This window comes from Thunnus thynnus, chromosome 16 (genome assembly GCF_963924715.1).
Source record: "Thunnus thynnus chromosome 16, fThuThy2.1, whole genome shotgun sequence".
NCBI classification, from domain to species: domain Eukaryota; kingdom Metazoa; phylum Chordata; class Actinopteri; order Scombriformes; family Scombridae; genus Thunnus; species Thunnus thynnus.
In genome coordinates, this window is record NC_089532.1 from 23008683 (window position 1) to 23585398 (window position 576716).

The 576716-nt window shown below is 38.5% G+C and overlaps 6 long non-coding RNA genes and 1 pseudogene across 10 annotated transcripts; 1 reads left to right on the top strand and 6 right to left on the bottom strand.

Moving 5' to 3' along the window:
- Positions 1–79421: 79421 nt before the first annotated feature.
- On the bottom strand, positions 79422–80928 carry LOC137199917 (uncharacterized). Its single transcript, XR_010931875.1, has 2 exons — positions 80305–80928; positions 79422–79932 (listed from the first exon to the last, which is right to left on the bottom strand). It is a non-coding gene; the product is annotated as an uncharacterized lncRNA (long non-coding RNA).
- Positions 80929–122248: 41320 nt separating this feature from the next.
- LOC137199936 (uncharacterized) lies at positions 122249–166806 on the bottom strand. 4 transcript variants are annotated; one of them, XR_010931878.1, is made up of 8 exons: positions 166724–166806; positions 163950–166310; positions 163618–163691; positions 163290–163381; positions 163031–163141; positions 162427–162942; positions 123707–123857; positions 122249–123095 (listed from the first exon to the last, which is right to left on the bottom strand). It is a non-coding gene; the product is annotated as an uncharacterized lncRNA (long non-coding RNA). The 4 variants fall into 4 exon arrangements; XR_010931877.1 differs by lacking the exon at positions 166724–166806 and having other exon boundaries at positions 163950–164038; positions 164401–164486; XR_010931879.1 differs by lacking the exon at positions 166724–166806 and having other exon boundaries at positions 162427–162595; positions 162815–162942; positions 163950–164024.
- Positions 166807–218113: 51307 nt separating this feature from the next.
- LOC137200201 (uncharacterized) lies at positions 218114–454525 on the bottom strand. Of its 2 annotated transcripts, none has more exons than XR_010931924.1 (4): positions 454409–454525; positions 451532–451628; positions 226302–226354; positions 218114–218316 (listed from the first exon to the last, which is right to left on the bottom strand). It is a non-coding gene; the product is annotated as an uncharacterized lncRNA (long non-coding RNA). The 2 variants fall into 2 exon arrangements; XR_010931923.1 differs by lacking the exon at positions 218114–218316 and adding an exon at positions 225258–225354.
- A 93971-nt stretch (positions 454526–548496) lies between these two features.
- Positions 548497–551612, bottom strand: LOC137200172 (uncharacterized). Its single transcript, XR_010931917.1, has 2 exons — positions 549053–551612; positions 548497–548859 (listed from the first exon to the last, which is right to left on the bottom strand). It is a non-coding gene; the product is annotated as an uncharacterized lncRNA (long non-coding RNA).
- Positions 551613–567340: 15728 nt separating this feature from the next.
- Positions 567341–571032, bottom strand: LOC137199949 (uncharacterized). Its single transcript, XR_010931887.1, has 3 exons — positions 570092–571032; positions 569952–570013; positions 567341–569108 (listed from the first exon to the last, which is right to left on the bottom strand). It is a non-coding gene; the product is annotated as an uncharacterized lncRNA (long non-coding RNA).
- Positions 571033–571071: 39 nt separating this feature from the next.
- LOC137199950 (uncharacterized) lies at positions 571072–574697 on the bottom strand. Its single transcript, XR_010931888.1, has 3 exons — positions 574232–574697; positions 572076–572199; positions 571072–571978 (listed from the first exon to the last, which is right to left on the bottom strand). It is a non-coding gene; the product is annotated as an uncharacterized lncRNA (long non-coding RNA).
- Positions 574698–576109: 1412 nt separating this feature from the next.
- The window catches only part of LOC137200205 (uncharacterized), a 2505-nt pseudogene continuing 1898 nt past the window's right edge, over positions 576110–576716 (top strand).

Sequence of the window (576716 nt, forward strand, 5' to 3'; positions counted from 1 at the left end):
TACACAGTTTCAACAGTATTAAGTTACTGCTAATGCAAACCAGGCATGGAACATCAAGCTGCTGCTGCTGCTGCTGCTTCACTTTAAAAGTGTTCAACTGGTGAACCACATGGTGGTTTTAATTGTGGAGCAGCCACAGGAAACAGCAATTAGCGCTGACCATTATTGTTGATCAAAAAGGTAAGGGGGTAATGGAAAAAGAAGCAGCAGCCACAGTGAGCTGTTAGATGAAGTATAGCAGGCGACAGGCTGCACACCTCCAACTTCTCAGAAAGGCGACCAACTTTACTGTGTCCTGCTGTTGTGTGGTAAACCGCCGATGCCATGTGGAGCATGAAATGAGATTGTGGTTGCAATTATTTTTGACCAACTTCACTGAGACAACATGAGGTTGTTTGGTTGCATTGTTAACAGATACGCCAGTTGTATTTCTGACAAAGTGGCTGCTCAACAAGTGATATACTATGAAACGCACTCACAGTTACCATGGTAACCATGGGTAGTGCCAAATCATCAACAAGGACTGAAATATTAAGGTATCCAACTTTAATAGATTACACAGATGAAAAAGCTGTTAAGTTTATTGCAAGTGAAATTGTCTATTTTGGTTTAAAACAAAACCTTAGCATTCCAACGGCAAATTAAAAAAAAAAAAGATTATCAAATATTATTTAAAGACAGAAAACAATTTAACAATTTTAAAAGGCAGTTAATGCATTGTTTTCTTTTGGATGGATAAATGAAGAACACACAAACACAAAAATATGATGCTCCATCTGTTTCCATGATGGTTAATAGCAAAGGATCAAATGAGCTAGCCAGTTTAGCTCCACCTCCCTGTATCAAAAAAACAAACAAAAAAAGACATCCCCTGGCTTTATCTCTACATGCAAGTCAAATGTTTTTAGTAAAATATCTGAACATCTACTTGAAGAATTAGCACGCATTTTGGTACATTAATTTATTCATATTGGAGGCTGTTGTCAGTCAAGTTAAAGATGATAGGTAAAACAAAATCCATCAGACAACATATGGTACTTCTAAAAGCCGCATTGAATAAGTCTAGATCTGTGGAAAATATACAGAAGTAGCTTATCCCTTTGGATTCTGCTCACACATATGGAGGTTATCTTATAGGGGACTATATGGGATAGACTTATTGGCTTACAGGATTGCTCTGCAGATAATTACTAAATTCAAAGTAGAGACTCAGCACATACTTAATGCCCCAAACCCTTTCACTTTCTAAAATTTGCCCTATATTTCGGTGGTGTGGTGTTGTGGTATTAGATTTACTAGAGCTCACTAGTAAAGCCTCATTCCTTATAAACCCTAAAAAAAATCATTCTCACCCACAGTTTGTAAAATGTATAACAAGGGCTTTTCTTAACAAGCACAGTGTCACAACTGGTCACTGGCCAATGCTCTTGACACTGTAAACCACTAAAACTGTAGGCTTCCAGTGGTGCTGATCAGTGCATTGATTGTCTGATCATCTGGGGACCATGTTGGTAACAGTGGTAAGACTGAAATAATTGGATGGCTGGATAGAAATCCCTTCAGTGAGACTTGGATCAGTGATCAGAAAGGTAGACATGTAGTAATTCAAGATAAGGTCTGATGTACTGTAAGGTTGTGTAAGATAGCTACATTCTTGTGATGTTTTTATTATCATTTCAAAACATTTGCTTTAACATATTAGCCTTCTAATATATTCTTAACCTCTCCTAACACTATGATGAATCTTATACAGCTTTACTGATAATGACTGTACATGTTATTTAATTATTGTTTTCCATTTATTTCTAGTCGTCAGCCTGAAATCCTCAGAGCTTATCTTTTAAATTCCCTTTACCAGCCAAAATTGGATTGGTCAGGCAGTATTTTTTTTTTTTTTTTTTTTTTTTATCATTGACTGCCCCTAAAGCTATAAAATCCCCAACCCTGGTAGTGTTTGTGTCATACTCTATCCATTGAGGCAAAAGCTGTGGATGGGAGCACAAAAGTACTGTCAGTATCAACATAAGCTGCTGAAGCTTTAGCCTTCTGTCACTATGGATCAAGCTATTGATTAGCTGTTATGGCTACTGCAGACAGCAGCAGGTCATATTGGCTGAAATCCTTTTGCACACACATGAGTGGTCAGGAAAGTACACACTCAGCAATGTCTTAAAGCTTCACCCGAATTGTTCAATTGCATCTCTTACCTGTGGTTCAAATAGGCATTCATTTTCCTTTAGTGGGGTGTAATGGCCTCAGGAATAACATTTACACCACGTAATTGTTCTGATATGTTCACAGAAGTGCTGATGGCCTCACTAGATGGCTACATCCAGCTATCAGTGAGCTAAACACTTGACCCAATAAACGCCAGTGGAGATCAACTGTTGTTTTGGACTGCAACACATACTGTATATTATTCTTTCACTTATACTTGATATTATTGTTTGTTAATCAAAACACACAAGTCATGTTACTGGTGAAAAAACTGTAAGTTTAAGAGAGTAAACTTTGACTGCAGCACCTCCATGAAGTTGGGGGTGTTAGGAATAGTGGATTAGGTGGGCCCAAATGCCGGAGACTGCAGGCAGAGGAAGGCTGGGGAATAACTTTTATTCTCGGTTTGTGCAGGCAAAGTAAAGCTGGCAGTACCGAGCAAACCAGAAACAGAACTATACAGAACAAACAGAGCAGAACAAAGGATCCAACAAAAACTGAACTGATGAAGGGATGAGGCGCAGGTGGAACACAAAAACAGGAAAGGAGCTGGGGAAGACACAGGGAGCAGGGCAGGGCTAACAAGAGTGATGCTTGGCAGGTGTGGAGGGAAGTGTAGAGGGAAAAGCAGGCTGGGGACACAGGAGGAAAAACACAAGGCAAACTGAAACTAAAAACCCAGAAAAACACAGTAAGTAGGCTCTAGAAGGCCTAAAATGCCAGAAGGCCAAATGCAAACAAAAAACACTCTGTGCTACAGAGCTAAGTGGGCTGCAAGATAATCTGAGAGACATGCAACCCTAGAAGTCCAAAACATAGATCTGTCCCATTACCCAAAAAATGATACATCACCACTTGGAGTGTGAATTGCATGATAAGCACAAAACTTAGCAGCTCAGAGAAAGCATCCTGAAATACATTCTCACAACAATTGGTCATAAAACAAACCATCTCTAACCGGGTGAAGGCAAAAGTATTTCAGATTTCACTTCAGTTCTGTATGCTCTTAATTGAGCACATGTATGACGAACTAGGCAGTAAAATGTCTGAACAAAGGTTCAATGCAAAAAGCAACAATATTTCAAGTGGTCCTTTAATATTATCTGCAACATATCTTATCCGTCCTTCTCCTTACATTTGGAAAAATTCTGAGGGCATCTGGTGGACTGGTGGAGAGACATAGAGCCAGACTAGGACAGAACCATGAAAGAGGGAGTCATGAGAGTCAGATTTTAAAAATGATATCTTGGCTTTTAGTCCTAAGTATGGGTCAAGCTCTAAATGAAATGCTGGATCTTACATTTCCCATAATTTAACAGAATAGGATCTTTTGTTAGACTTCGCCTGCCTGGCTATACTGTTTGCCCATATCTTTCAAACCCCGCACCCCCAATTTGTAACCCTGATGACATCATTAGGTTTATTTTTACAGGCTGAATAGTATGACAAGTAAACTGAACTTCATGTGTGAAATTGGTGGTATTGGTATTGGTATATGTATATATATATGTCTATTGGGTATGTCATCCTATCATCATTTTTTTATTAGACACAAGCTTGTGGCAAACAATGCCAAAAGAGAGACCTTGAAGAAACTTGAAGAAATACAGATTAAATTTATTAATTGTAACCCATTTGCATCAACTGAAAGCATCATTGTGTCTCAAATACTAAGAACACAAAGGTGAAAGCGCTTCTCTTTAGTGAACAACAGTATGTTATATTATGCATAATGTTGATTTGTCTAGTCAAAGTCAAGTTTAGTAATAGAAATGCTGGCCAAGTCAGGTCATTTATTTTTCATCCAATGTTACATTAACATTTACTAAACAATTACTGTGCCTATAACCAATAACCTACAGTTAATCAAGTGAATGTAGCCCCGTGAATATCACCAAATTGACTCAAGGTTACATATAATTACAAGACTTGAAGGTGCCTAATTACTTTCATAACTACAGGCCACATATATAGGATTGTAATTATATCATTTCAAGCAAATGACTCAGTATAAGGTGAGAGAAAATGGAAAAAGAAACATTGCAATTCAAGGATTTTATTCAGAAGTTTCTCTTTAGGGTATTTCTGACCACATTATTTGACTCTAATCTGTAACCATGATGTTTTCATCCCACTAGGAATAGCCTTTTGCAATTGTTGCATTATTGCATATTCAAATAACTGACAACATACTAAAGTAATACACTTCAATGTTTTTAGGAGAAAGTGAATATCATTAACACGGAAGCCAGACTAATGAGTAATCCCTCATTGGCCTCATTTGATCCTGTTGTGGAACTCAAGTTAATGAGTGTTCACCCTCATTAAATTCAGCATAGCAGCTAAAACTAGAGGTAATTTAAGCATCTTGGACAGGCTGCCACCACAGACAGACAGACCTACTGTGTAAAGAGTGAGTGAGGTTTTACATCTGCAGTTAAAATATCTAGTATGCTAGATGATCAGTGAACAGCACTTCAGCACCATGGACAGCGCTGCAGTCACATCAACACTGCATTGGTGCTGATCAAGAAATAATTAAATGAACCAGACTAGTACTACACTGAAACTAACTGATTAAAACTAGACCTAAAGTGGGTGCTTTAGATTCCTAGTTTATTTTAAGAGGTAATCTGTTTGAACACAATGTTTTATTTCATGATATAACTCTTATTTGAACCCTAAAGGAAAGATTGTGTGATTTGTTTGCAAATGATCAGCCACCTATTTAGCTGGCACTGGAGTCCTAGACACTCCAGTATGATTGATGTAGCACTGAATTGGACCCTACAGCTGTCCAGGAAAGGTATCTTGCTTTACTGTTAACATGAGTCTACTGTGTGCTCAGTAGACCATTTGCTCTGTTGCTCTAAGATAACATTTTTGCTGACAATATGTTGAGTTATAGGGAACTAGTTTCACTACAAAAGGGACAAAAAGAGATATTTGTTACAGCCCTAAAACTAAATGGTAAATGATTTAGATTATATGCAGTTATAATGCTGATAATTCCTCTGAAACCTTGGGTGTATTAGTCGGTACAACAGTATGTGTCTTAAAGCTGTTTTTATGGATGTCTGGACAGTTGGAGCCAGCGACTTAGGCAGGTTAAAACCTACTTTAGAACAGACAGTATGAACTTCTGACTATAGCAAAGACATCAGTATGTTCCAACTGTAGGGATTAAAATAAAACTATCATCTGTTAAACTGCAACCACATGAAAAAAATACCTCCACTGGTGAAGCACTTAACACTAAAGTTGGCCTTTTATGTGGTTGAGTCATCTATAGTGCATGAAGCATCTACAGTTAAAGTATGAGGTTCATTTGCAGCCAAAGTTCTGACAGCTCTGACACAGTCAGCTCTGTTCTAGAATAATAAGGCTAAGAAACACTTTCTCTCCATACTAAAGCGCGTGCGCACACACAGACACGTACGTACACACACACACAGAGGGAGAGGGAGAGAGAATAAGGCAGAACTTTGCAGTTGTCTTTGCAACAGCACAGTAGAGCTAAAATCCTGCATCATGCAACACTCACTTTCACTCACTGATACTGCAGTTATTTTGCATATCCTTTTAATTTTCAAAAGGCGATAAAACCATTTTTTGAAGTATTTGTGGAAACAGTCACTAAGCTTCAAGCCTCTGAGAGGGTGTTTCTCATTGACAGCAGTTGACTGATATCTAAGGGCCAGCATTGCTAGTAGATGAGCTGAAAACTACTTACTAGAGAACGTCATGATGTATTGACCTTTTGCAGCCTGCCCATTTTCCAGTCTGTTTTCTCTCTTAACTTCTGGTTGCTATTGCTGGCTACAGTAAATACAAGTAAAAAGTTCTAGTCCTGATCAGTTCACACAGCCTACAATACATTATCTCAAAGTTGGGAACACATTTCCACATTACTTTGTGTTGCTGTAACTATTTCTATGGTGAAAAACTGTCAGATATTTGCTAAAATGCAGGTGCAAGGTGATCAAAAGCACCAGATGTCAATGTACACAATGTAACATATCCCCACCTGCAGTGTAGACGGGAAGTTAAAAAACAAAATTACAGAAATGGAGATTTCCTTGTTACTGAAACATAAAATGTCTTCGGCCCTTTTTCCAAGTCCACATAGTGTAGGTTATGCATTCTTAGTGATGAAAGCCATGTGTGCCTTTACTACATTGTAGCTATCGTCCACTCTCTGAATGGAAGCTGCTTAGCCTAGCCTGCTAATGTTAACACCTGTTACCACTTGACATTACCTTTCACTCATGTCAAGACCTGCTAAGTTGCCAGCTGCTGCACACTCAGTGTTGTGTTTGTATTATAGAAAAGAGGAGGTCTAGCTAGCATTAACATCTCTTTTACCAGACTTTGAAAAGTCCCTGAAACAGATAGTTCTGTAACCTTAGCACCCAGTATGTTATACCATGTATTAAATCATGACATGAAGTAAAATAAGGAGTGCTCAAATCACAGATGGGACTAAGTAACAGCTCAAGATGCCTGCTCTCCAGTTAGTTAACATCCTGTTTGGCTGTTGGAAGTAATATTTTTTATTTTGAACAGATATAGCACCACTGGAATTGCCTGTACTGACTGTCTTTTTGGTAATTACAACTTTGACATAAGTACACAAGTCAAAACAAACACCAAGGATACTCTTTCTTAGCAAAAAAAAAAGAATGTTAATTTCAGTTCAACTTTGACTATCAAAATGTAGCAAACCTAGATACTAATCAATATCATTCTACTTTATTTTTTTATATTAACCAATTGCAGTTGACAGATTGAGCTCTAACTGTTTTGTCAACAGACTGCTATCATCTGAGCGTGATGCATTTCTCCCCAAACATTAGTCTCGTTATCAGCAAGCTCTGCCATATGCCTTTCTTGGTGCATATATATCACCAAACAAACAGTGTTGTTAGTCATGTTCGCCTTGTTGGGCGACTGTGCTTCAGGTCACAACATCTGCTCCGTAACCTAGGGAACCGTGCATGTGTGTGTGTGTGACTGTGTGACTACTTTCCTAAGCCAGGTACATGTTCCATTCATGGTGAGATCTGCTCCTTACTCTCTGCCTCGCAATGTTATCTACCCTGACTCAGATAAGGCTTCTAAAAGTGTGTAGATGTGTGTGTGTGTGTGTGTGAGCAAGAGAGTGTGTGTACTGCCAAACAGATAAGCCTTCCTTGGAAGCCTCTTATTCACGCAGCACCTAACAAGACAAGGCCACAATCACTCTGAGACCGTCTTTTACTTATTTGCACTTCAGCATGGCCAAAGAGAGTTTGTGTGTGAATGTGTTTGTGAGTTTGCCTTCATTAATGCATGTTATGTGTGTGTCAAAAGATGTGTTACTATCTGGGGTTACATGCATGCTCACATGGCTTTGTGTGTGTGTGTGTGTGCGTGTGTGTGTGTGCACCCTGACAGATAAGCCTCCCCTGCAAGCCTCTTATTTGTTCAGAGCCGAACAACAACAAGGCTGGCATTACTAATAAACTCAGCGTCTACACTCTGATATGAGCAACAAATTTAGAGTTTCTAAGAGGCTCATATGGGCAAGGCAGATGTATTGTAAGCCCCAAAACATTCACATTGCAAGAGAGAAACAAGGGTAAGAGAGAAAAGGTAAAAGAAAGAGAGAAAAAGATTTGGTTTGAGTCTCTAAAGGACCCCTTGCAGGGTGGGTGATAGACCATTACTGTGCAAAACATGGCCTGTAGAACGTAAAGACAAATTGTAACACACCATTAAATCATTTAAAATAAATACTACATGGAAACAAAGCAAAGATAGTGTGCACTGTCACTAATGCAGGTGTCTCTTGGGTCAAGATGTGTCATTACTTTACATTTCATCAAGATTGCATGAGATAATACGGTATGTTTCTTTAAATGTTTGCATTTTTATCAAGTCAGTTAGAGTCATTTTAAAAAAGCAAACAGCGACAAGATGAATCACACTTTGTATTTGCCAAAATGAGGTCGGTGATTAGTGGTGGTAATCAGAAACTGGTTCTCATTTTGAATCAATTGCAAAATTGTCTGACAACTGAGAGTCACTTAGCTCTTTTATTGATGCCTACACATTACAAACAATGACTCAATGCCACGATGCATGCTGCCTGAGAAGAAACACTTTCTAAATTGTAAAATGATAGTTGCCTTTGCAAAATTGGTCTGAAGGAAGGGTCAAATGACCACTAACACATTTAAAAATGAAGCTGGGTGTTCTTTATTTTTTAATAGCCAGTAATTAATATAATGACAACACGTAAACCAACAATGAATTGGTCCTATTAACAAGTATTGCCTGCTTAGTCAAAGCCTGAATTGTTTATTCCTCACTGCCATAGATCTCTGTTGTTGTCCAAAAGCATATTAATGAGCCACACTGTAAAACAGAGTCACATGTTCCTTCATTACCATGAGAACTGGTGGTAGTTTATTTTGAGTCCATCACACACACACCGTCCTGCTGCCGTCAACACTACTAATGAACCAAATGTGTATTCATCAACAGAATACACATCAAATGTGTTTTCACAGCTGAAAATACTCCCTGACAAATGTATGAGTAATGTTGGCTAAGAACCACAGTGGTCAGTTATATTTGGAAATTTCTAAGCCTTTTTAAAAATAGAACTATGAATTTGTTACCTGTTTTTAAAGATCTACATCTTCAGTAGGTACAAATGTGCTGTAATATAGAGTAATGCCAGTCTTATACTTTAAACATTTATTGGCACTGCATTGGCAATCCAATAAATTAGATGAATGGAGATGTTTTGATGGCTCATGGGGTTCTGAAATTGAGATCTGTATGGAAAGTCTGCATCATTGGGAATGTGTCTGATTTTCAGCCCAGTAGAGTGACATTTCTGTAAATCCAGCATGTTTTTCAGCTGATTTTCAAACTCGATCGGTGATTCACTACCTGATGCCCCTGCAATGCAATCCGGCAAAAGTTCAATTTGTCTAAACTTTTCCGGCGCGCTATGTATTGGAAAGTGCTTGCTGTGTGAAACCTTCAGCACCAGATGAGGCTTGCTGAAGTAGGAAAACTTTAATTTGTCCTTCACTTCTACTATGTTCAGGTGGCATGCACATACTTGAAGTTATCACTAACTAAGGGCGGAATAAAAGGTAAGGAACCAAGCATGGTGATCACGATTCTGCAGAAAGCTTCAATCTTGGCATTGGTTTGCTATGTCTTCACTAGACATCATAGGAAAAGAAAGTCAGAGACAGTCAGAGAGTCAGAGGAGGCAGCGAGTGGGAGAAGAGCAGGATGCAGTGAGTCAGCTCACTATGCTTCAGTTTGAGATGGTGGACTGTTGTATAGCAAAACCTATAAGAAACACTGAATCAAATCTTAAACCAAGTTCTATTGTATATGAATACATTCATTTGTGATTTTTCATTGAAGACAGTTCCAGGCATGACTTCTAATTCTATTGATTTTTTCATACATTCTCTCTGCCACTCTTTCTAGCTGTTTGGCATCACATTTTAGAGTCAGTTCATAAGAGCTTTTATATTTTAGTGTTCTAATCCAAAACACTACTTGTCTGGACTGAATACTGAAAAGGTAAAAGAAATACAAGGAGCCACCGTGTCACTGAGCATTTTTATCATTACAATACTTTGGGCTACCAAAGCGCGCTGATGTCTTTAGTCCAAAGCTGCTGTTACAATCAGCAAAACAAGAACCTTGCAGATAATATTAAGATCTGTTTGACAGGCTAGGGTAATAATCCCAGGGAGAGTTCTCTTGTTTCAGTAATTGAGTTAGAATGGGTGTTACTCTGCTTTTCAGTCGCCATGGGCAAGAGAGAGCGCAGGCAAAAGCATAAATGGAAAGAAAATGCACAACATAGAAATATAGTCATTTCAAGAAAGTATTTCTTTATTCCAAAATGAAGTTGGGTACACCACAATTGCCGAATGGCTGTAAAGAGAATAAACATCATACTGTACTTCTCCGATAAAACCAATAACTGAGAGTGAATGTTTTTATTGTATACATTTTCAAAGCACTTCACTGCACTTGCAAGAGAAGTATTGTAAAGCACATAATAATTGCATATGCAAATTTTGTCTTTTTGGCATGATGAGAACTCTATACGCTTTCAAAGGAAAATACTGTCTCTCTGTGTGTTTTCTCTCAGCTTTAGTCGCTGCCTACTTCATCTCAAATCATTTCCATTCTGTAGAATTCAATACATTTCTGCTTTCTGAAGCAGACATATAGCAGCAGCAATAATGATGTGCACAGCAACATATAAGTGCTAACGACAAAGATGTGGATAGCAATTTCTCTTTGCCTCGTTCTCCTTTTATTTCTCATCTAATCTCTGTCTCCTTCTGAACTACCACTTACACTGGTAATGTATTCCACTCAAAGTGGTAAGGCACTTTGCATGTAGGACTATATCAGCAGAGGGATATGTTGACATTTTGAGGTATAGTCGGTGTATTCTTCACCAGACACTGAGACTTCTGAGTTTGCTCTTTTCTCTCCAAGAAAACAACATTCTTTATTGAAACAAAGGAGCAAACGTAGTCACAAGGTTCAGTATGCTCTTTGTCATGGTTTCGATGGTTTACTTCATGTTAAAATCTGTGCAGTTACTATCACGTAATTACAAATGAAGAGTGGGTGGACCAGTGTTGCTTCTGTTTTTTGACATGGCTTTTTGTTGTCATAGAAGAGAAATATAAGTTAGAGCATTAAAAAAAAAAAAATCAAAATTCACAGGGTAACATTTAGAATATTTCTTTTAGTTTGTACTCATTTATGGTAGCAGATAAGGCAGGCGCTGTCATAGACTTACATGAGTTGACTTGCATTCCTTCCCCTATCACTATGCTGACGACACCCAGCTATTCATCTCTTTCCCTCCTTATGGCATTCAAGTGGAGGCACACATCACTTCTTGCCTGGCAGATATCACAGAGTGGATGTTAAGCTCAACCTGGACAAGACTAAGCTTTTGTCCCGACATGGGAAAGGATGCCTGTGTCAAAACCTGTCCATTACCACTGACAATACTGTGGTGGTGCCAACTTGGACAACAAAGAGCCAGAATGTGACTCTGGATGACAAACTGTCAATCTAACCAAATATTGCAGCAGTAGCCCACTCCTGTAGTTTCCTCCTGCACACAGACCAGGCCCATGGCACAGGTGGTATAGGCGAATGCTAGAATGAGAGAAGAGAAACTATTTTTTACTAATACTATTTTAATACTATTATTTTGAAATAATACCAAAAAAACAAATCACAACAGCATAACTACATAGCATAGCCTATTAAATAGACATTATTTAATAGGCTTTGTTCCATAAGCTAGTGAGTGACACCGACTGTGAAACATGATATGATTAACATCAGTAGCTTAATTCAAATGTATATATATATATCATGTCAAAAAGACGAAAGCCCTCTAGTGCCCAGTGCCAGTGTTACTAGCTTACTTTGGACAATGGTAATGTTCACTAATTTATTAAATAGCTAGAGTTAACATCAGTTACTCCCACCTTAAATTAATAAGGAAAAGTTGGAGAGACTATTCAGGTATTTGGTGAATAACCTACAACATAATTTTGAGAAATAATTTTGTGCTGCTGCTGCACTAACCATCCACTGTCTGCCTCAAGAAACCAGGCAGACATTTTTATTGAAATCTTAGTCTAGTTAGCCAATGTTAGATCTGCTTGTAGTAGTAACAAGTAGAAGTAATAGTTGTAACAATGTTTGGTTTTGATGTCAATCCTCAAAAACCTCTTGAACTATTTGGATACAATTTTTATATAGGTAACTTGTATCTGTGTTCTACTTGTTAACAGTCATCAAATGTTTTTACAAGCAATGTTAGAGTCACAATATTAACTGAAGCACTAGAAATCAAATGTTACATCAGCCAGCCACCTGCAGGGGCAATTGAAACAGCATATGGGGGCAATTTTAACAACACACATAATACCTTCATATAAATACCAAGGGCCACAATAGACGCCCAAGAATATAGATATGGTTAAAACACTTTAATATCTACTGAACAATTAATGCCAGTTAAACTAAAACAGTATAATTAATCATAATTATACAAATATAAGAACAATTTCTAATGAATAAGCAACAGAAACAGGATCACACAATAAAACAGGGTTTCTCTTCATCAATATTTAGATATAGTTAGAGACATCAGTTTGTTCTTTGGCAGGCAGAGAGGGATAAACACAGACCGTGTGCATAATGAGTTTCATGGTTCTGTCTTGTTTCTGATTGGTGTAATTTGAGATGTTACAATTGCCCCCCGGTCTACTCTGGCTGTTTAGAATGTTATAGGCTATAATGGGGGCTTAGGAGCTATTATTGGCCGAGTTTCACCATCAGCAGCTTTTTTATTAATACAATGTAGCACCCAATGGTTACATATATTCCTCTTCTCTCTTCAGATGCACTTTTGAAATATTTTAATCCCACCCTTGCAACTCCTGGGTCACCTGCAGACACCTTCTCCACCTCAGCACCTTCCAGCAATGCAGCATCAAGCTCTCCTGTACCCTCCACCTCAGACAAGCCCAGTGATGCAGCATCAGGTTCTTTAATACTGTTTTTATTTTGTGAGGTTTTTTTGTTTTGTTTCTAAAATAAAGAAAAACCTAAAGACATAAAGCTATGCAGTTTCTGTGTGAGTGTATGAACATTGCCTAGGGCACGAAATTGGTCAGGGCAGGCTGTGCCTGTACAACATCAGAAGGAAGGGGCAGAAGGGTTCTCAACCAGGCGCTTGTTATCTCCCGCCTGGACTAGTTCAACTCCCTCATTCCTGGAGCCCCTGCGTTTTCCACCAGACCTCCACAGTTAGTTCAGAATGCTGCTGCCTGCCTGCTCTTAAACTCTCAAGGATTTCCTCCATCACTCCTCTCCATTCACTACACTGGCTCCCTGTTGCAGGGATCCACCTCAAAGCCACAGTTAAATCTTACACTCTGGCGTTACCATTGTGCTCTGCGACCCTTGACAAATGGCTTCCCCATCACTTCAAGGACCTTGTGGCCGCTCTTCTCGGTCAAGGCTCTTTTTTGTTGTGGCCTCACAGTGGTGGAACCTCCCACTGAAGTCTGAACTACAGAATCACTGCCATCTTTTCATACTGCACTGAGCACTTAGTAGATTTCTGTCATGCTTTTAGCATGTTGCATTTTCAATTTTTGATGAGATGTATCTCTTGTGCATTTGAGTTTGAATGAACTTATTGTACTTTGGTGACTTTGGTTGCCAAATCAATATAATGTCATGTTATTCCAGATTGAATGAGTGGATCTTGAGTGTTAAGAAAGTGGAGAATGAATAATCTCTAAATGTAAATAATGCGTGGGTTTTCTTTTTCTTTTTTTCTTTTTTTTTAGAAAATTAATACTTTAAAGATGTTTTGTGCACAAAAGTGAAACTGTACAATTCACACATTTTGGAAAACAGGTCACAGTTTATGCCAGCATGCACTGGGCAAAATGTTGCCAGCTCATCACAAGGCTGAAATATAAACAGACAAAAAACATCACACACATCTGGGATTCAAACCCAGGCCCATGCTATAGGGTGCTAAAAAAACACCAAAACTGCACTGTAAATGTGTAAATTACCATTTAGGTTATAAATGTCTTTTGTGAGAGCCTCTGCTACTGTTCACACTACACTAGGTGGATGAATATTATCTGCTGTTTAACACATATGGAAGTGATTAAAGGTCTGTCTATATTTATAACTGAACTGACAGCGGGGTCATTACAGGAGAGGGGAGATAGTAATTTAAACCAGAGGTACTTCTAATCTCTTTTCTGCTCACATTTTTTTCTTAAATTTTCTTTTCCTCTCTTTTTTTTTTCTCTGAAGTGAAGGGAGGGGTTAGCCTACCTCCCCTTAGTCTTCATCTTCTTTCTGTCTTATGCTCACAGTGTTGGAGAGGTGATTACTTTGCATGACCGGCTGGCACAGTGTCAAAAAGCTGATTGATTGATTGTCAAGAAAGCCTATTGGGCAGACTTATTTTCACTGCAGGGCTAGGTGAGGTTTTGCTGTGGCCTGGTCAGATCTGTAACAATAACTGTGGCACACACTGATCTTCAGGAAGTGGCATTGTTATTATCATTAAAATTGAAGTCCTGTGAATTTGCACCACTTGTAACGGCACTGCTGGGCTTACAGGGCTTAAATCTTGAATTTTCTTTTTTAATAACTATCTGTTCATCACTTATAATGTCTTATTTCCTGCGCTGCCAACTTTTATGCAATGAGTGTAAGACTCACACAAAGAGCTCTAATCACAGGCACTCATGACATACTCCCAATTCTCAGCTTTGGAAGAAAATGATGTCAGAGATTTATAGTATTGCGGAAGCAGAGAAAGCCACTAGTCTACAGTTGTTTGCTCTGACAGAGCACCTTGTCTTGTCAATTGCAGAGCAGCAGCTGAGCAGTGAGCAGAGAGACAGGTAAAAGTAGCTACCCATGACAGCTTCTCTGTCTTCTTTCTCTAGCATGTAAAATATACTATATTCTAATGCTTTCAAGGTCTCAGTAAGTTGTAGAAAGTGCTAATTGGACTTTTGTGCTAATGAAGCCATGAGGAACAAAGCCTGTTACACATCAAGTTATGATTTAAGCTATAGCTTGTTGTTTGTCTTCCTCTTTCTGACCAGCTCAGACACAAAGTTATTTAGAAAAACTATTTTTATTATTCGTGTAGCAGAAATTTTCACTGTACCTCTGCTTCTTTGTTTGAAAACAAAAACCTAAAAGTGTGAAAAGTTTGCCTCTGGCAAGACTTTGTTAAAACAGATCACCAGTCAGTGTACAGTAGTTCAGCAACAGCAGTCTAGCTAACCACACAGTGACAGATTAGTTGGATACAGATGATGTAGAGACTTTGGAGCCAGAGTGACTTGCGTACACAGTGTATTGTTTTTTAAAGCTGTGTTTTAACTTGTTTTATTTATGTGAAATGAACCAAAGGATGCTATGACTGATAACTGTGTGTGGAAGATAGAAATGTCTGTCACAACAATGCCTCAGACAGAACTATTAATCTGGTTTCACTGTAAGAGAACAAGAGTGTGGACAGATAATCAAAGCAGATACAGGAAAGCAAAGTCAGAGATAAAGACATGTGACATTGACATGCGCAGCAATATGATGTGACAGAGAGCCAGCGAAGAAAGGAGTAGGACTTTTCATCTTCCATCATTATCTTATTCATCTGTCTTTATGTTCCTGAACTCTAACTTATCATTGTGTTTGGCATAACCATTAAATGTCACTTTGATGGCCTGTTTCAGATCAGGTGTGATCATTTGTTCATCAGTCAAGGAACATTGCCTTTTATGTCTGATGTGGATCATTCAGAGTTCAGCTTATGAAAATACATTTTATTAATTGAATTACAAATGATGTCAGTGTGCATTGCAAACAAGGATCACCTGACTGGCTTAGGGACATTTGTACATAAAGAATAATGATAGAAAGATCTTGAAAAGTGTTACATTTAGTAACTCATATTTAGGTCAATCGGATACAGTTTGACATTCATATTAAGCATTCTCTGAGATCAATATCAAATGCTTAACTTTTGTGTAGAAAAAGAAAACATTCCCAGTCTTTCTATGTAACTTCTCAGTACAGGTTTATGGGCAAGCCCCAGATATACACCAAACGTAGAACCGCCCCTGATTTGCAGCAGTGGTCAGTAAACAACACAGAATCCAAATACAGTTCACTCCAATCTATGTTTTTGAGGTCTCTTCAAACTAATTTTATTTTACCACTTTTGCAGACAAAATACTAATAATCATACTCTGCTGCATTAGCTAAATAAACAAAAACCACTTGAAAAGCCTGCTCCACAACTAGAGTGAACATTACTGCAGGGCATTACTGAATGGTCTGTAGTACCTGTGTCTATCAGCCATGTTAATTATAAACTGAAAGGCAAATAAATGTTAAATATATTGGTTCACTTCTTGTTAATAAAATTAGCCTCATTCCCTGATCCATCTAAGCCTTCACCTTTCCAGTGGTTGCTTGTTTTCCAAAGTATTTTCTCTTTGCTTCAAATTATTTGCGCAGATCTCAACAGTAAATTATCACTGTAACTTTTTTATAGTGTATATATATATATATATATATATATATATATATACACACATAAACATATAAGCTAAACATGTGAGCTAGTGTGAAGCTACTGACCTCACAACCTCCCACAACCTTGCAAAGATTAATAGTAATGCCTAATTGTGCATTGTGTAAACATATTGAAAATCAGCCCCATTCTATCCATCACTGTAAATAAGAAGATATTTAGGCAAGGACAGCGATGTTGACAACGTAGAGATTCTAAAAATAATTATCAGCTGGCCTGAAAATGATGAAAGCACACGCTTGACAACAAGGTGAAACCAGTGTTGACAATATCCCCCCCTGCCGAGAAATGATAAAGCACATGTCCCCATGATGAAGCTGTCAGCCTTCACTGTGACTACAGGTACATACAGTAGGTGATTCGTTAATTTTTAACAGGGACACTAACTTGCATAAGCCTCAGTCAGATAAAGGATCAATGAGTCGGGCAGACTAGACTAACATGTTCAACTAAACAACCACTCTGCCCCCGCACTCTCTCTGTTACTAGGGGATGAATAGGGGAGATGGCAGGTTAGGATAAAGTAGCATAAAGGATGTGATAAACTTGAAGTGATTGTCACACATGTTTCCATAGAGGTGCTCATCATACAGTATCTCTGCACAGCGGGAGGAGCACACTTATGCACACTTACAACTAGAACCCCATGAGTGCCTTTTTGCAGGAGAGGGATGGACTCTCAGTGTACATACTCGACTTTAGGGACGAATCCTTAACTGGGAGATGCGATTTGGAGAGGTCAGAAGAACCATTTATCTCCATTGCCAGCACATTTTTGGAAACTCTTGCCTCAAGCATTTTGATGATTTGATGCATCTGCACACTGATTCGCAGATCTATGCCATCCGCCAATGGCTGCTGAAGCAGGTACAGTTCAAAGTGCTTGTTCTACATTATTACATTTGTCCATAGGTGTCAGGAAAGTGAAGAAACAAAACCGGGGCCAAAGAAATGTAATTTTCATGTCAATAAAGCTTCAACTCAGTTTGTTAGAAAGATATTTCTTTTTTTTTTTTTTCAATTTTGGAAAACAGATGTTTGTTTCTCAGATTGTATCAACATGGCTACCTCTACTCTCAGAAGAACCTCTGTATGTATAAGCCATCTCTCATAGACTGAACTGAGGTAAAGCCAAAGAACTCCTATAGTATAACTACACGTTTGGCTAACTACTGTACTATCCTGTTAGCTCATGTGTGTTTACATGACAGTGATTGTTAGCTGAGCCAGATACTGTGAAATGTTTTGATTGCACCTGAACATGACTGCACCTGAATAGTCTTGTGTTAGCACCTGAACATGACTCCCAAAGACTGCAACAATACTGATAGAATGCTAGCAACATAGTCTTCAATCAGATCATGCACTTGCTGTTTGGATAGAAAATTTGGATTTCCCAGAGGCATTAACTGTACCATGAAACACACTGATATGATGACTTCAGTAACAACTGTAAATGACGGGAATTGTATGTGACTGGAATAAACCCTTTTATCACTGATGGTCACCAGTAATGACAGCAAGCCCTTCAAACCCCAGAGGCAGCACAGCTTTACTGACAGCTGTCAGTCATGTTACACACATAATTTGGGAAGACGGGTGATCCCTTGGTGCTACCATGCTGTCATTTTATCGGTCATTCAGTCAGCACCCTGTAGCTGACCATGCCTTTGGCATTACAAACATGCTATTTTGTATTTGCAAATAATAGTAACTTAAAACTGAAAACAGTATCCATTTATAATAAGACAATCAAAAAACTATAAGCACATCCAAGAAACATTCTAGACAGATTGTTTCCATTCTAGTCAAATGTTGAAAAGGTGTAAATGCATTTGTCTCTCCGAGACGCCTATGTAAACTTTACTCCCCCCAAGAGTGACTACATCAGTAAGAGGTCTGCATCGCCTGTGATAAAGGCAGCTGAATCGCATCTGTTTGACCATTGGATGATCTGTGTGAGTGAGAGCCCATGAAAACAATAAAATGTTTGTCTTATTCCATGTGTTTGTACTACTTTAGAGACAGCTAGCTTGCTAAGTGTTATTGTTGGAACTAAACTGCGTATGCCCTCTGGTAGTTTTGCCAGTCAGCTTCAGCAGCAACTGGAATAGTGAGTAGCCCAAGAAAACCAAGATGAATGGCAATCAGATGTGTGATCTGGCTAGCAGAGAATATTTGGTGTAAGTGTGTGTACATGAAAATGCAAGTGTAAATGAAAAAGGATGCCCTCAGCTAAAATGATACTTTGTGTCTGCATAGCTGAAATGGTTTGTGTGATGTACATTCTGTCATCTCCCTATGTCCGTGTGAGTCTTCAGTCTATGCATGGATCATACAAACAACCAAGTATGTATGCTATGCACAGACCATATGTGTTGACTGCACGTGTGAACATGTTGTGCCAATATCTTAGAATCACACAGGTGTCAGCTGTCCACATCTGTGTCTATTTTGGAGCACATCATGGCCTTTATAGTTTTCACTGATAGCAAATATTTGGGGAAATAAATCACTGTTCAGACATCTAATAATACCATCGGTACTTATTCAAATGCAAATCTGATAGAATAGTTTCTCTGTCTGTTCTAGTCTTCTGTCTGTCTGCAATTTTGCATTTCAGTGAGCTTGATTACACTACAATAAACAACCACAATACAAAACCTTTTTGTATTTTAATACCCTACAACCATGAAATCAGCTTGTTTTCTTCATCTTTTTTTTTCATGCGAGATAGTACATATTAGGGTTATGCCATTTTGTTTGATGACTCACAAAGTCTCTCCTGGCCCCAACTGTCTTTGCTACACTGTTGTTAAAGGTTAAATAGGAAAAGGTTTAAAAGGGAATCCTTTGTACAAAATGGTTTGCATTGGCAGGATGTAACCTGGCATCTTTGATGTCCTTCATATTGCTTTCAGATGCTGTTGTAATGTGAGTTAAAAGAAGTTGTCGAAGTTTACTCCGTTAAAAATGTGGTGAAAACTCCAGAATGCAAGTATTATGGCATATGAAAGGGGTTTACACAGATTACATTTACACCTTTTGGGACAAACACAGAAAAAAATCCAAAATGAAAACATTATAAGCACTAAAAAAGAGGCTGCTTTTCCTGAAAAGTTGATATTGGAGAGTCTCTCTCACCCACAGTCTCTCTCTGTCTGTCTTTCTCTCTGACAGTAAATGGATTCTGAGCTACAATTAACATCAATCTGCCATACAGCTCAAATAAATGACTCCTAATAGACTCCATTGCAAGATGCTGCTACAGACTGCACAATGAGATACACTGATAGAGCCAGCAATCCCCCCCACACACCATGTGCTCTTCGAATTTCAATTATCTTTGATCCAAACACCATTTTGATGCAGTATATTTACTCACATAACCACAACCACACATGAAACAGCAAAACAGTAAAAACCCAAGCAACATCAGTATTGTCAAGCAATAATAAATGACAAGAAAAATAATAAGAGATAATGACAAATACAGGACAAAGAAAAAATTCTCATGAGTTCAGATACAACAACAAATCTGCTAATAAAAATATAATTGACAGATATCCGCATCAACAACTGGATTATCAGCCATGACAGCACTAAGTGTAACACCTTAAGCTTCAATACATAACTGTCAGCAACAACAACATGACTAATGTGATGTTTCACCAGTGCCGCTAGTATCGTTTCACACAGAAACAACACTAATGGCTAATCTAACAACATAACCTGCAACATTATCAACTGTTCGCTAAGCCCTGCCCCCCTTTGTTACTGTTGCTGTCAAGTTTTCAATTCTATTAGCAGCAGCTAGCTAGCTAATTAAGCTAAAGCAATCTGGCTGACTTTTTTTTTAACATAATCTTGTAAAAGGGGTCTTAAATATGTACTTGATGGCTACATATGTGATGTGCTGAAACACTGAGGCTAAAGCTAAGAGCACATTGTTGTTTCATTCTAACATAATCCTGTTTAGCTGCTTATCTTTACATATTTTCAAACAGAATGTTTTTACTTTTATCAGAGAAAAGGCAAACTCACTAACTAATGTATGCTAGTTAGTTGAGGATGTGCTCCTCCGCCTCTGAAGTAACTGTTACTATTGTAGGTAGTAAGCTATGCTTAGCCTGACATGCCATCGATTGCAGCTTACGTTAGAGCTGTTAAACATACAGTTTAATTCATTCGTTACTGTGTGTTCAGACAGAATGCAAAAGCAAATTTTAGACTGTGTATTCAGGGAAGTTCTCTTTTACAGGAATGCAAAAGACATCTTCCCTGACTAAATAAAGGTTGTAAGAAAAATGGAAAGACGCGAGTGGATGTGAATTCATCCAGGGCAGCATGAATTGAGGCGAAGACGCAAACATGCAAGTTGAAAATGTTGTCAAATCACAAACCCCAAGTAAGACTGGTTTCATACAGATGTAGAGAAAACAGGAGAAAGGAGAAAGACATGAGGAAGTACAGAAAACAGTAAGAACTGGATTTTCAGATGAGTTCTGAGATCAGTCGCCTAACCAACATAAAAACACATACAAACAGGGAACACTGGTAAATTGGCTGGTATGGGGTGAATAAATAGAGTCTACTCAAACAGTCCAGTCAAATTTGCATGAAAATGCTGAGTGTTATTCTTCTACAACAGGCACAAGGACACTACTTCAGCATGCGGAGACATCCAGAGCTTAACAGGTCTGCCGTGCCCAGTTACGGTTGCTAAGCTATGATTGGAAAATCACTGCTCGGGGGAGGGGCTTAGCGGACCATAAATTCAACTTCACATGGATACGGACGAAAGAAAACAACCATAAAATCAACACCAGTATCATTATTGACAACTGTATTACAATGACATTAGCAACAGCAATAATTAATGTCAATTAATTAATGATTAATTAAGCAATTAATACCAACAAGAGATAAAGCACCAGCAAAAGCAACTTACCTTAAAAAACATCCTGAATGAGTATTATCTGCATGGACAACCTAGCAATGCCAGGATAGATAGAGCAACAGTAACCACAGATTGAATGTGATATTATACAGTTATGTCAAAACAACAAACCAAAATGAGAAAAGAATGTTTATTTGAATACATTTGATACATTCGTCTTTCTTTTCTTTACCTCTACTACCCTTCACTGTCATCACAGGCTGTCAGGCTTCACCCTTTTCTCAGTAAAGGTCAGCTCATCTCTATAAGCAGCCTGCATATTGATTGCTCACATTGGCTTGGCACTACAATCATCTTTCAACCTACAAAGTCTAACAGCTTTCAAAGTTCCAAATGATGTCACTTTAAAAAATATCAATGTATTGATCTTTCATAATCCAGACACTGATTCTGTAAATCAGTGTAGAATGTTCTCCAAGATAGCCAAAGATTTCAATATGTGGCCTCCCCGACAACCAGATTTTCTGTTATAATAATGGGTCATTATTGGAGTTCTGACATTGTGCGATGCATCATCTAATTTTCTGCCCTTTTCACCATTCATTCATGTGTTTCTGAGAAAAGCTTTCATCATGTCGTGACTTACAGTAAAGTAGGCCAGAAAATAAGTGAAAAAGAGGGAGGTACTCTACCTAAACAAGGGTGTTCTACACATCATTAAAAATAATATCAGCTCCAAGAGTGTCTGTTTTTGAGTGAGTCCTTATCCTGAGGATATAAGGGGGTTGTTATGAACTGAATTATCCATCACTTGAAAAGCAAGAAAGTGGTGTTTATTTGCTGACCTCGCACTGACTTCAATAGAAGTAACATAATCATATTGTTAAGATATAACTTCATTGTATGAAGTATTTCTGTTTAACTTTAAAACTTTTTGTGTGTTTCCTGAACTTTGTCCTCAGTTTTTCCCTTTTCTTCTTCAGCTTGAAGAAGAAAAGCAAGATTGAGCAGATGTCCTTGAGTAAGATGCTGAAACCCAAAGAATGCATGTGAACGGATAAAAAAGAGACATTGCAAAACACTTTGTCCTATTGAGAAGTCCAGTACAGTATATACACAGTCCATTCTTAGAGAACTTGGGTCAGGTCTGGAACTGTTGTTGACAAGCCTATTGAGATGCTGTATGTCTGCATGTGATATTGTACTATTCAAAAAAGTTGACTTGATTCTTGCTCATTCTTCTGACATTGATGCTGAAGCAGCTATTGTAGCTGTTGGCAACATTTTGTGTACTGATGTGGACTCACAGGAAATTTTACTTTAATTTGGCATTTTTGAATTCTCGGAACAGAAGTTTCAGACTAAATAAGTTAGTGGGCCGAAATGTAAATGAATCCATGTCTCCCATTGTCGCACACAACTTCAGCTAATAAGACCACAATGTTATTACAATGACACTGATACATGCCCCCATAGCTTTCACTACCAGGGTTATTAAAAAATAGCTTACTGATCTGTGCAGTCCCACACAGCAGGGGGATCAGTCAGAAGTCTAAATTATTGGAATAAGAAGCTCAACTCAGACTTTGTAGTTTCATTTTCAGCAAAATGTTGCTGAAAATGAAATAAAAATGAAAAAAAAGCAGTAGGAAACTTTCTGTCAGTTGGCAAGTGAACATGAATTATTGTGATGACAGAAAATCAACACCATGCAGATTCCCTTACAATTTATTTTCACCTTGCTATTGAAAAAACACAAACAAAGCTAAAAAATATGCATTTTTGGTTTTAATAGATTATAGCATACATGTTAATAACACATGATTTGTTACCTCTGTATAGAGGATTACATGTGCAAGTATAAAGTGGAGAATTGCTGTGGACTATTCAAAAAGGTTAGCAAGTAATTGGTACTGTAGAGGAACTCATACCGTGTCTCAAGTATGTACTGTTGATTACCCCTTTCAAGACAAGGAAAAGCCTTATATTTTCACACTGTTAAAGACTTAAATAAGTGTCTGATATTAAATGTACTCCCAAAGTTATTTTGTGATTGTCATATGGTGGAATTCCTTTGGTATATCCATGCTCTCAACCTACCTAATGCATTTCTATTTAAAGGGTATGGCTGGCTTTTCTATATATTTCTTGTTGTCAGCAAATCTCATGTGCAGAGCCAAACCAACAAAGAATTGATCCTGCTTACAAGTATTGTGTGTGTATCCAAAGCCTGATATATCTTCTTCATCTGTGCCGTAGACTTGTTGTTGTCCAAAAACTATTAAAAAAACATCAATGAGCCACACCGCTGCACTGGCTGACAGGTTGTTTAGAAACAGCTCCAAAGACTAATAACAGCCACGATTTCAGTCTACAGCTTCCCTAGCTTGTTGTTCTAAGTATTACAACCTCTTGACTTTATACTAAATTTATTCATAATGTAATGTATAATGTAGTACAATCTGAAAAATACAGAAAATCACCAGCCTTATCCTTTAAGTAAAGATCTCTCAACATTTCCCACATTTCAGCAGTGTCAAGTCAGCAGGAATACATGTTGCAGTCACTAATTAAGAGGGCAATGAGTAAAGGAACAGGCATTATCTCCAGTTGAAAACAGTCACAGTCACTGTGGAAGGTGAAATTCTCTTTCTCTTCATGGTTAAATGTTGATTCTATCAGTGACACACATAAATCCACCAAGAAGGCCCCTACAGAGCTAGCCAGGACTTGATCCAGCTCAAATGTAAAGTTGTGATGAAATATTTTAAATACCTGTGAATATTCTTAATGCCTACAACACTACTAACTTTTAGGTACATTAAATGCAAAACCAAATTTTAAAGGCTCATAAACAATGGCAGTTTTTAGGAATGTCATGGTGGGGTTTCGGTTAACCTTCTATCACTTAACTCATTTACTTGATTGCGATGAAAAAGAAAACACATTTCAGGAATACTATCACTACCAATAATAATCATTTTCAAGTCGGTCACTGATTTGAAAAAATCAACGTGTTGATAAAGACAGCATCAGCGATGTGGATGCCACAACCCGAAGCATTGCTTTTAGGATTTGATTCAGTGTCCTCCTGCTGCATACGCTGTGCTCCATGCAGTAACAGTCCATCACAAACTCTGCATGGGGCACATTTCAAACCACTCACTCCATCACTCTGCTTGTCCTCCTGTTTCTGATTTTCAGTTTCCCTCTGTTCTGTCTCTCTCCTCTTTTCATCTCAATTTCACTGTTCCTTCCTCCTCTTATGCCCCCCTACCAATTTCTTTTTTCCTCGACTATTGTACATAATATCTTCGATTGAGCTGTAACACTTCGGGCTTTCCACAGCGGGACTGGATTTAAGATTGACATTCCTGTTGTGTTCTTTATTCAACAATAAAATAAAGGAAGAAAGAAATAATATGCATGCTTACACTTGTATCTCTCTTTCTCAAATGTGTTTTTTCCCCAGAGAGGTGGAGGATTATAAGCATCCACGTGGTCTGTGCCGGACGTGAAAGAACTCCCAATTCTCTTAGGTAAAATGAACAGGTTCTGCCTCAGTATTAAAACCTTCAATCTTCTGATGAACATGAAGCTTTGACAGACTGAGAGAGCGCAAAGCTCACTCATCCTTCTTGGCCAATCTTAAGACAAGCACCTGAATTGTCTCAATAAACAACATCCTGAGATAGATTCGGTTGATGGTTTGGAAGGGAACCTTGGATAGTGCCCCATGAACCACCAATTTCCACTGATTGGCAACTGCACGCATTACTTCATCGTAATCATTTGACACAGGTAGAGATGATGAGGACTGTTCTCTTTCAGGAGACCCACATTACAAGAAGAGATAGCTGAGGTAGAAAATGAGAAGCTTCTGTCCAGTCTGAGTTGAAGGAGTCACAGAGTGGACTCCCATGTCCTTGGTCCACCTTTAAAACCAATAAATATGCCATGTAGACCACAGTTGTGGAGGATGTGGGCACGACCTGATTCATTTACTATTCCAGGGGCCAGTCATCAATTCAGCCCAAATGACTCCTCCAGGCTCTGAGCTATAAGCAGCTGGCTTGGGCAGGTCAATGCAGCAATCACTCCTTTCACCAACTCTGTAATGCTATTTCTAAACCTACAGTATGCAACTTTTTGCCTTGATTGACATTTTAACGAAATACCATCATCACTAAACCAATTTCACACTGTTCATTCCCTCTTTCTGATATAACCTTACTAAGCAAACATAAAGCATGTTACATTTAGATTAAATGTGTCAAGGAGACACACCATGTTAAGGTCATGTAACCAAAGATTGGCAACACAAATTTGTATTATACCATGTATGTCATTCTCCTCCACCTTTCTTGTCGATATAAACTGCCAGTTGTGTGGAAAGGCAGAGCTTTTGTAGAATTGGCGTCAAAAATAGCAATGCCATCTCGGTGAATGACTGTCCTACTTTGGTAATGCTTAATGATCACTGAAATAAACTTCACACAAATTATTGAGGCCAACGACAAGGTCTGTCTGTGTCTGATACAATGACTTGTCTTCCTTATTCTACTTGTACTTGTTTCTCAGACACAGAGCAACAGTTTCTTCAGAGAATAAAAGGGACTGGAGCACACTGATTAATTCACAGCCTTTAATTGTGCAAACAGACTAATGTTTCAACACTACTGTGTCTTCATCAGAGTCAGATCTGATTCAGCTGCATTTTGCTGGAAGATGTGCAGAGAATCCTGTTTCAGTTGGAAACAGTTTCTTCAATCAGTGGACTGCTGAATGTTAAAGAAAGCTTAAATAACACAAAATAAATATAGTTACTCTAGTGATATCTCTTTAAATGAATAACCTGCTTTGGGTGTATATGAACACTATATGGGTACTGTTTGATACATTGTGGGTAAAAAGTACCTTCTCTGACTTCATAGCGTCCTTAAATGAAACTGCTCTAGTTTCATTCTGTTCTGTCAGTCAATTTAACATAATGGCGGGTGTCTCAGACAGCGGATGTCTCATTTTGAGACCAAAGAAAAAAAAGAGAATGCTCCAAACCAAGAAAAATTGTATGATCTTTGACAACTGAGTCTTGTGTGATACATTTTCCTCTTTTCACTTCAGGGTTTACAGCTTTGTTGAGAATGTAAAGAGAAAGAAAAAAAAAAAAGGGAGGCCACATGGGGAGTTTTTGAAGCTCAACATGCACTTTCAGGTTTGAAAGTTCGCTAAGGCTCAAACACATTCACAAACTGAGGATGACGGTTGGTCTGTGTGAATAACTTTTTTTCTATTTGTTGAATAAATAAAAGAGGTGAAAATTGGATTTAAAACAAACAGTGCAAGAAAATGTTTGAAATTGGATTTAAAAAATACCATTTACAGAGCAATTTTTTCTTTTTTCATTGTTGTTTTAGGGAGTCAAACACAATAAACACATCTTCCTATCTTATCATTAAAAGCCATTTATGAGCTGTGCTTATCGCCTCATTTTTTGTACGTGATAATGAACATTGTCCTCATTCAGCATGAAACAGAAACCTTTTTTAAATTTTTTTTTTACATGAAATGTGGCTCCTTCTAAAATAATCTGTAAATTTTCAAGTGGAAATTTGTGAAAAAAAAAACAAAAAAAAAAACCCAACGGTTTTAAAGATTTCCCTGTCAACATGTGAGAAACAACAGTGCACTGGAAATGTGTGACCTGTTTTACATACCTACTCCATACCTAAATCGATGCCAGTTCCTCTTGTTTGCCTGAATTACAAAATAAGTGTTGTAAATTAACAATAATTTGCTTCAATAAGTTATAATAGCAAAGGGGATATAGGGGTGGATGTAGGGATTTCTGGTTTCACATCATAACTCCAGCAACACTTCATTTTCAATGACCATCCATCCAGTGACTGTTCAGATATTTTAGTTTGGACCAAAGTAGTGGACTTACCGACTGACAGACCAACATTGCCATCTACAGAGCCACTGGCATGTGTTTCAGCACCTTGGGATTAAGAAAATTAGACTGGCAACCTGTGTATAGGGTCTCACTGTATCCTGCTCAATGCTGAGGTAAACTCACTCCCCCATGTGACACTAAAGAAGCCTATTAGGAACATGAATAAATACTCAATTTAGAAGCAAAGGATTCTTTTTGCCCAAATTTAGCATTGTGATGTGATATGATCTGATGAGGCAAAGCAGAAGCAGAATTATGTGCCAACTAAAAGTAAATGAATTCAGTGCTGCAATTAGCATCGGTGTGCCAAATAGCTCAAATGAATGGATCATAATAGACTCCACTGCAAGATGTTGCAACAGACTGCATGGGAAGAGAGACAGGGAGAGCCAGATATTTGAGTCTCTGCTTATCTCTTTCTCAGGTTTCCCTCCCGAGCTCTCCTTTCTTGTCTCCTATCTCTCTCTCTTTCTTTTTGTCTCAACTTCAACTCAAAGCCAGCTCCCTGTCTCTGGAGGATGAACCAGGACAGGAGAGAGGGGGGGAGAATAGGGGGAAGTATAGAGAAAGATGTGTCCCTGTCAAATAAAGCTCCTTATAAATCAGCTCAAGACTTTGTTTCCATTGTCTCTTGATAATTGTGTGTATTAGCTCCAGGGGCCATTTTGCGAATGTGTGTGTATGTGTGTGTTTGGGTGCAGATTAGAAGCTGCAGGTGTCTGCACACAGAAGACAAAAACACTCTTGCGCTAGATTATTCATGCTTGCATAACTCTCCAGGCTTGGTTTGTCCATGCAGATGGAAAAAAATGGAGGTGAGAGAAAACAGAAGAACGGGGATGTGGAAAATAAAGATATGAGAAACAGAAAACCAAGCATGGAAAAGTAGAGGAAAAAGCCTGGAAGGACGGATGAGGGATGACAAGTAGTGAATTTCAAGGCTTCTCAGGGTAGTTATCTGATGTGCATATAAACACCCAGTGTATGTGAGGACTTTGTTGGGGAGGCTCCTCTGGTGCACAGGAAGCACTTTGTCTTATTCATTTGTTTAGAAAAAATAGAAGATGACAGTTAGCATGAGTCATGCTCCCATAGCTGGGCTGTACAGTGATTTTGGCAAGGTGGCCACAGTTGGAAATGCACGTCACATGACACCCACTATCCCAAAGCTTTTTCAGATAAACAAAATGACTTCACAAACAATCTGAAATAAGTCTTTGTGTTACACACCATATAAATTCAAATGTCTTGTACAACAGAATCACTTAATTGTTTTTGTGACATTCATGTGTACACACAGTCAACATGAAGTTCAAGATTCTGGGAAATGCTGTTTTTCCCCTTTTGTTAACAAGAGTTAGATAAAAAAGATCAACTCCTCTCCCATCTCTCTGTGTTAAAGGAATAGTTTGACATTTTGGAAAATATGAAGCCACAGCCAGCTGCCAGTTTGCTTATTTACAGCTTATGTCTGGCTTCCACCAAGAAATTGTTATAGCACATAACAAAGCACCTAAAAACATAAAATGACATTTTAATGTTTTGGTTCATGTTCAGAATAAACAAACAAGATACAACATGTTGATCAGTGGGCTTTAGAACTGTTAGAAAATGTTTTTTTTTAAACTTTGGACAGAGCCAGGCTGGCTGTTTCACCCTGCTTCCAGTCTTTATGCTAAGCTAGGCTAACTGTCTCCCAGCTCCAGCTCCAAACTTAACATACTGGCATGAGAGTGGTATTGGTTACATCATCTAACTCTTGGAAAGCATATTTTCCAAAATATTGAGTACATCAATGACATGAGTGTTTTTGTTTTTTTTTTTGTTTTTTTATCAAATAAAGAAAAGAGCACCAGTAAAATTTAAAAAAAAAGTATCTCCAACATAGTTTGATTGGTCTCTGAGAAAACATCAAAGTGAAGAAGGCTTAATGGGATCTCAAAAAGAGAAAGTTAAGTAACTTCATATAGATCTCATTGTGAAACATCTGTGTCTTTACAGCACCATAAAGGTTCTGTGTGGAACTACTTGACCATGGTGAAGTGGTTTCCTAAAATGTTTACAGCTCCATAAAGAAAGTTATGATCCAAAGAACCACTTTGCATCTTACACTACACAGATCTAAAACCATGTGTTAGGATTAGGCCCACTGGCTGAAAGCATCCATCAAATGATATGTGTGGTGAAGGTTTGACTCTCCCATGAGCTTTCCCATGCATAATATCACCATGGCAATGAGCAGGTGGACTACAGGAGCTGTTCTCCTGAAGTATAAGTAGCAGTGCATCGCTACATAGCAATTAATGCTTATGAAAGCTGTTTATACTGCTGTAGGAAGATTTACTGTAAGTCTCCCTTTGGATAACATAGACTAACAGATAGTTGCACAGTGGTAATGCACTGTGCTTGCATGCATGTGTTTTGACATTGTCGTCAGGTAGGCAGAGATCCTCTGTCGGGCTTGTTTTGCCCTCAGGACATGGTAAGATTTTTATAAGATACTCACAGATGCAGGGTTTACCCGAATACCTGTATCTCAGCATGCGAGCTGCTTCTATGCTGTATATAAATGAGCATCTGGGGAAAGAAATATTATCTTGTTTTTTCCCTCTCCATCTCCAACCCCTTCCACATATACAAACTCTAACACAGAAAGTCATACATACACAACCTTTCATAACCACTGGGCAGAAAGAAGAATTTCGTTTTAGATTATCAGCTTCATTATTTTGAACACATGAAAGGCGATGTGTGCTGAATAACCTGACTCTAAATTATTCCCTCAGGCCCTTAAGTCAAATTAAACCTGGTCTGATGCATTTGTATGTGGAGCAGAGTGAGTGTGTGTTTTTGTCTGTGTCCGCATTAGTGTACTGATTTTTAAATGTAATTAAAACCACTTTAATCTCTGCCAGGTAAGTGGTGTCTAATAATTAGGAGCATATTCCTCTCAGGTCCAATTGGCTAAAACAGAGTCAACCACATGTGTGCCTGCATCTACCCACAGACAAGGTTGGTCTGATCAATATTAATGGTGCTGGCTGTTTTGTACCATCATTAGATTTACCACTGATGTTGGTAAATCTACTGATTCTGATGTTGCCCATCATCCCAAAATCTCAAGTCACAGCATGCATGGAAAATGTGAGGAGCTTTTTTGTGAAATGCAAAATACAAATCAGAAAAACTAATTTTTAACATTTTACCTGAAATTTTATCTTGTACCTGTCAGTTGTTGAAAAACTATTACTTATGCCTTTCCAAACAAGAAATGTGAAATGTTGTAAATGAGATTCTTACAATTTACTGTTAAGAATAAGAGAAATCCATGCTTGCCTTTAATCATGACATATCCCTCTATATGTAACATCATTCTGTACATATAAAGACAAACAAAATAACTTGATTACATTGACATGAGATTGAGTGTCATTGAGTGTAACTTCCATCAATTAACATAAGAGGAACAAGCAAAACCGTATAAAAAGGTTTAAGTGGAATCAAATAATAGTGGTAAAAATTTGAATTTAATTAGTAACTGAATAACTAATTGTGAAATGTGACCACTACTGAATACTTAACGTTGAAATATATATAACATTGAATTTATTGCATTGCAATATTTTGCTTTGAAAAGCATCTATCTGAATTTATGTTTGAATTGAATTCTCAGTACATAATTTTAAATAGTACAATTTCAAAAATTTGACTTTGAACATTGTTTTCACTGACAGATATAGAATTCAAGAGTAAAACATTCAGTTAACAAATGAATATTAATCCATTTCTGATCTAAAAATCTTGAACATCAAGCTACCAAGAAAACTTCTACCTCTTGTATTTTAGACTGATTAGAGGTCTGGATCATCTGATAGGACAGATGTTAAATCTGCAGGATGACATCATTTATCTATGCCTTCCAAAACCATTACAAATCACTATCGAAAAATAAAATGTTTTATGATGTGACAACACTGTGGTTAAGATCTGGTTAGGTTTAGGTACAAAAACCTCTTGATTAGATTTAGAAAAAGATCATGGGTTGTGGTAAAATGATCAATGTGTTAAGGTAAGGGAAACATGGTTAACATTACTTCCTTAAGGTCATGGTTACAATAATAACCATGTGGTTAGGAGATGATAGTACTTGCAGTTTTTAAAAAACAGTTTTGACTGGTGGTTGGAGAAGGGAAACAAATGATGATCTCCTCTTTGTTGACCCATCCTTCCACCTCTACCTCCTCCCTATGCTGACTTTGTCACTATATATTCAAGTCATCAGATTTCCTCCTTTGTTCCAGTTATAATTACAACGGCCACTGATGTAAATATAGGTCATTTTGGGCCAATGGCAATTATGATTGTCATTTTTCGGGGGAGGACACTTTCTTCTTTTCAGATTCAATTGATTGGTAGCCAGGATGTTCTTAAATTTTGTTTATTTTATGGTGTTTTGGATCCAATTTTAAGCAAACTTTTTAACATGACTAGATGTTTTTAGATTAGAATTCGACAAATTGAATTTGAACAACCTTAATATATTTTTTATTGACTATTTGGCACTTGAATTTTCTGAATTTGCAAACCCTAAAATCAATCAAACAAACAAACCAAAAATTGTTATGTTTTTAAACTTGCACGACTTGAAAGTACCTGCTGGAAATCTCTTAGAAGGGACTTCAAACAGAAAAATTCAGATAGTTTTCATAGTAAATATTTCAGCTCTATAAATGTGATGGTATTTAACTTTGAACACTTGGTGTTCAGTAGTAGTTAAATTTCCCAAATAAGCATTCAGTTGGTTGTAAGAACCTAATGACGAGGTTAGGTTAGGCTAACTAATCGCTACATGCATTGACCATGTTAGTGAAATAGAGGGTTAAGAAGTGGTGTGAGTTGTAATTTTTGACATTCTCTCTCCAACCCTCCATGTAGACATGTCATCTTTTATTTTACGCTGAACCATCAACATTTAAACACAGAAGTATAGTTATTATCATGTATATTGTGTTTGAAGAAATAGGACTGATTAATCCTCTGGTGGCTAATCACTGTCATTTTTCATTACTGGCTGATAGAAACACTGGTGGGTTTGAATACATGCTGCAGGTGTGTGTGGGTGTGTATGTACACTCATTTGCAGCAAGTCTACATGCTTTAATCTGTGTTTGGATTGCTAATGAGAGCAGCTGCATGTATGCATGTATAGCCATAGAGGCAGGTGCGACTGTGTTGGCATACAAGGATCTTGAAGCAAGAAAAAAATATCACACATACATGCATGCACACACGCACACCAGACAATTAAAACCTCATGATTTTCTAAGCGTGTGTAATTGCCTGTATCTCTGTGTATGCCTGTATGTGTGTGTGTGTGTGTGTTTGTTTGTGTGCAGCCACAGGAGGCCTTTACAGCTCATCTCAATCAGCCGTCTCCACACCGAGAGCTACAACACAACTACAAGTCAATTAGCTTCTGTTCCGCTTCACTCAGCCCAACTGTGAGGTGGCACAGAGAGAAAACTTTGAGATGCAGACTTGAAGGAACACACCAACATTTAAGCAAATCAGATTTTTGATCAACTTGCCATCATGTGAGAAAACTGGTAGCCGTTACCCATCTGTGTTCAGCATTTAGCATGCGTGGCTTTCTTTACCACTGCACGTGCCATCAACCCAGAAATAATCAGTATTGGTAATTAAAAGGTGTTAGCAAGGGGTAACCCACCTTAAAGTGATACTCTACCTACAGTTGAATTAGGATTGGATGGTTGCCATTGATTCTCTATTAATAAGTTATCAAGGCAGAAGAAATGAAAGCAGTTATTGTTAAACTGAAATACAACTGAAGACACAGCATCCATATCATGACAAAAAATGATGTAGTGCAACATACTAAGCAACTGGATAGTAAAGGAGTGTTGTCATATTTCTGCTATGAAAAACTAGTGACCATTACAATCCTTTGCAGACTTCAAGCTGACCACAGCTGCTGTTTTCTGTGAAGATGCCAAATACTAACCTTGAACTGCCACCATGCAAGCATTCAGTGGATTAGTGTTTGAAACTCAAAAGATTCGGTTGTAGAAAAGCTTTTCTCATCTTCCTTCATCTTACAAGTCTCTGTTGGGAAAATTCATTTTGTACATTACAGTAACTAGAATATAAACCGTAATTTATATTCTAGACCAGGGATTTTAAAGAGATTTTTAAGAGATGTATTAGTATATAATAAGTCTTCTGTGGTTTGTGTCTATAGTAGTAGTTGCATTCCCTTTGATGATCTACAAGTGCAGAATCTACTTAATACTGACTGAAATATATCAATGAGTATTTGGATGGACTCTCATAATTTTGTACAGACAGTCACGTGACAGTCCCCAATGACTTTGGTGATCCCCTGACTTTTCCTGGAGTGCCATCATGAGGTTGACATTTGTGGTTTTGTGTGACATTTCTCAACAACTACTGGTTGGATTGGCAGATATCCATATCCCCGTCAGGATGAATTGTAATCACTTTGGTGCTGCCAGAGGTCAAAATTTAAATGTGTCCAATATTTTGGTTTATGACCAAATACCTGAAAAATCTTTGACATTTCCATTAGCCTCAGCTGCATTTTGTATTTAGTGTAATTAAGAGATGTCAACATGCTAACAAGCTAAACTGAGACGGTGAACAGGGTAATCATTATACCTGCTAAACATCTGTATGTTAGCATGTTAATCTGCTGACACTGACATTTGGCTCTAAGCACCACTTTATCTAAGCACAGCTTCACAGAGCAGCTGGTGTGATGGTAGACTTTCGTTCCTTTTAATCAAACTTTATTAACCCAAAAAGCTGGGTTTGCACAGTGCATTTAAAATCATTTAGAGAAAAGTATAATATATTATATATAGTGTCCGGAGTGAGATCAAGGAGGCTAGAATGGATGATGAAAGCTCTGAAAGGAGCTGGTAAGTGGATCATTTTTGCCAAACTGTAACACACACACACACATATATATATATATATATATATATGTGTGTGTGTGTGTGTGTATATATATTGACCTATTCCAGATGTGTGATATATTTTCTTATTGTATATATCTGGCATTTTTCTATGTATGTTGGTAATGCATATTGGCATGTATACTCATGTAGACTATGTAGTTATGTCAGTGACAATTACAGCTAAATGATACTAAACCAAACTAAACCAACTCAGTGACATCTGTTATGCAGCAATATCTATTTGAAATTTGCTGAAAGTAGCAAACATTTTCACCAATAACTGGTCATACCAGATGGTGTGTTTATTGCTTATGAATTCCAAATGTTCATTTGTAAGATAAATAATGTGTGATTTCTTCTTTCAAAAGTATGTTGTACAAACCATACAATGTTTCAGTGTTGAAATTACCAGTTGTGTTCTGTGTAGATTAGGGTTGCTCTAATTGGAGTTTGGGAACTCTCCAGGGTCTTTGAGTGGGTCTGCAGCAAAATGAAGAATATATTTGTGTGTCCAAACTTTCGACTGGTACTATATTTAACTCTGATTCAATTCACCAGCAATTAACCCAGTTCAGTCTCACATAATCACTCTGTCTATTTTATTGAAGTGAAGACCAGGGCGACATAACTATAGAAGAGTCCTTACGGTAGAAATATAATACATTCAGGTCTTTTGGTTTCAGACTCTTTGTGGAAATAGGAAAATTAGTCTCTTTAGCTAATGCTTAGGCGAGATTGTTATTTTAAAGAGGACAAGGAGAGTCTGAGGAGTACGAATCTCTCCAGCCAGCTCCATGACTAGACTAACAGCTCAGCATGGACAATAAAACTACTGCTATTGCCGACCACTCCAGCTAATAATAGGTGTAATAAGAATATCAATGTTAATGACCTGAGGGTTATTTAGTGTAATTACTGAGGTATATAATACATTACAGCTGCTCTCTCAGAGATATATATACAAGTAATAGTAGAGCTTGTTACATACTGCAGTGCACATACAGGTAATGGTTATTTTGTATGTGCTTTATTGCCGTCCTTCCAACACACGTTCTGTCCTTTCAGCATAAGCTAGAAGAACATATGTGTCAGAGTAATTGCTGCAAATGTTAAGGCATATTTATAGGTAGCTGTCACATACTACAAGTCTGCATATCAAATTCACATCACTCACATTCAAAACGCCTGTTGTAAGACATGGACACCGGCTTCTCATACAGTGTTCCACTTTTTTCTCACTGTAGATGACAAAATGAAAAATCATAGAAGTGAAAAGCAAATGAAAGAAGAGGAGAATGCAAACAGGAGACACTGAGAGGAAAAAACTGAAAGAAAAGCAGTGAAGGCTACAAGGTTTTGCATCTGAAGGCCTCCTTTCTCTAGCTTGACAGCATGAATGTCTTGACTGTGACCCAGATCTTACTTGGATGTGAAAATACGGCAAGTGAAAATTGTGCATGAAGATGTTGCCAGGTATCACAAACCAGTGTTGATCTGGCTTTTACTACCTGCTCTATTCACTGACTGGAATGGGCATATTTGCGCATTCAACAAACATCCAATCTTTTTTTTCCCCTTTATGTTTTCAGTATAGAAGAAAACTTTCTGCTAGATCGCTCTTGTTTTTGAATGAACATGGCCTTGTGCCACATTGTGTGATTGGATCTTACATTAAAGAGCTCCTATGCGATGTTGACATGTCCTTGGTTCTAAATGTCGTGTATTATGTACTTTAAAACACAGCAAGTTGGTATTGCTATTTCCAACTGAATGAATTGTTGAATTTAATAACTGGTGGTGATTATTTTTTTATCATTTCCAATAGTCTCTTATGTATCTTTTATCTCTTGTACAGTATCTTATTCTCTTTGGCCGTTGGAAGCCAGTTTCCTCACAGCACATCATGAAAATGTAAATTAATCAAATTTAACTGGATTAGCCATTGATGAGATGCATGCAGAGATCTATCAAACCACGCTGTTAAATGATAAAGCGAATAAACGGAAAGCTAAACTGTGGGTTATCTTTCAATTTAGGGACTTTTTTGTCTTGAGATTACATGTCAAGTCAAGTTTAATTGTATAGTCATCCAAAAAACACATCAGGCTTAACCGGCCAAGACTTTCCAAGACAGCAAGGAAAAACTCAGAAGAACTGCAGCACATAAGGAAACAAAAGGTATACACTATACTCTCTTTTGAATTGACAGAATTCTATAGTCAGATGTTTCAATGATGCATTTCTTCTGTGATCTGGTTCTCTCATTCACAGGGCTACAGTCTGGAAAGTGTGCAGAAATTAACTTAATGTCTCCTTTCACTCATGAAAGGGTTTTGCTAAATTATACTTCACTTGGATGTTTGACTTTCTCTTCAGTGTTCACAATGATGCAGCATTTGTATGTGTAAAGTTTGAAGGCTGTTTTTGTATTCATCTGCTGAAAGGGGGAAGTTTTTCTGCACTCACCTAAAGGGCTCTTTCTTGGTTGCGCTCACATCGCTGGCATTTTTCTAGGGCACACTGAGGTTATTTCTTTGCCTGCACTGGTTGGTATCTTAGTGACAAGCCATGCGTCCCAGTGGGGAAGGAGGAGTGGTAGAAGGTGTGCTGTTGCCAATCCAGTAGTGCACTGAAATCTTGAGCCCGGTCCGTTACCTGCCTGCTCAGTGCAGGTTGAACGCTTGTGTTCCAAAAAAAAATAAAATCACAGACCAATTAGAACTTTTTCTCTCCACTAATAGCTCCCTCACGAGTTACTCATCCTCTCCCTATCTGTATTTAACCGCAGATGCTTAATGTATGGATCATTATGATGCCAAGTTAAATCGTGAACTATTATGCACTGAAAACATTGTGACTGTCAGATATTCATCATGTCCAGAAAGGGGAATTCAACTTAAGAGACATCATTGGTGGTATATTTAAGCTGCTGTATTTATGTGAGGAAAATTCTCTGCAGGATTCAAACTGTCAGTATGTCCTGGCGGGGACAGCCCTGTGTTTAAAGGGGATGAAAGTAGTGAATGTGATTAGCCCTGATGCTCACAGCTTCTAACATGCCCACCCCTAATGTATGATAATGTATTCTCTCTGATTGCATCCCGTATCCAGGTGCGTCACAAGTGCACCACAGGTGCACCTGGACATGAAAATACTGTGATCGTGGTCTGTGATCTGCGCTGCAGTGCTTGGTTCACAAATATAGAGTTGATTTGCATAAGAAACTGTACAGAAAATCAAAACCGACAAGTTTCATGTGCACATAAGCCACAGAGGTTTCTGTGGTTATTTTGCAACATTCTGCGGAAAAATTTAACCAGTGAAACAGCCATGTATATTTGTGCTTTGACAGTGTACAACATCATTGCATTCACCAGAGTAAAGGAAGGCCATCAGTACAGAAGACTAGCTGTTGTGGATGACAGATGCTGGTTAGAGTCAGTCATTAATCTTTATTCAGTCTCACAAGCATTAATGCCATAATCAGATAGTGTGATCTTGTGTCAACTAGTTGAGAAAACAAAGAAAGAAAGTAGAAAGACAGGTAAAATGAATAAAGGGGTTTGTGTGATTTAAGAGGTTTATATGAATTTGCTCTGACCAAATAAAATGACAAAATGTTATGGAACATAATACTTTGACCTGCTCTGAGCAGGTGAGCAGCAGAAGGTGCAAGGCAAACTCTTTCTTGGCACCAAGATTGCAATGAGCTACTGTATTTGCATTTCCACACCCTCTACTGCACCTCTCCTCCCCCTGTGGAGCACTAAGCTACCAAACCAGTGCAGTTGAGGCTGTACTCTTTGAGAATCCCCACTGAGCTGTTATTTGTGCATTATGCCCTTCCCATTAGCTTGAGCAAATATGCAAATTCTGAAGACTGGGCAGATGTTTCTAACCTAATCTAATTATTCTGCCACCAACACTTCTACCATGTTCAAAACTGCTTAAATTACTCATCTTGTCTCTTCTAAAGTTATGTTAAATATTAGTTGAATTTTTTGACACCGTCTGTACCTCATTACAGTACTTAATAAACTGGTTACTAAATGTATATCAGCTCTCTTTGATTGCAATGATTATTAGATTCTTTTGTGTAATTTTGTTGCTACTGTATCCATGTGTATCTATCATCCAAAACCATGTGTACTTCTACCTCAGTTACTTCCAGCACTTCCTAGATTAGCATTTGGCATCCCACAGAGAACCAGTGGGATGTCAGGACCCATAACTGAAGGATCCATCTCCAACAAATTTCTTTGGAACACAATGCAGAATTATGATTTCACTCTCCTACACCTTCTGTCCCTCTAGTCTGCTCTCCAGCTTCTTTTTCTCTCATCCCTCTCAATACCTCTGGAGAAGTCTCGCTGAGAATTTGATTGACACATATTGTGATTTTTTTCCATCTATTTCTTCCTAGTTTATGCCACGGTGAGGTAAGCAGAACAGAACGACCCTGTTCTCTCTGCCATGTGTACACATCATTCTTGGATGTTGACAGAGGTTTTGATTGCTTAACCTGTGGTGTTTTGAATGGATATGTCAATAAAGCCAGTCACCTTTTTCCCCCTCATTGTTAGGTTTTAAAAGCTCACCTTTCCATATGTGAAATATGTTGGAAGTCCTTCTTTAGTCTTACACCCAAATTGCTAAAATACTGACATTCACCATAAAATCAAAAGAAAGCAAAAAATACAAATCTAATGGAGGCCGTCACTGCTGCTAGGCAGAGTAAAGGTAACAAAGAAGTGTCCTTGGTTCTGAAAGCAGTTCAGCTTTGAATGAGATTGTTTTGTGTATCCTTTGCTTTTCTTCTCAACGTCTTTGTTTGCAATATTGGATTTAAACAGCCAGGGAGCTCTCGTGTGCAGCTCTCCCCACCGACACAAATGTGAGAGCTAGAAGTGTGATGCAAAGTAAATAACTATCTGTATCTGATTATTTCACAAAAAATATATACAATATATCCGTGGAAGGGGTTTACACTAGAAGTAATCAAGACTGCTTTATTGTTTTATGTTGCCATTTTTACTCGTCAGAAACACATGTGTTTGTTTAGCTGCTTACAAAATAACATCATACTGTATGTACTAAAGGATATGGTTGGTGATTTTCTGTATTTTTCTTATTGTCAGAGAATTTCAACCAAAAATGAAGTAATCCTATTGACAAGTACTGTGTGTGTATCCAAAGCCTGATATATCTTATACCTCTGTGTCGTAGATCTCTGTTGTTGTCCCAAAACTATTAAAAACACATCAGTGAACCACACAGCTACACTGGGTGACATGTTCCTTTAGCCCCGAAGATTTCAGTCACACCAAAGATCCAAAGACTAATGACAGCGATTATGTTTTCAGTCTACGGGGAGCAGTTCTGTGTGAGGCAGACACCACTGAGAATGCGTGGGAACACAGTTCCATAGCTTGTTGTGCTACATAACACAACTTGTTGACTTTGTGCTGAAGATCTCTGAGAAATTTACAATGTAGTACAAAGTCATATCATGCTTTGGATACACACACAATGCTTGTAAGTAGGATAAGTTCCTTATTGGTTTGCACATGAGATTTGTTGACTATAATATAGAAAATCACCAGCCTTATCCTTGATGATTTGTATGTGAACCCTACTTAAAAACAAAGAAGGTATGTCTAAACTGAGTCTGTGTTGTGTAACTGTTAATGGTCTGGGAGGAAATGAATAGAACGAGAGGTTTTAACAATAGAAATTAAAAGTCAGAATAGCTAATTGAACAATATTACATGATTTGTCCTTAAAAATGGGAAGTTGTGCATATAACCGGGGAGGGCTCACATGGATCTTAGTCTGAAGCATCTATGATTCAAAAGTGAGAAAGTTATAGACGAAAATCTGAAATCTCTCTTGGCCAGTGGCAAAGCATGAACCTTTAAGATGGTCCCTTACATCATCTTGTCAGTTTTCCGTCTAAGGTTTTCAAGGTGCCAAGCTTCAATATTGGATCATATGTTATGGTTCTGTTCGCAGTCTGACTCTATGTTTCTAGCTGCTATTCTCCACCGGTCCTCCAGAGGCCGTCAGACTTTTCTCCATTTTTGTTTGGACTGTACCAAGTGAGAGAAAGCTGATTTGAGTTGTGTCTTTACAAGACTATCTTGCATGGTGATCATTTGGGTTGCGTATATTGGTTGGTCCGTCTTTGTTTTCATTCCGATCTGAACTCGCACAGCACATAATCTGTCTCAGTGATAAAGAGGATTGTGTGTGTTTTGAATGTGCTCTGGGTTACAAATTGTTTGTGATAACTGCATCCACCAGTTGTGTTTCTATGTGTAGTGCCTGAGCTTCGTATTGTTTTTTCCTCTAAGTCATGTGTTTTCTTTAGTTTTATCTCTGCCTTGCTTTACTTTTATTCTTGACAGTTTCTAAGCTTTTACTCCTATGTTTTCCTGTAGCCCTGCTCAGCCTGCTTTCCCCTGCTCACCTGTCCTGTGTTAGCCTTGTCAGCCTTATCCTGTGTTTTGCCTGCCACACCCTCCTAATCACCATGTTACCCAATCATCATGTTCCCTCCATAATCTGGTCCCTACTAACCCCAGCTGTGCCTTGTTTTGTGATTAATCCCCTGTGTATATATACCTGTCTGTTCTCTTAGTTGTTTATCAGATTGCTGCCAGTGTTTCCGGTGTTCTTATTTCATGACAGCCTGTTATCTGTGCCTTATGTTACCTGACTGCTGAACTCAAAGTAAAGATCTTAAATCAGTAATTTTGCCTCAGTCTCTGCATTTGGGTCCACCTGCTGTGCTACATGTGACATCATGAGGTAAAAACAACACATGAGTAACATTAATCAAGCTTAATCTTGCACTGCCAAACAAATCTGGGGTTTGTACTATGAAGCAAGTTCAACATACCCCAGATATCTTTTCATTATCTGGCTTCACCGAGCCTAACATTTGCCGTCCAGATAACCACTACTACGAAGCTGGCCATCAGCTAGCTCAGCCAGCTCTGGCTTTTCCAGTAACAAGGGGTTGTTAATTACAAGCGACATCATCAGGACCATGAATGAAGTACTTCATATCATATGGGATGAAAAGTAACTGAGGAACAATTCTTTAGGGACAGCAAAAAGTCATATTCAGCTAAGTGAGATGTAAATGACAGCCTGTAATCATACAACAGGATAAGAAGATGCAGACACACTAGAAATAATTTCCAAGTATTAAAAGTAGGCAAAGGTTTAAGATACATGTAGGAATTATTATATGACTAAAGTACAGAGTGAGAATTTTATGTTATTTAGTTGGATGATAAACCATTCTGAATATGTCACATAAAAAAATAAAGTAATGTCAGACTGTTTCTGCTACCCAAGCAGAGTGGAAAAGTAGTTAATGACTGATGAGATCTATCTGACTGAAATGTTGCATTTATAATCATGGGAGCCAATTAACAGTGTGTTGATTATTTTTCTAATAAAATCTTTTCGTTTTTATTTCCAGTTATCATCACACAGATGTCTCATGTTATTCTGCAGTGATTCAGTGAATCAGAGTGTAAAATCATCCATACTGTCAGCTGTCACTCAGAGGATAAAATCAGCTTTGTACAATTAAAATGCAGCTAAAATCATCATTTTGTCTTTAGTAAACAATCTCTCTGTTTGTTAGAAGCCCTGTTTTAAAACCAGAGTGTAAATAGAAAGCCTGGAACAATACATTTTTTCCACTGACCTATAAAAACATATATTGCTCTTTTTTACTTGTCACTTTTTTTCCCAGTGATCTGATTGGTCAGTGGTCAGGGTGTTGACAGGTTGTGATCCTATCCTCTGAAGTTAACCTGCTTCAGAGCAGGTTAGCTGTTCAACATAAGTTACCATGGCGATATACCCCAGTAAGAAGTGAACCACCGTCATAGGACTGAAAACCCAGAGTTAAACCTGAAGTTACCTCGCTAACCCCAAATCCTGCTATGTAGCACAGGCTTCCAATGATCTGTAGCCTATTTGTTTACAGTTTTTGAAGATCTGTTTCACAGCATGGCTTCTAGCTGTTCCCGTTTACTCTGTACAGACAGCAGTGACCTGGATTACTGTTAATACTAAACAGACTGAATCTGATAAGTATGAGCTAGGATCTGAAGGATTTATGGATGTTTTCCTTTGATGGACATCAGATATCCTGCCACCACAGTAAAGAGTGGACTGGTTGCAGCAGTGTGTGTGTGGTGTTTCAGTGAGACTGAAATATCTGAATATTGTATTTGTATTCATATAGTAAGAATGCTCAAGGCTGACTTTAAAGACAGTATTGGTATATTTTTATGAAAGGCCTCACAGTCACTGAGTCATTTTCTTTCAATTCCTTTATGGATTTAAGATATTTCTTTCACCATTTTTCTATTCATGGAAAACAATATGGGTCAATGTTTTGATATGTAGTTGATAAGCAATACTTTATTAATGGCTTCATGCTGTCTGACTATCTTTTTCTTTTGACAAGATAAGATGCCATAAACAAGCAAGGTGTTCTTTTGTTTCCCATTAATTAACAACAAACTGTCCTTGAAAGAAGTAGGAATGAATGTCAGGTATGAATGTGCTGTTCATGCTAGGGTGAAATTCCCCATCGATAAAGAGCTTTGTTTTATTGTGTGAATCAAAGCAGACGAGTTTGTGTTCTTGCAAGTCCAAGGAAAGACATGCAGTATATGATTTCCTGAGCTTTAGTACAGTGCTTAAAAGCCAGAATGTGTCAAGATTACTAAGGCTTTAAGCGCTAATGAGCTTATTGTGTCTTAAAGGAGCCATTACAGGATTGACTGGGGCCCGACCAGTAGGTATTACACTTCCAGTAATGGATTTAACTGGACTGTGCACCTGGTCTTCTCCTCTGTTATCCTACTTCCATTGTCTCGCCAAGACCGTGATATATATCTGATGATGTGAAATGCTTAAAGTTGTGAATTATATTGTGTTCCATTTTAAACCTGTGATGTTTAAACTAGATGTTAATATAATTTAGCGGAAACTAAGTGGCTATTAAAAGATTAATCTCAGACATTGCTGTTTTATTAGATAGGTCAGAGTAAAAGACTCAGAAGACAGTGGTAAGAGATGATTCAGCTTTCAGAACTAGATACAAAGTAGAGGTGAGCTAATACACCATTATCTGTATCTGTATCTGTTCAACCAACAAATAAATGATCTGTATCTGTACTTGGAATGGGCGGGGCTTAAAGCAGAAGTGGGTGGGGCCTAACAGGAAGTTGTGGCTGTGTCAATGGCAAGATTTTGTTGTGTAGTATAGCAGCAGTAAATTTTGTATAGGCTCTGTGTAGGGGAGGAGCTCTGTGTATGGCTGGCCTATCACAAAATGATGTGGACACAGCTGCCCAATAAGGATTTTCCTTCATCATGAGTACAGATATTGATACATTTTACTCGGATGATACTCATGCTTGTAAAAAGTACATTATCCATACCAGATTTGTAGATTTGATTTATTGATTGGGACAGTGTGCAGTTTTAAACATTAAAGATGCACTGCAACGGAGTTAGCTCGAAGCTAATTTGCATCCTTAGTCCCCCACAATCAAAACATACAACAGCACAACAACAAACAGTACAAAGCAAAAAAAAAAAAAACACACACAGAACACACCATACAAAATACCAAGCTACACACAACAGCACATCACATACACCCACAATGTCAATTAGAAATTAATAATGTAAACTTTTCAAATTAAAAGCAAGACTACCTGAGCTAATGAGAAGACCATAGATGGAGGTTAGACTCAGTGGTCACACAGCCGATTGGTCTTTGGTAGATTTTAGTAGATACTCGTTTCAATCGAGTATTTGGCTCAATCCCAATACAACTCCCGCCAAAATGTTGGAATAACAGAAAACACTTTAGCCAGCTGAGCCAATAGGTGTTTCCCCTCGGGGCATTTTATCCCTGCTGCTGTCAGTCAGTGCACTCCACTCCACAGACTGACAGCAGCACATTTTTCTCTGTGCTTTTCAAAGTGGTGCAGCAGTAACCTTTCTGTAGTTTTTTCAGTCACCATACAGCCTGATGGGTATCTGCTGTCCTGTGGTCACGTAATATGACTGCTCTCTCAGTTTGTGTGATCCATGCTTGACATCTTGGGTGTGTATTTGAAACCAGGAACTCGTAGTTCATCACGATTGTTCAGAGTGGGTTTGATTACGTGACATTTCGGTTCCATTTGTTGGGTTAACTCAGGTCAGGCTTTTCACATCAAGCCCTTTGTTAAACAGCTCCCTGGTGTCACTGTCATGTACAGTACAGTCACGTACAGTATAAAAGCCATAGAACACAGGAGCTCCATTAAAAGAGGACATAAAATAGTAATCAGACAATTTTGGTGGCTTAACATTCCATAATAGACTTCTCTCTTCAGTCTTGCAACCCTGTCTTCTATAAATTACATTTATATACTACTAATTATTCTACAGCTAATAGGTTTTGTAAAAGATGTAATGCCACCCATATGACATTTTTAAATCAACATAATAAGAACACATTTTCAGTGACTGAAAATCTGCAAACAACAGCTGCAAAATGTTGATCTGCTGCTACGTTATAAAGACCTCTCTGCTTTCGGAAAAACAGTTTTTATCCACCACATATCTGGAACAAACTCCCAGAAACTTGAAGTCTGTTCTGACTCAACTTCTAATCCAGTCTTCCAATCCAATCCAAACTTCCAATCTTCTTTTTTATTTTACTCCCTTTAAATCCCATCTTTCTGTCTTTTTTACATAATCCTTTTATATTGAATTGTAATTATTTTCTTAATGCCTTTTATGTTTTATGTAAAGCACTCTCATGTAGATTTGAGATTTTAGTAGCGGTTTTTAAAATCTATTTGGATCTTAAATGCTATTCTTATTTCTATGCTTGTTTTTACCATGTAACATGTTGTTGTCCATGTTGCCAAGTATTTTTTTCACTAAATGAGAGTCACACCCCTTTAACTACTTTTGTTAAAATCTTGGATATACAGTACATAATTTTTGTATTGTTCCTGTGTTTGAGATAATACACAGTTAATCAAAGTGATCATTTTATAAAGGCCCATCACGGGATGTATATGCTTAATGCTATTGTATTTGAATTAATTATGCTAATTACACAGACAAATCACTACAGAAAGCTTAAGTGACTTCTTGCACAGTTGGTGAACTACTGTTTTGTACTGTGTGTCAGTGTTATATGCTTACAGCTTCTAAAGCACCATCTACAAGGGGAAACTAAAGATAAAAAAATGAAAAATTGAGGCTCTGTTATATATTCAAGCAATGCTTTCTGGAGCTACAACTCTGGACACTGTACTGGAGTTATTTTCTGGGGATATAGGCACATTTTCTAGACCATAGCCGTTAGTGCTACTGTGATCTAAAGCTCCTTCGGGTGTACAACCTCAAGCAAACATTTTATGAGTCCATAAATTCACCCTCCTGTACATTGTCAATGGAGCAGAAAACGTATTGTTTGATGTTAAAGCAGATTAAGGGTTTTCTAGCTTTGGGAATGTCTTGTTCATGTTTTTCTATTGACTGAACTGTCCATGATCATAACAGGGCTGGAAGATTGGAAAGCTGCTCCATCAAGGTAGGGCAAAATTCTGGCTACCTGACAGATATCTTTGTTAACAAGTGTAAATGTGGACAGGTATGGTGGGAATCAGGCATAGTCATCTAGCAGATACACTTCTATTTGTCACAGTTTATGTGTTTCACATGTCAAATACCACTCACCAACTTTAATTCATCATGATGAAACTGTTCTCAGAACAGGCAACACAAGAGAAATAAAAATCATAAATTATGGACATGTCCTGATATCTGAGAGGCAAGGTTTCAGCAACATTGTTCTGTCCCTAATATCATTAGAACAGTATGTATTTTGTGAGCAGATTCCTCAGTATTGCACAGTATGCTTTAGTCATGCCAACAGTCAATTTTTAACTGTGTCAATACTGTTTTAGTTTAGACTGAAACTCTGTATCTTTATCTCACAGAGCATAAAGCAACACTGTTGTGTACATTGCAAGCTGGTAGTTTTATAGTAATGTGATTGTCAATCTCACAGATGCATTTAGACTCAAAGTAGAGTTAAACATGACATCTGCACTGTCATTTTCTAACAGCTGAATTAGCACAGCAGAGAGCAAACAGATAAACGGTTAGAGATTAGATTAGGCACATTCAGCCTGTCAGGAGTTCTGCTGTACTGAGGTTTTTCATTGCCGTGGCCACAGCTGAAATTGCACATTATGTTGGGGTTTTTTTTGGCCATACACATCCATTGCAAAAGAGTGCCACATTCAAAAATTGCTTCTTGAATTATTATACTTTGAGCCATGAGTCCAATACAGAACATACTTAAATCTTTTTTTTTCTTTTGCAGAGCATGAGCAGCTTTCATCGGAATGAATGGATAGCCATGTTTTGGTTTCCTCATACACTCAAATGTAAAATATACTCAAATGTATACTATAGATTTACTCATTTATTATATTTAAAATATGCTACTGTAGCACAATGGGCAGACTAGGGCACTAATAGATCCAGGAATAAAAGCATCCATAGAATGGCTTATTTAAACTATACTATACTATACTATAATAACCACTTTTGAATTGCATTTCACATTGTTGTCCAGTGAGTTCAGAATTGTCAGGAAATCTGCTTTTGCTTTACAGCACAAAAAGGAAATGGATATAGAACATATTTCCCTACTCATAAAACATCTACAGAACTTTTTTTTAAAAAATATATTGAATTCTGCCTTTTTTACATCCACGTTTGTTTATTTCCAGTGCTGCGTTTTGTTGGCAGATGTTGATCAGTGCAATGGCATGAAACCTGAGGCAGGAGCTTAAACATTCAACATAAAAACATTGCTCCATATCGCTATAAGTGACCAAAAACTCCAAACAGTACCTTTTAATCTCAGGCCCAATATTTCAAACTGTGTAGTTTACTTTAGCTTAGCGCATCCTCTTACAGTAGCATGCCTTTAACAATTTATGTTCTTACTCTGCAACAGAACAACCCACCCGTGACAGAAAGCAGATGGGTTTATAAGGGATTTGGTCCAGTATTCTGCATGGCAATGAGAGAACAACATCACCTCAATAAGACCTCTACTGTATATCAGGTCAAATTTCAAAACATTGTACAGCAATGTTTTATACTTCCTTGTCATTTTTAGGGGACATAAACGTTGCTCATATTAGCTTTGAAACATCGACAGACAGCTGTAGAGTAAATGCGCTACTGTGCAGCACTACCTCAATCAATGAGCTCATCTGCAAGGAACACCATATCGAATCTGTTAGTACAAACATTTGACGGATAAACAGCATTGTCAGTAGTAGCGTGGCAGTGTCGATGTGAAATTACATCCTGTTGCCGGAGAGGAGTACACCACAGAGTGAGGTGAAGCAAAGAGTTGGGAGGGAGAAAGGTGTCGGCTTGGGAAGTGCGGCTCCGACAAGGCAATTAAACGCACCTTGGGCTTGATGGATTTCTAATTAGAGGCTGATCACATCGAAGGTGTGCTGGATTATAGTGTGGGTAATGAATGGGAGAGACAGAGCGTGACAGATTAGTGCTGTTATGTCTCTCCCTGAACTGTGGGGGGAGTGTGTATAAATGGTAGTCTGTGTATCGGTGTCTGCATTACAGTATTTGTCTATGTGTGTGTTTGTGTGTGTGTGGGGAGGGTATGCGGGGGTGATGAGAAAGAGACAGCAAAAGAGAGACGTGTGCGTGTGTGTGTAATCCAGTACATGTTGCAGGTATGTGTACATGTGCTTAGACTGCATGTCAATGTGAAAGGTTATTGATGTGTGCATTTTTGTGTGTGTGTGTGTGTATACACTCGTACACTCGTATGGTGCTGCTCTGACATGTGGAAAACAACAGGGAGGGAATGAAGACTAGGGGAGGAGGGAACGCAGAAGAACAAAAGGCAGGGAGGGGGAAGGAAGTGCAGGAAGATGAGCAAGAGAATTGAACTCAACAAAGAAAAGAGAAAGGAGGACTGTGACAGCAACAGTGGAAAGCAGGAGGAGTATGTTTCCATTCAAGTTATTTTTGTAAAACTAAAACTTAGAAATTCTTGAAAATACCAATTTAACTCTAGGTTCAGTTTACTGGTCATGGTAGGTACTACTCATCTTGTGGATTGCATTGTGGGAAGTGTAGGATCTAGGGATTTTTGAGCTTGACCCATACTAGAGACTTTAGGATATCTCTGCGTCTTAGATTTTAAGCGTTCTTTTAAAATCTGTCTCTCACAAGTCCCCCAACATCCCAAAATATTATGAGAAGACAATACTGAATCTATGGATCCCCCCACTTAAAGTGCATAATAAGCAAACTGTGAATCCATGAGTATTTGCCTGACTGCCAAAAACCAGGTATTAGCAACATTCTTCTTCAGGTGCAATGTGCTTTGTTAAATGATCACATTTGTTTTCTACATGATTGATGACTTATCAACACTCTCTTACTGCGACAGGCTTCCTGTCTGTTGTTTTTTCACTTTCTTCGTTTTCTACATGTTTGTTCTGCCAAATAAAATCACGTGTCTTCTTCATTGTGATTGGTTGTGTTTTTTATGGGATGTTGAACCTTTGTGAAGTGTTGGAATCTCTTGGCTCTGCCAAAGTCACCAAGTGAAGCATCATTAAAGGTTAAGTAAGAAAATATGTAGAAAGAACCTGTGAAAACACCCTCACTCCAACAATTTCTGCTGTGTCGATCAGAGTTTTTCCTGTGTTATGAGCAAGGTAGTCAGAACCAACTGGATCAACATATTTTCATTTAGATTTGTTAGCCATGCAGCTAGCATGTTGGCCTGACTTTTGGTCCGTCCACCACTTTGGTCCAGACTAAAATGACTATTGCATTAATTGGCAATCATGTTCCCCTCAGGATGAATTGTAATAATTTTGGTTATCTAATCACTCTTCATCTAGCGCCATCATTAGATCAAATTTTCTCTTTGTTCAATACTTTGGTTTATGACCAAATGCCTGCAACAGAAATGACATTCACATCAGCCTCAGATGCACTTTATGCTTAGTGCTAATTAGCTAATTTTAACATGCTTACTAATATTGTAAACATGGTAAACACTACACTTGCTGAACATCAGTATATTAGCACAGTCATTGTGAGCTTATGGATGATAGCATTTATCTCAAAGCACCACTGTGCCAAAAGCCACAGATCAGCTAGCATGGTTGTAGACTATTAATCTTGTTTATTCAGATCCAAGTACAGGTAATAGTTAAATCAAACTTTCTCACTAGGAAAAGTTTTATAAATTATATCATTTTTGTGAGAAATGACAGAAAAAAAGAATGAATAAGTAGAGAAAATAAATTTGGATACACCCAACCACCATCATCAAAACAACAAAGGAGGGAATATCTTTTGGAGGAATTGTGTTCATCCCTCCAGAGACTTGGGGTAATCTTTACCAAGGAGGACTGAATCTGCTTTGGAGGCTCATGGGGAACCAATACATCACCAAGACACTTAATGTTGTTTTTTCTCTTAATTTGTCGACAAAATGTTTAAAGGAGTTGTATGTATAATGACATGAATCTAATGCTATTCTTTATTAATGACTATCTTTCTGCAGACTTAACATTATCATCTGCTTGTAATGCATCACAGTGCACATCAAGTGTCACTCAGATGAGATTGAAAACATGAGTGAAGACCACAAAGGATATATAACCAGCGGGAGGAGGAAGATGAGAAGGGAGGGATGAAAAAGGGGCAAGAGAGGTAAAGAAGAAAAGGAAAATCAGATGGAGAAGTCAACTTTGCCTGTTTTGAACGAACAGAAGGAAAGGCGGCGAGGAGGCGGAGAGGAAGAGGGGAGGGAGGGGGGCTGAATGGAGTGAGAAAACAGAAGGGGGAGAGAGACAAGAGATAGAGAGAGAGAGAGCGTGTGTGTGTCTGTGTCTGTAAAGTGAAGACAGAAAAAAAAAAAAAAAAAACAGGAAGAAAGAACAGGCGAGGAACTTTTAATGGCCCTACTGTTGTCTTTGTCAGCACACTGTGACAGCCAGAATCAATTATTAAGCAGGACCACAAGCCTTTGGAGGCGGAGAAAAAGAAAGTGCAGAGGGGAGGTGGTGAGAGCGAGGGAGATCAGGGCAGAGGATTGGAGGGAAGATGAGAGCAGAGGCGCTGATGTAAAGAAGGAAGGACGGAGAGAACGAAGGAAGGGAGAGGGGTGTATGGAAAGGAGAGAGGAGGACAAATTAGGGGATAGGGAGAGCGGGAGAAAAGGATGAAGGAGAAATGAGGGAAGAAAACAAATTTAACGAGATAGGAGAGGATGAAGAAGGAGATGAGCAAGACATTTTTCGCAGCATTTTACAGAGAAGCAGCAATAATAAAGTGATAGAACAATGGAATAAATAAGATGCAAGAGACAGAGTGCGTGTCTTCTTTCATGTTTTAGTCCTTCAGGTCATGCTTTGTGTCTCTGTGTCTTATATTCAAGCAAATGAGAACTCGAGCCTCTGGCCATACTGGTAGAGATTGGGTGGGGTGTTGATGCACGATGCTACAGAAGAAGACAGGCTCTGACCCCTGAATATGTTTCCAAGCACCATTAATCAAAGACAAGTTTCATCATCATATTACAAATGAACCACTTTGAACACATGTTCATTCAGCATACCTCTTGTTTTTCCCAGGTTTCTACTGCACTGGAAGGCTGTCTCTTATTTGTTGTCTGTCCCAGAAAACTCTCAATATTTCCTCAAAAACCCTAAAAGCAATAAAAAGTTAGAGCTGCCATATTACTTATTTATTTTAAAAGAGCACTAGGTAGTGGTTGTGTGCTCATTGTTGGCAGTTCATGTTGCTAATTCAGCCCGTATGTCAGAGGAAGCTTGGAAGGAAGAGGGCAACGCACTCAACAAAATTAAATCTACCTATCCTGCTGGGAAGTATAGAATTTCAATGTTTGGAGTGGGGAGTAGAAGAGGGTGTCAAATATGTCAGCTCATGCCAAAAAAAAAAGGAAATCTGAATCTAAAATTTCTCTATGCTGAGATCAGACTACACAATATTTTTTTTGATTTTTGAGATGGTCACTGTGCCATATTGTTATATCATAGAGTCATAAATTCTTCCTGTGAAATGGCGAGAGACATGGCAGAGTAGACAGTAGACGCCAAACAATTATAGCTTGCTGTTAGTCACAACTATAAGTTTACACATATATTCACAGTTTAATGAATGAAAGTGAACCTGGAACCATTCATTGTCCATGGCGTTGAAGGTGGGTGAGAGTGTTGGTATGCAGAGCACATAATGTATTTGGTGCAGAGGGTGACATCACACCCACATGTGATTAATTTGGTCATACTTCCTACCAGAGATTGATAGTTAATAGCTAGGTTTCCATCCAAATGTTTGCAACTGTGAACAGAATTATCAGAAAAATCTACATAACTAATGTGCATTTCCATCTATTACCATTATGTGAATATTAGGTGTTGGGTCATTGAGATAAACGGCTAGTGGTGCTAATTTTTCAGTTGTAGAAGAAGCTGGTGCAACAACATGATGTAATTAAAAAAGTGCCAGTCAAACCTTCAGTGGACATTTAAATCATATGCTCCATGTACAGTTCATCATGATTTATTCTGTCTGTTTCTATTGCACTTTGTCCTCTTTTGCTTTCTTTGACCATAATTATAAATAGTTTGAACTGTACCTATTATTTATGTAACAATATAACTTAACATCATAATTTAACTACATAATGTAACTATTTGGTCATTCTGTGTCAAATCAGATAAGGTTGCTGCAGCACCATCTCAGTGGGTCCCAAATATGTCCCAAAACCAAGGCCTGTAAAATATTTCTGTTCAAATACGATGTTTTCATATTTTTGCAGCCCTTAATGTTATTTCATTTTTATAGACTCAACGACTTATCTGGGAAGCCATGTTTGGACATTAATATCTTGACAAGTATTGTTCCTAGTCTCACCAAACTTTGTAGGATGGAAGACAAAACCAACCAAAACAATTAGAAGCCTGTACTGCATACCATTTTATTTTTATAAAGCCCTAGAAAAAAGCGAAAAAATTCTACACAAGAGTGATACTGAGGGTGCTACAAACCCACATTTTTGCACCAATATGATATGAAACATTAGGTTTCTGCCATTACAATCTTTTATTTATTTTGTGCTAATATTTGAGGTCTCTACCACTAATGGACATGAAGATATTATGAATAAAACAAGGCGTGATAGCAAATTTTGGTAATTTTCATAGGACCAAAATGGTATGTGGTAGCTAGGAAGAACATAATAACCATACATCAAGCAATTTCCATGTACATTTTTAAGCGTACAAAGTGCCAATGTCCTTCCATTTTTCCTTCATACAAAAATAGACACAGATTTGAGAGATATTTTATCTGTGGCAGAAAAACATCCATTTAATTTCAGGGTTACATTTTTTTTCTTAGTGTCTCCATGATTATTGAATTCCTGTGTCATAGGAATTCTAAGAAATAAAGGATAAACATGTTTTCAGTATGTTCATTGGAATAAAGGGCATTTTAGATGGGAATTGTCTCTCTGGTAAGATCCTGGTTATTGAAAATAAGTGAAATATTTTGATAAAATCTCTGGCATGAGGAGGAATAAGTGGTATCCTAAATGGCCTTCTCAAGCTCAAGAGGGAGTATCTAAATGTGTTTCCACATAAAAGGTTGGACGTGTTTATACATGTAAATTTACAGTGTGCATGTTAGAAAGCTATATGCACTGATAGTAAAGAATATAGCCTATATTAATGACCTATAGTAGAACGAGCCTACAGAAGACATGTATTTCTTTCTTCTAATTAATATTTAAGACACTGGGACACACATAAGCAGAGATTATAAGGGAACACCCTGCTTCTTCATAATGGACGTTTAAACTATTAGTAGCAGTGATAGTACTAGAAAAAGTAGTTGTATTATTTTGTAACTTGATAGCCCTTGTAACATGCTACCAGGTAGGTATGAACCACGGGGTCTATCTGTCTATGTGTAAGTAAAAATGTAATGATTAAGTTAATTTTTTCTTTTTCTACAGTCCTGATTAGCTTCTGCCAGCTGTGGAGGAAACACAACTGAGACGCATTCTTATTCTGCAAAGGTCTGACTGACTGGAACATGAAGGCTGTGTTGCTCATCACCATCACACAGTTATTCATCCATGATTCCTTTTTTCGTAGACAGCTAAGACGTCACTCACTAAACAGATTAAGAAACAAAGGCACCAGCTCACCAGTTAAAAACAAATTCCTTTGATTATTTATTTACTTGACCTATTAATTAAGCATTCAATTAACAAGATAAGTCGATTAATGAGGAAACAAATTCTTCATTGACAATGACAGCACAACAAAAGACAGAAAGGCCTCTCGAGATAGTGAGTGGGAGGGGTGAAATAAAACAAAGAACAGTGTTATTATATCTGAATTTAAAGGTCACCCCTGGAGGATTATTAGACATCAGAGCAGGCACGGCATGTCTGAGCAAAGCAAAAATCAAACGAACTCAAAGAACATTGAAAATCAGCACACACAGAGGGCACAGTGTGTGGTTGACCTAGCTTTAAGAAGTGTGGGAAAACAAATGCAGAATGATCCTTGAGAGGAGAGACATCTTTGTAATCTGTGAACAAAGGCATGGGTGAGCACACTTGGATATCTCTAGATAAAGACTTTTTTTGAGACACACTGAAGATTTGAGGAGCAGTTTCACGCAGCTAAAGATGGCGTCTTCCTTCAAAACATCGCATACAGTGGTTATCAGAGTTATACACACTCTTTCAAACTGTCTAGTTTTGATCGCCTAATGCCTGAGAAGGAGAATAGAAGACTGTTCAGTTCTGATGATGATGGAAAACCAAGCCACTGTGACTTGATACATTCTCTAAAGAACAATTTCAGTTTAAAATGGATTTCTATAGTTTTGGCAATCATCCCTATTGGTAGGACTAACATTGCACTCACAAAGTTAACTTCTGAGATCTTGAAGTATAACAGTTTTACTAATTAGAAGTATGACTGGGCAAAAAAGACCAATAGATGCCATCCATTACAATTTACAGATCGACGTCCTTGTTCAGTTGTTGGCTTGTTTTAAAGCTGACTGATAGTGTTTGTTGTTGTTTTTCGCCAAGTCAGACTTTTGCAGCAATGTCACAACGTCTCCAGATCACAGCAACTACTTAGTTGAGTACAATCTAATCTTAATAATATAAATGATGGCCAAAATTGCAAAAATAAGAATTTGGTTATAACACAATGGAATGATCCTTTAATCTGTACTTGGCATAAGCAAGTTACTTCTTCCAGCTTTCATCTGGATTTATGTTTTCTGATCCCTTTTTAAACAAGTTTTGAACATCTTTGGACAGATAATGGATAAATGCATGATCTATGTGTTCTACATAGCCACATAATTAGAGTTAATTAGCAAACATTCTTAAGCTTAGAGTTTGGACCCTACATGGTTAACAATTGACAACGGTATTCTGTAATTCCTCCCAGCTTCAGTTTTACAGAGTAATGTTTATGCACCAGTTTTCTATCACAATAGTAGGAGACTCTCCTCCCAAGAAAAATGACACAATGTTTTTTTTTCCCACAATAGGTCATAATGTCAGACACCCAAAATGACATGTAGTTACGTTCGAGTGACAGATGCCATCTAGTGACCATAGTAAATATGACCTGGAGCAGTCACATTATATGATGTTATAAAAGTCAACAAATTTCCTCATTCAGAAAAGGAGGGGTGGTGGGACGCTATAACCCAACAGTGGACGTTGCCACAGAAGACCGCTGTTTATTTCCTGTTTCCAACTGTGAGTCGGGAGAGTTTTTTTTTTTTTAAACCATAACTATAATCGTATTTGGTTGTTTTATTTGGAGGACTTGTTGAATAGTAGACAACCCCTCTAGATGCCCCTCTCTGTCATCTCTGAACTGTGCCTACTGAAACCAAGAAATATACTAATATTTAATGCTGATATATACTAATATTTTTATCTGGTTATGCTTTAAAATAAAACTGAGAGCTTGAAATTGTAGCAATCTCACATATTTCGACAGAAATCTTCTCAAGTCAGGTTTGGCAAACTAATTATCCATATGTGATAAAAATAAATAAATAAGTAACTGAAATTAAGTGAGTGTGTCAATAAAATTTTGTTTTTGTAAAGGGGGCTGTATATCCAGAAGATTAATTTGACAAAAGGCACTAAAACATCAAGAAGAGATTTTTTTTTACAACTCCTCCAACACCACATACATACATCCACTGTCAGACTTGCAAAATTTGGAATTGTATATGTCTTTAGGGTAAAAAAACAAAAAGCTATAGAATGATTTTACAATATTACATGAACCAGAAGAAAATGCTCAATAACACATAGTGCTTATGTGATAACCAAACTTATTAGACAGCTTTGATGAGTGACGGATGCCAGTAAATGCACTCTGAGGCTTCTTCCTTCTCAATAACTGTTTCTCTCGTAGTCATGTCACTTCACCATCAGGAATAATCCATTGATGGAATTGTGTAATTAAAACAATATGAATGGGGTCTTGATTCACCTCTTAGGGCTTACTTTTTTAATTATACCCTGACAGCTGAACATTAACACATCACAATGCTGCCTTCTTGCTCTAACAAGGTATTAGATTATTTGTGAATAATATGTGTCATCATCTGTCCAGAGTAATTTACATTATGAAGAACTAATCTTCCATTTGGCAGTTGAATACTGGAGTTTTTCCATCTCTCCTTTTTTCAATTAATTTTTAATTTTTCTTTTTTTTTCCATCTACAAAGATGTTAATTCACATTTTGTGCGAGCTCATGAATTGATATTACTGTCAAAGTTAAATACTTTGACTGACGAAGACTAATGAGGTTTCCTCAGCACCACCATGAAGTTGACATTTATGGTTTTGAGTGAAATATCTCAAATATTGGAAATATTGGATGTTGATGATGGTATTGATGGATATTGGATGGATTTCTGCTAAACTTGGTACATTTATATAAATTGTAATTCCTTCACTTGTAAAAACTAGTACTGGTCAGGTCAAAATTCTAACATGTCCAATACTTTGATTTATGATCAAATACCTGCAAAACATTCCCATCAGCCAAATCTGGACTTTGCGTTCAGTGCTAATTTTCATGTATTATAAGAGCTGGATACTGGACTGAAAATGGCGCCCATTCAGTTCAATAAGACTTGCTCCGCCGGTGCACACACCAAAAAAAGTTTCTGGCTTCCGGATTTGCTTCTGCATTGTGTGGCCCACTGAATATGTACAGTAGTGTTTCTCCCGCTGGCCCCGCCTGCGAGTTCCCACTAAGCAGATTGAAGAGAATGACAGTATTATAAGTTACATTTGTGTTATAGGCTATGATGAATGTTTTGACACCACAGATATTTAATGGGTGTTATGAGCTGGCTGTGTAATATTCTATAGCTCTACAGTTTTGAAACTAAAAATATAAAACAAACAACAAGTCAGTCTTGATACTTTTAAAAAAATATGTTTAAAAGTTTTTTTGGAGCTAAGAATAAAAACTTTGATGCATCTGTATTGATTCAGTGTGTGTTGTCCATTCAGAGCCTTCATTAGATATTGATGGAGATGTTTGATGCATGGCTGATGGTCTGGCTAACACTCCCGGTCACAAGTCACTCCCCTCCATATGAGACACACACAAGCCCAGAAAAACACACAAACACACACACAGCTTGCTGTTTTCTCAATAGAATTAAACTACTTATTCTTTGTTTGGTGGGTCGATAAGAGCAAGCATGAAAGCGGAATGATTGCTAATGATCTCAGTGGAGCATGTTATTGGAGAATCGGTACACAAAAGAGCATCTTTTTTTAATTATCTTACTTAACCTTTTAAGACCAGATGCAACATTTGTGTGTATATACCAAGAGTGGTGATTGTAAGCAGTGGTAAACATTACTCCAACAATTTACTCAATGTTATGTACATATATTGTGGTGGAACTTATAACCCACGGAGAGTTAAATTTTCCAGCAGCAGGCAGAACTTAAGGGGTTTTTCATCTGGTGGATATCCCGTTTGGGAACGGAACTCTTCAAGCTTGCTCTTTTATTAAACCTGGAGGGGAACAGCTCTGCATCTGCAGAGGTCAGATTGACCAGCAGAGCATCTGTTCTTTGCCCATGAGGTCGATATGTGCAGTCAAGAAAGCAGAATGGTCACATCAGCACAACTGATACGGCACAGCTACCCCTTTTACTGTGTCTTCTATTGTGGAATCACTTCAAAACACAGCACAGCCATTTAAAAGATTGAGCAGGCAAAGTTAGGATGAATCAAAAAATCCAAACAAAACAGGGTAAAGCACTTATTCATAATCACTCCTAAGTTTCTTTGTTTTTTCCACAAATGCATAGTGCTTAATATGTTTTCCAGGGAAGATCATCAAACGTCGTGCCCTTTACAACAGCAAATATGAATGAATTGTAGGTTGAATTGCTATTAATCAGTAATTGATTATCCTACAGAAAATGCAGCTGATAATGGTTTTAAATAAAATGTGATCCCTGTGATTTGGGCAACTTTGGGTACAGTTTGTGAACTGCTTGTTATCCTGGTTTTAAGTTCAGCCCGCAAAAGAAAGAGAACAGCAACAAGAATCTCCTGGAGCGTATTACCAGAGATCTGATACATAATGTACATGTTTTTTATTTATTTTTTTTACACTTTTCTACTTTTAAATGAGCAGGTTACCTGTGCTTCTGGCGATGGATCGTGAAGGTTCTGGTCAGGTAGAAGGGTGGAGCAGCAACTCACATTCATGATGGTTTGTCACTGCATATCTTTACATCTCAAAATGAAGTCAACATAACGAAGACCACGCCTCACTATTAACTTTTTATTGCATTTAACCACGTTTAACCACTTATTAACCACTTTTGCTCCAGTTTGTCTTAGTTCTCATGGCCCTGACTCCAAACCTCTTGTCAGATTCATCGCCTCCATCTCTCTTAATATAAAAACCAGAGGGAGTCTGATGGAGCTATCAAGTCTAGCCTACACTTAGACACTTAATGCATCTTGAGTGGATTGAACTACCCAAACTCAAAAAAAAAAGTGTACACGTATTTGAGAGGCTTTTGTGTTGTTAGTTTTTAGTTGTTAGATGATTACTAAACTGTTATTGTTGAAACCAAACTGCGCAGAAACAATTCTTCTTCTGTTGTTTTTGGCAGTTACCAAAGGTGCATTACCACCACCTTGTGGACTGGTGTAGGTCCAACCCTAATTTTCCATGTATCTCAGGAAAACCAAGAAAGATTGCAATCAGATTTGTGGTCTGTCCAGAGGAAATGTGTATAGTGCAGTGTGTAAACATAAATTTCATCCCAAACCTCCACCTCTCATCCCTCTGTAACCAATCTCAATTCATCAAACCACCACTTTACCCTCATTTACACGCAATATTATTTAATACAATAATGTGATCAACTTTGTGAGTTTTATTTGTCTGCTGAGTATAGAACAAAGGTTTGTATTGGAATTGTTAATGTATGTTTCTTACTTGGTATTATATGAACTGGGCTTTGTTTCAACTCTCAGTGAAGAAGCTATTCCATCTATTTATCTACAGTTACCACAGTGTCACCAGAGATTATGTTGCACTGTCTTTCTTACTACTTTCTAAACCCTGAAGTGCTTGTGTGGTAATTTTGTACTTTAGTTCACCAGCGAGTGAGCTAGACTTTTCAGAAAATGTTCGGTTGTAAAGGCACGCTAATCCTCCATCACTCCTCATTGATTTTCTCTAGCTATTTACACTTTCCTTCTTTGATTACACCCCTCTCTCTGATGTTTGCTCTTACCATTACTCCCTGCAGATCCACAGCCTCCCAAGATAAAACAGATACAAGCCAGGCACCGCTTGAAAATTCACAGCACTAAAAGCCCACCACTAGGTACTTTAATATTATTGTTTTCACGTTAATTTGAAAAAAAAAACATTTTTTTTGTTTCTGTTTTCACTTGTGGGAATACCTGTGTTTTCACTTCCTCCAGAATTTCACTTTTTTTTTAAATACAGTTTATTCCCTTGTTTCCAGATGTATTTGTACAACTGGGTCTCCTGTTCAGTCTGGTAAAATAAAGCTTAAATCAAATTTTAAGGCTCACATACTGAGCTTGTGTTTATTCCACACCTCAAAAACCTTCAAAAAAGCAGCATTTGAAATCAATGCAAATATTCCCATTTACTATCATCGCCCTGGCTTGGTCCCAACAAAGGAAGTGACGTGCACAATAAACAGTAGCAAAGAAAAGAGGGTGTCTCAGGCACACAAACAACAAACAAAATCACCACATAAAGCACGAGGAAATGCCAAATGCCAAACCGTGCCATGTCTCAGTGCCCGCCACAACACACTGTAGCCCCTTAGAGCTTGCTGACTCTTACATAAACACCACATTTTGACTTTCATATGAGCGTTTTACATAAAAGTTGTTGAATTGAATATGAAGCATGGGAGCGGACTCCGCTGCTTGTCCTGGCACTGAGCGCTCAGGCAAACACACCCGCACGCACACACACACACACAAACACACATACACATACAGAGGCGATCCAGCAGAGGAACAAAATTGGATACAAAACAGAAGCACAAATAAAGCACAATTACATCAGGGAAGCTCAACAACATTCAAACAAAAAGTTCAGGTTAAGACAAACAGAAGCACACACACACACACACACACACACCACTCAAGCAGAATATCTTTTGGAAGCACAAGTCACTAGACCCACATTGTAAGTCATGTGCACTGGCATGGAACACAAAGTAATGCATGAAAGTTATTTCCCGATAAACTTTTCATGTTACTGTGTTGTTCATGAGGCAGTAATCTTCCATGATCTCAGCAGGCTTCCCTCATTCATACATGTGTAATGAAATGGTTTCTTATTTATGCTGTGGTCCTCAAATCAGTCACACAGCCAGGGAAAGGACACTGTGTGCGTGTGTGTGTGTGTGTCTGCGTGTGTGTGCCTGCGTGTGTGCTATACCCAACAGGAGCTGAAAATCCAACAAAGTGATAACTTTTAAGGACAGGGAGGTCTGTGTGTGTGTTTTCAGTTTTGTTTATTCACAGAAGAACACAGGGCTTTACAGGCATGAATGAAGAAGCTGTGTTTGTATTTTTTTAATCTTCTGCTTGAGGGACCTGAACATACCGAACACACCGAGCCAGAGAAATATAAAAAGAGAGCATGTTTTTAAACACAGATAGATAATTGCTTATCGTTGGTTACCAAAGTGTCTGTTTCACAGTTTTAGAAGCAAGTTGTACAGGATACACAAGTCCGACGCTGTTTGATATTGTTGAATACCAGCATAAATTCCTGCATCATCGTCTGAGTGTAGAGAATCATCGCTGAGTGTGAAAAAACAAAACCACACATTTCTGTTCTGGTTAGAGGTTCCATTTCATCCTGCAAACAGTAACCAGAGCATGGCTAAAGCAACATCCGGATGTCTTTTTGTTTAGTTGGATCTGAGCTTTACACATGCTGCATACTGCTACCCACACTGCTACATGTACTGTACCGTCTCAACAGAGAACACATACCAAAGTCAATTATTCATGTTCTACGCTTAAGCACAAATGCCAAGTAATTATACTTTAAGCTTATGGGTTTAGTGGAAAACAGGAGTTTGACAAAAAAATAATTAGCACAACATTCACTTACTGGAAATTTTTCAAGGCTTTCATCCACCTCTCATGGCTTTCATCAACAGTACTTCAAATTGTCCTGTCTTGTTATACTATTTTTAACTTCCTCTGTGCTACATTTCCAACCCTCTCAGCTAAAAAATTATGTTTATATGCCGCTAAATAATTTATCCAAATTAAACCTGATTGCTGTTTTATGAGCACTGGCGATTAATTTTACACAACAAAACACTTTGCCAAAAGGTCAGGGAAAGGTTTCAGTGAAATACTGAAAAAGTAAACATGTTCTTTCTAATGTTTCAAGTCAATGTTTACTTTTTCAATATTAAAGCAAGACCACAATCTCTCCCTAACCTCAGCAGTGTTAAAACAATGCAAGAGGCTGTGTTGGCGGGGGCGTGTTGATTAAGGTACCAGTGAGACAATTAAATAAGATACAGGAAGTGGACTTGGAGCTATGTGTTTAAAGGCTTATCAGACACCAAAACATTACACAGCAGTTTGTAATACTCCCAGACAGGATTTTACTATTCTAGATTGCAGTTTGCGGTGACTGTTTCATTTTACGTTGCTACAATCAGCAGGAACATGGCGTTCACATAACAAAGTAATCCACCAGGAATGCGCGCTTGTATGTATGTGACCGGCCAATGCAGTGCCTTGCCGGATGATGTCACGTTGCATTGCGGCAAAAGTTGAACCAGGATCGACTTTTTTTTGCTGGACAAGCCTGTGTTGTTTAGCCAGAGCCTTCTGACAAAGAAAGAAAAAAAGAAACGGCCCTCTCATTTGAATTTGGAGCAGTGCATTGACGCAGCGGGGGAGCCGGCGCACTGCCCCCATTCAAATAAATGAGTGGGCTTTTTCTTTTTTTTTTTTTCACGCAGGGCTGAAGTCAGTCTGAACACTATGCCTAAGTGCATTAGTTCCCACAAGTGGATATTGAAGGGAAGACAAATTGTATCTTTTTGTCTTTTTTTTTTTTTTTTTACAATTCAGTATGAATATTATCATCATTATGTCTGGTTGGAGTTACGTTCCTTTTAAAACATACTTGCAAATTAGAGACAGGGGTTGTCATGGTAACTGGTGACGCAGATTCTGATTTCACATTCAAAATAAATGATCACATTATAAAATCAGATGCATTATTATAGATTAAAACATCCGACGGTGTCTAAAGCAGCTATAATCATCTCCAGCGCAACCGGCTACAATATAAAAAATCTACTTTCACATGAATGCATCAGTATTAGAATCAAACTACATAAAATACTGGATATAGAACTCAGAAATGGGCCTTTTGCAGTGTAACTGTTGATACTTAAGAACATCTGAAATACCCAAAGCACAATGTGTTGCTCGCTGTGTGGAAATGTCACATGAAGTCTTGCATGATAATGTTTTAATGAAGATAAAGTGTAACAGTTTTGTGTGACCTTTGTTTTTATCCTGAGCGCCTTAGAGGATCAGTGCTGCAAACAGAGGGAATCAAGCTGTTTTTGCACAAAACACAGACTGAGTGACAGCTTTCTTCCTTTTATTTTATCCAAATGTATTATTTTAGATATTCTCTTTTTGATCTGGCCTGAACACTCCTTTAGGTATGTTTTTCTCACAGAATTCTGTCTACACTGTACACCAACACAAACACTTAAATCTGTTCTTCTTCCTCTTACTCTTAAACGCAGCTGGTAAACAACAAAAAGGTTCATAACTCACCACCAATTTGTGTTGAATAGACAGAAAGACAGATCGAAATTTCTGATATGTTTTTCTAAAAGGTGTTGTCATGGACATATTAGCTGTTGTCATGCAACTATAAAAGGCAGTAAATAGTGATTTGATGGAGGAGGGGTCATAAATGCTGACTGTGAACCAAGGCTGCAGTAATTCCTGGACTGGTACAACTGAGGTCATTGATCAAATTCTTCTAATACACTTGTGTGATCCGATGACAGAAACTGAAAAATATGCTATGTGGAAATACTCAACCATGTCTGTGTGAGAGATTAACACACATATATATGATCATACGTAGTATATAAGTGTTTTTCTTAGATCTGTCTCCATTTTCTGTGTTTGTTTAACTCTGCTGAGAACGTCACACTGGTTTCGCTGGTTTCCTGAGCAGCATCAAATGACACCCTGAGTGATTTACATGAATGCAACGGCTCAGATGCAGAGACTTTGTTCAGGGAATGAGCAAAGAGAGGACAGCAGGAGAGAAAACATTAAGAAAGAAAGAACAGATTATCGTGTTTACTAGAGCAGCGCTACTGTCCTCCAGGGCCATTTTATGTCTGCCTTACAGGAAATGATCATTCTTTGTTTATTTACAGTTATTTATTTGTCCGGGATAAAGACTTTATTTTTTCTCTTTCATTAATCTTCAACTGTTTGTGCCCTCCGCCTACGCATACATGCCTGCCTCTCTCTCTCTCTCTCTCTCTCTCTCTCTCTCTCTCTCTCTCTCTCTCTCTCTCTCTCTCTCTCTCTCTGGAGCACATACTGTACATGTGGTACATCCAAGCATAACCAAGCAAACGTTCCCATGTGCACCTAAATGCACGGTTTCTTTCTCTGTCACACGCAAACACATGCGCACACACTTGCACAAATACATTTAAGAAAGTACCAACACGATGTGGTGATGTATTCATGTGAGATGATCCCAGGACTTCTGCCTATGTGCACAGAGGGGATTGCATAAAGGATGGAGGGAGGGGCGTGTGTGTGTGTGTGTGTGTGTGGATGGATTAAAGGATGGGTGGGTAAATAAAAGGATACATAGACGACAAGGCGCGGGAGGATTATAGAAGGATGGATAAAGAACGTTTAAGAGATGTATGAATGTTAGGATAGAGAAGATGGATCGTGTATCTAACTAAATGATCAGGTTTAATGATTACATATCATGGGATCACACTAATGTGATTACAGTACAGTGTAGTCATTTCTTACAATTGATATTCATAAGACCCGCCCCTAATAGTTACTCTTGCTATGCCTGTAATGCTGTGTTCCAGACAACTCGGGACACAAAAATTTCCAACCTCCTACATGAAAAAGTATGATGAGATGGCTCTCCAAGTCAGAGTTCTGACTAGGAAACCTCGACTTCACCGAGAAGCAGATGTTCTGACATCACAGAAGTTTTGAATGGCGTTAAATGAGTAAAACTCTCAAAATGAAGATTGTTTACTTACTTACTTTCTGACCTCTGGCTTGTATAGAACACATTTCAGACAAAACTAGGCTTCTCATTTCTAGCCAGTGACTGTAAATTTCTATTTCATATAGCTGTTGCTATAGATTTTATTACTTACAACTGTCTAGCTAACTAAGCTAACATTAACTATGAGTTTGTTGAGTGTTGTATGAGTGTTTAAAATACAGCGGATAATTCATGTAGAACACAAGGAAATAAAGAAACAGCTTTGTTTTTGCACTGCAGAGTAGAGCTAGTTAACTCTTGTATTTTATAATCAAACGGTGAAAAATACATGACCGTTACAACCTTTTTTGGCTGCTTTACTAACATAGACCTACTTATTCATATTGTTAATCAATGTTTTTCCTTTGAATGTTACCAAAAAAAAGAAAAACTTTTAGGATAAGGACTGTTTGGCCAACGTAACGCTATCTCAGGACACAGGTCATAAAGTTAACCTAAACTTTGATAGCGTCCATGACCAGCAACCACATAATGGGGAAATATGCAGTGGATGTTCCATTACTGGGGCCTTTTCTTACCTGTAACCTCATCAGCTAATGTAATGAACTAATTATGTGTTCCTTGGCCTTGGAAGAAAAGCTTGGTTTCTACTGCAGGAACAAGCTACTTCGCTGGATATGCTAACGATTTCAGCTTACATTACAGCAGATAAACACACTGTTTAATTCATTCCTTACACTTTTACCATCTGGTTTTGGTTCTGCAAAGTTGTAACTCCAAACTCTTTAGATGCCAAGTCCTCCTAGAGCCCCATGCACGCTCCACTCCAACATGTGTGAAAGACCTGCCATGCCTGCTTACTGTTGCTAATCTATGACTGGATAATCACTTTTTGCAGGAGGGGTTTAGTGAATAAATACATATATTTAAAAAATAATATTTTAAAGCTCTGCTATACATTTTTTGCATAATTATGTCTCCAGATGGGAGTGAAACCCGTGAAACTGGAGGATTTCAGGACCCAGAAACCCATGTCACCACTCCACACGTACACACACAAACATATAGAGAGCTATGATTCCCACGTTCTTCATGGATTCCTCAAAGCCAGTTTTTCTAGTTTTCTGGTCGATACAACATCACACACACATCTGAAATCTGATTTTGCTCTTCCATTAAATATAAATCCAACGCCTTTGTGGGAGTTTAGGTTATGTTCTGCATGGTGGCTCTGTAAACACAATCCCACTCATATACATCACCTCCACCTTGTGATATTGTTATGAATTTTAATGTTTATCCATCCTCATAGCATCCAGTAAACAACAACAACACTGAGAATCACTTATCTGTGTGCTGCTGCTGCTGCTGGCAGCATTGTTTTAACACTGGAGGTGCAGTGTAGAAATCCCCTGAGCTCCTGGAGCCTCAGCCAAACAGCCTCACTATAATTTCAGGCATTGCTGCTCAACCACATAACATAGTGTCCTCAACATGTTTTCCTCTGCTGTCTCCTTCTTCTTTTCTTTGTCCTCCTCCTCCTCCCTCTACCTCACTATTATCATCTACTTCCATGTCAAACTGTGTAAGACATGTATCGCCTGTTCTTCCAGCTCTTTGACGCTAAATTTCATCAATTTCCACAGTCTTTTGGGAGGACAGCAGGTCCCTTGGGAGCCATGTGATATTTCCTCCTCATTTCCTTTCGTCTTGCAGTGGAAGCCACAAGGCTTATCTCTCATAAAACTATTGCCTATAGCAGAGGCAGACAGAGCATCAATAGAACAAATAGTATTGAAAGACGAGTTCCAAGCTTTGGTATTCATCAGCATTGCATAAAGCGTTGTCAAAGTAAAGAAATCATAAGCAAAGGAGGCATCAGATGTATTTGAAGCATGTTGGAAGCACTGATGGATGAATGGATTGGTGGATGATTTAACATCAATGGCTGTTAGATGAAAACTTTAACTACTGCATAGATTGCAATGAAATTTTCAACATATATTCAAGGTCCCTAGAAGATAAATTCTAATGACTTTGGTAATCCCCAAGTGTTTCATCTAGAGCCACCATCAGGTGAAGGTTGATGGTAGCAAAATAGGGGATAGAAAGTGTGAATACCTTAAAGATGTCATATTTGCACTCACCCACATATACATAAAGGTATGAAATCAGCCACCTTCAACATACTTTATCTCTTTAGGTGTATGCTCTGTATAATTCTTGTTCTCTCAGTCTCCACGCCGTTACAGAAGATCCTCCTTTATCTTTTTTTTCCCTCTTCTCATTCTCTCACACGGATTCACACTGTATCTGCACTCACACACTAAGCTTATAATAATATACAGGCAGGACCATAAGAATTCATGATGGGTTACATCAGCTTCCTTCTGACTGTTCCTCAACCTATTTCTGAACACACACACACACACACACACACACACATCTGCAGACAGTACAATCCCTTTTGAGACTCACAATGAAAATGGCGATTAGATATAAAATACCTGGGAAAAGATGGAGCACAGATACATTCACATGCTGCACATAGTGTATACATGGAATTATATAGTACATGTATATGCTCACGGTCAGAAACACACATGCATACACATACAGAGGTCAACACAATTGTATTGATTAATACTAGAAATGCGAGGCTGAATCCAGTAATGCAATTTTCCAGAGGATTATTACAGTATTTGTATTTTTCCTCAACAGCCTTGAAGCAAATTAAACCACAGTAAAATGTATTTTTTTAACACAGCTGCATGACGAGGTGCTTCTAATTTAGACAGCACAACTGGACCCAAGGATTTATATGTAATTAGTGAAGATGAAGTTGTATTATGATAAAAAAAAAAAAGAATCTTTAATCTAAATCATTTGCCACTGATGCAATGGTAATCTCCCTCCTATAATCCTCTTTGTATGCAAATGTATTTCTCTGGCGTCACATGACAGGTCACCTGGATTCTTCATCTTTGCATAAACTGCTGTGATGTAGATATGTATATGTGTAAATTATCCACTGCAGCACCAGCAGCTGCTCTCACCACCGAGAATATTATCTTCTTCGTATCAAAAAGAATGTACCAAAACATGGCCACTAAACCTAGGTATCAGGTATCAAAACCATGATTGGTACAAGGTGTGTACTGAACCTTGAATTTTGGGTACTGTTTCTCTGATGTATCTTTGATGTAAGCAGTGTTTTGAGTATATGATATTGGTAAATTGGTGAATTATGTTGCTAACATTCAGTTTTTAACATTAATCAGCCTGCTAATGTGTGTGCTTTAGCTCAAAAGTATTTTCGTTGTGAAGGCAGAGATGTTTGTGAAAGATCACTTTAGTTTTAGGAGGGATAGGATCTACAGTGACCATATCTAAAAAGAACAATATGGGATCGTTATCAATTTTGTTTAAAATGCAAATTGATTTAATAGTAAGTGTTCAATGGAAAGTGTTAATATAGCACTGAGATAAACAAATGTAAAATATTAAGGCAGTGTTTCAGAAACACAATAGAAAATAGGGCATCAGTGTTTTCATATGGTATTTGTATCAGTTGATTATCATCATAATTCTGTGTTCTTTCCACTTTGAGTGCATTACTGACAGCAGTCATGCATCATGACATGTTTAAGGGAATACAAAATCATCACTACGTAACTTGGATATACTCCATTTCTGTTTGAATATGCCATAATATACTGTACTTTTCATTCTCTATAAGTCTCTTGATCATCAAAAAAGAAAATAAAAAATCTTGACATAGACCTGAAAGGTCATGGCTGAACGACTTTAATTAATTACTGTACTCTGTGGAAAGATGAACTGAAGTGTTACCTTGTTTTTAAAAAGCTGTCTGACAACACAACTCTGGTGTCAGCTAAAGATGCTATTTCCCACGAGTATAAGATAAGTGTAGGTCAATGATTAATACATAAGATACTGGAATTTCTCTCTCTTTTTCTCAGAAATACCAAAGTATATAAAAGTATATGCACACAAACTGCCTTTAAGAAAGCCTTGGTTAACTTTCAGTTTGCAGGCAGTGCTTCTATGTGATTCACAATCTAGTAATATATTTTACATTGAAATAGTGACAGTATAGCCTACACAAATCCATCTTGAGTGGCATGAAAAGCATTTTACTCCTCACAAAAAAATCAATATGAAACAGAGTGACCAAAGTTTGTGTGAGGACTAGATGTTTCCATTTTTCCCATGTTCACTGCTCATTAGCCACATAGCTAATACAAACTATGGCCACCATGTGCATTCAGACCGGCTTTATCCAGGTCCAGTATGTAGTGGAATGTGTGATCTCTGAAGAGGGAAAACTTCCAGTTATATAATAAAGACCTAGTCACACCAAAAAGTGGCTTAATGAAATTCATTTGTACATCTTCACAAAATAGGAGGGGCTATAAGTTTGGTGAAATAGTGACTATTTGCAGGGTAAGTTGACAAAGTACTGTAGCTGGTGAGCTAACTGAAACATGTAGCCAGAAAAAATACTAGCTTTAGTGAGACACAATATAGTTGTGAGGTGGGAGGAGCTATAGCCGGTGCCCCTGGTTCCAGAAGAAAAAATCCGATTCATTTTTCCCATGGACAATGTAACGTTACTCACAGTTTGAGCTCACAGCCAATCACTGAGCTTCTGCCCACTAACGGCGAGCAGATGCATACGTTTCTGGTGTTGAGAAAACTGATTTTACAATCTGCAGCATGAATCAGTTTACTTTTAATTACTGGGTCACTTTTAAATGAATTCAGCAACTATGGTTATTGTTTACAACTTCAGCAACAAAGTGTTTTGAATTCATTACGCTCTGATTTACGTCCATGGCTTCTTCTCTATTGCAACAGCGGCCAAGGCTCATGGGTGTTGTGGTATTCTTAGTCGTCTGCCATGCCAAAATCACAGACAAAATGTGATTTCTCAGAAATGAAGTTGAAATAATTTAAACTGGTTGTCATAACATAAACCTATACGATCATTACATTATCATTACGGGAGAGTCCTGAGTTTCTATGTTCAGCAATATTGCTTGGGTATAGCTTGGGTACTCACCAGAAAATAAGTTAACTTAATTTATTTAAGAAAATGCCTATTTTTTGGAGAGGTCTATATAGATCAGTGTTATTTGAAAGTGGATAGGGTTACAGAGCTAATATATAGTATCCTCTAATTTGGACTCTGGCTCTCTGTTCTCTCAAATGTCAGCACGGTCAACTACTCAAATTTGTGTCAAATGTTCACCAGTAAACTAAGTGATTTTGACATTAAATGAAACCACCCGTGAATTAGTTTCACAGTGTGCAGTCTAACAATATCATGGGAATACTAAATAACATTTAAAGAAATTGTCCTTAATTGCAACTAGGGTGTTGGTGTCCAGATATATATAGAGAATGATGAGCTTTCCTTTATGATTGTCTGTAATTATGCAGCAGCTTTATCCATCTCTCTGTACAGTAGGAGAGGAATGAAGGCAGTACCTGCAGACTCTGTGTTGGTGCTCCAATCAGTCACCAGTGACAAATGACATTTACACAGTATCTAACTGTTCTACTTGATATTTGCCATCAAAATTGAAACCAGTGTAAATTTATTTGAACATGGGTTGCTGCCCATTCCACGTTAAAACAACATTGAATCGAAACAGCAAACAAAGCCCTTAATGGTCAGGCACCATCATATTTTAAAGAGCTCATAGTACCGTATTATCCCACTAGAACACTGAGCTCCCAGAATGCAGGCTTACTGGTGGTTCCTAGAGTCTTCAAGTAGAATGGGAGGCAGAGCCCTCAGCTATCAGGCTCCTCTGCTGTGGAACCATCTTCCAGTTTGGGTCCAGTAGGCAGACACCCTCTCTACGTTTAAAAGTAGGCTTAAAACTTTCCTTTTTGATAAAGCTTATAGTTAGTGACGGCCAGGCTTGCCTTGGACCAGCCCCTAGTTATGCTGCTATAGGTCTAGTCTGCTGGGGGAGTTCCCATGATTCATGTCCGATTCATGTCCCAGTGACGCATGTCACAAACTTGGCATCTTCCTCGTAGTCTTGTGCTTTCTCATCTTGCAGGTGTCTGTGGAGCTATGGTCCTGCTTGACGCCCACTGCTACTACTATTATTTTTAGTCATATTTCTACTATTGTTATTATCATTGTTGTTGTTGCTGTGCATCTGCGTGTCTTTCTCGTTCTCTTTCTCTCTCCCCTTTCCCCCCTTCTCTTCTCTCAACCAAACGAGTCCACCTAGAGCCCCGTTTTGTTCGAGGTTTCTTCCCATTAAAAGGGAGTTTTTCCTTGCCGCTGTTGCCAAGTGCTTGCCCATGGGGGAATGTTCGGTCTCCATAAATTAAAGAGTATGGTCTAGACCTGCTCTGTATGAAAAGTGCCCTGAGAAATCTTCTGTTGTGATTTGGTGCTATATGAATAAAATTGACTTGACTTGACTTCAAATAGCAACAGATGACATTTCTATTACAAAGTCAATATGTGCGGTCCTTTGCTATTCAAATTACAAGCAACATGTTTTGCATCTTGCATGGTCCCCCTATTCTTTTCTCTTCAGCTCGATCGTCTCTTCTCCCTCCCTTGCTCTTGTTCTCTGCATCCTTTCTCTCTCTCTCTCACACACACACACACACGCACAGACGTTGTAGCCATTTCTCATTGTTAGGGCATGCCAGATTGTGCTGTCTGTGCGTGTGTGTGTGTGTAACAGTGTGTGTGTGCTTGTGCAGTCATGTGCATGTATTTGGGTGCTTTAGCACGTGGCGAGATACAGAGCACTAAAAATAGCCAGTAATCATTTGTATTCTAACTCCTGTGTAAAGCTTCCCTGCTGTCTTTGAAATTCTGAACACACTGGAGATGGCTTATGTTTTGAAACAGTAGTCTTTATTAGCAGGAAGTATGAACAATTTACTGTGGCATGAGATGACATTTTAGCTGATTGCTTGATAGCACACTGACCTTCAGAAATTATTCAAAACATAATGCATGTCTGAGTAGTGCAGGACTGTAATGTACTTTATAAACTAGTATTTAACTATGTTAGGAATGCTAAAGATGCTCAATTAATCTTTTTTTTTTATAAGCAGTTAAACATTTAGCCCATAAAATAGTTACATACGAACTATTAATTAGTTAGTTAAAAGCTAAAAATGCCCAGTATAAGATATTCAATTTACAGTTATATAAAATTGAGAAAGGCAGTAAGTCCCCCCATTAGAGAAGCTAAAACCTGAGAAATAAAATGTTTTTGACTTTATGTTGATCAACTTATAAAACTAATACATTTGTTGTTTTAACTCTTTCTTCAAAAGGCAAGGAAAGGACTACTCCCGGGGCTAGTTGGCGAACTATTGTAGCTGGCAAGCTAACCGCTAACATGCTAGCCAGCCAGGAACACAGTAGTTCCTTGAGCTTCTTTCTTTTTTCTCTGTGCTATGCCGTTTACTCCTGCAGGCATTTATTCTCTGGATTATACATCATTTCATTCAATAACAAGTTTTACTAAAGATGAAATAAAAGCTAACAAGCTTGCTAGTCAGTTAGCAAGCTCTTTAACTCGTCGCTAATGGGAAAGTTAATTAATACAGTTTATTACTATTATTATCATACTATTATTATTATTACTCATAACTATCTGCAAACCATTATTCTTTTGTAGAGCAGTTTATACTCAGTATACAGTAAATATAGCTTAGTGGTGCAACACTGGTAATAAGCAACTATAGCTTCCTCAAAAGTCAACACTCTAAAGACAGCCTGCTAATAGAGTTGCAAAGTGGGAGGAGCTATTTCGGGCACCCCTGGTTTCTGGAAAAATCCCATTCATTTTTCCCATAGACAACATTATGTTAATCACAGTTTGAGCACTTTCAGGGTGCATTTTAGCAAGAAATAGCCAATCACTGAGCTTAAAATTCTGTCACGTGCGCAGCTAATGGTGGCCAGAAGGTAAAGATTGTGGTATTGAGAAAACTGATTTTAAAATCTTCAGAGTAAATCAGTTACTTTCTAGGTCACTTTTGAGTGAGCAAATATGGCTTTTGTTTACAGTATCAGCAACAAAGCGTTTTGAATTCATTATGCTTTCATTTGCACCAATGGCTTTGAGGCTCATGAGTATTGTAGTATTCTTAGCCACCCACCATGCCAAAATCACAGACAAAACGTGAGTTCTCAGATATGAAGTTGAAATAATTGAAACTGGTGGTCATAATATAATTTTATAGGATCATTACGTTATCCAGGAGATAAGTTCAGTAACAAGATCATTTAAAGAAAATTTTGAGATGGGAATAGAGAATGGGGAAAAACACTTCCAGAACCAGCGGCACCCCTCCCACTTCGCAACTGTATGGTTAGCATAGCTTATTTGCAGATCAAAGTTCAAAGTGGAACTCCACATGAAAAATTTGCAGGGATTTATTTCATTGCAATGAGTGAATCTGGTAATTACAGTGATTCCACTGGAATGAACCGATTTCACAGATAAATTTTGCCATTTTCCATTCTAACGTAACCTGGCCTTTAGTGAGGAGAGCAACACAGTGTTTAGTGTGATGTGACTCTTTTGTATTGATGAAAAAGGTATTGTGAAAGTGCACATTATAGTGATTTTCTCAACACAACAGGTAAACATGGAGTAGGATTTGAGTTCGTATTAACTAGGCAACACGAGAAATAAGGAATACAAGCTTGTGTCTTATATAAGACTGTTTCACAAAAAGGCCTGTTTCTCCCTGGGAAATAAAGACAGATAAGATCAGCAGCCGCTACTTGTGAATTTACAGTATTCTCTAATTTGGGAGATAGTCATAAGCCAGCTAAGAGGATAACAAATTGTTTTTCTTTTCTGTTTATGGTTCGGTAGCATTAAACACTGTTGATATGATAGGTTTTTTTTGTTTGTTTGTTTTTTATTATGACAGATGTCCATTTTTACAGCCTTGTGATTTAGTAGCAATCTGACCTTTATAAGATGATTCCGATTTGTGATGCTTACAAACATAACCAGCTCTGTGGTGATAAAGATTTCAGGCTCCTACTGGCACACCACCATTTGATCTATGTATCTGCACATGCAAGTATACCCTTACACTAGAATAACATAAAGACAGTACTGTGTAGCACCTTTCGCATGTTTCATGGCTCTGGGCAGGTTAATCATTGCCATAGGCGTTGGGCAGATCTCAAAATGCATCTTAAGCACCATGACTTTTTCAAATACCTGTTTTATGGAAAATGATGGTAAGTAGCCGCATGAAGTTGGATCTCCTATTGGGGCGAGAATGATTTAGGGCTCATTTCTAGAAGGACCCAGGAAACCCTGCTGAATGGATCCATAAAAATGGCAGAGCGTCATGCCGTCTTTCCTGCCTATCCTATCACATAATGCTTTAGGCAAACAGCATTTTACAGCTGGCAAAAATGGGCTGACATTTCATTTCTTACAGTTAGACAGGTAATGATACAACTTTACCTGGTCCACTCAGGCTGTTAGAAATACAAGATAACTCTTTGTACCTTTAACAAGCAAATAAACATTTTTTGGAATAGCCAATGAAAGAGTGGTACAAAGTAGCTGTTGGATATCAGATATCTTTGCTTGAACTCAACTGAATCATACCAAATGATGACAATTTGACACTTTAATAGAAACAAAGCCAGTGAGTTTCATTTTCTTTCCACTGAGAGCCTTGAACAACCTCCAGGGCAAAGAAGCATGCAGAGAGTCTGCGGTCAGCTGTAACTGCTTTGGTAAACAGACGCTCTGATTTTACTGATCCACAGCCTGCAGCAGGGAAGCTCAGTGAAAATATAAATTCACTGTGAATGCAGAGACAACACTTCAACTACAGAGGTTGTACAGCACAAGGGCACTGTGACTGTAAAGCAGCAGATGAAGCAGTGATTGATGGTTTGGAAAACTTGGAAATAGCATTTTTTTTAATCTAGTGGTGGACTGTGGTGTTATGTATTTAGAGGACTGTTTTAATAGACAAGGATAATAAAGAGGGAAATTTGGGGTGCTTGTGAAAGTTTCTCAGGATGAAACATATATGTGACTCTACAGTAGAGGTTGCTTAGCAGCACACTTGCAATCTTTATTTGATTATTTTGCCTTGAAATCGACATTTTGTGAAAGAAGCTTTTCATTTTCACAGAGTTAAATGAGAAGATTGATACCAGTCTCATGTCTGCATGCTAAATATGACACTAAATCCAGCAACCAATTAGCTTAGCAGAGCATAAAGCCTGGAAACAGCTAGCCTGGCTTAGTCCAAAGGTAACAAAATCTGACTACCAGCACATCTTGAGCTCACTAATAAATGATTTCATCTTGTTTGTTGAATCTGTACAAAAACGGAAGTGTAAAAATGACAATTTGTTGTTTTACGGGGTGACATGTGCTGGACTGTTTCTTGGCTGGGCGCTGTGACTTACCTTACCTAATGACTCCACAAAAGTCACTGAAGAAATAGTCCCACACATAAACACACATGAAATTGTTGTTTTTATACTTTACCTTACCTTTCCCTGTTTCCGGTGATAATGCTAAGCTAAGCAGCTTCTGGATGTAGTTTCATATTTAATAGACAGATAAGAAAGTGGTAGCAATCTTCTCATCTAACTCTTGCCATGAAAGCACATAAGCCTGTTTCCCCACATATAAAACTATTAAAACTCTCTTTGCAGAAAAAACCCTGCTTTGATTTATTCAACACTATTATTCAGTATGTTATGCAGTGCTTTAATTTTTTCTGCTTATATTTGCACTCTGCCATACAGTACAGTTTCAGTCTTAATTCGTGTCTGTGTAAATTCAGTTAATGAATAATACCAGGTATATGATGACCAGAAAAATACCTCACTTCAATGGCTTTTTGGAACAAAAAGTCCAACATTAGAAGTATTTATTGTGTCTTATATTTGAAAATTTAAAATTGTGGTGAAACTGGTGTGTGTTTATATGTGTTTAAGTAAAGATGTCCTTGAAAGCACATATAAACATGTAAGGGCTGGAACACACATACAAACCTCTCAGGCTGAGCAAAAGAATAGTGACCTAAGGAGACAGAGCATTAATCCTGCAAACAAACGGTGTATGTCACTTACCACCCTATACATAAACACACACACACACACACACACACACACACACACACACACACACAACCACACACACATATATGTTCGTACACACATAGCTCAGTTTCAGTGTTTAAGGCTTGGATAATTTCAAAGAGCCCAAGGCTAGAGAAGCAGTACTGACCAAGACCAAGGTTGTCAGCACTGTGGGGTTGTGTGTGTGTGTGTATGTGTGTGTGTGTGTATATGTGCTTCAGCTAGTATGCTTGTCTAGTGTGTGTGTGTGTGTGTGTGTGTGTGTGGGGTAGCAGGTTATAATTGGGACAGCAACCTTAATCCCCTTGAAGACTGATGACCCGCGCTCCACACAAACAGTTTATGTTACCAACCAGCTTACAAAGACACACATGCACAAAAGCGCACACACACATCTACAGCACCCCTCTGTGTGTGTATTTGAAGTACCAATTTATGGCCTTTGTCAGGGAGAAAAATAGTTTTAGGAATAATTGGGGCTTTGGGACAGCATGGTATTGTTAGTTAATTGTCATCTGCAGAATGGAATATCTCTGTGTTTGTGTGTGTGCTAGATTTTAGCTGACCTCTTTGAGGTCCAGATGTCCTGACAAAAGCAGGATGATCACTAAATCTAAATCTTGTTAATAGGTAGGTTTACAGTTACAAGTTATATTTCACATATAGAGGAGCAAGTGAAATGTGACCAACAAAAGTCTCCACAATGATGATGACCGAAGTCCATAAACCTGAAAGGAATATTCCACCCGAAACCAAACACTCACATTTCAAGGGGAAATAAAAGTCAAGATCAAAATTATATACTTTGGAAATGCTTTTCACCAAAGTAAATACACAGCTTCTGTTTTCACTAGCATGGCTGGTTGTTTTTGTCTGCCTCTCGCCTCTTGTGTTGGCTACATAGCTATAAAAAGGAACCTGTATATTTAGTCATGTTTATGCATATTTTGACCATAATATGGGTGTTTAAAATATGCTGAGCGTGTAGTATATCATCAGATGAGAGGTGAATTATACTGCAGGACTGCTTTGATAAGTTTATATGGACATTTCTTAGCTGTAAAACTGGGTCACTGTTGGAATTCATTGTAACTCTTGTGAATCTAAACTGACAACAGCTGCCATCCTCAGCGAGGGAGCAAACTACAAACTTTTCAGAGACACCTTTCCTGTCCGTCGAGGGTTGAGTGTTATTCAGATACTCACTCGAGCACCAAACGTGGGTGAAAATAGTCCCCGACAATTCCCCGATTAGTCCTGTTTGAGTAGCACTGGTGGAAAAAATACAGTGAATGAAATGATTCAGCCTTTAAAAAAAAAAACAGCCTTATGCTTTAAGACACATTTTTAAAAACAGAGGTGTTCCAAAAGACTCAAAACCCCCATATCATAAGATAAGAACAACAGTGTATACTGCAAATACAGACAGGAGCAATGTAAGAGCCGCAGAATTTGAATGGTCACTGTTACAGAGTCAACACGGTCTGTCCTTGTATAAACTAGGAAACCCATGTGACTGATATTACAAGCAGAGCTTCAAACGAACAGCAGCCATTGGCAATATGTTGTTAACATACAGTAAACATGCAATCGCATAAACTGTGCCCTGAATATCAAATACACTTGACAGCACAAACAGCTAAATTGAGATATATGTTCCTCTATGAGCAAATGCTATTAAATGAATCAAGAGACTGCTACAGACATGTTTATCCGCATGATTTTGCATATCCCTTACAATAACAACACCCACACTCTGTCTGCACTGGGACATCAAAAAATAAATGGAATGGGAGCCAAGGCTTGGGTCAAGCACGATGAGCAGGCATCCTCTTCTGTTTTATTGTTATGCCATTCTTCTCCCATGTAGCCTAGCTGTCACTAAACCGCCTCAGGTATACAAATCTTTTATACATTTATGTCATTTTGAGAGAAAAAAGAAAAAAAACTGCAAATGAAGCAAAGGTAACCAGCTAAAAGCTGTTTTTATCTGTGACACCTGTGAATTATTCCTTCAGTGCTTACGGTGTGTTTAAACTAATCTCACACACGATAGACAGTGAGAGGTTAGATGCATTAGATCAGATCACACCGGAAGGCATATAAACGTGATTTATGTATCATCATTTTCTGGACTGATTGTTATTACTCTGAGGTATCAAGTGCTTTAAGGTCTTTATGATGAAGTTCACGTTATCTATTATGAAAAGTTAGATTAATATGTATATCTCAGCTGCCAAAGCCCTTTGGCTGGGATTGAGAATTAAGATTTTATTGTTTGCAAACAGTAATGTGATCCTTAGTAGAGCTTCAATATACTCTGTGATGTGCAGTGTGATCCAGTGTTGGATTAGAGAGAGAGGAAATGAATCATTTAAACCTAAATACCCTAAATCTTATAAATATATCCTGGAGGAGACTCAGAAAACTGTGTGCTATTCCTTTGAAGAGCAAAATTCAGGTTTATCTGTTTTAATGTTTTCGGCCTTATAAATGTGTAGTTCCAGAGCTTGAGCGAAGCAAGTTTCTAGGATTTTGCCTTCAGGTTTCAGGTACTGTCTGTTTTGTTGTGTTTACTGTGCTTATTTATTCTATTGCCAGAATGAGACAATTTGCCATGGGAGTCTGAAACGGGCTTCCTACTCTGTCTAAAAACTAATGGATGAAAGGACGTACCCACTGTCAGTGGACTATATGTTAGCTTTAGAGGTGTGTGAATGTGTTGCTGTTTAATGAGCACAAGGCAGTGTTTAAAGTACTATTGGACAATGTAAAATACTGCAGTCAATTTACTCAGGTTGCATCACCTGAGCCTCTCCAAACAGGATCATAAAAATGAAACATTTTAGATTTTTTCTGAGGAATATCGTGAGTTTTTCTTCTACTTCTATGTCAACTACATCATTACTTCACTATCAATAAATTCCATAAAGTGGATACCTATCTCCAATGCCTTGCAGTGTTATAATGGTGTATTTTTAGCGTGCAGCCACAGAGAGAAACAGACTGCACTGTGGTGATGCAAGTGCCCCCTGTGCTCCAGAGGGTACTGAACCTCAAACCTTGGTTATGTTGGTGTGTTTCTCTCTAAGCGGAACATGTGAAAAATCACGTGTACTTATCCTCCTACGTTGACATGAAATATCACAGAAAGCAGTTTAAAGCCATCATTATACCGACAAAGCAGTAAAAAGACTTGATAGATGGCTGATGACTGTCACCTTTAATCTGCTTTACCACAGCAGCCAATAATGTGGCCTACGTTAATGACACATCCCTCCTACCCTTAGTCTGATATCAATTTAGCATGCGCACACACAGATGCCCTTAAGCAGAGCTTATAGTGTCTGTAATATGGTGGTGTTAAGACAGTAGCATGTCTATCAAGACACAGAGATAAAACTGAGATTGTCAAGGGTTATATTGTGCATAAACTGAATTTCTTATCACATCGGCCCTTAAAGGGACATGCATGACAGCAAATTCAGACATCTAAAGTATGGACAGTTTACTCATTCCAAAGCATAGAATACAGAAACCATCCCTCCATCTGTGTCCCTGCTGGAGCCGACTAAAACAGCTGCTCTTATGTTCATACATACATTTTCTACTAAGTGTAAATTTGCTGATCACTAAATCAAAATGAGTTTCATCACACAAACTACTTCTTACATAAGATTAGCTAGTTTACACTAACTAGCTGCTAGTTGACAGAACTAACATTAGCTTGGTAATATATGTCCCGTTTGGTCTGAAGAGTAAAAGCAGTAATATGGAATATATAGTATAAAACTTATCTAAACAAGGAAGACTTGAAATTACATTTTTTTGTAACCACTACTTGTTATGAATTAGGCTAAGAGCCAAATGAATAGTTACACCAATATCTTACGTATAGGCCCTTTAAGGAGGATGATAAGTGAAACACAAATTCAACTTAGTGACAATAGAAAGATGGAATTTATTTCCCACAAGGAAAAAAAAATGCAAACCAAGATTTACCCTTTCACATATTTCTTAGATTTGACCAATAATAAAATAAAAATAAAAACAATTTAAATGTATTCCTTTTTTTCTGAGCTCTTCAAGTATTAAATCAAAAATTAATTAATTATTTCATTAATTTAATTTAATTGTCCACCCTTCAGTCCTTCTGTTAATGTCCAGGTGGTATCAACATTCAGTTCAATTTTATAGTCCTTCTTTATTTCCTCCTCAGATGCGAATAGTTTAGTTTCCTTGAAAGTTTTGTTCAGTTCATTTCAGGGGCTCCTTTTATTGATTTTCGGTATTTTATTTAAGCTTATCTGTAATCCCGATGGAGATCTGGATCGTCCAAGTCCAGCAGCGTCTTGGCTCTGACACTCCCTCACGCGACAGCAGTGGTCGTTGATAAAGCTCCCGCTCACTGGAGTCCTCTCAGAAAATCGATCGTCAAAAAAACCAACCTGCATGCCGTACAAGTTAACTTCAGTTAATGTCAAATTCTCTTTTTAGTATGCAGATTAATATCAAGATCTTACGGTTATTTTCAAACCTTTTATCAGCTTATTGTTGCCTTAAATGTTCACAAAATGAACATAAAACATGCCCATAAATGGAAAATAAAATTCATAAGGAAACAATTTCTGCCAGCAATGATATCTCACATCTCATATCATTTCTCAGAAAATGCACAAATCACATTTTTTTTTTTTACAGTGCTTCTGTTTAAGTTACAAACAACACGTTTCTGCGATTGTTTTTTTCATCCACCGTCATAAAGTGAGCATGAGCTAACATCGATTTTTAAGCTAGCACTGAAAGGTAAACACACTCACCGGAGAACTGACATAAAAAAACGTCTAATAGCGATCCTCCTTCATTCTCTCTTAATCAATAATATCTCGGAACAAGGTAAATCTCTTCTGGACAACTTTAACACTGACTCCAACAAATATAAACAACCTTTCCTCTCTTTTACTCGCTCGCTTGTACACCACTGATGTATTATAAGAGCTGGATACCGGACTAAAAATGGCGCCCATTCAGTCCTATAGGAGTTGCTCGCCTGGCGCATACGTTAAAAAAAGTTTCTAGCTTCCGGGTTTGTTTCCGCGTTGTGCGGCCCACTGAATATGCGCAGTAGTGTGTCCCCTGCTCGGCCCATAGACTTTACATTGCGATGACGTCATGGATTTTTTTTCTCTTTATACATCCACGATCCAGCTTTAATTATACATCCATGTTGGACACACGCTTGACTCCGTTGTCTTTTTCTCTGCCTCTCTTACTCGCACTCCCCCACCTTCTTTCTCTTGCGCGTCGCTACTGACAACAGCTCATTCTGAAGGCGCTTACCGCCACCTTCTGGACTTTTAGTCAAACTACAACAATAACTCTAGCATTGAATTTGACTGAATATCTGTTAAATATAGATAAATGAGGGTTAACGTTACATATGAATCAGTGTGTATACAACAATCAATGAAGGTTTAAATGTAACGTTCTTATGCCACTATAACTATAAACAAGTGGAGTTAAACAGTAGAGTTTAGAGTCTGTTAAATTTATGGGGGTTACATTCAAAATACACATATACCTCAAATTACAAAACACTTTGCCAATAACATTAGACTAAATGACGAAATAACCAGGTTAGATTAGCTAACTTCATAACTCCCTTAATTCATATTTAGATGCAATCCTGAAAAAATGACTATGTTGCTATGATAATAGAGTAAAGTGGTTAAATGGAGAGACAACAAAACAATGTTGGTTAAGTCACAATGGTAAACCTCTGGCCTTCCTGGATAGTGAAGAATTCTGTATTGACAATAAATTCAATATTGATTCCTACGGATTCGGTCAGGTGTTTTCAGTAATTTAATTGTGTTCAGTAATTCGATGCTCTTCAGTGAACTTTAAGTGTGACAAACCAGAACTCCCTTTCCTGATCCAGTGTAACATCAATACAGAATGTGTTGGTGTTGTTGTTGTCTTCCCACATTAATTACTGTAATGGAGAGGATGATTTCTAATAGTATACTATGCAGCAAGCTGAGCGGAATATGAAAGTGCATATTGACAGTGCCATTTAACCTCCAGGATATCATCTGTTCATAGAAATTTCAACAAATTACACAGAAAAAAATAACATGAAAAAGGTATTGGAATATCCACTCCTATTGTTTTTTGTTTGTTTGTTTGTTTTTTGCTGTTTTGAATATCTTTGACTCTGACAGAATGTGGTCTGATTCAGATTCTTTATGTTCTGCATTTCACAGAGGAGGTCTGAGGGGAAAAAATACTTTTCTCCACATTTTTGGGGAACATTAATGATTTTGTCATACTCAAGCTTTTACTACCAGAGTGAGTTTTCAGCTCACATACTCTTATTATATCAGGCCCATTCATTATGCCCTAATGGGATTTTAGGATGAATATTAGACTAATGTACACTGCCTCTAGCTGTGGTTTGAAGTGTTAAATACCTGGTCCACTGTTTTTTGTTTATTCTTGTATTTTTTCACTTTTTTTGTGCTCCAGCTTTTGGGATTACATAGAAAAATACATACTTTCTGTAAATATGCTTAAAATAATGTTTGAAGCACTGTCTGCCAATACTTTCTCCCAGCTTGCATCTATACTGAACTACAAAAAAGATCAAATGTCTACAGCCAAGCTAAGCAGCTCTGTGATGTTTGTCAGATAGAAAATTTACCATGTGCACCATCTTAGTTTAGCATGTTAACATGCTAACATTTTCTAATAAGCATTGAACACACAGTACTGCACAGCTCAGGCCAATGGAAATGTTATTAGTTTTGCAGGTCATAAACAAAAGTGTTGGACAAATAAACATTTTGACCTGAAAATTTCTCTATATGGAAAGTTAAGGGATCACATTACATTTTTTTCCTCAACATCTCTCTCATATTTCATGACAATCAATCCAATAGTTGTTCAAATATTTTATTACAAAACAAAACTCATGGTGACACTGAGGGGAACATCTGAGCGTCACCAGAATCAGCAGGCTTTATTATCTGGGAACCATGAATGTCTGTACAAAATTTCATGGCAATCCATCCAGTAGTTGTTGAGATATTTCTGTATGGACCAAAGCGGTGGACAGAGTGATGGCCAACATCGCCATCCCTAAAGCCACACCGCTAGCGTGGCTTATAGAAATAACACGAAAACACTTATAATTCAGACATTTAGATATAAATAGTTACCATCACATGGCTGACAGCTTATTAATCACAAACAATGCTCTCACTATCATCTACGATATTTCCATTTTGCATTTCCTTCAAAGCAAGAATAAAAAAATAAAAATAAAAAAAAGAAGTGATGAAGATGAAACTAACCTGACTAACCTCCGCATATTATGACAGTGTTTTTGTAAGACATGAAAAAACATTTTTCTATTAATATGGCTTTAAACCACCCATTGATACTTCGGTGCCAAACAATCCAAGAAGTGTTGAGAAACATCTAACCTCTGAAGTAAACACCACTCATCGCATGACAAGATAATTAGAGCCCTCTTATCTCGCCATTGGATAAACAACGGAGCAGACAGCGGAGTAGTGCTCACGCATATTCTTACAGTCAATCATTGCATTTACATTTTAAACATTAATCGGATGCTCTTGTAGTTAGAGTGACGTTTAAGTGAGATTTAGCTCCTGGATTATCAACATTACAAGCCACGAGAGGTGTACTTGGGTAACAGATTTTCCCTGTGGCCACAAAATAAAGCTCTAGTATAGGAGATAAATTAAATATTAAGTCTTATTTACTTGAAGATAAGAACATGTATTCCAATCAAAGTCTGTACACGTGAAGACTATGCTGCAGAAACCTTTTCTTGTCAGCTGACATTTCCATCATATAGACGTGTTCGCCCGTGGGATGAAAGCAGAGGAGATAACATTGACATACAGCTAACATGAGATAACAGGATACCATGCGTTCATACTTCTACACCATTTATAGCATCAGTGTCATGCCAAAATCCAGTCTCCAAAAAAAACTATGTGCCCCAATGGTCCATTCACACCTCTATCCATCCATCACTTTGAGCAGCAGCAGCAGAGATTTATGATCACATCACAGAGTCTCTAATCTGAGCTCATAAACTCTGCAGGAAATCTGAAGCAACCTCTGTCACTCTCCTGTTGTCTACAGCTTTACGTCCAGGTGTAAATCCCATATTATAGATGACACATCGCTTGCTCTCTCTGTACATATATGTCCTCTATCATTTTCATTATAGGCTGATTAGCTGACATTCTCAACCACAGTACTTTAGCATGAATGCATCACTATAACAAGTCCCAGATGAAATTATAAGCTATCATGAATTATTTGTGAAAGGTTCTTGCAAGTTGGTTGGTTATTAGAAAAAATATACTGAGCCAAGCAGGTTCTATGAAAACACACACACACACACACACACACACAACTGGCTTCCTCTATTTTTTTTCCATCAAGTTGAGGTGCTGCAAGTCGGATTTCTGAAACTCTTTCCCTCTCTGCAAGTTTAACTGCACAAACCTGGCGTAAATTGCTAGTTTCAACTTGATGAATGCCACCTGTTCATGAGTAAGTGAGTAGGTTCATGGGATGTGATGATTAGTATAATCAATGCCCATAAATTACAAAAAAAGAAAAAACAGGTTTACATGTTTCATTCACAAAAATGTCATAGTGTAAAAGAATAAATGGGAGAATTTCACTGTGTGGAGCTTGAATTTCTGCTGACAGAAAAACGTAGACAAAATATAGTCTGACACATTTTACAGTTTCAGGGAAAATTCTGATATGACTAGAAGTCAAAATACATCGTGTTAAAGCAAAGCGTTCCTGGTTAAGATGGGAGGCGGTCAAGTAAACCATGACATCACAGAGATGACAAGCGTATATTCAATTACAGGTGATGTCACCAGGGACGTGCAGAGGATGTTAGAGTGGCAGGGGCCCAGATTCATAAAAGCTGATTTTTGCAAATAATTAAATAAATATATGCCTGGAATGACTACTTTTGCAACATTGTTAAAGGGATATTAAAATGTATACATTTAAAACAAACCCATGTCTGAGGTTGGTTCAAACACTGCTACATGACAGTTAATTAATGATACATGCAAAGAAATGAAGTGTATTTCAGTAAATTCTTCTCACATGTTAACCAGCCCGACTCTTACCTACTGTAGCCCTCTGACTGACATCCTCAGTCACAGAGGTTCAGTTTAATACTGCTGACAAAGATGCACTTCCTCTGGCTGCCTCTCTCACCTCCATATTCGTCTCTTACCACCTCTCCATAGAAGACATAATTGCTTCAGTAATAACAGGCAATAAGAAGATGCAGATATTGTATGGCTAAGATACTATTACTATGTGTCTACAAATTAGTTTAATATAATTCACATATCATATCATAATACTGCGGCTTGGAAGACATCACAATTGTAAAAAGCAACACATAAGCTTTAGATATGGAGTATTAGACACTGGTTTATAAAAGATTTTAACACTTAACATTCCTTCATCTCTTCCCTCCCTCCCTCCAAAAATACTGAAAAAAGTGACTGAACTTAACTATTTGACTAAATATATAATGATATTTAGTAAACAGTTAACATGCAAAATTCATGTAAATGTTGCTCCATTCACTATATTTATACACATATTCACCTGTTGGGCAAACATATCATAAAATATGAAGAAAGGAAGTATGTATGCTTAGTGTACATATAATCTTACAATAGGTGTTACTTTGATGTCTGACATTCTTAACACAAACATAGTGACAACATCACTACTGACTATAGTTAATGCAGATCAATTTGACGCTAGAAACTCAGATTAATTTAGCTAACATTGGACACACCTCATTGGCTGCTTGTTACAGAGGGGAGAAAAAAATCCTCAATTTTGTCATATTTCTTAAGTGTATCATGTCTTTTAGCTTGTTATTAACACTAACATATACTATAGAATATAAATTCTCTGTCAGCTACGCTCAGAAACAAGATGAGGTACTGAATATATTGTTGCGTCACAATTTTTACATATAAAGAAATGTAGATAGTAGATGAAGATGTAGAAGTTGTCATGTCAAAAACATTTTTAAAAATATATTTGCTCAGGGAATTGGTAAGCCATAATGATCATCACTGTTACTGTTAACAGAATGTTATAATTACATGAAGTTTAATTTAGTTTTTTTTACGTTTTATTTTAGTTGATTTCATACACATTCATTATATACACAGAATAACTATAAATTAATTCAGATTAAGGCATTACAATTATTGAGTCAAACAAGCATGTTTCTCTCTGTGGAGACAGGCAGATTATCTGTACATGACTCACATGGCAGGCCTGGTTCATTTGTAAATTTCAAAAATTTGAAATACATGAAAACTGGTGAATGCCACAAATTCTCTCAAATAACTCGTACGTGCTACATGAGAACAAATCTGTTTGTTTAAGTGGTTCTTACATTAACCAATCAGAGTCATCCACCTCTGATATGATGGATGTGATACAGTTTGAATCTTCTGAAACTGTATGACAGACTGTATGACACTGTATGTTTTTTAACTTTTCAGCATGAAATTTATCACCATAAATTAACAGTAGCTATAATCGAAACCTAATATTCCCTCTTATCTCTTTACGAAGACATTTACGATAAAAAAATAATAACAATAAAACAGCAAATTGCACTTAGTTTCCCACTTTGACCATTTATTCTAAAGCTCCCTCTAATCTCTTTCCGTCTTTCCTACTTTCTCGTTAACCTCTCTTTACCTCCCCTCCCTCAGATGCTTTTGTTCTCCCAATGAAAACGGCAGTTGCCCTTTGACCTCAGATTGATTTTATTAGCCAGCCCCCCAGCTAGTAAGCTGGCGTCTAATGAGATCACCGCCAGTTGCGCTAAATGCAACTGACAACAAAGAAACTGGTTTTCTACCTTGTGGGAATAGACAAACACACACACACCCACACACAGCGAAAGCTACATTCACACCCATTGGACACAAACAACACACCCACCTGGTCAGTCGAGCAAAACCTCTCTGCATCTCACAAGTGCTGGGTCTCATCAGGCTAAAACTGACTATAGACACACTCCATTGACTCTGTGTGTATGTGTGCAGGAGTGTGTGTGCATTTTCTAATGTGTGTGTGTGTGTGTGTGTCTGCATGACTGCACCTCCATCTCACTCCCTGCTTGTTCAGCATTAGTGACTGTCAGGGGCCTGGAGGGAGGTCCCACAGCTCGAACCAAACCCACACCAGCTGCTGCTGCTGCTGCTGCAGCTCTTAGCTGTTTATCGCTTCAATCTGGTGTGTGTGTGCGTGTGTGTGTGTGTTTGTGTGCGTGTGTGTGTGTGAGACAAATACAAGCCCGAAAACTGCCAATGTGCTGCAAATCATTTGCCCCAATCTTAAAGCAAAGGAGCTCAAACACTGTCTCATTTTCAATACATTTGCTGTTCAGTATTTGACTACATTCATGTGCATTGAACTGGGTTGGTATTCTCCACACATAAATACATAATTCTGTTAGGTGACACCTTTTACAGCAATAAAGACCCGTGTTCAACCCCATTTGTCAATTCAGGCCTGATCTGTGTCGGAGTCACACACCCACTTCATGGAACTATTGACCTGATGTGAGGAGGTGAAAAAGCATGCAGGGTATAAATTCTATCCTAAGCTCTCTTCATTTTTCACAAAACTACTTCTGTCACTTCTCTGTACAAACAAGTGCAAGGAGTGACAATCTGGAAGTGTGTACCCTCATCCCCATTTGACATTTGATTATTGCAACCTCTCCCTCAAGTGTGGCTGTTTGGAAAAGCTCTAAACACTTTGGGGTGAATTCACAAAAGGAATGTGCGGCTTTTGCAGCCACTAAACTTGCCCAAATGAGACAAAAAGAAATCGTGTAATTCACAAAGCACCTGCAAAATTAGATAGTATGCATATATTTGGCACAAAACTGGCCCCTTTCTATGCAAATGAGCCTTATTGCAAAACAGTCCAATTCACAAAGACCAGCACTAATAGCCACACACAGCTACAGTGAAAATTATCAGCATCTTCAGAGAGTTGGTGGTAACTGAAGCACACTCACTCATTCTCTGTCTCTTCAAATCGTCAAGCTTGTGAGGCATTGAATGATATTGAATTGATATTGAATGATATCAAGGGCAAAATTGTCAGTCAGACATTGGGGGGGGGTCAGGTGGGTATGGGGTGGTGGACTCGGACTTTCAGCTACTTAAAAATATAAATGTCCTGACAGCGCTGATGGAGCTCAGGTTTCATCCATAACGGCTGCTTTATTACAAACAATTCCACCATATAAACCCCAATCCGTGTGTCCCAGCTGATCTCTTTATATACAGTCAATGGTGTGGATTTGTAGCAGATCACAGAACATTAATTACTGTCAGATCCTGACCGATCAGGTGTTAATGAAGTTACTGCTGCTGTGCCACGTGCGTAAATGCGCACAGCCTCTTTCTCAGTTTGGAGATGCACTTATCGTTTCAGCTGTTGTGTGATGCTGCAGCCAGCTGTGACATGCAGCCAGCTGTGGGCAACAAACAGAACATCAGTACTGATGTTTCTGCAAAATCCCAGATACATTCAGTGACACCTGAACAACATTAATGTAGGTTCAGACATTAATCTAACATGTTTCAGACCTGCCTGAGTCACATTAATAGTTGCAGCCTATTTTGATGGACATATACTAGAGAAGTAAAAGAAGCAAAATACATGGTTGGTTTGTTATTGTGGAGAGCTCTGTGTGTACACCTCTGCTGTCTAAAGACACTGGAAACTGCTCCGCTCACTCAAACAGACGCAAAACAAAGGGCAAATTGCACTGAGCTGCAAAACTTTATGGGTGTGTTTGCACCAGCATATCATTAAAGTAAAATATTTTGTGATATCGCAGGGCAGATAGCGGTCGCAAATGATGCACAAGCCATGGTGCTGTCAGCAGCCGCAATCCATTCTCTGTGAATTCAACCCTTTGTCTTTAGAGTTGGTTAGACGACACACTGTACAAACTATTTTGTTTCAAGATATCCTGGCCTTTAGTGTGAAGGAGATATGAAATTTCCATCTTGCGTTCATCCATGCTTTAACATGGTTATCCTATTCAAGATGTGTTGGTTCTAGTGGGCGAGAGGCCAACTGACCCAGGCCATCACAGGGTTGATTTATATAGACAAACACATTTATGCTCACAGTCACCCCTACTAGAAGTTAATTGTATTCAGTCCACCTGACCTGCTTGTCTTTGGACTTTGAGAGGAAACTGGAGCATTTGGAAAAAATCGTCAAAAAAATTACAAAATTCATCATCTAATGATAGTGGTTGATTGTGACAATTGACAAAAGCATACATTTGCATATATTTATATGCATAACAAAAACAGGACAGTTGGTTGTGGCTGAGATCAAAGCACAAAATCCAGAATTACAGCTGAAGATTAGGACACGTGCAAGCAGCAACACATGGTGACACAAAGTTGCTGTTAATAAATATATAAATGTGCCATGAAAAGTGGTAACATTATTTTTCAGTGAGTGTTAAACTCTACAAATGCACCAACACTTTTGAACGCCACAGCTCATGCATCCTGTCTAGCATACCTTCTCTCTCATTTAGTTGCTATGGTAACAGCTCTCTCTCTCCATCTCTCTGTATCTCGATCCCTCCTGCTCACTTCTCTGTGTGTCGCTGGCCAGTTTTCCACTGACCTAACACAAACACGTTTGCCCCTAGTCACTGATAGTCAGTAATGTGTGTATGAACTGGAGTTTCTATGACAAATGCCTCACATGTTTCTGATAATATGTCCAGAAAGTAAAATTTATACTGGAACTGAAAGTGATGTGGGATCAAGTTTAGTGTATAAAGTGTATCAAAGCAGAAAATAAAAGTGGTAACAGCCTTGTGCCTTGAACAGAGAGCAAAAGTCTTTCAAAATTATGTGCCATTATCAAACATTGGACACATTGTGATGCAAATGAACCATATTGTTGATTTAAGTGCCAACTCACTGTAACATTTACATGTCCATTTCTATGGAGAATTTGGACAGCACAAGTTTTTTATAGATGTCATTCATCATCTGCCCTCTGTTGCCCTGAAATATGGCTTTAAAGAACAGCTTAATCCATGCCACTTCCAATGTAACAAGATGCCTTGATGGGGAAAAGTATCTTAACTTCTAAACACTTAAAGCATGGCTAAATAGACATATTACATGTTTCACCCAGTGCATTTACATGCAGTTTCATAACCAGGTTTTCATACTTTTCCATCCTCTTTTTTAATTAATAGTTGTAAGTCTTTTTTTATTATTATTATTGATTAGTCTTATATGCATAGCAAACAGCATGCATCATGTGGGAGAAGTGCTCATTGAATATATGGTTTGGTGCATGAATGCTTGGTGTAGGGGAGACCGGTTAACAGTCATCAAATGTTTTTACAAGCAATATTAGAGTCACAATATTGATTAAACACTAGAAGTCAAATGTTACATCTGCCCCCCACATGCAGCAGCAATTGTAACAGCATGCGTAGGAAACTGTAACAACACATATAATACCTTCATATAAATACCAAGGACCACAATAAACTCCAAGAATATAGATATGGCTAAAACACTTCAATATCCATTGAACAGTTAATTCTAACTTCTTAACTAAAGCAGTATAATTAATCAAAATTATACAAATATAAAAACAGTTTCTAATGAATGAGCAACAGAAACAGGATCACACAATAGAACAAGTTTTCCCTTCATCAATATTTAGATATAGTTAGAGACATCAGTTTGTCCTTTGGCAGGCAGAGAGGGATCAACACAGACCATGTGCATAATGAGTTTCATGGTTCTGTCTTGTTTCTGATTGGTGTAATTTGATATGTTGCAATTGCCCCCCGGTCTACTCTGGCTGTTTGTGTTTAGAATATATGGGCTATAATGGGGCTTAGGAGCTATTATTGGCCTAGTTTCACCATCAACAGCTTTTTTATTAATATAATGCAGCACCCAGTGGTTACATATACTCCTCTTCTCTCTTCAGATGCACATTTGAAGTATTTTGATCCCACCCCTGCAACTCCTGGGTCACCTGCAGACACCTTCTCCACCTCAGCACCTTCCGGCGATGCAGTATTAGGTTCTTTAATAGTTTTTATTTTGTGGGTTTTTTATGTTTCTAAAATAAAGAAAATCTCAAAGACATAAAGCTATGCAATTTCTGTGTGAGTATATGAACATTGGTGGTAGAACTGGCTGTGATGCAAAGGCACCAGCTAAAATCTTGCCTTGGGCTACAAATTAGTCAGGGCCGGCTCTGCCTGGATCTTGCTGAAAGTTTGAGCTTTTTCAAACAAGGAACACTCTCCTCTTATGTCTCGAGAATGTCAGTAGGTATCATGTAAGGTGGACAATATATTGCGTGATAGTAGGTAACTCATGTACTCCATTAGAATTAGACTGATCATTTAACAATCAAAACTAACGGACACATATCACATACAACAATGAATTACCATATGATATATTGCATATGTGTTTTTTTCTTTTGTCAGGGAAAAAAAAAATCAAGTCTTACTTAAAATAACAGTCAGGTACCCAAATGAACACTGAAAGAGGTTTTGCTCACTGTAATCCTTCCTCATGTTCATAGCGACCATTAGAAGATCCCCTTCAAATGCGCTTTCAATGTAAGAGATGGGGATTAAATCCAGTTCTCATTTTGAACAAAAATACACTCAAAAGTTTATCAGACGTCCTCAGCTGTCTGAGTTAGTCAAACAAAGTGGATATCTTCCATAGTTACAGTCTTTTTAGTAAAAATGTCCCTCTTTGTGTCTTGACAGACAGTGTTTTCCTGTTTAATTGCAGTGGAAAGATCAAAACAAAAAGAGGGACTTTGGCACTAAAAACACAGAAACTTTGACTTGGAATATGGATTTAAATTATTTCATTACTTGTAGGTCTTAATACTTGAGGGAACAAGGCACAGCCTGAGCACAGTTGCAAACAAACTGGTTTCCCACTGACTGTCAGTTAAACAGTTTAACAGTCATCATTCAGAGGTAACTGAATTTCGGCTAATGTTACATGCATATTTCATATAGCCTATGCATTTTCTTTCTATATAAATTGTTTTTAGGAGGAAGGCTTTCACCCTACTTCTTTAACTTCAGAAAATCAACGGGAGTAGGAGGTGAATTTTGGGTGCACCACATCAACCAACACCGGAAACAACAAGGTGCTTTTTATCTTCACCACAGATACTTCTGGACGACACCAGAGTAAATGGACCATGCCCTCTCAATTATAGGCACTGAACTTCAGAGGCAAAGCACTAATTTCAGGGAATCCACTGAACACAAACAACGGCTTTCTCTAGCACTGAGGTAACTTACTCATTTCACTTGCTTTTCAAATATGTGTAGTTTATGCCTACAAGATGTAATATGTATTTTAGATAAAATGGATCTTATATTTGGCATACAAAATAAGTAAATTAATAAATAACCATAAACAACAACAAAATAAAATCTAAATTTACAAAGTAAATCCAAAGTATTCTACATGTCAGTGAAGTGAGAAGCAGCTGAGAACTGAGTGCTCTCACCATGTTCCCCCCAAGGCTCCTCACCTCTTGCTCTGTGCATATACTGAGACCAGATGGATGGAGATTAATGTATGTGCTGAAAGTCTCGGGAGTGGATGGTACTGCTGCTGATTGGACCCTGGCTCTGAGTAGTTGAGGAAGGTTGTTTGTAGTTGTACTTGTTCCTAATCTGAAACACTCTGTAGTGCTTCCAGCAAGGCATATCTTGCTCGTATCTTTCCCCTCATACTTAATTTTTTAAGTGCAGGCTCCAGGCTGAGGCAAAGTAGTATATTTCATCCTCTCCCCCTGGCACATATAGTGGACCAAGGCTCTCTTTTAGCTGTATTGGTGCGTTCGTGTCCCTCAAAGCCGGTAGTGATCTGTCTCTGCTGGCCATGTCTCCCACTGCAGGATGTTCCAGGTATGGACTGTTGATACTGAATGTCCTCTTGTAAATGCCAAGGGAGTGATGTGGGTGTACATATAATAAGTTCCCTCTCCTACATCCTCTGAGTCCATGTCACGACTCAGATCCATAGCTTCCCAGGAGTCATTTGTGCCACAGACAGGATCTAGGCTGCTTCTTGAGTTAATAGAACAATAACATAAATATTATACAGTGAATTAAATTTAAAAGCAGACGTTGGGTCAATAAATCTATTTTATTCAATGGAAATGTGTGTTGATTCACAAGAAGTAAAACATGAAAAACTAGAATAATATCAGTATTTGTGAATTTTAATAAGATGTAAATTAGTGTCCACATCCAACCCATATGTGGTAAAGGTGCAGGACGAAATCATAACTTAATGGAAGGAGAACAATGTCCGTGTACTGAAAATCAAAGTTCCTACAGTATGTATTTGTACAACTTTTTGACCAGTAAGGTCTTGGTCAGGCAAACTCACTTTTGTCTGATGTTGCAAACCTATCCAGCTGTAGATAAGGTAGCAGGAATGATATTATTTGAGAGTTTTTCCACTCCCTTTGGGATTCTCCTGCTGATCCACTCTTTGGTTTTGTTTTTTTGTTCCTTACTAACTGATATCTTAAATATTTCCAGCGTTTTTGGCAGTCCTGAGCTGTTGAGATTTTTTAAAAAAAAGATTAGTATAAACACAAATCACTTACATGTACAGTACATATCAGTTAACAAATTTACCTTTTTTCCAACAGGTTCCTACCATCTGGAAAGTACATCAGAATCCTGGCTTTTGCCTTTCGGCTCGTAAGGAAAACTGTGGCAGACTCGGTTTACATGACTTGTAGAGCAGTCATGAGGCTCATGATGGAGACGCATCCCAAAGCCAACAGAAGAAGCATGGAGAGAGATAACAGCACGTTTTTTGGGAAAAGTGGAATTTTCCAATCTGCATTGGAGCCATCGGCGCCAACATATCACAATACAAGTAGCAGGTCACTCAGGAAGACAAAAACATTTTCACTTCTTTTGTTGGCACTTGTTGATGTAGATTACTGCTTCAGAGTGGTTCAAGTTGGGGATTTTGGCTGAACCAGTGATGGTGCCATGTGTGAAAACTCAGCATTGGAGAAGAGGATAGAGGCCAAAACACTGCATGGACCAGAGAATGGACCTCTTCCTGAGTCAGGCCAACATGGTGATATGCCATTCACAACGGTGGGGGATGCTGCATTTCCTTTAAAATAGTACCTGATGAGACCCTACCCAGGACACAATCTGTCCCAGAACCAGGAAGATTTTCAATTACTGGTAGTCAAGGGCAAGGATGGCTAAAAAGTGCACTTTTGAAATTCTTGCAGCATAGTGGAGGGTATTCTACACCAGGATTAGGATGTTGCCCTGTCATGTAGATATAGTAGTGATGGCAGCATTTGTCGTTCATAATTACCTCCTCAGCCCAGCAGGCAGTCAGAGGTGAGACATTGAAGAAGGAGAGCACACAGGGAGACAGCTACAAAATGTGAGGAACATGGGGGGTAACCAAGAATCCAGGGAGGCATTTGATGTGTGAGAGTTCTGTGAATTCTTCAACTCTCCTGAAGGAAATGTCTCATGGCAAGACAGAATAATGGCCATATGGACACCAGTGTATTGCCAATATATGGCCAAATATGGGCCAAATGTTGTATGAATGTATGTCTGTATGTCACTTTGTAAAGTGTAAATAGCTTAATAATAGTCTTAATTAAAAGTCTTAATAATGATATTATATAATAATTATTAATGATAAGAAGCACTCATAGTTTTATAAACAGTTTGTAGCAGTTTAATATAAGCCTATGCTTACATTTATAAAGTCTGAAACACTAACAAACAATGTGTCTGCTGAAATATGTTTTTAAATATTAAAGCCTTCTCAATTGTTTCCAAAGAAACTCTTTTCATTTTCAACCCCAAATACTGTTCTTCCTCATTAGGAGAAAATAAACAAGCATATGAAGTGTCACTAAGCAAACCGTTACAGGAGCTACCTATTACTGAGTTAATATCAAGTCAGAGTGGGTCTGAATAAATTAGAGTATATGGGTGAGATTGATGATAGATAGATGGTCATATATATATGTATATATATATATATGTATATATAGTATTATATTTATAAATATAATGTAAATATAAGTTACGTCTGCAGCAACATCTACAGCCTGCATAGTTTTCCTACATTTAGAATTCCTCCACACATCCCACAGAGAAGACAGTTTCAATTGTAAGGCATTATACCGTAAATATAAGATGAATTTGGCAAATTAATTATGACCGAACCCACACATCTCCATGGTAACCAGAGTCATCAAGGAGTCATGTCAATAAACTTTGATCACCCATCTTTTCTTTCTTTTCTTAATTTAATTATTCCATTTCATTCTGTCTGCTATTCAGTCTCTGTTGGCAACTGTTATCAAAGAAAGCAAGGGACATGAAACATCACAAAACAGGAAAAATAATAGAAAATCTCACAACTAATCTGCCAAAAGCTAGAGTCATTTATCCTGTTTAGACCATTTATAGTGTATTATAGCCACATATAGCTCAAGTAAAAAATATAATTATAAGATGGATGTATTTTTAGGCTTGTATGCCTGAACTCTGTGGCGCATACACACGACTTACGCACTGCTTTCGTGCCTGGTGTAGCCACTTCCATTGATCATAATGGAAGCATATGGTTGCAGCATCCACTCTGCAAGCGGTCTGCTTACATTACGTGCCCAGTGTAGCCAAGGGGTTACATTGTATGTACACTATGAAGAGATCTCTTGATGGCCAGTATGAACAGGGGGAAAGGTTACAGCAAGAAAAACATTTCAGCGTTCATATGGGCACCTGACTGTTGTTTTAGGACAGATTTCAGAAATTGTGAACCTATCCTTTAATGAGATTACAATTACTCTGCTTAATGGCAGCTTCATATTGTACTGTATATGCAGTAAATACAATTCTACTGTCAAATCATATATCCATGACATTACATATGCATAGTTTCCATCACACCTGTGGTGCTCGTTTTCTGTTTAGCAATTTCACTCTCACTGTTCAGTTTTGATTTAATAGAATCTGAGCATTCTCTCTTCCCCTTCCAGATTCTACTGTGAGAAAATGTTTGTGTATTTCTTTTCTTTTTCCATGGTCATGTTAACACCTCAGGATCACAGAGCATTCAAATAATATCCTTACTGACATTTTACACCCATGCACACACAAACAGACACTTTTTGCTTCATAGGAGTCAAAACAACAATCTCACCTTTGGTAACAAAGCTGAAAGTGGATGGCAAGAAGAACAGAAAGAAGAGCTCATCACATGTTTGTAAAAAAGTATATATATATATATCCACCAAACACATCACATTCACCTTGCCTATACTGAGGTGCTCAACCTTTACACAGCACATATCTCTTGGCTATCCTATCGATGTCATCAACCTCCAAGTGTCTATTTACATCTTAACAGATCAGGACAAGAGAAATCAATAAAGAACAATTGCTTTTACCAGAATTACCCGAGTCAGGTTATTATACAGAGACAAAGGGTCTGAGTGTTTTGCTCAACACATTCATCTTCCATCTTTGGTAAGATCACCATGGTGTTTATGCAGACTGTGTTGAGTACATTAGAAAATCCTTTTAATAACCTTTCATCACGCATGATGTGATTTCTAAATGTCACAGTGTTCCCGCAGCCATCTCTTCCCAAAATGCAAAACCTGACACATTTATTACTGCTAACACATTGGAGGTCACATTCAAATCAGCTGCAAGATTAAAATCAAAAGATTGAATACCCCCCAAAAGAGTAAAGAAAAGAAAAAACAGCTTTAGAAAATACATTCACTCAGGACGGCTGCAGAACACTGAGCCCTGCGCTCAACAGTCCACAGTCAATGGACTCTGCAGCAGAGACAGGATGGTGTCATCAGAACTAATTTGCTGGAAACTGCCAATGTACTCTGTGCAGATTTCATCCAGACACATGTTCAGACCACATTTAAACACAAGGGTAAATGTGCCAGAGGCTTTTAACGTAACCTGGAGGCCTTTTACAAAATATTCTATAGATAGATTTTCGAGTAACGTCGTTGTGAGGTATGCATGCACGTGGCGGGTAAAAAATAAAGGAGAATGACTGAGAGCTTAAGAGGAAATCAACATGAGAACTTGTTTCTGTGTGTGAAACTGCAAAGATTGCAAAAGTAGCACTACTATTACTATTAAAATTGTCATTTTAATAGAAGATGGAAACCTCCCTGTTAGCTCAAAGTACATAGTTAGCTTTTACAGAGAGATCTGGGCCTCGTTTCCCAAAAGCATCTTAAGGCGAAGATGATCGTAAAATCCATCTTACGAACCTCCTTAAGCTTAAGAGGTGTTTCCCAAAAGCATTGTAACTGAAGACACCATTAGAAATGATTATGGATTGAAAAGTGACTCCTGGCCACTCGTAGGAGGCTGAGAGTATCTTAAGAAGCTCTGCAACTTGCAGGAGGAACCAAAAACTACATGTTTTATTTAAGTTTTCAATGTTTTTGTATGTTTATCAGTGCATACTTTTTCATGAACACTGATGTTCTTTGTTAAGTGACGTTGGATGTAAAATGAGTGATGTTGATGTTTTAATGATTGAAACTAAAACAATCCATGCGAAAATGAATTCAACAACTGATCCGCCAGTTTGTGTGGTCATTGTCTTCTCCATCTTCTATTTCTATCATATCTTCATCTCTTCTGGCTGAAATGTCACTTCCCTGGTGGTATATTTTCTGTTTCCATATCTTCTCTTTTCTTTCTTTCTATTTGTGGTGTGTATGTTGTTTGTCTCACACTTACATACAGCAAGTCTAATACAAATGATGACAGAATGATGCATATTCATGAAACTTATAGGAACCTACACTGCCTCGATTTACTTTTAATATGATCTTCAGAGTAACATCTGTCCCCAGCAGCAGCTAAATCAATCAGTTTTCAAAACGGCTTCCACCCAGGAACATGAATTATAAAGACTGTAGACTGTTTGCTGCACATGAAGCTTCGTTTTCATACTGAAAACTGAATTTCATGTATAAACATGTATTTGTGTGGTTTACAACACTTACACTTTGTGATTTGTGTAGGCTATTTTCATTATATAGCACAGCCTAGAGACAGTTAAATAAGTTACTTTAAAATGTATTCATCATCAATTTAAGCACTACGGACACCTACATTAAGAAGCTCTTAACAGCATGTGCATGTGCTGGCTCAGAGTGCTGCTTTGGGAATCTTATGTAAAAATTTAAGAGCGTTTGCTGAAACACTCTTAGGAAGGTCGATCGTTATTAAAGGAGGTCCTGGTTAGAACTCTGGATTTTAATAAAGTGGCGGATAGTTTTGCACAGATACTGATAAGCAAGAAATGCCAGTTTTCAGGTAAGACATGCGTTACTGTGTGTTAATGGCTCACAGCATTAGCAACAAAAAACACCAATAGATGTGCAGGGAATGTTTACCTGTAAATACAGCAGGAATCTGAGTTTGGTGATACATGCTAAAATGCCATGTCAGCTTGTGTGAGGGGGCTGCTGTGCTCTTTGTGAAGCACTCGGTGCATCTAATTTCTTTTGTTGTAAAGCACTTTGAGCTGCATTTCATGTATGAAAGGTGCTATACAAATAAAATGTATTATTATTAACCTATGCACACTGATGGTCTGGGACCCACTCATAGTTAGTTTCTGATTACCTCTAATTTTGTGAATTATGTTGGAGTTATTACTGCTGGTAGCTGCCATTTCTCACTGGAAAATCATGTGTCATGTTAGCCAGCTAGCATGCAGAAAAAAAAGGGTTTGGAAATGCGAGGCTAAGTGCTGCATTCAAATTTATCTCTAAAGTAACTTAAAAATGTTGACACACACATGAAATTATGGATACTAAACTAGTGGAATAGTAAAATATCTATAGTTAGTAAATCTCCTGATACATCAACTTTGTTCTCTGCTTTACTCTTACCTTGCTGCATGTTTATGGGCAAACTGTAAAATGGCTGCTTGAAACCTGACAGCCTGTTAACTGGCAGATGGTTGATTGGCTGCCTTTAATTGGCCGCTGCTAACTGACTGTTGTGGCCCATCTGTGGACTAACATTACTCGCAATTCTAGCTTTGACAGCACTTCACTTAAGCATCCCTGGCTTTGCCTGCCTCTCCCTCGCTCTCCATGCCCATTCGAATTTGAACCATTTGTAACAACACAACACTCGACTCCTCTGAAAAAGGGGACACACATTAGCATAAATCTGGCATGCACTTTATCAGTTTTTATCTTTCTGTACTCTCTCCTCTCCCAGCATCCTCACACACACCTCCATGCCCTCAGGTTACAGATCATCAAGACGTGTTGGTTTTCTACCCGCGTACCACCAACTCTCTTCTGCTTCTGCCTTTCTGTCATTTGATAAAGTCATTGCCATAAGCCTCATCATCTTATATTCCTACATGTGTGAAGCCAAACTATTTTGATTGTCAGGTATGAAGGAAGATACTTGATAGCTGTCATTTATTCCCAGTAGAATGACAAAAGAAAAACATCTGCTCTTGTGATTTACTCTATTGTGACTTCATTTGTTAGTCCACACATTTTTAAAGGGATTTTCTTGGTATATTTTGAGCTTTATCCAGCAGCAGTTCTGCACATGTAAGCTTGGTACTTTTGCTGATTTATTTTTTTTTACTGTTTTGTGATCATTCCATCAGTCTTTGACAAATTTCCAAACTTGCAACATAAAGGTTTTTAAACTTACTCAACAATCTGTGTGGAACTTTCACAGTGGCTGCTGAGGGCTGCGGAGGCTGAAATCTGCGGGGTGCTGTACCTTTGGCTCTGTTTTTTGCTGTTAACCTTTACTGATGAGTTTTATTCTTTCACAGTAAGAGCATGGTTGGCTATCCCATTTGTGCTTAATTAAACAGTCAAAGCAAGTTTTAATTGATTTTAAAGCAGATACTGAACAGAGTCCTTCAGTGAGTGAGGAATACTTTGTTCCCATCCAGGTCGAAGTTATGTTGTAGGCATACATAATGTTCTCTTGCAGCATATACAGTGACAAACTCAGATAATTATCACCAGCCACAGCTCTATGAAACATTTTAGCATCTTTCAGCTCATTTTGGTTTTATGGCTCACAGCTTTACTCTTGGTTCCATTTCACTGCTCTTACAAAGCTTTTCTTTATCCAGCAGCAGGAGGCTGTTTTCCTCAGGAAACCTCCAATAAACCCACTGTATACTAACTGTCCAGCAACAAATGACAGACAGACAAAGTTGGCCACTAACTGAACAGAGTAAGTAAGTAGGTAAAATGTATAAATATAGCGCTTTTCACAGACAGTCGTCACAAAGTGCTTTACATGAGCATGATACCAAAAAGAAGTGCAGAGAAATACACCTGGCAGGATGTGTTAATATGCAACTCTTACTGCTACTATGGTTACCATAGCAACTTTATAAGGTGATGATGTGTAGGGAAAAAAATCACATTAAATTAAAAAGTTAAAACAAATCCATTAGTCCCACTTTAATCATGTTTGCAACAACACAAACTTTAAAATGTTGCTTTTGTCAAATCAACACTGCTTCATGCAAAAATTGATATTTATAATCTGTAAAACACAAGGTAACATTTTCCAGCAGCAGTAAGAGTAGTGTTTATGTCAAAACAAAATCAGATTCCAGTCCCCCTAATTTAGAAGGACCTGTCTCTGCTTTCACTGACTGTCTCTGGAGAAGGACGGATAGTTGTATTTTCAGGCTTGTTAGTGCAGTCATTTTGTGCCACTTGAGTTCAAATTGTGCCATACTTACCTTTTCAAAGAATCCAAACTGAAGGACTAAACACACGATTCAAAGCACTCAGATGATGCTCGGTATGAACTGCCCTCATCAGATGGAAAGTTGCATTTGGCCTCAGCAGAAAGGCTTCACAGCACATGGTACACGTTAAAAACATGGACCCATCTGAGCCTTTTGAAAGAAGCCTTGTGGAGCATATGGTGAGCTGAGGCTGAATATCATAATATTGTTTTGGGTTTTACTCACAGGCTCGGTTGCCCTTAGTGGCGCCTTCTGCCTTGAATTGAATCCAAGTGTTGGACGACTAATTACATATTGATGTCCCTCTGTGTCTGTGTTGATTCCACCTCAGGGCCACAAAGGAAGTCATTTATATCAGTTGTCAGCTAGAGTGTTTAGATATATTTATATAGTTGATATTGTTAATATTTCCTTTCATATTTATTAGTCAGTAACAGATCAAAACCACATCATTACTAAATGTAATATAGAAAACACTGAAATTCAGAACATCAAATCAAACCGAATCATTAAAGATGAAACATCAGGTATCTCTCTAAATGACAGGCAGAAAACAGGTATATCACCCTCCAGATTATTAATGTAATTGCAATATTGTTTCCTGAGTACCTTTGTTTTTGAAGTACAAAAATGTGTATCAAAGTAAGTCTCCTTGTCCCTGCTAACATTTACAGTCCTTTCATCTAATTTCCAGTTCCTTCTTTTATCTTCACTTTTCTTCTGTCATATTTGGTAAAAAGTAATTTATGTTTTTCTGAAGGAGAACAAAGTGTAAAAGTGCCACAAAAAAATGGAAGCGGTGGATATACCCACTGAGTGCTACTGACTGATGACAAAAATGTTCGTCTGTCATTCCCTTCCAAAACAAATCATCCGGTGGATTTGAAAGACACTGGTGAACGAACAGCTTTGATGCATAGATGTGACTTGAATTGGTCATCTTGCTCGTGAGCATTTTGTGACCTGCAGCTCTTATATGATTATGTTTAGACAACTAGAATGGATTGAGTATGGTTGTAGAAAGATTACCTTGATGGTAAACCAATACTGACTGTCCGTAAGAGATGGGAGACACACCACTGTCTCAACCAATGCTGTTGTTTTTCCAGTGAGGACAGTCTTTGGCAAAGTTCACCACTGCCAATGATCTCTTCCACTCAGTATGGAAATGACAAATGGATTCTTGTGACGGAAATGCTGTTCTGCCACACTATGACATCAGTCACAAAGATGTGTTTTAAAGTCTGGAAATCTTCCAAACATTAATTTCAGATTTTTTTATTTTTCATCTCTTTCTTCCTCTTCCTTGTTTGTACAAAAATGAAATAATTACCAACCTTGAAAAGAAAACAAGCCTGTTTTCAAAAAGTGAACTGATAGATAGAACTGTTGGTACAGTTACGTTTGCTTCAGTGAGTTGATATTTAATGCAGGAGAACATACTGTACATATACATGTAATTGTCCTGACTTGTGTGGGTTGTACATGTGTTCATATTTGTGCATGCACATCTGTGCACGTGGGTGCGCTTGTCTGTGTGTATAAATATCTTTCATCACCCCAGGTGTGTTTGAAGCAGATTTTCAGGAGAGTTAGAGATATATCATCTGAATCCTAGCTGACATCAAAACCCCTGAAGCACTAATCAGCAGTAGTCTCAAACAAATGCGAACAGGCAGGGAGACGGCCACTACGTGGGCTTCAATCACCACTGCTGATGTCTTACTTTACGTGTGTGTTTAACAGGTATCTGGGCTGTCGAGGGAAGAGATAAAGAGATGGAGGAATGCAGAGAGGAGAGAAAGGCAGAGACAAAAACACAGATAGTATGCTACAGTCAGGATAAATCTGCCACTTTTCCTTCAGTCCAAAAGAGTGGCAATGCAATAAGCATCAGATCTTTCAGGAACAGCTGATGTAACATCTTTTTCATTCATGAATGTGTATTTCGACTTAGTTAAGTGACCTTGTACATTACATTGTAAGATATTATACTGTATACGCGCAATACTTACCGCCAGTGCCATCTATAAAACTGAGGGAAAGGTCAAATCCACTCTGTTCAAATGAAATTAAAGCAGCATGTGACCCATGCTCCAAAACATATATGATTCACTTTGAATTAAATAAATCTCTTAAATGCAGACATTGTACAAATGTAACATTTGTTACAATAGCAAGAAAATGAAGTTTCTAACCTTGAACACCATCTCCCAGACCTGTGCTTCTGGTTTAATCGTGTCAACAGGTTATGTGGAAGGCTGCATTGAAGAAAACAAGAATGAAAAGAACGACAGAAACAGGTAATGACACTGCAAGTGAGGGATTTGAGTGTTTGTAAAGTCGCTTTTCATGTCCATACGCGTGGCATATTTCACATGTGGGAGTATACTGGAGTGCACTGAGCAACTGATGCAAAGAAAATATACACAGTACATCATATAATATATAAATATAAGATGCACTGTGATTCAAAGCCAAATCGATACTATTCGATTCAGCCTTCAGCTTTCATTTTTACTCTCTTTAAAAATAAATGATAGAGATAAAAATGAATGTGATGTGCTGCTTTGATTAATTGCTTAATTAATTAATAATGTTTAGCGAACATATGATGTGATTGACAGATCAGACAAATCCTGACAAGTCTCATCTCATCATCAGTCACTAGATGACAGTTGAAATAATCACCTTACTCATTAAATATGTTTCCTTTGCTATGTGATGTAGTGCCACTCTTCTCTTTTCCCAAAGCTTTATTAGCCTATTATATTTAATGAAAGTGTAATAATTTCCTCTGACATTAGTAGAGGTGCTCTTTATTTGGGCCATGGCAGGGCACTTCCACTATTAAACACTGCAGCAAACCCTGATACGTACTAGTTACAACACAGGTACTACAACTAGCAGTTTGAATAGTACAAACGTCCAGGGTACTCAACATATGATAAATATAATTACAATTATTTTCAATATCTACTTAGAAAAATAATATAAAGGTCTGGAGCTTGCTGTCCTTCACTTTATTTTACTTCTGTCTTAATAGCAGCTGGGGATAAGTGCTCATACATTTCAGTCCTTTATCTGTGTATGGCACAATGGGATTCTCAGCATGTATATCCTCCCACAGGTGTATTCAGTTCATCAGTTCAATCACAGAAAGAAGAAAGAAAGAAAAGTAGAGCCCTTGGAGCCAATTGGACTCATACAGGTAGTATAATCTATACACAATATATATGTAGTCTCCACCAGCTCAGCTAAAGTTATCTTAAATATAAAATCGCCTTGAGTTAATTAATTAGAAAAACAACTGGAGACATTGTGTAAGGTAGAAATCCTCATTTAGGCCAGTGGGAGACACGAATCTCCCCCCAAAACACCACCTTTTTCAACCCTAATGTCTTTAAGTTGTTCAAAAATCTATTTCAAATGTAATATAGGTTAAGTCTTATCCATGAAGTCTTTTTCCCACATATATAATTAGACATGGACATAAAGGAGCCTAAATCATGCTGGAAGAATAGATACAGTTCTTTGTCCCAGTGTGAATACAAAATAGTCTCTGTCAAATATCTGTAGTATCTACCTACAAAATCCACCTCACTTCCATGAGTAAAGCAGCTGATCACATCACAGAAAAGTTAAAAATATAGACTTTTAGCATTCATCCTATAAACCATAGAAAAATGCCTCAGTTAAATACCATCAAAAACACGAGCTGCTATAGAAGGATAAACTTTTTAAAGCACTTCTTAAAGTATAGGAAGAGCAGAGTGGAAGCTTTGAAGGAAATAAGGACTAAATGGAAACAAAGGAGCTATGCACAACAAATCCACACACAAGAGTCCTCCTGTCGAACAGAAATATAAATCAGTGAGTTTTAAAGCTGACTCCACTATGATGAGAGCAGAATGGCAAGAAACGGTGAAAGGGGGGAGAAAATAAAAACAGTGAAAATCCTCCTGCCAGACCTGAATTTCAATCAGCAGGTCTCTATCAAAACCCACTTTTCCATGAATAAGTGAGGAGATTTATACCTGAATTTCACACCCGAGGACACATGCAGATACCCCACTACTGCTGCTTGGGGAGCATATTAGAATGGCTGTGTTCTTCAGCTTTTTTAACTATATTTCTTTCTATTTATATTTCTCAGTGTCAGGGTAATCAGATGGTTTTAGAAAGGCTTTTTGGAAAAACTTTCTGTGATCTTGGTGATGCTATTTGGAAAGATATTTAAGACCCATTTAACCACCATAATAAACAAATATGTGGTTGTCTTAGTTTATAATCTGCCTCAATAAACATCATTAAAAGAAGAAAGTATTGATGTGTCTAATTTCTTTTAATTAAGTGTCTAATAAAAGTATGTTTCTTGATTATTTTACAAGAATATAATTGTACATTTATGGATTTTTGTTTCCATCAGATATAAATGATTTGAGTCTTTACACAGCATTTCCCTACTCAGCCAAGATTGTCTATGAGGGAGTCAAATGGACTCAGTATTTGGGAGGTCGCTGCTTTCCAAGAGGCACAAAAAATATTACTGAGTAACTGAAAACTGTATACTCAGTGTGTGCTACAAAATAATTATATGACAATTGATATTAGACATACAGTACATAACCAATCTACCATCTGGATTACACCAAAAAAAGTTTTAGGAAATTATAAAATCATACGGATCAAAAATAGGGTGATGGAGAACACACCCGTTTGATTCACCAAAACTGTGCCACTAACAAATATTGTAATTTGTGTTTTGCTTGAAGTCAACTCAAAAGAACTTCAAAAATCATCTGTATCAAGGAAACCAGACCATTTTATTGTAGTTCAAATTTAATGAAAATAGCTACATTACTGTGCAAATGTAACTTTTCATTATTGGAGCAGCAAAATTTTTGAACAGCAAAAGACGTCATCCTTGCTAACTTTTTAAAATATCAAAACAGTGGGGGAGACTAGGGGCAATTGTAACTTTTTTACATTTTCATTCATAACTCACAGACTACTTGAATTACACTAGTCATCTTTTGATACATGTGCATTAATTAATCATACAATTGATATCTTGTTAGTGATATATATATTTTCACTAACAAGAACAAGACTACAATATTAAATTTAATGCAAGAAGTCAGAATGTTACAATTGCCTGGCAATTGTAATAGTGGTTGGGGGCAATTGTAACACTGAAAAGACAAGTCTTATTAACTCACAGTATCTCAAATAATAGCACACCTCAGAATAATCACATTACTGCTGTAGTATGTATGTAGTATGTTTATTGATGAGCTGCTATACTAGAACAAACACATTTATTTTAATATAACCTTTTTAAATGTGATTTTACATTAAAATTTAGTGAAATGTGTTCATTTTCTGATAGAAAAGTATGTCAACAAAGACAAACAAGGTGCTTACATAGGACCATGTGGCTTGGGGGCAATTGTAACATTGTGTTACAACCTGGTCTTGTAACCATGATAAAATCTTGTATGCTAGCTAGCAACACCTATATTAGCATAGATTGTTCATTTTCATTTTGAACCAATAACCTAGAGATAAAGTTGATATTAGTTTAAATTTGCAGTCATCTAAACTTTAGAGAGCAGAAGAAAAATACTTCACATCCATAAAATTAACTTTCATACCTCAAAATCAGTTTTTTGTTGAAAACTGCCAAGGAGAGAGAATCCTACTGAGCATGTACAGAGTAAGCATCATCTCTCTAGCTTGTCTCTGATTGGATGAATCGAGTGTGTTACTATTGCCCCCGGTCTCCCCTACAGAATGTTTTTTCTCTCCTTCTCGCATCTTCAGTAGAGCATAGAGACACTGGTTTGTATGTTTATCAGGTACAAATAGTTTAATTTGCTAACTCATGAAATACACGATGACACTGCTTGTAAAATATTAATATGAGAGGCCTGTTAACAGTATTGATCCTGCCCTTGATTTTATGGTGACACTGAGCCTGGGGAGGTTGCAGTGACGGGACATTTTATGTGTTAAGGGTGTCAATGTCGTAATGGTGTATTCTGGCTCAAACCCTGCTAACTGTATCCCCTACACTGATTTCATCCATATTTTATCTTTCTGTATATGTACATGTTTCCGTAGGGTGTTTGTACATATCAGGTTGTTTAAGATATTTTCAGCATTTTGATTCCAATACTAATATTTTACATACTGTAAATCTGTTTTCATTATTATTACCAGACTTATAAAAAACATACTGTAGCTTTGGTTTAGGTGAACACATGAGTCTACCCCTTATACTCTTAGTGTCCATTTAACCTAAATACCCATCTCTTCATTTCCCCCTACTCCAACAAATGGCAGGCATGTGAAGGAAAGACATGCCTATAACTTTAACTGTTACAATATTAGGAAAATGTCAAACAAAACATCCTGTCTACATAAAGATGTGCCAGACTAGTCAGTGCCGAGAAGCAGGCAAAGCTAATTACAACATGATTTATCTTGTTTCTTTCTTTCTACTGCAGAGCTGTAACTGCTGCTCATAATTCAATTGTACAGACAAATGATCTGATAGTCTTCTCTTGACAGGTTTCCATCCACCGTTTTTTTATTTATTTTAATATGCTTTTTCAATTTGCACATAAAAATCATGGGTTGCAACGGTGGAAATTCAAAACGAGTCGCAATATCGTGAAATAGTTTTTACGCTTGGATGAGGTGGAAAAATTGCTGTATCGATAAAAGCAAAATGCAACAAAGTGCGATGGAAACAGATTTAGTGCATTAATGATGACATACAGGAAATATGTGACTTAAAGGTCCCTAAGCTCTTCTTCGTCTCTGGCCAGCATTCAATACGTGTATGTACAGTATGTATAACTCACATAGTGCTGTTATCAACATGTTTCCAAAAGCAAGAAGCTGTGATGTTAGCTGTTCTCTCCATTTCTAATGTCCATTATGCTCTCCATCACCAGGATTTGTATCACGTTTTCCTTTGCTTCAGCTTTGACAGTCGCTCTATTAATTATGTCATCGTGTTGCGCCATCTTCAGCACCACCAAATGTTGAGTCCGATGCACTCACGCACTATTAGTATTTGCAAAACAGTAGTGCTTGGAGACGCACATTAAATCACATTTTCTTATCGATTTTCTGAAATTGCAGTCAAAATTTGTGCTAGATTTGGATGGAAATCTTATGAGATACTCGGAAAAAATACTGTGACATCTGTTCAGTAGAGACTGAATCCAGTATCTGAACTCAATGTAGGAAAACAGACCTGATCTTTATATTCTACACTGTATTTATTACCTTGGATGACGTGTATGCACTAAATCTGTAGGGAAATCCTGAAAATGATAAGATCTTAGCATTTACTGTAGATCCCCTATCAACTTAAATATAATGAATAAATAAATGTTACAAAACTTGATTTTGTTGCTTTTCAAGGTCTTGAATTTACACACTTTGCACCTGTAGACACCCTGGTGGAAAAGTGTTAGGGTATTACAGGGAATTGTCTGGGTTTAAATGAATCAGAAATGGCGGAAATCTCCTAAACCGGAACTGTTACGCTCCATGAATACTCCATAAAACCTGACCTGCTGATTGAGCTCCACATGCCAAAGCAGGAGGTGATGATTCAAAGGTCCCAAGCTGAGCACAAAAGACATTAACGGGACACTTTATATGCTTTATATGCACAGAGTCAATTTATCAGGACGCTCAGAAATCCGAGCAGCTCACCCAACCGCTTGTATTTTCTAATCTTACTGGATGTTCTCAGTGGGGTTGTTTGGGAGGGCTTACTGTAATTCATGGACATTCATACCGCTTAAATACAGTATAAGAAGGGCAATGGGTGTCTGTGAGCCATAACGTGTATGTCAGCTCCTGTATTATTAACTGGTTGGATTCAATTCTTCGTATCTTAGTCTTGGTTGGATGGGCTCCAATCCCAATCCAATTGACTATGGTATAATTGGGTAACGCGTTAATATCAGGAAAGAGCAGGGCCTATTTGAGTATAACATTTAATTTCTACAATGAAAATGCATTCGTTTTGTTAATTACACTAATAGAGAACTGGAATATATACTTACAAAGTACAGGGGCTGCTGAGCTCCTGGAGCTTACTGCCACAATATAGACTATGCTTTACATACAGTAGAACAGTAGGACAAGGGTTCAAATTTATCCAGCCACTATGCAGTATATTGTTTTTCTACTACCTTTGATTGTGGGGGATGTGTTTATCAATTCAATAATCCTATATCAGATAATCCTTCCATAATCCTGCTGTACATTACAGTAATGTTAATGTAACATGCTGCTGATGCATTCCCACTGTATGTCGTTTGTCCACAATTACTGTAATTAACACCATACAAGTTAAATTTCTGGTTCATGCTCTGTCAGATTTTCAAAAGGAAAGCCTTAACATTTTCAGAGTAAGTGAAGGAATCAGGAGAGAGGAGACAGAAGTGAGGAAGTATTGCAGGATGTAATGCTGAAAAACAAGGAGAAAGTAAAGAAGAAGCTGATTGAAGATGCTTACAGCTGTATCTAGATGAATTACTGTTCTGTAAATATTTTTAAAGGCACAATTTGTTATTCAAATGTAAACTAAAGGACATCCCAACAAAAGTCAAAGTACAAGATTAAAACTTGCTATAAAAGGACTTACAGAGCTTTTAATGCAGGTACTAACACTACACAACACCTCTATTAACATGTTTTCTTAAGCTGTGTAAAGGTTGTTGACCTCAGTGACTGTACCTTAACACAATAGGTGAGATGCAAGAACTAAATCTGTGTAAATATTTGAAAACTTGGGAGACTATTTGCCAGCATCCCAGCTCTGTGGATGTTTCTTATCGTTTTAAACATTAAAGACGCGCTGACTGAAGTAGAAGCAGAAAAGTACTGTATATATCAGAAAAAAATCCAGTGGCAAATAATGACAATTCATTTTGTTCTCATTTTGATTGGGAAAATGTATATTAAAGAATCCTACAAAGTTGAATCTTTATTCAGTGACATTGCCATTTTAGAACGATTAAAAACATCCAACGAGGTATTTCAGCCAAAACATGTTCTGAAATACAGCAAATGGCATCCAAGGATTTATAAATATTTTTCCACTGTGTTGCTTGGAGTTATTAAATATAGATTTCATAATGTTTTCTTACTTTTGCAGAAAAAAAGATCTAAATTAAATTTAAATTATGAAATGGCAGCCATGTGCTGCTTGTGCCTAACTCGTGCAGTTTCTTTTAAAATAAGACTATAGCGAGTGGTTTTGTCTAACTGTCTCTTGCACTACTTTTGAACTCTGCCTCTCCATTATTTTTAGCCGTATTTTAGAGTCTTTAGAGATTCTCCCCTTTCCATCCCAGTTGTTGTATGTCTTGTAGTTTTTTTATACTTCTTTGTCATTATGAGATTTGAAGAGCTACATGTTGTGCTCTGGAGACGAGAGATTGTCACCATATCAAAAGCATAGTCTTTGTTTAGAAACAATATGTATATGCTAAATATCCTTTTCACCACTCAGGGGTTTTTGTTTTTGAAAGTACATTGTTTCATATGCCACTCAGTCAACATTATAAACTGAGTCCGTCAGACAAAAATACTTGAGGCCTTGGGCTAATCCCACCATCTATTTACCTTTATAATAACAAAACCTCAGTCTTCACAGTTTATGATCTATACTGTGGCCATTATGGTTCTCAGCTCTCAGTGTGCCTCGTCCAGCCTGCAGAGAATGCTGCCTTTGGCTCTGTGATGTTTAATAGGTGCCAACAGAACACACACACACACACACACAATAGGGAGCAAATCATAGTCCCCCTCTGATTTCATTGGCTGAGGGACAATGATATAGTATGATGTGGTTTGTTGTAAGATTTCATGTTATATTCTGTTTGAATATGGGTTGTTATAATTCAACAGGTTATGCTGTAAATTATGTTGGTGTATGTTGTTTTAAAATCTTGTTCCATGTTCCCCTTTTTAACTTTGAGCACCTGCCCCTCTAAAGGTCTCTGCATGGCCCTGATCAATCCATCCATTCATAGATTGTAAAATCATAAGCACAGCCATTCATGGACATTATCTATTGATACATTATCTATCCATCGATCCATCCATGCAATCATCTATAATCCATCCATCCACCAATCCATATATTTTAAAATCATCCATCCATCCATCTATATATTGTAAAATCATCCATTCAGTCAGTTAGACAGCCATTCATGGACATCATCCATTCATCCAACCATCTATATATCATCTACCCAATCATCCATCTGGGCATCTGTCCATCCATCATCCACCTATCTACCCAACCAACCATTCAATACATACATGATCTTAGCGAAAATGAAAAATATGGCCCCCGTGTGATTTGTGGCATCAGATAAGAGGGGTGGAGTCACGTGATGAACTGTTTTCAGTGGCTGTTACATGAAATATCACTAACTGAGCTACTCTATCTCCAAGGTGAGGTAACTTTAGATTTGTTTGACCAAGCAATAGTAGCATTCTACTGAAAGTGGTGCATTCTGAAGCGAAGTTTGCCACTATTGATTTTCTACGGGACAGAGAGGATTCGCTTGTCTCTTTGTATTAGCAGACGTTTGTAATGCAAATCAAAACACCTGTATTTACGGATTTCTACATAAAATCCAACAACATCCATGCCGAAGGTGTCTTAATGCAAGTTGACTCTCCAGTTTTATTACATTTGTTCTATGGATCAACACATATCAGCTACTTTCCTTGACTGCTACTTCTGTCCTTATGGCGTGTTCAATGTTTCACTGCAGCTGTCCTCAAGTTCAGCCGAGAGAAGTGGTTGAGGAAGAAAAAGCGAAGAAAAAAGAAGCTGAGCAGCGACAAAAACCGCTTGAAATCTTGGTACAAACCAAAACCAAAGAAAATGAACTCTGCAGTTATCTGATTTATTTACTTTGTTGATTCATCTGTCAATGATTTTTTGAACTGTATGGTCTATAAAGTGTCAGATAATAATAAAAAAATGCTCTCCATAATATCCCGGAGCCCAAGGTGACTATCTTCAAATAACTTATGCCAGTCTAAAAAAACACTAAGATATTTAGATTCCAATGATATAAAGCACAGACCCAATTACACTGGGACCAGAAAATGTTTAACATTTTTGCTAAATAAATAACAGATAATGGACAGATAATTATCAAATAATCTCAAGTAACTGATTATTACATTTTTGTCACTGACTAATGTGATTATGGCTATAATGACTTACTGAAGACTTACTGCAGTAATTACGTTTAATACATAATATCCACTGACTCTCTGCAATGTGACTGCTGCTGTACAGTCATGCTAATATGTTGTCCTTGATTTGAATAGCAATGCATTTAGAGATAGAAAGAAAGCTAGAGAAGGGAAGAGGGAGGAAGATAGAGGGTCAAATAGAGAGAGGAGGAAGATGATGAATTTGTATGTATAGATGAAAACAACATCAATGAAGGCATCCATTCTTCAGACTATGTGAAGATTAGATAATCTCTCGGCATTTGTCCACCCCTCCCTCTTTGCATCTCTGTCCTCAGCACATCAATTTCATTCCATTCAATCTGCTTTATGGCCACGGCAGTTGAAAACAAACTCTGCCAAAAGCATCAAAACAAAACTAATCAACGGTTTTGGGCCATAAATTGCATCCCATCTCCTGTGTAGACTTCTTAATCCCTCCAACCATCCAACACACACACACACCCATAAGACAATCCATCTCTTACTGAGATATAGATTGTTCTGTAGTGGCACAGAAGGCTTTTTAATGCAGGAGGGGTAGGGCATGGTAGGAGATTAAAGGGCCATTTTACTGAAAACCAGTCATATTAAACTAGGTTCATCTTCATTGGGGAGGTGAGAAATGGATTCCATCTATCTTTCATGGTGAAACACAGTCCAGCTAACAGATCACTTTTAATGTTTTATCTGCCTTCCTCTTTGTCTCTGTCACACCTGTCACACCCTCTCTCTGACTCTATGTTTGGTCTCTTGATGTCTCTCGCTTACTTTGTTTCTCATCTTACAGCACAATCTCTCCCCAATACTGACATACAGGCGTGGCCGAAATTATTAGTTCCCTTGGATTTTTATTAAAATGATACACCATTGACCCTTAACAGTGAAATTGAAATTAAAAGATATTTAATTATCAATGCATGTCTATGTTTGGTTTGCAGTGGAGCAAAACAAAAAAAGTTGTGAAAATAAAAGAATTCATACTTATTCTACAAAATTATTGGTACCCTTTAGAAGTTGTAAGAAATAATTGATTTGTAGTGGTACTTTAGGCAGACTATTGTGTTTTAATTAGTATCATGGGTGTTTTCAATCTTATAATCACTCACTCATGCAGCCAGTTTAAAAGGAGAAAATTACTCACTCTGCTGTTTTGTGCCACTGTGTGCATCACACTGAACATGGAAAACAGAAGGAAAACTAGAGAGTGGTCTGAAGACAGAAAAAAGGTAATAGCCAAGCATGGTCAATGTAAAGGTTACAAGACCATCTCCAAAGAGCTTGATGTTCCTGTGACCACTGTTGCCAATATTATTAAGAAGTTTAAGGCCAAAGAAACTGTAGCCAACATCTCTGGACATGGTCGCAAGAGAAAAACTAGCCCAAGATTGAACAGAAGGATTGCTCGAATGGTTGAGAAAGAACCAAGGAAAACTTAAATACAGATCCAAGCTGATCTTCAACTTCAAGGTACAATAGTTTCAAGTAGCACTATCCGTTGCTGTCTGCTGTCAATGGGCTCCATAGTAGAAGACCCAGGAAGACCCCACTTCTAAGATGGAGACACATAAAAGCCAGACTGGATTTTGCCGAAATGCATGTTGACAAGCCACAGTCCTTCTGGGAGAGTGTGCTCTGGACAGATGAAACAAAATTAGAGATTTTTGGTAAATCACACCAACCCAGTGTTTACAGAAGAAAAAAATGAAGCCTTCAAAGAAAAGAACACCATGCCTGTTGTGAAACATGGAGGAGGCTCAGTGATGCTTTGGGGTTGCTTTTCTGCCTCACACACTGGGTGCCTTGAATTGAGGAAGACTATCAAGGCAAACATCAAGGCAACATCAAAAAGCACCCAAGAGTGGATGAGAGGAAAACATTGGACCGTTCTGAAGTGGCCTGCTATGAGTCCTGATCTGAATCCCATTGAACATCTGAAGAAAGAGCAGAAACCTGCAGTTGGGAGACGACAGCCATCAAACCTGAGAGAACTGGAGCAGTTTGTTCAAGAAGAGTGGGCTGAACTACCAGTGGAGAAGTGGAGAAATCTTATTCAGAGTTACAGAAAGCGCTTGACTGCAGTTATTGCCTCAAAAGGCTGTGCTACAAAATATTAAGCTTTATATTTAATTTTATCGTATTAAATAATATGTTAAGTTGTAAATCAAAAGCAAAGTTTCAGTTATATATAATGTGAAATAAAGAATGATGGATACCATATACCTCTGTCAGTTTCAACTTAATACAGAGAATTTTTTTTTTTTTTTTAAAGTGGAAGGGTACCAATATTTTCGGCCACGTTTGTATCTTTAGCATCTTGCTTTAGCATGCCACTATATTAAAATGACAATTTGTATAGCCTCAAATACACTACATATGTTAGTATTTGGACATCCAAACAATGTATTTTGACAGCCAGCCATTGTACCTTTATGTGATGAATGTGTCATTCCAAAACCATGGGTGTTAATGCATTCGTGAGGTCAGGTACTTATTGACTTTGTACATGGGAACACTGTCATGTTGAAACAGGAAAGAGCCTTTCCCAAACTATTGGAGGAACATTATTGTCTAAAATATCCGTATACAAAAAAATCTGTATGAAACTGGAACATCAGGTTTCTGTTACAGAAGTTTAAAAAAAAACAAAAAAAAACTCTGTAATGATAGTTATTTCATGACAGTTATTTTAAGCCATTTAATTTAGAAAGTGTATGATAGAGGGCTGTCAGGAAATAAGTGGAGAGAGAGAGAGAGATGGAAGAATGATGTGTGACAATAGGTCCCCGGCTAAGTCAAGCCAGGGTTGTTGTCGTTCGTGATCAGCACCTTAAACCCCTTGGTAAGGTAATCCTTAATTGGAATCAAGGAGCCTGGAACAAACCATGAAAAACAGACACAGGCCAAAAGGATGTAGACAACCTTGTCTGCATACTGAGAGCACATACGCACATAGAGTTCATGTTTCTCTAAACGCTTTAGGATAGGAATTTGAAAACAGTAATTTGCTCGGGTTTAGTTTTATTTTGAATGCATGTATGAGCCAAAATTGAGTCTTTGCCCACTATTTGTACAGCAAAGAGATGCCGTCTCCTAGGGCCAGGCAATAAAACAATCTCGATATGGGGTCGCAATTAAAGTTATGTCAATTATTATGTTGACATTTTTTACTTGATATGGATAGATCTAACAGCCTACCCCACAGCAGAAATAAACACAAGAACAGCCAGTCAGTCTGCAGTTTTTGGCTTGCATGTAAAGTACATGCCCATTTCCATTTCCTACTGCAAGGCATTGTTTGAACTACCACTGAAGAAAGTGGATGTCCTCTGCAAAAGAGGAAAAAAATAGTGGAACCATGGTGCACTAAAATGATATGATGGGTAAACAGTGAACCCAGGCTGACAAAGAGGGACAAACTCCACTGCATCTGTTGACAAGGCTATGCTAGTGCTAACATTAGCAGGGCTACAGCTGGAGAAGCCTTTACGTCTAAAGTAACCCCAGCCAAAAAAAAGACGCTCTAACTCACGTACATTACTAAATTATTTTAAAAAGTTACAAGGCAAGCTAACTTGCATTGTTTTGTTAGGCAGATGAAGCATGTTTGCAAAGTTAAATTTAACATTATTTTATTCTATGTTAATAAACTATTCTAAAGTTTAACTAATGAACCCTCTGGTTTCTTCAGGCTTCAGTCATTATCAGGTTAATCTTCAAACTGCCAGCTTTATCAAATTGTATAATCACGATAGATATCAATATAGATCGATATGGAGAAAATTATCATGATCATATTTTTTGCCTTATTGCTCAGCCCTTCCATCTCTGTAGCCTTGCATGCAGACAAACACTCTGTCTGTCTCCATTTGGTTGTTGCTCAGGAGGAGAGTGTGTGCGTGCGTGTGTATTACTCAGTTGCTATTCGCAGCCCAGCATGGAGAGGCACATCTAATATGCTATATAAACAACACTCTCTTCCTCAGTAGCTTTCTCAGTTGCTTTCTTCTATTGTCTGTTAGTCTTTCTTCCTCTCTTCATTTTCATCCCACTCTCTCTTCTCCCGATGTTTCGTCACACCAGGTATGCCTTTCCACAAAGCAGTTCAACATCTGCTGACTGTTTACTTTGATCACTGTATGTGTGCTTGTGTGTGTGTATTTCCATGTACCAGTCTGCATATCTATGCGTTCTTGTGCCTGAATGATTTGCATTTGTTCATAGGGTTTGTTAAGGTTAGGATTAGGGAGGTAAGATTTTATTTAGAATTATACTGTAAGTGGTGGGGGTATGTGGGAATAAAGTTGTATAAAAGAACCTCTTTTGCAGAAGACCAATAGCTTTGTGTGCATTTTATTTAATGAATTTTCCTGTAGGTGCATATTTTGTAGACAAAAGGCGGATTCGCACATGAAATGCCTTTTTTTTTTTCAATTCGTCCTTTTTCCATACTTTTTTTCGTACTTTTTTTTAACAGCTTCTTAAAACTATCTACTGATTCAGCATTTTTTATAACTAGGGGAAGAATGTTCCAGAGGGTGGGGGCCACAACTCCGAAAGCACGTCACCTTTGGTTTTAAGCCTAAATTTCAGGACAGCCAGAAGGCATTTGTCAGTAGACCTCAGTGATCTCACCATGGCCAAGGGACACAATAATTTGGAATATATAAGTGGGGCCAACATGGTAGTGCTTTATAGGTAATTAAAAGAATTTTAAAATCAATTTTACATTCTATAGGTAACAAGTGTAGGTTGGCCAACACTGGTGTAGTGTGTGACCTACATCGTGTATTAGTTAACAGCCTAGCGGCTGCATTTTGGCCCAACTGGAGCCAAGACACAGGAGAGCAACTCAGGGTTCTGAACAGTGAGTTACAATAATCAAGACGAGAGGGGACAAAAACATGAATGACTCTTTTCAGATCTTCAAAGGATAGAATAGCTTTGATTTTCGCAATGTTTCTTAGTTGGAAGAAACAGGATTGGACCACTTTCTTTATGTGCCACTCAAAGTTCATGTGTTGGTCAAAGAAAACTCATTTTTTGAGGCTCGCATAACATTTGCTGCTAAAGGACTGATACATTGCTGTATTTTCTCAGAAATGCTCTCAGGGTCTTAGATGAGGACTTCTGTTTTGTCAGGGTTGGAGGAAGTTATCTGACATCCTGCTGTTAGGTTGTCTTGCAAAGTGGAGAGTATACTAAGGTCATTCAAACTGAAAGAAAAGTATAGCTGTGTATCATCTGCATAACAGTGAAAAGAAATACACTCTAATTGCCTAATTAGGAAATCAAGAATGTACAGGGAGAATAGAATAGGACCAAGGATTGAACCTTGGGGTACACCACACGTCAGCCGAGCAGATGAAGAGACACAATGAGATATAATGATCAATGGCCACAGAAAAACTCCTGTCTGAACAAATAGGAGGCAAACTCTGCAGTTACGTCAAGCAGCAACAGAACTGAACATTCCCCAGCATCGGTGTGCATTAAAATATCATTTGAAACCCCAAGCAGAGCAGTTTCAGTACTGTGCCCCATACAAAAACCAGACTGGAATTTAGATTTCATTGCATTTATTGCAAGTTGTTTACATACTACTTTTTCCAAGACCTTGGAAATAAAAGGAAGTTTGGAAATAGTTAGTTGAAGTTGTTACTAGGAAGCAATGGGTCAAGGCTTGGCTTTTTTTAAGAGTGGCTGAATAATTGCATGCTTAAAATAATCAGGCACACAGCCAGAGGTAAAAGAGCTATATACAATGGAGAGTATGTATGGTCCTAAGGAACTAAGAACATCTATAAAAAGAGAGGTTGGAACAATGTCAAGAGAGCTAGAGGAGGGGCGCATTTGGGAGACAATGGCTGTGATCTTCCGATGATAGTGGGCTAAAAAAAAATTATACAAACGTTTCACAATCATTATTAGAAAAGACCGGTAAAGAGGGAGGGGCAGGGTTCACCATCTATTGATATCAACTCAATTGAATCAAATTAGAAAAATTATTTATTTTATTTATATATCTTATTAAAAGATGAAAGTAGTTCACTCATGTGAATAGAATTAACCAGTTAAACAGTTTAGTGTTTTTCCACCTACGTGCAACCTTTCTGCACTCCCTTTTAAGACAGCATCACTCAACAGCATATGTTCAACCAAGGCATTAACACTTTCACCCATCCATCTCCTCATTAAAATTGGTTATTCAGACTCTGGCTCACTGATTCCCGTTATCACAAACTTCAGGCCAGGTTTTAAATGGAGCAACAACATCTAGGGCTGACAAACAGGAGTTATTAAAGGAGCAAACTAAGTCTTTGGTCCGGGCAGGAAAAGCCATATCCTTACTAAGGTCTGCACAAACAGAGGCACTTTGTCAAGTTTAACAACCACAGAAGGTAAAAACTCCGCAAATTCAATTAGAATGCCATTATTTTGGCCAGGGGGATGGTAAATCAAAACACAGTAAAAAGGATTAGCCAGTCCAATCCTGAGCATATACACCTCAAAAGTGTTGAACTCATAGATATCCACGGACTGGCAGACAAACAGCAGCTAGGCCTCCTCCTCAGCCGGACATCCTGGGTGCACTGACAAAGTCACAGTCTGTGGGACACAGTTCAGTCAACGACATGTTGTCTCCACATTTCACCCAGGTCTCAGTAATAAACAAGAAGTCCAGATCATGAGAAGGAAAAAAGTCCCTTAGGATAAAAAATGTATTACACACTGACCTTGTGTTAATTAATGGCATCTTAATCTGAGTGGATTGCAATGAAGTTTCATGATTGCAGGTAATCTGGACAGGTTGCTACTATTTACAGTACATTTAAGAATGGGGACACGTTTCTTTGGCCTGAAGTTTGTGAAAATGGGAATTAGTGAGCGAGAGTCTGAATAACCAATTTTAATGAGGAGATGGATGGGTGAAAGTGTTAATGCCAGGGGAGGACGATAGGGGGGGCTGGCTCATGAGACGCCATCCTGAGATGTGACAGGAGAGGAAGAGGGGGGTTTCAGAGTAGGTGTAAGCTGTGTAAACAGTCATGTACATGGAGAGGAGTGGACCGCATGCTGAATTTTAACTGACAGCATTTGGCTACCCTGCTCGTTGGGATGAATCCCATCTCTTTTGAAGAAAGAAGCACAAACCCAGAAAAAGTTAAAATTACTGATAAAATCCATGTTATGAGATCTGCATGTGGACTGGAGCCAGGTGTGCAGGCTGAGGATGTGGCTAATGCAATCAGCCCCGCGATTAATAGAGGAAATAGGACCAGATATAAAAATGGACATTCCACAGTCCTTTAAAACATTAAAAAGGAGGTTAAAGGAATTATTGTGTCCCCTGGCCACAACAAGAGCACTTGAAGTGGAAGAGCGTTACGTTTCTAAAGACACAAACACATTAAGTAAACTATTCTGTCAAATTATGCTTTATTTGTATAGTCGCCTACGTACAATTATACCGGTCATATATAGTGCTGTAAAGGTTTGTTTGCTGTTTTTTAAATCTGAAATGTGTGATCGTGGCAATTTAAGTTAGCTCACATTACAGCACATTCACATTAGCTTACATAGATTTAGGTTAAAAGTTAACATAGCCCCATTTGGAAGGGATTTATTACTGTCTGGGAGGTGGTGTGGATTTGAAACCAATAGCATCAGACTGTACCATCTTTAAGACTCAGGTCAAGCCATCCTATAGGGTCACAGAGAAGCCTCACAACACCTGGGTTACTGTCAAAAGTAATGAGAAGGTCCTGGCAGCCCATTGTGTCTGCATGGCAGGTAATACCTAACCAAAAACAAACTGCCTGATAATGTTGATAATCAATGTGTGCTATTTGGAATGCCCTGCAATTCTTCTACCTTTTGTATATTCTGTATATAACTCTCATCACTGCATCCTCATGCGCTATAGTTAAGGCTTTAATAAGGACTATGTATTGACTTTGTATATCCTGAGGTGTACAGCGACATTCTTTCCACTCCTGCAATATTCTGTGTATATTATATTTATTATTCTACTGTTACTGTAAATTCTGTACAGTAATGGCAGCGATCCTCACCCTACTGCATTTATTTTTTGTCTTATTTGTGTCAACAAGCACCAAGCCAAATTCCTTGTATGTGTAAATGTAATTGGCTAATAAACCTGATTCTCATTCTATTTTTTTTCCAGACTTGGGGAAAGCTGGTCACATTGGGGCAGTATTGTTTAATCTGGAGGCCTGTGTCCGTCTGGGCTACATTGAATGTACTTGTGTCACCTGTGCCTGGAATCCAACCAAAACTGTTGAACTGGCAATGATTAATTACATTGAGTTCTACAGTATGAAGGCCAAAATATTAAGAAGTGGCAGGGAAACCAGCTACTGCAAATGCTCTCTAAAACAAAGGAGCTTCCCATTGGTCTCAGCACTTTCAGGAACCATGCTGATGCTTTCATCCCCAAACCCTGGTTCAACAGCTTAGAAGGCTTTACAGAAGAGCAAGCCTCTCAGGTGGAGGAGGAAACAAAAGACCAAGCTGCCTGTAAGTCTTGGCATCAGCATCAGGTGGGGTGGATCACAGGCTCCACTGCACAGAGAGTCATGCACACATCACTGGAAACACCATCACAAACACATATAAATGACATCTGCAGTCACTCATCAGCCAACCCACTGAGAATTCCATCCCTGCAGTGGGGCAAGGACCAGGGGGTGGTTGCCATAGACACCTACAAATATGCTCTTGGCCTGTGCACTGCAACATCCAACACCTTGTCATGCATAATGGTGTCCGAGGACATTTACAAGACCCACATCAACCTGAAAATGGGTATGGCTGGCTTTAGAATTTAGAAGATAAGCCATACTTTGGGGTGTCTTGCGATGTATATGTTTCATGTGAATGTTCTGGCAAAGGAGCAACTGAAGCAAAGTGTCCCTTTAAATGAGCAAGCAATCACTCCAATTGGACAGAAGATGAGAGAGGACATCTGGACACTTTATTCTCCTTGAAAATGAACCACTTGTACTATACTAAGTATACACAAATGAAATTATGTGCAATATAGAAAATCTCACATTAGATAAACTAAACTAAACTAAGGAATTTTGAGGTCAGCCAATGCACTTTAAACTATTAGCTATCCCTAATTGAAAGTATACTAGTTTTTAACATTGTGTCCTGGTTTGCACACTTAAATATTGAAAGCAAGACAAAGCTTTCCAAAGTAGTTAAACTGTGCAGAACAGTTACAGGCTGCAAACAAACCCAACTGTCCTATCACTGCGGCAAAGCAGTCCAATGCTTAAGTGGCAAAATCTTAGACAACTGCAGCCATCTCTTAAATAACCACTTTCAGCTACTGTCTTCAGGGCAAAGGTACAGAGCCCCCTGTGCAAAGAAAAACATCTATAGAAAATAATTTGTCCCTGTTGTCATAAAATGTCTTAATCAGTAAGGACAGCCACTTCATGAAGCCAGCCTGCTACCTCAGCACACAACCCTGATTCAGTCCTCATCATCACTCCTTTTAATGGAGCTCCAATTTTTTTTTATGTAAATGTGTTTTTAATATGTCCTGTCTGGATGTGATATGATGTGTTTCATTGTACCCATTTTAATAGCAGATTTCTGCACATGCAAACCAAAGACAAATTTCTGCCTTTTGCATGCAAAAATTAAATAATTTTCTATTCTATAATCTGATATGATCAGCTTCTCTTCCATTACCATTACCATAGATTTTAATCTGAAAGCACTACACTGAATACTGCTAAAATAAAATTGACATGAGTACATTTGTAAGTATGGACATTTATACTGTCAGGTGCCTTTTCCTTGGATGACGTAGGGCCATTCTTAGTCATCTTCTTCAGGCTAGAGTTAAAAGGCCCAACCCAGGATTTTTTTTTTTTTACCATATCAGTGTCTTGTCATATCAATGTCAATGTCAGGTGCAGATGCAGATGTTTACCTGTCACAAAGGCTAGGCTGATTTCATATCCTGGACCCCGCAGCAAAGCACCATCTTCCATTTCCCACGAAATGAGAATATGGCCAAGGCATATATACCTTCAGCTGACTGGAGTCTCACTCACCAGGATGGACAAGGAGGTTGAGGTAAACAAATTAACAGATAACACTGATCAGAGTAATCATAGTAAAGAGTAAACATTTGGGATAAAAACACAAACATTATTAAATACATTCCAATCAATGCTAAATACATACCTGTGTTTGGGCTTCATGGAGAGCTGGGCAATAGGGAAGCAATTAATATGACAATCACAAAAATTTCAATATTGTAATATGTATATTACAATACCTGCCAAAGTATCTATAATCAAGTGTTCACCTTCAACACATCACATCTCATTTGAGAGAAATTTGAGGTACGTGCTTATCATTAGACAACAAAACTGTGAACCATAATATCACAATTTATTAAAATGTGATCTCATTAAAAGACTATAAATGATAACAATGAGTTATTGCCATCCCCGGGGTACATGACAGGTCATTAAAAAGACTTGTATCACAATTAATTTGTTGTGTTTTCAGGAGATGGAAGCAGAATCTACAGAGAGTGCAGGGAGAGCAGTGCTCTGAGGTAGATGTAGGTAGATAAGAGACATGGTATATGAAGTAAGAAGCCACTGTATTAAGTAAATATGTTACAATTTATGCCTAGACGTATATAGTTTACAGGCAGAATTGTGCAGGTAAAGCAATACAGATGTGCACAACAGATATGAATATCAGAATACCAGACACATCCAGATTAAGTGAGGTGCTGGTTAGAGCAAAATAAAACTAAACATAACATTTTCACTATAAAGTGCACAAATAAAAAAACAACCCGATGAAGCGCTCTTCCAAAACGCAGTGTTTTTTTAAATTTTATTTTGTGTACTCTGCACTGAAAATTCTGTCTTGAACTTGTCCTTGAAGCGGTATGATTTTGATACGTAGTCCATCATGCATATTGTATGTGTACTCTATGGAGTGTGCAGTATTTTATATGGATGGAAACCCTGAGGAGAAAGTTTAGTTTTATTTGTTTGAACTTTATTTTGGTCTAACCAGCGCCTCCCGTACGCTGTATGTACCTTGTGATTTCTCATCCCCAACCCTGTCACGGTTGAACACAACACTTGATGACATATTGACTAAGGCAGTGCATACATGTACAGTTTTGTCAACTGTTGCCTCCTCTTTGCTTCCCATTTCATCCCGCAGAGGTTTGACAAACTGTACAGGAAGTGGGCTGTCGAGGATGTGGAACCTATTCTTCAAGGCACCGATCACATGCTCTATGAGAAAAAGCACATCAGTAAATTCATCTACTTGTTTGTGAAATTATTGCAAATAAGGGCTGGGTAAAAAATCTGTACTACAGTAGTAAAAGATACTAGCACTAATGGATAATATCCTTCAAAATATCTTAAATGCATGGGCAGTAGACAGAGCCACTGAATAACACTGTGTGCTGGAACACATCTGTTAGTAAAATTTTAACGCAACGTTATTGTTTTCCTACATTGCTTGAAAATGTAAACAATGACCTAGAGACAGAAATGCATAGAAAACTTTTCCTTTATTGTAAATTTTGTGAAGATCCTTGAAAAGGGCTTCATTGCCCGCAACAGTGCCACAGAATCTTCTTTTTGTGGCTCTTATATTCAGTTTGTTCAAGCAATGAATCACAGCAATAATAAAGTCTAGGCTATTTATTGTAGTTTGTTTTTGTTGCCAAATAAACACAGAATATTGCACTCCCTTATTGTTTGTGAACATTTCATTGCTGAGAAAAGGGACCTAGTTGTATATACACTCAGTATACAATGAATTTGATATTGACTTTGTAGAATCATAAAATACTTGTTTGAATGCAAGAGAAATTATATTCTTGTAATAAACTTACCAATATGTATTTGAACGTTGGATTTCACCCTGGATTCCTCAACCTCTCTTCCTGACAGCTGCTTCCTCCCTTTAGTGAACACTGGGGTAATTAGACTGACACCTAACAGAGTGAAGTCCTCCTGAAGGGTAAACCCCCCATCGGCCAAGATCTGAAACACATGAATAAAACATAATCCAAATTATTTGTTAAATATCTGTAAAGAGTATCCAGGGTACCTCTGTCTGGCAATGAAAAAAAAAGGGGGTGACTGTGGTCCTCAACTTGGACTTTTAATTCACAAAACAAGTCATCTTGACTAGGATACTATGCACACATGTCTAATACTATTCATTATGCAACCTTTATCTATTCATTTCAAGCTTACTCCTAATATGTGGTATTGCCAGATATGAATAATTTAAGTAATGAGAGGGCTTAGACCATGTAGGAGAATGCTGATTACTTAATGTGTGCTGGGCAACAAATTCACATTAAAATGGAAAATGAGTGTGCACAGTCATATGCCTCAACAAAACTTTTTCTTTTGGGTCTGACAATCTTGACATTGGATGCTCTGCCATCTCAACCTTTTGACAGGAATGTGATACTTCCAGTTGGGCTACAGGCAATGAAGTACTTCACCGTTGTCCTTTTTTATTTTTTATAATGTAGGTAAATCTTTGCCCTGTGTGAGATAAAGATGGATGGATTCACTTTTTTTGAACCCTGGCCTTATATCTACATTGTCTGGCATGCTGTGGTCTGGCCATAATTTCACCTATCTCTTTAGCATTGAGAAACTAGGCATTGCATTGCACCCTCTCACCAATTAAGTGGGGAAGGTGGTGAAACCTTCAAAACCATGATACATATCCTTTTCCAAAATTGTAAACCTACAGTACAGTCATTTGTATGTTCTACTGATATAATGATTGCAAACTGTACATTGTATCAAACATCATAAGTTGCCTAGGCTTTGTGCCATTTATGTGAGTTACGTGCATAACTAGCCTATGAAACTCACCATAATGTTTGATACAGTGCACATTAGTGACCATTTCCTCAGTAGAACATATGAATATGTGTCTGACTATAGCCTATACTGTGAACATCATCATGCCAGACAATGTTTAAATAGGGCCTGTAATTTAAGACGATGGAAATTCTTTTCTATGGAAAAATGTCAATCATAAACATCATGCACATTTCAGTCCTATTTCTTTTGTACTTACGTTGCCTCTAGTGTCCTGGAATATTCAATACAAATCTCAAAACAGTCAATGACTGATGTAAGATGAGGAAATTTTACTTTCATCTCTGTTGGTACAGTAGCTGAGATGCATTCCCTGTCAGGCCAGTGGATGAGGAAGGTGTTCTTGGCATACATCATGTTTAGTCACTTTGTGAGCATGTCCTGTATGGTAGAGTGTCTCATGTCCAGAACTTGGCACGAGAGGACCATGGATGGACTCTGGCACAGTTTCAGTAAGGTGAGGAAAAGCTGGTCTTTAGTGAGCAATTTGAACTCCCTCCTTGGCTTAATGAACTGGACAAGATACTTGTGCAAGCATGAAAAAAAGTGCAGAGCTGAGCCCAATCATGACTTTGCATACAGTATCATCCCCCTTCACAGCACTATATAGCATTAGCTAAGTTAGCTCTTCCCTTGTTTTCCACACACATGTGTGGAGATGCAGGGTCCCATAGCTTCCTGTTCTTCTCCCTTCTTGTAGCTTGGAGCCACAAAGCCTTTCTATTGGGATCTTTTTTAGGAAATGGTAGGGGAACAAATTGGAGATCAGCATTTTTGGATTTATTGTTGGTGCAACCAACTACACAGCAACTCTTTGGCATAGAGTTATTCATTTAAACCAGTTTGTTTAAAGTGTTAACACTGTTGCCGTCTATGTGGGATGCAGGATTGTTTTCCCCTAAAAAGGGGCATGGTGATGAGCATACTCTGGATGATGTATTGCCGGTCTGATGTATACCTCCATTTATTGAAAGTGGATCTCTGAGTTTTTTCCACAGGAAGATCTGCCCTTCAACTAAAAAGTGTTTGTGCTGATGTGATAGATGGAAACATACTTACACCACATACTGTAGACCTTTTTGAGAACCAATATGATGACAGGAAAGCAAGATCCCATAAAAGCTTATCAAATGGGGTTGTAATGTCAGCAGGTGCTGATATACTCGTTTGAACCTCGTTTTTAGCTGATATTTTTTTATGTTTTGGCAAATTGATTCTATTAAAATGTCATGTCGAAAAAGCTATTAGAAGTTCCTGTTTACAATGTGGCCATGGATGTACAGACAACTATGACTGGATTACTTTAATACTGAAGAAAACTTCAAAATAAGATGATGATGGGCAATGGCGGAGAGGATGGTGCTAATCAAGCTGGTGAGCTTTTTAAACAACATCTCCCATCCCTTCCATGGTGGGCTTGTTAAACAGAAGAGCACCTTCAGCAACAGACTGATCTCCCCTAAATGTTCCATACAGAAGGTCATTTCTGCCGGCGGCCATCAAACTTTACAACTCCTCCCGTCTCTGCTGCAACATGGGATTAGGCTGACATTTTCCACCCTATGCTTCCCCCTTTCTCACAATAACTGACAACTGGTTAAGAATTACACAATATAATTATTACTATCGTTCTGTGCAATGTATAATAACAATGTTTCTATTGCACATTGCATAATAATCCTACTTGTTTTATTTTTACCATACTTCATTATTTACTTTGTATATAATCATTGCACAATGGATAACTGTTTTATCTATCTCACTACTCTCATTTTATTATATACTATGTACATAATTACTGCACATTGTGTAATAACAACCTTTTCTATTTAACTATTTATCTTAATTTGTGATGTGTACTGGACAATGCTGTTGTGACACTTAAATTATTTCTTATTCTTATTCTCAGGCAAATTCTGAAACGTCTTTTTTCTCTGATTTCTAAGTGGATTTGTGGACGTAAATTGGTGATTTACATTGGAGTTGTCATCCTTGGGAAGTTAAACACACTGAAAGATACAGTTTTTCATGTTTGCGTATTAAGATTTGAGCAATGACTCTGAGAAGGACGATGATTTTTGACTCAAATTCACCTCCCTCATTATCTTTGCCTTACCTTCAAGTCTTCTGCGCTCCACTGTGGAAGCTTTTGGCTTCATTCTGCTGAATGTCTGTGTCTATTACAGACCAGATCCTGTAATTTCCTGATGGTTAAAATCCCATCTGGAAAGATGAGTTGAATAACCAAGGGGCACCTTGAATATGTTCTCCACCTTTAATGTTGATCAAAATGGGGCTTAAGAAAGGGAAATGTCCACAACTTCTTTCAAGTAATTAAATCATATTAAGATACATTAATGTTCTACATTATACATCTTTGTTCTATTGCAGCTTACAGCTCATTTACAAGTGGTGCCAATCTGATCTGGGGTCTGACTGTTTTTCATCCTTATCTGCCACCTGTGTAAAGTAAGATTAAATACAGTTTTAAACTTAATTTAGCTGACTATTTTGTCAAATTCTGACAATGGTCCACACACAAATTAGCTTTTAAAATCTAATAAATGTACATATTTTTCTTTCTGAAAAGAAAGGAAATGCATTTCGCTCGCATATGTGAGTGAAAATTATAGTATGACAGTGTGAAAAATTGTTTGGGCGCACTGGTGTGAATGACTTGAGTTTTGACACTCATGTTAGCAAAGCTCAGAGTACAAAACATTCAGATAGCCCCTTCCCACTTTTAGCTGGTGCTGTCACCAATTAAAATGTGAAACATCACATCATATCAGTTGTCACTAACAAATGTTTAATTGCATGATTTAGCTTGATGCAGGCCAAAATGAAACTTTGGTGTTGTTTGGCTTGTGTGCTCTCTGTGGGGAAACAGGCTTCAACACAACACAGCTGTTTGAACTAAGCCAAAGATTGTTTATGACGTAAAAGAAACTTCACTCTATAACACCACTATACAATCAATACAGTACGGTACAACTCCAACAGAATGAGATGTCCTCTCTACTAGAAAAGCTGACTGCGTCATGTCAATTTTCTCAAGTCAGAAAAAGGAAAAAAAAAAAAAAAAGATTCAAATTATATCAATATTTAAAGTGGATCAACTGAATCAGGACCTTCATTATTTGGAGCAAGTAGCTGTTTCTTGCTTGTTGAAGGTAGACGTTTAAGTTAAGGTTGAATCGAGAAGTACTTAATGCAATATTAGTATTTATCTTATGTAACTGAATCAAGAATTGAATCAAAATTAATTGAAATTAATCCATTCTGGTTTTTGTGAATCATAACCAAATCAAATTGAATCTCGAGACCAGTGCTGATATCCAGCCCTATTTCATGCTGTGTTTTATCGGATCATTATATAATCTCTGGCAAATATCATGAGAAATGTATTATACTTAGAAGCAACATGAAGAAGTTAAATTGTGTTTCTAAGTTTTTGTTATTTTCTCATTGTCAGCTTATGGTAATATTTTTTGTATAACACCAACTCCTCACTTTTATTTATTCACAAGCACTCTCTTCCAATTTTTCAGTTGGTATCTATCAAAAGCATAAGCTTCCTAACTCATTTCCACCATCAAAGAAGGTGAAATTAGAGTTGTGGAAATATTTTAGAAAAATGCAGAAAGTATGCAAGGAATTAATGATGGTTTGATGATCATTAACCTGTTTGTTAAAACGTAGTTTTTTTTCTCACATCTCAATCAGGATCTGTGGCCAGACACTTGCTAATTGATCGTTCACTCGCTAACCAAGGGATGGTGATGTGATGGACAGTCTCAAGCTCCTTTCACACATATAAACTGCAACCCTGAAGTTATCCGGACATTATCCAGAGGAGTTGTATATGAGAATGCAAATGTCTGAATTACTTGGACCAGACATTCAACGGATTTTACCCTGCCAGCTCCCTAGTACAAAGTCTGTGTAATGTTTGATTGAGGCCATGTGTGAATACAGGTGGTCATTTTCCAGAGAATACACAGCGAGTGAGTGGGGGAGGGGTCATGGGGTCAAGGCTGAAAAAACTTTTTTTAAATACTAAACTCAGGAATAGAACTCAGGAGTGCAGGCAAAGCGAAACTGAACTGAACAACACTGAACAAAGGATTCAACAAAACTGAACTGAAAACCAGGCTGGGAGCTGATTGGCTGGGTTGACACAGGGAACAGGGCAGGTGTGGAGCACAGGAACACAGAAGGGAAACACAGAGTAAGCAGAAAACCAAAAAAACCCCACAACTCACATGAACACAATTTGAATAAGTGCACAAGTCACAATGAGCACACAACAAAATAAACTTCAGCATACATTGCTGTTGACAAAAATATGAATAAATAAGTCTGTCAAGCAGAGTGGCTTGCATATTAAGGCTGCATGTGACAACATAAATCAAACTAAAAGACAGCTGCAGCTCTGAGTAACATAACTAGTGTTTCAGTTCACTTTAGCACTTAATTCCAGCGAGAGTCAATGTAGAAAGCAACAGTTTCTCAAGTGGTCCTTAAATGTAATCTGCAACCTATCTCATCTGTCCTTCTTCCCACTCAATCCAGTCTTAAACCGGCAGAAAAGCCTGAGGGCATCTGGTGGACTGGTGGAGGGACATAGAGCCAGACTGGGACAGAACCAAACACTGCACATGCATCATTCTGTACAGTTAAGCTCAAACATTCAACTGTAGGAACAAGAAGAAAAAGCTTCTTAGCAATAACTTATCTTTAACTTAACCGTTTGCTTACTGCACACAGTGGGCTGCCTAGTCGATGAACAGATAGGGGAGAGACAAACTCCTCAGCCATTTGTGGTGTCGCAACGTGTCGTCACTTCCTGTATCCGTCGTTTCAAATTAAAAGCCCTTTATGTACTTTTGTAGCCAGACATACTGTGTGTTGTCTGTGTCTGTGTGACAGAGAAAATTGTTTTTGTGTCATTTAGAAGGAAATGCATTTTAGTGTTTGAATCACTTTTCAAAAGTTGCTAAAAAGTTCCAAATAAGTTTTAAAAGTAGCTAAATTTGTTGCTAGGTGCTATTTGAAAAACAGTTGTTGTTCAAGTCTAGTCTGCAACTTTGGCCCATCCTTGGTCTGTTACTGAGTGTTCCCATGAAAGAACCAGTTGTGACGGGTTTGTTCTGTGGACCAAAGAAACCCAGCTGAGCAAAAGAGTTCCTTGGAGATTTTGTTACTGAGTTACAACAGCTTGAAAAAGGTTTTGATTTAGAGGGTAAGAAATTGAAGCTCGAGCTGGACACAGTCATTTGTGACACAACAGCCAAGTCCTTTGTTAAAAACACAAAGAACCACAATGCCTACCATGGCTGTGACAAATGTGTGCCACCTGAAAAATACATTAACAGATGCATGACATACTCATGTACAGACCATGAAGGACAGATAGATCATTTGACAACATGGTTGATAAGAATTGTCATCATGAGGGGCTACATGCATTTCATGGCAGTAGTGTTGGCATGGTTTCACAATTCCCTCTAGATTATATGCATTAGCTTTGTTTAGGTGTTGTTAGGCGAACGCTACACATCTGACTCAGGGGTCATCTGAGTTTCCAAGTACCTGCAAACACAGCAGAAAGAATGCTGGCAAAACACGTTCTATATATTCCTGTAAAGTTTGCCTAAAAGCTCAGATCGCTAAAGGAATTAGATCGCTGGAAGGCCACTGAATGAAGGCAGTTTCTGCTGTGCACAGGACCTGTAATGCTAGGTACCTTTCGGGACAGAAATATGTACAGTAATTTCATGTAATTCTTCTCTGGTATTGCTATCTTAGTAAGTACTAGACTATCCTGCCACACACAGTATGCTCACACCTTAGATCTTTTTTTAGTCACTTTTGTGAAATATATGGCAAAGATCAAATTGTTTATAATGTACATGCTTTGGTCCACCTGTCAGATGAAGTACAACGACATGGTTGCCTTGACTCATTTTCTGCATTTCTCTATGAAAGCTACCTTCACAAGCTGAAAAATGCTAGTCAGAAAACCAGACTTTCCCCTTGTCCAAATTATCCAATTGTAATAGATGAGAATTACTGACGCTCCTTTACATGGTACCTCTTTAAAAAAGCAACACATTTTTGGGCCAATTGTAGGTGGACTGTCAGTGAAAGCACAGTGTGGTGAGATGGGCTGTGACAAGTGGACTGTTAAAGTTTCAACTAGGGCTAATGTTTTTGTCATTGGAAATGACATGTCACATACATAACATTGTAAAATGCAGTGATGGAGTGTATGTTGTATACAAAGAATTGTCAGAGAGGTCTTTGTTCTTCACTTACCCATTCAACTCTGACTATATGAATAGTCATAAAATTTCACAAACATCAGATATACTCAATTGTGTTAAAGTTTCAGAGCTTGTTCAAAAATGTGTTGTTTTGTCTCATAGGGATGGTTTTGTGGCCATACCCCTATTTCATACATTTTTGGGATGTCTCATGCATTTAGGGTTAGAAACAACAAAAACTCCACAGTTCTGTCATTTGTCCAGTTTTACGGTAGTAACTCTACAGCTTTTGATCTTTGATGTGTGTTTTATTAGATTTTTTTAAAAAAAAGTGTTTAAGGAAGATCAAATATTCAAATAGTGTATACTAAAGCAAATATGCACGCACATTCACAATCAAACTTGGGCTCATTCAGCTAAAACTAAAAGAAGTGTCCAGGTGGCGCACAGTTGTCCCACTGCTGTACAGATTTGGGTCAGTACCTGGCAGCAGTCCCTCTTGCTTGGCTGGCAGTTCTACCAAGCACTATTGACTAAGCAGCCACTGAGGCTTATCAGCTTTTTCTTTTTTTCTAATTGGCAATTAAAAGACCAAGGATGAAGCCATTTTTAGCTTGTTGTCATTATTGTTGTTTCCCAGGAAGAATGATGGTGCAGTAGTAGAATTGATGGTAGTATCAGTTGTAGCTCTTGTGTTCTAATATTAGCTGTTAAAATTGAAGAGGTTGCACACTTTCGTTTTGATTGGATGGGTGTTTATGCAAAATTAGATTCAGAGACTGTGACAAAAACTGACAGTGACTGCATTACCACATACACTGCAATCTATGTGGAACTGGACAACAATCGACTGTAAGTGCTTTGTGTAGGTTGCTTGTCTTCAATATGTACACCAAACCTATAATTGCTGTTCAGTCATTACATGTTATGCAGTATACCTAATGTTTTCAAACCCAAATGAACTACTAAAACATTTGCCCTTATTTATCAAACCTTCAAGTGAAGATTCAAGTGCCAGGAGAAAAATGTAGCCTCTTCAGAATATTAATATGTTAGGAATTAATTTAAATGTTGTCAGTTTTGTCAGAGAATATAAATAAGTAAATTGTTTCTGATAAGAGGAGCTTAATCATCACAGTATGCCAGTGACTAATCAGATAAAATTGGACCATTCTTTTTGTTGGTGCTCTAGCTGCCACACCAATTACTTATTAATAATGATGGTGTCGCCTATTGGCCAAATTACATAAGTGACGAAAAGAGTGGACAAGGCAGTGAAAAATGCAGAGGAGCCTGGACCTGACTAGTTAACCTATGATGTCAGAGTTACTAAGTTAGGTGGTATGCTAATTCTCAAATAATATTCTAATAAGAAATGGCTATTGTAAGCTTGCCTTATTTACCTTGTTATGTAATTTGAAAAAAATCCTTTTAATCAACCTTGTTCTGTTCAGTTGTCTATAATTCTGTTTTTTTATACTGTTAATTTGAAACTCAAGTGAAGTTTTAACCATATTTAATTTTTAGATCATTACATTGAGGCACGACAACTGCTGTAGAAATCTGACATGCAACACATCAGATCTACAGTCTGAGGAGGAAGAGGAGAAAATTTGACTGAAGAGAAAGCCAGAGCCGATGTTAGTATATACGTATATTTTTCTTTATATTCTACATGAACTTTTTGACCTTTAGTTTCACAACAGCGTCAGCCAGCGTTAAGATATGACAAACCTGACCTGTCAGAGCGTGCTGACAGACAGCCTAAAACATACAGACGTGGCCTAAATTATTGGTACCCTTGGATTTTATTGAAATAATGCACCATTTGCCCCAAACAGTGTTGAAATTAAAATATATTTTATTATCAGTGCATATCTATGTTTGGTTTGCAGAGGAACAAAACAAAAAGTTGTGAAAATAACTGAATTCATGCTTATTCTACAAAGACATTCTAAAATAGCCTTGACAAAATTATTGGTACCCTTTAGAAGTTGAAAGAAATGAGCAAGTCAACAAAATTGGGCAGTTTAGTTGCGCTGCTACTGCAGTAATTACGGTAGCCTAAAGGCACTCTGGGCTTTTGCTTGCCTGCCGTAATTACTGTAGTAGCAGTGCAACTGAATTTATAAGGCAGATGGCTTGACTGCAGTCAAAATGCTCTGCTTCTGAAACGCTCCCTGTGGGGCAGGATGCTGTGCGGAGGACGGGACAAAACCACTTCGGAGCCAGAACACAACGTGTACGCACCCAGTGGGATTCAGGCATAAGACAACCTGTTAAAGATAGAGGCTGAACTGAGGGGCTGAATAAAGGGCCAGTATAAGATGAATAAGGAGTTTTTTGAACAGTGAATCATGCAAAGATACTCTAGTGGAGTCCCATAATAAAAATACAGAGCTGGAAACGAGCATAATAGGTCTGCTTTGAGATCATTTTTATCACCACCATTATGCAGTGGGACTACATGTGCAGATTTCCAGACCTGAGGGACAACTCCACTACAGATAGAAAGATTAAAAAGTTATGTAATTTGTCCAGTAATAAATGGAGCACATAGCTTTAAAAAATAAGGGTCTAGTTCATCCTCTCCAGTTGCTTTCCTGTAATCGATAGCTTGTGTGAATTGCCTCCTTAACAGTAGAGGGAGTGAAGGCCTTTAGGGTGAAATGAGAGGTACAGTTTAAGGAGGGCACATGAGCCAAGGGCTTATTATTTAGAGCTGATACTGAGTACACCATATCAAACAGATTTCCACCAGCAACAAAATGTGTGTTTAAAGCATGGTAAATCTCTCATGTCTCATTTGTTGAGCAGTCATTAAATGTCACATGAGAAGGAACAGATGTAGAGGATTTGTTCTTATTTATATTTACTGCTTTCCAGAATTTTGACAGATTTGTAGAGGTGGTAGAGATTAATTCTATGTAATAATTGCCTTTTGCTTTTCTCAGGAAGGATGTGCATTTATTTCTGAGTTGTCTAAAAATCAGCCAATGGGTTCCTTCACCGGCATATTTCTCTAAAGCCCAGGCTTTGTCCCTTGCCTTGAATATCATTAATAATTCTGTGGAGAACCAGGGACTTGATCTATCTTTAACCCTAAGCTTTTTAAAAGATGCATGTTCATCAATGATAGTAAATACTGAATTTATAAAATATTGCAATGCCAGCTCTACATCTAGTATTTCAGATGTGTGATGTATATTACTGTCTCATCAAGTCTCATCAGTTTCTTGTTCCTGTTCTTGCCAAGTGCCAACTAATCTCTAATAACAAGTAGAAAACATTACTGCAGGTGTGACATATTAGTTGCATTAATGAAGTGGACTTTAGTACAGTAAATATGCTTCAACTGAAGCAGAGTGTGAGTTTTTTTGTTTCTTTGTTTTGTTTTCATCTCATTACAATTTAATTTTACATTCAATTCTAGAATAGAATGGAGTTTTTGCTCAGTTTTAAAGCCCCTGAAATCTTGGTTACACATCTTCAGTACTGCTCCAGAACATCCCCTCTAGTGTTGAGAAAAGTATTACCATATTTTATTGATACTAGTGTTGTGGCGAGTGATGGCGAAACCATGGGCCATGGAGGGCCGACAGTCTGTAAGTTTCATTCCATCCACTGATTAGCACTTCTTCAAATAGAGGACTCCTCAGTGAGATGCCCTGCTGTTGATCCTCTCATGATCTGATATTATGATGATCTGATATTATTATGATGTTCCTATGACATCATAATTAATGTTGCTTCAGGACCATCATTGCAACTGACCAATCATGTTGTTGTGATGTCATAGCTACGCTACTCAGGAAAAAAGACCAGAAAATACAAAAGCGTGGCTCAATGCCCACTCACATGCATACTGTATGCAGTGGGGAAGGTAAGCATTAAAGTACTTTCTGTAAAAATATGATATTTTAATCCAGAGATCGATCTTTTAATATATGCCTGTGGATGCGTGAAGGTCTAACCCCCTCGTGTGGCCAGCCTTCAGTAAGAGTGACTCATTTATCTTTATTTAACAGTAATTTACCACATTGCTGCTCCCACTGCTGTCAGACTGTTTGTTCTGACAGTTTGAGCTGCTGACAGCCGCAGTGTGGACACCACAAATACACCGTGATTTTCAAATGGGTGACGGAGCTAACAGAGCTAACAGCTAACCAAGCTAACAAATAAAACGTATATTAATGTAGCCTAACTGCTTTGGGGTCAATTTTTAATTTAAACAATATTTTAATAATGCAGCATGTTAGACGGTTCCTTGCACAATTTACAGCATTAATTCTTTGAGAACCTCTTTCATATCCAAACAAAATTGGTAACTGAAATATCCCTATTGAATCGAATTGGAAATCGAATCAAATTGGGACATTGAATTGTGAGTTGAATGAGAGAATGAAAATAATTACCGTAAATATAATTAACTGGCCCATGGATGTGGAATCTGGCTTAAATAAACGATTACGATTAGTAGGATTTAATAATAATAATAATAATAATAATAATAATAATAATAACTTTATTTGTATAGCACTTTTCATACAAAAAAATGTAGCTCAAAGTGCTTTACAACAAAAGAAATTACATGCACCAAGTGCTTCACAACGAGAAAGACATAAAAGACATTAACATAATAATTAACATAAAAACATATAAATGTACATAAGGGGGAAAATAAAACATTTTTATAAAAGAAAAAATAAAGTGCAAATAGAATACATAATAAAAAAAAAAAAAATAAAAGCAAAGTTAAAACATAGAATACATAGAATGTATGAAATCAAGTAAAATTTGCCCAGAATTAACTTGTCCTGTGTCATCATAGGAATATTTGTCCTGTGCCATCATGTGAAAGTTTGTCTATTTATTTAAGACATCTATTTTAAATTTCACAAAACATTTTCTTTTTGTGGTTGTGAGACACAAGGGAGGACAGCTGCGGATGGAGTGTGACCTCAGGTGCTTTTGTCTGGGTTTTATGTCTGCTTTGTGATTTTGTGAGTCTCTAAGTGTACCTAACAAGACTGGCATTCACAGCGGAACATAGTTTTCTTTTCCGTGCAAAGGACTAAGACACACATGGTGCTGAGTCTTTACAGTTATTGAAAAATGAATAATAAATGAATTTGTACATACACAGCCAGGCCTTATTATTCTGCAAGAAAGAATACAGCGATCCAGAGAGTTACCACACCTTTTAATGCCAGACATCTTATCAAAGTATGACAAGATATGTGATATCAGTACAAACAAATGTAAACAAGAAGTACGAAATCCAAGACACTTTGAGTCCTGAGTGTATTAAATACATTTTTTGAATGCTGTAATGCGTAAGAACACACTGATTTTGTTTTGGATTTAAGCACTGCCTTTTAATTTACAAGATGATTAGAAGAGATGATTAATCTTAGTACAGTGCACACATGAAACACATACAGTGGCTCACACTGGTCCCATAAAATTAATTCTTCATCATAAATCATTGTAGTATTGTTTTGTTGGATTTGTATTCATCAGTGATGGTGCAGACAACAAGGATTAATTCTATCAGTAAAAAAATCAACAATTCATGAAATAAGTTTAATTTTACTTGTGTATTGTGCCCCCTCCTGTCATTGTTAAAAGCCTTTTAAAATGCTAAATTTCTTAAATAAGTGGATGGACTCATAAATACTTGCTAACTTAAAGAAATAATAATGATGAATGATGTTTTTCCCCTTTAAAATCAAATAAAGCATGTGTATTGTTATGAATCATGAATGGTAATATAATGCAATACATTTACAGTAAGTGCACAAATAATTTATTGTAATTTGGAATTTTAAAACACATTAAGGCATTTTGAAACTATCTTAGAGGAACTGTGGGTTATCAATTTACATTTTCAGTTTGAGGTGAGTCCTCTATACACAGCACCAAAAAACATCCAAATTGTATAATAGTATCACTTACTATATGTATGCTATATGCATAGACACTGAATTGTTTCAACACTTCACTGAGACTTAAAGACACAAAAATCCAACATGCTATACAGTAGTATGTATCACTGGAAACTTTGTGATCTTCCATTATTGTGAGTTTAAATAATGTTTGACCACACAACAGTTTGTAAAAAAAAAAAAAAAAGATTAATTGATTTATATGACAAATTGGTTGAAAGTTTTATGTAAATGTGGGAAACATTAGGCCACTTGTATTAGACTAAGTCCTTCTTGTTGATCCTCTGTAGGGCAGTGGAGATCAGAAAGAATTCATTAGAAAATGAGGGATGTTTGCAACACTTGAGGCCGGCTGTATGATCTATGATACATTTATTAATGTGTGATCTGTTAAGTGTGTTTTTTAAAATGCTACTCATGCTCCATAAGAAGGCTTTGAACTTGCAAGAATTCTCTTGACAGTATATATGGGTCTGGTGAAACCCAGATAGGGTTAAGTAATTCTGAATTTTGCTCTTTTGCCACATTTCACTTCCAGTATATTAAATATTGCCAGCCTTAGCCATCTACCAGAACATCTTACCGTGATGAATCTTGAAGAATCAGGGTAAAATTGCTAGTATTAGTCGATCACTTTATAACATACCTGACATGACCAAAAAAAACGTCTTTCATCTGAATGAGTAATCCTGTAAGTATGCAGTAAGTACTCATTTTGTAAGTAAGTACTTGTTTTGGTAACAATATTAAGCCTTACATCCAATCAAAGGTTGAAGATTATATTCACTGTTTAAAATTCCTCAAATTTAATAAAACTATCAGGGCATTCCCTTTGTCACTATCTGTAGGATTGTGAAGTCACAAAACACTAACGTAGTGACTGTTATGTGGGCCACTGAAGTGCTTAGCCTGTTAGTAGGAGAAAGTGATTGAAAATTTTCAACAAAGAGAGAGTATACCTTTTTTTATTTTGAAGAGGACAGAGGTCATATGACAAAAACAAGATGATGAAGAATTAATACATTTGTACATCAATTGTACAAAGATTAACTATCCCTTCTAACCATCCAGTGAATTAAAAGACAGTGCTTATATTCAATTAAATTCATTTTCAGTTTTTGTTGATATTGTCAGAAAGGTATCGGTTCAAATGAGAACGGTACCCAACCCTAATTGTGTGAGACACAGCGTCCACCCTCGACTGGGCAAAAGTCTATCAGAGGGCTAACCCATACATAGAAAACCAGAAGAAACCCACGTAGACCAGGAAAATATTTAAACTCTACACAGACAGGCCCCAAGAAGATGGGCCGATCCCAAAACCATAAAGGACGACTTCACGGATCATCAAGTTAATTCCTGTGGTTCTAATGTGGGAAGTACCTATATATGAATGAAATTAAACTTTCTGTTGTCTTCCCTGTATTATAATATCCGTCTTCATCCAGCTGCAAAAGTCTGGCAAAAGTCATCTGGTGGACTCTGGAGGTTTTCCTTTGACTACAAACTACTTCTCATTTTTTGTAGTGGTGCCTTCAAGTACTTTCAAAGGGGGGTGTCCTCAAACTCTGACCAAAACATCACATCTAGCATATTTTCTTGCTAGCGATAGGGAAAAGCAGACAGTAATATATCAGTATATTTGGAAGAAAACTAGTTTCATGATATGACATTGGAAACAGAGATGTGGCACTACTGTTCTGAGGTCGGATACTGTGCTGTAGAATTAGACACAACAGAGTATGGAGGAAGAAGTGACAGCCAGAACTACATTTCAGCTGCAGCCAAGAGACAGGTGCTGCAGCTGGAGTGGCTTTGCAATATCTACTAGTGCTCTGTGACGACTTGTGCAGCATCTGTGGCAGATGCACCATGATGGAGACAGAATGGAAAACTCTGCACTGCAACAAACTTCAAGATGCTGAGTTTATTTTGGGTAAACTCTGTGATTCCACCGACAAGGACCCAGAGAATTTTGAGCCCCAGAAAAAGCTGAATCTAAAATGTATTTGATATGTATTGGAATTATATTTTACAATATGACTTGGAGTCATTCCTAGGCTACTGCGCTACTGTTACAAGGCCAAATATCACACAAGGAGCAAGTGACCACTGGAGCAACATTATAGCCACAGCCAAAAGAGTGGTGCCGAGGCCAGAGTAACTTTACAGCATTGACCAGTGCCTGATGAGAATTGTGAGACAGAACGGAGATAGGACTGAAAACTCTGTACTGCAACACATTTTGGGATACTTGGGTAGCCCTGACTTTGTTTTTTTTCACAGAATATTATATCAGACTCTGCTAGGAAACAAATTCACCACCTGCATTATGTAAACACACCTAACCTTGGATGGGACCGCAAGCATACAATGTATTCTGGTTGTTTTAGGATCTCCCCCTTTAGAGCGACTGGGGAATATACAGCCTTTTTCTCATTTTTCTCTAGTCATAAGTTTTAAGAAATCATCTTATTTACAGCAGTGAAATTCCTCTTTAAAACAAAAAAAAAATACGTGTTCCTTAAATTCAACTTTTTATCCAATGTCCTTTCCGTAACTCTAACTTGTGATCTAGTTTGTTTAGTAAATCTACCAGTGTGTGCTCCCTGTCATCCAACTGACAATGAAGCGTGTGTGCTCTGCAAAGTGTGTGTGCTCGACAAAGGTGTGTAATCTTAAATCTCTTCTCAGTCTGCTCAGTGGTGTAGTGTGTCCTCAGCCTAACCAGATTATCTGTCCACAGCACTGATGTGTGTTGCTCTTTTCTGTTGCAGCCAATTCATTCTAACTGTGTCACACTGTCAAATTACTGTACAACACATTACCTCGGGGGAGTCACACACACAAATATACACAAGCTTTGCAAACACATGAGATGAAAGGATAAAGCCGATACACAGGCACCCACACTGATTGCTATCAGAGGAGACAGGAAAGACGGAAGCAAAATCTCAATCACTTCTCCCATCTCTTCTCCCTTTCTGCTCCTCTGTCACATAAATCATGATGATGATGTTCTGTATTGAACAGTGAGTTGTGCCATTTTGCATAATAGCTTATTTAAGAAACGGAAAAATTAACTAAGAAGCCTTGCAGGGGAATAATAATAAACTGTGTGGTATTGTTAGATGTTTTAATAGAAAAATCAGTTGCCATTATTTTTTTTGCCATTATTTCTATCATTCATGACAGTATTTACTCATCAAAATGACTTCTGAGATCTGGGAACACGGTGATATTAAACATTACATTAAAGTCTGACAGGCAAGACATAACACTTAGATCAGATTGAAAAGAGGCCAACAGTTTAGCCAGATAATCTAAACCACTTTATCTGAGGTGAAATCTCAAAATAAATCTAAAAAGTAAGTGTCCTCAAAACAATAATCCTTCATGCCACAGGAAAACCACAGAATGTACAGAAGGTCACAGTTTAACCCGTAAGTTTTTAAAAGTGACTGATGTGTTCAAACGGGCAGTTTTGAGAATAATAATGATAATATTACCAAATAATAATTTGGTTGTATTATCACCTGACTACCTTTGTTTCTTGCCCTGTCAGATCTCTATGGAAGCTAAGATAGGCCTTAATACATTGAATTTCAACATGGAATTATCTTAGATAGGCTGAAGTGTAAAAAACTGATTACTTCTGACGTGAAAACTTTTCATCCTCAAAGCATCAACTTTTCAAGAACTTAAAAAACAGCCTGGTTTGTAGCTTGACCTCCATGCTTGTGGTTTCTTCCAGTGGGGTTGTTTAAGGTATTCTTAACCCCGATGAGCTTCTTTCAACCCATAAAACACTTTATACAGTCTCAATGGACATACAAAGTGACAGCCAAGCTGCTCTACATTTGTCTCAGTATGTTAAGAGCCGACCTCACACGCAGCAGAGCAGCTCAATTAAACAGAGATAGCTTAGCTGGTGGGTTATCAAGAAGAAAAAGCGTGTGTAGCCACTGGATAATGTCATGGGAGGTCTCAAGTCAAAGATACAGCAGCCTTAATCCAAAGAAGGAGAGATTAGACTTTCAAAGATATGTCTCGGGTGGATGGATGGATGGATAACCCAGGTGATGTCAACCACCTTTAAGGCTTGAAATTTGTAACAGAAAGCCTGTGTTACAAACTGCCATGGCTGTTTTCCAAGTTTGAGGGACAGATGAAAAATGCTACTGGTTGCATTATGGGAAATGTAGGATCCAGTGTTTACTGAGCTTGACTGAAACTAAGGAGTGTTATGCCAGGTCTGGCAGCGGCCAAGACACAACATGAAAAACACCCATCTTCCCCAAGACTGCTGATATTTAACAACTGATGTGTTAATTTGTGTTGATGCAATGGATGTAGCTAGATTTAGCTTCAGGGTGGAATGAAATCAACATAACAAACAGAACAAATCTGCGAAGGTGATATCCTAACAAAATCAAAGAAAACAAATTGCAATAACACTGTTTCTACAAAGCAAGTGTAGCATGAGCAGCATGTTAGCAGAGCAGCAGCAGCAGTAAGTGTTCCCTTTGTGTGTCTACAGATGAGGCGTTCAGGCACAGTGTTGGTCACCCAATATGTGGAAGTGCTCAGAGCCCAATACACAATCACTGTAGGGTAGGCATGTAAAATGGAGGAAAATAGACTTGAAGCGTAAAAATATGCTTCGGGCTACGATTACGTGTGTATAGTGTAAGTGAAACGCAAGCCCTTACATGGCCTCTGTAGACAGCTGTATTCATTAAAATAGAAGTGTATCTGTTCTGTCAGACGTGCTTTAGATAAATGATTGAAAAACGTGACTGCAATGCTTTCTGTGTAGACATACCATTATGTAAAATAGGAAAAAATAAAGTGAATAAAATAAACAAAGCCAGCATGGCAAAGAGCATATATTTTTATCTTTGGATGGCGAGAGGCAAGGTGTGCCTAGTTTTCATAACGTAGTTCAAATTTCAAAGTAAAATTCTCCTTTTTCTGTGACACGGGAAGAAAGACAAGTGGAGAAATGTACAGGAGTCAAATCATTTTTATTTATATAGCACCAAATCACAATAGAAATTAACTCAGGACACTTTTCACATAGAGCAGGTCTAGACCGTCCTCTTTATCAGTTCACTTTTATTTTTGTAATTTTGCTTTTGTCAATTTTGTGCCTCTATCACTGGAACAAAGAGGTGCATATTGTACCATGCAGAGCAGATTACCCTGTCTAGTACAGCTATGGATGGTGCTTTGTACCACCCTATGAAAAAAACATTCCTCCAGCTGCACAGATACGGTGAACTGGACGTGATGTACATGTTTATTTGCATATCGAGCGGGGACATGTAATCCAATCAGAAATTGTGACAGGAAATGGATTTAGAGATGCATATTGATGCTAAGTGAATGCAATCTGTCTCAGACACAATATCAACATCATCTTGACTCTGACATCTTTACTAGTAGCCGGGTTGAAACGGAGTTAAGAGATGACCACAGGAAAAAGATATTAGAGACAGGTGAAGAGGCGGGGAAAGGATTTGAGTGTTCCTCCTAAGCGCTCCAAGACTCCTGCTGAGCCGCTTGCTGTGACATCAGTCCTGTTAAAATTTACCTTTTTACCATGTCAAACACACTCACACACCATATCAAGTCTCTCAAGGCATGTCTTCTGCAGCCCCCGAGTGTTTTCTGCCAACTGAATTATGCAGAGTGGAGGGGAATGGTCTTCTGCGCTCCTCTCGAAGTTATACAGTACATACTGGAGAACACATACACACACACAGCCTCTCTCATTATCTCACCAGCTAAATCACATGTGGTTATGCATATCTAAACCTCCCCTCCATGTATCCTCTGTTGTTTTGAGTCCCCAGCGTGTCAGTGTTTGATGTAGATTTGCTGGAAGCCATTTTAAATCTGCTCTCTCTGTACCCGATATCAAAGACACAATCCTGAATTTATTTGACCATGAAAATTCTACATATATTCAGGTTGATTCTCCGACGGCGTTTTCCCGCCCCTCTACTTTCACAATCCTTCATTATTTAATATAGAGATCTGAGATTTGTCCTCTGAATGTACTATTTATTGATATTCCCTAGTATCCAGATTAAACGCCAAGTCACAGCACATTTAGTCTCAGAGTTCAGCAGATCTTATGATAAGCATTTTTCATAAGATTTGTGGTTAGGAATATAAGAACTCATGTCTCAAGGCATTAAAAAAAAACTAGGTGCGCTTGTTGATTATTGTAAAGGTCTGCAAACTCAAGTAGAATGAAAAAAGGGGACAGTTCCAAAACCAACACTAAACCTACACCATAAAATGGATGATTTGAAGAAATCACCGTCAGCGCTGGGAACCTGTGGAGGGCATCATTCTTTGTGTCTTTAGCTTGTGCCGAGTTTCAAGTACTTGCGGTCGCTGTTTAGCCATGTGCCTCTGTCTTGCCACTTCTTCCTCAACCACTTCTCTCTTTCTCTTTGCTGCACTTGAGGATAGGTGGCAGTTTAACTCCACTGACTGCATCTTGTAACGTTGTGTTATTCAGTGAAGCTTGTAGCACACATCAGACACACCAGATATGGCAAGGTGAGTTCACTTGTATAAGCCTTTTCATAGGCAAGGACAATTCAAGGTGCTTTACATAATACATTAAAACATTAAAAAGAAGAAACAGCACACAGGAACAGTATTCAAAGTACGGTTAGTCAAGGTGTGTCGATTCGGAGAGCGAATGTGACATAACTGCTACTTTTCTGGGGAGTTGATATAAAGACGCTGCAGGTGTGTGGGATTTTCCATGGAAAATAATAGTTGTGGGTGGTTTCACATGCATCATATGCCGTCAACTACATTGCATTGAGAAGCAAATCACTTGCACTTCATAGAAAATGAAGAGGGACAGACTTTGCTTCATGATGCATTGCTTTTTGGGTCACTTTTTGGGAATAAAGTAATGTTACTGCAGCTCAGTTATTCTGTGATTTGCCTACAAGCCCTGAGTATAAGAATGGAATTTTTAAATAGTCAATTTCCATTTTGTCTTAACATCCCTCAACATTGTCCATTATTGAATGAGAACTGAGAACATGATTTAATACATAGAATATCAGAGTGTATGTTTCCAGAAACACAAACATCACTTATATCATTATCAGCTGAAACAGAGGAGGCAGTGACTGCCAGTGGTGGACAGTAACTAATCATGGAGGTACTTGCTGTGTACCTTACTGGAGTATTTCCATGTTATGCTATGTTACACATCTACTCTATCTTCACTACACTTCAAAGAGAAATACTGTACTTTTTTTTTTTTTGTCCCACTACATTTATCTGACAGCTTTAGTTACTAGTTACTTTACAGTTAACAATTTGCATTCAAAGCATGGTCATTTTCTGAAATACCATGCATTTCTACAGATTAAACTACTATATAAAATACTTTTTTAAAAAAGATTTCCACCTTAACCATCAACAATAGTAAAACACTACCTTTACATCAGTTAGTCAGTATTAACAATCATATATATTATACAGTAATGCATAACACTTTAACCCCCAAAGGGAGCATTTTTCTACTAAATGAATTTTACTATAGATACTTAAGTGCATAGTTCTGTACTTCAGTAACATTTTGAATGCAGGACTTTTCTTTTACTTGTAACAAAGTATATTACATTGTATTATTGATACATTTACATAGTACATCCACAAGTAAAAGATGTGAATACTTCACTGGTGAATGCTAAATGTCACTCATTTTATTACAGAAACAAGCACTGAAGTCTAATTCAATTAACTGTTTCTAATAATGAAAACTTTAATCTAAATTATGAAAACACAAATTAATAAATTTCATATTACCAATTAAATATAATTGAACCTAGCTCCCTCTAATGACATATGGGACCCTATGTGACCCAACCCAATTTAACTGATGATGAGGATGATGATAATTATTAATATTATTTGGGATAATGGCAAAGCCTTCTGTGTTGAAGCTTCCCCTTTGGTCATTTAAGATGATCAGAGGCAGATGTATTATTATAAAAATGCTTACTAGTGCAGTTTCAAGTTGCATAATGTGACATATGACATACTGTAATAACTCAGGTACACTGTACTGTATGTCTGATATTTTACATTTTAAGAAATGAGGGCTTTATTTTACGTAATTGATCTGCATGTTGATGTCTTATTTAGTTTTGTTTGCCCCTTTTTATTTTATTCTTGTTTCAGATTTTGCTATTATTGCTATCCATATTGTAAAACCCACTGAAACAGTAACTATATTTACATGCACACTAATATTCCACTGTTATTCAGAATATAACAATATTCTGAATATGATACAGGTCATGTAAACAGCATATTTTGTTTGGATATCCCGAATTAGGCCTTATTCCGAATGTAGCATTTTCCGATTAAGTGGGATATGCTGATATTATTTGGGTTTTGGGAGCATTCATTGGACATGTATACAGTACGTTCAGAATATGCATCTCATTTGGGGTTTTTACCACAGTTTCTGACACACTTCCTCTAGCCTGTTTACTGTCAGCTCTGTGCGTTGTAAACAAACCAACTAGCCAACAGTTTGCAAGCCTGGGATAGAAATGCATGACGAGCTGGTTGTGTAACGCACCCCTGCGCAGGCAAAATGACATATGCTGGAGCAGGAAGGCAGACAGAGGAGAGGAATGAGAGGAGAGCGGAGAGCTGTTCAGGGCGGGCTGCAAAAACAGAGCGCGGGCGGAGGGGTTTGTTTATTATCCTGACTGACGGTGACGACTCGGTGTGATGCACCAAAAACACTCAGCAGTGTAGTATACATCATGGGACAACCTAGGGACTTGATGTGCCTGTAACTATAAATTTACAATCTCAGTCAAATCAAAACCACTTATAAATATCAAGCAGCAGCTCAATGATGTTTTTCACCTTACTGGTTTACTTCACTGCCTGCAGAGATCTTGTGATTCCTGTTCCCACTGGAGCAGAGGGAAACCCTGAAAACCCTCTGCATGTAAACAGGAATATTAGTGGAATATTCATTTTAATTAACCATGTAAACAGCTTGGTAGGAATATTGTCTTATTCAGAGTAAGGGCAAAATATTTTGTGCATGTAAACGTAGTCGGTGTTTTGATAAGTGCTATATAAGAAAGGTTAATCGTATTACTCTATGACAGGAGGGTTATTGCTGCTCTTTTATTACTTCTCTCATTTTTCCCTCTGTTGCCCTTTTGCTATGGTGTAGTGTTTGTTTTTGAAGTTGCTGATTTAAATGCAGGAATGACATTAAGGTAAAAAACATTATTTTTCTCTCTCGCTGTGGTGAAGTGGGTTTTGTTCTAGACATGCTGATTTAAATTCAGGTCTGACAGAAGGATTTTCACTGTTTTATTTTCTGTTTTTCTCTGCCTCCACTCTGCTCATCATGGGGGAGTCTTGCTCTAAAGGAGCTTATTTAAATTTGTATAACAGCAGGACTCACCGATTTGCGTTACTTTCTAAGTTTCCATTCAGTCTTTTTCTGCTTTTCTGTCTCTCCGTTTCTGCCTCTGCCCACCTCCATCTCGCTCTCTCTTCTGTGATTTTTAGAGTTTAGCTTTTGTTGAGGAGAGGGAATGATGGCACTACTGTCTCACTACTGTGAAATACTGTGTGCATGAGACAAATAGCCACAAAACTGTTTTGACCATTGGCCGACTATTGTTGTGCCCGACTGGAGAATGGGCCCCATTCCGAAACTTGGTTGATGTGGTGTCTGAGCCTGAATATAACTTACAACTAACCATTTAGTGTCCAATGAAAACTTCTTGCCTGGTGCATACACAAAGTTTTCTCTTTTCCTTGTCTGCTCCCATGATGTGTGGCCAAATGGCAACTACCACAGCTTGAGGTTGAAGTCAGTGCAGAATGCAATGCCACTGATGGCAGCCAGATGCTGCAAAAAGCGTCAACTTCTATGTAGAAATACTAAGTCAATTTTTTTTCAACGAGTCATCGTGGTCTCAATCACTGAATTTAGGCCCTTTAATAAGTGTGCCTGTGGTTATTTTAGAAATGATAGTTCCGTAATAAGATTTGAAGACATATCGTAGGTTTTGAAGTTTGCCATGTGGGCGTTGATTGACAGTTGTGATTGACAGCTGGTTCACCTGCTGCTCTTCTGTGATTCCAGGACTTGCACTGAGTCAGACTATTGTCACAATATTTTGGTAATTTTAATGTTACTTGGTTATGATACATACCCTGTTAGCACAATTTAGCTAAAATAGCTAACGTTAGCCCAAGTGCGCACTGCTGGGTTTTCCCAGTAAGCTAACGTTTGCTTCAGTCTGAGAAGGGCGCGTTTCCAGTGTGAAAGGCAACACCTTGCACTTCTTATTTGGAAGGTTATAAAATATTAAATGTTTATGGTTTAAACATTCATATTACAAAAAGTAATAACTGATCTTGTTGCAAACAAGGTTACTTGTTCAAGGTGTATTGTGAATAGTTTAACAGATTTAATGGTGGTCTATGGAGAAAATGGGTTTTTGGGCCACAGGAGATTTTTTTCATTGAAGCCAGCCAGGTTGACTGGTTGCGCTAAGCCAGCAGACTGATTTATGTGTCAACTAACTTATGTGAGTGTAGTGAATGAATAATACATACAGAGTTAATATTTTCCGTCTCACTCTGACCATATCACTCCCCACAAGGAAGCACTAAGCTCAGCACAGCAGGGAATAGGGAGTGATGATAATCACCACCTAGACAAGCGTAGACTCTGCTACAGGTGGATGCTGGGGTGATGGAGGGGCTTTTGGCATACTTTATGTATAGTAGCAGCAGTGTAGCAGTAAGTGGGAGCATAGCTTGAGTTGACTACCTGAATTAGTTTTAATGTCTGTCTTGTTTTGCTGAGATAATCCAGAAACAGTGAGTTGAGAGAGTCCAGATTTATCAGAAAAGATCAATAACACTGTGATTCAAAGCTGATTCAACAATAATTCAATTCAGCTCAGATTTCATCAATCATATTTTTAACTGTTTAGGTAAAGGCTGTAGCTAAAGAAATGAATCAATATTTCTTTACAGGTGAATCAGGTTTGAGAAGTATACAGTATATGTACAGTATATAATGTATATATAATGTATGGCATGTTGTGTTGAAAATTATGGACTAAAAATCTGAGAATATAGAATGAAACATACTACCTCAAACCCAGTGATGGCACATTTTTTTTCAGATATGTCATGTCAGCCTATCTTGTAGCTCAAATGTAGGTAGAAACAATGCTTGTAAATGAGTGAGTCAATGAGCATAAGTTGTGTTAAGTGTTTACATTTAAATGACTGTTGTAAATACTATATGTACTATGTCGCAACAGTAAGTACATCGCACAGATATTTTTTTTTTTTATATTGGTTTGTGGCAACTAAAGCCTGATTCACGTTTTTAAGGTTATGTATGGGAAATTGGGAAAGATATTTGTCTTGGTTAAATATCAAAAAAGTCACAGTGAAACGATGTGTTGATTTAATATTTAACCAAAATCTTAATATTCCCATTCCATATTCCAAAGCGCTAATTTGTAGACAAGAAAAAAAAGTCTTCAATGAACGTAATCTGCACTGCAAATGTTTCCTGCAAAACATATTAGGTAAAATCATTTAGTGGTGCATACAGTAGGAGACAGGCTTACAATAGGAAATCTGACAGGAACCATCTGATATTGAAAATACAAGGTTTGTTTAATCAGATTTTTCAGTGCAATTTAATATTCTCAAGTTTCATTCCATATTCTCAAACTTTAATTCCACATTTTCAGGTTTCCCATCCAGCTTTCTTTCAAGTAATTTTCTGAATGGCATTCCATAACAATGACTTGACAGAAATTCTTTTTGGGTCTTCCCTCTCCCTGTTGGCCCGAAAAGAGCTCAGACCTAGACCTCTTTCCAGCCTAGTTGTTCCTTTCGTTCTCTCTCTCTCTCTCTAAGGGAGAGGGATTTTAGGCAGAGAGACTCAGATGGCTATGTGAGGATAATACTGTCATTAAAGAGAGAGAGAGCAGCAAGAAAAAGCAGTAGATGCAGACAGAAATGTGGGATGGGAGGGAGGGAGGGATATAGCAGAGAGGGGGAGAGTGGAATCAAAAGAAGGCATTCATGAAAGACTTAGTGGGAGTGACAAATAGAGCAAAAAAAAAAAAAAAAAAAAGTAATTTTTATTATTCAGGTTTGATCCACTGATGTCTGCATTGCTTGCAAGTGTTGGATTTTTCTCTTTGCAAGAATATTTGGGTTTGTCAGTAAGCACCTTTGTGCCTTGCAACAATAAAAGACACTTGAAAATGAAAAGACAGTGGGAGAGAGGTCAGTGGAGGAAAAGTAAGAGGAGGATGAGAAGCAGAAAGGATTTAAGAGTTACATTGACTGGTGAGATTAGCCTGTCTGCAACCCAAGGATACACAACCCCTACATTTCTTTTATGGCATCTGAGCGTGTCCTTATTTTGAGAGAAACACTGAAGAGCAGTCCACTCTTCTCATACTGTAATCATTCAGGCACTTCACTTCATAATGCTTTGACACCCATAAACTTTCAGTTTTGTATGAATCATATATGTTGTATATCAAATTAACAAAAGACAGTAAATGTTACATGTGATGTCTTCTTTGGCCCGTCTTTATGTAGATGCTGCTCTTTTCTCTGTTTTCAGTCATGGTGGCTCTCACTGTTCATGTTGACTACCTTGTTCTTCTTCTGTTTATTCAAAATCAACCAGTGACATCAATCACTAATCACTTTTTTTGCTGCAGACTGGATCACTGTAGTGTTAACCCATCAACAAAACAAAAGAGAACAGTATATGGTGTATAAAGTAATGAACAATGTGTCCGTGTCTTTGCCTCAGTATGTTCCGTCTGAAGCTAATTTGTATCCGTTCGCTCCAACTCACATCTTGCTATCAAAGAATACCCCTCTCTTATTTTTCTGTTAAGTATAAAGCTCAATTAATGGTGCATATTTTCAGACAGTCTCCCCTAGAAGGCAATCATAGTGCTACACTCTGTTATTCACATAAAAAGTGACATAAATAGTGGTTTCAAGAATTAAAAAGAGCTAGAAAGAGAAATTCAAACACTGGCTCCTTTCTCACCCCCGCACGGCTGGCCAATCACTGTGTGAAGTGGGCGTGAATGTCGGCTCGCCCGTGAAATGGTCCTGCACAGTTTGTACAGATTAAACAAATGAGATGTAACATGTTGATTAGCGAGCCTTAGAGGTGCTCAGCACATTTCATGACAATCTGCCTGTTTGAGTATGAGATATATGCAAAGTTGAAACTTTAGTACAATGGTGGCGTTGAAGGAAAAATGTACTGTCCAAAATGGAATGGGTTCATCCTCTGGGGAGCTTGAATGTGCTGAGTAAATGTCATTAGATTTTAATCCAATTTCTTGAGTACAAGTTCATATTGAGGTCTGATGGTGGCTTTAGAGATAAAGCCTGAGGTATCACCAAAAGCACTAGCAATGTGTTTCAAGTGGAATAGATGATTAAAAATTAAACACTTGCCCTCATCTACAGACTCCACAAAACTATTCAACGATGAATCATGAAAGAGCCATTTGTGTAAGTGTGCATTGCAGTTAGTTTGTCTCAAGAATCCTTGTAAGATGTGATCATCAGTGTCTTCAATAGTGATAAAATTAAACTGCTTTGGAATTACATTTTCTGAGCAAGGTTAGAGGAAAAATCACAATGTAAAATAAAGTTTGTTAATATCAACTTATGCTGGTTCTTGCAACCATGCAGTGTATGCTAGGTGTTATACACGTTATTATGTGGATGCTGTGCGTCTGTGCTCCCTTGATCCTCAGAAGGTCGGTCTGACACAAGTCCACTTGAGTATTTGAAGGTTGCTTAAAGTGGCGACAGGGATGTGTTTGATGGGAAGTGAAAAAGACTCAACCATTAACCTTTACTGAAACATACTGCAGGATTTATCTTCTGGGAACCATGAATATCGAGGAGATTTAACATAAAACTGGCCAACTGACATCAACATCATTAGGCCCTGTTGCTACCAGGACAAAAATGTCCTTTTTGGCAAGTTATTATTTTTTTCCATCTGAGTGAGATTCCATCCATTCATTTCCAAAGAAGTTCTGATTAAAGCACTGTATAATCATTACCATTATGAAAATTGTGTGCTGTAACAAACAAGCAAATAAAGGGAAAACAATATCGCCTTAAAAATAATAAAGTCAAATGTTATAAGGATGATGCCAATATTCTTAATCCCGTCTGGGCCAGAACCATGTCTTTTCTCTGCTTTATTGGCATAATATTTAATTTTCTCTATGTGTCTGTGGTTTCCTTTCTGGTGTATAAGGACTGTAATTCCCTATTGACAGTCTGCTAAGGTAGAAGCCATTAGCAGTCTTGCAGTGTGCTGTGTGTGTATGTTTGTGTGTGCATTGCTGAGAGTTGAAGGTCAGGGAAAGGAGAGGCAAACACCATCACACTTGTCAATCAGATCACAACAGACAGAGAGAGAGAGAGAGAGAGAGAGAGAGAGAGAGAGAGAGGGATGTGGCTTAGTGACGGAGAGGACGTGATGTACTGATAACATTAGAGAAATGGAGGGAGGAAAGGACAGATACAGAAATGCAGAAGAAAGAAGAGACGGGAATCAGTAGAGACAATGAATAATTGAACTAGCGCTGAGCTTACGTTGCCGTTGCGAAGAACTGCTTTAAAAAAGGGACACCTCCACAGACACACCAAAACACTCTGCACACTGTAACCCAGATTCTTTCCTCTGATCTGTGTGTCTGCGTGTGTGTTTTTCTGCTTTTACCGCCTCCCTTACTGCCAGTTCATCAAAAAAGACTTTTAAAAGGCGACCAAGTAGCTTGTGAGTGCTAGCAAACACTAACTAACTGAAAGCCCCAGTACTAGTCTCCCATGCTGCCTTTCAGATTGGAAATCCCAGATGAACTTGGGGTAAATATGGACAGAAGCTGAGTCAGGCAGGTTACACCTCATTAATACCTGTTTTGGATCAGTGAAGATGCCGCCTCACAGCGTGCAGTGTTATTTTTTTGCAGTTTGAAAGAGGTTTGAAATACTAGGAGACATCTACCTTTAAATAAAATGCATTAGCCTGTAACTTTAAATCTTCACATCTTTGCTTTGATATAATCCTCTTATCTTATGCAAATGAGAATTCACAGAACTTAATGTTACTCCACAGAACAGACAAAGGCATAAAGCAGTGATCACATTAAAAAAAAAAAAAAAAAAAAATCTTTTAAGACCATCTGTAATCGCCACAAATGCACCATGGGACTGGTGAAAATCTGAATTTGTTTGTTTTTGTGTTCTCTTCTGAAAACAGGTGTCTCTTCCTGCTAGCCTGTGAGCTCCATGTCTTGCAAGACTGGTGCATAATCAAAATTTTGCAGCTCACCGACGCAGAGAGGCTTTGCGGCCTGAGGGCAGCCATAACTCCTCATGTGTGGACATACACAGGCTTGTTTAGGCATGATAAGTGGAGTGATAAATCCACTGTAATGACTCGGCTTTTATGTCCCTCTGTCATGATATGTGATATGTGGGACATTATGTAGTCACCGTGCCATCTGTCTGTGTGTGGGCATGTTCCTATATGCACAAGAGCGTCAGAACAACATGACATAAAGAATTGAATAGTTACACCACAGGTTTCCCCAACAGATGGTCTGATAGTTTGCAACAAGTGAAAAAAAAGTTTGGTAAAACTTCTGTAACATGTGAAATATAACTATTCAACAACAGAATGGTTGCCCATGATCGGTGTTCAGACTGCTGAAACATTTTCGATGTACTACAGAAAGTAAAAATTGATCAGGACAGTTATATCACACTGGCATTCTTCATTTATCCATCATTCCAATTCCCAGTACGTAACAGCATCTGCTGTCTTTAAACAGTCAAATTTATGTGCAGAAAATGTACTAATGTATGGGGGATTCACAGGTAAGAGACATGGTCTTGAAATGCCAATGGGTGGATTGCACCCCCATCTCTGTTCAAAGATGGTGTTTGGTGTTGGATGTGAAAGGATACAGTCACCACCCCAGACCACGAGATGCAGTTGAAAGCTCCGGAGAGCTAGTAAGTGGACATTTGACTTGACATTATTTCATCACACATGGGGTCCCAAGATTAAGAATGGACTTCCATGTTTGAGCAAAACGTCATTCGTTTATTATTTACATCATGTGTTTGACCAGCAGGCCCCATATGTGTCATGAGCAGGTGACCATAGAAAGCTGCACTGCTTTAATAATAGAGAAGAAAAGGAGGATTTGCAACCCAAATAAAAACAATTCAGCTTTCAGATCATTAAAAAAGGCATTGAAAATTATTTATGTGGTCAGAAATGCATTTAAAATATTTTGCCACACAATGTTTTACTATAGAAATGTGTAAAATCTCAGCACTTTGCTACAATATTTGGTGCTATCATTCTCTCTATAGAAACAGCAATCACAAAATGATCCTGCAGGTGATATTGTGCAGACTAAGCCTAAGAGGGCTAAGAGTTTTTGTGTCTAATGGCAAGATTGATAGTGAGAAAGTTGAAATAGTTTCTATGTGAGTTGTGAACTAGGGGTGTGCCTGAATACAAATACATTATTTAGCAAAGCACAAATAGTAGGTTTTTTAAAAATATTTGTTTATTTGAAAAATATTTGTTGTATTTTTAAAATTGTTTTCAGGAAGAAAATACCAGCATGCAGGTCGATTACATCGCTATCACAGTCTCTGTCCTCTGCTCCACTGTTACGTCTATCAGCAGGTCTCAACAAAAGGAGTCACATCCACCTGCTACATGACACACATTTCCCAATTTGGACATCACTTCTGGAGTTGGGGGTCTTCTCCAGAGATAAAGCTGAGCTACTGACACGTGAAGTGCTCTCAAGGGAATCTCCATTATCTGTTATTCCCCGTCTTCTTTCCACAAAGTTAGTTTGTAAAAAATAGGCAATAAATGAAAACTGCAAAGCAATAATTGCCTTTGAAGTTCTTCCCTACATGTTACACGGTGTGCTGTCTCTGTGTTATGGGTGTATAAATAGGTAGAGGTCTGTCTGCACTGAGGTGATGGTAGAGTTTTAGCTCAGTAGTCAACACAGTCATCTATGATCTGGGAGACTCCAGTTCAAGACCCGGAGTGGAGACCTCCTTCATAAGATAGTTTATTCATGAACACTTATTGTAACACAATAATTTTCTAAAATTAAAGGGGTAATAAAAAACAAAAACAGGATTTTTACTTCTTTTCACTTTTATTCAGATACGAATAATTTTGCTGCCTCAACAAATACAGATACAAATACAAATACTGGGCCCTCTGCACATCCCTATTGTGAACCGAGTCAGAAGAAGCTACACAAAAACTACAGTGTGCTGCTACTGTATGAGGTAAGTGACACTGTTCAAGCAAGAGCACCAATGACCTACAGGGTAAAGTGAGGTTACTGATCCAACAAGAACTGAAACGAAAAAACTCTGACTTGTCACTCTGCGGATGAAAGCCTAAAGTAAAGGGACAAGCCACTCCATCATGTAGTAAACAGTTCTCAGGATGCCAGCCTGGAATTTATTCAGTGGCTCTTTGCGAAGTGTGAAGCTAGTGTCCTGAAACCCTCTATCTCTTTGATACAGATGTCATTATCGTTCCAGAGCACAGCACAACCAGGGGCTGTCTTTGCATGATGTGATTGGACACTGCTAGAGACTTCTGTAGTGTCTCTTGAGGTATTGTGGCAGAAAGTAGTAGCCTGGTGACCCTGAGGGGGAATTTATAAAGGTGCAGCGCTGATTACCTGTGTCTAATACACAAGCTTAAACAGGTGTCTTTATAGTATTTTTATGATGTTGGATATTTAAAACTGGCACATAAAGGAATTTCTCCAAACACACCAATAAACCTTAAGAGTACATCGATGCTAGGTATATGTCTTAGCTCTTCAAGAGCTTATATTGGTCAACAGTGAGCAATTTAGGACTACATTCATGTTTTTATATATCTATGTGTTATGTGTAAATAAAAACTGTCTATTTCAAATGGAGAAAAAATGCCAAGAAATCAGAATATATACCTAGACCTCCATCTATTTCAGTACTCACATTTACTCTGTTGAGTTTGAAAAAAACTGTGAATATAGGTCACATTATTTATAATAACAGGCCTTTTATAGGACATACAATACCTCTTCACCCTCAGAAGAAAAGCCATTTCAGCTGGAATGCCTAAAGATCAGCATAGTATAATTATATATATATATACATTGTATTTATAAATATTTGTGCAGCTTTGTGCTGATTCTATTCTTGTACTGATAGAGCAGAGTAACTTTTGAGTCAGACCGGACACTTTACATGAAGGTCATGTGTAAAGAGTTTTCCATTACATGATTTCCAATATGTCTTTTCAAGAAAGAAACCATGCCCTCATTCACCCTTTCAAATCCGGGAGAATGCTCTTCTTAAAAGATTACTTTAATCACATTTCTGCTATATTAGCCTCCCTGTGGTGAAAACACTCAGAAAAGATGTCAGGATGTCATGCAGCAAAAGTTTTAGGCTAAATTCACTGCCCGAGGTTGACAGTAGCTAAGCCCCAAGGTCACCCTGGAAGAGATTTGTACCCTTTCATTTTCAGCCTGTCACATGCCACTGGGTTTGAATGAAAAACCTGCATACTCCTGGGCTTTGATGGCACATAGTTTGACACCATTGCAGCATACAGATGCAGTGTTTTCAACAGGAGAACAATGGTGTAAAAAATAATGCTGACAGAAGGCCCATTCTACATCCAAGCACAACTGCAACAAAAGCTGCATTTTCAAGACTAGAAAGATAGATGCAGACACAAATTATCCATTTTCTACTTTTCCAGTGAACAGAAAGAGTGACGTTTTGAGACCCCTTTAGCTTTGTATTCTGTTTCAGCCCAAACCATATACAGTACAATTACTGTATCTTACACACTGTGTCCAAGGTCTGTCATCTGGCCTTCAGACCATTCTTAGTAGTGAAAAGGAGAAATACAATGTCCTACCCTATATGCAAATGTACAGTACATAAACTAAGATTAAGAGTCTGCAGCCACACTAGCAGCTCTGTGAGGCTGTACAGCAGTGCTTTGAACTAAATGCTAAAGTCCGCATGCTAACATGCTTCTGTTTAGCAAGTGTAATGTTTACCATGTTCACCATCTTAGTTTAGCATGTTAGCATTCTGACTTTTGCTAATTAGTACTAAACACAAAGTATAGCTGAGTCTGTCGGGAATTACATTAATTTTACAAGTAAGTGGTCAGTATTGGATGAATTATGGAGGGACATGGATGTCTGTGCCAATCTTCATGGCAATCTGTTCAGTAGCTGTTGAGACATTTCACTCTAAACCACAAATGTCAACCATATGGTGGCACTTCAGAGGAAAAGGTGATGCCCTGACAGTCATTAGCCGTGTTTCCATTAACCTATTTTTATGCGCATCTTGAGGTATCGCATTAATTAATGGAAATAATTAAATAAAATAATTAATGGAAACACCAAAATTCAAAAAAAACTTCCTCAGTTTCGCAAAAAAGGTTTTACGCTTGCTTGAGATGGATTTTGGAAATGTCAAATAAGAGTTTATGTGCAAAATGCATAATGGAAATGCATTTGTCAAATAAATAATGACGTAGCGAACATTTAACTCACATGACTGATCAGCTGTTTCTGCTCTTGGCATCTTCCGACATCTCCAGATAGCATGAAGCATGGCCAATACTAGCTGACATGAAAGAACAATGTCTTGTCCAATTGAAACAAATTCCCGAAGACCTCTCTCCATTTTCTCACGTCAAGGCTATATAACTATTTGTTATGTTTCTGGTTGACAACCTCTACCTCTTCTACTCTGTTTACTGGCAGATTATTTAAGCCTATACCATGAAACGGAAAATGGAAATGCACCTAATTCGCATTTTCCTTTTTGCGACACAATAGGTGAAGAGAGTAGTTAACTGTATTATATTGGTACATTAAAAGATATGGTGTGCTGTGCTATTGCTTTTTTCTTTTTGAAGGAGGAGAGAGTAGCATTGGTGCCACATTTTTAGTGGTATTGTCATCACTCTCTTTATTGATATGCACCTTTGGTTTTATTTGAGGTTCATAACAGTACATTGTACTAAGCAGTTGTTGGTTCATTAGTTTGTTATTCACATGCACTAAAATTCACCAGAATGCAGTAAATCAAGTCTTTGTGACTAAAATTTTCCTAGTGGAGGAGCCCCGGACCCCCTGCTTAAAAAGTGGCCTGACTGGGGCTATATTTTGCGCTATATATTTCCTGGCCTGAATGATTTTCCCAGTCCGGCCCTGAATGTGAATCAAGTTTTATTTGTTTAATGTTAAAAACAATTCTGATGTCTTGAATTCGACAGCAAAATTAACATCAGCTAGCTGAAACGTGAGTCGCTAACTACAATAAATTTCTTAAAGGCACTACAAACAATCATCTGTTAGCTTATGATAGCTTGCTGCAAAAAGAACTGTTAGCCAAGTTGTTTGACAATGATAATTTATTCTAGTCAGCACATTAATTAAACTTCAAAAAATGATAAACACATGTTGATATGATCTTTGTCTGTCAGCTACATTAAATCAGCAGTAGCCTACTGTCTTAAGTGTAAATGCTAGTTTAATACTCGTTTTACCAATTTAATTAAGTTTAAATAATCTTAATTAAACTGTACTGACTGCCTGTTTTACCAATTTAATTAAGTTTAAATAATCTTAATTAAACTGTACTGACTGCCTGTTTACCTCACAATATCTGTTATCAGCCAGTCTCTTCATTTTGATATTGTTTTGTAATGTTGGATGAAATATTTAGCATTTTTAATAGTCAGTTATTATGTAGGCCTATTCTTCAGACCTATGCCACATGTTACCATTTGTTAGATCCTGTCATTTGCTGTATGTAGCTTATATGAAGTGATTTCATGGACACAGACTAAGCTCAAACCAGGACAGAAGATTCAAAATGTCCTTTGGTCCAGTACTAGGCTTAGTCCTAATTTATGTCTGTGAAGTTTCACAGTTTCATATTACAGTCAATTGGGAAGAGTCATGGTGTCGTACTATACAAGAAAGAATTCATGGCACTGTCCTTGCGCGAGGAAAAAAGAGATCGTGCCTACACAAATATATATATATATATGTGCATATAGATTTGAAATGGCACTTATTTCAGACACACTGTGAACTGCTCAGGAAAGTCTGGAGCACTAAGGTGGAATACTTGAGTACAGCTACAACAGTGGACAAAGACAGTAATGATGAGGCTGATCAGGTTGACATACTATATCCACCAAAAGATGAAAGGCATGGTCCATCAGTGGAAAAAGAATACCCAAGGCATCTCATTCCAGAGGATGATGTGCCTGCACTGCCCAGGCAACGTACCCAAGTGACCCAGTCCTTATTACAAATAAGGTCAAAATCCTCACCAACTCACGTATTGTTCTGTTCGAGGTAGGTCAGTGATGTTGATCTATCGATATCTTATTGCAATCTGCTGTGGTAGAATTACTGTAATGTGATTCTTCTTGAATCTTTGGATCTCAAGATGTCTCTACCTAATGTAAATCTTGCCATCAATGAGGAACACACTACCAGTGCCAAGAGTGGAAAGACGACCTACATAATTTTAATGACCGGATACTCCTTGATCTCCCTTTATGCCTAACCACAAGGAACATGCTACTGTTGAAGTATAATCTGTTAAAGAATCATTTTTACTGTGTAAATGTCCAAATGCACAACTGAATTATTACAGTACATTTGGTTTTTCATTATTATGTTTCTTTCTTAGGCTCATACTGCAGTGAGCAGAGTGGTATTTTGAATTGACTACAAGGGTACAGTTCCCCTCAGCTGATAGAGTTCTCCATGGGTATCTTCACTTCGAAGCACTAACAAAACATGACTACCATTATTCTTGAGTGACCTGTGGTGATCATCTACCATTGGTCGTGGTGCTCTTGTCCTGTCATGTTCTTAATTTTTTTTTAACTGTATGGCAGGAGGGTCATAATGTATCAAGATCAAGAACTTCTTTTACTTGATGGTTTAGCTTTTTTAAACATTAACCAACATGTATCATTGATAGTCTTCATTGTGTTTTTCTACTTTAGTTTCAGCAGAGGCAATGCCCCCGACAGTGGCCCTGAGCTATTCAGCGACAATTAAGCCCTGGGAAAGAGACTGGAATCCTATCTGGGACCACCTGGTAGGCTAATTAATATAAATATTAATTCTTTGTCATAGCACACACTATTATCTGACTAATAGCTGTTATTTGCAGCTCATTTACGTGCTGGACACGGGGCGGCCTAGGGCGGAAATTATTGTGAAAGAAGGGCCCACATGTCTCATGTGGGAAGAATTTTGGAGGGTGGAGTTGCTGAGAATCATGGATTGTCATGTGAGTGGTGGGAAGTTAGTAAACATGAGGAAGGGAAAAGCCATGTTTGGATTTGCTTTTATGCTCGTTCACTGATGAGCTTTGAATGTTTCTTGCAGATTAGGAATGCCTGTATGAAATTGATTTAAGAAGCAGCTCAGCAACATGCATGTAACATGTATATAAAAGACTTAAGCCTAAATTAAACAGAACACAGATGCTATTGTATTCTGTTACATTTTTGTCTACTTTCAAAGTTGTTTTTTCCATATGGCAAAGACACTTATATAGAGTACATGTACGTCATTCCTACATGGAAGTATACACAAAGCAATGGTTGCCAACTTTCCAGTGAGTGTATACAAAATAACAAAATATTCAAAAGGTACTAGCCAAAACATGTTGGTCTAACAATAAAGTTGATATACTACAAGTTTTGCTGGAGTTTTGACCTCTTAAGACTTCTTTCCCTTCTCCGTGCACCTTGGAAGTAGGTGAAGTTGTGCCATAAACCCCTACTCTGCATCAGAAGTCCTCATCCCAGGTGCCTGTCTACCACGACAGTGAGGAACAACAGGACATCATTTTTGCCTATCTGAAGGTAGTACTGCATTGAACATCAACACAATTGAGCTTCACAGAAGTGCAGTTCATCTGTGGTGGTAGAGGAAAGCCTAACTATGTAATGCATTTGTGCATTTTCTTGCTCCTGCATTTTCAGTGCCTAAGTGCCTGACCAGCATGCCTAACATGGTCCTACTTGTGTACGGAACAGCGTATAATGGCTTGCTGTTCTGTACTGGTATAATGGTATATTTAAATTATGTTGTTTAAAGATTAACTATTTTCTTTTGGTAGGCCATCATATATGGCCTGGCTGTGCTGCAGAATTTGTACTTGCAGGAGGCTGTGCAGGTCTTCCTCTCTGGTCCAGTCATCACAAGTAAGAGTAGAGAATGTAATATTTTTTACAAAATGCCATAAAATCTTTATCAACTATTTACTAATGTTAGTTAATGCCTTATCCAAGAAGTAGTAATGTTAATTAATGTACCCTTTTTTAAAAGTGTTACCAATATTTCTATTAACCCCGCAGTGATTATGTTGTGATTGTGTTGTGTGTTATGCTGAAGTGGAGGAATTTAATAGAGGGATAGACAAGCAATTGAGGATCCAGGGCACCTTTGTTCAGGTGTTGCCGCTGGTTAAAAAAGATCATTTTGTCCATAGTCCTTCCGTTCATTAGCAATGAAATGTTGCAGAGAGAACTGGTGAGACACGGACAATTAATGTCTCCAATAAAACTGATTCCTCTGGGCTGTAAATCTCTGCACCTAAAACATGTTGTTTCCTTCAGAAGGGAGGTCTTTTTGATCCTGAAGAACAACACAGAGTTCACTACGGGAAAATACATAGTTCACAACAGACTGAAGCTGAGCTTTAGGCTGCTGGTTCAGGTAATGCTGGTCTAGGTTCTGTTAGTAAAAGTTTTGGAGGTTATTGAATAGTCACACACTTATTAACCGTGACACAGTGGACACAGACTGAAACAAAGGAGGCAGAATGTTTTCTAGAGGAAGAAAGTGAGATGTTGGTAGACAAAGACTCTTCTAAAGACAGGGATAAGAAGAGGAAACCTGATGACGTGTGTCAGTCTTCTAATAAAGTGAAAAAAGTTTCTCTTCAGAAGAAGTGTCTGCATTCAGAAAAGAGTGAAGGTTGCTTGCTCACAGATGTGGGCTACTCTGAGTGTTAGGACGTTTCTGCAGGACACTAATGGACCTAGAAATGTTAAAGTTGACAAAGTGTTCCATGATTTACAACTATTCTTTGATTCAGTGAAGACTTTTCTGAGAAGTCCAAGTGGTTTTGGGGAGAAAGCTTTCACTGACCAGGAGACTTATTGTCTAAAAAAACTTGTTCAAAATGTCAAAAAGCAGTTAGGAGACAATGAATAAGTCTAGTAAACATTCCAATTTATTCCTACTTTGTTTTTGTTTTACAGCTTTTTTTCTTTACTGTGGGGGACATGGGTAGCTTAAATGGAGCAAGGGATAATGGCAAAAGGGCATCTCTTTTCAAGCTGTGTTCTCTTAAAAAGTTAGATGTGTTTTTTGTGCAAGAGACACACAGTGCTGCTGATAATGAGGCTGACTGGAGAAAAATCGCAAAACTGATAACAGTTATGTGGTTGGAAATCTTTTTTTCCAGGAATTTATTCCACAGTCTGTAGAACCTGAAGTCATTAAAGGCTGTCTTTTAAAAGTATGAGCAGTGTATGAAAATGTAAAAATGGTGTTTATTAATATTTATGCTCCAGTTGTGCGAGTGGAGGAATTAGTCTTTCTAGATGTTTTGAATGAGGTGATTGAGAAATGTAACAATAAAGAATATATATGCCCTCTCTGGCATGTTGTATTCTCTAGCAATTGAGCCTTTGTTAAACAAACTTAGATCTGACATTCAGGGTCTGACTATTCCAGGTTGTAATGCACCTTTAAAACTGTCAGCCTATGCAGATGATTTGGTCATGATTTGGTGGTGAACAGTCAGCAGAATACTGATATGTTGGTGAGGGATATTGTCCAGTTTGGCTTAATATCTTCAGCCAAAGTTAACTGGGACAAAAGTTAAGCTCTCAGTGTTGGAGGTTTACTGGAGAAGAAACTTAGTTTGCCTGGGGGGGGTTAATTTGGAAGACGGGGGGAAAAGTCTTCCAAATTGTATTTCTCCAGAGTCGTCCTTGTGTCTTGCCTCTCTCCAACCTTTAAAATATCTAGTGACTGCAAAGGCCATAGCATATGATTCCATATTTATTTTACCTGATAATGAGCTAATTATGCTGATTACACAAATTTCCCAACATCATTACGTCTACCTTTGTAATTTTGTTGTTGCTAGTAACGAAGATGCATCTGTCCCATGCTAAGAAACATGTGTTAGCACTAGCCCTGCTAGTAAGAAGAGGAAGGGGAGTACCATGGAAGAAGAAGCTGTGGGTGCATGAGACCCTCAGGTCCAGAGAGCAGTTTTGGGAATTGTTGAGGCTTGTGAAGGAGCTCTGTTTCCATAGCGACTGGTTCCAGGTCTACTTTCAGCTCAGCAGGAAGCAGTTTGACAGTCTGCTGGGGAAAGTTGGACCTAGGATCTCAAGGATCCAGACAAATTACCATGAGCCAGTTTCTCCAACAGAGCATCTGATAATTTGTCAGAGGTGAGTGATTTATAAATGATTATAAAATGGTGGCTATATGATAAACAGTATTTTAAATAAGCTGGATTGGAGGTTTTGCAGTTTTACTTTTACTGACAGCATTATCATTCATTTCAGATACCTGGCAACTGGTGACTCCCACACCACCATTACCTCCAGTTACTGGATGGGCATCTCCACTGTGCCAGATGTGGCCATTTTGGACAGCCTGGTGGATGAATTTCTGCCTGTATCAAAAGGTGCTGATTGGCAGGAGATCACCGTCAGCCCTCACAACACACCTAATCACAAACAGATAAAAACAACAAGTTAAAATTGAACAGTAAACAAGCATTGACTCGATTTCACAGTACCCTGTAGGTTACTTACAGACTGTCTGGGTCCAGCTGATGAGGAGCACTGAATGCTCAGCAAAGAGTCATGTAGCTGCACTGCCTCTGAGTCCCCTGTTCCTGTTCCTCAGTCCATGTGGTTCTGGTTCTGTGATGTGTGCAGAGGAGAAAAAACTGTCACACCAATGATGCAGATGACTAACACAATCGGTTGTTGTCTGAAAATAAACTGTTTGAAGGGTCATGGTGTACCACTTAAGTGCTGTGAGTGACAGAGAAAAAACAAAGCAACATACCAGGTACATGTCCAGAGATTTTTACGGTGTAGTCTTAGTGTCAGGGAAGTATTGCTGAAGTCCTCCTTCATTTCTGGCTGTTGTGGAACACTCTAGTTCACAAACAATAAGAAAGGTAAGGACAGCTGTCATACAGTAACACGTTGTATCTTTGCATATTCAAATTTAAATGTCACAGAAATCAGAGTCCAACATTTAACTCTTGAGTGTAATAGGAAAAAAAGGAAGAGCAGCATTTGAACATTTGCATTTTTTCACATTATCAGTATCACTGATAAGTATATCTATTTTTAGTATGCATAATTCATGAGCTGTAAAGTTGACCTACAACATGCTTGGGTCCAGCTCAAGATGACTGCACTGCTTCTGCGACAAGTGTGCAACTTCACCTCCTGTCATAGCCTTGTGAAAGGGAGAGAAAATGGTTACACTAGTGTTGCAGAAGACCAACATTTACAATATTCTTAAAAGGTAATTGCAACCTTCAAAAAGATAGAACTCACACAACTCACATCTTACAGATGAATGAATTTGCTTAACTGTGAAAACAAAGTAAACGTGTTGCTGGAAGCATTCCTAAATGTTTGTTACAGCTTATGATTCAAATTAAACAGTAAACAAGCATTAAGTTTATTTTAAAGTACCCTGTAGGCTACTTACAGACTGTCTGGGTCCAGCTGAAGAGGAGCATTGAACGCTCAGCAATGAGTCACGTAGCTGCACTGCCTCTGAGTCCTCTGTTCCTGGTTCTGTGATGTGTGGAGAAGAGAGAAAACAGTCATATACCAGGTACATGCTCGTAGATTTGCTAATTAATAAAAATGGTCTTGGAACAACATTAGCTTCAAAGTTTGATAATGCAGATTGGGCCACTAAACAAGCCATATGGCATTAATATGCCAAATTGGCTATATAAATCGTGTCATATGCCTAACCAGCAACAGCGCACTCTTTGGCTATGTGATGAGTCTGTAGTGGTTGTTAGTACGATCAAATGTAGCTGTTAGCTGCAGTGGGAGAGTTGTGCCTTGCTGCTTCCCTCTCAAAATACACAACATCATATGTCACCAGGTAGCAGACGCAGCAACAACCGCTCCCTTTCTGAAAGTACCTTAACTGTTGTCATTCAGTACTTCCACTGTCCAGCTCCAAAGCACCAATTAGAGATGATTTATTTGAGTTAATTGCTGACATCCTATTGAAAGCATAAATGAAAACATTCACAGATGCATTAGTTGTTAGTAATGACTCAGTAACTTGGCCTTGGGAGAAAACTACTGTGACTTATTGTCTAGGTTTAGAGAAATGTCTACATAATGTATATAACAGCTGGCGGTGAAATTTACTTTTTGCTTATTACAGAAATATGCATTAGGAGGCAATTACACAGGTGGAAGAATGCAGAAGCATAAACACTCAGTTGCCAGTTAGGCAAACCTAACAATAGAATAAAAATAATGCATTCAAATACAACACATAAATCCTACTTTCATGAAGATTAAACTGTTCAGATTTTTTGCTGTCTCAGAGAAGTGTTGATTCAACTTTATGGTCATTTTGCAGGCTTAAGTTACTGTTAACTGGGAATCTGCGTTGTTAAATCTTCGACATCTTCAGTACCTGCACATAGCTGCCCTATTGAGCGAACTGCTGCCGCTGTAGTTACAAGGACCCGGAACTGTACTATTTCTTTTGTGTAATGGCAGACTACAATCCAGAGCAACAGGTGCATGTAACGGAGTGTGCAACATCATAACTTCATGTAGAGTTTATTAGCTAGTTAATCGGTACATTTGAATTCATAGGCTACTGGGAAAAATAAAACATGTTCTGGTGGGTTTATTATTTTCACTAAATCAATGTTACCTTGCCTCTGTAAACAGTATTTTTTTGTGTCTCATGTCTTTTTTGTGCCTATATTTTCAGAATAGCACTTTCTAAAAGTTTTGGAAGACCTGCAGGCCCATACAGTAATGACAGACTGCCCACAATGGCCATAAAAGTAATTTGTGTGAAAGAGACGAAGAAAGTTAACTATTGGGACATTCAAAAAGACATTGCAAGGCCACTTACCATACATACAAACATAACTGCTGCAATTACAGATGGCAAAACGGTATTAAAATTCATTTTATTTCAAGATTTAGCAAAAGGGGTTGAGGAGGAAAAGAGTTATCTGATCAGAAATTACGGGAGAAGTAAATTTGGAACCCAAAACACCATGCTCAGCAAGAGAAACACTGCATTATACGCCTGTGCCCCAGTCGATGTGCCCAGCCACCTGGAGGAGGAGGCCAGGAGGCTCCTGGAACCACCATCATCACTGATAAAAATAAAGGACCTGCAGCAAGCGCCAAATAGTGGACCATTTCATTGCAACTGAAGGATGTGTGTTGTCTGTAAGTTTCTGGTGATTTTCTTACTTCCGCACTCGGTTTCAACCTCAGAATTTAAACCCTTGCATTCTGACTAAAACAGTTTGCACCGAATTTCCCGTCCCGTCTTATGATTGCAAAAAATCTGTCAAACTAGAACACAAAAACTAGCCCTTTCTACACTGACATTATGTCTATAAATTGATCATTTCCCATCTTACCTTCGCTTTAAATAATAATAGTCTATATTGGAATGAAATGAAGTGAGTATAACTTTTTATTATAATAACTATTATAACTTTTTATTATTTTCAATTTACATTATACCACAGAGAGATTGCTAACTCAATTTTGATGTATTTATGCCATTAAAAAAAAAAAAAAGTCCTTCCCCCGTCACACTTAGCTTGGACCGTTCGAAATGCATGAGGGTCAGGATGGTCTATTAGTGCCTATGAGAAGAGTCCACATGAAGAAGGAGGCAATTATTAAAATGATGGGGGGTTTTTTCCAAATATGAAGCTCAGTTTCCAGCATTCACAACAATAACTACTAACATTACAAAAAAGCTTCTGATATGGTTGGCTGCGTATGTGTTTGCTGACTTTGCTCCTGCCTCTCCTGGTCGACATCCTCCTCTCTGACACTGTGAAAGGAAAATTATGAGATTTCAGTCATCAGCTATAGTTATCAATGACTGTAAGAAAACAGCAGAGGCTGCACACGCAGAAGTTTAAATTTACTGAAATGGTGATAGACCATTAGTCTGGAAATATTTATTTTAAATGTTAATATAATATATTTTGATGACAGATGACACAGACTGAACTTTAAGAATGGTAGCCTACTACTACGAGCCATGATTACATTACGTTAGCCTAAACAAGTAGCATTTAGCCTTTAGTCATTGCGAATGTTCTATGTAAATATAGTTGGCTACACAGCAGTGCTAGCTGTCTCAAACAAACATAACGGTAATGTGTAATGTTATTTCAGGATAAGGATAACACTTTGGATAAATTGTTAATGTAACGTTAACATGAACTGAAACTCACTCACCTTGAATTTTTGGAATAAATTTGGATGTCTGTCTCTGAGGTCGCTAACCCCTGGGACACACTGGATGAGTGAGCAGCGCGTGTGCGTCACAGAACCTCTTGCTTTTCATTTTGGTGCCCATGTTAACAGGTTAGAGCGGCCACACTGACCGTGTGAGACGCGAGGCTGCTGCGTCGCTTCATCTAGAGATTCAAGGTCTCGCCTATTTTTACCGCGTGGCGCGTGTGGTTCTCAGCAGAAATAGACAGGGAACACGATAGAAAGATAGGGCTGCCAGTGGCAGAAGTGCCGCAGTAGACATGCTTCCAGTGTGGACGCTACAAGCCTGAGAGCCTGCTGAGGTTCACGCATCCGGTGTGTCCCAGGCATAAATTGGATGTGTTTCCTCCTTTTGTCTGAAAAGTTGCATAGCACCGTTTGCATACTGGTTTTTGCAATTTAATTATTAATCCCTGATCATCTGCATCGAATGCAAAGTACTTCCTTACACAATTCTTACTGTTTTTCTTTACAAGTAGAGATGGAGCTGTCACTGCAGCTTCACTTGTCGCCCTCTTCCACCTGTTGTTGCTCTTCTGTTCAGGTAGGTGTTCTTCTTCTTCCTTTGGCATTTAATGGCAGACTAGAACACTTGTAGGCGTATGTGCTACCCTCGTCAGTTCGGGAAGAGTTGCATCCCCAGTACCTACAGTACTGTAGAAAAACAAGTACCATCACGTTTTCAGAATTTGGCATCAACTTGGAACCAAAGCATTGGGTTTCGTGACATCTCTACTCTGAACAGCCTTCTACTAAAGAATAGTCTCTCTTTTTAAATCACTTGCAGCATCACATTTTTATAGAATTGCTTTTTTCACTGATTACTTGTTTTTACATTTTGGTGCAGCACTATGTTAAACTTTCTAATCTTTTATTATTGGTTTATATTTTGGAATTTTTGGCCTGCTATTCTATTCTGATGTTTCTATATATTTTAATGTCCTTTTTTTTCTTCTCATTTTACTACAAGAAGGAATGTGCTGAGGCCTAATCCTGGATCCCAACCAAAGAAGATGTTAAACTACCACCTCTCATGGGCCAGGAGAGTCATTGAGAATGCCTTTAGAATTATTGCTGCACAGCGGAGGATCCACCACCGGGTGATTGGAGTGAGGCCTGTGAATCTTTATGCCATTGTGAAAGCAACAGTGGCCCTTCACAACTCCCACTTGTGGAACTCCATGCCAGAAACTCCTGTCCCACTGGAAGAAGAGAACATCACTGCACTTCAACATGTGAGGAGAGCGGGCACGAACAACTCCACCCTAGAGGCCATAGCTGTACGAGAGGCCTTCAACAGCTTCTTCTCTGCCACTGGTAAAGTTCCTTGGCAGTACAACATAGCCTGATGTGCCCACCTGTCATCTCTGTGACCCACACCTGCTGCCTGAGTCTTAAAATCTTATCTAAAATGGTAATAATTTGAAGATGTTTTGTACATTTATAGTTGAAGATGGTAGAGGTTTAATACTTGCATCTGATGTATCACATTCATACTCCACTCCTAAGTGATTTGGATTGGCTTTATGACTGCCACTGCATAGGGTGTCCAAAACATTTCTCAACAGACTTTGTAGTTCTTTGTAGATGAAACAAAACACAAAACATGAACTTATAGTTCTGTTAATAAAGAACTAGTTTGCTTGGATGATGTTTGTCCTATCCTTTATGTGTAAAGGAACATCTAAGGTGAGCTTTCAGAGTTAGGGAAATAGAAGTGTGTGTTTGTGTGTGTGCATATGTTTTTTAAGATGCATTAAAGCTGAGTCAAGGAAGTGATAGATATGTGTATATTTATCAGGATTTTTTTCTCAGGAAAACTCAGTCCTGTATAAAGCTGTCATGAACTCTATTTTTACTTCACTCCTCTTTTCATGTGACAGGTTTCTGAGGTGTGGGGCTAGACTCATAAGAAAGAGCTCCTCCTCATCGCAGACTGGTTGAGCACTTTCATCACCTGACTCAAACACATCATTCTGTCCTTGTCTTTTCTTTTTTGTCTTGCGTGAACTCTGGGTAACCCATGGAGTGCAGGATACTTCAGGGACATGGGACACTGGGGTAGATGGTGGCCCCCAGGATATATCAAGGGCCAGAGATACAGGGTCAGGCAGGGTCTCAGAAGAATCGTCAGTGGCCAGAAGTGCAGGGGTAGACAGGGAGGGTAAAAGGGTAAAGGTTTCTGAGTCAGAGTACCAGGTGAAGATGACTGAGCAGCCAGGGGTGCTGAGGAAACCTGGGAACTAGAGGGTCTCTCTTCTAGGGACATGTTGGAGGAAGTGGCCCTGTCTCTGACATGAGGCTCCAGAAAGCTCACGATGGAGAAATACTTCCATGTCGTCTTCTGTTCTGCCCCTGCACCACTCTTCTTCTCTCTCATGGTCTTTCTCTCCTTAATATATCTGTCCTTGAGATTTTTCCATCACCTTTTACACTCAAACTATAAATAAATGGAAAAATGTGAAAACTTTTCTGTAATAAAATATATTGTATGAAAATTATACCCCTTTACCTCATTACTTTGGCTATAGGTAACAACTAGGCCTACTAAACCAATTCTCAATAAGAAACTAATAGATTTGTCAAGCTTTTGAGGGGGAACACTCGGTAAACCATATAACAAACCTAAGCTATGTTTAACATATAGACTACACTACACATTTTGCCTACCTACAAGTTACTGACTGTTAAATCACACCTGATATGTCTACTTGGTTGGAAACATATTTCCAAGATAGGGCTTTCCTCCTGAGGTCCGAAACAAATGCAAACTTGTGTTGTATAATTCAGGAAATTCAGACAACACAGTATCAGCTTTTCCTCCATTTTGCCTTCAATGCCTAGCTGGCTGCCTCTTTTCTATTGGCCATGTGGGTATTTGTCACAGCGTGCAGCTGTTGTTCAATTACGTTGAACTTCGCAAACAAGCTTGCTGAGTGGCGCACATGCTTTGCTCAACGCAGCATGGGTTTCAGAGTGCAGTGGTGCCATTGTAGTGTTGTGTCTGAAAGGGCCTTTAGACAGAAAGTAGTATTTGGATGGAATACTGCCTTAGTTGCACTTTTGCTGTAAACCAATGTGCTATGTGGCACAGTCGCAGAAAACTAGGATCTGGGAAATGCAGTCCTGAAACTGCAGCCTCCTCTATTGCAGGAACATAATATAGGTTTCTTCTGCTACATCACTCTGAGTTGCTTTTTAATTCTGTGTGGATTCTTATTGACTGTGTTTATAGGTCACCTTCGTGACTATAATAACAAACAGCTGACAGTTTGTATCTTGGACATTGCCTTTCTGACAAAGAGTGAAAAATGAGGTCCGATGCTCTAAAAGGTGCCTCAGCCTCAAACAGGCCTTGAATGATGAAAGTCTTGGCTTGCTGCATTGCGTCACAGATTTGTCACTTCCTCCCTGCTCTATCCTGAACTCCTACCAAATCTCCTTCACACCAAAGACTGCACCTCACTCAGCTGTGATGGATATAGCTGTCTGAAGGACTGCTTGGCTAACTAACTGACTGGGTGACTGAATGACTGGGTGATTGATTTTTGTGTATAAACCTGTACTAAGTGTGCAAGTCAGCTAGAAAACCCATGCCTGAGTATACTAGGTATCTATGTATGTATGTATACTGTTGACAGCTGATGGATATTTGTAAGAGATGAAACACCTCCAAGTGATCAGGTGTTGATCAGCTAAACCCTGAACTATAAATTTGCTGCATTTGGTATTACTACTGAAATTGTATTTCTGAAAAAAAGGTATAGCGTTGAAACAAACTTCTGTGGGATTTTTGTGTTTCATTAGGATGTTACAAAGTGATGGGTGCTGTGATGAGACTTGTATAAGAGTATAAGAGTTAAAGAAATAGTTTGTTTTGAGTTAGATGAGAAAGATCAATACCACTACATTACCATACACTAAATACAAAGCTACAGCCAGCACTAAATATTAAGCTACAGCTAGCAGGTGATTAGCTTAGCCTAGCTTAAAGACTGGAAGCAGTCGGAAACAGCTAGCCTGTCTTTGTAAAGGGAAATGGGAGCAACTTGCTGGAGCTACTTCTTGGCAGAAAACAGTGACTTCCTGGGGTCTTGTCTTCACTATGTAGACGGGAAACCAGCATAGACTGTGCCCGGCTAAAAAACAATCCGGCGCATAACCTCTCATGAAAAAAGAAACTTTTTTCCACTTTGTTTTTTGTATGGATTAAGTAAACAAGATACGGTGTGTTAATTAGTGATAACTAGAGGTGCTGGTTGGTGCATTTTGGTTACCTTCAGGAAGATCCAGGCAAGCAAATTTGCTTTGAGTCTTTATGCTAAGCTAAGCTAATCATATGTTGGCAAATAAGTGTATTTCTCAAAATGTCTAACTATTAACTTTTAACTAAATGCAAAAACAGATATTTTTGGTTTATGGCTGCTTATAACTGGTAGTTTATGCCAATACTGGAGTTTGTAGCGTCTTGAGACAGAGTGAGGCAGGTTTTAATTGCAGGTTTTATAGAATGACACCCCTAAAGCAACTGAGTCAACAAAGGATGTTATTTCCATCTCATCTTTGTTCAGCTGTTACATAGATTTAGTTCAGGCAAGGAACCGAAATTGCGATTGCATTCGATGATTGGCATCAGCTGCGTCATTCATGCTTCACCAATACGTGGCTCATTCAGCAGCTGCCTGGCTGCCAGCTAACTAGTAATGTCCAATCATATTTATTCAGGTGTACAGCATGGCCATTATAATGTGACATTTTCATGCCAGCACAGTTCCGGCTCCACCACCTCAACTTCCTCTGTATGTTAGGTTGTGTATTGCATCTCTTACTGAAATAATATCTAGGTCATATCAGCCCTAATCCAACTGATGATTTACTCTTCTGGTTACTTTTCAAGGAAACATTCTTTAACATCTCAACTGCAGCAAGAGATATGAAGAATTGGAGCCAAAGTGGTCAGAGTACACTTTTACTTAATTTCAGAACCGCACAAAAACAATACTAGATGTCATCTTTAGTTACAAGCACTTCATATGTACTGGACCATTAAGGCCAAGTGTGTGTGTGCGTGTGACAGAAACAGTCACCAGAAGTCAAATAAAGAATTAATGGAGACAGCTGTCCAGATATAGTTGTCCTACCTGCCCACAGAAAAGCCCGAGAATAGGATTTCACAGTCTATGCTAATGCAAAATTCAGCCAACAGAATGTGACTGGTACTGTGACTGTACTCAGCTGAATGATGGATACAGCTGTCTGACTGAATGACTCCGGTGTGTGTGTACTTCATGTGTAGTGTGTATTTTTTATGTGAGTGTGTGTGTGTGTGTGACTGTACCAGGCTGAAGATGAAGGATATATTTCCATCTGAGTGACTTGTGTGTATGTGTATGTATGTGTGCATACCTGTGTTTGTTTGTTTGTTTGGATGTGTTTGGTTTGTGTGACTGCAGTGGTGAGAGATGATGGATGTGTATGACAGGTGTCTTGTTGGTGATGGATGGCTGGTATTTCACTGGTACAGACACAGCAGGCAGGAGTATTAGTGACTTGCTGTGCTAAAATATCACTGGAGTATATCAATATTCAACTAAGGTGAGAATTTGAATAGACAGACAGTAAAAGTTTTAATGATGCTTGTGGGAAAACTGGGGCACAGCAACCACAAATAGTAATAGGATATACAGAAAAGACAACTGAGAGTTTTAATGAGAATCATCTTTATTGGCCAAGTCTGTTTACACATTCAAGGAATTTGACTCTGGTGTAGTGGCTCTCAATGTACTTACACAGAATAACACAACACAACAGTCTTCAGAAATGTACACAATCAATGGCTATATACAGGTGAAACTGTTTCTGTTGCCTGTATACATGATACAAATAGTGCAAAGAAGTGAAGGGATAAATATTAAATAGTAAAAAAAAAAGATATTACTTTATTTACATATAGTAGATGGTTAGATGGTTATGTACAGTATATACAGCCTGTTCAGATATACAGTAGTGAGTGGACTGTGTTGCACATAATGCATGCTTTGTGTTTAGACTAAAATAATTATATATAATTTGTAGGTACAGTGGGTACTACAGTGTTCCAGATTATGACTAAAATAAATATATATAATTTGTATGTACAGGGGGTATTATAGTATTCCAGGGTTATTGCTAAATGCCACAGTGAGTTAACTGTTCATAAGTGTGACGGTGAAGGGGAAGAAACTGTGTCTGGTGGTTTTTGCGTACAGTGTAGCGCCTACTGGAGGGGAGAAGTTGGAACAAATTATGTCCAGTGTTCGAGGCAGGTTGTACTTCCTCGCAGGAAGTACATGAGGTGCAGTCGTTTGTGTAGAGGGAGATGAGCAGTGGGGAGAGCACACATCCCTGAGGGGTGCCAGTGCTGATTGTCCAGGTGCTGGATGCGATTTTCCTTGCGATTTTGTCTGTCAGGAAGTTTCCTCTGACAGGTGGAGGCGGACACAGTGAGCTGGGTGAGTTTGGTGAGGAGGACCTCTGGGATGATGGTGTTTAACGCTGAGCTGAAGTCCACAAACAGGATCCTTGCATACATCCCTGTGGATTGAGCTGTTGCAGGGTGAAGTACAGTCCCATGTTGACTGCATCATCCACTGACCTGTGTGCCTGGTAGGCAAACTGCAGGGGGTCCCGCAGGGGGCCTGTGATGTCCAGGTGGGTTGACACCAGTCTCTCAAAGGACTTCATGACCACAACATCAAGGCGACACGCCTGTCGTTGTTCAGTCCAATGATGGAGGGTTTCTGGCTGACCAGGATGATTGTGGAGTGTTTGAAGCAGAAGGGGACTTAACACAGCTCCAGAGATTTGAGGATGCCTTTGAAGATGGGGGCCACCTGGTTAGTGCAGACTTTCAGACAGGAGGCTGACACGCCGTCTGGGCCAGGAGCCTTCTTGATCTTCTGTCTCTGAAAGAGCAGACACACATCTTCTTCACAGACCGTCAGTGCCGGGCGGGGAGTCAGAAGGGAGGGGTCACCGATAGGAGGGTGTGCAGTTGGTTGTGTGATGTCTGAGTAGGAGCTGTTGGGGGTGTGAAAGTGGGCTGATCAAATCTGCAGTAAAACACATTCAGGTTGTTGGCTAGTTGAAGGTTCTCTACAGAGTTTCCTGTAGCTGGTGATGTCCTGCAGGCCTTTTCCACACTGACACAGGATTTTTAGCTCAAAACCTGTTTTTCAGCTTTTCAGTGTAGCACCTTTTTGCTACTCTGATCTCTTTTGTCAATGTGTTTCTGGCCTGGTTGCACACGATCCTGGACCGTATCCCGGTAGGCCTCCTCCTTGGCCTGACGAAGCTGCCTGAGCTTTGCTGTGAACCAGGGCTTATTGTTATTGAAGGTGCTGAAAGTTTTGGTGGGCACACACAAGTCCTCACAATAGCTGATGTAAGATGTCACAGTGTCAGTAAGTTCATCTAGGTCTGTAGGCACAGGCTCAAAAGCATTCCAATTAGTGCAGTCAAAGCAGGCCTGTAGCTCCATCTTTGAGTCTTTGGTCCATCTTGTCACAGTTTTAACCACAGGCTTTGCAGATTTTAGTTCCTGCCTGTACACTGGGAGAAGATGAACCAGCAGTGATCAGAGAGTCCCAAAGCTGCACAAGGAACAGAGCGATATACATCCTTTAATATTGTGTAGCAGTGGTCCAGTGTGTTTTTATCCCTGGTGGGACACTTAATATGTTGTCTGTATTTTGGCAGTTTGTGGCTGAGGTAACAGAGGATATTTAACAGAGAAGAGCAAGTGCCATTTGCACACTAAAAGATATACAGTATAAACTGGAAATATATTAATGAAATTCTGACTTACAGCATGAATACAGGGACATATGCAAAATGACTCAAGGTAACTAGCATCACACCTGGTAAGGTAATCAAATACATGACGAGCAGTGAGCATCCAGTATTTGAAGAAGAAAGAAGGAAGAAGAAAACACATTATGTGTTATGCCAAGTGACAATGACTGTAAGAATAACTTCACAGGGTACCTTTAAGTTACTAAATTTAATAATGTTGTAGTTTTGCTGTTGCTTACCTTTATCACATTGTGATAAACACAACCTTTTGTTAATGTCAATACTGCTAATTCAGCATAGTTGTTACTAAGATGTTTTCAGACATTTGTGTGTGTGTGTGTGTTTGGTTAGTCAATCATAAGGCATTATAATCACTACATATGTTGTTTGACTGACTTGAATCAGGCTTCTGATTAATATTTGTGATGAGGAAAAGATGCACTAGCTGCATTAGCCAACAAGCACATTATAACTTTATTTTCCTCTTAAACAGTGTAGTCTTCCATCCAAAAATATCTGTATTTTATATTTAAGGGTTCCTTTAAACAATGTTTGGAAAATGATATTTGAGATTTTTTTAATCTTTTCATTCTTTGCAGTTTTCCTAATTGTTTTGTTGATAGGTTTCCCCATCTTTGATCAAATATGTAAAGGCCAAAATGTGAATAAAAACTTCCAAGATCACTAACAAGCAGACAGTAGCTCAGTTCCACAGAACATTTGGAACAAGCTTTTGATTTTATTGTACAGAGAGGGGCTATTTTTATTCTGGTAAACATATGAACAAAACAAATAAAATAAGAGAGAGTATGACGTGGAACGTAGCAGTGAAACCCGAGGGAATGGAATGTGATGAAAAGTAAGAAGCAAGTGCTCACAGTGGGAGGAGGAAGTGACAGGCAGAGGTTATGGGAGAGAAAGGAAAGAGCGCTTGGAGAGAAACAAAGTTTAATGGAAAGACGGAGACAAAGAGCAAGTCAGCCAGTCAGAGAAAAAAAAGGGTAAACAGAGACTCTGAAAAAGAAGTACAAGGAAAGAGAGAGAATCAATCTGCCATCTCAAGCTCCCATAGCCACAGACTGATTACAGCTGCCTGCAAAACAGCCTGTGGTGTGTGTGTGTGTTTATTGATTAGTCACAACCTTTTGACTGTTACAGCGTGAGGAGTCTATGACTTAGCCAATCACTGATGAGAAGGGCCATGTTCATTTCCTAGTCTCTCTCTCCCAAACACACACTTGCACACCTGATCCGCACTCTTTTATCAGCAGTCATCTTCCTGGCTTACTGAAGCATCAAATTATATCAGTCCACAGGTATGCATGCAAACACACAATCACACACATACTGTACAGTATTAACACACACACAAAAACAGACTTCTGTAATGGCAAGACAGTGAGTTTTCACTCTAACAGAACCCAAGAGAGAGAGATAGAGAGAGAGCCCTGCAGAGGAAAGCAATAGTGAAACCCTGGAGGATGAGCCAAAGAAGCAAAATATCACGTTGTATGTGTTTCTCTTACATTCACAGAGACCATAAGCTGGGCTTTTTGGGCTTTCTCGTAAGTGTAAAAAGCTATGGTATAACTTGCTAAGTGCTGCAATTTCAAAGCACTTTCTTGGACAAAATAAGCGTCCATCAGTGATATCAGCTGTGTGTCTCCATGAGGCCAGGTTCAGACATGTAGTTTAACCAGAAGATATCCATCAAGAAAAAAAATATATTTTCAGTGTTCAAACTTTATTAATTTGGGGGAATTATTATTGTTTCTTTTCTTTTGCATCTTATAGTTTCAATGGCATTTCAATGGTTATATTTTAACACAAGGCAGGAGGGATCTTGAAGACATATATCTTTGCCAAAGCTGTGCAAAAGTGTTAAAAAAAAAAAAAAAAAAAACCCAAAACAGTCATGAACGTATTATTTAAGCCCATAATTATCATACAGAAAAGATAAAACTTGAGAAAAACTTCAGAAAAAAAGCTATTTATCAGTGGTTAAGATCGTAGATGGCTGCAGCACTGAAACAGGTGAACACACACCTTCTGAGGCATGTTTTGGAGTGATTGTACAAAATAGCATTGGTCATGATGAAAAATTAAAATTTTTACTTAAGTCCAACATTTTTTGATAAATAAGGGCCCAGAGCTTTTACTCAAGTAAAATGGCAAGTATTGGCAGCAAAATCCTTATCTGTTCAAAGTAAATGCATTATAAAGAGTGGTTTTATGTTATGTTATAGCATTGTATTATTAATATTATTCAACCTTTAATATGTAAATCAAATAATGTTGTAATTTTAACAACTTTATATACTATTGGGTAGTTACAACAGTGTATCATATTGTATAAGTTGATCATAGCTTTTGTGTGTTAAACATAAAATGTATAAATGAGACTAATGACTATGGCTGTCAACTAAATGTAGGAGTAAAAAGCACAATATTCCTTTTAGTGAAGTAGAAATATAAAGTTGCATAAAATTGAAATACTTAAGTAAAGAATCTCCAAACTGTAATTAAAGGCCTTGCACATCCACACGGGTGTTTTCACTTCTAGTAGCTAATAGGACACTTGCTCAGGCTGATGTTGGGTATAGATACTGCATGTTGAACGTTACTTGATGTCATTACCAAACCAGATAAAGTAAAGTCCGTAAACAAGTTCTAATCAGGCAACATGATGAAAAACACCTGTGTGGGGCGACCATAGGACTGTAGGGGTTTCACAGTACTTATTTATCTGCTACCGTTGTTAAAAATGTAATGTTTTAACATCTTTGTGTATATTTACAACATCTCTAATGGGAGACTTAAGTGTAACTAAGTCATCCTTAATCTTATTAGATATTCAGATAGCTGTTTCACGTAGAAACAGAAACACTTATGCAACCAAAGAACATTTTGTTCAGTGCACTGGAGTAAGAGCGTGAAAGTAGTGCCCCCTATTCTATTTATTGAATCCAGAATCTTTTTCTGTGGTAAAATATCTTTCTAGGTCACAAGGCATGCTCATAACCCTAAATAGGAATAAGGGGATAATGGGATAATGAAAATGAATGCAGAATACAAAAAAACAATAGAAGAAAATTGAGGAATGAATATACTCCTTGTGACAAAAGCAGGATGAAAATGAGTAGAGCAAAATAGTGTATGTAATTACACAGAGAGGACAGCAAAATGAGACTGGAAGAATGAACAAATTAACAAAATATAGCTAAGTTATTTTCATTGCAGTACAGGAAATCAATTAACAGGCTAAACAGAGCAGAATATGATAGAATAGGGCAATTTGTAACTCTGCCAGCAGTATTTTTTAATAATCAGCTGTATTTTATAGCCTTTAATTTCATCCATTTAACCTCATTCCTCAAGACAAACAGACAGTTACAGGGGCAGAAACACGGCCGTGAAAATTGACAGACAACAGCACAAATGCACAAACACACAAAGCAGGTGTTTTATGTGGGGTAGATGGTGTAACTAACAGGGTGTAATAAAGATTGAAATACAACAACAGCGGATTCTAAGTATGTGTGTGCATGTGTGGGGGTCTGTATCACACTCATTTATTATGTCTGAGGTGTATTTTACATCACCGCTTTTTTTCTAATGTTTTTGTCCATTGTAATTGTAATACTCCCTACCGTCTTTGTGTTTGAGGCGAAACGTTTGTTGTCCTCTGTCATGTGCTCACACACTGCAAAGGAGGATGATGACAGGCCGGAGCAGATTATTAAAGACTATGATGCAACTCTTCTGCATAATTTTTACAGCATTTAAGCTATTGTATTACACCAGGGAAATACTTGGTTAACCTAACTGGTCTTGATGAAGGTCACTTTCTGATGAACAGAAAAAAGAAGTGTATGAGACAATACTTTTTTAAAAAAAAAAAAAATTGAAAAAACTGCAGTAATTTGGAAACATGTTACTGTCTTGCCTGTATGAGAATAAAGACATGGAAGTGAAATTGACTGACCACTACAAGTAGCTAAATGGCTTTGGTAAAACAGAAGTTTGTCTATGTGTTTTGGGATTTGTGTAGTTATGAATATTATTCTCCAGCAGTGAAGAACAGCACTTACCAGCATCAGGGAAACCCATCATTATCCACAGCACTGTGCAGACACAGGTCTATGAGTTGGGTTATTTTCTCTGCATGTGTGAAGTGATGACGTGTGTGTTGGTTGGCCAGCTTGCTTGCTAATGCTGAAGATAAATGCTCTGCTAACTTTAGCATCTGTGTGGTTCCATATGATATATTCACAAACAGAGGCGTTGTGCCCATTCGACTTGAGGGGGCACGTGCCCACAAAAGCTGAATTGTTGCAAATTGCAGTTGTGTTAACTGCAGAGGCATGAGCAACCAATCACAGCTCAAGCCATAAAACACTTTGACTTGAACGAATTTGTTAATTTTAAGTGACTTTAGCGTCAGCTAAATTATTGTTTTTGTCAAAACAAATTTGTAGTACTGAAATGTGTCCTACAAAACAAGAGAGGACAAGGACATATTTTTTACAGTCAAGAGCTAAATATTGAGTAAAAACTGCGTTTATGAGTTTTCTTCACTTAATATTAAATAATCAACTAGCTACTTTTCTAACATTTTTTTGTTCAATATTACTATTAAATGTAATATTGTGTTAATAAGTGTAATTCAGTTATAGTTCTAGATCAACAAGTCCTCCAAATTAATATATCATTTGACCGTGCACTCCAGAATAACACACTGGAGCATTTTCTAATCAGGTGCCTGTATCGGCAGTGATCAGCAGGACATCATTTGTCTGTGCTTTCCAAAATGGTTACAAATCACTGTTAAAAAATAATGATGTGTTATGATGCGACAGCACTGTGGTTAAGGTCTGCTTAGGTTTTGGCACAAAAACGACTTGGTTTAGGGAAAGATCATAGTTTGGGTTAAAATAATGACTTATTAATGTTAGAGAGATGTGGTATGGGTAAAAGTTACAACGTCATTAAAGTTGGATGACCTTTGTCATCATGGCTAGAATAATAACCATGGAGTTAAGGTTAGGGGATGATTGTAGTTACGATTTTTAAAAACTGTCATGACTCGCGGATGGAAACAGGGAACAAACAATGCTTCTCTCCTGTGGCAAAGTCCACTGTTTGCAAGTTTGGGGAAGACATCCATCCAACCCGCCACCTTGGGGAGATATGTCAATTTATATAGACGTCATCTAAACTGCACCACTTCTCTGGGTCATTATTACTACGGCTACAGACACTAGATAGCATCTGTGACTCAAATGTAACACGTACCCACACTTACGCAACACAACTTACACTATGGCCTATTGTGTCGTTTTTCTTGGGAGCACAGTCTCTTCTAGATAATTACTGATAGGGGGGCGGTTTGATTATAAATATAGGCCAAAGCAGATAATTACTGGTAACATCTTGATTCGGTGTGAACATTAACATACCTTATGCAGTTAGCAGCCTTCTGTGGCATAATATGGACCAGCATGTTTGAATCTGCCCTCCATTATTAACTACATAATGTATATCCCTGAGCATGACAGAGTCTATTGCAGCATGCACCGCGGGGAGAGAAGGGAAACACCCTGAACAAGGCCAACACCTCTTCAGTGCACCTGTAACAGATTGTGTCCACTTCATATTGTAATAGCCTGCTGGGCTGAGGTCAGTGTGGTCTTGACACCACAGAAAAGAGGCGACTGCGAGCTTCGGAGTGTTTACTGCCGAAATAACCAGCTGCTTTGAGATGGATGTATCTCTCTGAGGGAATATGTCTTAAAGCATTCACTTCCCTCAGCGCACTTTGAATGAGATTCTCAGTGTGTTGTCTCTTTCTCCCTTTGTCAGTCAGGAAGAAATTCTAGCAGTCTGATGGTCTAGCCCTTCAATATCACAACAGCATATCATTGCCCTTCGGTCTTAACTAATGGCAGATGAGAAAAATGACCGAGGAACACAAAACTGTTTCCTTTGAGTCATAAATCAATGTCTGACATAGATCGAGTTTGGTGCGGTTTACTCTGCTTTCACACAATATGAAAACAGTCCAGCTCAGAAACAAATGATGCACGGATAGCTAATCAAATAAACCAGCATCAGAGGCGTTCAAATGATTTTTCCTCAATATCTGAGAGACTTGTTAGAGCAAATAAACACCGCAGCAGAGAGCATGAAAATGAAACCACTACACTACAGATGACAGTGGTGAAGTAAATATTAGCTCAGGAAAATAGCAGGTCTAGAAAAAATTAACTGAGTCATTTTAAGGTACAGAACAAGCAAAAATCTCATATTTATTATAATACACTGTGGTCTGTGGCCCTATTAAGGAAATATCCTGTTTGGACTGTAGTGTAGTATAAACAATACCTGACAGTTTTTCCTCGCATGGCTACCATACAATTACCCCGGGAGGATGTTCTGAAGTTTGGAGGCAGTTATCTAAAATTTTTATCACAGTGCAGAAAAAAAATGTAATCTTTCCTCTATGACTGCAAGGAGTTTTTGTACAGTTGATGTTTGTTCTTTGGAAAAGTACGTTTTCATGAACTTGAAGGGAGTAAACATGATTTAATGCCTTTATTAAAAATAAAACTATATATATAGGGATTTTTGCTTTTATCACAAACTGGAATTAGAGAGGATTGGTTCATTTTCTGAAGTTTCATTAATCCATAATAGTTGACAGTGCTGAGTGACAAGATTGACTCTGATGATGATTTGAATCTTCCTTAACACAGCTGCCCAACAAAAATATGAGACATACAACAATAGATTATGCAAGATCACAACAGACATCCTACACACATGTATATACATCCAAGACGTTATACCTTCTCACATACTGTACATCTTACTGTTGCTTAGCAAAGCCTTTAAGTGCTTTTCTTTGTGCTATTATATTCAAAATGTCTGTGTGCTCTAATGATTGCACAGCTCTTACAAAGAACAAATCCATCTGTATGTGAGTTTAAACCACCACTTGAGACACAGCAAATTATAACAAGAAACATGAACCCTCTGAGCTCAAAATGAGTAGCCTACTGAATTCGGAATGGCACATTGAAACACACATCGGGATAAGAGAAAAATGATAAATGAAGCTGCACAGTAACCGAGAAAATAAAAATGAATCACAGTAATGTCTTTACATTTCCTGTCTCTGTTGCATCTGGCTAGTGATTTATAGCCATATCACATCTTCATTTGCAAAGAACAGCTGATAAAATCTTTTTGGAGTGTCCACCAGTGGCACTGCTGAGCTGTAATGTCATCACAGACCTCCTCTGTGGCCCGAGAGAGACTAGCTGCTCAAGTTCTTTATCTTATAAGTCCAAGCTGACAAAAAAAGTCTGCACTCAGTTAAGAGAAGATAAGTAAGGTGGCGGGAAAAAATTAGGCTAACTCTCATGTTGCTGAAAACTGCACTCCCCGTAGATAAGCACTGAACGAACATTTGCGTGCACTAATTACAGAATCCAGAAAATTAGGAGGTGCATAAAACCTGTACAGTTTTTTCTTCTTTGCACTGTTAGCTGCAGGTTGGTCCATTCGAGTTCTGTTAATAGTGTCAATTAACTTTTTATATTGAATTCAAAGTAAACCACAGCACAGTGGCTGTGTTCATGGTCATAAAGAAACATGTCAGCCAGTGAAAGTGTGGCTCATTTTTGTGTTTTTAATAGCTTTTGGATAACAACAGAGGTTTATGGCACAAAAGAATAATACTAATAATAATAATAAGATACTGTATATCAGGCTGTGGCTACAAAGATCAATTCTTGTTGTTTGTCTTTTTATGGGATTTCTTGACAATAAGAAATACATGGAATATCTCCACCCTTATCCTTTAATGTAAGCAATTTGCAGATCGGATGGATTCCCAGACACCATACTATTAATGTCCTTGTGAGAAGATTACTGCACATCAATCCATCAATCAGAGTTTGTATAGCACCTTTCATACAGATTACCGAAATTCAAAGCACTTTACAGACAAATCCTCAGAGAGGCACAGTGAGACATGTACATTTACACAAATACACAGACATGCACGCACGCACACACACGTTTGGAGGGCTGGGTACTGAACTTCAGTACTACTGAGTACCTATGCACATTAGATCAATAGGTGCCACATTAAAAATGAAACGTGTTGAGTTAGTGGAGCTTCGTTAGCGGTGCAATTCTTCAATAAAAACAAGTTGACACAACAAGATCTGGAGATATTTGGAGCTATTTGTTCTGTGGATCAGTTAGAAATACTACAGAGAGGAACAGTACAAGCAGAAACAGCCACAGTGAAATGAAGAGCTGCAGACGACAGGCTCTTAGCGCATTTTCGGCAAATGGCGCATCTCCAACAGGTAGCCTAAACAACTTATTTTACCTTGTTTATTATTAATTTATTATTTGGTATTGTTTATTTTACCTTACACAACAAAATGTTCTTTTACAAATTACATTTTTGTTATTAGAGAGAGAGTAAAGTACCAAAAAAAGGTACTGTTGTGTACAGTACTGAATTCCAAGCATCTCTACCAGTATCAGTTCAAATGTGAACAGTACCCAATCCTACATGTTTGCATGTAATGTTTTAGTTTACGGCTAAAGATAAATAAATTATACTCACTATAACTAGTGTAAAGAGTTTCTTAGTATTGCTCCCAGCTATTTAACTTTTTGTCTTCAGGAGGCACTGGGCTTCTAACTGTTTCCATTGGGTCCAACGTCAGAATAAACTTTCCTTCCTCAAAAAACAACATCCAATACCACAGAGGTTAACAGTCAGTTGTCCTCTGTGCCTTCTATTATGATTCTCATAATCTCTTCTGGAAATCAGTCAATCTAAAAAAAAATTCTCCACCAGTCACAAATCCAATCAAATAAAATTCACATACTGTATGCTGCGGGCAAATCAGGGTCAGGTTGCCTTGTAAGTCAATAATTTGCTTGCAATGCTTGCTTGTTGCTTGTTTAAAATGTCAAACAACTGGCGAGAAAGCTTGCTTTGATTTTCCAATTCATTACTCAGTGATGTATTGCTAATGCCTTGATCGATGGACATCAGGGAGCATGTCCACTTTTAGTTCTCACCTACTGTACCTTTGATATTGATGTTATTAAATATTCTATCATCTTAATCGATCATAGGCTACAGTCCCAGTACTTGAATCCTAATATCAGATACTGTATTTTCATGCCTGGTCTTGAAGAGATAACTTTGTGACTGAATTATTCTTTTTATTTTGTGCCTTTGAGCAAAACACTCTGTACCCTACCAGTATTTTATCCTGTTGAACTACTCTAAACATGGCAAGCATCCTTTCAAAGGCTCAAAATACAGCAGAGTCATATTTATTCTCCGGGCACTGTCACTGTATGTTTTTAAGCTCGAGCATTAAATATGTTTCCGGTCTCAGTTTGTACAACTGTAATAAAACACCTACAAACACAATATATTAGCTTTTATCTGCTTTCTGGGGTTTTAGCTAGAGGCTAATGTTTTGCAGACTTTGTTGTGTGTCACGAAAGTGCTGTAAATAAAATATGGTGCTTATGGTAATGTCAGCAAAACAGTGCTCCCTCTCTCTCTGTCACACACACACACACTACAAAAACACCCAGCAACACAATGGGTGTATCCTCCATAGAGGACCATGTACTGTTTTCCCTTATCTGTAAACAAACACATACCCGTATGCATATTATTCCTTCAAATAAAGGGCTAACTAATGGACAAGCTGTAAACACACACACAGAAATACCTTTTTGGTAACAGGCCAAACACTGTATTCACCATATTCAAACTGACAAATGACAAAATAATTATGTCCTTGGTAAAAGGCCAAACAATGTTCTCTCTCATTTTTAAACACACACATGCTCACACACGTACACACAAAAGACTAAAAGCTAATAACCTTTTGGTCCAACTCCCAGTAGTTAACTTAGAGACAAGAGAATTCATTATGTGTACACACACACACACACCAAAACATAATGTGCATTAGCAAAGTATGCCTTTTGTAAGTGATAACACAAAATGACACAGCATTTATATACACACATCCACATAGTTCAATAAATGCGTGCAATTTTTTAGGAGTAAACACATATGAATCAGCACCTTATGTGTGCATGTGTGTGTATCTGTGTCATGTACTGAGTGTGTTGGACTGAAAAAATATACCCTCTTTTTATACCCTCTTTTTATACCCTCTTAACAGAAATGCTGGACATTGTACAGTTTTCCTTGCAGAAATGTTGACATTGTGAAGAAGCAGAATTGTCTTTCAGCAAGATAAATTATTAACATTCACTAGACCTAATGTCCTGAGAGACAGAGGGCACGGAGTGAGAGAGCAGCAGAAAGAGAGATGATATAGAGAGAAGATAAAGAGATGGGAAAGACACTGATAGGAGTGAGAAAGAGAGACACAGAGAGCTATCCCACCCACAAAGCCCAGGAATCTGCTCGGCTCTCAACAGAGCATACAGACGCGGTCAAACCAGCAATGGAAGCAGGCAAAATAGAACAAATAAAATCTGTATACAACCAAAAAAAACCAAAACAAACAAAAAAACCAAACCAAAACAAAACAAAAAAAGCCACAAACTTATTACTAATACTCTCCCTAAACAGCTAATTCACGATAGAGAATCAGCAATTTTAGAAGAGATTAACAGATAATGCTGACCTTACAATTTTGACCAAATTCAAAAGGTTTTATACCTTATGAATTTGGTCAAAATTGTGATTAAGAAAATGAAAATGAAATCTATGTGCTAGTTAGCCTAGCTTGTTAGCCTAGCTTGCTTACTTGCACTTTCAGAGTAGTAGAATACAAACTTAACAGCAGAGATGTGTCTTCACAAATGTTGAATGTTGCAAGACAGCTTAAGTTACTAATGGTTGATCAGCAATGCTTGTGGACTTCTTGAAAAAGAGGGAAAAACTTATTTTATTTATGGCCTCATTTACACCTGGTATTAACATGTGATCTGTATACATTATCTAGATAATGACATCCAATCTATGGGTCTTTGCACACACCTGATATTAAGCTGGTACAAATTTCTCAACTGTTCCCACATTGTGATCGGATCTCAATATGCAAGTTAGCTAGGCAGAGCTGGCAGACTTGTCAACGAAAAGGGCGCGTCCAAGGTCAAGGAAACTGCTGCCAGGAAAACACGTTCTGACCGCTTGCTACCACTACTACTGTGATTCTGATGAATGTGCTCTAGCTGTACACATTGCATTTACACCTGGCTTAGATCCGATCACAATGTGAGCCTGACCACCTCCAAATGTGATCTGGCCAATCCGATCTCATTTTGATCACAATGCGTTCTGAGTGCATTTACACCTTGCATTAACATTTGTTTTCCCATATCCAGATAACAAATCCAGATACAGATGGCATTTAAATGTCAGGTGTAAATGGGATATGTTTATAAGCTAAGCTGTATGTCATTAACCAGACAGTGGAACACAAAATGGAAATCGACCACCTAGCAACACTGACTTTCAGATATCAGTCAAACACTGCTATGGAAAACACCCAGTCAAAGGCTTGAATGTTAGACATTCTTTCCACAAATATGTTCAAAAATAGTTTTATCCTATTTTGAAAAAAAGTACAGTAGTTGCAGTATCATTATAGTTTATATTTCCTTTTACAAAAACTGAGGAGAATTCAAATTTTGAGTTTGACCTTAACATTGCAGATAAATCACTATTGTTAGCCTGATATAGTAATGGATACCATTGTAATTCTCACTGTACTATGTATTCTGAGATGTACAGAGTAATTCAAGCACTGCTAATAATAAAAAACCTTTTTCTTATTAAGATGTGATTAGTCTGTGTTATGTAATTTTGATTTAAATGTTACAAGTAAGAATTACTAAAGGCCCAGTTGACAGATCACTGGCACCACTACATCTTTCAGAAAAATCATATCATATCATATTATCAAGTTATTTTTATTTTCCATGAAATTGGCATATCATAATGTATATATTGATTTCAGAAAATATATCACCAATATCTTACTGATGCATAATTGGCAACTTAATCACACCTAGATGTGATTAAATGTTCCTGTGAGGACGGGTGTTATTCTTATGTTGTGTTATACGTATGTCACTGAAAATATTCAGTAACACATAAGTGTTAATGCATGGTCCTCCATTTCAACATTTTTATGTTAAATCAGGCCAACTCACCCCACAGCAGCCCACCAAGACCTTGGCAGCATCCATGGACATTGACCTCAGGAACCAATTTATCTTGAATGATTCGGACACTCATTTTAAGTTTGCAGCAGGATACCTTTGGGTCCCATGCTAGTCTCTGAAAAGCTCTATATGTCAAGAAGAAGCAGTGGCTATCCTCCGTAAGCCAGCGCCATGCAGCAATTTGCTGGAGCAATGTGACACAAAATCCCATTTCCCACTCCACAGTGGTTAACAGGATGGAAGGCTCTCTCTCTCTCTCTCTCTGTATGTCCTTCTTTCACTCTCTCTCTCTCTCTCTCTTCTTCTGGTCTATTTTGCTCTATCTACCTCTCCTCTGGCTGTCCAAACATTTTGCTTGGAATTGCTTTTAGGCCTGTTTTTTTCTCAATCTCATCCTCCTGTTCTCTCCTTAGTCTATACTCTCCTTCTCTCCCTCACATTCTTTCTTCTATCTCTTGTTTTCCTGTCTTTCTCTCTCGGCCTTGCTTTCAAATATGTTCTTATTCTCAAGCTAATCCTCTTCCTCTCTGCTCAACCTTCAATGTTCTCACTCTGTCTCCGTGCTTTCTCTCTCTCCTCTCCTTACACCTCATTCTTTCTCTTACTGTGACCACACTAAGGCGGCTAAATCTGAAAAAAACCTGTTAAATACCTTTCTTACAACTTAGTCCACTGGGTTCTATCTGTTATGTTAACATTGTACTCAATAAAGTAATTTTCCTTGTAGATTTTTTATAAAATATGGGATATTTTTTGAAGTATCTTGGACTAGAGAAATCAGTCAGTTATTAATGGCCTGTCTGGGCTTGCTTGGACAGTCAGGAGTGACTTAGTATAGCTAAATAAACATGAGTTTATTATTATGCACAAGTACAATTATAATGATTATAATTTCTTTTTTTTTATTCAGTCATTGATGTTTATTATTTGGAGCATGTAGTTTCTCATTTAAGTTTTTTGTTAATGTTCTGCCCCTACCTTGAAAGGTATCAATATATTATTTAAACCTGAGGAAAGCTCAATAAATAGAAAATAAATTAAAAAAAATAAAGTAATTAATGACATCTCGGAACATGGTGACAGTTAAAAATAGGTCCAACGAGGCAACAAAAACAAGCAGCCAGACAATTAGATAATGAGAAACAACACAAGTAAAAATGCTGAATGATGCTTGAGCAATCACAGCTTTTTGCTTAGCGTGTGTGTGAGTGTGAGAGAGAGTTGATGCATTGGAGACAAGGATGTGAGACAGGCCTGAATGGAATCAAAACGTTTTTAGACAGCTTGTACGGATAGCTGCGAGGGTCGTTACAGTCGGTGTGTGTGCATGCGTGTGTGAGAACACCAAGGGTCTGTCAGGAGAATTGCAGGCATCTGAAAATGGTTTGCTCATGCCTCCACACACGCACACATCAACCTATACAATCACATAGACACACATGGACAGTCTGTGGTTCTGTGTATGGGGTGTTTTTGTAACTGCACTAACACACATAGATGATAGATAGATAGATAGATAGATAGATATCCGTCTTTCCTCTCCTTCTCATAAGTATTATATTTTCTCAGTACAGTGAGTATCTGCATTAACATGGTGACATCTTTAATGGAAACTGTCTTCGAATTTCAATGACTGATGTACTTGCTTTGCTTTTCAGGCAATTTGCAATGAATTTTATTTGAAAATGGAAGCACAGTGAAATATTAGACCTTGAGGCTATCCTGACCTAGACTATATTTTTTAATAAAGACAAATTGAATGAGTCATAAAAATCCACTCCGGTACCCGTTACATTTCTCATCCTATTTCAGTGAGTCTTTTAAATTCTTGGAAATTGAAATAGAGGCTCATTAAAACAGATTAAAAATCAAATGGAATAATACATTTACTCATACATACACGTTTCTGCTACAAAAGAGACCACCCTGTTTCAGATCTCTACCCATACATATAAATAGTATTTCAGGATCAAGTGTATTCTGCATGTGATCATTTATTTTCTCATATGTAGCTCGATATTGTTCCTGTGTACGACCAGTTCTGTAACATACTGATTTGCTATGGAAACAGAATGAGTCCAGCCACTTTTACAAAACTCTGATTTGTGCCACAAAATAGACAGATGGGGTTGGACAATATGTGGAAGTGTGTGTATTCATTTATTGAGAAACTGCGATGGAAACTGTTTTTTTCTGATCCATATCAAAGATAAGCATGGCTAACGGTACTCAAATGATCAAGAGATGGTAGTTCTATCTCTGACAAAGTACTTCCCCAGTACCACCCAACTTCCCTGAAATGGCATCAAAAATTGCACAGACCTACACAATAATACTGCAAGAAAACATTCTGATCTCACAATTCAGCTTGCCAGTGAAGGTGTAGGATCACAGGTGACCTGTCATGATAGTCAAGATAATCATCTCTGATGGTACTTTTGTACCTGTCAGTAGCACATCTTTCATCAGCTGGTCAAAACTCCAAGATGGAGACTGAATCCCAGCCCAATTCAGTGAATTTCAGAGGACAACACTTACCACTGAACAAGGCATAGGGTCCACAGGTCAGACATATGTTACGTGGCTAGGCAGAAAACCGTTGTACAAGAAGAAAGTATTTCTTCATAGATATTTGGCTTTTTGGCTATTGCTAGAGTTACTGAATGCTAACCCCAAAGCTTCTAATGGCTTAAGATAACTTCATTTTCAACTTGGCTTGGGCTTAAGTCTGGTACATCTTTTGACAAGTTATTTATGTGATGGCCATGAAGCCACTCACTACCAGTGACAAAGTGGAACAGAGCTTCCCTAAGGTCAGAATAAGTTCTTAGTGATCCTTATATGCAGATGACAACCTGGTGTTTGCCACTGAACTGAAAAAAATCTTTCTACTGTTTTTTACCTGCATCCACTGATTCCCTGAGGTCTTGTTAAACAAGTTGGACTGAGCTCAATCAATACTCCCTCACTGTGCTACCCAATGTCCCTATTTCCAGTGACAAGAAACTGAATGGTCAAAGACAATTAAATATTTGGGTAAAGTATGTTTATCCCCACTATCAAACATTATCATGGTGCACTTTGAACCTTTTCAAACTGGCACAGTAACATGGTTCCTAGTATTAAAGCTGCTTTACAGAACGTGTAGCAACTTTCTGTGGATTAAGAAATATCAAGAATAAATCAGAAAACTCAGAGGCCTATGGACCAAGCTTGCAGCATTCCTTACAGTACAACTGGCTCTCGATCCCTATTGAACAGTCCTTATCTTTACCTGCGTCCAAACCATTATTTGACAGCTTAAGTGGGCTCTGAAGGAACACGCACACTTTGCAGTTTTTTGTTCTTGTTTTTTTTTTTACTTTAACCATTCCTTCAATCTGCCTATGGCTGAGTTGCAAGTTTATGTGGGTTTGTTGAAGGTTCATAGTAACATTAATGCATCTGTAACAGGGACACAAGTTCAAGTTCTCCCTATAACCATCCGGGATATTTGGGGAAGGTCATGAAACCACCACAATATTTTACTACAGAATTTATTTCATCATTTGTTTTTCAGATGAAGAATGGGACAAGATCATCAGAAATGTGTCAAAACCTAACAACAGATCTGTTCTAATTACTTTACGGACAATTGTTCAACTCTGAAGTAGGATATGTTAGAAATATCAGGATGAAGAGGGCAAGCTGCCCAGAATTCAATATCTTTGGTGGAAATAAATCCAATACACTCACTAAAGTTTTATCATATTATCCAGTTCTCTCCTGACCTGTATGTGCTTGAAAGTCCCTATTCCTTTAGTGATCCAAGCAAAATGTAGTTGTATAATACCATTTTTTTCTGATATTGTAAGGTTACACTCTACATCTATCTTAGGAGACTGTACCACTAAAGCAGTGGGTAATGCATTTTTTTTCCTGTTATTTGTCACCACAAATGTGTGCTTTAGCATGTGCTCTATACCTCTTGGTAATTCCCTGTCAGTTCGGTCAGGTTTGTGTGCATGCATCTGTGACTTTACAGTCAACTGGATTTTGTTTTGCTGTCCCTAACAAACACCACTTGCAGCTATGTTTTTCAGCTGTGTGTGTTCTGTGTCAGATGCATTATGACTAACCCTCTCACACCAATGATAACACACACTTTTTTCATAGCAGCTTCAGAAGATGCTCCACCAATACCTAGAGCCATTACAGTCCCTTGCCTTGATCACAGTTGGATAAAAATACTGTGGGAGAAAACTGGACTGAAGGTATATGGTAAAGTATTTTTCTTAATACACTGGAAATATTTACATTGTAGCATGAGTAGCATGAGTGCAAAAAAAGCAAGCATTCATGCTGATGCTGAACAGAGGGGAAAACAGCTGTGTGATAACATTTCTCTCTTAATTAAAAGTTCCAATGAGAATATAAGACAAATAAAAATCTGATTTTTTTTGTCTGGTATCTGTTTGTCTAACAAAGCCTGCACTGTGTGAAGCCTTGTGTAAAATAACTTTGAAAACTCTTTATTATCACTAACTTACAGTTGCATTAAAAACACTTTTTAGTAAACATATTCAGTGAAGACTCTTGTTTGTAAATTAATATATTAAACATATATTTATATAATAAAGTGTGTGATTTTTTTTTCTACATGCACTTAAATATTCTAATGCCTTATAGAGGCTGTGACAAACTTCTCTGGACAGACTCTGGCTTTTTTGCTTAGGAAGGTTCCTAAGAGGGTGAAATGATCCGGAAGTATCTAAGTGGCAGCCATGGTAAGTGCTGGTCGAATTCTCTAAATGCTAAGGAAATGTGCTTCAATGCATCCTTTCTAATCTCCTTTAGCATATGGTACACTTGACCATCCTTTACGAAAGGAAAGGAGATAATTCCGTCCCACAGTTCCTTGTGTAACTACTTTCTAAAGTGAGATAGGTTAAAATAGTTAAACACCAGTATCTTAAATCTAGGCCCTGTAAGGAGGATAATAAGTAAGACACAAATACTACTTTATGAAAATAAGCAAAGTAAATTTATTCCAAAAAAAAAAATAAAATAAAACAAAATAAAATAAAATAAAATAAAATAAAATCTACTCTTCACACTTTTCACTTAGATGGCTAAATGAAACCAAAAAAATAAAGACTCTCTAAAATAAAATGAACCAACTTAAATTTGTTCAGAGCTCCTATTCAGATAACCAAACCAAAAAAAAAAAAAAACTGTCCACCTCTCAGTTTCTATTCTTACCCAAGTAGTGTTACAATTTGACATTTTCTTTGGTCCATATTTAGTTCCTCTTGGGATGCAAGTTTATTTTTTTTTTCCCTTGAAGAAGTTTAGTCCAGTTCAGTCAAGTCAGTAAGTTTTTTTCCAGTCAACTACGTAGTTATCTCATAGTCTTGTATTATCCTCATTACTAATTTAAATGTTCACAAAACCAGAACACAAAATAAAAACGCAGCAAGACCAATGTTTCTGAAGCAATAAAACTTCATATTCAAATCTCATACACACAGTAAGTTCCACAGTGTTGGGTTTAAAACAACTTTTACTTCTCATTGTAGCTGGCTTGCACACCGGACTCTGCTCCGTCATTTCTTCTCCGTTTTTCCTTTCTGACCTTAGCTGTAAATATAAACACCTTCCACAAAGGTGGAAGGTGTTTATATTTATAGATTACACATTTACACACAGATTGTCGATCTGTTCACACAAATCATTATGTAACAAATCTCACTCCATAGTCTTAGGATCCACCCATTTTAAACATTTTGAGAGCTTCAATAGTTGCAACATTGCTGAGTCACCAACTTCCGGGTTTAGTTTTTGGTTGCAATATTATTTCAGTGTTTTATATATACATTGGTCATATTATATTTCTGCTTCGTCATCACTATAAGTTGCAAGTATTGCTATTGTTGTTTCTTGTATATTGTTATCACGTTATAATTAAGATGTACAATTTATATACTGTAAATATATTCTTTTCATACTCATCAGCATCCACCTGTAGGCTCTGGGTTATACCTTATGCTTAGAGTTAAACATTGCAACATTTTCCTATTCTTGTCGTAAACCTACAAGTCTGATAGAGAAAACACTTGTTATTGTAAATTGTTTGTTTTACCTTGATAAATAAATGCCACCTGTTCATGAGTAGGTGCACTGGGATTCTTATCTCAAACTGGCCATCCAAAACCCACAGATATACTACTAGCACACTTTACAAGAATTAAGGAGTGATTGGACATTTGATAAATTAACCATGATAGTTTGTTGAACTACATAACATAGAAATCCCTGTACAGTGTTATATCGTGGCAAAAATTGTAATAATACATCGTTACAATTGTGTGATGGTCAAATTGTTATTTATACTGTGTCAGATCACATTCTGAGGTGAACTGTGGTTTGTGAAATTTGGAGGTGAATGAAATATCAGAAACACCTTTTCATATGAAACAGTCCACTACAACACTACCACAACCAAGTACATATAACTGCAGCACACAAAAAACTAAAGTAATATTAACAAGAACTGACCAATAATAAGTAAGGTAACTGGTATTTATTGCAGTTCCATTTGCACTGTGTCACACTGTACCAATATTGATGGTATGAAAAAACTAGAAAATATTATAACTGTCAAGACTGTGCCTTCACTGAGTTGTACCATGACAGAAATAAAGCAGAAATAGTTTGACATAAAGTTTTCACATTTACACATTTTACATTTCATTACAGGTGATGTTACACTTGTCAGGTATTCACCTGGACAGCAACCTGCATAAAGACCCTTGAGGCAACTGTCGGAGTGAGAGAATTTTCAAAGCTGAACTGTATAACTTGTCATGCCGGATTACTCTTACCAATAAATAATAAAACTAGAAATACCACCTTGCGGTTGTATGCCTCCAACAAACAGTCATGTTGTAGTTTACATCCATATCTGTACAGATGCATATAATATTTGTTGTGAAGACTGTGAAGGAAGTTGTAGACATGACAGTAGACAATGCTTCAGATTGCTGTAATGTGCTGCAAAGGAGCTACAAATTCTAAAACAAGGATGCTTCACACACAGAAGATCTATATAATCACCACAGCTGGGCACCCAAGATTAGTGTCATCAATTCAGTATCCGACCAAATGTGAAATATGGTCACAATCTCCCCTTCTGTTCCTGAATTATGGCATTGCGTAATGGCCAGAAAAGTGTTTTTGCAGAATATTATGATGTCACAGTGAAGTTGACCTTTGACCTTTTGGATATAAAATGTCATCACTTCATTTTATCCTATTACACATTTGTGTGAAACTTCGTCATAATTAGCGTATGAATTCTTGAGTTACGGCTAAGAACTTGCTTTGTGAAGTCACAGTGACCTTGACATTTGACAATCAAATTTGAATCAGTTCATCCTTGAGTTCAAGCGGATGTTTGTGCCATATTTGAAGAAATTCTTTCAAGGCGTTCCTGAGATATTGCATTCACGAGAATGGGAAGGATGAATTGACAACCCAGAAAGATAACGCCTCTGGCAAAGAAAGATTTGTCTCATGAAACTGTGAAAAATATTTTAAATTTTAGCTTTTATTTTAGTTGATTTTAGTATCACATATTCATTCAAATTAAGGCATTACAGTTGTTAAATCAAATTAAGTGTATTCTCTCTGTGAAGGGGAGATTATCTGTAGAGAACTCAACAGGTCTGGACCATTTTGTTTATGCTTAAGAACAAATTCTAACCATGAGAAAACTTTTCTGAAGTTACTTGTACATCCCTCTTTAAGTCCAACTGTTTTTTGTCTACTACAGCATACATATCTGCTCTGTAAATCATTTCTCCTGTGTTCTCCTTTGAGAAAAAAAATCAGACACCAGAAGGGAGAAATTTATATTTTAAATTTTTTGGTTTCATTATGGCACCTCCTAGTTTTGTATTAATTCAACTCAAGCTGGTCTACATAGCTGGAGATCTAATTTCGATACAGGAAATCAAATCTTGCATTAGGCCACAATGTGGTGTTCTATCATGGACAGAACAGCCGGTCACACTGAGCCTGATTGCATCCTGTTATACAACACAAGAGCCACAGACTCTGAACAACCCACATTATCTTCCCTGCTGAAGTCTGCTTCTTATCTAACTTACAAACATGAACACACATCTTGTCCTGCACCTTAGCTTGTTGAACAAGCCACCAAACAAACATTCACCGGGGAGAAGTCCACCACTTTTGTCAGTTTGCAGGCTGGGTAGCTAATTAACTGCTTAGTTGCAGCAAATAAAACGGCATTTAAACATACCTGAAAATGTCACTTTAGACCTGTTAAATGCTGGTGTGATTTCTTTTCAATACCACTGCCAACAACACACTGTCTGTCCCATGATTTTTTGCTACAGCGCGAGTTTATTTACTTTGTGTCTTGTTCTGTACAGTGTAACACTGGAAGCCTACCAAGTAATCTCAAACACAGGCACTGACACACTCCAGCAGGATGAGACAAAAAAGGGAGCATTTCTGATATTTCCTTTTTTCTTGATTTCAGTAATACAAAAATATTAACAACACAAAAAAACAACAAAACAAATCTGTTTGTACAAGTGATTCTTGCACTGCCCAACACTGTTACATTGGAAATATACAGAAAGCATCACTTTCTGTGCAGTATTGGGTTTACTCTTAGATTTGACGTCTATGTATTCTGGCATCAAGTTATAAGGGCTTTCTTTCTATCACCATAACAGTGCAGTTCCTAGTATGTGGTGAAGGCTGAGAGTCAACTGATGAATGTACATAACGTGCATTTATAATATAATGAGGGGTCCATCTTACATGCCTGTCTATAATTCATTGTCTGTCTCTTACCTTACACCTTAAAAAACCTTGCGCATGTTTATCTGTATGTCTCACTGCTTGTGACGCACACAGTCTGTGTGTTTGTATTGTGTACGTGTATTGACCTGGTGCATTTAGGTGTGCATGCACACTCACTTTCCTGTCTGTCTTCATCTAGCTGCTTGTGTGTCTCAGACTGTGTGGGTGTGTGTTGTTATGTCTGCCTCTGTCTGACTTGTTATGACACACTGGTCACATGTCTGTGTGTGTGTGTGTGTGTGTGTGTGTGTCTGTGTATGTGCATGTCTGTCTGTGTCTAATTTTTCTACATTGTGTTAATTTATGAAGTCTGCGATAATTTGGCTGTATGTGCCAACTCCCTCATCTAGAGGATTGATAATTAAATCTCCCGGAAATAACAATGGCACACGCACACACTAAACAAGGTTAGAGACAGATCTGAGAGGGCTGAGAAAAGAGCAATAAGTAGTATTTGAAAAGAGACAAGATGTAGGAGTGAAGAAAAGAGTATTAGAAGGAGGAATATGATGAGAATAAAAGATGAAGAGGCTGAATATTACAAAATGGAAAAAATATGTGGAGAAAGGAGCAAAAAAAAAGGGAAAGAAAAAGAGATTGAGAGGTGGCAGCAATGAACAAGAGTTCAAGTGAGCAAGAGGAAACAGGAAAGAGACAGCTGAAGAGAGAAAGAGGGAGAGAGAGTGAGTGGGAGGATCATGAGAGAGTTAGAGACAGAGAGAGCGGCTTTAAAATGCCAGGAGACAGTGTGCGGTAAATAAAAAGCTCTTTATGGCCGGCTGAGCGATTTAGTGGATTATCCCTTTACAAAGGTCAATGCTGGTTTGGAGCACGACCAAAACAACAACAACAGAGCAAAAACAAGAAAAAAAAAGATACTGACTCAAGCTGTAAATGGCATGACCAATAAACAAATATGACAACAATGACAGCAGCTTAACAGACGGCGCCGTGATGAACTGAAAAAAACATCTGAAAGCAAATGAAAATTGACTGTTTGCAATTCAAAATAAAAAGCTTAAAAAGTAAAAATCCCAAAACACAAGCTTCAGCGTCTGGTGAAAATTGAGAATAATGCAGCTGGACACAAAAGTAGATACAGGGGGCTTACGACAGCTTGTGCATGTTTTACTAGAAGATTTGCGTAATATGCAGTGTTCTGTGGCATAACCAGATGTCAAAATGAGCCAGAACACCATTCCAAGAGTAGATGTTAAATCATTTTCGGCTGAGATTTTAGAAATTCGGGATAGATCTTATTGAAAAAAAGTGCCTGACTGCATAACTGTTTTACAGCTGCTTACAAGCTCAACAGCTGTTTCACAGATTAAAAAATTGACTTCATGCATTCAAACACTGCATAAACTTCATATCAATGAACTACCAAATGTACAATAGTAGTAGTTCTTTACTGAGTAGGTAAAGGTGTCAAGGTTTTCACTTTTCTCTTCCATATACAGTATATATTAGGGATGTGCAGAGGGCCCAGTATTTGTATTTGTATCTGTATTTGTTGAGGCAGCAAAATTATTTGTATTTGTATTTGAATAAAAGTGGGAAGAGGCTTAAAAATCCTGTTTTTGTTTCTATTACGCTTTTAATTTTAGAATTAAAGTGTTACAATAAGTGTTTATGAATTCACAAATCTTGTGAAAGAGGTCTCCACACTGGTTCTTGAACTGGAGTCTCCCAGATCATTGACGACTGTGCTGACTAACGAGACAGCACAGCGTGTAACGTGTAGGGAAGAACTTCAAAGGCGATTCTTGCTTTGCATTTTTCATTTATTGCCTATTTTTTACAGCCTAACTTTGTGGAAAGGATAAGGGAAACAACAGGTTATGGAGAGTCTCTAGGGAGCACTTGGTGTGTGTCAGTAGCTTAGCTTTATCTCTGGGGAACGCCCCCAACTCTCGGACTGATGTCCATATTAGGAAATGTGCATCATGTAGCAGGTGGATGTGACTCTCATCACTGAGACCTGCTGATAGACGTAACAGTGAAGCAGAGGACAGAGACTGAGATAGTGATGTAACTGACCTGCACACTGGAATGTGACATGTTTCTTTTTCCTTCCCGAAAACAAATAATTTTTAAAATATGTGTATGACACAAATATTTGTAAAAAAAACCCCACTATTTGTGCTCTGCCAAATAACGTATTTGTATTCTGGCACACCCCTAGTATATATAATACAAACTATTGCTGAAAACGAAATGGCACATTGGGAAATATTCATTAAGAATTTGGCTCATACGATATGTATTTTAAGGCTTTACTATGTAGAGACACAAAAATGGGAGGAGGCAATGGAAATATATACAAAAAGCTATTGCACCCGATTTATCATTACAGACTGACCACTGCAGAGGAAATTGCATCTGAAATTGCCTTTGCACTCTGCTCATAAAAATGAGCATATCCCAAAAACTAAAAAATGTACATAGTTCAAATAACTTATGGAGTGTTAAGAAATATTTTGTGCATGTTTCTACATTCAGAAATGTTTTGGAACAATGTGTTTTGTGTGTTTATTCAGTAAATTTTGAAGAAAAAACATCCAATTTTTGTATTGTTTGACAAGTTTATGACACAATTTCAGTACCTTATCAATTATTATAGTTTGTTTACTTACATAACCTTTTAGCTTAGGTTGTACAGATTCTAGGTATATGAAGCATTTGAAGATACTCCAGGAAATGACATCACAATAAGCAGAAATACCAATGTAGGCACTTTTGGAGCATATCTATTGCAGAGTTTAAAGGGTTAAAAAGTCTTTTCTTCAGCCAATATTCCAAGCTGAGCAGAGAAAGCTCCATTGCTTTGCAGACATGCACAAAGCATCTCTTAAGTGGTGCAGAATCTTTTTTTCACTTCCTTGCAAATCAAATGACCTGTGACTGGGCTCAGTTATATCTCCTGGTGCAAACCACACAGAATTGAAAAACACACACAATTTTGTACCCTTGACGTAATTTGTGCTGAGTGTAAATATCCTCATTAGTCCTGCCTTTTAACCTTTAACAAAAGCTAATGCTAATGCTACCTTAATTAAGGTATTTAGTTGTGACATGAAGGAAAAGTGTGCCACCAACCAAAGAAGAAAACACCAGCTGGCCTCCGTTAAAAATCTTACAACATGAAACACAACAATTAAGTACGAGTATGCGGTTTCATCCCTCATTGTTGAGCATTGTGAATGGCTGAACAGCTTCTTAAAGACCTGGAGAGAAAAGGCAGGTAGGAATGAGAGTAGAGGAGGATCAGTGAACACATTTTAATCAGAACTAAATGAGGGAGAATGAGTGGGCAATAAAGGAGGAGACGGAAAGGGATTAAAATAGAGAGAGACAGCAAGAAAGGGAGACAGAGGAGGGTCATTAAGAAGTCTCTAGTGGAATAAAATGAGGCATTATCATTTTAATGCATAACTTAATATTCCTGCTTGTGAAATATGTTGGAGGCACACATACACAGCCTACATATCTCCTTATTCTCCCTCTCTTAGTCACTCCTTCCCTTTTTCTTCATTTTTCACCACCACCTACCTTTTCATGCCAATCAGTTTTTTTTTCTTTATATTTCATTACTATGAAGGCTTTGCTTAACCACGATACTCCAGCTGAGATCATAAATGTCTATCTTACCAGTTGCAGGGGCATGCCTCTGCTGCTTACCCCGTGCTCACCACTGTTTGTTTGAGATTTTAGGTTTGTTTTATCACTTATATGTGGAATACACTTGTTTGAAACATAATTGCACTGTGCACTTTGTCATCATAATGAATTTCGCACCATTATGGATACTATTTTTCATTATGGCGTTTGTGCCTTGAAATAACTGCTGGACAGGCCAACAAGATGCCGTCACCTATATGTGAGAGCACCTGCTGTCACTAAGCCTACAGATGTGGCCGAAAATATTGGTATCCATCCACCTTTTTTAAAAAAAAAACTAAACCTGAATTGAAACTGACAGAAGTATATGGTATCCATCATTCTTTATTTCACATTGAATATAACTGAAACTTTCCTTTTGATTTACAACTTAACATATTATTTAATACAATAAAACAAATGAAAATGGGAGCCTGAAAGATGGCTGAAGAGGTGAAAGAGAGGAAAAAACACGGCTCAAGAGGAGATGTGAGGCACAGACACTGGAAATGCCAGAACAGATTTCCATTGCCTGTCATCACCCTGTCAAATGTACGCTCACATGACTGGGGATTCAGACAGAGAAACCTTGTTTGCTTTACAGAAACATGGCTCAAAGATCATGCAACCCTGAGCATAAAGGGGGAACACTACAATAAGAGCATTTAAATCCATTGGAGGAGGGCTGTGTATGTTTGTTGACAATAGCTGAGCCACACAGTACTGTATACGGGAGCATTTGTGCACACAATGTAATTCATCTCTTGCCCAAACACAAAGCTGTGGTGAAGAGAGTGAAACTTGTCACCAAGCAAATAGAGGTGTAATCTGACAGATGTAAAGAGCAACTCAAGGACTGCTTCGAGGAAACTAATTGGGACATTTTCTTTCAGTCCTGCCAGGATGCTGATTAACACACAGATACTATCACACCATATATTAATTCTGTGAGGACACTGTATCTGAAATTAAAAGTGTGAAAATGTTCCCAAATAATAACTCTTGGGTATCAAAACAGCTCAAAAGCTGTCTCAATGAAAGGAAAGTTGTTTTCTGCACTGGTAATATGGAGTTACTATTTGAAAAAAGGAGACGGGGAAAATATTTAAGGCAAAAACTTTTAAAAATAAAATAGAGGGTAAATGTTTAACTGGTAATATAAGACAGGAGTGAAAGGGTCTAAATACATTAATGGGCAGATCCAGTAAAAAGGGTGATAATAACAGTCAAACCTTTGTTAATGACTTGAACAGTTTTTACTGTGAATTTGACACTGTGGATGGAAGAACAGAATGTGATAAGATATTCAAAAATCTCCCTGTAGAGACATAAATAGTTACTGAAGAGGGTGATGTTGCTTCAAGTTTTTCTAAATTGAAACCGAACAAGACCACTGGCCCAGACAGTCTGTACTTCTTAAAGACTGTGCTCCTCAACTAAAAGGAGTTTTTGCAAGGTTGTTTCACTCCCCCCTAGACACATGCACAGTGCCAAAATAATAGTAATTTTCAATAATCAGGCCAGGCGCAAGTATGCCAAATGATTTTCGGCCTATCGCAATAACCTCCAAACTGTGTAAAACTATGGAGAAAGTTCTGGCCAGTCACTTGACCACCACTGTGGCCAGCATGCTAGACCCACTCCAGTCCGTCTAATGAGAGCGACAGAGGCAAAGACGACGCTGTGCTGACTCTGCTTAATGCAGTTAAGAAACAGCTTATTCATCCTAAAGGATATGCCAGGGTTCTATTCGTGGGTTTTAGCTTAGCTTTTAATTCAATGAAGACACATATTCTCCTGAAAAGGCTCATTGATCTCAACATCAATAAGGGGTTAGTTCTGTGGATCAGAGATTTTCTTTCCTGCCGCCCACAGAGGGTCTGTGTCAGTGGGAGCATGTCAGACGTACTCGCTGTGAGCACAGGCTGCCCACAAGGTTGTGTTCTTTCCCCTGTGTTATTCTCTCTTTTCACTAATGAATTTATGATCAATGAGAAACATTTTAGATGGGTTAATAAGCTGATGGCCTTAGTTGGTCTCCTACAGAAAATAGACCCTTTAGGTGAAGCTGCCTATCTGGCCCGCACTAAGGCTCTCAAAACATGGTGTCACATGAGTCAGCTAGAGATCAGTGTGGCTAAGACAAAACGATTAATTATCTGTACAAAAGTATATTGTCAAGAGATGCTCACAGCGACTCTATCTTCTCAGAGGACTCAGCGGCCTCGGTGTTAGTCGGTGGATTTTAGAACTAGTGTACAAAACTCTTGTCGAGAGTGTTTTAGCTTTTCATCTTCCTGCCTGGCACAGTCACCTAATCCAAGAATAAACTTTCCAGGTTTGTGTTAATGGACAGTAGAATAGTTGGTAAACCCCAAAAGCCCTTGACTCATCTTTTTACAGAAAGGACGAGGAAAAAGGCGAGGAGTATCCTGGAAGATAGCTCCCATCCTCTCTTCAGCCAGTTTGAGCCTTTGAGCTCCGGGAGGCGCTATAGAGTCCCTCTTGCAACTGAAAATGTATTTAAGAGCTTCATCTCAAGCGTCATCGGTATTCTTAACTCTACAAGGGAACTGACAGGATTTAAGCCACAGACATTGATATGAACTGTTTAAATGTATAATGTGACCTTGTCTAGGTGTTTGTTTTACTGCTTGTTTGTCTTTATGTTGTTGTTTCTTGTGGTGAGCCGAAGACAATTTTCACCTTGGTGCACAGTAAAACTCTATTCTATTCTATTCTACTTCCAAAGGAGACCTCGCCAACAGCCACATTCAGCAGGAAAACATGGGAATAAACAGATTTCATAAGCAGTAACAGACAGATGAAGAAAAAAAATCAAAGAAAATGATGAAAGAAGACAAACACTGGCCTTCTACAGCTCTCAACATTCAACGGCTTGCAATTCATTACAGGTGACTTGATTGTTTAGTCTTCCTGCAGGCTACAGAGAAAGCTTTGATGAAAGACAAACCTAACCATTAGAGTGTCAAACTATATTGTTCTCCACATTTATGAATATAAATACATAAACTACACTTTTTCTGTTTTTCCTGACAGTCATGGTTTGCATCTAATTGCTCCCCTTGTGACACGCTAAACTTGATGTGAACTTCAATAAATAATGAAGCTTCAGCAGTATGGCTAAAGGAGAATAAAATATGTCCTTATACACAGAAAAAAAATCAAATTCAACATCGCCAACAGAGGAGTACACCCATTTCAGAGACATCCAGCAACCCTGAAGGTCAAGCATAACAGGACGATAGCGGATGCTGAGAAGTTTATGTCTGTACTCGATTGGTCTCCACGCTGAGCAGCACCCTACAGACCCAGCGCTACCCACCCCACTCCATCCCCCATTCACATCAGATGACAAAGAAATCTCATTGGACACTTTACCCGACTCAACCTGATTCGGACAGCGGACTGTTTCAGGCTGGTTAGCGTAGGAACCCCCTGCCAGAGGCTAACATCACTTGGAGCCAATGCTATTTCACATTCAACCACTGCAGATTATTATTGTTATTGCGGCATTTATCTCATAATTTGTCGATTACACTGCTACACTTAATTTTGATTTAATGTAGAAAAGTGATGTGAGCCTTTTTGTCTTTTTTTTTGTATTACTAATATAAGCATACTGTTTTCGTGTCAATTCAGTTACACTAAGCATCTAACCTAGGTTTATTCAAAGATGTTAAGATGACTAGACACCTACTTTATTTTATAAGCTTTTATCTAGTAACGTTTCTGTTACCCATACAGACTCAGACTGGAGACGTGTGTCGCAGTTGACAGCCACAGGTAGCTAATAGAGATTTTATTTTTTCTCTTCAACCGAAGACAAAAACCCTTATCTCTTGCAGATGTAATATTTTACATACACACAGTTGGCACTTCAATACAACATTACTCCAGTTCTTGGAACAACTGAGAAATAACCTAGTATTCTTAGAAATCAATTCAGAGACAGCCTCTTCACAACAAATATTTTGAGAAACGACTGAATGCTTTATAAGGGGAGATTCCTCTTCATTTGCTTCCCATTTAAAGGCATCCAGAAAAACAAAGAATCATACAATTAAAGAGAGAAATACAAGCACTAGAATCTGATCAAAAGTGTCAGTTCTCTGATCAGACTCACTCAACTCTCCTGGCTCTTAAATTTGAATTAAAAAATGTGCTCAAGGCTAAAGCTGAATTTATAATCCACTGTACTAGAGTTACATATTACAATCAGAGTGAAGGTTCAAATAGACTGCTAGCTGCCAGGTTAAAACAAAATCAATCATTTCCCATCATTAGTACAACACAAACTCCATCAGGACCCGTTACCCATGACCCAGGTGAAATGATTGATACCTTTGAATTGTTTTACTCTCATCTCTACACAGCTGAACCGACTCCTGATCTGACAGCCCTCAAATTATATCTGTGAGAGCTCAACCTACCTTTGTTGACTAGTGAGGACGCAGAAGGCCTCGAGGTACCACTTACTCTCTTAGAACTTAAAGAGGCTTTGAAAATCGCCAGGCCTCAGTGGTCTGCCTCCAGAGCTGTTCCTAGAATTGTGGGATGTTATTGAGCTTTTGATATGAAACTTCATATCAGTGGTTACAACGCTCTACACTAATCCTTGTGCAGTTGTACAAACAGGCGATATTCTGTCTAAAACATTTCTCCTGCAGCGTGGTACGCATCAAGGCTGCTCATTGTATCTGCTGCTCTTTGCACTGGAACCGTTGGTCCAGACAATCAGACTAAATCCCCACGTCTCACCTATCAGTATACAAGGTACACAACATTTAGAAGACGGAGTACTCTATTTTTGAATATCTCCAAGTCTTTACCTTGAATACTACAAGCCTTTTCCATTCAGTCAATTTTCTGCTTATAAAATCATAATCATAAATCTCTTCTCATTCTTCTGGATGACTCAGCAAAACACTTCACATTAGAGAACTGCATTGGGATTGGGATCAAACCATGGATGTATACAGTGAACTGGATACAGTGTCGGAGGCGGGGCCCCGTTAATTCCTATGAAAGTTACTCAGTGGCACATGAAGCAAAAAAAAAATTGACTTCCCGGTATGAAAGTTCTCGGATCTTCCGCATTGTGTGGCCCATAGAGTATGTGCACTGGTGACTTTCGCTGGCCGAGTCGGCTACTTCTGGTTTAGCCCTCCGGCCAACTTGAATGGGGATAAAACAATTCAATCATGCGGCTCTACAAGGCTTTTGAAATGTGATAAGATCGAACGGATTTAATTCTGATAGTGAGACAAGTCATTTCGCCGGGGTTGTGACGCTCAGAAAAATGTATCCGCTGATTTACAGACGTCTCTTTCACAATGTAAGTCTATGGGAAAAAAGTCTTTTTGGGCCAGTGTGCATCATGTGACGTTGTAATTACACGGTTTGGCTGCTATGTCAAATTTGCTTCAAAGCCTGGCGCTCTTCCTGTATCCAGTTCTCTTTATACATCCATGGATCAAACAAACAAACAAGTTTCAAGGTCAGGAAAAGCAGTCGGAGCGCTGCTTTAGCTGGTGGTTGCGCCTGTGTGAAAACAGGGCCCGAAGACTGCTAGCAAGTAAATATGGATGTTAACAATGCAGGTAATGTAATGTAATTACCAATTATTCTTTGCAAATGTTTTATGAGGAAGATTAATGCAGTCAACGCTTTTTTTTCGACCTCAAGGACACTGACTATGGACAGAAACTTTGTTTGCAAGAAAACTCAGGGTACCTTTAAGAATTTTGACCTGATAATGGTGCTAGATTACCTTGTGAGACAGGTGGATTTTACAAGAATCCGTCAGGCACCAGTCAGCATCCTATGGGGATTCTCGCGTAATCTTGGAAAACATTGCGGCATGTTCACATACTGAGTTGAAAAATCTTCTCTGAGTCACGTACATTGCAGTCTTTGTGTTTTCTCATAGGGGATATTGTTAATCAGCTACTGACGGTTAAAGCTGTCTGTGCAATATTGTGCTCTAATCTGTAGTTTTCCTGACGATGGAAGTTTGTAAACTTTTATGAGCAACTGTCATTTAATCATCTCTGATACAGATACAGTACATGTCCAATCATTCAACAGTAGTTTATGATTTGTTCATATATTTTATATAACTGATATTCAGACAGAGGGTCCTTTGAGTTGTGTGAAAATACTGTGACCTCGGAGCCGCCGGTGACATTTAAAAGACACATATGTTTTTTTGTGTGGATGTGATTTTCAGAAAAGCACTCCACTGGCCACTTATTGCTCTTAAGGGCAGAGAAGCCTTAATTTCATAAATAAATTAAATAAAATGTGACAATGCATTAACCTCAGCGAACCCTGTGACATTTAAAATGAGTGAGTCACTGTTTCTCTGTCCCATCTCTTACACACACACACACATACAAACACATACACTTTATGCAAGAGACACATAAGCTCAAGGGTCTTTGCAGCGTGTGCATATTCACTAACCTACCCACTAAAATTAGTTACATTTAAACAGAACATTAGCTATAACTCCGTGTAAATGTTTTAACACAAATCAATTATGTTCTTGTAAGAGTAAGTGCACAGTGAATCCTGTGTCTCATCCAGTTGAGGAAATAGAGGAAGTGAAAACATCTTGAAGCAGACAAAAGTGACTATAACCCTGCTTCCCCCCCAGCATTCTGTCAACAGCAGAATCAGAGTCAAATCTGTGACCTGTAATTTATTTGCCTGTAGAAGGCTTTCAGATGATGTAGGCTGCGTTTCACTCCTTCCTCAGTGCCCTCACCCTCTGCACTCACGGAGAGAGGTGAACTCTACATCGATGCTGATTTGTGATACACCCCAAACTCTCCAATGATCAAAGAGGAAAAGAGAAGAAAGACAAAGGAAATATCTTATTAATTCTCTGTTGAATGTGATATATGATGCAATACGCATGCATCACCAGGCTGAGCATCCTTTTCACCACACTTCAAGCAACACTCAATATGAAAACCTGTCTTTTATGTATGGAATACTCACCCCCTGCAGACTTGAAAGATGGCTGACTAAAGTTTAGATTCATTGCAGTTCCAATAGATTTCAGTAGTGACAAGTTTTCACAACAGAAAAAAAAAAACATCAAAATATTTGAAACTTCTCAAACTACTTTTGCAGTCTAATTCACTCCTGTGCTGTCAAGAAGTCAGCTCTTGAATGCAGTTCCCTAGATTATTTTGGGAAATTACTTGCAGAGAATCACTGTGTGATATTGGGGTGGTTTGGGAGTAGAATAGGATCAGTGTGAGGATGCAAAAAGAACAATGTGTGGGTTTGATTTCAGAAGTGGGAAATCAGGTGTTCTTCAACCCAACAAAAACTTCTGTAAAAAAAAAAATAAACTTGATAAACTTGATAATTTATGATAAATAATGTTGCATTCCCATTATTAATACAGAGAGAAGTTTAATTTAACATATTATCTGAGTGATGTTCGATTCTAACATGTTTTTAGGAGAGTAATAACATAAATAAATAAAATGAAAATAATTATAGTATATAGCATATCAAATCATTTTAAGCAGAAAAACATATGTTGCAGTTATTTCTACCCAACAAAAAGAAACTAAAAGCACTTAAGTGATTATGTCAAAACTGTAAACATGAGGGGAAGACAAAAAAATCATTTTTTCAAAATTGAGCGAGGGACCCTCCCCATCCCCATCTCAAATGGAAATTACAGTTCACCCTTGGTAAGATGTCATTGACTGATCAAGATTCTACTTGAACAGCATTCCCACTTCAGATGGAAACAGTTCGGAGAGTTTTCTGTAAAAGTGAGTTACGTGGATCAGAGGAATAGAAGAATCAAACTTTCTTGATCAACTTGATCGACAATGAAATCTATGAAGGTGCTCGATGAGACTTTTCAAAGCACTAGAGGGTTAAAATGAAAAGTGGTGGATTTTTCCAAACCCCGTCACTCGACAGATACGTTGACTGAACAATATTTGTGCAGGGCAACTATATAGTTAAGGTTGGGGAAATATTATAAATAAATATATAACAAATAGCAAATGCGGGTATAGTTTGAGGTTAAGCAACTAAAACACTTACTTACAAAGAATGCTTGTGTAGTGAGGATGGTTTGGGAGAGTAGATAGGTCAGAGCTAGGATGCAAAAGATGTGCAGGAAGAGCTGAAGGAGGAGAGATTGCGGCAAATCGATGGCCAAAGCGCAAAACTTCCTATCTGCAGAATTTTCTGATTGGCGGATTTCACTTTGGATGATGACAACAAGGAAGGCTCATATTCAGTCTGTCTGCAAGATAATCCCGCCCTTCGTTGTGACAGAAAAGTCACCTGATGAAAACCTCCTATCAGGTTCACTGGGAACATGTTGAGGCACAACACCTCCTATCTGCATCAGCACCAGACTGAGCTGAATTCTGACCCTAGTATATTACAATGTAGTAACTATTACATTTACTACACTGGCCCATCTTTTCACCTTAAAACAAACTTTTCTTTTTTTTTTAATTCAATTTTAATTATTAACTTAATTTAGAGCATTGTTTTTTAGAACCTCTTCCAACTTGGCTCCTATCTGCAAAATGATCCAGGAAAAGTGGGGAAAAACCTCCTATCTGCACTTTGCGAGGCACTAATACTTAATCGGTATTGTTAACACATAATATATTATGTATTGGGTATCCTTAACAAATAGCATTCTGCAAGAAAACAACAAGTTTTTTTAGTTTTCTCAAAAAAGTGCATTTTTCAGATAGGAGGTCATCGAAATGTTACTTGCAGGTCTGTGACACAACAGATGTGAACTGGGGTTTCCTGCATGACAGTCTGATGCACTACACACCTCCACACCCCATCCATCACTCTAACCTCCTCATCCTGACTACTTGACTACTTTCTGCAGTGGTAATGAATGTTGACATTGGAGTAAATATACTGTAATTCCTTGGCTGCTTTCTCAAGAAATGACAGCTGTACATTCTTTCTCCATTTCTCTATTTACAATGTAAAAACAGTTAAAGTGTATAATTCTAGATAAACGGAGGGGGTCCTACCTTGCCTCATAACCCCTAAACTGGATGTTCATTTCTTTCACTGCTGAAAAAGTTAGATCTACAGAAGAAAAAGCTGGAGCTGCTGTGGAAACTTGAGGAGAAACAAGTCAAGTGTAGAGTAATCAGTATCTATGAATCAGATTTAGCATCTATCCATATTTGCATCTACCCACATCCATCTTCCCTTTGCTTATTCTTCACCCATGAAGTGGCTGTGCTGCTCAGAAAGGCAGATGGTCCATAATTGTAATGCATTCAAGTGTGGGTGGGTGAGTAATTGCATAGCTAAGTGAGTGTACAGTATGTGTTTTTAGTGAATGTATGTGTGTGTGTGTGTGTGTGTGTGTTTGTGTGTGTGTGCGTGGGGGGGGGATTTATCAATGATAAACTAGATGTAACTATAAGCAAGGAGACACACACACACACACACAGTGTAAAATAAGTCTATTATGCTGGCATATGATAGCTTTGCTCTTAGCTCTTGGCTTCTGTTCGGGGCCAAAGAGCTGTTATTACTGTGTGGGAGATAACAGGAACACACAAACAAACACAGGGTGAAGAATAAAGAGAAGAGAATTGTTGAGGTCAGCAGGATTCAGGCTGTTGTAATGGCATGATGGGAGATATACAAGCCTTTAGAAATAAGAGGAAGAGAGACCTATTGAGATTCAGATGTGACCTGTACATTTTAATTTAAGACATGAAAGCAATTTAAATTCCATGTTAAGATGAAGCATTCAACCTGGTCTCAAGGAAGAATTTTCACACAAACACATAAAAGGTTGTTGAAGATTAAAGTATAATTCTTCTAATTACTTTCTCTAGTATACTCCTCAATAACAACATTCCTTTTGCCTGGATTCATCTGACTTATAGGCTTTTAAAAGTAAGTAATTTAAGAACCTGTAAGTCATTGAGATCTTTTTTAAATGTTAAAACAATCTCAATTTGTGAAGGCACAACAGGAATAAAACGAGTTTAAAATGTACAGATTTTCTCTAAATGAATAAATGAATTCCCTTTGTGCAAAACTGTTACAGAATACAAGGATTAACACACACAGCAAGAAGCAAGTAATGGATGGCTCTGTTACCACTGCTACCAACCAATGATTAACTCCATAACATTACAAAGGACGGAAAGGAGAGAAAGCATGGAGGGAAACATTAAATTGTGAACATGAACAGACAATATGGATGAAAAGGAGATGCACATCTCTGCAAACTTGCATGCAGAGAGCAGTGAGAGAGCAACTGTATTATTTTCTCTAAAAAAACTGTAGACATGAGTTTGAGGAATTCTTTGTGCGATTGCTGGATAAGTGTTACTTAAATAAAGATGAATCCAGCCTCAGTTAAATCAATCAGTGGTAGTTCTAACAGCAAAGGATGTGTTTAATTTGTGATAGCTTTTGCTTTCTCCTTCACAGATAGGATGGTATACAGGATGAGCTGCAGAACAGCACCCCTGGGATCTGGCAGGGAATCGATGTCTGGTTCAAGGACACATCAACAGAGTGGGTGTTCAACAAAACAGAAGCTTAAAGCTGATCTCCACCACAACTCATCCGAAGATGACATTTCTGTTTCTGATGTGATATAAACAACCCAGAATCATAGGTGAACATACAATAACTACAGGAGAGAAATGATAGGCGATAGTGATATAACTTAGCAAGGCTGAAAAAGAGATGTGCATGATAGAGATGCATCATTGCAAGAAAAGCAGATCAGCGGTTAACATTTTCATCATAAATTCAAAGAAGGTGGATGTGAATGACTTAATGCTTTCTAATAAATAATTCCCTTTACAGGTCTCCTATGCCTACTGAATTACTGACTGGTGCTGCACAGTGTGGTTTTGACTTTGTTAGTGCTACACTTTTACACAGAAGAATTGTGCTCTATACTATACAGAGAGGGAAAACAGGGAAAGGAAACTAATAAAAGCAAAAAAAAAATGCAAGTACAAAAACAGTCCAACGTATAAAACTACAAAGCCAAGACGACAGAAAACCAACGAAGCCTAAAATGATGAATGTAGCAAATTTGCTAGTAATTCCAAATCTCCATGCAGCTAACTTTCCAGGAGTTACAGTAAGAAAATGATCACATTTACTTCTGACAAACACATACGTATTAAAATGAAATGTTCTGAAGGTCAGATGCCATTTGTCCGATGACCCATTATTTCGGACACCCCGATAGTGCTCCAATAATACAGATTCTCCCTTGACGTACAAGTGATCATTTTAACCAAAATCATGATCTTTCCCTAACCCTAACCAAGTGGTTTATGTGCCTAAACCTAAGCAAACCTTAACCACAGCGTTGTCACACCATAAAACAATTACTTTTTAACAAGCACGTCAAAATACACTGAGATATTAAAGGGTAAAAGACGGCGATAACGGGTTGTCGGACTATGGGCTTTCGGTCCAGCGGGAAGTTTTTCGATCTATTGATCTTTCAGGATAATGGGTTTTCGGACCATTGGGCATCCCCGTTTTGAATGACTTTTCTGAGCACAAGAGCCGCAACATGGGGCTACATGTGTAACCATTGTTCTCTGGGTTAAGAGTATCATCCAATTACATACTGTATTCCGTGACTACCACCCCTTCACTGCCTCCAACGGATGATACATTTCCCCTGCAAATGTTATCTCTGTTCTCGCTCGGCAGAGGGTTAACTGTGACCTGCCTGAAGATAAGCACCATGGCCTGTAGGGACTCCTTAGGCTCAGTTCCCAACCCAGGAGGCACATTTGCACCGGGTGTGTGTGTGTGTGTGTGTGTGTGTGTGCAGTGGAGCCAGTAGAATGGCCTGAACTGTTAATGCCTTGAGCCCTGCAGATTCCCACTGCCAGAGTGCCTTCCTAAGTTGCTGTAGCTGCATCTTTTGTGTGAGCATCAATAATACAGTCTGGAAATACACTGCTAGGCCCAGGAAATGTGTCCTCTACATGTACGTTCAGAAAGAACACTAAGCACATTTTCGACATGGTGTAATGGCGTATAAGACACACGTGGGTGCATTTTTTGGGTTTTTTTTAAATTATTTTTTATCGACCACCAGTTTCAATTATTTCAACTTTGTTTCTGAGAAATCATGTTTTGTCTGTGATTGTGGCATGGTGGACTGGTAAGAATACAATACCCATGAGCCTTAGCCGCTGTTGCTATGGAGAGGAGGCCAATCAAAGGTACGAATCAGAGAGTAATGACGTTTTGTTATTGAAGTTGCAAACAAATGCGGCTCCATAGTTGCTGAATTCACTCAAAAATGACCCAGAAATTAAAACAGACTCACACTGCAGATTTGAAAACCAGTTTTCTCAACATTGTAATCTTCAGCTTCCACCTACTGTTAGAGGCACACATGACCCAATTTTAAGCTTGGGGATTTACTGTTCTCAGGAACGATAAGTCATAGAGACATGGGACCCATGCCGAACTCTAGCCACTAACCTTTGACCTTATACCTAACCCTAACCCCTGGTCTTCATGTCTTACCCTAACCCTTTGGGAGGGACCGCAGCAGGTATTTGAAATGATCAAAGACACTTTGTAAAATGTCTGTGGCCAGGAGCCTGTAGAGGCCAGCTACTTTCAGACTGGCGTCAGGCTCTGTCAAGCTCGTTGGGAGGGCAACCAATGTCAGTGCATACCCCTGTCAACATCTGCCACCTTGTGACCCACTGCATTTTTTAAAGGAAAAAAGGGCAGCTGATGTGCAGGCTGCAAGGGACAGATGTTTTTTTAGTTATTGGTACTTGGTGAGCATACCAGGTCATAGCTGGGGCCTCAGAAGATGGTGGATACCACCCTGGATCCCCTGCATCGGCTCCAGCTCCATCATAACACCATCCACATCATAGTCGAAGCTGAGACGATGATGGGTCTGCACCACTGTTGTTGCATGTAGTCCCCAGGGACCCCAGTCAGTAGTCCTTATATGTTACATATGTGGGTAGAATAAGGGTTAAACTACACATGCTGTTACCATGGTAACCACGGGTGTCACCAAATGAACCAGGACTGAAATTTTAAGCATAACCCCATTACAGATATAATTAAGCAGCTGGCAGCGTACAGACCCCCAAGAGAGAATCCACTACCTCTGCTGGCAACTCTACCAACTCTTTTAAATTCGATAATTTAGGGGTGTTGCTCTCATGTGAACATGCATCTCTTATATACACACACACACACACGTATATCAGACTACTGCTGTGGAATCCAAATGATCAGTGAGGATTACTGTTGGCACACAGGTGCTTTTTTGTGGCACACAGCCTCCCACAGATGGTTTGTCTCATGGTCAGTACCTGTACATGTGGAAAATGTAGCACACATGTTGAGGTAAAGGATTTAATATACAAGAATATGTGAAGAATGTGAAGCTTTTATATTTCAGCTTTCACTGAACTCATTGTGTTTTCACAAAGCTTTGTAATGCTGATTGAATTAGTAATGCTTTCTTTGAATAATTTCACAGAAGTCTTTTGAATTAGTAATGTGCTCTCTCTATGAGTTGTTATGCTTAGTAAATTAAAGCATTTTTCAGTCTGTCCTTCAGAAATTCTCTTTGGTTTCAGTGATTTGCTGACTGTCTTTGTTCTTTTCTTGTTTGGTTGTTTGTTGCTGTGTCTCTCCTCTCTGTCCCTTGTAAGCCTCCAGTAATTTTGCATGGGGAGGCCACTCTCCTCCTTAGCGGCAATCACAAGCCAACTGACATGTGTCAAAGCTGCACAGAAAATGTCACAAGTTCAAATAGTTCGCTTTAGATACGTAGAATACATTTTAAAAACATTGGAAACAGAATCAAAGTTACAGGATCAACCGATATTTTTCTTTCCATCTGAAATTGTAAATAATTAAATGTTTGGATTTTTTTTCAAGCATGTCTTAAAATGATACTCATGTGCGATATGTATGTTGAAAGAGTTATGGGTTGTTCTGATCATATCTCCACTTCATAATGTTTTTCTTTCTGTTAAAAAAAAAAAAAAATCTGTTTTAAAGTTCAGCCAAAGTTAATATGAGGCTTCAGGCCAAATCATTTGTGTACTGTATCTTCATTCTGTCCAAGAAAACACAAAGATGGATTTTGTACAAAAAAGACTTTGTAAGATACCAGCTTGATTTAATTTGAAAAATCCAAACCTAATCTTTCACACTTAAATGCACAAAAATAAAAATAAAAAAGTCCTCATAAAAGAAGACAATTGTATGGTACTTACATTACATTAAGTCCATGACTTTTTTCTCTTTTTTTTCTAGGTTTCAAAAAATGTTAGTGATTTAAAGACCATTAAATACAGCATTTAGGGTAAGAATGAGAAGCAAGTCTGAGTGAATTAGTCCGACAGGAAGGGTTTCTGCGGTGTCTGTAAGCTTGCAGCTGAAGCAGCTGCTGTGTCAGTTGAGAGCAAACAGTGTCCTAATTGGATCATGTGAAGACTCAACCTGTCAACTACTGAATACTACAGAGGGCAAAAGAGAGGGAACCAAAAGCACACGTAGTGTTCATAACTAGAACAGTGTGTGTAGAGCAGAAGAGCAAAGGTTAAATAAATGGTGTGGACAAAACTGGTGTTCAAATATCAATAAAACAGTGAATCAGAATCTAGAATCTGGTTTAGTAGAGATAAGCTTCCCACTAGGGATGAGAGAGTACACTGTTATCTGTATCTGTTCAGCCAACTAAAGTATCTGTATCTGTATCTGTCCTCGGGATGGGCGGGGCTTAAACTGGAAGTGGGCATGGTAAAACTAAAGGATATGGGTTGATCAGAAGTTGCTATATTTATTGTTTATTTGAAAACTATTTAGAGAACCACCTCAGTACTGATCAATGTTTTTGATCACAAGCATAAGAGAACTATAGAACAAGTTGGTTTTTTATAAACATGAATAAATAAACTTCAGTGAATCAATGCACACAACACATGCAGTATTACTCTACTGACCCGAATATAAGAAAAACCCTCCTTTTTCAAGACTCATTTTTAGAAAAAGACTTACAACTTGGATTAAATTACTCTTATTTGCTTTTTACTTGCAAAAGCTTTTTTTGTTTTAATGAGTGTAATTATGTCATCAACTTGAGTACCTCACCTGGTTCATTGTCTCTGCTCTCCGTGGAGCACGCGTGCACACACACACACAAAGAGCGCTCGGCCCCACCCGCAATGAAGGAGAGGAAAGACACTCAGCACAACCATAAATGATAGCAAAACACTGTTGTTTATTTATGTTATTTACCTAATTTATGTGGACTTGTTTCATTTCAGCTCAGTGTGAGACTCTACTGAGTTTTGCTGTCATTTATGGTCATGAGTTTCTCTCCTTTCCTCTGTGTCACTGTGGGTGGGGCAGCTCTTCCACACACACACACACACACGGAGCTCAGTGGAGCAGAGGAGAGACAGTGAAGTAGTCAAGTTGATGACAACACTCATTACGTACTGTTACTCAGTTGTTGGTTGACTTGGCCTACTTTTCAGCTACTTTGTTTGAGATGATCACTGTGTCCCCATCTTTCAGGCCCCTGTAGGCTAGTTGTGAGGGACAGTGGCTCGCTTGGGTCAGGACGGGAACATTAATTTTACAGATTTTTGGCGCAGTCTGTTGTTGTGAATGTATATTGACATTTAAAATGAAGAAGGGTGCCAGTCAGAGTCACGTCTGACAAATAATAATTATAAAATCGAGAGAAAATAGCTCCGTCAAACCATTTTATTGAAAAACTTGTCTCACAGTCTCAGAGTTCAATCCACTCGTTAAACCTCCAACCTCAAATCAATTCAGTTCATTCCAGTTCACAACCACAAAAAGAAAGAATACTCAAAGGTCCGCTCCAGGTTTTACCTTTTAACTTTGACTGGGAAATACACATCCTCTGGATTATTCCTCCTCCTGACAGACTCCAGAGACGAGGCTTATATTTTACCACGAATTGGCTACAATGACGCACATTTTACAACGTGGTCTGATGCTGAGGATAAAGCTGGCGTATCTCTGCTCCACTGACCAAAAACACTGGTTGCTCTGAGGAAGACTGTGGGTGTTAACTCTGGGAAACATAAAAGAATTTTTAACAGGTGGGCGGTGATGTAATTCTGACGGCTGTCAGTCGCGAGCTGTTAATCCCTGTGGACAGAGCGGCTGTGACGATGGCAAGATTGTGCAGCAGCAGTGAACTCTGTATAGGCTCTGTGTAGGGGAGGAGCTCTGTGTGGCTGCCTGGCCTATCATAAGTATGGATATTGACATATTGATATATATTGATATATTTACTCTGATGATACTCATGCTTGTAAAAAAAAAGTACATTATTTGTACCGGATACTTGTTTTATCAAAGTATTTGGCTCAAAACTACCTCCCACCAAAGCTTATGATATACTGTACTTTTTAATTTCTTATTAAATCCAAAAACATTTCACTTTTGTTGTAAACCTACATTTCATCATTTATTGCAACCACAAGGCACAGAAAGAAGAACGAGAAACAATATCACACCTGCAACTTGAGTAACCTGATTGCTGAGAATGCTAATGATTTCCTATATCTTGTTGTTTCAATTTAGCAGTGCAGGATCCTGTTTCACACTCGAGTGCTCCGTTTGAATTTTCTTATAGAGATTCTGATTAGCTTTATTCAGTGGAGTACGGCAATCCTGGAGGGGAGGTGTAGATGAACAACATGACGCAGCGCTGATGAAGTTCGGTTAAATGTTGTTTATCAAGAATCTGATTTCTTCATACCTTTAATTAAAGGAAAGTACACAGGTTAAACGCTAAATTAACACTGAATCACATACTGAAAATTAGTGCTGTATTGCTATTCGGTACCTCATGTTAGGTATCAACAAGGGCGGGGAAACCCAGGGCCTGTTTCAGAAAGCAGGCTTCACAAATTCTGAGTCTAAACCTGAACTCTGAGTTGATTAATCCTGAGATAGATTTCCTGAGTTTGCAGTTCCAGAACAGCTAATCAGAGTCAGTTCAATCAACTCTGACTATGTTCACCTTGAGTTAAATGCGTGGAATGGAAAAAAGCCATCATCAATGGAGCTCCAATACTACGATTTACCATGGCAACAGGTAAATAAAAGGCAGAGCCTCCATTTTAATACAGTGGACATAGAGATATTAATGTGTATGTAGACGGTGCTGAGTCAGAGCAGGAAAGGTGTCAATAAGTTTACACAATAAAGTTTTATTCAGTGTTGTCCATTAATTCATCATTTACCAGACTTGCATTTCCTTAATGATGATAAAGTGGAATCTGACTGTGTATCAGGCTGTAGGCCTACATTGCATTTTACATATATTTGTTCAGCTTTAATCTGACGGGGGACAAAACACAGGAGACAGCAAGTGAAGATGAAAAACATAGTTGAGGATTTAAAAAAATGTAGATCAAAGACACAGAGACATGACTGTAAGCTCACAGTCTGATCCAGTAATAATGTGTTTGGTGATTTGCACTTGAAAAGGCGTCAAGGTTAAAATACAGTTTTGAATTTGTATCTCAGCTCAATAACATTCAGTGATGCTGCTCACTCAGAAATATTAACATATAATCTCCAATATTATAGGAATGATGTTCCATCAGTGCAACCAATCACATCATGAGTGATAGAGATAATTATTCATTGATCCCACCTGTCTAAAGCTCTATAGGCCAACTGATTTTTTTTAGATTTATACTGAGATTGCACATATCTACAATGAACATTTCAGTGCAGGAACTTCTCCAACAAACGGAGTTGTCTTGTGAGTTACAGTGTTATAAAGAAAAGAACTTCCACTCGCAAAAAGGGCATGCAGAGGTTTTTATTTTTCTGAGCTGAGGGTGAATTCACGCTGTGTAATATTTGAATGTGAGAGCAAAAACCGCTGTTCAAAGAAATGACTGATGTGCATAAAAGTGGTAATTTTAGAAAGTCCTTGAGTAACAAACTAATATCCAACAAGGATTTTGATTCTGACAGACAATAAACCTCCATTAATGAATGTGCTTCGGTACATGCTTTGATACAAACTGAATGAATGAGGAAATGAAACAGCATGTCTGGCTCTAAGAGGGAGAAGACAGAGAGGAACTCAGGGCTGCCAGTGAGCAGGTTAGCGTCACAGAGTCAGTTACCACGGTAACTGGCCCCGAATTTAAGTTAGCTTTCTTTCTAGATCTGAAAACCCAGGGTTTCCCTCATCTCAGGGTTACCAAACTCAGAGTTTTCACTAATCCTGCTTTCTGAAACAGGGCCCTGCTTTAATTAATCAGCATCAGCAAGAATCAGCATAGGAGCAAACAGCAGCAAATAGTGTGGCAGATGGCACGGAAACAGTTCTTGTTAAGGATGAGTCATAATGATGTGAAATGGCAATATGTAAATATCAGGTAAAGCAATATTTCAAAGTGTTTAACTTTTGTTTACACAACAATCTGTCAGTCCAAACTTAATATTTAATATATGACCAGCGTCCACAGCGATGTTAACAGTACAAAACCTTTTCCATTTGTGTTTACTGTGACATCTCCCTCGTTTGCCATGTGTTTGATACGCATGTTATTCTGTTTTTACTGCTCCAGCTGTGTTATAGACACACAGGAAATGCAGAACATGGAGACGGATGTATGGTAAGAAAATAGTTTTTATTGTTGGGGAGGATTTGGATGAGAGGCTGATGGCAGGGAACGGGGATCAGGCAACAGCAGGGTTGAATGAGAGTAAAGAAGGAGTGTGGCTGGCGTGAGCCGGAGGGAATGAGGGGCAACGATGCAGGCAGGGATATCTCAGAGACTTGGAAGTTGTTGACAGGCAGGCGAATAATGATCCTGGGACACAAGAGGAACAAGTTAGCTCACGAGACACTAGGAATATAAAACGAGTTGGCCTTGGATCAGAGCTACAGCTGCGGTTGAAACAACAATCTAGTGAGGAGTTGGTGAAGAGACGGGATAGATATACTACAAGCTGATGAACTGACGAGAGGCAGGTGAGCAGACTGGCAGACGAGATGAGCTGACTGCAGACAGGTGTGCAGGATGAGCAGAGTCAGGAGAACAAGGAAGGGGAACCACGCTCACACAAATCACAAACACACAGACAGGGGAGCACTGGGAACACAGGGGAAACACAAGGAAACAGTTGAAGATAAAGTTTTCTCTGAATTGAAACTTGAACAAGAATTTGATTAAAGTTATTCAGATCAGTATGAGACAGTCATGACGGTGCTTTATTGAGAATTACAGGAAATCTAATCCTAATGTTTTGATACTCGTTGGTGTTCCTCTGCAGATGTATACTTTACCACACTTATTTTGTTGAAATCGATTCCTGTTTCTCTTACAGCAAAATGTGTTTTCAGTAAGATAAAGTGACAACTCTGCCTATGTCTTCTCCCCCGCACCGACCTATGCTGTATGATTAGCCACCGTGGGACTTCATCAGAGCCTGGCTATTGATTGCGGATCAGCTTAATGAAGGTGACATTTCAACCAACCATTCCTGCCCATGTCATACACTCCCAGGGGGCAGGACTGAAGTGCGGAAACAGGAAGTAATTGATGGATCTGATTAGCTGACCAATTTGTTCTGTATCCTAATATATCAGAAGTGTGTGTGTGTGTGCAATAGAAACAGGTTATGGTAAAGAGTGCCTAAGAGAGTTAACCGATTGCCTCCAGTTAGTTTGAAACATTATATATGAAAACATGTCATCCTCTATTAATGATGCAGGCCTCCTTTGGGCTAAGATGCATCATCAGTGGCACATAAAGTTTGAATATGTCACTTTTTTTTGTCTTTATTAACATGATGTGGGTAAATAGTAGGAATAGCTTGACTTATATGACTTGCAGTGATTGAGCACAGATATTCATTTCCTTTTTAAATTCCAGTAATGACTCAAAACTGGGGAAAAGCTTGCCACACTCTCAATTTTAATATACAAGATTGGGCCTTGCAGCACCCTTTCACATCAGTTAGACCCAATTCAAAGATGTATCATCTTTGACTTTGTGCAAATAAGGCCAGTAGGCCTTTAGATATCATGGTTTGGTTAAATAACTTTTTATTACTTTTGTTACCTTCTACAAATATGCATTTCAGCATTATTTGTTATGCTCTGGAATTTAATACAGGCACATCCATCACAGTTTGTCACCAATCATTGGGTTGTCATGTTTGATGGATGGATAGACAGACAAATGGATATAACGCGATCAATAGTTTTCCAAATATGATGTAGCACCAAAGTTTAATTTGAGGTATCTGAATTTGTACATGGCTGCTGCTGGTGAAACTAGTAGCTCTCTGCTGGCATTTGAAATCAAGTGTGAAATTCTCATTCAGCTTTTTACAGTGAGATGGGCTCCTGCAGGCTACTAATGCATTGTAGAGAGTCCCGCTGGGTTTGAAACCATTTGCAACACAGGAGAGACACTGCTTTAAAATACACATTTCTGCATCTTGGAATAAGATCTGATTTTGATGGGCTTCAATGGTTAATGTCTGTGATCACCAAAAAGCATCTCCTGCCTGTGCTGCTTTATTTATGCTCATCTGACTGGTTTGAAGTTTCACTACGTTCCATGCACAAATCAGGATTTAGCAACATTTGAATCAGAGTCTGGGAACAACTGATGGGTTGTTTGACCATTGAAACCAAGATTTCAGTTTCACTGAAACATATAAACACTGACACCAAAGACAATGATATCATTCTTTGAACAGGACCAGCAGCAGCTTCAGCAACAATGACATTACTAGTTACAACTGCTATATTTATATTTGGTCCACAGAGGCAATTTAACCAGAGTTCAATTTTCTTTGTAGAGCACAATCTCATATAAAAGCCATTTATAGTGATATACACAGTGGTAAAACAGCAGAAAATAGTTAAAACACACACAGACAAACAGACAATATAAACAAACATATATAACAATACAAAATATACACCAAAAAAAGATTACTTAAAAGCAAATAAAAAGGGAGGTAAATGCTAAACAAACTAAAGTAACTGCACCCACCCTAATAATCATGTTGGAATGCCAACTAGTGGTGACAGCATGCCTTTTCGACATCCTGCGAGATGTAAAGTAAAACACTACATCACTGATCACACCCAGCTGAGAGGATGGCAGTGGTGGATGAAGTATTCAGATAACTTAAGTAAAAGTAGTAACATATAATACTTTAAAAAAATACTCCATCACAAGTAAACGTCCTGCCTTCAAAATCCCACTTAAATAAAACTAGCCAAAGTGAAAGTCACCCCATGATTGTGATATTACTAAATATGATATTATTGGATTGTTGATACTGATCCATCAGTGTATAAGCAGCATTTTACTTTTGTAGCTGGAGGAGCTCAAGGTGGAATTGGTTTTTACTATTTTTTATACAGTTCGATAGTTTAGTCCAATGGTTCCCAACCTAAGGGTCTGGCTCTCTCCAACGGGTCACAAGATAAATCTGGGGGATTGTGAGATGATAAATGAGGGTTGTAAAGGACAAAAAACAACACATTCTGCTACAGACGTTTGTATGAACTTTTTTGACTTTTTAAAATCTGCTGGGTTTTTTTGTGAAATATTAGATCATTCTACATTTTTTGGCCTCAAACAATAATTCAAATGAAATCATATGTGAATGTACTGGCACATTCTTTGCAGTAATTTTACACAAAGCACCAGCAGATGGAAAAATGTGCTGCTCCATCACACCAGTATGTACATCAGTGGTAAATGGACTGCATTTATATAGCACCTTTCTAGACTTCTGACCACCCAAAGTGCTTTAACCTACAAGCCACATTCACCCATTCACACATACATTCATACACTGATGGCAGTGGCTGCGATGCAAGGTACCAAGCTGCTCATCAGGAGGAGTTTCTAATCATTCACACACACACACACACACACACACTGATGGCCTTTGGGAGCAATTTGGTGTTCAGTATGTTGCTCAAGGACACTTCGACATGAGGACTGGAGGAGCCGGAGATTGAACCACTGATCTTTCAATTAGTGGATGACCCGCTCTACCTCTTGAGCCACAGCTGTATGTGCGATACATGTTTCTGCCTCACTGAAAAACACATCATGAATATTGCTCCGTATTAGTCAATATACAGAAAAATCACAACATCCATAGATATCTGACATCTGTTTTCAGGCAGGCTAGTGTTTTGAGGTGAAATGTGGTAGTAAAAAAAAAACACTTGAGTCAAACAAACTGCGTAGTGTTTTTATTTGATTTGTCTAATCATCTATCATACAAAAGCTCCACTTTTAAATCCATTACTCTAACAGACTGTGTCCTTAATTGATTTTATTTTAGGTGTTTTAGTATTATCAGCTACTTTTATGCAGAAATGAGCATCAAAGAGACAGCAACTGATGTCAATGAGGTTAGTAAGAACCTGAACTCACAAATCCATCACACCTTTTCCTCTCTCACCTTTATTTTACTTTTATTAAACTGAGCATTGACTTAGTCCTGTCTGTGCTGAGGAGGCTTTGTCGAAAAGCTGACTTTTTTCTAAAATCAGGTTTTTTTGTGAGTTTAGGCAGCTCTGTTTTTGTGTGTATGTGTGTCCTATAATCTGCTGAGCCATCAAGAACACTGGACTGTTTTTCTTTCAGTATTGTGTTTATGGTAATTCAGTTTTAAATTGCCCCCGCAGCATAAATTGCTATAAACAATAATGGGACCAAGATTGCTGGAGGTGCAACAGATTTAACAACCTGATTCTTTTCATAATCTTTTTATTCTTCAACTCTCTCTGTTTTGCCAAACTGATTATTTGGCACAACTGCCAAATGTGTTGGGTGTATTGTTTGTGCCATAATCTGTTAATTAAACAGCCGTGCTTTTAATTAACATTTTAATTTAACCTTGGAGCCCAGTTAAAAAGTGCCTGTATTAAAAAGCAAGTTGGCTGAGGCAACCTGATGGGCACTTGATATGACAAACTGAATGTCTCTTTATGAGCTGAGTATGGCACCAAAATGCCATGCTCATAAACACACTCACCTCACACTGGTAGATGGTGTGTATGACATTTAGTATGCCCACATATAATATGTTAAGCAAACAGTTGTGTATATTAATGTATTATCAGTATATGGTGTAATAAAACATGCAAGTCTTCAGTGTTTGGAACATAATATTTTAATTACCTCCAATTAGTTACAGGAACACAGTGCAGGCTTAAGTGTTACTGTGTGCACCATATGGGGCCACTTTTGTCATCAATTGATGGCTAATGTAAACAGAGTTTCAAAAAGTCAATACAGTCATTTAAATCTTTTATGCCAATGCTGCTACTTCAGATCCCATAAGTGTTTCATATGACACCCAGTGCGACTGATTTTTGCATAGTGAAATAAAACATCTGTTTTTTGTTTCTTGTTGTTGATAGTGATGAAAAGAGCAGTAATACTGTATTGCTTTTTGATTGTGCTATTTTTTAAGTTAAGGTGTTTTTAATGAAAGCAGTGCATTACCTGGAAAAAGCATTTTTTAAGTAATTTTTCCCCAGCACAGTATGAGCTAGAAAAGTAGCGACCTGGTTTTGTCTTGCAACTTAATGGGCTGAAATGTGCCTGTACCCTCCAGTAAGTGTTGGAGTGGTGGTTGGTTGGGCTGAGTGCGCAAAAACCGTCATAACACTGAGATGAAATAGAATGGATGAGTTAGTTAATGCTGTGCCATAGCTTGTTTTTTATTTGGCTGTCGCAGTAATGTCCATAGACCAGAAGTGTCAGGGATGTCTGAAAGTGCTGTAAAGGTACAGCTCTGTGTCTGCAGTTAGTGGCAGTTGTCATACTTTGAGAAGACGCTGACACCTGCACCCTGTCAAAATTGGCCATAAAGTTGACCCCCACATCTCCTGGAAGGCTATTACCTATTTTAAGGGTCAATATTGATGAAAAATAGCAGGTATCCTTAAGTAGTTTCATTCAAGAATCCATGGTGGGCCCAGGATCAGCACCTTGGACATACTTTGTCCAGAATGTTATAAAAGATCCATCACCTGTACCGGAAAGCAGAACGCTGCTTTGAACCTTAATCCTTTTATTATTTACTTCATTATCATTTGTTGTGATGCAGAAACCACCAGTTCAAGTCACATGGAAAATAACACTGCAAGGGTAAAGGGAGGATCCATATCATCTCACAAAATATGCAATCAGCAGCTATCAAAATCACCTTATTAAAACCATTTCATTCCCACAATTTTATTTCACTGAAAAAAAGAATTAACTGTATTTTACCATATTGTTACAGTTGGGACCAACAGTTCATGTCATATCCCAGCCCTGGGAGAGCTAGTGTTTGCATGTCATTGAGAAACTTCTCACCTAACGTGTCAAGTGTGTGTCAATATGTGATGGTGCAGACACATACATACACATATTTTCTTGCCTCTGGCCAAATATGGAATTCAACTTATCACCCTTCACGGCACAATAACCTTCAAAACGCACATAATCATGTAGGGCATTCATACAAAGTAAGGAGATGAGCAATTAAGATCATAAACCTTTTCAAGAGTTGGGAAAGAAAATTCTCCAACAGTCAATGTTTATTCAACTGTAACATTATGTACTATCTATTTGAGGACGTGGGTGTTTGTGTGGTGAATATGTGTTAATGAATATGTGCTCGAAACTATTAAATGTACTATATATATTTACAGTTTTTATACAGCTGACGTTTGGTAACTTTGTTTTTAAGCTCTAGGTTACTGTATTTACCATTTAAAGAAAATGCACAATATTCAAAGGTTAGAAAAACAGGCTTCTAATGTGAAAGTGTCAAGTTAGGGAGAGGAAAGTCCACTGACTGAACAACTACTGTCAGGGCTGTGAAACAAGACTGAACTCTCAACCTCCAGTAAAGTTTCCAGAAGGCTGAGCTTGTACTGGCCATCTTAACAGAGTGTGGAACTGAATGGATGTAAAGCAGGGCACTTCTGGAGAAAAGGAGATAATTATATCACTGATGATGCTACTAAGTGCATTTGAAGATGAACTACATTTATACACCCTCGACTCATTAAAACCACATTGCATGAAGTATCTTCTACATGCTGCCAACATCTTCAAACATGCTGAATTGATTTTCTTAATGGCACAAAATGGATGGATTCCGCATTTGCTCACACAGTAAAAGTGATGATTACTTAACTGGAGAACATTCAAATTCTGACATTTTGGCCAAGGAGCAACATACACTAATATGCACAAAAGACAGTGGAAGAGGGATTTGCTGATGGTGGGAATAAAGCACACAGTTAAACATATACTGTAGTTGTTTTACTGTACCTAAACTTTTTTTATCAACATTTTTACATGACACACACACGGATTGTACAACCTGCGCTGCTGTGACATGATCAACATCTTCACATTCATGTCAACAACATGGTTTCTCCATCGGTTTCTTCCTGCTATGTCTTCATGAATCATTTTACACACATTTCCATCACTGTTGTAAACTTTCAGATCTCCACTATATTTCTAAGGTCTATATGTTTTTAATAGCTCTTTGTTTGCAGTGAGTGTTATTGATGGATGAGTTTGTTTTACTGATAGGAGGAGAGGTTAGTTAGTAGTAAATGCATGAGTATAGTAATGGCATTAACAGTAGGATTAGATTTAACATTACTGCAGCACAAAAATCTTAGCATCTATTCTACATGCTAATCAAAATATAAATTTTATATTTTTTTTACATTTTATTATATATTTTTATCATATATGGTTTATGTTGCATTTATTCATATTTTATTATATATTTTGATATTTCCAAATATATACTGTTTACATTTGAACCACCACTGCTGCTGCAAACACCTGAAACACACACATATACTCTGTAAGAAACAGAAAAATAAAACGGTAAAGCTTAGTATTATAACACCATCACTTGTTCTTTTAATACTTGCGGCGGCAACACTGAAATCATCTGGCAGAGTGCCTGTCTCTAACTCCAGATTGCAAACCTTCTAAAATTTTTAGAGTGTTGAGTTTTTCAGAGGTAAGGTGAGTCGCATGCAGTTTAAGATAAGAGAGCAGACGAGAAAGAGAGAGCAGAAGAATGAAATGAAGTCACAAATAAAATGAAAGCAAGAGGACACAATATGTAGACCTACGATTTATACACCACAACAACCACAATGTAGAGTAATTACAAATGAATTAGTAGGATTATGAAAATGCCACTTTTCTTGAGAGTGTGCATTTACATATCTTCATGCTTCAGCAGGGTCTGCAGATAAACTCTAATAGTGCTTTAATTCTCCTGTCTTTGAAACCTTACAGGGGCACTTCAGTGAGAGTGAAAGCTTGATTTATTATGCACATCGTAGATTCTCCAATTTGCTCAGCGCAGAACCCCAAGTGAGGAAGCAAAGGCTCTAATGCAGGGAACCAAAGCCATTGTAATGCTGCTGTTATTGTCATCATGAGAGGACCCAGTGGGAATATTTAGGAGCCCTGAATCAAAGCTCAAGGAGCACATATTCATTTCCTTTTTAAATTCCAGTAATGATTCAAAATTGGGGAAAAGCTTGCCAGACTCTCACTTTTACATGCACGATAGGTCTTGCAAAGTAACACATATTGGGATTACTATAAGTATTTAATCAAACAAAAGGAAAGGAGCAAAGGAGCCACCACTCTGTGAACAGTTGTGGACAACCTAAACAAGTCAATGAAAGCAACAAAATATAGCATCACAATTTATATTTCTGTAAAAAACAGATGACATTTAGTAATATGTGAACAAACTGCTAACTCACCTTTTGCAGGGGAGGCAGGATCTCCAAAACCCATCAAGGATACGTCCATAAATCTGTTTAGAAATCATAGAAAAAAGGAACTCCTCATAACTTCATATTTTGACTCATAATCATCACATTTAGACCTTTTCTTCAGTTTCACGGTAATTTCGCCGAGAAACTGCTTGTAGCCAAAGCAGCATGAGTTTCCATGATGCACATTTGTCAAAATGTAAACAAATAGGCCATAAGCTAAAACATTTAGCTGTAGAGAGCTTTATGTTCAATATTCAGACATTCGTTGACGTTCAACCTCAATGATTTTTCTTCAGTTTTCACCAGATTTTGGTAAAGTTAAAATTAGAAAGCAGGAAAATTGCCTTGCAATGAAATCTACATTGGAAAAGTATTTCCTAGCTGTGTTTTATGGGTTGATAAGCAGCCCAATGAGCCTGTACAGCATAACCAGACCCTGTTCATGTTGGTGAAATTAACAAAATGAGACCCCTGTACACATCACCATCATGGTGTTTTATGGTGTGAGAGAAAAGCTTGACACTGTCTTGTTAGGAGCACTATGACTATAGGCTTTAATGGCGCTCATTACAGAGGAAAAGTGAGAGAGAGGAGAATGGAAAGCCTAATGGCTGGTTCAGACTGGCCACATAACAGCCAGTTTCCTTTTGGTGCCCATGTTAACTGATTACACCATTCAGATAGTTATGGCGTCTGCTCTATTTTGTCTGCATGCTGCAAGTGAATCTGACAAGAAAACACAGTGATAATCTATTATAAATGATATAGCTCCTTTAATAATATGCGTCAGGTCTGGACAGAAGCTGCGAACTTTCCACATCCGGTCTTAACATGCTGTTAAGCTGCACAGAGCAGATCAAGCCAGGCACGAAGTAAGAGACAAACAGACACACACACACACACACACACACACACATACACACAAGCAGACAGACAGACAGAGTGACCCGTGGATCCCACCTGGTGCATCTGTGTCACGTTCTGGCTCCAACATGGTTTTGTTCAATCCTCCACATGGCTTTCATGCCCCACCAGGAGTGTTTCAGAAGTGGAGTGTTTTGACTGCAGTCAAGCCAGCTGCCTTTTGAATTCAGTTATGCTGTTACTACAGTAATTAGGCTACCATAATTACTGCAGTAGCAGCGCAATTAAACTGCCTGATTTTGTTGACTTGCTGAGATTTTGTTGATTTGGTAATTTTCCTTGATTTTTGTGTTTCTGCTATGGGTAAGTAGGCTACATAGTTAGTACATGGTTTCTTTATTTGTCTGTTTTAATTGTGTTTATTGTTGATATACGATTGGGAGTCTGCACAGGGCGTTTTATTTTGAAAACTGACCTGATGCTCTATGCTGTTTCTGTGTCTCAGTTCCTGCCCAGCTCGATCTGCTCTGTGCAGCTTGACGTGACTTGACGCGGCTTCCATCAAAAATATACGGGGCGCAAATGTTTAGTGGAGTGGAGAGCCGCTTCTGGGACGCTTCTGAAACACGCTGCGGTGCGTCTGGTGGGATCACAAGCACTGACTAGCATTGATCAGCTCTGGCAGCCACATCAGAACCGGAATGCAACGCAGCTGCACCCAGTGGGATCAAGCCCTCAGAGAGAGAGAGAGAGAGAGAGAGCTATAGGCTATCGCTTGTTGACCGCCACGGAGAAATGCACTTCCTGTGTGAACAGCTAGGGTCTTGCTCGTGTGAGAATTGACGCTTTGCAAAACTTCTGCATCCGGTCTGAATATGCCATAACACTTTCTCGTTTGTTTTACTATCACTATGGCCATAATGACACTCATTCACATTACACCTCTTTTTAGAGAGAAAGAGTGAGGCAAGGAGGGAGAGTGAGAGGTAGAAGTCACAGAGAAAGAGGGGAATTGCTGGAAGTGCCAGACTGAATACATCATTTATCAGAATTACAGGGAATAATTACATTGCACACACTCTCTTTCAGTCAGTCACACACACACACACATTCACTCATTGTGATCCAAGCAGGGAGCCAGTTAGCTGCTTGACCAGCATAGCTATAAAATGCTAAAGAGGCACTAATATGTGTTTGTGTGTGTGTGTGTGCATGTGAACTCTCTCAGAGAAGTCAAAAGTTTTTAGCTAGTTTGAAGTTGTCAGCAAAAACTTAAAGGTGGGAGTTTACATGCACTGTGTGTATATGAGTATTTCGACTTGCACGCATGTAAGTGTGTGTACTTGTGTAGTGTTTTTTTAAGCATGCACATGGCTTGTTTGTGTATCACATCGATCTCTGTGCAGCACTGTGCCACTGAGACTCAGCAATTCAGACTGTAAATGCTGTTCATTTACTTCCCAGCAGGCATTTGGCTATCAGCTTGTTAGAACTGTCTCTAAAGTTGTTATCAACACGGCGAGAGAGGCAGAGAAAGAAGGGGAGGAGAAAGAGAGCAATGAAGAAGGATAGAGTGACAAAGATGTGATTAAATATGTGAACAGCCTTGAATCTAAATCTTCCGTGAACACTTGGTAAATTGACCTCTATGTAGCTCTTAAATCTTTCCTGGGAAAAAAAAATCCTCTGTGTGGAGGAAGCCTATATAACCATGGCTATATGTTTCATCAATAAGTGGCTTTCTCTTATTTGGAGTGAGAGATTTAGTGTGAGAGCATCAGACAGAGCCTGTTGGCGACAGCGATAATCCATGTGGTAGATCTTGAGATATTTCACTGGATAAGTGAATGTATTAACCTGCTGGTGGTACTAGATGGGTCAAGTCAAGGGATCCCCAATCTCATTAGGATTCGCCCTCTGGGCATCATGATATCTGTACCACATTTCATGGCAATCCAACAATCCATCCAATATTTTGTGAGATTTGACTAAAAACCTAGAGTCAGGGGGTCACTAAACTCAGTAGCCTTCATCCTCTGGGAACCATGAATGTCTACACAAAACTTTCATGGCAATCCATCTAATACTTAGATATACACTTAGTGTATATATTTCAGTCTGGACCACAGTGGCAGACTGACAGACTGACTTTACCAACTCTAGAGTCTTGCAGCTACTGTTGCAAAAAATTGTAATCCATGATCCAGTTGGAGTTTTCGGGACTAACTTGTGTTTGCTCGGCTAAGCTTCTCCTAATAAAACTTGGCGATGAAATATGCCTTTTCATTACAGCTCTATTTGATTTATTCACCTTGAAAATCCATAGTTTTGAATAGAAGCTACCCATATTTCAGCCATGTTGGCAAACAACATCATCCCAGAAGTCCTTCTCACCAAACCAAGCTCACTGTGCCCGCCTCCACCTGTCAGTGGATCACAAACTTCCTGACAGACAGGAAGCAGCAGGTGAGGCTTGGGAAAATCACATCCAGCACCCAGACAGTCAGTACTGGTGTCCCTCAGGGATGGGTGCTCTCCTCACTGCTCTTCTCCCTCTATGCCAACAAGTGCATCTCAGAAGACACATCTGTTCAACACCTGAATTTGCAGATGACACAACAGTTATCGGCCTCATCCATGATGGTGATGAGTCTGCGTACAGACAGGAGAACAGCTGGCCCTTAAATCTTGTAGGTTTAAGGTCCTGGGATCTACAATGAACAGATGTTTCCCATTTCAGGTCCTGGGATGAACTCCCAGGACCTGAAATGGGAGTTCAATATTGAAACAGTCATCAAAAAGGCCCAGTAGAGGATGTACTTCCTGTGCCAGCTGAGGAAGTACAACATGCCTCAGGAGCTCCTGATCCAGTCTGTCTGGTTTGGGTCGGCCACCAAACAGGACAGGAACAGACTACAATGGAGGTCTGCGGAAAAAATTATGGGTGCCTACCTGCCCACCATCCAGGACCTGTACACCTCCAGAGTCAGGAAACGGGCAGGGAAAATCACTGCAGACCCCTCACACCCTGGTTATAACTTGTTCCAACTTCTCCCCACTGGTACACTACGCTACACTGTACACCAAAACTACCAGACACAGGACACAAGAACAGTTTCTTGCCCTTCACCATCACACTTACAAACAGTTAAATCAGTCATCCATCACTGTCAAGTATAAAATTAAGCAGGCTGTAAGTACTGTACAAAGATGTGTACATAAGCATTTACTGCACATAACCACTTACTACATGTATATAAAGTAATTTATATTACTCATTCAATATTTATTTCAGCACTCTTTGCACTCTTACACACCTTTGCACTGCTTGTACCCTTGTTTAAAATCTACAGAATCTGTTTCACCTGTATATAGACATTGTATGTTGTCCATTTGTTGTTTCTATATTTATATATTATATATATATATATTTTTATCCTACTTGTTTGTACATAATAGTCATATGTTTATGTTTATGTATCTCTGTTCAGATTTGTTATCTTTGTTTTGGCTGTATGTCAATGTGTATCTCCTGAACATTATTGTGTGTAAGTATATTGAGAGCCACTAGAAATTCATTGTATGCATAAACATACTTGGCCAATAAAGCTGATTCTGATTCTTATAAATACTCTTAAAATAATCCCACCATGGTACCCAGACTCATTAATACACATTATCACTTGAACCATTTGGGGAGTCAGCTCTGTTAGGTCCATGGCCCATTTTATGTCCTAAACTCAAGTGTAATGAGCTCAGTGCAGTAGAATACATGGAGAGCAGTTATTTAAAGTGTTCATTACTTAAACATATTATGCAGCACAGCTGCGATGACTATGAGAGACTGAACCACTTCACATTTACATTTTAGGCACTTTTATCCTGTATGACTGATTGCAACAGAGAATAAGCTTCAAATCCACAATCCCACTTGGGATACTTGGCATGTTTGTGACCCAAAATACATGAAACAGTATGTTATTGGACTGTGCTGTAAATTAGTTTAATTAAATTAGATTACTGCAGACATCTTCTGCAAGTTAATCAAAAGTCACTATTCCAAGAATAGTTACAAAACCAAGAGCTAGGCATTAGCAAGATATATCTTTATACAGTATCAGCTGTAATTTTATCTAAAATATTCTCTAATGGTTGTATTATATTTCATATCCTTTAGCTGCCCTACTTTTATCAATATGTTCTTTCAGTTGTATTCTTATCTGTTGTAACAGTCGCCCCAAGGCGATCGCTTTTCAGTACGTCTTATCTTAAAGAGAACCATGTGAAATACTTTATTCAGTTTTTATATAGTGGAAACTAACTTTCAAATATTATCAGGAAGGTTTTCCTCAAAGATGTGCACACAGATATTTAGCATCAAAACTAGTCTAACATGTGCACCCAGTGTTAGACAAAAAGTGCAAAACACAATGTCATGCTTTGCAAACTTGGAAAAGGCAGTGTAAAAAATATCTGTCTGTGAATTTGAGCTTCTGTCTGAAACCAATAAATGATAGGTCTGTTATTGTAAACTGCACATGTGCCGTGTGGGAATAGAAAGCTTGACAGACAGTAACTAACGAATGGTAAATTGTGACAAAATGACAAGATGTTGTAAATTTGTATTATACTCTTAACACAAAGGTGATCTAACCAACTCGGCTTGAATTGCATTCTTCTGTCTACCTTTCTGTGTTTCTTTGAAACATACAAGGTTTTACCAGCATCCTGTAAATATTGCAACTTCAGATACCCATCTGAGCCATTTTCATATCATCCATACCATCCACCTTTGGCCCCCGACAAAGTGTTTGACAACCACAGCAGATTCAGTTCGTTGCTTAGCAGTCAGAAGAATAACTGTGTGCCTAGTAGGGTGTGTGATGTTGTCAGCTTCTAAAGCTCGAGCTTGTGTTCACACAGCGAGGCTCAGTGAGACACAGGAATCGTGCGTGAATGTGTACGCGTGTGTCAGTCAGTGTGCTTTGTGTTAGTTTTGCTCTGCTGAGCGCCACTCCGGTTTCACACAACTCTGTCGTCCTCTCGGTCTCAGTTGTCTCTCCTCTCTTTTCTTTTGTTTTCCTGCCACTTCTCTCTGTTTTGTTCACTGACGCTGTTGTTTTTCCCTGACATTGTTCTCTTCTCGTGCTCTGTTTCCCTTTTCTTGTAAATAAAAAGCTGTAGGTCAGGTCACAGTGCACAAACCAGGTCAGCAGTCTTTGCTGTTGAGGAAAACACTCACAATCTGTTTTAGTGTCAGCTGAAATTAAGGTTTGTGGGGTCTTTCACTGACCATGTACTTTTCATGACCTTGAACTCTAAAAACTATTGAGAAAATAAATAATATACTATTAAATTCACAATTGAACTCATTTTTTCATCAGATTTGTCTGATTTTCTGGATGACCGGTCCAATTTGTGTTTAAATAGTACTAAGAATGATAATTATAAGATTCTCTAATGTAATACTGCTTTGTCTGTAAATGTGCTGGATAAAGAGTACAATGTATGATAAGAATGAATGGCATGTGCAGATGAATAAGCAGGGAAACATTCAGTGGAGTAGAGCTGACTCTCCACCAGTTGAAAACTGTCTCAATGGATAAGAAAGCAATGTGCGTTTTTAAAAGAAGCTAGTCTGGATCTAGTCCTTTTTGGGTTGATCCATCTCTGACAAGTGGGACTGCATGGTTTAGAAATGCCACACAGTTATCCACAACAGCCAGACCCATTGAAATGCAGCAGTGTTTCAACCAGAAGTGAAACAGACAGATTCTGCTGAATGTTATGTCTCTGCACAGTAACATGGTGAAAGCAAAGGGCCAAAAATGACGCAGTGCTTACTAGAGTCCAAGAGAATGTTGATAATCTTCTGAGTTTTCTGATTGACGCATAGTGAGCTTTTGACACAGCATATCAGGAAAACACAGAAGAGTGGATGGTCCATGTAACACTTACAGTATCTTTTAAATGATAAATACATATATATAAAAAATCAATAGTTGAAAATTGGAAAATGTAATCAAAATTTCTAAAATGTTATTTTCAGATCAATGTCTAATTAAGATTTTGGATTTGTGCCAGACTCAAGTTTGCCTCTGATTGGCTGGTGGGGTCACCAATCTCACCCATCATCACACCTGTTTTCAAGCATTATATCCGTTCTCCTGACTATCATGGCTGCTTACATAGGCAACTGCATTTTTTTTCTTCTGCTGAATGCACTGTGGGCATATGAACTCACTCATGAGAAACACTGTGGGCTCATGTAAATATAAAATGTATATAAATGTAAATTTTCCCATATTGGCTATGATGAAAAAGCTAAATACACTAGCCTATTTATTGCCATGGGGGGGATGCACATGCAGTGTTTCCATACCTAATAAACATTTGCAGGTGCAGTTGTTGACACCAGAGTAAAATAGAAAACCACCCAGGTGGAAAATTTAACTGACAAGCGTTACACACACCGTGGATACCCAGAAGGTCCAAAATCCAAGCACAAGCAGTATCCAGCAGTGAGACCTAAATGTTAAGCCTTTGGAGGCGTCAAACACAAGAAGCAAGAGGGAGTTGTACAGGTAAAGTGTTTTTTTCATAACAGAATTTTGATGTCAGACCCATTATATAATCTAGTTAATTTTAAAGGAATGGTTTTCATATCTTCAAGCTAGAGCCAGGAGATGGCTAGCTTAGCTTAGCATAAAGAAGCCTGCACCTCTCAAGCTCCCTATTAATATGTTATATCTTGTTTGTTCAATCCTCACAAAAGCTGACCATGGACTATCTTGTCCACAGTGATCAGTGTCACTGGTTGCCTGGCAGTCACAGTGATGACAAGACTATAATATGACAAAACAGGCAGATATGACAGTGGTGTTAAACTTCTTATCTAATTCTATACAAGAAAGCTAATAAGCCAAAATGTCCCAAAATACTACAAACTATTACTTTAACATCTACTAATTAAAAATCAGGATAACACGGCAAAGAAAAAATAAATCAAGCAATTTATGCTAAAGTTGACATTATGAGTCATAATTTTTAAACCAAACTGACACAGTTCCTGCCTAGTCCAAACATCCTTCTTTTTCATCAAACATGAATTAAATTAAGAATTTGGCTGTGGAGTTTTTAGTATAAAAAATGTTAGAAATGCACCAACAAAGCAAGGAAGCAGAAGACTGCTTTGCAAGTAAACATGGATGTAAACAATGTACATTTCAAATTCCTCCAAAAATTGGCATTTCAAATGTTTTAGGAAGGAAATGCATGTTAAGAAACATTGAATATAAACATGATAGATACCACAGGGTATCTTTAAATTGCTTATTTCGAGTGTCCATCTCCTCTTCATCATCATAGTCGTCACTGTCTCTCAGGGTTTTAGCTGCCATGACCTTTCCTCTGACCTGTAGATGTAAGGTGACAGAGGGGAAGTAGAAGGTACTTGTGACAGCAGTGTTAACATCCCTGGAGTGAGACAGGACCTCTTGTGGATTTTAATGTTGTCAGTTTGACCTTTTCAGAAGCTTCACCCACATGCTTTGATGTAATTGTTGACATTTGGATCCCAGGGTGTACAAACTGCTGCTCCTCGCCGGACTGATGGCTCTTTGATTGGAGCGCTTGGCCCTGCTGAGAGGTTAAAGAGTCGTCCTCAGACACCCGGGTGCTGTATTGCTGGGGGCTACAGCACTCCCTGCAGATGCTACACGCCAACATTCATTATGTTAGTGATGGAAGTTGGTTGACTATAATAGGTTTCATCTGTGCTGCAATCCCCACAGGTTTGGGTAGTCCAATAATGACTGCTGAGCCTCCACAGCAATAAAATGTTTTATGTACAAAGGGGTCCGATTACCAACAAAATGTATATTTTAAGGCTGCAACTAATCAATACTAACAGTAATGGAAATACTATTTATTTCAATTATCCATTAAGTTGTTGATTATTGTTTCAATCAATCAAATTAGTTTTGAGACTATCAAATATTAGAAAATACTGGAAAATAGCCTGCAATCATACTGAAAGCTTAAAGTGGATGGACCAATAGTCAAAAACAAAGGTATTAATTGTCAAAATAAAATGTTAACATTGTCAAAATTAACAGTTAATGATCAAAATGGTTGGAGTTTAATTTTCTGTCCATCAACTAATCAATTAATTGTTGTTTCAGCCTTCATGGCTTTTTTTCTTTTCCTTTTTACACTGAAGAAGGTGAAGGTTAGCAGGCACATGATTAGTCAATTAATCTATAAATTGATCAATTTTCTAAATTGTTGACAATGCTTTTTTTTCCTCAATTAATCATGAACATGTTTTTCCTTTTATATCGTTGAAATCTGCATGTCTTTGGGGTTTAGACTCTTGGTTAGACAATGAATTGAATACTTTTCCATGGGCTCTGGAAAGACTAAACTGTGGATTTATTAATTGTAAATAAAAGTGACAGATTAGTCAGTGATGAAAATAATCCTTAGTTGCAGCCCTTTGGGAAAGTATATATTTGTGTTATATTTCAATTTATTGGCAACATATATGTTTTCATTTCACATAACATGCTGTATTGACAGATTATGTCAAAGGAGGCATAGATATTTTGAACATAATGAACAAAGCCTTCTTAGATTTCAATGCATATTACTGCATAATTAACTTGGACAAACTATGAGACTGTTGAGCAAGTGAACAGGTGTAAATGCTGCTAGATATATAATGGAAAAATGTAATTCTTCCCACCTACACATGATCACATGAATGGATGAAAAAGGTTTTTAAATATGCACATTTCAACTATCCAAGTTGCTCTTTCCTCTGATTTTAACTGAAAGAAATGGTTGGTTTTTCATTTAAACACCATTAAATCACTAATAGTGTGATCTGGCTTGATGAGATGAAATACAATGTCAAACCTTTGTTGACAGTATTCAACAGCATGGCACTGAGTTAACAATAGTGGTTGTCAGTAGGATTGTGTCATATGCACAGCTTGTGACTGAGGTGAGGATGTAAGCAGTATTCATCTTACATAAAGCTGCTCTGATGCCCTGTTTCCATGTTAAGGTATGGCCTCATTTGAATTCAGTCTGGTGAAATATGTTCACGCTCTGTGCAGAAACAGATGGTGATGTATCATTTTTGATGCACGTAGCTGCTGAGCAGTAGTAGATAAGCTCCTAGCATGCTACTCAATGAGCTAAGCGTGTATCGTAATGCGAATAAACAAGATAAAAAACATTTGTCATTGTCTATTCCTGTCTAACATTCGAGCGTGACTTTTTTTCTAGTCTATCACACGTATCACAGTGAGTTTAATCATACTAAACACAGTGATGGGACAAAGCTGGCATCATAGAATGTGAGACACTACAAAAGGCTGAAGGTCAGATCAGAATGCAACAAACATGAGCTCTGACCTTTGCAGGCGCTTGAGATGACATTGAGTCATCACTGGAAATATATCCACAGTGTATCATTCTCATTGACCTCTGTAGAAGTGATTAAGATGCAAACCAAATCTTTCCATGAGTTTTTGCAAATGTAAGCATGATTTTCGGGTGCTTTTACATCTAACCTGCTATTAAAACAAACTGGACGTTTGGCTTTTTCAGGTGTGAAAGTTGATATTCAAACTGGTGCAGACCAAACAAAAGCACTGAGAGAGCTTGAAAAGTAGGTTATCAGCCTCCTTAACGCAACCTCAGTTTGTTTGCAGCGCAACCGAGGAAATGAACTACGGGTGTGAAAGCAATAACAGCCCAACCCATCAGACGTGTGGAGTTGGGAACAAAAATTAGCATCTGGTGTGGAAAATTGCTCATCCTATTCTGTGAAGTGTGTCATAGTGGGAGTACAGCCAACCTTCCTTCACACGATTTTACAATTTTTTCAACATGTTTCACAGGAGCACAGAGCGCTCTTCTGTGCTAAACTGTGAAGATGGTGACGCAAATAAAGGAATAATGCTGGAGAACAGTTATGTCAGGTTCCTCCTTCCTCAACACCTACTGTATGTACGTCACATAAGTCGTGAAAGATGGCAAGCTAGAACCGGTATGTCTCTGGGTCAAGTCACAACAAGAATGATGTCTTTGTAATTGCATAATATGACACAGTGACCATCCGGTGAGGCAAAAACATTGTGAAGATTGATCCCCTCAGTGAAGACTTAGACTCCAGCTTGATTGATTTTCAGTCAGTCTGTGTGACGGTTGATTGGGCCACCACTTTGGTTCAGACTGAAATATCTCCACAACTATCAGATGGATCAACATGAAATTTGGTACAGATATCCACGGTGCCAAGAAGATGTGTCCGAACGACTTTAGTGGTCTCCTGACTTTTCATCTAGCACCACCAGCAGGTCAAAGTTTCACTTATCCAGTGAAATATCTCTACTCTATAGATTGGTACAATATTTTATACTGTTATTCATGGTTCTAAGAGGATGATTCCTAATGAATTTGGTGATGACCAGACCTTTCCTTAAGCACCACCAGAAGGTTGACATTTTGGGTTTTGAGTGAAATGTCTGACAACTATTGGATTACACATTCATGTCCCCATCTGGATGAATTTCTGTGACTTTGGTGGCCCCTTAACTCTTCATCATCAGGTATTTTTTTCATTTGTCCAATACCTGCAAAACTAATGACATTTCCATCAACCTCAGCTATACTTTGTGTTCAACATGCATGCTAACCTGCTAAGCTAAGATGGTGAACGTGGTAAACATCAACATGTTAGCATGGAGATCTAAATGCGGTTGCAGAGGAATCCCCACTCTAAAAAACATTACATCTTGTAAAAACATTGAATTCTTATGTATGCAAAGGTCAGATTTAAAGTTCCTGACAATTAGCTCAAACTATATAAGCTCTTGGTAGATTCAGCTCCATGAATATCTCCTTCATTTCACTCTTTAAAAACCCTTATCGCTTAAACCCTGCTCTTGCTCGGGCATTATGAATGAACCAGAGTTCATGCTAGGTATCCAAGAACTTATTCATGTGCTTCCTCTCAGCTCTGTATTCATTTGGATGCTTTGAGATGGATTTTGAAATCTTCACTGCTGGCAGAGCTCTCCTTCTCGTTGCTTTAAATTCACATTCATCACAAGCTAAATTAACTGCAGTGGATTCACCCTCTCCATTTAGATTGTTTAGCTGTAATGACAGTATATTAACAGATGCTGTGGCAGAGAAGAGGAAGTGTCCAAAGAGCCCTGTTTTATTAATGTTAACACGGTGACTGGGCAGAATGATCAGTCTCCTTCAAGCATACATAATTACTATAGTACCCAGAGAAAGAGGGAGATAAAGAGCAGAGAAAGAGAGGGAGAAAGGTCCAGACAGGTGCAGTGAGGTGAACAGCGCTGGGGAAATGAGGCTCCATTAAGTTTGTCATCAGCAATACGCCACCAGAGGTGACAAGATGACACTCCCTCTTTCTTCCCCCTCCCTCGCTCTCTCTCTCTCTCTCTGTCCTTTTCTGGTGTAATTGTTTGTGTCTTTCCATCTCATATTCTAATCCTGTCTCTCACCCTCCCATCATTCCTGTATTTAAAAGCCTCTCTATCCATAAAGGCGATTAAAGTGGAATGGAGCGTGTACTCAGCCATCTCTCTTCCCCAATTCTTCCACTCCCCATCTCTGTATTTAATATGCATGGCTCTAGTCATTAAGGTGAATGGAGCACTGTACTCCTCAATCCATCTCTCTGCCATTACGCCTACACAATAAGGAATAATTAAAACAAAGTATGGCTTTGGGAGAGTGGGGCGCAAAATTCACCTTATCTGATAAAGTAAAGGAAGTGAATTTTTATGCATAAAGCGGGTGTAGATAACGGCAAGAGTACAACGTGAGACTATAAATTTGAATAGAATGGTATAACTCTGATGTGGCGACAAGGTTTAGATTCATTTAAAATGGTCCACAAATCTCACATTATCTAATAATGTAAAAGAACATTTTATTCCTGTGTTAGGATGTACTTCATGTGGTAGATAGAGAGTAGAAATGCAATCACATAGATAAATGCAGTAAAATAAATTCATATAAAACCAGCATAATGGAATGAATAGTCTGTAATGAATTCATTTATAGACGTGGCCAATTATAGCCAATGGCCACACATATAACTAATGTTTTATTCAGCAATATATTTACTGTGTAAGGGGTCCTGTTTGATTAGAGTAATGTCTTAATGTCTCGATGGCTTCTTTCCATCAAAGAAATGAAATCAAAAAGTTTAAATAAACTAGTCCACGAATACACAGATTTGCATGGCCAATAAGACATTTTGGCTGTGTCCAAAATCTCCCACTCGTTCGTTAATTCACTACTCCCTACAGTATATATTATACACACAATAGTTTACTAGTGAGCAGTTAATTGAGACAATTATGAATCATCATCATCACCCACAGCTGACATGGTCACACTGTGGTATTTTTTGCAACTATAAAATGCAAAGCAATACATTATGGGATTGTTTGCAGAAAGTAGTATACATGCCACTGACATTGTTGAGCACAATGTAGCGTGTGCATTTCACGCTCGGACACTCAACTAAAATGGTGGAAGGTAAATATGGTGCACTATATAGTAAACAAGGAGACACAGCCTTTGACTTGTTGTAGCAGGAAAACCACAGATGGAACTAATGAGATTAACAATGGCTTCATTTGTCAAGTCAGAATGTCTACTGTAAAAAAAAAAAAAGGTCTATTCCTAGCAGTTTTTGACTGTATGTCTACAATATGTGCTAGGGTTTAATACCAGGGATTGAGATTCTCATAATTACTTGTAAATTTTGCCAACATCTAATCCTTTTTCCATATGTTTGCATACAAAACATAAGGAACATAATTGATGCTATTGCTACCTCACCACTTTCATAGCTAAATACTGCTGTTATCATTGGTAATATATCTGGGACAACTTTTCTTGAAGCCTGTCATTGCAAATCAGAGTGCAGAGCAGCAGTGAGGTGGCATACAGGTGGCACAATGAGTGTACAACATCCAACTTTCAAGCATTGCAACAATGACTTTTACTTTTTTTTTGACCATGATCGTTCTCTAATATTAACCATACCATAGTTGTCATAGGCAGATATTGTATGAATAATTTTTAAACGTTGTCATTGAATGTAATCAGTGGTTTTACCAATATTAATGCTCAGGGTTATCTGATGTCCAAGAACAATGTTCCCATACAACCAAAACTGTCCATCCCTGCCTCTAAAAAAACTGAGGATTGTGTACAGTCTACTCAGATACTAGTTATACACATAATATAACAAATGAAAGAATATTTCACATACCATTGCCATGATTCATTATCTTAAAGGACTGATACATTCCAGGGAATTTTAAAATCATGGAGTGACATTAAACCTAAGTAAGCATCTGTTTAGTCACAGTGAACTACGACAAGATTTTATTAATGTGTGTGTAGCTCACTGCTCCCCAGTACACCAGACAATCACATCAAATCATTGTGTCTTTATTTCTCTCTTTGGTTTTGTTTTGTTTCCATTGATGCTGCAGTAAATTGTTGCCTTGATTAGATTAAGATCTTAATATTTATATGCATCCAAATATATGCAGTGACAGATTTTGTCCTTGTTGAAGCATCATTCCAATAAACCCGTGGCTGCAGGCAAGCACTCAAGAAATACATGTTTCCATTAAGATAATTAAATTCAGGCCTAAAAAGAGACAAAATGTAAGAGAAAGGAGGTGAAATGGAGAACAGAGAATGTTATTAGAAAGGTTACCAAAAAAATAGAGAAGAGGAGGAGGAAAAAAGCAACAACAAAGCAAAAATAAGTGAAGACTGGCTGGAAATGACAGATTAAAGAGTTGGAAAGGGAAGAAAGATGTAGAGGCAGAGAAGTAAGAGGTGGGAGAAGATGTAAATGGTAGTGGAGAGAATAAACAACAGAGAGAAAGGGAGAGAAATGGCAAGAGAGGCGGAAAGATGAATAGACAGACACGCTGATGAGCCATGGAAGGTGGTGTGTATGTGTTCCCTGTGAGTGAGTGTGTGTGTGTGTGATTCTCAGAGAGAAAGGCAGGACTCACATTTATTCTTCCGCCCCTTAGACTCCTGTCCTGCTTGCAACAATCACTTTGCCTTTTTGTTTCACATATGGGTGGGTGTGTGTGAGTGTGTGACAGAGAAAGCGCTTCTGCCTTATGGGCAAAATGTATTCAAATGTTTGGTATTTTCCAAGCAATATTGTGTGTCATAAGTGAAGTTACTATTTGCTGAAAGCCAAAATGTCTCAATTTTTTGTTTTTCCACTCTGTCTGACCTTTTAATTCAGCACTTTTTTAGAGCACACCAGAGAGTCATGTGGTGACACTACATTAAGTCTGGGCTCTTTTTTTTTTCCATTTCTATGCTTCATAAAATGTTCAACAAGGGTGATGCTGGTGACACTGGAGGAGGATGCCATGCAGGTAGTACTCCCTGCTCACTTCAAATGGAGGCCTGGCAGAGCTCCACCACCTATTTAATGTCATTAAAGAAAACACACTTGCTTCCAGTCAACTTAACCCGTTTAAATCCCAAATTTACATGCATTACATGCGTTTTACTCCTTAGACCTCCCTGACACACAAACTGTATTAGTGAAATATTAGGTTATACTCAGTCACAATAATGAAATAAAATAAAAAGTGCCTAGTCATTTACAGAAACATCAACTTGGAGAAGTAACTGAGTTAGATTGACCTAACAGTGACTAACATCATTGCCAGCTGAGACATCCAGCAAGTTCCAGCAAAAACAAACAAAAAATAAATTACTTTACTTATTTCACAGCCTCATAAAATAGTTTCAACAACTATGAGTAAACAGTAGACCACAGCTAGACTTCACTCTCCATGAAAATGTGTGAAGCACTCAATGTGGGGAGGTGCATCACACTTCTCACATGTATATACTGTGTGCTTGTCACACCATCTGCATCTGTGGAAACAGTTCACTGTGTTCACAGGCCAGCAAGATTTTCTATCACCTCTTGCAGACAGTTGCCGCAATTAAAGATCTTCTGCCATGGCCATGAGGGAGTTGACCCAGGGACACAGATCACTGAAAGGCCAGGAGGTCATATTCACTACCAACAACATCTCTGAACAACAACCAGATATTCACCATCGCACTGTTAAGGGACCGAGAAAAGACTGGCCACCACCACTTCTTGACCTTAGTGATCCCTGTGTCTGAACACCTGAAGATCATGCAAATCCATACCTCCCATGTTTTGCTTGTATGTTAGGATACACATGGGCGGTGGAACTTTGTCACAGGCTTTTTTTCCCTCTTTGTTCCACCTGTTTACAGGCACATCAGAATACTTCTCAGCAGCATTGGTTGCCATGGCTATAACACTGTCATCCTTCCACCGTACGAGCACCTTTTCCCCTTGTGTGAGGACCTCAGAGCTTCCGCAAAGCATTTTTTGAAAATTCTTCACATTTCGGAAAGGGACATCATAGAATGGAGGAGAATGTGGGGTGGGTAGGAGATGGTGGTGGTGGGCCCAAAAAAGGCCCTCTGAAAACTGGCTAAATATGTGTGATGTTACATAAAATATAAAAATACAAGTCATGCTTGACTTAACATCCAAAAGTTCATCTTTGGCCTCTTGATTATCTATCCAGGTCAGTGATGGGAATAAAGCAATTACACATCTGACACATCTCATCTTCTTTTGCCCCTGCCTTACTTCAGACAAATTGGTAATAATACACTTACACTCAAAAGTTGGGACTGTTGTTAAGTGTGCAAACTCATTTTCATACTCAAATCAAAAGAAGCTGTTAATTACACGTTTAGCTGCAAATACAAATCAGTTTATCCTGCTCAAATATTTTCTTTTCGCTAAAAAAGAAAATAATCACTCACATTTCAAAACAGTTCTTTTCAAACAGAAATGTTTTTTCCGTGTTGGACTTTTCTTTTCAGGTAAATATCCTCTCAGGAAATCTACAGTTGCAGGATGAGTATAGCCCCTGCAGGCATGTTTTCTTCTAGCTTAGCTCCACTTCACAACATGGATCTGCATCACTTTGTGATTCTGCTGCGGCTGTGTCGCTGGCTGATCTCATATCAGCTTAGCACTGTAAGCTACTGCAGGCTCTCTCTTTAAGTCTAGCAAGGAGGAATCTGATCTATCACTTTTGGAGCTGCCTTCATTCTAATTCCTGAGGCCACACACACATAAACATAGAAAGGCAATGTATAAGTGGGCAGACATCAGCTTCACTTGTCCTCTAGCTAACAAGCATAACAGATAGCTGCGAACAGAAAGGATATGTGCATGTGTGTGTGTGTATGTGTGTGTGTCACGGCTATCCCAGTGTCAGCTTAGCCCCCCATAGTGTCACTGATAGAGAGCGGTTGACAGTGAATGGAGACTGGCTTTGTGGACACCGTGACAGGACCCAGGATGATTTTACAGGGATTATCGTACTTCCATGACAGTTGGACACTTTGCAAAGTTTTGACTAGGTTTGTGAACATGAGTAAGCCTCTCTGGGAGCTAGAAAAGCAAAGACAGACAAGAGCAGTACAGTCTGAGATTTACTTCCTTCACAAAGAAATGAAGGACATAAACAGAGCTGAATGAATTACTGAGGAGGTGATGAAAAGATAGAAAAGTCAACTGAGACAGAAACCAGGATTTGAATGGATGAATAGTGTGACTGTACTGAGCAGCTGTCGTACAAATATTAGGCAGTGCTGAATGTCCCTTAATAAGGACTAAATGGCTTAAGTAGTTTTTGTAAAAGTAAAATGGAACATCACAAGGACAACAGTACATTAAAAAAAAAGAGTATTTGACAGTGATCATTTGGCAAATTATGTTTTATATCAGATGTATGATTTTAATTTTATGATTGATTTTCCCCAAAAGTTTTGTTTTGCTGAGGTCAAACACCAGGATTAAGGTGTAAGCTGAAACACTGGGGTCTAATTCAGCATAATGTTGTTTCAATAAAGAAGTTGATGAAACAAGAAAGTCTAAGTTCTAAGCCACCAGCACTAGCATAAATTTGATGGGGTTGAGATGCTTCTTCATTTGAGGTCCAAACTGTCTTAATTTCCACTTTACAGATTCAGAAAGTCAAAAATTCTGGAGGAAATGACCAGTTGACTTCTTAATGGTCATAAATTTTGGGCTGCACACGGACATCCACAAAGCCATCTACACCGACTCTTATTGACAAAGGCAGTTGATGGAATTTATGCCATGAGGATCCTTGCAGACACCTATGGGTATAGAGGTGGAGAAAGTGTATTTTGAGTTTAAACCGGCATTAACTGGCTTGACAGGCTATAAACACAACATTGAAATATTATAACCTTATAAAGGTGATATGGACAACAGTTTACACTTCCAGCAGATATGAACCAACATGCAGCTGGAGTTGTGTTTCTGGACAAATGATGAATGTAAGTCAAATAATCACTCTCCATTTAGTTCTGTTTTTGTATCTGTCTGTTTGCCGTTTGGTGCTGAACAGGTAGCATACAGTGGGGGTTTTTATTTCTGCTTTTGTGATGAAAACAGCCTCCTGCAGCTGTGACTGGAAACAACACCGATGAGAGCAGTGAAAGTGAACCAAAACAGAAAAGTTGCAGGCCATATAACCAAAATAATGAGGTGAAACATGTTGCTGAGAGGAACTGCAGAGTCTGGGTGATAATTATTTCATCAATACGAGTGACCCCTTTACCCTTCCTTTGAAGCAGCATACAAAAACAACACATGCATGACACATGAGTCCAATAGCACCACCACATTAAGAAGGGAACATCATAGCTTTTTGTTTTCTTTTTTCATGTATAACAGCATTTGGTCAGTAGATAGATGGCTACATTTGTATGTGTGAAATACATGTGGGTAAAAATAATTGTGTGATTGGCCACATAGATTATTACATTTTACATATTCTTACTATGTGACTCTAATCCTCTGACAGACTCAATCCCTTGAACTGACCTGAACTGTATCTTCCTCAAAACCATATCTGAGTCCAGTTTGACATTGTTCAGTGACCATTTTGGGGAAGCTTCCCTCAGCCTCTTAATAGCACCGCCTACGCTTTCACCCATTGGTGCTACAACTCTGCTCCCACATCAACCCATGGAGTTGTTTACCACTTCCAAATGCCACTCAACCTGAGAACAGTCAGTGTAACCTCAATACCCTGCTCCTGCCGGGAGACTACCAAGTTCATCTGCCAACAGACACACACACACACACACACAGTGGAGTGTCTTAAAATTCAGAGACAGGGCGGGTTGGACAGAGTTGACCCTTTAAGGAGCTGTAGAATGAAAGGAACAGTTGCCAGACACAAGGCACCATGTGTTCTCACGGTGTCCTGGAGGAATTAACAGCATTAACAGCCAAACCTGTCTGGGTTGATTCAACCTCACTCACAGGTCGAGGCTAAATAGCAACAGGTTGCACCCAGGTGATGTTTGTCTGTATGTGTGTGTGCATTTACTCATTGTTCTTACTCAGTGTATCAAAGACATTATTTACATCATAATGCATTAACTGACATTTGTTCCATATTATAAAGTCTTCTTCTATTTTATATGGAAGCTATTGTGTTTTTAAAATCACATTAGTAGTTAAAATATATTATATATTAACATAATGTATAGTGTCAGCTATATAAGTAATGCTCGTGTCAGCAGAGATGGCAGCAGAAAGCTAGAAAAGCATCTCTCAAGGTTCAGACAGCCATGTTCACACACACACACACACAGAAACAATGCAACAGACCTTGAAATTAATACGCTTATTATATTTCTTGCTGGGAGTTAGATGAGAACTACGCCACTCTGATGTCTCATGTATGAAGCTACTGTAGCACACGGATAGCCTAGCTCACCTTAACATAAAGCAAAGGGGAAAACCACAAAGTAAAACCTGAACTTTTACAAATAAACAAACATATAACATGTTAATTAGTGAGATTTAGAGGTGTTAGTAGACAGATAATGTTATGTTTGGAGACAGCCAAGCTAGCTGTTTCCCCCTGCTTCCAATTTAATGCTAAACTTAGCTAACCGGTGGCTGACTCTAGCTTCATATTTAGCATAGAGACATGAGAATAGTGTCGATACTGTCATCTAACTCTCAGCAAGAAAGCAAATAAGTGTATTTTACAATAGGGAGAAGTATTACTTTAAGAGCATCATATCAGTATCTGCTCTGGGAATAATATGCCATCTACAGTACACATAACTGTCATTTAAAGTCCCCCTCCACCCAAAAATGTGTTTTGCTCATTATTAATTCACTTAGATGTGCAGAATGATGTATGTGCAGAGTTTGACAGTCAAAGGCTGTTTTCACATTCATCTGCTGAAAGTGGAAAGTTTCTCTTTGCTCACTTTAAATCTGAGTTTAAGATGTGTCCCTAAGAGCAGGATTTGTGACATCACAACTAGTTTGGAGCCAATCGTGGTTCAGTATGCAACTTAGTATGATGTTAAAACTTGATACCTCCAGTGCACATACACTAAGAATGGACTTTTTAGTGAAGTAGCCTAGGAGACATCTTGCATCCAGCAATTAAACCTTTGAGATGAAAAATATTAGCATATTCATAAATTCATGATTTTTCAGTGAGGATGAATGAGTAGATCTTAAGGATTTTAACGAGGTAATTTAACTTTTTTGTGGAAAAAAAACATATTAGACACATTATTATTCAAAGCAGGTATTATAATAAATCTTAAAACCTTTAAGAATCAGTGAATAAATACAAAAAAACCTCAGGTAAAAATTTATATCACTACACTTGCCAGTGTGCTTTGTGGTAAAAGTGCAGTCGGAATGAAAAAGGCAACTTCTCATTTCCTTTTGCTTGTGTATGTATGTGTGTGTGTGTGTGTGTGTGTGTGTGTGTGTGTGCGTGCGTGCGCGTGTGCGTGTGTGTGTGTGTGTGAGAGAGAGAAAGAAAGAAAGAGACAGAGTGAGTAAGGCCTTAAGTTAATTAAAGTTAATAGAGTTAATTTGTTTTCTGACCTCAGTAACCCTACAATCCGGCTGTGCAGAATTAACCTCATGTATCCTCACTTTATCACATCATCACATGCACACACACTTTCTTGTGTACACACACACACACACACACTGTGTGTGCATACAGAATATAATCTTGAACTTGAACCAGCAGTCCTTTAAATATCTTCATGTTAATCTGCAGTCATATGGCTCTGTTGATATTAAATCTGACCTTTGACCTGAACTCTGTAGCTGATCAGCAGTGTAACACTCCACTTTGTGGCACTATGTGGAACTACACACCAGACTGTAGGTCATGTACACCCACTGTAGCGCACATGCACACACAAACACACACACACACACACACACACACACACACACACACACACACACACACACACACACATGTTGTCCTAGGTGACTTTTGAGGACATTACATAGACATACATTCATTTCCTGGAAACTTACCCTAACCATAACCACTACTAACCCTAACCCTAACCTTACCCTAACCCTAACCATAACCTAACCCTAACCATAGCCACTGACCCAAAAATTAAGTCAAAAATCAGTTTTACTAACTGGGGACACGGCTTTTGTCCCCAGTTGTACAATCTGTCCCCAATCAACTGGTTGTTGCTGAAATTTGTCCCCAAAAGTAGCCTATGACAGGCTCACAGACACAGACACAAACACACACACAGTGCAGTTTGCTATCATTCAGTACAGAGCAGCTCTGATGAGATCTTTGCATGGAGGAGTGCAGCCAACAATCTACTCTATGTTCTAATTACTGAACAGTTAAGTTGACAATCAAGTCATCCTGTCCTGTTATAAGTTGTGGCATCAGTGTGATATAATAAACTTTACCAACCATTGTTCACCTGCTCAGTGTGTTTTCAAAGTCAAATCAAAGGGGTTACTGTTTGTAGCAGCACAAAAGATCCATTCTTTTCTTTAAAACTTGAGACAAGAGTGTCAATCACTTTACATCCTGAATCGCTATTATTTCTTTTTCTCAACCTTTCTCTGTCTCCTTCACTGTCTCTGTGGAGGTGAATCATGTTTGTGGAGGAGCTCAGTGAGGTGATTCCTGATGATAACTGGGTTCTGACCTCAGATAAGAGCCTTGATTGACATTAAAGCAAAGCGCCTTTACTGCAATGAAGGTCTCACTTTATTCTTGCATCTTTTCAACTGAATTGTTGCTCTGCTCTCTCTCCCTCCCTCCCTCCCTGCCTCAGTCAACAACAACTGGATTGCATTTATAACTCCATGTGGAGAAATCCGAAGCTTGATAGGTGTGCCATACCCACGCTACTCATTTTTGCTATCTGTCCCCGTCAGATTGGACTTAAAAAATATGTTTACAATGACATCTCACTGCGTATAGGTGAACATGCTGAATAATGTTTTCACACTTAAGCTCACACATTCTCTCTCGCTGCTCAATTAGTTTTGTTTTAGTAAAATATTTATAATCGGCAGATGCACATATCAGTATTTCTCTTTCCATTGTAGCAAACTGGACTTTTATTTACCTATTGTCTATAGGAGTGCCATTTATAATGACTTTTTACATTCACCATGCACTCACTTAAAGGTACCCTGTTGTGTCTTTGACCACTATGGAACAATGTTTTAATCAGTGGCTCCCCGTTTTGTATCTTGCACCCTCGCATGAGGATGCGGGTGAAGCAATACAGAGTCCTGCCAATGGTATCTAATTATTCCACTGATCAATTAAATAGTGGCAAGAAAAGTAGCAATACATATGCAAGTTGCAGGTAAAAATAAGACATATATGGAAGAAATATGGGTGTAAACAGTGCAGGTTTTGAAATAAAAAAAGAAAACTGCTTAATGAATGTTTTATGAGGAAGGAAACATATTTAAAATGTTTGATTGGCCTCAAGAATATACACAATGATTTACTGCAAGGAAAACTGAATGTTAACATAACTCTGTTTAGAATAAAACACTTCAGAGTTAAATTAAGTCACCATCACTAACTGCTCTGGGGACAGGAAATCTGAGTTAAACATATCAGGGTTACTGAATGTTGGTTAAGTTCAGATTCAGGTTCCAAGTTAGTTAAACCAACTTTCTCACACAGACCCTGGGTGAGTTTAGTGCATCAAAAACGTATTCATCATCTGGACAGAAACCTTTTACTTTTCCTGCTGACAACTGGATATACTGACGTTCATTAAGCTGCAGACAGGCTTTAAGGTTGTCACAGTACTTCTGCTTTCCCCACATGCCACCAATGCTCATTTTATATGTCGACATGACCACCAGCCAGGATTACAAGTATGTTGATTTAATTAGCTGCTTTTTCTCTTTGATTCGTTCTCTTTTCATTCCACTTTTGTATGAGACATTTATTGCACTCTCATGTTTGTGTGACTCTTATTTTATATGTTTGTTCACTGATGAGTTTCAGAAAGTGAGCCAAGCCCACACATCTATTAAAGCAGGGTGAGATTTACCTCATTAGTTAAACAGCTTGAAAAGTGCACACAGGGGCAGAGTGTGGGTGTGTGTATATATGTATGTGTATCTTTATGTGTATAAGTGATTTGATTAGAATACTTTTATTCCTAAGGTGATTATGTCAACTTGTACAAGAGTTTAAACTAGATGTATTTCATACATTTAAATGAAAATGGTTGAATTCAAAAGTCACCTGTGGGCTCAAAGCACCAAAACAAAAATGTTCAAACTGATCCTGAGTTTTACACATTCATGTCAAGTGATTCATGATGAACAGGTCTTTGATAGAGGACAAACAAGTCTGTGATGCCGGTTTTGGATTAAATTCCCTTAAATGGCCATTTAATGCCTGAACTGGGTATTCAAGTCAAATCTCTCTCTTTGTCGATGAAAGAATCAATGTCTGCTGTAGCATTCTGGGAAATCAGTGACTGCTTGATGAGGATTCACTGTCGCAAAGTTGAAATTAAGTCATTGCAACTTGAATCTGGTGAAAGGGGGATCATGATACTTGTATAGCTGTGATGCTTTACTTCCTTGATCATGTTACAGCAGCAGGACCACAGGACCATCTCAGTTCACTGTCTATGCTTCGAGCTAAAAGGAGTTACAGTAGCAGTGCAATAGACAGATGGACTGAGTTACGTGAGGTCCTGACTTAATGATGTACAGTATATACCTTGTTTGGTAATGTGGTCCCTAAGGATGTTCCACACTGGTTGTACAACAAGCTCCAAGGGACAAATTACTAATGACAGTAATGGGCACTTCACAGTGTTAACTCCAAGTTACACTGTCATCATCCTCAGTGAAGACCAAACTCAAATGCTGGGTATACAGCAGATACCTGCCAGCCATGTAGGATACTGATATCATGAATCTCATCAAATAAAAAAATGTGTCCTTTAAGTCATCTAAGTATCTAATTTCATTAAGTCATTCATTCACCAAATTCCAATTCCATGTGCATAAAAACAACAAGCCTTAATATGAAGCAGTTTCAAGGCCAAGATTTCAGTACCACATAGAACATAACGTTTAGAGGTTATAAAACATAAATGGTAAATGGCTGCATTTCTGTAGCACTTTTATCCAAAGCACTTTACAATTTTGCCTCTCATTCACCCACTCACACATACACTGATAACAGCAAGCTGTGGTGGTGGCCTTTCCATCAGACAGGTGCTGGCCACTTGAAATTGGTGTCATTTTGCCCAAGGACACGTTGACATGCAGACAGGAGGTGCTGGCAGTTGAACTGCCAACCCTGTGATTAGTGGACAACCTGTAATCTCCTGAGCCCAAGCCGCCCCAGAGACACATGTATCACAATAAACATACCACAGCAAGTAATAGAAAAACATATGCAATAGATTAAATTTAAAAAAAAAATTCTAATAATTACTTTAGAAACACTGACAGCTACAGTACATTGCCTCACCTCTAATTCAAAGAGAATGGACTTAAAAGCTCGCAAGGGAATAGATTCTTTAAGTTTTATGTTTGACTGACTAGAGGCTTTTGAGTTAAAAATCAAAACAACAATGTAGAAGAGAAGGAAATGAATCATTCAGAGTTTGGTGTAAAAGTGGAAAAAAAAGCTTTTATGTATGTATTAGCAGTGAGGGCTGCAGCTCATTTAAACCGCATATCTTAATTAATAAAGATTATATTAATTAAACCAACCTTAATATACCTAAATCAGTTCTCACCACGGCCTTGTTACTTGTTGGCCAACTGCAGATTTGTTTTTTCCTTTCAAAACACATTTTCTGGCCTTACTGATTCACTGATTTAGCCATTGGGGAAAAACATAATATCTGGATGAAAATCCATTCTGTAGACTATTAAAAGCATTTACAGATTGACCACTATGTACCTTATGAGCCTATTTATCAAGTTTTTAAAAAGGAATTCAAGAGCAAAACTCTTCAGTTTAAGTTACAATATGAAAAAAATATGAAAAATGAAACAGGGAGTAATAAGATTTTTCATTTTACAGCAGGGCTATTGACAGTGTATGTCTGCCTACAAGGGAGACATGTATGGGCAGCATGTTTTATGTGGGCAGCATGGCCTATAACAACACACACAGCTCTGTCACAGACAGAGAGGATTTTATGTAGCTCAGATACAGAACATGTTTCACCCCAAAGCAAGAGACGACTGAGCCAATATTCCACTATTATAATCTTGTAAAACAGACACTGTCTGCAGCAGTTGCTTTTGATTCATATGGGACAGACTTTGTAGATGCAGACTGTTTACAGGTGCCTTTAATAACAGCTCGGAAGCAGAAAATGTTCGTCTAACTGGCAGTTCGGCCTTAGTACTGTCATTTGTTCACAAAGTCAGCCAATTCATGTCATGGGCGTCCTAGACCTGTCAGAGGCAAAGAGTGTCCTTTGATAACATCACAGGTTTAAATCTTGGGTTTTTTAGCAATTTGGACTTGGTTGAAGGAATGTTGTTGTGTTCTCATATCTCAACAGTTACATTGGTGAGACAGTTCAGTTCAGTTCAGTTATTATCAATAGAAATGACTACTAAAACTAAAAAACTGTGACCATCTTTGACATCAGCTTAAAAAAATATATGACTTTAACACCTAGTTCATCCGTATTCTTCAGTACATTCAAAGTTTATGTTCACAAGTTATGGATATTGTCTGGTGTCAGTGAAGCTGGAAATTGCAGAACAAAACCTTTCCTCGCAGAAACGTTTTGGTTTATGATTGAATTTTATGCTTATAAAATTTCAACAGCACGTCCAATACATCTGGGTTTTTTTCATTTCTATGACACCATAATTATGAACGGGTACATACTGAAACTTTGCAGATGTAATCTCAAGACTCCATTTTCCATTAGTCTACCTGAAACCTGATTAATTAACTTAAAGTAGCACTGAAGAGCAGACCTTACCTCACTCATTTTTCTCTCCTGTCTCCAACAGACTGTGCCCCCCGAAAATATAATTGACTCTCAAGTGCTTGATAAATTGAAACTTTTTTAATGTAGTAGATACATTTCCCAGTGAAATATGAGATTTTTTTTATCCAGCTATTATTCTTAGGCCACATTATACATGATAAACTAAAAAAGACTCTCTGCTTTAAGTACATGAGCAAAAGAGGAAAGATCAGGGTGACATTTTTTGTGTCTATGGCTTCATCACCTGCACAGGTACACTGGGAGCCAGCAGGAAATCTTAAGTGTGGTTCGTCTTTGCAAAGAGTGTGTGAAAAGAATAAGATGTCATGACAAGCAAGTACATGCTTTCTGCAGGAAAAGTGGGACAATCACAATTTCCTACAGCTGAAGAATTGTATGATGGATACAAGACCAGAAACAGGTTGTCTGTCAAAGCCTCCAATATGATTCATATAGCTGTTCCGAAAACAACTCATATCAGCGTTTTCTGCTCTGCACCCCCGATGGTTGAGGGCTAGTTAAGTTGAGCAACTAACAGTATTTGGTTAGGGTCAGTGGTAGAATGTACTGTCATTAAGTACTTCCATCTAACAATGTGGCTACATGAGAGACGATTCAGCTTCTGTCTCCTGTGGATGTAACATGACCGCTTCTATTTTGATCAATACAGCTTTCTGCACAGGACGCATCGTGTTTTACACAGAGTGTAATTTCAGGCTTCAAGTCAACATTCTTCCATTTTATGTGTGTAACTACAGTGATTCTGCCTCTGAGCACTACCAGAAATCAGATGACCTGCACACAGCACTGTGCCTGAACGCATCCTTTGTAGATGCTGATGGAAGACTGAAGCTGCTGTGCTACTGACATGTTGCTTTCACCACACAGCCTGTGTAGACATTGTGTAAATCTACAGTTCATATATTTCTTGTTCACATTTCATAGTCAAATATTATTATATTTGTGCTGGTATGACATGATGTCACTTCCCCCTATGCTGCGCATCAAGGACCTTGAATTGCTTCTTCCTGCTGTTGATACATCATTATTTGCACGGCTGCGAGATGTTGCTCGTAAATAAAATAAATAAATACATTTTTCTCGTGAGGACAGTCTCAAAATACAGTGTTATGATGACCTTTGGTCAACTGAAGAAGACCATGTGTTGTTAGTTATGCCAAAGTGAAATAAAAGAATTGCTGACGAGGCAACATTGTGTGGTTTTATTTTTATTTTGTCATGTAGTGCAGATAAGCTCATGGTGCGGTGTACCTGGAGCAACATCTACATGCCTGTAGGTCTCTATATATGTGTTTGTCATCTTAATATCTTTCTGTCCTTTTCAGTCCTCGATTTGAGTTTCCTCTCCTTAAATTGCCTCTTCCTGCTGTTGAAGGCGGACCTCTTTTAGCTCGACAGTGAATCGATTTGGAGTTGCTGTACGGCGTCCATAGCTGTCATGTTTTACAGTACAGCGATCCGGAAGGCCGGTCAGATAATGACCCTTCCCTCTGTGCTTTCTGACAGGGACGATGTGAAACATCGATAGCCTCCATTCAGCCATTTTTAATGAGAAATACCTCTGGGTGTCCTGTCTCTTGAGGTGTTGAACGGAGGAAGAAAAGAAAGCAATGATTTATTGGTGCATCAAAGACAGTAGTCATGGTTACGACTTTTATATGTGTAAGTACAGTATGTATCTATCTGTCCATATATCCATTATTCTGTGCTACTCTCTTATTCGTATCCGCTCATATAACTTCCTCCTTTTGTTTTTTGCCTCTCTGGCTGGGAGATATAAAAAGATATTATCTGTGAAAATGACTCATCACATTTAAAAGTCTGAACAAAACTGCAAACTTCCATAAAACTAAGTCATTTCAGTTTTTAACCGAGACTTCTGTGTTTTGTCAAGCAGATCAAACAGAGCCGTGTTTATTTATCTGACAAATTTATGTCCAGTGTTAGTCTGCATCAACCAGTGTGCATTAGCATTCATTAAAGTTTGTCAGCCTTAGAAAGACATTTGACAACCTTCAAGATTATTTCTTTACACTTACATTGATTCAAAAACAAATTATTCCCACACTTTTCCATTTGCATATTCATTACAGCTTTATGTTGTGAGAGTTGTTAATATTGTTCAATAATCATGTATGATTGATCAAGTTCATCAGCTGGCTTTATTTCCCTACTCCAGTAATCTGTTGCTTCTTTCACAACCTTCTCTGAACAATAGCTTAAAGTTAGTCGACATAAGTTAAAGTCAAGTTTCAACTGGTACCAAACAATGCCCAAATAAAGACTCAAATAAATCAAGACAAGTCCAAGTCTTGTCAGGTCAGAGGTGTTGTTAGGATCATGAAACACTGGGCCCAGAAACCTTTAGATTTTCACCCGATAATTGCACCATTTTCAAGTTATTTCAGAGTAAAGTGAATAGAACAACATGACATCAAAATAAACAAAATGAGTGCAATCTGAGTTCTCATTCAACTTCCTTATTATTTTTATTTTCAGCAGCAGGAGTGAAATGATGAAGCCATGACATTGATGGAGCAGTCATACAGTATGTTGCCAGTGCTTTGTTCAATTTTGACCAATTGACCAACCCTGGTCTCATAGGTTCTGCTTCTACTGTGTGAAAAGGACTTGTTTTGAACTGTGACAAATATGAAGTGTGACAAACTGTGTTAACTCTGTGTCTTATCTGTCTATCTGATGCTGTCCTCTTCTTCACCCCTCCAGTAACTCTTTTGATGTCTCATCTGTCTGTCTCATCTCCTCTGCTCTCTCCTCCTGTTCTCTTCTCCTCTCTCCTGTCCTGCTCATAAAAAGGATGCAATCAGCATATACCAACCAAAAATCTAACCAAATCTCTCATTTTTTTTGATGTAATGATTAGATCAGTTTTATACATAGACTAAAAACATCAGATTACACAAAAGTAAACCATTAATTCTCTATTCCATCACAGTGAGTGCAGGCTAGCAAGACCAGTGGTTCTCAAACTGTGTGCCTTGGAATTAGTCTTATTCATGATGATTTACATAGCTATAGCCATGTGTAAAGGTGTGCCTTGTGACAAAAATGTTTGAGAATCACTGAGCTATACTAGCTAGCTATCTAAAGAGCCCTCTTCTTCACCAAACAGAGCTTGTAGATGAAGCAGAGGCACTCTCATGTCCTGACTCATCTGCTGCAACAGGCGATAACTCTTCCTACACCTCGTTGCCCTCATCCTTTTTCTTTTTGAAAAAGCTTCTTATGTCCATAGTCTTTAAGTCTTGCCTTAGTGAATCAGCTAGCCAGCTACCACCAGATGACAACAATGACAAATCTTGTAATCAATGCGCTCTCTCTCTCTCCCTCTTTCTCGTGTTCACACAAAATGCCTGTGTGCTGAGTAGTAGATCTGCTGCTTGAATGACACACAGAGGACCCAAAAATGTGCTTGCATTTTTGATCAACAATAATATATTATTTTCCAGGTTTTTAATGCATGATTGGAATGACAGATGAATAGATCTGGGGCTATTATTCTTATTTTTGTAAAGATCCGGGGCTATTCATAAAACATTCAGGGCTGTAGCCTCGGTCACCCAGGCTGTGCAAGTCTCAAATTGTGTCAAAGCAAGTCTCAAGTCAAGTTTTAAGTAAATCATGACAAGACCAAATCATGTCTCAGGTCATGACTAAAAAAGTCAAGTGTCAAATAAACTGAGACATGTTCAAGTCACATCTAAAGCAAGTCTCAGGTTAGGTTTAAGTCAGAGGAGACAAATCTATGTCTAATCACAAGTCTTCATAAGCAACTTGGAAGTCATGCTACAAGTATTTCACTTTATCTTCAAATCTGTCTTAATAGTGTTTTCTGTCTTTTCAGTGTATAGCTGTAATAACTAAATATATAACACAGCAGTTAAGTCCAAATAGCTCTGGTTAAAAAAAAAAAAAAAAAAAAAGCTGGTATTTTTTCTGCTCATAAAAGAAGAGGACATTAACTTGGATTCAAAAAGAATCGTTTGTTGTACACTTCTCCCAAGGACAAGTGCATAAGTGCATTTTAAAACTCAATACAAAGCAATCATAACAAACACCACATTTTTATTAACAAGCCCAACACCCATCAGGTGACTTCTATGAAATGCTCCACTGTGGAGCCATTATATCGCCACTAAAGCATGTTACCTTGAATACAGTACTGTAGCTGAAGGCCTGTATTTCACCACATTACACTGTATTGCAACAGAATTCAGGCTAACCGTGAAAAGAATAAATATTGTGCAGTGACTTGACTTTCCTGGACTCGCTAGCTCGACTATGTGTGTGTGTGTGTGTGTGTGTGTGTGTGGAGTGGGGTGTCCCTCTTTGAACTGGGACCACATTGAGAGCTTGGCTCTCTCACATATATACACGCTATCATTGCTTAACTCATCCCATTAGAAGACAGTATAATCTGCCACGAAATTACATAAACCCCTCCCATATTTTTTTAATCTGTTATGTAATGTATATGAGGACATGAATATTTCCTGTGTATGCGCGGTCTGCCTGTGTGAATCTGTGCAGAAGCCTCCAGGTTGATATATAACCACTCAGGCGTTATACTCATGGGTAATGTGGCGCCATTAACATTTGCATGCTAACCCGTCATCTCTTGGTGAGTATGCTTGAGTTACTGAACCCACTCTTTGTGTTTCATTCTTGAAGTACCACAGACTGCACTGAGTTGGAAACATGTGAGCGAATGATACTCAGCGTGCGGTTATGTGTGTGTCATCGCTGGTTCTCTCGGACGCTACAGTATGTTCTTGAGATATCGACCTGCACAAGTTTGAGTGTGCTTCGTTATAATGAGTTAGAGTTCTATATGCTTGACTGGGTGGCCTTTGTATGTGTCTGTCAGTTTGTATATACAGTGCCGTATGTGTGTGTGGGTGTGTGCATGTCGAAGCTTTAGGCACTGTTCAAAGCAGCGGGGGAATTTATAATGAAACAGTGTATAGTGGTGGGACATGGTTCGTTTTTAAACTCAAAGTTACTTTTTATGCGGGTTATATGAGAAGTTTTTACATCAAATCAGACTTGTAAATCCTATCCAATCTGGAAATATTCACGTTGACAGTTGTTTTTCTTTTTCTTAGCTTAATTTGCTTAAAAGATTAAGTGTTCCTTTTCATTTTGGTCGGTTAGCGTCTATCCATTTTTGTCTGGGCTTTGCTGCTGCTGTTGTTGTTTCCCAACAGAGTAATTCAGCTGTTAGTCGTCCTCTGTGAGAGCAGTAAACCATTCATATGAAAGAAACCTCATTTCTTAACTGCGGGAGATGATGGCATAGTGGCAGTGGGTTGACCAGTGGGTATTCCAAAAATGACTTCTGGCATTTTGCTTAATTGGATCTGTGCCACAAGTAGCAGGGCTGTGAGGCAGTTTGCTGAGATGGGGTGGCTGTCATGGTTCTGTCCCAGTCTGGCTTTATGTCCTTCCACCAGCCCACCAGTTTTTTCCCTGTTTGTGGAACTGGACTGAGTGGCAGTAGGCCCTTAAAGTTGAAATTGAAATTCACACTAGGTCTTTTCTCAAGGAAATGTGACTGAGGACTGTTGCTTACTACACACTGACCCTTGTAGAAACTTTGTGCAAAAGTGGATTGAAGCTCAGACCAACAGTTGTCTTTCAGTCCTATTCTTGTTACATGCAGGTCACTCCACTTGACAAACGTATTGTTTCATATTTATGTCAATAGTAATGTATGTTTAAGTTCTTTAAAGGTTCCTAGGTTGGTATGTAATGCTGACGTTTATTTGTTGTGTTTGCTAAGTGTGATTTGTCTATTTAAGTTATATTCATGTGTATGCTGGGTTTTTGCTTTTCAGTTTGCCCTGTGTTTTTCCTCCTGTGTTCTCAGCCTGCTTTTTCCTCCACTCTTCCCTCCGCACCTGCCCTGCAGCAGTCTCATTAACCCTGCCCTACTCCGTGTGTCCTCCCCAGTCAGCTCCCAGCCTTGCCACCTGTTCCTTATTGTTTCATTAGTTCAGTTTGTATTTAAGTCCTGGTTTTCAGCTCAGTTTTTGGATCTTTGGTCTGGTCTGGTCTGGTCTGGTCTGGTCTGGTCTGGTCTGGTCTGGTCTGGTCTGGTCTGGTCTGGTCTGGTCTGGTCTGGTCTGGACTGGACTGGACTGGACTGGACTGGACTGGACTGGACTGGACTGGACTGGACTGGACTGCACTGCACTGCACTGCACTGCACTGCACTTATGAGTTCTGTTCCTGATTTAAGTTAATAAATGTTGATTCTTGCATCCTGCATTTGGGTCCATCTCCTGCTACTCTTCTTGACAGCAGCAAGGTTACAAACAGGAGCAGACATGTAGGCAGAAACAGCAAGATGACAAAGGTAAGATTCATGATCAAGAGCTGGCTGCACCAGCTGTTCAAACTTATCCTAGTTACAGTTTAAGTGTTTATTAAGTGTAGATTTATGCATCACTAAATTAAAACAAACTAGCTCTTATATAGAGCTTAGTTGTTACTAAATATTTACACCCAGTAACTACCAGGTGTAGCAAACTGAACTGATGAACTAACTGACAAAACTAATATGGGCATGCTTCTCTGTGTCTTTCTCCCCCTCCCTCCTTCTTTCTCTCTCAACCCAACCGGTCAAAGCAGATGGCCGCCCACCTAGAGTCCGGTTCTACTTGAGGTTTCTTCCCGTTAAAGGGGAGTTTTTCCTTACCGCTGTCACCAAGTGCTTTCTCATGGGGGACTTACTGGGTCTCTATAAATTAAAGAGTACAGTCTTGATCTGCTCTATGTGGAAAGTGCCCTGAGATAACTTTTGTTATGATTTGGCGCTATATAAATAAAATTGAATTGAATATATGACCCCTTAGGAAGAGATAAATATGGCTGACATATCTAACCTGATCCTTGATCAAAATGCTGGTTAATAATAATGAAAACTGTGAGGTTTTTAAATTATATTTCACAAAACTAGCAAATTATACCTCAAATTAAAAAAAGTCAACCTCAATAACATGTCAATGCTAATAACACTACTAAATGACTAGCATAGCATTGGTCATATTTCCCTTTAGTGTTCACTCTATACACGATAAAAGATATTTCTTCATGTGTGCAGATATAAATAAAGCAAAGTCATCCATATTTTACAAAGGTTAGCTGTTGGCTGCTGAGTTTAAAGCCCTCGTCTACTTAATATTGCTTGTTGTTCCTTCATTTGGATGTTTAAGCTTCACCGTGCAGGATGATGTATGTGCAGAGTTTGACACTAGAAGGCTGTTTTCACATTCATCTGTTGAAAGTGGAAAGTTTCTCTGTGCTCACCTTAATCTGAGTTGATGATGTGTACGTACAAGCAGGATTTTTTTGACATCACAACTATTTTTTTGGCCAATCATGGTCCAGTATTCACCTTACACAAATTAAAACTTACACACAATTATAGTAACACATTTACAAAAAGATGGTGCAAGCCAGTCCTGGCAAACAAGGAAGGTGAAAAATCTCCTATTTACAGTCGGCTTAGTTGTTAGTTCTGACAAAGAGACAGAGATATTTTACTGTACAATCAGAAGCATACTTATGAGAAATAGAAATATAACATACTTTGAAAAGACAAAACGTCAAGAAATTTGACTGAAGAGATTGTCCTTAACATCCTCAGAGGAAAGCAAAAGGAGCAGAGAACATTCTTCTCCTTTCAGTCTCAGTAGAAAGAAAGAAGATAGAAAGGGGGTACCAAGTTCATCCTGAAAGAAAAATATCAACTATTTAATATAATTCAGACTTGACATTTCATCTTAGATGGCCTTCAGCAGATTAAAAAGAGACACAAAGCACAGATTCTTTCCATAGACTGAGTAATATAGCTGATTCACACGCAGATAATCACACATAGCAACTGAATAGCAGGCTGTTGCTTGAGTGAAAGAGTTGTTATGAGCTCAGCATCATAGCCAGATATCTGACCTCACAGTCTATCAGCACACAGTTTTTCTCTTTATCTTCTACAAAACCTGACTCAGCCTATTGAAATGGAGGATGATACAAAGCTAATGTGTCTTCATTTCAGCTATCACTGAGTGAGCGGCATTAAATACCCGGTGGTACAGTATGTTTCTGGTTGGTTAAATCATGAAGTGTTTTTGGTTTGCTAGGTGCATCCTACAGAGCACAACATTATACTATTGAAGCTAGATTAAGTATGTTACACTTGTTTATATATAGCTGACTACCTGTATGACAGATACACACACCAAATCTGACCAAAATAACACAGATTCATCTCTTTATGGCTTAAAGGAAGCAGTAAAGCAAAAGCTCCTCAATCAGACCTTCTGGATTGACAGTAAAGAAGTAATAGACCCATTTAGCATCCTGCTGCATTAACCTTTTCACTATATCTTCACATGGTTTAATTATTTTCTTTATTAGCAGGAACTGGGGGTCAGTTACATTATACTCGCTGAACTACCTCGTCATTGCGAGGTAATGTGACCCTGCTCCTTTCACTGTAATTATCTCCGCCAGGCGTAAACCTGGAAGAGATCGTGTTTGGTCATGTGTGTCCGTGTGTGTCCGTGTGTGTGTGTGTATCTGTCTGCAGCTAATCTCTCATATTACTGGACCCATCAGCCTAATATTTCTTGTGCACATTTATGACTGTATGCTCAAGGACCTCTCATGGCTGCAGTGATTCACAATTGTTGAAAAACCTATTTTTTAATGCGTTTTATACTGCCACTGACTGCTGACTTCTTACTCCTCTTAACCGGCTAGTAGGAGCCGCAATTGATCAACAACTGCAGCAAAAGGCATTTCCATCAATCAGCTAGGCTATTTCAGAAAAATATAAATATTCCAACAAAATATTCATGGGGTCTGTCTTGCATAAATGCTCTCTGTAACACTATGGTCAGTGTTAAAATTCCCTTACATATTTACTACTATGAAAATATATTCTCAAGACTTAAGGACATGTAGGAAAAGTAGAAAATACACTTAAGTGTTAACCTACAACCCTCAAAATAAGTCTCTACCTAATCTATGTAGGATTTTAAAGTAATTTATAATGTCCTCTTCATAATTTAGTGCAACAACAAACACACCACAACACCAAAATGATAGCCTCCCTAAAGTCTTTGTTTTTATATATATATATATATATATAGTTGTAAAAATGATCAGCTATTGCACTGCTGAACTGGTCATGCATGAAAGAAAATCACTGGTGAAGTGTGGCAGGGTTAAGTGTAAGAGTGTTTGTTAATGGTTGCCTAATAGCTGGAATAAGTGCTGCAGTAACAACTTAAGGTTTTGTTTATGTTCACTGTGAACTGTGACTTTTGTCACAAATGCATCTGGCCTGAAAATAGCACTGCTCAAGGCTGAGTATAGAGGCAAAGAGACCGAACTGTGGTGCTTTTTTGACAACCGCCGCTAGATGGCGCTGCAATAGCACTGCCGCCATTTTGGACTGAAAACCCCATTACTTTCATTCAAATTCATCACATGATAACGCACTCAAAATCAACAAATCTCACAGATAAAACAGAAGTGCATTATAAAATTTAACAATATAAGACATCAGTAAATTGTATGACACTTACAGTATATACTAGTGACGTCACCATACTAGAATCACCACATAAGCTCCACTACTCTCAATACCTGATGTGATACCATGGCAAAACCAGAAATCCCATTCAGGACACTCATTTATTTAAAACTTTTTATAAACATTAACAATTGAACAGAAGCTTTGTGTGTTTCATTATGTAAGCATACAGGCTGCATTAGAGTTACAAATTAAATATTGGCCTGTACCCTTCAAGTAGAAAGCAAAGCAGCCCAAAACATAATCATTTCAAGTTAGAGAAACTTCGTAAAATATCATATTGTGACAACAAATACAACTGTGTGATTATGTGCTCTCATTTTGGTTTAGAATCTTGTAGGTATGACTTAATCTTTAAGTGTTTCAGCATTTTAACAAACACACTCTGGCTGTATTAGAATAATAACACTGAATTATAGAGTGAGGTGTTGATACCACTGATAACTAAAAACGCTGGTATTAGTATCATTTTCAAAGTGCTGGTATTGATTTGGTATCCATGTATTGATTCTTTTGACATCCCTAATTGTATCCACTTTGTAATGTGGTTATCAAGTTGTTTAGAAGAATGGCTCCCAAACTGGGATATTAAGACCACCAGGGGAAGCTTGAGAGGGCTGCAGGGGGTTCCCAGCAAAAGCACAAATAGATTAATTTCACTTTTATTAGACAAACTTCCAGGAAATGTATCTTGTTAGAGAGGAATCTTTCGGACAAAATTCTCTCAAACTTGGGTCTGTGGTCTATTATGCATCTATTTTAGAGGTCCTTGATATGAAAAAGTTTGAGATTTCCTGGTTTCTCAAAATCTCAGGAACGCTGGATTCATGTCCATTGCTCACTTTTGGCTCCTCTGGGAAGTGAGGCAAAATGTTGTGTCTTGTTATGTTATATTTGTCATGTCATGTCTTTCTATTTGGAACACTCAAAATTTATAAGTCTGAACCCATGATTTGAAAGTTTTTGTTGTTTAATAAAGTGGAATTCTGAATAAATGTTTTACAAATTTCTGCAATATTCTTTCATAAATTTGATAAATAAGTAAGTATAATGGCAGGATGTTTTACTGGCATCATTAAGTTCTTTGATAATATGGTAGTCACCTTCAGTGCAAAATGGCGAAGGCGTAGCTCTGCTGCTGCACACTGATGTTGCAATGGAAAGACCAGTTAGCTTTCACTTTTTATCAATGTCAATTCTTTGGCTTTGGTTCAAGCTCCTCTGCTCATTAAACAATGCTATTTCAGTGAATCCCCCTCTGACCCCACACCCACTTCATGGAAATACACTAACTCCAATAAAGGTAATAAGAAATGTTTTATCCTCCCACCATGCATTCCCCACTAAAGCCTTTCATAGAACCCCATGGGAAAATATGTAGAGAATCTACGGGCCCAACAGAAATCTCTGAATAGGTCCAGCAGCTGCATTAAGAATGAACTAACAGCCATAACAGCCCCAAGAAAGCACGCAGGAGTTCATTTATTTTCTACTCATAAAAATGCAAAATTATACCCAAGAGATTAATGTGCAGGCAGATTGCATGAAGGAAGCCAGCTTGCTAAGGTTCTGTCTTTTGTCTGAGAGGATTTTAAAAACACTTTTGCACAGGTCACAGATGAGGAATAATGCCATTTTTAAGTCTTACTGCATGGTTACAGGTTAAATTCCTTGTTGCACATCTGTTTGAGAATGTCCTAATTCCACCTGCAGGAAATTCCCAGCATTCTCTGCTATCATATCTTACAATCATCAAACACATTCCTAGTTTTGTATATAGAGGTACATACACATTCATCCTGTACATATACAGTACAGTATATAAGCAGTACAGCCACCTTTATTTCCAGGTTACTTTATTCAGATAGTAACACTGTACAAAGTGTTAGTTATAAAGTAGGCCAATCTGTTCTTCCTTTCTGGTGTCTTCCTATTTTAAAACACAGTGGGTGGTAAAAGAGTTGACAGAAATAATAAACCTTTTAGCTGTCTGTTACTCAGATATGCCTGGTTGTGCATTTAATCAGCAAGTTGACAGAACACCTAAATGTGTGGGCAAAAATATAGTGGATAAATATGCTGGTTTTAACAGGATGCAGATCAGAATATGCAATTCCTACTTCAAAATGATTCACAATTGGGCACAAATTAGTACTATTAGTTACTTAATTAATTCTTCAAATTAAAAAGTTTAGGTTTATCAATGTATTTTGATCACAAAACAAAAAAGTGCGTTAAACCCATGTAGTTAACTGTCCATGAACTGTTTTAAGTGTTTTAACAGTTTTAACTGTCTGTTTGTCAGTGCTTTACAAGCAGCTGAAACATCCTCCAGTGTGAGAAAGAGAATATAGAAAAATATGATAATATCAATTTGAGGGAGTAGATTCAGTGATTTTTTAGTATCTCTGAACTAAAACAACACTTTCTATTTGACAGTACTGATCAGAATTTATGCTAATTCAATTCTTGCTCCACCACCACACACACAAACGGCTACCACACGCATACTTCCTTAAAAGGTGTTGAAATGCTCACTCAAACTGCTTTAAATATTGCATACTGATGTTGGACATTGCTTGAAAGAGAGTTGACTTCAAATAGAGACAGGAGGGAAAAAGCCATATCCATCTGTTAGCATGAAGGGTAGATATGGTAAGAATAAGGCAGATAAAGAAAAACCACAACTTGCTCTTTCACACATATTTTGACAAACTTTTAATGTGTTAAAAATTCCCCAACTGTCTGCTGGTCTGGTGCAGTTTGGGTCACTTGGCCTGCTTGGACTGTTTGGAGTGCTTGCGCAGTCTGGGCTGACTGAAACTCAGCAGTATGTCAGGGCTGTATGGATTACAGAAGGCACCTTGCCAACTTCGCCATCAGGCTCACTTTCTGGGCTCATTTCCTCCAACTGTGCCTGCACTGTCACATCCAGCAATAAAAACTGGCAGTGTATTCCAAAGGTATGCCACCTATGTGTCCTCTTATTTCTCTTGAATTCTCCTCCCTTTTTGTGTAAGCACATATAAACTATGATGATATCACAGTTAGTGTGCACATTTTCCCATTTTTCAAAAAGTGTAAAACCAGTTTTAGATTTGTGGAAAGAGCTTTTATAAGTTCAAAGACTTGAGGTGGGTGTTTCACATGTTAGCGGTTGACTGACATTTGAGAAGTGGCGTTGCTAGGAGACGCACTGTCTTCCACTAACTTCCTTACTGTGTTAATTAATGGGGATTGTCATACTGTGTGGCCTACAAACACTGATACAAGGCATTTTCCCCTTTTCAACAAGTCCACACAGTGTTAGCTATCAACCATTTGTGATTTAAGCTGTCTGTCTCTTCACAACATTCAACATATGGGACAACCAATCATGCAATGAATGTTATGCTGCCCTGTTTTACAGCTAAAAACTGTAGCTCAGTTTTTCTATTTTGAAACTGACAACTTTTGACGTATTTCTTTCTTCTTCTATTGTTGTTGCTAGCAGTTGCTGGATACATGTTATTATTGTAGCTAGCAGCTTTGCTAACACATTAAATGAAAGCCTGAAAAGTTGCACCTTTTTGTGTTTGTGTGTAATTTGTTACCTCTGGCACCCATTTCTTTGGTCCAATAAATATTTCAGTCCAACATATGTTACATTTTAGGATTTTCTTCCTTTTCTTCTTGTTCAAAGTGAATACTCTTGATCTCCTCCCTAAGTTAAACTCTGGCTAAATTGTATTGCCTGACCTCGGCTTGATATGATTTCTGAGCAGGCTTATTGAAATCCTCAGAATTCAAACAGCTGCCCTTCACCACTGGGCATGCTGCTGTACTGCAGCTTTAGGTGTGTTTAGTCCAATCATTTCACAGCCTGTTTAGCCATGTAGTGTCCCCCCAGGTTTAATGTCTTTCTGTCTGCTTTATGGCTGATGGCTTCAAATTGTCGGAGGCAGTAATTACTGTGAGACCTAAAGAGAGAGATAGGGAGATGAACACAGTGGTGACAGGGGATATAAAAAGGTGTAATCACACCCTGGATGGACTGATAAAGGGGTGGAAGGAAGGGAAAATGAGCAATTCTCAGTACAGTGGATAGAACAAAGGAAGTTATGAAGGATGAAAATGGAGGGAAAGGTCAAAAGAAGGGTGGTAGAACCAAAAGATAGGGAGATTAAATGAAAGTTACAGAGGTATAGAGGAAGAGCAGGAAAAAAAGTCCTGTTATGCAAACTCATGGCAGTTGTCATAGGAATATATGTGTCAGGAGAAGACATAGTGCACATGAAGAATGCTAATACACACACACACACACACACACACACACACACACACACACACACACACACACACACACACACACACACACAGGCAATGCTTTTACCAGGTACCCTTCTGGCATCTGTCACAAGTGTTAAGTAACAGGTGAATAATAAGCACATACACTCTCTCTCATTCTGTCTTCCTCTCAGTCCCTTTCTCTCTGACACACACATTTGGCCCATCTGACAGGAAATGGGGGTGAAGTGAAGCTGAGTGGACAGGGGTCTGAGGTAAATCATGGTGAGCAGGTGATAATGGAGAGAGAAAGAATAACAGATGACTTACATCTTGAATTGACTCAAGAAAATAATAAACTCATTGTGTCATGTAGAGGGACAGAGAGCCGGGGAATAGGAGAGGTGAACTGAGAACAAGAGGCAAGGTGGATAAACAAATCCCTCCATCTGCCTCAGCAGCTCTTACTATCCTTCAGTTTCTTCATCATATGATTGAATAGTCATCAACTGTAGCTAATTGCTGAGGTAATATGAATATTCTTACATGATGGAATATAATTTGTAAGCTATATGATTCAAATCAGAACTGAATTTTAACTTTCTATCATTCAGTCATTGTATCAGAGTAAATTTATTTCTCTAAAAATATGCAAACTAAGCTTTGACAAGGTAAAGGTACCCATCAGTGGAGCTCAAGCTGAAATGTATGAGAGGGAAGTAAGAAGAGAAAATAAGATAAACATATTTATTTTAAATGGTGAGATCTAACCATATTTGATACCTTACAAGAACGTTTCTAAAATGAAACACAGTAGAACACAGTAGAAATCACCTGCACTGCCAAAAAGGTTATTTGTATTGACTGTAAGTTGCAGTGAGTAAAATACAAAAATCTGTTAGTGGGGTGAGATTTGACTAAAGTAGACGGTATGTCACTGTGGTAAATATATCTCCTTAAAATGTACAAGGTGCTCATTAATACATTGTTTAAAACTTTTATTTACAATGGCCCAAAACATATTAAGGAAATGCTCTTCAATTTAAAAAATGCTACATATTGTAAACAGCATACAAAAGTGATAAGAAAAACCTGTTTTAATATTTGTTGCATTTCTCTTACTGCTGTGTTTTTGTATTTGTGTGCTTTGCGATTTGCAGTAGTTTTGGATTGGGAATGCAAATCTTTAATGTTTATGCTTTTTCATTTGGGAGTACAGATGGAAATTAGCTATTAGCTACATCAGGTACAATAAATGTATTATGTATTATCCCCGTTAAATAAACAATAAAATAAAGACAATAAAAATGTGTTTTGTCCTTAGGGGCCACTATACATATTAGCTATAAAACAAAAAAAGTATTGCCCACAGTAAGCTTTGGTAGAAAATTAGTTCTTTGATGGATAGGAAGTGTTTTACTTTATTCCATGAGCTGATGTTTTAGCAGCATTGTGTATTGTTCAGAGCTTAAAGGAAAAAGCTAAACATTATGTTTATTACTTCCCAGGCAATTGTATATAATCATCTGTTTACAGGAAGTAATAAAGAGAGGAAGAGGTATTTAACCCACAGTAGGTTGCATTTAGTTACTTTACTAGAGCTACCTTATCAATCCTTTATTTGTTTTAGCCTCGCCTGGATATTAAGGGACAGGTGAAATAGTTACAATAAGTTAAATATCTTTACTCCATAACTGGTATTTTTCAGATTTTCTAATTGGACTACTTTTCAGATTGTTCTATTGTCTCATTGTCTTATTTTCATATTGTCTAAATCTCTCTAATCTTGAGTGTGTTTTTTTATTATTGTTTTTATCATTGTGTGGCTTTTTCTGCATATGAAGATTTAAGTAGTGGAGGAGTTTACCTTGTAGAACACATAATGTTGCAGACTTGAATAATTTCAGAGTAAGGCTTGCCAAATATTTTCTATGAGTATTGTTTTCAAATGATGTTTTTTTTTTTTAAACAGATGATTTTATACACCTGGTTTCCCCAGAAGCCATAAATATGATGTCATGCTGTACCCTTTCAATTCTGAAGACAGCTCACTGGTGTAGAAACATCAGTTTATTGAAAAAACTCAACACTGGATCATTCAAAGTGCAGATTTCTCTGCAAGTTATACTCTGCCTATATTCATCAGCAAGTGTTTGCCGTGATTTTATTAGTATAATCCAAGGTAGCAAGGCTTGCATTCATACCACAGCTGGATGGCAAATTCTAATTTAGCTGCATGTATCACCATTTAATATTACAGTAAGTTAACTTCAACATCTCTCCGTTTATACTGTATTTGATGTATATGCTGGCCACTTTCTGATGCAAGAACGCCAACAAAATGTAATCAGCGATGCAGTATACAGTGTAGTGATGAACAGTACTTTAGACCAAGTCAAGTAAATTATTGACCTGAGTTAATACAGTAAATGTAACTCATTATTCTGCAGTAGCCTGTAAGTTCATCTTGTTGCATAATGCAGCGCGATGAGGAAAAAGGAGACCAGCATACTAAACGGTGCTCCTCTGTCTCCATGTGATTCTGATTAACTAACATGGTGAGTGCTATAGTTTCTCTACAACTGCCAGGAATATACTGCAGATTTAGAATATGACTTCATCCAGATTATTCTAAATAGAATATGGCACTCATATTTGCCACCTAATGAATAGACTACTTGTATGGTTATCTTCAATATGAAAGGGTATATTGGTGTGCATTTAAACGTAGCCGAGTATATGAAAAGGACAACTCTTCCTTTCTCTGCTCTTTCTTCAATTCCCTCTTTCCCTCCTTCCTTCTCTTTTGGCTTAATGGGAAGCATCTATCACAATGAAGCCTGCACCTTCTTTTACAAACACACACTTACACTCAAAATAGCTCTCTGGTGGTACAGCACAGTGTGAACAATATGCATGTGTAACCCCACTATTTCCTCTGTGTAATGTCTGCTACAGCATGGTTCCCATCTGTAAGTGGTACATTGTGTGTTATAAGCAATGAGCTACAGGGCAAGTTCATTTATAGTGGATCTTCACTCTGTCAATCTGCAAGTCACACACACACAAACACACACAGTATGCACAGAGGCCATCAATAACAATAGTGTGTGTTTTATTGGGTATATTGTGATAAATTAGATGACTTTGTCCATTGTTTGCCCTGTAGGCAACAATTACCTTTAACATGACTCACATGGAGCAACACAAGGATATAGTGGTCTATTAAATCCAGTATATGAGAGGATCTGCATTTAATGAGATACGTTTATTTTATGTGTCTGTGTGTGCCTTGTTAAGTCTAGTTTATATTGTACCTGCATAATTTTTAAAGGAATAGCTTATATTATTTTTTTTGCTGAGCAAACCTTAAGAAGCTACAGGCGAAACATGTTGTTTCATGGTGGCTTCATGGTGATTCTTGGAGATTAAATTTTATTTTTTATACAGATTAAACAAACGTGATATAAAGTCTTAATAACAGTACATTTTGTTAATTTTGGACATGGGCCAGGCTAGCCATTTCCCTCCTGCTTCCAGTCTTTATACTAAGCTAAGGTAAGCTAACTGGCTACTGGCCATAGCCTTAAGGCTAATTTATGGTTGGTAGCTTGGCACTTTTCATAAGTGTCGCTCGACAGAAATTAAAGAGTGGCTCAATGTTTTCAATTAATACTTCAGCGAAAGATTTCAGTTGTATCCATGGTAACCAGACGCTATCCTCCATCCGGCTTGTTTAGTTACATTATATCATCCCGACCGGTGTATAGCTACATAGTATCCTTCTGGCAGCTTGTTTGTTTTGTATCTATATTTGTGCTACTTTGTATCCTTCTGTGTCTTTACATTTTGATAATGGAGAGATTTGATGAAATCAGTGAGTTAAGTGAAGAGGGAGAGATTTTAAATTTACCTCTACTGATAAGTGTGTCCATTGAACCAAACAAGGGAGCTACAGGGCAAATATATTTTGGGTCAACAAATGCTAGACATGGATGAGGAGATGCACTTTCAGTATTTTTGGATGTCTTCCAACTGTTTTGATGATCTGGTCAACTGGATGCTTCCCTGTGTCGCTCACACCAGAACACACAAATCTCCAGTAGATGTGTCAGAGAGGCTAACTGTGATGCTGAGGATCCCGGCCAGTGGAGGCCTGCCACAGAGTATTGCTGCGAGTTACAGGCTCGGATCATCCACAATTTCACTGATTGTGTCCAAGGTTTGCAAAGCTATAGGGCAGGTGTTGCAGTCTGAGTTTGTATGTTTCCCATCAAGGGCTGGATGGACCAACACAGCCAAAGACTTCTGGAGAGTCTGCCCCAACTGTGTTGGTTGTATAGATGGCAAGCACATCCAAATCAAGGCACCACCATCTGCTGGTAGTGACTCCTTTAATTACAAAGGGACCCACTTGGTGGTACTCATGGGAATGTGTGGCACCCAGTATCTACTCACAATGGTGGACATAGGTGCGTATGGCAGACAGAGTGACGGAGGGGTGTTTCAAGACAGCCACTTTGGCCAGAGTCTTCTCCAGGGTCAACTCAATCTACCCCCGCCAGCTGATTTGCCAGGAACCCAATTTCCCATCCCACACGTATTTTTAGTAGATGCTGTGCTGCAGTCCACCTCATTTCAGCACCATGGATAGCACAGCATAGGCCTCCATTTGCACACCCTGCAAAAACAATGTAGCTTATTCTGCTCTGCTGTTTTAAATGTTCTCTTTTTGAAAGCCATTTCACCAATGAACAATATGGTGATGACGGTATATCAGTATTTTGGGCAAAATCCCTCTCACTTAGGGTCTACTAAGCTGTTAAACACAGCCAGCTTCTCTGCTTGTAAGGTAAAATCTTTCTGCATATAATGACAGAGGTGCGACACTGCACGAGTAGTCACAGTTTGGTGCCCTCCTATCTTCAACAACACAAAAGAGTAGAAAGATGGGTCTTAATTCAAATTTAGTCAATGGTTAAACCTGATTTATACTGCCATGTGGAAGGAGATTCATGTTCAATATCTCTTAAAAACAAAATAACACTTATTTTAATGTGGACCATTTCTGTTGCCCCTTGTGTGTAATTTAGGGGGGCGTGAATGGGTTTTGTGTTAAAGGGATAAAGATATTTCATATAAAGTTAAATTTCTCCTGTGTGTTCATCTTCAATATACAGGTTCCAATCTGGAAGAGCCAGAAAAAAAATACAATTACAGGCATTTTAGGGCAAGGGGGATGACAGAAAACACCTTTGGGATCATGGCAGCACAGCAGAGGATCCTGGGCCACAAGAAATGACTCAAAGACTTTTTTTATAACACCACAAGGTCAGGTGGCAGGAGGCACACATTAGAAGAGGTCTCCTGCACTGTAAATGTAAATGCTAATGTTGAACTCTAAATTATTGTTATTTTATATTGTATTTGAATTGTTTATTGTAAACACAAAAAAGTATGATCATATAACTTAATAGTAATGATGTATATAGTAATGTAAATAGTAGTAGTATTTCAGTTGGATAGTTTTTTGTCATTGTTATTTCTAAATGTTAATGCTAGTGTTTATTTTATTATTATTATATTATCATTATTATAGAAATCACAAAAGAATGATGAAATAAATAGTGTATTTAATCAATATATAATAATGTTGTCCTTAAAAACACAAGATTTTTTTTTTTTTGTGCAAATTGTGCACAGATGAATATGATGATGGCCATGCCATAACAAAATTCTCCAGGTGCACAATATGAAAGGGTTTGGCGACACTTTTTTCTGTGTAAAATTTGTCATTTCTGTCAAGTGAAACTTATCAGAAGTGTCAAGCGACCTACCATTAATTAGCATTTAGGCTGCGTTTAGCCTGACATTAGTCCCATATGAAAAAGCGCCCTCTCATTCATTCATTCGAATGGGATTCCCATGCAGAGGGCTCTGACAAAAAGGGTAGTCCTTAAAGAAAGTTGAACCCGGCTCAACTGTTGCAGCACTGCAATGTGATGTCATTCTGTAAGGTGCTGTGTTGGCCAATCACATACATGCAAGCACATATTCTTGGTGGATTATTTTGAAATGTGAATGGAGTATTTCAACCGTTAATCTTGTCAATCGTTGTGATAATGCTATGGTAATAAAGTTAAATTATGCCTTTAAATTAACAAATCTTTTACTCAAACTGGACTTCCTAGATTTTATGTCATGTCACACTGGTACATGAAGCAATGTGGCCCCATCAATGCAGCCCTTGCACTGTTTTAATGCAGGGCAGTTTTCAGTCTGAATGGCCACTTAATACTTAATGTACAGATACAAAATACCCATATATGCATATTTCTCAAAATCAAACAATCCATACTATTTATTTAAGATAAACAGAATTATGTTCCTCCACGTATCTTCATTTTATAGCAAAAAAGAGCATATATATGTGTGTTTGTATTTTTTCCACTCAGGCGTGTGTGCATGTCTGCATATCTCTGTGTGCACTTGTGTTAATATGTGCACATGTGTGTCAGTAATTATATTCTAAAAACTATTAAGAAATGAGCCCCCAGGGAGTAATGTGCCCTGAAAAAGGATAGCAGATTGAAAAACATTCAGACACACACACACACACATACATAAGACAAGGCAACAGTAGCAAGAGGTAGAGAGAATAATAAAAAAGAGAGAAAGAGAGAGCACTTGACTTGTTTTCATATTAGTAGGGTTGGGTATATTTTTATCAATTCTGCTTCTGACTCCAATTCTGCTTATTAATTCTGGTTCTTATAAATTCTCAGTTTCACTTCCAATATGGTAAAAAAAAAAAAAAAGAGGTCAAATGTTTAGATAAAAATATCTCTTTTAAGTGTTTACTTTGACTTTTATTGTTTCATTAAAATAAGTAAATTCAAAGTCTTTTTAACTGAACATTCACAAATACATACAATAAAAATGTATGATCCACAGTCAGTGCATCATTTTCTTGTGGATGCTGTGGTATTTGACACTCTTTAGTTTTCTCTTTGGTCATCTTTCCCTTTATTGCCAAAAAGAATGGTATGTCACGGCTTGGTATCCCTGGCTCTACTGGAGGTGATAGTGAGGGGCTGGCGCTTGCTGATGACACTCTTGGTTGGAGACTACAAGACATCAAGCAAGTCCTTCAGATCGACACCATACTGCCTTAAATGTCTGGTCAAATTTGATGTGCAACCTGCCTTGTCATTTTCCACACTTTTGAGTGTTTACTGTGGTCTTTCACTACTGTTGTAATGTTAGCCATGCATGCTCATATCTAAACATAAATCGACATGCTGTTGCATTGATGCATGACATAGACAGATATATGTAGCCTTTGTTTGCAATAATAAAGGATTATGGTGTTTAGGAACTAATAAGTTGAACCAAAATTCAAGCAATTTTCCACTGTATGCCGACGACACCCTGCTCCTATATGACCCTGCCTGCTGCCACCTACTCCATGCTTACATCTGCCTCGCAGATGTTAAAAACTGGTTGCATAAAAACCTTCCAAAGCCAGTGCAATAAATCTGAAATCATGATTATTGGCCCTAACTCCCTCATGACCCCCCTCCTCGTCTGTAAATTGGAGTTATCCTCAATCCCACTTTGACATTCCTCCCTCATACTTGCCAGATCATCAAAACAGCCTTCTTTCATCTCTGCAAGATCGCCCACCTCTGCTAGACTCTCACACCATGTTCTAACAGCAAGCGAGCGTCCGATTATCACGTTGCATCACATAACATTGGACGCTTTCTGTTTACAGTGAATCTGTTAAATATGCACTTCTGTTCCGTCATGTAAACAAACCACGTACCTATAAGCTGTGCACTCAAGATCAGAATGGAGATGTAACTACTCAACTAAAAGATGGGTGAACGCCTGCTATCTTCCCATGTTTGTACTTTTTAAACAGAAAACATGTTTTATATTGTGATATTTAGATGCTTCTTTACTGGAAATAACATGCAATACAGCGAACAGCAACTTAAACAGAAACTTCCAGCTCCCTGGTGATCTCCCTCCAGCCAGCTGCTACCTTATTTAGGTTTTTGTAGTAAAATGAGGAGGTATCATAGAGATAACTCCTCATTTCAACTAAATGAATTAGCTGTTCATCATTCATGACACCGCATCCTACAGCGCTTTCAACGCAAGTGGCAGGAAGTAAATAGAAACAGGACGTCTGACAAAAGTTCGGCTCAAAATGACACACCGCATCGTGCTGTGCAGTGTGCGCATTACATTCAGTTATGACACGGTGTTACAGAAGCTCCCTCTTTCTGTAAAACATCTAAAAGTGTTACATAAAATAGATTTATTATAATTTACCATCAGCATGTATTAGAATTTTATGCTATTAATCATTTCGTAAATAAACATGACATTTTTGGGAGCCTCAAATCACCATTTGTGACTCTGGACTTGATATGCATTAAAACCAGGATGGGGATTGACAAATGAAATGTCTTGTTGTAATGGTTCTGTTCACAGTCTGACTCTGTGTCCCTACCTGCCATTCTCCACCGGTCTTCCAGAGGCCCTCAGACTTCTCTCCCTTTTGGTTTGGACTGGACTGAGAGGGAGAAAGCTGTTTTGGATTTGTATCCTTAAAGACCTTATTAGTTAGACCATGTTCAGTGTGTGTCTGGATTTTTGGTTTTCTATTTTTCCTCCTGTGTTCATGTACTCCTCCCACCAGCTTTTCCCTTCACACCTGCCCTGCATTCAGTATTGTTAGCCCTGCCCTGCTCCCTGTGTCTTCCCCAGCCAATCAGCTCGCAGACTGCCCTTGTGTCTTGCCACCTGTTCCTTGTTGTTTCATTAGTTCAGTTCGTATTGAAGTCCTGGTTTTCAGTTCAGTTTTGTTTGATCTTTTGCTCAGTCTGCTCTGTTTATCTGCCCTGTCCAGTTCAGTTTTAGTTTGCTTGTACCTGAGCCTAGAATAAAGACATTATTCTTCAGCTTTGCTCTACCTACAGTCTCCTGTGTAAAACACACACTTAGGCATATCTGTATTGAGCTTCATTGTGAATGTTTGTAGTTATAAATTGAAATATCATAATGAAGCTATTACTTATACTTCCATGTTGGAGAAGGAAAATAGTAATTATTGTAAATTGTATATCATTATCCTGGCAGGATAATGATCAGTGTGGTTGGGCTAGCAGTGTTACATTCATGTTTAACTTCTAGGCGGAGTCCTAGAGGTTGAGTCAAAGTGACCTAATGTTTTGAATCTGGCTTGTGCTGATATCTGCTCTCATTTTAACAAATTCAAACAAGGACATGAATGATCTTTTTCACCAATGGTCTCCCAACATTTCTATTGTACAGCTCAGTTAACACATATACAGATGTCTACAGGAAATGGAGTCCAGGGTTCTGATGTTCTCAAACAGGTGAAAAATACATGAACACCAAGTTGCTGCTTTGAGCTGTCAAAGTGTTCTGTAAGTTATTCCCATACGATGTGAATGCAGCTTTAGTTTCATCAAGTGTAGAAAAACTTTTCCGCTTTAAAAGCAACAGAAACTGAGGATTTTGTGGAAAAGAGAGGATGATATCCATGCTGAAGCACGTAGGTGGCTTTCTTTGGTGATTTTTCCTGGGAGTTTGACAGCTGGGTAAGCATTCAAAAACAAAAGAGAATTGTTTTCTCTGGATCTTGACTGTTGCATTTTAGAATCTTGACTCCTCCAAAAAAATACATTTATGTGTATTTATTTTTTTCTTGTTTCTTTGGAAGACCTGAATAGACTGGTCTGATCCATCAAAATACACACTTTTATCCCACCATTATGGCTAACAACACCACTCATGCATATGTAAAGACAAGTGTGTTGACATAAAAAAGATTTGCTAATCAATGCATTAATTACCTTAGCTAATGACCTTATTAACATAACCAATTACGTTTAATATATCATGGTGATTATGACAGGACATTAAACAGCTCGTTCATGATCATATATTTCAGCACATTAATGTTCATGTATTATTAACACTAGCTGCTACGGCAATGTGTTTTTGTCTAGATTAATGACACAGTAATTTAAATAATTAACCCCACTGTATGTACTGATTACTTTTTCCAAGGACCGGAAGTGGTTTTTCTATTACTACTCTAAATAATACTAAGTACTTTTGATATAAGTGAGAGCTCTAAAGAAGTTTTGCCTTGATTCTAGAACATAAGATCACTGAATGAGCAATGTAATTACGCATCAATAATGTGGCAACTAGTTACATTATAAGGAAATAAGAAAAGTGTTTGACGCTTAAAGGTTGTTACATTTTTCTTTTTACATTAGATGCAAGTCTTAGTCTTCTATAGCACCTTTCCAAATAAGAAACGCTATACTTGAGTCTACATGGACACCAGTTAGTATCTGTCCTTAGTTCTCTGACAGACATCATTTCATATTAATAAACAACTGAAATATGCTGCAGCCCCTGTCACCAATGGCATTCCTCAGGGTTCAGTGCTTGGTCTCCTACTCTTCATTCTGCACATACTACATCCCCTGTACGCTGAGGACATCCAGCTTTACCTTTCCTATATGACCCTCCCTGCTGCCACCTGCTCCATGCTTACCACCTGTCTCATAGATGTTAAAAATGGTTAAAATGAAAAACCTTCCAAAGCCAGTGTTGTAACATTAGTACATTTATTAATATAAAACATAACCTTGTCTAGGCACCAACTCCCTTTTTGGTAAGAATTTTTTAGTGCCAGGAGGAAGCACTAATCCTCATTCAATTTAATCAATGAATCAGTCTCATAACGTAAGTTCTTGTCCCGACAGTGACCTCTGTTTACTGTGCTCAAAGAAATCACATAACTTCTTAGCATAAATGATAACATTTAGCAATAGCTAAACGTCTTGAGAATACAAGATAAAGCATAAGATCAGGAGTGGGGCTGAATCCAAATTATTATTCAGCAATGCACAAATGGTGGGTTTTTTATGAACATTTATTTCATACAAATATTTTAAAAACTATTTGTTTCTGGGAAGAAAAAAAAGCCCATGTCAAATACCAGCGAGTAGGTTGGTTACCTCACTATCTCAGTCTCTGTTCTCTGCTCTGCTGTTATGTGTATCAACAGGTCTAAATGAGGGGAGCTACATCCACCTGCTACATGATGCACAGTCCCTTATTTGGACATCACTCCGGAAGTTGGGGGTGTTCCCCAGACATGTAGATGAGCTACTGACAGGCGCGAAATGCTCTCAAGGGACTCTCCATAACCTGTTGTTCCCTTTCTCCTTTCCACAGAGTTAGGTTGTAAAAAATAGGCAATAAATGAAAAGTGCAAAGCAATAATCGCCTTCCCTAAATGTTACACGCTGTTGTCTCTGTGTTATGTGTGCATAAATAGGTAGAGGTCTGTCTGCGCAATTGCAATGAGCAGCAGTTTTAGCTCAGTAGTCAGCGCAGTTGTCTGGGAGACTCAAGTTCAAGACCCAGTGTGGTGACCTCCTTCATAGGATAGTTTATTCATAAACATTTATTTTAAACACACTAATATCCTAAAATTAAAAGTGTAATAAAAACAAATATAGGATTTTTACACCTATTTCCACTTTTCTTTGAATGCAAATATAAATAATTTTGCTGCCTAAACAAATATAGATACAAATAAAAATACTGTGCTTTCTGCACATCCTTACATAAGATAATAAATAAAAAGAATAATAAGGCCTATAAATGAAAATAAAATAATAAAGAAAATGGCTAAGAAATAGTGACTCGAGGCTAATATATTGCAACGGAGAATGCTAAGGCAAAGCCATTTTTGTTCAAGTACCTCCTTATTGTGCATCTTGAAACAGCCACATGCAGCTTTCAGCTGAAGTTGCATGTGGGTTTTTCTTTGCAACCTGAACAATTTTCCTGGAAATTGTGGCTGAAATCTTCGTTGGTTTACTTGGCCGTGGCTTGGTATCAACAGAACCCTTAATTTTCCACTTCTTTATCAGAGCTTGAACACTACTGATTGGCATTTTCAAATCTTTGGATATCTTTTCATATCTTTTTCCTGATTTATAAAGTTCAACTCCCTTTGCTCGCAGGTCCTTGACAGTTCTTTTGCTTTCCTCATGGCTCAGTATCCAGTAAAGTCAGAGCAGCCCTGGATGAAATGGGCAGGGTCTCTCAAGAGCTAAGAAACTCATTGACTATTTATACACAGACACTAATTACAATCAAACAAGTCACAGGTGTGGAAACTTACCCTTCATGGCCATTTAAACCAGTGTGTGTCAACTTGTGTGTATATTATCAGGTCAAACATTCAAGGGTATGTAAACTTTTGATTAGGGCCATTTTGGTGATTTCAGTTATCATTATGATTTAAAAAGGGCACCCACAATTATATGAAAATAAATGGCTTCACCTGACCACTATTCCTAAATAAAACAAAAGTTTTCAGCATGATCAGTCATATTTCCACAAAATGGCCAATATTTCACAAATTCTACCAGGGTATGTAAACTTATGAGCACAACTGTATATTGTAAAACCATTCAGGAAAGCAGTTAAGCAGTATATATTCATTTCAGTACATTCTTCTATCAACATATCAAAATTAACCTTCGTATTAACACATCACATGATATCTAGACATCCAACCTTAATTGATTCACCTTTGTCACTACGAGCCTTAGCAAAGGCTAAACAGGCTTAATCTGCTTCGGCTTCCTGTGTGGATGACAACCATGCATTCCACTTCTATGCAGGGTGCGTCTTACTGTGTGAGATCAAACAGTCACTCCAGTTTGGCTTTCCACAGCTTTTATTCCACAGCACTGACCTGCCGATTGTCGTGTACTTTTCTCAGCAAAACTCGCTCATCATGAGGTGAAAGCTTATGGCGACAACCTGGACATTTCCATCCTTTTTGAATTTCTGTATCACTTTTGCTACCATGCTCTGATTTAATAACAATGATTTGCTTATCCGCTTGTACTCTTGTCTTTTTGTGCAATGAAATGTAAAAGTAATGAAAGACCAAAGGACTGACTTATCATTTTAATGTGCAGAGATGTGCAAGAATGATTGTTAATGTGTACATGTTCCTGAGAGAAGGTATGTGCCTTAGGAGGCCCACTCCTCTCTTTCGATCCTGGCTTAGGCCCAAATAAGATACCATTCTGAATATTAGTATAAGCAAGACATGTTAAGGGGTCCAAGGCCACATATGGCTTGGGCCTCTTCCCTGATTTGTGTCTTTGGGAGATGTGACTCTTATTTAACATACATGTGCATGTAAATGTATATCTCGTGGGTGTTTGCCATTGGCTGCAATCCATAAGTTTGTATGATTTGACCAATCACAGATCGTTTCTTTGTTCCTTCTGCTACTATAATAGATTAGGGTTTGCTCTTTGTTTGGTGAGACAAACTGATGCAAATCTTTGTGTGTTCTGTCTCCTTATTGTACAATAATAATTTTTAATCTTCAACCCAGCATTGTTTTGTGTATTATTTCATATGTGTTTTAGAGTTTTCAAACAATTTCCACAATAGAAATAGTTCTCTTTCTCAAGTCTCCAGACAATTCTCTCCTATGTGGTGCCATTTTTGTCAACATTAAGTCTGAGAGTGATTTCATGGGTTAAGTACCACATTAATTGTAAACCAATTACACCTGTCTGAGTGGGATGGTTTGACAGACTCATCTGGTGATCAATTGCCCTTAATGAGCACAAAAAAAAAGAAAACATTTCAAGTGTTATTTTGTAACTTTCAGCAGGGTGTACTCATTTTTGCAACATGGCCTTTTACCATTTTGACAAGAAAATAATCTTTTTCCTGTTTAGTATTGACATATCATTGGTAACTGATAAAGGAAATTACTCATTCTGCTGTATACTGTAATTCAGGTCATAATTTAGTTATTGGTCAGAAATGGTCTCTCCAGTCTCCATTTTGTCACAGTGTTTAGCTTTTGGGCAGGATCCTGTTAACAGACACCCTCTTGGCAAAGAGGTCAGTTTGGGGTCCAGGGTGAGGCATTAGAATATGTCTCTGTGGTATGCCATCACCTCCTCAATTTGAAATCAAAGAAAAGCCGTAATGTGTCCTACACCAGTGCAATAAATCTGAAATTATAATCACTCCCTTATGACCTCCCTTCTTGTCTGCAAATTGAAGTTATCCTCGACCACGCCTTGTCATTCCTCCTCCTAGTCACATCATCAAAACAGCCTTCTTTCATCTCTGCAACGTTTCCCACCTCTGCTAGACCCTTACAAAAGCTCCGTCTTTCTGTAAACCATCTAAAAGCACTACATAAAATTGATTTATTACAATAATTTATTATAATAACATTTATTAGAACATGACACTTTTGGGGAGCCTCAAAACACCATTTGTGATTCTGGATTTATATGCATTAAAGCCAAGATGGGGATTGACAAATGAGATGAGGTCTTGCTTTCCGGGTAGGTGGCCATCAACCAGTTGATCCCAGAGATGACTTTAATTGGCCTGTCTAGCTAAAGCTGTAGGTGTTAATTATGTGTGACACTGATTGAGAGGGAGAGTGTGTAAGGTATGAAGTGAAAAGTAAAGGCAACAGAGTAAAACGGGGATGGAAGAGAGGTGGATGTAGAGAGAAGATGGGGTTGAAGAAGAAAGAGAAAAGAGAAACATTGAGTAAGAGGAGGGGAGAAACTGATGGAGGAATTGGAAGGACAGCAAGAAAAGTGAAAAGTGAATGATGGGAGCAGAAAGAGAAAGAGCTAGACGAGAGTTGTGAACCAGCCGTGTAATCGTCATGACAATACAGAATCAGTTGACTGACTGACTGACAGAAACATACACGTGCACACTCACATTCATTTGAGTTGGAGACACTCCTCTTGGATGAAACACACACACACACACAGAGGCGTGCTATTGACAGCTGTGCAGCTACTCTAGCTAAAGTGACAGCATCTCTCTCACACACGCTCACACACACTGTCAGTTAATGCAGTTTAATTGGTTGTGAATGTCTGTTGTGAGTGACAGGTGATCTTTCCTAATGACAGAGCTAGTTAACTGAAGCACCCGGGGGTAGGGATGAGAGTCTATTCCCTGATTGGTTAAGCTGTGGATTGTGTGCCATCAATCAGTCAGTCAGTGAGGCTTCATTTACAGAGAATAAGTTAGTTAGTTAGCATTGATATTTGACAATTCTGCATAAGCTCAAAATCATGTGCAGTCAGAGTGTTTTTTTTTATTTTTTTTGTGTCCAAAGTTTTTTTTTCCCATCCTTGTTTTCTACAATATCTGTGCATGGCAAGTGCAGTATATTTAAAGTTGTGGGAAAATCCCAGTTATGGCTAATAAACTATGGTTAGATTTAGGCAACTAAAACACATGGTTAACATTGGGGAAAGATTGTTATGATTAATAGAGAAGCTAATGTTAATTGCAGGATGGGAACTCTGGTCTCCTGCATGAGGGTCAAACTCACTAAAGACCCATAGATCACCATGACCTGCACACCCTTACGAGCTTGCTATATAAAGGGCACATGACTTCCTGCATTGGCACTGAACCTTGCCACTGGACATAAATTGTATGATGCAAAATCACCAAATATGAACATAACCCCTAGAATACTGATATAGTCTCTATATATACTGAAATAGAGACTACATGGAAGAAAATGCATACAAAAGCTGAAAGTCTGGTTCCCTGAAGATGCATATAAATGCCCCCTGTGTGCCTGTGCAGAGAAGGGTTTTATGGGTAACTGCAGTGGCTCGCAGAGGAGCTGATGAGTACATCCTCAACGTGTCATGCAGACCTGCATGTAAGCAAGTTGATTTAATTCCTCTTGGAAGTTGTGTCTGATGCTGAAACTAAAACAAAAGTAAACGTATTAGGAAGGCGCTGTTGGCATTGCTTTTCACTTGGCAGGATATATAAAATGGGATGATGGGACACACCCAATATTGGCAGCTTCCCTCCATTTTGGACTTTCCAGTTTTCTCCATTAACCCAAAGATCAGCATTGTCAATATGATTTTCTATTCGTCAGTGGAATTGATTTGCATGTCACTTGAGGAAAGTTGAACTCAAAAGCAATTTACTTTCACAAATCCACTTATCACTGTGATTTGAAACTGAAATTTCAGAAATTCTAGGGAGACAAGAGAGTGTGACCTCCAAGTGTCAACAGACGCAACTCAAGTCAACATCAGGTATGACTGATCAGCTATACAGATATATGCCATCATTTTAAGGAATAGTTTGACATTTTCTGACATTTGCTTATTTACTTTCTTTGCCAAGAGTTAGATGGACAGATTGATACCACTCTATCTATATGCTAAATATGAAGCTAGAGCCAGGAAATAGTTAGCTTAGCATAAAGATTGGAAGAAGGGTGAAACAGCTACGGTAATAAAATTCACCTATCAATATCTCCAGAACCCACTGAACAACAAATTATATCTCTTTGTGGTTTTACAGGGGGTTATGTGCAGGACTGTGTCTTGGGCGGGAGCAGTAACTTGTGAGGTTGCCAGGAAACCAGCCAAGATTCTAGGAATCAGCTGCTGGCTGTAGCTTCATATATAGTGTACAGGCATGAGATTGGTATCTATCTCATCTAACTCTCTGCTAGAAAGCGAATAAGCTCATTTCCCACAATGTCAAACTATTTCTTTTATCTATTTTACTGAAACACACCTGCTAAACTCTTTCCTCCCTTTAGTTCCATCCCAGAGAGACAGTCTCAGAAATAACTCTTTATTCAGTGGTTAAAGTTTAAAAAAGTGGTGACAATTGATTAGGCTCAGTCTTTGCAATGTTAATTTGGCTATATCATCTAACACTCTAGAAATTAATGCCTGTGGCAGTATTGCATGCTGGATGTAGGATACAAGTTATGCACAAGGACCTGCACAGTAATTACTACAGTATTCAGTACTCTGCAGCACTGACTCAGGTTAAATGCCCCACTGAGGGCCTTTACAAGCATCACAGATAACTTAAAATATACAGGGGTTTGCAAGCACTGCTATAACATCAAGTCATATTAAGCTACATGCTAATTAGCAGCAGTGTCATACAGTGTGGACTGTATGTCTTTTGGTTAATAAAACTAGTGATGTCTTTTTGTTGATGATGATTGTTTAGCAAATGTCCTTGTAAATTTGAGACAACTTCCCTTGACAAGTTGAATAATTTTGATATATTTTAGAAGTACCTATTATTATTGAAATTCTGCTTTGAAAACTAAACTATTTAAGTATTGATTGTCAGACAACAACTGCTAATTTAACCCACTTCTTCCCCACTGATGCCAGAAGTAGGCTAGCAAGGGGCCATTGGCGGTCCAGTAAAGAGACACAGGACCTCCTGCATCTTGTTTGTGTTCATGTCAACCAACAACAGTGAACACATAAGCTATGTGGAGCAGTTTCCAGTGTTTCAGGTTTTCCTTCACATTTCAGCACAGATCGGTCCATAATGAAAAACTGCACAAAACACAAAAGCCTCAGTTTGTGTGTCTAGTCAGCAGAGGTGCAGACACACAGAGCTCTCCACAATCACAAACCAGCTTCCATGTATTTTGCTTCTTTGAATTCTCTAGTCTTTTGCATATATAATATAATCTACTGAAATGTTCATCAGAATAGGCTACAGCTATTAATGTGACTCAGACAAGTGTGAAACGTGTTAGATTAATGTCTGAATCTCACAATAATTTTGTACAGGTGTCACTGAATGTATCCAGGATTTTGCAGAAACATCAGTACTGATGTTGTTTGTTGCACGCAGTTAGCTGTGCACCAGATTCTTTCCTTTGAATTTATTATATACCTGCAGCAGCTGAAATGATAAGTATCACCATTGACTGTTTATAAAGAGGTCAGCTGTTACACACAGATTCCAGGTTTATATGGTGGAATTGTTTGGAATAAAGCAGCCCTTATAGATGAATCCTGAGCTCCTTCAGAACTGTCAGGACATTTTTATTTTAAGCCGCTAAAAGTCCATAAACCTAAAACCTCAAAATGTTCAAATTGTGATTGTCCTCAACACATCCTCATAATGAAATGACCAGGTGGCAACCTCTGGGGCTGAAAAATGAAGCCAATGCAGAGGTGCCAAAAACTGCAGTTTCTCGAATGGCCAACTCAGGCTGGCTCCAAAAGTGAGTCAATCCCTATAGACTCCCATGTTAAAATACCCAACTTCACAGCAGAAATAAACATGTTTACAGCCTGGTACAAAAAAACAGTTTTGGGCTCTATAGCTTATTTCCCTGTTCATGACAACTGTATGCTATTTCAGTGTGTTTTCAGTTCATGAAAATTAATTGTAACATTTTGGTCACCTAAAAAAGTCTTGTTCAGGGTTTGTTTATACTAAAAGACCCTCTAAGGAGTCGGATGTTCAGTTTTTTCCAGTAAGTACATTTTGTTTTACTGGTTTCAATCCTGTTTTTTGCTAGCAAAAAATAGCATTGGTATGTACCATTCTAACCAAGCTAGCAGCTAGCATTAGGATCAGCTCCACCCTCTTGTCCAAATATGGTCACTTCTGGCTCCAAAAATCCAAGATGACGACAGTCGAAATGCAAACTCAAAGCTTCAAAATGAGAGTCCACAACCCAATGAGTGACATCATGGTGGCTACATCCACTATTTTTTACAGTCTGTGGCAATGACCACATAGGTCAATTGTACTTGCACCTCAGAACAACTTATAGGAGCGTTTCCAGAATGACCCATTTTCTAATATGCCGCCTCTATTGTTGGTAATTGTAAAAAAAAATTATGTTTTACACAAAAACCACTTGCTTAGATTTAGGGAAAGCTCATAGTTTGGGTTAAAATGATCACTTGAAATGTGGTGTGGGTTAAAGTTACTTCCATAAAGTAACGCAACCTTTGTCGTCGTGGCAACAGTAAACACCATGACAATCAAAAATTATAATTTTTAATAAAACTGCCTGATTCGTGGTTGGAAACTTGACACTCACGGTTGGAAACAGGAAACGAACAGCAGCCTCCTGCAACTAAGTCCACTTTATGTCATCTATCTATCTAGCCATCCACCCAAACTGCCTCCACCTAATATGAAAATTTGTCATGTTATATTGACGTCATCTGTACTACATCACCTCCCTGGGTCATAATTACTATGGTTGCTAGATAGCATAAACCTGACTATATGTCGTTTTTGCTGACCTGAATTTTAGACCTATACTGTTGTTTCTCTTGTGAAGACGGGCTGGACTATATACATGGAAGAAAAACCTCATGTGTCCTTGCCCACTGTGCCATCTGGATGGCCTGTACTTATCTGATAAAACAGGAGGTAACTGTAGCAAAATGACTGGTTCCTCTCATCTCCCACTGTCACCTTCAGGCAAGACACCATGGTACTGCACATGAGTGTATGTGTGTTTGTGTGTGTGTGGGTCCAGGACAGGACACTAATAAGCACTACTTTGTCACTGTATGTCCTTGTCCTAGTTAAGCAGACACACTGGAAGAGAACAAGGGAGCGAGTTACATAGGAGGAGAGTATGGGAGAGAGAGAAAGAGCCTGGAAACATCATTATGACCTACCACTGAACTTTTAGAACAAGATGTCTCTGATGCAATGTGACAGACGCACACAGATGATTACTGAAGTGTCTGACTTCACTGTTAAAATGTGAAGAAATGTTCATATCAGGTAACATCTATAATGTTCACCTTTCTATTAAAATATGCCCAGCACTGTATAATAAAGTCATCAGTAACCTTACAGTAAGTCACCTACAGCATGATGCTTTCCATTATTTTAGTGCTAGTTATGAAAAGTGAACCATTAACAAAACAAAACGTAACCATTATTAGTTCAACTGATTTCTTTGTCAAACTTTTTAGGGATTTAGGCTACACTGTGTTTTCTATGCCTGTTTAAGTACAGTAAGCGGCTGTGGTATTAGCACACAAATGAAGTTTGAGGTATCCTAATAAAACAATGGCTTAGTACATTTACATACAGACATGGAATCAGGTTGCAGGGAGAAATAAGAAAACTCAGGATATTGTACAATGCATTTCCATGTACTTTAGTTAGCTGGTTAATGTAAAATCTGTATAAAATTGCAGCAGGTCAGTAATCAGATTTCTATCCTACCCAGAACTTATTCTGAATCCATTTCTTACTTATAAGAAAATTATTATTATAGTGATACAAGACACTGCAGCCTGATTTTTTTTCTTGTGGTGTTTGTGTTTGGAGAGCTTTATGCAGTGAGAGGACAGGCTTTGTAGTTTTTCCTTACAGCACATACAGTATGTGTCTGAATTTCACTAATAGTCAATAGTCACTGAATCAGCTTCTTACTATGATTAATGGGATTCTACATTGACACAACATCTTCTAGCAAAATTGGAACTTTGCCAGAAAGTTTCTTCTCATTGGTTTGAGGTGGGCAGGGTTCAGTGAGGAAAAGGTGACAAGATTTAGCAATATATACCTCTGAATATGATTGACTTTGGCTTTTTGGTCGCTGTAAATCAAATTTTATCAAACCACATTCACAAGGTCCTGACATGAATTTTTTTGAAACTTTGGTTTGGTTGCTTATTTAGTCATTATTTAACACTAAAGCAACACTGTAAACACACAAAATTTAAAGCAAAGTTTTCAGGGGCTTTAAGACTTAAAGAGATTATTTGTTGTCAGTTTTGGTTCTAGTCTGACTTTCAAATAATGATTGTGTAGTGATCTAATTGTGTTACAGTGATACTTTCTCTGTCTGAAGGCTATGACATGCACTATAAAAACCTGATTAGCAACCTGCATTGACAAGAAATCCTATTTCTCTGGGAAAAATCTAGCTAAAAAATCTCGCCAATCCCCCACTCTGATTAGAGATACTGAGTTTCTCAAACACGTGAAGCTTAAGAAACAGATTACTGCATAAAGTCAAGAGTAACTTATTCACTTTGTCACTACCATGTCAACTATTTTCTAGTGTCACGACTCCTTGCAATGCTTTTTGACATACTTAAACTTATGACAAGAATTTTCATCTTAATCAAACTATTCTAGTTCATGTTACTGTATTTTCAATTAAAAAGTACTATTAGACAAAAATTGAGTGGATATGGTGCATTTTCACAAATGCTTTCCTGTGCAGTGTCTTAACTGACTTCCAATATTGAGTGTACTGTAGATATGAGAAAATGAAAAAGGCTGCATCACTCATTGCCTCCTACGCAGCCTGATATAATCCCTCATAGACAGAAAGTGTCACACACACAAACATGACAAATGATGCTCCCACTTAATTAACACGTATAGGTAATTGGATTAATTGCTCTAATTAGGATACTTAATTATGATCTCATGAAAAGAGAGAACTTTAAAAGCTAGCATCTAACAGAGGGACAGAAAAACAAAAGAGAAGGAGTAATGATATGCAGCATACACACTGTGGAATAAAAATGCCATATCGTTAAATAGCATTCAGTGTAAATCAGCCACAATGTCAAATCGCTGTCTAATTGCTAAGATGCTTTACTATTTTAAGCCATTTTAAATTTACACTGTTCAACAAAGCAGAATCTTACAATAGGACTAAGATCATCTCGGTCTTGAGATGTTTTTGAGACATGGGGCCCAGGCTGTTAGAAGTAATGAAATTTAGTTCAGTTCAGTGATTTAATTCATCGCCAGTGGAACAATTAAATAAACATGTACATCTACATAAAAGACACAGGACAATGTAGAACAATACAGAGTTAAAATGCATAGAAGTATAAAGTGAACAGTACCAGCTAAAGTCCTACATGCTGCAGCAGTGAGAGTTGACAGTTCTCCAAGGTCAGAGAGGGGCCAGGAGTTCAAAAAGATGTCACTTGAAGACTCCACTTGAAGGCCTGGAACAGAATGTGTGTGGGCTCATGGAGGATTTTACCAATCTTCTAAAGGATGCACTGGCTGCCAGAGACCTTAGAGTGATGATTCTCAACTGGGGTAAACTGTATCCCAGGGGGTACTTCTGCAGTTACCAGGAGGTATATGGAAAGATTGTGAAGCAGCTCATCAAGTGAAAAGAGGCTCTGATAGGTAATCAGGACTGTGCAAAAGGTTTAGGTTCTTATCCATAACGCAACACCGTCAGTGAGACCTCTGATTGGTCTCCAGCATGATAATGTCCCTAAACATCTAGCCAGAGTCATAAAGAACTATCTTCATCGACAAGAAGAACAAGGAGTCCTGCAACAGATGGTATGGCCCCTGCAGAGCCCTGAACTCAACATCAACTTGTCAGTCTGGGATTACATGAAGAAGCAGAAGCAGCTGAGGCAGCATACTCACGTTACTTTCAGCGCCTAAAATATATTTATTTATATATCCACATACTTGTGTTTGGGAAGAAAATCAGCACACAAATTGGTGCTTTACTGATCTTTAGTACATTCATTGTCGCAATAATAAGTAACATTCCAGCTACTGTATGATAGATGGACTGCACAGTGCACGCCTCTGTTTCCCAACAACCTGAGTAAGTTGAAACTGACCAGCTACTGCCCCTCCAGTTGTAGTTGTATGAAAGTAAGGGTGGGAATCTTCAGGATCTCAGTATTTGAAACCCATTGTTAGCCAAAACGCTATACAGGTGCAGGGCTTTAGAGTTGAGACTGACTGTGGACTGTGTTATTTCCTTCACCTGACGAGACTTGGTTTAACTTTTGTAAACTGCTGCAGTGTGTGTTCATCAGTGAACTTGTTTGTTAATGCTGGAAGTTTAGTGCTCCGCTAACTTAGACCCTGGGTGATGATGTATGAGGTATTCACAAAATACTTCACCTTTGTCTCACAAAGCTAATTATAAAGCTATTAAATCTGAAATTGCACCAAAACACTTACCTTTTTTGTTACATCAACATAATGTTATTAACAAAATAGAAAATTGATTTTTGGAATCCAGGAATGATTCAGAATTGTAGAGGATATTTGCAGAGCCATCCTAGCTACAGATGTTTTTTGTGGTGAATAATTTTAAGAAAAGAAAAGGAATATATGCTAACAACATTCTGTACGCTCTTCTTATTCTGGATAATGAATGACTGGTTGAAAATGTAATCACTATGAGACAATTTTAGAAAGCTTACATGATAATAAAAGAAAGGTAAAATACTTCCATACTTCCACTATGGCCTGTTATTCATTTATTTATAATGGTGTTGTATCTGGACTACTTGACTGCCACAAAGAAAAAGTCTACACTTTATCTTCAGTGGAAGAAAACAGGTGGACACCAAGCACAATTTCCCTCTGACGATGAAGCCATCCACCTTTTGACCAATCAGTGATAAATAAACCTCCAGACACAATATTCATGTACCTTTGACGCTGTCAGAATGGAACAATAAAGTACAGAAACACCAATAAAATTGAGGGTGACAGATTATACAGAGTATATTCTAATGACCATTATTGCATCTTAAGAGGAAAATGGTGATGATCAGCTGAGACAGAATGAGTTTTTAGAAAACAAAAGGAGTCTAATGAAAAACAAGGAGGACAGGATAGGAGAAAGAGAAGGAGAGACAACTGGGGAGCATGCATTTGCAGCGATATGTTATGTTGCTGCTTTCTGGCACGCAATGGGCTTTTATGGAAGGTGTCATGTTTGAAGAAGTGGACAGTTGAATGATATGACACACACACACATATATATGTCCACCCACACCCACACCCACACACACACACACACACACACACACACTCACAGCAAAATTAGAATCTCCCTCTTCAACACAGGATTCCTATTGCCTGTGCCCTGATGAATATATCATCGGTCTATTTTTGGTGAACAACATGACGGTTCCCACACACTATGCGGATCTGCCCTATCACTTTCACTTAGATGAACATGGGGTTAGGGCAAGACTGGTGGAGAATTTAAATACCATGCGTGAGATAGGAACGGGAGAGAGAAAGATTGGACGCACAATAAATTACGGAGAGAGGGAGATTGGGTGGTTGGTAAAAAAAAAAAAAAAATAGAAGAGAAGAGAGGAGAGAGATGGAGAGAAAACGAAGAGAAGTGCTATCTGTATCTGCCTGATCAGTTTCACTTAAGTTAAAGAGGAGCAATGGTGAATGGGGAATAGCTTGTGTTGCAGAACAATGAATGGAAGGAGAGGTGGGCGAAAGAAAGAAAGATTTTCATGAAAAATAATCATAAATAACTGATAAATACATTTAGCCAGAGTTAGCCGGGGCTCAGCTCTGGAACATATTAGCCCCTAAACCCTAAGTCGCTTTGTCATGGCTACATCATTTTCTGGCACACGGCTGACAGTTACTGCTCACCGCCCACTCAGATGTGATTGATGATTATCGACAAGAAGAGGATGGCAAGTCAGTTGCACAGTGTCAGTCATACAAAGGTGAGCTAAAGCAGAAATGCTCATAAGTTCTTCCATATGAATATACATTGCCCACACAGTATATACATATATGTCAATATAGATGCCAAACTGAGACCAGACTCTCCATTGAAACCTGTTTTAATATTATACAACAAATGATATGATAATGGTATTAGGTGTAAAATGTGACTTTACTAAAATACATGAAGGATATTGGAGTTTATATACATTCTAGCAGCAGAAATAGCTCTACAGCCTACAGGGATTTCTTCCAAAGAGGCCCACCACTGACACTATAGGAGTAAATAGAGTTGTTTTCTGTCTAGCTAATGTAGAAATGGAATAGGAAACAAATGACTCTACCAAACTGACAGTTTGCCAAACCCCTCCCTAAAACAGCATTGTTTCTGGTCTTTCCACAACCAACAACACAAAAGCAAGTTTAAGGGATAAATTAAACAGTGTTTATCTGCTCTAGTGTAAGCTGCAATCGTTAGCATGTCCATATAGCTTACTACCCACAGTAGTAACCTTCTGTTGCTTCCAAAAAGTAACTAAACTAAACTACATTAAGTTAGTTTGTGATGTTACAGCATACAAAAAAAGGTTTGAAAAAAAAAAAAAAAAAAAAACCTTCATAACTAGCACATCACTGTGTAGTATTCCCCCACTGCAGGAAAGCAGGTCGGGCTATCAAATTTAAGGGTAACAGCAGCTCTGTCCTGCTCTGTATTCTATTTGGGGAAATTACACTTGATGCAGAAACCCCAGCCAACATTACCTGAGATAGCATTACGTTTGCCAAAAACAAGTTAGTCCTCATCCTATAAGCCTTCTTGTATCATTAAAAGTGAAAACACATCTTGAAAATACGACAAAGTATTTAAGCTAAGCAGCTGAACAGGATTATGTTAGAACAAAACACCAGTCTGATCTAACCATACTGATAATACAAGGACTAGCTAGATCTGCCCTGTAATATATAATATCCTTAATACATCCATGGTGTAGTAACAGTAACTATAAGGAGGGTGGAGCTTAGAGAACAGTCAATTATAAATGTACATACTCTTAGTTCTTCCAATAATATACTTACTATGCAGCATGTTTTTATTTATTAAGAAATAATATACTAAAGTTGTGTGAAGCACTTAAGGTTCTGGCTTTTCTCTAATTTTTTGCTTTTCTCTTGACAAATATGTGAAAATGAATCTCTTCAGGCATCTAATAATCTTTCAACTGAAACAATCTGGTTGATCTACTAACACCTCAGGTTCACACTAAGACCATGAACTTTGATTAGGAGTCACAAGTATATATCATTTTAAGGTGTCACAAGCAAAAAGGGCTTATGCTGGCACAAGCTATGCCCAGTTTACTGGTATGCTTCATACCCTTATAAATTTATATAATTTAAATCATATTTTCCATGTATGTATGTATGTATGTATATATACATATACATTCTTGTTATAGTTTTTTCTAAAGGAGGTCCATTTCTTCAGCATTGATTTACCCACATTCACTCCTCTTGCCTCTTGAGCTGATTTTTCCTTTCAGTCCATGGAGCCATAACAACTTTCCAGTTATTAGCCTGCTGCTCTAGCCATAGAGCTCCCCCACTACAGTATTAAGTTTGAGAGTGTTCAAGTACACTATATGCATATTTCCATATGCTAGCTCTAAACGTCTCTTACTTTTCTCAGTGAGGGTCCGTAAGCAGAAGTGTGCCACGTTGGATAACGATACAAATTTGTTGTAAATTGCTCATCTAAACTTCATCTATGCCACCTGTAAATGAGCAGTTGCTTGTTGTGATAATTGATCATTAACATGATTAATGCCCTCAAACTGCTATGATATAATGTTACTTATTCCACTTCATTTGTGGGCAAGTGTTATTCACAAAAAATGGCACCCAAGGGTAAAAAGAAGAGCTTTCAGAAAGAGGATTGCTGCTACATCCAATGCCAGTTTTTTGTCAGTGGCTCAAGAGCAATGTGTGTGCCCAACCAAGCTGGCAGAACACACACACACTGTCAAAGCAAGCCGGCGGTGATGATACATGTTTTTGAACCCAGTCTCTGCAGTGATTGATGGGTGCTTTGCCCCTGCGACACCTGTGTACTGTACACAGTTTTTGTTGTTTAATAAAGTTAGCCGCTCGAGGTCTACCCAGTAGCATGAGAGAGACAGCTGTTAGACCGGAGCAGACACACACATCTGTACAGACACAAACACATCTTACTGTAAGTACTGATCATCCGCCATGTTATTCTGTATGGAGACACACATGCAGTGACTCCAACACACTCACACACACCATGCAACCTGGTTCTCATCAAGACAGTAACTAACACACACAAACACGCCACCTGGCACACTCACACACATTCTGTACCTCATGAATTTACTGCATCAGCATGCATTCACACACTCATCATGCCACAACACAGTTTTTAATGGCTCTTTAGTGAGCGAGAGAGAGACACCTGATGTGCTGACAGGCACATTAACACGAAGACGCGCCCCCACACTGACACGCTGTCTCACTGTCGCAGCAGCTCTATACACACACACACACATTCATGGAAAGGTAGAGAAACGTGGACATGCTTCTTGAAAAGAATTCATGAGAGGTGGCAGGACACCCTGCATGTATTCACACACCATGCTATTTCTTATACACACACATGACCTGTCATATACAGTAAACACACACAGTTTTAACACTTAGCAGCACATGCTCTCAGCATGCATTTATCAAGTTGACAAGAAACTCAGACATATCAGTCGTGGCAATTTTGCAATTCCACTCTGACAAAGAGGAACCAGACAAAGATCTCTTACAATATTGTCACACTTTTACTGAAGCTCAAAGCATCACATGTGCACACGGGCTCTGTGTCTGCGTTAGACAAAGAGCGAATAGGCAGAGTGAAACAAACGATATATAGCCACCTGGTATGAAATCTACAAAGCATGTCGACACTCTCAGAAGTAATTAAAAATCAACAGCTGGTCCATTGTCTGTAATTTATCATGTTTCTCTTTCCTGGGGAGCTTCTTGCAGCTGCTGAGAGGCATTTGATACATTTTGCATCTGCTGGGAACAGCAGACTGGACACCTTCTCACACTTATCTGCACCTTTAGCCTTGGCTTTTCTGAATCAGTTATTCTTTGTTCACTCTCAGAGACTAAGACATCTTTCGCATCAGAAGCTCTCTCACACACATACACATTGTAATGATTAATGCAATCAACACACTCTGGGGTGTGTGTGTGTGTGTGTGTGCGTATGTGCATGTAGAGGGATCACTTGAAATCCACCGTTCTTGCTGATAAGACTTTGCGTGCAGGTATGAAAAGCAAGGCAGCAAATGACAAGCTCCATTTTTCATTGCTGTTACTTCAGAGACAGTAAGAACAGATGCCCTATTGGGACTTTGATAAGCACACACACGTGAGCGGACGTCAACGCACTCATTCACACAAACACATGCACACACAAAACAGTGCTGGAATCGTGGCACTGACCCTGTTAAATTTCTCAATTAAAATCACTTTCCCACACATTTGCATGAGCATCATGCTACTTACCCTATTCAATTTCACTTGAAATCATGAGAGCAGACATGTACATACACAAGCAAACTTACACAAATCTGCCAGTTTTTCAGGGAGACTCCAGGTTTTAATGTCTCAGATGTTTCTTCATGGTGTCTTTCCCACAATTTTTTATCTTGTACTGTCATCAAAAATTGCTCATGTTTATTAAATTGTAAATATGTAGTTGCTATAACTTCTGAAAGGGAAACTCCACCAAGTGTCATCAAGGATATATACTCAAAAAAGCTCCTTCAGAGCCACAGGAGACATTATACTAGTGTTTTCTCAGGCTGAGTAAACTGATCCTCATGTGTAAAGTAGGTGTTCCCCTTTAATGTTCTGTGCACTAAACATTTAATGTCTGTGGTTGCATTCTTAGTTCAGCAATTCTAGGAAGTATTTTACATTTGTTTAATTAAATAACTACTTATTAGGAGTTAAACCTGCAGTGCGGAACTGTTACATATAAATGAACATCTGTTACATTCAAGCCCTTGCCAAACGAGTTCACACAATGCTGATTAAGCCTATCACTGCCAGATAAATCTCTCTGTATTTCACAATATGCAGAGTTTTTAATCTGGTGTCAGGTTTGACATTCCCACATTGGCCATATGAATGCATACTGTGCATGCTCTATGGGCAAAGCATGCACTCCAGCCTTAATGTGTGTTGTTACCTTTGGTATGGGAATTTTTTTTAATAGTTTGGGCTGAGCTTCTCAGCATTAACTGAAGGAAATCTTATTGCTACAGCATATAGTGACATTTTAGACAACAATGTGCTTCCAGGTAGAAAATCATGCAGCTAGATTCTAAAATATTGTGGGAGCCAGGGCAGTGGAGGCTTCTGCAGCAGCACATTCATGCCTCATGTTTTTTGGAAGGAAATGTTATACAATTACAAAGGATTATTTATGTTCCGGTGTCCACATTCTGGCCATGTATAGGTCAAAGGTATGTATACAAAATGATATACAAAAGTGCGAAAACATTTAGGTTCATTCATTTTGACATTTGTGGTGCACTGGGCACAAAATATCAATAGAAGAAAGCGAGAGAATTTGCATTTTACTATACATTAAGAAAACAAAACAGTAGTGTAGTGGATGTGATTATACATTTGCTGTCTACACTACCAACCCAAATTTATTCTGAACTTGATTTTTTTCCCTTTTTAGCGAGTATTTCAGTTCTACATTACATTATTGCCAACAATTTCCAAAGGTTTTAATTGCCTGTGTGAAGTTAGATGTAACCTTTACGAAAATTGTTTTTGCGGCCTTAAAGGACCAGTGTGTAGGATTTAGTAGCATCTAGCGGTGAGGCTACAGATTGGAACTAACTGAATAGGCCTCCCCTCACCCTCCCCTTCCAGGCATGTAGGAGAAACCTATGGCGGCCGCAAAACTCGCAAAAAAACATGAAAGGCCCTCTCTAGAGCTAGTGTTTGGTTTGTCCATTCTGGGCTACTGTAGAAACACGGCAGTGCAACATGGCGGGCTCCATGGAAGAGGACCAGGGATGTATTATAGGAGCTGGATAGGGCTCTGCTGCTCAGCCTTGCAGACAATATTTCCCAGTGGCCACTCATGGTTTTGCAGCGAAAAATCCTCCTACAGCCCAAAAAGCATTTTCCCCACAGACCACCACTGTAAAAGAGACATCTGTAAAACTGTTGACAGGACACCTCGAACTTCAAACAATGTCAATTATGACTATTTCTATTATGAATTTTTGAGATTTTATATTTGTAAAACTTTCCTTGAGCCTTCACAATGTAAAGTCTATGGGCAGGACCTCGAGTAGGATCTTGTGGGCGGGGCTAGAGGGGGAAACGCTACTATGCCTATTGAGTGGGCCGCACAACTTAAAAGCAAACCTAGAAGCTGGAAACTTTTTTCGGCATATGCGCCAGCCGAGCAGTTCTTATTGGACTGAATGGGCGCCATTTATAGTCTGGTATCCAGCTCTTATAATACATCCATGAAGAGGACCCACCCCCTATGTAGATATAAAGGGCTCATTCTAAGGTGATGAAAACACAACAATTCTTATTTTCCTGGGATTATACACTAATGAAAACAAATATTATATTCCATTTCTGTCAATAGATCCCCATAAATCTTACACACTGGTTCTTTAAGCTAGCATTTTCACACTGTGAGCGGCCATGTTGTTGTCACATTATGAAATAATAACAACGTGGCTACAGAACAACAGAGCCTGCTTCAGTCCTTCATCCAGCTCTACATCCAGTTTCATTTCACTGATCAAGGCATGGTGTTAAACTGCTCAGATAAAAACAGAATGCCTGTCAAGATGTATTTTCACTTGTTACAGCAACACCCCCCTCTAACCCCAGTCCCCTGTCCAAATATCAAAATAGTGTTAATTGTGCTGATGCTATGACTATGATCCAGATTGCTAATTGGCCCTCAGTCTAACCTGCAGCTATTTTGACACAGTAAGTTATCCGATGCTGTCACCCAAAGCTGTGCTGTCAGACTGTGACTAAACGCAATGTGAAAACAGCCCCACCCTTCAGCCATATGTCTTTGTGAGAAATGAGAAAATGTTACTATTTTTATTTTCTAACTATTTTGCCATTTCATCCAAAATACTGCTTACTGTCTGCAATATGCTTTGTTGTCTGCTAGTGTTAGGGTTAGCAAGGGATGCAAGAGGTTGTGGTGGTGTGTGTATTTGTGTGACAGAGGTATTGGACTGGTGGTTAAATGCCAGACTCAACTCACAAGGTCAGGGTGCACAGTGCAACATCTGGCTAAGCTCATGGAGACATTCCAAGCACTACAGTGATGAACTCTCATCAAATCTGTTTTCTGGTAATATAAGGGATTTAAAGCACTTTGGACATACAGACTGAAGATAATTAACTCTACAATTATACACACACCCAAACTCAAGAGACCTACTCACCCCTCCTCCCAGCAAACACACATACAGTATACAAGGTGTGAAAATCATGACTTCAACACCTGCAGTTTGTGTGATAAACAACAAATTACCTTTCACGCTCATGTGAGTCAGCCAGCCACGCATTCAGTTTGTTCACCCATACAGTATATATCACAAGAGTCCAATTAAGACTTCATTTTAAGCGGGGGTGCAGTGCTATTTGTGTAAGTGTGAGGGGAGGGGGGGGGGGGGGGGGTGCATTTAAGCCCCAAGATGCCACTGCCGCCACCAAATCGATTTAAATAAAACTAGCAATACTAGCAAGCATACAGTGAGCAGAGTTGCCAGATTATGCAGTTTTCTGACCAGTTGAGCTACTTTTTATTTGATTGGGAGGGTAAAGGTGGTTTTTGCTGGTTTGTGATCATTTGGGCTACTTTTTGTACCATTTAGGCAGTTTCCTCTAATGAAAAGTTACAGGTTACATTACACTGAATCAGACCTTCTTCTGTATTCAGTTTTCTGAACTTAAGTAAAAGGAGAAGAGACTGACAGAGCACTGCGTTGGGTAGGCTCAACTGTAGAAACTCGGTGACAGGGGAGATTTGTTGGACAGAAAATCCGAAGCAAGAAAAACAACAAAAAACGCTATAAAGCTATATGTATTGCAATGTCGGTCTGTTGGTTGGTTGGCCCACCACTTTAGTCCAGACTGAAATATCTCATTAACCATTGGAGAATTGCCATGACATTAATGGTTCCAAGAGGACAACCCTGTCTCCTAGAAATTACATTCATATACTACGAAATTACAACAGCATATAAGTTTTGTTTGAAATATGAGAAAATGTTGTTAATTAACATATTTGACAATGTAGATCTTTTTATTCTCTCCAAAATATCCGATCTTGCGGTACAATATCCACTAGAAACTACAGCATTATCAAACTTTTTATAGTTATGTTTAGGCACTGGCAGCCTTTGGCTAGGGCTAGGGAAAGATTTAGTCTTGGTTTAATACAGAAAAAAAAGTCTACAATGATGAAATGTCATTAACATTAGCAATTCATAGGCATAACTACAGCATTGTATTTGCCCACTGTGTCTGAATTCTGACTCAGCAGGTATGCTATGCCTTCATGACACCATGGAGGCCACCACTATGTAACACTGGGCCTTTTTATTTTCTAAATTTCTCACGGACATGTTTGCAACTTTATGTCAAAATGATTTTACGGTAAGCATCCAGCTGTGTTTTTATTCAGTCTAGTGTCACCCTGCAGCTTCATAATTCTGTCTTTGATGAAGTTGCTTTCCACTCCTTCTAGCTAAGATCTCCAGCTGGATATTTGCCCACAGCCCCCATCCTCTTACCTGGCAGGAATCACTTTCTGCATGATTTCTCTACCACCATTGACAAAACAACAGGGACTCCTGCCCAGACTGCCCAGAAACTTGGACTAATTCTAGACAGCCAGCTGTTGTGTGAGGCTCACACTGCAGCCAAATCCTGATCCTGCAGGTATGCTTTCTGCAAAAGCTGTCAGATCGGACACTTTCTCACCATGAGCACTGACCAGCTCAAGCTTTAAGGTTGCACTCACGCCATTTCATTTTGTTGAAATTTCCAGCTCCTTCTTTTTTTGTATATCGCAGTCGACGGGGAGCAGCTTCATGATGGACAGGAACCAACTGCTTTCAAATCCACACTGCCCTTTGAGGGATCACATGGACGAGCCTTAAAGAGCAGTTTAGCAGTTCAGGATAAAAAAAATAACCTGAAAGGAAATAGCGGAAGAAATGGTGCAAAAGTGGCTTCTTGTATGAAGTTGTAATTGTTTAAGAGTTGTACATAAGTACTGTTTGTTGAGTGAGTTGGATTGAAACAAAGCAGCTTTTCATCAGCAGCACAAAATGCAGTTGAAGCAGAGCTTTTACTGCAATAAAAAGCAGAATAGTGTGAATTTGTGCCCTTAGACATCTCCCATCTGGTCTACTTAATTTCCCTCACTGTGTTACTCATAAGCCCCACACTGCACAGCTCATTCATGGTGCTTGTGTTGAATTCCAAACCCTGGTATTTGCATATGAGGTTGAAATATCCTTTTTAATGAAATGCACATCAGACGAAGTAATTAGAAAAGTGGATGGTTGTCTCGGTCACTTCATTGCAGTTGGGATTTTCTTAAAACTAGTAGCATCTAGTAGCCATTACTGCAGCTTAAAAGGTACAGTTCAACATTTTGGAAAATATCCTTATTTGCTTTCTTTCCAAGAGTGAGATGAAAAGATCTATATCAATTTTGAATTTGTGCATTAAGTAAGTAAATATCTGATGTAAGGATATATTTAGCCTGGCTTAGCATAAAAACTGGAAGCAGGGGGAAAGAGATAGCCTACAGTTCTGTGCAAGGTTCAATTAAACACCTACAAACACCTCTAAATATTATTATTATTAAGCTTTATTTATTCAGGTAATCTCATTAAGATCATCATATTTCGCAAGAGAGACCTGTAAGCAGGTTACATACACATACACAGATCACAATAAGACTGCTCGTTCACATCACAATCACAAAACAATCGTCGTACATGCAGTAGGACTAATTATAATGTTGTAATTTGTATGTTTAACCTGCACAGGAAGACAGAAACTGTAATTTGTGGTTTTAGAGAGATTCATTCTTCCCAGTGGATGAATGCTACTGACTTTTGAGCCCCTGATATTTCCCCTAGCACCACTGTGAGGCACAGAGAGGCAGCCATCATTAATTAGGCCCCAAACTCTGGAACAGTCTCTAAATCTGCTGACACATTTAAATGAAATCTGAAATCTTTAATTCAATTTAATTTAGTTTAATTTCTGTGTTTTATCATAAAAGTTATGATTCTCTGCTTTTATGTTAAACACGTTGTGTTGCACTTTATGCATGAATTATGCTATATACTGTAAATAAAGTTTATTATTATATTATTTTACTGAAATGTCTCGTCAACTATTGGGTGAATTGCCATGAAATTAGATATTATAATATACAGATATTCATTGCCCCCACAGGATTAATCCTAAAGACTTGGTGATGCATGGACTTTTCATCATACACCACCAGCAGGTTGATATTTAAAATATCTCTACAGCTATTAGATGGATCAGCACAAAGTTTTGTATAGAAATTCACTATCTGCATATTATTCTTGTCATTATGAGCCTGTTAGGATGTTCAGCATTAATACAGCAGAGTCGCTAGCATGGCTGCAGACTCTTTTTCTTGTATGAGTTAGTTACAGCTTTTTGATGTCGTCTTTTGGTGCTTTGGAATCCATGTAAAAAGCATTTGCAGCTGCTTTGTTGGATAGAAATCAACAGGAAAAAAAACTCAAACTAGTATAACAATTTTTCTACAACACATTTACGATGATGGGTACCCTATAAATTATTCATTATTTGCCACATATCCTTTTGAACCCACTCTGAACACTAATTTGCTAAAGCTCTTCACCTGTGCATTCAGAATCTGGCAACCCTTGCTTTGTCCACAGAAGTACTGAGCAGATGGGTTGTTCAACAAGAAATTGGTTAGAATAACACCTAACCTCTTATACAATCACAATATGTCCTTTTTACATTTGTTTTATATGAGTTAAACAGACAAGAAATGTGTTGATAGGCATGACAGAGCCAGGCTAGCTTCCCCCTGCCTATAGTCTTTATGCTAAGCTATAGTACACACGTCCTGACTCCAGCTCAAACTTATGATGTTGTAATCATTTTCCTCATTTCCCATTTGGAAAGAAAGCAAATAAGTATATTTCCCAAAATGTTGAACCATCCTTTAAGGACTCCTCTGCATTCAGCTTTACTGTTTGCCACTTTGCTAACCTCTGTTTATTGAGGCAAGGTGTTAAGTTTGACACAGTCTGAAACGTTCGACTCTGCATGGTATACTGTTAAAGATTGCTGGCGTGAGAAACTCTTAGTGTTTGCAGGATGACCCTATTGTAAACAACACTTTTTGTCTGTGTGTAGTTTTGGAGTGCTGCCTATTGATTCACTCACTTGGAAAAACTAGCTTAAATGAGAGTTACAATTTCCAGTCCTGTCTGCTGGGAATTATTTTCCACTCTGCAGTGTCATGGAAGGTCCTGATAACGAGGAGATGCCTTCTAAACACAAACAGATAATTGGCTATGACTTGTGTTACAGTAGCAAGTGTGTAGTTTATGTTTGGACAAGACTATCCTCTTGTGAGTTTGTGTGTGTACGTTTTTGCTGCACGTGCACAAGCTTGGCTATGCATTTAACTGCAGAGGGTATGTGTATGTGTGTGTGTGTGTGTGTGTGTGTGTGTAGAGATGGTGTCAGTCTCAAGGTCAGACAGCCACATCGTCTAAGTATCCGAGGAGGCAAACTCTCAGCAACAGTGAGAATTCAATGCTATATTAACCATACAAGTAATTAAATCACAAAATAAATGTAAATGTAATCTGTTAGTTACTGAGAGAAAATATGTAATTAAATTACAGTAACTAATCAAAATGTTGGTGATTACAAAGGGTTTACATCCAAATACATTCCTTTCAGTAAAATGCTTTGCATCTTCTTGCTGTGCAGGAATACCTTCTTTTGTCATATTTCCAGACAACGCAGGTGAGCAAAGCTCTTGGGACAAATTTGAGTGCAACACCATCAAGGACAGGATGGCTTACAAGGAGCTGTCTCTACGTCTACAGGCCCCATTCATTTGGCAGTATTTGCTAAAATTTTAAGCATTGTTTTTGATTGGTTCTCATGTTTGAAGTTGCACCACCTCTCTGCCAATCAAATCAATGCACATTGCTCTAAGCAACCTGATGTCTGCCATGCCTGCGACCAGCTCACCACATCAAGGCGGGTGGCCATGCTGTCGGACAAGAACGCCTTTAAGTGCTGGAAATGAGGTTAACAGTGAAGTTTACACTGCCTGGTTTATATGTATGTTTTTAGGACTTTTCAGCTTTATTGCTCAGTTTAAAACATCTGTTAGAAAAGTAATCAAATGTAATAAGTTACATAACTTTGATGAAGTAATTAAAACAGTTACATTACTTATTACATTTTTAACAAGGTAACTAGTTATCTGTAACCTATTACATTTCAAAAGTAACCTTCCCAACACTGTTAACCAAGCATGTGTTTATGTGTGGGAGAGAGTGTGAGGGTAATTGTGTTTGAGAGAGGGGGGGGGGGGGGGGATGGAGTGAGACAGTTTGACAGAGAGGGATTGTGTGTGTATGTGTGTGTGTAAAACTAATACTGTATTAATTAACTTTCAAGAGGGAGTCAGAGACCCCCACATGACAAAACACCACTAAATAAAAACTGACATGATAAATGCCAGACATTCAGGGTCACTAAAGAGGGTCATGAATAAAACACACATTGACTGCAGCAGAGTAAACCACACTAAGTAAAAATAAATCAGGTGGATTTAGTCACTGAACATGTTTCAACATAAGATGCACTACATTTATGCTCTCCACACAGTAAGCATTAATCTGCACAGCTAGAATCATAAGACACTAATAACAGGTAGAAAATGCACTGTAGTGGTTCAATTTTTTACTCCCCCTCATTTGTGATGTCATCGTATATCTTCAAAGAGGTAGCTCAATGTGATTCTTTATTGGACCTTCAAGGGGAGCTTTACAGAGGCAGCATTAGCTATATTTTTGCCAAATGATGACATTTTTTATGATATGCAGTCTATACAGATGGGAATTAGTGAAGTGGATAATGCTGTAGCAGTCTGTTGAGAAGTTTCTGTGGTACCTTTCATTTCATAAACAGGAAAGGGATGTTTAATGCCAAAAATGTTTCATCCTGCAATAACTGAGTTTTGGGGGTTTTTTGGTCACTTGGGGGTAGCAGAAATAAGTTGTGAACATTGACATATCAAATTTTAAGTTGACATGATGAACATAAAAACATTCTCTTTTTCTATACCTAATTGTCTAAGTTCATTACTACAAGCGACACCTCTCACATTACACATTGTTGCAATACATTGTTATTATAAAAGTATAGGTTATAGCCACTTTTAGTAGATGTCTATAATGGGCTATAAAGTGAGCCAGATAGCATTTTGTTGCACTTTACTGCTTTACTTTTAAGGTGAAAAACATTGTAAATACACTTATATTAGTGTCTTTTTGTTTCTAGAAATAAGCTTTACCAAATCAATCATTCTTATATTCTTGCTGTTTAATCATTGTACCATGCTTGGACCACTGTAATGCTCACTTGCAAGTATCTTTAGTAGCATAACAGCAAAATTTTGTTTAACTGAAAGCTGCACTAATGAATATTTTTACATTAACAATCGATCAAATTTATATGTTTGTGTGAAAGGAGTCACTTGTAGTGATGAACCTACAGAGAGATATCAGCCGACTTTTCAGTCACACTACAACTCTACAGAGCATTTTAGTGTCCTTCAGTTTGTTGTTTTGGCTTTTACTGTGAACAACTTTACCGTTTTGGATCACTCTCATCACTCTCATCAAGATGCAGTACTTTATGTTAAAAAGCTCCAAAAACTGACTGCATGCTACATACAGTGTTGATGTCTAGCTTGTAGACACTGTGGAGCATGTAGCAGCTAAAGAGCTGAATATTTCCCTCAGGAGTTGCTAGAGACCACAACAAATCATAACAACTTTGATAATATGTCAATGTTGTGTTTACAGCTTGTTCTGCTGCCCTCAGGAGCCCCAAAAAATTGGTTAATACCTCTTTGTGATAAGGAATGTATGTATGTCCTACTGTATGTCTGTCAGGAGTGTGAGTGTGTAGGAGAGAAAGAAAGATAGTAAAACTTGGTAATAAGCATGCTGTGGTTACCTCTCTCCTCCTCTCCCTCCCACCACCTCCCCGTGACCTGGTTATACAACCAGAGGTTATTCTTCTCTCCCAGCTGTTATTGTATCTCTGTTGAGAAGAGGGAGGAAGGAAGAAGAGGAGAGAAGCAAGTAAAGGAAATGAGACAAATGAGGAAAGAGGGAGTGTACGAAAGAAAGCAGGAGGAAGAGAAAAGCCAGGAGGGAGAGAAACAAAAGAGGAAATGGAATGGAAAGAAATGAAAAATGAAAGGAGGGAAGGGAAATAAGAAGAAAAAGGGTGGAGGGATGACAGATGAAAAAGAATGAAGCAAACAGAGAGAGAGGGAATACAGAAAGAAGGTAAGAAAGAAAAAAATAAGGGAATGAGGTATCAGTAGGACTGTAGCCATGTGTAACTGCCCTGTGCTGGTCAGTGAAGCTGCAGAGAAATGATGATATTTAGAGCACACACACACACACACACACACACACACACACACCACTATTTAATCAGGTTGCCTTAATACAAGCATAAGAGTTATTGCCCAATAGTAAATACATGCAAACACACACACTTACTGCCTTAACCTTCATCCAAATAGGACACACACACACACACACACACACACACACGTAGTAAACAGGGAAAGGGCAGATTGGCTGATAGCAACTACAGCAGGCTGAAGCCAAGCCATTAAACACATGGACCAGACAACCAGCATTGTGCTCCGCTGACATGTGTGTCAATAAAAGGTTTAACAAATGGAAAGTCACCAGGCTCTTCAGACTGTTTCTAGTCCAGATTGATAAAAGTGTGTGTGTGAGACTTTCCACCTGAAAGCGCCTTCAGGACATTGCTTTGCATTGATTTTGTCTTTTATGTATTGTTTTCCAGGTATGCCATTGTAGAGGAACCTGTCTCACATACGGCATGTGGTGCCAAAACGAAACTGATCATCAACTGTATTTTCAGCTGAGTATTGGAACTCTTCCTGCTACAAAAAGGTAAAGCCCGGAATTGTCTGAGTGTGCTCATCTCAAAAGTATCGTTTAATCCTCCATCTGTGACAGATAGAGTGGAGGCTACAGGTTGAAATAATATCTCATCCAACAATGTTAGCTCCCTTCTAGCTGGGGTATATTGTGGAAAGTTGTTTTGCAGCCTGTATAGACATTCAAGACGTATTTCACCCTAAAACTTGTAATTTCTGTATCAATTACAGTATCCATCTGAGTAGAGAGCTTCCAAAAGTGGACCCATTTAAGCAAACGCAAAACATTGTCAAAATGTCTGTTTCTCAAACTATTTGTGTAGCACATTCTCAGGTTTCCAATCATATTCTTAGTACATGCCAAAAAAACATGCTTTTTCTGCTAAAATGTGTCAAAGTGATTCTTGAAACAGTGGAGTTATATCTGCTAATTCAGTTTTATAAAGATATTTCTCAAGTAGGCTACTCCTGCAAGCCACAACTGGTTATGAAAATGGTTTGTAGGAAGACCATCATCTTTCAGTTCAATGGCTGCCTTTTTTTCTGATTTAACACGACATTGGTAACAAAGACTTTTGCTATGATAAATACTGGCTGGGAGAACTAAATCAGCTGAGTGAGCTTGGTCTGTTATGCCCAGTGGGCCCAAAAGAGACCACAGCCTTGCCTGGAGCTGCACCAGCGAGGAAATATCGAAAGCAGTGCGACAGGAAGTGGAAGTGGGGCAAGCATGGAGGAGTGCAAGCTAGGCTAACTGCTAACCCATACAAACTGACAGTTCCAACAAGCATGCTGGATAATGTTTGTTCTCTGAACAGCAAAATGGATTATATATCCCCCCTATCAGTGCTGGTCACTTGTTGACATGCACCATGCTGTCAACATTGAGCTGAGACATGTACTTTCCCCCTAAATGCACTTTTCCTGTTCAGATTTATGTTTTTGTGGAATTTTTAGACATATGTCTTTATCCTTTCTGTTGTTGTTGCACTGCTGTGAGCTAGGAGGAACAGCATTTTGGGTTTTTTTGTGTATGCAAGCACACAAGAAAATGACAACAAACTAAATCTTGAACCTTAAATCTTGAAATCAACAATGCCCCTTCAGATCATAGAGATTTCTAGCTAAGTGTGTTAAGGTATATTCAGACAAAACGTGAAGCGATTTTTTTTAGAAGCAGTGTTATTCCATGCAGAGGTAAGTGGATGCACACAGTCATAATTTTGCCCAGGATGGTGTGAATTGAAGCAAAGACTCGTCCATGTGAGTTTCAACATGAGCATTAACATACAGAGATGAGAGGACTTGTGTATTTTTCTAGCTGGCTACAGTTTGGGCAAGTCTGAACACATCTTTAGACTTGTCTTTGTTCTTAATTAACACATGCAGAAATACATAATTATGAGCATCAATCCAGAACTTAACTCTCTATTGGCTAAATCAGCAATCCTTTTCATTGGTCTAACCCTAGTGCTTATACTGCCTTTACTACTGATTTACAGAAACTGTTTGAAAGTCTGTTTATACATTCAGTATAAATTGACTTTAAGCCAACTTGTTTGACTTTAACTGGCACATAAATACAGACATTACAGCAGAGATCACTGGCTGAGATCATTTATTCATTCATTTAAGGACCTTATGTGTGGCTGTTGAATAAACAAGGGTGCCTCTTAATCTACAGACACGCACACAGTTCAATTACACCACTTCAGCTGTCAGAGACTCATCGAGGTGAAGAGAGGAGTTATTTATGGTTTATTTATGGTGTGTGTATCTGTGAGAAAGAGGAGAGAGTGTTTGTCTGAAGACATTTCTCACAATTATAATCTATTTTGAATTACCCAGGGGACCCATGTAGTCGCTGGTTTCGTGCTTGCCTCTTTTTAACACATCGTTCTCTCTCTGACACACACACAGAAACTTTCTCAACAGTACAAAAACATACCTTCAAATCACTTTCTGTTATCATCAAAGTCAGCGCTTGAAAATATAGCGTGTTCAAACCTCTGTCCGTGTGAACTCATTTCCCTTCTCTGTTCTTTCTCTGCCATCTCTCTCCGACATCTGCTCTCTGCCACTTCAACTATACTTCCTGAGTTGGAAATCAATAGTTTTTATATGCTGCTTCATCAACAAAGAGAAGATGACGTCAACACATTTCTGAGAAATTCAAAAACCTGTTAGTGGCACAACAGAATTTGCCTGTGGGAAACTAATTTAAAGGCGACCTATTATGTTCATTTCTAACTCTATATTTTTATTCTGGGACTCCACTAGAGTTGCTTTGCATGATTCACACTTCAAAAACTCCATGATGTTTGATGAAGAGCTGCAGTCGACTACGGAGGTACTTTTGTGTCCTTATTATGCAATCAAACAGAATAGGTTTGCAATCAAAAATTAGATTTGAGAGCATAATAAAGACGCAAAGGTACTTCCATAACGACCAGCTCACCTCCAACAGTCAAACAACTTATTTTAGTTGCTGTGTAATGGAAACACAATCACAGTGTACCAGCTCGACTCGAGTCATGGCTTGGCATGGCTATCCCCAAAACAATGAGAAAATGCCATAATGTTAACAGAGCAGAGCAGTGAACTCATGTGCTTTGTGTGGAGCAGATGACCATATAAAGAAATCTGTCACGAGTTGATGTCTGCTGACAAAAACGTTGGAAAATGAGCGTTCAGAGCGGTCTGAAGCTGGTGCTTTTTGCTCACAGGGATAACTTCTTCATATGTTTAACTCATTATTTGACACTTTGGCCACATTTAATATGAATATCCGACATTGTAACATTATATATATGACTGAAAATAAGGAAAAGCATAATCCCCATTAAGGTTTAAAAGGTGTTGTTAGACATTTTGGGAGTTAGGTGAGAAGATTGATACAACTCATGTCTATATGATAAATATGTAGTATGTATGTGGAAAGGGGGGGAAACGGCTATGCTGGCTCTGTACAAAGGTAACAAAATCCTACCAGCACCTCTAAAGTTGACTAATTAACACATTATTAATAACATTCACAATCACCTTGTTAATCTGTACACAAACCAAAAAGTGAAAACAGTGATTGCTGGAGCCTCCGCTGGTTTTCTAACAACCACACAGTGACTGTGCCCCTGTTAAGAAATAACACATAACCTCCAGAAAACCACAATGTGTCATCTTTACACTTCAGTTTTTTTAGTGGCATCTAATGCAATCTAATACAACAGCTCTGCAGGTGTTCCAAATATTGTGTCCACCTGATTAACATACATGAGGGGGGACAAAATATTATTACATTTGATAATCATGATAAACATGATATATCAAACTGTAGCTAACATGCTCATAATCTAAATACATACCGTAACAAACACCCTATATTCAAAACATGATTAGAATCATAATGCGTTTACAGCCCAACCCTAATCATTTCAACACATCTTAGGGATCCTTAGACAACATTTGTATAAATCAGTCAATACTACCTCATGGTATGGTTCCATAGAAGTAGAATTTCTAAAAAAAATAACACGATCGTTTAAACCTTCATGTGAGTTGGAAAAAAAGCGGTCAACTTAATGTTAAAACCATTATTTTTCTTGTAAAAGCGTCATCTACTTCCCATTTTCTTACATACTGCTGCAGTGAAATGTCTTCCACCTTCATTAGTTGAAATAAATTCAAAGTAAAAACTAGTTGTTTCAGAGTAGCGCATTTGTTTTTTTGTTTGTTTTTTTGCATGTGGAGTTTTTAACATGTAAACACACAAATTATCTTCAACTTTCTTGTGTACCAGCTTATTTTGGCAAAAATCTATCTTTTTCACAGAAGACAATTTGTCACAGCAGGAGAAGCAGGTGTAAACAAAATCATAAATGCCGACTAAATTCCATTTAGCTGCTTCAGTTTCAGGGTATTCTGGTAGTGAGCATGCTGACTCACTGTCACGCTGTCATGTCTTACTGAGACACTTGAATATAATGGAGCCATCGTTAATGTTATTAGTAACACCTGTGCTTTTCCTACTATGACAAGTCAAAATGACTGCTGTGAAAAAGACTTATACAGGAGCAACATTTTTACCCCATTTACACCTGGTATTAACATGTGATTTTTATCTGTATATATATATGATAGGGAATAATGCATTTTGATGCAAGGTGTAAATGCAAGCAAAACATTACATTCCTAATGTTGTCGGATTGGAAACCACATCTGGCGGTAACCTGTTAATACCAAGTGTAAATGCAAAGCTGTATGATCAGATATTGTTATCCAGATCACATCCTCATACAAGGTCTATTGGAGTCTTTTTTCCCCCCTTTTGTGACCTTCAATAAGAAAACCTCAAATAGAATACTTGAGTTTGATTATGTTGTGTTTCTTTTTTTCTGTTGCTGTTATTTTACTTCATTTACACTTGACAAACTTAACTGAGAAACGGCCACTTGCTTTCCATTTCCCAATCCCTGTATTTTTCATTTTCTCTGCCTCTTTACTTTCGCTCTCTCTCGCTCCCTCTTCCTCTTTCTCATTCTACATTGCTCACACACTTTTGAATAATTAAGATGCAATAAATCCCACTGTCACATCAGTTTTTCAGACTCAATCCTCTTTCCTTTGTGTGTGTGTGTGTGTGTGTGTGCAGACTTTATATATCACTGTGGGCTGTGAGACTGCAAGAGAAGAAGCAGACTGAGACTATGTGTATGTGTGCGTGCGACAGAAATAGCAAGATGATCCAAGGGGGGCACTTTAACATTGAGAGAGGCCTACTTTATTGATTGTCACCCTTTCCAGAAATGCCACGCTCTTATGCCAAACTAAAATCCATGATACGCCACTTTGTCGACTGTTGTTGGAAATGTTCGCAGAATTCTTGTGAAGCCGCGGGAAAAAGCAGCAGAATGCAAACAGCTGCTGGATCAAAGCACCAAAATCCGCTCAAAACGCTTCAGTCCAGCTTTTCTTTGGCTGTTGCAGGTGATTTTGTTTGGCCTTCACATTCTTTACACTTGAACACAGTCCCAGGGCACACCTGAGCACACACACACTGAGCTGAGCTCACACACTCCAACATAAATGCCCAGGTTTTTTTGGGAAGGGGGGGGGGGGGGCGTACAAACCCCATAACTGCTAATGCAACTAATCTTCATTTCACGCAAACACACACACATACACACGCAAAGTGTGTCTGTGCTAGAGAGATAACCCAGAAAGGATTAGCTATAACATGTTGAGCTGAAAAAAAAAAACACCTTGGCTGAGTGTGTGTGAGAGAAAGCGAGGGAAATAGTTTCAGGGGAAAGACACAGCGAGTGTAGGCCAGCAGCACTTCCACACACATCTGCTAGTTAACCAAGAGCTACTCATATTGTCTTTTTCAAATGAATGAAGCAGAATGAATGGGCTAAACACTTAAAATGCCATCCAAAGGTCTTTTCTATTACCATCAAGCCGCAGAGAAAAACTGAGGGTATAATTCTCAGACCTGTCCAGTGTGATGTGTGCTGTGTCTGTGTCTAATGCTGCATTCACAGAAGGCCTAAAAGAACAGTTAGCATTTTTAACAGTGGCTGCATAACATTTCAATCAAGCACCATCAAGCACATGTTAAATGTTTGTTGGGTTGGCAGAACTCGTAAACAGTGATTCCCAGTATAAATGAATAGTGGATGAAGCCAAGAAAAGAATGGGAAGAGTTCAGCCAAAACACAATCTGAAAGTTTTTTCTTTTTTCTGCCAGTAAAGTTTTTCAGTGACAGTCACAAGACAAAAGCTGTTAATTATTTAGTATTTTAGATCATTTTTACAGGGTGGAGTGGGTATGTTAATTTTTTTTTTTTCTTACTTTATCATCTCATTTTGTTGAGGGCAGTTTGCCATCATTCTACTGAAAATAATCACCATCAAGTTTGCTGCATAATCACCATATTGCAGAAGTTTGAAACTTTGAGGTCAGAGCTTCATGGGGTTTGCAGACAAGACTGGAAGTGATTTCCTTAAAACTGATGTATTCATCACATTTGTTTTACACATTTTTAGTGTCATGCTTAGATTTAATTGCTGGGATCACTGGAATTGTGCAACCAAAAAAGCAAGTTCATTGGCCAGAGGAGCATTAGAAACCCTGTTGTAATGTGATTCATGCATTAGAAAAGATTACTGAGCTGCATGCAATTCTGGGACCTGTTTCACCATATTTTGCAACATGAGGTAATTTCTTTTTGCATTCAATTTCAAACATACCAAACTTGCAACACATGCATGAAAGATTTGTGTAGGACTCGTAGGAATTTATCTGCAATTTGTGAATGACGATCATACTGTATGTAAGACGTGACATTGCTACGATTTATCAAGAGAGGTCAAACCATTTGCAACTGGATTTCTGACTGACTGGGGAGTCTCAGGCATTTAATCTCTGCAGGGTTGGTAAGATCTTGAGGGTGGTTGAGGTCACATGTGGGTTGTTAGTCCACCTGGCTTTCATGTGAGATAGTTAGGGTCACATGAGTCAAGGTGTGAATGGGTGTTAAAGATCTGCTAACATTTGCGTGTAAGCAGTGCTCCCACTGCTTACACTGCTGAAACTGGCCCCTGATCACAAGGACTCAGCTGTCTCAGTGGTTCCCAAACCTTTAATCCACAGCACTCCTTCATATAGTTTGTAATTTTTTTCCCCTCCTCCACGATAATGCTCTCACCAACACACAAGCATACATGTGCACCCTTTTCAGCTAAAACTGACATAATAGATTTCTGTTTTAAGAATTTATTTTAACAGCTAAACAAATAACTGGTAAATATAGCCTCATGGAATACATGATCTAATATCAATATCAATGTTACTTTGCAGATAAATATTGAACTTAAACTACACAATGCCTAAAACTACTTTGCTAACTGGTTACATGTATTTCTTTCATTTTGTTCCAACTAATTTTCAAAACAACTGCACTCAAGGTACTTGTCAGGTGAGGAGCATACAGGGGAAACAATCAGAATTCAAAAAAACATTTGCACTCTGAAAGATGTCTCTTCCGGGACAGATTGCGAAAGCTTTTTTGCCCTCTTTAATTTTGTTCCTTAATAAAATTTGCTTACAATTAGGTTTCACACACAAAAAAACATTTACCTCTCTTAGTTACATGTACTCAATATCGTCGCAGGCTGAAGAGAAGTGTTTGACATTACTTGACATAATTGCTGCATCTGATGTGTTTTTTTTCCCCCATTTGATATGTTTGAAAAGTAAATATTAAAATGTAGTTAAAATAAATGCCGCCTCTTTTTTAATGTGGTGAAACTTACTATTTCTATGCTCACTATTTAATATGTGCTGTAAAAAAAAGTTGGATTAAATCTTGCGGCACCCCTGGCATGTCCTTAAGCTACCCACTTAGGGAACCACTTATCTATCTGTCCAACACAACCCATTAAAAATGTGGAATGTTAAAAAGGAAAATTTGTGAAACTGAAAGGAACTAAAGCAAATCCATGTAAATTAAACAACTCAATGACCCCATTATAGAGTGCATAGAATACTGTTGCAATTATGGAAATGTAGTGTTTCATTAACCTGTCAATGGCTAAGAGCAACTAATGCAAGATAATGTTGAGGGAATATTAAAAATGAATAACAGCACATATTGTGAGTTATGTATGGGAGGGGTGAACGCCATCAGTGTTGTCAGACTTTATCTGGCCGCTTCTGCTTTCCCTGCTGTCTCTGGGTGTCTACACTGTGTGCAAACACAGGCGTGAAGAAGATAATTCATCTCCTAAGCCGTGAAATATCCTCAAGGCATCTTCACAGACCTGCAGAAATACTGTCACACTTAAACTTTCTCTCTGTCACACACACACACACACACACACACACACACACACACACACACACACACACACACACACACACACAGCAACCACACAAAGGCCCTTGAAATAACAGTGAAAAGTCTTCAAATCCTCCCAAATGCAATGTTTGTAGGTATATGTGTGTGTGTGTGTGTGTGTGTAGATATACATATATTTATACAGTATGGGTACCAGAATGTGGGCTTGCAAGTGGTATGTGTATATAAAAATGTATATCTGCTTTAATAGATTCAGTGCATGAGCTGACCAAAGCAATTTGCTACCTTCACCTAAACCACTAACACCTTTTGCCAACGGCTGTATCAGTGCGTGTCAATGCCTTTGTGTGTATTTGTGTATGTGCATTGCAGTTTCAGTGCCTGTACTAACTGCAAAACAAGTTATTCAGCTTCACTAAAGCATAAACTAAAACTATTTAGGGTCCCTGCATCTAGATATTACTCGATGCAGTAAGTCAAAAGTGGTAGTAAAAAATAAGATAAGGACAGTTAAAAGAATGCAAAGAATACCCAGATAATACCGAATAATAAAAATCATGAAATGCCCATTGCTAAAAAATAACTTAAAAACACATGAATAATAAACTGTAATAATATATATATATATATACACATATATATACATATATATATATACCCTACAGTCATATATGGTAAATTTGTGTAACATGGCAGTGCTTTATGTAAAGGGTTTAATCCATTCAGATTTTTTCCGAGAGTATAGGGTTTGTGAATAGGGATGCGGACTGGGATGCTAAAGTGGAAAAGTCCATTAAGGCGTTAGTGTACATTGTCAGTACACTTCAAATGGACAGCATCTGAGAGGGGACCAGGATGGTAACATCAGTCTGGCCATTCTGGCTGGAACGCCACAAAACCTCTTCCAGATGCATGTGATGGCAGATGGAAATCTTGCTGTCTAATGGCCTATTTTTGTAAGTCAGTTGGCCAAGTCCACCTCTACACAGAGAAACTGGAACATTACACAGGGGAAGAGACCAAGAAGGTGAGGTTGATAATATGTACTCATGAACATTTCATGGACCACAGCCTTATAGTTTTTTACCTGCTAGTTGTCCAAAAGAATAGGAAATGGCAAGGCTGAGAATACATAAAAGGGCACTGTCAAAAATTATAACTAAACTAGCATTAAACAACATTTCCCACTTAACCATATGATTAACCAATGTTCAGTCGCAATGATGTACTATACAGATTTCATGTTTCCTTTGAAGTGAATCTGTGCAAGCTCAGGGACAAAAACTCCGATTGGTGCCAGTAGAAAGGCAGGCTGCTGCTGATGACTTGTGAATTAATGGGTCTTTTCTTCCACATCCCATCTTGAAATCCACTATAATGCCAGAAACTTAATCCTTGTGCTGACAATGAGTGGCACACATGATTGCGTTTTTCAACACACATGCAGCAGCAAAATCTCGTCCCCTCACAACACAAAACACCCTCAGCTTCCTCTGCTCCCTCCTTCTACTGTTGTGGAAAGAGATGTCTTGACAGGCTAGTAGAATTTATTCAGCTTGCACAAATACAATAGTTCACCAAGATGAAAACACTGAAACTGGCAAAAAAAAAATGACTGACTCACGACTGCCTGGTACTGTGGAGTGCTCTGTGGCAGGGTCAGCAAAGTCCAGTCATCTGGCTCCCAGCAAGGTGTGTCAATGGTAAAATGTGAAAATAAAAAACATGCCGTGGGGAATGTCTCAAAATGCCCACTTTCAACCTGCGCCTTGCTCTTAAATTTTACCAGTACCTTTCATTGCTTATAGCCTACTACCATAACCCAAATGTCAGATTTTCTTTACTAGTTTCCATGTAAGAGTGTACGATTGAATCTTGAATTTAATGACTCACAGAGAAATATTATTGCAGTCTATCTCACTAAGTGAATCCTATGACTTCAGTTCCCCAGGCTTCCCATTCATCAGTCCCATCCCTTCGCACTTCAGGCTCCTTTCTTATTAACTTAAGGCTCTCATGTCCCAATGTGATACCTATTCCTGTATTCCCACTGGCATCAAAAACAATTTTCAGGGACACTATTAGTTTAAATGGTATAATCTTTCTTTGCAAAAGATCTTAAAGTGTTTAATGAACATTTTCATAGTGTTACAGTTAGGGATGTAGGCTTATTTTGGTTAATATTTTCACGGTGAATAAAAATGTCAGTCAGTTCTGCCCATTTCTATGGTTCAGACTGAAATATCTCATTAAATATTGGATGGATTGCCATGAAATTTGGTACAGGCAATCATGGAGTCCTTAGGACAAAGCCGAATGACTTTGGAGACCCCCAGGCTTTTCCTCTGCCATCACCATGTGGTTGACATTTGTTTTTCATAAAATGTCTCAATTATAGAATGGATTACCGAAAGTTGGTGCATTCCTGTCCCCCTCAGGATGAATTGTAATCACTGTGGCGTGGCGTAGCATGTTAGCATCGTCATTGTGAGCTGTAGGCATGTTCATGTTAGCATTTAGCTCAGCGCATAGCTGTGCCTAGATACAGCTTCATAGAGCCACTAGCAAGGCTGTAGACACTGGGTCCATCCCAACACCCACACTTGCAGTATTCACAAGTAGTCAAGTGGCTATTTGTGTGACGTATTTCCTAGGGGGTATGCCCAAATACAAATACATTATTCGGCGAGTGGGTTTTTTTTTTTTTTTACAAATATTTGTTTCATACAAATATTTTAAAAATGAATTGTTTTTGGGGAGAACCATTTCAAATACCAGTGTGCAGGTCAGTTACATCACTGTCTCAGTCTCTGTCCTCTGCTCGACAGGTCTCAATGAGGTCACATCCACCTGCTACATGACGTACATTTCCTTATTTGGACATCACTCCCGGAGTTGGGGTTGTTCCTCAGAGATGAAGCTGAGCTACTGACACATGCAAAGTGCTCCCAAGGGACACTCCATAACTGGTTGTTCCCCTTCGCCTTTCACTCCAGTGTTAGTGGAGCAGAGCAGTGAACTTGCATGCTGTGCTTGGGGCAGATGACCATATAAAGAAATCCATCACAAGTTGACATCAGCTTAGGCTGAAAGTGGAAAAAAATGTTGGAAACTGAGCATTCAGAGCAGTCTGAAGCCAATGTTTTTCGCTCACAGGGATTACTTCTACATATGTTTGGCATCTGCATAGCAACTAGGCTTTCCACTAAATCCAATGTTAACCCATCCGTGGCAGTACTAGATACTCAGAGCAACTGCTCTGGCCTTCTGTTGATTTTGATGTTAACGCAACCGTGGTGCTATATGATACTGTGAGCATCAGTCCCATTGGAGAACCAAGGACCCACTGTCCAGAAGTATTTTCCTCACTGTCAAATCCCATGCTAAGGTTTTTTTTTTAAAATAATATCAACATTTCTCAACATAAAAACACAAAAGTCTCCTTGATAATTCCACAATATGACAGGCTAATGTTATGGCCATCAGTTTTAATTATTTCTCCTTCGATACTGAGAAATCAAGTTTTTTGGTAATTTTTGGATAGCAAAAGGCTACATGATCCTCAGCCACCATTACTATGGATACAAAGACAATCCGCTTTGGGTTACCCATAACAAAACCATAATTACAGAATTTCTTCCAAACTAATTACGATTTTGTGTGTGTTCATGGAGTCCCCCCGCTTCACGCACACACACACACACAACCTTGGAGTGCTTTATTGGATGACATAGCTGAATATTAGCCGAGGAAGATTCTATATTTTAAGAAAGATGATTTCATATTATCATCTGGATTTGGGTTGCAGCCGACTGGCGGCAATTTGAAATGGAATAAAGCCCACCCATGGCAGACAACCCAAAATAGTAGTCAAGTCCACTCACAACACAATGCTATTCCTTAACCCTGGCCCTAGCAGCATTTGAGAACAGGTTGGTACGTGTGTGCAATCTCAACTATAACTCTGTGAACTAGAGTCAATTCAAGCAAACCATAGTGACAGTGGCAGTGATAGGCGCAGTGTAAGTGAGGCAGCTAATAATATTGGGGTTGATGCTGCCTGTATAATTGCCTGTCACTAACATCACTATTATCTCAGTTCTCTCAGGTCCACTTAACTCAAAACAGCAGCAGACTGTCCTTACAGCTTTCACATTGTCCAGTCTCAGTAGGCATGTTTTTATTACACTGTCCCCCTGCTGCTTTTAATGTAGTTTCTGCAATATAAAGTTTTTTTCAGCTTTAGTTTGCTAGTCACCAACATCAATATGGACTGATGGTCTAAGTGGTCTCAGACTTGCAACAAAACATCTTTTTGAATGGGATATTTTGGGTATATTGTATTTGGCCCTCTTCTGCAGGGTTTTTAAAATAAGGTCTCTTAAAGTTGACTTTAAAAGAAGTCTTTGTTGACACAGCTTTATCTGGAGCAGTAACATTTAGTTATTGGTTTTGTTCTAGCTGGAAATAAACATACAATTTCACTTTACAGCAAGAAAAAAATTCTCTTCATCCTATCCCCTCTCGACTAAAGTAGTTATCCAGATGAGGGCTTTGTTGGTGACAGTGCAAGCAGAGCAGCACAGATATCTTCCTCCCCAATAACTTCCTACTGTTGCTCCTGGGGGATCATTTGGTGAACTCAGCTGTTCAATTTACTCCTTCCAATGTGTGCCCTCCCAGGTGGCCACAAGTTTCTTGGCTCTGAATGACCTTGTCACACAGAGTGAGGCCAGCCATCCCTTGGAGAGGAGTGTTTTAGCTGTTTGTTTCAGGGATTTCAATCTCATGGTCAAAGAAATGGCCAAACAAAAACCAAGAGCTTTGCTTTGTGGCTCAGTGCCCATGGTACTGCAGCCCATAGCACCTAACAGGTGCTGTATGTAATGAGCTGTATTTTACAAAGAGCTACAATGTACATCAGAGTAAGGGAATGTCATCATCTGCAAATAGTTGAAGCTCTGCCATGATATCACATATGAACTAATTAGAGCAACATCTCATTGAAGAGAGTCACAAATATATACAGACATTATGGATTTTGGTGAAGACAGTTACAATAAAATCAAGTATATACTCTGATTTTACATTTATTTTAGGGCCTAAATTAATAAATGTGAGATATAACATTGAGATATCTTGACAGCCATGGCAATTACATGTTGGATTACCTCTATGCATCCATTTGGCATTTCCTTCAGCCCAGTGTGAGTATTAGTCCTTTGTAAGCTAGCACCTGACTTATGATCTTTTGAGCTGTTTTTTGGTTAATCCTTTCTTTCTCTAAGGTTTATCCATTAAGATTTGTATTGAGCTTCCTCATAGAGATGGCCCTTGCTTTAGGCTTTGGGAAAGGGCTGAAATCTATGGGATGGGAGTATTCAAATGATGATATTCCTGCTGGTGCAACTCTCTCAAGGAAGTGAACCTTCCTATGTTAGGCCATTAGTGCTTGCATTCCACATTGTAATGCACTATTACATTTTTCTGCTTAAGTTTAAATGTATGATCCTTAGGATGGATGAGATTAAACAATAACAAAATCCAGCGGGAACATCAGAACAAAGTGCCAGTATGCACAGTGACATGATTTTAAAGCTTTCCTTAGGCTTATTCTTTCGGCTCAGTCGTATTGAGCACATTCTCAGCCCGGTGGTGAAGGACTATAATAAACCCCTAGTTTTGGTGGGTGAAGAGAGTGAAAAAGCAAATGCTGATTGGACCATTGGAGCTGATTTTCTTGTGAAATGCTGACCATGAGCTTCGGTAAGGCTCCGTCCTTATCTACCTATATCCTGCAGTTTATTACCTTTTTTCTTGTACCTGCTGTTGGGATCCTGCTCAGTTTTTTCAATATTGCTGATGAGTGCAGTCACAGAAGATGGTTGTCTGATCTGTTTAATGTCCCTTTTATCCTCTGGCAAGAGGAGGATGACTACTTCTTCCACAACCTTGTTGCTTAATATACTAATGCTTGCTTTAATATATTCATGATTTTGCCAAATATTGAAATAGACACGTACATGTTGTCTGGATTATGTTCACTTGCAACATTTTTTCATTCCAGGAAGTGGTAGTCTTGTACCTCAGAGAAGTTGTAGGGAGATGATGTGGGGGAGTGATGGGTGTATAAAGCACTGAACTGTGACATCACAGACCTTGGTTAGCTTTAGGCTACAGAAACACTAGGTTAGGGAAAGATTGTAGCTTAGGTTATATACTGAAAATGTAAATATGTTATGTTCGGTGCTTCTAGTCAGTTGACTTCCTTAATATTTTACCAAGATCACAAACTTCCCCTGCCCTTAATAATTAGCTTTGAGTTGCCTTTACATAACAAGAGAAATGTTAATCATCCTTTAGTTGCCACAAGCAGATATTGTAGGGAATGTAAATGAAATTTGGTGTAAGTGAATGTCTTGCAGATACTTTCAATATTAACATTTTGAGACTTGGAAGATTTGTTCATTTAAAATGCCCCTTCTTTCAAAATATATTACTGTTGCAAGTTAACTGTATGTAAATGTAAGTTTTAGAAGACAGTGTTACCTCCCAAGCAGTTTCCAAACAGTTCACATTTTAATGTTCACATGTATCTCTGATGCATCCAACAACTCACATAACTTCAATAACCTTCATGTCCCATGAGGATATTTGAATGCTTAATAGCAGCCCACCGGTCAGTAGAACTGACGAAGCCTCTTAGATAAGTGGTAAAATGTCTTCAAGACCAAAACAACAAATTTACTTGCCTTTAGAATTTACATATCCTATGCGCTTTCAACTTTTCAAGCAGCTCTTGCTGTTTAAAATGACATGACTTCTATTAAAAAAAAACAGACTTTTACATTCAATTTTATGTACTGTATGTCAGAAGACCTTTACTTATTTCTCATAAAAACACTTTTCAGAATTGTTTCCTAAAAAATTTTCTTTGTTTATCTGGCAGACTGTAGAGGTGTGTTTGTCTCTTCTCTCTCTCTCTCTCTCTCTCTCTCTCTCCGTGGTCCATGTATCTCCCTGCAGGCAATGAAGGAAGCTTGATGAAACTTCACCAGGCAAAGAGACCCGTAATTGTTTATCGATCTATATCAATAAGCACAAAGCTCATCTGTGAACAACAACTTATTCCAATAAAGCCAAACAAAGAAAGTGGCAACCAGGGTGTTGATGACTCCATTAGTAATGCACATACACACACACACACACACACACACACACACACACACACACACACACACACACACACACACACACACACACACACACACACACACACACACACAAGCTAATCTTATTGGCATTGGCATGTTTATGTAGCCTTCACTCTTTCTTTGTGCACACTTAAATATTCATGGACAAAACATGCACAAAGAGACTGAGGAATGTAGTAAAAGGGAATAAAATAGTGACTCCAGACTAAAAAAATTAGCATTAGAGTTTAATTTTAATGGCCAATGAGGCCTAAAAAATGAATATATATCAATTTTTCTGGATTTAATTTTTCCAGCAAATACATAACTACAATAGCTGTGAGATAGAACTCTGATTCAAAATGGCAGGAATTCACCTTGCTGAAGAGCTCTTGATGCTGAACCCTAACAGTTCAAGTGTTACTGCAGTGCAGTCTGACTTTTGACCTCCCTGTGATGGTAGAAAAAAAAGACAATATTTCATAACTGTTTGAGCTGAGGAACATTTTTCTCACTGACTAATATAAGATCTGGATCTCTGTGTTCTTATTCAGTTTGTTGTGTTTGTATTTTGTCACTGGAGGTGTTAACATGTAAAACAGTCAGACATACAGACACACCCACAAGGAGATACAATTCATACAAGATAAGTGTAATCCCTTTCAAAAAAAAAGGTAAAAGGGGGAGGCAGTTGCTATGGTAACACTGGGTGTCGTCATAGGTAATAACTGCTGAATGAAAAAAGTTGAAAATGCATTGCAAGTCCCTGTGTGTCAGTAAAGAGATTTTTATGAGCTTTCAGGATGACAGGGAATTTGTGATGTGAATGCAAGAGAGGTGGTGTGCTGTGCATATATGTGCGTATGTGTGTGTGTGTAGACACGTGTCCATGCGTGTGTGTGTGTTTTGCACTTTGCATTTGTCAGCATGTAGGATGAATAGGACACTGAAAAAATATGTTTACACACATCAACTTCCCAATATTACAATTACAATCAGTAGTTTTTCCAGGGCAAATCATAATGCACTCAGTCAGAGAGGGTAAAGTGAAATAGCAAATATCAATTACAGAAAACAATCAACATCAGAAAATGTTTGCTCTAACTTTGTTTATGGTGTAAGCTCAAGTTGTTGACTCAATACCAGTAATTGGATTGGAGATAGACAACCAATCAGAAATCACCCACTCCAGTTGGCTGAAATTGTAGTGACTGTAACACTCTCAAGTTGAGTGAGTGTGGTGGCAAACTGGAGTGCAAAAAGAGCAGGGACATTAAGAGAGAGAGAGAGAGAGAGAGAGAGAGGACAAAAATGAAAACTTGAGTGAGAGAAGTAATTATTGCACTTATAGGGATAACAGCAAACAGATGTATTGGTGACAAAACAGATTTTTGTTTGCTTAAGTTAAATTATGCTTTGCATGATAGTAGTCTCTCTACAAAATTTAATTTGTGTGCTTGGAAAATATCTGTGCTCATAATGTCCCATAGCACACTCAAGATTTAGACACAAATACAACAATAATGGCTGTCATTTGTTAGAGTCATTAAATGAGACCAAGGGAGTTTTTATCCACCTCAAGAGATTACCAGACCATTCACTACATTGATGTATATTTACAATTATTTATTTATTGCATTATATCCCAAAATGCATATCCTTTTATCACATGACTGTCTTTTGAAATGAAACCTGAGACAGTTGGAAAGCTAACCTGTATATTTACAGCAGCACACACTCAATCACACATACATACTTGATACAGCTAGCCTAGCAGGTAGCCACTGGGAATAGAGGTGATGTTGCCAATAGTTATTGGGTTACAGTTTCAAAAGGTTGCCTGGCCAAAGAAAACAGGGACAGAGCTGAGACACAGATTTCAAACACACCAAAGTTCACACAGTCAAACACACACACAAACGCAAACACCAGGAGAGATGTTGGCACAAAGTTGAGGTTAAACGTCACAGCTTCCATTTTGCCCTGAAGCAAGAACACTGATGAATGCCAAACTGCACAATGTTTTGTCTCTGACTGAGCCTGGATATACAGAGGTACAGTAGATAGACTGAGGAAAAGAGATAGTAGATAATGGGGTGTTCATGAATTAGATGCACAGTTTAATCGAACTCTGGGGTATTTAAAAGTGATATAATTGCATTGATGATTGTCAAGTCTAAAACACATTTCCCTAAATCACCTGAGTCAGATGTCAGGAGAATGTGTGCAGACATTTCCTGCAATTCATAAACAATGTATTAAGTGCTCATCTGTCTCCATCAGTAACCATTAATCTTTTGAGTTGCTAAGTTTTGTGATACACAGCAAGTACTCTCTTTTCTGTCTCTCAGTTTACAGACTCCCTTAAGCCTGACAACAATTTCAGTACTGATTACTCTCAACTCCTTACCCATATTGCTCTTCATTTTGACAGCATTTTGACTCTTAGTGACTTCAATATCTACATTTGTTGCCAGTTAAATCATTTCACCTGCTGCAATCTCTCAATGGCTGAACCATGAAGAAGGCCAGACTCTCAAGTGCTGTCTAATGGTTTATTCCTGTGGAACCTATCTTGACAAATGATACAGTGCCTCTCTGACCATTTGGCCGTCGTTTTTGACATAACAGGGCTCTACTCTGCTCAGAGACCCCAGCACTCGAAACACCGCCCACTCATTTGAGCAAAGATAACCTTGTCTCACTTTTAACAGTATCTGTCTGGCCACTCTTTTGCTCCCTTAGTACCATAACCATAACACCACCCTGAGGCTGTCTCACTGCTGCTGTCTGGAGGTTTTGCTAGTTCATGCTGATCCTGATGCTGAGGTTGTGGGGGGGCACACCGGGCTGTCCCTTACCAAAGCTGCAGGGCACTCTCTGGGCTCTCCTTACATGACACTAAAGCTGTAGGGTGCATGGTGGCGCGTCACCCTCATATGTAATGCTAATGGATTCTTCCTGTCGATTGCTGTTTTTACAATCAGTTAGGCCTGTTTCATACTACATTCATCAGTGTTGTTTCCAATAGCAGCAGGTAGCTGTTTCCAGTGAAAAAGCATGGGTAAACCCACCGTATGCTACTTGCCCAAGAGCAGTGTGAACTTAGTGGAGCATTTAGCAGCTAAAGAGCCATAGAGTTGCTGGAGAGCAAAACAGAGCTAAAAGGGGTGTGAACTTTTGATTAAGATTCAGCAGGTGGCCTGAAAAAGGACTTGAAATGAATGCTAATGGTTGTCCTTTTTGCTGGATGAGTAAATAAGAAAGTGCTAGCATGTTCGCCGCATCAACTTTGGGTGGTAATATGTGAACATTACATTATGTTTACAGCTTGTTGCTCTGCCTCCTGGCAGCCAAGAAGGTCGATTAATGCAGGTTTTAGTATCAGCTGTTAAAATGCTACAGCTAAACACTTTTCTGGTGTTGTTTTAATTGTGGATTCAGGTTCATTTTGTCTACTTTATACCTACACTAACAGATGCCAGAAGGTCCTACATGTCCTGTCAAAATATATTTGTCAAGAACTAATGCTACCCCAAATGCTTAGCAATAAATCCACCTCCCATGCTGCACTGTACTCAGGTACAAAAAATGGAAATGTCCTGCTCTCTTGACACAATCCCTAGCAACATTTTGACATTAGGACAATTAGCCATAGCATTAAGTCAATCACTAACAGCTCCTGAGAACTTGCCATTTTCCTTGATCCTTAAATGTTTTGGAGTCAAGTCTATACTCAAAAACCAAGATCCAACAGTTTACTACAACTACACAGCCTTTTGAGCCTACAGAGATTTGTAGGATCACAGCAGGACTTTGTTTAAGCTAGGAGAAATTAGCCATCTACAGCCCACAATCTGTTCTTAATGAAGCCAACCGTTGATGCTCTTCCTGTGGATGTGCACTCGAAGGAAAAGATTTTTCTTCAAACAGTTTCTCACACAGATCATTAGTGTATACTGAGCTTTCAATTTAACAGGTAAGACATCCTTGATCTCTATATATTCTCATACTTACTTATCCTTTCTAATGCACAAGGAAATTATTTTATTTATTTTAAATAAACCACTTTGGTAAGAAAAAATATATTCAATGAGCTAAGTTGTGGGAGAATGGTAAGTTTTAAAGACTTTTAAAGATAGCAGTGTTTCCCTCAGGCAGCAGTTCGTGCTGAGTGACTTGTCAAGAGGCTGGTAGATCAACTGTGATCAGGTATCTGAGATATCAAAAAGCTATGAATGTCAAGAGGACAGAGGGCCCTAACTACAGCTTCTGTGAGAACTGGCTGTAACTAGCATTTGTCCCTGTGCTGGAACATTTTGGCTCTTTCCAGTTTTCTGTAGGACATTTATGCTTTGTGTTCTATACTGACATTATGCAGTATGGGCCTCCAACTCAAGGGAATGGGGCTCAATATGCAATTTGACATGGTAGCTGTGAGAAATGTGTTTATTTATGTCTCAGTAGATCATAGATCTCTGTATCTTGAACAAACTTTTTTAAAAAGCACACAAAAAAATGATTTCTCAATTTTTTTTTACATGAATTCTGTTAAAATAAGTGCCAGGAAACAATGCCAAATAAAGAAGATGAGTCACTCACCATGAGAATGAGAAAACCATGAAATTACTTGATTTACAGTACAAAAAATATAATTATTTCATCCCAGTTTACATTTCCTGATCTACATTTATATAATATTTGAAAAATGTAATTTGCTACATTAAATGGCTTGCATACACACACACACACACAAAAGCAAACCACAAGCTGAACAATTTCACCCAGTGGACAGTTAGCTGCCAGCGATCCAGTCACTCATTTTCTTTGTGTTGCTATGACAACCCAATCAGAACTACAGGCGACCTCTATAGTAATTATGTGTGTTTGTGTGTGTAGGTGTGAGAGAGAAAGAGAGATGGATAGAAGAAAGAGCAAGCGTAGTACCTGGTTGCTTACAACACTGACACAAATGCATTGCCAAAGGCTGCAATTAAACCTGGTCACCCTTTTCACTGCAATAAAGTCAATTCCGTGTGCAATCACATTGTATGTCAGTATCCTCCAGTTAAATCCCACAAAACTCTTGCAAAGTTCACAATAGTTCACTAATTATTAACTCTATTATGTAATTTTAAGACAATTATTCATTAACATTTGCTGTGTAAAAAAGACAATGACAATGCCACCTACAGTACTGTGTTCTTGAATTATTGGTACTGACTGTCAATTTCGATACTGATTGGTGTAATATCTGTGTGGGCACTAAAACACTAAAAATGATAGTGTGACTTCCCCTATGGTACCACTTAACATTGTAGTTTAAACCATGCTGCAACTCCAGTCACAGAGGTACTGTAAGGAGTGTAGTGTTTACATGGCCTTGTTGGGGTAAGTTTTCACCGTCATTTCCATAAGTTTGTTCAAAAACGGTTTAATTGTATATCTTACACAAAAAGTGAGGAGAATATAGATCTCAAATTCAAGTAAATTGTGCCTAATCATGACCAAGGAGACTCTGCATATGATGTATGGCCTTGAGTGCCACATATTAGAGACAGCTGAATTAGCTCCAACAGCAATAAGCCATTGCCCTTGAAAGTGAGTCGGAATTTACAGTTCATATCCGTACTAAAAATATCAAAAAAATCATAAAATAGATTAGGACAAGGTCACCAAAAAGACAGAAGCACACTGATACATAAAGAGAATATGACTGCACCATACCATATTACCATAATACAAATCATTACAGTGCATTTACATGATGATATCCCAATCATTAAAATATGACCAGCTTTCATCTATACGGGACTAGAGGCAGGTGATGACAACTCCCCGCTGTGCTACATAATGAGATTTTGTCCTTATAAAGTATCGCATGTTTCAGAGGGCCAAGTGTGTTACAGAATGAAAGTTTGATGTCTGTGTGGCAAAGAGGACACCTTATATTTTATGGCAACACTTCCCAGCCTGCAGGTCAAGGACACCCTGGGGGAGCCAGGAGATGACACATGGGACATCAGAAAGTACAGATCCTGTTAGAGATACCAATTACTCACAGCCAGTTAAGTTGAACAAAAGCTGATGCCCTCAAATCCTGATTTGGCAGTCTTTTGTTGTGTAAGGGTGTGTGAACATGCAGGTGTGCATCAGCTGTTCTCCTCTCAAGGCAACATCTGCTGCACGGTAATTGCGGTGTGGAGGTGTATACTGTTTGTGTGTATGTGTGTGCGAGAGACAGACACACACAAACAGAGAATGGTTTAGAGAACACACTGTGGATAAAATTGGATTTCTTTTATTTTGCAGACAGAGGACAATTTAAGCACCTGTGTAGAAGTATTGTGTTGTATGTAAAGCGACATCAAACGTCTACGCATCCTTTCAAATTTTCTTCCGTTATTGCCTTGAGGCCTGTAATGAAAACCTGGTAAATCACATTTATTTTTACTTTCATTTGGATAAACTGTAGTAACAGGCAGAAGCATGGGGACACAACAAAAAACTGATCATTTCGGGCTCTGTATTAAAAAGGAAATAGAAAAAACACAACACAAATAGAAAACAGGGGAGAAATGCTCCTGCTTGTTGTTTTAAACACACAATACTGTGCAACATGGAAAACCTACCGTGAAATGCAGTGTGGGGATGAAAATGGCACTTTGACTAGACTCTCTCTTCCAGTTAGGCTATGGATGACTGCAGCATATTCTCTGAGATTTATTGTCAGTTGAAAGGTGCTAAAGTTTGGTATAAATGGTCAAGATGAACCACAGGTGTTTAATCTCCTGTCTTAATGTACCATTCAGATTAGGCCATTTGCTTAGAAGAACAATAGTAGAATTTATACAGGCTGTACTTGAAATGAAACCTCAAGCAGTCACAACGGTTCTTATTCATAGATTTTTATGAAGCTACATAGGCAGGGACGTGCAGAGACTGTTAGAGCGGCAGGGGCCCAAATTCATAAAAGACAATTTTTACAAATTATTAAATAAATATATGCCTGGAATGACTACTTTTGCAACATTGTTAAAGGGATATTAAAATGTAAATATTTAAAATAACCCATGTCTGAGGTTGGTTTAAACACTGCTACATGACAGTTAATGACACATGCAAAGAAATGGAGTGTATTTCAGTGAATTCTCCTCACATGTTAACCAGCCCGACTCTTACCTACTGTAGCCCTCTGACTGACATCCTCAGTCACAGAAGCTCAGTTTAATACTGCTGACAAAGATGCACTTCCTCTGGCTGCTTCTCTCACCTCCATATTCATCTCTTACCACCTCTCCATAGAAGAAATAATTGCTTCAGTAATAACAGGCAATAAGAAGATGCAGATATTGTATGGCTAAGATAATATTACTATGTGCCAACAAATGAGTTTAATATAATTCACATATCATATCATAATACTGCGGCTTGGAAGACATCATGCATTTAAGCCACAATTGTAAAAAGCAACACATAAGCTTTAGATAAGGTGTATTAGACACTGCTTTATAAAAGATTTGAACACTTAACATTCCTTCAACTCTTCCCTCCCTCCCTCCAAAAATACTGAAAAAAGTGCCTGAATTTAACTATTTGACTAAATATATAATGACATTTAGTAAACAGTTAACATTTAAAATCCATGTAAATGTAGCTGCATTCACAGTCCTTATATACACATATTCACTTGACAAATTAAGTCCAATATTCACTCTCCTTTTAACTTTGGTTTGGTCACCATCAACTCCTGTTTAAAATATCTGCCTCTTAAGCAGCTAAATGCTTCACTATGTTCAGCAGCTAGTCAGTTAGTGTATAATGGAGTTATCGGAGATTTTGTCCTGAAAACAGCTGCCCACTGTTGCTGGAAGGTGTTTGATGAGAGCATTAAGAGTTAAAGAAATAGTAAAGTTGCAAGCCATAAAACCGAAAGAATGAGCTTAAAGATGCTAAACTGCATAATTGGTTTTATCTTCATTATGTGTCTACCCATCATCATTGGAGCAAACATTGTAAACAATTGAGGAAAATGTGGAGAGGATAAACAACAATTAAGATCCTGACCACACAGACAAGCAAGACCATCTCTCCATCCATCTCAACATCAGAGGAAGCACCGGGGAACACATGGAGGGATTTAACACTGGTTGCATTCTTTTCCACACAGATCTTCTCTTCCAAGCGTCCTGCTATCCAGTGTACAGGCTGGTTAATAAACTGGATGATCTCTGCGCCCGCATACGTTTCCAGTGGGATATCAGGAACTGTAATGTCCTTTGTTTCACCAAAACTTGACTAAATCCTGGAATACCAGATAGTGTCATTCAACCAGATGACTCTTTTTTCTGTATATTGATTCGACAGGACAGAGGACAAGAAGTGTTTTATGGTGAATAAGGACTGGTGTTGCAGTGGGAATATTAAAGTGCTATCCCATTCCTGCTCACCTGATCTGGAGTTATTGTCAATCAAATGCAGACCATACTTCATCTAGCAAGGGAATTTACATCAGTCATTATCCCAGCAGTGTACATCCCACCACAGGCGAATACAGAGGCTGCCCTGTCGGATCTTTGCAAAGACATGAACTGCTCACAGATCGTTAATCCTGATGCTCCACTCATTGTAGCTGGAGACTTCAATCAGGCTACCCTTAAGAAGGTTATGCCTGAGTTCCATCAAATATTGACTATGCCACAAGGGGAATAAACACTCTGGATCACTGTTACATGCCGTTCAAAAACAGTTACATAGCAGCATCACTACCTGCATTTGGGAAGAGTGACAATGCGGCCATCTCGCTGAGGTCAAAGTAGGTAAAAACAAACTAAGACACATGCCCCCAGTGATACGAGAGGTCAGGAAATGGTCAGGCTAATCAGTGGCCGCCCTACAGTCTGCACTACATGATGCAGTCCGGTTCACATTCCAGGACACCACCGTCAGTGTCACAGATGACATAAATTGATTCACTGAGTCCATGATGGATTTAATTTGTGAAACAACAGAAGCAACTGTACCCAAAACTACAGTCAAATCATTCCACAGTCAGAGACCATGGATGGTTTGTTCAGCTGAACTTCCAAATGCGGTGCTCTACCCTGCCTAAAGGATATTTACACCAGGCACTGCAAGACACATACACATATTATTACTAATTTTTCAATTATTACTAATCATTACTTATTTAAACTATTTTTATTGCACAAATTGAAGGAACTGACAGGATTACATTTCACTGTGATTGTACCTGAATGATTACACATGACAAAAACATGTGATTGATTGTTGATTGACTGAAATCATGTTGCCCAAGGTTGTGGACGTCAAAAATACCTATATCTATTTATATTAAGTTCCCAAAAATTGACTGATTTGACTCGTACATGTTAAAAAATATTAGAAATACAAGTTGTTTTTTGGATGACGATCAATCTGTCAAGTGTGATTAAGTATCCTGCTTGATGCGACTTAGTCGATGAGATACTGTACCAGCAGTCTTGTCTGGAGAAACATAAATGAATCATTAATGGAGAAACGGTGAAGTTAGCTTTGATAGTCATCACATACACAACAAGGTGAGAAACTGTTATGAACCAGTCCGTCCGCTCTCACCCTGAGTTCTCTCTATATGTATTCATGTCCATCTATGTTTCTGTCTCTGTCACTTACTGCGTTTGTATCTTTTTATGTCTCTTTTCTTCCCTGCTGCCACTCTCTCTGTGTGCTTCCCCACAAACACACCTGCCTGCTTTCACAGGGAATTTCTGACCTGGTGTGTTTGTTTTTCGCTGCCACGGGGGACTGCTGTCGCTGTTTGATCATAACAGCACATGAAAGAGGCAGACAACACAGGAGCTGGAAGCTGCTGGCTAAAGTGAGCCCACCCTGTCAGGAGCATCTCAGCTGGCTGGCAGGTTCACCAAGTGACTGACTGACAAGTTGAGTAGTTTTGTGGCTCAGTAGTTAATGATGACTTTCTATAGTATTTTGAAAGCTAACAAATTTTACACACACATTTGAGACATTTCCATCACCTGTGTCTAAGCTAATATTTATTGATAATTGTTCTTTAATGCTTTGTTAAATAAGTCTTTTAAAGTTATTTAAAATGTAAGATGTTCATTCACAGATTGTCAGATACCTCCTTTACTCACTGCTTCCTTTTTTAATGCCGCAGAGGCTGAAGTATATGGGATGACTTGCATTTTAGTTTAAATTGACTGTAATAACCTTGACACACTCTGACACACGCACACAATCACACACACAGACACACACAGACAGCCGTGCAGGCCATCTGCAGACAGTAAATTATCTGGTTAGCAGATAATGCAGTTGAGCGGCAGAGAGAGCCAAGGGGTGGCAGGGACAGAGAGAGAGAGAGAGGTGTGTATCGAGACACACACACAGTAATACACAGAATGTTTTCACTTATCTGTGTATTGAGTGTATTGTTGGACACACCGTAACCATTCTAACTGCACCACCATGCTGCAGATTGCATATTTGCCCTTCAGAGTTCTGCAGTTAGATTGAATAAAAAACACACCAACCACCAGAAAACAAAAACACGGGGTGAATTAAAACCCAAAAAAACATGTTCTGAATCGTGCCTCATACTAATTTTTATGATAGAAAATGTATCCACATTGAATTTCTGTTAATATGGATATACAGTAGTTAACGACTAGATGCATTTCGGCTTAATTGGAACTGAGAACAAATTTGAAACTGGTTTTACTGTATGTGTTTGCATCTGTGATGAATGATGAATAATAATGCTCACTTCATGTTACTGTTACTTCTGGTTTGAGAGTCTGGTTTGACATTAAAAGGGTTAGTTCACCCAAAATACAAAAAAAAGTGTCTGTGTAAATTGTTGACAGATCTGTGGATTATCCAAAGTAACCACAAAGTGACTACAGATGATAATTAATTCTTCAGAAATCTTACAGCTATCTCAAAACCTTTGCAAATAAAGCAATTATTTATAAAAACTATCTGCCTGGATACCATCAGAAAGATGTTTTTTTGAGCATTTCACCTAAATAATATTATTTGTATAAATTTTACTCACAACACAAAGCCTACTACTATTATTATTTTTACTTGATGCCGTCTTGGAGAATGGATTTTGTCAGTCAGTCCTGACGCAGTGGAAGTGGTTGTTTTTAGCAACAGCAAAACAATGTCAGAAAATGTCTGTCAAGAATTCTCAAACTATTTGTGTGGGGTAGTCCAAGTTGCAGGCATTCACTCCAGCTCAGCACTTTCCAAACACATATTTACACCGTTAGTATTGCTACAGTCAATAAACACGAGGTTCTTATACAGGTATTTGTGCAAACTGTATTGCATTACACCATTCAGTGACCACTGCCTGCTCTGCACAGTGTAAGGAGAGGCAGTGACTATGTAACATATTTATCTATATTTGTTCCATATTTAGTTGTCTTTACTTACAGTATGTGTATCTTTTTCAAAATTTTCTTAATTAACATACTTATAATGCAAATCTAGAGCAGCATATTTTGGCAGTAATGTATTCAATTATAGTTGCGCCAATACACCTTTTGTATCTTTCTTACTAGTCATAGCAGTAAAAGCATAGGTGTATCTAATAACATTAACAATGGCTCCATTCCATCCAAGTGTCCCAGGTAGCCATGACAGTGAGCCAGCATGTATGACAGTAGGGTACAGGAACTGAAACCTTAATGGGATGCTGCCATTGTTAAGGTTATCAATTACACCTGCATTCTTCCTATTATGACATATTTTTTAAAAAGCAAAAATAACTATAAATAAAATACATATGATATCTGGTATGATATATGTATTGAATATGTAATATTAGATTTTATGAGGGGTGAGTTAGGGGTCACTATGGGGAGAAATAGTCCTATAACATCTAACTACCAAACATACACCTTGACTACAAACATCATTTGTTTGATAGATAACACACATACACCCACAGCACACAGTGAGTGTTTAGTAATGATAGGGATGATGAATGAACACATCACAGCACCTATTATAATTGGCATATTAAAGCATGCATACAGTAAGCACAAACAAACACACAGAGCACATTGTGATGTGTCATTTATCAGCCACCTAATTATCAAACACATTAATCGTGTGTACGTGTGTTAAAAAAAAACAACAAAAAAACATTGTTTATTACAGCAGCAGCCAATAGGCTTGCCTAGATGACAGCGGGGAATGATGGAGAGGAGGCGAGCAGAGGCGAGGTTGGTGACATGCTCATGAATCAGTTTCACATCTAGTTCAGACGTGTGCATACGCTGGATTTAAAATGCATGTACTTTTCTCAGGACTGGGTGTAGAGTACAGTACATCCTCCCAGCAACTGCTTTTGCTCCCATATACATACACTACATACTTTTTTAATAGAACGTAAGTAATTATACTTCATGTTTGTCAAGCACTGCAGGAAACTCATTTCTTGCTCTTGGCAACATTTTAAATAAAATATTAAAAGTAAACTATTAAGAAAGTGAAAATTGGAATTAAAACCACTTATGTATCATAGAATGTCCACTGGCAATGGATTCACTGTGGCCAATCACTAATGTATTTGTCTAATCACTCTTGTGATAATACAGTGTTTCAGTGCTCTTGAAAGTATAGCATTATAAACTGGTTGAAAATATAAGCAGTAATAAGGTACATGTGCAGTAGTTCTTTTTTGATCTAAATGGATGATCCTCTTGATTTAATTGAAATAAGGCAGAAATGGAACAAATGATGGATGGATTCACAAATATATTGTCATTTTAGCATCATCTTAAAGTGAAGTGATTTTTGAAATGTCAAAACAGCTCAATGTCTTGAGTTAGAATAGACTCAAAGTTCTAAAGCCACAATGATGTTAATTTGCCAAGGCATAAACAGGTACCTATTCAATTAGTGTCAAAATAAATCATCTTAACATCTGTGGGTTTTAAGGGACTAGTTGAAACATTTTGGGAAATATGTTAATTTACTTTCTTTTTCTCTAAGAGTGTAAAGAAAGAAGAAGAGTAAAGACATTATGGTGCTAGAATCAGAAGGCGATTAGCCTAGCTTAACATTAAGACTGGAGGCAGCTTGCCTAACTCTCTCCAAAGTTCAAAAATCCATCTCCCAACACCTCTAAAGCTCACATGATGTATTGTGTTTCTTTCATCCATACACAAACAGAGGTATAAAAATGGCAGTCTGTGGTTCTATGGGGCGTTACATGCTGGAAGAATTTCTTGGTCAACAGCAGTTGGATGTAATATTTTAGTAACTGTTGTAACTTCCTGGAGTCTTGTTGATGCAGAGATGATTTACAGAAATACTAAATGGATGGAAATAGTTAAAGAGAGCCAGGCTAGCTTTTTCCCTCCATTTCCAGTCCTTATGCTATGCTAAGCTAATCACCTCCTGACTCCAGCTCTATGCTTTATGACATGAGAGTGGTATTGTGTCATCTAACTCTCTGCAGAAAGTGAATAAGGGTATTTCTCAAAATTTTAATTTTAATTCTAAATTCAATTCTATTCTTAATTCCTGGAAAATAAAAATCCTGTTAGCTAAAATGCTATTTAGCCATGTAAATAGTTTTGATTTTGTCTTTTGAGATTTCACTATCTCCATTGCTGACACTTCCACACACTATCAAAATGACAATGCAAAAATAAAATATATCTAAATATAACCAGCCAAAAATCTATTCCCCCTTTTAAACTCCTTACTTCTTACTTTGAATGTGCTTACAATAATAAGGCCATGCGAGTGTTGAAAGATTAATGAACTCATAAAGATGTAACTTTTTTTGGATATGGCTTTTTCTAAACTGGTTATATATTTACACATTATTTGCATGTAGCTTTCTCTCCAGTGGGTCTCTAAAATGGCACCAACTGTGGTTTCAAAGAGCAGCAATGACGCAACTGAAAAGCCTCTTTTGTCCCCCTGCCTCCTTCACTCTTCATCCACCTTTCTTTCTCTCATGATCACCTCCATTTCTCTCATTTCATTGCCCCCTCATTCCTGCCCTCCCTCTCCATTCTTGCTGCAGGCATCAATGTTGTTATGGCGGGTGTAGGTGGAGTGCCTTTCACTGCTGACAGCAGTGGAGGAGAGATGGGGGGATGAAAAAAGAGAGAAAAAGAGAGTTGGTGACCAAACGGGGGGGTGGGGGTTGTTATTTTAGACCTGACCTTTAACTCACTGATAAACAAACTCCGCTTTCCTATCTTTCTCTTCCTCTCATACACTTTCTGTGTACATGTCTCTCAATCTCTCCTGTCTCTCCATCTCTTTCTCCTAATGCTGCCGGCAATGACCAGACAAGTCTTAATATCCCTTGTCCCCTGTGTGTGTGTGTGTGTGTGTGTGTGTGTGTGTGTGTGTGTGCGCGCATGTGTGTGGTTATATAAGGCATGCCTTAAGGCAGGGGGCATAAATGAAAGGTATTAACAACCCTTTGGTAGATAACTGATGCAATATATCGTCATATGTGGACAAAGTAGAGCACAGCACTGGCATTGGTTGTCCCAAATGTCTTCATAATTCCAGCTAAGAGTGCTCTCAAGAGTATTATAAGCTTTAACCATCTGCTCCGAATTAATATGCTCTAAGGGTGTGCAATAAGCATTCACATAAATTTTGTATGTTACGTGTCACAGCAAAATGACACCATGTTAGTGGCATACTGCAACATCTATCTGTTTGACCATTCTCTAAAACAGGTCACACTTCTTAAACTGTTTCCACAAGTCAAATGTAGTTAAAAGACTCTTTTTCTCTAAAAAAGCATTTAAAGTATTCAGATGTTTATAACGTGGCCACAAGGGGTGTAATGCAAAGGTATTATCTCTATCAGTTTATGTCAGAAAAATATCTGTATTCAAATTTGTGTTCATTATAGCAAAACACTGTACTTGTTGATGGTGTGGGTGGAAATCAATAGTGAAAACAAAATAGCAGGTTATATTTAGCAGAATTGCAGTGGGCCATATTGCATGATTTCCTTTAACCTCTTAAACTCCCCAAGGACGCCGGCATCATCGGTCGGCATTACTGTCTTTCAGAGGCTGTAGCAGGCTCAGTTTTAAAGCTAGAGTGAATATAGTATGGTATCATATGAAACTGGATGGTCTAAAGCATCCAATGGTACAAACCATGTCACGATACCTTGACAAGAAGGGGGCTAAATAGGGCTCCAGACTTAGACTAAATTTTGGCGAGGGAAAAACTGGCATGGCCATTTTAAAAGGGGTCCCTTGACCTCTCACCTCAAGATATCTAAATGAAAATGGGTTCTACAGGTACCCATGAGTCTCTCCTTTACAGATATGCCCACTTTATGCTAATTTCATGCAGTTTGGGGCAAAAACCATGCAGTTTTTTTTTGGCATGCAATGGTGTATGTGAATATTTCTGCATACTGGGGTCCCTCAACAGTCTTGGAATTGCATATGTTTGGTATGACTGGACAGTTGGTCTGATGTCTCTATGATGCCAAATGAGAAGGCTACTGACAAAATAATAGTTAATGGGGCCATATTGCATGATAAAAAAAATTAAAAAAGGAGACTGTGCATGCAATGGGAGGAGGTCCAGACAAACTTTCTGATGTGTCTATGAAAAGAAAAAAAAATAGAAAGCTATTTACAAAAAAATTTAAAAGCTTCCTTGGCCCATTTGTAAGTCCTTTTGAGACGGTCCCTAACTTCACCTTCTCAGTTGTTGTCTCACTGGTCAAATAACAGATCATGAGGTAAAAATAATAATTCTTGATTCTGATTGACTAGTAGGTGTGGATTAATTTTTAAGGTGCTTTCACAGCTAACCTGTTTGGTTCTGTTGAAACAAACTGATGCATTTGCACATTTAGCCGGTTGTTTGGGCTGGTGCGAAAGCTGTAAATTGAACTGTGTGGACATAACAACCAGACCAAGAATGCCTGAAAAGAGTGCATTTCTAAATATTTGAACCCTAGAGGGACACTTGAAGCTTTTTCTTTTACTACATTTTTTCCCCTGGTATTTGTGTTTAAACTCCATGCGGAATTATTGGATTTCATGACTATTATTGGATTAGTACTAATCTAATTATGATTTTCCTTCATTATCTTCCCCAAACTCTACAGGAGGAGAATACACTGCTCCCACGGCTATCAGACTCTTGCAGCCATTATTAATTATGTCTGTTGCATCATTGTGTCCCTGACCTGTGGAGAAATATCCACAGAAAGCAATGCAGACTAACTTATTTTTATGTTCTGTGGACAGAATTTCTCTCAAGAATCCTTCAGTTTCAGACCAGCTGGTTTTCTGTTTTGCCTTGTAATATATGGTTTGCTGTGTTTGCTGCAGGAAAAGTGGCTTGTAGATGAAAATTTGGATCAGGTACTTTCCATTGCCGACTTCAATACCTAACAAAAATTATATATCTCTTAAATCATCAATCATGTCTGAGTCTATATGTAAACAAGAGAAAAGGTATGTTTTTCTCTAAAACCATGGTATAACCTCCTAACGCTGATATTCTCATCAAAGGTGAAAGGACTGACATAGTCACTGATTTTAAATATCTTGGTGTGATACTGGATCCAAATTCGAACTTTAAGAAACATGTTTAAAAAAAACAGTTAAAACCATAACGTACAATTTAGCAAATTTTAGACATATTTATATTAGAAACTGTCTCTCTTTGGACACAGCCAAGATATATATGCATGCTATGATTCTTTCCCTTATGTCTTATTGCATCACATGTTGGGGGCAAGCGGGAGAAACAGCCATAAAACCTCTTGAGTCCTTATACAAACAAACTCTAAAAACTCTGGACAAAAAGCCAATGCATCTCCATCACTGTAGGGTACTGGAGAAATACAATTTACTGAGCTTTGAGAATTTTAGATTGTTCTCAAATTTGTGCCTAGTTTATAAAATTTTTAATGGTTTGGCCCCTCCTCCACTATATGACTCTGTGTACACTCGCTCAGTAAGTTCTCTTAGATCCTCCAGAATATCCTCTATACAATATTGTACCATACCATTTCATCGCACTGCATTTGGACAGTCAGCTTTCTCTGTGAAAGCCACAATTCAGTGGAATGTCCTACCTGATGATATGAAGAGCTGCAGTTCCATCAGTATGCTTAAAACCAAATTTAAAAGTCTGCTAAAAGCTACTCAGCTCTGTAACCACTGACTGTACATTTTATCTCATGGTCTTCTCATGAACACAAATAATCTTGCTTTTAATTTGACAAGCTTACATTATTAATTTCTAGTTGACATTGTTGGTGTATGTGATGTGCTATTGTGTGTAGCTTTGTATTTTGTATAATGTGTCCTGTGTGTTTTTTGCTTTGTACTGTTTGTTATTGTACTGTTATATGTTTTAATTGTGACCTGCAGAAGGGACTGGAGATGAACATTAGCTATAAGCTAACTCTGGTACAGTACATCAAATGGTAACATTTTGTTAAACACTGTACATGGTCCCAATAAATAAATAAGACAATTAAATACAATAATGTCATTTTGTTTGAGAAATACATCCTCTGAAATACATTGGCTGAACACATGGAGACAACATGAAATATTTGAGCTACTGCATGAAGAGTTTCAGAAAGCTTTAGTGACCTATCAGAGACAAGAGGTTGCATTGACAGGTGTACCCTGTTGATTTAAAAGGCGTAAGCCCTCTCACATTTAGAAACTTTGTGACCTTCACCACTTTTCGGCTATAAGTGGCTATTATCGAGGATTCTGTAACAATTTCAAGGATGTTGTCGCCCCCTCAACCAGCATCAACACTGCCTGCCATGCCTTTTGACTCCTGACTGTCAGGAGACTTTTGAATCTGCCAAGGTTTTCCTTTGTAGGACATCAGTAACATGCCAAAGTCCACCTCACATACTGTTTCAAACTTGAGGTTGATGCAAGTGCAGTGTCATAGAGATGACTGTGGCATTAACCACCAAGTCCCAAGTCTCAAAGACTGAATACACAACAGAACAATCTCAAATAAAGCCTGGCTTTATTGCTCCCTGTGCAGCACTTTGAGGTTAGAGGGTTAGGGTTAGAGTTCACTGTCCATTTTGTAGTCTGATCATTGATGTGAACCAGCAACAAACATATGTTCTGGAGCTTTGTTGCAAGACTTTGATTCAGAAAATTGGTATATTTTAGGGAAAAGTTAGAAAGTTAGGCGGGGGACATTTTCTATTTTAAAGAAGTTGTATGGGTGGGTTTTTCATTTCACTTCATTTTCCTTTTTTGTCTTTTTCTGTTATAGTTTGTAATAAGCAAGCAAGGGATTGATTTAGTTCTTTTTGGTTTATTGGCATTTTTACCCACCATGAAGTTTGCAATTCACCATTTTTGTCTGAAAAAACAAAGCGGCCTGTTTAGTTTGTTGAAAATTGACACTTTAAGCCAGGAAAAAAAAGGTCTCATGTTGCATTTGGTTTCCTGTAGGCCAAATGTAACAGCCACAATTCCTGCTCTCATCAACACCTGGAAAGTTATTTCTGTCAAAGCTGTGTATGGAGCATTCATCCCTTTTTGATTATACTGTGAAAGCCATTCAGCTTAAGTTGAGTAGTGTAATTTAACAGAGTGTATCTCACATCAGCATGTACAGAATGAATCTTTGCAACTAGCAATGAGTTGTTGTGGTCTTTAGGTGACCCGAATGTGGTTGAAATTTGGAATGAAGACAATAACATAAGTAACATGAGGCATTTAATATTCTAATATGACTGGCACATATGAGGGGCATACTATATTATTGATGTAATTATATACTATTGCATAATCAACTAAAGAATCTTTCTTGTGCTCGGACAAAAGTGCTCTAACACAATGGTTATGTACAGAGTGTTCTGGCATGCTGTGTGCTAAATAATATTGTAAGCACTCAGGAGGACACAAGGAAAGTAGTACATTTCCTTAATCAGTTCTGAAATATACGACACAGATTAGTACTTTCTAGTCTAGTAAAGGAAATGGGGCGTCTAATCCGTCGAGATATTTTAGAGATGAAATATGCTGATTTAGATATTGCCTTGATGTCAGTCAGAGGAAAAGTCTGGATCAATATAAATGTCAAGCAAAAAACAAGAATTCTAAGGGAAGCCTTTGAGGTAACATTACAGCTGCTGAGATTAAAGTCTGATAAGTCAGTTGGTTCTTAGAACTGACAGTGAGCAACTCCTTTTTTCATCATGGCGTGGTTTCCTGAGTCTTTAGGAAATGTGAGAAAGCAAACATTTATGCTCTTACTATAAAATTGAATTCCACAATAAGAATGTACAAAGTTGAACAGGCAGGCTTGCAAACTGTATGACAGGTGAAATACGCATTGGCCGATGCAGTTTTAGACATGCCATAAACAGGTGAACAAGCACAACTTACATTTTAAAGCAGCCATTTATGTATTTTAAAATTATAATCATTAAGATCTCAGCTTGGTTGTTTTGGGACACCTGTGTTTATGCAAAAAAATCTTAAGAATCCCAGAATTATGTTTGAAATAACACATTAATAAATCACTGGGGGAAGGAAACTCTTGGGTTGTTTTCTCTCTTCCCTAGTTGTTCGGCCATGATGAAAATTTCATACCTTCTTTATGAATCACTGCTCATACACTAAAAACAAACATGTTTCCTCTTCATAATGCCTGGGACCGGCTGTTCAACTCCTCTGGATTACATCACTATGTGACATACAGACATAAATAACATGCATTGTGCACACGTGACTACTTGTCTACCAAATTTTGTCCAATATTTCCTGTGAATCCCTTGTACAAGTGCATGCTACTTGAATCAAGAGTAGGAGTGGTGGACTCCACCACTGAATGGTCCGAAATACATTTATAGCAGAAATAGTATCAGAAGTTGGGTTTTGCTGTGATGAAAATCTTAAAGCAATATTCAAAAGACATAATAAAATGTTAATTAGTGAGCTTTATAGGTGCTGGATAGTGGATTTTGTTAGCTTTGGACAGAGCCAGACTAGCTGTTTCCCCATGTTTCCTGTTTTTCTGCTAAGCTAAGCTAATTGACTGCTGGCTCCTGCTACATTTTTTGCTGTACAGAAATGAGAGTGCTATCCATCTTCTCGTCTAACTCTTGGCAAGAAAGCCAAAATGTTAAACTATTCCTTTAAGGAGCATAATTTAATTTGCAAAATGTTGTATTCATCAATTGCATTTTATTCATAATCTTTACAAAAAAGCCAAGCATATGAGCCAAACAAACAGACTACTCAGTAACATGTAATGACAGCCAATAGGAACCATATCACACAGACTAATCTTCTTCTCCAAGTAACTCCAAGGAACGTGTAGGAAGAAGGGAGAGATGTACATGGATAAACCACACAGATTCCCATGGAGATGTTTCCATTTTCATGTTTCGTGTGAGAGCTTTCATTTACGCCCTTTGAGATGGAGTATGGGATCAAAAAAGGGTCTAAAAGACTTTGAGCTTGTTAAGTTAAGCTCAGTATATTTGGGAACTTGTTAAATGAAGACTGGCATGAATATATCTGAATGTGTGAACATGCAGATTTAAGAAAATTCACAAAATTCAAGCTTGTTCAAGACTTGTTCTTCATTGAAGAACAGCCTGGATGATTTTCAGTGACATGGGTTCAACTAGAGCGCACCAAAATCATTTCCCTTTGATGGTTTAGGTTTTGGAGAGGATGTCAGATAGTACTTTCTGAGAGACTAGCCAACAGGTAGCACTCTCATTTGCTACTCCAAATATTTGTACACATTTACAAAATATTCATATAACTATGAACCCTCATACAAATCTGCTAATTATATCTCTTCAAGTTACATCACCACACTAGGTGTTAGTCATCAAAGAAAACATTAAATGTGTTGTATGTGGAGAGTATGGTGGGATCTGTGAGCACAATACAAAGACACCAGTAGTGAACCATGACTATTAGAGCTGGGCCTTCAGCCAAAATTACAGGTCTGCTGCTTAGAGCTTTAATAAATGCACTACTTAAAATCATAGAATAAAATTACATGATGAAATACTAACATAATATCGACAGCTGAGTAATTAATTGCTGTTTTCCATAAATCTGTCTGTTGCAAGCATATCTTTACTAATGTCTTCTGTGTTAGAACAATATTATTATCTGCTATTAAAGATTTTGGTGTCTTTCACTGCCGTAGATCAGGGAATCTGTACAGCTGGACATTGTTGAACACATTAGTGAACTATCATTAACATATTGAAGAACCTTAAATTTTTGTTTTGTTTGGGTTTTTTTTTTTTTTTGGCTCAGATCTATTCAAACAACAAGGGACACTGCTGAACAGACAAGAGCCTTGGACCGGCTTGGGCCCGGAAACAACTGATATGTCACACCTTAAATGGATGGCCTTCTGTCATGGCTATGAAGTCCTAACCAATGAATGAGTCAACTAACCTTTTCTCTGCCTAGAGGAGACAACAACAACAACAAAAATCTGATTGGATAACTATTTTCATGGTTTAAGGACAATAACCCTTTTATTTCTGAGGCAGACTTGATACAAAATGAGGCTAAAATTAGAATTAGAAGATAATAATTACTAAATGAAAGAGATTAAATGTAACATTTAAAATACTGATATATTAAGCCTTCTCTGAAGGTCTAGAAAGCCCTAAAGGTTCCCCTCTGGAAGACACAGTGAAAGCGACACATCAAGCAGAAAAGAGAGTTAAAGACAGTGATGGAGAGATGCCAGAAGAAGCAGAGAGGTAGAGAGAATGTGTGATTCATGGCTCAATAATTCATCAGGTATACTGACTGACACTAAAGGAACCATAGTGGAATAATGAGAAGATGTAACACCTGGCTGATGCAGTGTTAAAGGGAGTGTCAAGATTCAATGGCAACTATCAATTTTAGCCACCAGCGCCAAGATCACTATTTAATAGATACAAATAAAGGGTAAAGTATACCACTAATCAGTACAAAGTATAACTGAAACATTGTAAAAAAAACCAATACATTAGTGAGAGCTACAGCTACATTGATAGGCTGACTGAACCAGTCTAAAACCTATGTGGAATTTGTTACAAATCAATACAGCCATCAGAAACTGATGTTTCCAAGTAATTCTCTGGCTTTCTTCTCTACTGTGCCTCTAGTGTGTGTGTAATTGTGTTTGTGTTTCAAATTGTGTTTCCCCCTTTCTCCTGCTAAGTCACAGCACTGTACATCAGGGACTTGGGGGTTTGGTGCATCGGGGAGGCACTCCAATACTATCTACTTTTGGTGTGAATATAATAAAATATGGTTATTTATGGTGGAGGGAGTGTTTTCCCCCCAGGAAATATTTTTGCTGGATTTTTGCTAAATATTTGTGGCTCTGGGGAGGGTCAAGATAAAAACAAAAATAAAATGAAGTCACACCCCAGCCAACACCCGGGCTGGGGTGTGCTTGCCCTCACTCTGGAGCATTTCAAGGAAAAATTTGATGAAGCTAACCTCCTTGGGGACCAGCCAAAAAGCCACTTGGTGTATCACTGTCAACAAGTCCTCAAAAAGAATGACCAAATGTGTCCTTTGACCGTGTGCACTCCAAAACAACACATAGGAGCGTTTTCTGATCTGGCGCCTCTATCCGCAGGACAACATCATTTGTCTGCGCTTTCCAAAACTGTTACAAATCACTGTTACAAAATAACGATGTTTTATGATTCGACAGCATTGTGGTTAAGGTCTGGTTAGGTTTAGGCACAAATAACACTGGTTTAGGTTTAGGCAAAGATCATAGTTTGGTTTAAAATGATCACTTTGTAATGGTTAGAGAAACATGGTGTGGGTTAAAGTTACTACTTCCTTAAAAGGATCCAGGATTAAGGTTAGGGTACGATTATTATAGTTAGAGTTTTTTTTAAAAATGAATAACTACACTAACTAATAACCACAATAATACTGTAACGTCCCTTGCTAAGCAGACGATGAGACGTTAGCCCATTTTGCTGCAACTTTATTGCACACAACAACACAGGCTACTGTGGGCTGTAGGCAACGCCAAAATAACAAAGACCTGCAGTGAACTCTACGCTAGCTTCTTGCTTAGCCTCTAGTATATAGACTAACTGATGAGCACCCAAAACAGGAAGAAGAAGAAAAACACCCCCCAACTCTCAGCCAATTACAGGTGTGCTATCTCCCGCTGGTCACTGTTACAGATAGCTCACATGACCGACAGGCTTCACAGTGTCTAAGCTTACAACAACATGTTCACTGACAGTCTGTTAATATCAGTACTGCAACTCAACAGACCTTATGTCTGAACTAAACTAATGTTTCTTACAGTAACAATCATAACAGTTAAACACTAACATGAATACCGTCCGTTACAATACTATTAACTATATGTTGTTTTTGGGTGCCTGACATCACAGTCTCATCACTGTTCAGGTTGTTGACATACATTTCTGGGACATTTTAGCTTGAAATGACCATTGAGATGTTTCTCTTTCTTTTTTCTTTTTTTTTTTTTTAAAAAACAACATAGTTACTCACTAACCCCTGTAAACCCCTGTTTTACTCTAACAGCAAGAATGTGTAAACATCTTGTTTATTTGTTTTTTAATGTCATGTGCACATAAGGAAATAAAAAATGAAAAGAATTAATCAAAACTGATATTCTAAACAAATACTGAATCTGAGCTGGTTGGGCAAAATAAATAAATAAAAAAAAATTTTAAAAATTGCAGCTGCATCAAATTATATTAAATTGGCTTTGAAACACAGTTAATTGTGCCATAACAAATTATCTATATTGTTATTGCATCAGGATGAGAACTATGTATCTAGATACAATATGTATCGAATAGTCAGAACTGCATAGATACACACCGCTATAGAGCACAAGTTATTGAATCATATGCAATCAGTTAAAAAAATAAAACATGATTATTTTATAAGAGATAGTCTAAAAATAAGTCACTGATGGAGATTAACCCATAATGAGGCTTTTATACAAGCCAAGTGTCAGATTTGGTAATATTTTCTTCATGCTAACAGCTTGTCACGTGTTCTCATCTCACCTCAAGTCCACTGAACGCCTCATCTCATGCATGTTTTCAACAGTGGCGAGTCAATCAGTCAGTAAGAGACATTCAGAACTCTTGGCCCAACGGAAAAGAAAGAGAGAAAGAAAACAGTCACTGCTCTTGGTGTACTTAAAAAAAACTGTGAAAGACATTAACAGCAAGCAATAAATCAACTCTATACCTCCTCCAGTGTGAGTGCTCATGCATACTGTACGCCGCTGAGCATGTTTTTGTCCGTAGACAAAGTTATTTTGTAGTCATCTTGTGTGTATGTGTATATAGGAGCTGCAGTAAATGAAAATAAGGTAGTGGTTGAGAGGAGAAGCTCTCCTCGCATTTATTTTGTGCAAGTGTGTGCAGCAGCCAGAGAAAATAAGATAGGTGTACTCTGAGAGGGGCTTATTTAGTCGTACCACCTGTGTATGCTTGTGCTTGTGTATGTGTGTGAGAGAGAGCGAGAGCTTTGATTCCGGACCTCTCCAAATGCTAAGATGTCCCCTCTGACTTTAGATGTTAGGGGAGAAGCTGTTTACATTGAGGCTGTCACACACACTCACAAGCACTCTCAAATACTGGGGGGGACTACTAAATAAGAGTGATTTATCCCTTGCCTGTTTCTCTCTCTCTCACACACACACCCACAAGGAAATGCATACAGACTACTGAGGTTTAGATGCTCTCTCTTTCTCTTTTTTTATGTCACCACACATACACATGCACAAGAACCATTAAGCTGTGTCTTCTGGTCCCAGTGGTGTATTGTCGTGCTGAATACATATATGTGTTTGTTTAGAGAGGGATCAATGAACAGTTTAGCTCTAATGCAAAGGGCTCTGCAGGGAGGAGGACTAAGATTGAAGGACAAGGAGAGATTGAAAAGTAGAAAGAGGAAAATTAAAGTGATGACAGCGCTAGGGGAAAAAAAAAGAGTTCCCAGTTCCTACTTTCTTTCCTCATCTGTTCTTTGTCTTCCTGCATCCCTCCTTCCTCTTGACTGTCTTTGTTGTTGTCTTTTCCTCTTTTCATCCTTGTCCTCACATTCTGTTTTGGTCTCTTTTTTCTCCTAATTTCTCCCTCTGTCACCCCACTGGGTTTCCCACTGTGCTCATAATGTTTGTTGAATTTTGTTAATTAAAGACCATTTTGTCAACACTACAAATCCATCCCCAAATACAGCACAGCCTGATGCCTTGTGATTATTTGTTGCCATAACTACATGGACATTTGAAACTGGATGGCAGTCTTGCTTACGTTTCTCATTTACTCTATGACTCTTTAATGTATACCATAATGATAACACAAGTGGGGCTTTGCTCTGGTGTCTTCTGTGTGTTGAAATGCATTTATGAAATAAATAAAAGATAATGTAATTAATGGAATCTCATTTGTGTTATATGAAATTTGTCAAAATGTGCTTTAATTTTGGAATGACACCTTATTTTAGCTCTATTTTAAATTTTCCTGTCCTATTTGAACCTCTCTGAAGCCTTCACGTTTCATGGCTAACTTGTGGGAGAGAAGACACATCATTTTCATAAATCAGAATGAGCTGTCCTCACTTGGCACTGGTTGGATCTCTATTACTATGAAGGCCCATAACCAGCCAATAGAGCTTGGTCCACTGAGGGGCAGATTTAAATGATCCTGTGAATTTTTTATGATCTGCATACAGAAACTGCTATATGTCAGGAGCAGATAGGATAAAAACCGAGCAGTAGGACATTTGAATTTAAATCCAGCAAATGAACAAGCTGAACAGAAGGTAGCACATAAATAAAGGTTTGACTTTACTGACAGAGTTAGAGGTTTAAGCAGATGTTGCAAATATGTCGTCAGTTTTTCATTTCTGTGTATTAAGAGGAATAAAGGAATAAAATAGGTGACATTTTTAAGCAAAACAGTAACAGTAGATGTAGATGTAGGAGAGCAGAAGATGGATGTGTACATTGTAAGCTATTTACATGTCAGGACCTGAACATTTTTGTGCAGATGAAAATTTTATTTGCACCAGACGTACAGTGGACAACAGATTATTGTTGACATTTGAAAGTGAGAGAAATATCGCAGACTATTGCTGCCTACATGTAAACTGACACTGTTAGTTGTGTCACTGGTGTCAAGTAAACTAGGAACACAGGGAATGGTGGCCAGAAAACACTAGAAAGCTATTAAAAATGCCTCACAATGAAAATGCAGCCTTTTATACTTTTACTGTTTAATGCACAAATTGTTCACCCACACAGGTGTTTTCAATTACGCCTGATTAGACGTCTCCTCAGGACTGTGTGGGTGTATACAAATTGTGCTTGATTGACATTTCCCTTACTCATGTTCAATTATAAATTTAACTATTTTGTAGTGTAACTCACAGGCATTTGACACCGTAAGAGGCACTTTGCAGTAGCAGAATTAGCGGCTATTTAATAAAAACATAAAACATAGCACATATAAAGAGACAGAAAGGAGGTCTGACTTTTGTACTATGGTCAGGATTACCTGCCTCACCTGTCTCCAATCAACGTGATTATCTCCCAGATTAACACATTCAGCCTCCCTACACACCTTTCTCACATCATACATTAAAGATGAGTCCTGTTTTCATACTACATATTCATTTTGAGAAGGTTTTAGGTACGTGGTGTGTTCAGACTGGGAGAATGACAAAATTAAATATATTCAGAGTAGTCAGTATGCATAAAATTAATCATCTTATAAATGTACAGCTGATGTGCACTATAGAGAGGCTCGCAGCTGCAAAGAAATATAATTAATTGTGAATTGACATGTATCATTCCAATGTCTCATTTTTATAGATCTTTGTGGGTGCACATAGGGTATCATTTCCAATTATTACAAAGTAGTAAAGCATGTTGATTTGTTTTAAATATTAATTATTACTATACAAAATTTTTAAGCTATGTTTTATAAATCTATAAAATTATTGTATTGTATGGAATTAAGAGAAAGTTTTAGTCTCATCGTAGCATGAAAGGCACAGGTGGAACATATTATATGAGCAAAGGTAGTGTTGCATTTAGGTGTATAAGTTAGCCAAACCAGCCAAACCATGTACAATTCCAGTTCCTTCAAAATAGCACATCTAAATGAAATGAAGTCATTATTACAGTAGAGTTATTAAAAAACTGTTACACTATGGTTTTACTGGAATCACATATAAATGGTTTTACAATTATATTCATAATTGACAACAGTTTGTTATCATTAATGGATGGTGATCAAATAGTGCCATTTTAACATGTGGGGTCCCACAGGGATCAATTCTAGGACCACTCATATTCCTTATTTATATTAATGACCTGGCTGCAGCATTGACCTCCTCATTCCCAGTACTTTTTGCCGATGATACCAATTTATTTCTCTTACATACTAATTTCTCTGTACCTATGGCCAAAGCTACTTCTGATATAGGAAATATTTCCAAATGGTTTAAATTAAACAAATTAGCTCTCTGTCAAAAAATCCAATTTTATCATATTTACATCAAAAAATAAAAAAATATTGTAAATTGAACTCTCGTCTCTCCATCGGAAATAACCCAGTTACCCAGGTCTCATCCACAAGTTTCCTTAGAATACTGATTGATGAAACTCTAAGCTGAAAGAGCCATATTCACTTTGTTTGCAATAAAAAGCCCAAGTCTATTGGCATCATCAGCAAATTTCGAAGTTTGGTTCTTCAGAATTGTTTATTAACTCTTTATTATAGCTTAATTTATCCATACCTCATATATTGCAATATCATTTGGAGATCTACTTATTCCACCCACCTTTGTAAGCTTTATATTTTGCAAAAAGTTTTGCAGAATTGCCACATTTGGCATTTTTCCAGCCTAACGGGGATGTACACAACTATAAGACATGCCAAATGGTTACACCTCCCAATGTTCCATACTGGGCTCTGTGAATTCTCTATTCAAATTGCATTTCAGTCTACTTCTCTCAAGAATTTCAAATATAAGCTTAGGACCTGTCTGATGAACCAAACTAAACTATTCGAACTGATCATATCTGACTATAATTGGCCTGTCTCTCTCTCTCTCTCTCTTTCATAAGAAGTTGACTTAAAACAAGTGTGCTTCAGTAGGCATGTGCACACACTAGCATGCATGCTCACACACGTATAGACACACACACACTCACGCATACACTAAAACACACACACTCTCATTACATTATTTGCTTGATTTATGCTGCCTACTTTATGTTTGCTTTTTGATCCTATAGTCGCTTGTTTGCTTATTTTTGTGGAAAAACATATCATACACAAATTATTATTCAAAGCAGAGCTGTCTTATATGTGTGGATGGGGTCTTTAGATTTTTAAGAAATACATTGAAGGAAATGCAACGTACTTCAACATGCTTTACCAAAAATGGAAAGGGAAATTCCAACTTGTTATTCCTGTCTGTGATTCTGCCTGGTGATTATTGCAATGTGTCATCGGCATGGTAACGGAAAGATATGAAGAGGTCATTAATGGTTTGTCCAAGATGGAGCACATGTATAGAGGTTACTGGAGCCCTAATGTGTACTGTACTATATACAGCATGATTCATGACTGTTCACAGACATGGATAATGTCTACCAAGTGGACCAGTGCAAACAATCTCTATTCTTCCCTGCCCATTGTCAATGTTTGTCCTTTCCTCCTTTAGACTTTTGTGTACTTACATGCTTGTGGTGTTTCCTATTTTTCTTCATTTGCCATTTCTTTGACTAATCTATCATAGCACTGTATGCTACACTGTACCGCCCCCCGCAAAATCTGGAATATCTATTTCCTTACCACAAGCCCCCCTCCTCTCTTTTTCTCTGCTTCTCATCACAGTAGGTTACCCTTCACCCTTATCCCTCACCTCCTCTATCCCTCTCTCAGCTCATTCCGTGCTAGGTCTCTCGGTCTTCCCTATTGCCCCCTCCACCCCAACCCCACCCCTACACCCCCCTCTTTCTCCCCCACCTTCTCATTGTCTCACCTCCCCTTCGATCTTACCCTCATTTTCCATCTTTCCATTTTACCTCCACTGACCCCATTTTCTTCTCATCTTTTGCTCGTTCCTACTCCCCTTCAGTCATTTCTCATCCATTTGTCTGAGGTGACCCCTATCTGCTCCCTCCCTCTCTCTTTTTCCTCTTCTTTTTGTTCCCTTCATCCCTCCATCCTCTGGTAACCCTCATCTTTTCCTCCTCCTTTTTGCCTTCCCCTCATTCTCTGCTCCATTACCCATGTCTATATATCTGTTTTTCTATCCCTCTATCCATCTATTGGTATTTATCTGCCTTCAATAATATCATTTGACACCCTTCCATCTTGTCCCCGAAATCAATCGCTCTTTCGCTCTCCCTTTCATCTCTCCGTTCAGCTCTCCCTTGCTCTCTCCTGTTATCTCTCTTTCGATCTACCTCTCTATCCAATAGTACTTATCTGCCTTCACTTTTACCATTCAACACCCTTTCACCTTGTCCTCTGATTCAATCTTCCCTTCACCATCTCTCCTCCCCCTGCCTCCTTTCCTCCCTCATTCAATCTTTGTCCCCATCTGTACTCATCTTTTATTACTTCTTTCTTTCTCTCAATTTATCTCAATCAGTCTATTTTTTCTGGTCTTTCTGTCTTTCTTTCTGATGAGACGTAAAATCGTTTCTCACTTGATTTAAACTTGTTATTATTTATAGTTTTTGTTATTCATCAGCTTCTTGTCAAAAGTAAGAAACACTTAGCAATTTTGATCTTTTCACTATGTGTTCAAAAGATTTACTTTTCTACATTACATATTTCAAAATAGCCAAAATGTGTGACCAAAACTAAAAAAAACACATCTAAACACGTTTTCGCCATTGATATAAACCTGTGTAATTGCATCAAGAATGTATTTGCTGGGCCAGGTTAATGTCCTAACAAATCAGAGCCGATCATTTATTACAGAAACAGTAATCACTAGGTTAACACAGTAAAGTATTGAAACATTACCATACTGCAATGACTTCTATCAATAATATCAATGCTAATTCTTAATAAAAATATACAGTACATACAATATATATATATATAGTATACATTCAAAGCAAAGTTACAAAAGAAATAATAACTCTACATGATCCAAGATCATGGATTCTCTATTCTTAAATAAGCTACAAGTAATTTGAGATCAAGGCATCAAAGGTGCAACATCTTGAGCAAAATGTCCAAAAAGAAAATCCTCTGTACATGTGTCTGCCGCAGTCAGAGGTGATGTATCCTTTATGTTGCCAGACACTATACAGTTCCATATTGTTGGCTGAGCCAGTTTACTCCTCAATTTACTGCTGGAGAGGTATTTACATCTCACCTATACAGACAACCCTTCAGGAAAGAGAGTGCATTTCTCTCTCCATCCTCTCACTGTGTAATTGTCCTCCAGGACACTGTAACACACACACCAGGTATAATGTCATCACAGGCTATCATCAGTGGCCAGATCACTCTAATCTCTGTCCAATCCTATCAAGGACACCAAGACATTTACACACACGCGCGCCTGAAAACCCAAGCACATTCATACACTAAATACAATACTTTTTTCCCCCTCAACTTATGCATACAGATGTGTAGGATGCAACACATCTGTTTTAACAGAAGGCTCAGGTGGCACCTGTAAATTTGATCGCCATCATAGAGGGATCAAACACAATACTTCCTCTTTGCTTTCTAATAACTCCATTTGCACATTGACATCACAAGTGAGTCAGTGCTGAGTTATCAAGAATTTGACAGCAGTGCCTTCTGAACACACAGGCTTACATAGGCCCTGGGCCCAAAGGGTTTGGAGGACCACACAGACAATAGGGCTGAAGAGGCCCCTGCACAAATATATAGGTGTGGCTGCTTTGCTGACCTTGTCTAGCTCAGCCGAGCTGCACATGCTAAAATCAAGTTGCGGTTTTCCCATAGACTGAAAAAAATAACGGACATAGCCACTGTGACATCACCCATTGGTTTGTGGACTCCCATTTTGAAGCCTTGAGTTTGCATTTTGAACATCGCCATCTCGATCGATTTTTGGAGCCAGAAGTGACCATATTTGGATGAGAGGGTGGAGCTGGAAAAAGGGGGTGTGATGTCATGATTGACAGCTGTGACAGCCACTCTCAAACCTCTGTCAGGCAGTGGAACAGCTGAGGGGGCATGTCCTGCTGGCCGCCAACGCGCCCCCCGAGTCTACTGTGCAGACTCTGTCTCCAAATGACATCACACAAGCAAGATGGCAGCTCCTGGAAAGAAGATATTTTGGCTGCACTTTTGCATCATGGTGGGAAGTGGAGATGCGTCATTTTTATATGCAGTCAATGAGCGAAACCTTATGAAATCAAATAGAACTGTAGACTGTTCTCTGTAGAGAAGCAAATTACCTAAACTTAGCAAACTAAGCTTACAAGGGATGAGTGTTTGAATTCTCCAAAAACGCACGTCCTTATTCAAATAAATCCTTGATAACTCTCAGTGATTCAGATCTCCAAACTGTTAATACTGTGGAAGTTTTAAGTGTGTTACTTATTCAGGTTGGAGTCAGTGGGCACTACGTGAGAATTCAGCAGTGATCTGCCTAAGTGGTAACTTGAAAAGTCAGAATTTGTGAGCTTGGACAATTTTCTTTGAGTGAAAGAAGTAAAAGAACTAACCATCCACTCAGTAACCCTATGACAGTTAATGTCATAGGGTTACCTTAACAAGGCCATGTACTGGCGCATTACCTTTCATGTGCATTATTTTCTACTATTGTTCAAAAAACTCTGTGAAGGCAACTGTGGTGACTTTCATGTACTTATTAATTATGAAGGATTGCATTGTTCCTTCATTGCCTGCTAGAATTCTACAATCCCTTCTGGATTTGAAAGTCTCTCGAAACCTGCAAAATATGCTCGTCTTAGAAGGCAGCAGATTTTGAGATGAAGGTCTGTTTTTATGTGTGAAGAGGGACATTGTCTTGAAAGGAAGGAGAGGCTGTAGCTCCTGAGTTCCTAATATTGAGTACCTTCATTCACAATACAAGACAAGGCAGTTTGACTGGCCACCACTTCTGTTATTTTCTAGGAATTCCTCCAACACCAGACAGACTATTTCCTGCAACAGCAAAAAGATCCAGGCTCACCTGAGCTAGCAAATGGAAAAAGTTTTTTCACTCCTCTTTCCCGTCCAATAAGATATGCCGCAGTGCTATAACATCCTGGTATGATTTCGAAAATCTATGTAGAAAGTTCAAAGATCATCAACATTTGAAACTATTTCAGACAAAAATTTCAAATTAGTAGTGAAATAACAGAAGCTAGCCCTTAGCTATCAAATTATTTTGTCTTTAACCTCACAGATCATTGTGATCAATCTGGCTACTTTGTCCACAGAAGGGTTTGTTGTCCGGGCTCAGTTCCCATCTCCTGCCAAATTAAACCATTTTAAGACACACTCAAGCAATGGGACATGCATGCATCGAAGCGAGACTTGGTTTTTTCTTTTATTTCATCATCCTTAAGATGCCTTCAAGTGCAAATATTACTAGTAACAAGACAATGGGTGCCCAGGTGACACAGAGACAAAACATGGTCCAGCTTGGCCAGATGCTCCTTAAGTATCAATTAGAAATGATTGCAGGTGGGATGCCAGTGAAATATAATGTCTTTTTGCATGCGGCTACCAAATCCCTCAGGGAATTAAAGGTTTTCATTGGTTGAACCTGACCTGAAACGGACGCATGGAAAACCCACCAGAACCCAACATGCATAAACTGGTTTTCATAAAAAGAAACCTGATCTTAAAGGGAGCCTGTCAGACTAGACCTGAGAATACTTATTCCAGACCCAAAATGCAGGGACTCAGACAGACAAAAATAGAGAGAACATCAACATTGCAACTGCATGATGAGCCACCAATTAACAAGTCTGAGCCATTTCTGTTACTACAAACTGAGCCGACCTGTGAAGAACTCTAGTTTGCATCCTCCTGTGGCAGTTCTTGTTTGATGACAAGGGGAACTTTCTCACAAAATTGTGAAAGAAAAAGTTCCAAATTAACAATTCCTTCAGGTAAAATGAATCTTAAAACAGATATGTAACATTAAAGTTTTACAAATATCAAAATGTCTGAATTTAGTATATTTTTAGGTTGCTCTTTTTTGTCAGTGTAGAAGACAATTACTACCAAACCTGCAGAATAGATTTATGTTCTACAATTTAATTCTTGTCAGCTATCGAAAACACAACAGTGCCAATACTAACAATACATGCAAAGTGGCGTAAGTGCTCACTATAGCTCTTGACACCATCTCGCCTTTTTCTTTAGCATACACACACACACACACACACACACACACGTAGCCTACGGTTGTGTTGAATAGGATCAGCTGTTCTGACATCTGTGTTGTTGCTCTCCATTAGATCAGCTTAACCATCTGATATGTACTGAGGGGTTTGTGCGTGCATATGTGTCTATGAGCATTACTTGTGTGTGAAAGTGAGAGAGAAACAGAGAGAGAGAGAGAGAGAGAGAGAAAGAGAATATTGGGAATCTTATTTAGGTTTAGCTTGATGACAACAGAAGAGGAGAGAAGTGATGAAAAGAAATGAAAAGAGCTAAGAGCAGGTGTGTTTGCAGATGGTCATAGCAAAGATCAGGAGGCTGTTATTACACACACAAAAACACATACACACACACAGACCACCATTTCACATTCTGGCAGGCTGCACATGTTTAGAAACACCAGGGACGTCAATGATGTGATGATGTGCGGTCTGCATGGTAGCATGCATGTTTCATGGGTCACTTGCCTCCATATTTTCAGGTCTGTGTGTGTGTGCTGTGTAAGTTCATTCCCTGAGAACAGTGATGCAGTGTAATTTCAAGAGAAATCAAAACAGCTACGCTGCATTATAAAAAGAACGTGTGCAGCAATATCATTTACATTCACATTGTCACAATGAATACAAACCCGGGAGACACTGAAAGAAGCACATTATCTTTTCCACCATATTTTGTTTTAAAGCCATTCACTGTTCTCCTTTATTGAAATTATGCCTCCACAGTACTGCATTTATTTTCACATATAAACATTATCATTTTTCCACTTACCTGTGGAGCCACTCATGAACTAGTTTGTGTTATTTAGGCTGTTATCCTGCTCTGATATAATCCAGCTTTTTTAATTACATGTCTATTGTAGTATTGATTTAAATAATGTTTATGTTCAATGATTTTTAAACCTGCATTAAATGTTTTTTTGGCCTACTCGGGCAGCACAAAAAAGCTATAAACACGACATTGTGAACATCGTGTTAGCAAACAGTAGATTATTTTCACAACCTGTGCGAAGCAACATTAGCATTCATTTGCTAGACATGTTTTTTTGTCAAAATAATGAATCCAATATTCACTCTCCTTATAGCTCTGTTTTGGTCTTCACCAACCCCTGAAGGAAATATCTGGTTCTTAAGCAGCTAAATTTCCACTATGTTCACCAACTAGTCACTAACTTGTTCTGTCTGGTGCTGGGCAGGTCACGGATAGTGTGATTTTAGCACTTTCTCACTGAAAATAGCTGCCAGCTGTGTCTGGAAATGGCAGTGATGAGAACAGTGAGAGTGAATCAAAACAGTAAAGTTGCCAGCCATAAAAACCAAAACAATGAGCTGAAAGACACATGCTTTGTAGAGATGAGGGGAACTGCAGAGTTGACAATGCTCTGTGGGCTTGTGTAGGAGCAAGACTTTTCATATAACCACACATAATGATCTGATTAATTGTCAATATAAAAATATTGATTACAGCAGCTTTAACCTTCCATAAAATGTAATGGTTGGATCAAGCATGGACATACAAATTAACTATAAACTACATAGCTTCCAGCCAAAGATGGACAAATTATGTTAAAATCAGCTCCATTCATGTCAGATAGCATACTCAACACTGAATACTCCTCATTATAAAAACTAAAAATAAGACGAACAGAATGAGTCTCAATAATTATAGTTCAATACCAAGTTGAAAACTGATATCATCTGTGACTTCTTTACAGGCAACCGCCATAATGTAATGAACACAAACTGAATTAAAGCTGCAAGCAGCGTTGAACGGGCCTTCGCGCCCTTGCGCACAGCGGGCCGCGGCGCAGTCAGCTAAGCTTCTGGGAACCAAGAAAACGTTTGGAGATGATCAGTGTGAGAGTCTTTTGACACACAATACTAACCAGTGTCTCTCTGTGAGCCCACCCCTCTGTTCACAGACAATTATATATATGAGGGATATTTCTTACAAGTGTGGTGTGCTTTTATTTTGAAAGTTTGATTGACATGTGTACTGTCAGGTGTGTAGAGACAATAAGTAACTGCAGCTGGACACACAAAAATACTCATATATTTGAATGGAGAGTGTGAGCGAACCCACACCTTTTTGAACATTTACTGCTTCCACATAGTTTTAGATACAAACTTCATTTGAACTTTAAATGAGTCACGAGACTTTGACCTACAAATCTTGAATTTACATGTGTTTTCTATCTTTTATTGTTTTTGAGATATTAGAGTGTGAGTTTTAAAGTCTTTTCTTGCTCCTCCTGTGATTTTATAATGAGTGTGTATTGCGGAATGTTTCACAGCACTGAAGGAGTGACATCACCAGGAGCAGTTGGAGAGGAGGATTTTAGAGTACGCTTCTCGTGAAATATCCTCATAAATCCCATAACTTTGGCCAAATCCTACATAAAAATATCATTTTTTTTTTAGGAATTTTCGTCGCGAATCCATTGATACAGGTTTGAAAGTGGTCGGACTTATAGTTTAGACGCCAGATGCCCCAGTTTGGCACAAAGTCCATGCCCAGAGATTGCCTCCCCATTGGTTTACATTGTAAGGTGTAATGTCGCACTCCAACTTTCAGGGCTTACTAAATCTAAACCGTTCGAGTTATTACAAAGTTTTTAATAACTTTTGCTCAACACAGTGTGATAAGTCATGTATTCAAGTTTGAAGCCGATACCATTAACGCCCTCGGAGGAGATAGCGTTTGTTCGGGGGCCAAAATTGGGGCAAAGTCTTATTTTGAAAAGCTGATTGCAGACTTCCTGTTGGATTTAGGTCAGGGGTGTCAGCGTATGATTTGTAGGTCTTGATGAGACGAATAATTGAGTTTTGGTTCGATCTCTCTACGACATTCCTACGGGCCGTGGCGGCCGTTTTAGATACATAGGTGGCGCTAGAGAGCATATTTTGGCACTTCGGGGGTTAATTTTTACATTTTATCAAATTTTTCACCAGACCTGATGTGCGTGCCAAATTTGGTGAGTTTTTGAGCATGTTTAGGGGGTCAAATTTAGAGTTAAAGTGGCGGATTAATAAAGAATAATAATAAGAAAGAAACAAACACACGAAAAACAATAGGGTCTTCGCCCTTTGGGCTCAGGCCCTAATAATGAGAATACCGGCTCGTGATATAGAGTGTATGTAATTAACTTAACTAACATTTCCTGTAAATATATAGAGTAGAGTCTGTGGTATTTACTGCTACCCAGGAGTCAAGTGCTCAATTGCAGGACATACAGGGATGTTCAGGAAGACTTGAAGTGTTTGTTACTGACATTAAAAGTTCAGGCAATCAGTATTCTATTGAGTTTTGGTCTCCTATAGCTTTAAGGCTGCTTCCTATCCTTCAGTACACTGCCAAAAGTTACATAACAGATCAAACACTTGATATAACTGATACTTGATAGGGAATTTTGGTACCATGTCCCTGCTGCTGTCAGCTTAAAAAGTACTCCCAACAAATGCCCATGTCTTTCAAATTCCACCCCTCCAGCTCAAAGATTTGTAGTCTCCAACATTAAGCCAAGATAACCCTGATGACATCATAAGGGGCCCTTTTTTCAGATTTTAGAAAGGTCCCTCCCGAGTCACAAAATACGTAAGTGCCCCTTTAATTTTTAATTTTTTTTTTAAACAGTACAAGTGGTGATCCTGGTATAACTGAAATTAAGGCGTAAAACCATAGAGTGTATATAAAGATGGATGTCATGACAGCTCCCTAGAAGTGAAGCCAAAACATGTCAATCGCCCCCTGGTGGCTGGCTGCAGTATAGGTCATAAGTCCCGCCCCCTCCATGTTAGTGGATGCGAAATGAGCCAAACTAAAAATCATAAATCATAAATATCATGCTGATGTTTGTCCAAGTGCTCATTTTTCTCATAAGTTTGTTTTGAATTAGTTATTTGATAATACAGAAAGGGGGTCTGACGTCATGATTGACAGCTGTGACAACCGCTCTCAAACCTCCGTCAGGCTGAGGGGGCATGTTCCGTGGGCCGTTATCCCGCCGCCCGACTCTACTGCACAGACTCTGGCTCCAAATGACTTCATACAAGCAAGATGGCAGCTCCTGGAAAGGAGATATTTTGGCTTCACTTTTCCATAGTGGTAGGAAGTGGAGATGCGTCGTCCATATTTATATACAGTATGTGTAAAACAGGTAAAAATAAAACTGCTATGTTCTATCAGGGCCTGTTTTCATTGTCAGGAATCAGGTGTTAATCCTATTTTCCCATGTAAACCAATGATTTTCTTGCATGAGCATCTGAAAATGCTTTAGACTGTTAGTGCGGCCACTGCCTGGGGAGGCTTTAAATGCTGTGAAAGCCTCCAAGAGGGCCTTGGTTCTGCGGTGTAATACCCTTTTAAAAGCTCTCTGTATTCAGCTGGGCATATCAAGGACAGACGCTGTAAAAACATTTCCTTAAACCCCTGCCAATATGTGCTCGCACGCACACACAGATTCACACCCACATACACACACACCCAGATGCACAGATACACAAGCATACACACATACCGTAGTAGCGCACATACACACACAACACATGTACAAACATCAGATCACACAGACCGAACACATCACACACACACAAAAATCAATGATAACATGCATATGCAAGCTCATGCAAACGCTCATCAGAGCAGCAGTAGTTATTGAAATGGTAATAGATAAGCAGTGGTTTGTGTTCCCATGCTGGTACTGTAATGTACTCCTCCTCTACCTCCTCCTGTATCTGTCCTCTGTCTCTGCCCCCTCCCCTCCTCTCTTCTGTCTCTTCCATCCTGCGCTCAACTATCCTGTGTCTCTACTGCTCTTTACCCCACCCTTCCCCTCTCTCTCTCTCTTTAGCACCCTCTGTCTACCTTCCACCCATCCCCACCTCTCCCTCTCTTTGCAATTCTCCCCTCATCCCTCGTCCCTCCTCTCTCCCTCTCTTTCCCTGTGAACCTGCTACAGGGTGATACTGCCCCCTATTTGCCAAATAGACCAATTTTTTTCTCTCTTCTTCTCTCCCCCTCTCTGCCAATTTGTCTCACTCTCTCTTTCATCATCGCTTCACTTCACAAGCCAGCACACCCTCATCTCTCTTTCTCCCATCTTGATCTCTCCGTTCTCACTCTGTCATTCTTGTCGTTCCTCCAGCCCCTATTGCTCTTTCACTGACAACATTGTTGCTCTTTCCTCTTCACCTTCCGTTGTTTCTCATCTATCTATTTGTTGAATGTATGTAGTTCAATCTCTCAAATGTATATTTCAACCATCTCAGAATAATGTAACAGTAGAATATGGTGATGATCCCTTTTCATTCGTTTCTGGACATAAATTTAATGGTACATTCACTAAAGTCACACACATCTTCTCACTTTACTCTAAGTAGTATACAGTATGTTTGCATGTTCTGGGTTCACCCTCAGACAGGAAAGTAAGTGTGCCAATACGTTTATTTTTATAATATATTGACCCGTGTTTATTCTTAAAACTCAACTGAAATTAAATTGTGTGGTTTTTTTCCAGCTACAGCAATTCACATCAGTTCTGTAAATCACTTGTTCTGTGTTCTCTTTTGAATAAAAAAATCGGAAACCAGAAGGGAGAAATTTATATTTCATATGTTATGGTTTCTCTATTTTTCCATTAGGTAGTTGGAATACCATTAGATCTCAGTCTACACAGATGGAGAACTTATTTCCATTCAGCCAATCATAATGCTTCATTTTAAACCACATTTGCAAGTTCTGCAGAAAGTTACACCAACTAACGGCCAGATAGCAACAGACACTGAAAAATATCCCATGTTAGCTTTCCTGTCAAAGTCTCCTTATCTAATTCAGAAATATGAACATACATCGTGTCCTGTACTTTACCTTGTTGAACAATCAACCAAACAAACATCCAAAGAGAAAAGTGCACCACTAACTCCAGTTTGCAGGCTAGATAGCCAGTTATCTGCTCAGCCAAAGAACAGCATGTTAAAATACTTTGGTCCCATTAGATGCTGGTGTGGTGCTTACTTTTCAGTACCACTTCTAACACACTGTCTGCCCCATGACATGTGAGCTACAGCGCAAGTTTGTTCATTTTCTCTTTTGTTCCTCAGTCGAGACTCAGCCTCTCAGCTGCTCTCAAAAAACATATTTACCGTTGGTTAAAAAACTTTGACATTGATACTGGATTTTGTACATCATACACCACCCTTGGAATTTTCTCCTTAAATATAAAGTATATTTAAAACATGTATGTGACACCTATATGCAGTGTTGGGCAAGTTACTTGAAAAATGTAATTAATTGTGTATTACTTATTTTTCTCATTGGAAATGTACTTACATTACGAGTTACTCATCAGCAAAAGTAATTAGATACATTACTTGTTACATCACATTCCGTACTCAGCCAAGCTTCAAAGCCTTCACACCCACACATCACATCTTCTGCATTTAATAATGGTGTAAATGGTAGACTGCACTAGCCTCTCTCTTCCTCAATAGACAAAGAGCTTTATAATTTCTCACATTTACCTATTCTCTCTCACACACACACACACACATAGCAATGGCAGTGTCTTGTGGGCACTGACCTGTCTTTTGGTAGCAATATAGGTTTTAGTATCTTGCTCAAGGACACTTGGCTATATGGACAGGAAGAACCAGGGATCGAACCTCCAACCCTGTGATTCGTGGATGATGTACCCTGAGCACAGACACAAAATTGAAAATCATAGGTAGTTGGGTCCTGTGTGAGGCGGGAATGTCATTTACTACCAGAACTAGGCAACTCAGGAGGTCTAATGGAGAGACAAGAGATCAGAAGTTTTATTTTACCTATCTCTGGATGAGTGTTTATTGAAATACACGTGTGCTTTATCTGCTGTGAAAGCAGTGTATTTCTCTTGTTGAATCAATATTAATAAACATAATCCCATTCCTCTTCAACACTGTAGCTAAACTTGCTAAAAAGCAGCTGTCTATTAGCTGCTCACCTATCATGGCTCATGAGTTTCTAGACTTTTTCTGCAATAAGGTTGATGAGATTAGAAAAAAATTTGTTCTTCAACTCCAGCTAATCCTGCATATCCTGCCTTTCCAAAGTCATATTTATAGAGTCCACAGTTATTATTATTATTACAGTTTTTGAGACTATCTCTCTTGAAACTTTGACTCATATGACATATGGTCTTTTCTGGGACCTACATTGCTAAATATTGTTAATTTATCACTTACTACTGGCATTGTCCCCAGAAGTTTTAAGACAGCTGTGATTAAACCTCTACTTAAGAAACCGAATGTCGATCCACGGTCTCTTAATAACTATCGACCAGTCTCTAATCTTCCATTCTGTCTCAACAACTTTCAGTTCATATAAAAGAAAATGATGTATATGAACCTTTTCAGTGAGCTTTCAGGGCCTGTCACTCCAATGAAACTGCTCTGACCAGAGTGGTAAATGATCTTTTACTTGCTATGGATTCAGATTCTACCTCTGTGCTTCTATTGCTGGATCTCAGTGCAGACTTTGACACCAATGATCACTGTGTACTATTAGACAGAATAAAATGTAATTTTGGTTTCTCTGGCGTAGCCCTCTCTTGGTTTAAGTCTTACCTATCTGAAAGAACACAGTGTGTCTGCTATAATAATATTACATCTAAATTCTCTGATGTTAAATATTGAGTACCTCAGGGCTCGGTTCTTGGTCCTCTGTTTTTCTCTCTTTATATTTCGCCTCTTGGCCACATTATACATGGTCATGGAATAAATTACCATTGCTACTCGGATGATGTCGGCTGTATGTGCCTATAAAGGAAGATGATCATACTCAAATTACTAAATTAGAGGCCTGCTTGGCTGCTGTGAAAAATTGGATGTCACTAAATTTCCTGCCTCTAAATTCAGATAAAACTGAGATTCTGGTTGTTGGCCCTGCTAGACACAGACACCAGTTTGATCAAGTAACAGTAATGCTTGACAATTGTGATTTCACAAAGCGTGGCAGCCGAGAATCTTGGCGTTATGTTTGATCCCAGCCTCTCCTTTGATAAGCACATCAAAGAAATCACCAAGACTGCCTTTTTCCACTTATGTAACATAGCTAAAATTCACTCTTTGCTGTCCACGGCAATACATACATTTGTTTCATCCAGACTTGATTACTGTAACGTTCTGTTTTCAAGTCTGCCACATGCTAGTACAAAAAGTCTTCAGATGGTTTGAAATACTGCAGCTAGAATCTTAACTAAAACAAGAAAATTTGACCATATTACACCAATTCTAGCCTCCCTTCATTGGCTTGCTATCCATGTTAGATCAGACTTTAAGACTTATAAAATCCTAAATGGGCATGCCCCATTATATCTGTCTGATCTCCTTAAACATTATATCCCATCTCAGGTCCTTAAAATGCAGGGCTCCTGTGTGTACCCAAAGTTAAAAAGTCAGCAGGCAGCAGGGCCTTTTCCTATTGGGCCCCCTTCTTATGGAAAAACCTCCCCGCTGACATCAGACAATCCAGGTCTGTTGAGTCCTTTAAATTTAAACTTAAAAAAAACTCATCTTTTTGTCTTAACTTACAATTAGTTGCCTTTAATTGATAACTTCATTACCTTGTACTGCACGGCAGGTCGGTTTATGTCTTAATGAATCTATTAAGCGCTGTCCTGCTGACGACATTATTGATTATTGCAACTGTTCTGATAACCACTGCATCTCTCTAACCTTGTTTGCTTGTTCCACAAGCACATGAACGTCCAAGCTTTGTTCCCCCCTCTCTTTTCTCTCCCTTTCTCTCTCCCTATTTTCTCCTCCTGTCCTCTCTTGTCTCACAGGCATCTCTTGCTGGACCAGCACCCATCCTGGAAGTGCTCTGCTTCCCTGCCATTTCCTGAGGTTTTGGATCTGGTTCCCCATCCTGCAGGAGTTCAGCCTCATCTCATGTCTCTCTCTCTGAATGATGTCTTTATCCTTCTCTCTCTCCCCTCTGTGAATAATGTCTTTTCTTGTCTTTTCTCCTGTGTATGTGAATGGTGTGAAATGAGTCTCCCCTGTGTGCATGTGTAGTTTATCCTCCTTCCAGGTCTCCATGGTCTCCATGGTGATGGAGGTTCTGTTCTGGGGGCACCTGGAAGCTGCTTGGTGTCCTCTTCATCACATTCTTCATATAATAAATCCATTATAATTTTCAATGCTGTATTCTGTAATTTGTGTTTTATTCTGTACACACATTTACTCCAGAGGAGAGAGATCCTTCCTCTGTTGCTCTCAAGAGGGTAGCTCCCGGTCTGAAAAGTGAGGCCAATGCAGAAGTGCCTTAAACCTGCATTCTTTCTAATGGCCAGCAGTGGGCAACTCCACTGGTTGCAAAAAGACATCCAATTGTATGGAAGTCGATGAGAAAATGACCCTATTTCTCACTTGATTTATTACCTAAACTGTTTCCCAATGAGTTTATGGTCTCAACCGATAGTTTCAAGTCCTCTTTAATACAGCATGATGTTCATTTTATAAATTATGGTTCCATTTAAAGTAAAATAGATGATAAAGCAGTATATGCATAGTATAGGCGTAGTTGCCGCTATTTCACAGTGTGTTTTCAATTCATGAAAGTTGATTGTAACATTTCGGTTGCCTAAAAAAGTCTTGTTCAGTGTTTGGCTGTGCTCCAAGGAGTCAGCTGTTCAGTTTTTCCTGGTAGGGACATTTTGTTTTAATGGCCTGTTTTTTGCTGGCAAAAATTAGCATTGGCATTAGCATCATCACAGTTAACCATAGCCTGTAAATGCACTGTGCCAACCAAGCTAGCAGCTAGCACTAGGGTCAGCTCAACCCTCTTGTCCAAATATAGTCGCTTCTGGCTCCAAAAATCAAAGATGGTGACGGTGAAATCCAAGATGGCGATGGTCAAATCGCCACAATCATGGTGACTATGTCCATATTTTTTTATAGGCCATGGTTAACCTAACCCTCTTCCTGTAGTTTCTTCCATTTTTTCCTGTTAAAGGGGTTTTTTAGGGAGTTTTTCCTTATTCGAATCAAGGGTCTAAGGACAGAGAATGTTGTATTGCTGTACAGACAGTAAAGCCCTCTGAGTCGAATTTGTCATTTGTGATATTGGGCTATACAAATAACATTGACTTGACATTTTCACCACTGAGGTGCCTGGAGGGAGAGGAGTCAAGCCGAGAGTGGAGTTATGGCCTGGTAACTGCTAGGAGGGAAGAGCTAAGCACATGTCTTTGAGGTATACGGTGATGCACCTCACTTAGCAACTCACACAGCAAAACCAAGGTTTGTGAATTTGATGTGAGCTGCCTCTGGGAGGTAAAAGGGAGGGGGTGGGGGGTAAGAGGGTAACATAGGAGAATATAGACACTTTAAAACTGCAGCCTGAGTCATCAGTTGTGAACAGTGTAACTCATTAGAAAAGCCAGGAAGGCGATGCTGTAGGTGAAACAGGATGCAGTCAGACTTGGACATGGGCCTGGCAAGAGCAAGAGTATAAACCTGCAAGATTGGTTGTGGCTGTGATGCAAGCATTGCATGACAATTGGCTGACTAGAATCACAACTTAAGACTCTTGCTAGTCTGGGCAGGTGTCCCCATGGTGCTGTCAGTCCTGATAGAGAGGTCTTGCAAGGGACAACATTTGTCAGGGAAGAGCAATATCTCACTTTTGTCAAGGTTGAATTAGAGGTGGTTGGTATTCATCCAGCTGAATGTACAGATGTGTGGCAAGTAAAGTGATAGAGGAGTGAAAAGCAAAGTTTAGTATCCTCTACTGTGGATAAAAAAGTTTTCAGATGTTGGGGTCAAAGAGTAAGAGCAAACAGGCCTCGGTCTGAGCCCTCAGGAACACCTGGGGAGGAGTAAAACAATTTTCTCTACCTGCCAAGACCACTGAGTTTACACCACTGAGTTTGGCAGACAATTTTGAAGGTGGAGAACAGGTCAAACACATTGAAACTTTCATGTATTTAAAACTTTCAGTTAGATATTTTATGGTCTGATATTTGGGTAAATATTAAAGTCCCCCTCCAGTCACAATGTGTTTTGCTCAATGTTACTTGACTTGAATGTTTGACCTTCACTGTGCAGAATGATGTATGTGCACTTGACACTAGAAGGCTGGTTTCATGTCCATCTATTCAAAGTGGAAAGTTTCTATGAGCTCACCTTTAATTTTAATTTAAGAAGTGTACCCTATGACCAGGATTTGTGACATCACAACTAGTTAGGAAGCCAATCCTGGTCCAGTATCTTAAGTGTGATGTAGAAACTTGAAGCCTAAACCTTTGAAATGAAAAATATCTGCATTATGGATTATGGATTATGGATTTTTAATGAGGGATGAGGGAGTAGATGTAGATTTAAGAATGTTTAACCATGTAATTGAATATTTTTTATAGAAAAACTATGAGTCCCAAATTATTATTCAAAGTGAGAGTGTTTTTATATATCTTAAAAAAAATATTTCTATAAAATATGTATATCATATACATAACTGGTTCCATTGTCATTAATGCTGCCACTTCTTTGTAAACATGAACACTTTACTACCCTATTGTTTCATCAATATTCATAGCAGGTGGTGTAAATGCCTCTGCTCGCTCTCCCGCTTGCTTGCTCAGCCATAATTGTTGCAGCACCCTAAAGAGCAGATCCATTAACAGAAAATTACTTAATTACTGTCTTATTGAAAAAAAAGTGAATCTATTATCTAAACTGTTGTTTAGATTTGTTGAGATGATTAAACTGACAGTTTTTTCCTTATTGTTCAGTAAATGTGGGTCAGTAGAAACACAGTGTTCTACTGTTGATCACCTATGTTTTCCAGTCTGTCTATTCAAACGAGCTACCATACAGTAACAAGCACGCAACTCTGCCCATCTCTAGGCTATCACAGATGAATCAGGACAAACTGACTGACTAAATCAGCCTCATCTAAAATAACATAACACAAACTTAAAGGGGCACTCCACCCATTTTACACATTATTTTACAGTTGATTTGTCATGAGGAGTTCTCAACTTGTGAAAACAGTTTAATGTTTTCTGTGGCTCTGGAGGAGCTTTATCAAGTCTGAGAATTTAACCCAGATGATTAGGGTTAAGGTTATTCTCTGCTTAGGTTCAGGCTTAAAATTTTGACAGTGACTGTTACAAACCTGGGGCATGGACTTGTGCAGTGTGGGTATTTATCAGGAAGGTATAAGCTCTTATGAAAGATGGTACTTTGTTGCATTATGGGAAATGTAGGATCCAGAATTTTTTAACCTTGGACCACAGACTACAAACTGAAAGTCAGGATATCTCTGCCTCTGTTGTATTTATTTTGACCTTTTTTTTCCTTTGTTTGTGGTCGGTTAGCCAGTTAGTCCACTACTGTAGTTCAGACTGAAATATCTCAACTACTGGATGGATTGCTGTAAGATTTTATACAGACATTGTTAGTCCCCAGGGGATAGAGCCTATCTAACATTGGTGATCCCCTGACTTTTCATCTACCGTCTCCAGCAGATCAAAGTTTCCACTTATCTAGTGAAATATCTTGACTTTTAACAGATGGTTTGGGGCAAAATTTGGTTCAGACATTCATTTTTCCCAGACGATATATCCTAATGCTTTTGGTGACCATTAATGACCACTCAAAACCACAAATTTCAACCTCATGGTGGCGCTAGTGGAAATGTCTCCACAACTATTAAGTGGATTGTCTTGAAGTTGGGAGCACACATTTATGTTTCCTCAGAATGAATTGTAGTAACTTTGATGATAATTTGTCCAATGCTTTCTTTCATGACTAAATAAAGTCAAAACTACAAAAATGAGATGGACATAATGAGATTTTCACAGATAGTCAAGAGTTATATGGTGCAAGTAAAGACAGTGGCTACATGTTGAGATTGTGAGCTATCCAGCTATTAAATGCAATATTGAACAGTAAATGATTAAAGTGTTAATAATTATGTTTCAATTATAGTTGTAGATAGTTACTGATAGAGGGTAGTTGTATGATAAACATAGCAGCTAAAGCAGATGATTACTGGTAACAACTTACTTTGATGTGAACATTAATATATGCATAGTGAAACTGTGCCCCCCCCCCCAAAATATTGAATGCATGACACTCCTGTTCCCAATAGCCTCAGCTGTACTGTAGTGCTAATTAACAAATGTTAGCATGCTAGCACCTTAAACTAAGAGTGTCCATCCATCCAGCCATTTTCTTTACCGCTTATCCTCTAGAGGCTCGAGAGGGAACTGGAGCCGATCTCAGCTAACATTGGGTGAGAGACGGGGTACAACCTGGACAGGTTGTCAGTTAGTCTCAGGGCTGACACAGAAACAGACAACCATTCACACTTACATTCACACTTGTGGGCTAGTGAAAGTGCATGATTAAATCGCAGAGTACACATTTAGGACTGATAGTTCTCTACTTGACCATTGATTGTTTTGTGGTTGTATTGGTCTCATTATTACTTTTGGTTGAGTGCTCCAACATGTTTTCCATTTTTCAAACTGCCATATACTCATTATAGATTACATTTGGTTTTGGTTGAATCATAGAGAAGAAGAAAGGGAAAAGAGGAGAGCCAATACAGTAGGTGAAAGAAAAGCCATAAAGCTAAATGAAGTGTGTTTCCCTCACAACTTTTTTGCATGTTCAAAGACATTACAGACCCGCTTTGCTATTTTGACCCCAAGACAATTTAGTGGCATACTTCCATGACATAAGACGTGTGTGTGTGCATGCGGGTCTATGTTTGCATGTGTGCCAACATACGTTAATTAACTCAGCCATTAAAAGCTAATACAGGTCTGTGTGAATGGCGATAGTCATAATCTCTATAATAAGCTCTGATAATACAATTATCAGAGCTCAACAAACACACATATCTGGAAAGTAGGAGGAAAAGTGGATATGCATGCACACACACACTTCAGTATAATGTCATGATGATCCATCTGCCTCTCTTCATCCCTGGTTCCCTCTTCTCTTTCATCACACCTGTCATCCCTCCATCCATCACACATCCTTCTGCTTCACTACATCTCTCCAGCTCCCTCCCTCTCTATAGTTCGATCTCTCTGTTTCTTCCAATTTCTCTCTTGCTGTCCTTCTCTTTCCTCCCTCCATCTGTCACCCCTGTCTCTCCCAACCTCTTCTCCTTTCTCAGGCTTACCCCTCACCCCCTCCCCCTCTAAGACAGCTCCGCATTAGCAGCTCCTTTAGGCTGAGTGTAGTAGGTTTCACTGCAGGTTTTACACACTTTAACCCAGAAAGCTGTTGAGGAAAATCTGCCTTCACCACACACGACTGCTTCAGTCAGCTCAGTGGTATTTCTAAAGAGAGAAGAGAAGCATCCATCATATTAGAGGTGCCTAATGATTCTCCAATGAACCTTAAATCCGCTGTGGCAAAATGTCAGAACTTGCTTAGAACATTATGTGTCTTTGCCTTTTCATTTTTCTCTTACATTTCATTATCCACACGCATCTATTTTAGCCTTTTCAAAATAATATTTATTTATATTAATTTCTAAATAGCAATGTTTTTTGGCTCTTTACCACAGTGGTTTCCTACCTGGGGATCAGGACCCCCCAAAATGGTTGCCAAGGTAAACATGAGGGGCTATGAGATGATCAACAGATTAGTAAAGAAAACTTTGCTACATATTATGTTCCTTTTTTTTTTTCTTCAATCAGCTGCCTGACAGACCAACTGCTTCCTCCTACTTTAAGCTGAATAATAAACTGGTGGTCGGTGCTCCAGGTGGACTCATGGCTAATGCTCCGCTAGCCCTGGCTCGCCACTATCCTGGCTGCAGCTATCCTGGCTTTCTGCAAAACCACAACTTGTCATTTTTATACTTTGCTTTTTGTACAGTTTAAACAACTGAGATAAAACGTGTTCATTAATGAACTTTAATTAATGAGCCAGGCTAGCTGTTTCCCCCTGCTTCCAATCTTTATGCTAAGCTAACCTAACCATCTCCTACACTGTTAGTTTAGCTTAACACTGCAGCTTAATATTTAGCGCACAGACACAAGAGTGGTATCAACCTTCTCATCTAACTCTCTGCAATAAAGCAAATAAGTGTATTTCACAAAATGTCAAACTATTTCTTTAAGTATGACTGCGTGAAAAGCTATAATCCAAATGCAAGCATTATCATAAGATTAAGATAGATACAATACAGACTCAAACTCTCAACTCAAACTTCTGCAGTCTCTCTTTTTACGCTGAAACTGCTTCATGTTCTCCTGCACAAAAGTTTCTCTGAGTATCTGCAGAAAATACTAGGTCAGGTTTAACACATCCTGTGAAAAAATACAGGTAAGGAGGAGAAATTAGCTGAGTCAAAGAAAATGGGGCAAACTCAATGCCACACCATTTATGTGTGTGTGTGTGGATAGGTGTGTGTATGCATGTGCAATTACACGCCTTTAACCAAACTGAGTTCTAATTATAATCCCCCCTGTAGTGGAACATTCACACTTGTTATCACCTTGCTATCTCTATTTTCTCATTTCTCTGTGCCAGCATCTCTCAAACACACACATATACACAGGCAAACAGATTCCTGACAGTGCCAGAGGATATGAAGTGTTAATGTATTCTCAGAAAATTAACTTGCTGATCTACTCTAACAAGTTACCTGGGAGGTGGGAAAAGATGAAGACAAGGAAAAGAGAGAAAAGGAACGAGTAGGAGGAGAAAAAAGACAAAAAATATATATGGGATAGCTAAAAAAAGAGCTGAATGTATAAACAGGCAGGCAAACACAGTGAGAGACTGTTTTGTCCTTTTCATTATACCAAAGTGAACCTGAAAAACTAATGTTCTGCTTCTTTCTTTCAAAACCGTTTCTTGAAACTCCTGTACTCAGTGTGCTTTTTCTGCCATTTAAAAGGCAGCACTTCCTGCAAAAGCTTGAAATTTTGAACAATTGCTTTTACTCTGTGAAAAGACTGAACTGGCTGAGAGCTGATGCAATTTACAAAGAGGATGAAAACTATATTTCATCCAACAAATATACATGCAAATGTGAAAATGTGCATGTGTTGCTGGGTCTTTTCATTAAAGCGTTCCCTGTTTGATAAACACCGACTGAAACTGCATTTCAACCTCTAATCTCAAACAGCCAATCAGATCTTTATGCAAAACCTGACATTTGGAACTAATGGAACGAGAGATAGGCATCTCTCTGTATGTGTGTGTGTGATCTGTGCCTATGGCAATAAATATATAAAACTGAGCAGGCACCTGAAGCGGAAGATTTTTTTTGTAACCGAACATGAGCTCAAGCAGATTATTTGTTGTGAATACAAATTAAGTGAAAATGATGTCCCTCCATTACAAATTGAATCGAATTGACATGACATTTACAACTACTAATTATGTGAGGTAAACTTGCGGAAATGCTGGAATGTAATTATAAAATTAAGCTTTTGTTTTGTGCCATTTAATGTACAGTGGTCCAGCCTCTATTCTGAAGCCACCATTTTATTAATTCTTTCTCTCGCACCTCCATACAGCTCCTCCATACATCAAATCACTCAAGATGAGGGTCAAGGTTGAATTGTGGATGATGTTGAGGTTACTTACAGGCAATTTGGCAAATAAAGTTAAATCCATCCCAAGTGTCTGCACATCTGGCCCCTGATCTCCACAGTCTCAAAGAACTGCATGCTTCTAATCACATAATTCTTTTGTTTGAGGAAAGTGTATTTTCTCTCTTCTCTCATCTATTCTTTTTTGAAGACGTGTTTATTTCATCAAATGCAATACTGTGTGTCTGCCAACTGCTACTGAACACTCCTAAGGGCTTGTTACATTTTCAAGGCTTGCACAGTGAGTGTTTAATGGCATGTCAGTGGAAAAACTGCAGTCGCTTGCATGACCCACAACCCGATGACCTCATGCCTGACACACAGTCTTCTACTCCATACACCATGGCAGTTCAGACCAGACCAGAGATGAAAATGGTCAGTTAAGCTGAGTGCTGTTGGAAATGTGTATTTGTAAAACTAGGCACAACATCCATAGAATGAGAACATAATTTCCTTTTCTTTTAATCCATCCATGTTTTTTTGGCAGCTCATCTGGGTCCTGGTTACAGTCCTCCATTGGCATGTCCATTTGTTACTGGGGGCCCCCAGATGTTCCAGGCATGTTGCATGTTGCATCTGAGTCAACCCCAGAGTCTCTTCCCAGTTGAACGTGCCCCAAAAACCTCTAAAAGGGAGTGTCCAGAAGGCATCTTGATCAGATGCCTGAACAGTCTCAATTGAATCCTCTTGATGGGAAAGAGCAGCAGTTCAGCTCTTAACTCCTTCCAGATATCTGAGCTCCTTGCCCTATCTCTAAGGAAGAGCCCAGCCACCATGCGAAGGATCCTCATTTCAACTGCTTGTATCCATGATCACTACCCAAAGCTCAAGACCACAGGTGACTGTTGCAACTGGTAAATCAATTGCAAATCAAGATTCTCAGCTTTGCTCCAAGAATTGGCAGCTTACTGTGTTGGAGGTGTTTGCATGTCACAGTGACCCTGGACGCTGCATTGTTAGGGGAAATAGCTCCTGGTAAGCTCTCCCAAACTGGTCCAAGGTGATGCACCAGACCAAAAGCAGTTCAACCACCCTTTATCTTTGGAATGAAGCAACTGTGCCCAGTTTAGTGAGGGTGCTGATAAGCACCTGTGGCCCAGCCTATAGGAAGGAATAGAAGTTGTGTGCACTGCTTCACTTGAGTGGCAGGCAAACCCACTGACCTTGCATGCTGGAACCTGGATGTATGCAACTTGGTAATTTTAACGATCTCCTTTTTTATCTCTACCTAAAGGTTCTTAAGTTTTTATTCCTTTACCAGATGTGCTGGTAAATTATACTGTACTTTTAGTGAATATGGTCAATAAAGGGCCACTTTTAATCCTGACGAGGGCTGTGTTTTAGAAAGTGATGATCACGGCAGATTGCTTACATGCAATTCTTCTGTTTTATGAGTTTTTCCAATAAATGTGCCCCCATGTTTTTGATTAGTGTATCTCTCCACTGACACTGGCAGTGTATGCATGCTTCATTCTACCTTTCAGCTTCTATTTCCATCCATATCTATTTGATCTCCTCCATCCCTTTATTTTCTTCCCTATCTTCTTTCAGTCCTTGTCCTTTCCTTTCATCCTGTCTCATAACTATTCTCATTACAGTTAAATCACACTGAAGTTCTTCATCTCTGCCTCTTTCTTAGAGTCTGAATCACCGTCTCTCTCCCCCGCCCTCTCTGATTTAGTCGCCACCCCCTAAAGCTTATTTTTCAATCTCTTCCAGTCTCTTTCTGAAGCATTATCTCCTTTTTTCCCTTCTGCAAAAGTAATATATTTCACTCAGAATTGAGTCTTGAGCTTCTGCGTGTGTGTGTCTGTGTGTGTGGTCAGTGACAGACAAGTTCATGAGCAGGTTAGTAGCCTGAAGCTAACCTCACATAGGCCGTTCACCTGTCGTTATCATCGGCACACATACACACTGTTCTTTCTGTCTCTTTCACTCTTTGCTACACACACAGACACTTATGCAAACTGAGACTCAAGAGGCCGTGTCCCCATGATGGGGGTGCTGCTGGCAGTGAGTCTGAGAGGGTAAAATGCATGTCACAGACTGGCAGGAACCTGGAGGAACTGAGGACAAAGCTGTGTGAGGGCATGATGGGCTAGTGGAGTGTGTATGTCTGAAAGACGAGGGTGAGGGGGTGATGGGATTAGGAGATGTATAAATGAGTTTATCAAGACAGATTATTTAAAGCAGAAAGGCTTGTATGAATGAGATGATGCTGGTCAGAGAGTGCAGATTAGGCGGTCAGTTGATTTGGTTTGAGAAGGACGTGAAGAGTCCAGATTCTTTGACTTTGGAGTCAAGAAGCAAAGACAAGTAAAGAGCCCAATTACAGTGTCCTGCTAATAGAGAAAGACCGTCAGACAGATGGGAAGAGAAGGGGATAATGGGGCTGAGAAAAGCAGTTGGGATTAGGTGTTGTCATTATATGTTGTTAGGGTGTCATGATCAAGTATGATCCTTCCTCTCTAAATGCAGTTATTATCATAACTCCAATCGTTATGACATGTATATAGTTATTTTCATATCAGATGAGTTGACAGAGAAATCATACCGATGTGGTTTAGCAGGACTTTTATCCAGCATAGCTCTAGAAACAGCAATGTTGGTTGGTCCAGACAGAAACATCCCAACAACTATTAGACGGATTGCCATGAAAATTCAGTACAGACATACTTAGCTGTTAAGCCAACAGTTTAGCTATAGCCTCACAGAGCTGCTAGCATGGCTGACTCTTTCACAACTGTTGTTAAAGGTCAAACTTCAAGTTACTGGGTGCTACGTTTGTGCTAGTGTACACAATCCTGTTTGTCCAAGTTGTGGTGTTTGCACAGAGCAGTGCAATTTGAATTTGAACTGTATTTTCATGTAGTGGACAAACTCCTTTCAAATACTATATCAAATCAACTATTTTCTCCACATTTTCAATGGATGCATTGTTGTTGCAAATATAAACAAACCCTGTTATAAATAAAAGATGCCACAATCAAGATTAGCTTATTAAAGTATAGGCAGAAATGATTGAAACAATTTGTTGGAAAATAAGATTTGCTTGACTCAACAGATATATATAAGGTCAAAAAACTGAAGATACCCTGTGCACAGCAGTGCCTCTCTCCTGGGTGCCAGCTGATGCAAGACAAATACAGTAAATCAAAAAGTATTCCAGCGCACACCAGGATATTAGGATTGACACTAACTACATGTTTCAAACGTTGCTTCATCAGATTGGCTCTGTACTATCCATATTTCACTCATTGGCTCCATGAGCAGAAGAAGAAGCAGATCAATGTCATCAACATTATTTATGAGTATTTTAATATATTTGTTGGGAACTGCTTATCCAAACAAATTCACACATCGACATTGCACTTCCCCGTTTCCCTAGTAATGAAGGAGATTGGATGAATGTTTCTCGAGATATGTGAAGGACAAACCCACATACATACATACAGACCGACAGACACACAGACAGACAGAGATGAGTCTTAGGGAAATGTATATTTATATCTATTTTGTAAGGTAGAATCATAGTCACTGTTGCCTGTTGTTTACTTTTTAAGTGCATTTGTATTGGAAAATGAGATTTTGTGTGTGAACCTGTTAGATCATCTGTTAATCAGCACCTTATGGCAATAGTACGGAGCCAATCTGATGAAGCAACGTGTGAAACATGTAGTTCGCTCCTTTTGTTTTTTAACGTAACCCGTTAATAAAATAGTGTAAATCCTAATATCCTTGTGAGCGTTGGAATACTTTTTTGATTTAGATATATGCAGGACACACTCCAGTACATTAGTTTAGAGGAGCTAGTATTGATTCTGTGGATATGCACACTGCACATGGACATGTTCACACACACACACACACACAGATACAAACACAATATTAACACTTGAACACAGACACTGTCTCTGTTCATCTCCACTTCACTTAGTCTTCTCTTTCATCTCCCTCTCATGAAGCCAATCACAATACAAACATGCACAAAGACCTCACATATCCCCCAACAGTATTCTCTCATCACTTAGCCCTTTCATCCTGCTCATACTCATACAATAGTGTGCATGGACATGTTTATACTGACAGAAAATTATGTTGATTAAAAAAAAATCATTAACCACTAGAATATAAATAATATCAAATGTTACATAAACATTTAATTAGCTTTTTAACTTGTTGAAGTGTTTTTGTTTGCATGGATGATAATGATATTTGTTAATTTGTGTGCATAAGTGATAGATGCTTGTCAATGCCCATATTGCTTTTGTTTTCTTATCCCTGGTATTTATCTCATATCTAAGAGGCACAGGTGCAAAAAAAATTATTAAACAAAAAATATGACAATGAACAATATTAACAAGAGGCTGAACAAATAGAGAAGAAAGCCTGGACTCACTTTTGGCGCATTACTGTATCAGTATAAAGTTGATGTATTCTTCCTATATACAGCGTTTCCATTCTGTTCCACTTGCAGTGCCAGATTGCCTCAGGATTGCACCAGGATTCTCCTAACCCACTGAACCTGCAGTTAGACCCACAAAAACATAAGCTTATATGCAAATCTATTTTTATTTATTGTTTTAGGCAAGGGGGAGGTGTGGACTTCATCTATCCCTGAGTCACTGACTGACTGACTGACTGATGAAGTGACACCATGTGGCTGACCAATGGTGTCATTTCATAACTCGCCTCACCTTGAATGTCACTGTGAATGTCACCCAAGGTGTCGCCACTTCCTGTATCCGTTGTTTCAAAGCCCCCTAGCATTTCATACACAGTCCAGCCATAAACTAAGGTTTGACCTCATCTTGTTTCAGTTCTTCCCTCTTTCCTCCATCCTCTATAAGACATCTTTGTATTTTCTGACCCGCTGTTTAGCTTCATAAAGGATCTGCATATTTCAGCATATTTTCTGTTTCTAACAAGAACTTACACAATTACATTACTCTTTTAAAATGTATGACCACATAAAGTCATATGCACCACAGAAAATGAAATATCTGTACTGGTACAGGTGAGATTTTCTGAATATTAGTGTTTAGGCGTTCTCTTATTGTGTCGCCAACTGCGCACTGAGCTGAGCTTAGGTTTCAGTTCATTTCACTAAGGTTAATAAATAGACACAGCCAGGAAATAAAACAAAATACTTAAGGGATGAGGATTATCATTCATTGTCCATCATGGTCTCACAAAAACTTGCTCTTTGCATTCATCAGCTGCATGCCACCCTCATGTGTCCACACTGCTATTGTCCACTCTGGCGTTTGCCCTCTGAAGGCTCATTTTAGGTAAGACTGCCCCATTGAAGCTCAGCAACCAATCAAAAAATGACAAATGACAACCTGTGACCATGATAACAGTAATACAGTGAAGAAAAATGAAACATACTGGCAGTAAAACTACAGTGAATGGTCAATGAACTTGTACACCTCACCAGACAACATACAGAAGAGGGAAATATGAAGGAATAATATATTTTTATAGTTGACTTGATACATTTAAATAAATCTGGAACACATGTAATGTGTGTAGATGTAGTTTTCTCTCTTTTTTCTGATTTACTGTTTCTATTTATTTGTCTGTTTTCCAGCTGTCTTTCTACTCTTTCCACCTGTCTGAAGGAACAGGAAGCACAAGCGTAGCCTACATAAACCATTAGACACACACATCCATAATTAATTTCTACAGCTGCTGTGTCACACCCTGCTGTGTGTTCACGTATGGACAAACACGCGTCGGTAATGTCAATGCATCCAAAAAGACAGGCAGAGAAAAGAAGACACAAAGTGCAAAGGATAAATGCAGCATAGGAGAAATAAAGTATAGTATAGGAGAAATAAAGAATTACAGGAGAGTTTGGAGATTTGAAACCTTTCAGGATGAAATTTAACTTTGAGTTAATTAAATAATTGATTTTGTTTTTGCCCAGCTGTTTTTGTTTCACTTGCTGGGAAGGAGTTGCCAAATTAATTTTGCAAGGGGTTGGTACCTTTAGTTAGAAAAATGTTTGATAAATAACGTTATTTAGGCTTCATCTAATATTTTTAACCCTTGCTTTTTTTTTTTTTTTAAAGGCGCCACATTTATATTAATTGAATATCAATCATTGACAAATCTGTTCTCTTACTGTAGTCAGATTCACCATCACGTATGTGTTGGTAGATGTTGTGGATTGCAGATGTTTTTTCAAAAAAGAAGCAAAGGACGGTGTCTGATCTGTGATGTCAAAGAAAACGTTCCAATTAATATTTATTTTGAGCTGAAACTAATATACAAAATGCTATCAAGAAATCTTTCAAAAAGTATTACCAATCAGGAACATTTTTACACCTGAACCACCGTTTACAAAGTGTAGCAACTAGTCATCAGCAGTATGTTTTATTGAATGAAACCAAGCACAACACAGTGTGATAAACCTTTCCAGCTCAATGAAATAATGTCAAGATCTGAAAGTATTTGGTAAGATTACAAATCGTAATCAACTTTCAAAGCTATTTTCACAGCTGGAGGGTGATGAGTGCAGACCTCTGAATCACTTTTTGAAGATTTCTGATTTGATCAGTGTTTAGATGGATGAATGAAATTCAGCAAAATGTTCAAATTTAGTCAGATTATCAAGCTAATCTCTCCCATCACAATACGCTTTCTCCAAAGGGTCAACATTTTGGCTATTTATCTTTTTCTGTCAAGCTCATCTGTTTATAGCCTAATTATTTTACACGAAAATATATTAAATAGGTATAAAAATGTTGTGGTGTGGTCACAAGTCTCACTTTTACTGAAACCTTTTAGTTAGAAGGTCAGGCTTATTGAAAGGTGGTTCGCTGATTTAAATCCCTTGAACAGCTGGTAAATCTCAGTGGAAAAATGAGATAGTTTCCCTAAAGATTTAATGTTATGGTTCCATTGCCCAAGGCACCAAACACCAGCTGCTGCACTGGAGCTGCTCATTGGCTATACTGGACACCTCGCCTGAATGTGAAGCAGGACACTCAACTTTCCCTGGAGGTAAAACTATGTACAAGTTAAAATACTCCCAATGTAAATTTGAATAGTCTGTTAGGAGAGGCCACAGGATGTACAAAGAAAGGAGAGTGGTACACTGTAATTCTGTGCAGTTGTGTAGGAGACACAAAACATGTTTTATGTTTCCATACACAAGGAATTGTATTTACTGTATGTGAGGGTCACCATCACAGTTTTCTTCTACTGAAGGCTGACCTTTAACCAATGACTATACTCCTTTTTCCTTGAAAAAGTTTGAATTTTTTCTCTTTGCTTTGTCTGTTCAGCCATGGTATGCTATACAATTCAGTTTCTCTGTTTATTACAAACAAACAATGCTGCTCCTGGTGTTGGAAAAATAACACATTATGTCCTGTTGTATGAGGACCGGACACTTTATATCTCACACCCCATGCAAGCTGGGCCTACACAACGTAAGCATGTTATACATAAGGCATGATGAAAAGACAGAGTATTTAAAACTCCTCTTAGTAGCTCATAGGCTAATTTGCTCATTAAGATTGAGAAACAGTGGACAAGGCTGGGGGTATTCTGTCCATTTCTTATTGTCAACTTAACCTGCTAAAAAACACAATGACACATTACGCTGTCTCTCAATACTTTCTGACTTTCCTTACCATGTGATACTCAGTCCCAAGCCCATTTGTTTCTTCTGAAGATCTTCAGAAACAGGTCACAAGTATAGTTAAAACAGCTGGGCACTGTAATTTTTAGCAAAGGTTGTGTTGTACAAATAGGAATAAATGTGCTTTTATTGGGGACTATTTTCAGCTGCAGACTATACACATTTGGTACTTTAGTGTGTATTTACAACACCAAGATGTTGTTTGTGGGATTAACTCAAAATAGACTGCCAATGCTCATCATAAGTAAGGATAATGGTGCAACTCATTGATGTGTTTTTAATAGTTTTTGAACAGCTCTGTGGCACAGATGAATAATAATATATCCGGCTTTGGATACACAGGTAATGAGATTTGTTGACAATAAGAAAAACAAGCTTTATCACACATATAATGAGGATGATTATGATTATGAATGGGTGAGTAAACAGATGTAGTCAAGCAAATATAAAGCCTTCTTGAACTGAGTATAACCTGAGTCATAAGGTTTATTGTTGTAAATCAAAGGGCGTAAGAAAGGAGCATGACATATTTTTGAGATTATTGGTTTGTTACGTTTTAATGCTGACATTATTTGAAAGTGTTTTCCCCATCTATCTAAAGATCAACAGCCTTAAAAGAGTAGTTTCTTAGCAACAGCCACAGGACAGGGATTTACAGGCAACACTGCTGCCATTCAAAACTGGAGAAGCCGAACCCTTTCTGTGGCTCTGCACTTCACACAACAGCCTGTTGAAAGTGATCTCTTCAAATTATACAACAGCAGATTTATCTCAGCACAATAACCCTGACTGCACTGCAGCACTGCTCCAGTGTGCGAGTGTGTGTCAGTGTTTTCAGTTTACTCTGCCAGTAATACCAGCTAAATACACACATGAACACACACACACACACACACACACACAAAGACCCGTGCACACAAAGGAAACTTTTGGCAGTTGCAGGCTTTATGGAGCAAACAGTCTGATCCAGAGGTGTGAACACTCATTAAACCCCAGCTCGACCTCTCTAACACAGACACACATTTAAAGACAATAACACACACATACTTACACACAAAAATCCACATACTGAAAATTCTACGAATACAGAAAGTACACACATGCCCACAGACACACACGAATCACAGCAATACGCTCACACACATTAAGCTGCTCAAGCACAGCTTAGCTTGGTGGTCTTTGAAGCTGAGAGCTAAAACAGATATTGATCTGATAGGCTGATCTCTCTGTCTCACTTTATCCATCTTCCGCTTTCTCAAACATTACCTGTGCCTGCCTTTCTCTTTTCTACCTTTCTCACTGCTTGTCTCTCTCTGTCTCTCCATCCCCATCTTCTTATCTGCTTTTCTACACCTGCCTGCCAAACACATATTTTAAACTAACAAGTTGCAGGATTTTATGAGCAATTGTTGTCCTTTAAAGTCATGTTTGTGACACTACTAGCATGTATTTCCATTTCTGTTTACAGACATGTGACCATTATATCTAAAAGCTCAACTAAATTCACAGATGCCTTTAATGTTGTTTTCTATCAGATTAATTTGGAAAGGGATTAGTTTCACACGGATCTTTAATATCACGTCATTTGTGCAATTATGTGACATTTCAGAGAAGCATTCATATTGCTGGTAAACTGAATGTTAATAGTCTTGATGTCAAGTCTAAAGTTGCCATAATGGGTCAGATGCAGCAACAATGTGGCTATTTCTAGAAACTTCTTTGGACCATTTAGTAACAGGAACCACATTTCTATAAATTTCTCTTCAACTTCCAGACATGGAAACATCTTCTGGAGGATTCTCAATCCTTGTGAGACCAGCTAAACAAAAGACGAGAAAGAAATTTGAGCTTTTAAAGGAATTATTGTGAAACTTGCTTTCTTGCCGAGAGTTAGGTGACAAGAATGAGCCTCCGCTATGTCAATAAATGACAAGGGGCAGCTTCCAAGAACTGGCCAATCAGAACAGAGACAGGAGCTAAAACGGCCTGTTTCAGACAGAGGCGGAACTGAGGGGCTGTGTGAAGGATCAGTATAAGATAAAGTAAGTTTTTGAAATGTGAATCATGCAAAGATATTCCAGTAGAGCCCCAAAATAAAAATATAGACCTTTAACATGCAAAATATGTCCTTTAAGCATGAAATATGAAGGAAAATGCCAGCATTTTCTTGTTAATTGTTCTGCTTTATATTCCTTTGAGAATCACATGGAAGAAAATGCAAGATAAATAACAAGGAGTGCCAGATTTTGGTTGTGTTATGCCTACATTCAACTAGGCAAGACTTTCAACCACCAGATGGTGTTTTTATTTCTTGTTCCATCTACTCTCAAGATGGGAAATTACTAACATTGCACGGTGGAAAACAGCCCCCAAAAGGAATGCTAATTTTAATGTTTACCAATGTTTGATACATTCATCCTGTGCCTCTTTTTGCAGTGATGGATTGTGCCTCTCAAGGAAGCAAAGTGTTTTGGTGAATTATCTTTGATGATGTTAGAAATAGGGAATGGGACACCTTGGTATCTGAAAGTAAGAAATAGGAGATAGAATATGCATGTAGAGCTCTCTATTAGTGCAAAGTGATCCTGTTTATGAGCTAAATTCTATTACTTGTGCTTTAAAGTGCTTATTGGTAATTGTTGCCTGGTACCCACTTTTGAAAATCAGTATCTTTTTTACCATATTGCTGTTCCTTAATGCTGCTGAGTGAAACCTTCACATTGAGTAAAGGTTTCATGCATCTGCACTGAGTTGGAGTAGATACCCACATGCTGAAGAGAGAAAAAAAATTAGTAAAGTTGTTAGCTCCAGCTGAGTTTTGACAGTTGCTGTTGTGAGTGAACTTGAGCTGATGTGGTCTCTATTTACGCAGGACACAGACAGTGTGTTGGCAAAACAACAAAGATTGACAGAAGGGTAGAGAAGGAGAGCAGATGCAACAGTAACACGCTGTCAACTGTTTGTCCAGAATCCAGGAATAAGCTGCTCAGTACACTGTGAAGTTAGCATGGCGCTCCATCAAGGTTCCTACTTTGTATTCAGCAAGCTGCACGCTGAGTCGTTTGTCCAGCTTTGTTTTCACAGCAATACATCCTTTCCAGCATACAACTGTCTAAATTCACATTTACACAGCAAAGATAGCAACAGGTAGGTAAATCTCACACTAAAGGGCCAGGTACTACCACAGACTGCCTGTAGGTAACATTGCCTGATCAACACTGGCAATGGGACAGTTTTGAAAGTATATAATTACATAGTATTTTGGCAAAAGCCAAAGCTTAAACCTGCATTTATAGAGGTTTTTGACCACTCTGAGGTAGTGCAACAAACTGTTCATACAACGCTGACATATCATTACTTTACAGAATTGAAATGGCAAACATGTTAGCAAACTCATTTTCACATCAAGTAGACATGGAGCAACATCGACATTAATTGAGAGTCATCTTTGTATCCACCTGACGAATGTAAAGACATGGGTATGCTTACTAGTTCATTTTACATGTTGTCATTTGACAACAAAATAAAACAAAAACAAAACAATACAAAGAACAAAAATAACTTACATATCCTGTACTCTGTCCTATGCCAATGTTTCTTTCTGATCATCCATTTTCATATTTGTTCAGTAAGTTATTTTTAAACATTCATTTAACCGAAGTGTTCTACATGTTTTCAGTTCCTCACTACAGCTGTTCCATAAATTCCCTCCTTTGACTGAAATACAAATATATTTTACATCAGTCTATCAGTTGAACATACAAGTCCCTCCAATTTTTATTGACTTTCTCTCTTTTAAACATCTTTTGGATAATTTCAGGTAAAAATAGATTTTTTTGCTCTATACATAATTTGAACTGTTTTTAAGTTGACCAAATCTTTATATTTTAGTTTGTTGGTTCACTAGAAGTAGTTTTATTTACAATTCTTATGGCTCTCTTTTGCAGGATGAAGATTGGTTTAGTATTTGTTTTGTGTATTTCCTCAAACTTCCACACAGTAAGTTATATATGGGACCACAAGGGAACAGGTACAAGGTGTATAATGAGTTTGATTTAGAAGATCTTTAAATTTATTTAGTATTGCAGTTGATTTTGATATTTTAGCTTTGATATAATTTATATGTGGCTTCCAGCATAAATTTGCACTCTCTCTATTTCAACATCATTTATCATGAGTTTCCCATTTGAGTTAGTTAAACGATTACCAGATTACAAATTTAGTTTTATTCAAATTTCGTGTTAGTTCGTTAGAATTAAACCAACTCTCAAGCATTTCCATTTTTTTCTCACTGTATTCAAAAGTTGTTTCAAATTTTTACCACAACACAATAAATTTGTATTATCTGCAAATAGTATAATTTTTAATATTTTGGAAACCTCACATCTATTATTTGTGTACAAAATAAACAATAATGGGCCTAACACTGAGCCCTGGGGTACCCCACAAGTAACCTTCAATAGTAGTGAATTAAAATTATTTATTTGGACATACTGATACCTATTCTCCAAATAACTACTTAACCAGGAGAGTGCTACCCCTCTAATTCCATATCTTTATAATGCCATGGTCAACAGTATCAAATGCTTTTTTGAGAACCAGGAATACCCCCACTGATTATATCAATAGTTATCTTTACTGCCAGACTTAATAATCTCCTTAGCTAAATCAGGTCCAATATTAAAAAAAACAAAAAACAAATCCATAAAACTAAATCCATATTATTAATGCTTTGTCAGGAAATAGGTTTGGTAACCTGCTTTTCCAGTTCCATTTTTAATAATGTCATTCAATACTTTCCATGTATTTTAATATTATTTCTATTGTCCTCCAATAATTTACTATAATAACCCCTTTTGCCGCATTTCATAATATTTGTCAGTTTGTTTTTATATGTCTTCTATGTGTGCTCTACTTCTTTTGTTCTTTTCTTTATAAATTTAGCAAATTTGTGTTTCACCACTTTCTTTACTTAAGGACAATTTTTTTTCATAAAGAGCTATTTTTATGGACAAAAATGTCTCATAGGTCTTATCTACACCCTCCACATAGACTTTATTCCAATCTTGATTCATTAGGTCTTGTTTTAAAAAGTTAATTACACCTTGTGTTTTGTGTCTAATTAGTTTGTGCTTTTTAATGTCCACTAGTAGCAATCCATTTATTACTTTCCTATCAATAACACTGGTAAATATATTGTCAATTAGAGTAGCACTACGTGTTGTGATTCTACTTGGCTGTGTAATTGAGGGATATAGACTCATACTGTACATTGAGTTGATGAACTCTGTAGTTGTATTGTGTTCAAATGGGTTTAACAAGTCAATATTGAAATCCCTGCAAACAAAAACAATGTTCTTCTTGTTTATGTCTTCATACAGCCCCAATAACTTATCCTTAAATGATCCTGGTGTTCTATATACACAACTTATATTTATATTGTTTGATTTCTCAATTTCAATTTCTACAGTGATACATTCCATAACATTGTCTATAACAAGTAACATACTACTCACAAGTTTACTTTTATACATTTTATCAATATATAAAGCAACTCCCCCACCCTTTTTAAAAGTGCTATTAATAAAAAACATCTCATATCCCTCACTATTACAGTAAATTTCTTATCAAATTGTCTTGAACAATGTTGGATCTTTGAAAAGTTTGTATTAAGGTTCCTACTATTGAAATGTATTATTGATCCATCCATTTTCACATTCCTATTAAAATGTTCTTCAGTGTAGTATTCACAATTACTATACATGTTGTGGTAAAAATTATTTTCAGGATCAATATCTTTCTCTATATCTTGTAATTTACCCTCTGTGTAGTCAAAGGTTTTCAGTCCCAGGCTTTCATATCCTGTATTCCTTTTTGGTTGCCAGATGGAGACAAAGACATCTTTCAAAACTTGTCATAGGTTGGATTTAATGTCTGTTTTTTTGTTGTTGTTGTTGGGGTTTTTTATATATAACATCATATTTCATATTAATGTGTATTTGCAGTAAATAATCGAAATGGGACAGGAGAGAAAAAAAACGGAAAAAGAAAGAAAACCAAACCTACAAACAAACAAAAGAAACAATATTGCAAGACAATAGCAACAGCTGTGACACACTTAAACAAGGACAAAGGAACAAAGGAAAACACTTTCATGCCACTTCTTTGAATAACTCCTCAAATTTACCATCCTATGGCTCATCCTGATTAATCATATAGTTGTAGAATATTAAAGAGATGTATTTCTTAGTATTGGAAAAGGATGGAGAACAAAATAAATAAATACATAAATAAATAAAGAAGCAGTAGGCCTAAATCCAGATGAGATTAGTACTCTCACAAATTGAAATGAAAATTAATTCAAAAGAAGTCTGTCATACCTACTGTTCACAATGCAGGTTCTTGCTTTTTTTTTTCTTTTCACCAGAACTGCTATCTAAATGTTTTCAATCTGTAGTAGAAATTGGTGTATAATGAGAAGGTTTCACCAGTTGTTCAAAGAATTCCATCACCTCTTTTGCCCCAGTAAAGGAGTATGTTTTGTCCTTGAAAGTTACCAGCAGTTTGGCAGGATGAATAATGCCATGTCTCAGGTTGGCTGAGTGTAGAAGCACCCTGATGTCGTTGGACTGGGCCTATTGTTTTCGCTGCTCTGTGGTCTTATCAGGGATGCAGACTCTTTGTCCTCAGTAATTTAGTGTACCGCCCAGTCGCTCTTACCAGGTGCTGGATGGTAGGCTACATCTCACCTCAAAACTGTGTAGTTGGGTGATCATGCAACAGCTCCCATCTTGAGCGGCCGGTCCATTGCGGTGGGTTATGCTCACTAGCGGGAGTGGCCCAAGTTTCTCTTCTCTGAACAGATCATACAAAAGTTTGGTAACAAGGGCAGTTGGTTTATCTGCCTCTATTCCTTGTTGTAAACCAGTGATTCTCGAGTATTTGTGTTTTCTCTTTTAACTCTTCATTCTCGACCAACAGGGTCTTGTATTCCTTTTCCAATGTGGACATGCGTTCTTCCATGATATTTGCTGAAGATTCCAAATCTTCCACTTTTGAGTTGCATGCTTTTATTGTAAGATCCAACTTACTCAACTCTTCTTGCATCAGCTTCAGTTTGTTATCCAATACTGTTGAGATTTCCTCCCGCACGATGTCTCTGATCATTTTCCCAAGCAAATCATTCCTCTGCAGCGCTTACATGGCATAAGAGTGACTGGAGATTGTTGTTTTTCAGGGGGAAAAAAATTCAGTTAGTTCAATCTTTAAGCTTAATTGTTTGAAGAAGCGGTGTGATTGGCGTTCAATGTTCTCAAAGCTTGTTACAGGAAGCCATACTGGTTTTACATTCAAAGTGGTTAACCTCAAAAAGCCTTTAGACAAATTAAGGAGGTAGAATTCAACTGAAAAACACATAACAACTGGAGTTTATTGCATGCATTTAAGCATATTGTTACATTTTAATCACTATCTTAAACTCATTGCACACACTTGGCATACAGGACCTACAGGAGTAAACAAACAAATGTCTTAATAATGACCATACTGTAGCTGCATTTGTCCACTTCAGTTAGCACATATGCAAAGCAGAGGTCACAGGAAATTAGCTTGTTACAGAAAGTGGGATGATTTGGGCTGAATAACTCGCTGCCCAATGGCGCTGTGCTGATAAAATAAGTGCTATCGAACCAAGCATGCCCCTGTGAGCTATGCTGAGCTCAATAGGGGATGTTTTAAAGGTCAGGGTGCAGCAGTTAATCTGGAGAGCACTGAAACAGAGCCAGCAGGAAGGCCAAGGAGAGCTTAGACTACCTCTTTCTCTCTCTCCCTAGTACACAATCTTGTTCTCGCCTCGCTTTACTCTGAAAGGGATGCTGTGTTGTGGACAGAGTGTTTGTGGAAAACCAAAGCCTGATTTAATCTGTGCGGCTGAAATAGAGCATTGTCTCATGCACCAGCTCGGCTGTAGATACGGTTTTATTCAGTCTGAGAGAGACAGACAGATAGAATGAAACCAGGAGGAATGAGGAGAGCCGGATAGAGTGGGATTAGACTGTCACTGACACGACTAACTAGACACAATGTGAAATATCCTTGACAGGCCACATTCCACCCCCAAACTGTCCAGCCTACACCAGAGAGGAATAGGGTGAAGCTTTATGGATGACTGAGGGGGAATTAAAAAAGAAATGGTGGACATATTCAAGGTCCTGAAAAGTATGATGAAGAGGTTAGGTTAGGTCAGGTAATTAAATGTCTTCTATTACTTTTTGTTTTTGACAATCAATTAATATGTCAAAAAATGTCTGTCTTACATAGAAAAAATGACTACTACTGAAAAGTAATGGAGTTGTATTGTTTTGCCTTCTGCTGGGAGAAATGGATGCTCTCATTTTTAACAATCACAGCAAAACTTTACATTGGGGAGCTGTTATCTGAGGAGCCTCTTTATCTTTGGCCAGAAAGATGCAGGTGGGGTGGTAGTGGAGGAGGCTTCAGGAAGGACACATGAGGATGGATGATTCTGCCACCAGTGAAGTTAATTACAACAACCTTTACAACCTTTTCGGTCAATTCACCACTTTGGTCCTGACAGAAAAATCTCAACAGTTGCTGAATGGATTGCCATGAAAATTTGTATAGATATTCATGGTTCCCAGAGGATGTATCCTAATGACCTACCAATCCACTGACCTTTCCTGTAGCACCACCAGTTTTTTTTTTTTTTAAACTTATCTAGTGAAATATCTAAACATTTACTAGGTGGATTGGCACAAAGTTGAGATTCAAATTTGTGGTTTTGAGTGAAATGTAGATCCAGCGTGTGATCTTGAACATGCTGTATGATGTTGAAACAGTCCATCAATGACAAGAATTCAGTAGCAAATGTGCAGCTGCTGGAATCCATATGGATAATGGAGACGAAGACATGGAGCAGACAGATATGAGTAGCTCAGATAGCTTGGACATAAAGGTAGTGGAGGCTTTTGGAGGGTGGTAGACAAGGACCGCCATATCATGCAAGACTTGATTATTTAATTGCTGTCATATGGTGAGGCCAGGCCTATAAGCTTGTTCTGGGTCATTGGTTGACATCTTCAGAGCCAACTTGTGAATGAATTCTCATGCCAACTCTTATATGGAGGCCAAATAACAAGAAATCTTGCAAAGCAGTCATGAACAGTAATGTGACTGCACTGCAGTCTGCAAGTTTATTCAGACTGTTGTGATTGATGTAAAGGTCACAGTGATGAGAAGCATTCAATTTGTTAAAATATACAAATACAAATATACATAAATACAAATGGAAATTCAGTACAATGTGACAGATTGTGTGTCTTGATAAGTGTAAGTGAATTACGAGTCTACTCAAAGACTAGTCTTGGCACTGAATCAAGAAAAGAGTTGTAGTTAACATTAAAGCCATTATGATAATTTATTCATCTTAATAAATTCAATATCAATATGTTTGAGTGAAATTCTCCATAGTCATACACTTCTTGGATGATTTCCCAGTCTTTCCATCTATAGTCTTGATTCCATTTATGTAAAATAAAAGGAATTATCAAGACATAATGGAGTCATTTTTCTTTTGTATCATTCAGCACTTTGACACACCATGACTAATACTCCGAATAGAGCAGGTGTTCATTATGGTAATGAAGACACAGATAAACACACATATGCACACGCATAAATAGCAGGCAGATTTAGCATCTGTGTCCACTTCAAAGTGCAGTACGATTGCCAGAACTGCTTTCCAATGAAGGTAGTGCAGCTATTAACAGCAACGTTGCTATAAGTTACCAGGGGATGTTCTGCATTAGTTTGCATGTGTTAAGTTAATATAGAATCATTTGCATAATGTGAACTACTACTGGGTAGATTTCCTGAATAGAGTCTCAGCTACCTAAAAAGTGAAGATGTTTTATTTACTGGTGGAGATTTAAATATTTATACCCTACACAAAACTAGAAGTTAGGTGTCATGGCAGCAGTTTTATTGATTTATGTACCTGTACAGGAGGTGTAATGCAAAACTATTATCTGTATATTCAAATGTCACAAAAATATCTATTCAGATTTTGTGGGCAAGACCTACACCAGAAAGCTTTGGAAATTGTCTAGACTGCCTCGTTTTTTTTTTAATTTTTTTTGTTGTTGTTGTTTTCACCTGCAATTTGACATCTGCAAAATGACAATTGTCTAACCATGAACCCTAATCAGCCAAATAATAAAGCATGAACTGTATTTAAACCCCACCTTCAACAATGTTTTAAAGTAAGAATAAATTGAGTTCAAATAAAAGCTGTGTATCTGTTAATGGTGTGGGGAAATGAATAATGGAAATAGAAGGAGAAGGGGGCTGTAGAGTGTAGAAATACAAGAATAGTTCAGTAGGCAATATCGGATAATCTCTCTTGAAAAATGTAACAGATAGAGGCCCCCATCAAAATAAAGTTGGTGTGAAGTGCCTATGAAAAGAAAAAAATGAGCAAGGTCCAATAATAGCTCATTGGACTAAATTTGTATTGTTATTTTAAAAGTCAATCAATCAGAAAAAAAGTAAATTACAGGTTGTGGATGCAATGACAGGAGTTGCAAATGAAAAAAAGTTGGTTTGAAGTGTCAAAAAATGAGAAAGATATTGAAAAAATTATGAAAAGCTCTCTTGGCTATTTTGTATGCACTTTTGAGACGGTCCCTCTGTTAGTCAGTTTCCTGTCCACTGTTAAGTCGTGCAAGATGGCAGGCTATTATATTGATCATTAGATAAAAACAGCATATGTTTTATGTCTATCTTTCTTTAGCCTATATGTTATGTGTATGTTGACTATGTTAAATCAGCATTATGGAAAGTCAAGCTAAAGTTCATGTTATAAAAATTATGATTACACTGTGTATGTGTGTTATCATTTTACACAAATCATGAATTGTTCTGGTTTTGTACTGCAACTCTGCAACATCAGCAAACTCATCAGCTAAGGTTAAAGGAAGTTCAGCATTATATTTGTAAAGAGGAAGATAGAGAAGATAAATTGTTGGAGACAGGGCAAGACATGTCATCTGGGGGTCAGTTTTGCAGGTTGGCTCCTCAATAGGAGAACTGAAAACGGTCATGACGTTATCTATGAAGTCTGTATTTGACAAATTAGGAGAAGAACTGAAACGCCCACCTATACTGTATATAAACTCATTGCAGGCGCGCCTTGAGGAGCCTTTTTCTTTATAACCTCATCTTGTGTGTTGCACTGTGAGACGCTCCCTCTTGTACAGAAAATAAATTCTGTTAAACTTTGATACTTGGGCTCTGGTCTCTATTGTTTCAAAGGTTATTACGAAGAAATTCTTTTGACAGATCATGTTCGCACTATAAGAATGGATGTATAGACATCACCTGATTACTTTTGAAAATGAAACATTACCATACATATTGGGATGCTGTTCTGTTCAAAGCACATTATCTGTTCATATCCAAATAATGTATTTCTATTTGATTTCATCCCTAACCTGAACATGAGCTACAAGTCAGTTGTGTTAAAAACACTGAATCTATTGTTTTCCTCTCAATTTCCAAACTAATTTATCTAAGAATACAAAGCTGAATAAAAACTAACGACAGATGTGATGTAACTATTTGGTCAGCAAAACATATTGTAATTGAAAAGTTTAAAATCAGACAATATCCTGCATGCACAATGTCCTGCAGCAATACAAACCCAAGTGTTAAATAAAGTGGACAAAGTAAAAATGGAAAGTCTGGCAGTACTTGGTACTCTGATTATGCAGAGCTGTGTGGTTTTTGTGCAACTGGAAACCCAGGAAAAAATGTTTTTAAAAATTGGGTCCTCACAGATAAAGCCTAAAAGTGCTATTGTAAATTTGTACTCTGCTAAAGGCTACAGATGTAAGTTGTTAGAATTCCCTGCAGCATTATTTCATTGAAGTAGGCTATCTAAAATTATATATCAGTGGTTTTATTGCAGCTACTTGAAATAAGCTCCTTTTCCACATTAACTTTTCTGACTCGTCCAAAAAAAGCAGACGGCAGTGGAGAGAAAGGCTGAGATGAGCCGGGACGGTTTAAGACAGACAGAGAAAAGGACAGGCAGGGACAGTGAGAGTGCAACAGTGCAAAGAAAGCAAAGTGAAAGAGAGGACAGAGAGTTGATAAATAGGCTATATGGATTTTTACTTTCTGCTCTGGAAGCAGAAAGTGATAGGATAACAGAGAGATGGAGGGAGGGAAGGAGAGAAAGAGAGTAACAAAGTCAGGAAGCTAATATAAGTGACAGTATTTTGCTCTGTTTCCAAACAGAATTGGACTTCAGCCCTGTCCAGTCTGTGCCCAAAGGAGGGAAATTAACAATCTGTCTGTTCGTTTAGTGACTTATCGTTTCCTGACGCCTCCCAGTGCCTGCTAGGAATCTTAACAAGGACCAGACATGGCAGTGAGAGACAGAGACACAGAGTGACAAAGGAAAACAGAGAGAGACAGAGAAGAGAGGAGGAAACAGAACAAACACTGAGAAAAGTGGTGAAACCAGAGTCTGCCTTAATTCACTTCAAATCAAATCAAAGTAAAATTGGTTTCATGTGTCTGCTGCTTTATGCCAAAGATATGTCAACTTACAAGCAAGAGAAAGATGCATTAAATGAGAAGGACAACATGGCAGCTGTAAAAATGACCGTAGAGATGAAGCAACATGTCTTGACAGTCTTAAGAAAAATGAAACATTTCAAACATAATTATAAAGATGTTCATGAAATCTGTGTTTTTGTTGCCATTTATGGTCTGCATTCTTTCTGCAATAGCCATTCAATGTATTTACATTTTGTAATTACCTCCTCATGTAGTAGTTTTCATCGTTAGTGACGGAGTCTGCCACACTGGTTTCACATTGCCTTCACATGCACAAGGGATTCACAGGAAACAATGCATGTAGGCTATGTAACTGAGCATTCATGTTTGTACTTCTCAGTGATAAACTTCACTGGTCACTCTCCCACAGCTGTATTGGCAAACCCAACATTCCCCATTCCTGCTGCTTCACATTAAAAGCACTTCACTGGCAAAACACAGGTTGACTTTATTGTGAAGCAGTCAGAGCAAATGTGAAAATATATTTGTCACTGAGGTTAGCACTGACATGATTTGTTCATCAAAATGCATCTACAAAACACATAGAAAACACAGAGAACACAGTGTTCTTCTGTTGTATTTCTGACAAATTAGCTGCTCAATGAGCGTTTGCTGCCCCCAGAATTCTGGGAACTAGTATTAAACCTTACTTTCTGTGTTGCCAAATCAACCAAGACTGAAATCTTAAGGACTATATTTTAGTTAAGTAATATTACACGAGAGGGTGTGCTTTACCATCATTGTTGGCACGACAGTGATGCGGTCAGGAACAAGGTACTTGCGCAGAGTTCCGTAACCCTAACCCTGCGTAGAGCTGAAAGGAACTGCAGAGTCAGGTGATAATTAACTGTGGGTTCATCACTATGAGCGACCCTTTTCATAACAATCAATTGTTATTATAAATTACTGATTATAGCTACATTAGGTTTCACAGTGGTAGCATATAGCAGAGCTTTGTACTGGATTGCAGTAGCCTTTTCAGGTGCTCATGATATTATATCCACCCGTATACTAGAGTGATCTCACCTACAGTTAAGTAAAACACCTCATGGAAGGTAAAATCAACAAAGCTCCACTCATCTTAAGCAGCAAACTGGCCAGTTCGACTTCAGATTTTTGCCCCACACTTAAAACCTCATTTAAAGGGAAATGTAAACACTACAGGAAGTCTGAAGGAAGAGAAAAAGAGTGTCAAAGAAAACCTGAGCTGCAGGAAGAAAAGGGTCTTTTATCACACGTTCCCAGTGAAACAACTGGCGGAGGAGATATTAGAAAATGGATAGGGCACTGCCAACAAGTACAGACGCAAACACTCAGCTAAGTGACCTGAGAGTGTTGTCATGCATATTAACATCAGATGTGCATAGCAACAAGAAATATGAGTGTTTGTTTTCCTTCTGAGAACTCCAACATTAAAACACAGCTTAAATAAATGACTTGACCTTTACAGATATTTGATGGATTTAGAAAATATTTTCTTCCAGAGCAAAAGAAGACTGCATAAGTGGAGCACACTTAAATACATTACTTTCAATATAAGAAGTTGTTGTCATTATAAGTAACAGTTTTTTCATCAGGCTGCTTTGAAATTTGAACAAGTATTTCATTTTCCTCACAGAGAGGAAACTTAATCAGGATGTGTTAGTCAGAAGATACCAGGCAAAAGATACAACCAGTGTTTTCTTGTCCGGGACCATGACATACATCACTGATTACCTACATTATGTGTCACATTTCAGGGGACAAGCAATAATTAGTGCTACAGGGGTGCAATATTTACCTTAAGCCTGTTCAAAATAATGATGTCAAGCAGTTAAAGTGCTTTGATATCTTTCTGAGGTGAGCTCCTGGGTAGCTGGGAATGAAGAGTTCATCCTATGTGGCAAATGAATGTGCTTAGTGAGTTTCACAGTAACCAAGCCATTAGATTTTAAATGTCTTCTATAAAATGGAATTTTTTTTAGATACATTAACTAAAGGGACAGACTGATGTTGCAATCTGAACGGAATGTAATGGTTACAACCCCATCTATAACCATTTTAAGGTGACATAAAATTTTCAATACATGAAAATACTGTGTAGTTGTGATATGTTATCAGACTATTTCTGACATTAGACCTGAAACAATTAGTTGATTTTACATTGAATTTAACTGATATAAAAATAGTTTAAATTAAATGGTAATCATAAGATTTCAACAACTTACTTCTCATGTTTTCTATTTGCTAAGGGACTATATAGCAGTATTTTTCATAAGAGGTGAAATAAGAATTTCATTATACTGCTATAAAGATGATTTCAGTATTGAAATTACTTTGTTTAATTACTTTAGGTAACAGATGCTGTATTCCACTGGAAACCTGTTTTACTTGACTTTCAATTATTATTATTATTCATTATTTTCTTGTTTAGTAGTACAAGGTAAAGTGTAGTTATGTTTAAAAAAATCTAAATATTCTTTTGCCAATTTAGATATAGAACTTTTTTTTAACTTCAAATAATTTTAAACTGTTAAACACTTTGTAATTTAGAACTAGGTGCTCTAGTTAATGTTATGCTCTAGTGTTATGTTGTGCAGCAAAAGACAGAAAAGTGACTATTTGCCTGTTTTTGTGAGTGAGATTCAGTTATGAAGATCCAGTGATTCCAGTAGATGACGAGCTTCCCTGCTTGAGATCTACTTCGGAGTCCAGAATCTAGTGGAACAGGACAAGTGGAATAACTGGATGAACAATCTGCCCTGTGGTAGGATAGTTCCAGTCACAAGGATTGGTGCCCGCACACACAAAAGGTAAACCCTAGCCTTGCACGACCATGATCTGTTCTAACCCTAAACTCATCTGGTCTGATTCTGAACTGTGGAGAAACCTCAACAGAAATACAAAAACAGTGATAAATGTTATCACCAAGACAAAAACTTTACAGGGGACAGCTCATGCTTTTTGTGATTTTCTGTTATTTTGATACTGTTATAATGTTGGATGTGTATGTTAAACATAGTCAAAGTTAAAAAATATGAGGTGATGTATGCAAGTCAAAAGCCAAAGCAACGTTATCATCCTCCTTGTGATCACGTCAAATCATTTGCCCATGCCCACAAACAGCCGTCCATTCTGTAGTCTTTGTTGCAAAGGTTGTTCCATGGGTTGTTCACGTTGTCCACTCGCATATTTCGGATTGGATTCGGGTTCAAATATGTACGGATGTATTTGAGAAGTTTCTGATTCAAGTAAAGAATGAGAAAAAGAAGTGAAATTCTACTACTACTGATGGTTTACGTAGCCTCCGGAGCTGCTGGCCAATCAGAACAGAGTGGGCTCATTGGGAGGCGGGCCTCAAAGACACCGGAGCCAAAACAGCCTGTTTCAGACAGAAAACGAGTACAGCCTCAGAATATAAATATAAGTCTGGAAATGTGCATAATATGTCCCCTTTAAAAGACTATTGACACAATAAAAAAAAATATTTCTTTTGATTAAAAAGGACTAGTTTTTATGTCATTATTTTATAAATGTAAAGTCAGTTTTCTTCAATTTAGTATTCACAAGTAAACTTAAGTTTACAGAATTTACTTGTGTTGTGTATGTGGTTATTACACTGACTAAGTTATCCTCTCCCAAACCTAGAGTGAGGTGTACTTAAAGGGGAATGAGGACTGGTTACATTTGAGCTATGATATGGAAAGTTTTCTGGTGTTGCACCTCAACAAAAAAAACAAAAGTTTTTCTCTTTGCTATAATTTGGGAAGACACATCTGCCCATAGTGCAGGTAGCATTACAATGTGGAGGGAATTTCATCAATATTGTTAATGCATATGAGACGATAATTATTCCTAAGGAATTCATAGACGTGTGACACCGGAGGTGTTAAGCTTTGCAAGAAGTGCCTCTTTAAGCTGTTCTGGAGTGTTTTCTGCTCTGAATTACGATACCCCTAAGACAGTGTGTATTCCCTTTGCATGTCACTGTGCATCTCCATATCCCATTAAGTGTCACTTGTTCTCAGGTTTGTATGTGAATTTGCATGTCTTCTACACGAGTGTGTTCAGCCATGTATAAGTACAATGTGTGTCACAACATGGGTTTCATTGTGTCTGTGGGTGTTCTCTGCATCCCTCCTGGTGCTTTAATTAGTTCTCCTGTGGTAATCATACTGTGCAGGTCTGATTAGTCTTGTTGTCATGGCAGCACTCCAGGGTAACAACATCTCCAAGTTGATGGGAGGTTTGGCACTGCTGATCAGATTACTCTATAGTATTTTTAAAATGTAACAGGTGCACCATGACGGCTGGTTGAAAGGCCTGAATCCTCAACTCCAGCATGACTCCCTATTCTCTGAAAGAACAAGCTGGGTTTCCTTCCAGGCATTGTCATATTAATTCTGATTAATTCATTTTCTGCAGCATTTGTCAGTATTGCAAACAATATCACAGTTTTTACATTCCCTTGAAGAAAAGTTCTTCTGACATACAGAGTTGAACAAACATCTGTTGAATAAATAGAAAGGTCTTTATGATAATGATAAAACTGCAGTGCTGCTCTTACATAAAATATTTGTTCAGTATGACCTTCCAGAAATATAAACATTGTGTCTCCTTTAGCGCTGAAACAATTACTCAATTAGTCAATTTTGATCATTTCTCTTTCTATTTATTTTAGAGCAAAACATGAAACAAATATCAATATTAAATTGGTTATTTGGTTATTGGTTATTTAGTTGAGACTGTGGATCAGACAAAACAAGCTATTTGAATACATAAACTTAGACTGAGATATAGAAATATAGAAAAGTGTCAGCCATTACAACAGGGCATGAGGCAAGGATGTCCTATGTCTCCCCTCTTGTTTGATATAGCCATTAAACCTTTAGCTGTCGCTCTTAGGGATCAGGCCAATTTTACAGGTATTGATTGGGGAGGTCATACACATAAACTGTCTCTGTATGCAGATGATCTCTTACTTTACTGCTCAGATCCGTTTAGTTTGATTCCAGTTGCACTTGATATAATCACGTCCTTTAGCAGTGCATCTAGATATAAAATTTATGTGGCCAAGAGTATAATTTTCCCCATTACTGCGAATGCATCCCAACTCTCATTCACTAAACTCCCTTTTAAAGGGGTCACTGACTCTATCACTTACCTAGGGGGGTGTGAATGATGTGGGAATTTAAAGATTTGTTTTAAAAGAATCTACAAGCAGCCCTCAAGAAGGCTAAAGAGGACCTCAAGCACTAGGTGTCGCTCACCATTTCATTAGCAGGCAGGATTAACTCCATTAAAATGGTCATTATGCCAAGAATGCTATATTACTTTCAGATAATTCCTTTTTTTAATCCCAAAATATTTCTTTAAAGAGTTGGGCAAACATATTTCTACATTCAACTAGAACAAATTCCTTGGCTTGGTAAGGCATTTCTTGGAAAGTGCACGACAGAGAGGGGTCTTAATAACTAAAACTGTGTGTACACACAAAGCTAGACATATGCATACACATTCTCTTTGTCAGATTTATAAAGCCTTGCATACGCATGGTTCTGTTTTATAAATCTCAGTAATTAAGGAACTGGGTGGATGTGCATGAGCCTCATTTCCACTCCCACAATTAGCCATAAATGGATGAAGACACTCCCTGAACCACCCATTTTCATATCAGTTTGCTGTCTGCTCCACCAGTCTGCACAGCTGTCAATGAAACAAAGGGGAAAGAAGAAGTGCAGTTTCATCAATTGTGTTGCACCTGCAAGGTTCGACAACAGCAGAACAGCTGTCATTACACAGAGCTGTGCGGCTCTTTATACTGTCCTTATCATTAATTCATCACTTGGACCTGTAAACCATCATTGGCATATGTTGATATATGTGATATCTCAAATGTAATCAATGATTAGTTTGTACTGCTCATATCTAAACCGACTTTACAAGGTGTGACACAACCAAGGATAAAAGAAAAATATTAAGAGCACAATAAAATGTTGATTCCTATGTAAATTAAAAGAATGATAAAATTAATCACACAAAAGTAATTCATCAATATTATGTTTATGAATGTGCCTTTGATCAGCATTTTACAAATGTCTGTGTAAATGCAAAAAAAATCAGTGCAGCTGGTTATCAACCTAAACAATGTTTTACTAAAAGATTCCATCTCTCACCTTACATTTCATTTCCACCTCATCACAACCTCAGATCGCTTTAGAAAAACGTATACGCGTGGTCTAAAGTATGTGTGAGGTGCGCACATTCTCACCGCGTATTCTGTGTTTATAAATACCAGTTTATGTACAGGAAATGGCGTATGCATGGTATTTGTGCGTACGTATCATTGCATCTGGCCTTGGCTGTCTGCAACTGAGAGAATACACAAATCCACAGTCTGTGTGAGACATGGAGTATTTCAATTCAAAGTGTTCCATCGCTCCCATGTCTGTAGGAGCAGGCTTGCCAGGTTGTACCATGATGTTGATCCCACCTGTCAGAGGTGTCATAGTGCCCTTGTTACACTGTATCATATGTTTTTTTTCTTGTCAGTCAGTTGCCCCATGTTGGTCCTCCATATTTGAAACTTTTACACAAATGTATTGCCACAACATTACCCCAAACCCCATAACTGCTGTGTCTGGAGTAGTCCCAGAGGAGGTGTCCCTTTCAAATAGCCAATCAAAGTCTCTAGCATTTGCATCCCTCCTGGCCTGCAGTCTAATTCATCTTAAGTGGAAGGACAGGACTCCACTCACAAGCTCATTGGGTCAAGGATGTAATGGCACACTGAAATCTGGAATCACTGAGGTACTGTAGCCAAGCCTCTATTAAAAAATACCACAAGGTGTAGCAGCCTTTCCTTGATTATTTTAACAACTTCCCCTGTGCCAGTCTAAGTGAATAAAGCCTTCGTACACCAGCCCCTTCCTTCCCACTCCCTTTATTTGGTATTTATTTACTTATTTATTTTTATTCCCAAGTTATTCTGTGTTGTTCATTCATTATTCACTGTGTCTCTGTCCATCTGTTCAGTTTACATGCAAAATCTAAACTTAACTGTTGTTGGATTTGTGCGCTCTCAAGTCAGTGTCTGTATTCAGCCAAAGATCATTTCTGAGGAAAAAACTGTGAGTGGGCTGAGTGCTTCTGTAGTTCCAATAATCCCAACAAAGTGATACATCTTCTCTCCAGCAGATCACACCACCTTAATTTCAGAAATTGAATTCTGCAGTCAAATTTTCATTCATATCAATAAATTAACCTGATCAACTTAATAATTTTGAATTAGGAGCTTTGGTATTTCTATTAAGTAGATTGTTACAAATGTGTGCCAAATAGGGTTCTCCAAAGCAGTGGTGTAGGCAGAAATTGTATTTTGGGTGGGCCAATACAAAAGTGGGTGGGCCATCTTTTCCCAGAAAAACTGACTTATGCAGAGTTAGAAGAGGAAAAAAGAATGAACATAGACAAACTGGAAACCATCGACCATTAATACTTCACAACATTTTGTATCACAAAGGCAATAACATCAATACACCGCCTATCCAACATGATCAACCAACAGAGCATCAGTCTATAAAGGCTGTACACAACAATATGGACTAAAAGTGGTCTTTTATAGTCTAATTGGTTTGTAAACCATCTATACACATTATCTGGATGGTTATTGTAAAGTTGCAACTGATGCTTATAATACTTTGTAAATGGTTAAAAATAATAAATACTTCGTAGTGTATCTAAATCTATATAAACATTTGGATGGCCATAATAAAGTTGGAATTGATGTTTATAAAACTTAACAATTGCTTAATAATTGGTTGCATATATAAACAAAAATGTCCGCAGTGGCCCTTTCACACATGTAGCACAGAGTATCCGTGTCAGACGCAATCTCAGCTACTGGAAATCCATTTGCTTTAAGTGAGGGGTGGTAATTTATACATTTGCATGTCCTTTATAAGAGGTGAGGAACAGTTAAAATGGTATTCTACTCCTTGGTGCACAAATGAGATTAGAGGATTGCCTAAATGTTTGTAAATAACTTACATATATAGATCATTTTTGTTTTCAAATGTTTTATAAACCATTTATTAAGCAATTATTAAGTTTTATAAACAAATTGAAACTTTATAATGGCCATCCAAATAATGTTTATAGATGCATGCTTATCAGCTATGATACAATATATAAGTTATAATCTAATTATTTTATATTACACAAACTAATGATAAAATAACAAATTATAGCATTACTATTAGTAAGTATTATTAATTATCATTTCATTGTTTGTTAACAGTAAACTAAGTATTAACTAAAGTTTAATTGACTATCAAGTCACCATTTATTAATGATGGTTATTATAGAGTGTTACCAAGACAGTGTTAACTTAGACAGAAATTGCCCATGTAGTGTTAACATGTCCCTCGTGCATTCGTCATAGCCTACAGCCATTGTTGCTTCAGTACCTGTCAGCTCTTGAATAACCAAGTCTGCACATTTTACAGAAAAACCGCAACCTTACACTCTATTCCAGCCAAGAATACTCTCCATACCACTTTGATGAGAAGCACCATGATTTTCCATTTTTGACTGTGCAGGGAAATATCTACAAATTTGGCTGTGAAGTTGGTTCATAAATTGCACATAGATCAGTGGGTGAATGCGTGTCACCTCTTTCCCTTAACTTCATGCTGTGACTGATAAACTTAATACCTCTGTAGTTACTACAGCTCTGCACATCACCTGTATTCTTGAAAATTGGTACCAGTACACTTCTTCTCCACTCCTCAGGCATCCTCTCACTTTCCAAGATTGTTTTAAACAATCTAGTTGAGAACTCCACTACCATCTCTCTTAAACATATCCAGGCCTCCACAAGTATATCATCTGGACCAACCACCTTTCCACTCTTCATCCTCTTCATAGCTGCTCTCACTTCCTTAAAGCTAATCCATCACACTTCCTGATTCACTATCCCCACATCATCAAACAGTCTCTGTCTCTTATTTTATTCATTCATCAGCCCCTCAAAGTACTCCTTCTCAACACACTCTCCTCACTAGTCTGCACATTTCCATCTCTCCATCATCCTAACCTGCTGCACATCTTTCCCAGCTCAGTCCCTCTGTCTAGCCAATTGGTACAAGTACTTTTCTCCTTCCTTAGTGTCCAACATCTCATACAACTCACCATACACCTTTTCCTTAGCTTTTGCCACCTCTCTCTTCGTCTTATGCCACATCTCCTTGTACTTCTGTCTATTTTCTTCATTTCTCTGGCTATCCCATTTCTTCTTCACCAACCTCTTCCATTGTATACTTTCCTGTACTTCCTCATTCCACCACCAGGTCTCCTCGTCTTCCTTCCTCTGTCCAGATGACACACCAAATACCTTCCTAGCTGTCTCCCTCACCACTTCTGCAGTAGTTACCCAGCCATCCAGCAACTCTTCACTACCACCAAGCAACTGTCTTAACTCCTCCCTGAACTCCACACAACAGGCTTCCTTCTTCAACTTCCACTATCTGATTCATGGCTCTGCCTCATTGTCTTCCTCTTCTTGGTCTCCAAAGTTTTCCTACAGACCACCATCTGATGCTGCCTAGCTACGTTCTCCCCTGCCACCACCTTGCAGTCTCCGATCTCTTTCAAATTGCATCTCCTGCATAAGACATAGTCCACCTCCCTCCACTCTTATACGTCACCCTGTACTCCTCCCTCTACTTGAAATGTGTATTCACTACAGCCATTTCCACCCTTTTAACAGAATCCATCATCTGTCCTTCCACATTCCTCTTCTTGACATCATACCTGCCTTCACCTCCTCATCACCTCAGTTCCCTTCACCAACATGCCCATTTCACTCCGCTGCAATCACCACTCTCTCCTCCTTGAGTACACTCTCCACCACTTCATCCAACTCACTCTAGACTTCCTCTCTCTATCTTCCATCTCACACCCAACTTGTGGGGCATATGCGCTGACAGCATTTATCATCACACCTTCAATTTCCAGCTTCAAACTCATCACTCTGTCCAACATTTTCTTCACCTCCAACACACTCTTAAAATACTCTTCTTTCAGGATTACCCGTAGCACATTTCTCTCCTTATCCACATCATGGTAGAACAGTTTGAACCCACCTCCGATGCTCCTTGCCTTATTCCCCTTCCACCTGGTCTCTTGAAGACACAGTATATCTACCTTCCTTCTCTCCATCATATCAGCCAGATCTCTCCCTTTCATATAGTGCCAACATTCAAAGCTCCAACTCTCACCTCCACACTCCTACCCTTCTTCCTCTCCCACTGCCTCCTGACATGACTTACCCCTCTCCTTTGTCCACCCGGGCCTCAACCGATCCAGTATGGAAATCTGATTTATAATACACATATTTGATTTGGCATTGGTTTTACGCTGGATACCATTCCTGATGCAACCCTCCCTATTTATCCAGGCTTGGGACTGGCACTAAGAATTCACTGGCTTGTGCGTCTCCAGTGGCTGAGTTCTTCTTCCTTATCTTTGCTCTTTGTAATTTGTGAAAAAGCATTGCTGCTATAATTGTACCCTGAACCTTTCAAAGCTGTACAAATGACTGAAACATCCCTCTGTGATTACACAGAACCGCTTAGACTGTTGTAATCAGCACACAATTACACACAAAACCAAAATTGATGCTGTTCAGACACCTTTTTCTTGTAATTTCTGGAAAAGTGATGATATATTTGCTTTCATTTTCTTGTTTTAGGAATTTTCTTCAAATGTGTCAGTAAAAGCAAAGTCAATGAAAGCGGATCACAAACACACAAAGAATATCCTTTTTCTCCTAAGTTGATCAGCAGGCCAATTCTCCCTAAAATGTGCTGTTGTCCTTAAAAGTTTTACATGTAGCTTTCAAATTCATAATTAGACTGCATTCTGAAGATTGTGCATCAGCATCAATAACTTCGCTCTGAAACCAATGTTTTTCATTATCTTCAGGCTGACAAGTAAAAGTTGCAGGAAGGAGTTGGATGTTTCTATTGCATGGAGCAGAGATTTTACATAAATAGTATCAAAATTTGATCCTGCCCTGCACTTTCTCCTTGTATCTACTGTAACTGTGGCAGTTCTCGGTCAGACCAGAGAGGACCAGTGCCCCTGCAGCAAAAAAGTCTGGACCTCCCTGTGCCCCCCTAAAATACATTGTCTATTATAGAGAAGAATGGAGACAGTTGATATCCTCTCCATTTTTCATTGAGTTTCCTCACGTGTGAAACAGCAGCCCTCTGGGTTGTTACAGCTGCTAATTGTCAGCCAGTATATGTGGTCAAACATGATACAAATAGCAGCCTGACTGACAGCTACCGAAAGTAAGAAAGCACAAGTTGTCATCCTTTGATTAAAAAATAGTTACGTATCAAACAGTCAGAGGCGGTCACTTTGAAACTGTAAATCAAATTCCAGTCAAACTCTGTCCTCACAACAGTAGAAAGTTAACATAATTTAAACCAAAAGTAAAGTGATTATTTTAAAGTAGTAATGTGTAATGTGTAAATGATTACATTTTCCTCGTCAGCACTGATCTTTACTACATCTGCCATTATTGACAACAAGACTGACAAGCAAATATGGTCCTGGAAGTGATCTAAAAAGAGATAAAGGCAAATAAAATCCTCAAAATTATTAACAGTGTTCTAGAGACTCCAAAACAATTATATCTGTATCAGGTAATCAGACAATTTAGCACATTTAACATTTGAACTCATGTACAAGAACTTTTCTTACCTAAATTTGACATTTTCACTGCAGCAACAACACCTCACACTGTGACCAAGACAATACCTGCTAACACAAAACCAAACATCTGACAGCAGTTCTTCGCAAGTGTGAACAGAGTAGAAGGTCAGACTGCAGGAGGCAGCAGGGTGTGGACTTTGACTATTTCAAGATGAGAAACTACCTGTGTGTGCTTGGCATATTTTAAACTTTTGGCATTTAACACTTTGTCAGAAATATACATGCAGAGTGATTTCCAATAGAAACGTTTAAATATTATGGTTCAAATATTAAAATGAATTAGCGTGTACACCTTTCACAATTGTGTGAAAATAACTAACTGCTCTCACTAAGTAGTATTTCAGTAATTAGTTCCTGAAAGACAGATTTCATTACTTCCTAAATTACCCCTAAATTTGGGATTGCCATGTTTTACCATTAACATTTTTTAACCATTAACACTTTTTAATAACTCGCCCCATCTCTTTTCTAAATGATTTCAGCACATGAGACAGTTTTGTCCAATGTTCTTGTCATCCTATTATTCAGTGAACAACAAGTGGAAGTATGTGTTTTTTAAACTCCCTCAAAGAGGTTTTCAACCAGTGCAAAGATGGGATATGTAGTCTTTGTTGCTGTTTAACAAAAATTGATTGGGAAGTATAATACTGTACATTTACTTACATTAATGTAAGATATATTACTGGACCATGTTTGTGAATATTGAAGACAAATTGTGTCAAATTCCCAACACAACTTCTCAACTGCTTTACAACTGCTGGTGTCATGAGAAAAAAAAATGGAAAGAAAAATTGGTTCAGCTAAGAGGAAGTAAAGCCACCCCTGCATAGAGGGGGTCTCGAACACAATCTGTATAGGGTGACTGCTGTAATCTATGTCAAAGTCCAACCTGCTCTACCTGTTTGCCATCTGTATACTGTATACATTTCTTGTCAGTCACCTCTTCTATTTGGCTCTGTTGAAAGTGTCAGCAAAATGACATTTTGCTGATAGCAATACTGCAGTGATTTCCTCCTACATTTCTGTAGGGAGGCTTCAGTCCTTCAACTGGGAGAGGAAGGTATTCTGAGAAGTGGAAATGTTCCAGCAAAGTGAAATATTGCTTTAAAGCCTCAGAGAAAGACAAAGTGACAGGCAAAAAGTAGCACTGGGCCGCTGTGTATGGTGGTAACTACATGAAAAGCAGTGGAAATAAAGGGGTCCCAGTGGCTCAGCAAAAATTACACAGAAGACGGTGAGTAACTGTTAGATGCAACAAAAAAGTGCGACTCTACGTAGAAATAGAATATGTCTTCTGTTTACAACTCAAAGTTGTCAATTATGACCATACCATAAACTTGTTACATAACATTCTTTGGCAGACGCTTTTGTCCAGACGGACTTATAATAAGTGAATTCAAACTAAAAAGAGACAAAAGCTAGGTTAAAAATTAGAAATGCAAACACCTTAAAGCGTGGTCAGAGTGCTACAGTACAACTAATTAGATTCTTATTTTCTAATGTAATTATGTGATAAAAAGTACAAATTAAGGATTTCAACAGTCTCTCAAAAACTATTTATTAGTTTATTAACTGCTGTTAATAGCAACCCACTGTTTTTTTAGTTGCCAGTTACTGTAAAATAAAATTAAACATTTGTAGCATAGAGGAATGAAATAATTATTCAAAGTGGAGAAGAATTTAAAGAAAAAAAAAACCCAATCCTGTTATTTTTTTAGAAAAAGAAATGTGTATGTATACATAACAGTAATTTAGTGAGATAACCCAATTAGCCTACAAAAGTATACCACATGAGAAATAAAACCCATTATTTACCAAAGCATCATCAATTAAATGTTACTGGAACCAAATCATAGTCAAAATAATCAAAGCACTCAAATCAAATAAGGGTATTAGTCTAACTCAAAGTCTTTATTTCACACTACCAAATCAAATCTTTTTCAGTTAATTTCACCCAATTAAATAGGTTAGTCCAAACAGTATCTATATCCCATGTCCATATAAGAAACAGAAATAAATCACATTTAAATTCAGTTCCTAAGCAATAAAAAGTCCCTTAAGTAGCTTCTGTTACAGAGATTGTTGTTGTGAGGTGTGTGTGTGAGTGTGAATGGGTTAAATTCAGTTCAGTTGAGTTGTGTGCAATTCAGTGGTGCAGTTTATGTGTGTGTGTGTGTGTGTGTGTGTGTGTGTGTGTGTGTGTGTGTGTGTATTGGGGATGGGGGGGTGTAGGTTCAATCTGGTTGCGGGGCGGTGAGTGTTAAAGGGGAGAGAGTAGGAGAGTTACAGGCAGAAAGACTTAGCGCTTAGCTTCTCTTTCTTGAGATGCAACTCAGGCAGGGAACAGCTTCTGAGCATATCCTACAGAAGACATACAAACTTTCCTCCCCAACACGCTCCATGGATCAGCACACTTCCTCAGCCCAGGATTGTTCAGGGTGATCCAGGAAAACCCAGCCGATTCTTCTTTTCTACTGCCATTCGTTTTTATATATAGTTCACCGTTTTTCTTTATGATGTTAGGTAGGTTGTCCAGAAACTGTATTGGGTTTTTTAGTTATCGCTTCCTTTTCACTCTCACTCTTCTCTGCTGCTTTTGTCAGTTTTTTTCCCTTCCCCTCGGCTCACAGGTATGTCTCATTTATCTCCTCTCCTATCCCACTTCCCTTTCCATTTCTTATTTTTTTTAGGAGGTAAAGGGCTACGCTGCTCTTTTTTCCTTATCCCCTTTCTGCAACACATTATATGTGTCTTAGTTGCTCTCTGTAAGCCTATATCTGATTTCCATAAAGTCATATTTCTGAGTGATCGTAGACAAGTCATGTAAAAAATGTCTTTCAAAGTGTCAAAGGGGGTAATAGCAATATTAACCATTTCTTTACCACATAAGAACACCCAAATATCCCATTAATATCGTGTTTACCTTATGGTCTCTTGCTTTTTGGCTGACCTTAAACTCCAAATGCATAAGTTTGCTTGGGATCAATTACCAATATTCTTGAAGCCCAGATCCTGGGCAGGATTGTGCTTTGCAAAGCGTTGCCTAACAGTGTTGTCTGTCATAGTGCAGGGTAGCAAAGGCTGGATTACCAACAGGGCAAAGCCAAAAGCTCCAGGTTCACTGTGTGTCGATTGATCTGTGGTTATTTGATTAATAGCACCACTTCATACAGGACCTGCTGTGGTTGATATTGTACTTAATACCTAATCATGTAGCCCTGCAGTTTTTGCCCCTGACAGATTAATACGGCTATGATGGTAAAGTGTAAAACTATGTTTGGGAACTCTCTGGATCAGCTGACTCAGAGCTAAATACTGGTGCCTCAGTAGACAGACACTGACATAGATGAAGGACAAGATCAGGAGCACAGGGTTACAAAATAAAGCTTTTTAGTGATGCATTTTGGATTCGCTTAAAATTTGTGAAATGAAACTGAACCTAGGGGGAAACACAAGTAGTCTACAAACTCCTCCACTGATTTGGACCAGAGCAAACTAACTGTTCCAAAGTATATAAACAATGCTCCAGGGTCCAGGTCCGTTTACCTTTTTTCCCCCTTCTCAGCTGACCAGTGCATCAGAAATGCACACAAAAAACTTAAACAATTGAACCATGTTGTTCTCTTCCTCACCAACTCAACTAGATCCATTTGAACAGGGAATCAATGCTGTTAGGTGTGTGTGTGTGTGTGTGTGTGTGTGTGTGATGTAGTCTCCCCTTGTGCTTCCACAGGCTGGTAATTGGTGGGATACAGTGAGATTGCTGACACATGACTTGTTCTAGCTGGAAGGGCTGGATGCTGCCTTTCTTTCATTCATGTCCACTGGGCAGAGGAGCAGAGACCAGAGAACAAAGGCTGTTAAATCACACAGCCCAATTTCTAGCTTCTCCCACTTAACCAGCCTTGGACTAAATTGGCTTTCAGTTCTCTCTGCTCCAAATGCTGGCAGAACCAGCAATTCACATAATAATGATGGGTCCTTTATCTTCAGTATTTCTTTAAAGGATAAGGGAAGCTGTTCTCTAAGAAAATAATATCTCGTTTTTTTAATTTTCCCTCTAATTTTTTAGAAAATCTGCTGCCAGTGTTAAGGGCCTCTGTGGAGTTTTCGTGTAAACAAACAAAAATTATGTTTACATTAAGTGTTATTAACCAAAACACACCACGTTCATCCTTGAGATCTAACAAAGTGTTGAATGCATTTGCCTCCTCATAAAACATTATCAAACCAAAATAATTTTTGAAGTATTTTGAATCCTGCATTGTTTACATCCATGTTTACTAGCTTGCAGTCTTCCTCACCGCCTTTTGTTGGCACATTGCTGCGTTTCTTGGCACATTACAGCCACCTCTAGATCACTGAAATTGTGTGAAACCATTGGCAAGACTGTGTATCACGTCACCCGTGTGCATGTGTGGGTTCATGTGCGCCTCCCTGGGCATATATCAGACAAACAAATTAGGGACCCACTCACAAAAAACTGCTCCATAAGGACAGAAGCTCCACAGGGTACCTTTAACTGGATACGTGTTTGTTTCTGTAAAAATGATACAATTTTCAACTAATAACTCCTGGAAGTCATGATCAGCAGGAACTAAACTAAGAATTTTCACTCCTGTTGTGTTTTCCACAGGATCAGAAGAACTGTATTTGCATTTATTGTTGACTCTGATGTTTGAATTGATGCAGTGAAGGGAAGCAAAGGAGACATGCAAAGGTGGAGAGGTGACTAAAAACCCCAGAATGCACATTTCAAAGAAGACAACCCTCAGGTGAAAATGCAGATAAAGTTCCTTGAGAAGTTTCTGTGCTGGAAAGTGTCTTTATTATACTACTTTCTGACAAATTAGTTATTTAAAGTTTTATCTTCAATATATGTCTAGCATCTACTTCTTTATTTCACATAATAAAGTAGCAATGCTAAAAAATACTAACTTCATTTTTAAGAACACAAACTTGTACAACACTTCAGACAGTAAATTGAAAAAATCATCAATCAAAAATCATCATCATGCAAGTTTCAAAGCCTGCTACAGATACACATTGTTGAGCACTAAGTACTGAATAAGTACTTTCTTTTAAAAAGTTCTGCTCATCATTTAGAACCGATTTTTACCAACGTTTAAAAAAAACATCCATTTTAAATTATTTATCATCACAGTAATGTATGTTCTCATGCATCATCAAAAGTTGCTGCTGCAAAGAGTTTACATTTCACTTTATCCTGGTTTATCCTGGTAGGTCCTCTTGGGTTTTGGGCAGCTCAGAAAATGCTTTCAGTAAAAGAAAGTGAAAAGTGGTGAGATATTCAAAGTAGCTGCCGGCTATGTACCAGAGAAATTCAAATGTTTACAAAAAAATAAATGGTTCAGATAGAATATTCGCACTGCAATGGGGATTTTTAACATGTTTTTATAGAGTTTTGCATTATAGATTCAATGTTTTAACCAAATCCCCCCCCCCCCCCTTTTTTTAACCAAATGTAAAGGCCCTATTTTAATTGTGCAAACAACAAGCTCAACATGGACAGTGTGGGCGTCTCCAAGCACATCAGATATTTTGGTTCATGTATGTGCAGCGGCGCAAAGTGCAAAGGAGCTGGGCTGATGGTGAATATAGGAGGAGGGTGTGGTGATTAATAAGCCAGTCACTGGTTTCAAACAGCTGAGCCAATCATAGTGAAGCATGTGTAATGGGTTGGAAATGCCACATGTTAAGTTTTGTATGTAAACAGACACCCCCTAATTTTTTGTTAATTATGTGAACTAATCTAACTCTGTTTATACAGTTTTGACATCAGGTCAATACTCAAAGATGTCAGTAGGCAGCGCTCTAATGCCACTGTGGATACCTGAAGGAGGTCACTCGTATCTGCTCTGCTCATGCGCAGCTCAATATTAAATGAGCATCGGCTAGAGCAAGACGCTAACTTTGGCTCTCTCCCTTATTAATCCACAGGTATGTTAAAACTTGCTTTTCTATGATTAGCTTTGTTTAATAACTAATGTAAATGCATTGGAAATCGTTCTGTGAAGTTGTGACATGGTTTAGAGATGTATTTGAAACGTATTTTTGTTGCTGTATGTTTCGTGGGCGCCGACATTGATAATAGTTACCTCCGTGAATTTCGGTTTTCTACTATTTTGTCAGTGAAAGTTACAGACCTTTGCATGTGGTAACATATGAAAATGTGTTTAAAAGATTGTTTTAGAGTATAAGCCAGTCAGTCGCGAGTTAATGGTAAATAGAGATGCTATATTCAAACCAGTTTCACTTCCGGTCGCTCGTTAACAAGGCAGAGTCGCGCCATTTTGTTAAGAGGTTAAGTGCAAGTGCAAAGGAGTGTTACGCTAATGTTGCAGAAAGGTTCTGTGTACGTTATATCAGTGTAGGATGAGTGTAACTGTGGTGTATGTGTTAAAATAGGAGTGATTGTAGTAATGTCAGTAAAGTAAATGTGTGTTTTGGGTAATATAATTTTTGTGCTGTATATTATATTTTATACATATATTACATTATATTGTAGTTAAGCCTATTCTTATTTATTTAGAAATGTAAGTCATATTTTGAATTCATGTGAAGTTATTTTTCTTTGACAAAATGTTTTATATTGTTTATTGTGAATTTGGTTTCAACATTTATTTTATTTCTGTAACATGTTTTGTGTGAATGTGAAATATGAACCTTGTAGCTGTAGATTTCAGGAAACTGACGTTACTGAGAAATATGTACAGTTTTATACTGTTGTGTCAATATTAAATGAGCATCGGCTAGAGCAAGACGCTAACTTTGGCTCTCTCCCTTATTAATCCACAGTCCACAGACCATGTTTTTTATCGGCTACACAGTGCACCCTTGCCTGTGTAACCTTTGCTGCCGGTCCAGATTTCCCCTAGGTCTGGCGCCGGTAACACATGACTACAATCATCTAACAAATGAAGAAACTGCTTGTCCAGAAAATTGTGTTGTCTGGATGATGAAGAGGGGCCATACAGCACCACAATGTCTTGTTTTTTTTTTTAACAGATAGTACAATGACAATAGAAATAAGAAATAAATAGCTCGGTGAAGTCTAAATGATAGCATCCATGTGTGGTTATTTTGTAGCTGCTCGGTGTCATTTGCATGTGATTTAATCAAGGTAAACAGTGACTAGCTGTGCATAATGGCACTGCACTCTGGCCTGGCACTTCTCAAATCAAAGGCTGCTGATTTATCAACATATGCGTCCTGCTGCCTTCAGATGGCTGCAGGGATTTAATGAACTGAAGTAGGTTTTCACACAGTTCCTTCTTTAGTGTAATGTGCCAAGATGCCACCGGTGTTAAAAAGGTCGAACTTTTGTAATCATGGTTGTAAATTGTAAACAGTGGAAAAATCAGCATGTCTAATAGTGCAACCTGAGAGCAAACGGTTTCATCTGTTAGAAAATATGCAGGCAAATGCAGAGCCATGAAGTATTTCTGTGTTCCAGAAGCTCAGGTAGTCATTTCATAGGTGATTGTCAGAAAGTTTAAGGTGGAAGAAAGTTGCTGATATTCTCTCCCTCTCAGGATGAGTCACCATTCAGACTGTAACACACAGCAGATGATAACCCACACAGCCTGCCTGGAGTCTCATTACAATGAGTTAAATGCATGTTTTCACCTTATACCTCCTCCTCTCTCCTTCCACCCACGCGCTACTTGACTCAACCCCTATTCCTCTCTTCTTCACCCCCTTTTACATCTCTCTCCCACTGTCTATTATTCCTCTCATACTCACGTTTCGATCAGCTTTCTTTCTGATACTTCACTGCTCTCCCCCTCCAAACCCCTGGTCTAGTCAATTTATTTATAGAGCACATTTAAAAACAACAAACGTTGACCAAAGTGCTTCAGAGAGAGATTAAATTATGGATGATCAAATATAAACACAGGAAGGATCAAATAAAACAAACATAAATAAGAGGATAAAAGTAAATTAATAAAAGCATACAACATCTTGATAAAATCACAACACAAACAGCATTGCACAAATAACAAATCAAATACAAACAAATAAAAGCCAGAGTGTGGTCAGGCATGTCTTTAAGATGACAATTAAGAGGCTAAAGAGAAGCAATGGGTCTTTAGCAAGTCTTAACAATACCAATAGGGGGGGGATCTAATTGTTAGTGGCAAACTATTCCACAGTTTAGGGCCAACAGCTGAAAATGCTTGATCACCTTTGGTTTTTAACTGGGTACGTGGAATGGAGAGCAGTGATTGGTCAGCAGATTTGAAGGGTCTGGAGGTAGAATAGGGGATGAGCAGTTCAGAGATGTAGCCTGGTGTCAGTCCGTGCAGTGCTTTAAAAACAAATAAAAATCAATTCTGTACTTCACTGGTAACCAATGAAGAGAGGCCAGTACAGATATGGTCTCTCCTTAGTACCAGTGAGGAGCCTCGCTGCTGCATTTTGAACCAGCTGCAGGCCAGATAAGGCTGACTGACTGATTCCTCTATAAAGAGAATTGCAGTAGCTGAGAGGAGAGGGGAAAAAAAGCGTGAACTATAGTCTCCAAATCTTTAAGGGACAGGAATGATTTTAACTTTGCAAGTGATCTAAGATGGAAGAAGCCAGTACTGACATCTGAGTTGATTTGTTTATCAAATTTTAAACCAGAATCGAAGATAACACCGAGATTTCTTGCATGGGACCTCACATTCAATGACAGAAGCCTGAGGGCATACTCCCCCGATCCTTGAGTCTTAGCCAATATGTGTGGCACCATTACATATTAAGACATTTAGCTCATGTTCTTATTCATTGGAGTGGCAAGACAAAAAAAAAAAAAGATGTGCGTAGAGATTTTCAGTGTCTATTTGTCATTCTTCTATTCTCCTTCAGGATTCATACTTCTTTTCCTTCATCCATTTACTCATCTCTCTCTGTCTGTCTGTGCCCTCTTGCAAACCCCGTCTCTCTCTCTCTCTCTGATTCATGGTGTCAGTGTCTGTCCTCCTTGCTCTGCAGCCTAAAGGCAGACATCAGAAACTTCCTACTCTTCCCTCATTCTCCATCCTCCTGCCCTGTCTCTACTTCCCTTGATCCTATTTACTCTGCATTGCAAAAGCCAAGAGCAGTCAAAAAAATACAGCATCCCATTAAAGCCCTGCAGAAACTTGAAATTTCCAAATTATTTTTGTGTCATCTGTGGATCAAAGATATCTTGCATTCTATAGACATGTCTCTTCCACTATATTAGGAATATTAATAAGTAGGAGACAATGCAATAAACAAAATTATGCTGTTGGATACAAATGATTGTAGTATTTTGTTTCAGGTGGCCTAAGATAAAGAAGACAGGAATATAAATAAAAGCAGTGATTATCAGAAAAATCCATCTTCTCATTTGATGTAGACTATTAAAAGAAGTAGAAAGTGAAACTTTGTGTTCAATGACATGTACAATTGACATCACTGTGCATGTATTTATCAACCATAACAACAAATGTAAGTTTGATCATTTAATACACTGCATTTCCATCACTGCAGGTCCGTTCTGCTCTGCGGTAACGTTACATTTTCACCGCAAATATTCAGGACTGTATGCAAATGTTATCCAATCCAGTCAATTAATGTTACAAGATAATTTTCAACGTTCTTCTGAGTGATAAAATGCATTAGAATGGGCGCAGTGACAAAAAAACCCATACAAACAGTGAACATAAGTAGCAAAGGCATCTTTCATTACAGCTTGTGCATAATAATAAAATAAATAAAATAATAACGAGGTTGAATAATAAAAGTAATAGTTATAGGGTTAATTCATGCATAATATTGACATAATCTTATTCTCCCAGACTGCTTGTTCAGCAGCACCCAGAGAGACTGCTGTACAACCAACAATAAGAGACTCTGCAAAAACAGGCTGCATATGCACCGACTTCAAAGAACACAAAAGATCTTAATCAAGCATTAGCATATTTCATATCAAAAGATATGATGCCATTTCAATTAGTTGAAAAGTTTGTGTTTTTTAAACTGATGAAAAAAGCTGTTCCTCTGTTTAAGATGACATTGCAACAGTTCCCTCCAGAACAGGGATACCACAAATATAAGTTGAAGTGACCAGAAGGTTTGCACAGGGCACTCGGTATGCTGCCACCACTCACCCGTGGACCAGCAGTGGAGGTGGGGTTGAACCATACATAAGCCTCACCATACATTATCTAACATCAGAATGGAGACTAGAATCCAGCTGCTTAGAGATATTGCTCTTCCCAAAAGACCCCACCGCTGATAACATCATTGAGATTACTGAGAACATGCTTCAAGAGTGGAGAGTCAAGAAAGAGCAGTTAGTGTGCATCACTACAGATAATGCAGCAAATATACAAAAAGCTTTTGAAGAAGTTCCCTGACCTGTGGCTTGGGTGCATTGGCCACAATTTAAACCTGGCCATCACAAAGGTCCTGAAGAACAAGCGTGTACTATAGAGGATGTTGTCAGAGCCTGCCACCACCGTGTCCAGGGGTTTGTGTGGAGCTGGAATAGGAAGAGGGAGCTGAAGGCTAAGCAAACAGCTCTGGAGCTCCCACCGAAGTCATTGATCCATGATGTGGTTACTCAATGGGGATCACTTGTGGCACTTGATGCCAAAGGACCCTGACATCACTTTCATAGAGCAAGTGTGTGAGCTCCTTGGCCCTCTTAGCCAGATCACAATGCACTTGCCTCATAAACCAGGGTCACACTCTCTGCTATCAAGCCAGTCCGGGACCACATCAAAACAGGGACCTTATCATTTAAGTTTATCTTATTCAAGATTGTTTGGGTTGTTTTGCATTCATTCTGCCATCCTTGCTGTACCTCTGTCTGTGTGATCTGAAAACAAAAGAAGTTATTCATTGACTGTGCATTTGCAACACATAACTAATTGAACCATATGAATGCTTGTATCAGGTTGATAGGTACTGGTAGATCCTTTTTATTAAAGGATTTCTTTCTCTCACTGAGATTACCTGCCGAGTGTTGGTGAGAGTCTGAATCAGTCCTTGTTTGTTTTTCACAAAAAAGGATGTTCACAAAAAAAAAAAAGATTTGTCCTATGATGCAATAAAATATTTTTTTTTTGTAACAAAATGTAAGGTGAAGTGATTCCAATATGTTTATTTTAAGAGTTTTAAGCATATTTTGATGATTATCATGGTAATATCGTGAATCTGAATTATTTGGGCCAGAATAATCATGACATGAAATTTCGGCATCCTCACATGCCTAGTGCAGACATTCCTGGTCCCCAGAGGATGAAACCTAATTACTCTGTTGGCCCTGACATTTCCTCTAGCACCAAGAATTAAGAATTGATGTTTGTGGTTTAAAGTCAAATGTCTTAAAATCTACTGGAGAGATTGCCATGGAAATTTGATCAACCACAGATTGAATTATGACCACTTTTCCTTGTACAAATTAAATGCTTAGCTGTTACATGTACGGTATTAATTAGTTGTGCACAGACTTTTTCTTTAACATATTTTTGACTATGTTTGTGTTTGTAAGAGTCAGAGACTATCTGTAATGCACTCCTTATTTTTGTATTGCAGCTTCACACTGTTTTTTACCCATAACTGAGAGACCTGCTTCCTGGGTGTTTATTGGAGGAACCTGTTAACTATCTGTCCAGCGAGATGCAACACACCACACCACACTTGCAAGGTTAGAATAAAGTGTGTTAGCATGCTGACATTAGCATTTATCTCAAAGCGCAGCCTCACAGAGCAACTAGCATGACTTTAAACTTCAAGTCTTGTATTAATGGGATTGGAAATCATAAACCTTTTCATAATCATGTGCATCCTTACAGAACAATGAGGTATTACTTGATCAACTGGAAATCAGGGGGGGTGCAGCTTGACATAAATTATTATTGCTGGAAGGCTGATGGTTCAAAAAACTGTTGTAAGTTTTTTAGCGGTATACAATCATTTGGAGCCATCAAGATGACCATGTTTGAAGACTTCTCTCTTTTGTCCCTGATCAGCTTTTCTCAATACACACAGTGACAAGTTCACAGCAAAGCATATGGAATTGTCAACAGTTTGACAAGTACTTTTCTGTCATTTGAAAGCTAAGGGGAATAGGGGAATTTCTATCAGAGGACTCGTGTTAGATATCCTCTTAACAGTCCATGAAAGAGCATTACAGAAGACACTACATAAAAGATCAAGGCTTCAAATATCGCTCCAAGCCTTTGTCACATAAAGTTTCCTCGCCTTTCCGTCTTCCACCTTTCCTGTCACTGCTAACTATTTTTAATTGCCAGATGAAGCAGAAATGCCATAAACATAATCTTTAGAAAGTAAATAGTTCCTCTACATCTGCAAGCAAACAGCCAAAAGGCTGATGACAAACATTAATCACACAGATGAGACTCAGAGCTTCCGAATTACTCATCTTGTCTCTAAGACTCGGCCACTTTATTTCATAAATCTCTCCCTCTCTCTGTCACACACACATACACACAGCGAGACCACGGCGTTGGATCAATTGTATTTTTATTCCAAATCAATGAATGAAAAGGCTGCAAACTGTTGTCCCAATATGAATCCCTATGACAATCATAGACAAAAACATAGTCAAAGACACATGCACACACACACACACAAACAGTCCCCAGTTGTGTATCCTGGCACACCCACTATATCCAATTAGTGTCAGTGTCTGCTTTGGTCCGACTTCAGCACAACATAGACCTCTGCCGCTGCAGTCCTATTGGTCCCACTGAGCTAGACAAAATCCATCAATTTACCAACCCTGCTGAATCCATTTTAAAATATCTCTCTCTGTCTCTCTCCCTCTCAGTCAATCCCTTTCATGTTTGAGCAGTTGAGGGGCTTTCGAATTTTTTTGTTAAGATATTCTAGATGAGTGTTTAGGGCTATGAAAAGGTCACAGCCCTGCAACTTTTGAGCTGCCAGATGGAAACACTGCAAGATGTTATTATCGAAGTCTGTGGGCAAGAGAGAACATCACTTTGGCTTGGCACATGACCCGAGCGAGGAAAAGGAAGAAAAATAAGTTTAAAGGCATTATTCAGCAGTTTAACTTCTCCAAAGTTTACATAGATTTAAAACTTTACCTCATTGTGAATGCATGCAGCCAATCAGTGCATTCCCAAGATGCTCACAAGGAAAACTGACCAACTGAAGCAACTTCCTCCTTCCCCCATGCACAACCACCTGTTATCACGTGGCAGAAGTTCCATACTTCCTTATCATAGCAATGGTTTGATTGTAATTACATGACTTGAGCGAACTCCATCCACTGCAGAAGACCACAAAATGCGATTGAAAGCTCTGGACAAAGCTAGTAGGTGGACCTTGATTTAAGACTTTTCTGATTGTGGGATAAAGCGTGTTTATGTGTGGATTACTTCACTTTTAGTCTGATAAAAACCTCCCATACACAACTACCATTTCTCATTTAGCTCTGAAAAAGTTAGTTAACTTCTGTTTTGCTAGAGTATGACATGCTAAAAGAGATTAGCGAATGAAAGATCCCCATAGAGACACTGCATGGTCTCACACCCGGCCCCCCTGCTATGTTGCTGTCAGCGTCTGTCTCTCCTTTGTTTCCACTTATCAGATCTCGGGAGAAAACCAGAGGGAAACAGATGCAGGATGGAGAAGACAAGAGAATCTGAGTGCAGGCTGTCCAAGCTAAAGATATCTCTGCGTCAGTCTCCTCCTCCCTCTCACTTGTCACTTTTACTTTCTTTCTCTGTCTCTCTTACTTTCTCTCACTTTTGTGTTTTCAGCTGCACAAAGCTGTGCTCATGCAAAAGTTTCAGAGTCAGTAGGGAATCACTTTTATTGAAAACTTATTGGAATGCCAACTTTTAGTTTCCCAAGACTGGGATGATGCATATGGCACACAAAAAGTGTTGTACCTAGTTATAATTGATGATAGTAGATTAAGGCCATGTATGCAAGAATACTGTGTGCTTTATAATTATTATCCTGTGAAGTATTGGAAAGAACATTCATGGGGGAAATATTGAAATACTTTGAATACTGTGGAATGTTCTTGCATGAAAACTACTCAGACGCAGTATATTGGCACCAAATATGAATTTAAAACCACCACCTACTATGTCGTGATGATTATTTTATCTCAGCCTTTTAGGCTGAAATCCTATTAGGGACAGCACAGACTATCAGACATGATTATTCTTTGATTTCCATGAACACAACCTTAAGTTTTCAGTATTATTACCAGGAGAATATAAATATTGTCTCAGTGCTGCTATGTAAGCAGTTTGTAGGTATGCAGGTATATTTTGTGATATTCCCCCTTGTAGTATATTGATTGCCTTAGTTTGCATTTTGTTTGCATCACTCATTCACTCAAATGTGAAGATGTTGTCAATGGTTTATATACCCTGGAAGAGTTGACTGAGCTCTTTTCTGACTGAGCCCTGATACTCATGACTACAGATTCACAAAATCCCATGTAGGGGCTGCCGAGAGCAACTCCAGAGCTCTGCTGTGCACTGGGAGATGACTCTACTGATGATGTCGTCCCCCTGGGTCTGATGAATGGGAGGAAGATGTGAAAGTGGACAGTGAGTCGAAGCTTCTCCTTGACCGAGTTGCTCTTCCAAAAAAATTGCAAACCCTCCACATCCTGTGGCCAGAAACTATGAACTTTAAAGTTGTTTTATGACTACTGTTTTGTGCTTGAATGACTTTCAAGCAAATTCTGATGCAAATTTAGCAAATTTAGTTCTGCAATGTGTTCATTGAATTTGCCATTTAGGTTGCTTTACAGTAATATCGGAAGAGTGGCACAAACACAGTAAGAGCAATTTATGTATTGGAAAACATTTTGCACATAAGTCATCAAAGATAGTAGAAAATCTCTGAGATAAAAAAAACAGTGTTCAGTCAGTCCCAGAAGCTAAGGCACCCCTAATATTAACTGTAAATGTCCCCTCTGTCCTTCTAGTTTCTCTTTTAGTGAGATGAATTATGGGTAAAAAAAAAAGTATACAAATTAAATTGAATGTTTTTTCTCACACTTGAAACCATGTAAGGCGAGCAGGCTTCTGTGCCTTAGACCCAATGAACTCATTACTGAAATCAGCAGGTTGTTAAAATGCTTGCAGACACAGCAGTTGTAAAGCTGATCCTACAAAAAGAGAAATGTATCATTGATGTTGCAGTAAAGAACAGAGTTTACTTCTGCATGTGATTAATCTTTTCTTTTAAGACGCCCAGATTTGAGGAGAGCTGGGTGACTGTCTGAGAAACTGTTATGTAAATTGTGTGATGCTATGAGTTTAGTAGTGTAATTGAGAATGTGGTTCAGGGAACATAAAGAGTTCCAGAGTGTTCACACATCAAAATGAGGAAGAGTTTAATTTAATGGTAATTTCATTAAATTAATATGGGACATGTCATTCTCATCGTGTCCCATGTTACACCATGCATATACCATAGAGAGTTACTGTATATAGTTCATTACAAATCAACACCACAACCCTGGCTTGTATCCAACTATGAATGAAGAGTCAGTGTGAAATTTATATATCCTATATATCAAAGCCAAGTTGAATTACAAGACCAACACATTATATAAATGTTTTAATTTTTTTCTTCCTTATCCCCAAAAAGGAGGCACAGAAAAATGATGACAAGACGAGGATTGGAGGAAGATGTTAATTAAACAGCAGTCAATTTCAAAACCAAAGCTGATATTTAAATGGCAGACTATTTCAAAACCCAATCTATCTGTCTCCTCCCCTTAATCAGCCTCAATTAGAGATTAATAGCACTGCATGGGTATAACACTCCAAAGAGAAAAGAAAGGAAAGGAAACAGAGTAAAGTAAGAGTGTCATTAAATAAGAAATAAAGGACTAAATAAAAATGAGGGAAGGGATCACAGAGAGGAGGGAAAGAAATCTTAATGAAAAAAAGATCTAATGCCAGAAATAAGAACTCAATACGCTGAGGGAGGATGGATTCCTATCCACACTGTTTAATTAGAAGGCTATAATCAAGTCTCCATGAGTGACTAATAGTCTGGTTTGTGGATGGTTCCTTAGAGACACAAAACTGGCCATACCCATTACAGTCAATTAGTGTTTGTGAAAATTGTATGCCGTTAAACTGGCTCCTTAGAAAGTGCAATCTTTCTCATGCCACCATAAACTAACCATTACAAGTGTATCTGTGTACAGCAGAAGTGGCATAGATAGCAACATGAAGCTGCTTTCCTATTGCTCCATACTGGAACTCTCTGAGGCTGTATAGGCTATTGTATATAGCAAACATAATAGAGTACCCAGTGCTGAGTCACACCATGTATCTACCACCAACCCCCCACCCACTGGACCAGAGACCAAACACTGCTTGAGCTGTTTAATTTCTACCAAGCATAGTTTTCTTTTAAAAAGCATATTCATGATAGCAATCACTCTAAAAGATGTTTTAAAAAGAGTTAATGTGCATATGATTGTGTGTTTGTGACAGTCTGGTGACCTGTTACGCTTGTACACCGTCCATCACTCTCTGCGAGCTGATGGCTCTAAACCCCTGCCATCCTGCACAAGACAAGCAGTATTTATCTGGCCTCTGGTGTCTTGACATCCATGAGAAAACCCTAACCCAGAATAAAAAGAGATCTTCAGTTATTCAATATTTTCAGTAACTTCAAATGCTTTGCACAGTACATCACTTACATTCCTACAAACAGATATGGAGGATCATAGTTAATTTGCCATATCCATGATAATTCCCTCATCTTAATCGTATTGCAGTTGCCACGCAGATATACTGTAGAAAGCAAGAGTTTTAAATGTACAAAAAAAGATAACTGAATGAAATTCAGGTTGATGTTCTTGTCTGGTGATGCGATTGATCACAAGACTATAACAAAAGGAGTCAGCACAGTGAAGTGGTCTAATCATTTAGCTGACAGGGATGTTGAAGTCACCAAAGTGTTTGTGTTTTACATGATTAACTGACGAAGGAAGCATTCAATCCCACTTACTCTACCTGCAAGACTAATCCCTACTGTCTACAAAGAGTGTTGCCATACATCCACAAATCATCACTTTGTTATTTGATTGTACTCTGCTCTCTCTCAGCAGCCTTGAAGAGGTAATGCAAGATAGTTTTAAGCGTGTTCCAAAACACCAACCAGGCATGTTATGTGTGTTGCTTCTACCAAACCAAAAAAAAAGGAAAAGAAAAGCTGTGAATACCAATTGTTATGGTGTGTGATGTCCAATCTTTCAACAGTCTGTTCGGTCATGTTGTCTGCCCCCAGTGTAATTCAGAGACACGTTCAGAGACAGCTATGAGCTTGGTTGCTGGCAGATAACATGACGCCTCAACAATCCCCCTCATGTCAGGCTTTTATCTACAACTCTCCCTCAGAAATCTATGCTATCCTCTGCCAACACTCCTTCCCCTTCCTGTGCAAATACACACGCCCAGCAATAAAGGATTAATCACTTCAGGGTGTAATTCAATCATCTTTGTTTGATTGCTGTTCTCTTTCAGCTGTCATTGACTTTACCTTTTAATCACTCTCTCTCCGTCTCTCCATCCTCCCTTTGATGCTAATCGACCCAACAAAGTGTTGCAGGTACCCAGTGGTGCAATTCACTGCAATTGGTTTCACACTGTTCCACTGATTGACAATAGGTGGCAGTATCCATGAATCCTTAAAAAGACTTAGGCTGTTTTCAGACCTATAGTACTTTTACTCTAGTGCGAAGAGGTTGATGTGTTGGTCACGTGAGAACATTCACTCTGCTCATTGGCCAAAAGTGCCTGGGGCAGGAGAAAAATCGTAAATACAGGAGGAAGGTCCTGAAGAAGGTCCTATCCATCAAATATCAAAAATACGATGTAATTTGTTGTGCTTGTCCAGATCAGACCTTGATTCATGGCCAAATCAACAAATCACTTGTAAGGCCATGGGAAGTAGGGCTGCGTAGAGTGCTGCAGCACACCCTGGTGGTTGGTAGGAGGACCTGCATGTTCACAACTATAAACCCCTGGAGTCTGCAAGGCTGTATACAAGGCAGTAGTGGGCTCAGTTTTAGGCTAGAGTGAATGTACTGGTATCATATAAAACTAGATGACCTAAGGTATCCATTGGTACCAACCATGTGATGCTAGCTTTTCAGGAGGGGGGGCAATAACACTCCAAAGTTAAGCTAAATTTTGGCGAGGTAAAAACTGGCATGGCCATTTTCAAGATATCGAACGAAAATGGGGTCTATGTGCACCCACGAGTCTCCCCTTTACATATATGCTGACTTTATGCTGATCCCATGCAGTTATGGGCAAAAGCCATGCAGTTTTTTTACATGCAGTATAAATGTGTTATTTTTCGCCTATTCTAAAAGTGGTGTATTCGAATATTTCTGCATACTAGGGTCCCTAAATAGTCATGATGTTAGCCTCCATTATAGCCATTTCATTGTAGTGAGACCTTGACCTCACTGTATAAAATGACCTGCTGTGATCTTGAGGATAATCACAGCCTCATGAAACTTTACAACCACAAACTAGAGACCTCGGGCATTCAGAGGATGCATGGCTTTGCTAGGTATATTGACAATGGGGGGGGGGGGGGGGTATCTCCAATGTCAAAAGTTTTTGATCTCAAATCACAGCATGAATTTTTCTATGGTGTTCTTTAAGGTGTCTTCATGAGGTATTTTGGAGGGATTTTTAACCATTTCTATCAGTTCTCGAGTGGTTAAAAATGGTTAAATTTGCACCAAATCTGTGTAACAAATGGTATCAACTTTAATTTCTGCAACAACTTATGAGACATAATTGAGCATGGGAATGACCATCCTATACTTTTATCATAATGTCCTAAGCCCTTATACACTCACACAGTGCTGAGCTGCATCTCAAATTAATCTTCAAGTTCCCATCTTTCAGATGATGTGTAGCACTTCTATGTGGCATACACTGTATAGGGGGACCTGTTATCTCCCCCAAAAGATGCCCTGTCCCCCGTAAACATATTGTATATTCAAACTATAGAAGTTATTTTTAAGGGCCATAATCATGTAAGAAAACATGCAAAGCCAATGTACATTTTACAGCATATATCATTAATAAAGATTTTTTTCATATGTGTTGAGTGTGGTGCCCCACAGCATCCCCCACTTGAAACATGTTCTCATAACTATGACCACTTGTGATTTGGACCAACTGTTGTATTTCGTGTTGTGGTAACTTACGTTATCGCATTGCGTATTCAGCAAGGAGTCAGGCACGCATTCAGGTGGAAGATGGACAAATGTCACCTGCCAACAAAAATTACTGCCATACACTGAGCAAAATAATTCCCAAATGCTGCCAAATAAGGTTTGCATTCAGTCAGTAAAATACCAGTTTACGCTTATGCAGTTTATACAGTTTAAGTTAATGTTGAGATGAAAGTTTATTTAATAACTCAAGTATGATATTTTATTTTTTACATAACTGAGCCCATGGTTCTGATGTTCAGAAAATAAATTTTAAAATTAGTACTGAAATATAGTTGCTTCTGTGATATGCAGTATGTTTTTTATTAAAGGAATGATTACATATGACTCTTCACTGGTAGTAGAAAAATTGCAATTTGAATTGCAATTTTTGAGAAAAGCTGCTACAAAATCAAGCATTTTTGGCTGCAATAATCACCAAAAACTCAAAATCCTGGAGGGACTGACAACATGTTCAAGTCTGTCTTCATTTCCAGTGAGGGCAGCAAACTTTACTGCCCCTTCTCTTTTAATTCAGTTTCTTATTGTTCACAATAGTACATAAACCATCAAGTAAGGAGATATTAATATACACAATCTTATTTATCTAGCATTGTTGCTCATTTCCTTTGTCACAAATAATATTCTTTCTCATTCTGAGTGGATAAATGGATCTGTCAAGTTTCCAGCTGTTAAATTGATGTAAGAGCCATGAGTTGGTGTTGGTGGGACAAGCTTGTGTGTGTTTATTCACACCTACCTCCATTATCCATCACATTAGCTTTTTCCAGACATGAGCAATGTCTGAGTACTGTGGACCAATATTGGGAATTGGGAGAAAAAAATAGTACAGAGCTGAACAGGCCTGACTGGCCTTTAAGAACACAATGACAACATGCTGCACACATGCACGAAGTATTTTGATTTCTGCTTAAGTCCCCTGTCTTTGTATGCGGGTGTGTAGTCAGTGTGTACATTTAGTGTGTATATGTCCACTCTACCACATGTCTGTGTGTGACCACACGTGGGTTATCTGAGTGTGTAGGTGTGCGCTGATGTCTCAATTTAGAAAAAAACTGTTACATTGATCCAAGACCACAAATGATAGCTTACTCAGTCGCTTAATGATGTGTGTGTGCATGTTTTCAGCTATGCATGTGTGTGTGTGTGAGGGTGTTTATAACACTGGGCAAAACAAGCAGCTTGCCACAGGATCAATATAACAGGAGGGAAGTATACACCATAGGGCATGTGATGTATTCAACTAATAATTGCAGTCCAGAGGGCTCTATTAACTCGCTGTTGTAACACGCTGATGCATACAAGTAAATTATTTAATCCAAGTATTTTATGCATGGAAACACATACTGTTCAGTGAAAACTTATAGTCATTAGTTTCTGACAGCCTTGTTAATAATGGGGCATTGCTTTACTGCTGTTGAGTCTGGTATTGGTGTGTAGTAGATCCTTTAACATAATGTTATCAGACAACAGTTTTGTAGCAGCCTCAGCAACCTGAATGGCTGCCAAGTACAAGTTATGGGATTTCAGCAGTATGTTCGCTGCTGAGCATCTGAAGGACAGAGGTAAGATAAACTAGAGATTGTTATGCCCTGCGTATAATGAAAACAGATTGCGTTCTGTGAAAATGAATAAGGAATATATTTCTTAAGACATGTAATAATCAAGTAGTAGTCATTTTTCTGTGTTGAAAAGATAATGCAAATGATAAAAGCAAAAGTCTGGTGATGTTATACTGACATCTTTATTATTTGTGGATGATGTTGTCATTTTGGCCTCCAAAGGCTGTCTGCTGGAAAACAACTGATTTCTCAATTGCCTTGACAGGAGAGTAGCTGCACAAATATAGGGGTTTGGGTAGCAAGGGTTTTTATTCATGAGGGATGGCAAAAAGGATTTTAAGATTGACCACCAGTTAGCTGTATCAGCTGCTGTAATGCAAGCTTTGTATCTATTCATGGTGGTGAAGACAGAGCTGAGCTATGAAGCAAAGCTCTCAATTTACCTGGAAGCTGGATTTATAGTTCTAACCTAAAGGTTTACCATGTAGCTGCAGAGTCTACGCACGTAGTATGTATGTACTCAGTGAGGAGCTTGATGTCAAGCTGCTGCTTCCTCCCACTATGAGGAGCTAGTTGTGGTTGTTCAGGTTCTAGTGAGGATGCCTTCTGGCTGCCGCCCAGTGGAGCTGCTTGAGCATGACTGATTGGGAGGAGACCTCACAGTAGATGCAGGGTTTCCTGGGGGGGGGGTTAGATTTCCCAGATTGGTTCATGTTTATATTCCACAGGTAAAAAAATATAAAATTGTAAATTTAAATTTAAAGAAGTTTGTAAATGTTTATGATGCTAATATGCATGCATAATAGTGTCTCCTTAAAGCCATTAGAATTTACTTTCTGTTTTTTACATTTTTTCAGCAGGACAAACATGAAAAGATTGTACGAAATCAAATACATGTAAAGTATGTTTTTACTTTTAGTTCTGTGAAAACCTACAATACACAGTTTGGTTTTTGTTTTAGCTGTATCTCCCTTTGTGGATCTTCCCTGAAAGGAAAGACAAATACAGTTGAAGAGTTCTTTCTGTCTCTTGAGTCCTGATAACAAGCTGCCCTAGATACAGACTGACAGACCAGTTATCCCCCGAAAGCATCACACGTACAGTCTAACTGGGTGGCTAATGGTTGTCACATATTTGTTTAAAAAGACACACAGAGCTGAAGGAATCAAAAAGAAAAAAGAAAAGACTGGCATGGCATGGCAAATTATCAACAAAAATATCAGATGTGTCTGGTGATTGTAATGACAACAACAACTAGAACAATATGATTCTTTTTAACTATTAATATCACCACCATCATCATCATAACAACAATGATGGTGATCTAAGTCAGGGTGGTGGTCAGCGTAGTTTAAATGTAGCTTTATTGAGGGAGGGGCTTCAGCTATTTGACATAAATGTGTGAAATAGATGCCATGCAGCGTTGTAAATGTCCATTTTGTTCTGTAGGGAAGCTATGAGCTCCTTTTGGCTAGTGTAAGCGAGATCAGAAGGAAGTTCGGGTGGGGGGGGGATTAATGGAAACAGATGATGTGTCACCAGGTAGACATAAGGTGCGTGAAATTGGGATGCTGAGATCAATATGAGATAGCTGTTTCATGATCTCCGACCAGTAGGACTGTATATGTGCAAAGCCAGAGAGCGTGATGTGGGTTGTCAGGTGGCCTGTCTTGGCAGAAGGTACATTGTCAGATTAGGAGAATCTCATTTGGTGTAGTTTGTGAGCGGTTATGTGAGTCCTGTGTAGAGTTTTATACTGCATTAGCTGTATTTTGGTATTATTACTTTTATGTTGAATCTTAATGGTTTTCTTTTATCATCCTGCAAACTCTTTTCCCTGAAAAGAACTAGTGACTGTATGATTGAGGAAAAACCGTTAACTGCAAGCTGAACATGTGTCCATTTCTATATTCAATTTTTTGGTGTCCTCACAGTCCCCTACATGGTTTCATCTTGTAAACTATTGCTATTTGACATAAATAGCTCTAACAAATGCATTACAAATTTCAAACCTAGGCCGCTGCAACCTGCAGAACACATCCCATCCATTAAAAAGTAGACCTAGTAAAAAATTCTGTTGTGATATTGTGTAAAGTGCCTCATATAGCTCTGTCTGTGCCAATTTGTTGTGGCAGTATTGAATTCATGTCTCTATTAACTAAATACTAGACTTTAAATGCAGTTTTCAACTACAGCACTCTGCTTAAGTGTTCACTGATTAATACAGTATATACTATTGCTGAGTCTGTCTCTCCTCCTCTCTTTTATAGTTTCAGGGTCATCGATTAGAAGAATACAGTAGATACTGAAAAATATCCTTAAGACTGGGATTGTCTTATTTAAGTGTTTGATCCACGAGAGCATTTCAAATTTCTTATTAAACTGGGAGCAAGAAATGCCAGTTTGTATTTTGTGTGTGCAAATCTGTCAGTCTTTGTTAGTGGTAACATTCTTTATCACAGACCTATACATTTGTTTATTTGTTGGATTTTCACTATGAGCAGCGTGCTATGAAAATATTAAAAAATAAAATATAAAAATATAAATTTCAATTGCATCATGATTTTATTGATTTAATTAACCTACATTTGAATGTTAGGTGCAGGTATGTGATTCAGACATTTTGCAGAAAATAAGCAATTTGTCACATTTCTTGAGTAAAAATGCAACAGCACAGCACGTTTTCTGAGGGGTTTTGTACCACACTACACTCTGTACATTCTGTCAGGTTACTAACCTGATCAAAATCAATTTCATGAGTTTGCTCCATTGAGCAGACATGTCATCTCTGGGCCAGCGCGCTGCCAGAGCAAATAACCAACTGTGTTGATGTTTCAATGCTAGTGGTGTTGCAGTTCTGCAGAAGACTGCCGAGAGCATCTTTACAGCTCTGTTGACCTCAGCCTCCAAAGTTTCCTCACAAAAATCTTGCCATGTAAAGAAGTCAAATAAAATAATTCCCCGCATGAGAATAAGAATAAATGTGTTCAGTAATGCTGTTTTTGCTAAGCATTTTCTCTGAGCTATCGTAAGACAGTAAACCCCAGCAGCCTACAATCTAGTTAGCAGCTGTCAGATTAATGGTTGATCTGGAGTCTGCCAAATTAGCTGCAGTGTAATAAGTTATTTTCAGGTAGCAAACAAAATACCTGGAGCCATTTGAATAAGAGATACTGAAAAGCCAAGTAATGCAGTTGACTGGCATGGCCAGATACACTTTGTCAAAAAACTTTACCCTCAAGTGGAAGTTATGTGGTTGTTAGACGACAAGTAGTCATATGGGATCATCCCTTACAAGTATCACAGCTTTCTAGATGCAAGGTTTTGTGAGACAGAAAGCCAAATCTCTCCCATTACTGGCATTTTAATGCACAAACAGAGTTAAGCATTGAAGCACACGCCAACCCACACATTTAGAGAGAGAGATGAATCTCCCAACTGACTCATACAAGAAGCAGTCACAAGGTTCAAATGCATGCATGTGCACTAATCACACTAATGAGGATCCATGTTAATTGAAGCAGGTAATTCATCAGGGTTTGAGTTTAATAATCCATTTAGATGACTAATTCAATAGTGCAGACATAAACACACAGCTCTTTTTAATAGGGTATTACAGGAATACCAACACACATACAGTACGTAAGTATGAAAATGAAGTGGGAACATATCAGGTGCCTGTTCCCGACAGCAGGTTTAATCAACACTGAACCTGAGCCTGAACCCTGAGTTGACAAACCCTGAGATGGAAAACTCAGGTTGTCAAGGTTTTTGTTCCATTTTTTCAGGTGCAGATGTGACAGTCAAGGTCAGTATAAACAGGAGGAATGATTACAGTAAGAAAAACATTTCACTGATTATATGATATTGTTTTAGCACAGACTTGAAAAATTGGAAATGGAATTTCCATTTTTCAGCCACAAGGAAGGTGGTATTAGGCAAATAAAATGCACATTAAACGTGGACTCATTACTGAAACCCAATTATTCTAAAGAAAAAATAAACAAATATAGACCTTATAATATATTTGCTATTATTTCAAAAATAAATGTTCAATTTATTTCATTTAGTCCTGGCTTCTGCAACTATAATCTTCCCAAAGAAAAATGGTTTAAACTCCCCAAGGGCTAAAGAATTAGTAGTTGAACTGAGGTGTTGCTGCAGTTCATTGAAAGTTTTTATCCATACTATGAATCTATTAATATCTTGTTTGGGACTCTACTCTAAACTGAATATTTTGGATTTGGACTTGACTTCAGAGTCAGTTGTAACTTTCAAAACAATGACTTAGTCCTAGTCCTTAGTTCATGTCACTGAACAAACAGACACATGCAGAAACTAAACCAAAATACTTCTGAGGTGAGGGATATCATCCACTGTCCAGGACTGTCAACAAAAAGGTTCCTTGCCATCAGCAGCTTGCCGCTCTCCTCTCTTCTTCCTTTGCTCTATCTCTGGTGTCTCCATCTGACCATGACTGCTCATGCTGTGACCATGACTTCTACTTAGGATGTACAGAATAAGGGTTTCTTTAGGTTTTGTTTTGACAGAAGATGTTACACTTGATGAATAAACTATTGCTTGGTGATCCAGTTCCAAGGACCTGGCAAGTTTCTGGTAGGGTTCAGTGAGTTAACAGTGATTTACATTTAAAATCTCTTACATACATCATTTTAATATTTGGAAATATTCCTCACAAATAATGTTTTTGTCACACACTACAGATATGTACATATTTACTCTACTCTATTTACCATTTCATATTATATAGAGCATTTCTGTATTGACCTTTTATTGTAAGACTTTGCCAACTGAGTATGTTGTGTCCTCTCTAGAGGTTGTCCAAATAATGCAGAAGTGATTTGGGTGCCATTTTGCTGTAAAGGTTGCAATTCACTAATCCAAAGTGTATGTGTATTCCAAACCCAATGGATCATGCCACATAGGAATATTCACACTATAATAACATTGTAAATGTGCTACCCAGCATCAGAAACTTCTCCTCTTAAGTGTATTTTATATTTATTGTAACCAACCACTCACTTACAGTACTTTTGTTGAATCTGCTTCACATAGCAGATCTTCAGACAGTTCTGACAACAGAATAAAGCCTTTATCCTAAATCAAGCCATCCACACTTCCTATAATATTTAGACCTTAAACTTGATTTTCTTCACTTTCAAAGTACTGTATTGAAGAAGAGTTACCAGTTTGGAAATATACCTGTAGATCTCAGTATCAGCATCCTCACAGGACTCCATGAGCTCAATCGACATCAGCGCTTGCAGTAATCAGATGTGATACCACTGCAGACTCCTTTTCTTGCCGGACAGCCTCAAAATCCCACATCTAACACATACAGTATAAAGTGGGAATGCTGGTGTAGAATACACTCTCCAGAGGGGCAGAAGTGAAGAGGAGGGAGCACTAAGAAAGAAGTGTGTGAGAAGACGAGAGATGAAAGTAAAATTCTGGGAGAAATGCTGATTTAAGGCTGAGAGAAGCCTCTGTGTGGCTTTGCATGGGAGTGTTACCCAGGGGTAACCTTGGAGTTCTAACATTTCATATGCTTTCAAGAGCCAAAGACAGCAGATCGCACACAAAAACACACAAACACAAAACTGATGCTGTAACGTAAAACCATCAACAGCTGCATGTATGCCAAGCATATTATGCCTACACATAAAATGTTAAATATTATATGCATGTCTACCATCCAAAATACAGAAGACACACATACAGTACACTAGATAAACACACTTCATGCTACACTACACAATGTTCCAGTGACAGAAAAGGACATTTTAGAAGCTACTGGAAGCCATGCTGTCATCACTGATAAATCACTTAAAGCAAACCTGTATTTACTCCTTGTGTGTGTGTATGTGTGATCTCTATTAACTTGGATGAGTTGGCACATCGTCATATACACAGACTATAACGTTACATACAGTAAAATTGTATGTTCAAAGGCCAAAGTGTGGTCAAGTGTTGGGAGATTAATGAAACACGCTTTGATAAACACAAAAACTAAAATAGGCATACCATTAAATACACGTTGACCAAAACACACACGAGCTAATTGAAGATGTGATGTCGTCCTTGTGCTTTTTTCGTAACTACAACCACCCACTGACACATACACAACCATCAAGCTCTTTCATCTTACAAAAAGTCCATTGCTACATTAGGTTTGTATTGCATCTCAGCCTCTCTAAACAATTTTATTTTTGTCTGTTTTCCCCCTTTTGTTTCCACTTTGATATTATATTTAACAGGCAAAAATGAAGTGGCTGTAATGGTGGAGTATTTTAACTTAACAGCATTTTCCCCTTATTTATCATTTCGACTGCTTAAAGGAAATATGCATGCTGTCATTTGGGGAAATGTTTTTTCATGTTTTTTCCACCTTTTGCTTGCCCATCCTTTCTTCTTATGTTCAATTTGGACTCAGATTGCTCGGTGGATTAAATACTTCACCATTTCTTTATGTTTTTTTTAAACTGGCAACAAGCAATTCTCAAAGGCTCTACAAATCCTCACATGTTTTCTATTCTGGCTGATTAGACCTCTGCTCAGGTTGAAGATGCCAGGTTCAGACTATACAATATCAGCTCCAACCGACAGACATAGGGTATCAGGACCAAAAAAGGCCATCAGGCATGACAACTGATCGTTTTATCACTTGTAGTGTATGATAGTGGACAACAACCGACACTGCATCTGGGATGCCTCACAACATCCCCACAAAAACACTAGTGTGTCAGAATTTTTTGTACATTCTTTCACCTTGTGCAACACCTACTGTGACATTGACCAATAAGTGCACAGAGCGCTCTTCTGCACAGAACTGTAAAGATGCCAAAGCGAAAGCGGAATGATGTTGGTGCAGCTCATGCTGCTCAGTGGAAATGTCAAATAGAGGAAAGATTTGTGGCGCTATGGCAACCACACAGGCAGAATCATACACACTGATTTGGATACCTTTGTTTACATTCTTGTTCCTGGAAGTTGGTCCCTGGTACCTTCTTCTGATGACATCACGAAGGTCGTGAAAGACGGTAAGCTGTTATTGGTCGGGTACCAGCATATAGTTGTTTGTCTCCTGGCCAAGTCACAGCAAGGATTTATGACTCTATAACTGCTTTATTTGATATAGTGACCAACTTATCAGACAAAAATATTGTGTAGTCTGAACCTGGCATTACTCAAACTAAGAGGAGAGTCGATGCACACTGACACACCAGAAAGTGACACAGCAAAATTCATCCAGGGCTCCTGCAAAATGGGTGGTGCTAAAGGTATGGTGAGTGAATATAGTGAACTACAGAAGCTGGTGAGCCAATGGTTAACACACGCTAGCAAGCCAGGAACATGCTAGTACTAGTCAGTAACTGTAGTTCTTCAAGCCTCTTTCCATTCTCTCCTTACTGGGTGATTTACTCCTGCCTGGCATTTTGTTGTCAGGATTGCATTTCATTCAATTAAGAAAAGATGTTTGGGGTAGAGAGCTTGTTGTCAGTTAGAAAGCTCATTAGCTTGATCTGTAATGGGGCAATGAGTTGACAGTTTAATCCAAAGACATTTGTACCATCGACTCCTGCATGCAGACCATTCCTCTTTAGCAGAGTAGTTTATACTAAGACAGGAAGTTAAATATGAGAGGATGGTGCAACACAGATAAACTAGGCTACAATATTTCTCAGGCTCTCTGTACCCTCAAAGGTCAGCGCCCTCAAGACAGCTTGCTATTGTTCAGTGACAAAAATATGCATGTTAAAATTCACCAAAAGTCTGGTGTGACCAGACCTTAACATAGATGAATCAAGACCATGTGTACACACAGTCCTGAGAAGAGGTCTAATTAGGCAACATAAGTGAAAACACCTGTGTAGGTGAATTATGCAGTTGCTTTTTTCTTTTTTCAAAACCATTTGTTTTTTTTTTTCCCAGGTTTGAATAATGTAAGACTGCATGTATAGGTACTTTTTAAATAGATAATGGCTGACTGTACTGTGTCAAATGGAATATTTATTTCACCTGTATAATGCATCTCACCATTTTTGGGTCACACTTTATTTTACAGTACACTAATAAGACTTAATAAGTTGTATCAAATTAGACAAAAACTAAAAAATATGTTCTGTATTAGACAGTAAACAGTTACACCCTAGACACCATACACCTAAATTATTCTGTAATCAGAAACCTTATATAATGCCATATTACATGCAAAATATTCTACACTTAGACACTATTATACCAAATTATACTCTAATTAGAAACCAAATCCTAATACACTAGACGTCATTTTACAGATCATAGTCTAATTAAAAATCAAAGACAATGCCATGTCAGATCCAAAATATGCTACAGTTGCACAGTATTTTACCCCTACTAATAAATAATTAGTAATTAGATTAATTTAATGCCATAGCTTATTATATCGGGCATAGCCTTTATAATAGTCAGACAAAACACAGAGCTCAGAAGACAACACATTTATTTGGCCTTTATTTAACATTGTTTCACTTTCTTACATGGCCATTTGTTGCTCATTAGAAGAAAACTGTATCCTAAAGTCAAACCACATCGAGTCACATCCCTTGTAGCCCGGATGTTCTCCGGAGTCCTGTGAAGTTTGTAGGTAGTAACACATAGCCTAACACATGCTTCCTCAACACTCTACTCCCATACCAGTTAAAACATCAGACCATTTAATGCCATGTTACTATTTGACCCCAGTAGCATTATGCTATCTTTATTTCCCACTATTAGACCCTTATTAGACTTTCTTTGAGGGTAATTAGCAACACATTACAATAGAACAGTGCTGTAAACTAAAGTGAAATCACATATCTGCTACTTGAGACACTTGAGACTTGACCTACACCTTCTTTGGCTGGTCCCAAGCTGGATGTCCTTTCTGGGTGTATCAGCTACATAGAAATATGTTGTTATCATCATTAGTGGGCCTATTCAGCTATGCTGCTAAATTTTATGTATACAGTGTGCATTCTGCAGCTTTACACATCCTATATGTCCAGATTAACAACTTAATAAGCTTTACGTTCTGAAATGGTCCAACCAACCACCTGTCTGACCCAGTCGTCTGTTCTTAACAACATGTCACTTCAAGATAATCCTGATAATAAATGATATATAATGAAACACACACCAAACACATGAAGTATCTTAGTTAATACAAGACATATGCATCATTACAGAAACACACTGAGTCAATATGATTTGCAACGGTATTTTATTTGAATAAACAACACAGAAAAGGATGATCATCAAAAGTACAGCTTCTTGTAGATCTGACAATTTGACTTCTTAACTCTTTTAATTCCATCTGATGTACTTTTCTCCAATTTCCATCAAGGCACTGGAGCAGGCTAATGCTAATGCTAACTCCAGGGCGTAAACACCTGCCAACAGTCCTCGTCAGAACTCTGAGAAAAACAGAGGCTCTAAATCACTGAACTCTTTATCAAAAGCAAACTTACCGGACAGCATTATTTCTGCCCTGTTTCTAGAGCTATTATACATCATGTATAACAGAGCTATTACACTATTATACCAAATTAGAGCATAATTTGGTGTAATAGTGTCTAAGTATATTATATTTTGGGTCTAATACGGCATTGTATGTAGTTTCTAATTACAGCATAATTTAGGTATATGGTGTATAATTAGGTTATAACTGCGCTTGTTTACTGTCTAATAAAGAACATATTATTTCTAGTTTTTGCCTAATCTGATACAAAGTATGGTTTATTATGTCTTATTAGTGTACTGTTAAATAAAGCGCACCCCATTTTTGTATATTATGCAAAACCTCCAACGCACTGCAGCAGTCTGATTGAGGGTTACATGAGGACAGAGAAGCTGCTCCAAGTGCAGGATTTCTGGTATCTATGTCTTATTCACAAGTGATCGTACGGATTGACGGATTAACTGCCAGGCTGGGGTGTAGACAGTAGGCATTGTTTGGGATCAGACTACATCTCCCAGCAGGCATTTGAGTGCTTGGGGATGCTCTTAAAAACACTGGAGGAATGTGGTTTTGGCATGCGACCAGTGTGACTGATTAAGCTGCAGGAAAGGGGACAGATCGATGGAAAAGCTGGATTCACATACGTTGGGGAAAAACAAAAGAGTTTCCTTTTTATTTCTCTTTTTTTTTTACCATTTTAGTCTTTTCTTCTTGTTTTTTTTATAATGAAAGCTGCAAAGGGAGGTGTTTAGTACTTTCATGAAATAGGGCTATACAGTATATTATTTGATTAATTAATTAGATTAACTATTTCATCTGTTCAACCACCCTCCCCCTGTATGTGTGTGGGTATAGTATTTTTCAGCATGTATCATCCAAATGCATGCAAATACAGGTTGATACTAGCGTGTTACTGTTAACAGCAGTGCACTCAGACACACAGAAGATAATCAGTGTAGTAACAAATAGTGACAAATGTGACAGTGTGTGTTTACATTGGGCTTGTTCATTAGTTTTATTTCACAGATTCATAATGTTAAGACTTTCTCTCACACACACTATTAAGTCATTTGTCATTCTAATGAGAGTCAGAGTTTATCTGTCTGTTGCTGTGTTAACATTACACACAGATATCCAAACACATATTTAGCACACACTACCACTCACATATACATTTGTCTCTGTAAGTGTTGCATGACTAACATTTATTGATGATGTCATTAGAGCCAGGGAGAGATTGAGGAGAGAGATTGAGATGAAGAAAAATGGGTGGGCGAGAAAGAGCTGAGTAACTGAAGTAATCGCACAGTACATACACCCAGTGTGTCACCCTGTTTGTTCACCATGTGCTTGAGAATGTATTTATATATTGGTGATTATGTTTCTGGTTTGAGTGGTATCTGTTTCAGATTCATACACCATTTGTACACTACATAGTCACCTGCATTGTCTCTAATGATGTGTGGTCCATTCAATAGTTGTTGAGATCTTTCAGACATTCATGGTCCCCAGAGAACATATACTGACTTTAGTGATCCTCTGACTTTTCCTGTAGCTTCACCATGGAGGTTGAAAATCTTGTTTTTTACTAAACAACTATATGATGGATTGACATGAACTTTGGTACAGATATCCATGGTTATCAGAGGATGAATCCGACTGACTCTGGTGACACTTTGACTTTCCTTCTACCACCTGCAGGTCAATTTTTTTCCTTGTCCAGTGAAATCTCAAAATTTAAATCTATGAATCAGCACACAATCTTGTACAGGCATTCATGGTTCAGTCTATGTATGCCCTGACTTTTCATCTAGCGCCACCATGAGTTTCAAATTTGTCGTTTTTACGGAAACATCTGGATAACTATTGAATGGATTGCCATGAAATAAAGTTCCCTATAGCACCACTATCAGCTCAAAATTCCTAATTTGTTTTTAATTGTTGTTTTTAATTGGTTTTATGCAGAAGTAATGTAATTCCCATCAGCCTCAACTGCACTTTGTGTTTAGTGCTAATTCGCAAATGTTAACTCACTAAACTTAAACGGTCATCAATACTTCCTAAAGCATGATAGCATTATCATTGTTAGCATGTTAGCATTTAGCTCGAAGCACAGCTGTGCCAAAGTCAGAGCTGCTATCATGGTTGTAGATGTGCTGTTTTCAAGTATTTTTATTTAAGTTGTGCAGTCATAAAAAGGTAAAGTTAAATCCACAAGAATAAGTGGGCCGTTACAGTATTTTTACAACAAACAAAATATTTTTAATGAGGCAAAATTACAAACAACAGAAATTTACCTTGGCATGATCACAAAATATATTCCCTAATTACCACCAAATTCCCTTCACAAGCCATCCCTCCATAGACCTATTTTGATACCACCCTCAAGGTCAAAATAGAAAAAAATTGTATGAGAAGAAAAGATGCAACTCTTTGTAGAATGAGTGATGAATACTAATGTGAGACTCTTTGTCACCTTTTTTCCAGCACAAAACAACATGACTGTTCTCTAATGAAGTGACATTTTGGTGACGCTAGAGGAGTGATCTGCCCTGGGAACAGGTGATATATATCGTCTTCCCGTCTGTTGATTTCATTTGTTTAAAAAGTAAAACCTTGTGGAAATTGATATTTTTGCAGTATTCAATACGCTTATACAGTGTTTCCGTCTGACAGTCTGCATCATGCTGACTTTTCTCACATGCTCAATACAAAATAAGATATCAAGTCTCAATATGCGGCTACAGTAAATCATCTGAGATGGTCTTTTTGCAGTGCAGGATTGGTTAAACTGTTTTCTCTGCTGCCTTTTAGGCAGTCCAAAGCATGAGTCAGCAAAATGCTAAATTGTCTGATTGATTTATACAACTGCAATTTTACAGAGTTATTATTCTCCTCTGCTAGACCCGACTGAACTCTATTCTGTTTTGTTCTGCTTGGGGAGTTTGCAACCTTGTTGACTTTGATTTATGATCAACTAAATATTCACTATCTATAAGAGTGTAACACACACACACTAGTACGTACACTGCCGTGCAAATACACAAAGAAAATGGAAATGCATAGACACATATTGTACATCCAAATCAAAGTACACACACACAAGCTCAAGCTTGCACATACATACACACAAAGCACACCTACACTATCAATCTGCTTACCCACTGCATGCAGGCCTAGATTTATGACTGTTTAAACTCTATCAAAAGGCAATTATAACTGAATACTAACACACTTACATTTTCTCTCCGATACTCTCCCTGCTACTAGTCAGTCACTAAAATAATCAATCATTTTAGCTAAGCTTTGTCAAAATTGTACTCACCAAACACTACATTTTTGTTGTTTTTCTGCAGTGACAGCACCCTCTACATTATCATATTAGCCTAAATACAAGAAAACTCTACTTATAAGACAACCCCCCTTTACCAACAGTTGTTTTTTGAAAAATACTTTTTGAAGGCACAACACATCATAGACTTCATAGTCACCAATGTGTTGAACGTTTAAGGAAAAATCAAAAAATAAATGCAATAGCAGCATCATCATAGTTTAAATGACCTTACACAAAAGGTGAGGAAAGTTCATGTTTCAGTTAAACATTGAAAAGGAAGGAGTAAATTTGATTGGAGAAGAAAGGAGGTAAAAGTGATTAATGGCAGGAACAGTGGAGTTAAAGAGCAGTAAGAGGAGAATGACCAGGGATTGAGAGCAAGACAGATTCTAAACGAAGACCTGATGATGGATGAGAAAGACTGTAATTGAAGAGCTGAAGATTGAATCTGTCAATCAACCTCCCAATGCTTTGACTGCAGAGGTTCACTGTGGGGAAAACATTATGACTGACAGCAATTAGCCAACTCATTTCACAGAATTGATACTTTGCATAACCATCTGAAGAGGAGGTACGGAGCAGTGGAGGAAATGTTCCTCATTACTCAGCTGTCCTCAGGGTACACCCTTTTGTTGTCACTGAGGCTTTATTCAGTTAAATCCTCATATTTCACACAAGATTTGCCACTTTGATGTTTTATCGCCTCCTTTTGGTACAAGAGAAGTTCAGTATTTTTCTATATTTAGTCTGCATAAATGTGCGTGTGCTTGTTTACTCTCTGTATGTGTGTATGATATTTGATGTGAATGCCAGTAAGAGATTGCATTTTGAGGTCAGCAAGACAACTCATTGGATCAGTGATGCCCCATGATGGCACTTAGCTTGACTCCTGATTGAAAAATAAAGGGGAAGCCCTCCTAAAACACAATTTGCACTGTGATAGTGCAATGAACAACATATTTAATTTAGTTTGTGTGACATTTTTAATCCAGGTCATTTTTATGTGGCATTCTCAACTGTAAATCATAAATCATTCAAACCATAACTAATCGAAGGGTACAACCATGAAATAGTAAACTTCTTAAAAGCTACTGTAATCAATATTTTTATATTAACAATGGGTCAAATGAGTATATATGAATGTATGTGATCAGGGTCGCATTTAACGACAAATCTACATGTAATTAGAAAGGGGCTCTCCGTGTATCTCCCAGCAATATGCTGCTGAATAAGGTTCTTCTCAGGTCTGGGACAACAACTTTCAGAGGAAAAAAGACTGGAGTACAACAATTAATTTCCAGTTGGTCTGTTCACACTATTAAAGTGCAAACAGACCAACTTTTTGACACTACTGTCTCTTCAGAGTCAAAGGACTTCATATAATTAACACCTGACCCTTAAGTTCCCCTCAGCTCTAAGAAGCATTTCAGCATCATTCAGCTCATCGTTTTGGGTTTTACGGCCTGCAATTTCACTGTCTGGTTCACTCTTACAGCTCAATATTGCAGAACTAAAATGAAGAATCTACTTTTTATTGGGTTTTTCCTTTAACAAGTGTAGGCATAAGCAGTTTTTGCAGAGTTAAATATATCCAGACATTGCACAAAAATGTATGACGGATGTTGCCGTTTTGAAAAGTGACACAGATAGCAGAGTGATACAGTTAGCTAGCAGGAATGGGGCAGTGAGACGTTCAGTTTAGTTTGCACATTATCAACAGAAAACCAAACCATGTAACACATATCAGCGCAGTGATGCAGAAGTGAGACTCCTCTCACTTGAAATGACTGAGTTTCCAGCGGAGTGTACTACATTTACCACATCCTCTGTAAGTCTAATGTTAGCATAAACTTGCTAACAGCAAAACTGCAGCATCTGAAGAATTGGAAAGATACAAATGTTGATTTGTTTGGCAAACCATCTTCTAAAGCACACAGTGCTCAGTGCCCAAGGGACTAAACTGGAGATGTTATCTTAGAACAGAGAAGATGAAATCAGTGACCCGGGTCTTCCTGTTTTTGCCTCCATTCTACCAGAATGTTTCAACTGACCCCAATACATACAATCAACTGAAATGGAAGTGTTAGGGCGATGAATTTGTTCTGAATATATTACATACTTGTAAGAGCTATTGCCATGGGCCTTTTCTGAGTTATCTCTGTAGCTTTTCCAAGTCTACTCAATAACACAAAAAGCTGAGTTTTAGAACTGACACAGCAGAACAGTCATTGACTGGCTGTAAAAGGCTGGATGCAAATAAGGTAACTGCGGTATGTAATAACAGACAGGATGTGCATGAGTGCCCTCAATTTAACTCTAGTTTTATGTTCTTCAGCATAAGAAATTCTTTAACATTCCTTTAACAACAATTTGTTCTTAGCATTGCATTAATGCATTCTGAAAGGGTATACCAGCTATTTACATTGTCTCACACTGAGAGCACTCGTTTTACTTCTGACACATAAGTGCTGACAAATTTATCAAATGCTAGACACAACTCCACAGGGTTAAAAGATAGAGGCTAACAACTGAGGTTAACCAAATCAATAAAAACACTGCAGCTCTGCTTCTAATGTTTGTCCAACCTCTTCTTGCAATATCAATATCACATCTTATTAGGGGTTTTGCACTGCAACTGTTATTTAACCCTTCTTCCCTTTGACAGTTAAAAATTTGGCTCGATCTGAGATTCGTTCCACGCCTCTTCAATAAACGCCATATTGAATGAAATGTTGTACAATCCTGAGAATGAAATGCTAGGTTGGTGGCTTGTTAATAACAGTATGTTCCCAGCTGGCTAGCATGTTAGCTCACCAGCTACAATAGTTCAACTAGCCATGTGAGCAGTCGCTTCATCAGCAAGCTTCTCAAAGCCTATTTTGTGAAGACACATGGTTGAACTTTGTTGCGCTATAATGGTGTGACTGGACCTTAAGACCCACGCAAACAACCAGATAATGACCCTCCAAATAGACATCACACTTTAACCAGTTTAACAGTTGTCTTTTCAAAGATTATACCAAAATACATAAGTATCACTGCATGGCACTGTATGAAAAGGGCTTTTATTAGAAGTCCAAATTCATGTATTTCTAAATGGTTTCGGATGAACAAACTCTCAATATAAAAAAAATCCGACTTTATGATATTTTGAAACAAAAATATAAAGTATATAGAGGAAAAAAACAAAATATTCAGACAACATTGAAATAACTCAGGTTCCCTCACATTAACTTCCTAGTAGATGAAAAATGAACATGGAAATACCCTATTGAACTGTCTGTATCTTGAATAGAGTTCGTTCATTGATTAATCATTCCTGTATTTTTACTTTTTATTACAGCTTAATTTATCTTTATATTATGTATTGTAATATTGTTTTGGCTGCCACATGTCCCACTTATCTCAATAAGATTTTCCTAATCCAAAAGAAATTTCTGAGAATGTTTAGCTTTGCAAAACACTTCATGTATTTCATTGTAATGTATCACAACTTGTAAACAAACTCCTATGTAAAGTGCACATTTCTATCCATTTTGTGTTATTGCTTAACCTTAATCTTTATCTTTTTTAAGTATGACTATTGATGTTTATATAGGGGAGGTATCTTCACAAGCCATTTTTTAAAATTCTTACTGATTACTGATACACACACACACACACACATGTGTGTGTGTGTGTGTGTGTGTGTGTGTGTGTGTGTAAAAAGACTAAACTAAATTCATTGCTATGCAAAAAATTAAAGTCATCACAATGTACAAAAAGTCACAGTTGTATTGTCAATAGCTAAACAGAATATTGTGATGTTAAGTGTGTGAGAAGAATTTATTTGTTTTCTCCATTATGATCATAATCCTAAAACCAATCCAGACTTTAACCCTAAAATAAACAGCTAAACTTGTGACTTTTTAACTTTTCAGTCCAGAGAAAAAAAAATGTGACTTATGCACAGAGTGCACACATGCCAAATATAATGCACTCCTCTCCAACTGTATTGATGTGAGCTCCAGTAAAGCTACTTTGAATTCAATGATTCTATTAATTCTGACGGCAGAGTGAAAAGGGGACATTCATCCTTGATAAGACTGCTCTTGAGAATTTAATAATTAACAACTTATAGGGGAAAAAAACTGCATGAGAGTCATTTTTAGATGACAGATGTTTGTGTGTCTGCGTGTGTGTGCGTGTTTCAAATGAGTGTGTGTGTGTGCACAGAAATGAGCACACACAACCACAGATTCTCTCCTGCGCTTGTATTTTGGTACAATTTGTGGTTAATTAAGCAGTCCCATAGAGCGGGCTTATCGTTTTAGAAGCACTTTCTAAATTAACCGTGGCGTTAACTCAGATTACCTTCCAGACAGAGAAGCTGCAGTACGACGCAGATTTATGCAAATACAGTATAATTGATTACTTTCAAATACTGATATTTTCATAGAGCTAAATGTTCATTTTGCTACTAGCTTTCACCAATATAACAGCTATGACACAAGTGATTCAATTTAATCTGTTCACGACTGCTGCTTTTTGCTATATTTGCCAATCTATTAAAAAAAAGAAAGAAAAAAAAAGAAACTCTAGCGCACATGATACACACACTATTTAATATTTCCCAGCAGCAGCAACACTTGTTTGTTTAGACTAAGCAGAGAATGAAGTGAGTAGTTATAATGAAGAATGTGATTTCTAGGTACTTCATCAATAGATAATGCATATATATATATATATATATATATATATATGCCTCCACAGACCTACAATATGAAGTAGATCTCATCATGCTGTACACCTCCACACTCCCACAGATCAGAGTCAGCTGATCAACTCCAGCTGGCTCTGTCTTTCCTGCTTTATCGTACCCTGATAGATTTCTCATCAGTCGTTACTGAAGCCAGTGCTCAACACAAGGTAAGATGAGAAGGGAGGAGGGGTGCTGGGAGAAGACAAGAGGAGACAGTGATGAGTACAGCAATGATAGCTCTCCTTTACACCATGCATTAACCTGCAACCTGGATGATTGGATTTTAAGTGGATAGAGTGAAAAGCCACGCAGATATAAAGATAGGGGAGTATGTTCTCCAGCTAAATACATTAATGGAAATCAAAAAAAGTAGCCAGCGCAGACAAAGGGAAATAGAGAGGATCTAGACATTGGAATAAACTCACTCTTGCAAATTCTATTTTGACAGAAAAAAATTAATTAAATAGTCAAGTTAAATAATTTAGAACAAAAAAAAAGTGAAGGACTTTCAATGCGGATCAGTGATTGGTCATTAGGCACATACATTCACAGCTCAAGTCTCTGTCTGGCTGATCACTTGTCAACTGAATGTGCTGCTGCTCTGAGAAATCCTGGCAATTCTCTTCATGGAGGAGTTAAGGTCTGCAAAAAATGTTGCTAGATTTGTCATCGGGTGCTTTTTTTGAGAAAAAGTCGCTAAAGGGGTAGTAAGTTGCCAAATCTAGCGAGAAAGTCGCCAAGTTGGCAATACTGGTTTGCTGCTGTAAAAGGGACACTTCAAATCGCTGATGGTACATAACCCACGCTATGTGGGTTTGCTGAAAAAGGGGAAAAACTCTTGTATCAATGTTTGTAGGCTATACAGGGCTATGACATGTTCCAGTCAGTACTGCACCATGGAAATTGACTTGGCATCTCCTCGGCACACTCTCAGAGGCCTGAAGCTTAGACGCCATTTTCAGAAGAATGTTCAAAAACGGTTTTGTTCTCATTTGAAAAATGGAAAATAGCTGCAGTACTTAGACAAAATTCAGGACAATTGAAATTTCAGTTTCATTTTAAAGCTGCAATAAAATGAGCATGTTTGCGCGACCCCATCAAAGGGAATGGGAATCAAATGGGAATCTAAATTATCCAGACATCCATGTCAGGTCACATCAATGCACAAAATTTGAGGGAATGTTTGGAATGCAATTCATCACTTTCATCTCCTCTCATCAAAAACAGCACCATCGAAATGGTGATATTTTGATGGAAATGGTAGTAATTTCTGCAAAGCGTTAGGTTAGATGAGATGCCATTTCCTGTTGTAGTCCTGCATTGTGATTTAGGCTGATAAGACAGCTGTAGTTTTAACATAAATCTAGTGGAGTGCAGCTTTAATGTCAAGTGCAAATGAGATCTTGCTAAGTCATATTATATTGTATAAGAGATGCATGTTCGCAGCAAGTGGAGAGGCAGCTAAAAGAGGAGAGGACGATGGATGGAGAAACATGATAGACTGATGGAATGGATTGAGGGTAAATGTAGGTGAGACAAGGAAATAGGAGAGGAATGAGAGAGTGTGTGAGAGCTGGTAGCTAATGGTGAGAAAACATTTTACTGGCAGCCAGCAGCACAGTGCAGTCAAGTGGTGGAAGAAAAAGATGGAGAACAAGCAGAGTGGGTGGATGAAAAGAGGATAAAAGGGAGACGTGATAAGCGATTTATGAAAATGTTGGAGATTATAAGAATAGTGGCAAAGGAAAAAAAATGTAGTAAGAGTTGGAAGGTGAAAAAGATGGAGAGGAAGAGTTGCACAGTGAAGAGACAGATGGATGAAGCAGAACAGGGTCAGACAGAGAGGGAGTAGAGGGAATTATCAGAAAGTCAGGAAGAAATGGCCAAATGATGGTTGAAAGGTAGAGAAGATCCGGTGGGCAGAGATGAGAAAAGGATGAGAGGGGATGAAAAGGGGCCAGATAGGAGGATTAAAAAAAGATAACTGGAGTAGAGGAGGGTGAAGGAGGAGAGGAGAGGGAGTGAGGAGAGGTGAGTAATTTGAAAAAGAGGACAACAGAGGAGAGAAGGATGAGGAATAAGTTGGAAGGGGTGCGGATGACAAGATGATGAAGTGGGAAGGAGGATTTAATGAAAGAAAACAGAACAAGGAAATAAAGAGAGAGGGGAGATTGGGTGAATTCGACAGTTTAGAAAAAAAAAAAAAAAAAAAAGGAAGAGAAATGCTGAGCTGATTTCCAGCTGATGGATCTTGTCCACATAGCTCCAACACCTACACACACGTTCTCTCACATCACACAGGGGGACAGAGAGAAATTAAGTGAAACTGTTTCTACCCTGAGGAGCCCATTTTATCTTCTACGGAACATCAATTCACACACAACAGGCTACAGGGAAGATATCTCTGAGGGACTGTGTGTCCACGTATGATTGTGTGTTTTACTATCTGTTTCTGGAGAGAGAAAAAGAGAGAGGGAGAGAGGTGGTGAGTGTAAATTCTACAAATGTCATCTTTGGGTTTTATTCCAAAATAACAAACACCGCAGTGACACTTAACAGTGTTTTTAATTAATACTTGACTTTATAATGTAGTTAACTCACATTTTTGGCTGGAGTGAGACTGGATCTTTTATAATTTTGTGATGAGTCGGGGGAATAATTTAGTATTTTTGAATATAACATTAATGGAAATGTTTCAGTAAATCTACCTTCAGCAATGAAAGCATACCCATATGTCTAATGAGTATGTCTCTTTATTCAATGGCAGCAGAAAACAGATGTTGATTGAACACTGACCATCTGTTGAGACTGCTTAAATCCTGTAGAAAGCCCTACACACTAAGTTAATGCTTAAACAAGTATTTATTTAAAAGAAAAATGCGAAGGAAATGATAGTTGCACTGTTGGCTACAACCTTGTCCTTAGAAAAAACAAAAACTGAAAACAAGAAGCCGTTAGCACTGTATAGATAATAAATCTACTGGTATCCATCTTCATAAAGACCTCAGATCATCTAGCATATGACTGATGACCACTTCCTCCAGCTAGCTTATGTGCCGAGGGCCACAGATGTGTGATCGGGTGTGTTAGATTCCAATGCTGGGCCAAAGGGGCCAGCAAAATGCTCTGCTGTCTTCATTGCGTCGCACTGGTGCCAAAGGGCCAAAGACTCTCACCCACATACTGTATCATCTGGACACACAAACACACAAGAGGTGAGCATCTCACCTGTCAGGAGCAACCATTTATTTCAATTACACTCTCTCTCTTTCTCTCTCTCACACACACACATACACACACACAATGAGGTTGTCAGATATCGCTGATCTATAGTCCTTCTCCCTTCCCTCGTGGTTCAGTGATGTGATCTGCTGTAGCAATGATGGAGCATTTTTGATTGTGGCCGCATTAATGACTAGAACTTTATAAGATACAATGTGTATGTTTACCTGATATGAGCTTTTTAAACATTTGACATGGGCAGTTTTTAACATTGCAAACAAAATGAATTAGGTATTTGCATCTTAAATAAAACAAAAGAATGCAGTCACTTAAGCTAGCCAAACAAAACTCTAAACACGAGACATAATAGTTCTGCAGTGCTTTCAGGCTTTTCAAGTGAATGTTAATGAAAATGTAAATGCAATTGTAGGGCAGTTACTGCATAACCAAGAGCTTTTGTCTATAAATACTAGCGTCAACCAGAAAAACTAAATGTCTGCTGAGCTCTCACAACATTAGTTCTATGTCGCATTGGTTTTTATATAAAGATCTCCTCCTAACATGTCTCAAGACATAAATACTCTGCTTTGAATAATAATTTAGGCCTGATAGGTTTTTCTACAAAAGGTTCAATTGCTTCAATAAAAAAATTAATTAAATCTGCACTTTTCCTTGTGTTGTGCATTTAACGTTCTGTCTTTTTACTAAAATAAATCTGCTCCTCCCTCACTGAAGAATCCAGAATCTATGAATAAGCAAATATCTTTCAAAGGTTTAACTGCTGGATGCAAAATAACTCCTACAGTATTTAACTGTAAAGTCCATTCTCAGTTAATGTGCACATGAGGCTTCCAGTTTCCAAATCAAACTTCTGGACCACGATTGGCTCCAAACTAGTTGTGATTTCACAAATCATGCTTGTACAATCATGCTCGTACGTGCACGTCTTAAAATCAGATTTTTGGTGAGCACAGAGAAACTGTCTAACTTTAGCAGATGTATGTAAAAAAAAACAGCCTTCTGGTGTCAAACTCTGCACATACTTCATTCTGCACAGTGAAGCTCAAACATCCAACTGAAATAACAATAAGCAAAACACATTTTCGAGTGGAGGCGGACTTGAGCCGAGAATAAAGGCATATCTACATAGTCAGGGCTGAGTTGCACAGTATGTACAGTCTGTTCACTGTTGACACCTCCTCCTTTTCCAGTGTTAATACTGCATAAAGGAAAGGTAAAACAAGCAGCAGCCACAGTGAGAGTGAGCAGATGACAAAAATTTTATACCCTATTGTTTTAGTCATATAGTAAAGCCCTACCAATGTGCAGTATCACAGGCTCTGATCATGGTTGCTCACTGTATGCAGACATCTGTTCTCCTGACTGGATGAAACTTGTAAGCGGGGCTGCCAAGTCTCACGTATCGACTGTGAGACTCACCAATTGACAATTTTCACACACTCTCACGCCACACATCCATTTTCTCACACAGTGAAAAAACAAATTCATAACTGATCATTTCGCAATGTGAAAAGAGGAAACTGACAGCACACAGACAGACAAGACAGAGCAGCACAGCGCAATAGCAGCAGGGGAAAGCGACAAATGTAGCCTACACAAATATATTATATTGTAATTTATTCCCATGCATGCTGCTCAGAGTAATCTCAGTCAGCAGCTCTTCTGGCAGCTCTTCTGGCAGCAGCAGAGCACCCTAGGCGAGCCACTGACATGCCCCCCCCCCTCCCATAAATTTCACACCAAGCTGAAGTCAAAACTTGGCAGCCCTGTGGTAAGGAATCAAGCTGCTGAGACCACCAACAGGGGCAGAAATCATACACAAACACTGTTGTGCCAACTTTGCATTTTGTCACTTCTTATATTCAGTTAATAAAAGCTTCCTCTAAGTGGTACCACAACAGCTTTCTTTAGGCTCGTCATAGCAGAACCCTTCATGTTGCTGCAGGGCAGTTTTTTTTTTAGGAAACACCTGTGTAACTGTCTACAGCCAGTTGGCATGTCGGACAAACAGGAGAGCACTGACAAACATTTACAGTCTGTTTACAGACACTGAGTACTGCTGAAAGAATTGATGTCAGCTTACATCTCACCTCCTTTAAACTTTACACTGAGAAGCGCAGCACCTCAAGACATGTAGTGGACACACCCTAAAATGCTTCCACACTGGAGTGTCAGAGAGGATCTTTTAGGGTGCTCAGGCAGACAGGCACTGGCTCAATGGTTTATGAAGCCATATAGACGAGGTCTGAGACCTTTGCATCCTGCAGAGAGAGAGGGAGGGAGGGAGGGAGAGGGTACAGCATAATGACAGGGAAAGGAATGAGTAAGAGAGGACAATGAAGGAGGTTTGTAGAAGTTGAGGCCTTGCAGAAATACTCCCTGCAGAACTGACCTGACGTCTGTCCCCTCAGGGACCATAACTGAGTTATAACGTTGTTTTTGTGTTTACCTCAGACAGAGAGACAGATGTGCACCATTTTTTTTCTGACAGGATTCTTGAAGCAAAGAAAGAAATTGTAAAATCACCAGTTTCTGTACAACCAGGTTTGAATGTGATGCAATAAACACAATGTTCAGAGAGCAACACCTCTAATAACATTCACATTTCATATTGCATGTCTGGTAGAAACCCGTTTTCACAGAAAGAGGCTCTTTTTCTGCGTACATATTCATGGTGCACATTGTCAAACATGCCCAGTTCAAACAATTTAGTAATACCGAGAAGCATATGGAGATTGAAATTAACCTTCCCATTACATTATGGTTAAAACTTAAACCATGTAATTAATTCTCAATTATTTCTCATACTGGCACGAAGCATTAGAACATATCCTTGACTTAGGATTTATTAACACACAAAACAAAAGATGCTCTGTTGCTGATGTGCCATTGATGAACAAGATAGTTTACCTGATTTCCGGTATTGTATTGTTTCATAAAAAATGTCTGCAGTGCTTCACTGCACTGTATTATACTGTCACCATTTTAATGAAACCAAAATTGAGACTAATAATCTATGCAATTATCTTTTTCATGCAAGATCTAATGCAAATAAATAGCATCCAGGAATGATAGTTTTAGTTTTTGAAGGCCTATAACTGATATAACATCCGTTTTGAAGTAGTTCAGTCATTTGACTCTGCAGTAATGCTTAAAGCTTTCCAACAGACAGACAACTACACAAATAACAGAACCTAAAACAAACGACTGTTCTGAATCTATGGTATCCAAAGTGTCTCTCACCTGTGTTTCACTTGCCTTCAAAAGTGTCAGAGGGTTTTGGGATACGGGGAGACTACCTGACATCCAACATATAAGGATAGGAGATATTGCCATTCCACAATCCCTTACTCCAGCACTTCATAACAGTTTTCACATATGAACTCCAGACTATGTAGCACACAGGAGATTGTCAATGTCAGATGTGTTCTCACCTAATGGAAATACTGTTTGGTTTTGGCGAGGGGTGATGCCTGGGTAGAGCGTTCAGGAGGCAGGACATGACGCAAAATGTATGCCGCGGTTGTAATTCAGCATTTTTAAGCTTTTCACCATGGCATAAAATAGCTTTTATTTTATGAGATGTCCTCTCTCCCATTAGCACTGGCTTCACAGTGGAGTGTTGAGGCGTTATCAAAACAAAGCTTAGCTAGTCTGCTGCATTTACCCAGCGCAAGCTGGACGATAGAAACATCATCAACACGGTCGCTCGCTCGGTGTGAATCTCCGGAAAATTCACTGCTGTATTCACACATGGGCTCAATCAGCCATTACACGGACTTTGTACTAGGGAGCTGGCAGGTTAAGTCCATTTAATGTCCAGTCCGACTGATTCGGGCATTTGCGTTCACACATACAGCTCCTCTGGGTAATGTCCACAAAATTTCAGGATTGCAGTGCATGTGTAAAAGGGGCTCATGACTAATGATGCTGGTATTCCCAACCAATTCAGCTTTAGCCTAATTGATGGAACTGTAAGAAAGTCAGTCCTTCAATCCATCTCATTTTATTATCAATATTCACATTTGAAAATGTTTGAAGGAAATATGTAGAACACATACAATGTACAAACTTTTTCTTAGATGTAAAGACAGGGCTTCAGGGATTAAAAACTTAGTGATTAACTTAGATGAACAAGTTTGTTTCTGGTCAGTGTCACATGTTTACATTACCGTGTTTTTTTCTCTCATAGCTGTCTTTTCCGCACTTCAAATACATCATTGCCTTAACTGTTTTTTTGTTTTGTTTTTTTTTTTAATTAAAGTGGAGGAAGTGTAGCCAGAAAAAAAAAAAAATAGCTCTACCTATGTCTTGTGTTTTTCAGGCCCAACATTTTCAGCCTTCATCACATTGCCTTGACAGGTTTTGCCTGCTTGTCTCTTTATCATCCTGTTTGAAGCTTCCATGTTTTCCTCTTCCAATACATTTCCATTAAAGTGTCTGATTAATGTGTTTTCCACTGTTCTCCGTCTCATGCCTGTAGCCTGCATTTAGGCCCTGCTACCAAAACCAGACAATATTGTTACTTAGCCTGTGTTTGGTCCAGATCAAGAAAATGAAAGAAAAGCTAAACTTACTCATGGAGCTCTCTGAAGACCAGTCGTCTTACATCAGCAGCAGAACATGTACCCACAAGGGAGAATCTAAGTATAATCTGGTGACTGACAAGTTATACATTTTGACACACTTCAAAGCTTTTTTCTTCTTCACGGGTAGTTACATTAAGAAATGAACATTAACTGAGACTGCAATAGGCCTCTTTTGTAAATAACAGAGGGTGGACAGGAGTGTCTGTACCACAAAGTGATGTAGGGAATGATTGCTGTAAAAAGAATAAGAGTTTTTACTAAGTTTTAATGAGTAACACCCAGAATACATGGAGGTGGTCGTGGGTACAACACACCTCTGTTTTAATCTCTATTCCATTCCAGTGACAATCCCCCAAACTGACATGCTAAACATTGTTTTCTCTATAGATAACCTCTGAAAATTTGAATCTGGTATACCTGTAATCTAACTGGTGGATTCACATAAAGCAATTAGACTGGATTAAGACAGGTGGACATATTACTTCAGTGATACCAACAAGTTGTGAGGCCTCACACTCTGCCCTCACTTGCTAAATTGCTTGGACTATTTGTGAGAAACCCAGTCAAATTAACATGTGTCTCTGCACTTGTGCTTGCATCATTTCATTCTATCAAATAAAGTAATTAGACCAATGACCTGTCGATCACACATCAAAGACAATGCCCAGGGTAGAGTAATATTTCATATTTGTGTTTTCATTTCTAGTAGCTGAAGACCACCAACACAAATCACACCTATTAAGTTCGAAGTCCCAAGTTTGACTTGCCATGATAGTGCAAAAGAGATTTTAAAGTTGACAAGATGCAACTAGTGACCACAGTGAATACATAATACCAAATTCTGAAATCCTTTTTATTGCTTTACAGTTGTATTCAATAAGAATCAAAATACCAAAATACAAAAGCGCGGTTCCTTGCCCGCTCACATGCATACTGTATGCAGTGGGGAACAGAGGGCAAGCATTAAAAACACTTTTCTTTAATAATATGATAAGACATTTTAATCCCAAGATCGATCTTTTATATGCTTTTTCCTGTGGATGCATGAAGCTCTAACCCTGTTAAGTCTCGCGTGGCCTGCCTTTGGTAAGACCAACTCATTTATCTTTATTTAACGGTACTTTACCACATTGCTGGCTCAGCAACGGCTGTGCGGGCGGCGGTGGCTCAGGAGGTAGAGCGGGTTGTTCATTAATCGGAAGATCAGTGGTTCAATCCCCGGCTTCTCCAGTCCGCATGTCAAAGTGTCCTAGGGCAAGATACTGAATCCCAAATTGCTTCCGAAGGCTGTGCTATCTGTGTGTGTGTGTGAGAATGATTAGAAAGTCCTCCTGATGAGCAGGTTGGCACCTTGCATGGCAGCCTCTGCCATCAGAATGTGTGTGTGAATGGGTGAATTTGGCATGAAGTATAAAAGCGCTTTGAGTGGTCGGAAGACTAGAAAGGTGCTATATAAATGCATTTAATTTGCCATTTGCTGTTCCCGCTGTTGTCAGATTGTTTGACCTACTGACAGCCACCGTGTAGACACCACAACATGGCTAACCTGTGTTAGCTGTTTGAAATACACCATGCATTACAAATGGCTAATGGAACTAACGGCTAACAGAGTTAACAGTTAACAAATAAAATGTACATTAATGTAACTGTTTTGGGTCAATTCTTAATGTAAACATTGATATTTTTAATAATGCACCAGCTTAGACGGCTACTTGTACAATTTACAATATTAGTCCTCTGAGAATCTCTTTCATATCCAAGCAAAATTGGTATTGCATCTGAAATATCCCTAACCAGATCAAATCAGAAATCGAGGCAAATTGGGACATTGGATTGTAGGTTGAATGAGAGAATGAAAATAATTACCATAAATATAACTAACTAGCCCATGGATGTGGAATTTGGCTTAAATAAGCGATGACCTACAGTATGTAGCTCAGCAGTATTTGCCAAGGATTAACGTCCATGTTTGTCCAGGGCCATCATACGAAAGTTTTTCATATTTATTAAAGACGTCTGTTTTAAACTTAAAACATTTTCTTTTATTACAGAGTTTCCAGAGGACCACAATAGAGAGCTTGTGAGGCACCAGGGAAGACAGCTGTGGATGGACCTGCACACAGCTTGACACAGCTGCACAAATTGTCCCCGAATTGCATTCATTCACAGTCAATAATATGAGCTGTCAAAAAAACAGACAGACAAGCATGTACACACACACACACAGACACACACTCTCTCTATCTCTGTCTCAAACTGAAATTTGCAGACCATTTCACAGTATCAGGCTTGATGAGAAAGGAATGCCTGCATGTGCTAGAATGGTAAATATCAGAGGAAATTAGTTGTCCAGCCATGACAATCGGGCCATCTGTCTCAGAAACAGAAATAAATGAATCGAATAACAGGACAGAGAATAGATGGAGGAATATGAGGAAAAACAGAATAAAATGGTAATATTAGCCAGTAAAAGGAGACAATTAAAGCCTTAGATGCAAATACTCACATGTACTAAAGAAAAACAAAGGGAAAACAGGGAGAGAGGAACAGTCGACTACAAAGACTATCATATTACATAATTTAAGGCAGTCTGTGATTGGTGCACAATGCCGTTCACCCCAACGGCCATCAAAGGGTAACAAAAAAACACACACAAGCAGACTTCTGCCTGAGACAATTACAGTTTTCTCTTTTATTGCTCTAATGGTAATAAGAACCATAGGGGGAAAAAAGTTATTTTACCTTTTGTTGGTCTCTCATGAAGCTGGTTGATAGTACATAACTGGAGGTCTTGCAATTGGGACACAAATCCAAAAGTATTTTTCCACAGGAAAGGTCTCTATGTAAAAAATATATATATATATTTAATAACCACCCTAGTAAACTTGAGATATCTGATTATTTTTGTGTGCTGTTAATTTATTCAGTAACATTATGTAAACACAAAACCAATCTACTTTGTTTACTAGCTAACTTAAAAGTAACATGTAACCTACTTTAGCTAGTAACTACTACTCATGTTTTAACAGAAACATAGTTATATTAGCTGTAAAAATACAACGAACAAAAATTAGTTATCGAAAACAGCAATACTAGACATTTATTCATTAACTCACTCTTGATTCTTGCATACATTTTGAATTGTCAAACAAACTGGAACTCACAAGCCTAAATACAATGTAGCCATTGTAGACCACTTGTGAGAAAGGTTTGCAACTCTTAGCATTTGTTAAAAAATAACAAACACATGCCTTTCATTCGTTGAGCCACAAATGTAGGTATGAAACCAGCGTTATCTCAAATGCCTGGAGCCCTTCAAGTTTAGGTGCTAGTGAATGCAGTACATAACTTGTTTTTGAGGAGTGCTCATTTATTTTACAGGAATTGTATCAGTGTACATTACAGTCCTGATGCTATGACAACAGAGCCAGTAACTCCACACTTCACTCCATGATAAAGTCCTTTCAACCCATGTCAGCACTGTTTAGCAGTGAACCCCCCTGAGCTCCTCTGTCTTCACCAAAATGGAGTCTGGATTTCCCTGGAGGCCTAGTTTAAAACCCAATTTCACCCCTACAGCCACAGAGGAGCAAAGTACAAACCAAAAGGCCCTGAACACAGTGAGCTGTGATACAGAGGGGAAGTTGTTTTATTTCATATTGTTGGCCTGAAAATATTTTTCTGTCAAGATTTAGGTTTGTTATGAACCCATGGATTTGATGAATGATGAATGATGGATACTGACAAAAAGCAGCCTTGTTAATTAATTCAAATTTTTTCCAATTTTAACCTCACATCTCCTCCTACACCTGTGTGGCTTTGACTGTATCCTGACTCTTATTATGGCCCTGAAGCCGCTATCCGGGTTTTTCTAGAAATAGAGTACTAATCTCAGTGGAATTCATAAACTGGCTAAATCAGGGTTAAACAAAAGAAACCAATGAATTCAGCTTTAGGATGGATTTCTCTTTCATAGCCTCAGAGGTCCCAAGAGCTCATCTGGAAACCCAGTTTATCACCCCTGCAGCAGTCACAGAGGTGCAACTGGCTCCCATGAGAACCAAAATGGAGTCAACACACCATTTTTGTGGAAAACACTCAGTGGCTCAGAAGCTTTTATCCTCTTTACCCCGAATTCACAGTGTCTTTAAGAGCAATTCTTCCACTGCATTTCTCGTACAGTATTAAGCTATTATCACTGCCAGAGTAAACAGCAGGAGCAAAGCACTACACCAGGCCTGTTTTATCCTCTAAAATCACAACAAGTCCATATTCCTTCAAACATAAGCTAATAAATCTTGGAACAATGAAAGGATTAATACCTATTTATTTTGACAATGAACCTATAGAAACAAGCTTTATAATTTCAAAGTTACCCCCAGAAGAGCTTAGTCAAAACTTAGTGTAAAAAAGTTAAAACTTTTTGATGGACATGTACTGTAACCGTTTCACTACAGTAGCTTGGAAGCATTTATAAAAGTCAGGACACAAGTTGGGAATTTCATTTCGTCCTTGGACCCAGGCTTATCACAACATACACTACTGCTACTCTCAGAGCAAAATGACCCATTTCAGGCCCCTGCCACATTCAGTTTCAGAAACCACATTTTAAAACTCCACAGATTGGCTTTTTGGCCACAAGAAAACTGAATTTCTTCTCATGGATTTTGGATATGTTATTTTTGCCAGTCTTATATCTACATTATATCTGCTTAGGCTAAACAGCAGTGGCTGGCTCCACTGGTATGAATGCCATGGCCTGCTCAGTAGTCCAGTGGTCATCCTCACTTATCTAGCTCCACTAATCTTACAAATAGTTATATCAGAAAACCTTTCCACACCACTCTCTGACCTAGTGCACCTTTACAGCGTCCTTGAATCCTATCCTCACTCAGGCAAAGAGGACATCTACACTATCTGTCTGAGCTAAACAACATTGGCTGGGCCAACTGGCTTGATAAACCTCATCTGAATGCCATGGCCTGCTCAGTTGTCCAACCACCATCACTCTACCTCTATTAAACATAAACTCCTTAAAGGTCGAGTGTGTAGAATTTAGAGGCATCTAGCGGAACAGACTTGAGAGAAATGAAATATCCATAAGTATTTTTTTATTAGTGTATAATCACCTAAAAATAAGAATCATTTTGTTTTCATTACCTTAGAATGAGCCCTTTATATCTACATAGGGAGCAGGCCCACTTCCATGCAGCCTGCTATGTTGAACCGCCATGTTTCTACAGTAGTAGAATGGACAAACCAAACACTGCTCTAGAGAGGGCCTTCTGCATTTTTGCAAGTTTTGCAGCCTTTGTAAGTTCTCCTACACCCTTGGAAGGGGAGGAGGAGGGGTATTCAGTTGGTCACAATCTGCAACTTCACCGCTAGATAACACTAAATCGGGTTCTTTAACAAACACACATTAAGTTAACTAGCATGCCAAGCTAACTAGTATGCTAACAGCATGTTAAGGTAGGAACATACCACCTGAGCCACCAGCTGCTGCACAGTCCACTCAACAAACCAACCAAACCTCTCCAGCTTCCTCATCCTCGCAAGCAACACACCATACAGTAAGTATCATGAGTTAACATTATAGGTTTAGGATTCTGCATGTACCTTTTTTAGAGAACAGGGTACCAGAAATGTCTGGAAACCTTTATGGCAAGGAAGTCACATAGACGATTTGGCAAACAGGAGAGGAGGGTTTCTGGTACTGATATATAAGGGCTTAATGAGGTTACAAGGGACAGGTGTTCAGGGCAGAGTGGGTCAGGTGACTTGCAGGAACAGGAAACTCAAGGGGGGTGACTGGTGGACAGATGAGGGATAGCAGGGTCTGGAAAGTTTCACACAGCATACAGGGCTTTATTTGGATAAGGAGCAGAAGGGATAAGGAGAAAAAGAATAGGTAAGGAGGACATGCTGATTATTAAGTTCAAAGGTTGATTCTTTACTTTGGAACAGCAGTGTAGCAAAAGAAAGAAAGAAAAAATATTCAAGCTGAACACAAACTTTTATTTTAGAATCAGTATTATTATTATTGTTATTCCCTTTTTAATAATGATAATAATAATAATAAATAAATAACAATACCTTCTTATCTTATTCCTTCTCTACTGTAATACTTTCTTATATGTTTTTATCTTATCTTATATGCTTTTATATATGTAATACACTCTTATGTTATGTTATGTTACGTTTTTGTCATGTATGATATTTGTCTCTTTTTTTGGCACTTTTTATCTTGAAGCACATTGAGTCTACGCCTGTCATATGAAATGTGCTATATAATTAAACTTGATTTAACTAATGAACTGCAACAATCAATGCTGACACGGCAAGCCCACAGACTACACAAATAAACACACAAGTGCAGCACTATGTTATTTGGGTCCACTACAGGTTTCTTAAACTTTGCCAAGGGCAGGTAAGTATGCATCCCAAACAATTCTGATTGGTTTAAGACATTATTTTTCTATACAATTAAATCTTAAATTTACAATGAGCCAGTCAATGCATCGTACTAATTAGGAGTGTAACAGTAACCGACAAGATGGTCCATAGTCTGTGATCTGGTTTAATAGGTCAGCAAATACTGAAGAAGAAACTGTGCAGTGGTACAAGAAATGGTCTTTATCTTAATGTACAGGGACTCTCTGCCTGAGCAGTGTTTGGAACAGATGTTGAGTGTGCAGGATGGTTCAGTAGTGATCCATCATCATTCTTCCTCATTCTTCATTCTGGGGTCGTGCACTTATTTGATGGAGGTCAGCTGATATCCTGCTCAGCAGAGTGGACTACTCTACATGCAGGAGTCTGTATTTGGACCAGGAACAGAAGGGATTTACTGTACCTCATTCTAACCAAGGAAGTGAGGATGTTTATTTAGGTTTTAGTGTTGCCTTACATAGTGCTACTTTTGTTTAAATTGTATTGTTCTCAGCTGCTAAATTAGGGTTACAAACTTTCATTAGCCTCATATTGTAATTATTTATATATTTTGAGAGGTTGCGTTTAGTATATAGACACGCTGCCTTGCACAAAAATAATTATGGCTTTCCAGAGGAAGCAGGATTTGGACTTTGATGCAGGTATCTTTCCAGGTGTTGTGTCATGGCGTCAAGTATTTTCATACAACAGATTACACTCAGTGACATGTGAATGACATTATTGGTAAGACGCAGACATGAATCTAACACGTTACAGACTCTGCCTTCATTGCATCTTGATGCATATTTCAATCTGTAATAGATAAGAAACTGTAGAACAAATTGGATAAAGAGAGGCTACCACAGCACCAAACAAGACTTGGTGAAAACCTAATATATAGCTGGACCATGTATGATCAATGTGCAAAATTATGGCCAGTGTGTCACTGGGATAGTCAGTGGTAGTGTCTAGAATGTGAATTCCTGAATATTAAATGTTCATCAGCAAATTTCTGTAGTGGTGCCAGTGATATTTGTTGTTAAAGTGTACTGTAGTAGCATACCATATGACATGGTTAAGCAACGTTTGAATAAAAAAAAATGGTACAAATGCAGTTGCAAGAACAATATTTTCCACTCATATCTTTGGATGTTTGATTTGAAAGAGAACTTATTTTCATTTTAATAATAACTATTTTAATTATCTGTTACTCCCCCTGCTCTTTCATCTGTTTCGTGACCACACAGTGTGACACAATAGCTCTTTACACCTTGCAAATAGCGCAGTTACTCTGAAGTGACCTTCACCGGAAAGTGGAAATTTAACTGTAGTAGATAGACTGGCAGTTGCTTAGATTTAAGTTAGAACATACAGCGCAGAAATACCTGCTATAGTAATAATATCATCCAACATATAGCTCCTTGTCAATAATATTCATTTACCACCTCACCTAGCACGGGGAGATGATTTGCTCATTGTTTGACTGATTATTCAGCCATGAGTTTTATGTCCATTCAAGCGCTTTGTGAAAAATGAACTGGATTTCTACAGTATGTACAAACCCTGACCCCCAATATAACCTCTCCCAGTGAAGAAGAAAAGAAATGCCACCTAATTAGATGATACCTTAATGTATACCTCACTTTCTCTACATCACTTTGTCTCTCTGAGTATATCATTCTTGCTCAGTCTCTAATGACCAGCGTCACATAGCTATGATAGATAGAGTATGTCAGTTTTGGTAGTTCTCTCCATCCCCAATTTTTCTACCCCCAAACCCTCTCTCTCCTTCACACACACATACACACTCTCTCTTTCTTGATGATGAGTGATGGAGTAGGTCAGTGCTGGTAGCACACTCCTGCTCTGTCACTCATTAGTATCCCCTCCCTACTTTGTGTCTCGATTTCTCTCACGTTATGATAGATGGGTCAGGGCAGAGCAGCTGCTTGCTAATCAATCTGCCTGTCAATAAAACCTGAAACTGCTCTCAGCTGCATGGTGCAGTCGGTGTGTGTGATGGTGTGTGTTAGAGTGTGAGATGGATATTGGGAGGGAAACAGAGAAACGGAGTGTGTTTATGTGTAAAAGCTAAAAAGGTGCATGCTAGATTTCTGATGTTATGCATATCATTAACTGTTCACGAACTGTTCCCCGTACTTTCTGTTACTAGTCCTAACAAGCTTCATATTTGTAGTGGTAATGGGAGAAGATTTACCACTAAAAAGTCAGAGTAATGAGATGAGAACAAAGGTAACATAAGCAATATAAATACTGAATATAAGCATGAAGTATACACGAAATGTACATTAAACATACAGTGTGGCAATACAACTATACAGGTACACACACACACACACATACACACACAATAATTAACTATACGCCTGGGAGAGTAGGAAAGTTTTGAGTTTGCTTTTGATAGTAGCAGGATGACAGTAACTGAAGGCATCCATACCGGTTCTGGATCTAATTCTGGGTACAGTTAGAAGACTTCCGCCTGATGACCTGAGAGGCCTGATGGGGTTATAATCAGTGAGATATGTCTGCCTTTGGAAACAACGCAAGGTTGCTGTTGGTAGTAAGCTAATTAGCCAGGCATGCAAACTTTTGCAGCTTACAGCAGATGAACAGATAGTTAAATTTATAATATATAATATTTTACACTTTTCCTCTTGTATTTTTGGTTTTGTGCTTTTTTTTTAAAAAAAAAAAAAAAGACAAACTCTTTAAATACCAAATATAGCTCATATTATAGAGCCTGAAGCATATCACTTCAGCATGTGGAGGAATCCAAAGCTTGACAGGCCCGCTATGCTAGGTTACAGTTACTAAGCTATGATTGGACAATCACTGTTCGGGGGTATGGTTTAGCAAATGGTCAGCTGAAAGCTTTAAGAATCCTGCAGTGGGTTTGAATGAGTTTTGTTTTTCCTTAATTAGAACATTCTTTAAAGAGTAAACATTGTATTAAATTCAGCCATAAATCCATTATTTTTCAAAGTATCTTCAAAGCTGGTAAAACTGCAGTGTTTACTACAAGAAAGATTTTAAGCCTTGTTTCTGTGAAATTTTAAAGAAATGTGCACTATGAGGACACTAGAGGAGGATGCTTATACATCACGATATTTGTCTGACACCCAAAGTTACTTCACTGAATAAGGGTTTACATGCAGAATGATAAATGGTAGCCTGTCCTTAAGACTGAATGCTTTTGAATTTAACAACGTACAAGATTTGATGTTGCAATCCTGTGTACCTTTAATTCAAGATAAGAAATCATATAGACGCCCAATTTAGATGGCAGGAGATTGATGAGGTTACCAACAATTTGTGACTACAGAGTACACAAGGCTATTCCGCAATAAATCTGCAAGACCTTCAGAAAGACAGCATCATTCACCAGCCACCTAAATGTTACAGGAATATATGAGTAACTGGGGCTGTCAAGTAGGCTGCTCTCATCACAGATGTTTGGATGAATTAGATTCCTCCAGAAAGTTCAACAATGATTTCTGGATTTCCAGAACCAACTATGTCAATACCAGTTCTTCATAAGTAATCTATATTATTTTAGATGTGCTATTAGGCTTATCCCTAGTTTCAGCATTGCTTTCATATTTCTAAAATCTCTCATTTCAATTGCAGCAAGCCTACGAGAAAGCATCCTGCACATCCAGCATCAACACTTCCCGACTTGTGTAAGGAAACTCATACCAAAGGTTAGAAAGAGCACTGCATCAGCAAGCCAGCGTATTATCCCTCTAAAGACTCAACATACCAGCTATATTCTGCTGACAAACAGCTTGTGCAATCATGCTATTATTGCTGCTGCAAAATCCAGCTGGTTTGAACCTGGCGAGGTTGGTCATTAACTGGTCTTAGTATTTTTTTTCTTTGTAACTAGACATTGGGTCATGTTGATGGACCTTCTGCAGTAAGGAGCAGAACTTTTGCACACCTGTAGATGAACAGGTGCATGAAAGAAGACCATGGGCTAACTATAGTAGAACAAAGAACTCCCACTTTCTGTCTTCTTCACTTGCAATTAGAGAAGATTTATTGGGAACAACGTGTCAGTACACAGACCATCATCAGGTTATTTTTCAGCTTCTTCAGTAGAACTCTATAGTATAGAACTATATGGGACATTTGCATATATAACAGTGCATTTCTCTAAATTTTAGCCCCCGGAACAAGGATAGATATCAAGATTTGAAACTCCTGGAACTTTTACTGGTGCCATTTTATTTTATTTTTACTGGTCCTTTATCGGTAGTATTTTACAACACTAGTTACAGAGACCTGCAACGAGATAGAGAGAGTTGCAAAGTGGGAGTGGAGGAGATGTTTTTCCTCAGTGGAATTCTCATTTCACATTTGTTTAAATTATATCAACATAGAAACATGGAACTCTCCCAGATAATGTTACAATCATATAGGTTAAAGTGCACTTAAGGCCAATTCATGCTTTTCACGTCCACGGACAGCTGTGGATTTGCACGCGGGCCACAGACACACACATGGTTCTCCCCTCCCCCCCTTGTCCTGACAGCTCATGTTAGCTTAATGTCTGAATCTTATAATAATGTCATTCAGGTGTCACTGGATGTATCCAAGATTTCGCAGAAACATCAATACTGATGTTCTGTTTGTTTCCCACAGTTGGCTGTGCATCATATTCTTTCCTTTGAGTTTATTAAATACCTGCAGCATCACACAACAGCTGAAACGATAAGTGCGTCTTCAAATTGAGAGTGATGTGCACATTTACGCACATGGCACATCAGCAGTAAGTTCATTAACACCGGATTAGTCAGGATCTGATGGTAATACGGTGGATTTGTTTGTAATAAAGCTGCCCTTATGGATGAATCCCGAGATCCATCAGAGCTGTCAGGACATTTTCATTTTAAGTAGCTAAAAGTCCAAGATAAGCCTACCACCCCATACCCACTTGGTCTCCCTTAATGTCTGACTGAAGATTTTGCCCTTGCCCACCACTGTCTATGAGACAAATAAATGAAACTTTTACTTCTGCAACCAGGGGCGCCCAAAATAGGTCCTTCCACTTAGCAACTCTATTGACCATTCACTAAGCCACAACCCTCTTTCAGTTACTGTTCTTATGCCTGTCAAGCTTTCCTCTCTAGCACAGTACATATACAGTTAACAATAATGCGATGTAGCTACGAATTAAGCTAACATTAGCTCCATGAGTTGGTTGAAAATGCAACTGTGTGCAGTTGACTTGTTTCCAACTGTCTTAAAATAAGGATCCCACGAAAGGAAGCTACATGTTCATATTTTCAAATGGTACAGTTTTTACTTTAAACATATGGGAAAATCTAACTGATGTGTTTATCAAATTGGCTGTTAGCTGGGGCTGCTGGAGTGTTAGCTTCCCAAATCCAGTAAAGAGCAGGAATTTCAGACATTACCCTAAACTCTGATAGCATCCACAGTACAGCGGATGTGCTAGTTGTGAACCAGGCTTTTTTTCAACATAACCTCTTAACTCCACAAATTGATGTAGTTAGTTAATGATATACTCTTTGGCTTTGGAAGTAATGCTGTTGTTATCTAATTAGCTGGACATGCTTACGGCTTATGTTAGGGCAGACGAACACATTGCTAAATTAATTTATTTCCTGTTTTCTGGCTCTGGAAAGGCTTAAAAAAGACACCATTGTCCAAACACTTTGTTTACCAAGTATCACTCTTACTACAGCCCCATTCACACAGCTTCAGCATGTGGAGAAAGCCAACACCTGACAGGCCTGCAGTGCCAAGTTATGGTTGCTAAGCTGTGATAGAACAATTGCTTAGCTAGATCAAGTGAACATCCAATTGCCCCTCTGCCTTTCACTGAAAACTTCCCCTAATTCTAAGTAACTCATTTTCAGATAGGTTACCACATCATGAGATATATTTGTTTTTTTTGTATGTGTGAGTTCATATCATCAGGGGACGGATGGTTTGCACCTTTGAAAATAAAGGAATTCTTTTTTGATATGTTGTTTATGGTATGTCTTGATATGTTTTTTTAGGTGATACCATATTAAGATAATGAAGCTGTACATGAAAGACTGCCATTATTAACAAGTTTTTTTATCGTAGTCTATCGTCAGTCTGCCAGTATTACCGAATGAAAGATATTCTTGACATATTTCTCTAATGAGATGTGATTCTGCTGCTTGTGTGTGTTTGTATACACACACATGGATCCAGTAATCCTCTCTCTGCCTCTATCTGTCATCTATTTAAATACATGGCAGCAATTAGCAAACAGATTAAACGCTTTGGAGTAACCGTGGAGAAAGTAGGAAATGCTGCACAGTAATTAAAAATGAGAAGAATAAATAAAACTGAATGTAAGGCCATGGAGTAATAATAGGAGAGTGTGAAGAGTGCTGGGGTGTCCTTCCTGGATGAACTCTGACTATTGCTCCTGTAGATTTATAGGAGAGCTGTCCTGCAATCCTTCAATGTCATGCTTCAATTCAGTGTGATTTATAGGTATGCATGCTGCATGCATTTACTATATGTTATGACAGAATAGGAATTCATATAACAGGAAACAGGAAGAATAGATAATATTTAATTCACATTTCACTCTGCTCCATGAGGATTTTCAGCTCCAAGGTCCCGTATGATGGCAGTTTTGAACAGATACATTCATGAAGTAATTTTCAAGCCAAAAAAGGGGTCCATGAAGGGATATAATAGAGCCTGTACACAGAATTTTCTCTGTATTTTTAATTCCTTTTAACTCCTTTTAACTTTAACCTGACCTGACCAAACGTCTTCATATTTCCATAGGCCAATCACAGAGAGACAATAAATCCCAGTAATTTGAAATAGTATGGTATTATATCATATTTCATTGCAATTTTACAAATCTGCCACACGCAACTGCCACAGTGGCATATCATGTCTATATTTAGTTTAAGAGCTGTTCTTGTTTGCAATAATGATAAAACAGCTTCTTATTATCACTCAACTTGAAGTCAAGTCAATCCCTGCTTACAGACCAAGCTAGATACTGTTGGGTTAAGTTTCAGAATACACATTTGTGCAGAATGTTTCCACTCTACAGCCATATCAAACATGCTTGATATTTGTGATGGGACACCTTGTCGAATTGTGTCACCTTGTCGAATTTGAAATTCCAGTCTGTCACCAATATGCAAAATCTGCATGTGCTCCCTACTTGCAAACAACCTGCAAGTAAAACATTAACTCATCTTCCAGGGAGCCTCCAGTTCCGGCATTAAGAGGAAAATTATTGTATGTCACGAAATGAGACATGTCCTCTCACAAAATATTTATGGGTCTTCAGTAGCCATCCAGCACTCGACACAGTATACGCTGAAATGAAAAACCATGAGGCATTCAATAGGTCAGTCAGCAACCCAAGACAGACTTGGTCTCAGTTAACTAAAAAGAACCAAGCTGTATGGGCCAAAGTGGCAGAGCAACACAGATGAGATATAAGATGGCAATTTCCCAACAATGGGTTTAGTAGTAGCATGCTAACATTTGCTTGCGAGAACAACATACAAAATACAGCTGAGGCATTTGTTTTGCAGGTATTTGCTCATAAACAAAGTATTGGAGAAATAAAGATTTTGACCCAATGATGGTGTGAGATGAAAAGTGAAAGTCATAACAGTTCATCCTGATGGGGACATTAATGTGAATATCAGATTTAATGGCCACCCAATAATTGTTGAGACATTGCAGTCTGAAGCAAAGTGAGTGGACCAACCGACCATCATACCAGCAGACAGAATGACTTCACATTTCCATCCATAGAATCATGCCACATGATGAAAAATACTAAAATAAAAATGTGATGCTGCAGCCAAATTCTGCCCACTGTTAGTTAAAAAAGAAACATATTCCATTTTCCATCTCTAGTAGTTGTGACTTAAACAATGAAATAAAAGGTCTATGCCATGAGGGTTTGGCAAAGGCTTTCTAAGCCTGAAACTCAGTTTTACTATTGAGGTCCATAATGGATATAACAGCAGGGGCAGGGTGGTAAAGCAGGGGATAAAATAACAATAGAAAAAGGGCAGAGGTTACTGCACAAGAATAAAATGCTTTGCAAAGTGTTTGAGGCACAGTGTGTATGTGTCTTATGTGTTATGTACGTATGTATGCTAAGGGCCTGAGGGGGATTGCTAAAGTCAGTGAAGTGTTTCATCTAAAAGGTTCATTTTTCACCTGTATTCCACAAGGATATAGCTGTGCTGTGTGTGTGTGTGTGTGTGTGTGTGTGTGTGTGTGTGTGTGTGCGTGCAGTAATACATACATGTCTTGTCTATAACTCTCAGTCCAGCTGGTCTTGCAGGTAGCGTGTGTTTGTGCAATTAACCTTTGACACTGTTGTCTTTCTCGCCTTTGCTCTCTACATTTTTTTCCAATGTGCAGTTGCAGCAGCACACAAATAAACAAATACAGGAAGTGAACAAAATAGCAGAAATGCACTACAATGGAGAAGAAAATGTGATATTTCCTATTTCAGTTTTTGTCATTCTTTTTCGCTTAATTGTAAATTGTCCAATTTGTATATTTTTAAAATGTTATTCATTTTCATTATAATTTTTTATGTTGCTATGTTACTTACCATCAAATTGGTGTTATTTCCTTGAAAAGCTGCTGTGGGCAAATGTCGCAAATTAGCACTGTAGCTACTGCAAACACTAAATACAATCCATACAGTGTGTGCACATCATTGTGTTCTGCTAAAAGCAATGGTACACTAATTTCCGTGTCAAATAAATCTTAGTGAAATGAACAGCATATAAGTAATAAGTTATTGACGAGGAGAGGGCCACTCCTCAGAACAGCTAATCTAAGTCTCAATGGGATATAAAACTGTTTTTAAAGACAGCTGGCTTTGCACTTTTAATGATGTGATATCTCTGCAATTTGGATAAGTGCATTTGCATATACATATTTAAATATCCGGCCTCTTTGAGATTCTGATTTAAGTGTAATGATGCATTGGCAAATTCATTTAAGTAATGACTTTAGTTTCTCCAAAGTTAAAGTTTATTTTTGTCTGGTGTTGACTCATATTGTCCATCCTCTTAAAGGTCAAACAGGGGAAGAGAGAGCTACAGACAATAAGAGACAGGCAGAATGAGAGGAGATTACAAGAAAATTGTGAAAATAAGCACAGCAGGGATGGAAAAATAAGGAAACTGAGTGAAAGAGAGAGAAAGCCGGTGAGAGGCATAGAGAGTCAAATTAAAGGGATTAGACAGCTCATTCCCCCTTAATTCCCTTATCACCTCCTCCCACAGTGGATTGGGTTGCCACGGCAATGTTTACATGACCCCATATCCTGCTGAAGCCAAAACAGGCATGGCCCACATTATTCTAAATCCCACGTTTACCTGGCATAATCCCTCCCAGACAAATACTCTGCGGCCTGCTACCTGGATGTCTGGGTCGGCAGCCTGGCGGAGTTATAGGCCATTTATTGATGAAAAAGAGGACCCCATCTCCTTTCTGATGAAGGAGCTGAAAAAAACAACAACAATTGTGTTTGCCATTTGCATGAGTGAGTCAACACAGGTTATCTGACTCTACTGTGTACAATTTTCATGCTTCCTGGTTTGCTTTCACGTTGTGCAACCCAAAATAACTCACACTGGGATGTCACAAACATCACAGACATTGTTATGAACATCTGCGCTGTACAGCAGTCAAACAGCAGGAATTATATGCTAACATTACTTTATTGTTTTCGTACTAACGTTACTTGTGTGAGGGTTGATGGTTTGGGACACATTCAGCTACTTTTTCACTACCTGTAAAGCTAACTTTGTGTAGTCCGTGTTAGTGTTATCACTGCTACTAGCTGCTGTTTCTTAATGATATATGTGTCATGTGTTGGCTATTTGTTCAAATATTGCTTTGTGTGGGTTTGATGGTGTTCACATTTTAATTCAATAGTTTCACTGTTTCACAATTTCATTAAGTTTTGTTGCACTTTTAAGGGTGAAAGAGTCATACCTCATGCCCTCATGTTATTCCAGCATAACTCCGCCCAACCTCAGCCTGAGCAGAGGTCTAATCGACAAGAATAAGTGAAAACACTAGTCTGAGTGTACTGGGAAATATGAATATCACTATGAATGTAGTCATCACTGCAATGTCTGAGATCTGTTCCTCACATTTGGTGGTTGATCACAGTGGATTAATTACTGGCAAGAGAAAAGTACCTTTTCTTTAACAGTTTTCAATGATTTTGAAGCATGCTGCATATGTCTATCAGCCAAAAATACCATAGTGCCAAACAGATTTGCCCTTCTTACAAAGCAAGCCCATGAACTTATTTGTATACCACAAAGTTACAAAGGGGGGGGGGGGGGGGTTGTATCTTTCTGAAACAGAGATTTTTTTAGTTATGCATGCAGAGGAACACATAGATGGAAGAAGATGTGAAAGGCAAAGTAGGGAGCGAAGGAGACACATAGTACGTAAAAGCCTTGGGGGGCTATTTACAATTCAATCAGGTAAGACACATAATGTGGCGTTTATTAAAATACACAAGTTTTGACCAAGTGGATAGCTCCAGGTCTGAAAAGTGAAGCCAATGCAGAAGTGACTTAAGACTACATTCTCTCTAATGGCTCCCAGAGGGAGACTCCACTGGCTCCAAAAAGAAGTCAGATTGTATGGAAGTCTATGAGAAAATAACCTTACTTCTCACTTGATTTATTACCTCAGTAAACAGTTTCATAATAGGTTTATGGTCTCAGTCGCTAGTTTCAAGTGTTCTTCAATATATCATGATGTTCATTTTGTAAATTATGGTCCCATTTAGAGTAAAACAGACAATAAAGAAGGGTATTCTTTGGGGTGTGGCTACGTTGTGATTGACAAGTCGCTACCATGGCAACAACGTTGGTTAGGTACTGTAACCATGGCGTAACCCCAGATTCACAGAGTATAGGCGTAGCCGTAGTCGTTGCTATTTCAGTGTGTTATCAATTCATGAAATTTTAACATTTTGGTTGCATAAAAAAGTCTTGTTCAGTGTTTGGTTGTGATAAAAGACCCTTGTTAGCAAAAATTAGCATTGGCATTATCACAGTTAGCCATAGACTGTAAATGCACCATGCTAACCAAGCTAGCAGCTAGCGTTAAAGTTAGCTCCACTCTCTCATCCAAATATTGTCACTTCTGGCTCCAAAAATCCAAGATGGCAACGGTCAAAATGCCAAACTTGGGGCTTCAAAATGGGAGTCTACAAATCAACGGGTGACGTCACAGTGGCTATGTCCATTATTTTTTTATTGTCTATGATTTTGACATTGACCCTGCCTCAGCAGTCATTCAAAGGATCGATCCCTATAAATAAATAGTTTCCACCTGGCATCTACATTCAGACGGGTGACAAAGGAAAAACCGGTACACGCTTGAATGCTTGACCAGTGAGGGGATTGATTTGCAGTGACCCTTCCCTCTAAGGGGATAAGTGGACCCAAACCATGCCAGCAAAATGCCCCCCACAGCATAACAGAGCCACCACATCCCCTCACTGTAGGGGTCAAGCATTCAGACCTGTACCGGTTTTTCCTTTAATTTGTCACCTGTCTGTATATAGATGGGGCCTTGTGGGCAGAGCAGTGCACATACTGAAATGACAGCAAAGAGACAAGTCAGGTTGAAAGCCTGTGCACATAACACATAGTGTAAGTGTAACAGAGTGAAATTGAGTGTCTTCCTGCTTGAACTTGTTCTTATAGAGCTTCACTGGAAACAACAGGGGAGAGGAAGAGAGAGTTAGATGTGAAGAAAGAAAGTCTTATGGGAACATTTTGAAAATAAACCATGTACAGGAGCTCGCAAGATAGGAGCCTGTGAAACGGCATTAGAGAGTTGTTTCAGTGAGGGATGGAGGGAGACTTATGTATTCAGATGCTGTTTGCTTGGTTTTATTTTATATGCGCAGATGACACCATGACTCTGTATTTTGTAGTCTTTAGCTAATATGAATTCTTGGGGTTAACACAGAAGCCTGGTTTACTATCAGATTCAATCAGCCAAACAACAGAAGAGAGATCTAACTCTTAGATTTGTGGAAAATGGCACTCAGCTCAGCACCACACATGCATTTCATTTCATTAGAGTGCCAGATATAATCCAAAATCTGGTCACAGCCTATTTCCAAGACACATAGATATGCTTCACAGCACAGGATTGGCTTGAAATTGGTTCATGACAGATTGCCCAGTCTGCCCTAGCAATCTTTTTAGTGAGTAATCACAAAAAAAAAATCAGAACCCGATCAGAAGATAGGAAGATGCTGTAATGCAAACCTTAAAGAGTAGATTCAGAGTTTGAGGTAAGATATGATAAGAGACTGAAGATTTCACAGAGGGGTCCGCATTTACAGGAAAAACATAGTGGCTGATGTGACTTTTGACATTGAACATGAGATAACGCATAACAAATTTAGAGAAGAATGTTAGAATTATTTGCTCATACTGTGTGTATCACTGTGGAGTCCTCAATTTACCTCTATCTAGCAAAAGGAAAAACTGTATTAGTAACACTCACAGGCTCTAAGGATGCAACATTAACAGCTATAGTATTGACATGCATATCATAAAGCAATTAGAACAGGTTCAAGGAGGCTGTGATCTTTCAAAGCACCACTGCGATAAACAAGAAAAAACAGTTGCGGAGTAATAAAGAAACACCAACACATGTCTGTTGTTTATTCTGAGCAGGCACAATAGGTGAAGTGGGTTAATGTGAAGTACAAAGAAAGAAGCTCAGTGGGAGGACAGGCGTGTATTTTCCTAAACATTGGCTATCATTAACCGTTATATTCAACTAATAGCAATATATGACTAATTTGAAACAGCAATACTCAGACATCTCCTGTTTAAATGAGCTTTACATGTGAAAAAAGGTAAGACTAGAAAGGTTTATTGCTGAATACCAGCTATAGACCTGAGACCTGGACTTGAGTCACAGAAAATGAGTACTTGGTAAGACCTGATCAACCAACCTCTTCTGAGCAAAGATCACTACTAATATCCAAATAAAAGCCTAGATACACCAATCATTCTGCCACTTCTACTGCCTGAAAGTGCAAAATATAAAATAATGCTCAGATCTCTGGCAACAGGTCAATAAAAGGTTTTTTTCCCAAGCTTGTGCATTTCTCCTTTTCATTCATTCATTACATCCAACTAACGCAGCGGTTAATACAAAGAACAAAATGACAAACCTGTGTTGGTTCTGTGGTGTTGGCATTTCAAACGCTTGTAGTGCGCCATAGGTCATCAATTGAGCGTCAATTGACGCTTTTAATGCGTTTGGGCCTTAATGCTGTAAATTGTACAAGGAACTCTCTGACCTGGTGCATTATTTAAAATATTAATGTTTACATTAAGAATTGGCCCCAAAGTTACATTAATGTACTTTTTATTTGTTAGCTCCATTAGCTCTGTTAGCAGGCTCAAACCACCGGCGCAAACGGTCTGACAGCAGCAGGAGCACAACGTGGTAAATTACCATTAAATAAAGATAAATGAGTCGGTCTTACCAAAAGCTTGAAACATTTAACAAGTTTTAAATGAGGGATTTAAATTTGGCCACTTGCTCATTTTCAGAGAAGCTAATTAAAGATACAAAGGTTCTCCTCTGCTTTACGGTGTCTGTCACTGCAGTTCAAGTTCACAATCTTGTTTAAAAACTCATAATCTATGTTCACATATGGATACAAAAATGTACTACTTGACAATCAGTAGTTAACATTTACTATAACTTAACTTGACAACTCCATTCTGCAATAAAAAGTCTAAAGTGTGATAAGTTTGTTCCTAGAAAAATAGTGTTGCACAAACAGCATTAACTGACGCGTGGAAGCTCCAAAACCTCACCGGCCATTTTTGCTGACCTGACCCAATGGCACAAATTGCTAGATCATGGTAAATTTGTCATTGGAATACCATCAGCCAATAAATGGCTAATATATTGTTTGTTTTCACAGCTACAGTTACACAATTCATGAATTAGCTAATCGTGATCCTGTGAGTGAGTGAACAAGTGAGTTTCACCTACAGCTCAGATGTGCTGTGCATCTAAAAATCATCTGTAATATTTCTACATATACCTTTGGAGCTCTTAGCCTCATCCGGGTCACTTTTCTTATTCCTATGGAATAATGCAACACTTGTAAACTATTCCATAATTCAGCTCTATAATACAAACACTTACTTTCTGGCCATCTAAAATTTTTACAAATAGCAGACAGAAGAAGGTTAGTCTTCCTACAGGCCATGAGTAACATGAAGACAACCACATTAAAGATAAATTACCATGAAAAAACAATAAATTAAATAAATCAATTTAAAAAAAAAAAAAAAAAAACATCTGTCACATTTCTTTATATATCTCTGTAACTCTCACCTTCATGCTGGGTCATGTCCATCATGTTTCTTTTTCCTGAGGAAAAAAGCAATATCTATTCCATGATTCAGCTCTACAATGAAGTGTAGAGCTGTTATTAAGTGGGCACCACAACCCAAATCTTAGAGCAATACAAAAGGACAGCTTTAACTTTGCTGTTGTAAAGCCTGATCTTGGTTTTTGAATGAGTGCTGTGCGGTAATGAAAAATGATTAAAAAAAAAAAAAAAAAGGTTGACGTTTTCCACAATAGCTGCTTAGGTAAAATCTACAATATTTACTGGCCTAACAAGATCTCAAATGAAGAACTGTATAAGAAGACAGGCAGCATGTATATGTCCGTTGAGATAAAGAAATGGAGGTTACGATGGCTTGGTCATGTCCTGAAGATGCCCAATGAAAAAATACCTAAAGGAGAAAGTGAGGCAGACAAAACCACCTGTCAAAGGACAGTTATGATGGAACTGGAGGAGATGAGTCTCTCATGGGGCGACCCACAGGCTGAAGTACAAGACATGGTTCAGTGGCAGTGTATAATTGTGGCCTTCGGTCCCAACCGGGACAAAGAGGATAAGTAAAGTAAGCCACCACAACTAATTCCAATACAGCCAAGAAAAATCGATGATTAAATATATACAGTCACTTTCACTGCTAGCATGTTGTGTGCTAGGTAGCCATGCACAAACATTTGTTAATACATTATACAGTAACATCCATTACTAAAAGATAAACAACTAAACGAAAAGCAGGACACAATACAACATAGTTGCCCTTTCACTTTTAAAAAAACTATCTCTAAAACAGTGTGTAAGATATAGGGGATGTATTGGCAGAAATGGAATATAATATTCACAAGTATGTTTTAATTAGTGTATAATCACCTGAAAATAAGGATTGTTGTGTTTTCGTTACCTTAGAATGAGCCCTTTATATCTACATAGGGAGCAGATCCTCTTCTATGGAGCCCACCATGTTGCACCGCCATGTTTCTACAGTAGCCCAGAACGGATGGAGGAATCACCATAGTTGTATGTTATCTCCTCATCTGGAAAGATGTTTCTTCTACTAAATAGGCACAGGTGTGACCTTCAGTCAATTAAAATTATCTTCACTTTGCAGTGTGGATTTCTGTGATCATTATTCACTAGTCGTACAAGTGTCCCATCTTGTAAGAAAAATAGTCCAGAAAAAACTTCAAACATAGTTGTGGGTTTAATCAAACAAAAGGTCATGACTGAAAATTTTTCAAGTAAGGTTAACCTTAGTTTTTATGTAAAATAACTTATCATTATGCCTTTATAGAATCAGAAATGTTTGTATGCCATTGCAACAATCCAAAACTATGTCTATCATTTGTCAAACAATATCTTGGATCCATGATCAATGTTTTCCACTTACAAGGTGAGTAGTCAGTCACCAATAATGTTTTCTGTCATTTCAAGATACCACTGTCAGGGTACTTAATAATTAATAGTCCTTGTCAACTCTCAGCACCACATGACAAGTTAAGTAAATGGCAGGAGGGAGCAACATCCATAAATGGCACTGCACCCATGTTCATATAATATCTGAGTTTTGGACAACTGCTTTGGTGTAGACAGAAAATTGATGTCCATTTTTTACCAGCCTTTAATATTGAATCTGCTCTGACATTCAGTTCATCTGGTGGTTTGGAAATGAGACTTAAGAACAGGGATAGGGTGCTCATTATTGTCACAACAGTCAGTAAAATTATAGGTTTTACTTTACCTGACTTGTCCCATTTGTGTTGGGCACATGTTGTTGAGAGGGCTCAGAGCATTCTGAATGACCCTCTGCATCCTTTGTTTGATGAGTTTCAACTGCTTCCTCCAACTTTATAGCATAAATACAGTTCCACTAAGTAAAATTAACAGAACCAAATACTCTATTATTCCTACTGCAACTGGATTTCTTAAAAGTTCATAATTCAGGCTTTTTTGTTATTTAAGTGGTCTTTTGTATTTGTGTTTTCTAACTGCTTTATATATATATATGTATATACCCACCCACGGTCTCACCTTGAGTATATATTGCAGACCATACAATCAGCTCCCATTTTTCTTCAGCTACTGCAAAGCAATAAAGAGCAAATGATCCTGTCTAAAGAGCATAATGTTCTTAACACGGAGCGGCATCCAGATCTGTGAGAAATGCCTGGGTCTGAAGCACACTTGCCGGTCTGTCACATCATGTCCCTATTGCATTCTCCCTCCGTCAACTGTGAGGCAGCAGAGAGCAGACGTTTCCACCACTGCAGCCGAGGATGTGAGGCTGGTACAGGAGTTGTATTCAGATCCCCGACCCACTGTTGACGTGTTGGATCCCCTGGACGCCCCGCTTGAGAGACCAGAGTCAGATGAATCCGCTCCTTCCATCCACAGATTGCCAAGGTCACCCTTAGCTTCCCGTGCTCTGAGAGGGGAGTCTGAGCTTAACGGCGGCTCACTGATTGTTCACCCACGGGACCCTGGTGTTCCCTTCTCCACCTCCACTGCCCTGCCAGCAATAGGCGGCCTCCTCCACAAACTTCCTGGGATTAATAATAAGACAGCCACCTACAGAAACCTCATGGTACTGCTGGTGCAGGAAGCCACTCTCCCAGATATGAGCTTGTTTCCCAGCCATCAGGAGGTACCAGGAGGGGGTGGCGGCAGACCTGCGAAACCTGAAATCACCTGTGTCCACCTGTGTCCCAATCACCAAGGTGGAAGGATTCATGGAGCATGGCAGTCCTCCCGTTTCTCCTCTGGAGCCCAGCATGATGGTGTTCTTCGGCATGGGGCGGGTCAACATGGTGGCTGGAAGGCAACCGGTCCCACCCTCCTCCAAGGACCAGCTGATTGCCCAACTGTCGGACCGCGCTCATCAGTGTGCGTTTCAAGCGTCAGCAGCAGCCAACATTTCCTGCTGGCTTTTTCCCTCACAAAGCTAGCCACTCAATCTCCCACAATGTCTCCGGAGGTCAGTAAGGCTGCTGGCACAATCCTCACCATGTGTGCCTCCGTCGCTGTCTCCCAGGTTAGGATTGCAGCCTGGCAGATGATGATTCATCGGATCCTTTGACTCCAGCTGTCCTTCATCCCCCAAGTGTTGTGGAAGGATCTCATTGAGGCACTCATCAGCCCAGACAGGCTATTCGGGCCTCGTTGTTACTCTGTGGAGGACACCATGAAGTCAGCGCCAGAGGAGGCAGGAAGCATTCGACGTTTTTTCATCTGGGCTCAACCCGCTGTGCAGCTGCATCATCCTCCAGGTCAAGGGCAGGGCTGCCATGACCAGTGTCACTGGCAGGGATGCTGCTCGGCACCCACTGGGGCTGCATCTCACCCCCTTGCTCCTCCACAGCCTCCTCAGACTGAATAGCCAGCACCCCGGAGGAGCCTCAAAACCAGCCGTGTGGCCTGCTCTTGGACCAATCCTCCATATGAGCCTCCAGGGAAGTGGGAGAGGAGTTCTGATGGGTTGAGGTGTGTGTGTTGTTATTTTAGCTTGCACTTGAATTAAAACAAAACAAGATGTGTAATAATGAGCCCACAAACGTCACAGGTGGTGGGAGGACAGTGGCCAGCTCACATGTCTCCACATAAATGCACTAGAACTTCTCACTGTGGAAAGTGATACATTTCGCCCTGCTGCTGCAGAATCAACACATGCTGGTTCACACAGACAACAGAGCGACAGCAGCCTACATACATTGTCAGGAAGGAGTGCGCTCAGCACAGCTTCTGAACATAGCCAGATGGCTGCTGTGCTGGGCGCACACACACTTACTCTCCATCAGAGCAGTGTATATACCCAGTGAGTTGAACAGAGGGGCGGACATTATGTTGAGGGAGGGCCCTCGTCAGGGGGACTGGAGTCTCCATCCCGAACTGGTCTCCCAGATTTGAACCAAGTTCGGCAGAGTGGAGGTGGACCTGTTTGATGAAAGCAGAAACACACGGTGCGCTCTGTGGTTCACTCTGAGCGTGCGTGACAATCCTCTGCTGGGAGTGAATGCATTTGCGCATTGGCTGTGGCCCGGAATGCTCCTATATGCCTTCCCACCAATCCCGCTCATCCCTCAGTTCCTGGACTGAATGCAGGAAGAGCGCCTGTCAACAATCCTGATAGTCTCAGAGGACACAGGCGCGTGATGTTTTCCATGCCTGCAGCAGCTGATATCAGGCTGGCCATGGGAACTCCCGTGGCGCAAGGACACCTTCCCTCAGGCAGAGGGAGCAATCAAGAATTATCCGGTGATAGGCCAGCGTCTGTGGGCCTGGCCACTGAACAGGAATGCTAAGAGAGGCTGGGCCTCTCTCCAGATGTTGTATGCACTATCCAGGATGTGAGAGCTGCGTCTACCACTGAATCTTACACAGCAAAACGAACAGCTTTCCAGTGTCGCTGCATAGACAGGAGTCTGGATCCCACTGTGTGTTCCTTGCCTCACATGCTTTCATACCTACAATTACCAGTGAACAGGAACTTGGCCTTCAGCATGATTAAAACTTATGCTGCTGCCATTTCATCTTGTCATGACGGTTTTGGTGACAGATCGGTGTTTAGCCATCCCCTGCTGAAATGCTTCCTGAGAGGTGAGAGGAGAGTCACGCTCTCTGGCTCCTCAGTGGGATTTGGCGCTGGTTTTGCGTGCGCTGGTTAAAGCCCCCTTCGAACCTTTAGATCAGGTTCTGCTTAAGTTTCTGTCAGCCAAGACAGCTCTGCTTTTGGCTCTGACGTCTGCGAAAAGAGTCAGTGATTTGTCTGCTCTTTCTGTGGCTCCATCACGGCTCAGGATACAGGGAGATGGCAGCTCAGCTATCCTGCGTTCAAAACTGGCTTTCACACCTAAAAGTATCACTAGCTCATTTCGATCGAGAGTGATAACTCTGGAGGGCTTCTTTCCACCTCTTCAGAAGTCTGAGGAGGAGGCCATGTCTCATCTTCTCTGCCAGGTACATGCACTGACCTGCTACGTTGAGCACACTGCTGCCTTGCGCCGCTCACAGCGTCTGTTCGTGCATTACAGAGAGCAATCTCAGGGACTTCCTCTGTCTGCACAACATCTGTTACACTGGCTGTGTGAGGCTGTTTCACAGGCATTTCTCTCCTCTGGAGTGGAGCCTCTGGAGGGCATTAGAGTGCACTCCACCAGAGGAATTTCATCCTCCACGGCATTGCACAATCGAATGACAGTGGAGAACATTTGCACTGTGGCTTCTTGGTCCTCAGCCTACTCTTCCATTCGCTTTTATGTGCAGGACGTCTCCCGTTTTTCTAAGACTCACTAATTTCATGCAACTTTACTCTACCTTTCCCCTGCTACACAGTTAAGTTGAATACTCAATTGTGATTCATCAGTTAAGGCATTCTGCTGTGGGTTATTACTGAATATCTGACCATTGTCAAGTTGCGACCTTATCACTGTGCCTGTCTGTTTTTTATTGTCACTGGTTTTCAGTTTCAACTTTCTGTCACCATTTTAGCATAGAGAAGAGGGCCCTTGCTGGGCCTACATTACCCAGTATGCCTTGCGGTCTGATGGAGATCGGATATCCGAGAGCAATGGCATCATGGCAGAGATTTTGAGCCAGACTGTTAATCTAGAACTGTTAATATGTTACTTCATTATCATTCAACTTTTTTTTCAGGTGAGAAAGTAACCATTTAGATTCCCAATATGTTGTCAGTTTATCTAAATAACGCCTGTTTGTAAATCTTCTGCAACATATTTGGAGAAGTGAGGAACAGCTGGCCAGGTGAGACCACTTGAGTCCTGCGTTATCATCCTGGGGAGAAAATGATCAACTTATCTGCAGCTCTTTGAAAATTTATCGCTGGCTCTAATGTCTCCGCAGCATTTTGATATATGATATAATTCCTTTTGGAAGATAAATGTTGGTCTCACAGATGAAATCTAACAATTGTAGCTGCCACATTAGTTTGCCTGAATGTAGAGTGAAGCTTCATGTTTTTACTGGACAGAAAAACAGCGCTGCCTCTGGGGCTCTATATGTACAGATATCTCCACATTTGAATAAATATAAATGAACAGTTCAGTCTATATTAATTTATAATCCAAATGAACTGAAATTACTCTGAAGAACTAAAGTTCTAAGTTTTGGAAATAAATGTTCACTGTTTTTTGAAAATAAAATTGTTTTGCTCTTTGTTTGCTCATTTATGAATAAAATTGCATCAGTCAATTTTGACCTGGAGATATCCTGGCTAATATTTGACATATACCAGTCTGTGATAATCCAAAATAACTCACAAACAAAATAATTTCTGCTTTTTTTTTTTTTTTTTTTTTTTTTTTACTAAAAAACAAGGTATAATTTTAATGTAAATGAGGTCTATTGACCATAATTCCAAAAGGAAGTGTAAAACTTTTGTTATTGAGTTGGAATGAAGTTGGCTAAAAAGGTGTAACACAGAATTGGATGATAAGTTATACTTTTTGCTTTATAAACAGTCAAACCAGACCAGGTCAATTTTGACCCGGGGGGACAAAAATTGTACAGTTGACAAGAAGACAATGTGAAAGGCTAGAGAAAGTTAAACGTTAGCAATACTACTGAGCTGGCAGCTCTTCATCAGATGGAAAGTTTTGAAAAGGTAAATTATCCTGTTTCTAATTAGAGTAGTTTGTGAACAGTACAGTGACATTAGCATGCCATCAGTGTTTTTTCAATTGTGGAAAGCAGTCAGGACAGTGGAAGTTGTTTTACATGTTGCCTGACACAAGCTGTCAATCACATGCTAGGTGAATGCTCTGAGAATTTTTTTTTTTTTACAATAATTAGAGGATAAATGATTACATGATTGCCTCTTTGTTTGCGAGTTTTTGTTTTCTTGTTTTTAAATTCTGATTTTCATTTACAGAAATAATTTTCTCGTTTACAGTTTTGTGTTTTCATTCACAATTTAGGTAATACATTTGCAGAATGTATTTTTATATTTATGATGTGTTTTTTATATTTACATTACATTGACCTTGTTATGACTCTGTGGACTTGACTTGGACTAAAACAATATGTGCCCTTATATACACACCAGTATCCTGGTTTTGATCATATTTGGGATATGGTGTTTACATGGAACATGAGAAACCTAGTTATTCATATCCCTGTATACATGATTATAACAGTATCTGGGTTTCTGATCATCTGAGTCCTCTTACGTCCTTACCATCTCAGCCATTATGTTCTGTACCAACATAGGATGTTGAGAAACCTGTATAAGCTGTCTACATGCAACAGTATCCTGGTTTCTATTGGAATACTCTAGGTAGCATATCCAGGTTTCTGAAACCAGGATAAGGTATTTACATTTGCAACACATAACTGGGATACTCCAAAAACCCAATCATAAGCAGAATACTAGCGTGTATGTAAACACACTCATATTGCTGAATTCACTGCAGGTTAGAGCATTGAAGGGATTGGGAAATGCAAGCATATACTAGGCATTTCATTTATAGTCCCACCAAGGATACTCACCAGCCTGAAGAGCTGACCTGCTGTGGTCCTGTTTTCAGGGTTTAATGTGTTCAGTGTTCCAAATGAAGCATAGATTTTGCAGAGTTAAGTTGTTGTAGCCAAACAACTGGACTGTGCTTCAAAAAGACTTTGGAACTCGCTATGCTTTTGGCGGTCCAATTGAGTTTGACATGCATAGGGCAGAATACAGAACAAAATCATTTTTATTTTGGAATAAACTGTTATTTCAAGGCGAGTAGCTATCAGTAACATCAGTCAGTGCTACTGCCTGTCAAAAAACTTGTTGCCAGAGTATTCCTTGTTGCACATTTGGTATATGAAAGTATGCAGAGAAGACTGCTTCAAATGTACACACACCAGTGCCTTTCGTAAACACCCAGAGTACATCCTCGTACGCGGGAGATTTCATGTGGCAGGGAAAGTTAGAGCAAAGTGTGATCAGAATAATGATTATGTTATGTTGTTAGAGAGGGAGAAAAACAGACACAGAGAGAGGGAAAGTGAAAGATCGAGTGATGTGATGGGAATATTAATTGCACAACGCTGGTGGTACCTTAAAGTTCATTACAGCTGGAGAGCTGTCATAAAACTATAAATGGGAGCACGATGGAGAGAGAGGCTGAGAAAAAGGAAAAAACTGCAGGTTGAGCGAGGGAAGAAAGGGGTCATGTTCCTGATTTGCTGTGGTAATATGATCTTGAGGCAGGCGTCGAAGAGAGAATTAAACCATAATTAAAACCAGATTAACAAAGAACCAACTGCCAAAACAGAAAGAGGGAAGGAGTAAGAGAGATAAGAGCAGGTGAGGAATTTGAAGGAGGAAGAAAACCAATAAGCTACAGAGGAGAAGAAATGTCAGAAGAGGAGAAAATATTGGCTAAGACTGAATAAGCAGTGGATGTAAAAAAAATAAAAAGTAAAAAATAAAAAAATAAACCCTCACTCAGATGGCGCAGGGTAATGTATGGCACATAAATGCTAATTGGAGTGAATGTGCCTGCTGTTTAATGCTAATATGTTTGTGGCGGGAGCTTATGTTTGCTAATTACAAGGTGGGGGGAAATGCTCGCTCCAAAGACAGATAGAGCTGGTTGAATAATGTTTATTGGTTCTGGACAAAATCCATACCAGTGTTTCTCCGGTTTCTGTAGGCAACATTGAGAATGTGCAGATTTGACGTCAATACGACTGTGTCAGAATCCTGATTCACTGCAAATAGGTTGTTGTCCTATCTAGGATCTCCAGTCTAGAAACATTAAGTATGCTGACTTTAGGTGTTTCAGTTCCACAAACATAATGATTTGGGCTTTGCAGCATGCATGAGGCCTTTCAGTTGATTAAATACCTGTAGCAATCACATAGCAGCAAGAATGAAACAGGTTCTATGAGCAGTCTCTTGTGCTGCTCATAATTATGCACTGGTGAAACAACCAATGTCAACCTTTTTTAGTAAAATTATCCGACATGGTACCAAGATCTAACTAAATGGGCACATGTCAGGATATTTTTACCTGTCGATACTGAATGTCTCTGACTGCCTGTCACTCACAGACTGACACACACAGAAACCAGTTTACCAAGATAACCAGAGAACACGTTTTCATGTAACTGTAGTAATCTGGTTACTGTAAATCTGCATGCACATGCAGCAAATCAGTAAGTAGATTTCTCCTCTACCCCGGCCTTATTTTGGAGGGGTGGATCATTTATTTTCTATGGACAGAAGATGACTTTTTTTTTCTGGAGTGTGTTGGAACAGATGGTGCAGAAAGGACAGGCAGACAGGGTGGGGCTTTTTCTCACAGTACGAAAGTGTATGACTTTAACAGTCAAATGGTCAGCAGTGGAAACCAATTTATTTAGACTTCTTGGGGCTACTTTGAGTCACTTTCAGTCTTAGTCAGACTTGGCATGGAATTACTTTAAATACAAGGATGCATCACTCCATGTAATTACCTCTCCTTCCATTCAACCGCTCCGCTGATCCATGTGTGAAGTCTTTTGTCATGCACATGCATCCTTGTAAAAAGCAGATTAGAAACCCGGTTACATGTATACATAACAGAGAAATCTGTGTTCTCCAGAAGAAATCTACCTGGGGAAATCAGAGGGCTATTTCACAAAACCTAGACAGGGGATTAAGCCAGGATTTCCTAGTTATCCTGGCTGAATTTAGCCGTGACTCAGTTTCATGAAAGCAGTGGGTGTGAGTTATCAAAAACTCAAGACACTCATCAGCCAGACATTTCTCCATTCTCTGTTAAAGAGCAGCTGAGATTGATACTAAAATGACTGTTGCTGGTCCACCTTAAAGGTCAGTCCACTGTAAGCGAGCCTGGTCAGGTTAGGCTAATGCTTTGTTGCTAACTTCACCATTAACCCACTTTGATAGACGAGTATTTTCATGGTCTTGAGAAGTTGCAGCATTTAACTGACACACTGTGGCCTGTACTGTACATTTACTGCTGCATTGAAAACTTACTGCTAACCTTTTCCTCTGCTCCGCTTGCATTCACAATAACTCTTCTGCTACTCGCTCAACTACACACGCTCATTTACACACTCATTACGCACTGCCCTATTCCTTAAAGGAGCTACGCTGCTCTTACAACAGTACCTTTCACGTAGATGTCCTTTGAAGAATGAAGAGAGGGAGGATGACTCAAAACAATTCCACAATAATGTAGGGTGTTATTGTGCTCGCACAGTATACGAGTGAAAATCATTAGTAGCCCATTGATATTAATGATCATGTAAAATTTTAGGAGTGGTGCTCACAATTTTGCAGTCACCACTGCTGAATGAATATAGGGGAAACACTGTAGTTGTAACATTTACATTTTGCGTTCTCAGGTAAATTCTCTGGCATGTTGCTGGGAGACAAGGATTATGCCTGTCACCCGTTTCTACTCACTCTCTTTGCAGACCGCCACAAGGGCCTGAATAGAAATGGCATTTGGCCTTTTCAAGTCCCGTTTCCAGTGCCTTCACCACCTGAGAGTCAGCCCAGACAGGGCCTATGACAGCACTGTTGCCTGCACTGTCCTTCATAACATTGCCTGTCTCAGGAAGGAAAGAGCTCCCAGAGTGGCCATGGAGATGGACTGGCACAATGCTGCAATATTTCCTGATAACATTAATGGCAGACTGGTCAGAGACCAATATGTTGTTAATTATTTTAGTTGATTTATAGCTTTTTGATGTATTCTTTAACAATAATGGATCATGTATGTTACTCTTCCATGTGTATGTGTATTTTATTTGGCAGTGGTAGCACACAATTTGTGGTTTTTAGGTTTTATAATTGTATAATTATAGTCCCAGTTAACTGGACCAATAACAGTTAGAGGACACCACAATGGGCCTCATTTACTAATATGTGTGTAGAAATGTTCTTACTTGGCGCACAAAATAAGTGCGCATGCAAAATCACCGTTGGATTCATGACATGTGCGCACCGGCCAATTTTGTTCTTACTGCCGTGCATATGTTAGTGATTCAGATTCATTCTAAATTGACAGGCGCATGTCCGCTATTGTTAATTAGCATACTACCATGCCCCCATTTCTCTATATAAGGAAAACTGTTGGAGTGATGCAGCAGTGCAGAGAGCTGTCACTCATTGCAAAGAGGGCTGTGATGGTAAAATGTAGGAAAACTTCACTGCTCAGAAGTGGAAACCAGAAAAGGCAGATTTGGCCAGTAAACATGTCAGTGGCGCAACCGTTTGGAGCCCCATCGTGAATACAGCCTGCATACCTGTTGCACCATTATGTCCATAACAAAATAAAAAGGTGGTAAATGTGTAGATCTGTGGAATTGATCTAAAAAAATCTCTACTGCCGCGCATCATGTTTCGTCTCTGTCCACAACAGGCCTTGATGTAGTGAAAGCATTGCGTCCCTCCCTCTGCCACTACTGAACTGTCAGGCTGTGAGGACACTGAACAGGTTGCTGGTTAACCAGCTGCATATATCACGGCCAAATCTGATGGGGGAAATTAATTAGTGTCATATTCCGATATATAAGCTGTTGTCATCTAAAAGTGGGAACAGGACAATTTTAATATATTAAAAATTTCATTACATTTATGATAATGAGTTATGGATTACAACATTTTAACTATTAATTTTATAAATAAGTTAGTAAATAAGTTGTGTATTATTAGCAATTTCACACTTAAATGTTGTATATTTAGGCCCAATCTTTTTTTTAAAATAATTGTGGTTTTAATATACTGTTTACATTGAATAAATATTGACTATCATTTTTTAAGACCGTGGGACATTTATGATTTGTGCGTATGCATAGTCTAAGGCAGTTCTAAATTTGTTCGCAGAGTAAGAACATACTGATGAATCCCGGATTTGTGCTTAAAATGTTGGTACACATGGTTTAAGCACAGATTTGTGTGTACGCACAGTTTGTGAATGAGGCCCAGTGTGTTTTGACCTTTTATTTTGCTGGGATAACTTGTCTGCTGGGACGTTGGGAGAGAAAAATATAATGATTAATGCATTGTGTTATAGTCATGTTTATAGTGTGCATTGAAATCATCACTTACTTCTCTTTCTAGTTTCTGGATTTCCAAGTTTAATTTCCTGTGTCTTTCTTTTTATCTGTATATCATGTCCTCGTCCTGCAGTTGGGGGTTTTTTTTTTTGTGATTTGTGATTTTCACATCTGCCAACTCTATTTGATTTTTTAAGTGCATGCTGTACAGCGATCTGACAGCCTGTGAATTCTGTAAAACACATATCAATTAACACAGCAGGAATTGTGCATGGTGTGGATGTCCTTTGGGTAATACTATGTTGCAAGGCTGGCTCTGAGGCTGTACAGTGTCAGGGTCCTGTTGCAAATAGGAAATTTTTCTATGAGCGCCATATTACCAACTTCTTTTCCATTATGGACTAAATAGCTATTTCCATAAGACTGACACGATACCTTCAGCCTTCTGTAGTCCACTCAATCTCCTCATCGTCCACTACAGAAGTGCCTTCACCCTGCCACATTCATTAGAACTGACAGGTTCCAAGCCTATGCCCTTAATTTATCCGAATTACTTACACCTAGATTGACTTAGTCGCGCCGCCTCAACCTGGCTTTGCCAATGTGATACGTATAAAACCAGGATGCACTGACTGGACGAGGTCAAAAGCCTCGTTTTTTCTGTTATCCTGGATTTCTGAATTCTGCTTTTGTTAATTAGCCCCCAGTTTTCTCTGATCCCCTACACTATTTATGGTATGGTAACCAGGTTTCTCATTTTCATGACAAGAAATCAGCTTACTGGAGAAAGTCAACTGTCACCCACTTGCTTAAGTACATGTAAATACAGTCATGTGAAAAAAATAGGACACCACATGAAATATTTACTTCTTTTTTTTAGAAATATGGACATATTATCTTTGATTTTCTTTCAAACAATATCTATAGATAAATGTGATATAATCAATCCAAAAAAAAGAAAATTTAACTATGCCTGGTATTGCCCCCTTTGGCTGAAATAACCTCAATTAGACTTTTTCTATAACTGTGTGCCAGTGTGACATCAACTGAGAGAAAGTTTTTCCCACTCCTCCATGCAGAATTCTTTCAGCTGTGTGATGTTTGTGGGGTTTCTTGCATGCACAGCCCATTTCAAATAACCCCACAGCATCTCAATAGGATTAAGATCCTGCCTTTGTCTTGGCCATTCAAGAACTCTCCATTTTTTTCTTTTGAGCCATTCCTTGGTGGATTTACTGGAATATTCTGGGTCATTATCATGTTGCATGGTCCACATCTGCTTCAGCTTCAACTTCAACTTTTGGACTGATGATCTTATATTTTCCTCAAGCACCCTCTAATACAATAAAGAATTCACAGTGGATTCTATGATGGTGAGCTGGCCAGGACCTGCTGCAGCAAAGCAGTCCCAAACCATGACATTTCCAACCCCATGCGTCATGGGGTCTACAATTCTTAAAATCTGTTGTGTGTCTCTTCTATAGGCGATAACGGCTACCCCCTGCATTCCTGGCTATTGACCCCATTTATCAATCCACAGATGAGGATGGTGGCTGTGTCTGGATGTATCTGGCGGTCAATTGTTGTATAATAATCCAGGCCTGTGCTGTGTTGCATAATGTAGCACAAATTAATGGTATTCCCTTCCCCCCTGAGCATCTGCGACCTGATGACCATCAGAATCATGGGGTCCCACATGAGCAAGCTCAAAGAGCTAATGACATACATCTTAATCTGATGCGTCATGTATAGGTTAGTAAAGTTTCATGTGTGTAATTCAAAGCATATAGAAAATAGGCTCCAATACTCACAAAAAGGGTTTTTTTTTCCAATTCTTTTAAACAGCTACATGTCAGACATAATCTGTATTTCCCTCAACTCCATTGCAACATTGTCGATTGCGTTTATTATCTCTCTCTGTGACTCCAACACAGCATCTGTGAAAACACGCATACGTGACCGATCTGCAGGGTTTGGTGCTGATTGCGCACAAGCAATGGAAGCAGCCTCCCCATGCACACTGGCAGCAGCGGTAAATGCGGCCTCTTCACCCTCAATCTCCTGTGTCCCTGGGGAGCCACTGTGGTCATTGATCGAATCTATGGAAGATTTTGTTCAATAAAAGTCTTTTTATCCATCTTAATAAAACAACATACCATGTTCCATCTGTGCATCTGTGTCTGCCTCGTGGTCATCAACAATTCCACACAAAGCTGTGTGGCCCAAAGTAGAAGCAGTGTTTTAGCCATAATTTTAGCCATTTAAAAAGTAGTAATAAATGTGTTCGTGTCCTTTTTCTTCACAAGAAAATTGCATTTATATTAATTACATTTTACAAAACATTTTTAAAAGACATTTCTTCAATGTTATTTGTTTAGTTATATTAACTACATCTCTAAATATTGTTAAAATACAGATCAAATGTCCATATGTTGAAATATGAAGACAAATGTTTTCATGGGGTGTCCTGTCTTTTTCACACGACTGTACACCAATTGTGTGCACATGCAAGCAGTTTAAAGGTGACCCATTGGGAGACATCTTAAAGCTCACCAATGTTGCTGACTGAGTGATGATGATGGCAATTTTTAGCTACTTTATTAGACAGGAGAAAGTATTGACAAATCTAACAACTTTTTGGGTGAACATCAGCGACCATCCCTTGAAGAGTGTCACAGGTGTGTACCATGCAAAGAGGATGAGGACCCAAATACAGATGCCAAGGCCAGACAGTAAAGTAAAAAAGGCTTTTATAATCAAAAATCCAAAAGCAGGCTCACAGGTCAGTAATAGGAAGGCAGCCCACACCAGCAAACAAGTCCAAAGGGGCAAGACAGGCAGGCAGGTTGTAAACTGACAGAAGGTGTAAACTAAAGGTAAAGGCAAGAACAGGTAACAGACAGAACAGCATTCAGGTGGCTGGACCACAAGTAGACAGCATGCAACATTGATGATCTGGCAGGGAATGGATGGCAGAGGACCAGTATGAATGCTACTGGGGCTGATGAGGTAATGAGCAGCAGGTGGGGATAATTGGGGAGTGGCAGAAAGTGTGGGGCTGAAGGTAGGGTGAGAAGCAGAATGGGCAAAGGAAAGAAAATACACAGGACTGAGTCTGGAAACTGCAGTCCTTCCTGCTCACGGTTACTGTCTGAGTCGATAGGTACACCCTTTAAGGCAGTGAAAATCTGTCATCTTAATCATTTTTATACTATAATTTATTAAAACCTACATGACCACAAAATAATCTGCCAAGGTTTGAATAGCTTTGGTGATTTCATAAAAGATTTCTTTCTGTGCTTTTATTTTCTGAGTTCTTCTCAGTGCTTAGAAATTGGCAGGACTACTTCCAAAAATTTCACATTCACATTCTCTTTTACTCGGGGCACTTCACAGTGTGAGACCCAGCAGTCTACCCTACTGCTGGTATATTTATTAAATTATGACATTTCGGTCAGTTCGACCTTCACAGAGTATATCTATATAACTGATGAAGGTCACTGTCAATCAAATCTGATCAAACCACACATACAAAGTCTTGATGAAGCAGATTATCTGAATTTTTAGTGTTAATCTCTTAATAAATAATCTTTAATTTTGATTGTTGTTTATTTAGTCATGAATAATTACTCTTATAGGAAAATATCCTGTGTTTATATAGTTTGTATGCTCTCTGTTCATATTTGGGGTGTTGTATATTAATATTTGGATTCTTCTTCTCTTTATTAAACTGACGGCTGCTTTCGAGGTGAATGAGAGAAGCTGATGTGATTGGCCATTATTGAAGCTCACTTCAACTTAAACTGCTCATACTGCATTCATTCATCAAGCTCCAGGCTCTTTACCACACTGCTCCACACCGTAACATGATTGCACCACTTACACTCTTCATCACCAAAATTGCAAAAATTATCATGCATAGCATGCTCAAACATTGCTTATGCAGAGAATACGGGAAGCTGAGAACATGTTTGTTTGTGTGACTGATCAGACTGGATCCCTCCAAGACATCATATTCATTCCTCATTCTTTACTGCCACTCTTAATTTAATACTTGAGAATTTACATGATGGGCTGGAAGAGGACTCTGTTCAGAAATACAGTGTGTGATTGGCCAGGTACTGGTCCATTTGAATGTATGTTACACTTAATAGAGGCAACAAATGGATGAGCTGTGGTGCTTCTCTGCTTCTCATGTCTAAATATAAGTTACAGTATAATGAAAACATAGTAACAATAGCAGAAAACGGAGGAACTTGGGTTAGTGAAATGAATGGCTACTTTAAAAAAAAAAGAAACGCTGTTGAAGGATGCCAAAAATAAGTCTTTGTTGTGCAGACTAAGTCACGCACAGACCACCCCTTTCTTCTTGCATGGCATACAAGGCTGGCGCTAAAAAAAAACATGTAAAAGAAAGTGAGAAAACAATAGCCTGATGCGTATAAATATTTAATCTGAGAGAGGAAATGGGGATAAAAATTATTTAGTTTGTTGTCTGGGCTCTCTTGTGGTTTGTGTGTTTAGAAGTTTCTGTAGTTTCTTTTATGGCTCTACTCTATGAGGAGATGTGAATATGGAGGTTTATATGGACTGTGCAGGGGGTTATACTGCAGAGAGGTCCTATAGAAAGGATGAAAACAACACTACCATTACCACTGTGGCTTTTAAAGTTTGCAATAAAGACCTCCCTCCTGCCTCACAATGGAAAGGATACAGTGATGACAGACCACAGAGATTCCTTAGATGGCTTTTGGCACTCAGGGCGCCAACACTCAAAGCTAAAATAATTTCAATTCAGAAGAAGATGCATGTACTTCAAGTGTCTTTTCAGTGGCTTCATTGCAGCAGCACTTATCATAATCATCTGCTAAGTGCTTTAAGAAAGATACCAGGTGGGCACAGGGTCTAATTTGACCAACTGGTGGTGTAATTTAAAATCCTACCTTACAGGTCACACTTTTCCTCCTTATCTGCACTGGTATTAATGTTCCTTTTTTGAATGTGAAATACTTTAACAGGGTCTGTCAGGGAGTCAGATGCCAGTCCAGAATTTAATTTTGGTCTGCCGTCTGAAGTCCAGCAACAGTTCATGAAACCTGTAGTAAAAAGCATATGGAGAATTCAACTTCTACAGTTGATAACAGTTACAGAAAATATTATCAACCTCCTCAGTACTCAGCTGCAACCCTTTTCATTTAACAGAAATCCATGACAGCACTTTCAACTTTTTTCACCTCATTTTGAGCAGATTTCACCTCTCACCCTGACAATCGGTCTAATAAAAAAATGCTTGCTCTCTTGTCAAGTGGCATGCCTTCTGGGCTTGTTAAGATCGCAGTAGGAAGCCCATTATTTTTGTAAATAAAACCCTGCAGGATTTCTCTCAACACTGCAGCTTTTAGCCGGCCGCACATTTTTCTCTTTCTGCTTTTCTTTTCTTTCTGTCTTCTCTCTTTTTCTACCTTATAACAGCTAATGTGCAGGGGTGAAGGCTTTTGACCTGAGGACAATCTGTTTCCTGTTTATCTCTTCTCTAAATCTCTGTGTGAGCATGTGTGCTTTTATTTGTGCTTGAGCCCTGAGTGATGTGTGCTGAATAATTGAATGGCTTTGAAGCACTTTGTACCATTGTTTTGAAAATCGCCATATGAATAAAGTTATTAATATAAAACTCTCTCTCTTTCTCTCTCTGTCTCATGCACACTAACGCATGTTGCAGTATGATGACTGTCAGTTGGGTTAATGCCAATGTTGATGTGTGTGCCCTCACATAAAGGCTCAGATCTGTATAGAAAATATAGAAAGTCTGAGCTCTCCAGGATAATATTGTTTACATGTTTTTGGTCAAGCCAGCAATGAGCCATTGGGTGACACAATCGCCATTACAATTCCAGTGGCCCTCTCTGCTGGCACCTAATGGGATCCAATCTAACTTCTGTCAATTTGGCTCCCAGCATAATGCATGGTATTGACTGAGGAGGGCAGCATTAAGCCCTGCCATGTAATGAATGCTGGACACCATTAGAAGAAGAAGAAATTGATGCGGTTCACCTTGGCTGAATCCAAATGGCCACCCTCTGGACTTGCGGACTGAGCCCTCACGGACTTCAGTTGTACATGCCGTGACGTGTCACGTCAAATCTGCGAGGGTGCTGGGCCGTGAGGAGATAAAATGCACTCTGAGACGGGACTTAAGACCTCCAGTGTTTCCATGGAGATAAATTGAAATTCCTGATCCTGTAACTCATTTAGTGTTTTTCTGAATGATTCCTAACAGTTTTGATATGTGAAGGTCTGCTGCTTTACTCTCAACAAATCTGGTCAGAATGCTTAGTGACATTAAACCTGCTCTAATCAATTGTTCTATATTAACATTGACACTGGATCAAATGACTATGTGTAATGTGAAAGGGGTTGCTTGAATTTCCCCTCAGCTCTACAGGCCGTTTTAGCGCCTCTCTGCCTATTGTTTTGGTTTGGTTTGGAACTTTACTATTTCCAAATGTCACAGGTAGCTGTTTTCAGTGAAAAACTTTAGATAAACATACTGTAACGCAACCTGCCCAGCTCCAAATGGCAGACCAACAAAGGTAGCAGCTAGCTGGTCATGATGGAACAGTTAAAGGAGTCGTTGGAGTCCTAAAGAGAGTGAATATTGGACTTACATTTATCAAGTGGACAGGAATACAACTCTGAGAGAAAGTTAATGTTGCCCCCATTTGATGTGTAAATAAGTAACAGTTTTTTAATAGGTTAGTTTTGTGTTTACAGCTTGTTGTGCTGACCCCAAAGTGGCCAAATATCAGTTGGTTAAGGCAGGTTTAAAATTAATGTTACTGCACATACAAAATGGGGACAAGATAATGTGCTATAAGGCTACAGAAAAACATTAGTCTTCCTAATAAAATACCTTCCAATATCCACAGGCTCCTGCAGCCATATAGTTTATATGCTGCTGAAATGTGTTCAGTTGATGTCAAGGTACTTTCATCATCTAGATCAGGGGCCAGATGCATAAAACTGTGTAGATTCATGACTAAAACTGTGTGTATGCACAAAAACAGAAATATGCATACGCTCTCTTTTCTTCAGATTTATAAAGCTGGTTCTGTTTTATAAAATCTCAGTCATTGAGGAACTGGGTGCATGTGCACAAGCCTCATTTCCACTCCCATTATCAACCATAAATGGATGAAGACACACACCGAACCAGCGGTTTTCATATCAGTTCGCTGTCTGCTCCACCAGTCCGTACAGCTGTCAATGAAACAAATGGGAAAGAAGAAGTGCCGTTTCACAGATTGTGTTGCACCAGAGAGGTTCTACAACAGAAGAGCAGCTGTCATTACGTGCAACCGTTACGCTTATTCCATGTCATTAATTCATCACATGGAATGTAAACCATCGTCAGCAGTTTGTAGCGTTCATATCTAAACCGACTTTACAAGGTGTGACACAACTAAGGATAAAATAAAAAAAATATTAAGAGCAAAATAAAATGTTGACCCCAATGTAAATTAAAAGAATGATAAATTAATCACACAAAAGTAATTCATCAATGTTACGTTTATAAATGTGCCTTTGATTGGCATTTTACAAATCTCTGTGTGAATGCAAAACAGAAAAAACAATCACACAATCAGCGCAGCTGGTTATCAACCTAAACAATATTTTACTAAAAGATTCCATCTCTCACCTTATATTTCATCTCCACCTCGTCACATCACCATCAGATCGCTTTCAGAAAAACATATGTACGCCTGGTCTGAAGAATATGTGAGGTGCGCACATTCTCACCACACATGGAAATGGCGCACGCATGGTTTTTGTGCATACGCATCGTTTATGCATCCGGCCCCTGGACTCTTTTGCATTCTTTCCAGTCAGACAATCTGGTCTGTACCCTCAGCAAAATATGCTGATGTCATGTGGTGTGTGGTTATGTGTTTTGGCAGGGGGGACAATGTTGCCTGGCTGGGAAAATGAAAGTAAAATTTCAGCCTGTGCTGGAGAGTGGATGTACACAGTGCAGACAGCAAAGACATGAGTTTTATTTATGAGGAAACAAATTTATGCAGCTTCTCCAATAGGTAAGATGAACATGAATTTGCTTTTAATTCAGGTAAAATAACACTCTGCTCAGGCAAAACAATGTTACTTTTATTGAGGTGACAATTTCAGTGCAAACAAATTGAATTCTTCCTCAGAAAAGAATGTGTTAGGCCATGTGAGGAGAGTCGATTTGTCGATGCTGTTTGTTGCTGACAAGTAAAGTTCTGAGGAAAATAAATCCCTTTTCATTATGGGCAATTTACAATACAACTTCTATCTTTAGCAATGTTAATTATCATGTCGTGGTTTCATGCTTTTCTTGGAAGGATGCCCAAATGATCAAATACTGCAGTGTTTCTGGTCTGTACATTTCTTACAATCTCATAATAGTCCCCTCAAATGATCTCCCAGTATCTGCACAGTACAGGGATTCATAATTGTTTTCATTTCACATGCCACCAAATAGAGGCACATTGAACCATTTGATCAGATTTAGTCACAGTGATGCAGAAGGGAGCTTTGAATCATATAATTGCCTCCCTTGAGACAGCAGCGGTGAGAGTGAAACCCCTGATTAGAACAACCATTCTTTTGCATTTGTTCAGTGATGGGATAATTTCTAGTAAATTAGATTACAGCAAAATTAAACCATTCTTCATCTTGCTGTGAATACCCCTCAGGTACCTGAAGATGATTTGACAAATCGAAGGCTTATTTTTACCATTTACTTTAACATCACCTCTCCTGTCTTTCCCCACTTGTTGAAATCTGCCCTCAAATCCTGCAGAATCCTGCAGAAATCCTGCAGTAGAGCATGAAGCAAATAGCATTTTTCCACTACCCGAACTTAATGAGGAGCTTCCCCTCACATGAACGTTTAAGAGCCTGTTTAGGCTTTAGATTCTGCTTTGCATTTTTGCTGTGTTTTGCAAACCAGAATGCTTTGAATATAAATCTTTGAAAAAGCAATACCACTTTCAATATACTGCAAAAAACACAGCAGCACAAATGGTGTGAGTTTAATAAACTGTTTGGTTGCTGTAGGACTCGCAAGAATGGAACAAATGCAGCTTATGCTTTTACATTTTAATAGACTTTTAATAGACTTTAATCGACTTAATAGACTTTTAAAATGTTGATATCATGAATTAGCCTGGTATCATGTTACACTTATTGTTAACTAGCTGAGTACTCTCCAGCACTGTGCAAACAGTCCACAGTTTACAGAGACAAATAAATGACAGCAAACATGTTGGATATTCTAAATCTGAATATCGCCTGTATATTGAAGCACACTACCTTGCAGGGCTTATCTAACCTGGTTTATTAATTACCCTGTTTACTGTGTTGCAAATGAGCTATTGCATTTTTTTCCTCTGAGAGCACCTGGACCTTGGATTTATCATCATTTCCTGAGCAGTGCCAAAATTTGAGTTAAGGAAACATACCACCAAACCAGGCAAAGAAGTGGAGACAAAAACAGAAGTGTGACAATGGCTACACCTTAAGTTACAGGTGTTAAAAGTTCTTGTAGTGGAAAAGACCTAAAAGACTCTAAACAAAAACAGCCAAAGAAGGCATAAAACTAAGGAAAAAAACAAGAACCTTTGTGATTATTGTGCTGTTTTGGTTCGGAAAATTTGAAAGTCTCCCGGTCCTGCAATTTGTTATCCATTTGCATGCAAAGATGAAGATGTTAGTGCATTAATATACCTAATAAAGAAGCATCTTGATTATCCTAAATGTTAAAGCAAGGTTTTCTGCTTGCAACACAGTCCAACCAGATTGAGGCTCTGTTTGGCAAAGATTATTTAATTTCAGTGGAATCCCAACCTGATTCAGTGGTATTACTCATTTCAAATTAATAAAAATCAAACACTCTTAGCTCCAACTGTTAGTAAAATGCTTTTGTCTTCCATCAGTGACCAGTCACTATCCACAAGATACAGTTCAAACAAGTTTCCTTAAATACCTGGACAACTTTATCTGTCTTGCAGCATATAAATGGCATCTGCAGGTAAAACAGCAGATTTCATTTTTCACTTGAACAAGGTCATTTAGTGCAAATAGACAAATCCTTTTATCATTTTTCTAGTCTTTTATACAGAGCGCCATGCAGTGTGGGATCATGCTGTTATATAATATCCTCTTATGCCATATAATGGCATATAAAATAGCATCTAAAAGCAGAGGTGATAGTATGCCTGTAACGCCAGAGATCCAACTGAGCGATATCTGATAAAGTGTAGATGAACGTGTTTGCATTATAGAATGTGCCTTGACAGTCTAAAAGTGATCACAAAGCCAGGAAAGCTCTGTGGATTCAAACAGAGATACAAAGTGAGAGAGACAGGCACTGAGCAGGCTGACAGATGTTTAGCTCAGGGGTAACTGGGGAAGCAGGAGTTCATATTATAGAGACCTTCCTCTGTTAAATACTGGATAAGTCTATACAGCAGGAGAGATCTTCAGCTTACAGTCCCGTGTGTGTTTGTCCACGTGCTTGCATTAATCAAGTTTAAATACCAGCAGCATCCGTCAAACTGAAGGTCAGACTTTTATAATGACCTTTAGACCCTCATCAACCTCTGTGTCTGTCTCCAAAACTCTCCTGCCTCTTACTTCTCTCTTTCCTCTTGTGTTTATCTTTTGGTTTTGTCTTTTTTTAATGCCTCTAATTCACCCAGGATTTTTTATCTATCTCTCAAATCAATGATTCTAATCAAATAAAATAAAATGAAAACTAGAAAGATTTAATAAATATCTAGCACTGTTATCAGTAATCCCACATGTCCCAGTTTGCATATTGCCATCCAGCTTTATAAAATGAGTCTGTGTTTTGGTCTGGCTTGTCTCTCGCTCCCTCTCACTGACCGTGTTTTGTCTGGCAGCTCCAGATAGACAGCTTGATGTCTGATATGGACGAGAAGTGGAGGTATTCCTCCCAGACAGTGTCTGTAGTCAGTGTTTCCAGGAAGAAGACGTTGGAAAAGGCGGGCAGGATCCCAGCAAACTCACTTTACACAAACCATTCATTGATCAGACTAACCAGCAGTTTAGGTTTCCACCTGTCTCTGCATGTCTCTCTCCCTCTCTCCTTCTCTTCATCTCTCTCTCCTCTACTTGATCTTCTGTGTTCAGTTACATCTGTCTCTACTCTGTCCTGACTTCTTGCTTCTCTAAATGTAATTTAGTTAAATTACACATTCCCATAGTGAAGTAGTCGTGCATTACAGTACGTAGAAACATATAAAAAAAGAAAAATGGTTTGACAAGTTATAAAGTGGATAAACCATTTTGAAAAATGTCAGCATTTTCAAACTTTTGCAAAAGAAAAGCTTTTTTCCATGCATTTTGGGTTAATGTTGCCCTTTTTATATGTATCCTTCAGCTGTTCTGTCTCATCTGACTCACACTTCTATTATTTCTGTGAAATAAAAGCCTTAACAAGACTCCAAACATTCCAATTTTAAAGTCAAGACAGAACTCGACAACAGAGGAACAACTTGTATATCCGTTTACAATGCAGCCAAAAGGATTAACATAGTTTAGTAAAGATGTCTGTCAATAATTTGCCTTTTTCCATCACGCAACAATCTGATTTCCAGCTGCACATCGCCTGAGTAGTGTTACAATAAAATTCACCACGTGCTTTGCTGGTGGAATTGTTTTTTGGTTTGCATTAGGAGAATTAGCATTAACAGCTCTGATACAGTGTTTGGAGAGTGAACAGTAACAGTAAGGCTGATATCAATGAGATAGAATTACAAACAGTGACGCAGTCACTGGATTACATGTCTGAATCATTTATTTGATCCCTCTGTGCATGTGAAAACAATCTGAATCCAGCACGGGAATGACGGCCCCCGCCACTAACTATGAAAACAGTTATATAAAGAGGTAATTACTGAATGTAAATGTACTGAGTGGCTATTGCTGAAAAAATAGTGACCATAAACAGTATGAAAAATGGGGTTTGATTTCTTGAAAATTATAACTGTAAGGTGGTTTAAATATGCTAATTACCCATTACAGTAAACTCATCTAATTTCCTAACTTTCATTCATATTTGCAAAATACTGCTATGTTTTTCTATGTTTGAGAAGTAATTCCTATAAGACTGTCACGAAACAGATGATTACAGAGGGAAATGGCAGGCAGTGACAGGTGAAGACAAAGGTAGAGGATGATGAGGGAGAGAGAAGCGTGGGAGAGAAGATGAGAGAACAACAAGAAAATCATATTCGTCTGCGCTGTATAGAGCCCTCCCTAAAGAATGCATGCATTAAAATAAAGAGACTTTCCCTGAATTAGACAACTGACAAGTCTTATCCAGGCTCAGGGAACACAGTCTGACAGGAACACAGCAAGATCATACAGATGAAAGAACATAGGAAACAATGATGTAACAGCAAAATGTCATATGGTATATTCACAATTTGACCTTTTCCCATATAAATAACCACAAACAAAAATAAATTAGATTTGCTGTAGCTTGGCTGAAACCTGCTTCTGAATACTGTCAATGGTATGTAAAGTATGAGGGGATTTACAAGGAACAAAGACAATTTTCTCACCTCGTAGGAATGCAGTAAAAAGCCTGTTACATACAAGGGAAATTGGTCTTACTGCTGATTTTAATAGATTTCTGATGTTAATGAATCCCCATGGCTCATGTCAGATCAGTGTCGATGGAGTCCACTTTCAGCACATGAGGTTCTCTCTCTCTCTCTCTGCCTCTTTCTCTTCTCATTGACCTAATGACGTCACTGCTGTTAGTTCAACCTTCAGCTAACATGATTTATAAAACCATGCTGTATTTAAAAATAGCATAACCCGTACATTAAAGGTTCCACATGATGTCAAAATTTATAATAATGACAAGCACTGAGGAGACAAGCAGCCCCTACACTGCATTTCAGGGTAATTTTCTGATACATCAGCTAATCAAACAACTCTCCACGCAGCCAGACAGGCCACAGCGGGCCCTGTTATCATGACTGAGCTGTTTGTTTCTTGCAAAGTAGCATTTCGGTCAGGAGAACAGAGGGTTTTCTGTCACTCATTTCAACTTGGTTTGGTAGTTTGGTGACTCACTGTGAAGGTGAGTGTGTCTAATTGATTGAGGAAGAGAAGATGGCAGCCTAAGTATTTATCTCCCTCCAAAGCTTGGCCTAACAATGCAAAAATAATTATCTGGGCCAATTGTGATGAAAGAGACTACTTCATTTTGAGTAAGGAATGAATCTATGTTCTGGCACAGTCACAGAGATGAAGATAAAAGCAAAAACAAGAATACCTTAAGTAAAGAGACAAACAGCTAGGGAGGAATCCCACAACAAAGAAATGCCGAGAGAAAAGAACTAAGAGGATTTCGAGGGGAGGTAAAAGACTTTCAGAATAAAACAAAACATGAGTCAGCTGATATAAAAAAAAGAGTTTGGGCAAGAGAAACATGAACTACAACACACAGCTGAAAGGGGTGAAAGCATTGAAGAAAGAGTGGACAACACGAAGGTACGAGAAATAATTCTGTTGGAGGTAATAAAAACACTGACACAAGATTTGAAAGAGAGACTGAGAGGAGAGTGGAATATCTTGAAAATAAATCACACCAAAACAACATCAGGATATACAAAATCAAGGAAGATACCAATCCTGCCAACATGATACAGTTCTCCCAAAGGAAAAACTTAATGCAACAGCGGCGCTCCATTCAACTGCTGCAAAAAGTCCAGAAACACAGATTAACACAGTATCATAGTGTGTTTTTCACTTGATGAGGCAACAAGTTTTGAAAACTGCGTCAGGGAGGAGGGAATTTGTATATCATGGAGAGCAAATCTAATTTGACCAGGACTGTACAACTAACTCGGGTGATGGAGGACAAAGGGCAAAACATCTATGAAACCCCACAGGAGGCTTAACAGTCACATGGAATCTCTTCAACAGGAGACGACCCAGGGGAGCAGGAAGACAGACTACAGCGTTTGGGATGGAGGAAGGTGAAGTCCTGTGCTCCCACTGGAAAAACTCCAAAGATACAATCCTCTGATTAAGCTACATCCATAGCCTAATACAAAAGAGGTAGGCCACTCAATGATGAAAAGTGAAAATGATAAAGACTGTGCCAGGGGATCGGGAGAGGGAGGGGGGAGAAAATTATAAAGGAGAACTCTTTACATAAGAGGCAGCCTGAGGGATAGAAGAAGAAAAGTGAAGTTAAAAGTGAGAGATGATTTATATGTAATTATGATTGGGATTACTGTTGTCCCTTCTGGTTTCACTGTTATTATTATTATTATTACTATTATGAGTTTTTTTTCTTTATCTAACGACAGTATGATAAGAGAGGATAAACACAGAAAAGGGAATTTAAAGGAGCACTTTTTTGTCAGTTCCTTCCTATTATAATATTATAGCCTATTTGCTGTCTTTTCTCTTCTTTACTTTCTCTCATCCAACTCCTTTTTATTTCTCCTTTTATTGAAAAACCTTCTAAGAATGATATAGTAGGGAGTTTAAAGGGAATCATTCAGTCTCAAATTGAATTTTGGAAGAATTATGCAATTTTGATTAAATGTTAAAAGTAGGATGAAAGAGGACGAGGGAAGGGAGAAGAATGTTTTCACCTAAGTTATATAAAAACTGAGTATCAAAAGATTCTGTAGAAGGTAAAGGATCCTAGAACCCAAATCCAAAAAAGCCATCACAGGGATCTGTGTAGGTCATTGGTTTTTTTCTTTTCTTTTTTGATCTATCTTTTCTTTTTTTTCCCTAGTTTTTATTCTCTTTTGTGTGGAGGTATAGACAAAAAAGAAGTAAAAAATTGGTGAGTACTGTCATGAATAAAAATTGTAGTGAAAGGCTTAAATGGAAAGTATCAATAGATGGAGAAGAGGGTAAAAAATAAATACAAAATTAGTGAAATAACAAGTATTTGCATCATCATGGGGGTAGCTATCCTTATCCAAAACATATCTCATTTAAGGTTGAAAAAAATGTAAAAGACAAAGAAAGGAGATATGTGTTAGTAAAAGGAAATGTAAAGAATAAACCAGTGACGTTTCTGAACATTTATAATCCACCTGGATAAGATTCAGAAGTTATGGTGAAGATGCTGTCTATGCTGGTTACAGAGGCAAGAGGAATAATCATCACAGGAGGAGACTTGAATATGGTTATGAACACAAACGATACACAGAGCAAAGGGAAACATAAATCTGAAAAAACTGTGGTATTGAGACAGAGGTAAAAATAGGATTAGTAGACATTTGGCGAACCTTGAATCCACAAGGAAAAAGATATACATATTACTCTGAAGCACACAAGATATATTCATGACTAGATTTTTTTTTCATTTTTAAAGATGACAATAAGAATAAGGAAATGTGAAACTAGCACAATAAGTCTGGGAGATCATGCTCCAATAATATTAACAATAGTTTTGGAAACAGAAAGAGGGAAAACACTATGGAGAATAAATAATTCCCTGCTTGAAGATAAGGGATTTAGTGATAAAGTTCAACAAGCTATGGGAAGCTACCTCCAGAACAACGGAAATGGAGAAGTAACACCAGTTGTATTGAGGGAAACAGCAAAAGCAATGAGACGTGGAGAGATAATATCATATGCAACCTGGAAAACACAAAAGGAAATAAATACAACAAAAGGAGAGATAGGAAGGTTTCAAAGGGAGCATGAAAATACAGGAGATGAAAATATAAGAGGGGAATTAAAAAATGAGAAATAAATTACATACATTGTTGAATGATGAAAGAGGAAAAAGCTCTCACCTTTATAAGACAAAAATATTATGACAACAGCCAAGAATTGTTAAAGCTTCTGGCATTCAAGTTAAAAAAAGCAAAAAGAATGAGCCATAATGTCTAAGAAAGTAATAACAATGGAGGTAAACAATACTTGAACACATTAAATTAATACAACCAATAACTGTTAAAGACATTTTATTAGCTATACAAAAAAGTAGGAAGGATAAGAGCCCGGGAAGTGACAGATACACAAAACTTTCAAGGAAACTCTAAGTCCAGTTCTGTGCAAATGATTTAATTGGGTTTTGGAAAAAGAAGTATGGCCTCTCACATGAACTCTTCAATTATAACTGTTATACCAAATGAAGGTAAGGACCGCACTAAATGTGGCTCATACAGAACCGCTTCTTTATGAAATGGAGATCAAAAATTGTTGTTACCACAATCATGGCTGATAGACTATTGAAAATAACCTCATATTTTATTATATCTGTATCAAACTGCTTTTATACATGCAGGTTATTGTCAGATAATGTTGGATGTAATCTGAATTTGTTAGATTACTCAATTTCTGGTTACAAATTAAATACTCATAAACCAGAAGCAATGACAATAGGAGAGCCAAATGAAAAGAACTTAACAAAAAATATTACTTTAAATAGGAATGCACTAAATTGAAATACTTGGATTAAGATTCCAAAAAATCCGGAGGAGCTATTTGAAATTAACTATTTAAGATCAGGTTACAGAGGAGCTGAATTGACAGAAATTGTTAAATCTATGCATTGTTGAAAAGATTAAATCTGTTAAAATGACAACATTTCCCAGGTTTTTGTTTTTTGTTCCAAAACCTACCAACTCATACATCACCCAAGTATTTCAAGGAATGGGATAACACCCTCAGAAAAATCATATGTGAAGACCAAAAAACGAGTGTAATTAAAAAACTTAAAGCTGTGGAAACAGTGATCTCATAGCCTTTGGTATCTATCAGGACATAATCAGGTCACCAAATTACTGGTGATGATTGCTAGAGGCACTCAAATACTGACGCTTGCCACCAGCAGGTTCATCTTTCCAATAGCATGCCTATCTGCAACAATTTTAATGAAAATGTTTGTTCGTTCCCTAACTGCCATTTTATCCACATTTGCTGCATTTGCAAAGATGCCCCGGGCATCAGCCGGGCCCCCTCACAGCAGGAGAACTGTTGCAGTTCGAAGAAATCATGAACAATCTTTCCTCCACTCCAATAAATGTTCAAAGTCTAGCAGCAGAGCTATCTCCTCATCCTGATTCTGTTTGTATATCATCTTCTCACTGGTCTTTCTCAGGGGTTTCAGGTCGGGGTTCTCTCACCCCCTACAGTTACTTACTTGGCTAAAAATCTTCAGTCTGCAGTTAAAGAGCCAGAAATAGTTTCTCAGTTGCTAGAGAAAGAGGTTAATAATGGATATGTCATTGGCCCATTTCAGTCACCTCCATTCCCCATGTCTTGCACAAGCCCAACAGGAGTAGCCACAAGGAAATATTCAGGTAAAAAAAGATTTCAATCTAATAGCCTCATCCCACCAGTCCCTCTCTCTCCATTATGCTACTGTTGAAAACGCCATTAAATTAATAAAGTTAACTTGACAAGGTGCTTGGCTTTCCAAAGCAGATATAACTGACGCTTTCAAAATCGTTCCCATACATCCCTCTCAATGGCATCTTTTTGGCATCAGGTGAGAATAAAAATATAATTTTTCAGTGCACCTGACTCTCGGGTGTAGGAGCAGCCCATGTATATTTAACTTATACATGCGTTTCCAATGCTCTTTGCTGGATCGTGTTAAACAGAATCAGGATTCCCTCCATTTTTCATTTGATGGACGATTTTTTTCTGAATGGTCCCCCACATCACAGCTCAGCCTCATCTCTGTCTAAACTGAAACATTGTTTTCAGGCCAAGATACGCGCCTATAGTTCCTTGGCATTACTCTAGATATCATTGAAATGAGAACGTCCTTTCCACTTCATAAATTACAACACATTCATGAGATCACTAAGTCCTTCTGAGCCGTTCAGAACATCCAAAAACAACAGTTGCTCTCCCTCCTCGGCCATCTAAACTTCGCCATGTGTGTCATCCCTCAGGGGCGCTCTTCCATCTCCCACTTATTGGACTTGGCTTCTTCTGTGCCCAATCTGGATGATCTCATCTCTTTAGCTGAAGGGTTCTGCTCCTCGATCTGAGCCTCTGGTCTCATCTGCTTGATCATTGAAATGGCATCACTTTCTTTTGTAATGAGCTGGTGCATTCCTCTGATTCACTGAAGTTTTTCACGGATGCCGCCCACATCCATGGGTTTTGGGGAGTTTTCATTAAGGGCAGTGGTTCGCTAGCCTCTGGCCACCCTCTTTCTCACATTTCAATCCCTCTCCCGTCCTGTATGAGATTTACCCCATTGCTGTAGCATGCTATATCTGGGGCCAGCATTGGAGGGACAAACACATCTCAGTGCTATGTGATAACCAAGCACTTGTTGGCACTTGGTCATCTATCACTCACAACTTCATCATTACAGCCGTCACGAGCCTGGTCATTACAACACATTAGCTGATTCACTCTCCCGTTTTCAATTTTCAGACCTTCCGGAGCATCTGTCCAGAAGCCAGCCCAGTGCCTACTCAAGTTTCCCCTCTTCAATCTCTTACGCTGTACTAAACCAAAGCCCCATGCTTAGATATTTAGAGTTCCATAAATACTATTTGTGCTTTCATCTGCTATTGCATGGATGTTCAGTACATTCGTGGGTTGGTTGCTGGGATTCAATTCAACATTAGATGATATGACCCCTCTTTTCCTAGCTTTCCGGCTATAAAAATTCTGTTAAAAGGCATCTCTAAAGTTTCTCCTCCTGTTCCCAACCATAGACAGCCTATCACTCTTTCTCTTTTGCATAGGATACAATTAGTACTCAGGGATGGTGTTTTTTCTCCATATATTGACGCTTTGCTTATTGGCTTTTTATGCATTTCTTAGAAATGGCAAATGTACTTCTTCTCAGTCGTTCGACCATAATACAGATATTTTCTTTTCTAATCTGGCTTTTCATCCTAGCCACTTTAGTTTATGCCTTAAGCACTCTAAATGTGGAGGTGCTTGCTCCGTAATCGTGGCTCGCACTGATTCCTCTTTTAGCCCTTTCAAATCTATGATAAAATACTTACATATTAGAGCTAACACTAGCCCTCTCTCTCTGTTATTCCTCACCCCAGGAAACCTCCCTGTATCTAAATCCTGGTTTAACTATCATTTAATTCCTCATCAAAAGTAAATTATCCCCACAGCATTATTCAGAGCATTCTTTTAGGATTGGTGCGGCTACTTCTGCTGCTAACCAAGGTATTTTGTCTCCCTCCCTGCAACAACTGGGATGGTGGTCACCCTCTGCTTACACATCCTACGTCAGCACTGTTCTCACAAATCAAAGATCTCTTAAACCTTAATCTGGTAAGTCATGCATAAAACTGGTGGTGGTGTCCCAGTTTATGGGTGTCTCAGCTTCATTGTTTATGACACTGCTGATCACAGTTAGTGTATTCGCACTTCTTACCACATCAAAGACTTTCATATTCTCAGCATATGTGCATGGTAAAGCGCTCTCACGTCGTCATCACATGGCATGTGTATAAAGAGCCCATTGGACTCGTATCACTTTGCTTCCAGTCTATCATGACCACTCACTTTTCTCTTTAATGTGCATGTGCAACAAAAAAAGTCTTCGGGACCTCACGGCACCCACCACATAGTCATAGTGATTGCAAGCTCACTCTTGGTCTATCAGCTCATTTATCATTTATTCGGCATATAACAAGCGCAAACTATTATATCATTAAGATTATATTATTATTGCTATTTCTCTGTCTAATTTTTCCTTTGCATATTTTACTCCAATCCTTTGCTGCCTGGTAAGGTAAGAATCAAAATATATTGTGTTGGTTTGTATGTTCCTCTCAGTTCTCTTTCTTTTCTTCAGGGGATAGCCTATTCTACTCTCGCCTTTATAAATATGATGATATCACTATGGGGTCTAATCGCCAGAGACTTTCTCACTTCATCTTTTATGTATGTTCAATAAAAAAAAAATTTAAAAATTGAAGTCTCTCCTGATTGAATTAATGTTATAGTGGGTGAGCTGCACCTACTTAAAGCGTTTGCGTTGGAAGCGGATGTTGATAGAAAACCATAGAAAGTTAATGTACTGTAGCTTTAGTGGAAGTAGATGGTCTGTCTCTGGCAGCTTGTGACCACTGCTGACTTCGAAACTTGAAATGTACTTTGTTTGCCAGAAAAAACTGCAACTTCAGTGGTCTGTTTATTCAGTGAGCACTGTGTATATACATCAATGTATGTGACTGTGAAAAAATGAAGAACTGTGCTACTCCTAAAAGTTTCCATTTGTTTTGAAAAAGTCAGACTTTTAATCATTATTCAAAAGACTTTTCACACCAATGAAGTGATGTAATAAACAGCAACACCTGTAACAACATAGGTCCCAAGTCACCAGTCGCATTTATGTTTCATTGTCTTCCCTTCACACACACACACACACTCAAATTTTTTTTTCCCGCTCAGGTAATTTGAATAACATCAAAGTTGCTGATTTTGTGCTGACGCAGATCAAGTGCAGTGATCATCGTGCTATTGAAGTGGCAATTTCTGGTTAATTCTTTCCTGTTATCACTTGTTAGGTAATTTTGTGGCTTGCCGTGACATTTCTGAAATTTTACTATATTGAAGGGCCCACACACTACAAAAGACATGCAGGAGCTCTCCATTCTGGCTTCATGAGTTTCAAGAAACATGTTTTTTTAATGCAGTTTTTTTTTCTCCTCTCGTCTAGACCATGTAAAACTTGTCTGCTTGTCTATTTACAGCTCCACCTCTGCAAGTAGAATCCTCTGAAGCCTTCACTGTTGTCTGATCACAGTCCTCACTAAGCTCCAGTGACATGGATGGGAGTAACAGTTTCTTCCCAAACTGCCAGGTCCCCTATTCATTTCTCCCTGTTTCCTCCAGGTCCTTTGACTTTTTGCTGCCAATCCTGTCCTGATCCTTTATCTTTTACCCCACTGCTAATCAGTCTTGAGGAGTTATGTCCATGTACTTGAGAAATCTATCAAGTCCAATATTATTGGCAATAATATAAGCAACATTAGTTAAACTCAATGTTTTCATAGGATTTTTGGTTACATAACATTTTGTGGTTGTATAAATATATTTATGTGCATTTATTTTTTTGTCAATTTATGCTGTTATAGTCATACATTAATATTCTGTGCAAAAACAGCTGCGGTATACAAAACTTATTTTAAGATGATTACAGTTAGTTTCAGGTACACTACTAAGATTTATTTTTCACGTACTGTCTTGTTCAGTAATGCAGGATAAGAAAATCAGTTAATGCCTGAAATGGGTATATACAAAATGTGAGAAATAATATTCTTAATCAACATGTTATAAAGCTTATATTTTTAATCTCTGTAGATCTTTTACATAGCAGACATTTTGACTTGTAGTACAAAAAGCACAGGTGTTATTCATAATGTTAACGATGGCTCTGTTCTATTCAAGTGTCCCAGTAAGACATGACAGAGAGCCAGAATGAGTAATGCCAGGACCATGAAACTGCAGCAGTTAAATGGAATTCAGCCATAATTAGTTTTGTTATTTACACCTGTGCTTTTCCTACTGTGACAAAATTTTGCATTCTTATCACATATTCTATGTGAACATAACACACAAGGAACAGTTTGACATTTTGGGAAATAGGCTTATTCACTTTGAAGATGGAGCCAGCAGGTCATTAGCTTAGTTTAGCATAAAGACTGGAAACAGAGGGAAACAGTTATCCTGTCTCTGTCCACAGGTTTTGTTTTTTTAAGATTGGGTGCTGAAACTATCTCTTGGCCAGGTGCAATGACTTTCAGGAGGCTTGTTGTCACTGTAAGGACATCCAGGAAATCATTGCTGCTTCCTGCTGCTTCCAGTCTTCAAGCTAAGCTAACCAGCTCCATCTCCATAATTAACGCATAGACACGAGAGTTTTCATTATTTATTATTATTTATTTATTTATTCTTCTTCTTATTTAACTCATGCCAAGAAAGAAAATGAGTATATTTCCCAACCATCTGAGCTCCAGTGAGTCTTTTTACCATGAGTTAGATAGAAACATGTCAAACTATTCCTGGCAAGAACATGGCAATAACACTCATGCCAAGAAAGTTAATAAGTGCAACGTCCCCTGGCTAAGAAGTAGTTAGTAGTATAACTGCCCGCAAAACAGCAAATTGTTTTGTTGATTAGTAGGCAGATTCTGCTACCTTTCGACAAGAGTCAGGGTAGCCGTTTCCCCGTGTTTCCAGTCTTTATGCTAAGCTAAGTTAGCTGGCTGTTAGCTTCATTTTCTCCATCCAGAAATGACAGTGATGTCTTCTCATCTCACTCTTGATAAGGAACTGAATAAGCATATTTCCCAAAATGTAACTATCCCTTTACATACTGTATCTTTCTTGTCCACTTAATATGCAAATTTTCAAAGCAGATTTAGGTGCATTCGATATTGGATTATCAGTTTAAGCAGGGTTCACCTGGTTGGTCAGGGAAACAGCAGATGTCCTCTAAGATTTTTTAACAATCACAGTATATTGGTCACAGATACCTCTGCTTAAGCCTGCACTCGGTTTATCCTGCTTGGCTCTTAAGCATCCTCTGACACTGGAACAGCCAGATGCAAGAAATCAAGTGCTCCTTGTGTCTTTTCAAGCATTCGAAATTACTTAGTCACTGCTGTGTCTGTCTGTGTGTGTTTATAAAGGTATTGCAATTCTGTCCCTTCTCTCCAATCTCATCTCATGAATGCACAGCTGGCACAGAAAGGACACACTGATAATGCCCTCCATCCATTATGCATGTGTTTATGAGTCTGCATCCACGATGCTGTAGTTTTATGTGTGTTAAGTATACATATTTAAACACATACAGGTTGGTGGTGGATTTTTCAAGGTAATGGCTCTATTCCCTGCCTGACAGAAATTTAATGTCTTAATAGACAGATTCCATGTGAGAAATAAGTTACTTTAATAGACTTTTTTGTTTCTGCAATCTGGCAGCATGCTCCACAGCTCTGCTGCATGTACATTTCTTAGGAAACACTTAATTATACACAAATAGCAGATTTTTACAATGTTGGGAATCTCATCTTGGTGGTTTTATTGAGCGCTAATTTGTAACTGACATGGTTCAGGTCTACTGCTGTTTCACAATAGCAGCCAAAATTAAAATTTCCACTTGCAGTATTCAACCAGTGAGGTGTCTAAACTTTATTTTATTTTTGTAGTACACTCTTACAAATGTATTGAGCAGCAATATTAAGCCCACAAAAATTGCTAGCATCATATGATTGATTCATTTGTTGTTTCATTTGCTGAGATTTTCTTTCCATTGCCAACCAAATGGGCCTGAAAAGACAAAACCAGGAAGTCTCATATGTCAAAGCTGGTTGTATTTCCTCTTGACTCCAAATAAAGTAGTGTCTCATTCTGTAAATGATACAAAATGAATATTTGAGATAAATCTAAATGCCTTGAGGAAATTGGCATCTACATTTGGTGGTCCACACAGGTGTCGCTGCAGGGGTACTGAAATTGGAAATTTAAGATTTGATTTTCTTCTCTGATTGGATGCACAAACTGTTGAAGTATCTCTCTGTGTGGTTTCTGATTGTTAAAAAAGAACAAATCTTTTGGGTGAAGAAACTGAACTGAATCACTTCTTGAAACGATGCGTTCATTTCTCAGTCAGTTCAGCTGAACGCTCAGTCAGTGGTGAGCAAGCGTGTTTCCTTCGCAGGAATACACTCACTGAGTGAGTGATTCACGTCATTCATTCGCAGCAGGAATGGGGTGTGTTCAACAAAGCAAATACACAGCTGATTCGGGCTGCTAACATTTAGCTGCAATGATTCAGCACCATTGGTCTTGGACTGCAATCCAGATATATGACATCATCTTGACTGATATTATATGCATAGGCTTTACACTGACATTTAACATGTCCGCATGCAGTATGCACACACACACACACACACACACACACACATAATGTTACTGTTTTGAAAAGAGGACAGCTATAAGGATACACTCATTGAATGGAGTGTGTGTAGTTGGCGAGCTGGACTGAACGTTCGGCCATGTTACAGGTCAGTGAGTGGGGCTACGCAGTCGGAACTCCGTTCAAGCACTGAGCGATTCGGTGAATGAATCTTTTGAAAGAATCTTTTTAATGAACTGATTCTAATGATTCAGTACACTGAAAAGTACTGCTTTGCCCATCACTAGTTTCTGGCACAGCTCACACTCTCTCAGAACAAAACTCATTTCTGTGTCAAACTGCTGTCAGAAAATCTTAGTATCCTGCAAAACATATTAATGAAAATATGACAGAAAGAGACATATTTGTATTATTTTGGGATGTATCCCTTTTTTTAAAGTGCCTCTGAAATTGTTTTGGACAAAATTATACACACAAACACAAACACATTCTGTCCATGCCCTTTCCTTCTCCTCCTCCTCACCTTCCTCAGCTACTTCTCTTTCATCTTCTCTTTCTTACTCTCCTTATTTCATTCTTCCACTGCATGGCTTTCCTCTTGATTTATGACTTGTAGCCATGCTCATATGCTCATGTTGTCTTGAGGCGAAAGGAAAGGATAGTATTTTATCTGAGGGCTTGGAGGTTACACACACACACACACGCACACACACACACACACACACACAGTACACCGACAAAAAGAATAACACAGAACACATCCTGCATAAACAAGTAAACACATGCTGCGGCTAATAACCTGTAAAGCAATTAGATTCTATTCTTACCTGTCTGTCACCAGCTTGTCTCTTACATACTCACAAATATGCACATGAATGATACTATTACGCACCCACACAAAGACATGCATGTACATTAATAATGTATGAATGCTTACACAAATGCATACACTGCCTTTGTTTTATATGATTTGGTGAATATCTGTGTCAACCAGGACTATACTTCAGCACAGAGGAACCAATCAGATTCCATAAAAAACAAAAGCTTTTAAAGGCTGATCATAAATAAATGGCACAAGTATATTAAGTAACACACACACACTGTACATGTGCATATACACAAACAGACACATTCATGTCCTTTCAAATACATACACCTGCCAACATACAGTACACACCATATGCTGTTCTTACCCATTCACTTTAGGTGTTAATCATGGCTCCCCTCTGATGTATGTACCGTCTTACGCTACGCTTTTGCACATAGCATGTTACACCTACATATATGAGCAAAAATAGCAGGTACGCCCTTTCTGATCTTGCATGCATGACCTATTGTAGCACCTTGCATCACTGAAATAGAACCAATAATTCATCTTCCTCTGCTTCTCTCTTCTCCTTCTTTGAGCATTGCTGACATTTTTTCACAAAAGTGAATATGTAAATATAAGGAATATCCAGAGTATGAAGATATCAGAGGAGAAGCCGTAGTTAGTTTTCTGACACATCATATGGTTATTATGCATGTCTGTGTGCACTGCAGGTATGCCGCTAACCCGGGAGAGCGGTTTGACTGATTTGACATTTGAATGGCAGATAAGGAACAGTTTAAACAACTGCTCCAAAAATAGGAAGGTGATGAGAGATCCGTGACCCTTAGACGTTATCTGCCAACTGAAATGAGTCCTCCCTGCATAGTGTGGGTGATGTTCATCATAGAGTTTAAACTAACAGCCACACATATTAAGCCTCCTGCTGCAGGCTGCATGAAATGCTGCAGGTGTCATGTTGGAAAATGTCAACAAGAAACTGAATGAGAAGCAAAAGCCCTGACAGCATAGTAACTTTATAACCTTTACTGTGCTGTAAAAGAAAGTTAGTTTGCTTCTTTTTTTTTTTCACTACGTGTCTCCTGCAAGGAAACATTTCGTTGTTTGGTATGACAGAATGCCACACCTCTTATGGTGACTTGCCTCTCCAAAATGTCTTCAAAAGTGCTATATGCGGGTAATACTTTTCCTTTTCCAGTGACACGACAGTTTTTAGACACGCAGCTCGGTTACAAAGGCGTGATTGAAAATGTAAAGTGAAAATGAATAAAGTCGTGCAAAAAGAAGCTTAAGAAATGCCAAAAAGATAACATGAAGCTTCTGTGATTAGACTGCGGCAGAAAACTTGATTAAATAGAACCATGAATCGGAGGGAAACAATGGAGAGTAGAACACTGGAGAATTATCTTTTATGCTCTATATTACACTAAAAGAAAAGTCTTATAATTAAGTCTCCACATTTTCTCAAATCATGCAATATTTCTTGTATATGCAGAAGGGATACAACTTGAAATGTGGTTAATTGTCACAAAACCAAAATATAAATTGAATGTTCGATATTTCTCAAATGTGGTGAGGTTCACTAAACTGTGTATAAAATACAAAAGTCTGACTTTCGATGTGGGCTTTCAAAACCTAAAATTAAAACCACAAAAATGAGTGGGTTTTTTTATAATGTCAAGACAGTAGAAGAATTCAGATAAATATTTGATGTGAAAATATCACTGATGGACTCCACAGAGAGCAGTGAGTGCATGTGAGTCAGAGCAGATTTAGTTCAAATGTGATTAACTTCATAACACTCAAATAAAGATGATTGGATACTGACGATGTAGTCATCAAGCCAGAAGAGAAGAGGGATCACCTGTGACACTTAATTGATTTCTCAACAAGGTGGTGTTAATTGTGTGGTTGACAGGCAGCTTGTTAAACACAGGGCACAGCTGACAGCTTTCTGAGGGTGGATTCATGTCACATGGGAGCGACTATCACAGCGACTTCACAGCTCAAAGCAACAACAAAGTCAAAATGTTCAATATGAAGCTGTCATGATGCCTTTTGGTGATAATTTTAGCTTGTTTCCACATATGTGGAGTGGTATGGTGAGTGATGCATTTGAGTACTAACAGCATAGTTTTGATTACAAGATGTGTGGTAAAACTGATTAAAGTAGTAGCCTAACATCACTTTGTAGTAGGAGTTCCATAAAGCCAGTGAAAGAGCCAAGCAACATCGTGATATTGGCCATTTGCTAAGCCACGCCCCCTTTAGTTACTGTTGCTATGCCTGTCCGTTCTCACACGGCACATATGCAGTTTACAACGGTAACAGTGGCAAGTTTACCACCTGAAATTTGCAGTAATTTCACACAGAAGTAGACGAAGGCAGCCTTCTCATTTCTAACTGATAACCATTGATTTTGTTGGTTTCTAGTTGATTTGTTCTAAAACAAGACAGGGTCTTAAATATGGCTACATACTGTAAAGATTGAGGCTAAAGCTACAAGTCCCTGTCAAAAAGTAGGCATCCTCACCAGCTGATGATCCATTTAACTAGAAGACATGGAAAAAAGTACCAATGGAGTAGTATTTCATTGCAGGATAGAGCTAGTTATCCCTTATTCCTATAGTACAGTATTATAAATAAAAATTTAACTGAAATGTCATTTGTTCTAACATAACCTTTGGATGGTTTGAAAGCTTGCTTGAAAAACATTCTTGGATGAGCACCACGGTGGTTCAATTTATGCTTTAACATTCGAATTTTTGAACTTCAAATGCAGTGACTAAGTAATTTGATGCAAACCCTGTTTGGATGTTTAGCAAGTTAGACTATGTTGGATTGAAATAACATTTTTTAGTTCATTTTTACCTGTAATACTGTCCTGTAATATTAGGGTTGAAAAAATGTTGCTCCTTATTAACATGTCTTCTACATCAAGTGCCTATTTACATGCTTCTTGCTTTAAGATGAGTCAGCTGTAAACATTTTAAAGTCAGCAGAGACAGAGTTTTGAGCCAACTCACAGAGTTAGAATTAGTTAAGCAGCTAGCCAAAGCTGATAAAATATGCCTGTGACAGTCATTTAAAGCATCTGTTGTTGCTAGAAATGATAAGCTTGCTTTTGTCTTCTTGTGTCTGAAAACAAAGACCCATTGTTTGAAAAACTAGGATGAATTTTGGAGTGGTAAATCTGACCCATTATCATTACAGTAATGAACAGAGAGCTTGACAAGCATAGAAACAGTAACTAAGGGGAATGGGGTTTAGCGAACCTTCACTTCCTTTCTTTTTGATGTATTATTACAAAGCACGTTGGAAATTGTCAGAAAAACGCCTCAATTATTGTCACAAAGTTGTCTTAGTGAAGGAACACTCAGTCGTATTAATGAGTCTGCAGCTTCAGCTAATGAGCCATGTGAATGGAAACATGACATGTTGCCAAGAAATATCTTTAGCATCATAAATGTGACAATCAAAAGACTTGAAAAGACAAATGCAGCATAGAGGAACAATGTGAAGACATGCTGACTGCACATCATAAGTCTATGGGTGGTGCTGTGATGAAATGTCCTGCTGTCATTCATGCTCTGTCTCACTGGAGCTGGAGCTGCTTTTACTGTATATAAAACACTGTTAACTGTTCCAGCAGTACTTCTCTACTTTATTGATCTATCTCTTTCTGACATCATTACATGAGCTAGAGAAGCCAAACACAAGAAAGGACGATTCTGGATTCACATGTATACACACCAACAAAGGCACTGCAGGCATGCATAACAAACTTACGTGTGCAGCCATAAATCAATGGGAGTTTGAAGTCAATGAGCCATTAATACAGACTAGAAAGGCTGCATGTGTGTCTGTTTTCAGCTATTTTAATCATTAATCTGAAGTCCTTGTGTTCAGAATATTTTTAAAGTGTAATTTTGCCCACAAAAAAACAAAAAAAGGCTTTCTTTTCTGTGTGGGATTAATAATCAAACATTTAATTACTTAGCTTACAGCACATTTCAAGCTTCCCCAGCAAATTAATTTGTACATGTGTGTGTGTGTGTGTGTGTGTGTGTGTGTGTGTGTGTGTGTGTGTGTGTGTGTGTGTGTGTGTGTGTGTGTGTGTGTGCAGCCAGTTTTCACAGTTAAAACAATATTCCTTCATTTGAAACATTCTGTTGAATGTTTTAATGTGACTTATTGTCAATGTGTCTGTGTGTATGTGCGCACACATTCATAGCCTGATTTTCTGATAACAGAACCTCATTATTTCTACATGGTAACTGATGCTGTGAAGCACAATTATCCTCTAAATGAGAAGGAAATTAATGTTTTATAATTAGCTAACCACCGACCGAAGACAGACTATTTGTGTGCGTGTGTGCGTGTGTGCGTGTGTGCGTGTGTGCGTGCGTGCGTGTGTGTATGAAACAGAATACGATTAGCACGAAACTATACATTGTTAAATATATTCATTCTTCAGTGGCGGGTCACAGCAGCAGTAAATCTACTACCACTTACAGAGAAAATGGGAAATGAACAAATCACCATAATTATCCACATGCCTTCCAAAACACAAACAAGTATCATTCCAACTGCTTTACCATTCGACTGGAAATTCATTTTATCCCATCAGTTTGCTCTACATCCAGAACAAAAACCAATGAAATGACAGGATGTCACAATAAAGGACTCCTTCTTGCAGAGGAGCAATTAAAACGTATTTTATCTCTGGACAAGTCTTATGCCTTGAGGTAGTACACTGCTCATAAGATATCGGATGTCATATTTACAAGAATTTCTGTGACTAAATTGGAGCATTTTCATGACCTAAAAGTGTCATTCCACACCTCTTTGGTATTGGATTTCCAGAACAATCTGATTTCTGCTACAGTCATGCTGGAAATACCAAACTAATGCAATACATGTTTAAGGTTTGGAATAAAACACTGGGTCCATATTGGTGTAACACATTTAGTTACAGGAGTTACCAGTACAAAACGTATTTATGTCAATAATCAGCAACTCTGTTCATATCATTGTCCGGCATTAGCTCAACATGCGTTAGCTCTGCCATCACCCTTGGATGTGATTGGGACTATAATCACCTTAACATTATGGTTTTAACTTCTCCTAAAACTTCATCTTAAAAGATGAAAAGAAAAAATAATCAAAAGCAAGCATCACGCTACATACAGGAATACTGGCTAACTCTTTACAAGTCGACAGGTGGCTGCTAGCAAACTGCTTGTCTTTTAACAATGGTCTCTGAGGTTACTATACATTAACATGTATGGAGCTTTTTTGACTCCAAATGTCCCTTAATGCTAACCATTAACACTTTTGTTAGCCTGTGAATTTCTAAAATTATTGCCAACACTAATCACTAATGCTAATTGCTTAAAGGTGACATACAGTATTATACCCCTTTTCCACAAGTTAACACAGTTCCCTGGGGTTTTAATAAAATGTCTCTGACATGCTTTGGTCAAAATACCACAAGGATTAAGCACCACAGCAGCCTTCTCACCATGTCTAAACAGCCCTGTTCAGAATAGCTGGTTTGAGTGCCTGGTTCCTTTAACCCTCTGGAGCCAATGGGGACCGCTTCTTCATGTTTTTAAAACATCGCCAAAACTGTTTACTTTGGGCTAGAGCAATAATTTTTTCTCCTGAATCCGTAGACTTCCCTCTGCACAGTGTGCACCATTATTTCTGCCTATGGGTCGATTACACTGGGAAAATCACTGTGTAAAGTTATAAAAAACGTGGATGCAAAACTGCATTCATTTACTATGTACGCCATGTTTGCTTGTTATACAGATATGTTTTCAGCGTAACTGTAATCTTTTTCATCAATAACATCATCGCACAAGGCTTCCAGTCAATCAGAACATTGATATTCTTTGACAGATGGGGTAAATAAGCCAATCAGAGCTTGTTTTCCATATTTGTAAAACTAGAGTTGTATACAGTCGAAGTTATTCAGTCTGTCAGTGAGAAAAGTCAGTCAGTCAGGAGTAATTGTCTTTTTTTTCCAGAAAATGTTTAGAAATGAAAGCAAAAAACAGAAAAAGTTCTGTGCTACACACAGAAGTGTGCTTTGGAGCTGATCTCCAAAGCAGCATGTTAGTTGAGTGGAGTTGTGTTACACTAACGATGAGGACAATTTTATTGATGGAACTGATCTACAACAGGACATGTAAGTATTAGTTAATTTAATTATCTACTTATTTTGAGGGGTAACTATATGTAGACAAAATATAGAGAAAGGAAATGTTGTTTTCCAACTACACTGTATCAGATTTCTTGAGTTAGGTGTGTGCAGGGGCAGATCTAGGATTTTTCTAAATTGGGGGCCACACGGGTGCCCGTTTTTTTGCAGAAGGTTTGGGGGTCCACAACAATGTTATTTATTGGGGAGGACATGCACATGTCCCCCCCAGTCCCTACGCCCATGGTGCAGACACTGAAATGTACAATCAGAGCCAAGTGTCAGGGGAGCAGAGCCCTGCAACACAACACTCTGCCCAACTCATACCAGCCACAGCCAGACACAGGATGCAGCAGAGGCCTCTGTCACCAGAGTCCAGCAACACAACCTTCGTCCAACTCATACCAGCGACAGCCAGCCACGGGATGGAAAACTGAGAAGGTTCTGGACACTTTGCCACAGCCACACCCAAGATTCATACCCAAGAGAAATCCCGGTGTCCAGCAACCACTAATTGGAAAGGGCCCCCTGCAGCTGTTCAAATACTTTTTTGATCACAGGACTGTTCAGATAATTTGTAAAAAATTAGAACATTGCAAAGGGAAAACAATTCAAATGGACTGACCATTCACAAGACAGATTCCTCAGCATTTCCAGAAACCTGCATATGAGTGATCTAGCCAAAGACCTTGAAAATGACCAGCCTGTTGTTGGGGCAGCCTGATAATAAGCAATAGCAATAATCCAGCCTAGAAGTAACAAATGCATGGACTAGTTTTTCTGCATCTTTATGAGACAGGATGTGCTTGATTTTTGCAATGTTACATAGCTGAAAAAAGGCAGTCCTTGAAATTTGTTTTATGTGGGAGTTAAATGACATATCCTTATCAAAGATAACTCCCATATTCCTTGCGGTGGTGCTGGAGGCCAGGGTAATGCCATCCAGAGTAGCTATATCATTAGATAATGTGTTTCTAAGGTGTTTAGGGCCAAGCACAATAATTGTTTTGTCAGTTTCTCAGTTTTGTCTGAGTTCAGTAGCTGAATTGCAGGTCATCCAGGCCTTTATGTCCATAAAGCTATAATATATAACTATTCCATATAAAAATGTCTAAAAACAACTAGACCTATGTTATATATTTTTTTCAGTTGTGTGCTTACATTTTTCCAAATGTTTCCAATAATTTTCAAACTCAGAGAAATCTGTCATTTTGATCAAAGTAATGGTCCATTTAATTTGGTCACCCATCAATGACATCATACCCCCTCTACCAAAGAGTATACGCGCACAAGATGCATGCGTCAGCGTTTGGTTGTCCGCCACAATGGCATCTACCAAAGAGTATACGTCTACAAGATAATGCGCCAATACTATGTGACCTTTAACTAATCACTTCCTTCAGACTGCAAATTGCTTCCAGCACAAACGTATATATCTCAGCCTTACATGTAACCTTAAATTCACAGTACTATCTGTGACCCAAAGAAATGTTTGGAGAGTGTCTCAAAGAGCATACTGTATTGTACTGTATTGTGTCACCACAACAGTCCCATTACAATACTCTTACCCGTGCAAAACATATTTATGACAGTAGTCAGCAACACTGCATATCATCATCAGCTCTGCTATTGCTCTATAAACTGAACCAGGCTCTAACTCCACAGGAATGATGCACACTGATATTGCAAAGCTCAGAACATTCTCTGCTTACCTTTTTTTAGTCTTCACACTATACAGTCAAGTTTATGACAAATTTTGTTCTACATTTATTCTACAGTCTGCTACATTCTTCTTAAATTGCCCGATATTCCCTTAGAGTATATTACGTTCCCTGGCTTCATGTTTCTGAAATACCCATCTTAAAATTTTATAATGTCCCAAAAATGATCACTGGGAGTTGTGACATTTTATATTACAGAAAATCCCTCACAATGCTTTGCAAAAGGAGGGTAGTTGGTAGGTCTGTAGTGCTCAACATGAACACAAGTACAGTATCTGGAATAAGAAACCACACAGAGAAAACACTGACAGGCATTTGGTAGTGATGAATATGAAACATGCACAAGCACACAACTACACATTTACACAGGACTAACAATAACAAATACATGTACAAAATGTACATCTGAGGAGAATCACTTATCTTTACACACACATCTCTATTACACACACAATCACCAGGTACGTGCCTGTGTTCAAAGTCCGATAGTGTGTAAGATTTCGACACCTCTTTTGATTAAAAGAGATTTCCTGCAGTGCAGATACTGCAGCTGTTTGCTTCCCCGCTGTGTCAAACCCCAATACACTGCATGCACTCAGTGTGTGTGTCTGTGTGTGTGAAAAGGTTGAAATGGTTCTATACTATTTTTCTGGCTGAATGCTTCAATCAATTCAACTCCAGCTGGAAGTGCTGCTGTTACTGACTTTCTGATGGAAGCAATACAGCTGGATCCATCTGTCTGTCTGTGGAACTCATAGCCTGCTGACGCAAGTCGATCTGTAGGTGAATCCCAAGTGTGTGTGTGTGTGTGTGTGTGTGTGTGTGTGTGTGTGTGTGGGAAGGGGCTGTACATTTAGAATTCTCAAATTACCACACTCTTTGGACATATTGGGAACTTTGAATTTCTTAAAGAGCAGCAACTGTTCGAAGCAGATCGACACTAAGTGAGAACTAAAGAGGAGATTCTTCTTCATGTCAGGTTTTTCCATCTGCACCTCTGTCACATTGGATGGGGAAAGTAGGTAGTGGAGATGTATTTATGGAGACAGAAACTGCCGCTGTGGCATCAAGTGCTACAGATGCACCCAAACAAACCTCTGAGTCAACTAGTTTGAGATGACTGTCTTGGTCTGATAAAAGTAGAAGTCGTGCAAAAAGGCATCTCCACTCTGTCCCTATACTGCAGACAAAAACAATTGCAAGGGGTTACATTCACTCACCGAAACACAGTCTCACCGTACAATGAAGGAGGAAAACTCTATATTCATAACAGTATTGAGGACACAGGAAAAAATAAACTGAAACAATAAAGCTGACAGATTTAACATCAGACATCAACTTTCTGTTCTGTCTGTAGCTTAGTCTGGCAGGGCACAATAACTAAAAGCAGTCAAGTTCTGATTAGTCAGTGGAGTTTGGAGGTTAAACCAGTCTTTAGGATGTGTTTGACAGGTTTCTATGATCCACAACCTGACGGAGACACCAAAAATTATATGTCACCAGTCTCCAAAATATATAGATGTGATGTTGACTAAGCCTATTTACCTTTAAGGTTTCTTTTACCACCCTATTCTAAAGAATAGATTTGAGGACTGAGGCACAGCACATGGAGAAGCATGCAGGCAGGTTAAAGCTATACTCATTCAAGTCCTGAAACCAGCAGTATAGTTCTTTTTAGTAGTTTCCCCTTGATCATGATAGACAACAAAATGTACTTACATCCCACTCAAGGTGCAGGAGGTAGATTAAGCCTCAGTAGTAACTGTCTCACTCAAGTGGTGGCCATAGCCATTTTCAAATGAGCTTCATAGCATCAGAGGTAGAATCACCTTTCAACAGCAGGATCACACGAGTCTGTTTGAGTTAACCCCAGGTTATCGACAGCAGCATTTTCAAAGCATGTAGAGGGAATGTTCTGCCTGCCGAGCCTCCTAATAAGTTTCAGTTTTGACAGTCTGACTTTAATGGTTCCCAAATCAATTATTTTAATCAGACGGGGCCAACTCCTCATCTTTTATCAGCATCTATCAGGATAGAATTTCAAGGACTGCCAGCCACTGTAATTAACACCATCCGGCACAGCCTCAGCTACAGCTACTCACAGAGAAAGCAGGCTGCCCTACTGAGGGATTGCTCTTGTCACATGGTAAAGTAAAGGCATCCCAATTTGCTTTAAACTTTTAAACTTCTACTTGAGCCATCTCCTCATGTCACAAAGACTTAGGGTCGCTTCTCACAGTTATTTTAAGAAAAGTGCCACATAGCACGCACCATCACACCACAGTGGGATCTCCCTTTTATGCTGAGAGCTTTGGGCAATCAACTGTCTGAACCTTTTGCATGAATATCCCTGAAACAAAAACTGTCTCATTGCTGGCAGCTAATGTCAAAAGTAACATCTTACGTTATGATCATGAAAACCTAAAAGGACTGACGTCAGAGTTTTCATGGACAGTGCGATAAACAACCTCTATCAGAGCAATATGGCAGCTGTTTATACATCACAGTATTGGATAAGTGGGGAAACCCATCTCCAAATGGCACTACACTAGCTATGTGAAGGCTTAACACACAAACACATAGCCATGCCCACAACATTTAATTATATTAACTTATTACTCTTGTTCTTTGCAGACTCTTACCTTTGTGCCTTAGAGAAGGTACTTATGTTCCTATGAAATATATCACCATGATTTTATTCACCCTCTGTAGAGTCGTTGTCAAGGTGCTTATATGGAATATGAGGAATTATATCTGGATCCAGCAGCTTAGTCTCTAAACAATAGTAAAGCTGTTACAAGGTGAAGCCTAAACCAAAGAGAATAAATGTTAAGAATTGAACTCTAGATAAATTGGGACAGATTAACCCCTTATCTTCATATAGGGCTCACTGAACACTTAAAAGAAGGGGACCTTTGGCCTGATTTACATGCATGTTCATTCATGTGTAAACCAGTGGTGAAATGTTTAAATCACATTGAGTATTCAAACAGCTGAAAAACTGATATCACTTGTTATCAATTTGCAGGAAACAGTAGACAGCCATCAAAATGTTTAGGTCACAAACTGAAATGTGTGGAAGTTAATGCATGAAGTATTCTGCCCAAGCATTTTATCCCCTCAAATTACCTTATTAATATTAACATATACATGTACCATGTGGTGCAATTTATGGGACCATCCATGTCTCTCTCTTACCTTGAGAGGGCCCTGTCCTTCAGGGGTCACCCCCTCTGGAGAGCTTGTTGCTGGGTGTAAATATTCAAGTGAGTCTCAGGCTGAGACCAACTGGAATTGGAATATGAAGCATGAATATGATTGGATGTTCCTAGTCAAACAGCTGAGAATGAGCTGATGACTGTCAAGCATATTTTAAACAGCTGATGCCAATCAGCCAACATGGTGGTATACTTTATTTAACCTAATCTCAACCTAATGGGAGCCCTAATTTTTAACCCCAAAACACTTCTCAAACCTCAAAAAGAAGCAAGGAGCTGCAACATCTGCTCACTGGGTGTTTTCCTCATATCTTTCTGATTTTATTACCACATTTTATCCTCAAACATACATTAATATCAAAAATTTGAATGCACAGAATGCCATACAGCTATTGCCCCAATGAGCTGCTTTCAGTTCCATCCTGAGGATATTAATGATGTGCAGAGGCACTCCTGCTGGAGGCAAGCTCATAGGATTCCCAAAGCATTTTACATCAACTTCAAGGACAAATTTACAGTATATTAAATAGCAACCAATACATTCAATGACGCACAGTGAGGACGCGGATCTTTGGGGAAGCCATTATTTCCTATAAAGATAGATAGATAAGTGATTATGCCAAGGCTGAATTGAGGATTAACACTTGTACAAATTAAAGATAGTATACTGGATTACACTGTATTGCTTTTTCTTTCTAGGTTTTAATAAGTGAAGGTGAAGACTTTTGCCTGAGGGTGATAGACAGGGAAAGGCTGTATAGTCATCAAATCATAAAGGTTCATTGCATGCAATGAAGGTAATTAGGCCTGGGAGTGGGACAAAAGGAAAACCCATGGAATATCTGACTTGAAAGAGTCAATCTCCTGGAGAGCATGAATGTGCTCAGTCAAGTTTTATGTGTCTTATGTACAACTACAGTTTTTGCCTGATGATGGTGCTATAGGAAAGGTCAGGGAGTGACATTAAAAAGGCTTCATCTTATGTCTAGCCATTCAATCCTTCTCATGGACCAAAAATGTTGATGAAAGTTTATCTTACATCTATTCTGTTCCACCCAAACATCAAAAATTAAGATTCTCCTCAGCACTTTTTCTTAACAACGTAGCGACATAAAAACCCCTGATAGTTTGGGGATTAAACAAGACTCAGCTACAATGAGAACAGCCTATTTCATTATCTCTCTATTATCTAGTCATTGTGTGTGTCTGTAAAACAGTATCTGATTTTCCCTGGGTGATGCCTACACAGTGGAGAATTTCATCTGAAGATAATTATTGTTTCTGCTCAAACAGCGTGGCTTCTTGTTTTTATTAGAAAATGTAGCACCTGTGACTAGTTTCTATGTGTAGCCTTCTGTGAGAGAGAGGATGAGTGCGTGTTTGTGTTTGTGTGTAAAATAAACCCCCCTCTTACAGACAATGGCTGCAAACTGACACAAGAAACAGAAATTATACTTTTTAAATATAGAGGGGAATGGACTGTAAGAAAAGCAGGACACACACATATGCATGCAAGCACAAACTTGGCTGAGGGGCAGAATGGATGATTCTCACCAATGGCAGGGAAATTACTCTCTGCAGGACAGTTGATTGGCCCCCTGCTGAACGGAGCCCTTAAGTTCCACCATCAAATCACATAAAAGTGTTGACAGCAGCAACACTAAGACTAAAAAAAAAAAAAAAAAGCTCTTCAAAGTTAGATGTTGAAGCGAGTGATGTCTCTGTATCACCTCATCACATTCACACCAAAATTTTAACAAATCAATAATGCATTAGACTATACGACTATAGACTAGAATCAGTCAAATCAAATTTAAATGTAGACTTTACAACTTCAAATGACTTCAATCGTCAGAGCCTCTGGGGATGACTTACATGACTGGTACCTAAGAATAAAAATTACACCAAGAAAGGGTAAGTGGAGTGCAACTGCAGGTCATGATGAATATTGTCAGCCAACAAGCCTCAAATATAGATGGTCTTGACAGGCTAATTGGTTAGCCTACTCCAGTTTAGACATACAGATAGGTTGATAATTGAATGTTTAACACCAAATATATTTGAGGTGTTGTTCTTTATTTGTGTCATTAGAAACAGTTTTGTCCTGTTGTAACTTAAAACGAAATGTGTAAAATACTTATACATACATTTTTAATTATAAAGTTTATTCCATTGACTGCTATTATAAAAAAGTATTTTGCCTGTAGCACAGCTTTTAAAGTACGATTGAATTGAAAATTGAAATTAAAAGTTGAAGCACCTGAAATAGAATGAGCACTGATAAAAGTTCACATCTAAAACTGATTTAACTCTGTTTGCAGAGTAAAGCATTCAACACCAGGATCTGGGCCAGAGCGTGGTAACCATAGACTGTATGTAATGATGGACATAGCACAGTGTGACGTTATCACCTTTTCCTATTGCCCCAATGAGCTGCTTTCAGTTCCATCCTGAGGATATTAATGATGTGCAGAGGCACTCCTGCTGGAGGCAAGCTCATAGGATTCCCAAAGCATTTTACATCAACTTCAAGGACAAATTTACAGTATATTAAATAGCAACCAATACATTCAACGGCGCACAGTGAAGACGTGGATCTTTGGGGAAGCCATTATTTCCTATCCTGTTAAAATGAGCTTCATTGATGGAGACAAGAGATTATGCCAAGGCTGAATTGAGGATTAACACTTGTACAAATTAAAGATAGTATACTGGATTACACTGTATTGCTTTTTCTTTCTAGGTTTTAATAAGTGAAGGTGAAGACTTTTGCCTGAGGGTGATAGACAGGGAAAGGTTGTATAGTCATCAAATCATAAAGGTTCATTGCATGCAATGAAGGTAATTAGGCCTGGGAGTGGGACAAAAGGAAAACCCATGGAATATCTGACTTGAAAGAGTCAAGCTCCTGGAGAGCATGAATGTGCTCAGTCAAGTTTTATGTGTCTTATGTACAACTAAAGTTTTTGCCTGATGATGGTGCTATAGGAAAGGTCAGGGAGTGACATTAAATAGGCATATAAGCATTCAACACCAGGATCTGGGCCAGAGCGTGGTAACCATAGACTGTATGTAAAGATGGACATAGCACGGTGTCACATTATCACCTTTTCCATTTGAGACAGGACTGGGGTGTTGCCTTTCATGCTCTGGAAACATGCACCGCTACCTAGGAACAAAGCTAACACTAGCTTACTGAGCCAACTGTCAATCACAGCTGTCAATCAACGCCCACACAGCAGATATCAAAGCTACTATACGTCTTCAAATCTTATTAGCGGAGAAATAAATGACCAAAAATAACCACCAGCACATTTATTACAGGGCCTCAATTTAGTGATTGAGACCATAATGACTTGCTGAAAAAAATTACTGACTTAGTACTTCTAGAGAGAAGTTGAGACTTTTTGAATGGGAGTCAATTGGAGCATCTACGGCTGTCTGTGGCGTTGTACTTTAAGGTACTTCCATATTGGCTTCAGCCTCATGCTGTTGACTGTAATGATAATACAGATGTAATGATATTATATCATCATAAGACCACGCACATAAAAGCTGTATCATCAACATGTTAACTCTTATTTTCAACGTCCATGTTTCTGTCCTTATTACTGTTTGAATCCAGCACACAATACACCTTCAGTGTCCTAGTGGGAGACCCCCCCCCCCCCCCCATCAAAATGCTAATTTGTGGTTTGTATTTTGTTGTGTTTGTGTTTTTTGTTTTTACATATAATATTAAATAATTTTGTTCTGTGAAGAGTAAATGTTGTTTAATTGGATCTAGGTAAATTTGTTCTCTGCTACAGTAGGTCCTTTGAGCCATGACGGTGATGGTGAGCCAAGATAATAAACACAGCTCAACACACTAATCCCAGCTGGTTTCAGTACACATAAGAAAATGTCACAGTCTGTAGCAGAAGAGCTCAAATATATGTTTTGCACCATTTTCCCATTTACAAAGACCTCTCCACTATAAACTTTTGTGCAGTTAAGCAGTTAAAAACCCATCTGTTCAGGCAGGCATTTAAGTAGCATGTAGTATTTTATGTGTTACCTCTTTTATTAACTCTTTGATTTACTCATTTATTGTTTTTTTGTGTGCCTGTGAAGCACACACTTTGTGACTGGTGTCTGTGAAAGGTACTGTATAAATAAACTTTACTTATTTGTGGCAGTCTTTTGATGAGAGGATTAGCAGATTGATGGAATGTAATTGACACCAATTACAACCTCTGCTAAAGGTGGGATGGAAGATGAAAAGTGAGATGAAAAGAGAAACTTATTAAAAGAAAAAGACCTCACACATTACAGAAGTGGTGACAGAAAGATGGCATATTCTGACACAGATACATCATGAAGTCTGGAATTTAAAAAGTCCCTTTTGGTCTTTAATAAATGTTCTGTGGTTACAGCATCTACTACTGTATCATTATTTCCCATATATTTATCTACTAGTCACTCAAAACAGGCTTTATTTATAACCCAATAAGACATAGCAGTTTATGATTGCTGTTTTAAATTAACAAAACAAGTAAATTAGAAATGCTTTGGGTGATTTAAAACAAATTTTTTTGTGGTTATATCTGTACAACATTGTTTATACTCATATATGTATCCGATCCTACAGTGATCACTGAAAGCGCTCTGATTACTAAACAAGTTTACATGCAGTAAATTAAAATCCAAAATTTCTAAAAAAAAAAAAAAAAAAGCCAAAAACTTAATCAATTTACTTGATTATTTAAACTGATGATACTCTCTGTTGTAACACTGGTTAATGCTTGTAATATAATTTTCATAGTGCAGTAGTGGCACTCCAATGAAGATAAATTAGCTCCAGCAAAGCAGAAGCTAAAGGGTAGTTTGAGAGTCCAACTGGCACATAGACTCCTTGACAACTATTCAGCCCACATAGTTACAGTATGAAATTCACATTGCACTTCTTATCTGATGCACCTTTCTGCTTTCATGATTCATCATTGCAGTTAATTTGTATCTCATGCTTTTCAGCACTATGAATGCTCACAGAGAAGATCTGAGACATTGCTATACTGTATTCCAGTTTATCATAAATGACTCCATACTGTAGATGTTACCAGTCCTGGTTGTAATTAATATCATATGTATTAGATACGGTATCCATCGATATTTAGTTTGTTTTTAATTTTACCTTTAGTTTGCAGGCAGAATTTTTGTGTGAAAAAAAACAGAAAAAAAGGAGTCAGAATAAATGTAGTTAACATTCAAGAGACAAATAAAAATTCAACATCAGCATTTACTGATGCGAGGTTGTAAGATTACCATTGAGGGTTTCTTATAAACTTGAAATTTGGAATCTTGAGCTGTTCTGTAAATACTGCTTTACACAAACTGGAATGCAAGAAACAGATCTGCAAAATCAATTCAAGTCTTGAACCATCAAACATCGCACAGCATCTCCTCAATCTTCTTCCTTTGTAACCTTCAAGTCTGCAGGTTGTCACACTGACAAAACAGTATAGCACTTTATTTCAAAAATTTTACAAATGTGATAGCAGCATGAATTAGTAGATGTCATATCTTAATTTTAAGACAAAGCTGAGAAAGGTCAGGTTTTGGAAAGTAAAAACTTATTGTTGGATTCAGTTGGATTAGGATAGATCAGAGCCGGCCCTACGCATAAGTGAACTAAGCGCCTGCGTAGGGCTCCCAGCATGAGGGGGGCTCATGCTGGGAAGGGCGAGGGCTGACTAACACTGTCTCAAAATATGGAAATACCCCTTAAGTGTGTTACCATTGCGGCAACAACCTGTACTAGGAAAAACCCCAAGGGGCCTTATCTCATTGGTCACATCAAAGAGCTGCAGCGCAAGTTTGTTTGCATTGACTAACATTTCGCAAATAGAGAGGAATTATTCATCCAGGAGTGAAAAAAGAAAAAGGAGGAAGAGAAAAGAAAGCAGGAAAGTGGTAAGTGGAGCAGATAATGACAAATGAAATGATGATTGATAATATCAAATGGTAAGCCAAAAAGTTAGTTAGCAAAGATACTTGATGTCATGTAACATGTACTGTGTAGCCTTGTTAGTGTTTTAGGCGCTATCTAGCAAACAGAATTTAGCTTGCTAGGTAGTGTCATGCGGACTGCAACAAATTGGAGGTACGTGGATGTCCACAGAACCTACGCGTACACGCTCTGATGATGAAATTTACATAACAAAGACCCACCAGACCCTCGCGTAGGTCTACTCACGGACAGGAAAAGTATAATTTCACTTTATGGAGGGCCCCCAAAGAAAATCTTGCTTAGGGCCGCTGTTGTCTAGAGCCAGACCTGGGATAGATATAATACGTTACTTAATCTTGTAATTATTTTGTAGTGGAAAAACATGTTGCCAGCTAGGTTTATTTTAGTAAAGTACATACTTGCAATTTAACATCATGCATATTTCCAGTTACTGAAATAATTCAGGCTGGTTTGATTGGACACTTAACACATGACTAAAAACCTCTGTCCTTAGATACTGGAACTTGTAATTTTCATCCACAGTCATGCCCCTTTTGAACAAGTTTGATTTTCTAAAGGCACTGACTACATCCTCCCAGAACATCCCACTTAGATCAGTAAATCACATATGTTATCTACAAACTGTTACACTGCAGAACATCTTTCTGTATCTTTCTCAGCTGCCACCCAGAGGCTTGGGCTGTGAAACCCAGCAACACAAACACTGATTCTGTCTTGAGCTATGCAATTTAATGTCTGGATTTTTTGTTTGTTTTTTTAATGAAAATTTTATTGAAATCTTAACCTCAGAAATAAGACAGACAGGGATTGATTCACTTAATCAGAGAACCATCAAACCTCACTCATAAATTAGAGAAATAAAATTTGAAAAGAACAAAAGAGAGAGAAACCAAAACACAGACCACCACACTGGATAAGCACAACAGTCTATTTTACTTACTACTTATTCAGTAGATAGTATGTCATCCTCTCATAAGCAGCCAATTGTGCCATTGTTGTAGACCATTCTTCGTAATGGGGCAGGCCTTTTCTTCCTCCAGTGTCTCAGCAGTATCCGTTTGGCTGTTGTAAGAGACAAAATAATCCATCTCTTTTTGAAGGAGGAGAAGCCAGAGTCCTGGAGCTCAGTAGTTAAGTCCAAGATACACAGTTTTGTAGAGATTTGGAACATTTTCTTCAGGACTTCAAACATAATCTCTTGGATATTATTCCACCAGTCCTTTAGTGCTGGGCATGTCCAAAGTATATGCACTATAGAGTAACCATTTCCTTCACATCTTCAGCAAGAAGGTTCCATTTATGTAGTTGTTGTGGTGTCTGATGCCTGATGCCATCTGTGTATTGTTGGATAAACCTATTTCCCATTTCCTTTTAAATTGTATTAATGTTATTCAAACATGACTTACAATCCTCAGGAGATATGTCTACAGCCAGGTCCCCTGCCCAGTGTTTCTTGACCTTGAGCAAGAGGTCACCTAATTGTTCCCATAGTAAATGATAAATCTTGGGAGTGATGCCCCTACATGATAATGCGATATCCAGATAATAGTGTGAATTCCTCAATACAGTTTAATAAGGTAGGTATAGATTTTGCTGATTGCATTAGCAGTAGTAACATATCATCTGCATACAGTAAAAGTTTATGATGACTATTGCCCACAGTGACTCCATGAATATCTATATTATTCCTCAGCCTCTGTGCTAAGGGCTCTCTGTCCCTGTCAGAATGTTGTGAAAGATTACGATCAGCAAAAAAGCTGTCAAACTTTTGTTTATGTAAATCATCCTGTGATGAATAAAGAGTGTTATAGAATGATCTAAATCCATCATTTATCTGCTTAGAGGAGGTAGCGATATTTCAATCTGGCTTTCATATACCAGCTATATGGTTCATACTGTTTTGTTGTTCTAAGTGGTAGGCCAGAGGTAGACCAGGCCTTTCACCCATTTCCCAGTTGGTTTGAAATAAGCCATACTCTGCTTTCTTATGATACAATTTATTTAACTGATATTTAGTGGCAGTTCTTCTTATTCTTGTTCAGTGTGGACCTGTCCTTGGTTTTAAGATTCACTTAGATTCTAATTCTCTAATCTAAGTTAGGCGCATAAATATTATAAAGAACTAATGTTGTGTCCAGTAATTGCCCGTGTACTATTACATAGCGGCCATCTGAGTCAGGTTACTCTTCTGTTTCATTAAAATTGTCTTATTAACCAAAATGTAGACCCCTCTACTTTTGCCAGTTCCTGGGCTTGAAAAAACCTTCCCCACCCAAGAGCATGCCAGCTTTAAGGATTCTTTCCTATTTGAATGTGTTTCCTGAACAAAGGCTATGTTGACTTTAGATATGTCAACATTTTATTTTTTTAACAACATTATTTTTTTAACACAATCTAACTGACATTTTTAGGTCAGTTAGATTGGCCATGGGAAAGTGATTGTACATTGTGTGTGTGCTATAATGTATATATTATTAACAAAACGGTGGCGAACAGGTGTTACAAATATAGAAACCTAAATTATAATTGTACAGATCCAGCCAAGTTCCAAGGGCTGGGACTTGAAAACGTAAACCAAGTCATAGACTCTGTAACTGAAAAACCTGAAATGGTCACCCAAACAACTTTTCGTCAACTCACCAATTTACATCTGTAGTACTCCCTGACAGCTGTATTAGGTGGGGAGTAATAAAACTTAAATGTGGTCTTTGTCGGCCTCTATTGGATGGTAGCTATTATAGTGACAGTATTTATCCAGGAAAAATCTGACTTTCTGCTTAGATCAGTAAGTAAAATAAGCAAAATTAAAAAAAGAAATAAAATATTAACAGGCTCCATTAATATGTACTAGTACAAATTACTAATATTTAAGATAGAGAAAGGAGCCCACCAGTAGTTTTTAATTTACCCCACAGGTTATGTACTTAAATCAGCTCTCCTTGGTAATCTTCTTCCTGATGAACTCCGATGCGTCCTCGGGCGAGCTGAATCAATGACATGCACCATTGTGTTAATCTCCAGAGTGCTAGGGAAGCTGAGTGTGTACTCCACTCCCCTGTTCCTCGAATCAGTCTTGACTTGTTTGAAGGAAACCCTCCGATCCATGACTTGCTTGGAATAGTCCGGGAAAAACATGATCCTGGCTCCTTGCCATACAGTACGATCTGTCCCTTCTCTGAGGCTGCTCAGAGTATCTTTCACCTGATAGCGGGCATGTTGACCATGACGGGCCACAGCCGGTCCCCCTCTCTCTGGTCTTGCCTTGGCGGGCCGGTAAGAACTCGATGAGCTTGCTGTATCTCCAAGGGTGGGAATCGGCGCTGCAGCATGACTGGAATCTCATGTTGTAGAAACGGAAATATATAATTTCCTTTTTTCAACTCCGGTATTCCCAGGATTTTAACATTGCAGCGCTGTCCTCTGTTATCCAAATCATCGATGTGATCTCGTAGCTTTTGCATTTCTTCTTGGATAGCTTCGATTTCATTTCTTTTGTGTTCAATGTTCTGTGTGGACACGCAAATTGCTCTTATCTCCAAGGCAAGAAAATTCAGTGTGGGCTCACCGGGGGTTGCACATGGTGCAGCTGGTGTATCTTTTGGTGGCTTGTTAACAAAGATGTCTATTTTCTTGCTAGCTTTAGCCAGCTGTGTTGGTGGTAAATCTTGATTTCTCAATTAGGTAGTGGTATTTTGATTCCGCAGAGACAAAAAGCTATTTTTGTTGTTCACTTTATCCTGAGCAAAAAGACAGGGGTATTCATGGATGACTTTATTTTCTGGTGTCGGGTTTTATGGAGCAACTTTCTACACTGCCATCTCTGTTGGGAGCCCACATCACCTTCATGTCTGTTCTGATTCCTTGTGAATAAAGGAACTCTATTTAGATTTAATCAAAAACACCTGGACTCTACATGGACTAAAAAGAGCTCAATGTGTGTGTGCCAAGGGAAAATACCTGATTACACTGCTACACTCACAGTGGATTTACTTAACAATTGAAATGCATCTGAAATCAGTGGTATTAAAGCTAGGGTGGACAATTTATTTTAGCTTTATTTTGTTATATTTGTTGAAATTCTCTTTACATCCCAACAGCAATCAATAAATCAAATACTGTGACAATAAAAAGAAAAGAATCCGTTATCTGTGGTTGTCACAAGCCTGTGAAAAGTCCGTCCAATCATTTCATTCGGCCCACATGAAATGATTGGATGGCTTACCTGCCTGTCTGAATATCAACAGAAAGCAGAAGAAAAGTAACATGCAATCATTGGACTATTGTCTGTAGTGTGAGAGAAACTCAACAGCGCATAATCTTATCAACAATTCCGGACAAGAGACTTTCAATGGAAGTGAACTCAGCTCCCAGAAGTGAGAAGCACTGATAGATTTTTATGTATCACTTCGGCTTCAGGTCCTGTCAATGCACTGTCTGCGCACTGGTGCTGTTCGTCACTCTGGGACTCGGTTCGGACCTGCGGGTCCAGGTCTGGCTCTCTGACGGACTGGAGACTGAGGTTTTGGAGGCGGACAACAAAAGAGACATAATATCACTTGAATTCAAGCAGGGATACGGGACACTCATTACTTTTGTGGCAGACTTCAAACAGGTGAGAGGCGGCCCTGTTTACCATTTACTGTTTAGTAAAGGTTGTTGTGACTTGAGAGGAAGTTGTGTGTGAGTGCAGTATTAAACACTGATGTGTTGTATGTGCGTATGAAGTGTGTGCATATGCCCGTGCTCGTCTTTTTTTTATTTTTTTCCAGTAACTGCCTACCCTACCCCAGCTTTAATTTTAAAGACAAAACTGGGAGATAATGGGTGTGAATTGTACTTTTCACTCTCAAACAATATATGTGTCTCAGCATTTTTGATACAAAATCTCACAGAGAAAAGCAACTAAGGTACCATCACTACTCTGCTGGTCTGTCTGTACACAAAGTAAACGCTCTCCTCTGCAGACTAGTATTTGTTACCAGAGTCCTGCTAACTCACTCTCTCGTGTAAAAGAGGGAGGTGGGTTGTAACCTTAAATCCGGAGAAAGACATCACAAAGGACAGACATGGACTGAAAGAGAGAGAAAAAGGGAGAGGTTTGTGTCATTATGTCCCTCATCTCAGAGCACTGATAGCTTTCTGATCCCCCCATTTCCTCCCGCGACACACACATGCACACATACTACACAGGATGTATTGACCATAACAATGCAAGACTGATTCATCACTCAGTGATAATCACACATCTGTACGGATATTAGGATTAGATAGATAGATAGAGAGAGAGATAGAGAGAGAGAGAGAGCACAAGAAATGAATAAATCTCATTCTATGCTTAAATATGAGCACAGAATTGTGCATGGTTATTAAAGACCACAACTTTCTGTTATTAATTTTGTACTTTGTGTCCTTTTTATGTACAAGTTATGTTTTTGTAGGCTAAAAAGACATAAAAATATAAAAGAGAGTGAATTGCAGAACGGTCGAAATACAGCGAACAAAGAGTCTAAAGCCATGTACAGTGGTGCTTTGAGCTAAATGCTAACATCGGCATTCTAACATAAACACAATGAGAATGCTAACATGCTGATGTTTAGAAGGTATAATGATTACCATTGTCAAGATTGTGGTTTAGCAGGTTAGCATGCTAACATGAGGTAATTAGCACTAAACACACTATTCAGCCTAGGTTGATTGGAATATCATTTTTTGCAGATATTTGGTCATAAACCAAAGTATTGAACAATTTCTAAAAAATGACCTGATGATTGCAATAGATGAAAAGTTAAGGGACCAAAGTCATTAATTCAATTAATGAAATTCATCCTGAAGGAGACATGACTGACCCAGATGTCCCAGATTTCATGGCAATCCATCCAGCGGATTTCAAGATACTTCAGTCAAACCTAGAACTCTGAACCTTGTGGTGGCTTTAGAGGAAAAGTAAAATATGTATAATACAAGTTAACTACTACCTTAATCACTGTTTTTTGCAGTATAGCAGAGGTTTATGTGGAACCAATATTAAAACAGTGAGCTGATTTAAGTAAATTTCAGTTGTCAGGAGGATTATAAAGTCGACAGTTTGCACTGCAGGTGTGGTGTGACAATTCATACCCACTCTGCATTTATATCAGAGGGAAATTATAGTTTATGGTGTTAATTATGTGAATTTAATTCCACTTGTCAGAACTGTGTTGTGCTCTTTTCAATTTTGCCATAATTGGAATCTGAATATTATAAAACTCTAACTGGTTTTATTGCAGGCAAAGAAGCTGTGTGTGTGTGTGTGTGTGTGTGTGTGTGTGTCCAGAGTCTGGACAATTGATTTTGGAAGTTAGTCAAAAGAAAAAGCAAGATTGCCCCCCTGGTGGCCTGTTGCCTTGGTAATGAGGGGAGTCTGGCTCTTGAGATAACCAAATCTGTTCTTCAAACATGTACACATAAACATAAAAATGGCCACACACACACACAACTGAAACTTGAAGAGGGAGAGCAAAGTCCTTACATAACTAGTAAGTCAAAGCAACCAATCAACTCTGACGACCACAGACAGACTGAGATAGAAACATGCAGACTGAGGTAGAAAGAGAATTACACAGGGTTCAGCACCCCTAAAACATCTATATAGGCCGTCCATATCGTCAACATTATCACACACTAAACATAAAATGCTTGAGCGCTATAGAACTGGAACATAATAGGACACTTAACCTTTCAGAAAAGACTTATAGATTATTATTAGAAAACGTCCACAGAACATCACTGCAACATTAACGCCTTTTGCCAAACGCATGGCTCTGAATATATGCTTACCACTAAGGAAATAGGCTCAACTGTAAGCTTTGCGAGAGCTCTCTAAAACTCAATTTACTGTTTTTACAAAAAAAAAGTAAGTGTAAAATATTTTTGCCCCCCATTTTTCATAATTATAATCAGCATCCAGAATAATCGTTATCATTTAGCAAATTACTGGAAGAAAAATGCCATGATTCTGCCTGTTTTCTAGGGAAAATATTATATGAAATGGTAAAGGTTACTCGCAGAGACCCTGAACAGAGCTGAGCGGTTTAGAAAATGGATGGATGCAAAAGGTTACTAAGTGCTGGGGAAATTAGTTTATTAATGTCAGTGAGAGAGAAAGGGAGGGGGGAGGGGAGTGATTAAGGAAAGAGAGACTGGCATTTTCAGCTTTGTGCGTTTCAGTGCCTTTGTGCGGGTGATATTGACTGACAACACATTGATTTACATAAATGCAATACATCATGTGGCTAAAATCAATCATTGACACGATGGGTGATGCCATACACGCCTTATTTAACATCGTTCACATGTTGGCTCAGTGTGTGGCGTTGATTCAGACGGGGTCCTGTGGAGTTAAGTGGTTTTGACAAAGTGTTTACTTGTTGACACAGTGTGGCGCGTTCAACTTTGTGCGGATGACATTCACTATAGTTTCATTGCTAAATGGGGGCTGTTACGAAAAGTGGTGAGCTGTTATAGAAGCTTTGTCTGGCTTCTTCACAACTGCCTCGCACACAGACACAAACGTTTCTCTGTGAAACACACAACACGTAGACATGCGGAATCTGGTGTTTAAAAATGTTTCTCATTTGTTCATTTTATACGCTGTCGTGAATGATTGGGTAAGAGCAGAGGAAATAGACTGAAAGCTAAAAAGAAGAGAAGGAGATTTGTTTGAGTGGGAGCGAGCAAAGAGAGAGACGGGAAATGATTCAGTGGAGTGAGGATGAGCTGATGATAGCAGTGATTTTCTTGGATGAATTGCTGGGTGTTTGGACAGACTAACATGGAATCAGGATACTTTTTTTTTTTTGAATGCGCCACTCTCTTGACTTTTAAGTGGTTGGTGTTGTGTATAACCTGGATGGTTTGAAAAGGTGGCTTGGTGATTACTGAGCCATTCATTTAACAGTCTGTGTCAAAATAACCTTAAAACTTTTGAGTAAGGAGACTAATACTGCAAAGCCACCTTCTCTATGACCTCTGACCCCTATGATGAAACAGGAAACATGAATCATTTCAAACTGATCAATGCCGCCTGTTCATGAGTAGTTGCACACTTGTGTCCTTCACAAAATTATCACCCAAGAGAAGAATTTCAACACGTCAAGTCCTACTGTTGGTGATCAGCAGACAAAATCTTGATATATTTAGTAAAAAAAAATTTTCCTAACACCATGTCCTAACAACAAGCGAGTATCCAACTATCATGTCTCATTGTATAACATCGGACGCTCTCTGTCCACACTGAATCCATTAAATATGCACTTCTGTTACGTCATGTAAACAAACCACGTACCTATCAGCTGTGCACTGAAGATCAGACTGGAGACGTAACCACTCAAGGAAAAGATGGGTGAGTACTTGCTATCTTACGTTTGTACTTTTTAAACAGAAAACACGTGTTTTATATTGTGATATTTAGATGTTTCTTTACTGGAAATGACATCCAATGTAGCCAACAGGAGCTTAACCAGCTGCTGCTGAAAACAACACTATGAAAGCGGTGAAAATGAACCAGAACAGTAAAGTTGCAGTCAGACAGCTAAACAATGAGCTGAAACTCACTGTAAAGCTGCATAAAGCTGAAGGGAAGCTGCAGAGTTGCTGATAATTCTCTGGAGGTTCATCACTACAAGCGACGCCTCCCACATTACACAATGTGATTTGAGACATCCACTTAAAACAATGCAACCCCATTCAACCAAACATGAGGAAATGGGGAAAACTTTTAAAACAATAGTTTAAGCCTAAGGCACAATCGTATTTAAATATCTCTGTAAACTAAAACTCTGGCTCATAATGAACTATTTCCAGGTCACAAGACAACAATTACTCAAAAATAGGTATTTTACTTTGTAAGTATAACAACATCAAAAAAAGAAACCATGAACAAAGGAGTGAGAATGAATATGTTATGGTTTAATCGACTGTAAAAGCTGTTGCTGTAAGCAAATGTGCAAAAAAAAAAAAGAAAAAAAGAAATCTCACTCAGTTTGCAAATACACACAAACACTCCAAAGTCCAGACAGGCTTTTTCATGGAGTTATAAAAGTGATCAATTTGACATCCTTTATAGATTTCATTTTGTTTGTGATATTGTGCATCATTATTGCATGCATTGCAATGGTTGTCAAGACACTGAGTCAGCCAGAGTAAAAGCCACCCCAGGGGGACATCTTCTAAAAAGCATGTTAGAACCAGAACGGTCAGTTTGATGCAAAGTTTGTATAAGTTTTCACTTCATTATGTGACACAAAGACACTGAGTCAGCTAAACAGTGGGGTATGCCAGGGGACACTTTCATTAGCCCCTGTCATTTTTAAAGTAATAGTTTGTTATGATGTATTTCTGGTGTGTTATTTTGTGGTTTGGACTTGTATCATTTTGTATCTATTTTCTTGTCTGTGGTTATCAGACAATGAGTCAGCTAAAACACTGGCAATGCCAGAGGGGCCTTTTCCCGAAAGTTATTTTAAAGGCAGAATTCAGTGTTACATGCAGTTTGCATTACATTTTATTGACAGTGTGTATGTCATTATAGTTTCTGTTTTTAAGTGAGAGTGGTTTGTGGGGCACTGACTCAGCTAGTGTATCAGTGACACCTGGGGAAGCTTTGTAGAAAGAGTGGTTTGCTCAAATGATGAAAAAGGAATGAAGCTGGGGCCCATCGCACCAGCTGCCAGCTGGATTTAAAATGTTATGTAACCTGAACTGAGTTATATTCATCCTTGTGATGAATATATATGTTTTGCAGGGGTTAACCCTGCAAAACTGCAACTAGACACAGCTAAGCCTGATGTGACAATACATGTCGCAGTAATCTCTTTAACAATGCATTGTTGAAAGTAGTCAGTCTATAAAAGAGCCTGTTGAAATGGTAGACCAAAAGATGCAAGACAAGTCATACAAACCTCTTCAATTAACAGAGAGTAAATGATTGTATTGGGGAAAATGAGATGTCGCAAAATAAAGGTAAACTATATATAAAGTCTTTCTCCAAGTATCAAGAAGAACTCATCAACAGTTGTGTGCCACAGATGGAAATCTCCCTGTACTGTGTTCAGACAGGATGCAAAGCAAATTTCAGATGAGGCGCAATTACATACAAAGTCAATGAAGTGATGCGATTAGATGCTTTCTGTCTGAACACACTTTTACATGGCTAAGATGAAGGTGTCAGCTCCTGTAGCCCAACATAGACAGTAACAGAGCCTCGGAATTTGTAGAACATCACAATTTTGGAATTGGGTTCAACAAAAGAACCAGTGTAACCCACTCCTGGACAAGTATATCTCACTCTTTGTTTGGAGGAAGATAAGTTACTGAGTGTAATAACAACAGAACACAAGCAACACCAGTAAATTATCCACTAAGTTCTCCAATTGTAAACTTCAATTGTCTGTTTACGCTGGTTTCAACAGTAGAATCACTTTGGAACTAAGAGTTCCAAAATCAATAGTGACAATCAGCCAATCAATGTCTGTTCAAGCAGAAAACATGATGTGAACATTTCAAGGCTACCAGCAGAAAAGGCAGCAAGTTACGTATTTATATGTATGATCAAAGTACATGTATCATTATGTATTGTTATTCTACTTGGTTTGATGATTTCCGGGTACAAACTCACATTATACAGTGTTCATAAAGTCATCAATTTATGCTCATGTCAAGACAACTGTTCAAATGTTGACAAATGTCAAAATTGACAGATGTTGATTCAATATGGTTAATGTAGAATTCTCATATAGAAATCAACGTTCATATCATTTATCTTTCCAGACATCTAGACTAAGTTATCCTTGAATCTGTCAGGCTCCCGATGCACACTTATGATATTTTTAGATTTCTCTACATCACTTTCTATGGTAATGCATTCCATAATATCATCTGCTGCTGTTGACATACTTTGAGCTGCTTTACATTTAAGAGTTGCATCAACATACAAGGCCATCCCCATGGCCTTTTTTTGTTTATCCTATTAGTGAGAAACATTTCAGATCCCTGCAGCGTGTGAGAGAACAAAGAGAGCAAAGAAATGAAGACAGTGAGAAACAAGGCATTCATCTGTTACTGACAGTCACCTACAGTTAAATCACTACATCTCTTTTTCTCTAACAACAGTGCTGATTACCTCGCCTCACTGAGACTTCACCCTGCAATCAAAGCGTTGCTACCCTATGATCTCTCCAATCAGTTTTCATCCATTTCTGAATTATGCAGATTCACTTTCTCATTAAGTAGCCAATATAAACAAATTATTACATGTTAACTGCTCAGCTGCAGTAGGTGTGAGGATGTTTCTGGAAGTAATACTCCACAGAAAAATAGCTGAATATCAAATCATTCACCAAACAGACTTCAAAGGTGGCTTTAAAAAGTTTATGATTTGCCCCTTCACGCATGGATTAACTACTTTCACAACGGAGTCCAATGGTGACCCAGCTTCACAGCAAAAAAGTATCTCAGTGCTCAGTGTGTTTAAGACACTCAGTTTGCCAAAATATAGCTTAATAGAAGCACTTTATCCCAGCTAACTCATTAACTTGCATGACCTGTTTTGTTTATAGGAAATGCAGTGTCAGGCTGGCCAATTTAACTGTCACTTCTTTCTTTATCGTGGGACTAAATTTGAACAGAGCTGACTTTGACTGATTAAAGTTTGATGTAGCAGAAATATGTCATGTCCCTACTATTGTCTTGAGCCCGACACATCCATCTGACACTTAATTCTCAGATGTATTTGTCATTCAGCTGTGGGCTCTCGTGTGGTCTGTGTGTTGATGGCTGCATGTGCCAGTGGGTAGGACAGGCTAAACAAAGGAGGACCCATGGAGAAATCCTTTCAGGTTCATCACTGCCACCCTGGAGGAGCCCTGCATGGTGGAGTGCTGTTTCCAGCACTGAAGTCTCAGTTCTTATCCCCAAGACACTAAAAACTCCCCTCGGCCAGACATGGCAGATCAAATTTTGTGTCACTACAATTGCAGAGACAGCACTGGACTATAGGAGCGCATCAATCTAGAGTGGACCCTTTAAGGATAACTGCAAACTCCCCAAGGCCACACTGGAGGATCACGAATTGAGAGAGAAGTCCTGTGAGATCTACAACTGTGATGGATTTCAGTTCTCTGTTAGGACAGAAGTCATTGTGCCCAGGAGAAGAAAACAACCCTGTAATCTGAACATTACCACCCTGGTAATACATGTTAGCATTCATACATTCAATACATACATAGAATTGTTACATGCTACTGAGTATAACATTTGTATCAATATCAAAATGATGATATGAAATGTTTTTAAGTTCAACTTAGAGTTCAACAGTTTTCTTGCGATGCTGGACAACTACCAATCAGCTAACTGCTAGCTACCAGATGTGAGGTGATGACCTGTCTGGTCTGTTTTGAACAGCAAAAAAACACAGCCCACTCCTTATTTTTCAGAGTTTGAAATTAAACTAAGTGATGTTTCTTCAGAGAGCAGATTATTAACCAGTTAACCACCAGGAGTTTTTATTATGTCCTTGCCAAATCACAGAATTAACGTTAATTAGCTGCAGCTGAGTACATTTACCCGCATTAGTGTTCATTGCAGCTGGCTTCAACAGTCACTCGCTCAGCTTGTTAACAGACTTAATGATGAAATTTATATTAGCAGCTGTTGTGGAAATTTTAAAAAATTTAAAATTGCACTCTTTCAAATCACAATTTCATTATAAAACAATTAATAATTCATCTCCACAGTAACCCTAGATAATTGTTGTATGTTCTACGCAATATGTTTGTGTGCTCTGGAGAGAAACTAGTGACAGCTGAATGTTTATTGATTTTGTAAATTACCGTTTTTACCATCTTTTTCAGCAAATTTGGGATTTTTCTTTTCTCATTTGTTAAAAAAATGTGTTCTATGTGCCATTTTAGGCCAGTAAACATTTTGCTAAGCCTCATTATGTCTAAACCAAGTGTATTGTGGTGTGAAAAAACTGCTGTTCTGCAGACAAATGCGTGCCAGAATGTGTTCCATGTATGCTTGGTGCTACGACCCAAACACTGGTATTTGAGCTTATGAGAGGTTTCATAATTTGCCAAGCGACACTAATAAAATGTGTTTAATAAGGCTTTTGTGTCCAGAAGCCAGCCGTGTCTCCATCTGGTTATGAAAAAATAATAAAATCATATCATGACCAGTGTGTTCACCAGTGCAGTTAGGGAAACACTGGCTGGCAGACAAACTTGCACAGAAACAAAATCATTGTCAATATATATAGAGTTTGTATATTGTTTATAATATTGATTTGAAAGTCAAGATACAACATTAAGATAAATAGAGTAGATATATTGTAATCTCACTTTCTTTCTCACTGACACCCACAGATTGAATACCACTGCAGCACTCTCACACACACACACACACAGCAGCTGCTGTATAAACTTGACTTTGTCTGCATGACCTTTTTAAATCCACAGTTTTCTAAAAAAGTAGCACAATTACTGCCCAATCACTCTTCGACTGTTTTCCCCTACAAAGTTGCAGGGTTGTATATGTGACACTGCGCAAGGTGTGTGTACCTGGCCACGCATGAATGTGTGTGCTGTGACCTTTCTGCCGCAACCTGGCTCTGAGTTTAAATGGAACTTGGGTGTTTTCAGAGCTGTCTGGCAACAAGCTCACAGAATCACATGATATTTTGCTGTTTGACTTTGCCTCAATGTTAAAGGTTAACGGTTAATCAGGGTGTCGTTTTGGCCGCTAGACAAAGGCACGCATCCTGTACTAACAATGTCGTCCCCTCCCCTCCTTCTGTCTCCTCTGTCCTTCCTGCTAATATCAAAACAAATACACTATAGACAGTATAAACATGAAAAGGCCTTCTTAAAAATTAGGCATTCTCTTTAAAGCCAAGCTTCTTAGATACTCTTGCACCCTAAAACCTACTGTGAAACTGTGGCCTGTCATTGTAGACACGCTGCAATGGATGTCAGTGATGGTCTGTCAGTCTTGTAGATATTCATGATCAATAGAGGATGAATGACGATGATGTTGGGGATCCGCTGACTTTTTATCTTCATCTTCAACTTGCCACAAACTAAAACTAATGACACAAGAGGCCTTTTCTGTAGAAGACACTTTAACATGTCACAGCAGGAAAATCATAGGTGTAAATAAGTAAATAATACAAAATAAAAATGATGGCTGAATTCCATTTAGCTGTTTCAGTTCCTTGTATTGTGCATACTGGCTCACTGTCACGTGTAATGAGTTGTTACTGGGAGAGACTGGAGCCATCATTGATGTTATTATTTGCCTATTCTCACAACACAGATTAAATGCTGTGATTGAATGTTTCATTGTTCAGTCTAGGGGATTTAATTACCACTAAGTCTTTTGGCTGTACCAGTTACCATTGTTGTTGTTAAAATGTCAGTGTTGATTAATGTGCATTGTCCCCTATAAATAAGCAAACAAGAAAACAAACGGGCAACCAGATATGGTGAACGCCATCATTGCCAACAGCAAGAAAGGGATTCAGGCCTTACTTTAATCTTTTCACTGGGCAGCTGGTGCCAGACTCAGTGTCCTCTTCTTGTCACCAACCATGTACTGAGCTCTGCATTGGTTTCATATCATTCAGTTTATCAAAAAAGAAACTAAATCAAAGTACATTCATAAGCATTGTCATGCGCCCACATCTCTACGCTTTTTCCTAGCGTTAGCCCTCTGATAGCCTCACCTAGATAAGACCCACCTTCTTGAAGTTTGCCAATGAATCAAAAATGACAAATGACAACCTGTGACTGTGACACTTGTATGACAAGTAAAAATGTTTGCTGTGAAAAAGACCAATTCCCCCGCAGCTTATGCTAACATAGCATGCCATTATACTAATATACTAGCATGATACAAATGTGATACACATTAGCGTGTTACAATTCTATGTATTTCTATAAGGGGTGCTGTGGTCTGGTAAAAAACTTACACATTGGATCCACATCACTCTAAGCTCCTCCAGGGGCCTCCTCTTCCATCCAGGCGCATTTCAGGGATTGGAGGATCCTCCATGATGACAGAGGGAGATCGGTTTCCAGGTCACAGCTGGAGGACAGAGGAGAGAGACAGGAGGAAGAATAGAGTTAGCATAATAAGAGTCGGGACTCATGTCTCATCCCGTGTCTTATGTTATGTTTTCTTTGTTTCACATTTTTGTTGCTTTACTTTCTGTTTTATTTTGTTACTCTCCTCTCATTTCAGATCCCTACTTCCTGCCCGTGTGTGTTTCCGCTTCTACAATTGTCTGCCCTGCCCTGATGTGTTTCACCTATGTTCAATTATCCCTGCCTCCCTTGTGTATTTAGTCTGTGTGCCCCCTGTTCCTTGTGCCAGTTTGTCTTCATCCCTGGTGTCAAGCATTCCAGCATTTTCCTAGTGTTTAGTTTTCCTGACTTTCTAGATCTCTACCCGTATTTTTGACCTTGTCTTTGCCTAAGCCCTTTTTTGGATTGTTGCCCAACTGCCTTTTTGTGTACCGAACCCTTTTTCTCCGAGTAAAGACTTTTTTGATCTTACAGCTGAACTGTCTCCAGAGTCATGCACTTGAGTCCTCCATCTCTGTGTACCAGTTTTGACACTGGTCTCCTTTATCCTTGCTCATGCCTCCTCAGGGAGCCCTCCTTACTTCTCCAAACACAAATAAGCGGATTGGGACAGCCTTCAAGATGGAGGACTGGAACCATTTCCTGGTTAAGTGAGGAGTGAGGAACAGTCAAATAAGGTAATTGGAATGTACCATTTAACAGCACTGCAGCTGTTCATTCTAATTAATTACACTCACCTGGCAGGCATCACAGGTGTGAGTCAGCACCTGATTAAACTGCCACACTAAAAACTCCACAGTCCTGAAATGCACTTGCCTAGAGTTTATTAGTGTCTGTTTGTGCCAGTTTATAACTGTTCGCATGAGTGCAGTGTAAACATTGTCAGTTGAATATGTTTATATAACCCCTGTTTGCTAATTTCTAAAGATGAGATGCCATTAATTTACATCAAACAGGAATAAGTACATGTGTTTAAATATTAAAAAAAACATGAATGTAAATTTTCTAGCCCTGCATTATTCAGGATGTTTTACAGTAGCTTTACAGCTAGGGAAAGTTCTCACAAGTCAACATCACTATAATGCTCCTCTATGTTACAGCAGTTGCATATATTCTCCAATGACCATGAAGAAACTTACCCTTAAAGCCAAATACCCAAAAATATAACATAAAAAAACTTAATCAAAAGTTTGATCTTTTTATCATTTCACTGCTCCTCTCTGACTTTCTTTTGTTTGCTTTCCCTTTGTTTGACAGGCGAACACTGCAAAGTTTCACTGACGTTTCAGTTCAGTGAGATAGTCAGTTTATAATGCTCATGCACACATTCAAGTTCTTCTGGCCACTGACCATTTCAGACCAGTGACTCAGCTTCGTGAGTGAGAGGTGTGACTGGAGATATCCCTAGTGGGTCCACTAGAAGTGAGAGAGATGGGGGTGAGGGGGATCTGAGGGAGGCAAAGACAAAAAAAAAAACAGAAGGAGAATTTAAACTTTGCATTGCATCCATTGTATCTTAAACTAAACAAAGCATTTCCATTTCATATATATACCTTTTTTATTCAATATCAGTCACATAGATTTTGAATCATTAAACCCGTCAGCTAGTAAACTACAAAATTACTGTCTAGTCATTTTTTAATCGGTCAGTTCTTCCTTTGTGTGTGTGTGTGTGTTTGTATCATCCCATTTCTTTAAAATCTGTCAGTCTGGGAAAAGGGAACAGATGGTCTCTAAACACCTTGTTACTGTGTGTGTTTGTGTGTGTGTGTGTGTGTGTGTGTGTGTGTGTGTGTGCGTGTGTGTGTCAGGGGCCCAGAAATGATCCAGTTGATCAACCATGTTAAATTAGACAGGACATTCACTGAACACACACAATAATATGGCATGGAAGGACCAGCTGTTTTCTTTTCACACCGACAGGCATGACGATGTGAGGTGATACACAGGTACACACATGCTCTCATACTCACACACACACACACACACACACACACACACACACACACACACACACAGAGACACAATTAAAGACTGGCTTATGACACATTAATGTAGGTCAGTGACTGACTAACTAACTGGCTGACTCACTGCTACCGTGTGTGTGTGTGTGTGAAAGAGAAACAGAGAGAGAGAGAGTGAGAGAGTTTTACCTATGGTTAATTCAGCATGGGTGATCAACTAGATCACTGTATATACCTGGCTCTCTCACTCATTCACTCTCACATACACACATACACACAAGGGAAGAACTGACAAATTAAAAAAAATAACTAGAAAATGATTTCATAGTTTACTAGCTGACTGGTTTAATGATTCAAAATCTGTGTGACTCAATCTATTGAACTAAGTTGTTGTTTTGCATACTGAAAATGCTTTGTGTCTTTGTGTGTTTGTATTATAAATGAGCGCACAAATGTGTTTCCGCTGCATCCTCACAGCAGGAGATGTTGTGGTCCTGTTTGGTAGCAGAGCTGATCAGGACCAACTTTTAAATAACGCGAGGAACAACACAGCAGTAAGTTCTTACATGAAGAGCTGCAGTCAAAAGGCTCTTACTGCCATTTGTGCCAATTAGCACATGTCCAACACTGCTACCAGGACCACATTGCCAGTATGGCTTGAATGGTCACAGCCTCTCACGACTCAGCTCAATACAAGTATCAAAAAATGTCAAAACATACCCAAACACATATGCATAAACAAATAGACCTCAGAGACTGTCCTCCCAATAATAACAGGAGTATCAGTCGTTTGGCAAAAAGTTTTGCATGAGGCAAATGGCCAGGAACGACATATGTTTGCAATAAAGTGACAGAGTCCTCTAAGGCCTGTAGTAATTATAACTCTTGTTCATCGGCAGGAAACTAGGAAGTCAAGTAATGTTAACATGGAGCCACAAAGTCAACAGAGGAGGTCAGGGTGGATGGAGGGTTCAACAAAAGGTCAGACTTTAACATGGGAGACCACTTGTTCTACCAACAGTCAACATTGGTCTCTCTAAACCATGACCACAATCATTCCACAACCTTAACTGAGTGGTCATTATTGTCATTTGAAACCGAACCATGATCTTTCCCTAGACCAAGATCAGAAGTCAGATCAGAAAATGGTTCTGTGTGTCGTTCTGGAGTTCATGGACCAACATGCATTTTGTTGTTTGATATGGAGGATTTGGTGAGACCTAAATAATATTCTGTGAGGAGTCAGTCATTCAGGAGAAGTTTAAAACTTACAACTTAATCATTCCCACCTTTAGTCAATCTTTTAGTGAATGCAAATCAACGAAATACACCGTTGGTCCATGCACTCCACAGTGACACAAAGACGCATTTCATGATCTGATGACACCAATCAGCAGGACCACATCATGTGTCAAAAACTCCCAAATCTTGGGAGGACAGTCCGATACAAAAATCACAGCTCAAACCCAACACACAAAGACACACATATAGTCTTCTGATATTAGAAGTTTGAGAAAGCAGCTCATAAAAAGTTGGCTGTTGACTGAGCCAACCAGCAGGAGGCGTGCATAGTTCCTGTTTGAGACACAGTGGAGGACCAGCATCCTCGTGATTGTCCTGATACTCGAGAAAAACCCCAAGGGTCAAGATAAATATGTTAGTGTGTGTATGTGTGTGGGGGGTTGTTGTTGTCACTTGGGTCCTCATTAAATGAAGTTCCATTAAATGTTTGGCTCGTGTGTCATTACTCAGAGTAATTTTCAGCAGAGGTCACAAATTAAAACCGGCATTTCAACAAAATCTGGGAGCGCACTCCATCTCCAAGGCAACCGTCTGAACTAAAGCGATAAAACTGACAGTGGTGGTTCTCACTTCTGAGTGGAAAGGTGAGAAAGAAAAGAGGGAGCACAGGAAGACTCAAGTGAAGTGAAGGAGAGAAGGGAACAAAGAAGGAAAGAAAAGTATCATTTAAAATGAGTGAAAATGGCTGACAGAGCTTAAAGGATATACAGTAGTTCTTGTCATCACACCTCACAGACCTCGCCTGCTGCAACACCACGCTAACTTTATGATACTTTCCATTTTCACACTCAGTCAAACACTTTCCACAATCTCTATATTTATAGCTGTACTCATGCACAGACACGCTGAAAAATATAGCATACTTCAGGCGATTAATCAGGAGCTGAAATGTAAAATCGTATGCAGTTTGAAACAAATGAAACAATATGCCAGTGGCTTGGGTTAATCTCATTTGTAGCCAGAGCAAATCCATTTGTTTAGAGAATTTCCTTGAGCTCACCGTTATTTTCTTCATGCGAGTACAGTGATCTTCATTTCTTTATCTGTCATTTGTTTGAAAGGTGCCACCACCTCTTTTCACTCCCACTATTCCTTTCTGTTTCTTTGCCAGGAAGAGGAGTTATTTCCTCGCTCAACCTCCACTTCTGTCTTTTCATTTCCTTTTTCACATCTTTATTCTACAAAAAAAAAGGAGTTAATCAGTATGCAAAAGTAGACCTTCCCAACCCAAAAAGGTAAATTGAAATGTCATTTTGTATTCATCAGTGCTGAGAGTGGTGGCATCTGCATCTGTGAAAGTGTGTTACTGTGTCTATTTGTGTTTGTGCATGTGTATGTTATCCATACGTGCTGGTTGTGTGTGTGTGTGTTCTCGGTGCCTGTATGTGTTACTGTATTTCTTTTTCAGGACAAATGAGTGTTGACAGTATCAGCTCCTATATAAGGTCTTTAGAGGCTTTTTCCTATTTGCAGAAACCTTTCTGGGATTGACGAGGTATGAAAAACATATGCTCTTCCATTTCAGTCAAATATAATTACAGAAAGCAGGGATAAACGTCTCCCTTATCTGTTATTTTCCTGCTTTATCGCTAACCAACAAATTGTTGTTGCATAAACAGGACAATACCAAACTATTGGGACATTTTGGGATTTTCCTGACTTTGAAATATGCTTTGCTCATCTCTATGGGTGTGCACGGCGCACAGGTGGGAGGAGAGGCACAACAGGTGGGAGCACACAAAGCGAGTTGCACTGTGACGTCTCAGAATTTGTTCTGTTGCAGATTTTGTCAACAAGAGTAAAGTAAAAACTTGGAGAACATGCACAACAATAATGGAAAAATGCTTGAACTGTAAATAAACTAACACTCTGCAACCAGTAGATGCATTTAAATCAGCATCAAAAGATGTTTTTGAATGTAGACAAAGTAGGAACGTCCATTAAGCGATCAACATTTATCTATAAATTAATACCGGTGATTCTTACAGTATCTGTTGTCCACAGATGCTTTACATACTGTATGTAAAGCTTCTCCTTCACTTCAATAAATCCCTGCAGCTGCCTGAAAGCTACAGGATAGATAGGTTAAAAAGGCATGTTTTATTCTTAAAATCAATTATAGTGCAAACACGGCTGTGTCACATTTTACAACATGATGTGGATTAATTAACCAATTTACTTTTTAATTATTTCTTTCTATTGTCATTGCACTAATTAACTGTTCATGTTTACATGAACCAAATTAGCAGGTGAGCTTGGAGCCACCCACACAGTCCACGCACCCGAGACATACGGCTTTCCGCTTGCTTTTGTGCGAGAACGATTGAAATAGAGCCCATTGTGTCTACTGACCAACGAGTGGCTGCATACAAGCTTATAGAAAATCTGAGAAAGACACAGGGAAAAGGCTAATGAAAAGGCTGAATGTCAGGATGTGATAATAGCTATTCACTGTAAAAAATCTGGGTAAAATGTCAATTTTAAAGGGTAATATTTTACATTTTACAAGTTGCCACTTTGTTCACTGTTAAACCTATTCATTTGGTGTTAGGCAGAGCAAATACAACAAAAGGGAAGTTGAAAGTAAAGGAGTGAATCTGAGCTGTCAGTCGGTGGCTCACTTGGATCAGCGATCAAAATTGAAAGCAAAAAGTAGAGATCAGATGTTAACTAACTGAAAACTAGACTGTTTGCATTATAAACACAGTTTGGAGATAAAAATATTAATTAACAAAGTAAAGCAATTTGGATCGCAATTTATAAAGTTTAGAGGTCAAATAGATGCAGATCCATTTGCATTGCAAACAAAAAAATTCATGCAACTCTTCCTTTTTGTTTGCTTCGCATTCAGAATCAAACTTTAAAAGAAGGCCAAGACTTATATAACACCTACACTAATACCAGTGATGTGGCTTTAATCACATGCTAACACCTCTCTCTCCCACGCACATGTACACAGACAAACCCACATGCACCAGTACACAGATTTGTGCACACACACATGCACAAATGAAGAAGATGAATCTCAGCAGAGGTTGTGTGTTGCCTCAGGGAGGTTTGACAGCCGCTTTTACTGAGGCTGAGGCTTTAAATCTCAGCTGAGACGGAGGAAATGAGTCGAGTTAAGATGAGGTTGCGAGGTCAGAGTGGGAAATCACAGAATGAAGATCTATTAAAATAAAAACTACAAAGGAAAGGAGGATGAAGGGAAGAACATAGATTCACATAGATTAGAAGGGAGAATAAAGGAAAAAGCCTTAATGCACCATGGAAAATCTACATGTGAGACTCAATCTCTGTCTGGGCTCAACTTCATAAGCCTTGTCATGTTTTATTTGGCTGATATCTTAATCACTGTGGCCCTTTCCTGTACTACTTTTTCTGCAGTACCTGTATGTGCACAGGGGTTAATGTACAGTTTGTATGAACTAAGCAGTTTTGTGCACTTTGAGAGCAAAGTAAAGAAAAGTTCTGTTAATCTAATCTTGTTACAAAAGTACAAAACGTAAGAAAGTTCCATCAGTTGACATATGAAGTATAAATTGGACTCGAGGCATTTTTTTCAGTTTTCAGGAGAACTGATTAAACTAATTTTCACCTGGATTTCTTGTCCCCATGCACCAAAAAGTAGTTGTTGCTGTATGTTCTAAATATGCAAATAATAACAAAAGAGTGATACTGTAGATATTTGATTAGTCACTCATCCTAAGAAACACTGCCGGGTGCAACCTGTCACACTTCAAACACCCCTATATCCCGTGCACATACACACTTTCTCGACCACTAACTACCTCTTTTTTAAAATTGGGATATTATCTAGACAAATATATCATGTACACACACACACATTCATTGACACACTGTCTCTCCAACACACACCTTGAAGGTCAGCAGGTCAGTTTAACCACTGAGAAGATAATGAGAAATCAACACTGAAACAAATCAGTGCTGCTGCCACCCTGCCAGCCTCATTATGAATGTGCATGTCTGAATATGAAAGTGTGTGAGAGGCACAGTAATGATATGGTGACCTTGAGTTGTTCAGCAAGATCTCACACAGGATAAGGAAGTCCCACTGTGGCTGGATGATCTTTGGGTCCCTCTGTAGGTGGCTCACTAATTGACGGTAAACCATAGAACTCACAAATAAAAAAATACATAATCTAAATAGCATTGCAATGAGATTCTACATATCTCTGGATATTTTACAAAAAAGATCTCAAAAACACATTTTAACTATGATGAAATCAGACTAAATTAAGACTCTGTCATAATATATTTGACAAATTTTTCACATTGCCATATACTGAATATTTTTATCGACTAAAAAGCTCCTCAAGTGAGGGTACAAATGGTTTGTGCTAAGGAAGATGAAAACTGAACCTCATAATGTGCAGAAATGACACCCAGATAATATGTGAATTTGACAGAGAGCACATTTTCCCACCATATCGAGGGTAAGGAATTGTGGAAATCGAGAGAACCAATAAATGGGGATTATCTCTGTTTCTGAAGACTGAATCTGAATGCAAAACCATGAGAGCATGCAGTGAGCTGAGAATTTCTCTCAGCCTGTTGCTGTTCTAACCCTTTTAAACTACCAGGTCAACTGTTCTTTTAGAGGAGGGTTAACTTGACTAAGCATTCATTTTTGTAATGGAGTGGTTCATGACAGGCCCTCTAAAGGGCACAGGGTGTTAAATAGGACAATGTGTGATTTTTACCAACAAAGTTAAATTCAGATTTCTAATACCATTTCACTGTGGTGCAATACAGCAAAACACCTGACACTGAAGTATGAAAAAACAATGGAAATATTGTACATGACAATATGTAACAGGGTTTGTACAGTCTGTGATTCCACTTCCAGTAGGTCTAGTTGGCTCATGGGTAACCTCTCTCAGTATTAAATGGCGCTGGTAGCTGTGTAACTTTCCCAGTTATTTAGAGATACGAGGTCAAGTTCGGCTGTTTAGCTAACAACTCTGCACAAAAGTAGCAAAGTCATATCAAATGTCCCCTGTGTGAAAGTGTTGTGACCTACTGAAAGAAGTGTAATGAGTGAATGTAATGCATATCACAGAGCTTAACTGGTCATAAAATGTGAAATAATGCATTTGGCGAACAAGCTAACTAGCCATTACGCTAAAATAACTTTGATAACATTGATTTACACACACTTACACACATTCCTTATATATCATATTATATTATACAATTATATAAATATACAGTACCAGGGTCCAAACTTTTGACTGGTACTACACACATTTATATACACATATACAAAAAGTATACAGTACTACAAAGCTTATACTATGAAACAGAGTATAGATCAGAAGACTAAATACTAAAAAGATTTAACACTAAAAATATTCACATATGTAGAAGTTTGTTCACATGTAAAAGTACCAATGCAGGCATCAAATACATGACTTAAACACACTTTTCTGTATGTTTGTCATACAAAGCCTACAGTATTCTAGTTAGATATTAAGCTAATGAGGTGACTCTTAAAAACAAACTAAACCTGGAGAAATTGCAAATTATTCCCCACAACCTTGTGTATGTGGACAGCACACTAAAGACTATACTGTCCAGACAAACAGGGTACAGTATGTAATAAAAAATTTTTTTATAAAAGTAAAACTTAAAAAAAACACAGAAAAGGAATTTTATATATACACAGTGAACCACAGGGAGACATTTAACTGTCAGAAAAGAGACCAGCGATCAACAAGAGATAGCTACAGAGGGTGTATCTGACTTATGTCCATTCTCCTTTCCTTCAGGGAGGTGAAATATCCATGTCATACAACATTATTGTCCACGGTTTTTGCTGTTGTGACCTTTTTGTTTGTTGACAGAACTTCTTATCACCTTTCTCCATTGCTGCTAGCTAACTTACAAAACTGCTAGCTGATATCATTAGCAACACTGTCAAACTTGCTAAGTCTCCCATTTGTTTCCTTTAGATGATGTGGACTTTCAATTTTTGTGAAGCCAGAAGGCCACCGTTGAACAGCACACATCAAAACAGCCACCCCTATTATTTTCTATGTACAACCCCCACACCAGCACATCAACGCACCGCCCCGTGACATTTCACGTCACTGTCCAATTTCCAGCATCACCTCCCCTGAAAAAACTTTTTTCCCAGGGAAAAAGCTGTTTTGTACTTCCATACAGTGGTGACCCAACTACAGACGTTATTTACTAAACTTAGCAGAAAAAGTAAGGAAATTTGTGTTTGGTAGATTATTTCTTTGTTGTAACAATGCTTCTTGGCAATAAATCTTATACCATTGGAAAGCCTGTTTATTTCTCTTTTAAATGGTGCCACATTTGTAAGGAACATGCATTTGTGGGATGAGCAGCAGAGATGAATATGTGGGTTGCATCCATGAAAAATTTGCCAAATCTTCTCTGCCAATGCCAAACAGCTTATTTTGCTGTTGACTCTTGTTTGGTATTTGGTGGATTGGATGATTGAAGTTTGAAGAAACAAGACATATTGGCAATTTAACAATTTATTAATTCAACAAACAGGAGCCTCAGTAGCGTGTGGAAGAACCATACACAGCCACAACAGCCTGGCACCTCCTCCTCATGCTGGTCACCAGCCTGGTCACACACTGCTGTGGGATGGCATCCCATTTTTCAACCAGCATTTGTCACAAGTCAGCCAACATGGTTGTGATGGTCACTCTGGCACAAACAGCACGCCCAAGCTGATCCCACAAGTGTTCAATGGGGTTGAGGTCAGGACTGCTGGTAGGCCATTCCATCCTCTTCACCCCCAAATCCTGGAGGTAGTCTCTGTCCCGCTCTGTGAGGGCGAGCGTTGTCATCTTGGAGGATAGAATTCGGTCCCAGACTGCGGAGATATGGGATTGCCACTGGTTGCAGAATCTCATCTCGATATCTCACTGCCATATCTCACTGAATTCAAAGCCATTTCCAGTCAGCTTTCTCACAGATTCGATGCGTGTTCTGATTTGTAATGAGTTGTGAAAGACAGTTGTGAAAGAACGAAAAAATCTTGCACACTGTTGATCACTTGTACTCACCTAACCATAAACTAGCTGCACTTCAGTAGGTCGACTTGCTAGCGTTAGCACATGGTAAAAAGATGTTTTCTTGTATTTTATCTGAATGAAACTGCTAAAAAGACAGGAGAGCAGTGCTGCATTCACATTGTCCTCTGAAAACAATGATACTCACAGTAATGATGGTAATGGAAATGCTTGGCGGTATTGTTATCATCAGAATGTATCATCACAGCATATATTAAAAAACAGTATACCAGCACATCTCTACAAGGGGGTTGAGGTTTGTTGCCATAGGGGCACTGGTCCTTAGGCCCATCAACCCCCAACCCCGCTAACCTCAGCACCACCACAGGCTCTCAGTCTTGATTTCTAATATCTTTTATAAAGAGTGATCTGACCTGAGGCAGGCTGGATTCATGTAGTGCAATCAGTCACTTAGAAGATTAAATAAAACTGGAGCCTGCAAGACCAGTAAAACACGTATTTTTTCTTGTTTCTTCTCTCTCCCTTATTACACAGTCCCTCTATACTTGGTTATCCAGTCATTGACCTTGTTACAGGCTTGTTAATAGGAACAATAATTGCTCCCTGGTCTAATCCCAGCATTCCATTGGGATTACTGGTTTTAATTTAGCCTGTCTTCCCAATCTTGGCTTTCTAATTGGGAGATTGTGTGAAATAATGAGATAATGGTATACACTATTATAACATCATTATTTAAATAGTCATGGGTTAACAGTCTGAGGCTATGATAACATATACAATGACTGTTCGTATGCTTAATGAGATAAAGTAATTCACAGCACATCCAACAAAATGCCTTAATTAGTCTGGTCTCTTAAAGGATTAAGTATATCCCCTGCAATGTAATTTACATTGTACTGACATGCCATAATGTCATGATTATCCACACTAGTCATAATCAAACAGTGGGCGTGATTGACTGCTTTTGTTTTCTGCAACAAATGAAAAGGTTACTATGGATGAGTACCTGCACTTTTACCAACATTTACTAACTTTTTACAGCAATGGGTGTGACATGGTGCAGATCAGATTGAGTAAAAAAAATATTTTGACATTAAAACCATCTGGTGTCCTGACTGCACAAAGGAGAGGAAACTTGGTCTAATACATAAAGGTACAAAGATAGGAGGATGTAATGGCTAATCTGGGGGTTGTAAAATAAAAGTAATATAAAGTCAAATGTGAGCCTGAACCATTCCTACAGAGCCTTACTTTATGAGAAACTTAAAATCACTGGGTGGTGGACAAAATGGCTCCCTGTAGAGCTCCGTTGGAAATAAATGCAATGAAGAGCATATAATTGTGAGATTCAATGGGACAGGTTTTTATCAAATATAAAAGTGAGCATTTTGTGTCTAATTATAATCCTGAATGACTGATCATGTTTTTATATAGTTGAAGTTGTAGGTCTGTAGCACCTCACTCAAGGGTCTGTTGTTTGTATTTAAACTGTCTCTGGAAAGTGTCACACAGGTCAGAAACCTTGGTGTCTGGACGCTGACCTCACTTTCCAGAGACACATTAGGTTTTTATCCCAGGAGTAAAATGTCATCCATGCTTTTATTTTCAGACAGCTAGACTACTGTAAAGCGCTGCTCACAGGAATACCAAAAAAACATCTTGAACAACTGCAGCTAATCCAGAATGCAGCAGAGAGTTTTAACCAGAAAAAGGAGAATATGAGCAAATAACACCAGTGCTGAGGTTGTTACACTGGTTCCTGTAAATTTTAGAATATATTTTGTAATTTTAACTCTTGTTTTAAACGCACAATATGTAATTTCTGCCACTAGGGGTCTCTCGATCAAAACAATAACAAAAGACGGAGTGTGATGACATTGTGAAGTAGCGTGGGATCATGGGAGTTGTTGTCTTCATTGACAACCAGCTTCTACAGGATAGGATTACTACAGTGCTCATCGTTCAGGATGTTTTTACGGGAGCTGAATTATCCGCAGAGAACTCCAAAACAAATGTGCACAGGGATTAAAATCAGTAAAAAACACTACATAAAGCAGTTTCACAATAAAAATCAGTGTTTCTCTGACACTGTTCGGCAGACAAAGGACATCCAGGAGGGGCTGTTAACCAAGCTGCTGCTAACACTTGCTCAGCTTGTTTCTCTAATAACTTAAGACACAGATGTTCAACATGTTTTTTACCAGGAGCCAAATTATCCAGAGGTCTCCTCCTCTCCAAAACAAATGTACACAGGGATTAAAACCCGTAAAAACACTAAATAAAGCAGTTTCACTAAAAAAATTGGTGTTTCTCTGGCACTGTTTGGCAGAAAGAGAACGTCTGGGAGGGGCTGTTAGCCAAGCTGCTGCTAATGTTTGCTCAGCTTGTTTCTCCGATAACTTAAGATCTAGACGTCCAATGACTAAAATCCTTCATCCAGTTAAAAGATACAGTCAAAAACAACCAAGATCTAAAAGGCTTATCATAAAAATGTGGCTTAAAACTGAATAAAAGTCAACCACAATGGCAACATATTATCTTGTATGCGTATGCTCTTTGGTAGAGGCCATTGTAGCATGCAACCGCAATGCCAACGTATACTTTGGTAGAGGGCTATGACGCCATTGACAGGTGACCACATGAAACAGACCATTACCTCGATTAAAATTACAGATTTCTCTGGGTTTGAAAATTGATGGAAACATTTGGGATAATGTAGGTATACATCTCAACAAAGTATAGGTCTAGTTGTTTTTAGACATTTTAATGCAGAATAGTTACATATTAAAGCCTTAAGGCCCTACATGGTCTGGCACCCCAATATCTCTCTGACATGCTTGTCAGATAGGAACCAGTTAGACCCCTCAGGTCGTCTGCCCTGGGTCTCCACAAAAATTGGCTAAGCTGCTTTTAGATTTTATGCTGCAAGTCGCTGGAACATCTTATCCAATTATGTTATGTGTGTTCCAACACTATCATCTTTTAAAACCAAACGGAAAAAAATCCTTTTTAGCTGCGCCTTTCAGTCGTCTAGTTTGCTGGTCTTTTTTTTAATTCCTATTTTTTTAATGCTTTTTAACTTAGATGTCTTATTATTTTTTTACTGATCAGTTGCTGGTTTTAATTATTATTTTATTTTATTCCTACTTTTTTTAACACGTGTATTATTTATGTGTTTGCTTTAATTGTGTTTACTTATGTCTAGTGTTTTATCTTTTACATTATCCACAGTTTTTGTGGCTGCAACTTCCATGTTAGCTCATGCTCTCACATAGTGCTTCCACCTGGAATGAAATGTGCTGTATAGAAGAAGTTTATACAGTTTCAAGAAAACTGAAAATGTATAAGCTTCATAAAAGTAGAATTTATGGCAGACAAACATTATACAACATTATAACAAGATGGCCATGAGCATATAATGTGTGTTGGCTATGTAAGGTATAATCAACAAGTAGGTGTGTGTGTTAAATGGTTTTAAGGTATGACGTGGTGGTAAAGAAACACCCGACGCAAAGCAGAGGGTGATTCACCTTATTTTGTTGCCTCTTTTGTATTAATCTCATCCTTCTCTTCCTCAATCATTTTAAGCTTTTCAGTTGTCAGTTCCTTGTGCTGTTTTTCACTTGGTTTCTTTCTTTTCTTCTCCATCTCTTTTTCCTTTGCTGCATCCCATTCTTCAAAACGTCATAATGAGTAAGCTTTGACAGCTGTGCTCTTTAATTTTGCTATGGTTACAGGTTGGGTAGCAGATGACTTTAGAATGGTGATTAAACTTGAGCTGAATTACGTGTGCATTAAACAGTTATAACGCACACCTGCCGGCCAATCAGAAAAGAGTATTCACCCAGACCATGGTATAAAAGCTAATATAGACACTTACATTAAACCTCTGATAAATACTTGCAACTATATTCTCGGATTAATTTGATTATCTGGCATGTTTTTATAACACTTGATGTCAAGGTAGAACAATAATTAGCTGACCAGGAATTCCCTTTATTCACAGGATACCATTAAATATTTGTCAGCAAGCTCCTCAAGCATGTTAATTGGAGCAGAGCTAATAAACCCAAAGTTATTGGGGCCAATTTGGACAGGAGGAAAATTAAAGAGATACTGTGTTAATAATTACATAACCCCACCTTGTAAAACAAATCCTATCCAAATAAGGCTTTAGTCTGATTAGATGTGTGCCTTCTTGCCTGGTGCTTCTTTTAAATAAAAGTAAGGCTAATTATATGGTACCATGGTACTAATAATGTGAGATAGACTGAAGGTGGAGGACCTCTTACTATGCATGTCTAAACTCAATCTGCAGTGTTACTTCAGCTACAAACTCCATTCCCCCTGAATCGTTTTCAATATCATTCCTCTTCCTGCTGTATCAAAGCCAACAATGGCACTTTAATTAGTCCCAGAGCTGGGCAACTGTCCCTATCACTATTGGTCAGTATCCTTTCCACTATCAGTCTCCGTCTCTTTCTTCCTATATCTCTGTCTGTCTCATCTATCCAGTTACAATACAATAAGCCTGTGAACTTGGCAGTCAGATTCACTTTTATGCTGATTTCATCATGCAGTCTCTCATTCTGCTATTCTGGAGAGCATGGCTACAGAGACCAACGGCGAGCACAACCTATTCTAACACAGAGAAAAATTAACTGCCATTGTTGGCTTTGATATCGAGGTGAAGGGAAATGATGTTGAAAAGGATTCAGGCGGAATGGAGCCTGAACTCTGACAACCTGTAAGCACAGCAGAGGAGAGGGAGAGAGGAAGAGAGGGAGGCAGAAAGACAGCTTCAAAGCAAAAAATGTTTCTCTGCCTTACAAGTGTTTAATCTCTGTTCTGTGCTATTTATTATGATCCAAGTAGTATTTACACCATCTTGCAAGATATATAACATTAGTGGAACCTTATTAGATGTTTGTAAGACTTTTCTTACAGTGACATTTGCGAGTTTCATAAATGTACACTTTGTTCTCCAACATGACAAATTTATTCAATGTATTTCACTTTATAGGAAATGAATGTTATGATACTGTAACCTTAGTTCTATAAGAACAGGCAGAGCTCTCTACCTATGGGCCCTATGGGTAATACTCTCCTCCAATCACATGCACGCAATCGCCCACTGAAATTTGCATGTACATAGACCGCCAATCAGGATGCGCCTACCGATTACTTGTGTCAAACCATGTATAAAGTAGTGTGTCACTGCCACTCAGTATCCAGAAACCACTTCAGCAGACGGCGTAGGGAGCAGTAGGGTCCATAGGTAGAGGGCACCGCTTGTGCTTATAGAACTAGGGTTACCTTTGTTCTATCTCACACAGGTTCCGCCCTCTACCTGACTGTACAGGTACAGTAGGAGCCAGATGAATGTACACCCTGCCATGACATGTCATCACACTGCCTCACTGAGCCCGACCGGTTATAGATTAGTCGCTGCAACCCTCCTACTACTAACACCGCCCTGCACGCCCCATTCCCCAAGTTATCTTGGATCATGGGAGAATGCAGGCATATAATTGCCCAGGGGTGGGGGGTCAGGTGTTCCACAGCTGTCACACACACCACCCTTTTCACAAGTCCTGAGTCGCACATGCGAGCCCGAACACATTGTCTCCTAACCTCCTGTTAGAGATGTTTCTCGAGAGGTGGGTGAAGACATGTCTGTCTCCAAAGCCCTCATGACAGGAGGAAACAGCTGCTGCATACACTTTAACAGTGGCACTTTAACGGTATACTTTAACAGCCCCTTTTCCACCAGATATTGTAGAAAGGAGAGAACCTCTTCCACTGCACGTTAGAGGGTCCAGTCTCCTTTCCTCACACCAGCGTTGGAATCCCAACCATATAGCAAGCAATGGTGGATCCCACTCTCACTTCTTGGATGGTCTGCACCACCTGTGCAGACAGTCCAGTCCACATCAGCATGTCCCTCTCAGGAGCCAAGCCTGAAAAGGTTGGCCCAATGTGGGTAGCATGCCTATCAAACCTGCCTCTTGGGACAGAGCTCCCCACACTTTGGGAATGGACCAGGGCTGGGCCACCAACATCTAGGTCATCTATGTATGCCACCGCGCCATGCAGCAGTCCGGGATGACCAACAGTCTCTCATGTCTCACTCTCTCCAGCAAAGGGGCTAATGAGATGGAGAGGAGGAAAGGCGTAAAGCAGCCTACTTGGCCATGGCACATGGACGAACGCGTCCACCCCGAGAGGTGGATCATCTTGCGGTGTCAGGGAGAACCAGAGCAGGCAGTGGGTGTTGTTTTGACTGGCAAACAAGTCCACTTCTGCTCTCCCGAACCAGTTCCAAATCTGCTGCATTACCTCAGGGTGCAGCACCCACTCGTCTGCCAGAGGGCCACCTCTTAACATGAGGTTTATGCCCCTGTTCTCCAGACCTGGAATGTGGCTCTCAGAGACAGAAGGTGTTCTGAGGCCTCAACAGGGCTGTGCATCGGACTCAGCCCTGCCTGTTGATGTAGGAAACTGTGGTGTGGTTGTCTGTTCTCACCAACATGTGTCTCCCCTGAACCAGAGTCAGGAAGTGTTGGGGAACCAGGGGCACTGCCAGAAGTTTGAGGAGGTTGATGTGTCAGTTTTCCTCTGCAGGCCACACACTACCTATCACTCTCTCCAAACAGGTGCCCCCCCACCCCATCAGGGGCGCATCTGTGAATACCTATGTAGGAGGTCACTCGACCCAGTGGTGTTCCTGCCAACAGATGCTGTGGGGACCTCCAATAATGCACGTCCTCCTGCACTGATGGGGGAACGTTCAACAGACAGTGCAGGTGCCTCTTGGGAACCACCGCAGGCTGGAAAACCACCGTTGCAGGCAGCACATGTATGCGTGGGCAGGAGCCCCAGTGGAATGACTAGATGGACTGCCGTCATGAGTCCTAATGCCAGCATAACAGTCAAAGCTGTCACTGGCACTCTCCACCACAGTCTGAGGACTGCCTGCTGACTGAGTCAAGCACGACTCCCAGGTACTCCGCCTGCTGGCGTGGCTGGGGGATGCTCCTCTTTCAGTTGACAGTCATTATGGCACTACTGACTTTCCCCGAGCGTAAGTCAGCTTCAACTACTCATTCCAGCCTGGGCCGCAGTCAGGGGAGGGCCGGTGCTGTGGTCTCTCCGTCGAGGTCCAACACACCCAGATTGTTCCCTGTTTTTTATTCCAGCGTGTCTCTATCCTGCATCCTGCTGCCGCCCAGCCAGCCGTGTGAGAAAACAGGAGGTCTGCGAGGGCTTCTTCCGTGGGGGGCATACCGGGACAGCCTGTCTCCTTGTGGCCCTGCACTCTCAGGAAATCGGCAGCAGATTTTCAAAGGTCAGCAAAGTTGCAGAGACAGACGAGAGGTTGTCATCATCCATCGGAGAGACTCAGCTGAGGCGTCTGGTGGCCGTGGCGGGAGGCCAGACGAAGCAGTGAATTCATTTTCACCTCGGAGATCAATCTCGAGCTCCAGTCTGCTCTCATCACAGCAGAGTGAGACATCACACAGCAGGAAATGTTTCCACCATTGCCTGAATAGGAGGGACTGCCCGGCGGTGCGCACAGGGTGGTGGCTACATCATGCCGCTCTCTGAGGCACTCGAAGCGAAAGAGATGCCCAGCAGCAGCGTTGATGAGACCAGGGCATAATGGCAGAAACAAGCTTGTAGCAGCGACTCCAACCACAGAGAGGTAAGATCAGTGAGTTGATTTCACTGTCGCTGAAGAGAAAAGGATAGTGAGTGGCAGCGAGATGCTGCTTTATATATGTTGTGAGACACACATAATCGGTAAGTGTATCCTGATTGGCTGGTTACATACATCAAATTTCAGTGGGCAATTGCATGCATGTGATTGTAGGAGAGTATTACCCATAGAGTCCAGTAGAGGGCGGAGCCTTTGTGAGTTAGAATATGTGTTATATTAAATAGCTAAGTAAAGAATATAATGTACTGAATCAGAGTTTTTGAGAGCCATAAACCCTCCACTAAACCTCTAGATTTGAATAGAATAAGACCAAGAGTCTACAGCCATTCTAGCAGCTCTATGAGGCTGTAGTGAGGAAGAGCAGTGCTTTATGTAAAGTGCTAACATGCTCATAATAATGACTTTTGACTTTAATGACTCAAGTAAATAAATAGACAATTAATATTGTAGGTGAGGTCAAAATGTAGTAATAAGTTTCTCTTGGTAAAAGCAATATTTGAAAGATAATAAGTTTTGTTTTAAAAGTTGTAAGCGAGGTACACATTCTTAACTACAGGGAGACTACAGGGAGGTGTATGAACTAAATGCAGCAGTAACAGTTACTGTCAGAGAGTCAGTATAAGCTGAAACATGCTGGTGTTTAGCAGGTTTAGCCATCATAGTTTAGTGTGTTTGCAGCATTTGCCAATTTGTGCTAAACACCAAGTACAACTGAGGCTAATAGGAAATTTGCATTCAGTAATATCTCTAATGAGCTTGATCTTGACTAAATAATGCCTTAGGCTAATGTTCTTGACTCCACAATGTTTGTTTAACTATGGTTAAACTCTACATGAGAAAAGAAGTTTATTTGACTACATGAAAGTTTAATATTACAATATTATTACTAGTTATATTTATCCAATATGACACAGACAACCTGAAATAGTAAAACACGCACAAAATATACACAAGCCAACACAACCAACTTACTTGCATTAAAATACAAGTAATATTGGGGCTGATTTGAATATTATTAGTTTTGCAGGTATTTGCTTCAAACCAAAGTATTCAACAAATGAAAAATTTGACCTCATGATGGAGCTAGAGAAAGAGTTAAGGGAAGATATTACAATTCATCTTGTGTGGAATACGAACGACTGTACCAAATTTGGCAGTCCATCCAATAGTTCTTTAGATATTTCACAAAAAAGTTGCAAATGTCAGCTTCATGGTGGCAATAGAGGAAAGGTAAGGGGATTATCAAAGTCATTAGAATTCATCGTCTGGAAAATCACTAATGTGACTAAAAGACATTAGACTAAAAGACATAGATTTTGAGTTTGTGGTCACAATATTGACAATAGAATGGCCAAATAATGCATTCTGTGGAGCAGACATGTAAAACATCTTGGTTTTATTAAAGCACACTTAGACAGGAATAGTATTGGCAGAAAACAAACTGAACACCTTCCAGCAGACAGAGAGTCTTTTTTTTTAACAATGTCTTTATAGATTTTTCATTGTACAGATGTCAGCGTTATTGTGCAATATATTACACTGCAAGTTTTTACTTTAACAAACAACACCCCACCCCCACCACATCCCCACACACCCCCACTTTCAATTCTCTCTTATAACATCTCCCTTGCTTTTAGAACCAAAATTTTACAGAGAATTTTTGTATCAGTATTTATTAGACTAATAGGACACATATTCTCACATTTAGCATTAGTTTTATCTGGTTTTGGAAGCAGGATAATCAAAGCCTCTCTCATCGAAGCGGATAGATAACCTTTAATGTAAGATTCCAAATACATTTCGTATAGAGGAATTATCAATTTATGTTTAAACAAATCAAGTCGCAGGCCATCCAGCCCTGCTGATTTTCCAGCCTTCAACGCACCTATGGCTTCTGATATCTCAGCTATGCTTAGTTATTTATCCAGAATTTTCTTACTTTCCTCAGAAATTTTGGGAATGTTAGGTTTGTCTAGAAATTCAGTGGGTATCAACATTAATAGTGTACTCTCATCTGTAGACATTTTCAAAGAATTTTTTAAATGCTGTATAAATTTCCAACAGATCAACTATAGTATTCCCGTTTGAACCTCAGTGTTAGTAATTGCCCTCTCTGTTTGCTGTTTCTTGATGCACCATGCAAGGACTATGCCAGGCTTTTCTTCTCAATTTCAATAGTTTTGCTTGAGCCTCATTAAATTTGCAGCAGCCTTATCAGATGTTAACTCATTGTATTGAGTTCTAAGTAGTAATAATTGCTTGGAGATGTCATGTTCATTCTGCCCTTCCTGAAAACTCTTGTTCTCAAGCACTTTGATTTTATCCTGTGTTTCTCTTGTTCTTTTGCTTGTGTAACTTACAATTTGACCTCTAATAAATTTCTTGAAGGCTTCCCACCTAGTTGTGGCAGAAGTCTGGGATGTGTTAATCTCAAATATCAATTTGTTCTCCTAAAAACTGTAGAAACTTTGAGTCCTGCATCCATTTTAAATGAAATCTCCAAAGTTGCCAGATCAACTTTGGTTTCACATAGACCATAGATACAGCTGCATGGCCCAAGAGGACTATGGTGTTGTAATGGCAGCCTCTAATATTAGAGCTGACAACAAAAAGTAATCTATTCTAGAATAACTTTTGTAAGTACTAGAATTACAGAAAAATTCTTCCTTTGATGGGTTCAGGTGTCTCCATATGTCCATTAAGTTCATTTCTTTTATGTATGGCTTTCCTAGATCTCGTGTGAGTGTTATCCACTCCAAAAGATCTATCTTTTCTTGGATCCAGGACACAAATAATGTCCCCAGCAATAATGTACTTGACTGGCAATGTTGAAATTCTCAAAAATGAATTGAAAATTATTTTTGAAAAAAAATTAACATCATCATTATTTGGTCCATACATATTAATGAATTAAATTGTGCAGAAAAAAGATGACCTTGGCAATATTCTCCTGTGGCAATATTAAGTTACCCCTTCAACCTGCAATGGAATAGATTTGTGTATTAATATCATTACACCTCTAGAATTATCGGTATTATCTGCCTCTCTAAGGCCTGAAATGCTTCCGTCTTTGAGGTCAAATTGTAAATAGTATTAATTTCAGGATTAGCAACAGAACAGGAATAGCCATGACTACTCAACACACCGCCGTAAGTCCCCGACAGAAAGTGTTAGTATTTAGAGGTTTGTGTGGTCGAGGCAAAGATTATTGAATAACCTTGAGATGGTGCTTGCTCTAAACATGGAAGGGACATTCAGCTTGAAATAACCCCCCTTTAAGCTTCTGGTTTCTCATCCACCTTACTTTCATTGCTGACGGAAGAAAATGTGCCACACCAAATTACCTCTAACCCTTCACATCATCCATCACGCCTTGATGGAAAACTCTATTACCACTGACAACGCAACAGTTGGATCATATTGCCGAGGGCAGAAGAAATGGAGCTCTGCCATAATGTCCATTAGCAGTAGAGGTGTTCACTTGTGCTTTATGGAGCAGATATAGGCAGTGGTGGCCTAAAGGTTAGAAAAGCAAGCTTGTGACTGGAAGGTTGTCAGTTCCCCAGAGGGATAGGATAAATCTGGGTGGGGAAAGTGAAAAAGTAGCGCTTGCCCCTCCCTCATTACCACCACTGAGGCACCCTTGAGCAAGACCCTGATCTGCTCAGTGGCCGGCAGATCAGATTGTGGTTGTACTGGGAAGCTTCCAGGTGTGAATGTGTGTAACTGCTTGAATGTGATCAGGGCGTTACTGCAAAAGAGAGGCTCCCTCTCAATGAAACTTCCCTGAATAAATAGAGGTTAAATAAATATGAAATGTATTGCTGTTGGTACAAGAATAAATAAAACAAGCTTCATTGCACATTGTATGTTAGATAGAAATGTCGAAATTCCATTAAGAAAACGTTCACAGATACAATTCTAACATGACCTCGAGTCAGTGATTAGTTAGTGCAGAAACCAGTCTATCCTTCCCTCCTTTGTTCTGTTCAGTTCAATTCAGTGGTCCATTAATTACTTAAAAGGCCCATTATCAGTATTCAGTGACCAGAGACATTAAAATCCATATTGACAAAGTAATTATTTTCTCATGTTAAAAGTGCCTTGTGGAGTTTTCCTCTAAACAACCTAGTTTAGGATTTAGTAGCATCTAGCGGTGAGGTTGCAGATTGCAACCAAATGAATACACCTCCCCTCACTCTCCCCTTCCAAGCGTGTAAGAGAACCTGTGGTGGCCGCAAAACTCACGAAAAATGTGAAAGGCCCTCTCTAGAGCCAGTGTTTGTTTTCAGACATGGTGATGAAACAAGGCAGCCTTCGTGAAAGAGGATCGGCTCCCTTTATAGATATAAAGGGCTCATTCTAAGGTAACGAAAACACAATGATTCTTATTTTCAGGTGATTATACACTAATTAAAACATACTTATGAATATTATATTCCATTTCTGCCAAGTCCGTCTGCCACTAAATCTACATACTGAACCTTTAACAAACTTTCTTATTAGACATTTGCAATATATTTTGAGTCCTGCATTGATAACATCTATGTTTACTAGATTGCTGTCTTAATCCTCCCTGCCTTTATTGGCACATTGCTACAGTATGCTTCAAAAACTCCACAGGATACCTTTAAATGATCACTATCACGCAGTGAATTCTGTCCTTCTGCTGTGTTTGGCATTAGATAATAGAGACATGGCACACTGGCTCTCATCCCTGAAACAAGAGCAGAGCAGATGTGCAAAAAAAAGTTATCAGGGATAAATTACACACGTTCATGTATTCAACAGGGTTTTAGTGACACTTTGTGTTTATGAACAAACAATACATGTCTTTTTGCCTTTTTGATGAAACATGCATGAAGTGGGGTGCACAGCTCAAGGACTACAATACTTGAGGGAAACTACAAAATGCAATTTTAGTCAGTGTTCAGCTTTTACTCATCATCATGGACTGTATAAATTTGCTAAAATGCTCTTGAGTCATAGAGAAGTGGAAACATGTGAATATTGGACAACAGCCACCATTACCTGTTGTTTTGGGGGGAACTCACTGCTCCTCCTGTAATTTAAATCCTGTCCAACTAATTCTAAATAGGATCTGAGATTTTAGACGGGAAGAGCTGCTATTTTTTTTAATCAACTCAGTGTGAAATCTGACTTTTGTGTGAAAATGGTGACAGTCAAAAATGTCTCTGCTAATCTGATCGAAGGAAACATGCTAACACCAACATATAGGTTTGTTTAGGAGCCAACATGATGACAAATTGCAAAATTTTGGCAAAATAGATCACCCAAAGTTGCACCATTAAAAGTTAGTCAAATTAGCTATTAGCAGTTCCTGTTTGCGATGTAACCATGGATGAGAGACAACTACCACGGGATTACTTTGATACTGAAGAAAACTTTAAAATGTGACGATTCTCAGGCAAGTTCTCAAGCCTCCTTTTTCCATGATTTCTAAGCAGATTTATGGAAGTTTATTCACGATGGGCATCAGAGATAATGATATCCTAAGGAAGAATAAGTCACACTGAATGATATCAGTATGTATTTCATGTCTGTGTGTTAGGATTTGGCTGAGTTATGACTCAGAGAAGGAGTATGATTTTTGACTCAAAGTCACCTCACGTAGTAGGCTTATCTTTACCTCACCTTCAACTTTCTTTTTTTCCCCCCTTTTCTCTTCTAAAGCATGTTCTGTGATGTTGACCCATAGGAGCACAGAGAGCTCAAACATGGCACAGTGAAAGAGGAATGATGTGCTGTTGGGTGCACCACTGAAGTCGGTCCCTGGCATTTAGCTTCAGATCTCCCAGGTGATAAAACTGCTCTATTTCTGTTCCATTTCTTGCACAGACAGCTTTCACCTGCTCAGTGTCGGGTGAATTGGCCACTGTGACCATAGTGTCCTCAACAGAATATTAGGCTGTTTGTTGACAGCATTGAGCATTACCTCGATTTCTGCATCACTGAACTTCTTCTGCTTCACTTGCTTCAATGCTATGTCAGTCCAGAAGACGATGTAGGTGAGTGATGATCTCCACTGTGTAACATGGCATGTAGAGGGCGGTGCCATCACATTAATTCAAGATAAATATGGTTCCATGAATACACTCTCCATTTAGAAGTAAATTGGACTTCATCAATATTCATACAATGAGTTCTTTTCATTTTATTATTACAAACATTTAATGGAGAATTTATGAACATTTCAAGAATGAGACTCAATATCTGTAATCATACATAATCTATCTTTGAATATCAGACTTCTTCTATAGACGTCCTGCTGCAGCACAGATGCCAGTTTAGAATTTTACCGACTTCCTTCTCAATGACTCGTTAGATGTGGGTTATGATAATCATATGTAGATGACATGGAAATGAAAAATTACCACTATTGTTACTGGAGCAGCATCAGAATGCAACCCCAGCACTTTTACGATATGGAAATGAGAGAAGTGTTTCTAACTGTGAATATCTGAGAGTAGACTGAATATAAAAATGCCCTCTCTCTGACCTTAATTTAACAGAGCGTTTTCTGTTGACCTTGATTTAGTTGCCGCCCCACTGCTTTTTCCTCGAGCCACTGAGGGTTAGATGTGATTATGGTAAATTTGATCCTGTAAATGAGTCTAAATGATGCTGTCAATTTTACGGAAACTCAACATTAGTATGACTGATTAGGTCAGATTTAGGTTAAATAAATCACTTGTTTCCACTGTGAACATGAATTAAATATTAAAGTGATGTAAATGCATCACCTGTGATATACGTAGAGTGTGATAGCTGGATTATTGGTACAATGAGAGAGGTAATTTTTTGAAGGAATTTTTTTTTTACATATTTTTGTTAAAGTGCAGTATGACTTAAGCATTTAAAGGATTTGGCTGGCAATTTTCTCTATTTTTCTTTTTGTCAACAAATCTCATGTGCAGAGCAAAACCAACAATGAGTTGATCTACTAAGCATTATGCATGTATTAAAAGCCTTATATATCTTATTTCTCTGTGCCGTACACCTCTGTTGTTGTCCAAAATATAATTATAATTTATTGTTAATTAATAATAAATATAATAAATATAATCAAAAACATATGAGTGACACTGCTACACTGGGTGACATGTTCCTTCTCCCCCAAGGCAATGGTTAGCGTAGTTTATTTGGAAATGGCTCTAAAGACTAGTAACAATGATCAAGTTTTCAGTCTCCGGAGAGTAGTTCTGTGTACGGCAGACACGACTGTGTACGGGCAGAAAGGCGGTTCTGTTTACAGTGCTGCACTAGCTTGTTGTGCTACATATCCAAACCTCTTGTTTGTAATACATTGTGCATTGTAAATAACTATAAAAAACTCAATTTACTGCTCACAATTGAGTACACTATTGAGTGTCTATTATATAGGGAGTAGAGAATGAGGGAGTGGCAGTAGCACCGGATTAAAGGGGACATATTATGCACACTTACAGATCTATATTTTTAATATGGGGCTCTACTGGAATATCTTTGTATGATTTATGATTGATGACTTTATGCAGCCCCTCAGTCCAGCCTCTGTCTGAAACAGGCTGTTTTAACTCCTGGCTCCTAAGGCTCCTCTCCCTAGGAACTCACTCTGCTCTGATTGGCCAGCTCTTGGAAGCTGCACCCCAGGAGACTGAGCTTTTGACTTGCAAGGAGTGTTTCCACATACATTAACCTGAAGTTTTGGAACTTTGACCATTATGAGCATAGATATCAGACGTCAGAAAAACACAAAAAGCATAATATGTCCCTTTTAAAGTAAGGTACGTATGTTATAATCGGTATATAACTGTGCAGTGAATTGAAATCCAAAGCACATTCCTCATTGTAGCAGTAGATGTAACACACATAAGCACATTTTCTCCTTTTCCCAGATGCCAGAATGGGTAAAGTAACAACAGGAAGCCCTCATATAGTCTACATTAATTGTGGATGATGTATATTGTTAATAATAACAACTTCTCAATTTAACCCAGTACAGAGTGTCTCACTCAGATTAGATTAAAATTATATGTTGGTGTATTAGTGTCTACTGGATAAATAACTCATATCACAGAGAAACAGACACACATAGAGCTAACTGTAATTTATGTAAATGTAATTTCTACATTTAGACACGCATTGTATAAGTTCTATAGCTCTCAAACAAGTTATTCAGTGAGTGCAGACATCAGAAAAAAGAACATTTATAGAGAGTTTAATTTATCCTCTATCCTTCCAAACCACAAACACAGCTTTTCAGTGATTAAGAATCAAATTAGGGGTAGTTTTCATCCTGTGCTAGAATGAAATGTTCACCTCTCTGCTGTTTCATCAACAGCATTATACCGTAATCCTTTTATTCTGATCACCTTTAATGAGGCACACACGTATCTCAACCAAGGGTAAATAAGGGAAGACATCCTCACTGTCTGTATTGATACATTTAAACATAACACTTCTGGCACTCCATTAATTAACTGCACCAGAGCAGGCTGTATGGGGAAGGGCTAATGTCCCATCCTGGTGTTGTAGGTAACCTGACTGGACATAAACAGCCTTTCTGATCTACCAGTGGACAGTTTATTGTCTAATGGTTTCCACAGCGGGGTCACTGATAATTGGCCTGTTTAAGAGGTCTAGAGAGCAAGAAAAAGAGAGCGGGGGGTAGAAGAAACAGCAGATATTCTGTGATCTAATGATGTGATTACCTCTCGACTTCAATTAATCAGTTCTTCCATCTTTCTTCCAGAATACAGTTACACAGCTTAAATGAGACAGGGTGCTGACATGTAACGCATTGGTTTAATAAGACTTCGTTATGTGCAGATTGGTGAGAACTTTTAACTGTTGTGCATCAGTGCAAAGAGGTTTAGGAAGAAGCTCTTTGACAAGATAACACATTCAAATAATAGTTATTAATATTCAAATAATTTTCCCAGTTCTGAGCACTTTAAAGACTTCCCATCCTATGTTGCCTTAAAAGCTGAAGTTAATTTGGAATTTACTTAAACATGACCCGATGACATCATGGTATTTACAGCATATTTGGCCACCTGTCATAAGTGCCATTATCGTACTGGCTAGCTCCTAATGAATGTTGTGTGATCTGTATTGAATGTGAAGGTTGATTTTGTAAGAAAAAGACCAGGCATGTCAGTATTGTTTTAAGATGGACTTGAAAAAATTAACCTGTCATTTAAGTTGTAGTGAAGGTGGGTGGGTGAGGGTAGAGAACGAGCGTTATGATTGATAAAAACATAAATGTCAATTACAGGTTCAACCCCCACACCCTTACTTTCCACCTCGCTACATAAAGGGCACACTACTTCCTGCTTTTGCACTGATTGTTGGCATCTCACGTAAATCATATCAGATAGCATCTGTGCTGCTGACTCATGTGACAATGATTTCACACCCACAGTAAAGCACACAGAGTGAAAAAGAGAAAAGAGAAAACTCCACCTGCCCTCGCAGTTTCTTCATCCCCCAAATTCAACAAGATTGAAAACTTGTAATTGGTACTTTCAGACGGCCTCTCTGACACCTGTTGATTCTTCCTCTAATGAAAGTACCTCTCATCTTTCCTTGTTCTTCGGTGGGAGTAAAAATAGAAACTGACAGGGGGGAGTGATGGATAAAGACTCGAGACAGCAAATTAAAAAGCTGCTTTCCCCTATTTTTAGGATGCATTACAAGGAGAAAATAGGAACACTCTGCACTGCTTATCTCATTATTTGTGATAGCATATATTTGTCTGACCCGCTACGTTAATCCCCTCTCTTACTACAAACCTCTACCGAGTTTTAAATGTAATCATTTGCACGATGCTCTCTTTAATTCACATTTCCAAAAACCTCATCATGTACCTGTGATTCACAACAGCCTCCTTTTTATGAGAACACAACCACTCCAGCGGACTTCAATAAGAGTCATTCAGAGCGATTCTCGTGCCTGAATAATTTACATCTTCTCTCTCCTCAGTTCCTCTTACTGTACAGTCGCGGATGCGCGTGTCTCTATCTCTCCCTTTCACACACACATTACATTCATTTTCATTACTTAGAGAGCTCTTCAGTGTGTGGGGAGAGAAAAAAAAAACTCTTTAAACATCTTAGCCCTTTCAAGTGTCAATCATCAGAAAAGAGGAGGAGGATGTAAAGAAAACAGGGAGGACATAGGCAAGCTTTCTGTGTAAATCACCAGAAATGAAGGAGACGGAGAGGAGGAGGAGGAGGAGGAGGAGGAGAAAAGACAACACGACAAAGCCACGAGAGAGAGCTTCTGGCGTCAATCACCAGCAGATGAAAAAGGGGGAAGTGGAAGCAGAGGAAGACGAGTGCAGGAAGATGTGTTTAACATTCTCAGTCCATCATTTAAAAGTGTGCAAGATGAATACCTTCCTGCTGTTTAAGTGTGTGGAGGAAGAGGAGAAAAATGGCGCCATTAGAAGGAAAATAGGATTTGTAGCCACTAGAGAATCTCACTGCGGTATTACCTTGTTGGATTGGAAACATGACAGATGGACGTGGCAAAGGATTTACGCGCGCACGCACACGCACACGCACACACACACACACACACACACACACACACACTCTGCTGCATGTATTTATTAGAGGAGTAATTAACTGTGTTCAGTAGTCTGGAGTATAGTAGTCTGTGTATCTTTATGTTTGTATGAACTTGTCACAGTGAACATGTTTCATTCATATGGTGCTTCGACAGGTCTGAGGAGAGAATAAACACACTTTTTCAAGCCTTAAGGGACAGTTTCACAATTTTAAAGACTGTTTTAAAACAATAGTCAGGTGTCCATATGTACACTGAAAGAGGTTTTCCTCGCTGTAATCATTCCTGCTGTTCATACTGGCTGTTAAAAGATCCCCTTCAAATGTGCTTTCAATGTAAGTGATGGGAGCCAAAATCCACAGTGTGTCCACACAGTCATTTTGTGCAAAAATGCATTTAAAAGTTGATGTGAAGCTTATATGAGGCTTCAACAGTCTGAGTTAGTCATATCAAGTGGATATCTGCCACATTTACAGTCTTTTTAGCATCAAATTCCCTCTTTTTGTGTTTCCTCGGACAGTGTTTCGTTGTCGAGCTGTGGTGGAAGTATAGTAACAAAAAGAGGAACTTTGGCACTAAAAAGACTGTAATGTTGAAAGATATCTACTTGATTTGATTAATTTAGACTGCTGAAGCTTCATATTATGTGGATTTTGGTTCCCATCACTCACAAATGCATTATGAAGGGATCTACTAATGGTCGGTATGAACAGGAGGAATGATTACAGCAAGAAAAACATGTTTCAATGTTCATCTGGGCTCCTGACTGTTGTTTTAAGACAGACTTGAAAAACTGTGAAACAGTCCTTTAATAGTGTAACAAACACAGACATATGGCATAACATATACCTTTCCTTGAAATAAGGAATGGTGTGTTTGGTTTTTCTTCTGCTAAGATAAATTGTAGTCCAGATGTACCACTCTAATGGGCAATCCACACAGGAGGTGTTTCTTTACATCCATCACTTGCTCGACTCATAAAAAAGATATCAATCTGTCTTTTTTTATACTCTGAGCCAATTTTTTTGTCCTCTGGTGTGCTTAGTAATCTCCACAGAGGCCTGTTTAAATCATATGAATCTCCCATTGTTTATATGATCTGAACTTATTAACAGTATCTATAATGACTTCTTGGAGACTACATTAAAACAATTTTCGTCATGAGTCAGCCTGGTGAAGACAGTTTGGCTGCCTGACAGAGGTTAAAGTCATAAAACTGTCAAACTGGTGTAGCGTCCTCAGTGCTAACCAATAGTAGTAGTAAGACACTAACATCTAACTAGGTCCGATGAGCAATTGTCTTGAATAATTCAGGGAATGAATTAATGTACGATTAAACAGTGACCAGTTATTGCCTCGACTCATACACAATAATACACAAGACTTTAAGTTTTAAAGAATGGAAAATAAAAAACAAAATAAATAAATCAAATAAGAAAATAAACAGAAATAGTCCGTTATGGAGGTGGAAATTCTCCAATGAAATGTTCTTTGGTTTACTGAATGTCCCTTTAATCCGTAGGGACTCATTATAATTAAAGAGCTCAAGAGTTCAGTTCAAAGTTGTTTAGTGTTGTATCTGTTCCGTCGTCTAATGTCACTACTATCACTACTACTCTAATAGGATAATTAGTGTGTGTCTTATCTGTAACCCAATGAAAATGGGTATCACTTTAAATCAGATGTCCTCTGTGAGCAGTTCCTACGGTCTGGCAAACACCGTTTCTCCAACTGGCCACAGGGTCACAGGCTGGGATCGCCATCTTTGATTCTATCTGGTCACAAAAATCCAAACTACACAGATAGTGCAGGATAATAAGTTATTCAGTTCTCTTTATGTGTCTAAGATGAGATCTCATTAAGTTCTTTTCTCCCTCAGAATATCATACATCATATAACCAGCAATTATATATATATAGGATATACTTGTACTACAATGACCATATTTTAACAACTGGTAATTTTAACATGAACAATTTACAATGAATTTCTTTAAAACAGATGTCTTTTTAACTTTAACAATAAATTATTTACAATGAATTTTCCCTTCCACATCAACATTTGTATTCTTAAAGTAACAGACTGCTTATTATGAATTTCTAATGTTAAAACAATTAATATTTGAACATTTACCTAAATTATTTACTGTATTGTTACATTTTTATGCACCATTTTAATGTACTGATAACTTAATCATGAAAATGAACTAAATTATCCTTTGTAATTCACTTAAAATGTGTATCTAGCGACCAATATTGGTTAAATTACCATTTAATGGCATTTCAAAACACAACAGTGCACAATTCCCGTTAAAACATGACGATTTCAATATTAGAAAACAGTGCAATAGTCCTTTAAAGTTTTGACAGTGTTGGTTGCTCCATTAGCCAGAGCTAGCGATTAGCTTAGCGATTAGTTTAGCCGTTAGCAGCTAGCGATTAGCAGCTAGCGATCTTTTCAGACTATAAATACAATGAAACAGTTGCACCAAAGCATGTAATAAACATTAGACCACATTTTCACAATCATCGGTTGGTTTTTATTAAAAGTATTTTGACTCAGCAGTAAATTTAATGCAGCTTTCCTTCACAGTGGTTAACAACAACAAACAAACAAACAGACAACATGGCAACTCACCGGAGTTTTTCAACATTAATAACTTGACAGAAGTTGTTTCCCTCTCGCTCACAGTTGGACCTCTATTAAAAGAGCAACTTATTAGCATTGTTATATGAACATTAGTCTGACTTTTATGACTATTTTGCGGTGTTTCATACCAGGAATTGCTCGCTTTTCTGTTGTTTACATGCTCATACACGTCTGCTGTGTTTGGGAGCGCTGCTGCGGTAAAACAAAGAGGGCACGTATCTCCCTCAACATAACAGGCGCACAATGTATATGCGCCCCCTTGTGGGAAAGACATGTAATTACATATATGGGTTTTGTAGCCCTCTAATCCATGTGGGTTACACTGGTTTGAAACAAGAGTACTTTCACTTCTCTCTCATTATTAAGGGATCTTCTAATGGCCAGTATGAACAGGAGGAATAACTTAAACGAGGACGATGTCATTGCAGATGAAAACTTTCAACTACTCAACTACTCCTGTTGTCTAATTTGATGAAGTGGACTAATGACGCATCTTATTCCTGATTGGCCTGATACAGAAATGCTACATTTGTAGAGCATGACATGTTTCCTGCTGCTGTTGCGATGTACATAAACACTGCTCCAAACACTGACACTCTCCAAACAGTCAGATACTCAGCATCAAGCAGAAGACTGAAGTCAAACATGCCACCAGCTGTTCAGCCCACCATCTGACAGCTTGGCTGATGAATCAGCTGACTTTGAAGGTCATCAATCATACTCAAATAAGTCAATGAAGTGCCCTTTATAATCTGACAGCTCACACTCTACTCACTCTGCTGATCATTCATGCCACTGCTGCACACTCCCTCCATTCCACCTGTACACAAGATGCTGCTTGAGCCATATCTGAATTTCTTGGTTTTTATCCTTTTTGTCATTTTTAATGAAGGATTTGTCTTTGAGCTTCCACATTGGTTGAATTTATGAGGGGAGAATATTTCCCACCACATTCAACTGTGTATCCATGCAGTAAATGGTCCAAAGTCTGTTAAATTTTTCCAGACCAGGGTGAAATTCATTTTCAAAGTCAATACTTCACTACAAAATGGAGATTTACACAGACGCAATGAGCTGTGCAGTTTATATACTGTAAATGCACCCATTTAACATTAACGGCAACTTAATATTCAGCACCTTATATATATAGATATATATATACAGTATGTATACGGCATGTAAAATTAAACTGCAGAGGTCAATAAGAAAAGTAATCAATTCTCAGGAACTTATTGAATAATATACTTTATCCCCTGCTTACAGGATGGCAGTGGAACATTGAAAGTTAGTAATGAAGTTGGGTTCTCTGGAGAAAATCTCTGTTCAGGAAGAAAATGAGTAATGCTCTCCCTCCTTAAGCAGCTGCTATTAGGGTGGTCTATGGTGAGGAAATTAACATCTGACTTCCCACAGGAGTTGTTCTTTTTCTAGATGTAAATGTGTTTAACCTTCCCGCGCCATGTGACCGCTGTATGCAGGCCTCTGGGAGAAGAAAATTCTGTGCTCTGAGTCAGTGAGGAGTTAAAATTAGAAATTCACAGATCTGACTTTTTTTTTTCTCCTGATAGCTAAACACAGCTTATCTGCTCCCTTTGTCACCAAATTAAAATGTTATCTTTTGCATATGTTAATTATGTTGTTTTAGACAGTTTATGAGATTATGTTATAATGAATCAACCTCACTTAATTTTGATCCTGACCTACTTGACAGAATCAACATCACACTCAGCTTGTCTGATACATGAAAAACACATCCTGCTGCAGGATTACTGATATTGTGTACAGATGACGACCTTACAGACAGCGCTGAGCCAATGCTGCACTCGCTGTCCTCTTTGTGTTCACAGAACAGCTGAGGCAAACATTGCAGCTCTTCATCAAATATTCACTTGTGCATTGCTTCGTCTTTTTTTCTTCTTTTTCAAAAGTACATAGCTCCTCCATAGTGTGTTTTTACTCCAGTACCTAAAAGTCTGAGGTTATTTTTATCCATGCAATGTTTTAAAAACAACTTCCTGAGAAAAAAGTACAGAAAATGTACTTAATGAATGTGGAATTATGATTCTCCAAAGATACACTGCAAACATACGTAGAGAAGGGTGTTATGGGTACCTGCAGCTTGCAGAGGCTTGCGGAGGAGCTGATGTGCACACCTTCCAAATTTCAACAACACATAGTGCAGATCTGAGCAACATGCAAGTTAATTGCTGGATTCAGTTGTTGCTGGGAGGTGGGTCTGAAACAGAGACGAACAGACGCTGAACACATGCTACATACAAGTGTAAAAGAAACAGTCATGCAAATGTCTCCTGTGGACGTTCGCCTCTGTGCAGCCCGCAGAACCATGGTCGGTTTTTGTTAACCACAAATGGAATTGTCAACACCTTCAGTTTGACAGTAAAGGCCTCCCACTGCCTTCATGTTTAAAATGCACTTAGTGTGAAGCACATAGTGGAAGTGATGAATAGCATCAGGAGCCTGTCCCATCAAAATTATATCACCACTACAAATCACTGGCAGAGAACTGAAAAATTATTAATTTTTTGTCACATCCTGCCAATGTCCAGTTTGCTTAGTATGGCTGATATTGGAGCCTATACGTATCCAAAGGAACTGATCAGTGTATCTGGAGTTAAATATGATAAATAAATATGATTCAATGCTTTATGCTTTAATGTTTAACTGTAACACCGTTTTTGCATACTATATGTACTAATGATATTTGACACATTTTAAGCTTGAGAGGCCAATACCAACATTTACATGAAAATGTGCTGTAAACTACAACTCAGCAGTGTTTTGTATGTTTTAGTCCTAATCTGGTTGGAGCCTTATTGTCAGTACTGTAAGTAGATTTTTCATTTAAAGACCAAATACAGCATCAAGACCCTTATAGTTGTTATTTGAAAGGATATCACTCAGAAATGTATTGATAATGTTTTAATACAGACTGCATCTGATGAACTGCATTTAGTCTGAGACTGGAAATGATCGTTAACTGTACACTGCAAGAATACCAGAACACAAGTGAATTCCCTTAACACCAGCTTAACAATTAAGAAAAACATTTTTTGTATGTCTAAGATAAGAAACATATGGTTGTTTTTAAATGGATTTAAGTTTGTGTCTGCAAAAAGTTTTAGTCTGGTTTATGGTCTGTGATCACACAGTGCAGGCCTATAGTATCTAACACTGCAGGGACTTCATGAGGATTTGGCAGCATAAGAAATTCAATACTTTCATACAAGATGAAACTTTCGCTGTCAAAACCATATCCAGAATAATTCTGCAGCCCTATTTAATTTTCTCACCACCCAACTTTAGGTCTTGGCCCAGTGTGTGTGAGAGAGAATAATCTACAGCACCAATGTATAATTAACTGGAAAGGTCAAAATATCCATCTGGTTTTCAATTAGACTGTTATCTCCTGAGAATGAATCTAGTATTTGACTTTTTTCTATAGAATGGAAGTCACCGAAGTCCGAGAAATTAATGTCTCCCATGTCTGAACCAATCCCCCCAAGAGTATTCATCCTCACTTATACACTGGGTTGGATATGACATCTTTCTCATGTTGAAGTTTATCCAAAGGGTTTCTTTTTCTTCTCTGAAAATTCATCCTCTGAATGGGTTTAATTTGCAGCGTTTTCATCACAGGCCTGGTTTGATGCAGTAAGGAAAATGCACTGTTTATTTAAAAAAAAAAAAAAAAAAAAACAGACTATAAGACTACATGCCTCCTGAATCATCTTTCTTTGAAAAAGGGCATGAAAAGGAAAAATAGACAAATAACTGTGTTGAATGTATTATAATGTTACAGATTAGTAAGTGAATTCACGTGATAATACTGATACAAAACATGAAGACTATATCAAAGGGGGCCTGTTGGTTCCTAAATAACATTAGCTAGACCTGCAAGCAGGTGTACTGGGTCCAATTGACCAAATTCTGAAGCAAAGGTGTTACAACTCAAAATGACAACTAGTATGAGGCTGCTCTGCTCTGGCCTTGGACCACAAGAATCATTAAATCTGGGTCTGAGTCATAACTTTTCTCAATTAATCAAAGCTAACTAGCGAAGTTTCAGGAGCAGGACCACACCTCAACCGCACCCCTTCCGGCAATCCCATAAATACTAACCAAACCCTCTCCTCCCCTTTCACTCTCGCATTCTGCTTCTGAGCTGAAACCATCCACATCGCTTAGAGCGCTTAAAAAAGTACTATGAAGAAACTACATAGCTTTGAGCTATTTCATCTTCCACTCACCCTTTCCATCATGGATGTCGTCTCCTTATCCCCACAGGATGACGATCTCTTTGGATGGCATCAGGACGACCAAGTCAAAAGTTTCAGCCAGCCAACGCCAACGGATCCCGCTATAAACTTCCCTGCCGCCTCTGTGCCCGAGACTCTGCTTTCCATGGTCCACAAGCCATTCAGGAAGCAGGCGACTCCAGCAAGCCCCGTCTCCTCCACAGTCCATATCCCACCCGTTTCATCTCTCCTCAACACACAAAACTATAGTTCATCTGACGAATCCTCGTCGTCTCCCAGCCCTTCTCCTTCACCAGCTAAGAGAGAGCAAGGCAAATCAGAGACATCCCATAACCGCCGCCGCCGACCCCCAGCCCACCAGCATCACACTGACACTGGCTGCTCAACCTGCAGCCACTCGCTGTGCCACCACGCTCCAGCGAGGTCCCCCAAAAGTCTGCCCACTTCAAGAATTTCAGATTGGGCCATTGGGATTGGAATTCCATTCCACCACACGGACAACAAGGCAAAACTATTCAATAAACTAATGTCAGCCTGTTGCATACACCTTTCCGTAAACACTAGCCATCTTCCGGGTGACACCATTATGCGAAAACTAAAAACACATAGTGATGTCAGAGCCCTTGTTGAAGAGACAGCACAATTACACCCTCCAGCCAAAAGCCAGCGGAAAGGAAAGCATCAGAGGAAAAAACAACATTGCACACAGTCACTTACTTCCGATGAAGGCACTGCCATTCTAGGACATTCAATCTTCCAAATGACTCTTCACCACTGGCATCAGGAGCCTACAACATCCTGGGCAAATGCCATAGCAGCCCATGCCAATCAGTGCCTACTTCCACAACAGCCTACAATGGGGAGCCCGGCACTGGGATGCTGGCGCCCCCCGCTATTTACTCCCAAGAACTGCAGCAGCCTGCCCCGGCCGGGGCCTCTGACATTGGAATGCCAGCGCCCCATACTGCCCCTATCTTACATCCACAGCAGCTTGCTTGGACGGGGGCATCCAGCACCGGGATGCCAGCTCCCAGTTTTGCCCCACAGCCCACGCAGCAGCTAGTTTATTCCACCCTTAACTCTGATATCCCTTCGCAACCCATTCCAGCCCAACAAGCACCCAGCAACTTCACCCTGTACACAGCCAGTCCTCCCGGACATCACCTCAATAACTTCATCTCCTGTCCTGCTCATGTTCCCACCAACATCTGTAAACAGATCCTAGATGGTAATTACATAGACCTAGCACTCCTCCTGCCTTCCCCCCACCTACCTCCCAGATTTCTTGAGGGGCACGAAGAGTGTCCCCACTCCAAAGGAAGAACACCAGCCCGTTCCAGGGAGTTTACTCCCGCAGAGTTCGCGTATGCTTTCTCACTTTTCAGGGACGTGCTGTGCTCTAAATTTCCCACCCGTCGTCAGGAACTTGATGATCACATATCCACCGTGCTAAATCTGGCCCTCCGCTTTAGTGGAAATGATTTCTACCAGTGCCACATTCAATTCGCCTCTGATGCCGCAACCCACCTAAAACAGTTCAACGAGGCCACACACTGGGGCACACTTGACACCAAACTGTACTGTCGCATCTTCGCTACCCATACAGTCCTCACATGCTCCCTCTGTGGTGCATCGTCCCACCCCACCTCCTCCTGTTCCATCCCCGCCCACGCCAGGACACACTGAATCCAACCCAAAGCCTCTGCTTTCTCCCGCTTGACATCAGCGGCCCCACCAGCACCCATACCCCCAGCGTCTTCTGCCACTTCCGTCATCTTTCCCCTACCTACTGGCACCGACAAAAGAGGCAGGCACATCCTGTGGCAAGGTGGCCAGAACATGTGCAACTGTAATGATACTGAATGCACTATGTTGCAGTGCCGCTTCCTCCACATCAGCTCCTTCTGCGGAGGTGGCCACGCCCTCCTTGTGTGCCCACACAACCCCACCTCACAGAAGCTAGGTAAGCACCCGTCTACACCCATTAACATTCCCGCCTTGGCCGAAGCACTTCATAATCACCCCGATCCAGCTTTTGTCAAGTTCCTCATTAATGGATTTCAGGAGGGGTTCCACCCCTGAATCTCTGCACTACCATCCACCTCCTTCGAGTGCAAAAATCTATAGTCCACCATAAATGAGGCAGTCGATCACCTACTCTCTAAGGAACTCAAAGAAGGCTTCATGATCGGCCCATTCACTCATCCTCCTTTCCCTACCTTCCGTATTAGCCCTCTCGGCGTTGCGACCAGGAAATACTCCGGGAAGAAACAGATTATCATCAACCTCTCGGCACCACACGGCAGTACCATTCCCAATATCAACAGCTTGATTCCAAGTGAAGACTTCTCCCTTAACTACGCCACCATCAACTGCCATCACCCTCATCAAACTTGCTGGCAAGGGGTCTTGGCTCTCAAAAGCCGACATCACTAGCGCTTTCAAGGGTTCTCCCCATACACCCTGACTTCTGGCG